Below are 515,000 nucleotides of genomic sequence, written 5' to 3'. Positions count from 1 at the left end.
TTGAAATGTCATTGATTATTATGTTCTACGATGATGAATGCTTCTGCTGATGCACTCTGATATGTAATTAGTCATTAGATGGAATGAATAGATCAATTAAAAGGAGAGAGAGAGGACAGGATTAAGGACGAATCAGAAGAAAGATGGAAAAAAGATTAAAGAGGATTATGGGAGTGGAGAACGAGATTGTCGTCTTAAGATGAGTCATGAGCGTTTCTCATTGGTGGATGTGTCCTGGTGTCTCCTACAGTTAAACCTGGGGTCTTTAACCTTTTTCAGGCCCAGGAAGCCATTGGTGGATAGTGCAAAGTTTGAGCAGTGGCCCCCGTTACAAACAAAAGATAGGCCTAGCATACAATAACAATATTTATACACATACTTTGAAAAAAATTCATTATTGATAATAAATCAAGTATATATTTTTAAATTTCACTCATTAACTTCTACAACAAAAATAAATAATATATAAATCATAAAATAGAGATTTTTTATAAATATAATTTGGAATTTGACTAAAATTGTATTAATAAATTAAATTAAATTAAAAATAACTACCCTGTAGTGCTTCTGCAGAACCCTTGTTAAAGACATCTGATGTAAGAACAACATCTAAAACGATTTTTTTATTTTTAAAATAAAAAATTCAATTAAAAATGAAAATTAATTCAATTAAATATTTTTACTCCCACAGAACCTTTGCGGTTAAACCTTTACTTGTTAAAAGATTCCTAATGTAAGAATAGCATCTCAAAATAATTTGTTAATGATTATTTTTAAAATGTCAATTAAAAAAACGAAATAAAATGAATAAAAAATAAAATGAATAACTACCTTTGTAGTGCCTCTACAGACTCCTGACCTAAGATCAGCATCTCAAAGGAAAGTTTTTTTTAAATATGTAAATAATAAAATAAAATAAAATAAATTAGTAGCAACTACCTCCCTAAGTACCTCTGCAGACCCCTTGTTGAGGACCCTGATATAAGAACAGCATATCAAAAGATTTTATTGTTTGACCTTCTAGAGATCCATGTGTGAACATCCTTGCAGTGACTCTTTTACCTTCTTGTTGAGAATCTCATTGAGAATCTCACAGGTTTGCAAGATCTCCTGACTCACCAGATGGGGAAGAGGGACCTGTGTGTGGACTTGTCAACAAACACAGCAGCTGGATTTGTCCTAAACACCCCCACCTCAGAAGGTCAATGGGATGACCAGGTCTGCTCAATGTGATTTTCTGTTGTTACTGGGGGAAAATGTTTTCTTTTGACCTCTGCGGTCCCTAACTTAACCACCCTCTCCAGCCAGTGCCGCTACTTCCCGATACAAGGCGGCGAGAGAAAGAGAGAGAAATGCATTACTGCAGACCAGATGGGAACATTCCACATGACCAAACCAATCAATCACCTTGGTGGGACGCAGGTGCGCCACAGCCGTGCAGCAACACACCATTTCACAGTCTATCGGCCACAAACACATGGTCACCAATCAATGGCCCCCCGAGGACACACGCTTCTCCCCTACCCCACCGGTTCATGGCTGATGACTTCATAATCAAACATCCCTCTCTCTCTCCTTTCTCCTCCTCTCGCTCTCCCCCCTCGGCGGAGGAGTGTGATGAGCTATCTAATAACCCTTTCTTTCATGCACCCACCGCCGATCTCGCCACGTCGGCTGATGACTCCCCTCGAGCTAACCCACGCAGCCTCACGTGTGCGTGAGACAGTCGCTTGTGGTCAGAGCCGATGCTGTGCATCGAGAACATGGTGGAAAAACAGGAGGGCGGGGCGTACTTTTATGTCCCAGGATGGATATCACATCATCTGAGCCGAATCAAAGGCTCTGCAGCCGGCTGGTATCAGATGCCAAGCAACTGTTAAACAATGGGGCCTCACTGGAAGGATGGAGAAGGATGAATGCAGGAGGGGAATTTTGATCCCACTCGGGCAGCGCTGTCGGCGTACTCTCGAACTCACACGCAAGCACAATCTTTAAAATCCTGTTTAAAGACACATTCAAGTTGCTGAGAGACTTGGATAGCGGAGAACAGGCATATGTCAGAAGCAATGAAAGAGTTGTCAGTATTAAAACATTTCTCTTTTCATACTGGAGAAGTGTTTAGTAACACTTCTCAAGGTTCTGTCAGAGAGAAATCGTGTCACAGAGAGGGAAGCGTGTGAACACAATTCACTCTGTATGTGTGAACGTGTGTTGGGGGCCTAGATGCTACCAACCCACAGAGATATTTTTAATACTGCTGGTGGAGTGGACACTGTACACACCAAATTATGCAAATATGGGCGCTGGGTGGCTTATATTACAGAGTATAACAGTTGGAGCTCTGTATTGTCCAATCGGAAGCCAGGACTGGAATGATCCATTTTATAATATAGAAGTACACAACTGTTAAAAAGTTTGGAGTCTGTAAGATTTATTTTTTATTTTTTAAGAATTAATATGTTTATTCAGGAAGGATAGATTAAATCAAATAAAGTAACAATAAAAACTTTTATTTTAAATAAATGGTTTATTTGAAATTTCTATTCATCAAAAAAATCCTCAAAAAATGTATCACAGTTTCCACAAAAATTAAGCAGCATAAGTGTATTCAACATTTAATATAAGAAGACAAGTTTATTGAGCACCAAATCAGCCTATTAGCAGGAATTTTGAAAGATCTTGTGACACTGAGAACTAAATTTTTATAATATGTCAAAATAGAAATGGTTATTTTAAATAGCAAAAAAAGATTTCATTATAGTGCTGTTTTTACTGTATTTCTTCAAATAAATTCAGTATATGTGTGAGACTTCCTTCAAAAACATTGATTTTTACAACATTTTCCAGTCCCTAAACATTTGAACAGTAATGTACTTGTCAGCAACTGAAATTCAACTAAAAGTATTTAAACATTAAAAATTTATTAAAATTAATATTAAACAATATGTATGGAAAATGTACTCAAAAAGATATTTTTAGAACAGAAAAAGCTGAAAATATTTATCTATTAGTAATTCTCTGTCTTATTAAAGGGCAAATGAGGATGATGTGGAGCAGAAAGTGATCTTTATAAAAGCGCAGTAATATAGCAAATGTCATGAGCTAACTGCATCTGTATGTGTTTTTATTGTGAGGGTTTAAATCTGAAGGTTGCATTCATTTTCCTTCACAAACAACGCCAGCCCTTGGATTGTATACACTATATGTGTATGTGCAGATAATGCTGGAGTGTTGCTACACTGAAAGTCTTACAGCCACTCATTCATGGGATTCCTCTGTCCTCTCTGGATTAGTTGTGGGGGAGGATGGGTTATTTCTAGGCAGAATGACTGCACGCTCACCACCTGAGACCCCGAGCCAGGTGTGTGTGTGTGCATTTAAGTGTGTGTTTATGTAAGTACAGCACCTGTGGGGCACAGCAGGAGCTCGGCTACACACAGGTGGGAGCCAGAAGCCCTACTGTCCATCCCATGAGCCCCCTCTCATTTCAACAGGTCGTTCCGTAATTATACTCAACACAGCCCATTAGCCATCAGCCTTCAGAAGAACATATGCTCCAACATCGCTACACACTGCATGCCTACGCGTGAAAGACTGTGGGGGAGATCGTCTTCCACTGGACACGGTGCCTGAGAATACCTCCAATCTGCTTTTTCAACACTGTAATATTCTTCAATGGCTGTGATAATGAGAAAAGCTGCAGTGGCAGTAATGTAAATATTCACAAAACAAAATGAAATATTCATTACCATACTTGGGCACGTCACGTCGCTTTCAATTTGGTTAATCTTTTACAACGTAATCAAATGAACAATGTAATAATTAATTTTATTCATTTATTTTTTAGAGGTATCCCGTTTACATTAAAATATGAATGAAAAAGTTTGTGATATTGTGATAATGTTTTAATTGTATTATTATTATTTCTTTAAGTACTACATTCTTCTGTCCAGCAGTAATATATTTCTGCAATATAAACATAGAAATACATTTTATGTCATAATTTCTTCACGTTAGACCAAGCTTTTATTTTACTTTAAGATTTGATATCATAAAACTCATCATCAAATGAAATGGTGATTACACAATTACATATTCACTATCTGCCTACATCAGTTTGCATAATATACATGCAGGTTCACTTTAATTTTGACTAGTATGGCATCTTGTAGTGAGTCTAGTGACTGTGACCACACTGGGAAGCACTGCTTTCAGAGTTTGTGCTTATTTATATGAACTTTTTCATATAAATAATGAAAATAATGAAAAATATATATACAAGGACTAAAGTATGCTTTGAATAAAACTACAAAGTCATCTAAAAAAAGAATTCTCTTGCTGAATTATTTTTATGTTTTTATTGCATTTTGTTTTATTGTATATTAGATATTATTTCTTACGACCATTACTGGCATTGGCATCTTTTTTTCCATCACTATTCTTCATTTGTATTGATGTTTTGCAAATAAGGTGTGTAAAGCAATCATGCCAATAAAGTACTTTGAAACGCTGAAAGAGAGAGACAGAAACAGAAAAAGAGAGCGAGAGACTGAGAGAGAGATAGAGAGAAGTCTGGTAAAGTCATTGACAGCAGCAGGGTACTCTGGGTCCAGACTGCATTTGTTTCACTGGCACAATTCCTTCCTAATGAATCACTGCCCTTCAACTTTGCATTTTCATTTAACAATCACTAACATTTTCATTGGCATGAACTGCTGCTGAGTACCAAGGGACAGAACTGGGGGGGAGGTGGAAAAAAGATGGAAAAAGACAGTGGACACACCAGAAGTCGAGACAGAGAGATTAAAAATGGTGACAGATGAGTGGAAAAGAGGGGGTTAAAGAGAGAAGGGGATGATGGGTGGAGACATTGAGAGTACAGTGAAATGCGAGCGATGCAGGATGCTGAGCAGAGGAAAACAGCAAAGAAAACATGAAGGACAGAGAAACAGAACCCAGAATCCTTCATACACACTCCAGTAAAGACTGAAAGCAGATCTGGGTGTTGTTTTGTTCAGGCTTCGTTATGCATGTAACGGGATTTGATTAAATAATGCCAGCTAATGATACAGTCATCAAAGCCCAAAGTGCCACATGCTGCTTGTGTTACTGAGTAAATCCAACTGTGCTGCACATGGATGCAGAATGTAGGCGTTGCCTTTTCATGTGTCATTCAGCATTATTGAGATTTCTGGCACAATTCTGGACGCCATCATAAGTTGAACTAGTGGGCACAAGATATTAAAGATACAAGAATTCAAAATATTTGAAGGCCTGAAACATACACTATACAAGAGTGTTGACTCACACGATTCCAGCTACACGAGCTTGATTTCATGCAGTTGCGTGCTAACAAGGCAGGACATAAGTATGGGTTGCATTTAAAAAGAAAATATTGCAAGTTAGTTAAAATATTTCCATTAGTTAAATGGGATTTTAATTAGCTAAAATGAACACCATTTGACTAATGAATTTCTATGGCTTTTCCAATCCTCGTGTTGAGTAGATAATATTACAAATTGAAGAACGACAATAAGTTAAGTACTTAAGTACCAAGTAAATTATAAAAGTACTTAAGTTAAGTATTTAAGAAACGATACAGAAACAATATAAATACAATGTACCACTACCATTCAAATGTTTTGGTTTGGTAATGTTTTTGAGCACAAGACTCGGCCTGTATTTATTTGATAAAAAATGAATATTGTGAATTATTATTGCAATTTAAAATTACTGTTTTCCATTTTAATATATTTTAAAATGTAATTTATTTCTGTGACAGCAAAGCTAATTTTTTTGGCAGCCATTACTCCAGTCTTCAATGTCAAATGATCCTTCAGAAATCATTCTAATAAGCATGTTGAAAACAGTTATGCTGCTTATTATTTTTGAGGAAACTGAATTTCTTTTCTAGGATTCCTTGAACAGAAAGACCAAAAGAAGCACATTTATTTCAAATAGAATTATTTGTAACAAAGCAAAAGTCTGTCACTTTTGATCAATTTAAAGCATCCTTGCTGAATAACAGTATTCAAATCTTACTGACACCAAACTTCTGAACAGCTGTGTATATAATTCACAAAAACCTATAATTGTATTTATACAAACAAATATATATTCAATAATTACATCTCAACATAAATAATAAAAATATAAGAAAATCTTTATTAACAACAGAAAGTTTCATGAATTCTTGAGATTTTGTTCATTTCCATTACTTTTTCAGCCCTGCAAATCATGTTTCTAGCAAGTCACCTGAATAATAATACATTGGCTTTAACTGGATCGATACCACCACAGTAACACATATACAATGGGACCGCAGGCTTGCAATATGAAGGCTCAGCATGTGCATCATCATATTGGTTTCTGGCTTAAGCTTTCAGAATGGCCTTAATATTTTTGTTGTTTTTACTGTCAGGATTTTTTTCCCTGCTTGTACATTTAATAACAGAACTCTAAAGACGGTGCAGACGCATTGTAGACAGATTAGCTCAGGCGGTAACTTCATTCAACCCCAATGGCCTGTGACAGCAGGCTTCCAGGACCTCTCTATCAGCAGGGCTCTATCAGCTCTGCCGCCCTCCCCCACACGATTTGGAGCTCTCCTGGCCCTCTACGAACAGCCCCGCAGACATAAGCGCACCAGGCCACAGCTGATCTCTGCAGCTGGCTGGCCGACCGGCCTGCCTGCCCGCTCGCTTCACCCCCCTCCTCACAGAGGCCCAGGCCTGGGGAAGCCAGGGCAAAGACGGATGATGGGTGGATGGATAGATGCGTGGATGTAAGGAAGGGAGGAGGGGCGTCGTTGGAAGGAGCAGCAAAGGAGAGGGATTTGTGGCCTTTCAGGCCGTCTTGGGCTCTTCACGCTTGGTTGAGCGCAGTAACCGATAAGCGCACCCTGGAGCTCTGCATAATGACCAGCTACATCCACTACACTTCACACTAGTGCCACCAGACTCCCACACCACTACAGATGTCTGCTCTGAGCCTGTGTCAGCACACATTGCTTCCAGCATCTTAAATACTCCTGTGTGTAAGTGGCTAAAGTTGAGGCTGCTCAAATGTCATGTACGGTGCCTTGTTAAAGTATTCACAACCTTGACTAATTCACAAGGGCCGTTCACACAGGACGCACTGCTGCATTCAAAAACAGCTAAATGCAGGGCAGTGACAGGGAAGAGAGGGGTGTTTTAAAAAAAGTAGCTTCTTGTAACTTGACAAAGCAATTTAAAATCAGTTCATGCTGAAAACAGTGAGAAAACGTCTGAAAATGTCTTTCTAGTGCATGTTTATATAACAACTAATTGCTAATAATCAATAATGAAAAGAATCAACAATGAATATGATTATGAATTAATCCCATCAAAACATCTACAATCATGTCATTTTACAGCAGCAAAGAAACGCATTTTCATGGACAAATCAACCGTTTAATCAATTATAAAAATAATCGTTACTAGCAGCACTATTTATATAGATTAACTATTTAATGAAAGAAAACAGTGTGAAAAGTCCCTTAGAGCCAGTAAACACAAACAGGTGTTTTAGCATAAAACATGCATTAGACAAACATCTTTGACCACTGAGCCACATACCGCTGTTGTGATGTTGTGTCAAAAAGTTCACTTGAAGAATCAATAATAGCATGTGCTTAGAGGTGGTGTCTCTAAATGTCTCTAAAACCTTCTTTTTTTTTTAAGAAATTAAATTTATTCAGCAAAGATGCATGAAAATGATCAAAAGACTTTTATGATGTTACAAAAGATTATTTCAAATAAAATCAATGCTGCTTTTTAAAACTTTTTATTCATCAGCTCCAGAATCAAAGTCTGGTGTAATGGCGGCTGAAAATTCTGCTTAAAAATATAATAAAACAGCAAACGGTTATTTCTGACTTGTAATAATGTTTCACAGCATTACTGTTTTTTGCAGTATTTTTGACAAATAAATGCAGTCTTGGTAAGTATAAGAGACTTCAAAAATATTTTAAAAATATTACTGATCCCAAACCTTTGAATGGCAGTGTATGTGAACACAAAGAGAGGATCATTATGACATAATTGGAGGGGTAGGTGGAAGACAGACATGCTTAATAGGGTGCATTAGTGAGCAGAGAGAGGAAGGAATGAGTGACAGGCAGGATGAGGATAAAATGGAGAGGAGGTGGAGAGAGAGAGAGAGAGAGAGAGAGAGTTCTCGAATGCACCTGCGGCCCTGCTGTGTTGTGTAGCTGCTCTACAGGATCGTGCACCTGAGCAGCACCTGGTCACAATCAGAGTGCCAGCCAGAGGAGCGGCCCTCAGAGGCCCCACACGTACACCTGCCTCAACTGCTACACACCAGGGAACCAGAGCATAGCGTACAGCTTCATGCTCAGCCTTAAGGAATAATTAAAAGGCAAATAAATAAATAAATCACATGCAGTACGAGATACGTACGGATAAGCCGAGCACTGGGACAAATCTTTTTTTCTCTCCTTTCCCTCAGCTGAACAAAAGGATAGCGAGAAGCATCTTGGCATCTCTGTGCTGCTCCTCTTGTGCACACAGAAAAAAAAAAAGCACACACCCAGGCTACAAAACGCTCTGCACACTTTGCATTGTCACTAAATGACTGCATAATTTCATTTCCTGGAAAGCCATTAGGTTTCATCAAAGGAGATGAGAAACAGATGAGAACAATTCTCTTATGCATGGAGAATTCATTTAGTGGCGCGGCATGTGCGGGAGCGCCACGCTAACACCACACGCACTGCAGGCAGAAAGTTGGGATGCAAATTTCTGAAATTAGTGTGCCGTTCCACAATTATTTTGCACATGGCATAAGCGCACCGAGATAGATTAAATGACTGCAAACCACCTGTGTGACACTCAAAAAAAAACGCACTACTCCAAGCATGCAGCCAAAACTGCAGTATATAGATTGATATGAACTAAATATATAATTCTGCTAAATGAAATGGCCTTGCTAAGAATTATACTGTAGTTTTAGACTAAACTTTTAGGGTAAGGGTTAGATTGTACTGAAACTACTGGATCTCTGCATGGCTCTCATTCAAAAAGCTTTCAAACAGGGATGCACTGATAGTACAATTACTGATAAACTGATAATTTAAGTCATTAACCAATAAATCGCAGTCATTACATTTCTACACTACTCTTACTAAATAAATAAAATACTAAAAACTAGGGGTGTCAAAATTAGCGCGTTAACGCAGGCAATACATTTTTTCAGTTTAATGCGTTAAAAATATTTAATGCAATTAACGCAGGGGCGGGGCCAATGGTTGGCCACCCCACTCACAACTGCTGCTTCGGTCACTTTTTCTCTTGACAAGAAGTACCTTTATTCAGTTGCAGAACGTCTTTACGAACACATCAATCCGGAGGCGTTTCAGACGCACGCTCTAACTTCACTTCAGCGGCAGGCACAATGCCAGTTTCTTCGCACAAAGGCACCAGCGTACGCTGTAGCCTGTATCCTTTCATATCAAAGCGCGAAATAAACTACGTGCATGCAATGTCGTGGTCAGTTAAGTCATGAAGTTACCAAAAAGGCGATTAAAGCTGCCATAAAACTGTGTGTGCATGTAATATATTTTATATGAGTCGCATTTAAGAACATGTCTATGAAATGGTTTTCAAAACTGTCCTGGAGCAGCTCAGCACTGTCTCACTCATCTAACAGACCCGATTCAACTCGTCAGCTCATTAATAGACACTTTAAGACCTGAAGTGGGTTAGAAAAGGTAAAAAGAGTTGAGAGAAAATATGATGCATCCGCGTCATGTTCAACAGCGACAGCTCTTAAAGAAATAACCAAACTAACCAGCTGCTGTGATGTCTATTAATCAAAGGACAAAGAAAAAAAGAGGAAAAAATTACTTTTACAGCTTTAAAGATTCATTTAGAATTTAGTGTTTTTTTAACTTTAATTTCAATTTCTGTATATTTCTACTGAAGGGCACAGGTAAATATGACATTTATTATAATTTATTCATTTTTAATGGGTTTATATGAAGATTGTCTTAAGTTCACTTAAATTAGAAGTTATTTTTTAAAAGTCTAATAAATTTTTAAATTGATAGCTCAATTATACTGTAATGTTGAATGGCTATAGTCAATGGTTAAATATGGGTTATAGAGAAATCAGTATTGGTATCAGTGATACTGGCCTTCAGTCATAAAAAAAAACATGCCATTAAACAAATATTTAAAAAAATATACTGTCTTTATGTTGTTTGTACATTAATTTGAAGATTGAATATGAAATTATAGCAATATAAAAGTATATTTAAAAACTTTAATGTTAGGTGGGATTAATTAATTTTAATTTCAGAAAAATGTGCGATTAATTAGTTAATTCTTTTTAATCAATTAACAGCACTACTAAAAACTAAAACGGACTGATTGTAAACACTAAAAGTGAATGAAGGCATCACAACATTACAATGTCATTTTGATATTAGCTAAAGATTACATTTAAATTATTAATAATATTGACCAATAAAAAAAACTCCTTAACAGCACCAGCACTTCAAATCAGCATATTAAAATTATTTCTGAAAGATCATGTCAGAGTGAAGACTGGAATAATGGCTGCTGAAAATTCAGCTTTCACAGGAATAAATTACATTTCAACATCTATTTAAATAGTAAACAGTTATCTAAAACTGTAATAATATTTCAAAATATTACAGCTTTTATTGTATTTTGAATAAAAATAAAAGCAGCCTTGGTGATCAAAAACAATAACAATTAAATTGAACAATTTATTTGAACCCAGAATAAAATGTTACTGTGTAAACTGTATATAATATAATGTAATATAATAATATATTTGTTAAATACAATCATCATATTTATTTTACACAATATTTGCTCAAATGTTTCAACAACAAACAAAAAAAAAATCGGAAAACAAGAAACAAGCAATTTAATGGTCAGCATTATTGTTGTGTGATATCTATCACTAGTACAGCTGAGCATCTGAGACTCCTTTCACACTTTCACCTTTGCTTTCTATCGCTAAGGCTACATCATTTGGGAGTAACGCTTCAACAATATCTACTGCCGTCTTCATACAGCACTCCTGGGAGAGGAGCATTTAGGTGCCACTAGGGTGAAAGGTGGCAGATCAGCCATGCTCTTCTTCTCTGGGGATGAGACGGGGATGGAGATTTGACCTGGGGGAGCATAGGTGAACCTTCTAATGTCCCAGGTGAGGAACACAAGCTCCTGGGTTACATTAGGCCAACTAACAGATTTTATCTAACAGGCGATATCACAAGGGTGCAATCACTAGATGTGTCTTCAGAGATCAGCGCTGACTAACACAGCTTAATATAGATGTGTACAGAAGGCCTGAACTCGGCAGAAGAAATCCAAGTCTTACTGAATCACTTCAGTAGCGAACGGGGCTGTATATGTGTGTGTGTTGATGCTGCTAATAATAAGCAGATTATATTTAATAGAACAGAGAGGATGTGCAGCAGGCCACAGGAACGTGAGTGCATCCACAAGCCAGTCAGCATTGTTAAAAATATAGACAGGCACATGGATTGAAATGCTGGCGAGTGACAAACACACAGTCAACATGCTCAAGCATACACACACACACACACACACAGACTCGCTTATGGTAATTAAATCAAATGGACTAATCTAAACCAGCTGAAATCTTTGATGAGTGGCTTGCGGAAGAACAGAAGAGTAAAAAGAGAGAATTTCTCAGATACGAGGAAGTCCGGAAATGTCCTTGTAATATCTTTTGTCTCTCTTTGATGCTTAGCCATCAGTGTGACTGAAAGCAGAAATCCAGAATTCTTCACTGACTTCATCAGAAGTCCGCTTCTGTATCATCTCAAACTTTCATCTCATCAGAGAATATGTAAAGTCAAAAATTCAATACATGTCATTCTGAAAATAAAAACTTTATGAAAAAAAAAACAGTAAAAAAGAAGACAAATGCTAAAAATGAATCTAAGAAGCAGGAAGGCATTTGACAGGTAAAGTGAGATCTTTATGAAGGGTCACTGAATTGTAAAGGTCACTGATGACTTTTTCAGCATTTTCTGTGTTGATTCGGATCGATAATGTGCAGATTCTTCTTAAAGTCACAATGTAAAGGAAGTAGCAAAAAATATTTTCTTCCATATTATGACATACATCCGAGTGAAAAAGGTCACTGAAAAAGAAAAAAGAAAAATGTTGGACAGGGACTGGGTTCTTTCCATCAGTTGCTTATTGGATGGAGAAAGAAGTGAATACGAGCTTGCATTCAGTTATGAGAATTCAATTCTTTCAGGAAAACAGATTCAAGCAGCATTTTACGGTTTGTGTCCAATCAGATACTCTCTCCAATCATATACTTTCTAATAAGAGTGTCCCTCCCTAAAATAAAAAGCAAATTATTGTTTAAAAAACATCTTGTTTTTCAGGATGCAGGAACACATGAAAGAACTGAACTTTGTCAATCAAACAAACTGACCTTATGACCAAACTGACTATATTTGTATGTGTGCAGTGAGGCACCAAAATGTACTTTTTACAGAAACACAAAAGCCAAAATTAAAGTTTTCTAATTTAATTTAACTTGAATGCTTTCCAGGGTGTTGTATTCAAGTAATAAACCAGTGGGAGAGCAGTAAACGTGGTTGGTAATGAGCTGCCACCAACTAGTTCAGCTGAACAAATTTTACATTTTACTATTTTAGAATGCTTTTTGGTGAAGATGAAGCGTGTCCACAATGCTGAGATGTTTACCTGTTGTAACTTATCCACATTTTGTGAACAAAATAGATGATGACACTGTAAAATGCAAGAATCTGAGAAGTGCAAATTAAATGCCACTGTTTCAGTCAAATTTCAACTGCATTAACAAAAAAATTTGTCAAAATGTGAACACAAACTGTACGAATCATGCCGGTTTATTGTGCAGCTTTCCATGTAGTTCTGCAGCCATAGACTTCATTTAGCCCTGCTGATGACTATTTAAAACAGCGCTTTCAGGAAAAAGGTTCACTGGAAATGAGCGTGACCTGACAGACCAGCACTAAACTCCAGCGGAGGTGAGCGTTTTCCCAGGAAACACAGCTTCCTGAGATCACGTATGTGCATTATTCTCATCTACCGCAAATCACAAGCTTCCCTTGAGCTGCAAAGCAACAAGCTTCACCTTAGGTTTCAGGAAGTTTACAGCAAAACACATGTACAACTGATTGCAGTGTTTTTTTCCAATGAGCATTCAATTTAAAACTCATGTACCGTGTTTTGTTGTAGACCGTTTCATCAAGTCTAAACCCAGGCCGGCTCTATCTGTGCCAGCTGTTACCCATGGAGTCTGGAATGTCAACAAAGTACTAAACTAATTTGTCTTTTGTGATGGTAATCTGTTTGACCAGTAAATACTGGCTGCGCTGAAGAAGCAGGATTCTCTACGTGCATGCAGATTTCTTCTTAATCTAAAGCTGCATTAAGCCTTATTAAATATTGCTTAAAACTTCAACACAGAGTCATCAGTATGCAACACGCTCCAGTGTTACAAACGGACAAGCACAGTCTGTGCGCTATGGTTGGCTGATCAGTTGATTATAGGGTTAAACTGCACTACAAATTATGTAAATAGATTCTATTTAGCTTCTGAAAATAGAACAGAAATTATTTATGTTTTGCAGAACTGAATTCACGTCGGACAAGGTTTGTGATTACACATTACTCGATGTCTTCGGCTGCACCGCATCAGAGGATCGTGTACAGCACAGAATGGTTTTAGCCGTCACAGTGTGGGTGCCACGTGCGAGCAGAAAGGCAAAGAGGATGCTGGGTAAGAGGATTGGATCAGGGCGTGTTGTAGACCGCACGTGCGGCGCAGACTGACTGACCTCTGACCTCGACACTCTCATGGGCTTTCTTCAAGCATACACGCAGACACATGCAGAAATACACACCGCCACATTCACTCTCCCCAGCCCATGGGGCCTAAATACACCACATAGGAAGATGATGCAACAAAGCGAAATATCTATCCACTCAAACCTCAAAGGTAACGCGCAGTAAAGGCGAACACGGATCACATTCTGCTCCTATCATCCGATACGTAGTTCTACATAAGCTCAAATCCATTACCAACACAGCAGAAGAGAGTGTGACCTTTAAAAAGGATCTCCATTATTCAGAACAAGCAGCGGTTACTCTAATTAAAATGTTATGTCAAATAAACAGTTATTACCAGCCATCTGCCTAGCACTATAAACTGTAACAAGTTCATTATCATACACAATAGCTGACCTCAGGTAACCCCAAGCTGCTCTCAACATGTCATACTTCACTTAGAGAGCGCATGGAACCAGGTCAATGCATGCAGCCCCTACAGGCATATTTAAGACTACTAAATGAAGCATTCAAATTAAACCGCTTAATGGGATAATGGTTTATGAAAGCAAATCAGAGGCATTTCTTATATTAACGTCGTAGACAAACAAGGTTATACATGTGTTGAGATCATACAGTTTAAATGAAGCAACATTTTATGCATTATTTATTAAAAAGCGAGATTGGAAAAGGTTTTATTAGCAGAAAACAGTTTAAACAGGTAAACAAACAAGTGCCAGCCTACGATTTCTATTTCCTTCAAGAAACTGCAGACCAACGGGATTTGTCTCGAGATAATCCACTTAGATTACCACGGCTCTGTTTTTAAACGGCGCATGCAGGAAAAAAAATGGGTCACATAAACCCACGAGTAACTCATAGGCCAGGGTTCCCTCAGAAATGCCATTCGTGTGATGGTAATGCTTAATTGTATTACATTCATATTCGAGCTCTGCCTTTTTCATTGGTGAGTAATAACCTTTCAGAGATGATTTAATGAGGTTGCTCCGGAATGGGTAATTCCATGTAAATCCCAGATATTACTGCTGAAATTCAATTTGATAAGACTCGGTCTCCTCGTCCAATCCCAGCAAGATAGCGCAGGCAATTTAGCCGTGCAATCAGATTGTCTAATTCCCTGACACATCATTGTTCCAGATCATTTCCATATTTTGCTACTAATAGGCATAATTAGTGCTGCATCAACAGGACAGAGGAAAACCAAACATCCCCCCTACCTCCACACACACACACACAAATGCAGATCAATTGGTAGAGAGATAACATTTTGTTTCGGTGGGCTTCGTGCAGTAGCACCCATCCGTAAACTTGCCACCTTTACATGGCAACTGGTCTCCAGGGTGATGCTACAAAGAGCCAGGGTTCAGCAGCCCATAAAGCTGTCATGTGCAAGCACATCACAATAGCGGCAGACAGAGAGACCTCAGATCTAACAACATCCATCAATCACGTTCAAGGGATAAACAGCCCGTTGTGCCCCTAATCAAGCCATTTTGTCTGATAAATACATAAAAAAATGCTCTTTTGTCATTATCTTAATCATCTTTTAAACAAAATACAAATAAAAAGTACAATTTAAAGCTTGATCACCTCGACTCTCATGTAAAATAGTAAGAACAAACACCTTAATAAACAAATGACACCCTGCTTATTAATAAATAAAACTGTAGCATTAAATATACCTGTATAATTTACTGATTACAGATATGCTACCTTATGAAAAAAGGGCACAATCTTTCAGAAAGAACAGTTATAAATACAGCAATAGAATGTTCACTTCACAATGACAAAATTACACAACAGAAATAACCGTGTGCAATTTTCAGAATCTGCACTGCACCTCATCTTGATGCTGAATAATGTGTATTATGCTTCGTGTGGAGTCAGCAAACAAGCAGTAAAAACCAGGGGCCAAACAAGCACAAACTCACAAACTGATACAGATGGAAAATTATTTGAAACATTTTTGGAAGCAAAAGAGGAAGTGGAGCGAGTTAAGTAGAGTTTCACACACCTCTTCGGAAAGAGGAGAGAGATTTGAGAGAGTCCGTGGCTGAGGGGGTTTGTGTGTGTAAAATGATATTTGGCCCATCTGTTTGTTTCACTACCACCCCTGAAACCCCTCCTTCGCTCTCTCTCTCGCTCTCTCTCTCTCCTTTCCTTCCCATCCCTTCTCACTCTCCTCTGCAAAACAATGCAGTGTGCCACAGGAAGAAGCCGGTGGCTTTTCTGCTAGCTAGCAGACAGTCTTTTGTGATGGAAAACTGTACTGATGGTGTGACTTCCACCCTGGGGGAGGGTCAACTTCTGAAGACAGTCACAGCGCAGGAAGATGCTAAAGAAAAATTAATATAATATTGCATTATACTGTATATAATAATATAATATATAAAATAAATAATGCATTTCTAATACAACATTATTATATAGTATTAGTCAGTGCAGTCTGTTGTCCATTCATGAATGAATGACTAATTAATTAATGGATAAAATCATTCTCATTCTGACGAATTCTTCAGTGAATCTGTCAGCGTAGTTACTGAATCCGACTCACTTACTCAGTGAGTCATTATGACTTTCACGTCAGACTCAAAAAGAGCCAGGATTATTGTCTTTTATAATAAATAAAAATAAATCATTTTTAAATGTATCTTTTACAATATATAACCATTCTAATGTTTGGGGTCAGAAAGATTTTTGCTCAAAATTGTTTAAAAGTGACAGTGAAGATGCTTATAATGTTACAAAATATTTATAGTTCAAAAATAAATGCTGTTCTATTCAACAAAGAATCCTGGAACTGCTTTTAACAATAGTAATAATGAGAAATGTTTACATATAAGAATGATTTCTGAGGGATCATAAGGCACTGAAGACTGGAGTAACGGCTGCTAAAAAATTCAGCTTTGTCATCACAGGAATAAATTGCCATTTAACTGATGTCTATTTTATTATAAACATACTAAAATAGAAAATTTATTTTAAAACATTTCAAGATTTCACACTGTTAGTGTTTTTGTATTTTTGATCAAATAAATGCAGCATCGGTAAACATGAGACACTTTCAAAAACATTGGAAAATCTTTCTGAACCCAAACTTCTGAACGGTATTGTGTGAAATTACTTTTTATTTATAATCTTTCATATTAATATTAAAATAAATAAATGTTAAAATATTTCAATAAATTTCAGTGTGTAAATACACAGCATCCTCACCCATCTCTGGCACTTCCTGTGGTGACTGCCTTCAGAGAGAAATGCCTGATCAGTCCACACACTGCTAAATGGATTGATGACAGAAAGACGGGTGTGAAAGAGAGACAGGGTCAGAATCACCTTGGATACTCACCCATTATGCTGGAGCTCATGAAAGGTGTTGGGGACAATCCTTCATGGGACACTAATCGACTGTCACTCAAGTGATCAGCATAATGAGTGCTGCCTCCAAACCCCTGGAGGAAAGAGATCACAGCATTAAACACATTATTAGCTGGACCTGCTAATTGAGTGCTATGACACTCTTCTAATTACTGGGGTAAAAGAGGAGAGCGCGACTGGTCAACTGTCCCCCGAAACGATCAATATTTCTCCACTCTCCTCATTAAAAAACACTTTCTTCAAAGTCTTTGATGAATTTCATTAAAAGGGCAAACAAAGCCCTGAAGAGAAGATAGCGCTTGTGCTGCGATTGTGTAATTGTAATAAAGCTAATGGGGCACAAACAACAACAAAAGAAGCCATTTACATTCATCAACAAAAATCATGTCACATTAAAATGGTTTGTTTGATTCCATGCTCTCTCCTGCCATTCCATATAGAGATATAACAATAATTGAGACATTACTTTTTTGTTTTCTAACGCTTGAGTGAGGTGTTTTGCTTACTTTTTAAGATCAGTGCCACTACTAGCGCACATCTTTAGAGATGCTTCTAGAAGTTTCTAGATAGGTTGTAAATGCCGTTGCCAGGCAACATTCTGGCTTTGTGTGGCAATCCTAATTTTTTGTCAACCTTCATTCATGATAACATTTCTATGTGGTATATTGTTAAAAAAGTGCTAGACCGGTAAGGATTTGTGTGCATACGATGCATCAGAAATTACATAAAAGTGATGAAGTGACGTGTTTACTGGAGCTCAACACAGATCATAGCTTTATGCCAAAAGCCTGCTTGTACTTAAAAAGTAGAATAAATAAGTCAGGTTCTCTCCTCGGCAGCTGAGGTCTGCCCTTTCATGACCGTTATCAGCTTTGGGGGGCTTAGGTCTAAATATCGGTCACAGTATGGGCCTTTAAAACTCAGAGTCCCCCCCAATAAAAGATACTCTGTGGCTGTGTTAATCCTGGAGCCGGTGAAAATCCGCCTGGCGCTACAGTCAAATGTGTCCCCCAAACCATATTAACTCTCTCCTGAGGGACCTACAGCTGCCGGCTGTCCGTTACTGTGGGCTTTTCCTTCTCTGCTTTCAACAAAAAATATATCACGGACTATAACTATTCTTGATTTTTTGTGTCTGTTTTCCAAACGGATGGTGATTGAGTAATTTCAGAGGCAATGGGGTGTTTTGCGGGGCAGAATCGATGCAGAGAGGTTCCCTATCGTGTTCCTGACGTTTGTGTTAATAACACTATGAACTGCCTGACTAATGGCTTCTCCCCTGAAGAGACACAGTGGGAGGGGGTGGCAGGCGAAAAACAAGCCCCCGAAATGCAATGTCCTCCCCAGCAATTTGGTAAGCATGATTTAGTAAGCTTTCCGACTGAGGTTAGTGCACAGATGCAGGCAAACGTATGCATAAATACAATTAAAGGGATAGTTCACCCAAATTCAATTACTCAACCTCATGTCGATCCAAACCCATTAGACTTTCATTTATGTTTGGAAGAAAAAGAAAGATTTTTAATGAAACCTGAGAAAAGTCTTCAAAAAGTTCAAAAAGACATCATAAAAATAATAGTCAAACCGTTAAATTCATGTCTACTTCATATGGAGGCCCTTTTTCACCACCAAATAAAAAAAGAAATAAAACAAGGCAATTTTATCTCGCAATTCAGACTTTTTTCTAAAGAATTGCTTGTTATAAACTTGCAATTCTCACTTTTTTCTCGCAGCTGTGAGTTTATATCTCACAATTCTAACTTTTCTCGCATTTGCAAGTTCATATCTCTAAATTCTGAGCAAATAAGTCTGAGAGATATGAACTTACAACTGCAAGCTATAAAGTCAATTTCTGAGGGAAAAAAAAGACTGACCATTTTCTTACAATTGTGAGTTTATATCTTACAATTCTGGCTTGTTAACTCACAAATTGTGTTATAAAGTCAGAATTACAAGATATAAACTTGCAGATGTAAACTCACAATTGCGAGAAAAAAAGTCTGAATTGTGAGAAAGTTGTAATTACCTTTATTTTTTTATTCAGTGGCAGTAATAGGTTTATACATCTTCACCTTATGTTTTGAACAGATTTAATTTAGGCTTTTATGTGCTTGCTTGGCATGTGAAAACAATCCTCCCTGGTTCTTATGGAATTTCAAACATGCTTATGGGTTTGAAACAACACAAGGGTGAGTAAATGATGACAGAATTTGAATTTTTGTGTAAACTACCCCTTTAACCTCTTTATCATCCATATTTTCCTTCCTGGCCTTTTGAGTCTGCCCAATGGCAGCTTCCTGAATGTCAGAAAAGTGCAGTGGATGGGAAGCTGAGTTGATGAGGAGATCGGTGAGACCATTAGATCATCAATCATGCTGCCTTGTGATCGCAGAATGCGCTGCTTGTTACTCGTGCTCTCAGCGGTAAATGGTTAGTCTGGTGTAAATAACTGCCACGTTGCTGCTTAAGCATGCAAGCCAATGCTCCGTTCAAGAAAACATCTCTCAGATGCTCCTTCGCATCCCAGGTGAATGCCCTGGTCCCGTTTTAAGGCGTTGGGGATGGGTGATAGTGGCATGATGGACGGGAGCAAGGCATTGTGGGACAGCGGGGTGCGCGGCAGAGGTGGTGCATGCGGGTTGGGCTGTCAGATGGGAGGCCTGAAGCCACGGCTGCCCAGGATGTGATGCCTGGCTGTGGGCCAAGGTCGGCTAGCCGGGGCTCCAGTCTGTTCACAGTCCACTAATCACACGCGTACAGAGAGGGAGAAGAGAGAGAGTCGCTCTTGTGAAAAAGAGCCTGCTTAAAATGGTTCACAGTTTCCGTGTGAGAGAACAAGGGAAACGTTAGTCGATTGGATCCTGTGCTCTTTGCAGGTAACAGAAATACAGAAAAGCCGTAGCCCCTATTTAGTTATCTGATAGGAGATCTGTGTGTAGCAAGACTGAAAAAGTAATGTAACGGATGAAGACGCTGATTAAATCTAGCAGGTACTTCACAGCAACCGGCTGCAGCTCTGCTAAAGCTCTTGTGGCTTTTTAAGGGTAAACCACAAAAGACTGAGATAGATTCTCACGATAAGATCAAACCTCAGACAATAGCTTTCTAACTTAGTTGTTGGCTGTGAGTAATGGCCACTGCTGGGATCCAGAAGCATGTTTGAATAGTAACTTGTAAGTATAAAGGCTGGAATACACAACACAATTTGTCAAATCTGTTTAGAGTTTAAAACGCTACTCATCATATATTTTCCAACTTTTTAAAGTTATCGAACAAAAACTTGCCATCAATGACTTAATGCACTTAATGAGGGTCACACACTACCAGACTTTCAAGTCACTGCGAACACAAAAAAACTCACAGAAATGTGTTCCTCGTTGCAAGGAGACGCATGACAAAAGAAAAGAATGTGTTCTAAAACCGTCTCAAAATATAAAACGTCTGAAATCACCAGACTGGATGTAATCAAAAAAAGAGAGCCCATCATACACAAAAATTTTCCTGTCTCTATTTTTGGAAAGTAGCACGTCCAGACTGAAAATCGGGGGTATCGTATAGTGTATTCAAGCCTTAAAACGCTATAATTGATTCAAACAGAGATTCTGTTCAAACTGAAGCAGTCTGATGCTCTGTAACAATGGAACAAATCACCTGTGGGTTTACTTCTAACTCTGAGGTCTTCTAAGAAATGTAATTCTGTCTGAATAAGAAAGTCTGTGATTACGTTATATTATATTTTTCACAATGCTTTTCCTCATTTAATCTGACCTTTGCTGAAAACTGTAACTAAAAAAAAAAGTCCTGTTGCACTGACCTTTTACAAATTTCTGAGAAAAACAATGGTTGGTGGTCCGAGAACTGCTGACATCTAATCTAATGTAAAAATACAATTAAATCCAGAGAGTATGATCATGAACAGTTTAGAAAGGAAGTGTAGTGTACCACTACATACAGGAATAATCATAATTTTAAAACATTCCTTCACTTAATTATGCTATTATTCAAAGCTTTGGGGTCAGTAAGATTTTTTTATTTATGTTTTTGGAAGTCTCATGCTTACCAAATGTTGTATTTATTTGGTCAAAAAAAAAACTTTTCTATTTTAATATATTTTAAAATGTAATTTATTCATGTGATGACAAAGCTGAATTTTCAGAAGCCATTACTCCAGTCTTCAGTGTCACATTATCCTTCAGAAATTATTCTATTATGCTGATTTGGTGAAAAAGGAGCATTTCTTACTATTATCATAATGCATTTTTGGGGAAAGAGTGACATATATATTTTGATATAACCTTACTGACTCCTAATTTTTGAACAGTGATGTATGTAATTAATATTACACCATTTATTTCAACAGATTTTATGAAACACATTCCAGATGATATAGCAGGCACACTTGGTTAATAATAAAAACATTTACGTAATCTGATTAGTCTCAACTTTATAGGAAATCTCAGCATTCTCTGGCCTTAAACGTGCCATGCAGCATTGAACACAGATTCATCATTAGGTATAGGGGGTAAAGTTATGGCCATTTGCACGAATAAGTGCTACAATTTTTTTTAGCTGAAGGCACTGGCTTGGAAATTATGATGATTATATTGCAGGGTGAATGCTTGGGAAATGACAAACACTTATGTTAATTTCTCTTTGGAAACCCAAGTACTCACACACACACACACACACACACACACACACACACACACACTTAAACAGTTTGATTGTGTTTATCTGATGCATGCGTCTGTGTGTATGTGAGTGTGTGTGCGTACACACGCTGTATAGGGGTGCAAACAGCTGTCTCCTGATCCCATCCCCAGCAATGTCACAACCACTAATTTCCATGCACCTAGAGCAAAGATATCTCATGCGCCTCCGTCTTATAATTCAAATCAGGCCGCCAGCAAAGCCATCGCCTGTAGAAGTGCGGAGAGGAAGGGCATCGGAAATAAACAAGACAATGTGGTGTGAGAGCCTCCGACATTTGACTGATTTCTGATAGGAAGTGACAGGAGATTGACATGAAATTAAATTCATACAGGGCACCCTGAACACACCACCGTGGAAAAGACAAACAAACAAATAGGAAGCGAGAGATCTTCACAATCTGCACTAGGGTTGAGCGCAAAATAAAAATCACAAACATGGCTGATTTTTTTTTTTCTTATTTTGATGAAGTGGATATGATTTGCAAGCATGAAAATCAATCTGAGCTTATGGTATGTCTGAAATGCATCAATGCTTCCTGCACCAACTGCGTTCAGTCACAAACACACAGCCTGGAAAAACTTCAACCATTTGTTCTTTGTCATGAATACAGATAATATAATCATAACGTCAAGTAGGCTGTGTGTGCACTTTCATCTGTCTCTTCTAACAAACTGAATAAATAAAAACATTTCCTTTTTTGAAATGCAGGGAAAAAACAAAGATATTTTCTTTACTGTGTTCTTTGAGCAGCTGCTCGTAATGCTTCTCAATAGTTAATAGCTCTTTTCAGAATGTTACAAAGGAAATTTAGGAAAAAAGAAAAACAAGAACTTATGAGTGGATATGATATGAGTGGATTTCTTTCCTCAATTACACTTTCAGATATAAAAACTGCTGTTTATTAAATAAAGCCATCAGCGCATTCATTATTACAAAATGTTTAAGTTTTATTATAAAAAGAATGTAAAAATTATACTAATCAAAATTCTGAAAATCAGTTAACTACATTATCATACATTATATGATAAAGCACATTTAATTTAATATGATAATACGTGTAATTTTACTGGAGTATGACATAAGTAAAGGTTCTTATAATTAAGAACTACCTTATAATTAATGGCGAAAATACAATACTGTTTGGGGTCAGTTAGATTTCTTTAAAAAAAAAAACTGAATACTTTTATTCAGCAAGGATGCATCAAATAGATGGAAAGAAACAGCAAAGATATATACATTCTTACAAAAAAATTGTATTTCAAATAAATGTACTTCTTTTATAAAAAAATGTATAATTGTTTCCAAAAATTAAGTAGCCCAACTGTTTTAAACATTGATGATAATAATGCTTGAGCACCAAATCAGTATTACAACGCTTTCTGAATGATCATGTGAAAGACTGGAGTATTGGCTGCTGAAAATTGAGCTGTCATCCCATTCATAAAACATTTTCAAAACATTGCTGTTTTAGGGCTGCTCGATTATGACAAAAATCATAATCACGATTATTTTGGTCAATATAGTAATCATGATTATTTAAAACGATTATTAGTGGGCCATATGAGCAAAACTTTATATGAAAGATTTATTTAAAGATAGTGATATATATCAAATATATATTTTCATACCAGTGAAATGTCACAATTCTCAATACCACAGTAGAATACCAGAACTAATATTAGTTTAAAAAAAAAAACAACAATGAAAAAAGGTCCTCAAAATTATTGAAAATAATTAAACTGCCAGTTATAAAAAGCAAAGGAATACAATGCCAGTAATAAAAAAGCAAAAGAATACAATAGAATAAAAAAGATAAAAATGAAACAAAATGTGCTTTAAGTTTTTTAATGCAAGTCTAAAGTAGCTATTCAGTTAACAGCCTACTAGAAAAATTGAATAACCTAATGTAAAATAAAACAGCATAGTCTTCACTGTAAGAATTAAACTTCCTTTGTTTCTTATTAAATCTACAAAAGTCCTTTAGTCAAGAGCAGTGAGTGATTTTGAATTTGTCTTTTGTTGTTTGATTAATATAAAGCACACAGTCGGCAGCAGGAATATAGCCCGCTGTCACTTTAAGAGCCGCACGGATCCAATTTACCGTTGCACACGTATTTTCATTCTCAACTCTTTACATTCATTTATTACATAACTGATGAGGGTTTACGTGAATAATCACTAAGCGCCGCATTTTGACACATTTTTGCTTGTATTCGACCGTTAAAATACCGGCGCTAAAAGATGACTTTACATGTCCGTGTTGTGTTCCGTCTCGGAGCGCATACATCTTCCCAAGGAAGCGCAGGTTCTCTTTCACGCTTTTAAAAACATAAATAAATCGAATCAACTTAAATAAATCAAGCACGTCCCATTTTGCAAAAGTATCGTTACGTGATTTAATTGATTTGCACGTGAAATTGGGCTTTTATGGAGGAAAGAAAGCACAGCACTGGGAAGGGGACGGAACGGGGCGCAATAATCGCAAATATCTCTCAATAGTGATATGTTAATATAGAGGCTGTAAGTAAATCAGACGCTAATGTTTCATTTTGCTGAGGACTGATAACTGAACTGGACTAATGGAAATGCACCGTACTGGTGTGATAACATTAGTGTGTGTGTGTGTGTGTGTGTGTGGCAAGTGAGGTGAGGTGAGGCGAGGCGAGGCAAGACCGGTCTTACCCTGGAGGATTCATAGGACGGGTTGGACTGGCCACCTGAGGCCCATGATGCTTGGCTTGTCCTCTCATCCATACCTGTCCAAAACACAGATTCACAACTCCATCAAAACGTGCCCACCCAATACAACACAAAATGGAGAGGAAAAAAAGAAAGGAGTTTTATAATCTCTTTTGGGCTGTTTATTTATTATATTAAATCTAAAATAATGCAATAAAATGAACTAAATCAATCAAGTCTCCTGATGTCTGTGAGCAGAATTACATATAGTTGGAAATGCATATACTGGGAAAGAGGGGAGGGGGTCTCCTTTCACACTAAAGTTAATAAAGAAGCGAAGAGAAATGTAATAGATTAGGGTATTTTTAAAAAGAAAAACATACCTAAAAATTATTTTATTTGCACTCCAAATAAAAAATGCTGACTAGTCAATAGTGTAAGGTAAAAGAACACTACTGCAATTAAGTAACAATATAAGGAATGCAAACAGAATCGAGTCTATTGCAGAATTTTATCATTAAAACTAAAAATTTAAAATTAACTAAAGTACACATTTTAGAAGAAAAACTTGAAACTTGAAATTTAAATAATTTTGAAAAACTATGAAAATGAGAAATTAACTGAAATAAATAGGCTTAAGATGAAGCACAGAAATTACTAAAAATAAAAACGAAATAACAAATTAAAGCTCCATAAATATAAAAAAATACTAAAAATGACATAATAAAACTATTAAATATATAATGCTAAAATAACACATTTTGTTTTGGCAAATTTAAATACTGTTAAAATAAATAAATAAATAATTCAGTCTGATTGTGTTCCCTCACAGTAAACTGAGACTGCAGTATACATGACGCACTACTGATGACTGGATTTATGATACAGTTTGCAACAGTTTAAATCTAATGAATCATGTTTATCATGAAATACTATAGAAACAATGCACCTGGTGGAAGTCTAAATGGTCCCAGTGCAGCGTTCTCCTGTATTCTACTGCGTTTCAGTGGAACAAAATGATCTCATATATTATTTACTTGCGCATTCACCAACTGACAATTCAAATGAATGTATTTTCTAAAACGAAAAGGAGGGAGGGGTCAGCGTTCCCCATCATCATTCTCAGCCTGACTTCTGAAACTGCTTTCCAGGGCCAATGGCCGACACTACAGGACACGTGAGGAGTGGAAATGTTGAGCTCATGGCGAGTGGTCATGTCCAGCATGGCTCTCTTGGCAGGAGTAAAGAAAGAGTGCAGCAGAGCTGTTAATCCGCTACACTTCCATTCAAAGGCTGCACTTTACAAACCGGCCACGCCGCGTCATTTATTTTGCTTTGCATAAATCATTTTCAAAAATGCATCGCTCCCTTTCCCGGGCTGATGCTCTCGTGCTGGTGCAGCCGGGCCGCTCGGAGTTGTCAGTGATGTATTACCGAAGCTCGTCAAAATAGCTGAGCGCTGAAAGTTTGATAAACCTCATATTTTATAAAGCCTCTCGGTTCCAAAAGACAGCCACAGAAAACACAGAAACGAATAAATAAATAAAAACGTAAAGTTGACGCAATTGACTTGATTCAACATCTGGTACGTGATGAACAAAAACAATATCTGGCTTTGAAAATTACATTTCGCTGAGGCTGTTGGGTAAAGATATATGATTGCTGGCTTCTTCAGGCTGTTTGAGCCAATATTGTTGTGCAGGTAACAACATTCCGTTCTTCAGTCTCATGTATGAGCCTCAAAATTGCAGAGGACGAAAACATCAATATCTCTCCACGCTATTGATAATCCATGTTTGTCATTTCAACAATTCTTTCTTATCTGATTCCAGCCCATTATAACATGCAACATGGATCAAACGTAAGTAAACAATCAGCTTGACACAAACGCTGAGCAGAGGGTCTCAAAAAAGCATACCAAATAAATGTGGTGTTATTTTCATAATAATGTTGACAATATGCAAAACTGTAAGTGATCCTTGTACTGCATGGCTGAGTGTGATATAAACTCAAATCACTATCAGCTGAACATTTGCATGCAGAGAGCAATCTATTTACAGAGAAAGAAAGAGAAGCTTGCCGTTTACTGATCTATCAATCTAATACACCCATACCCTTTTTAACCCATTTATCCTTTTTATATCCTTTTTTTATTTTTCCAGCCATCATCCATCTTTCTTTTCATTTATCAATCATTTTTTTCAATCTTCATCTTTCTTTTCTTTCCTTCTATCCATCATATTTGCCATCATCCCTCATCCCTTGTTTTCTTTTCCAATCCTTTATTTCTTTCCATCCATTGATCTTTCTATCTACCTGTCTATCTATCTACCTTGAACCATGAAACTTTAAGGTACCAAAACCCTGAACTTGCACATGAATATAATAGTCAAATGTTCAACAAAATGAGCAGAAAAAATGCTTTCTGAAATAAAATAAAGTGCTATGCTACTTTGCATACCGTTTCAGTCATGTTTAGTCATGTTTTCCCGGCAGTTGGGATTCAAAACGTGAAGGTGCAGAAAGAATTCTGGAAGAGGTTTGATCCTCTGCCTCCGTCATGGTTTTGCTTTCTCGAGCCGGTTTAAACGTATATGACGTCATCCAATGCAGCGCCACTGTGCATGCAGAACGATCTTTGTATGACATCAAAGCACCGCGAGTGTCACGGTGCACACACGAGGAGGAAACAGGAACGCGCAGACGAGGACGTAAACTCAAACAATAGTCTTTAATGTAGACATCAGGACAAGACATGGCAGGACAAGGCAAGGCTTACAGACAGGAAACACCGGGGGTAACGAGTAGACCAGACAAAATGTGAACTGAACAGACAGGACTATAAATACACAGGTAAATCATAGGTAATGAAACGAACACGGCTGGACAAGAATTAACTAATGATTACATTTAACAAGGACAGGAAACAAACCAAATATGGACACAAGAGGCAGGAACACATGACACACACGACAGAGGACTGAAAGCGAGAGCTACAGAGAACAGACACTCCGCGTGCTTTCGAATCGTTCTCAAGGTACTTTGATGTCAGAAGCTGATCATCTGTGCTAACTTCTCCCCTCCACATCTTAGGAAAAATAAAATAATAAAAACCGATTCTGAGGTAAACCAATCGATTTTTAAATCGTTTTGAAAAGTATCGCGATAGTTAGGTGAATCGCTATTTCCTCCCACCCCTATCTATCTATCTATCTATCTATCTATCTATCTATCTATCTATCTATCTATCTATCTATCTAATCTCCATCTACACATCCTTCTTTCCACCAATCTATTCATGCTTCCTTCTTTCTTTCCCCTCATCCATCCATCTTTTCATATCCATTCATGCTTATTTTTAACATCCATCCTTCCTTCTTTTTTCTATCTATCCATCTTTCTTTTCACTCATTCATCCTTTGTTTTTCCCTTTCTTTCAATCAACTTTCTTATTTCCTATTCATCATCCATAAATCTTCTTTTCAGTCAATCTATCCTTCCTTCTTTCTTTGCACTCATCAATGTCTTATTCTCTTTCTTCCTTTTTATATCCTTCCTTCCTCATTGCCACTCCCTCGCATATAGGCTTTCGATCACAAAACATGTCTTTAAAAATGTAAATCGATATATTGTTTTCTGTGAGCAATTAAACAAGCTGATTTTCACATAATTTTGAATCAAAAACTCTAGGCTACAAGATCCGGTTCTCAAAAGTCTTGTAAACAAATGTCCTGTATGTGTTTTATGGTCTTATTTCAGTGACTTTTTTTCACTAACCACGCATAAACGTTGCTTTCTCAAAAACACAATCATGTACATAAATGCTGCTAACATATTATTGTAGCCCAGTTTTTGCTGTTTACAGTGTTATTAGACTTTAGCCATTTATATTTTTATAAGCAACTGAAAAAAGCACAAATGTCAGGGCATGTCGAAACTTCTCCAGGCCCCCAAAACACCCTCAGACCCCAGGGGGTTAAAGCCACTTCACTAATTTGTGAAGCTCAATTATCTTTTGCTGCACATCAGAAATATATTCTTTGGTTTTTCTCATTGTGATGGATGATTAAGGGAATTTGGGCTTGGTTTTCCCTCCTATTTATATTTCTGTGGAACTGGAAGCCATGGCTGGATAATTTCATGTTCATAATCCCCCTGGAGTGCTCAAAATTGTGAATATGAATGGGAAAATACTTTAGGGATATTTTACTCATAAGAATTTCTAGGGGTGCCAATAATTGTGTTCAACGTGTATTTGAGAAAAACATTTATTTCATAATGATATTTCCCCCCATTTTAAATTATTATTATCCAATGAAAGGTTAGATTTTTGTGATTTTTTAAAATAAAAGATCAAAAGGATTAACAATGCAGATTAATTTTCACAGCCTTCTTTGATCATATTTACTAAGGGTGCCAATATTTTTGGCCATGACTGTATATATACAGAGAGAGAGAGAGAGAGAGAGAACCATTCTTTCTTCTTCCTTTCTATAAATCCTTCCTTCTTTCTCTTTCCATCAATCCATCCATCCAATATATCTTATAAAACGCTTACCCTCACATGATTAAAACAGGCACATAAATAGCTTCAAGTTAAAAAAGGCAAGACAGCAAAAGCAAGTTCCTTTTTTTCCCCAACACAAGGTCTAACACACATAATTAGTCTGTGTGTGTGTGTGGTCAGATGTGGCAGAGCAGGTCAGTCAGCACAGGGGCCTTTAAACTCAGACTAGGTTTTTTCTCTCAACATAACCCATAAAATGTTAGGACTGTTCTTAACTAAAATAGCATGTTTCTGGATAATATTTGGTAATATGAAGGAAAATATTACTGACACAATATTAACATTTTTGTGCACATGTTAAGACTTATAATCAGAGCACAACAGTTATATCAACATTTATTATATGCATATTATAGTGATTCAGGAAAAAAAACTAATATTTGGTTCATAAGATGTATTTATGATCTCTCATTATATAGGGTAAATTTAGTTAATTATAATAAGTGTTGAAAAAAGAATAAATAAAGGTAAAAAGCAAAAATTTGATTATAAGGTTAGATATGGCGCTGGGTGGTGTGACTCATTCAGTGTCGGAGCTGGAATGTGTAAAAGGGGAGACATGTGTTTAGTATTTGCAACAGAGGAAATGACCTCATAGGGAAGTTCCTCTCTGAGGACCATTGAGGAATTTTGTCTATATTTACAACACTATCCATTAGTTTTATTCCTGCAAAAATGATCAAATTAGCACGTCTAATATAAATTTCAAGCAAACAAATAATCTTTAGCACTGGGTATGACAAGCTAACTCTGACAGGTTTCATACAGAAAAACAGAAAGTGTGTGTGTGTGTGTGTGAGAGAGAGAGAGAGAGAGAGAGAGAGAGAGAGAGAGAGAGAGAGAAGAAAGAGAGAGAAACAGCCTCCTCCTTTCTGTGGTTTAGTTTGTTATGAGTCAGCTGCTCAATTTAACCATCTGCCAAATCACTGAGGACCGATGTCATGAGATGTTCTACGTCAAGGTCAGTGATTGAAAAAACTTGCCATTTCCCGAATGGCTAATTTACAACTGCTCTTTTACTTGCGGTGCTGAGCTTCACCTGCCTATATAGCTTCTCTTAACGGCCATTCATCACTTTTATACCAATAGTCTGCCCTACAATCCATGTGTGAGAGGTTTATAAAACATACACTCTTCCCACTCGCCTAGTGTGAAACATTACTGCTGCAGAGCCGGCAGCCAATTCACAGCAGTTCACACAACCAATACACTCACTGACTCACAATCCCCGGTCCTCTCGCTGAACATACAGTATGATTTCCTTAGCACAATTTCCAGAAGGCCAATTTTCCACAAACATGTAAAAATGTGTCTGCTATCTATTGAGCATGACATTAGTGATAAATGACATGCTGGTTAATCAAACTGTCAAGTTATACCTGTTTAAGTTTGACAAGTTATCTTATGGTAGCTGGATTGTTGATGATACAAGGGGGTCTAACAGGCTTTAAAGGGATAGTTTACCCAAAATGAAACTTCAATCAACATTTATTTATTACAAAAAATAAAAACACTTTTTGTCCATATGATGAAAATCAAAGGGATTAAAAATAACACTGACACTCATTGACTTTAACTGAATGGACAAATTACAGTCAAATTGTGTTTCACAAGTGCAAAAAAATAATACATATTTAGAAAGACAGAAGGGTAAGTAAATGACAAAATATAATTTTTTTGGTGAATTGTCCTTTTTACCAGCTTGACCAAAATTGTCTAGCAGGTCAAAACAGCCAAATCAGACACAGACAAACAGACAGACACAGACACAAATTGCTGTTGCTTGTTTTAAAATGAGCTGAAGCACTACAAATTAATTTAATGATTAATATAAAAAATATTACATCATTTGCAAAAATTTACATTATTTATTTTTATTTTTTTAGGGGTGTATATAAATCACTTTTGTTGACATAAACTGGGCAGCAGATTTAATTCCCAGCATGCTTTGAATGGGACTGCATTATGTGTATTAAATGTAGAAATTAAGTATAATGTTATATGTTTTTCAGTAAAAAGAGATTTGTTATTGTTTCATGTTCAGTTATGATGGATGTTTCTGAATTTTGTGGTTACCATTATTCTAAAGAGTAAAGCGTAGGCTACCAGACTGATGTGTGTCAAAGAGCAATAACTGTACTAATGCCAGAACCGACACCAGTCTCTTCTGATTCTCTCATGTGATGTTACATATAGGAATATTAATAATAATCTTTAGCGTGCCAACATGCTATCACTATTATCGAACACAAGAACTTAAATCTATTAAAGTTGCACTACTTTTTTTGTTCAAAGTGGACAAAATTTATATAATCAAGAGAGTACATCATGAATCCATCTTACAAACCACTTTTTTTTTTTCCGAATCACTATAATATGCCTATAATAAGGGTTGATATTCTGACTGGCAAGACAACAACAGCTGTGGAGTGGCCTACCTGTGTGACTAAGCGTCTTCCACTAGATGCATGCAACTCTGTTTATTAACGCTATAGTGCCAAAAGTTACATAGGGTACCTTTAAGCTGGTTTAGCAAAACATTGTTTGTTTCAATGAACTTGTTTTAGTTTTGTTTTATTGATCTAAACTAATTACGCGGAATAGTTTTCCGTAACTTATCTACGTTCACTAAACAACTACTTTTTTGATGGTAGAGTCTTCTAGAAGCCACCATGAGATCCAGTTTCATCTGGATTTTTCAGCAGGGTATGCTCTAATTGCACAAGAATAATCAAACTCCAAGCACGCCTTTGATAGACCCTCAGCTCACTTTCCCCCAGCATCGGCAGCTATACATGTATCATATAGCTCATCTTTATAATTATTTCTGAGGCATAATTTTTTATGCTTAATTATGAAAATTAGCTCCAAAATAAATGCAAATTATGCACGCATATCCTTCCCAACCTAACTGCTGTGGATTCTCGAGCACGATGCCAAAGAGCATTCATTTACATGCAGCTCCCGTCCAGAGAAGGATTTAAATATGGATTTAACTTGGCACAGGCTCTGCCTTGTGAGCAAATCTTTGTCTTTCCTGTTTTAGTGTCTGGCAACCGTGAGAGATTCTTCTTTAACATTGTTTTACTTCTGCATTTCCAGACTAATCAAGACTTTTTCTCTAATTTGCTTTCATGGAATTACTGGGTATGGCGGCATTAATACCAAAAAGACTAGCCGACTGAGCGGTTTTGCATTGGGACAAAAAGTCATAGTGGATATACAGTTGGGAAGACGAGTGCTGGCATTTCCAGTAGGCTAAAGTTATACAAACACGTGCAGGGATTTTAAAACCAAACAGAGACTAAATCTTAAGCATTTGCAATGAGCATGAACAGACATGTAGAATACATCCTCTCCTATACACACACATGTATAAATGGTTCTATAACAAATAAGCATTAATGATAAAAAACAACAATAGAACATTATGCCAAACTACAATGAAAAAAAAAATTGATGCAGGAAAAAAGTCTCTTAGAAATTTCTAGAAAATTTCACATTTAATTACAAAGAATTGTCACACATTGAATTAAATGTGACATTTTAAAGTAAAAAAAAAAATGTACAGTATACTTTTTCCCTAAGAATTGTGTCACACATTTGATTTTATTGTGCCAAAAATACAATAGAATTTTTTTTTTACTGCAAATCACATTTTTCATGAATTTCAGAAACTAGCAGATGCAGACAAAAAAATAACCTCATGTCATTAACTCACATGTAAATAATTATTGAATGTCACGTTAAGATGCCTGTATGTCATATCAACAGCATCCACAAAAATGCACTAAACGTAGCGAACAACATGCAAATCTTGACCAACTCATGAACACACCTAACAGTGAACTGAACTGATCGCCCATCAAATCAAATGCAGCACACATGAACGCTACCTTGACTAAGAGGAAAATATTTCTCTTGGCACGGTCTGGCACTCTTCTGGAGTTTAATTGTCGAACAGGTGTCCACACCCCTCCACAACAGACACACGGTGAGGGGGGCAGAAACAAGGGCAATGTACCAATTGTTCCTGAAGCAAGTGGCTCACTTATGTGCTCTGGCAACACGGTGGCGAAAAAAAGAAACGCATTCATTACTTCAATTGACCGTTGCCTGCCACTGCTGCGAAAACAAGCGCCCCAGACGTGACATCAAAAAACCCAAGGTCTGAGTCGTTCGGTGTAATTTGTTGCTTGCCAAATTGCCACGGAAACCAAACATTCCCCTCACAGGCCAGACGGCCACTGCATCAGGGTTCAACGGCGAAGCTGCGATCAATACAGAGCCGTGGGGAGGAAGCGCAGAGCGGATAAATTATGTGAGAGCAGGCTGCTGGAGAGGTACTGCTTCCCTCTCTGGCCTCATCAAGAGGGGCGATGAAATCCCTTTACTCTGGAGAGAGAGAGAGAGATGACCGCTCAGCTCTCATTAGAGAGGCTGATGCCATACAACAGAACTACACTTACTCATCTGAAATAACATGATAAGACTGACCGATGGGTGCCACAGCTAGAGGAGGAGGCTTGAAAATGACTAGGAAGAAAAGAAAACTATTATAAAACCTCAAAGCTTGATACAACTCCAAAACCGTCTAGATTCGGCTGTGAACGGAAGAGATAAATATCCACCATCCTATTTGTATTGTGGAAGTTCAGCTAGACAACAATTGGATCAGAAATCTGGCACCTGGTTACACCAAGTGAATACAGCACAGAACTGACTTTATGCTGCTTTAAATGTAAATATTTTAAATATTTAGCAGTAAAACAAAAAGGAGAATGGGGAATACACTCATTTCATTCAACAGAGGCCTTTAAATCAAATTTAGGCTATATTTGAAATTTGGGAATATTATTCAAACTAAACTGACTAGAAAAAGAGAAACCACTGTCAAACTACTTGAATCAGTTTTTATTGCATCATACAGTACCTTACAAACAGACTAGACTTGGAAACAACCGAGCATTTAATTAACTGTAATGTATTAATATGTCCATGATGTGATTACCACCATGAGCAACTCCAACAAAGTGTGGGAAAATGACCTGGGTTTCTATGGAACAGGTTTTGAAGAAGCTAACTAGACCACTAACTATAATGGAACAATTTTCAGTCATTTATGGACCCCAAATATATGCAAGGGATCCCCATCCTAAAATTTCATATGTAAGATCCCATGTACACTGTGAAAAAAACTAAAATAATAATTGAAAAATATTTAGCTTCTATTACATTATATTAGATTTTTTTATACTCCCTATATTGTTACATGTATTATTTTTTTTTTAAATTTGATGCATTTTAATCAAAATTTTGAAACACTATTTTCCTATACATTTAGCCACAGAAAAACATTTTCAGATATACACTCATTTGACTGAAATAGTCAAATGAGGGTAACTGTATTTTGAAAAATTAATAATCCCACCAAGCTAAACAGTTATGGGCCACCAGGTAAATCTGATGTCAAAATTAGTTCCAAAAATACATTTTCCTGTTAATATGTGAAGGCAACATCAGACGCAATATAAAGTTATAGGCCTACAGTTAAAAATATCATAACATGAATATATCATACTAATGTAATAAATTAAATGACTACAGGAATTAATGATCTTATTTATTATGTATGTTTTTAATTTAATATTTTTCCTCAAATAAAACTGCCAGATTGCTCACAGTCTGTGTGTTTCAAATCCCTGCGTTACTGAAAAAAACTGGTGAAAAATCTTGCAGAATTAGGTGTTTCTGTCTATCTATGCACATGTAAATCTGTGTAATTTTAAAACATCCTCACCAGCGTATATAATAACCAAACCTACACTGTTGTATTTGAGGATATATTGCAGTTTGACAACATAAGAGAAATTCTGGTTGTGTAGAGACGGTATGAAGCACAGCGGTAGTGACAAGGGACTTTGTCATGGCTGGAAAAGCGTCTTCATTAGACCGACCTCCTCGATTCCAACTGCAGCGAGTCACATCACACTGTCTGTCACACATGGAGGACACTGAAGAAGAATCACACCAACACAACAGCTCCTATGCACACAACGTGTCACTAAATCTCTCACACACACACACTGACACATTCATGGCATAGAGATTAAATGATTGTGAGGAGATAGAGAGAGATCAACATGAGAATGGGTCACGGCAGCTTGAAATTAAAATTCAAAACATTGTGAAAGCGGGAGGAGGGCTGTAAAGTGCCAGGCCTCATTTTCCTACATGCAAACAAGGAGCCGTTTTGAGATTTTCAACAATCTGGTTATACGCATGAAGGAGAGACTATTTGACTCTCAAAATAGCCCCACCCTTAAATTTGAAGGGGCGTGTCTCTGAGCATACCTTCTTTTCATCAACATTTCATATAATATGTCCACTTTAAAAAACTGCTAATCTTAATATATGATTGAAGTATATTAACATATGAGCATTTTACAGTTTTTTAAAAATTAATAAACTGTTTTATTACACTAACGTCCAAAAGTTTGAGGTCAGTATGATATTTAAAAAAAAAATACTACATTTAATCAGCAAGGACACATTTAACTGACCGAAAAGATAGACAAAAAATATATACATTTCATATAAATGCCATTCTTTTGATGTTTCTATTAATCCAAGGATCCTGACTAAAAGTATTACAATTTCCACTAAAATAATATTAAGCCCAACTGTTTTCAGCATTGATAATAAAAAGAAATGTTTCTTGAGTACCAAATCGGATTAAATGAGGTGATGTGATTCATTTCTACATCACTGAAAGTAAAGATAAATCACAGTTCAGTTCAAATGTTGAGTCAGTAACTGCTCTATAGGATTCAGTGAGTTTATTCTAATGAGGGATTTCTTAGCCCTCTCAAACTAGTCATTTGAGTCTTTCAGATCAGTCGCACTATGTTTTTGATTCACTACAAAGAACCAGCTCAATTGCTTATGAATCAAACTTCACTGGCCCTATTGCTTTATAAATGCAGTTTGCGAGGACTACTCAATGGAAAAACATGTTTTATTGCCATTATTTTTCAGTAGTCCGTTTTTTTATTTAATCAAGTACCATTCTGACTGCAAACGGTTTTCCTTTGTAGTGGCAATGGCGACTCAGCAGGGGCACTCCAGAAAACACAGGTTTTAATGCAACATCTATAACTCAGACACTTTTCATAATAGCAAGCAAGAGTGTCACACTTAAAACCACAGCTCACTCAAAAATGAACATGATGTTATTGGTTACTCAGCTGAAGCAAGAAAGCCATACGAGCGTGGAACAACATGAGGATGAGTAAACGCCTAAGCAGAATATTACATTTTGGGGTAAACTATCCCTTTAATAAAAGACTTACAATACTGTGGTGTCCTTTTAACACTTACACACTTTAAGATCTAGACTGGATGAAAGCAGCAAAGTTACTCGTACGAAGAAAATTACACCCCAGTTACTCATTTGCTCCAAAATGCCAATTACCGATTTGGACTGGCTCATTTGTGGCCTACATTAGTTTGCATATTCCCAGTCACATACACCGAGTGCCGACAACCAGCACTTATTCTGGCATGCCCTTAAGCCCAGATAGTACACGATATCTGAGATCTTGCCAAGCAGAGAAAGGCTATGGAAAATGATCACCAGCCAGATATTTCAGGAGCACTTGATCCCTTTTTGTCTAAAGAATCCTAGATATTAAAAGGGGCTGTGAGTCCTCTTCTTGGTGTGAATGAAATTATATACATACATATATATATATATATATATATATATATATATATATATATATATATATGTATATTTAGTTGTGTGTTAGCCACTCTATCTGTCGTTGCTGGGCTACCTCATTTACCCAGCATGCCCGCTGAGCACGCTTCACTCCACCCCTCAAATTCCTATCAATAAAGAGTGCTACAGCTCATAATGCAGTGCCTTTGAAAAAAAGGCAGGGGTTTAAATGTTCCTTTACCTATCTCTCCCTTCCCCCTCCATTCCATCCAGCAGAGGGGCCGTTAAGGGGTCGGGGCAGCACAGTTGTGCTGGATTTGTCTGGCCATGCCCAGTTCAGATGCATTAATCCAAACTCTCATTCTCTGCAATTTCCACACTTCCTTCCTGTGCTGCGCCCCGCACCATATGTTCCCAATCGCTAACGGAGGAAAGGTGCTTCTTCCTCCAACCTTGAGCCTCATCTGAGGAACTAAGGCTCTCAAGCCAAATAGATGAGAAATTTATCTTCCTCATAAAAAAGGGCCAGACTGCTGTGGGGCTTGCGGAGTAAATCCAAGAGATTTCCCTTCCTCTAACACATAATTAAATTGAGTTGTGTTAGAGTGCACATTAAACTGCATATCTCTCCCACTTCCTCTCCTCGCATTTCATGGGACAATGTGTGGCGTTAACTGAACTAAACTGTCTGCTCAAAGGAGCCTGATAGCAAATCAAAACTATGATGCTTCAGCCCAGGGCTGTCGATCAGTTGAGATTTTTGTATTTGTAGCTGACTGAAACCATTTTTTAAATGGGCAATGCTGATACTAATATTTAGAGAACATGATGGCCAATGGCCAATGTATATAATACAATTTAATGGAAGCAAATAATTGCTAAAATTAAGTAAACTCAGATTTTGCACAACATTTACTCAAATCTACTATAAATATTTGCAAAAAGAACCTCAATAGGACTGTTTTGTAGTCACAGGTATGTGTATCAGCTATTTTACACGTGTTATAAAGTGTAATATGAGGCAGATGTTAAAAATAATCTTCTGGTTTGCATCTATCAAAATAGTAATAATCTAATGAGAAGTATCTTTGATTTGTAAAATATTCTGGATTTTCAAAAAAATAAGTTACATTTAAAAAAATATATATATATACCAGAATCAGAAAGAGCTTTGTTTATCTTTGCAATTCTGATTTACTGTATTTTTGATACAGTATACATTATATATATATATATATATATATATATATATATATATATATATATATATATATATATATATATATATATATATATATAAAAAACAAAAACAGTTATATTGTGAAATGTTGAAAACTGCTTAATATTTTTCTGGTAACCATGATACATTTTTTTTCAGCATTTTTGATAAATAAAAAGTTCAAAAGAAAAGCAAATATTTGTGATAGAAATTTTTTTGTAACAATTACTGACATCAAACTTTTCAACGGTATTTAAAAAAAAAAGTATTTCCCAGCACTTAAAAAGGGAGTCAGAGAGTGAGAAAGACAGAGGACCATATGTAAAGTGCTATTTTATCAGACGAGACGTGCCTATGATTACTGCTGATTCTCAAGCATGCGCTGGATGCATCTAACACGCTGTGCACAAAAGGATTACGCTGTCACACCCCCGGGTGCTTGCAATCAAGGCAGTGTTTATTGCATCAGGAAGATTTATTTTTATTGAGCTGCTCATTAGCAGGGTTTAATCAGAGCCCTATCTTATGACTGTTCTAACACTGATATCGCATCGCTCATCAGCCGGGCCTGAGAAAAAGCAAACAAACTCGATCCTTCCCCTTGGCAACTCTCAGCCTCTTCTCCATCACATACAAGAACGACACTTTGAATATGAATAAATTATATAGAGATATATAATTATATATAGATATATAACAACAGCACATGAATATTACCAGCAAACATACTCTACAAATGCAGCAAATGCAGGCATGTACTTGGACACCTAAAGGATGCTGTTTCTGAGGGAATATATTTCCAGCTGAAACTAAAGTTTTTTTTTGTTTTCTTTGCACATAAAACGTATTCTCGTAGCTTCATAAAATCACAGTTGAACCACTGATGTCACATGGACAATTTTAACAATGTTCTTACTACCTTTCTGTGCCTTGATTATGATAGTTGCTGTCTATACAGGGTCAGAAAGCTCTTGGATTTCATCAAAAACATCTTAATTTGTGTTCTGAAGATGAACAAAGGTCTTACAGGTTTGGACGGACATGAGGGTGAGTAATTAATGACAGAATTTTCATTTTTGGTTAAACTATCCCTTTAAAATTAGTGGCAGTAAAACACCAACAAGTTTTAATAGTGTTAACAGAAATCATGATTACGAGAGCAGATTATAAATTAATAAAAACTTATTTTTGGGCAGTTCCTTGCACAATGATATATTATGACATCAAAACACTTTTACCACAGTGTAAATTTTGTAAACTACATAAATCACATAACCAGCTCCATACGAATGGCTTTTCGGATAGTAAACTTGCTCAGTAGCTCACCTCATACATCAGCACTGCGTTTGGATACATTCGATTTAAATTTGACTAAAACGGAGTCAAAATTCAGTGCCACTGATTTCACTTTGAATGTTGCAAAACATGCGAGAAGCGATGTAATATCTTTTGCAGAAACATCCCCATACATGCATTTTTCCAATTAGCTTGGTTTTAGGAATATGCTCAGTAATGGCGATAATTAAAGCGAATAAGTAAAACCCCTTATTCTCGCACCGTGGATCAGGGTAAGCCGTCACAGAAGGGCACTCAGACGTCATTCTCTCATGGGGTCCGCTGGAGGAGCAGGGCAGGGGAGCTCACGGCAGCCAAGCCGAACAGACAGCACTGCCAAGCCAGAAGCACGGCCTCATACCTCTCCTGTCCTCCACAAGAAAACCAGCATCCCTGGTCATCCTTCTTCACGTCAGAACAGAGTCAAGGGTACTCCGGCATAAAGAAAAACACTTATCTGCCCATGAGGAGGAATAAAAGGAAACGACAGAGCGATATTAATGATGTAATAAACTGATTGATAGCCAATAGGAGCTTATGACCGCTGCCCTCAGAGATCCCATCTGTCACTGAGAGAACCGAGCCAAAATGACACGGGCTACATAACACATGCTAGCTTTCTATCGATTAACTCTCTCTGGCCCTGAGCAGGGGAAAACACACTGAGACTTAATCGCAAGGTAAAGAGAAGTGTCTCAATGCTGCCAAGAGCGCTTCGGCCCACTATCACAATCTTTCCCCGACAACCACGAACACACGGAGCATTTATCATCATTATGACTGGAAGCCGTGGCTCTGGAAGCCGAATAAAGCATCGGTTTCGAGCTACTGAGCGAAATAAGGCTAAAGCAGAAATCCACAAACAGAATATTATTACAGTTCATTCAATTTGACACTAGGACTTGTAAATGTGACAATTTCCATACATTAAATGAAAACAATGTCGTCACAGTAATTACCATGGTAACAAACAAGCGCAAGGCTCCACAATGCAAATCGGAGAGCTTTGCAAAAGCTTTAGCCGGAGTACATCATCTTTAATTTATTACTCCAAATCCTTCAAAAGACAAATTAAAAACGAGGAACAAATCAGTGGTACACACTAATCCTCAAGTCTTTTTCAAGAGAAGAGATTGAACTTCAATTTGATTGGTATTTTGCACAATAGGATAGAGAAGAGGGAAAAAAATCATTTCAGACTCCAGTCCTAAAAAATACCAAGCCACGTTAAATGCAAATGCGTTCGCGACTAAATCTATACATAGAAAGCGGTTGAGCTGGCTACTATAGAGGATTAGGACCAGCACTATGTTTCTCACCATCAGCGTTTTGTGTATCTAAAATGGAAATCCTGATAGAAGTATCAGGGCACAGGTCACGTACAGCCCGGCACTCGCTCTCTGACTCTGCCCATCACACGCAGTGAGTTTGGAGTGTATATTGGTGACCCCATCAATGGTGCTATGCTCTTTACATGACGAACTAGGTGTTTATTGGCCGAGTGAGAGTCGGTGTGAAGGAGCATCTTATTTTGGCCCACTTCACCACCTGCGCAGCAGGGCTGGGCCCGGCCAAACCGCTCGAACCCGGCTCTTATCGCTCAAAGTGGTGAAAGTTTTTCAGTGAACATGCGAGGGGTGAAGAAGTGATGTTTAATGTTTAATGAACAGAGAAGATGAGGAGTAGCCTTGAACACAACAGAATCCTCTTGCACTCTGAACAACAGTGATGCAGAAGACACTTGTGAATTATTTTAGTGGCTCATAAAAGGCTTCTGAATGATGGTGTGGACTGTAATAAATACTAGCAATGATGCACATTTTAAAGGTATAGTTCACCCAAAAATAAAAACCTTTATGACTTTCTCTTATTAATTTTATTAAAATAAAAATGTGTTAATTGTTTTTGTAAAAAAAAAAAAAGAATTATATATATATATAAATCAAACAAAATACACCTAAAATAAATAATAATATTAACACAAAATTCTAAAATGTGGACCACAAACTGAGATTTATGCATCACCTGAAAGCTGAATAAATAAGCTTTCCATTGATGTATGGTTTGTTAGGATCGGACAATATTTGGCCGAGATATTTGAAAATCTGGAATCTGAGGGTGCAAAAAAATCTAAATTTTGAGAAAATCACCTTTAAATTTGTCCAAATTAAGTTCTTAGCAATCCATATTACTAATCAAAAATTTAGTTTTGATATGTTTCCAGTTGGAAATTTACAAAATATCTTCATGGAACATGATCTTTACTTAATAGCCTAATGATTTTTGGCATAAAAGAAAAATGGATAATTTTGACCCATACAATGTATTTTTGGCTACTGCTACAAATATACCCCAGTGACTTAAGACTGGTTTTGTGGTCCAGGGTCACAAATAGAATAGATTTAAACTGACAGTTCACAGGCTGAACTAGAACCTGCATTACCTGCACAAACTTCACAACTATTGGGTCTGAAATTCAATGGAAAAAATATCTGATACTTTCTCATTTTTAATAAGGATTTTTTTTTTTTTTTTTTTTTTCAAAGAGGACACATAACTTCAATCCCTGTGGATCATGCTGAGTGGACCAAATGGGCCAGTTCATACACTCAGCACTGTGCCATCTCCTCGGAGAGCTCAGAAAACCACAGGGACACTGAGAGATCAAAAAGGTCATTATGCACCCACTCATGCCAAATATCTGCTCTCTTATTCCCCGTCGAAGTCCGCTCACTCTCTGAAGCAGTCCTGCTGGTGCACACCGGGCCAGGCGGAGTGTGAACGTCTACAGGCTGTTGGAGCATCAGAGCAAGATGACCCTCAGAACAAGAGTTAAAAGAACAAAAACTGGGATATATTATGATTCTCTCTCACACACACACAAAATTTAAAAGAACACACATGAGCGTACACTTTAAAAAGTAATTCAGTGGCTTTTTAAATAATACAATACTAAAAATCTATACTGCTGTATACATGCCAAAATAAACACCAAAACACACAACAGTTAATTCTGTCTAATATTTACATCTAATATTTAAGTTTATTTCATTACAAAAAATTAGCAATTGACTAGCAAATTACATTTTTAAGATATACTTAATAGTTTTGTTACATTTCATCTAAATATTTTGGAAAAGAGAAATTATACCGGTCAATTTTAAGAACTACAATTATTACTCATTCCATATGGATATTCTTCATCTTTAACAACAACCGAAGAAATTGAAGTGGGACACAATTAAAAGGAACACTCCACTTTTTTGAAAATAGGCTCATTTTACAACTCCCCTAGATTTAAACAGTTGAGTTTTACCGTTTTTGATCCATTCAGCTGATCTCCGGGTCTGGCGGTAGCACTTTTAGCTTAGTTTAGCATAGATCATTGAATTGGTTTAGACCATCAGCATCTCGCTCAAAAATGACCAAAGAGTTTAGATAGTTTTCCTATTTAAAACTTGACTCTTCTGTAGTTACATCGTGTGCTAAGACTGCCGAAAAATTAAAAGTTGCGATTTTCTAGGCCGATATGTCTAGGAACTATACTCTCATTCTGGCGTAATAATCAAGGAACCTTTCTGCCGTACAATGGGTGCAGCAGGCACAATGATATTACGCAGCGCCTGAAAGTAGTCCCCAGCTAGGTAACTAGTTATGACATAGCTGGAGACTACTTTCAGGCGCTGCGTAATATCATTGCGCCTGCTGCACTACTATAAATAGGAGCCTGAGCCTATTTTCAAAAAAAGTGGAGTCTTCCTTTAATGTACATGTGAAAAAGAGACGAAAACATGCTTTTCCAGCATGCTTTGCTATGGACTTTTTCAGGAGATTAAATGTTGAAATTAAGTGATGTTTGTGTTTTTGCACAGGATTAATATAATGGGACCTCTGTTAGTCTGTTATCCTCAAAATAGGCCTATGTGGATTCAAATGAAATAATTTCACATTAGTAATGAAAATTGTTTGTTTGTTTTTTAAATTATAAAAAAAAGGTTACCTTAACTCATTGTGTACTCCGTATTATTTGTTATGGTTGTTACATATAGTTATTCAGATCGATTTAAATTTTCTATTTACATTTATCCAAAACAAAGTACATTTCAATTATTTTATAGCAAATTAAGACAGTCTAAATATTTTCAACAAAAATTTTAATATAGCATAGAGCAGTGCTTCCCTGCCCTGCATCTTTTATGTCTCCCTTATCTAACACACCTGATTCCACTCATCAACTCATTAGTAGAGACTGCAAGACCTAAATTGGGTGTGTCTGATTAGGGAGACACAGGCTGTATCCGAAATCCCCTATACCCTCAAATAGTGCACTAGTTGAGGGGAAGGCCATTTTAAGTGGTGTTCGAAACCATAGTGGACGTTCTCGAGTGAACTCATTCAATCCCACAATGCACTGCGAAAACGAGTGTACAACCGATGTACACTCAGGCTGTGTCCAAATTCAGGGTCTGCATCCTTCGGAGTACTCATTTGAAGGATGTTACGTCACAGCGCCGCGACGAAGGCTGTCCAAATTCGTAGGATCCTTCAAATGCGGCCCACAAATACGTCCTCCTTTTCCCCGAATTGGAAGGATGGGTGTGGTGGATCCTTTCCCGTCCTACCTATCCCATAATTCTTTTCGGCAGAGCGTAATGGCGGACGAAGCGAGCGGTAGCGGAGTGGGAGAGGAGTTTCTCTGACAAAACAAGCTCAAGTTTATGCTTTGGCTCAATGAATTTGTAGGAGAAATTAGTAGAATACTTAAAAACAAATAAAAATAGGCTATAATGGCTTACCTGGATGTGACTGTCTTGTAGTCTGATATAAAAAACTCTCCGACAACGAGCAAAGAAAGTATTTAATTTATTTAATTGCTTTATTTCTTCCAAAAGAATTAAAATGAGGAGAATAACTCTTTGTTTGTCCATTTTCCCGCTTCTTGCTTGGCGCTGTCACGGTTGCTAGGCGACAGGATATGAGCAACGGGTAACTGAAAGAAGGGTAGGCTGTCCAAATTCACAAACACCGACTTCCGGGTTTTGCGGACGTCGGAGGATCCCTCCTCCTTCAACCGGGTAGGAAGGATCCTAAAGAGGATGCAGACCCTGAATTTGGACACAGCCTCAACGGCTAGAGAATCCCCAGAATGCACTGCCAGAGTCGCGCGCCGAGTCAATTCCCGCGTCTCACCAGAAGATGGCGCCCGCAGCTGAATCATCCATTCATTCATTTTAGAAGCATAATACAACAAAGGGACAAAATTTATTGTAAATTGACTATTAGGGTTTATAAATAATTTCAGTGACAGAGTTCAAGATAAATCCTTCAATCTTACTACTGCCGTTTCAAATGATTATTTAACAGCAAGCAAACTATGTAAAAGCGGCAGTCCTTCCGGTGCACTAAGTGTCCTAATTCACTCACTCGTTTTCATTCACTCCTTCAAGTGAACTGTATGAGTGGACTAATGTAGGGAATAGTGAATGAGGGTATAGGGGGCGATTTCGGATACAGCCATACAAAATGTGCAGGCCAGGGGGTCCTCCAGGACAGGTTTGGAAAGCACTGGCATAGAGTATACTAGATGTAGACTCTATAAGTGAAAGTGTGACAAATAATGAAAAGAAACAAAACTATTCTGAGTGTAATAATTCAGCATCACGATTCTGAAATAAGTGCTGTTTTGATTAGTACTGATGGGCATGTAGGGAGACATTATGGATGCACCTGCAAAATATTTCAGGTGCCTCTGTGAGTCCTGGGCGATTACTTTAAAATTGAATTCTGAGGTACGGTTTAAGCTCGCAGTGCCCTAATCTTGTTTCCACATACAGTAGGACTTGGGTCAGATATGTAATGAAATTGGAATGTGATGGAAAGTTGATCTCTCATAAAGAAAGGATGATGTGGCTCCGCCCACACGCCTTCAGCTCTGATGGAGATTAATAACTCCAGGGATTTCCCCCTCAATATCAAAACCCCCTTTCACAGTTACTCATCACTGCCCAAATAAACAGCAGTTCAGAATTTCACAACCTGGCCTCTTGCTGACTATAACAGTTGTTGAAATGCAAGCCTTTTAATTTACTAACGACACAAATAGGCTATTATGAGTTTGCTGCAACTGTCAAAGATGAAGAACGAAGAAACGAAGGGTGCGGATAAAGACATCTTCTACTAAGACTCTCACCGTCAGCTCAATGGCTTCTAGAGCGGTGACATTAGCGTGAGCTCTGGTGGATATAGCCATGACCGTCAACATGCATTCTCCACTCACTTGCAAACAGGAAAAACACAAATAGTCAAACGTGTTTCAGCCATTCCCTCCAACTCCCTGTCTGCTGTTGTGATATATAAAGCATAGCACACACATACATAGATACCAAGGAAGTTGTTTTTCTCCAAAAACTCTGTACCCCATCCCCAAACTAAGCTGGCTTGAAATGTTGCACTTTGAAGCATTATAGAAAAGCATTGAAAGGCATTATAATCCCTGAATGATTCCATAAAATTTGAGGCAACAGGAAACAAGCTTTGCTTTGTATACTACTAGAGTGGTCAAAAGTACTGGTACTTCAGCACCAAGTAAGTACTAACATTTTAAATATGTAACTTTCCCAACCTTTCTGTAGGACTTGTATTGCCAAGTCAATTTGGTACCCCGTGAAAAGTGTTTATTTACAACTTGAGCACTTGTTGAGAACACAGCCAATCCTATTTAACGTATTTAAGTTATTCAGAACGTGCCTAATACCCGTCTAAACCAGCGTTTTTATTTTGCATGAGCTCACTGACTGAGTTCTGGACACTTATACCCTTTTTGCAATGGCAACAAAGTATAAACACAACTGAAATATATGGTTGATTATGCAGTGTAGCAAGCTTAATTGATAATAACAGAAGTTTTGCAAGAGTGCAGTACCAGAGCCGGCGCCAGGGCACCTCCATCGGGGGGCATTTAAATTTCTAGGGGGGGCACAAATCACGTTGTGTGTGTGTGTGTGGGGGGGGGGGTCCGGTGGGAAGCGTGCAATCTGTGATCGCGTGCAGTTGTTGAAACGTGCTAAAGGCAGGGAAAGCGAGCCGGCACGCTCGTGAAGCTTCGTCAGCACGGATTTCGAACGGCGTTGCCTAGCATCCATCTGGCGAATCTCCGCTCTCTACCCAACAAAACGGACGAACTCCTTCTGCTCTCCTGGACAAATAAGGATTTTTCTAACTCTGCTGCTCTGTGTTTCATGGAAACCTGGCTAAATGGCGACACACCGGACAGCGCGATTCATCTGCCTAATTACCAGCTGATCAGAGCAGATCGGGACGCAGAATCAACGGGGAAATCGCGCGGCGGCAGGATGTGCTTTTACATCAATGAGAGGTGGTGTACAGATGTAACTGTGTTAAAGAAGATGTGCTGTTTAGATCTAGAAACGCTCTTCATTAACTGCAAGCCGTTCTACTCACTGCGGGAGTTCTGCTCGTTCATTCTCGTGGGTGTCTACATTCCATCGCAAGCGCATGTGAGCTCAGCTTTAAGGAAACTCGCTGATCTGATCACAGACAGTGCGCAACAACACCCGGACTCTGTTTTAATCATTCTCGGGGACTTTAATAAAGCAAATCTCTCCCGGGAACTGCCAAAATACAGACAGCACATCACATGTCCCACCAGAAACAGTAATATATTGGATCACTGTTACACAACAATAAAGGATGCATATCACTCGGTTCCACGAGCAGCTTTAAGACTCTCTGATCACTGTTTGGTACATCTTATTCCGACCTACAGGCAGAAACTTAAATCTGCAAAGCCTGTATTAAGAACTGTTAAAAGATGGACTAATGAAACAGAGCGGGATCTACAAGCCTGTTTCTCTCTCACTGATTGGACTGTTTTTGAAGCCGCTGCCATCGATCTGGACGAGCTCACAGAGACTGTAACATCTTATATCAGTTTCTTTGAAGATATGTGCAATCCTAACAGGACTCATCTAATCTACAACAATGACAAACCATGGTTCACTGCAAAACTCAGACAGCTCCGTCAGGCCAAAGAAGATGCTTACAGAAAAGGGGATAAAGTCTTGTATAAACAGGCCAAATACACACTGCAAAAGGAGATCAGAGTGGCAAAGAGGAATTATTCTGACAAGCTAAGGAAAAAATTATCTTCCAGTGATCCTGCTTCAGCGTGGAAAGGTATGAAGGATATCACCAGTTACAAGATACCATCCCCCAGCACTCTGGAGAATCAACACCTGGCAGACGACTTGAATGAGTTTTATTGTCGTTTAGAAAAATCACCCCACACCCGCCCTGAACACCTCTCCACACAACCATTAACACCTCCAGCAACCCTCCTCTCCCCCACACCTACAATTCAAATCAGCGAAGAAGATGTGTGCCAGGTCTTCAGGAAGAACAAAAGAAGGAAAGCACCAGGCCCAGACAGTGTGTCACCAGCCTGCCTAAAAATCTGTGCTGATCAGCTGGCCCCCATCTTCACACAGATCTTCAACAGATCACTGGAGCTGTGCAAAGTCCCCTCATCCTTCAAACGCTCCACCATCATCCCCGTCCCAAAGAAACCCCAAATTACTGGACTTAATGACTACAGACCTGTGGCCCTAACGTCTGTATCCATGAAATCATTTGAAAGACTGGTTTTGGCTTATCTGAAGGACATCACTGGACCCTTACTGGACCCCCTGCAGTTTGCCTACAGAGCAAACAGGTCTGTGGATGATGCAGTCAATATGGGACTGCACTTCACCCTGCAGCATCTGGACAGACCAGGGACTTATGTGAGGATCCTGTTTGTGGACTTCAGCTCCGCTTTTAACACCATCATCACGAAAACCCTTCAGAATAAACTAACCCAGCTCTCCGTCCCCACCTCCATCTGTCAGTGGATCACCAGCTTCCTGACAGACAGACAGCAGTTAGTAAAGCTTGGTAAATTCAGCCAGCTGAGGAAGTTCAACCTGCCACATGAGCTGCTGAAACAGTTCTACTCCGCCATCATTGAATCCATCCTCTGCACTTCAATAACTGTCTGGTTCAGCTCAGCTACCAAATCTGACCTCAGAAGACTACGGAGAGTAGTCCGGACTGCTGAGCGAATCATTGGTACAACCCTCTCCACTCTCCAAGAACTGTACTCATCCAGAGTGAGCAAAAGGGCTGGTAAAATCACTCTAGACCCCTCACACCCAGCACACTCTCTCTTTGGACTGTTACCGTCTGGTCAACGTTACAGAGCTCTGAGAACCAGAACAACCAGACACAAGAACAGTTTCTTCCCTCAGGCAATCCATCTCATGAACACTCAACAATAAACGTGGAACACACAACTATAATACATTATCCATTCACCACACTCACTTATTTTATGTTTATTTCTCATTTCTAATTTGCACATACTTGACCTGTACATACATAGTTGTCTATATTATATATTGTGTTTTTGCTGCTTTATACATTGCCTATTTGTATATTAATATATTTAATTAGTATATTTATATTATTATTTTATTATCTGTGTCCTGTCCTGTTGCTGTCTTTCTGTTGCACTGTGGAGCTTCTGTCACTACAACAAATTCCTTGTATGTGTAAACATACCTGGCCAATAAAGCTCATTCTGATTCTGATTCTAAAGCGTGCAATTGCTTTCTTATGTGCACTCTTTTATCGGTACTTTCGCTTTCGAAATCGATCGCGTTCAGCGAGGAGGGGAGAGGATGGAAAGTGGGGGGGGGGGGGGGGGGGGGGGCACAGTAACTCGTTTGGGGGGGCACAGCCAATAATCACCTTAGTTCAGTGTGAGCTCACTAGTTGGGTTCTGCACAGGGCCGGCGCCAAGGGGGGGCATTCGCGAAGAGGATTTTTAACAGAACTTACTATTGCTTCTGGATAAACTGGAAAGCTTGCGGGCACTTAAAAATCGTACTAAAATCTCATTGTTTCCTCGACACAAAGCACAAAAGAAACCGACTTCTAGAAATACCATGCATTATTTTCCTGTTGTTGTAACTTCCAATGACACACCTGAGACATCCAGCAGACTGCTCCACAACAGATGTGAAAGTTTACAACAGCTCTTCTTTGTTTCAAACACAGCTGTCCTCCACAAGACACTTATTTATTCATCACAGCCAGAATAAACTCAGCTTTCTCAAATATATTGAAAGAATAACCATAATCTAAATATGCCCTAGATTAATTTCCATTCTTTGAACTCACATCAAAGTTGTTGTTTTTTCCCCCTCTAAAATCCAAATCAGTCACCAAAAATGCCAACAAATCCGCTGTTGGGGGGAGATTTGCTGAAATGCTGGGAAAGATGCAGACGCCGTGCCAAGTAACCTGCCTTCAAAGGGCCTTGATCACTATGGCAACAGCATGATCTTCCATAACCAAGCCATAAGGTGACCTGAGATACATACATGAGATGTCCAAAAAACCCTCCCAGAATTCTTCCTGCCATGGCGGCACCAGCCTGCCAGAGGAAGCCACTGCTCTGACGGCATCACATGCGCAACATGGCCCAATGGTTCACAGACCAAGCAGCAGGTTAGCTAAAAATAAACAGCCTCCTGCCACAGAGAAGGGGTCCTTCACTAAAACACACTGAGCCTTTTTAAAGACTATTTTGAAAACCACAAAAATTACGTATTTCTGCAAAATAATAGCATATTTTCCCACAAGTTATATATGTGTGTGTAATTATATTATATATATATATATATATATATATATATATATATATAAAGTATATTTATATAAAATATGATTACACCCACATATATAATTTCTTTTCTTTTTTTTTTACTTGCATCATAATCACAAATATGTACAAAATCATGTAAAACTCTGCAAGTTGAATCTAGCAAGCTTGGTTTTAAGACTGAATGTTTCTCAAAAAGCAAGGGTGGATTAAAATAAATAATAATAAAAAAAAGAGATATGAATACAGAAACATCAGAAACAGAAGCTGGCTGAGGGAGTCTCAGGAGACAATGGCTTCCGGAGTTCAGAAACATAACAGGTTCGTTTCTTTACTCAAAACTACAGAGAGCCAGTTTTGGTGGTTATAGATGTGGAGCGGTTTTGAAATAATAATCCATTCTGAAACAAACGCATGCTTAAATGGGAGTGACTCCGTCATTGTTTTAAACAAAACTCACAAATCCGCTGAGAAGCCTTTGATGATAAGCTGTGCTCAAGTGAGGTTTTGTCACCTTTAATATCTTCATTATACAGCAGGGCAGTTTTATTTTCCTTGCTTGAAATTATCTTAATATTTGAGGCTTTTTCGGAGTTCAGAGACTTTATACAGAGAGGATATAAAACTCTGAATACTAATCATACAGATTCTTCCCCTCTCATTAATTATTAATCATTCGATAAAGCCTTTTTCTAATCCACAGACAATAAGGACGGTGATGTCTGAGGTTTACTCGCAGCTCACTCTCTGAGGATGGCTTCAGGTACAAGTTCAAAAGCTCAGAGCGAAGCCACACTACAGACAGCTTTGTTGACAAAGCAAGAAATAAAAAAAGAATCAGGGAATCTAAAATATAAATAAATAAATCCAGAATTCAGACTTCATAAAGGAATGTACATATTTCAATTTGGTGACATAATACATATACTACAGTTCCAAAATTTGGAATTGGTCAAATTTTAAAATGTTTTTGAAAGAAGTCTCTTATTACTCACCAAGCGTAACATTTGATCAAAAATAATATTTCAAATATAACATATTTTAAAATGTAATTTATTCCTGTGAGCGCAAAACTTAATTTTGATTTTGCTGCTCAAACATTTCCTATTATCACTAATGTTGACAACAGTTGTGCTGCTCAACATTTTTGTGGAAAACGTGACAATTTTTTTCCCAGGAAATAGTTCAAAAGAACAACATTCATTTGAAACAGAAATTATTTGTAAGAGTATAAATGTCTTTATTGTCACTCTTGATCAATCTAATGAAAATAAACAGAATAAAAGTATTTTTTTTTTTTAAACTTACTGACCCCAAACTTTTGAACAGTAGTGCATGCATTTGTGACACTTTCGTTAAATTTATGACCTGATCTGACATGCAATTAATTGAACTGTTGCCTCACATGAAGAGGCACTAGGTGGGGTCTAACAGGAAGAGTTGTGTTTGCAGAAATATCCTCAGATGGCACTATTCCACTATTGTTTTAAATGCTTCTTGGTGGGTCTGTTTCAACAGCTTTTTTTCTAGAAAAAGCAAAGGACATTTATCTTTGCACAATACCTCATGCCTGTATAACACAAGTGAGGTGACATGAGAAATAACAGTGTTAGAGACAACAAAAGAGAATTTTGTTATCAGACAGGTGATACATGCCTCGCCGAGCTGTGGATGAAACAGAGGGCATATCACAGCATTCATAGCAGTATCACACAAGGACTGCTCTTTACAAAGGTCTGACAGATTAGCGAGAAACATGACCAAACCCTTAGCGCACATTTCCACCATCAAAACCTCCTAATACACATATGGAGATTTTAAGGGAATATTGCAGGTTCAATACAAGTTTTGCTTAATCAACATCATTTGGAGTACCAAGTTGATTTCCATTAAAAAAATAAATAAATAAATAAAAAAAGTCAAGTCAAGTTATTTTCATTGTTGTCTAAGAAAGCAAACATCAAGATTATACTGCGGCACTGACAATGGAAGATTTTTTTGAGGATTCTTCTGTTAAAACTTGTGTATTATTTGAGCTGTAAAGTTGTTTTAATCATTTTTATGGTCGTTTAAGGTTTTAGTTGTGTTGTCATGGCAACAACGTTTTAAAATTGGACAGAAATGGTTAGTAAGTGATACTAAAATCATGTTAACACATATTGTTCACAATTTGTTTCTATGCTATTAAAACGGTGAATATTTTAACACTTTCAAAATGGCCCCATTCACTTCCATTGCAAATGCCTCACTGTAAACCAGCTTTTTTTTTTTTTAAGAAAAGGAGAGACAAGTTAAATAAATATTTGTGCTAATCAACATTATGCCACAAATGCTGTAATGAACTTGGAATATTACTTTAAATTAGTGCTGTCAAACGATTAATCGCGATTAATCGAATCCAAAATAAAAGTTTTAGTTTACATAATATATGTATGTGTGCTGTGTATATTTATTATGTACATATAAATACACACATATGCATGTATATATTTCAGAAAAATAGGTTATGTTTATAAATATAAATTATATTAAATACAGACATGTAATACATGTAAATATTTTCAAAAGATATTCTGTAATGTGTGTGTGTGTTTATATATACATAATAAATACACATACACACACACACACACACATATATTAACACATATATAAAAAACACACACATATATTATGCAAACAAAAACTGTTATTTTGTATGCGATTAATCATTTGACGGCACTATTTTAAATTCTTTATTCTAAAACAGGACTCTGCTCCTGCTGGTCTAGTTTAGGAATCGGATATTTCACCTGATCTAGGTCACCTGATAATCAGCAATGCCAAGCTATATTGAATTATCTAGTATGGATGGATACAGCAAAATGGCTTCTCTCTACTATCTTGATGCTCCGCACACACAAATCTCTGCCGGTGCTTGAAATAACGCCACACAGCATTTCCAAACACTGCGGTTTTGAGTAAGTTGTGTGAGGAGCAACAAACAAACAAGAGATGTATTTATCACATTTATCACACAGCAAATCAAAGCCAAAGACTGATTACAAGATCACGTGCGTAAACTTTTCATTTATTATTGTTAAATTCTGGCTGATGTGAGCCAATAAAGTCAGGTTATTTTACAAAACATTCTGAAAAGGTTTACAAAAGCGTCTCGGCTCTGCTGCTATTCAGTAATCCACTAAAAGTGTCCTCTAGATAGCAGATGAGTGTAACAAGGGCTCTGTTTTGTTGCTTTACATAAAACAAGCATTGAGATAGAATAATGCTTGATTGTTTCCTCCTAAGGCACATTAGGCAATGGATGATTTTTACAGCAACGTGTAGTAACCTATGACAGGATTCATATATAAACAGGAACTCTATCAAAGTACAACTTTAATGTCAAATCTAAGAAAAGCAATGATGTATGCATGTATGTATGTATGTAAAAAATTTAACTACCAGCCCTAACAAGTTGACAACAGTGGTGCCTTTCATTTCAGTGTAATTAAAACAGCAGATGTATCTGATTTCAAAGGCCATTACTGGCATTACTCAACCCTTCTCTACACACTCCTTATTAATCAAGACAAAAACCAAAATCAAAAACAACTTGAGATGGAATTCATGACTATAATCAACAGCAACAAGACTTCATTGAGAATCAAGAGGAGGTGACTGGACAGTGTGAGGAGAAGACAATCTTTCATTAAAGGATTTCCACAGGAAGTCCTACCTGATGTGGTGAACTTGCTGCTTCCAAGAGTGGTTGGCCTGTTTTTCCCACTGTTTACGGGTGGAGAAAACATCTATTGGAAGAAACAAAACATTTTTTTCTGAAATACTGCGGTACTAACATTACACAAACAGTGTCTCGTGTTTAATGAATATAAAAAAAAACATATGCAAAAAACAAGTGCATGTTTAATATATTACATGTTCTAAAATATTTTACAAAATGCATGTATAAATATGTATGTGTCTTGTTTGTCATATAATTGGGAGAAAAATAAACAAATACTCACAACATAAAAAGTAATACTTCAACTTTAATAATACACATATTACAAGTGAGTGACTGAACCAATGAGAAGAGCTGGAAGAGAGTCCTGAGGAGGTAAAATAATTGATTAATGTCTTACCGCGCTGAAATCCAGCAGATCACTCAGCTCCTTGTCCGTCCCGATAGCGGCAGTCCGCTGCTGAGGGTTCATCCTTACGATCCTTTTCTAAATCTACAAAACACAAACATCATTCCCCTCAATCTGAGAGCCTGATGTGTGCTGAAGCTTCATGCTAGCCAGCACAGTTTATGCAAATGACATCGGTGAACATCCGCAGCTTGACATTTGCTAAACATCCCCATCTCCAGTCTTTTAGCAGAACTAACTTTGCGCTCTTCCGAAACCTTGGGCTATCGAAGGACCTGGTTGTCCTTGATCAAAACCTGTGTGTTAACCGTTAAATAGTAATAAATAAATAAAAAGCTCCTGAGAGACAGACCCAAGAGCCCCTCTTCCCCAGCCTCGTATTACTGACAGTTTCAGACGAGGTTAGGGAATTTATTTTTGTAAACAATAGCAATCGCATGACACGAGGTGACACAGCGGACACATGTTTTATTATTATGTTAGAGAGCAGATCTAATGGGGTTTTTGGGATGACCAAACGTGGACATGTTGAGAAGGACGCTGTGCTCGGTGGTGTCACACACATGGACCCGCAGCATCATTTTTCAACCGCATGTGTTTGATTCTTGAACATATCAAAAGTCACGAGGTAGAATGAACGCTCACGCGCTGTCAAAACATCAGCCGCTGCACACTTTTATTGTTGCATTACTGCAGAATTGATACAAACAAACAACGCCGCTGCTGTTGTTGTTCGCTAATTGCCAGTTAACCTATTCACAATAATGGTGCCACCATGAAACGATTAAGCGAAAACCGACCATTAGCACTGACATAACACACATTTTATCGCGGAGAATGAACAGCGAGGTGTCAAGCTGAAAGCGAATGCCGACCCCTTTCGCTCCACATCGGCTCCTGTCTTTTCTTCTATCCCAACTTATTTCACCCAGTCCGAAACCTCTCACAAACTCTGTGCAATATTTTACCTGTTTTGTTGCCAAAAATCCAACTAGGGCGATCGGGTGTGCCAGTGACGGCGTAGGTGTCCTTGTTTCGCGTAGGAAAAATAATGAAATCGGTATCTGTCGCGATTGTATATTGCAAATATCCACTATATAACTTGCGCGTTTCCCTTAGGCAGACATTTTTGCTTGGCGATAACCGAAGCACGACTATGAGGTCTGAAAGTGTGTCCTTCCGCCAGCGCCGTAGACTTGACTGTTCTTCAGCAGCGCGGATGAATACCGTGTGTGGCGAATCATAAAGCCTGACACACAACCTTGCTAGGGGAGTAAAGGACCACTGGAGCACCTCCTAAAATCAGTTTGGTTTACCTCCCAACTCCCTCCACGTAAATGTGGGCTTCGTTTGTTACGTGTATTATTAGTAGGGAGAAACTGAGCATATTTAAAGCATGGAATACATAATTTTAGCTGCATTAAGTGTTCTGCTGGAACAAGTGCAGCAGCATAAATGCTCTGGAGACCGTTTGAACTAGTGCACACTCTCTCAAAACTATGTCTATGTCGACTTATGGACATTGCTATTCTTCCTTTCAAACCTTATATAAGAAGACCTAACTTTGATCACCACACATTTCTTCCTTCCTTCATCCTCAGAATTAGATTTTTTTTTTTAAAATGTGCCAAAGCAACCAATGGAACATCAAGAATAGGCTACAGTGCAACTGCATGAAAATAATAGTGCAAAATATAGTATATGCATATAGAATTATATGATATGATGAACTATGAATAATAATAAAAAGTAAAAACTATAATGTTTGAAATAATCTGATATTATTATTGCTGTTGTTGCTATTGTTAATTTTTGACTAATGAGATTTATCAAATATATTCTTTGAAATATTACAACTGTAATGACTGAATCCTTGAATCCTATTTGTATTAAAACATGTTTTCCTTCATTACTATTTTACTATATCTTAATGTCAAAACTCTGTAACAGTGATTATGTGGGCTCTACCAATCCTTTAACAGAATTCAGAAGACCAGTATCATCCCCAAACTTTAGCGCAAATTAAATTTGCAAAGAGGAAGAAAGCAATAAATAAGCTGCATATAGGAATAGTTGTTTAGTCTGTTTTAAAAGGACCCATAACCATTTAATACTATTGTTTACATATGTCTCTCTGGGTTGTCAATAATGAAGGGTGCTTAACTGTACTACCCTATAGAAAGTTTGCCATAAAATTAACACTTAACATATTCCACAGTACTCTACAACTAACTACAGTGCATATTAATAATGAGTTGATCTTGATAATTAATTATGATAGGATGCTGTATATAAAAATTACAATACGCTTACATAACCTTTATATTCACTGATATCTAAAATAGTGATATTCAGTACAAGAACAGGGGGAACGTGTATATCATTATGTTCATTCAAACATTAACCAGTTCAAGACACCACAAAACAATTGCCTGTACTACAGAACAAAGGGCTGCACAGTTTAACATCACTAACCCAAAACAGCTTACAGATGTACAACATATGCCATCCAAAACAAAAAAAACTCTTAAAACTCCCTTCCCTCCAAACTTTCTGAATGAAAGAACGAGATGTCTCATCTGTTGGTGATGATGACACTCATTATTTATAAAGGGCCTGCATTCCTGACCTATCACAATACTCATAGTGCCACCTGTTGGTCAAAATAAACAGAAGCCAGACAAAACTGCCTAAATTGCTGCTTGTCAAATTGAACTCCTAACAGAAGTGAATTAAATATTATTACTATGCTTCAGTTTATCACCATTGAATTATTACTCATAATTTTCTGATGTTATTCTAGTGTTATTTGTTGTTTTACGTTAACATCCATTAGTTTACTTCAAATGTTTGCAAATATGATGCAATTTTACTATAAAGTACCACGATGTAAGTCTTAAACTCAACTACATGCTCTGTAATTTATACTGCGTTTGTCTTTGTTTTGATGTAGTTTTTAATGTCTGACTCAAAATGTATTATGAATGCTTTATGTTCTGTATTTTAATGTTGTCCTAAACTGGGACTGTTTAAAGTGTTAAAACAGAACAAAAGTCTTGGTTCTGTGAGAGACGTGAGGTTCTTGGTCTCAACAATAGCCCTCTGATTTCCCATGAGCCTCCGCGCTTCAAGCCGCTGTGAGCGTGTCTGAACCAACACTGATGTTGTTTGTAAATAATCCGAGATTTTAAAAGGTAAAACCGAGTTTCGCTTTTTTAATCCGAAATATTTGCTTGTGTGTTATCATAACAAAGCCAGTAAAGGTTTTCTGTGTGATTTGCCGTTTCTCTCTGCAGCCGCTTGCTATTTTTCTTGCTTTTTAGCATGTTAGCATTCAGACAGAGCCGACCTTGCCTGCTAGTGGATTTAGGAATAATGTGCTAGATCTATGTCGACGTGTGAATGCTACTGATTTCTTAGCATTTACGCACTTCGTTCATGACTGCAAGTATTAGCTAGGAGTAAATGGTCGGAATCTGAGTTAGCATATTAGCCGGTCTGTGCCCGCAGTAACAGTCACAGGTTTTGCATCACAATAGTTGGGTTTTTAATCTGAACATTAATAGGTCTGGATATATCTTTTCCTGTTGGATGCAAAGATAATTTCTCAATTATCTCTCAAGTTTAAGATAGTTTTTATCGAGGTGTAATTGTGCTGGTATGTCTAAACCCAGATTATGATGTAATTTGTGGCTTGTTGGTATAATTTCAGTAACCACAGTATTGCACTGATATCTTTGGCTTTCTTTTAGATGTCTGAGCTGTTTATGGAGTGTGAAGAGGAGGAGTTGGAGCCGTGGCAGAAGACAGTTCCAGAAATCAATCTGATAGATCTCGATGACGATGATGATGAACCAATATTTGTCGGTGAAATCTGTAGCTCCAAGCCTTCGGCCAACACAAGACAAGGTATGACTCTCTTTTAGGCACGCTGACACTTCTCTTCTGATCTTGTACTTAAGATTGTTTGCTCATTGTTTCTTGTGATGTTTAGGTGCTGTTAACCAACAGAACCAGCGAAATGTCCCGGTTCAAAAACCTTCAACGTTGGCATCATCACAAAAGACTCCGCAAGCTCCGCCGAACCCCGCTAGGGTGGCTACAGGTCCTACTATCATGGTCAGAGGTGCTGCTCCATCAGGAGGAAATCCTATCCTCATCCCTATCAACGCAACTTTAGGACCTCAAACAGCTCCTCAACCCATCATTATTAACAATCAGGTAACTTCACTTTTCTTTGACTTTCTCAGGTTAAAGCTGAGCTTAACAGATGCTAAGAACTATGATAGAGTCACTTTCTGCTAATAGTAGCCAAAGGCTTCTTCCCAATAGGGTTGCATTTTACATTAATCATAACAAACATGCATGAATTCAATTTAGATTTATTAATGTGTGTGTTCATACGCTGAATTTAATGAGGGTATTGAATCTTTATTTTTTTTATTTTATTATAATTTCACCAGGGTTACATTGTGGCATCACCACAGAACCTCAACAGCAGCACCTCGTTCATCAGCTCTTTTGGTTCACAGTATCCACCAGGAACCACTCTCACGGTTGTGCCAGGTATAAGTGTCTGTGTAGATTTTTTTGTTTTTGCTACTCTACCATTCAAATGTTTATGGTTGGTAAGATTTTTAAACGTTTTTGAAATACATTTATTTGAATCAGAATTAGCTTTATTGCCAGGTATGTTTGCACATACGAGGAATTTGTTTTAGAGACAGTAGCTCCACAGTACGACAGAATGACAGCGACAGGACAGGACACAGATAATAATAATAATTAAAAAAATAAAATAATAATAATAATGTACAAATATACAAAATGGACAATATGCAAAATAGCACAAACAGAATACACAAAATAGACAATTCAGTACAGGTATATTAAGTGCAAATTTGAAATTTAATAAGTGTGTTAAATTAAAATAAAAAGTATGATAGTGTTGTATGTTTATTGTTTAAATGTTCATGAGATGGATTGCCTGAGAGAAGAAACTGTTCCTGTGTCTGGTCGTTCTGGTGCTCAGAGCTCTGTAGCGTCGACCAGACGGTAACAGTCCAAAGAGAGAGTGTGCTGGATGTGAGGGGTCTAGAGTGATTTTACCAGCCCTTTTGCTCACTCTGGATAAGTACAGTTCTTGGAGAGTGGGGAGGGTTGTACCAATGATTCGCTCAGCAGTCCGGACTACTCTCCGTAGTCTTCTGAGGTCAGATTTGGTTGCTGAGCAGAAACATACAGTTATTGAAGTGCAGAGGATGGATTCAATGGTGGTGGAGTAGAACTGTTTCAGCAGCTCATGTGGTTTGTTGAACTTCCTCAGCTGGCGAAGGAAGTACAACCTCTGCTGGGCTTTTTTCACAATGGAGTCAATGTGAATGTCCGACTTCAGGTCCTGAGAAATTGTGGTGCCCAGGAATCTGAATGACTCCAGTATTGTTACAGTGCTGTTCATGATGGTGAGTGGGGGGAGTGCAGGGGGGTTTCTCCTGAAGTCCACGATCATCTCCACAGTTTTGAGTGTGTTGAGCTCCAGGTTTTTAAGACCGCACCAGACAGCCAGCTCCTTAACCTCCTGTCTGTAAGCAGACTCGTCACCATCCTGGATGAGGCCGATCAGTGGGTTGTCGTCTGCAAACTTCAGGAGCTTGACAGAGGGGTCTTTAGATGTGCAGTCATTGGTGTACAGAGAGAAGAGCAGTGGGGAGTGAATGCAGCTCTGAGGAGCTCCAGTGCTGATCGTACGGGTGCTGGATGTGTATTTTCCCAGCCTCACTAGCTGCTGCCTGTCTGTCAGGAAGCTGGTGATCCACTGACAGATGGAGGTGGGGACAGAAAGCTGAGTTAGTTTGGGCAGGAGGAGGTCTGGAATGATAGTGTTAAAGGCCGAGCTGAAGTCCACAAACAGGATCCTCACATAAGCCCCTGGTCTTTCCAGGTTTTGCAGTATGTAATGCAGTCCCATATTGACTGCATCATCCACAGACCTGTTTGCTCTGTAGGCAAAGTGCAGGGGGTCCAGTAAGGGTCCAGTGATGTCCTTCAGACATAGACCAGTTTTTCAAATGACTTCATGACCACAGATGTTAGAGCCACAGGTCTGTAGTCATTAAGTCCTGTTGTCTTGGGTTTCTTTGGGACGGGGATGATGGTGGAGCGTTTGAAGCATGAGGGGACTTCACACAGCTCCAGTGATATGTTGAAGATCTGTGTGAAGATGGGGGTCAGCTGGTCAGCACAGGATTGCAGACAGGCTGGTGTCACACCATCTGGGCCTGGTGCCTTCCTTTTCTTATTCTTTTTGAAGACCTGGCGCACGTCATCTTCTCTTATCTGCAGTTCAGGTGTGGGGGAGAGGGGGGTTGCAGGAGGTGTGAATGGTGTTTAAAACCTGCAGTAGAACTCATTCAGATCGTCTGCCAGTTGTTGATTCTCCACAGTGCTGGGGGATGGTGTCTTGTAATTGGTGATGTCTTTCAGACCTTTCTACACTGAAGCCGTGTCACTGGAAGAGAATTGGATCCTTAGCTTATCGGAATAATTCCTCTTTGCCACTCTGATCTCCCATTCCTGCAAGCATCTTCTTTGGCCTGATGGAGCTGTCTGAGTTTAGCAGTGAACCATGGTTTGTCGTTGTTATAATTTAGATGAGTCCTGGTAGGAATGCATATATCCTCACAGAAACTGATATAAGATGTTACAGTCTCTGTGAGCTTGTCCAGATTGTTTCCAGCAGCTTCAAAAACACTCCAATCAGTAAGGTCGAGACAGGCTTGTAAAACCCGCTCTGTTTCATTAGTCCATCTCTTTACAGTCCGTAATACAGGTTTAACTGACGTGATATGCGTCCTTTATTGTTGTGTAACAGTGATCCAGTATATTACTGTCTCTGGTGGGACATGTAACATGCTGTCTGTATTTTGGCAGTTCACGGGAGAGATTTGCTTTATTAAAGTCCCCTAGAATGATTAAAACGGAGTCCGGGTGTTGTTGTTCTGTGGCTGTGATCTGATCAGTGAGTTTCTGTAAAGCTGAGCTCACTTGCTCTTGCGGTGAAATGTAGAAACTCATGTGAATGAACGAGCAGAACTCCCGCGTCGAGTAGAAAGGTTTACAGTTTATGAAAAGCGTTTCTAGATCTGAACAGCACATCTTCTTTAACATGGCTACATCTGTACACCACCTTTCATTAATGTAGAAGCAATTTCCCTGTTGATTCCGCGTCTCGATCTGCTCTGATCAGCTGAAAGCTCGGCAGATGAAGTGCGCTGTCCGGGATGGCGTCATTCAGCCAGGGTTCCGTGAAACACAGGGCAGCAGAGTTTGAAAAGTCCTTGTTTAACCGGGAAAGCAGAAGGAGTTTGTCCGTTTTGTTGGGTAGAGAGCGGAGATTAGCCAGATGGATGCATTCGAAATCCACGCTATCTGAGCTTCACGAGCGTGCCGGCTCGCTTCCCCTGTCTGCGCGTCCTGAAACGTCTAAAAAGCACTGCAGCTCTGCCGACTATATATGTTCAGCAAAACATACAAATAATCGAAAACCGGTTGGTGATTTTGTGGTGTGTTCTGCCGAATGTTCAGCAAAAAAAACAAAAACACTAAAACAACTGGAGAGCCAAGCGCAATGGCTGCCATGCGCGGCGCTATCTTGAGAAACATTAAAAAATTCAATCAAAACAGTGAAATTATTGCCTTTTAAAATAACTTTTTTATTGTAATATATTTTAAAATGTAATTTATTTTTGTGATGGCAAAGCTGAATTTTCAGCAGACATTTCTCCAGTCTTCAGTGTCACATGTTCTTGCAGAAATAATTCTAATAGTCTGATTTGCTGCTCAAGAAACATTTTTTATTGCTATCATCATTGTTGAAAACAGTGCTATTTAATATTTTGTGGAAATCGTGGTACTTTTTTTTATGATTTTGATTGTAACTAAAACGAATATTATTTATCTGAAGTAATTTTTTTTTGTAAAATTACATATTTTTACATTCCCTTTTTTGGTTTGTTTGTGTCCTTGTTAAATAAGGAATAATTTCTTTAAAAGTATATGAGTGGTAGTGCATGCTAATTAGTGAGTATGTGTGTCCTTCATTACTTTGTGTTTGTTTCTCAAGCAGCAGGTCAGCAGATATTGCCCCAAGTCGCTGTCACACCAAAGGCAGGGGTCATTCATAGGCCTCAAGTGCAGCATATCCAGGACAATGTGGTGACCTTGTCCAATGTACAAGCCCCAGCTAACCTTTCTTCTCAGTCCCGCACTACTTTAGGATCTCAAAACACAACAGGCGTCATCCCAGCAACACTAGCTAAACAAAAAAATGTATCCCTGCAAACTATGAACAGCAAAGGTAAGCCCGTGTGTGGATGGATAAGCTATATCAGTGTATCCACTACTTTTACCAGTAGATCTGTTTTCTAGTTTAGTGTTATTTACTGAAGTGAAAGGATTATAAACAAGGTTTGAAATTACAACCATAATTTTTGGAATTGCAATTAGACACAACGGCAACAAAATTGGATTTATTTGTTGTCTATGTACTAAGCTACAATAAAAAAAAAAAAAAAATTGAAAAAATACACCAAAATCCCAAGGGCCCTCACTTTTCTGAAAGATGTGAAGCGTTTGTGAACTTTTTAAAAAGTTTTTTTCTTTGAAGATGAAGATTTGATGGGATGTTTCTTTTTATGACCCACAGATAATGGCACAATGATAAATGACACAAACAACAGTGGGTCCAAAGGAGGTAAGCTTGACATGGGTAGGTTTTTGGCCAGTGTGTTGCAGAATTTCCAGAAGCAACAATCTCTGTTCATCTTTTAATCTTTTTTCCTTCTTTGACAGCTGGAGAATATGATTTCCCCTTCAAAAAGAAATGTCCAAGGTGTCAGAATGTGTTTGGCTTTCAGCCTTTAAAAAATCATATGAAGGTTGGTATGTTTTACTTTATCGTTTTTGTTTCTTGTGTTAGCAAAAGCTTTATCGAATTCAGTCAGGCAGCGTGACATCTCAGTATTTAAAAAAAAAAAAAAAACGTTATTACATCTGTAGTGTGTCGTCTTCATCGGCCTGCAGACAGTTTTATGTACTGCCAAAAGGTTTTTGCCCCCTTCCTGTTTTTTTTTTTCATTTAAATTTTTTGCATATTTGTCACGTTTAAAAGAAGTAAATACAAATGCAGTTTTTAAATGATGATTTCATTTATTAAGGGGAAAAAAGCTTTCCAAACCTACCTGGACCTATGTGAAAAATTAATTGCCCCCTCCTGTTAAATCATTAAAGAACTGTGATAAACTGTCATAAAAGAACCCTAAACAACATATAAAGAACTTCAGGCCTCACTTACCTCAATTAAGGTCAGTGTTCATGATTCAACAATAAGAAAGAGACTGGGCAAAAATGGCATCCATGGGAGAGTTCCAAGGCAAAAGCCACTGCTGACCAAAAATAACACAAAGGCTCGTCTCACATTTGCCAAAAAATATCTTGATTATCCCCAAGACTTTTGGGCAAATATTCTGTGGACTGATGAGACAAAAGTTGAACTTTTTGGAAGGTGTGTGTCCCGTTACATCTGGCATAAAACTTCAAGCTCAAGCGCACTTGGGTTATGCAGAAGGACAATGATCCCAAACACACCAGCAAGTCCACCTCCTGAATGGCTCAAGAAAAACTAAATTAAGGTTTTGGAGTGGCCAAGTCAAAGTCCAGACTTAAATCCGATTGAGATGCTGTGGCATGACCTTAAACAGTCCTTTCATGCTTGAAAACCCTCCCCTGTGGCTGAATTAAAACAATTCTGCAAAGAAGAGTGGGCCAAAAGTCCTCCACAGCGATGTGAAAAACTCATTGCCAGTTATCGCAAACGCTTGATTGCAGTTGTTGTTGCTGCAAAGGGTGGCACAACCAGTTATTAGATTTAGGGGGCAATTACTTTTTCACGTAGTGCCAGGCAGGTTAGGGCAGCTTTTTTCCCTTAATAAATGAAATCATCATTTCAAAACTGCATTTTGTATTTACTCGAGTTATCTTTGTGTAATATTAAAATTTGATTGATCTGAATCTTTTAAGTGACGTGCAAAAAATTAAACAGGAAGGGGGCAAAAACCTTTTCACGACACTGTAGTTATGAGCTGTGTGGGAAGCCAAACACTCCAACTGAACCAAGTAAATGGCAGTGTGCTATTTGTTTTACTATGTGTATCTGTCATTTTTGTAGCTCTCGGAATAATTAATTGCATAAATGAGATGTCATCTTGTGCAGTGTTTTAAATGATGACATTTTCTTAAAGGGATAATTTACCCAAAAATGAAAATTCTATCAATTATTCAGCCTGGTTTTTTTTCTAAACTCATAAAACTTGCATAAATCTTTGGACCATAAATAATCCATGTCTTCTAATGAGTGATCACTTTATGATGAACAGATTTAATTTAGGCATTTATTAACACACAAACATTGACAATGTACATACATAGAGCACATCAACTATGGTAAACAGAATATCTAGGTTAGTTTGTTTGAGCCTCCGATGATTGACTGATTAACTAGAAAATTAAAAATGGCACTTCATTTTAAAAAATGCTGCCACCTCCTGATGTAGAGACAGATATACTTTATTGATTCCTCAGCTGAAAAGCAGCATTGAGATGTTATGACACTTTTCTCTTTTTTTCAGCTGTGCTGCCCTGAGTTATTAGACTCTGTGTTCCCCTCAACATCGAAGCCTGACAAACAAGCCAGTGCACCGAAAGTCTATGAGTCTGACAAAGGCAAACTCATCATGCTGGTTTCAGACTTCTACTACGGGAAATGTGAAGGGGATCCATCTCTGATTCCCAAATTCAAGTCCAACACCACCTTCAAGTGCAACAGCTGTTTAAAAATGCTCAAGAACAATATCAGGTATTTGTTTGAGTGTTAATTATGCAAAAACCTATCAGGTTACACATTTTGTGAAGTACCATCTTTAATCAGCCAGGTGCAGAGGTGGTTGAAGCTCTATAGACCTTAGTCAGGGTAGCTGCAATTTAGTTTGTCACGAATGAACTATTCAAACCGTCCCAGTCATTTAAGTCTGCTTTTTTTGTGTAATTGTTTTGGTCTGTGAGGGAGCAACATCACACATGTGATTTAGACGGAACATTGCTCATGAGAGCCATTAACTACAGGAGCCCAGAGATGGAGAGAGCGATAGTTGGAGAAAGAGAGAGACCCCATCACTGGATTCCCCCTCAGATGGATGACATTATCAGACCCCCATTCCCTCTAGGGGCCCCAGATGAATAATGGAGGGTAGTTTGGCTGCTATAAGAACTGTTCCTGTGATTAAATAACTTTACTCAGCCACGGCATGAGAAAAGCCTCAGTAAGCTCCTTTTAATGGGGAGGCGCGTTTGCAGCGCACCCCAAGTTCTGGTGGCGGGGGTCACAGTTCAGCTGCATAAAAATCCCTATTAGGGAAGCTGAGGTTGCAGAACGTGCTGACTGAAAAATTGTCCGCTCAACGTCAGGGCACCAATGGCAGGTGAGGCAGAGAGGATAGAGGCAGCCTGCGCATCACATCATTAAACAAAGAAGCAGCGCAGTATAATTGCCGGTATTATAATGGCTATTATGCACAGTTAGAACATGAACTTTAAGTAGAATATTTGCTAATTAATCTCTTGAAAACCCTTGAGAGCTCAAACACTTCTTGAGTACACAAGCACAGGCCTCGTACTGTTCAAAGGTGACTTTTAATGGTGTGTGTTTGTAATTTGGCTAATTATATTTAACTGCGCATGAGTTTTATTTTGTATTCCCAAAGGACGCTGAACATTAGCTACTTTAACTTTGGCATTTTCCCTTCCCTTCAGACGTGTTTGATGAATTACGGTTTATGATGAGTTGATAGTTCATGTACTGCTCATTTGTAACTTGAAAATCCAGTGTAATCTATAGACATCTATATGACCCGGATCAAAAATAGGATGTGAACTTCGGTTGCAACATCTGAAACTGTGTGATTCTCAAAGGATGTTGTGTGTCTATTTTTAGGTGCCTTTTGAAAAGCAAAAGGAAACTCCACTCCTGAGAGAGCAGACACTTTGTAGTGGTTTACATGTTTGAATGTTATACATCTGTTTGACATTCACTTCCTCGCACATCATAGGCTTTCCTGTTTAGTTGTCACACCTTTGTCAACGGCGGTCCCGCTTGTGTCAGACTGAGTTCTCCCAAGACGGCGGCTGTTTGTGGAGCAGGACATTTACCTTAAAGAGTATCATTAATGTTGAATGTTGCAGGTGTACCCAATGCCTTCTGACTTTCACCACAAGCTGACTTTTTGGTTGTGGGTGTCACACCTACTGACTTTTTATACAGAAATCTCTGCACGCACAAACAGAATAGATAAGATGTGACAGACTTAATGTAGGGGTGTGCGATATGACGATTTTTGATCGTGGACGATAAAAATGTCTCCACGATCTGCTTTTTAAGAAATATCGTAGTATCGCGCTACGGCGCACATTGTCAAATACAGTTCTGGCGCCGCCGTCTCTATATACTGTACAACACGACATACAGCAGTAGAGTTACTCAGACAGGACACTGCACTTATTCGCGATCGCAAAAGTACATTAACGTTATTTGCATACAAGCCTTGCTGGTTAAATGTTTAATTCGCGCGCTGGTCTGACCTGCGCTTGTTCTGAGCGCATACACCTGAAGCACGCGCACTAAAACGCCTGTCTAACAGCGCCTGATTACTCAACTAAGTTATATTTTGCGCTAATACTGTCAAAACACACAAGGTTTACATACAGACTGAGTTGGTTATCTCTAAAATGAAAGTAAATAGTTAAGAGAGAAACGGATGCGTGCCTGTTAGATGCTTGCAGCTCTTAAAGGGACAGGACACTAAACGTGCTGCCGACTGTCATTAAAGGGATAGTTCACCCTAAAATTTAATTTCTGTCATTATTTACTCAGTGGAAAACCAAACAGTTGCTGGTCCACATTGACTTTGATAGTAGGAAAGAAACATCCTATGGAAGTCACTGAGGACCACTGTTTGGTTTTCCACCTTCTTCAAAATAGCATTTATAAATGTTCAGCACAAGAAAGAAACTCATTCCGGTTTAAAACAACTTTTGAGTAAATGATGGTATAAAAATACAACATTATGACAGAATTGACAGACAGATGACAGAATATTAATTTGTGGGGGAACTATTCATTTAATGTTAACAAAACAACAAAACGCAAAATAGAAAAATCACTCACTATTCTTGACTGAAAAACTTTAATACAGTTGCTTTAGGAATCAGTCTATCTAGTGTTTTATTTTTATATTTGTTCATTCAATTTCATTGAATGCTCTGCTAAATACACCTATTGTACCTGGAAATAAAGCACTGTTTGTTTTATTTGTATATTATGTGTATTTGTAATGTGCATCTTTGTTCTTATTTTTTAATAAGAAAAATAAAATAATGACAAAGATTTTTTATCTTCGCCCACTTTGGCCTAAATATCTGCCATGCATCTTTGTCTTTCTAGTTTGGCTGTAATGCTCAGACAACTTGTAAAACCAAAATAGTAAAACTAACAAAGAATCGTGATAAAAATCGTGAATCGTGATATTTCTATAAAAAATCGTGATATGATATTTTTCCCATATCGCCCACCCCTAACTTAATGACTCTGACACTTCTTTCAAATCATCTGTCACAAGAAACTTGCCAAAATAGGTGCATGAGTGCTGCACGAACATAAACATTGTGTGGATGTTCATTGGGTTTAATTTAATTGAGTTTCTTTAGTCTGTGAATGTTTGTGATTGTTTATCAATCCTTTCAAGGCTTTGCTGAAGCTTCAGAGAGAACATAATTTATTTATTTTATTGGTTATTTAAGGAAAGATCCCTTACACAATCACCAACCATCTATAACAAGCAGCGTTTGTGGTATGTGGCTTTGCATTTGTAAATTAAAATAAAATTTGGGGTCTAGAGTCTGCCCCTCTGTGAGTGATAATTTTGAATGTCAGGGTCAATAACTTAGCAAGGAGTTGGTCGCTGGGGCTAATGCCCACCTGGTGAGAGATGTGGCTCTCTTATCCTGCAACAACTTTGTAAACTGAAAATTAGTTTGGCCCTGTCCCAAATGGCACCCTAAACCCTTGCGGTCTTCCACTAAGTCTGCACTTTTATGACGTAATGCCGCTTTGAATGTCGGGTAGAAGTCTGCTGTGAAGCTCGCCCCAGTGCAGGCTCGGCAGAAGTGCGGATGAAAGGATGCATGGCGGCCGCAAAGGGGCCAAAATTACGACACCCTACGGTCTTGTAGACTTAGCGAACACGTGCATGTGGTGGCCATTGTAAGACCGCAAGTGCACATGCAGTGTTTCATTCGGGACAGGGCCCTAGTGAGAATGCCACCCGTATTCGTTTGTAATGCCATTCTTTGCTCCTCCTCATCCCTTTGTTCTTTTTCCTCTCACTCAGGTTCATGAACCACATGAAACATCACCTCGAGTTGGAGAAGCAGAACAGCGAGAGCTGGGAGAGTCACACTACATGTCAACATTGTTACCGACAGTATTCAACTCCTTTTCAACTGCAGTGTCACATAGAGAGCGCCCACAGTCCCTTCGAGTCCACCAGTAAGTCACAACATTTCAGTCACAGAGTCTTTTCTAGTGCTTTCAAACGATTAATCGCATCCAAAATAGAAGTTTTTGTTTACATAATGTGTGTGTATACTGTGTATATTTATTATGGATATATAAATACACACACATACAGTATATATTTTGATAACATTTCTATTTATTTCCAAGTATATATTTATATTCATATATTTGATGAGATATATAAATATTTTAAAATGTATTTTTCTTATGTATACATGTACGTGTGTGTAATTATATATACATAATAAATATACACTCTACACACACATTATGTAAACACACATTTATTTTGGATGCGATTAATCGTTTGACAGCACTAGTCTTTTCGTTTTTAAATGGGTGGTTCTTGGCCAGAATAAAGGCTTGTTCATACCAAGAACAACAACTGTAATGATAACTATGTTAGTGTCCACTCCAACGTTCTGTTTGTTATAAGTGCGTGTTGCAGGTTTGTCGTCTTCCGCTTTGAATTATCAAGCTTTTTACATTCAGGCGGATTCTGATTGGCTGTCAGTGTTTTTATTGTTCATCAGATGAAAAAATTGGTTCCGAAGGTAATTCCAACAATATCATTCCTGTGTCATCATTATAATTGTAATGTGGCTGTTCTCACAGTATTAGAGCGATAATTAAAGCCTAAATTAAAAAAAAAGTCACATGAGTGTGGAACAGTGATAGAGACCAGTGATAGTCCAAAATCTCTACTCGTTGACAAATTTCTAACGGTTAACTACCCCTACACCCCTACACAGGTCATTTAGCTAAAACATGTGCTACAGAATGACATTGTGGTTGAATGAGATTGATATAATACATAAAGCATCAATTTCACATGAAATTTAATATTTTACACAAACAACGCTAAAAAAAAAAAAAAAGGAAGAGACTTTTGCTGAATATTTTTTTATTCTGACCAAAATCACATGGACACCCATCACATCATAAATGCTTTTCAAAATAATGTAGGAAGTTTCCTTCAGGATTGGAGGTTATGTAAAAATAGTCTGTGATTTTGTAATTGAAATGAGAATATTTCAGCAGAGGGGAATAAGTTGATGGGTTAGAGATATTATAAGTGTATTGTTATCTTTTCTTTCCCCAGCCATCTGTAAAATATGTGAATTGGCTTTTGAGACGGAGCAAGTGCTTCTGGAGCACATGAGGGACAATCACAAACCTGGAGAGATGCCCTATGCCTGTCAGGTAAAACTTGATCGTTGCTTTATATAATTTGTATTTCAAATACTTGGTTCTCACTTTGTTTTTATTCTCTTAAAGGTTTGCAACTACAGGTCCTCCTCCTTTTCTGATGTGGATAACCATTTCCGCACAGTTCATGAAAACACTAAAGACCTGCTTTGTCCCTTTTGCCTGAAAGTCCTTCGCAGTGGCCATATGTACATGCAACACTACATGAGACATCAAGTGAGTGTATTACCTCGTGTGTGTTTCCATTTGGAAATGGATTTATTGCCTACTTCTTGCTTACTAATTTAATTTGACATGTTCTTGGATAAGACATCATCTGTCTCTTTCTGTGGATTTGGAGCTTGAGACTTCACTGATCTGAAGTCAGCACAATGTGCAACTCATTTGTGTGCTGCCCCATTGGCTCTCACTCTAAGGTTGGATTGATTTGGTTGTCTGCCGAACACCTTGGTGCAATATATAACAGGCTGACAGTGGCGGCTTACTCTATTCACCTTCCCTGGTTACTCCTTACGGGCTTTTCCCTGGCAACAGCAAACCAGATTAACCACGAGTCATATTGGCCAAGAGCAAGATTTGTAACAAAAACAATAATGCACGCGGTGGTGAAATAAAAAAATAAAGTGTAAAAAATTTTTTTTGTAAAAATAAAATAAAATATATATATACAGTGCTGCTTGAAAGTTTGTGAGCCCTTTAGAATTTTCTATATTTCTGCATAAATATGACCCGAAAATCTGAATCATCAGATTTTCATGTAACTCCTGAAGGTAGACCAAGAGAACCCAATCAAACAAGTGAGAGAAAAATATTTTCTTTGTCATTTATTTATTGAGAAAAATTATCCAGTGCTACATATCTGTGCGTTGCAAAAGTATGTGAATCTCACTGGATTATTTTTCTCAATAAATAAATGACAAAGAAAATATTTTTCTCACATGTTTGATTGGGTTCTTTTTTGGCGCTTTTCCACTGCATGGGACGGCACGGTACGGTTCAGTACGTCTCACTTTTGGGGGGTTTTCCACTGGGTACAGTACCTGGTAATTTTTTATTAGTACCACCTCGGCCGAGGTTCCAAGCAAACTGTACTGTTACCAAAACGTGACGTGTAAACTCTGCTGATCACTGATTGGCTGGAGAAAATCGTCACTGCCTGCGTCATTGAACTTGCGGCACGAGACACAACAGACCCACTAGATTTAAATCGGCACAGACAGCGAATGATCGAGCGCAACTGTTTTGAATGAGCGCACCTTTCTTTTAACAACCAAAAAATGGCTGTTTCGTTGTCTGTTGAGGAAGTACAGACATTCCTACAGACGTTTATAGCCGAGTATATGTGTGTGTGTGTGTGTATATATATATATATATATATATATATATATATATATATATATATATATATATATATATATATATATATGTATGCTTGTAGTTAGATTATTCTTGTTTTCTTTTTTATTTGAAAGAATAGTTTTTCCCTAAACATACTGAACTGTACCGAAACCATGACTCTAAAACCGTATATATATATATATATATATATATATATATATATATATATATATAGGTTCGGTTTGTATCACGGTTTTAGAGTCATGGTTTCGGTACAGTTCAGTATGTTTAGGGAAAAACTATTCTTTCAAATAAAAAAGAAAACAAGAATAATCTAACTACAAGCAACAGCACAAATAAATACAATAGAGTAAAGGTACAAATAAAATAAACAGTGATTTTCAGGGGTTTTTCTTTTTTCTTAGGTAGGTCTAGCATTAGTTTTTAGGTACAGAAATTTAATAAAGTAATCGAATGTAAAACAGCATTGCAGTTTTGACTGTATAAATAAAAGATTAATCTTTATTAAAGTTACAAAAGCGATTCAATCAAGAGCAGTGTGTGATTTCTTTGTTGTTGCTGTTTGATTAATATTAAGAAAGTGCTGTCACTTTAAGAGAATGCACTGACACTGTGCGTTCAGCCGGCTATATCTACTATAGGATACTTACCAAGACGGACATTTTGACAATTTTTTTGTGAATTTGTCCATTCAAACACAATACTTCTGAGAGAGCTTAATATTTGCACTCGTTCTGAGGTGCGGGTTTAGGCACAAGTCTTCTCGCTGCGCGCGCGAGCTTGCATCCTCTGGCTCTTAAATGTTCTGGCAAAAGCTTACATGAGTTTAGTTTAAACACTGATATCAACCCGGGTGATGACGGAATAAATGCTCATATTCCAGCATACTGCATTCGCATTGAACAAGAGTGAATGGTTTGTCCACTTTATTTATTTTTTTTTCTTCTTCGCTGTTGTTGTAATGCATAGGAAAGCCAGAATGCCCATCCATCAACAGAAGCATACATTAGCCAAACCTTGTTTTTTTTAAGTGCACAAACCATATTGCAGGTGCCTTGTCAGATTTAAGTTCACTGCCGAACCGTGTGTGGAGAACCGTGCGGTTAGATTTTTTTTACGCGAACCGTTCCACCCCTAATACATATACATATAAGTAACACTACATTTTTTTGTAATTGTTAATAAACATCAAAATTAAATGCACAAATTTAATTGTTGTATGTAACTTGTCACTTAACTTTGTATGTTATGCATTTATTTTGCTCTGTTTTCTAGAAAAAAGGGATTCAAAGATGTGGAAAGTGCCGACTAAATTTCCTCACCTATAAGGAAAAAGTGGAACACAAGACACACTTCCATCGAACCTATAGGAAGCCTAGAAAACTTGAAGGATTGCCTCCAGGAACCAAGGTCGGCTTGAACACAAATCTGTATAGGAGCCATGTAATCTAAAGTGTATAATAAACAACATTAAATAATAGAAAATATAATAACAAATGATTAGCATTATTTAATCTTTTTAGGTGACGATTCGGGCCTCAATTTCTGGTGCACCGATGGGTTGTGAAACTTCAAGCAAAGCCTACATCATACCCACAAGTCCTGAAACGACCAAACAACCTGTTAGAATAGCAGCAAACACAACCAAACCAAACGTAAATGGAGGAAAGGCAAAGACCACAAACCAATTCAGCTGGAACCGAAGCAACCAAAACAATGAGCTTAAAAGTTTGAGGTGAGGATTCTTAAATATACTCCAGTTTTGATGCAGACGCTTAGTGCATGTGTACAACTGAACGCACAAGTGCTCATCAGCACAGGAATCTGTAGTTGTTGTCGTTGTTCAATGTCTTCCGGTTTTTTTTTGCGTGCCTAGCGTACTCGTAACATCCAAGTATACTTTAGGATTCAGCTGTTGCATTGTGTTGTATTAGAAGTTAAGAGTCACAGCCTATTGTTTTATATTAACAAGTATTTATTTTTCACAGGCTTCCAAGTGGAGGAAATAGGTGTGTTGAGTGTCTCTCAGAGGTTATGGACCCTTATGTTCATTATCCTTTATTGCTGAGATGCAATATATGCAAGTTCAGATCGAGTTGCCAGAAAGCCTTCAGACAGCATATGGTCAGGTAAGGGGAAAACTTGGATGAATGAGCAATTCCAAATGAATTTAATCAGATCTATAGATAGTGTTCTGTTCATTTGCAGGTTTCACAGCAATTCTTCTAAAGTACGGTTTGGGAAGGTGAGGAAGCCTCCACGTGGTTTGCGGTAAGTTTGGATCTAGGATGTGATGCTTAACTGTGATAGAGGAGTTTGTTTGTGTGATACTTGCAGAAAATGAAAGTTTTTATTTGTTTTTTTTGTTAAAGGAGTGTAACGCTGGTGTGTCTCAAGTGTGACTTTCTGGCAGACGCCTCTGGCACTGACCAGATGACCGATCATTTGCTCAACAGGCCGAACCACTCCTGCCAGGTCATCATGGACCCAGGTATGATGCCCAACCAACTAATTGCAAAAATATTTTTTTCTTTGTGATGTCAGATTTTCTTACTTGCATATAATTTTTTATTTCTTTTAAGTTACTAATGGAGGATCAGAAATGAACAGGTATGACATTTTTTATTTTATTTTAGCTATTTATCAGTTTTCAGTTGTTTATTGCATGCAGTTAAGTTGTATAAAAGGTTAGGGTTTTCTTGCTATTTAAAAATCCCATTGTTGTTAATTGTGAAAGCTTGTGTCTGTTTTAAAAAGTCGGTGGTGTTGCTCTCTACTTTCTGGTATGCTCTCATTGTTAAACGCATTATGTATTGGTGTACAATGACACCATATGCTTATTTGTATTTTTGTTAAATGTAGAGGTTAGAGCTGTCAAGAGAAGAGAGTAAAAATAGACTGGGAAGTGTACCTTGCCTGATTGAGACAAATTACCTTTGTATTCACGCCCCTGTTTTATCAAAAGACTCTCTGACCCATGAATTGTTTGGAAATATCGGTTATTATAAAAAATGATCCGTTTTTTTCATTAGTCTAATTGGGATGCCTATTAAGTGGTATTCGGGAGACCTTGCTTAAATTAAAACAGGAGTTTCTGCATTAATTAAGGCTGAAGAACATTCTTATTAATGTGGACCACAAAGAAAAGCTCACGAGTTGCTTTGAAACGCAAGTGGGAGAATATTTGTATTGTTTGTTCTGTTTCTTTCTTATTGAAAAAAACAAAGAATCAATTCAAAACAGAGGAATCACTACATACTTGGACATCTTCAGAGTCTTAGGGCTTACAGCTCATGAAAATCAAAATCCAGTATCTGAATATATATTAGAATATTTACATTTGAGTTTCATTAAATGACCATCCCTACAGTATAAATTCAGGGTATCTCTTGTTCTTTGAAACCACAATAATGGGGAAGACTGCTGACTTTACAGTGGTCCAGAAGACAATCATTGACACCCTCCACAAAGAGGGTAAGTCACAGAGGGTCATTACTGAAAGCTGTGGCTGTTTACAGAGTGCTGTATCAAAGCATATTAAATGCAAAGTTGACTGGAAGGAAGAAATTGGGTAGGAAAAGGTGCACAAGCAACAGGGATGACCGCAAGAATACTGTCAAGCAAAGCTGATTCAAACACTTGGGAGAGCTTCACAAGGAGTGGACTGAAGCTGGAGTCAGTGCATCAAGAGTCACCACGCTCCGACATCTTCAGGAAAAGGGATACCAAGCCACTTCTGAAACAGAAACAACATCAGAAGCGTCTTACCTGGGCTAAGGAGAAAAAGAACTGGACTGTTGCTCAGTGATCCAAAGTCCTCTCTTCAGTTAAATTTAAATTTTGCATTTCATTTGGAAATCAATGTCTGGAGGAAGACTGGAGAGGCACAGAATCCAAGCTGCTTGAAGTCCAGTTTGAAGTTTCCAAGGACAGTGATGATTTGGGGTGCCGTGACGTCTGCTGGTGTTGGTCCATTGTGTTTTATCAAGTCCAGAGTCAATGCAGCCGTCTACCAGGAGATTTTGGAGCACTTTATGCTGATGACAAGCTTTATGGTGATTAGGGCTGCCACTAACGACTATTTTTATTTAGATTAATCTATGGACTAATTTATCGATTAATCTAAACGATTAATTTCCCACAAAAAAATCAACAATTTTACTTAAGAATATTTTATTAAACCAAATGAAATCCAAATTTCTATGAAATCCTTTAAAGCAAAAGTAAAGCACAACATAGTTCAAGAAGCAAGTGTCCCATCTCAGTCCAAATCACTGAAATCAAAGTTCAGTATTATAGTGTAAGAATGACAACAAATCCATGTGTTCTAGTCTAATAATAATAACATTAGAATCAAAAAAACACTTTTTAAAGGAGTATTTACCAGAAATATTATTTACCAGAATTTATTTAGGTGAAAAATGTAAATGTGCAGAATTTCATTAAAAAAAAAAAAAAACACTTTTTTAAAAAATATAAAATCAATTAATTGGAGATGCTTTTGATTTATTAAAATTTAATGGAACAATTAAAATGGAATCCAGAAAATAATGGAAAATAGAATTTGGTACAGATAAAACTGTAAAACTCAATTAATTAGACAGGCTTTTTGATTTAATAAAATTTAATTTAACCATTAAAACGGAGTACAGAATAATGAAAATGGAAAAAAACTGAATTTGGAAATAAAACGGATTTCATAGGGCCCTATAATTGTAATAATTTTTTTGTGGTAATAAAAATAGATGTAAGTGAACAATAGCTTTTAAAATTACTTAAAATACACATATAATAGTATTGATGCAATAATAATTAGTTCAAATAAAGTATCAAAAGCAAGAAATCATATGGTTTTATTGAACAAAACTGTTAAAATACATAATGTATTCTAAACAATAGAGCTAATGTAGATTACGCGTTACAACAAAGGCCTGCAGGGGCGCCGACGGCCTGATGATTGTTTTTACATATTACTGTTTAATATTGACCAATCACAATTTAATTCAAACGTACACTTAATCTTTAATATTTGGCCATTTCTTTAGGACAGAGAGGCTACAGCCACTGTAATTAAATGAATATGTGGACATCAAACCGTGTAAACTCAGAGTGAGGGTTTGAGCTTTTATTTTGAAATTGCGATGTATTCTCCTGTGTTTGTGTGAATTTATAAATGATTTACTTTACAAATCTGATGAAATGGCGCACGTTGCGTTCCCAGATGAAGGTTATAATAAACACAAACTCGCAACAACATGCAGAGATGAGTTTGAGTCGCTCCACATGTAAATGATAACAGTTTCTGTGAGACGCACGTGCTTAACTACACGCATGGAAATAATTAAAGCACATATACTGTTAGAACTGCATTGCATATAATTATTTAATTAAATCATAGCGTTTGTGAATTCACAATTATGCTTAATTAAGATTATTTAAAATGGGTTTAATATATAGTGCTATTGGAAAATAGTCTAATAATGTGTTTTAAGGATACTCGTCCGTGAAATGCGCCACTTTCCGGTATTTGGCCGGTTAAGTTAGTCGACCAGAGGAAAATGAAGTAGACGATTTTTAAAAATCGGCGAATCGCGACAGCCCTGTATTGACGAGGCTCACACACAGAGTACAACTGTCAGAATGCATTTATTCTCTCTTATCACACATACCATCAATACAAGCCCCAATGGAGATGTTGATTTGCTTTTCCAGCAGGACTTTAGCACCTGCACACAGTGCCAAAACCACTTCCAAGTGCTTTGCTGACCATGATATTACTGTGCTTGATTGGCCAGCCAACATGCCTGACCTGAACCCCATATGGGATCTATGGGATATTTTCAAGAGCAAGATGAGAAATAGTTGATCCAACAATACAGACTAGCTGAAGACTCAATAGTGCCTCAGCAGAGCCACAGGCTGATCGGTTCCATGCCACACCTCACTGATGCTGGAGTTTGTGCTAAAGGAGCCCCGACCAAGTATTGAGTGCAGAAATGAACATAGCCTACTTTAAAGATCTCGAACGTTTCTGCTTTGCAAATACTTTTTTTGATTGATCTTAGGAAATATTATAATATTGAGATACTGGATTTTGACTTTCATGAGCTGTAAACTCTAATCAAAATTAAAACAAAAAAAACTTTTGAAATGTCTTACTTTACATGCAATGAATCTAAAATGTATATGAAAGTTTCCATTTTTTTCACGATATTCGATAATTACGATAATTTTTTTTTTATGTACCTGTATGTTGGTCAGTTGAGTGCCAATTTAATGAAATTAAGATTTTCCCCTCAAAAACAAGAAATTTATATTTTTCCTTGGACCATTTCCTATCACCATAATACCATAAACACACTCTGTAATGCAGAGAAAGGAAATAGCAAACGTGTGCATTATGATAGTAGTAGTGTTGTAATGTCTTTAATGCAGGGATTTCAATGAGCAAAAATTAAAGTGTATTTTTCTCACTGCAATGACAATGACAGCACTGAGATTTAATATTGAGAAGAATAGGAATAAAAAAAAAACTGATAAAACATCCAAACACATTACAGTAATGAAAATGTCGTAATTGTTATAAAGCTATACAATTTTGCAAATGATCATAAAACATAATTTTTTGTATTCATACAAAATATTTTTTCTGACTTTTAAGGTGAAATATGACCTTTTTGTAGCAGTTTTATTACCCTTTTTATTGTAACTAAAATCTGAAACTGAAACTTTTGTATTAGTCAGGTGATTTTACATCTTATAATCTTAAAGGAGCATTGCTTGTCAGTCTATTCATGTTTCTTTGCTTTTTCTCTTGTTGTTACACCTCATAAGCTCATCCAGTTCAATGGAGACCCACGCTAACTCCAAACAACTCCTCATTAAACCTGATACTGAGGCTAGAGATGAAACAGAACCCATTCAGATCAGTGATGTACAAGCTATACCAAACAAGGAAAACATAACGGAGGATGGGTCAGAGGTTCTTGGATCTGAAAAATGTGACCCAGACGAGGTGAAGGATGACACAGTGGAGGCTGCAACCAATGATGTGTCAGTAGAGGAATCACCCGAGAGCCTTCCCTCTCACTCACCCGTCAGCCCCCTTTCTGCCCTCACAGATAAAGGTGGTGTAACTCCCTCAGATTTTCTTTGTAAAACTGATGGAATAGAGTCTATGAACACTGACTCGCAACTGGAACCTCTCACTCCATCCAAGGTCCTTGAGGATGACGCCACAGAGAACTCCCAAGTGGAGATGGATGGTTAAATGCAATCCGGTACAAACAGAACCGAGGATCTCTTAAAGCATCGCAAGACTCTAGAAGCAGCAGAGTTTCCTAACGACTTTTTCTCCCTCCTTTTAAAAAAAAAAATAAACAAGCATTAATAGGAGCTCTTTTTCTGACTCCAAAATGAAATGAAAGCATACTGTGCTAAAACATGACTTTGAAATCTTATACTATGCGAGTACATTATTTCTGTACTTATGTAAGGTTTGTAATGAAGCACCCTCTAGATTGAAATTGTGTTGCAAAGGCAGCAATGTGAATGTTCTTCGATTCTTACGATTGTTTTGAATTCCGTCTGTCCACATTTGTGGTGTCTGTTTGCTTTGTGATCTACAGTAGAGGCCAGAGACATAACAGTATCCAACTTGGAGCTTTTTCCCACATCTGCCTTTTCAAGTGGTGGTTTTCATAGGATAAAGAACAAGTTCAGCAGTTTCTCAGTATACTGTATTTAGGAATGATAAAATGCGTCCTGATTCATTTTTTTTTTTTTAGATCGTTTAATGTATTGTTAAATGTACTTTATCTGTATAGGACCCTGCATTGGGAATCATTTCTCATATTCAGACTGAAATCATTGTAGAAATCCCATTAATTTGTCTTAATCAGTAATAAACTTTTATATCATATTCATTTGAGATCTGTTATTTATGGCGATTCACTAAAAAAAATCTCAGCCTTGGTCCAATTTTGTGTTTTGTCTTTAGGGCTTGATTTGGTAAAGAGCACCCTCTTGTGGTATCATTTTGTTTAGTTCAATAAACAATAGTGTTGGGAAGACTCGTTTTATGCCAGTAGGTTTTCAAAGAACATGTTAACAAAAAGATTCAGTGATTCTAACAAACACATTGACAGTGAATGACTGGAGTATAAAATGTCTCTAAAAGTATTTGAACACTTAAAGAAATAGTTCAACCAAAAGTGTTTTTTTCTTCTTCTGTGGAACACAAGCCCATATAATGAAAGTTAATTAGGGTTCAATTTTGTTTAATATCGTTCAGTTTTGCTGTTCAATTATTATTTTTAAGTGCTCTGCAGTAGAAAAAATTTAAACGGTTTTAGAACGACACAAGAGTGAGTAAATGACCCTTTTTTCCACAACTACAAAGTTTTTAATATACATTCATGCATATCAAGCCAAGTAGTGCAGTATTTATATATAAAGAAAGATCTCACGCTCACTTAAAGTAATAAATAAAAATTTAATTACTAAAAAAAAAAAGAAACGGGACTAACCACAAGCTTTTGCTAGCCCTTGTAGTTCTAGATTTGTCAGAATGAACTGAGATGCACTTCGTAGTTAAAGGCAATGTTTATTTTCTGAATAAACTGGAAAAGAAGTAAAAACGCAAGATAGAAGGTACTTACAGAAGATTCTGTGCTTCATGGGCACAGCCTGTGCTCCCTTGAGCGAAGAGATAGACGTGCTCTAGGAAAGGACTGTGTAGGACTGGGGCTTCTGTTACCTCAGATGGTTAGGAAAACCAGAGGACATGGTTGACATGCTCATATTGACGCTGGATTTGATAGTTAAAGACCGAAAAAGTAAACAATACTACCTTTGTGAAATCTATATTAAAACTCTGTGAAAGAAATTGAAAGAAAAGAGACAAGTAAACATAAAAGCCTGGAAGCTGGTTATCTTTTATGAGTTTTCTCAAATTAAGATTTATTTTTTGCAAAGTGGCAGTTCATCATAAGAGGCAAAAAGGGCTGAGATCTTCCTTAAAAATGTATTCCACTCATTACTAAGCTGAACAATCAGAATAGATATTCAACTGACACAATATTGTTTGCATCTCTCCAAAATGGTGCCAGTATGGGCATAATGGAGACGAAATGAAATTTGTCTCTATCTGCATATGCAACCATTCACTGTCAGAGATAACCATAAGCCAATCAGCTTTCAGTATCACTTCACTGTGTCATCAGATCTATGGGCTGGTCAATGAAAAGATCTTAAAACAAAAGAGCGAATGAATGACAGGTCCTATGTATCCAAATTATCATCTCGCAGAGGTAAGATCATCTGTACAGGGCCTTCCATTTATGAATAAATGTCAAAGTCTGTATTTGGCACTGCAAGATTTGTTCCACTGATTTACTTTACATGTGACATAAGTGTTATATTGATGAAGAGATTAATACTCCAGCATTAAGTATCAAGAATAGGATATCATCTGAGTGCCAATTTATCTCATTGTAACAGAACATCTAAACACACACACTGGCCCCACATTACCCATCTTAAACAAAGTATTCTTGGATTAACAAAAAATACAGATCATCAAACATACTCACGATCAGGGCCATAGCTAGGGTATGTGGGCCCCCTCTACTGAAATCACATTCTAGGCAGGGGTGGCCCTTTGTTAAATTGCCCCCAGGGGTCACTACAGTTGTCACCACCTTTACAATTGTCACCACTAGCCAACTTGCTACAAAATGCATGATGCATCTGCGCTCAAATGTATAGCATCTGGCATTCATAATAGCTACTGTTAACAAAGAACCACATGGTGCTCAAAAAACTCATGAGTTTGTGAATGATGGGAAACCTGTTTTGTTCATTATAAACTGGACATGCAGCCTAATTCAAATACAAGGAGTGACTAAGCATTTTTAATTTTTTATCCATTTACATCTCTGTTTTACCTTTATACTGATGTTTATGACAAACAAGTGCTTTTTATCCGTTTATATTTGCAGCTGATACATAAAAGGGAGCATGTGAAGATGCGGATCATAGTATAGTGGGGCAAAAAACGTATTATCAATCACAACTGACCACTCAATTATTTTACAATAATAAAAAAATATATAATTTATACATTTCTGATACAGGCCATAATTCACTAGTTGTAGGGTCTGATATTTGAGCAAAACTGCATTTCCTCTACACTAAAAGCACAGAGGAAAAATTGCTCATCAAGCCTCTTCACATGATCGTTAAAGCAAAGTTTTCGCTCCATAAGTCAATATGTATATACAATATTCTCAATTCAAGTCTGTCAGCTCAACCGATTAATTGAAAAGACTCGATTAAAAAAAATTACAAAATACACACACACACACACACACACACACACCGCGAAAGAACAAATACAACTTTATAAATATAGTCAGTGTGTTTTGTTTAATTTTAATTACAGCGAAACCCGTTATTTATGCAAATGTTGTAAAGTTATATTTATGAACGTATGACTTTTATATGAAACCTTTAGCGGAAATGACGTCAATTTCAACATGGCGACGCACACGTGCTCCTGTGTGTACATATAACTTCACATATAGCTTCACCGTAACCTTGCAACTGTCGAAACAGATTAGTATAATGACTATAAATTGGTGAAACGCGTGATTGTGAAAAATGTCACTACTGTCTCGACTGAAGTTATCGTGAAATAATAGAATGACTCCTCTGACTACTATCCGTTAATCGAGGAGTGACGGTTTTGTGTTTTGCTAGCTGTTAAAGATAGTTTGTGTCATTCATGAAACATTACATTAAAGGATGTGGAACCTAAACTATTTAAAATTGATAGACCAGGGACGTTTAGTGTCTCAAGGACTTTGTAGCAGCTGCATCGCACGTCTTCGTCGATGTGACGGCAGTCATAGAAGAGGCTTATTTCTGTTCAGCAGGAATAAATCTTTTGTAACTCAAACACAATCTGCTTCAAAACCACCCTGGAGAGTGTTGTTCTTTGGAAGTGATGATTTTGCATTGGAACCATTGAAACGGCTTCATGTTTCTCGGTAATGATATCCGGTTTGTTATTGCATTGCTGTTTGTGCTAATAAACATACTGTATTATGATGTGACTGATTGCTTTTCATTTTGTAGAGATGACACAAAAGCTGGAGTCATAGGTTCACTTGAGGTTGTGTCGCTGTCCAGAGATGCTCCAGTCAGAAAGTATGCAGAGCAGCACAGCCTTCCTCTTCACCACTGGCCAGATGTGGATTTAAGTGCACAGTTTGATGTTGGTGTGGTGGTGTCATTTGGCTGTTTAATCAAGGAGAACATCATCAACAAAATGCCTTAGTAAGTAATTAGAATTCAGGGAAAAGCATGACTAATGACTGGATGGGTCCTGTACCATTTGTGTCTGTAGTCATTGTGTGCTTTTTGAAATGTTTTAACATGTCCTCCGCCCATTATAGACCATAATTTGTTTGTTTTTTGTCTCTCAGCGGGATCCTGAATGTGCACCCTAGTCTGTTACCACGCTGGCGGGGTCCTGCTCCAATCTTTCATACGATTCTACATGGTGACAGTGTCACAGGAGTGACTATCATGCAAATAAGACCCAAGAGGTAAATGACTCCAATATGAAAGTCACAGAAAAGATATTTCTATATATTTCTCTTCCAAATATCAAGTCTTTTTTTATGGTTTGTATTTTATATTGTAGATTTGATGTGGGCCCCATTCTTCAGCAAGAGCTGTATGAGGTTCCAAAGAACTGCACTGCTGATGAGCTCGGGGCCACTTTAGCAGTTGTGGGTTCAGAAATGGTAACTCACCCCCTACTCTTGACATATTTTACACCTGTAATTAAGTGCTTTTAATGAAGTACAAATTTCTGCAATTAAACTCTTAATTAAGTACAAATTTAATTTGTAGAAATTCTGGGTGATTTTTAAAAAAATCCCTAATTAATTTCCCTAAAAGATGCAAATTACAAATAATAGAATGAATTAAAAAAAATTGCCCATGGTGATTCCTTTTCATTTATATATTTAGCATAAAGTTTTATGCAAAAACACTTCTGTTTAAAAGTTTGAGCGCAGTAAGATTAAAAAAGAAAATAATACTTCTACTGAGCAGACACAATAAATTGTTCAAAAGTGACAGTAAAGACATTTATACCGTAATTTATTTTCCCTTGATAAATGCTATTCTGAACTTTATCTTAATCGAAGAATAATGAAAAAATATCAGTTTCCACAATAATATTAAGCAGCACACCTGTTTTCAACATTGATGATAATAATAATAAATGTTTCTAGAAAACCAAATCAGCATATTAGATATGATTTCTGAAGGATCATGTGTCACTGAAGACTGGAGTAATGATGCTGAAAATTCAGCTTTGCCTCACAGGAATAATACAATTTTTATAATATATTAAAATAGAAAAGTTATTTTAAATTATACTAATCTTTCACAATATTATTGTTTTTACTGTATTTTTTTTATATAAAAAAATGCAATCTTGGCAAGCAAAAGAGACTTTTTTCATAAACATTTAAAAATCTTCTTGAACTTTTGTATGGTAGTGTACATTGCATTCATGAAATACACTTCCTCGATTCTTGCATTTCCTTAAACAAACCCATGGCCTTGGTGTTGATAATGCCATGCTCTACTGTTTGAACTACAGTAATACTCCATAATATTACAGGAACACTTTGAGCTACAAGAACAATTTATTTTATTTGAAGTTTAAACAATTAAAGTTAATTGTCACAGGGTTTGCTTATGCACTACACAATACACATTAACACTATCTGGCATGAAATCAAAAGTTTCATTCACTTGAGCTGTTTTAAAACTGCTGTCTCATTTTTAAATCAACAGTTGATGGACACTCTAAAACATCTACCAGAACGGATAGCAAACAGAAAGGAGCAGCCTAAGGAGGGAGCATCATTTGGTAAGTGTATTCTTTAGGTAAGGACCAAAACACAAGAGTCAGCTAATTCTGAAGAATGAAGCACTCGTTAGGTCACCATGTGAGAATAATGTAAAAACAGATGAACTGCATTTAATACAACATCTACTTCACTACTTTCAGCCCCTAAAATCAGTTCCAGAATGGCCTGGATTATATGGGAAGAGCACAGCTGTGACTACATTGATCGATTGTTTCGAGCTATTGGATCTCGGGTAGGAATAAAGAGATCCTAAGAAATGTACATTTACATCAGTTATGCTTTAAACAACATTAAACACAGTATTTGTTTTTTTCTCAATCAGATTCCTTTGAAAACAATTTGGATGGGCAATCCCATCAAACTTCTGGACTTCTGCAATGTGTCGTTTACAGGTAAACAGATTTGGTTAGTTGGTGATTTTGTGGTATTGGCTGTGGCTGATTGACTGAGGGCTTTTCACAGCTTGCTTATGACCTAATGAACCAAGCTATATTATAGTTCATAATGGGAAATGTGTTGCATAAAAAGCAGTAGCGTCTTAATTTTGTGGGTGAACAAATTACTTATCACACTTGAAAACCAAAGAGCTTTATCTAAAACACTGTCTTCATTTAAAAAAATTTCACTGTTCTTTTCCGAAATGGGTGCATTGCAATCTTAATAATTTATCTTGATGGATGATCACAGATAGGAGTTTTATGCACATGTGACTTGCAAAAACACATTGTGGGTACACTGTGAAATGTTGCATTCTGAAAATGTGCAATAATGCAACATTGGTCCCTGTTTCAGAACAAAGCAAACATTCTGCAGACAAACATCCTAACTACATTTGTCCACTGGAAAAAAGTTATCACATTTTCTTTCATGTGTCTTTGCAGCTGCTCCTTATTTATCTTCAGTGCCAGGGTCTGTCCATTATCAGAAAGAATCCAATACCCTACTCGTCCGCTGCCAGGTATGCACATGGAGTTAAGAAATGTTACCACATACACGAGTTCACTAGCACAGAAGAAAAATGCTCAAGGCCAATCAAACCGCTAGAGGCCTGCAACTTTGTTGGTGTGGATGTACAATGTACAGCGAGTTTTTCCCATTCAGCTATGCCCATCTTTTTAACGATCACAGTACTCATCTCGGAGTACTAATTTCTGAGCCTAATTTCTATGAACAAAAACGATTTTAATGGTTTTAGCTGTAGTTTACAAAAACAATGTGTGTACCAGATGTGCTTTATATTATGCTGTATTTCATATCAGTTCTAAATTGTATCAGTGTTGATATCAGAAGAACAGTGTTGTTTTTAACATTTGCTGCACGGTTAACATCATGTAACAATTTGCCTTCAGTGTAGTTTGTGTTGTCTTTTTCATTATTATTTATTTATTTATTTTAGGATGGATGGGTTGGATTCAAAGCAGTGAATTTCAAGAAAAGGCTGTCAGCAGCAGATTTCTTTAACGGTTATCTTCATCGGAGCGTGTTGAAGAAATCTCCCTCCACAAACACTTGTCTGTTCCAGAGTTATAAAGAGACTAATTTTCCTGGAGGACATGACAATAACATGCTGCTGCGGAATAACACTTCATTTTGAAACCTGACTTTATCGCAATCATGAATAATAACATATAATCATATAAACTGTCATGTCATTGAAAACATTGTCTGTTTTAAGACAGTGTTGTATTTAATAATGGGCTGTGTGTTCGCAGATATCTGCACATTTGTATAGCCGTGATATGAATGAATGTGAATACAATAAAATTATTTTGGAGATGTTAATTTAAATGGTTCTGTTTGATTTAGATTCACTGACCAGCTACGCAAGAATTAATTCTGATTGGTTTTGATCTAAAATATTACACCGTTTTATGAAAAGCACTTTTTAATACTCCCAAAAATATTGAGGCGAAGCGAGTTCCTCTGCTACCACTTAAGTCCCGCCCTCTTATTGCCTCATTAGTTGGTCGCAGCTGTCTGTCTACAAATCCTGCTCTCTCATTGGCTGAAAGATTTGTTTACCTTTGCGTCCGATGGTCAAGTTTGGTTTCATTTACAACCTGTCAAATCCGAGGACAGCTGTGAAACAGTCAACGCCGCCTCGCATATCACGTAGTAAGTCATCACTAGAAAATGCCGTAAATGTCCGTATTTTTGCATGAAACTAAAGAGCTTTCATATTGCCCAAACTAAGTTTAATTAGCTTCCGTTGTCATTCAGTTCTCATAATAGCTGAAGAAAAGTGTCTTGTTTACGTTGAGCTAACGAATAGCCATATTGCTAGCTAGCGAGCCTGCACAACGTAAGTTACTCACGACTTCTCTTAAATATTTATAAATGGAAAGCAGCAAGAAATGAAATGAATTGTATTTATTCGCCTTTGCACTGTTTAGGGTTTCATTGGGCTTGTTTGTGTTGTTCTGTTCGTTTGCTCATGTTATAATAGGAAAGTCAGTGCAGTGTTCATTGGTATAGAGATCTGAAACTGTTACCTAGTAACCCGAGATGTAGATTGTGCTGTCACAGTTACACATGTGTAACACTGTTTTAGACATTAGCCAAACACGTTTTATGTGTAATGTAAAATATCATAGAGATTGATTTTCCTCATAAACTGATCAACATACGTGTCAGATTTAGTTATCAATAACAGTATATAACATGTGCTCTGTGAGAATACAGCCAAGAATGGATTCATACTGTGGTCAAAGGGAAATAACTGAATTGTTTCCGTTTATTTGCTCTCAAAGAATTTGTCTTGTTCATTTTATTTTCTCAAGTATCTCTGTGATTAATGTCTTCGGAAAAGTGAACGCTTATAGTTCAGTGTTACAATCTAGATTTAAAACTGTTCTCAATCATGTATTCTTTATATGAGGTTCCTCAGGCTTATTAAATCTAATTATTTTATAGGTTTATTCAACTGTTCAGAATTGTTCAGGCTTGCTACCACCTTCATTGTGTTAACCTGGTTGATTTAGTAAAAAATGTATGACTTGAAAGAGGTTTAGTAAAATGAGATCCGGGGGGTGATTCTTCTTGTTTAGAGACTAAACAGAAACTATAACCTAAGTAAAGGTCATTTTATATAATTCAGTGTATATGTTTGTCAGTTAGGGTTGATTTTGCAGTGTGATTACCGTGGCACAAATGTATTTTCAATCTGAGAACAGAGCTCTGTGGTTCGTCTGGACTGGAGAATTTGCTGACGTGAAGGCAGGAGCTGTAACATGAGTGTCAGCATGATAATATGACACAAGCAGAAGTGCTGTTGTTTTAAGTTTTCAACTTTTCAGCTAGTTAGCTCATATATTTATTTTCTGCAAATCAAAATAGTTTCATGAGAAACCAAAGCATCAAACTTTGGGAAACTAAATAAACACAAACAAACAGATAAGAATGAATATTATTAGAATAAATAAATTATTAGGAAATAGACAGATATTAGCACAGCCATGATAACTCGCATAACTCCACCTGAATCCAAATGGCAGCTGTGCTGATATTCAAAACAGTCGACATGTTTGTGTGAATTTGTACTTGAACAATGTTAGGCACTTTTTTGTATATTGTATTCATTCTATTGTTTGTAATTAGCATCTTTTAGGGAAATGAATTTGGGAAATTAGGGAAGTTAGTTTGTCTGTAGTCGCTGTACTGTTCTGTAACTTACAAAATAGTTGAAAAAGAATTGAGAGAAGATTGTGGATTGTGATCCTGCCTGAAAAAAAAGAAAAGATTTTTGCAATATCACTTACCCCTAATTTGAGTTTCCGTTTACCATATTTGATGTGCTGTATGTAGTGCAGCGATCAGTGTTGATATGTGAATAAAAGCCTAATTTGTTCATCATATAAAGTAATCAGAAGACATATTAAACCGCTCAGTTCATCTTGATTACATTTATGATGTCTTTTATGAACTTTCTGAAGCATCAAACCTTTGGTGGAATGGACTTGCAGTAGAGGGACAGAAATATCTAAGGTTTCATTAAAAACATCTTCATTTGTGCTTCGAAGATTAATGAAAGAAATTTTTTGACATCAGGGTGAATAATTTATGACAGAATCTTCATTTTGTTGTACTTTTGTGTAAATTGATTTTAGTATAAATTGTACAAGGACTACAGTCAGTGGCCATCACCCAATGACTTTCAAGCTAAAACAAACATAAGTACTGACACAGCGATCACAATTTATATGTGCACTGACTGATTGGATCACTTATTGATTAAGCGTGTTTGTTTGTTTTTGTAGGAAAGAAGATCCTTTTTTTCATCCTTCAGTTCACTCTTTGAGGATCTTGTTAAGACACCTGGAGAAACATCCTCTCTCATATAAACTGAAACATATCAACCTTAGGAAGAATGAACTTGTGTTGTCAGTCCATCACTTTACATCCTTCCCAATAACTATTTACCTGCACTTTGGCAGGCCTCATTCAGCCTCTCCTCTACCTCTCTAACTCACATTCACACGCTTTGCCAGTGACCCACCGCTGCTCCTGCAGGCTGGGTACGGAGCTGGTCTGGCCGCGGGCCCCTCCAGCTCTGTGTGTTAGTGTGAGATGGCGCGGCAGGAAGCAGAGGGTCGCTGCCGCTGTGGACTGTAATGTCAGAGCCCAGCAGCCCCGGCGAGAGCCAGTGCGGCGCTCCCAGATTCTTCGTGGGCTGCGCGGAGGATGAGAGCGAAGGCCTGGACGACTACGCCAGCATGAGGACAGACATGGAACTGTACGAAGACGACCTGGAGGATGACTCGGTACGAATGGAGTGCAGTTTGATTAAGTGCCTGGTCTAATAGAGGGATTTTGCACAAAGTCCTTCATATACTTGGGGATTTAGTAGTTAGAGAACAGAAGCATATTTCAGATGAGACAGCTCAAATATGCATTTTAGTCTGGGACTATCTTAAGCCTTGTCTGTGAAACCGGGGGTTAAAATATAAATTTCATAAACAAAATGTTTTTACTTTTGAATAGTAGTGTAGAACTACTTCCTTTTACTTTTTACCACAAATCAAGTGTGTTGCTTAGAAGACAACGGCACCATTACTAATCTGAAAATAATCCGGGGGAAGTCGTGGCCTAATGGTTACTTGCAAAGCATTAGAGAGTCGGACTCGTAATCCAAAGGTTGCGGCTTCAAGTCTCGGGCCGGCAGGGATTGTAGGTGGGGGGAGTGAATGTTCAGCGCTCTCTCCACCCTCAATACCACGACTGAGGTGCCCTTGAGCAAGGCACCGAACCCCCAACTGCTCCCCGGGCGCCGCAGCATAAATGGCTGCCCGCTGCTCCGGGTGTGTGTTCACGGTGTGTGTGTGTTCACTGCTGTGTGTGTGCACTTTGAATGGGTTAAATGCAGAGCATGAATTCCGAGTATGGGTCACCATACTTGGTCGTATGTCACTTCAATTCACTTCACTTCAAAATGTCCAGTGACAAAGTGCTGTGCAACAGTAATGCAGTCATCAAAAGTGCTTCATGGCCATGCAGTTACTGAGAGTTAATCAATACACTTGGATTCTCCAGAAAACCCCTGAAGTGTTCTTTCAACATCTGTACACATAAGTATGGCCACTCATATGCAGTCTTGCTGCAGAGTTTGACATGTTTAGGGAGATACTGATATGTCTTATTTAAATTCTTGCTTTTTCTCTTAAGCCTCCAGAGCGTCAGATCGTGGTGGGGATTTGCTGTATGATGAAGAAATCCAAGTCCAAACCCATGACTCAGATCTTGGAGCGTCTTTGCAAGTTTGAGTACATCACAGTGGTCATCTTTCCAGAGGACGTCATACTCAATGAGCCAGTGGAAAAGTGGCCACTCTGTGACTGCCTGATCTCATTTCACTCTAAAGGTTTGTCATGTGTTTGTGTCCTTTTGAGCTGATTGTAGATCGGGTTTCTCCACCGAAGTCTTAACCGTAAAATAAGTCAATAAAATCAAGAAGCAGCTTTATGGAAGGGGTCTCATGTTCATTTACCAAGCATTCCTGCATCATTAACTAGTCTAATGAGACACAATGAAGGTACGGTCACATTGGCAACATTTCTGCAATTTTTTTTGTAATCTGTGATCTGGATTTTTTCCTCATATGAATTTCCCAATCGCATGAATTCCTATTGAAATGTGAAATGCCTATTTTTGCCTGTGAAAATATGCCAAACAATGAATTTGTCCTTTGGTGTGCAAATATGCCTGATAAGCAGTCTACAAATGTATTTACCGGTGTGTTGTGTCTTTGGCAAGTCATTTTTATATTATAATGGCCGATCTACCAATTCTAATATTTTCTCTTGAATTAGGTTTCCCCTTGGATAAGGCAGTGAGTTACGCAAAACTCCGCAACCCGTTGCTCATCAATGATCTTAATATGCAGTATTACATACAGGATAGGTATTAGCATATTCTTCAACCACAGTTTTGCATGTTATTTCTCATATTTACATACATTTCAGCATCCTGTATGATACCTGAATAAGGCTTTTTAGTCATTTTTTTAAATCATATTGTAGGAGGGAAGTATATCGTATCCTGCAGGAGGAAGGGATAGATCTGCCACGCTATGCTGTGTTAAACCGCGACCCTGACAAACCTGATGGTCAGTCAAAGCTTTTTTCAAATATACAAACATTATTTTGGATTTTTTTCCTGATATGTTTTTATAGAGCTGTCTTTTAATGTTTAATTGCTTATTTCCTTGTCATACAATAGTGAAGTAGAAACCTTAATCTTAGCAAAGTGTGCTGCTTTGTCTCTGCTCTGATTTATTTTAGTCTCTGAGTAAATATAGCCCCTCACGTGGAGAAATTTCAAGTGTTTTACAGGCCAAAGATACAAGTATTGCTCTGAGGCCTGTGATGTGACCGTCTGGAGTCCAATGAGCCATTATGTTCTTGGCAGCTCTGACAGTTCCCTGAGGACCTGAATAAATTTATCCGACTCTAAACAAATGATAATCAAAGTGCTATATTTACCCAGTTATAAATCCACATAATGGTCATATCTCAGATGATGACTGTGTTATCTGTGTAGCTGCTCTGATATTGTTTCTCTTCACTGTAATGCTGTTTTAATTGGCCTTTCCTTCTTGTGTTTTGTCATAGAGTGCAACCTGGTTGAGGGAGAAGACCAAGTTGAAGTTAACGGTGAAGTCTTTCTAAAGCCCTTTGTAGAGAAGCCAGTTTCTGCTGAGGACCATAATGTGTACATCTACTACCCAACTTCAGCTGGAGGAGGCAGCCAGCGTCTCTTTAGAAAGGTCTTTTAGCAACGACTTCCTGTTATCTATGCCATAGAGCTTGAATGGCATCCCTCTCAGTCACACAGGCACATAATTTGTTGTTGGGAATGGTCGAAACAGACACGAAGAAAAGCATGCTGACATTTTGTTTTGACATTCCCTGTCAGCTGCTAAAAATAGACATAATTGCAGAGTTTATCAGTGTATTTAGTCAGTGTTTGGAACACTACTAAGTTGAGATCTTGTTTTAGCAGTTCATTCATTCATTAATACATATGATTTACCAACCAGGGATATAGAGTGCTGCAGGAAAGTCCTAAAACCAGGAAACAAGTTTGCATTTTTGAACTTCCTGTTCCATCTACCCAAAGTCAGTGGGTATGGGTTTTTGGTTAAATGCCTGAAAAAAAGGTCTGTGGCTAAATGGGACTACAGAGGTTGTCTTGGATATTAAAGTCATTAGCCCACATTTACATCCTCACTTTGTTTGTGATCTTCCTAACAATTCTGCTATTGCTACTATAACTCAAACTTTTTCCAAGTTTTTTAAATAGATCCATAGATTTTGAAAAAAAAAAAAGTAATGTGACCATGGTATAGTTCATTTACAGTATATCCTACCTGTAGCTTTTTACTTCTGGTGATTGTATATAGGCTTCAAAAACATTCATAAAAGGTTTTCATTTGGAAAATTGGCCACAGAGCTTATTTTCTCTGCATTAATTTCAAAAGCCAATGGCGTTTAGCCCAAGAAAAAAAATAGTGTTAAAAATAAATGAATTACGATTTTGTAACAGAAAATAAATAAAACTCATTTTTATTAATTTGTATATTCATTAAGATTAATAGAAAAATTAAGCCTAAGCCTAAAAGACAATAAGCAACAGTAAAACATGAATGAAGTTGAATCTTTTTTAATCATATTATTACCTGTAACATGTCTGTGCCGTACCCAAATCAAGAATTAACGACCATTTCTACAGCCATTGCAAAGATACAGCAGAGACGAGCGAGAGCATCTATTAACCTCAGCAGCAACCAATCTCGCATTCTCGCATCTGCAGCGCTTATTTTGATCTTTAACGTTAGATCTTTCCTATTCTTGGAACAAAATGAATGCTTAAGGTTGATTCAGTAGTACTCTTAATGAGAAAAAAAAATCCCACACACAACATCAGCAATACTACAATGACAAGGTGACTTATATTAAGCATAAACATTTTATTAACTGAACGAATAAGTAACAAATAAATAAAAGGTTTTTGGATTTTCCCCTTACTTCAAACGAATGCTTAGTTTGGCTCATTATTATTAATAACAGTAATAATAATAATAAATACAATAAAACAGTACAATGACAAATTTGCTTATATTAAACTTTGAACTTTTATTAACAATATGAATAAGGGAAATATGTTTTACCCGCATTGTAACACAAATAAATAAACGGTCTTTGGATTTCCCCTTTCTTTAAAACGATCGTCGTTTGTGGTTCATAAAACACATCAGCCATAAAATAGTACAATGTCAAATTCGCATAGGCCTATATTAAACATATAACTTTTATTAACAAAATGAATAAGACGGATATATAGCCTACTTGCGTTGTAACCCAAATAAATAAGGTATTTTCCCTCTTTTAAAACAAATGCATAGTTTGTGGTTAATTTTTTTATTTATTTGAATTTTGTAATGAAAACACAGCAACAATAAAGACAAACGTGCTAATATTAAAAGAAGAAATGAAACTTTTATTAACAAAAGTTGCGCTTTTGCATCATAGTGTCTCGCATCACTCTTGTCACATGCTTTTTGAGCATCTGGGCCATCCTGACACACTAGCACAACCAATGCTGTGAGTTTGGGGCAGAGCAGTGTTTGTTCGACCAACAGCAGATAGGGATAGTGTTCATGAAACTTTTGCAAAATATTCCATTTGGTAACACTAGTGTCACAGCAATTACACTTTGCAGCTTTAAATTTGGTTGTTTATCACTGTGTATTTGACTCCGTTATATAAATGAGGGTGGATATTAATTTATTAGTTGAATTAATATAAATGTATGTGTTTGAAGCTATTACCTTAATTGCAATGCTTAATGTTTTATAGCTTAAACGGTTTAATTTACTTGAAATAGTTTCATAGTATCTTCCTAGCATTGCCTACAGTGAAATTAACTATAGTTTATTAACAAAATTGTATACAAAACTGTGAGTGCTGCACATAATGCACAATATTAAGTAAATACTTTGAGTGTGGATGTGTCTCTGTTTCAGATTGGGAGCAGAAGTAGTGTTTATTCTCCAGAGAGCAGTGTGAGGAAAACTGGTTCCTATATCTATGAAGAGTTCATGCCAACTGATGGCACAGATGTGAAGGTACTAAATAATTTAGCATCTTCTTTACCCAGGGATTGCATTGTTTCTCTTGATCTATATAGAGCAAAGTTTTGTGTAGTTCAATTGTAAATTTGATCTTTTTAGTGGTGCAGCAACATTTCTCAGACAGGTTTGTGTCTTAGAATTAGTTCTCATTCATCTTGTTACGCTGTTTCCCTGGAAACTGATGCTATTTGTAAAATGTATTTGTCCTTTTTTTTGTTTACAGCTCTCCTTTGAACATCAGATGATTGTTATTTTTTCCTTTTGTGTGTGTTTGTATTGTTACAGGTGTATACAGTAGGGCCAGATTACGCTCACGCAGAGGCTCGTAAGTCTCCTGCTCTCGACGGGAAAGTTGAGCGAGACAGTGAAGGCAAAGAAATCCGCTATCCAGTCATGCTCACTGCCATGGAGAAGCTTGTGGCCCGTAAAGTGTGTCTGGCCTTCAAGGTCAGATGGGCTGTTCGTTTCTTGGTTTCTTGAAACAGAAGTCCAGAATGAAAATATTTCTGATAGATTACATTTTCTGGGCTTCGGCATTTTATTTCTTTCAGCTCAGTTAAACCTGTTCATATTGATTTTATTCTCAAAAACTCTAGCAAACAGTATGTGGATTCGACCTTCTCCGAGCCAATGGCCACTCGTATGTGTGTGATGTCAATGGATTTAGCTTTGTGAAGAATTCCATGAAGTACTATGATGACTGTGCTAAGATCCTGGGGTAAATCCTAACGATAATCAGATGACGATGCAAATGTTTGTCATTTAAACAGATTAAGATATAGTTAACAAAATGCACAACACGTGATGAGTGTGGCTTGTTCTTTCTCTCAGAAATATTGTGATGAGGGAACTGGCTCCTCAGTTCCAGATCCCCTGGTCCATACCTACAGAGGCTGAAGACATTCCTATTGTACCCACTACATCAGGAACCATGTACTTATCACATGCTACACTACACATATCTTTTACTCATTAAAGTACACTATTCATTAATGGTAGTAAGATTCATCTTTCTTTAAAATAAATGCCAAGTGAGCCAATTATGATATTGCATCAGAATGACTTTTTTGTGGTTCTGTCCGTTAGGATGGAGCTTCGCTGTGTGATTGCTGTGATCCGTCATGGAGATCGTACACCAAAGCAGAAGATGAAGATGGAAGTGCGGAATCCCATGTGTGTTCTTGTCATCTCCTCAAAAGACTTACTCACTTAAAGCATGAGTAGTGGATCCAAATTGTAAAATATAGTGCTTTTTCCATTCTTCCAGGTTCTTTGAGCTTTTTGAAAGATACGGTGGGTATAAAACGGGCAAGCTGAAGCTAAAGAAACCCAAACAACTGCAGGTAACAATTTTATGTAGCCTATTATAATTAATTTTTCTGTTTTGTTGAATTTAAACCAGACGCTCTCAGCCTTATTGACAATGTCCACCTATTTTAATCTATGGGCACCTTGAGTTCCTGCAATAATAAAAAAAATCCCACTCTTTTTAACCAATGTATCTACATGAAGGTAATTTGATGCATGTATATTCATTATAAAAGTGCCTATGGTGTTTTTCAGTTTATTATTTATATGAATGTACCAGGTCTACAAATCACATTTTTAACATTAGGATACCTCATATATTCAAGTTCTCCAAGACTCTGGGAATCTTGGCTACTCTAAGGAAACAAAAAGTTGTTGAGGGGGTCAATTTAAATAAGAAATACCTCAAAATTTTTGTGTTTTAGTTTAATTTAATACCCGTTTTGTCTTGTTTTGCGTCACTTTAAGTCATTTTGAGGCCTCTTTGGAATGTTGCTGAGGCCCCATAGTGAGCCAGTCATTTAAATGTTGAATTTATTGTTAAAAGACTGCGGTGCTACTTCATATCTGTGCTGTACTGTTTCCACAGGAAGTTCTGGACATTACCAGGACACTTTTGGCAGACATGGGACAGCATACTGACTGTGAAATAGAGGAGAAGAAGTCCAAGCTTGAACAACTAAAGACTGTTCTAGAAATGTACGTTAATGTAAGACGTTAACTGGGCCATGCTAGCTGGCACACTTGCAGTCTCCTGTGGTGGCCTCCTTTCAGTTTTGTGACATATTTTCCAAAGAAATAGATACATCATGTCTCATTGACATTTTTACTAGCTGAGGTTTTATATGAAACAATACATTAACTGCCATAACAAATCTTAACAGATGCTTTCTTACAGAAAAACAACAAAAATAGAATAATGTCTCTAGTGTGTCAAAGGAGACATCTGTAACATGTCTTAAAGGAGATTCAGTTGATGGATGTTATATATGAACACTGTTCAGTGATATTTCCAACATGCAGTATTTTTAGATTGTCAGTAGTAAGATTCATCCTGTGACACAATGAAATCGCAGTGTCCCCTTTCACTATCTATGTCAAGCATCATGCATTTAGGAATAGCGTAGATTCGCTGGATGGATTTCAGAGCAGCTGATCTGAAATGTCCTTGTGGCTATATGTTAATATAGACATTAGAAAAAAACAATGAGGTGGAGGTTAAACTTCTTTTAAGCCTGAAGGATACAGCCTTTTTAAACTATGGTCTCTGTCTTCTTTTTTTAGGTATGGCCATTTCTCTGGAATCAATAGGAAAGTGCAGCTAACATATCTTCCTCATGGACAACCCAAAACATCCAGTGAGGAGGAAGGTATGAGCATTGCTAATCGGGAAACGTGTCCTCTCTGGCTTCAATCATGTCGTGCGTGATGGTGCTGCTGTGTGTGTTGTGTGCAGATACTCGTAAGGAGGGCCCCTCTATACTGCTGGTGCTGAAGTGGGGAGGAGAGCTGACTCCAGCTGGCAGAGTTCAGGCTGAAGAACTCGGCAGGGCTTTTCGCTGCATGTATCCTGGAGGTCAAGGTAGACTGTCTCCTGTCTGTTAGTCTTTTAAGATTATGGACACACACATTTGTCACGGGTTGTTTCAGAAACTCATGAAGAAAAACATCTAGAGTTCACAAATCACACTTGGAATTAGTCCTAAAGCCCGGAAACGAAGCAGTTCTGTAGTTATGGTTCCATTGTCCCAAGGGTAATGTTTTTTTTTTAATGGGCTTTTCATTAAATGTCTGTGATTAACAGAAGCTCAAGATATTTTCACAGTTTATTTCTACGACATGAAATACGTAATACCCCACTTGTGAATTTAAGCTTTTTGTTGTGAAAAAGACATTTAGGCTAAAGAATTGTCTAATTGGGACTAACAGAGGCTGATGGGAACATTACATGTCATCATGCCAAAGAGGAAAACTCATTTACTCACTAGTCCACTTCTACTACCATTTGCACTCTTGCAAGTTATTCTAACTCACACTTTCCAACTTGTAGATTTCAATAAAAATGGAAGGAGTCTTTGGAAGATTAATGGTGGTGATGCTTGAAGTTTTAACTTTTATACTTACTGGAAAAATGCTATTGGCTTTTTCTTTACTTTGGGATTTGCCTACAAAAATACATCATCCCTGCAGCACTCTTTGAATTACTTGTTGTAGTATAATTTATATAAGATCTATGAGGTATTTATTATAATCAATTATTAGAAAGTATTATTTTTATAATATTTGTTATTAAATGTAAGGAAGTACTACCCAATGCTGGGATTAAACCCAGTGCCTGTTCAGTAGGCTTCATACTATTCACTTCCCTCTATATTGTTGACTAAACTATATTGTTCATATGAATGGATTGTCTTCTGATACATTTGTGTGAAGATCAGACTTAAAGGGATAGTTTACCCCAAAATGAAAATTCTGTCATTAATTACTCACCATCATGTCGTTCCAAACACGCAAGACCTTCGTTCATCTTCAGAACACTAATTAAGATATCTTTGATGATATCCGAGAGCTTTCTGACCTTGCATAGACGGAACTAGAGAATACTTTGAAACACAAAGTACAAAGAAAACAAAAATAACAATTTTATTCAGCAATATCTTCTTCTCTTCTGTGTCAGTCGACGCGTGTTCATGAGACTAGCACAACGCATGCATGTGATGCTGCTGACGCAGGAGCTGGCATTCTGACATGGAACCCAGATGCACTGCGCCTTGTTTGCAAGCAGAGGAATGCACACACGTGCGTTTGTGGTACTATCGTGAATGTGCATTGAAGACTGAAATGGAAGAGAAGAAATTGTTGAATAAATTTGTTATTTTTGTTTCCTTTGCGCTTAAAAAGTATTATCTGCTGTCTATGCAGGGTCATAAAGCTCTCGGATTTTGAACAACATGAAGGTGAGTAATTAATGACAGAATTTTCATTTTTGGGTGAACTAACCCTTTAAATTTCAGCTGTTGTTCGCTGATAAACTTCAGTTTTTCCTTATCTAGCAAATTTTATTTGCAGTCATGTTTTACTTACCGATTGGTTTTGTGACTGAAGTTGCCAAATTCGAATTGAACACGGGGATGAATGAGATTTGAGAGCAAAATATACCTATTTGCAGTTATGTTATGTTTAAATTTTCTTTGGACTTGTTAACCTTTTGGACACGTTAAGTTGGACATGTTAACCTATCCTATTTCGGTTTGTTCCACCCTGCTCCTACAGACACCTTCTTGCAGAGTTTTGTTCCAGCTCCAACACTCATGCATCTTACTGTCAAGTAAGACCTTGATTAGGTTTGGAGCTAAACCCAGCAAGACAGTGGGTTTCCAGCAACAGGATTGATTGCCTCATTTTTTATGGTTATTTAGTCTCATCAAGTGTTCATCTATGAATCTTGTGTTCTTGTCCACTTGTAGGGGATTATGCTGGCTTTCCAGGCTGCGGCCTGCTCAGGCTACACAGCACCTACCGGCACGACCTCAAGATCTATGCCTCTGATGAGGGCAGGGTGCAAATGACTGCTGCTGCCTTTGCAAAGGTCTTTAGCCCCAACAAATACAGGTCATCTAAGGTTTAAACATATTAAGTTATCGGAGGATATTAAGTTGGTGTTGGTTGTCTGGTTGTCAGGGTCTCTTGGCACTGGAAGGGGAACTGACACCGATCCTGGTCCAGATGGTAAAGAGTGCAAATATGAACGGCCTGCTGGATAACGATATCGAATCCCTCAATGGCTGTCAACAGAGGGTTAAGGCTAGACTTCATGAGATCATGCAGAAAGATGAAATCTTCACAGAGGAAGACTTTGACCGGGTAAATCGAAGCATCAGACGGCTTTTGAACTCCGGGTGTATTTCAGCCCTCTGCTGACTTTATATGAAAACAAAATGTCCACTTTATCTCTTTTATTTCTCCAGCTGGCTCCAACATGCAGTAGCTCTCTGGTGAACTCTATGAAGGCTGTGGAGAATCCAGTTAGTACATGTGATCAGGTCTACACCCTTGTCCAGAGCCTCACCTCACAGATTCGCAAAAGACTTGAAGACCCCAAATCAGCAGGTGATTGCTCTGTGCTCACATCAAAAAAAGAGACAAAAACACTCTTTAAAAGGCCAAAAAGAGAAACCTGTGAAAAAAACGATCTGAGTAAATGAGTTGGTGTTGCCTCTCTCAGATTTACAGCTGTACCACAGCGAGACACTGGAGATGATGCTGCAGCGCTGGTCTAAGTTGGAAAGGGACTTCCGCATGAAGAGCGGCCGCTACGACATCAGCAAGATTCCTGACATTTACGACTGTGTTAAATATGATGTGCAGCACAACAGCTCTCTGGGCCTGGAGGACACATTGGAACTCTTCAAGCTCTCTCGAGCACTAGCCAACATTGTCATACCACAGGTGTGTTAAGAAATTCTGAAACGTGAACTCGTACAGCTTGTCCTCAGAGCAGAAGTTTTTATTTATTTTTTAAAATTTTTGTACAATTTTTATTAATTTTTATTTAGCAACATGTTTGTTAAAATACTGATATTTCTCCAACTATGTTGACTAGCAGTAGCTATTAATTTCTTTGGGAAAATAACGTTCAGTTTAAATATTTTTTCACATATCACCCAGTCCTTGGACACCACAACAAAAAGTTAAATCTAAAAGTTATTTAAATTAATTTAATTAAACCCTTCTAAGAATAGAGTGCGAGCATAATTATTAGGCACTTTGATATTCTGGTCTTATTTTTTTCCAAGTACATTTTACCAATTCTAAACCACATCAATCTTAATAACTACTATCAATTTTGTATTTAATCATTTATAACTGAAAAGTCAAAAATTATTAAATGCCCATTAGAAATATTCAAAATTAATACAATACAGAAATTGCAAGGTTAAGGCATGACCATTGGAGAGCAAAATGCTCATTGGGTTAGCAGGGTTAGAAAAAACTGGTGGAGAAGAAAAGACACATGCAACTGCAAAAGAATTAATAATTAATGTGAAGAATTAGGTGTGAAACCATCAGGAACAATTTAGCCTCAAGCGTCACCATTTTCCAGAACTGCAACCTACCTGGAGTCTCCAGAAGAGCAAGCTGTCAGGGTCTCAGAGACTGCTTGGGTAAAGAATCCTAAACAAATGACCCATACTTAATAAGAATCAAAAGCTAGAATATCAACATACATTATGCACGCACTGTATATTGACTCTTATAGACTATTAATCTGTGTTATTGTAGTGTCATTGATATAACATTATAGTTTTTGTTAATATTTTGAAGTAGATTTTATTTTAATATTTTCTGTTGTCGTTTTAGTTTTAGTTGAAGTTTTAGAATTTTTTTTGTGTTTTTGTCATTTTTTTTATTATTATTTTTAAATATTTATATACATTTAATGAAGTTTTGGTTATTTTAGTACTTCAACTGCAGTACAACTGTCCTTCAAACTACTTTTTTAGGAGTACGGCATTAATAAGGTGGAGAAGCTGGATATTGCGTATGCTTACTGTCTGCCTTTAGTGAAGAAGATTCAGCTTGACCTTCAGAGGACACATGAGGACGAGTCTGTAAACAAGCTGCATCCACTGTGAGATGCCCTGTTTTGTCATTCTCATCTCTTTCTTTCTCTTTTATTTGCTCTCTCTTATTGAGCACGAGAGCTCACACTTGTCCATCTCTTTGTGTCCCAGATATTCACGTGGAGTTCTGTCACCAGGCAGGCATGTCCGAACTCGGCTGTATTTCACGAGTGAGAGTCACGTCCACTCCCTGCTTAGCATCTTCCGTTATGGTGACCTATTAGATGTAAGCATTTGAAATGAATATATTTTAAATGTAATAAATTCCAACTTCATAATCATTACACATTTGTAATTACTACTATATTTAAAAACATGACATACAAGTTTCAATAGAAATGACAAAGTATATTTTAGTTTAACATACATACTGTAAATGTTTGTCGGTACATTCAGCAGTACACTTTAATTCTCTTTCCTGTAGTTTCAGTTAAGTGTTAAAGGATGCATGTGATGTTTCAGGAGGAGAAGGACCAGCAGTGGAAGAGAGCCATGGATTATTTGAGTGCCGTGACTGAGCTCAACTACATGACCCAGATCGTCATTATGCTCTATGAAGACAACAATAAGGTACATCCTGCTCTCACTGTTCGTTCTGCTCCTTTGAGGCACAGAATAAACATAAGTGAACTGTAATAACTAAGCAGCCCAATGTTTTATGGTTGAGTGGGGACTGTGCAGTCTCAACAAAGCTCTTCAAAGAAATGTGACAATTGTGTTATTGTGTTAACTCAGGACCCATCTTCTGAAGAGCGCTTCCATGTAGAACTGCATTTCAGCCCTGGGGTCAAAGTATCTGAGGAGGAGAGCGCTCCGATGGGCTTTGGCTTCCGACCAGCCTCTGCTGAAGTATACAAACTTTCCTTTGTTCTGTGTTCTCATCATGTATTGGATTAGATTTGTATGCAGCTAATAATATCTAGGTTTGTTTGCTGATATTTCCATGTTTGTGTGTGTTCACATAGAATGATCAAAAGCAAACAGACCCTGGTAGTTTGGAAAATCTCATACAAGATGAGCCTGACCGCGCTTTGCCCCTTTCAGAGGCCATCAGCACCCAGAGGAAATCTCCTCTGATCCGGAATCGCAAGACTGGCTCCATGGAGGTATCACACTCAGCCACATACTGTGCCAACCATTGTACAGTGTGCTTTAAAAATACTTTTCTAAATCTCTGTGGTGTCAAACTGACAGATTCAGGCTGGGCTTTATGTACTATGGTTTAAAAGTGCTTCATTTGTGTGTGTGCACAGGTCCTGTCAGAAAGCTCGTCCTCCAAAGGTGGCAACTATCGTCTCTTCCCTTCCTGCTCACGTCAGTCTCCAGAGATGAAGCAGAGCGGATTAGGTGGGTATCATGTGTCTGTCCCTCACTCAGCCTCAACAACTGCTGTTTATCTCTTCCCCCTGACAGGAAATTACCCTCTGAATCAAAAGCAACACTATATTGCATCTTATTTTGGATGTAAAATCCATTAGCTGACTGATTTCATTGGTGTTACCAAGGAAATTGGTGGATAAACATTTTGGATCCAGACAGAGATGGAGTTTGTTGTGTGGGAGTGGGATGCTGTTAATTTTTAGACATCTTGGAGGGATCATTCAGTGTTTCTGCTCTATTTAAAACAAGTGCTGTGATCTCTAATGACAGTTTAGTTAGCTATCTTTACGCAAAGCTGTTACCTAGGAAAGAAAGTGCCATGATTTTACTGCAGTTTTAAAACTTTTAGAAGAAAACTTTTTAAAAGTTTTCCATGGAAAAAAAACACATTTGACAATGGCGTAAATGAGCAAATAATCCTGCATGAAGTCAGACGTATTTCATACCTAACTATCTGTAGATTTGAAATGATTAATTTGTGTAATCATATAGTTACTATCAATGACATGTGAACGCTGATGTTCTAATACTCTAATACTAGAGTATTAGATATTGTTCTAATACTAATACTCAGCATACTCATCTGCCAATTCATTTGTTTAGTTGTTGTATAGTTGTTGTTTTTTTATCATAATTGCTTCTAATAGATGTAAAGTATATACTTTCATCAACATCTCCCTGGCAAGAACATTGCTTCTGTCTTTTGTTAATTAGATTTTGCTCTACTAGCCTCTGTCATTGATTTCCGCCAAACGTAATGGTTTTGGCATGAGTCATATATTATGACTTTATAATCCTCTCACTCCCTCTGCAGTAACTGCTGTGTTTTGATTAATAAGTGCATGTGGTTGGTGTGCACACTAATTCCATGATCTAACCCCCTCTGCAGGCTCTCAGTGCGCTGGTCTCTTCAGCACCACCGTCCTAGGGGGCTCCTCTAGTGCCCCCAACCTTCAGGACTACGCACGCACACACCGCAAAAAATTCTCCTCCGGCAGTTTGACCTATAAAGACGGTATGTGCTCAGTCCAGCTCCTTTTCTCATTGAGATAATAAGAGTTTAGAAGGTAGAAACTATAGTTGAAGGGCACTTCCTGTACATGTGGGTAATGTAGGAGTTTAGGATTAAGTTGCATCAGGTGTGTATCACACATCTCGCTGTCATATTCAACATTTCACGTCTGGTTCATTTTCATGGTTTTGAGTGTGTGGTGTCCAGAAGTCCATGGAGTCTACAGTGCCATTCATTGTCTTTCAGAAATGATGTCTTTGTTTCTTGTCATTTGTTTCAGATTTTGTGAGCAGTGTTTTATTTGCTCATTTAATTGGAAACACATATGTTTGTGTACCACTGCAGGAATCCAAAACAGTTTGAAGCAAAAACATGGTAAAAATGTAGAACAGCAAACTGAATATAATTCTTACCTTCCACTCCATAAAGGGTTTTTTTGCTACATGATCACATTTTACAATTCAATCTCAGATACACCACCATTCAAAAGGTCGAGGTCTGTAAGATTTTTTTTATTGTTTTTGAAAGAAGTCCCTTATGCACAAAAATTCAGTAAAAACAGTAATATTTTGAAATGCTACATGAAATGTTAACAACAGTTTTCTATAACTTATATTTTATTGTCTAGAATGTATTTCAAAAGTTATTGTATTCATTTTATGGCAAAGCAGAATTTTTAGCAGTGTTCCGTGTCACATGATCCTTAAGAAATAATATGCTAATATGCTTTAATTGGCTGATTTGGTACTATCAATGTTGAAAACAGTTGTGCTGCTTAATGTTTTTGTGGAAACCTTGCTACATTTTTTTCAGGATTTGAAGAATAGAAGGTTCAAAAAAACTATGTATATGAGATACATGATCTTTTGTAATATTGTAAATGTCTTTACTGTCACGTTTGATCAATTCAGTGCACCCTCGCTGAATAAAAGGATGAATTTCTTTAAAAAAATCTTATTGACCCCAAACTTTTGAACAGTAGTGTATATTGCATTTGTATTACAATTTATTTGGTAACACCAATCAATGCAGTAGCTAACATAAAATAACAATAAATAATTTTATAGCATTTATTCATTTGGTTAATAGTATACAGTATGTAGGAATTAACAATACATTTGTAAAATTTCAAGTTTTTAACATTAATGTACAGTATTATGAAGAAATGTGAATTAACAATGAACAATAGCTTTAATCTAAACTAATGATTGTTAGTCTTGATACGTAATGTTAATGAACTGAACCTTATTATAAAGTGTGACCCATTATTTGGGTATTGAAATTATTCCTAAATTTGATAAGTGGCCATTAGCTTTGGATTTCACCCTAATTTGAAATCTTTTCTGAAATTGCATTGACAAATTGTCTTTCCGGTCCATACCAGAGTGCTCCCGCATCCCGATTCCTTCCAGAATGTTCAGTTTGTTTGCTCGTGGTGAAACCTTTTGTCCACAAGGTGTCAGTGTGACATTGTTTGGAGTTCTCCCTGTTTCAGTTCCCATTTCTTGTGTCTTGTTTTGTTTACGGCCCTTTTGCAATTATAACTTTACTCTCTCATTTGTTGCTATCGTATACATGAGCCTGTTCATTTAACCCTATTAGCTTCAGTTAAAATCTCTGACTGGTCTCTAGGACTGGCCGGTCATCTAGCACAATCCCCAGTCTCTTTGTCTTCACTGTTGTGTGTGGTTGTGTCCTGTGAAGGCATGTGCTGTTACACTACAGGCTCTCAGAGATGCTTATATTACAGAAGCGAGGGGTCGATCAGCTTTTCATGCTTCTGTCCACCATTTTGTTTGTTCTGAGAGATGACGTCTGATAAGATGGCATCTGTATTTATAGTAGAGAAGTGCCCATAAAGTGACAAGCCGAAAATATTACCGCAGCTAAAGTGTTATAAATAGATCCACTAATTTACTGTGGCAACTCTGTGAAGACATTTAAGCAGTTAGGATAAAGATCTGTTCTCTTATTGTCATTTTCTTTTTTTATTTAAGAGTTTATTTTCTCCACCTGAGCTAAGAATAGCCTTCTGTGAGATTAACATCTTACTTCTTTACTTATAAGGAACATTCTCACTCTTTAGTTAAAAGTCTAAATCACATTGAGACACTAAATGCTGCTCTTCTGCTTTCTGTCTGTAGTCACAGTAGAAACCCAGCCCTACACCCCTCACTCTACTATCCTTGACAGTCTCACACCTACAGCTCTGTAACACCATCCCCATCCTGTACAGGTGTACTGTAAAATATGGTAACTCTAGTGACCTTTTTTATTTCCTCAGAGTTGTTGTCTATGCCGGCAGTAAAGAGATTTTCTGTGTCGTTTGCAAAGCATCCGACTAATGGTACGTCTGCTTCTCTTCAAGTATATTTCCACTTCCTCCACCTCCCTTTGTTTTGCATGCCAATGGAAAAGTCTTTTCATTTTGGCAATTTTTTAGTTTAGTTTCTTCTGTTTTCACGTGATTTCTGCCATGTTTCCTTCGACCTCTCCAGTTTCATCAACTTTTTAACCATACAACAAAGTCTCAAACCCTTCCCATATACATCGCTATCTGTAGCCTCCTGCGGACAACTCTCACTCTCACCCAGTGACTCAGTGTTAATCAGTTACGGATGACTGTTTGTGTGAATGAGTTTAAGCACGTGTTTGTTTCCTGTGATTGTATGTGCACAAGTCTGTGGGAAGGTGGGTGTATTACATTGCAAAAAATCATGTTCTTTATCAGTATTTTTGTCTTCTTTTACATTTGGGAAGCAAAATGAAATAAGATACACTACTGTTCAAAAGTTTGGGGTCAGTAGATTGTTTTTTCTTGAAAGAAATTTATTATTTCGATCAATTGAATGCATCCTTGATGAATAAAAGTTATAGTAAAGACAATTTATAATGTTAAAAAAGATTTTGATTTCAAATAAATGCTGTTCTGTTGAACATTCTGTTCATAAAATAATCCAAAAATTTTATTAGTTTCCACAAAAATATTATGCCGCATAATCTCAATGTTAATACTAAGAAATGTTACCCGAGAACCAATTTCCAGATTTCTGAAGGATCATGGGAGATTGAAGAAAGAAGTAATAGCTGCTGAAAATTCAGCTTTTCCATCACAGGAATAAATGACATTTTATTAAATAAAAAAAGAAAAGTTATTTTAAATTGTAATGTTTCACAGTATTTAGTATTTTTGATCAAATAAATGCAGACTTTTTGAGCATAATAGCCCTTAAAAAACATTTTTTAAAAATTCTAACCCAAACTTCTGAACAGTGGTGTGTGTCAGAAAGAATATCTTTAATTTAATTAATTTGTTAAAAACTATTTGACAGTGCACTATGAAATATACGTTAATTCAAGATTTATTCTTTACAAACAAGTTGTAATGTTTTATTGTAATTAGATTTAGCTTGTAATATAAGGATGTTTTGATATTCCGACTGAAAATTGTACATTTTTTTGTAATGTACAATTATGAATAGATACTCAAGATAATGAATCTGAAGCACTACTGGACAGCACACCAATGACTGAACCCTTCCCCTGTCAGCAGTTGCCATTGCTCTGGTACTGTTGGACAGTGTTTTTCACTGTATTCAACTGTTTCACAGGGAAATGGTTTACCTGTCACTCCATTAATCTTCTCTCGAATTTTATTTAATTTAAAATGAATGTTGTTGTGAATTGTAATTGTTAAATGTTGTAAACGTTGAGCTATGCAGCCAAGGAGTGTTTTACTCTGTTTCCCCTTGATTCTTCTTGGGAAGCAGCTTAAAATCTAAAATGCCACAAATGACAAAGACTTCTTTCAAATTGAAACAGACATCTTCAGTCTATGTGAATAAAACAACATACCACACTTGCAGATACAGATAAACTAGCCGGTGTCTTTTGTGGTTCTCTACTCTTCATTGATAGACTATCACATGTGCTGTGTATAAACTGCATGTTGATGTTATATTGGTTAAGATAATCCGTGTTTACTCTCTCGGTCTTGCATATGATCAAGAGGATATCCGGGGATGTTGTCTAGCATAAACAAACCTGAATGGAGGTGATAACAAAGGTCAAAAACAATGCAGAAGAACTGCTTGTGAAGTGATGTGAATTACTGCAGTGTGTTATGTAGGTGTATTTGGGCACAGTTCGGTATGTGTTCAGTACATCTCAGGCAGAGCTTAAAGATGGTCCCTGATCCACCTACACAATCCCCATTCCCTGCCAGATCCCACACACTCTACCCACCACACATTCCAAGCCATCTAGCCCTCAAAACCTTTCACGTAGGAGCCTTTCATCCAACCTAATTATGTTTCTGTAGCTATTAAGAAATACTAATTTACCTTCATGTCTCTGAAATGAGTGCATATACTCTTTAAACAAATTCAGTTTAATTATTAAATGTTTGTGTTTTCCTGATAAAGTGTGCGCATATGCAGGTCAAGTGGGGATCAAATGTCCCCACGAGGATAGTTAAACCTGTAATCATCTACATTGTGGGCACCTCCCACTAGTACACATGATGAAGCAGCTTAATAAAGAGACTGTATGATGTCTTAATTAAAATCTAAAAAAGCTAAAAGGTTTCTGCAAGGAGTAGAGGAGGGTGTAGCAAATATAATTAACTGACTTAATATAAATGGAAAATACACGGCAAGATATAAAAACAAATATGTGTGTATGTGTTGGAAGCATTGGTTATGATTTAATGACAAATACTGTTAATCTGATAAAACTTAAGAACACTGTAAAAAAAAAAAAAAAGGTTGAGCCAACTTAAAATTTTTAAGTCAACCAGCTTCAGCAGATTTTTGAGTTCTCTCAACTTGTTGTTTTAAGTTTATACAACAAAAAGTTGAGAATCTCCTACAAAAATAAGTTGAGAGAACTCAAAAATCTGTTTCAAAAGTTTGGGGTCAGTAAGATTGTCTTTTATCCTCACCAAGGCTGTATTTATTTGATTAAAATACTGTAAAAACAGTAGTATTGTTACAGTTTAAAGTAAATGTTTTCTGTTTTAATATTTGAAAATATTTTTTAAAAATCCTGTGATGTTAAGCTGGTAAATTTTCAGCAGCCATTAATATACTGAACTGGTGCTCAAGAAACATTTCTTATTATTATCAATGTTGAAAACGGTTGTGCTTCATAATAATTTACATTTTGTCAAGATTTTTTGATAAATAGAAAGTTTAAAAGGACAACATTTATTTGAAATGGTCATATTTTGTAATATTATAAATGTATTTACTATCAATTTTGGTCAATTGAACAGATCCTTGCTGAATAAAAGTATTTATTTTAAAGAAAAAATGTCCTACTGACCCCAAGGTAGTGTACTCATAGTGTAGTCTAATAGGGGTGTGATGTTTGATTCCTCTGAGCACTTTATTCACTTTAGGCACACAGGATGACAGTTCTGCCACGGTGGTTCAACCACCTGTATGGTGGTCTGGCTCAGGTAATGATAGATCTTTGTCTCACCGCAGCTTTAATTCAATCAGGTCGATTGTGTTAATCGACTGGGCCTAACTATACAGTGTCCATATGCACGCTTAAGGAAAAATGGATTTGTTCTGAAGTTCTAGATGTCAGTGTGGGTATGTAGACCATTTCTGTGTATAGTTTAGTGAGATCCTTGAATCCCTTGTGGTCTTGTGCCTTAATCGTTGGAAGTTGACCCCAGGAGATGGTACTGTTTCCTCTGCACAGTACATTGTTTGTGAATGAAGGCTGTGGACTACAACGGACTTAAGTGATGCTTTGTGTCTGCTTGGTATTATCTGCTGGTGACCAGTCGCTTAGGCTAACTCGCTTTTATTTAGATGTGTTTAAATGTGGAGAAGTGTCTATTAAACCATGTGAGACCTGTTGTGGGGAGTTTTTCTGATTGCATGCAAAGTAATGAAGCGGTAATCACTGTCCACTATGTCCCCACTAGAACCCCATGCCCTCACCCATCTGCTTTTCAAACCCCCTACTCCCCACTCTTCTCTTCCCTGCTCTGCCTCTTCTTCCTCAGAACCCCTGGAAGAGCACCAGGTAGCCCAGCTGCTGAGGCGCTTTTCCACCGACCCCAATATTGGCCACCCGTTGTGTTTGGACAGTGCTTTTGCCCACCACCTCCATCAGTGCTCCTACCATCTCCGCCTCTTCCGCAACTGGTTAATCTCTGGCCAGGACCCACTAGAGTACCTCTACGGTCAGCCCTGGGGAGGTCCCTCCGTGCCCTGTTGTGCCGTGACTGCAGTAATGGCTGCTACCACAGCCGCCTTAGCTTTGCTCTATAGCGCCTCTGCTGTTTGAAGCATGCTTGTGTTTTTGGGAAAAGCAGCTTGCAATGACACAGCTTTGATTTTTTTTTCTTTTTTTATAACTTATTGAAGTTTATTTAGGTTGTCTTTTTTAGTGCTATTAGGTAAATACAAAATAATCATGATTAATCTTGGGTTTTGGCTCAATTTTATTAATTTATTTTAATTTTCAATTTTTTTTAATTAAAAGTGTTTACATTTTAATGTATCTAAAATTGTATCATTTAAGTTAAGTTGTTTTCTTTTCAGTATGTACAACACTGTTTAAATGTTTGGGGTCAGTAAGTTTTTTTTTTTTTTAAGAAATTAACTTTTATTTAGGATGCATTAAATTTATCAGAAATGCCAATAAAGTCTTTCTCATTGAAAATTCTATTAAAAAAAGTTAGACAGGATAAAAAAAAAACTTCTGTTAATCTAACAATCCTGAAAAAAAGTAATATTTAAAAACAGTTAAATATTAAGCCTCAAAACTGTTTTCAACATTAGTAATAATAGGAGATGTTTCTGGAGGACCACATTAGCATATGTAACACTGAAGACTGGAGCAATGGCTGCTGAAATTTCAGCTTTGCCATCACAGGAATAAATTACTTATTAAAATATATTAAAATTGAAAACAGTTATTTTAAATTGTAATAATATTTCACAATATTTCTGTTTTTACAGTACTTCTGATCAAATAAATGCAGCATTGGTAAGCAAAATAGACTTTTAAAAAACATAAAAAATCTTACCAACCTCAAACTTTTGAACGGGAGTGTAGTATTTACAGTTCCTCTTGTAATAAAAGAAAACAAAATAATATACAAAAAAGGTTTTTACCTCTTTGGTAATATTTCAGACTTTTTGAGAGAAATTAATTCCACCATACAAAAGATTGTAAATGAGTTTGGTTAAAGGTCCCAGTCTACGGAAGCGTATTGCATTCACTTGAGGAAAAAAAATCTACTCTGTTTTTCTGAATTAATGACTTAATTATCTCAGAATTACGAGATAATTTTTCATAAAAAACAGTTTTTGCTCTGTTTTTCTGAATTAATGACTTAATTATCTCGTAATTCTGAAAAAAAGATTTTTTTTCCTCAAGTGAATGCAATACGCTTCCGTACCAGTCAGATTTAATTCTTAAAGTAATTCATAAATTAAAAAGTACTCTTGTTTGGCAGTTTTGTCCTCTTCAAAACTATTCAAAGAGAACAGAACAGATTTAAACATGTCAACTTCAGTGCTCTGTACAGAAGAGGCTGGAGTGGCATTAAGAGTGATCTGTCACTGCTGTGTGTTGGGGAGTGTGGAGTGGCAGATGCATGCCAGTGGCATCTGATTGCAACTGTGTCAGCTTACAGTCACATCGGCTCTCTGACGTGTCAAAAAATGACTGACTTGCATGATAGTGGCATATGATTTGCATGCCACAGGCTTCCTGGGATTTGAAAAATAAAATATTGTAATTCCCTCTTCCAAATTAGATTTTTCAGTTTTCACTTTTTTCAACAATAATTAATTAAACCTCTATTAATTCATACATAATCACACATGCACATTATTTTTTTATTTTTTATTACATTCTCCAGAATCCAGGGTCATTTTCACAAGTAATAGTCATACGTGATGCATTGTCATCTTTTATCAAATTTATGCTCTGATGATAATCCATAGGTGCAGTCTCACATTCATTCCTGTTTTTATTATTATTGTCTCGGCCAGCTCCCTCCTCATTTGTGTTGCTTTAATCTACATTAAGAGTGTGGTTTTTCAACTAAAAGAAGTGCATAGAGACTAACTTTTTGGTTTTACTTGAAATTGTGTGTGAGAGTGTGACATTACTACTAATTGTATTACTTTCAAATGTAGATGTAGATTTCCTATGTAATACACAATAAATCTCGAATGAATGATGTGGTGGGTTCTCGAATGTCTTGAATGAAGAGGATGTGGTGGGTTTGTTTGTTTGAGTGTACAGTGTATCTGAATGTTTCCCACCCGTGACTGTAGTTCTGTCACTAACAAGGGTTTGGCAGTAGGTGGAATGAGTATTGACACTGGTTCGGTGGTAATAGACTGCTGTGTCTCTCTGGGTGCATACTGATGTCTGGATAGTCTTCTCTCATCACTTCTCTCATCTGCAGGTTTTGAAGGCTGCTCCATGGTGCCCTCCATCTACCCCCTGGAGACCCTCCACAACTCACTCTCGCTCAAGCAAGTGAACGAGTTCCTGACGACTGTGTGTGAGAATGCAGGAGATTCCCACACCAGGACAACCAGAGGTAATGCCCATTGCACCACTCTAACATTAGGACAATTTTAGGTCAGTCTCAGCTGTTTTGATACTGAAATATAATGCACCAGTGTCCTAACTGTTTGTGTGTTTGACTCCCCTCCTGTAGCTCTCTCAGCCATGTTTGACTCCCAGAACCAGCCCACAGGGGACTCTTACATCCCTCACAGAGTGCTGTCCTCCTCTGTTTCACTGCGCCAGCGCTCTGATCGGCCACCCTGGTGTGAGTACTGCTGCCCTTAGCTACTTCACATGGAGAAAACTCGCCCTGCACTCAGCCATTGTGCTAACATGTTACATATGTTGAATGGATCAGAACTACAATTGATATTTAAGTGGTAACAAATAACAGTGCAATTGCAAGCTAAATTCATGAATTTGTGTGTTGATATAATTATGCCTTCAACAAAGTAACAAGGTTGACAGTAAAGGGGTTGACTGTTTTATTTGACTTGGCAAGTCTTGTGCTATTTATACAAACTTTTCAGTTATCGGTTGTTTTCTATTCAAAAGTATGGTAACAGTGCTAACATTTTAACCATAACAGTAAAGTGGCGAAAAATATGAGGCTATAAACTTGTATTGAAGCCCCTTGTGAAAAAGAAGTCAGCTTCAGTGCATTAAATGTGCACTTGAGTGTACTTCAAATCTTAACAGTATATTTAAAAAACTGTTCTTGCAGATAATATAGTATTAATGAAATAAAAAAGCCACTTAAGTCTACTTAAAAAAAAAAAAAAACATTTTCCTGACTGTGTTTTAAAAGTGCATTTGGTAAATGTATATTTTAAATCATTATGTTTTAATAATCTTTTTTCAGGCTTAAAAAAAACCCCACTGATTTTGTTGACTAACATACTAAAGCACATGTCAAATGCTTGATTATAATTTTAACTAGTGTGTTATTTGATATTTAATTTAAATTTAATATATATTTTTTCAAAGTACCAACTTGAAGCTTCATTTACTAATTTGTAATTACAAAAAATATTGAAATACATGACAGTATATTTTACCTTTACCATAATTGCTTATCAGTACAGCATGTTTTAAAGAAAACAAAATGATGAAATTATAAAAGTTGTACTTAAGTCCTACTTAAGTGGGTAAAAAAACTAATTGCATTTAATATTAATTTAAACGCTTTATTTTAAGGTCCAAATCTCAATATTAACAATCCATTAACTATGACTTTTTCCCCAAACTCCTAATTTGCTGCTTATTAATAGTTAGTAAGGTAGTTGTTAGTTTAGGTATTAGGTAGGATTAGGGATGTAGAATACGGGCATGCAGAATATGTGCTTTATAAGTACTAATAAACAGCCAATATGTTAATAATAGGCATGCTAATAAACAACTAGTTAAACGTTAATGCCTGTACTTAAGTGTTACCATTTAAACTATAATACATTTTCATTTATTTGCAGTTAACATGCATTTTAAATGTCCTAAAATGTTACATTCAGTTCGCACTTAACTACATTAAAAATGATATTATTTCCGTAAGAAGTATTCTTTTTAATAGTACTGTATGCTAAAGTTTGTCTTTTTCACAAGGTAGGATTACAGTGTCCTGCTGACTTTCAAAAGGGAAAATGTGACGGTTGACATGCCAATTTGGGTCACAACTTTAATTCATTTTAATAATACAATATGTCCACTAAAATCCACAAAAAATACAAACAGAAAGAATGCTAGTTCTTAATTTTCATATATTTTTAAATCAAGATGTCTATATTTGCTATTAAAGAAAAAAGGTGTGAAAAAACAGCTGAAATGAGGCAAAAAAGGCATTCTCATGATAGAAATAAAAACATTTTTGAAGCAAAGTAAAGTTACTGGATTTTTGTTGATGTATTTAGAAAAATGTCTATAGTAACACATAGTAAAAGTTGCCATAAACTATTCATTGTTAAAGTAATTTTTACACACACACGCACACAAGACACAAATGGCACCTCTTTTGCAAAATGAGCCAAGTAATGTGTGTGTGTGTTTGTGTGTATTTCTCCATGCAGACAGCAGTGGTCCCTCCAGTACGGTGTCAAGCGCCGGCCCCTCGTCTCCCACTACGGCTGACACCTCCCCACGCTTCAGCTTCAGTGAGAAGATCACCCTCACGCCGCAGAGCAGCGAGGAGATCCACCCAGCCCCTCACAACAACAGCCACTGCGTGTCCTCCACGTCTGCACTCAGCAGCACTGAAACCAGCCTCCCCTCTGAGGACCCCCACCTGTCAATACCATCCCCCATCCTGGAGAGACCCAGTGAAATAGCAGTGGACGGCACAGTCTCTGCAGGCAAGTGTCTTACAGAGAGCCACTGCTGTGATGAAGTGCCAAGTCCGGCCCCCGCCGAGCCCAGCTCGCACTTGCCCGACAGTCCGCCAACAGAGTCCTTCTGTGGGCTGTCCTCCTCCCTGCCTGTGCTCCTGGAGCTCAGAGAGAGCAGCTCAGAGGCCGACTCCAGCGCCCAGACCCCGCTCACCCCTGAGGAGCCGGATGAGTTCTTTGATACACAGGAAACGGTCGATGTGTGGAGGGGAAGCCCGGGGTCCCTTCCTCACCCTGGCACTCCTCTAGAAGTGGGAGCTCCACATGTGCCTGAGCCATGAAGGAAATGCAGACCGGGCAGCTCCCTCATAAGTGTGTCCTTCACCCGGCCTCAGTATGCTCTTGCTGTAGTGCCTCAGACCTTTATGAGTCAAAGTGGGATTTGCCAAGGTCGTTTAAGGAAAGTTGAAGAAATGGAGGCCCACTTGTTGAACACGAAGCACAAATGCTCCTGTTGGAAATCTTAATAAACTCTCCATGTGTTTAATTCTGTAGTGTCGTTCAGAGATGATTCGTGTGTGATGCGTCACTCTAGTCAAACGGCCAGTGATCAAACATAAGCTGTTAGATGCACTGAAACATTTTTACGTGCACATTATCTTCCTCGTCTCCAAACGACTGCATTTTTCTTCATTAGCTGGTCTGGAAGATATTTTTCAAAGGGACGTTATATTTGATATCAGTCAAGCTGAACTCTTGAATAATGAACTTACATAGCTAAATGCATATTAAAGGGATAGTTACCCAAAAATTCAAATAGTCATCAATTACTCACCCTCACGTCATTCAAAAACCCTTGAGTTTCATTCATCTTCGAAACAAGTGAAGATGTTTTCGATGAAACCTGAGAGTTTTCTGTTCTCCGTGGAAAGTTCATTCCAGCAAAGCTTTGATGCTTCAAAATATTCATAAAGACACTATAAAAGTAATTCATATAAATTGAGTGGTGTAATCCAAGTCCTATGAAGAGACATGATCACTTTATTTGATGAACAGATATACTTTAGGCTTTTATTCACATATTAACATTGATCAACCTACATAAATAAAGCACATCAAATATGGTAAATGCAAGCTCAGATCACGTCAAACAAGCATGTTTGAGCGTCTATTTATCATGATTGTTGTGCTCTATGTATGTGGTGTTCAGTGTATAAAAGCCTAAATGAAACCTCTTCATCATATAAAGTGATCATGTCTCTAGAAAACTAGGATTAAACTGCTTATTTCTTTTACGATGTATTCATGAACTTTTAAAATGGAGCGAGAAAAATCTCTTACGTTTCATTAAAAATATTTTCATTAGTGTGTTTTCGAAGATGAATGAGAAAGTCTTAGTCTAAGTAAACCATGAAAGAATTTTCATTTTTGAGCGAACTATCCCTTTAAATGAACGCTAACCATTTTATTACTATTTGCCAAAGCTTGCTATACCACAGTCATAATTTATTACATCATTATAAAATACATATATATGTAGACTATATATATTTATTGACTAATATGCAGCTTACTTTTAACAATGAGACTGCAAATGAATGAGTCTCATTTTTTTATATTTTAGTTTTTATTTTTGTAAATCATACAGTGCTGTCACATTTTTTAATAATAGTGGTCTTCATTTCAATTACATTTCTCCTGCTTTGTACTGCTCACCTTTTTGACATTGAAGTACTTTTTTGTACCATGAACCCTCCTGTTTGATCAAATGAAGAGTGCAGTGTGATTTTATTTTAATTTTTCAGTGTACAGTAAAGAGAGAGTGAGAGATGCTGCTTTTCACAAAACACATACTGTACTGTTTTTCTGTTTATCTGAACTCGAAAAACTGAACGTTGTTTACTGAGCATGCAGAAAATGTGTGTAAAAGTAACGGACTGTCACTGACGTAGGACCAGCTCGTAAGACCTCTAGAATCTAGAGAGGAGCATTTCACTTCCCCCCTCCAGCAGCAGCAGCGTCTGTGAATGTTTCCACTCCACTCGGAGTACAGCGAAGCACACTGTTTCTGAAATCACTGACACATTAAAGCATCTGCCTTTGATAGATTCAACCCAAACGTGTCGTACTGTTGGTGCTTTATGCCGTCTGTGCAGTAGTATTAAATGGCACTTTGATTTACAGTGTTTCAAATAAAAGTGGCATTGTCTACAGAAAGCAGTTGTCTTTTTATAATTTCTCGTGTGTGAATTACACTGATTAGATTAAAAATGACCATTATTCTGTAATGTGCAATTGGACTTTCCATAATCATTAAAAAAAAAAAGGTTGTTTTCCTTCCTAAAGCTCGGCATTTCCATATTTTCAAAACTTGAAATTTACTGTCTGTATAAGTGTCCACTTGCATAAGCGCTATTATCTTTAACGGTTATTCATCCTCATACTCGTTGGCATGACAACGAGGTTCTTATCATTCATCACCTGGAGGGTTTTCATCCTGTTAACTGCAACTGTCCCACGACACACAGCTTCAACGAGACAGAGTAAACAATCATCAGAGCATCAAACATTTCATAATACATCTGAATTGAAGTCCTGTCGCCAAACATAATCCAATATGTATGTGTTTCCATATATGATTCGGATCATTGAACAGTGGGGCATTGTCAGCATTGCCCGCTGCTGTGCCAAGCACTGCGTTCGGTTTTCTTCAACACAAGGCCATTGTTCATTTCCATGCCTTTTCTCTCAGAAACAGACAGGGAGGGGAAGAAATGATGGGTACTAACAGATAAATAGGCATGTGACCCAGACAGTGATGTCACCGTTATGTGAATTCAGCCGGAATGCCACTGTGATACACTGATCCTCCACTCTCTCAAACCTTTCAATCATCTAGAATAAATCAACCCCTTTTGTGTGTATGTATTCATTCATTCACCCTAAAATAAAGTGTTACCGAGACATTTAATGATTCGTTGTTAGCTGACTCATTGAAAGACAAAAACTGGTTGATGTTTTCCATTAACATACTTTATTAGTGATTATCAGGTTTACCTTTCTACAACATATTTGTAGACACTCATGTAGAGAGCTTAAAGAAAGATACAGAGTATTGCACATAAAAAAAGAGAGAAATGAAAGCAAAGGTCATGAAAAGATGAAAAATTAAACATAAATCCAAGTACACATCATTTTTTTTAACAACACTGCACGCTGGAAATGATAGCGCGGTCTGGTTATATATGCCTTTCAGTACAATTGAGACAATTATTTCAATATATGTTTAAAATAGTACTTTATTTAATATAACTATGAACTATTACATTCAAGTTCAAACTTAAGATCACATGCATTAAACAGCTAGGCTCAATGGAATGGTATATTTCAAAGTTTTGATGCTATTGAGATGGCAAACTCAACATTGCAACTAAGAGATGTTTTGCACAGCACATCATGACTATTTTACTTTTTAAATCTTTTGAAACATTTAGTCTTCATCTTCAAAAAAATTAAAAAGAAAGAAAGAAAGATAATCACACGGACACTTACAAATCTTGAATATAAAATGTGATCAGTGATCTAGTCACTTGATCTGGCAGTCTGCAGTCTGGTACTTGTTTGTGTTTGTTAATTTCTGTGGTACTGCGAAGTCACATCTGGGTTTCACCATGTCAGCAGCACAGCCAAATAACCAGTAGCTCAAAAGTTACAGCACCTTAAAAACATTAGAGGCAAAAATATTAACTGTGAATCCTCATACATTGCTCCTCAGAGAAATATAAAGGATTATGTTGAACCATATTCTGCCCTGTTGTAAATACGGCTTAGCAAAACTCTAAGCTGAAGATGAAGGTCAACAATCAAATTTTACAGACTAACGAACAAGCCTATGAAATAGAAATGAAATCATCTTGCGAAAAGTATGAAAATTATAGATTAAGTTTTGACTTAAATGCAACTGAAAAAAGTTCACTTACATTTATAACCTTCCTTCTTTAATAAAAGATTTAAGCCAAGCACCTAAAAGCATAGCAGTATTCAAATGCATGTTCAACCTTATGGCAATATACATGCAATGCATACAGCACTTTTACAGAGTTTTCTATTCATCAGACGATGGTACACAATCATCATCCCTCTCATCTTTGATCCTGCTCTGTGACAAGTGCTTAAACCAGCCCCATCATTCATTTCATTAAATCGGTTATTTTAAGCCTTTTATGTTACACTACTGACAATGCACAAAGAAAAATGTCTGCAATTCTGGGCATTTCATGACAGCATGTTTTCTACTATCCATTACTGCTAATTCTGACCAAACAGACTTATTGTCTTTGAATCAGTGGTCAAGAATTCACTTTTATATTTCAAAATGTAATCTATATCCTCATTGTATATTGACTGGAAATAAGAGCTCTTGCAAGTAAGGATTTATGATTTAAGATTGAGGTTTATGTCCCATATAAAAGCCACAATGTGCTTTGAACAACTTAAAACACACTATAATATTTTTGGAATAGGTTTAAGTGCAGTATCCATGGCTCATATCTTTCATGTTACCCTACACAAAGACAGAGAAAAGACTTCCATACATAGATTATTCACTGAACACCATGCACTTCTATTGCCGGGAAACTTTGGCTTACATATGTATTCCCAGTCATCCTTTCTTTCCATTCCTTTACAGTAAGCAAATTTGTCCTAAATGCATTTTATAACCAATAGAAATCAAGGGGGAAATCATTACATGGTGTTAATGAATATAATGAATTTTCTTCAAAACTGAATAAAATCAGTAATAAAACATACCTCTGAACTTCATAAACACTAAAAATAATCATTAACTCTGAGAACATACACTTTATACATCATTTAATGACAAAATAAGATTTGATTCCACTCTATTCAGTGTTGACTATAAACTTACCATCTAAACATCCGTTTTCAGAATCAGTTTACAAACAAATTTTTGTCCTGATCTAGTAGCAATATATTATTTTTGTTATTATCACTTTAACATTATTGTTGATGCCATCATGCCACTATACAAATTCAAAGCATTAATCTGTGAGTCAGGAATGTAAAGTAATTTGTGCATAACTCCATCTCCAGCTTATGTATCTTAATTGTTAGAAGTTTTAATAAATCTTATTTGTTTACTAAATTCCTATTTCTGAAATACTAGCACCCAGGTATTGGTTAATCTCTCTGCTGAGGTATATAGCCTCAATTGCACAGTAGATATCTGAATGTGTGATAACTTGATTAATAGATGATTACTGTATATATAGTGAGTGCATGTGTGTGAAGCAATGAAAGAGGATCTTGTAGGATGTGTAACTCAGGGCCTCAAAGCAACATATCATTGATGAACTATTCAGATGAAAACAGGAGAATCTCATCTAGTTTAGCTGCAGTATTAGGGAATTTTTGGTGTTTTTGTTCAAAAGTAAGTGAAGAGGTATACTTGTGCTTTAGATGCTGTTGTAAACAAGGCTATAGATTAACTTTGTTTTTGTATTTAGCACATTCATTTGGTAACCTTGTTCAGTATAAAATTACAACTGGGAATGTAACCATGAAAACTAGTTCAAACAGGCCCTGGACCAAAATCTAACGGTTAATAATTTTAGAGACCCATTTACCGCATATATGTGTGTACAGTATGTATGCATTGTACAACGTAAAGGGAAAAGCCACCCTGAAAAGTATATAGTGAAAGGCACGTCTTCCTTCTGTTCTCCTGCACTCTAATAACTTTCAATACCAAGAAATGATAATCAAAGTTCATACCATTTGACTGGGTTTTTTGGGCAATAGACACTATAGACCTTGGGAAGTTAAAAAGCAAAAGGTTAAAAATTTTACACTGAGTAAACTACAATTAAGGCTGTAACGGACCATTTGAGAGTAAAGATGTGAACCTGGAAGTCATGTTGAATTTAGAACTCTATTTTGCAGGCTGGGAATGATTCGTCTTGCATCACAACTGTGCTGCTGCTGGCCAGGACCATGATGTTCAGCTCCTGTTGCTTCTCATGGGTCTGCTGATACCATTCGCGGGTCACTTCTGTGTCATGAGTAGGTATCAATGTTACCTACAAATAGGACAGACAGAGTAAGACATTAATATATACTATGACATTAAAGTGCCCCTATTATGCCTTTTCGAGTATTACCTTTCAGGCAGTGTGTCATGTAGCAGTATGTGAACATAAACTTTCTACAAAGTCATGAAGCCGAAAGTGCACGATATATAAAGTTATTGTCTATCAAAAAAAAAGAGTCGGCTCGCAATCGCCTAAACGAGTCGTTAGGAATTTGAATCTTATTCTGTTACGGCTGTACGTCACGAAGTAATACATTTGCATATTGTCCACCCATGGGCTGTCATTCACGCTGTACGCGGTAGACCAATCACAAAGGACTGCACCATCTGACCAATCACAGCAGCGAGGGCTCACGGAAAGGAGGGGTTTAGAGAGACTGATTCTTTGAACTGCTTCGCACGAGTCGTTTAGGAATCACTTAGAAATGAGGTCAAATTAAAGCTATTTTTTGAGAAATTGTTTTTTGACCTTGGATGCATGTAAACCTGTTTTAGGAGACTCATAAACAATATTAGCAACCTTAAAAATGGCATAATAGGGGCACTTTAATGCATAATGGCTTTAACTATTTTGAACCATTTCAAATCTTCACTGAAATTGAAACTGACTGCAAAAAAATTTATTAATTACTAATCGAAATATTTATATGCATAGAATCCATAACATATCCATCAAATTAATCAGCAAATTACAAAGTTCCAATGTTGACATCAACAACAGAGAGAGCAATTAACGAATATTATACCTGTAGATTGGATCCCCACTGTGCCTTTCCCTCTAGCAAGGCATCTAGTACACTGTGGCTCGGTTCTCCACTGCTGGAGTCATTTCCACTCACTACATAATATGCAGAACGAACACGTTTGAAAAACTCCTGGTCCACGTTTTTAGCACTGCAGTGGTTGGGAATGTAGGCCAAGTCCACATAGATAGGAGGACCAGGGGGCACAGATGCACTAAATTTTGCAGAATTTGATCCTGTTGGGAAATTAAAATGAACAAAAACTTGCTGTTAGTGTGATGTTGGCAAACAAAACAACTGTTCTCTTTGCATATTCGAATGTTTATGTTTATACCCGCACTGTTCTTAAGGCCATTGACAAGGCCTTTGCCGGTGTTGTGGCTTGACCTTGACAGATCGTCCTCCATTTCCTTCTTCCTAAGAGAAGTGGTGTGAGTGGAGGGCTCCTTGGATGGGGACCTCTTCCGCCTGGCATCAGTCTTCCGAGCAGGAGATGAGGACTTTGTCTTGCCTAATTTACGCAAACCCTTTGATTTGGAATCTTTCTTGATTGGTTTTTCGGTTAGGCTTGACAGAGCCTCGGGATCAACCATACATACATCAGGGCGAGGGGGACAAGGTGCAGGATCCATCATTGGTGACGGGAAGGGATCGTGACTTTTAGTAGGCGACCTTGATGAGTAATGTTTCCCCCCATATGCTCCAGATGATTTCTCTACAGGCAGGTAATCTGCATCCTCATCAGAGTCATTGTTTCCTTCTGCTGTGATTGATGGACACTCTTCCGTACCTGGTGGTACATCAGAATCTGACTGGGAAAGCAGTGGCTCACTGACAGAGGTTGGAGGGGTGTCCTCTCCACTGGCACTAATCCCAGCAGCCATGGCTCCAGAGAAGTGTTGCAATTCGCTGTCCTCGCCCTGATGACTATGAGAGTGGTGACGGGGTTGTTTGTGAGATCTGGTCTTCCCCGAAGCTTGCTGTTGATCGGATCCTTGGCTTCTCTGTTCCTCATTTTCTTCATCGCTTGAAAGTTGACATAAGCTTGGGTTGATAAAGGATGGAGATGTGTCTCCTCTTCTCTGCTTGTACTCAGAAGAGGAATAGCCTGGAGAAGCTGTGGATGAATGTGGACGGATACCAACATCTGAAGTATAGTCAGAGTCATCATCGTGTCTGCTTGGATCATCTGCGTAATAGGAAGTTTGGAAAGGTTGGTCTGTGGAAGAAAGAGAAAGAGGACGGGTTGGGTGCTCTGGCTCAGTCTCTTCTTCTTCTTCATATTCATCTTCATGTCGATAATGAGGTGGTGATGCTCCTGGGTAAATGTCTCGTTGCTGCTGCGTTTCCCATTCACTTGGGCTTCTAATTTTCTTCATGCCAAATTCTTGGCCTTGCATCTCTATTTTTGACAAGCTTATCCCCACCTTGCTGGTTCCCCCAAAAGCCTCTGGTGCACTCAAACTAACTTCTGCAGGCCCGTTTGTTGTGTCTGTTTTTGTGGGCTCAGGTAAAGAGGAAGTATGTGAGTTAAGCGCATCTGGGATAGTGGCTCCCAAACCAGAAGATATGTCCTTTGTTAATGTCTCACCCAAGGAAAATTGCGTATCTTTCTTGTCTGCTTGAGCTGTAAGTGGAGATCTTTGGTACTGAAGTTTATCCTGTTCAGTTTCATACATATAATCGTCCTCCTCTTCACTACTCTCTGTGTCTTCATAGTACTGTTTTTCAGGGCACTCAAATTGAAGTGTTGATGAAGCACCATACAGGTCTTCAGGCATGGTGTCTTTCTGTGTTGTTGGAGGCATAGAGGTATAAGGCCCAGTTGCACCAAATTCATCTTGTAATCTTGAGTCCTCTTCCCACTCCGATTTGTAAAAGCACTGACTTTGTGGACCTTGACCTGAGATACAGCTTGTAGAGAAAGCAGGTTCTTTCTTATCACCTATGCAAGTACCAGCATGTGGAGGGAAAGGCTTGATCTCCTCAAAAGGTGATGATGGTGAGAATCTTGCAAGGCTAGAGGTGGATTCAGCTGTAGTGGTTGCAGGGGTCAGCTTTTCAGACACTTCCAAATATTCATCCTTAGCCTGCCCACCAGAACTAGAGAAGGGTGAGTCCATTACTGGAGAATGTTCATCTTTGAAAGATGAGTACTCAAATCCAGTACTGGCTGGTGTCTCTATCTCATCCCCAAACTGGCGGCTAGTGGACAGAGATGCTGAAGCTGATGAGGAATGACTGTAAGAAGAGGAAGAGGAATATGCTGTGGCTGACATAGTTGTGTAACTGAAGCCCAATGAAACAGGGTCTTTTGTTTTTTTCTCTGCTCCATCTGGTGTCTTTTGCTTGTCAAACTCAATATCTTTGCCATCATAGTGAGTAGAGAATTTATCTTCAGCAGACTTTGTTGAAAGAGGTAAATATGACTTGACATCTTTCTCGTAATTTTCGACAAACTCATCTCTCTCCTCACTTGAAGAATGTTCAAATCCAGACGAGCCTGTAATATGACTTTTAGTATGAAAAGATGAGGCATCACCTTTGCCAGTTTGCAATGAGTCCTTGGGGCCCTCATGGATTAGAGTGGATTCAAGTGTTGATGAACCTAAATATTTCCCATTGGTGTCAGAGCCAAAGCTGTAGTCCTGTGTAATAGTGTCTTTCTTTATATCCTGGAATTGAGTAGGTACAGTGCTAATGACACTACTTAGAGACTGCTGGGCATCTTTCTCCTGTCTGTCTTTGGCACCTTTCTCTGTATCACTATCACTTACATGCTCTCCATACTCCTCATCCTCATCATCTTCATCTTCCTCATCTTCATCATCTTCATCCTCTCCATCAGCAAACATCTTCATGTCTCCAGCCTTGACTTCTTTTGTGCTAAATGTAGACTGGCCTAACACAGAACTCATACTTTTAGCACTGTAATCAGAGCTGAAGCTGTCAGTTGCATAATGGCCTGATTGTAATGCACGACCCTCTGCCATTCCACTGAAATTTGGCTTTTCAAATTTAACTGAAAATGGGTCTCTCTCTGCTGAAACAGATGAGTCTTTCTCAGTTTTCTTTTCTTCAACTTCCTTTATTTTCTCAGAGAATGTTCCTTCAGGTGTATCCTTTAACTGTGTTGTGCCGTATATACTATATGAAGTTGATGATGTTGTCTTTTCCTCCGATGATTTAAGGTCAGAAATCTTGCCAGTGGAAGAATCTAGGGAATCCTCCTTTTCTGTTTTCTTTGGAGTAACATCAGTATCATCAAAAGTGTGCTCCTTTGGCAGATTTGGAGAGTAGGAATCCACTGAACTCGATTTACTGTCGTACACATCAGAGTATGTAAAGCTCTTCCCAACATAGGGTGTATCTTGCCTAACCACCCTCTCAAATTCCCCTCTGAGGCCTTTCTCACACTCAGGGAAGGAATACAAGTTGAAGTGAACACTTTTATCAGTGTCTTTAGAAAGCACTTTTGGGTCATCTGTCTCTGAGAATGGCACATCTTTTTTGCCTTGGCTTGCTGACATGGAATCTAACTTGCCCTGTGGTAATTTTACGCTTGAGTAAGTACCATCTTCGGTTTCACTTTCATCTTCCTCTCCTGAGCTGAGCATCTGGGATTTGTTCTCTTGGCCCAAGTAGGTCACATTTTGTGGTTTATCTTCCTTATCCACATATTCTTTCTCATTTTCAAACAGCGTCTCCTCTTTTAGGGGTGATGTCTCTTCAGAGTATTCTTCATCAAGAAAAGTGCACTCCCTCTCCTCTTTGTATTTAGCTTTACCACACACTGTATAGCTTTCTTTTCCATAATAATCCTCTTTCTCTTCCTCTTCATCCTCTTCTGAGTCATATAATGCAGGTTTCGTGCTGGAGAGTTCCTTTCCAAAAGGATCCACTTCATCATCAATTACTTTCACAGACTTTTTGTCAGCAGGAGCCTCTTGGGCCAAACACCTCTGAGAATCAAATGTCTCCTTATCTAGTTTTTCCTCTTTGTCCATAATCAGTGGCTTTTGTGACCTCTCCTCAGTGGGAGAGTAGCTACTGCTGGTCGGTCCTGATTGAGTAGGTGAGGCAAACCTCACAGTGCTGTCATCTGGGCTGAGGCATCTTTCTTCACTCTCTGAAATAATGCTAGTCTCTGAGGTGCACGGCAAACTTTTATCAGAGGTGCCCAATTTAGATTCATCCTTAGAGAGTGAGATTCCCTTTTCATCTTTTTCTTGTGTGATCATCTGAGGAGGAATAGGTGCAGTTGATAAGGGAAATTTATCATAAGCTTGCTCTTCGAGCATGGCAGCAGATGCATAACCCTCATGGAGCTTTCCAAGTGGCATATCAACATTCGGTGTCTGATCCTCATCCTCTTCCTCATCCTCTTCATCCTCATAATTTGTGGGAACAGTAGCCTTCACTGTAGTTTCTGTTTCTGACACGATGGGTTGATATTCTTCTGAAGGAGGTGATTTAAAACACTTATCCTCCTCTAAGGACGAAGTTGGAGAAATAGTTCCAGCAGAGTGGAGGCACTCCTTTCCTTGAGTGGCATCTGTCTGTATGGATGATGGTATACTATTTACAGTATCTAAGAATAAAGAACTTCTTCCAGCATCTTCAGTAGGTGGTGCTGTCACAGATGCTATAGACTGATCTTCAGTAACAGATGTTGCAAAAGATGATAATTTGTCATATTCAGTGATGGAGGTGGCTGATGATATATGCTCTTCTTCAGCCAATGGAGCCGCAATTATATTGGTTGCATAGGCTGATAGGACTGGCTCCTGGTCTACTGCAAAACCCTTTGATGATAACTCAGAAGCAACAGAGATGGTTGGTGGTTTCATGCCATGGATGGTGTCAAAAGTCCCTGGTTCATCAGGAACTGAGATGTCATAAGAGCCGACATCATACTGAAGATGTGGGATTCGCTCCTCTGTTTCCTCATTAATCTCTTCATCGGAAATGGTCTGCTCTGTCTCAGAGTAAGCTGGAATGGTCTCTTCTTGGATGAATGAAACATGCTCTGCAGCAGCCAGCGGTTTGGCAGATTTAATGTCACTTTGTTTTGTCTCCCAGTCCTTTCCAAGTTTTTCTTTCCTAGCCTCATCAGATTTGTACTTGAGCTCCTCTTCATGCACTAAACCCTCTGCCTCCTCTAGCTCTGCTTTCTCAATTACATCCTCTTCTTCTTCACTGTCACTCTTTCTGGGTTTCAGTTCTAACTCTTTTTCATCTTCTTTTGCTTTTTCTTGGCATTCTTTATTTTTGGCCATCTCCAAAAAGTCAGATGTTTTAGCACTTTTATGTTTTGTGGTATAGTCATCCTCTATGTCGTCTTCTGTAGTAGCACCTTCATCCTCAAATCTATGCGTGGTTTTAGAGGGGGATTTAATTTCGTTTACTCCATACAGTACCCTTTCCTCATGAAGGGACTCTGTCTCAACATCAGTTGTAGTTATTCCCTCATCAGGAGATTCAATGTGAGGTAGAACACTGTCCGCTGCAGGCTGAAAATCTGGGAGCACTTTGCTCTCTGTGGGTTTGGATAGTTCCTCCTCCAGTCGCAAGGCTTCAAAATCCTTGGTAAGATCCTCTGGGGAGGAGACTAAGGACCTGTCACTCTCCCGTTTCTCTACTGAAGCTTGCTTAGCAGCTGGCCTGTTTTCTTGCTCCTTAGCTGCTTTAGTTTTTTCTGTTTTTGGTTTTACTTGAACCTTTGCTTTGTTCAGAGTCTTCCGGACCTCAGGGGTGAAGGGCTTTAAGTCGGGTTTTGTGATTTTTCTCAACTCTGGTTTAATTTTTTCTTTTTTCTTCTCCTCCTTACTTTTGAGGTCTTTTTTAATGTCCTCTTTTTTTACATCTGCCTTTTCTTTCTTTGTGTCTTTCTTTTCCTGATCTTTCTTCTCCTCCGTCTTAGATGCTTTCTCCTTGGTATGTTTTTTAGGAGATTTTTCTCTCTGCAGCTTCTTTTTCTCTTGCTTAATTGAATCGGGTGACGCTGTCTTGGGTTTAAGTGGTTTGGGAGTTTTAACAGTCTCTTTTATTTTCTTATCTTTCTTTTCAACTTTGTTCTCTTTTACAGAGTCACTCTTTGACTCAATGTCTTCATTTGCCTCTTTCTTACTTGCTTTTGTAGTGGAAGAAATTTTAGGGGATGATTTGAGACTTTCTTTGCTATCAGTTCTCAGCTTCATTTTAGTTTGTTTAATCAGTGGAGGTGGAGCTCCAGATGACATGTCTTTTTGAGTGGCTACTGGATATCGCAAGAAATCGAGATGCCTCAGTTTTTCAAGCGCCTCAAATATTTTGTTTTGTGGGGCATTTCCAGGAAATAGTACTCTGACAATCTTTTCAGTTGGACTGGCAGGTACCCACACAACCAGAGCTGTCACTGACGTGAGGTAAGGAACTGAAATCTCACCCTCTTTGCCATTGGCCAGGACGATGCCAGTCTTAGCTTTACTGTTACCAGCCCACTTCTGCATGAAGAATTGCATTTCTTTACTGTCCTTTACAGGATTTAGTATATATATGTCTAGTTTGCCAACACCCAACTTGTGAAAGAGTGTTAAAGGCTCAATTGTGTTGCTCATAACTCTGTATAGAGGCTCAGGTTTAATGCCCAGTTTTTGAAGGTACTGCAATGTGAGAGAGGCCTCCTCAATGCTCCTCTTTGCTTTCAGCGTGGACTCAGGTGCCTTCAGCTTGTCTGGTACATTAAAGAACACAACACCAAGTTCTGGTGAGATCAGGTTTTTCATCCAGTCTCCATAAGTATTTGAACCACGGCTCTTCTCTTCCTCCTGCTCTGCAATTTTTCTCTGTAACAGTCCATTTATTCCAGCGAGATTATCTGCTCCTATGTGGGTAAGGAGAACAGAATCAATCCTATCCAAATGTCTGACCAGCTTCCAGAAGCAAGATTTTCTGTCTGATCCACCATCGATTAAAATGTTAAAACCATTGACTGCAAACAAAGCAGAGTCGCCCCGTCCTCCAGGAAAGATATAGCAGCATGGCTTGGACAACTTGAGGAACCCTCCAGAGGTTGGTGGTTCCAGGAGCTCAAAAGGAGAGGGAACATCCACTGTCTCAGAGACATATTCTGTAAACTCGCTCACCCCTTCCATCTCAGGCAGCACAGGCTCTGGGTTCAGTCTGTACTTCAGTATGCTCTGCTCCTGTACGTAACCTAGGGAGCTCCAGCCCCCTTCTCCTTTACAGGACACAGTCAAACAGGCTTGCTGACCTGCAGATGGCTGGTTTAAGAGATCTTTAATCTACAAAGAAAAAAAATATTCAAATTTAGTTTTTTTAGTTTTTTTTTTATGTTAAATGTAAAAAATCTGCAAAAAAGTAAATGCTGTTAAGTAAGTTCCGTAAAATATCATGGGTCCTATAATGGTGCAGTGGCCACTTACCCTACGACTTGAGATAATGTCAGAGAAATTTTTCCAACCAAACACTCCACTTTGCAGGATAATGTCACCGCTCTGTTCAGTACTTTGCCCACTTAGGACCAATAACTTATGTCCTGCTGAGTCACAGAGCAGTGTTCTGAACTAGAAAAGGAAGAGAATGCATTTACTGTTATATTTGACAGTTAAAGCAATAATTGGATATCTTAGATGATTATATGGTTGCATCCAAATAAAAAAATTGTGAGGACTTGGAGAAGTAAAAAAAACACATTGGGTTATATATAATTACCTCTATAGCAATATTCTCCTCAGAAGGATTCACCAACACAACAGTCTCAAGAACATCACTCTTGTATTGCAAAAGTCTCTGTCCTAAAAAAAAACAGGAGTTAAAAACACTGAATGTTTCAAATGCACTCAAATCTGCATATTCATCATCTTATTTTTATAATTATGGCATATTTATTAACAATTTTTAAGATTTTGTTAAAGCATTTTATACTGAGAAAAATCTGAGATAAAAGCCTGCCCCCTATTGGGATGATGCAATCAGTGCCTTCATGCATTTCATTACTGTTTATTCATTATTCTTTGTCTCTTCCTGCTGCTGTGCAAGAGTACACTAATCCCGTCTTCTCAATTCCATGCAATCAAAATAATATTGCAAAGCTTCTGCAAGCAAATCTATTGGTTGTTGCCATGGGGATAGTGAGCTGGCCGCGTTACACTGACCCAGTCTTGGTGCTGCGCGACGCATTGCAGCATTTCTGAAAAGGTGAAAAAATCCTCTCTCTAGCTGAAAATGTAAATCCAGCATTACACAGTTGAAACATACAAACAAGTTTATGACCCTGAGCATTATTAGGCTATAATGAGCATAAACCTCTCATTGGCTGTTTAAATATGGCTGTTCTATATGATATTATAGGGTCATTTTCACAGCAGTGAGAACGGAACAAGGGCGTTTGGACTTAAATAGCACACTGATGATTTGACTAGGCTTCTGACATATTCTCAGTAGAGTAATGTACATAACATGATAATCATAAAGATATTTTAAATGTAATGAGCCTGATTTTAGATACAAGCAAGAAAAAATTGTTTGGATCAGATAGTAGCTTAAAATGGGAAAAAAAAATTATTAATGATTTATTTTTTTTCTGGCATAACATGGAGTAGTTAAAAACTACACTGCTGTGAGATCATACAATGGACTTTGGATGGTAGCAGTGGACTACTGTTTATTTGAAAACGGAAACCTTTTAGGGAATTGTAGCTTGTTATATTTAACTCCAAATAATTCTAGTCCTTTATATGCTAGGTTGAGTTTTGAGCTTCTTCCAGACATTTGACATCATTAAGACATCTTTTCCTACACAACTAACAGGATGCTTTGGGACAGCTGTCAACATGACCTTCAGATCTGCTTTCACTTTGAGACGGAGAACAGATAACAGAACGTTATGAACAGCTAAATCAGGCTGCATGGTCTCCTGTGACATTGAGCATACACACACATTCACATTACTACCATTCTAAAATAAAAACTGCATTTGTAAATTCTACTCTAGTTCATGTCAGATGAAAGAATTTGGATGTGGAAGTGCTTTGCGCTTTTATAAGAAAACTATCCTGAAGATTTTTCTTAGATGCATACTGTAAATGTAATACTAATGGCACAATATTAGATGCCAGAGATAAAAATATCCATATTTTCATATCCATAGTCATCTGCTATGTATGTATTGTGTAGCACTAGGACCCAGCTAACTACAGATGATTGTGCATATGAAAAATTGCTGAAGCAATCTACCCATGACATCTACCCATAACTCCTCCTTCTTAGTCATTTTGTTGTGGAGCAAACAGTTAAATTTATCACTTTGCACAAACGGTTAACCAGCATGGCTTATTCTGTGAGTTATCAGCTTGCATTAAAAAAGGTTAAGAATAGAGTTCATCCAATAATAATCAGTCCAATAGAGTCAAATATTCAGGTCACTTCTCTGAACATATGCTCTGCTTATTATGATCTGGATGATATGAAATTTTGCTGTTTTAGGACCACAAAATATATAAATTGCCCCTACTTAACAAAAAAAAAATATATCAAATGCTATTTCAAAACAATGTATATCTATAAGTGATTTATATGCTCTTGAATCATGTACACAGTAACAGTAATATTTAGCAGCTTAGCAGATGGTTTCTAAAATTAGCTAGTTCAGTAACACTCAACTGAGAATGTAAAACACTGACAAATGGGGTCAGAGGTATTTTACACTTGCTAAGACTAATTTGGTAAAAGTCAATCTTAGATTTGAATGCAATTCAGAAAATAACTTTTCTTTGTGCATTTTAAGCTTCACAAGCAATTTTGGCTTTCAGGATTAAACGATAAACACAAGTGATCAAGGCGATTGAAACATATTTTCAGGGGGAAGAAATTAGTGAGACTGACTGACTGCCTCACAGGATTAAACAGTTTTAAACTCTCACTTAATATTTGCATTTGAACTCCAAAATCTTTATTCCAAAATCTCGCATTAGCTAATTTTGGAACAGCAACACATGCCTTTGCATTAAGACATCATTATTTCAAAGCAGATATGGCCATATGGGCGACATCTGAGCTCTAATTTAGCTTTGCACCCAGATAAAACTTGATCTTGACAGCTGAAACTATACTTGCAATTCTGGTTCTTCACTAATCAGGAAGATGAAGTGTAAATGTGATTGTCTCATGGCTGAATTTTGCATCATTATCACTGAAGAGAATCAAAAGTTTTTACATTTTAAACATCCAATGACCACTACATTTATGAGAGAAGTATTATATTTGTTGAGCCAATGTTATTTCATTTTATCTTTGCCTTTCTCCTTGATCACTGTTCAGCTGCCTCACTGTGTGATACAAAGAGACGAGGAACACATGTAACACATTTTAAACAGTTATCTAGGGATAGGGATTCAATAAGCAGCTGTAATCTTATTAAAGCCACCTAATCGTATCCATAGCAGTGAAATTCTGACCACTACAAGTGTCCTATCCATGCCTTTGAAACCACAACATCAAGTTCATGTCAGTCAAATTACTTGTTAACAAGCAAGGGAGATAAAGTCTCCTTATAGCAAATAAAGACAAGTGCTGAGCTCTCATTCATATGTATGTGCTCTTGCGGTGTAATGGACCCCATTATGCTGTAAACAGCTGGAGCCAATAAATGAAGAATATGAGTAGGGTTTATACAAATGGCTCATTTAAATGCAATAAATGACTAAAAGGGATAAATTGTACAAACCACAGAGGGGCACTGGCCTTAAAGTGCCCATTTTGGACATTATTTGTTACATGCAGATAAACTGAAAGCTTCAAGGGTCCATTTAAAATGATACAGAAATAATTTGCATCCATAATCACTTCTGAGGATTAATGACCAGGGACAATAACATTGCTTGTGCTTTTGGTCCTGCCTTGCTCTTTAAACAAAATTGGTTACACAGGTGTAAAAGGGCTGGTAAAAACACACAAGTGGTCATTTGGAACTGGGACAGGATGCTGCTGAAGCAAAATCCTTCTCGCCTCCCATCAATAACGCTGACCTCAGCAAAGCAAATGGCTGATCGTTGTTTAGAACGATCCACATCAGAGCAGATGTATTTCAATCACTGCCGTTCTGAACACAAGTAGCACTTAATAGTCTCAGCTCAACTGAAATGTTATGGGCATATAAAAAGATGAATACTGAAGGCATTTGCATAATCCTTTTACATGACAAATGCGTGTCTCCTTAAAAAATGACAGTTCAGCCAAAAATTATATCATGTTGTTCCAACTCCAAGCTGTTATGCCTTTCTTTTTTTTCTTTCTGTGAAACAAAATGATGTTTTCCCCAGATTTTATCTTTACTCCATTCAATGACATTCTGTCATTAATCTCCATATGTGTTTCACAGTCATTCTTATTTTAAAAGTAAACGATGACTGGATTTTGCATCTTAAACTATCCCTTTAAGATGTAATTATTTACTACGTATATAAAGAGCATAGTACATCACCCTGTTTCTGCTTCACGGAGATATCTAATTAAGTAATCTACGAGATTGATGTCTGTCTGGCCTGTGGAATATGAGCACATCTTTTCACCTCATAGCCTACTCGAGCGCGCGCGCTACAGCCCTGCTTCATCCCATAATAATCAGAAACACAGTTAAGATCTGGGTCACAGGGTAAATATATATATATATATATAATGTGTTTCTAACAAATTAATTTCTGGCAATATTCTGTAATCAAAAATGTTAGCACTGTGATAAAAAAAAAATGTAGAGGCTCATTAAAAAATGAACTTTAATATAGAAAACATCTAATCTAGCAAATGTGAGGAAACAGGTTATAAATAATCTTATTTTTCTCACTCATATTTCTAATCCAAAATTCTCTCGTTTATGTTGTCGAAGACATTTGCTTGTCGACTTTGCATATTTGATTGCTTGTACAGTACGATCGTACCGTTACATTCATTCACTATCACTAATGGCATAATCATGCATGCTTTAAAACGGCTTGTTTGTGCGACCTTTAGATAAATAAACCTGCTGACAAATCCCCGAACAAACCAGAACCCATACAGACCTAGACAGACGGCTGATACGATACCAGATCAGCAATATTCAACCTTTCATGAATGAACAACCTCGTACAGAGAGAAAGATATTTAAACCACATGCCAATAATCAAAAATCTGAAGAATTATATGACCGATTAGACCTACCGCTGCTGATGCTGAGCTGTGCGTATGGCGCGTCGCGAGCGCGCACACAGACACGCGAGTGCCAGAGAGGGAGTGGGTGTGGCCTATGAGCCTGTCTTCACTTACATACTACGAGTAAGGATGACACTTGAAAAATGAGAAATATGCAACAATGTGATAGCATGTCAGTGTACATTTCTGTGTCTTTAATTGGACCTTGAATATATAAGTCATTTATAAATAAGATGGGAGAACACATGTAAAGGTGGCCCAATTTGCCAAAAGAACAGTCAGTTTAGTACAAACAACAATTTAAGTCTATTTGAGTACCCTGAAAAGCACTCTATAAATAAATAGAGTGCTATTACTATTTATATATAAATAAATAGTTTGTACAAATCTATCTGTCTATCTATAGTTTGTACAAATACTCAAGCAACCGAAGTGTTTCAAAGGAGGTAAGAGAGAGCATAACTTTCACAACTCTTCAGTTTATTGTTTCATGTTTCTAGTGTTCATTCAGTACAGTTTGCTATAATACTAATATACTAATAATTGCTAATACCAAATAATAATAATAATAAAGTATATTCTGAACTTTTGTCAACCTGAAGATTGAAAAACACTGTCCAAATCTCTCTTGAGTCTTGCTGGAGTTTACGCAGTAACATTTAAACCTCCTATCTAATAAATCACTTTCAATATTGTAAACGCCAGCTCTTCAACATATCGAGAGGCTCTATTCACAAAACTTTATGACTATCTGACAGAACAGGAAAGCAAAAATATTCACGTAGCACCATGATATCAAAATGAATATAATGTAAAATAGTTGGACATACTATAACAGCTCAACCAATTCTATATTTTTTCAGCCTCAGGTGCTCTAATGGTCAAGAATGACAAGGATGGGCCATTTAGCAGTTTATGTACAGCTGATCCCAGACCGACAACTGCAGGGCAAGACTGCCAAAATCAGACCCATTAACTGCACTCCATCAGCATTCTCTCGCAGACAGTCTGCTGGACTTTGACCACCTCTTTGACAGCGAGCCAGCGCAGAATTGTGTTTACAGTAAGAGGGTGAGCATGCTGTCAGATCCGGAGATTAAAACTAACAAAACAAAGAAGAATATTTATACTACATTAAAAACTAAACCAAAAATTAGACATAAATATGAGGAAAATTATGATTTATCTTATTCCATTGGAAAATAATGGTTTTAATTGAGGGATTGTGTTTTTAATAGGTGATGAATGTGTCTAGCTGCTACAAAAAGAGTTAGCATTTGTTAAATCAAATTTAAATTGATGCTATTACAAGACTATAAATAGACACTTCCAGACATATCCTAAGCAACTGTTCAAAGCAGCAGTCTGGCTGCCGCACCCTTACTGCTAGACAGCCTGTATCCATCTCTTGAATTATCTCAGTTATTTCATCCTTTCAATACAGTCCCATGATAACAGCTTGCTCTTACTAAATGGTAATGCATTAGCACATTACCGTAGATTTAAAAGATTTAAAGCCTCCTGTAAGACAAAAATTTAGATGGCAAAGCACTTCAAATGTCTTTCTGGTCAAAATTCTTTACAGACACTATTTTTATGCTCTAAACCCTCACAGTGGGGAACAGTGGTTTTGCTTACTACAACAATAACCCCCCGTCTTTCCTAAGACTTTTGCTCCAGAGTCTGGGCGTGGGCTCAGGTTTCACCATGGTGCAAGATCCAGCCCTGCAATCAATGCCACCATCAAGCAGACTGGAGTCGCCTGAGCAGCATGCTGACACGCAGTGTTCATGTGCAGACTGCAGGGGTATAAAAGAGCACACTCAATAGCCCATCCTGAATTATTAACAACACTAGAAAACACACCGGACCCTTGTGAAAGTCCTCTCTGCTTCGGCTTCATAAGTGAAGAGATTTATAGTCTTATACGGTATAATGTCTAAGACATGATTTGCATTTCCTGTGCTGATGTTAAGGTGAGATAATCACAAATCAACACTTCACTTAACAGCTCAAGTTTCAGTGTCTGTGAAAATCAGTTTCACGTTCTGTGTTGTAGATCTCCAAAATCAGATTTTGCAGTAACAAATATCTTACTTGTACATATCATTTTAGCATCCAATGTCTAATTTTATGATTTAATAATAAACTCCTTTACATATAAAACTGTCAGTGTGGTGGTAGCCTTTCAATATTCACACTATTATGTATATGTACTTCTAAAATATCTAACTTTAAGGTAGTCATATGTACAATTTAGGGGTAGATAAGGTACAAAGATGTCCCTTTTAGCTTTTAGGGTATCACCCCGGTGCACCTTTTTTACTCATACTATATAAAAAAGATAAATTATTAATAAAACAAAGATTACTGGAGTACATTCTACAAGAAAATGCTATTTCAGTCATTCTACTTCAAAATGTCATATTTAATTTAATGTGCTACTTGAATTAATTGTGAAACATACTAGCAATTTCTCAGTGAAAATTGTTTCCATGCTATTTTTTTTCTTTTTTCTTTTTTTTGTTGGAGTACTTATGAACTTCAACTATGAACTAATTGCTTTTAAACTCACATTATATATTATATAACAAGATGAAATCTTCATAAACAAGTGTAAAAGCTATTGAATTAGAATGCAGCGTCTCCGCGTCTTTCTATCAGTGCAGAGGGGGTTGCAGTTGCACCTCTGATAGACTCATCGCTCATTTTTCTCCGCCTTGTCAATTTCCTCTAGTTATTGACTTAATTATGTTCTGAGCATCACATAGAAACTCATGCAATTAAGTCCCAACTGCATATTTGGAGGCTTTTACAACCAAACATGCTACACATAAGGGCTATTACAGCAGTGAGCTGTGGCCGCAGTCATTAACGTGTGGCATGTTGCTGAAAAATCTAAATGAATTGAACAATGCCCGAGACAGCTGGGGCCATGGTGACCATTCCAGCCTCCTCCCTGCTGCCTCTAGGGAGGTAAAGGGATCTGTAACGATTGTTCAAGGACCCATCCATCTGTGTCGGTTGTAAAATCCCCAGCTGAAGTTTCAAGAGGCAACCATAAGGGAATAGCAACACATATGGGAGGTCTATAATATGCTTTCATCATATTATTTCAGAATCAATACAGTAATTTTATCTTTTTATATAGAAAATATTTATTTTCTAATAACATACATTGCAATTTTTGTTTTATTTACTTATTAATGTATCAGTCTAAAGAAACTCCTGACCTCTAGTCACTTGTCCTGAAGTTTATTCGTTTGACATGTTGCCAGAGGTTTCTTTCATGTCTCATCTCTTCTCATCTTATCTTAAAGTGGGGACATCCCATAGGCGTGATGGTTTTTATACTGTACAAACTGTATGTGCTATTGCCCTACACATAGCCTACACCTAAACTTAGCCCTCACAGGAAACTGTGAATTTCTACTTTCCCCCAAAAAAACTCACTCTGTATGATTTATAAGCGTTTTGAAAAATGGGGACATGGGGCAATGTCCTCATAAGTCACCTTCTCCTTGTAATACATATGTCATACCCATGTCAATATACAAATTTATGTCCTCGTTTGTCACAAAAACGCACACACACACACACACACACACACACACACACACACACACACACACGCACACACACACACACACACACACACATACACACACACACACACTCACACACTCCACTAATATTGGCACCCTTGATAAATATGAGCAAAGGTGGCTGTGAAAATAAATCTGCATTGTTTATCCTTTTGATCCTTTACTCAAAAAATTTATAAAATTCTAACCTTTCACTGAAGTTAAACAATTGAAAGCGGGGAGAAAATCTCATGATGAAATAAATGTTTTTCTCCAATGAATATTGGCCACAATTATTGGCCCCCCTGGAAATTCTTATGAGTAAAATATCTCTGAAGTATATTCCATTCATATTTTGTAGCATACCAGGGTGACTAGAAGCATGAAATTGTCCAGCCATGACTTCCTGTTCCACAAAAGATAAGGAACACAAAGGCCAAATTCCTTTAATCATCCATCACAAGGAGTAAAACCTAAGAATATAGTTCTGATGTGCAGAACAAGATTGTTGAGCATCACAAAATAGAAAGTGGCTGTAAGAAAGGAGTTAAAGCATTGAAAATCCCCATTTCCACCATCAGGGTAATCTGCCTAAATCTGCCTGAGAGAGTATATGTCTATATCGTCCTAATGGACGGTGAGGAGGAGAGTTTGAGTGGCCTCAAAGGATCACACAGCTGATTAGTTGAGTCTTGGGGTCATAAACCTAAAAATATATATATATATATCAAACATCCCCTATCACCACATGTTGTTTGGGAGGGTTTCGAAGAAAATTCTCCTCACTCATCCAAAAACAAACTCCAGCAAATTCAGCTGTCAGACATGACTGTAATTGGCTTCTATGGTCAGATGAAACTGAAAAAAGAGCTTTTTGGCAGCAAACCCACCAGATGAGTTTAGTACAAACAGGGATAAAAAGTGCCCCGTGTCGACGGTTAAATATACTGCTGGATCTTTAATGTTGTGGGCCTGTTTTTCTGCCAGAGGTCCTGAACATCTTGCTCAGATGCATGGCATCATGGATTCTATCAAATACCAACAGATAAAAAAATCTAAACCTGACTGCCTCTGTTAGAAATCTTATAATGGGCCATGTTTGGATCTTTCACCAGGACAACAATCCAATATGGGGAAGTCGTGGCCTAATGGTTAGAGAGTCGGACTCGTAACCCAAAGGTTGTGGGGATTGTAACACAACCTTTGGGTTACGGCAGGGATTGTAAGTGGAGGGAGTGAATGTACAGCGCTCTCTACACCCTCAATACCACGACTGAGGTGCCCTTGAGCAAGGCACCGAACCCCCAACTGCTCCCCGGGCGCCGCAGCATAAATGGCTGCCCACTGCTCCGGGTGTGTGTTCACGGTGTGTGTGTGTTCACTGCTGTGTGTGTGCATGCTGGATGGGTTAAATGCAGAGCACGAATTCTGAGTATGGGTTACCATACTTGGCCGTATGTCACTTCATTCAAAACAAACGTCAAAATAAACACAAAAATGGGTCACTGAGCACAAAATTTATCTTTTACGATAACTGTCCCTGTCCTCTGACCTGAACCCTACAGAAAATGAATGGGGTGAACTGAAGAGGTTCACCCCAAGGCTGTTACTCAGGGAAAAGGATGTTGCAATAATTGGGTGCCAATAATTGTGGCCAACATGAACTAGAGAAAGTATTTATTTCACAATGAGATTTTCCCCCCACTTCCAATTTTATACTTCAATGATAGTTTGGAATTTAGTGAATTTTTTGAATGACAGATAAAAAGGATAAACAATTCAGATTTATTTTCACAGCTGCTTTTGCTGATATTTACCAAGAGTGCCAATATTAGTGGAGGGCACTGTATACACACAGACACACACATAGGGGAATTTCACACAGACAGGAAGACAGACATAACTGGTTTTATATATATTATATATATATATATATATATATATAACCTTATATTATATATTGGGTGAATACACACACACACACATATATACTCACACAATATATACACATTTACATTTAGTCATTCAGCAGAAGCTTTTATCCAAAGCAACTTACAAATGATGACAATAGAAGCAATCAAAACCAACAAAAGAGCATGTGCTATGCAAGAGCTATGACGGGTCTCTGTATATAAGGTGGTAATTTCCATCCTGCGTGTAAAAGAACAAAGAAGTAAAAGTCAAAACTGCTCTTATTCAAATGCTTAAAACCTTGCATTAACTAAAAGTCACTTGGTTTTGTGCTCTGACATTTACAAGCAGTCAGCCATGATGACACTGCACTCACGTCCTGATCAGTATTCCAAGCACAGCTGCAGGAGTGGCAGAGAAGCCGTACAGAGCATGCTCAGTCCTCATCCATCATCTTCCACTGCTGGCTAAAACAATGAAAATGATTTCTGTACAGAACAGAGCAACAGTGACTGCCACCTGTCAGAGACCAAGGTGAAGTGGAGGAAGCCACTCTGTGTGCTGTGAGAAGAGAGAGCTGCTCCTCTGTTCTCATTACAGAAAGATTTTATTCACACTTCTGCCTTTCTATCTCAAACACACAGTAAACAAAACCAGCAAGTCAGTCTGCAGATATAGATAACAGGTAGCAGGATATGAACTATACATCTCTCACAGAGAATATGGGCATTATGATAAGCTGCATCTAGGGAATAATAGAATGTAAAGAAGAAATGAAACACTTCAAACGCTGTGTGGATGCAGCAGTTTTGCATTTTTTTCATTATTATTCTTGTCAAGCATCTGGGATGCTTTTTATGGTTTGTGAGATAACCGGCTGAAATATCCACCTTGTAACCTAATAATCAATACAGGAGTTCATTATTGATTGAAGTCAGTTTCATGACTAAGCATTGAATAAACAATAGTAGAAAAGTATCCTCAGCTTAGAAACAAAGACGTTACTGTCAAAAAAGGCAGGCTCTGTGAAATAACAAAGGGATTCTTATTGTCAAGATTCTCTGAGCTGAACAAAGCAGCAGCTCTTTGCCTGCAAGCCAGAATTAGAGGTAATAGTAGTGGACAGGAGTTCACAGTGAGGCCAGTTCACTTCTAGACTAGGTCAAACTCTGATAATGAATGAATACATTCTAGAAATTCACTGATGATTCAACCAGATGCACAAGAAACTACCTTCAATTTATCATCAATGTATACCAAACTGAAAGCTTAATAATAATAATAATAATAATTCTCTGCTGTTCTACAGTGTGGTTTTCTTTCAAAAGGTAACAAACTGCTTTCATTCAAACCGTTTCAGTTTTAGTTCAGATTCCCAGTCTTCAGGAAGCAGAATAACTAACACAGTTAACAATGTGGACAAAACGACCTGATTTGTTCAGCCTGCCAGAGATCACAGATAAGATGAACAGCATTGTTTATGCTCTGATTTCCAGTGCTGCTAAAACTAAAACTATTCATTAATTTAAATAAACAAAAATAACCTAAAATGATTGTAGCAACAGTGATTGACCTCTAATGACCAAGTTCAAACATCATTTGGAGCCACAAAGTTTCCTTGGTCCCTGATGCTGTTTGAACCTTGTCTTTTGAGGTTGCTGGACTGTAGAGATCAGTGGATTGGCACTTGGCTGGCTCTCTACAAAGTGTGCCCTTGAGAGTGAGAAAAAGCCTTTCTGGCTTCAAAGCATTTTTGTCCCTCAGTGATGGTGGAGCATTATATAATTTTATCTGTCCAGCCCTTATTCAGAGAGCTAATTGCATCTTTCACTTGAGTGCACACAGCAGAATAGCATTTGCCCCCACAGAGCTTGGGGAAATCACTAAAACAATGGCTTGTCTTAACAATGACTTAATAATTGGCTGTTCATAGAATTTATTTAATATAGTATAGATTATATTTTTAAAATATTTAATTTCAGTTTTAGTTATTTTACTACATCAAGTTAAACTAAAGGAAAATAGGAAATATTGATTTGGTAACTAGCTGAAATAACAAATAACAAATCAAATCAAATAAATTCATTTAACATTTATTTCAAGTAACAAAAAGTATTTTATGGTTTTAGTTTACTATAAGAACCCTGATCAGCAGAAAGCACTCTGCAGCTGCATTAGCTATTGAATAATACATTTATATGGTCCTATTTGATGTCCTGACATGCAAGTGGATAAAAGACAGCATTTAAATCTCAGTGTGGAGTTGAAAGAGTTAAAGCATCCCACCAGCAAGCACTCTGATCTATAAGACCCATAAGCCCATTATAGACTCCACTATACACTGATAGGGTCTCACGTGGACTGCCTCTCTACTGAATAGAAATTAGTGGAGGAAATCATTTGGAAGATATATTATATAAGATATTGTTATCAATAGTATGATCCACTGGTAAATTATAATAGAGAAGGGACTGATGATTAATTCATGCAGCGATAGATAGGGAGTCAGCAGTCACATATGAGGAACCATATGGCATAAGGCGGGCTAGCAGAGAATTTATATTGAAGCCGTGACATACAACACCCCAGAATGGAGAGATTAAGAAAGACAAGAAAATTGGTGACGAAGTAAGTTGTAATAGAGTGACCATGCAATGTATGCAATCTTGTGCATGCAAGTATGTGTGTGTGTGGGGGGGGGGGGTGCTGGTATGCCACGCTGCAGAGGAAGTAAATTTAGATTTAATGCTTTATCCTCTTTAGCTTCATATCTGCTGATGGTTGCAGTGTGCAGCATAGCATGTTGTGATCAGCAATGCTGCACAGAAAAGCCAACACTTTATACAATCAGAGCAGAACATGTTATGTTCTTTATAACAGATCGAATAACGTTAAGTTGGTATGTGTATATGTGTGGCTGTTAAGGAAAAAATTCAAAGATAAAAATGTGCTGAAAATGTACTCACTCTCAGGCCATCCAAGATGTAGATGAGTTTGTTTCTTCATTGAAACAGATCAATTGATCAATTTAGCATCACTTGTGAAATCCAGTGAAAATACAGTCCTCTCACATAAAAATCCACTGATATATGTGTACTTGACCTTTGTACATTTCCCTCTTTATTCATATAAGATGAATTTTAACTGCATAAATAATGTGGACAGAGGATTTATATCTTTGCCAGAAACATCATTTTAAGGTTAAAATGTGATTGATTGTTTCATGGATTAATTGATGCAAACATTTTGATTCACAATACATTAACTGATAGATTGTAATGTTTTTATCAACTGTTTGCACTCTCATTCTCACGGCACCCATTCACTGCAGAGAATCCATTGGTGAGCCAGTGATGTAATGCTAAATTTCTCCAAATCTGTTCTGATGAAGAAACACTCATCTATATCTTGGATGGCCTGACGGTGAGTAAATTGTCAGCACATTTGCATTTTTTGATGGGCTATTCCTTTAAACAAACACAATTTGTTTTTTATTATATAACTCAAGTACTACTGATTTAAAATCCCTATTCTTTTACATATATAAAATGACTTCACAAATTCACATTTTAACATATATATCAGTCGTGTAATCCCAGGAGAGTCACACTATTCCACTCATATAGCTGTTCCAGATAGGCTGTTAGTCTGTGTGTTGCCTGGAAACATGCAAAGTTTGTTGCTTTCGTTTCTTATGGAACAATATTCATCGGCAGAAAAGAGATATACAAATTAACAGGTGACATGCTGATCTGAATCTTGTTCAATTATGAATTATAAACATGCTTGAATCACAAGAACAGATAACACGGGTGAAAAACAACATTCACATACTCAACATTCACATAATTTACCACGTATACGCACTCCATAATTGAGCGTGCATTTACAGAATGCTGCCATTCCATTGGCTGTGGGACCTCAGGTGGGTTTGAGCCTTACTTGCATCAATGCAATCTAATCTTTCTCCCTGTGATTTCATATAACTGTCTCACACTCACCTTCTCACCTTCACATAATCTATTAGCTGTCAAATGGCAGGAAGCTACCTGCTATCACAAATACTGTATTTCTGACAGAGTAAACAGAACATATGTTCTGAATCTCACAACATCACAGGTGTTTCTTATGCCAGAAGTAGCATGAATGCATTTACAAAGTAATAACAGCTGTATACTTTTATACTAGGGGTTCATATTGGTCTGCACAGGCAGAAATCACTCACGCAGTATTTTTATGTGCTTTTACACTGAGTTTTAAGAAGACACAGAGCAGCTTCAATTCGGCAGTGTAAATACACCTTTTTACATTTTGCAGTATTATATATTGTACACTTAAAAAAGAAAAATTAATCAATCAATAAATAATCAAACACACATGGCTACTAGACATCACATAATATGCTACTGGCTAAAATAGTACATTTAATTTAAAGCTCATACATAATCTTTCTGAAACTTTAATAACTGACCTTTCACCTCTGATGAAAACTGGGCAGAGTGTCTTGCTTCAAAGAGCTTCAGTTCCTTATTCAAGTCACAAATGGTCAAATCAACATCCCATGACAGGATCCCTGTTAGATGCACATTTAATAAATCAATAGCACACAATGCTAAAATGTCAAAAGATAAACAATATCCTACACAAAATTTACATGGAGACTTGCCATATACACTGTAAAAATAACAACAAAGATTATAGGAATATGCATGACAAGAAAATCCTACTCCAGTTTTATGTCACGTTTAATTCAACGTGTTACTTGCTGTTTCTTTGTAATTAATTGCGAAATTTACTGGTAGTTTATAAAATAAAATTGTTTCTGCACCATTCTTTCAGTGTATAATGATCAAATATCATCTGCATATGCGTACGTAAGTGTCTTTGTATGATGCTCAAATATTAACAGCTGTTTCGCTTTAGTGGTTCTGCACTGTTGATCTGAATCACGTCTGTCTGGTTCATGTACATGAGTGACTACTGAACTCTTTATGCTGACCCAAAGGCAGAAAACCCAAAAGTTGGCGACTCACCCTGTTTAATGTGTTCTTTCACTGAATCAAGCTGGTGATCTGATGCAATTTCTCCAATCACAATAAGCATAGAATATCGCGTCTGGCAGAAAGGAGGACCGACGCACCGCTGCTGTCCAAGGTGCTGAATAATCTCGAGCTTCTCCTGAGGACCTGCAGCAGCATCTCCTAGCGGCATTTCCATGGTAACCGAATCTGGAGCTGAGGGACTTCTTGCATTTCCATGACAACTGCAGCCACCAGCCCACTCCGTGAGGCGGGAGCAGAGGAGGAGCAGAAAGAGTGGCTCGGAAAAGACATCCTGCTATTGGTTATCGACTGCAACAAACGCTTACATTTCATCATGACAACTTTGCCATCAATAATGTATTCTGAGATACCTGGGGGAAATAGTTGTTTACGCTCCATCTGTAAATGACTTTTCATTAAGCCAAGAAAATTGGATGCAGAATAAATTCATTCTCAAAAACTGATGTTTTCGCTTCTTACTGAAAGACAACCACAGCCAAGATTTTCTCTTATTATAATCATATGTTTTTAATCAATAAACAATTGATCTTTTAATCAATTAATCTTAATTCATTTTATTTTTGTGCCGGGAGATCAGATGACACACAAATATCTAGTATAGTCTTTGTTCCTTTGTTGTTCTGATTCTAAACAGATGCTCTAAAGATGCCAATTCTCTGTACTGTACCTTATTCGTGCAATATATTTTGCACTGCAGATGAAATATGATCTTTATGCACATGGTTTGGGTTAGTGGCTTTTACTGGCTGATATCTGATATATAACATTTCCACAGTGTCATGAGTCAGCATCCTTTAAGAGGTTTACTGCAAAGTCCTTATTGCAGCTACTGAACATGAAGAGAAGGATTGTATACTGCCCTCTGCTGTTTACTTCAAAGCACAAACAATCATTTGCATTAAATTGCCTTCACTGATTTTACGCTAGGAACCATTTAATAAGAAAAATAAAAACAGTCATTTTCAAATATACACATTTTTACAGTATATTTTACAATAGGCTACATATTTTACATTGCATTTATATTATGGTGTTGCGCTTAGGATAATATAGAAACATTACTTTCCTGTTACAAGTGACATCTTGTCTCTGTTGTTTACCATTATTTGTATCATTTCCATTATTTCTAAAAGTTAAATAATTGCCTGCTCTGGAAAATCTTCTCAGTTGGCTGACTTACAGCTTAGACTACTTACAATTTGCTTGATATTTTGTACATTTAGTACATTTCTGGTCTCATATGATATTTCCTATTTTTTTACACTGTAAAAAAAAAAAAGAAAGAAACTCAAAAATCTGCTGAAGCTGGTTGCCTTAAAATTTTAAGTTGGCTCAACCTTTTTTTTTTTTTTTTTTACAGTGTAGATGGCTCACTGCTTACTGGAAATTCTCGTAAATTCTTTTGTATAACGTATTTTTCTTACCACACTCATATACTGGTAAGTTTTAAGTAGTGGTATTAATATTATTTGCTACCTTTACTCCACTAAGACTTTGAACTCTGCAGCTCCTTCAGAGTTTGTATTTAGTTTGTAAGACTTTTTGTCTTGGTTACTTGTTTAGTTGTGTGTGTCACGTTTGTATTTTGTTATATGTATTTATTTATTAATTGGTTGACTGCTATGTAGTCATAATGCCAGCTGCCACCCAGCATGGCCACTTCTGATCACCCTCCTACTTCTTTATTATGCAGTAACAAGGTTTTTTGCTCCTCATTAATGGCCCTAATGCTCTTACAGACTTTACTGCACAGATACACTGTACCTGTTTGCTTTCACAATTTAATTACCCTTAATTTCATATTTTTAAATCATCATTCCCCCCCCCCCCCCCCCCCCCCCCCCCCCCCCCTACATGCTAGTTACAGGCTAATCTGAACAGAATTTGGGTACATGTCATGGTGTGTTGTAATATTTGGCAAGAGTCAAAGATATTTGTTCGTATCCTTTCTTAACATTCCCTGACCTAGGCTACATGTGGGGAAAAAGAGCTTTATCCATAAAATGTAAGAGCACTGTTAGTATTTAATTTTTGTAAATATGGAGCTTTCAAATGAAATCTAACAGACGCGTTTATATACATAAATCAGAGAAAAAAATAAACACTATAATTTGGCTCTTTAGTAGCCTATTCCTATGTGTTTTGAAATATGTTCCTATTAATTACCATGCGCGCGCATATCAAAAGATGCCAAGGCACCGTCAAGTGACACCCATGTATCCCACACACACCCCATCATCTTCATAGAGATAATCGACTCGCACAACCTTTCCTTTCTTCCTGCTTTCTTCCAGAAACAGACAAGCCTGCGGTTTAGCACAGGATCAGTTTTTCAGGTAATGGGCTCATTTTTGTAAGCTGTCGCCATCGCTGTGACTTGCATTTTGTGCTTCCAGCGCGATGCTTTGTGACCGGTGGACGAAGTGATTTAATAATCTGTTATAAAGGCGTGTTAGTCCAATATAACAATGGTTCCCCGTGTGAGCACATAGTGTCGAGAGGATAACGCGTCGTTGTATAAACGCCAGGGAATGTTAGCTGTCATGAAATGTGGTGTATGAGGGATACGTAAAATATGATTTCGGAAATGCCTAAAAGGCTGTAGTGAGCAGCTATCAATCGTTGCTATCAACATTGTGTCATCTCATATGTTTGCAGCCGCTAAACCAATGAAATGCATGATGCAACACAACACATGATGATGATCCACAACACAGAACTAAAGCAGGTTTATGGGTCATTCCTTCAAACTGATGCCGTTTCCTGTTTGATATGGACATTTCTGGAAGATTTCAAACATTCTGTCAGACAAACATATTTTACAACTGCATTATGCCTTAACAACATAAATTAATGCATTTTAAGATATGCTGGAATGCAATTATGACAGGGTTAATTTGACATACAAGCCTTGTGCTTCTTGAGTCTCTGAATTAAATTATGATATTTATAGATATCCTCTTTTCAATGAGTTGTAACATAAATGTGTGTATATGTATGTAAAATACAGCAAGGAGAAACTGAAAAGAAAAAAACAGTTTTGAGAATAGGCCAAAATAGGCCTCTTCATTATGGAAATAAAATGAAAAATAAAGTGAATAGATTTTATTGGATGTATTTTTAAAAAACATATAGCCAAAAAGAATATAGTAAAAGTGGAAATCAACATTGTGAAAGTTATTTTTAAAACAAATATATAGCCTATTTAAATGAAAGTCACAAATGGCTCCTGGTTGTATAGGGAAAAATAGGATTTTAATGATTAAAAAAAATAACTAAAGAACCAGCTCCCATATCATTTACCCTGTTTGTTGTAATTAAATAATTGTAATTGTAATTTAAATATCAAAATGGATCTCCCAGATCTAACAATATTCAATTGAATAAATGAACAGCAACAACAACAACAATTTTTTTTTTCAGGATATATGACTTATCTGGAGATTTGAGCTAACTACTGAGCTAATTGCAATCAAAGATAGCCCCTGCTGTATCTCTTGTAGGTCGTGCTGGGGCTCTGCGTGCTTTGATTCAGTAACTTTGCGATGCATCAATGGCAAGTTGCAACAAACCCCTTATGTCAAAAAAACCATTACTAATAATACTCTTACAGTTATAATTAAGTTTTTTTCTCAATTTAAGGCGTTTTGCAGAGGGTAAAAATAATACACGAAAAGACCCACTGCGGCCTTTAAACATCTGCGCAATTCCGAATCTCGAGGACAAAACCCCGCCTTACCCTTCTCTCTCGGCCAATCAAAACACGTTTTCTGGCTGTTCGGTTGAGCCAGGAACTTTCGTGTCCAATCAACGGCGAGCATTGCTGCAGGGTTTTTGCCGCGAAGTAAAGCTAGGCTGTGAAAGTGTACAGAAGTTCTGTCCGTGCACTCACTGCGCTGAGATGGATTAACGCCTACCAGGGAATCAGGGATCCAGCAGCAAGTAAGACCGCTGTGTTTTACAGGAAGGGCAGCTTTATTTTTAGGTTATAGCTGCAGTGCTTGCTAGCTACCTGCATCATTGTTTGCGCAGTCTCTCCGTGAAAAAGCTGTGGCTTTTCGTAGGAAAATGCGCTGTGTAATAATCCACGTGTTTGAGTCTTAGTAGCGTTAAATCGTTTGTGCATTTCTTGGTGTTGTTTAGTTGTATAGATTTTACTTCTGGGATCATACGCATTGGGTTTACTTGTTGTCTCGTGCAGCCAAGCAGCAGGAAATCTCGCGATTAAAGATTTGTATAAATGAAATTAAGTTGTTTTTTTCATGTACAACTTCTTGGTAAACATGTTCTGTCTAAGATGCATGAAAGTATTACCTTACACACATGCACACGTTTTTGCTTTAATATCCAAAATGATGTAGACTGACATGAGATAAAGACCCTGCATACAGCTTTCAAATCATTTTTTTTTTATTTTTCCTGCCAAGTTACGTGGAGCGAGTCGCCCTTTTATGGGCGCCGCCATGTTTGCATCACATGACCTGAAGCCCAAATACAAAACAAACAAATAAAACAAACAAACAGCAAGATTCGAAGGAAAATATGAAATTGTCTCATGAACAAAAAACACACACAAAAAAGAGAAAAAAATCAGGACAGCACTAAAATTGTGAATATTCTGACATAGAAGAGCATTATTCTGTCTTTCTATTATGTTGTGCTAGCAAAAGGGATTAAAAGCTGCAGAATTAAATTATTTTTGCATCAATTACTATTTTGTTGTTTACCAATGTGAAGCTGCTTTGAATCAAGCTGTATTATCTAAAACACTGGCTCGACTAAAGTACAAACAAAAGTAAAGTTTGAAATCAAGAAGAAACACATGACCAGCATTTTTCTTGGAGTTGACAGAATTACTGATAATAAATAATAACAATAATATGTTCAATATAATTTGCAATAATAAGTTTCTATAGTGATTTCAGCTTGTACACAATGTGATTTACAATGCATAAAAATGCATCTAAGCAAAACCCCTGCCAAACACATAACCTTATTTAGCTTACATTATGAAATAATGTACTTGGAGACATCAGTGGGTTTCATCTGTCGTGTCTGTGTTCTAACCCTCCTGTTTAATCTCTGTGTATGTAGACATCTGCTAACCCTGTCCCATCCCTATGGATCCTGGTGAGAGTGATCTTGATTCAAGTTTTCCTCAGACAGAAAACCCCTGCCTCATAGTGGAGGACTCCCAGCCTGACAGCGTGGCCCTGGAGGACGATCCTGACACCAGCTACTGTGCCCTTCTCGCCCGCCGCCTCTCTAACCTGCAGCCCACATCACAAAGCCCTGTGCTGGTGAGGCATCACAAGCCATAGCAGCATGTGTGTTTTTTCTATAAAGACTCTGTAAAGAAAATTGATATTGAGTCATCATGCCTTTGCAGGAGCTCATTTCTTCCCCTACTAAAAGCCGTTGTTTACAAAGTGGCAGTCAGACTGATAAGAGTGACACTACAGCCCACTCAGGTGAGTAAATTAACTTATGAACTTATGAGATTTCATTTATTATTTGTTTACAGAAAAAGGGTTTTTGATTTGTTTCAGACAATTTGCAGTCCAACCTGGGTTCAGCAGCTACAGAGCATAGTCAAGTTTTTGAAATTCACTCTTATCCTGTCTCAAAAAGGTACTAAAAATATTGAGCTGCCTTGACACCTTTTACAATTTCCATGCAGAGAGAAATATTTAATTTGACTAAAAAGCTGTAATTTAGGTTTTTATCCACTGTCTTTGTTTGTAATTGTGTTTGTGCAGAAGTGTTAAAGAGCACATGGAGTCTGAGGCTAACTCCACCACAAACTGTACAGAGACACATGGTTAGATTTCAAAACAATATACAGTATGCATGTCAGTGTTATTTTAGTATTATTTGTGTACTATTGTAATATTTATTCATTTTTTGAATTTATTTTATGTTTTCTATTTTCACTTTTCAACTTTTTTTAAGTTTCAATTTTTGTGCTTTTGTGGTTTTAATTTGTTTGGGATTCATTTATTTTTATTTCAGTTTTAGTAATTTTAGTACTTCGATTTAAACTTATTTCAGTTAGTTGGTCATTTAATACATCTCTTTTATTTCAGCTTCATTTTGATTAGTTTTAGCTAACTATAACAACACTAAAGCACTGCGGCCATTCATTTCGTAGGATGCTGCCTCCCAAAAGTGTGCTTTATTAATACAGTGTTTGGCAGAATAAATAAATGATTGTGTTAATCTGATCACAGATGAGATGTCTCATTTTGGTCTCTTGGAGCTGTCGGAGAGCCAGGGTGTCTTTGAGGAAGATGAGCAGGATGGAGCTCCTGCAAATAAAACAGATAGTCAGAAACCAGCCAGCCAATGTATGTTTAAATTTTAATGCAAACTATTGATTTGCTACTCTTTAGTTTTTATCATGTTTTTTTTTTTTTTTAAATGGGTTTCTGGTCATTTTTCTGTCAGGTGGATTGAAGAGTTCAGAGAGAACAACAGCCAATCAAGTTGGAAATTCTAAAGGGCAAGAATCTTTTTCAAAAGCATTGAAAACTCAAGATTATTTTTACGGCCTCCCAAGTTGTCAACACGTCCATTGTACAATGCTGAATCAGAGGCTTTAAATTAGTTTTCAGTATTGAAGCCATGAAATTTTAAGAAATAATTATTGTCATAATTGTACAGGTCTAGCTAATGATAGTTTGTCCAGTTTTAGTTTGACAGTTCTAATTTTCTTGATGATATTGTAGGTCAGAGGTCAGTTCAAGCTGCCCCTCGAAGCCTCAGGATGGGGAAAGCAGGAAGCTCAGTATTCAGGCTATACTGCACTCTCAATTAACTGACAGTCAAGAAGATGAAGAAGATGTGCTTGTTTCCTCTCAGGATGACATGTTTGAAAAGGAGAGAAATGGTGTGTAGACCCAAATTATTCCACTTATTATCTGTTGTTGTCTAAATCTGTTTTTTGTTTAGTTTATTGTTGTTATAGAATCATATTCACTATAACAGGCACCAAGGCAGACAGCAGTGTTACAGAACTTGACAGAGAACACCTGCCGACATCCACACCTGCACATAGTCTTCGTTTGCTTCATCTGTCTGGGCAGGGCACACTTGTACAGGAGAGTCTTTCACAGTAAGTGGTTATTCTTAGCATGATTTATTGAAACATTTTCTTTAGTTTGGAGGGTAAAATTATGAATCTAGTATTTTATGGATTATATATAAACTTACTTGACTCTTCAGCTTATAGTTTACCCTGAAATTTAAAATTGTCTTGATTTTCTCAGTTAAGAATGTTAATGATTTTGATGACTGAAAGTTTTAATCCCATTTTGATCTGATCTGTTTCTCTGTGTACACTGAAAAGGTTAATTGTGGCATGCTTATTTTTCTGTCATTTCTTTAGGCAATCTGTTGACTTTGTAGCTGCCACTCAGGACAATTTAAGCCAAGCGCCTTACGTTGTCCCAAATTCACCCACGGAAAAAGAGCAGAGTAAGTGTGTCTCACATACAGATTAGGTTTATGTGATGTAAAAAAAAATTTCAGAAGGATTCCTAAATTATTCCATTTAGATTATAATGAAGCTGCTGCATCCCCAATGGACACATCAGCGCCCCCTGAGGACCAGCCAACAGGGAGAGAGGAGGAGCCAATGGACATGGACCCCTGCCCCAAACCACAACCCACAGCCTCCACTCCAGTGTCCCAGAATTCCCCTGGATTTGTTCTAGAGAAAAGCCTCTCTGTCCCCAGCCAGCCTGAATTCTCACATGTAGGCATCAGTTCTTCAGGTGTACACATGTGGTCACATATGTTGAATTTCAATAGAAATCCAAATTGTTAGGAATTTTGTGTGAGGGTGAAAGATTTTACCATGCAACCATGCAGATTTTGGGCAAACGTTAACCAATAGAAAGCTGTTCAGTTTGAAAGTGACTTCTGTGTGAGCTGTGCTTTATATATTATTACACTACCGACAATAGAAAATGGACCTATTTTGCTAATATGACCACACCTTAATTATGTGTTACAGTTTATAGCATTCCAGTTAAACATGTCTGCACGTTCTTTTATTGACTGTGTATTTTTCATGTTTTCTCAACGTAGGACGTGTTTATTTCCACTCCAAGTCTTGAACCTGGGAACAATAGTCAAGGGACTGAGAGCTCAAAGAAGTTGCCTCATCAAAACAACCCATCAGCAACCGAGTCAGGATCGCCCAAGCAGACTGGCCCAGCGGAGCAGCTAAAAAAGTCTTCAAGCAGCAGTTCACAGCCCTCTGAGGTGGCTGAGTGCTTTCAGTTGGAGCTCAACAGTGAAAACAGCAGTTTTGCTCAGAAGACACAGTTGTTCATTGTGGAGGAGGACAGCCAAGCCACACAGATTGTGGAAGAGGAAGGAACTGTTGGTGCGGACAAGAGTAACTCAAACCCTAAACACCATTCACAAAATGCAAGCAAGAATGTTACAGACCCTGAGCCTGTTACAACATCAAATTCACAAAGCCTTTCCAGGGTGCCTGACTCAAAAAGTACAGCAAAAGCAGAAGACTGCAACCCCTCTCAAAAGCTCTCACAGGTTGTTAATGTAGGGAACCAGAATGCAAGCGCTTCTCCAGGTGCGACTCCATCCCAGCTTGTCGGTGCAGATTGTGTTTCAGACACCCCTAATGTACCACAAACAAGTAAATCCACAGTCGCTGACTGTTCACAAGCCTCGCCATCAGATGACAGACTCAAAACTCCTGTTCCTGTCCCCCAACAGTCTCTGTCTCAGTCAGTCTTGACTGTTTCGTCCCAAAAGAACACTGAGAAGGAAAAAGAAAGTCTTAGTCAAAGCCAGAGACTCAGTCAGCCCATGACACACAGCCACAGTGTTGTTACAGACAGTGTTATAAATACCGCAGAGGAGGAGCGGATGGATGAAGGTGAGATTCAGAGAGAGGTGACCGGTGATGACACTGGGATCAAGCTGGGTTTGTCTCAGAGCCAGGTGCTCTCTCCAGAGCCCATGGAGGAGGAGGAGGAGGAGGAGGAGACGTCCCAGCGTGAACCCAGCAGAGACGACCGCTCCTCCAGTAAAGAGGAGAGCTTCAGTGTCATGGTGCTAGAAGAGAGCCAGAGGGTCTCTCAAGAGAAAGTGAAGGATGGGAGGTCACAGCCGTTCACAAGCTCCTCGCAACCTGTGAGGGGCTCTGTGCAGGACAAACGTGAGGCCACGGCAAAGATCTCAGGGTCTCAGCCGGTGGGATCAACTGAGGTTTCACCTTTGCAGCTTGAGAGAGTGAAGTCCCAGAGCACACAGCCCAGTGATGCAGGACAGCACAAAAAAAACTCGGACAATGCTGCCAACAGAAGTCTGAGCGACAGCTCTGGAGGTGGGATTAAGCCTCAAACAAGTGATCTATTATCCCTACTGATTATGTAACCGGTCTTCAGTAAATTCAACTAGCCGTTTTCTGTTTCTTTCTTTCCTGTCCAGAGCTTCCGTTTCACTTTACATTGCCCAAAGAGGGCGAGCTGATCCGCCCAGCAGTGAGTGCAACTCCTCCACAGATTAGTCAGCTGAAAAAGACACCGCGACACAGCACTCCTATTGGTGGGTGTCCCTTTCTTTTCGTTGCATAACTTATTTGTGTTTAAATATCAGTATGCTGAGAAGAAACTGCACACCCCTCCCTCTTAACCTTCCTGTCCTTGTTGTGGTAAACTATTCTTCTTTTTCTTCGTGCCTTTTTGATGTTTTGCAGAGATGACCTCGTTCTCAGAGCCGTCAGAGGCCGACGTTACCAGGGAGACGACAATGGCGGCCAGTGAGATTTCGGTAGAGGAGAGCAGAGAGGGCGAAGAGCCAGCAGCAGTGGAGCAAGATGGGAAACTGAGTCTCAGGATGAAACTGGTGACACCGGTGGAGGAGGGCAGCTCGGAATCAGAACATTTCAGCCTGCAGAGTAAAAGCTGTGTTTTTTGTTTTTTGTTGTTGTTGATTTTGATACATTGACATTTTCACTCACCGTCCTACACAAAGAACACATAATATAGTTATCATATATAATTGAAATTGCATAATTACAATGATATACTTTTAATTATTTATTTTTATATTTGTATTATATTTATATTTATTTGTATTTTTAACTATTTTTATTTAATTAAAAAATATTATAATAAAAAAATATATATATATATTTATTTAAAAAAAAATTTTTTTTCATTATTATTTCAAACATTGTTATATACTGTCAGGTGTAATGAATTAAGTCAGTAAATAAAGTGAGTATTAAGTTAAGTAAATACTAGTACTGTTTTAAGTGGTCTAAAGTCTAACCCATTAAGCTTGATTTTAATGCTTCCCCAGAACCACCATTAACAGATGAGGAAGGATCTGTCTCCAAGGCTACCACTGTTGCCATGGATGTAACCAGGTAACCTGCAGTGGTTGCTATGCAGAAGCTTATCTGTGGGATGGAATCATTTTTCAGCTGTCACTCACAGCTGCTGATTCTCTGCCTTAGTCATTTTAACACATTTGTAATACAGATCCTTAATAATGCCTCAAACCTGTTTTCTTTTTTTTTCTTTTTTCATTTAAATACTGGACAGAACTGCAGATTTGAGTTTTCATGCGGTATATTATTTCCCTGTTCTTGTCTGTTTTTCAGTCCTTCTGTGTTCAGTCGTGTTCGGGAGGCCCACAGGCAGGTCCAGGTAGAGGATAAAGAGTCCAGTGATCCTTCACTCAGGTGAAATAAGAAAAATGTCACACTTTAAATCACCACTAGCGGTTCATTAGAGATAAAAGTATATGTTTATGCAGTTCTATTTAAAAATAGGGTCATGCTTGTTTTCTGGGTATCTTGAATTATATGCTCTCACAGGGCTGCACAATGAGCATTTGCGACTGAAAATTACTGTGTGCAAAGTTGCAAATGTAAAAATTATTTGTATGCACCGGGTCAAAACATCATGACTTCAGGATTAAAATCCTGTTGTTGATGTTGATCCCTAATGCTTGTTGTGTGCCGTGTAGAAAGCCCAGTTAATTATAATGTTGTGCTGAATTTAAGGCATAGTGCGTCAGTGCATATTGTAAAATACATATTTTGAAATTGGGAGTGGGAGGGTCTTTGTGCTGTCAAATAAAATAATAAAATGCTGTTCTTTTATGCACAAGCAGCTCATTATCCTGTGTTTTCAGTGCTGCTCAGTTTGCAATTAAAGGGATAGTTCAACCAAAAATTTTAATTCTGTCATTAATTTACTCACCTTCATGTTGTTTCAAACCCGTAAGACCTTCGTTCATCTTCAGAATACAAATTAAGATTTTTTTTTATGAAATCTGAGATCTTTCTGACCCTCCATAGACAGCAAGGTTCCCACCACGTTCAAGGCACATAAACTTAGTAAGGACATTGTTAAAATAGTCCAAGTGACATCAGTGGTTGAACCGTAATTTTATGAAGCTGCGAGACTATTTTCTTTTGTGCATAAAGAAAATAAGAACTTTATTCAACAATTCTTCTTTTCTGTCAGTCTTTGATGCGTGTTCACAAAAATACTATGACATATGCTTGCACATTCCTCTGCTTGTAAACAGTGAAACGAAGTTATTAAGGAAGATCATGTGCACTGTACTAAACAAATGTACTCTGTAGTCTTTCTAAAATTCTGCCTGTATGTGTTTGTCTCTCCACTTCTCCAACAGGCAAGCAAGCCAGCTGTTTAGGTCCCCCAACACTAATGACTCAGGGCTGTCTACCAACTGCCCAAAAGAAACAGTGGAGAGCAGAGCCTCAGGCAGAGTCACTGAAGCTGTACCTCTGCACCCTGCTGGTGCGGGAGCAAACTCTGAACCTCTGGTCAGTGGTCTGTCCTCCCCTGCCAAAGAAAAAGAGGTTCTCAGCACTTCTGACAAACCTCAAACACCTGTTCGACAGAGAGCTGTGTCACAGCAAACTAGTGTGGATATCAGCTCGACCACTACCCCACCCAGCAAAGTAAGAAAGTGTTTGTTATTTAGGATACATTTAATGATAAAGTGCTTTAACAGGTGCCATATGTTATATTTTTTCTTTTTGTCTCTTTTGGTTTGTCAGAGAGTGGTGTCTCAGCAGACTAGTTTTGATCAGTCTGGACCGCATAACCTGTCTGGAAGGGTAAAAGATTTCACGAAATGTTTATAATGATTTATTACTTATTGTAAATATGTTAGCCACTAGGTAAAATCCTGCATCATGTCATAGATTGCAAGAAATTATTATTTAGTATGATTAAATATAAAGGGCTGTAACCTTTCAGATGGATCTTTAAGTTTTTTTTTACTCTTAAAGGGAGAACCAAGCACACGAACAAGAACCCATCCAGGACCATCATTGCGCAGACATGTTCGCACCATCCAGGAAGTCCGAACAACGGTCACTCGCGTCATTACAGATGTCTACTATGAAGATGGCAGAGAGGTTGACCGCAAGGTTACCAATGTAAGAAGTGTTGCCTTGGCTAGAACTCCATGATTTTTGTTCATGTTGCTCTGTTTATGACATCTTGTGACAATTAACACTTTTGATTCAGACATGAATAATTTAATCGTGACCAAAAGTGTCTGATAATTGGGACATTACTAGGTAGCAATGTTGGGGGTAACAAGTTACGTAATCAGATTACTTTTTCAAGTAGCTAGTAAAGTAACACATTACTTTTTAATTTACAAGAAAATATCCAAGTTACTTTTTCAAATAAGTAACACCAGTTATTTATTTATTTTCCATTTATTGACTGACAGCTCAAGAGTAAATCAGGAGTAAGTGCACATGTATTGTGTGGATAGTGTAAACATGACGGTTACTGTCGTTCTAGACTAAATGTGAACATACCGAGGCTTATTCATTAGTCATCTCTGCCTGAGGCTTATTCATTACATTTTTGTTGTGAAAAGGCTTTTTACATTTGCCAAAAACAGAAGTTTCTTATATTAAAAACAAAACAACAAGCAAGCTCAGCCAAGATTTAAAAAAAGTAAAGCAAAAGTAACATAACATTACTTTCCATAAGTAACTGACGTAATTACTTTTTTAGAAAGTAATGCAATATTGTAATGTATTTCTTTTAAATGTAACTTTCCCCAACACTGATAAATAATATTTGGCTGGTCATGTCATCTTAATATGGTGGCCCCCGTGAGGCTACCAGGTGCCGGATTAACATAAATTGACCAGATTCAAGAAAGATAAATTGTAAGAATGTTGTTAAGTTTTTCTCATCATAAAGAAAATGTCAGGCTTTGGCTCAACATCCCAATGATTTCATTAAACTTTTGGGGATTTAAAGGGGTCATGAGATGCGATTTTCAAGTTTTCCTTTCTCTTTGGAGTGTTACAAGCTGTTTGTGCATAGATAAGATCCCTGAAGTTGCAAAGACTAAGGTCTCAAAACCAAAGAGATATTCTTTATAAAAGTTAAGACTTGTTCACGCCCCCCCTAAAACGCCTCATTTAAACACACCCCCACATGTCTACATCACGATGTGGGGAGATTTTCATAACACCGCCCAAATGTATACGCAAAGAAAGAGGGCGTGATTTTTTTTTTTTCTCGCTGTAGTGTTGTTGCTGCCGCCAGCGCCATGTTGTGGCGGAAGCGAAAGTACTTTGTTTGGGCTTCCAAAAGAGAACACAACTAGAAATCAGTGGGTTTTTTATTATTTTCTTTTTTATTATTCAGTTTTAATATGACATTTGCTTTTCCAGAACAAAGGTTCAAAAGGAAAGCGATAGTACGGTATACTAGTTACAAATAGATTCCTCTAATGTTCAAAACAAAGGGGTTCCAAACAGATCACAGTGATAACATCAGCAGGGTGTGAGGAAGAAAAAAATAAAAATTAAATAAATATATATAAAAAAGAAAGAATATATATGTATATAATAAAATTATTTATATATATATATATATATATATATATATATATATATATATATATATATTATATATATTTTATATATATATATTTTTATATATATATATATATATATATATATTTTATATATATATATATATATATATATATATATATATATATATATATATTTTATATAAGTATTTTTAAGTATATAAGTATAATTTTTATATAAAAAATAAGTAAATTAATTAATTAAATACAAAAATACTTCGATCACCACATAATATTTAGTTAAATAAATGAGTTACAGAGGTATAATGCAGCATAAAAAACAACGTAAATAAGTTATCTCATTCCTAAGTAATCTAACACAGGCTTCCATATTTTCCAAAATATATCTAGCTTATTACCAATAAATCGTAATTTCTCAATATGAATAATGCCCGCTAGCTCACTCAGCAACAATCGAATGTTGGGACAATGTCAAGTTTCCACCTCTGAAGAATCAATTTCTTTGCAAGAACCATAAATAAAGAAATACCCTGTCTTTCATATGAACTAAAAGAAGGTACAGAAATCACCCCAAAAATGGCAATCATTGGATCTGGAACAATATCTTTTTATACTCTTTTGAAAGCAGGTCAAAAATATCTGTCCAGTACTTATGAAGGTTACAACATGTCCAAAATGAATGTAGAAGTGTACCATCCACAACCTTGCATTTATTGCATATCAGTGACACTTCAGGAAAATTTTGTGCAATTTAGTTTTACACACACATATATATATATATATATATGTATGTAGAGATTTGAATTGAATTAAGTTGTCTCGTATTAATTGAACAATCATGTATATTCTGTAGGCATTCCTCCCATTGCGCATCCTCAATAGTGAAACCTAAATCCTCCTCCCATGCTTTCCTAATTGTAGTTGTGTCACTTTCCACCAGATCTGTTAATACATTATAGAAATATGACACTGCTTTTGAGTTTCCAGCTTTAAATCTGTTTATTTCCTCTTAATTTGTCATGTGTTTTTAGTTGTTCAAAATTAGGAAAATATTTTCTGATGTAGTCTTTAATTTGCAGATATCTGAAAAAGTGAGAATTTGGTAACTCAAACTCTGATTGGAGCTCTTTAAAAGACAGGAAATGCCCATTCATATAAAGTGAGCCAACACAGCTTATTCCCTTCTGTTTCCAAAGCGAAAAAGATTTGTCGTTAAGAGCTGGAATGAAGGCGTGATTCATACATATGGGGCTATAAAGATATACATTAGGAGCTTTAATATATATTTGAATTTGTTTCCAAACTTTTAAAGACTGGCCTATAACAAAGTGATTATTATAGATAAGCTTACTAACCTTACCAGGACTGTTACATAGCGCCTGCAGTGAAGAGTTAGAGCAAAGGGCTTGTTCAATTCTAAGCCATTCCGGTTGTTCACAGGTTCCTTCTAATGGGTCATCATTCCACCAAGAGAATACATTCAAGTGTGCTGCCCAATAATATGCTTTAAAGAAAGGTGACCCAAATCCCCCCTTATCCTTAGATTTAAAAAATTTTGTTTTTTAATTCTTGCTGTTTTATAATTCCATAAAAACTGAAAAATGATCTTGTCTAATTGTTTAAAATAGGATTGTGGTATACATGAAGGGATAGATTGAAATAGGTGGAGGAATCTTGGTAGACTCACCGTCTTTACTGCATTGATTTGACCTATCATTGAAATTGGCAGTGTTCTCCAATAGTCTATGTTATTTTTTTAACTGATCAATCTTCTTTTGCCAGTTGGCTCTTAAAAGGTCTTGTGGTTTTCTAGTTATTATGACACCAAGATAAGTAAAAGAGTTTTCTGCTATTTTGTACGGGGTGGATCTTATATACTGCTGACAAGTGTTGGGCATAGTAGTCATCAGTTCACTTTTTTCCCAATTAACAGTAAATCCTGATATATTCCCAAATTTTGTAATAGAAGAGAGGAGATGTGGAATAGATTTACTAGGATTTTTTATAAACAAAAGTATATTGTCTGCCTAAAGTGAAATGTGTTGTGGGAGGCCACCTATCGTGATTGGTTGGATATCTGCCTGTTGCCGGATATATGCGGCCAAAGGCTCTATCGCAACTACGAAAAGAAATGGGGACAGCGGACAGCCTTGCCTTGTCCCTCTATGAATTGAAAAAGGAGCTGAGACACTATGATTAGTCACTACTGAGGCTTTTGGACAGAAATATATTGTTTTTATCCACTCTCTAAACACATGGCCGAAATCAAATTTCTTCAGGACCGACATCATGTATCCCCATTCTACTTGGTCAAATGCTCTTTGTGCATCCAGTGAAATGACTGCTACTGCTTCTTTATGATTCGAATATAAAACATTGCACAGACGACGTAGATTAAAATACATGTCTGCTTGGCATGAAGCCTGCTTGATCTGGATGTATATCACAGATATTCTTCTTCAACCTATTTGCAATTATTTTCCCAATTATTTTGGTTTCAGTGGGTAGTAAGGAAATCGGTCTGTATGATGACACTAGTAGCCGATCATGACCCGGTTTAGGTATAAGAGCAATATTGGCATCATACATAGATGCAGGAAAACGTCCAGCTTCCTGTGAATGCTTATACATGCGTACCAACAATGGCAAAATAACCTTACTAAATCTTTTGTAAAATTTGATGCTGAACCCATCAGGTCCGTGGGCCTTGTTGTTAGGGAACTCTTTAATAGCATTTTCCACCTCTTCAATGTTTATTTCTTCATCTAGTGTCTTTAAAGCCTCTTTAATTAATTTTGGCAAGTGTAGTCCTTCTAGAAAACTATCAATATTTTTCTGGACAGATTTTCCTATGGAAGTATAAACCTCTGCATAAAACTCTGCAAAATGTATTATTTTTTTTAAAGATTTATTTCCTTTGGATTGGTTATTATTTTTCCCTCTTTGTTCTTAATTTGTCTTAATTGCCGCGCTAAAAGGTTGTGAGGTTTATCACCTAATTCATAGTATCTTTGTTTAACCTTACATAATAACTTTAGCACACTGCTAGATAATAGAGAATTATATTCATACTTTAATGCCATAATTTATTTCAGTAACACAGTATTTGGGCTATTTTTGTGTAAGCTTTCTAATCTGGTAAGAGTTCTTTCTATTTCAGTCATTCTCATCCTAACTTTCTTCCTTTGAGCTATCTCAAATGCTATTATTTCCCCTCTAACTACAGCCTTCAATGCCTCCCATAAATTTGAATCACGCACATCACCCTTATCATTAATTTCTAAAAATCGCTCAATCTTTTTTTCCAGATTTTTATTAAATTCTTCATCTTTTAATAGTGTGTTATTTAACTTCCATCTAAATTCTCCTCTTAAATTATCTAGTCTAATGTCAACTGACTGGGGAGCATGAGCTGATATTATGATATTATAATATTGTGATATTGTGACTTGCATGTATTTGGTACTAAATTTGAATCTAGCAGAAAAAAATCAATGCGCTAATATGACTTGTGCACATGAGAGTAAAAAGAAAAATCTCTATCTGAGGGATTAAGAATTCTCCATATATCTACAATGTTTAGGGATTGCATATACTGTTTTAACATTGCATTAGATTTAGACGTCACACTGGCAATCTGACTCTGTTGTCTATCAAGCACGTTCTCCAGCACACAGTTGAAATCACCTCCAATAATTATATTTGATTCAGAAATACTGGGGATTAGTTTAAATATATTCTTGAAAAAAGAAGGGGTCGTCTTGATTTGGTGCATACAAATTAAAGTAATTTGTTTCGAATTTATAGATCCCAACACAATAATATATCTGCCATTTATATCAGTTATAGTCTTCTGATGAACAAACGGTACATTCTTACATATCAAAATAGCCACACCCCTAGCTTTGGTGGAGAACGTAGACTGATACATTTGTGCAATCCAATTAGACTTTAATCTATTCTCACTTCCCTTCTTTAGATGTGTTTCTTGAATAAAACTTATATCTGCTTTTAAAGATTTAAGACGTAGAAGAACTTTTCCACGCTTTACAGGGCTATTAATTCCCCTAACATTCCAGCTAATAAGCCTAATATTGCCCAGTCTATCATTGGGATCTTTACTGTGAATATCAGTTGACATTTATGTAATTAAGAAAAGATAAATAAATAAAAATTATGAAACCGTACCATAACCAAAACAAGAACATTTGGACCTTCTTTAGAACTTGTATGTTTAAACACAACCAACAGAACGCCCACCCAAATTTTCCCTCCCTCCCACCCACCCTATGCTTCCAAGGAGGGAACTATGAAACTTACAGTAGCTCCACTCCCTCCCATTCACGGAAAAAAAACCTTACCGGCGACTGTATACTATAGCCACTTACACTCCTCCGCAACAGTTCAATATACTGTCCGCTTTAAGGATATATAGTCTTTAATATTCATGTCCATATTTGAACCTTAGGTTTCCTCACTGTGCAAATTCTCGGTAGAGCAGATCACCTTTTATTCAGACATATTGTTAGTTCCATTATGATCACCTTGCACTTCCCTCGTAGATTTCCAGTTTGGGACTGTAGTCATCAGAAACTTTTCAGCATCGGAAGGCATTTCAAAAGTTTTAGTTTCCTCTCCTACCGTCACAATGAATTTCGCCGGGAATTTGAAGCCACATCTTATGTTTCTTTCCTTGCATTTGTTCCTTATGTCATTGAAGTCCTGCTGCTGCTTCATCGTTCCCGACGTTAAATCTGGGTAGATCTGAACACTGTCACATTTAAAACGCAGAGGAGCCTTCTGTCTTGCTAGGCGTAGTACGAGCTCTTTCACTTGGAGATGGTGCAGTCTAGCAATGATAGCTCGCGGTCTATTGCCGGCAGCTGGCCTCGCGCTTCTGTGAGCCATGTCGATTTGGATCGGTTTATCAAAGTTATCTTGCCCAAGCAACTCTGGAAGTAATGAGCTGACGAACTCAGAGGGCTTGCCATTTTCCAACTTCTCTTTGATTCCCATTATGGGGATATTGTGCCTGCGAGAACGCGACTCCAGATCCTCCAGCTTTGCCTGTATGAGAGCCGACTCAGTAGCCATCTTTGCATTTAGCCTCTCAAGGGATTCAATCCGGCCTTCATGAGCCTGCACAGCCTCCTCTGTTTCTTCAACTCGAGCAGTCATGTCAGTCAGCGCCGATGACACATTAGAAAGTGTAGAAGATTCGCCCAGTCTTTGATCCACTGTCTTATTCAAAGCACTGATTGCAGACCTAAGATCCTCATTTGTAGTCGGCGTAGGTTTAGCCTCAGCTTCACCTGCGATTGCCTCGGCAACTTTTGCGCCCTCTTCCGCTCCTTTTTACGATTTCTTAACTTTATTTGGCTTCGTCATGTTGCGGTGTAGATCTTAATATATTCAGCTAGAAAACAGTTTATTATTTTGCCTTATTTAGGACATTTTTTAAATATTGAAGCGGAGCCAAGAAACACACGTCTACTCCATGCGTGTACAAACCGGAAGCCTAGAAATCAGTGGATAAGTTGTATTTACAACACTGTTCCAGAGCAGTACAATGCAAATATTCGAGTGTGTGCGGATTTATGGATCTATGGATTTATCAATTTATGGAGGACTATTTCCTGAACCTGGCAGGAGAGTAGCCTGCAATGCTGGCTTGCACAAAGGCTGTTTCTATAAAGTGGGGCAATTCCAACTTTGCAAGGACAGTCTGACGCTTCTGACTCACAGCCTGTAAGTACGTTTCTGCTACTGACTATTCAAATACACGTTTTGAGCAGTGTAGAGTAGTGCTTGTTGTTTGTTGTTTCTCCAACAAGGAGAATGTGTCATGTGCCGTGCCGTGTAAAAAGACAGTATAAGTCATTATAATCAGTAATTATGTCCCCACTGGATGCAACAAATGCTTAGTTTATAATAGGTTTTATTGTTTTAGTCTCATCGCTCTGGGACATGGCATCACAGTACGGTAAGGAAATGTTACGCACAGTGCGTAACATTTCCGTCTCATGCTTGAGGTATTCGTCCAATCACAGCGCACTGGATAGCTGGCCAATCAGAGCACGCCTCGCTTCTCAGAACAATGAGCTTTGTAAAAATCGGTGCGTTTCAGAAAGACGGGGCATAGAGGAGCAACAATAATGTACAGTATGTGGAAAATGTGTTTTTTTTACTTTAAACCAAGTCAAGTCAAGTCACCTTTATTTATATAGCGCTTTTAACAGTGTAAATTGTGTCAAAGCAACTGCACAATATCCCAAAAAAAAAAAAAAAGGAAATAGTGTGTCAATAGTGTAAAATGAAACAAAAAAAAATTTGCAATCAGGTCGACGATATCGCTGGAAATTAATTGTCCCCAACTAAGCAAGCCAGAGGCGACAGCGGCAAGGAACCAAAACTCCATCAGAGACAGAATGGAGAAAAAAACCTTGGGAGAAACCAGGCTCAGTCGGGGGCCAGTTCTCCTCTGGCCAAACAAACCAGCAGTTCAATTCCAACTGCAGCAAAGTCAGATTGTAAGGTCTCAACTGGTTCCAGTGGTCATTTGGTAATTCTGTATGTTGTCTGAGCGTTGGAATCCTTCGAAATCCTCTGAGGGGTTGGCATTATCTTTTCTCAGGTGTTCGGTCATCTCAGATCATTTAGGGGTTGGATCCAGACTGAAGCTTCTGTCATTCCTAGTTACCACGGGATGTTCCGTGGCAGAAACAGAGACAAATAGAGACATAATTAGCGTAGCTGCTGTTCCATCTAAGCAAAAAATGATTTGTTCAACCCAAGCTAAAGAATAATAATAATGTACATTTGATCAGATATACTACAGTACAAGATTATAAGATGCATTATGTGAATGTTTGGCTAAAGAGATGTGTCTTTAATCTAGATTTAAACATAGAGAGTGTGTCTGAACCCCGAACGTTATCAGGAAGGCTATTCCAAAGTTTAGGAGCCAAATGTGAAAAAGCTCTACCTCCTTTAGTGGACTTTGCTATCTTAGGTACTACCAAAAGTCCAGAGTTTTGCGACCTTAGAGAGCGGGTTGGATTGTAGCGTGGTAGAAGACAAGTTAGGTACGCAGGAGCTAAGCTATTTAGGGCCTTATAGGCAAGTAATAATATTTTGTAAATGATACGGAACTGAATAGGTAGCCAGTGCAGAGACTGTAAAATTGGGGTAATATGATCATATTTTCTTGACCTGGTAAGAACTCTAGACGCTGCATTTTGGACTATCTGTAGCTTGTTTATTGAAGATGCAGGACAACCAGCTAGCAGTGCATTACAATAGTCCAGTCTAGAGGTCATGAATGCATGAACTAGCTTTTCTGCATCAGAAACAGGTAGCATGTTTCGAAGCTTGGCAATGTTTCTAAGATGGAAGAATGCTGTTTTTGTAACATGGGAAATATGATTTTCAAAGGACAAGTTGCTGTCTAATATAACACCCAGATTTTTGACTTTAGAGGATGTGACGGCGCATCCGTCTAGTTGCAAATTGTAATCCAAGAGATTCTGTGTATTGTTTTTTGGTCCAATAAGTAATATCTCTGTCTTATCTGAATTTAATAGAAGGAAATTATTGGTCATCCAATCTTTTACATTTTTTACACAATCTATTACCTTAGTTTAGAAGTTTCATCTGGTTTTGTTGAGATATATAGTTGAGTATCATCAGCATAACAATGAAAACTAATCCCGTATTTTCTAATAATATTACCAAGAGGTAGCATGTATATTGAAAATAGCAGAGGACCTAGGACTGATCCTTGTGGTACTCCATACTTTAATTGTGATAATTGTGATGACTCTCCATTTAAATGAACAAAGTGGTAGCGATCGGACAGGTATGATTTAAACCACCTTAAAGCCTGTTTCTTTCTTTCGTTTTTTGTGAGGGGACATGACTTTAAAAGTATTTTAGAAGTACCACTTATTGCCTTAGGTGTAAATGTTTTTAATGTGGAAAATATTACTTGGTGCACTTTGTGGTTTTAGGTACAGATTAAGCTGATAAACAAATCTCTGCAATATCTTTTCTCCAAGGAGTCAGAGGAACCCGTGGTGGATCGCTGCGTCGTAGACAGTGACATCTCACCCTCCCGCACAGGAAGCTCCATGACATCAGGAGACCTGGCTGACGTCAGTTCACTCTCCTCGAAGGCCCCATCACACCACAGCTCCAGTGGGACAAGCAGCACAGGCCTGGGTCCTATCAGAATGCCAGATTTTTTAATGCCCCCCAGCCGAGGGGCCAAGTCTGGCCGGTGAGAAGTCTTCCTGTCTCTGTTTCCATTACTAACACTCTGCGGTTAACACATGAGTCTCGGTTGTAGGGAAGTAGGCACTGTTGCGTAGAATGTCCTGTGTGTTATTGTCAATACGTTTCAGTAGAGCATGTTCTCACCTTCTTGTTATTGGACACGGTATGATTTTATTATCTTCTCATGGCTGCTGCTCCCATACACATTTGGTCGAGGGCGTTTCAGCTGAGCGCATCCTCTCCTTGTGTGTGTTTGAACCCCAGGTGGGGGGGGTGGCAGCAGCCAAGGAGTCACACAGTGGTGGTGGGGTCAGAGGTGACGGATGCACGGGGGTCTCGGGTCACCACCCAGCTGAGCCCCCGTGGCCGTGGCCGGCGAGGAAGGCCTCCTTCCCGCGGCCCGCTGTCCAGGTGAGGCTCTCTTGGAAAAGCTGGCAGGGTCCAAGACACTCTTTGTATTAGATGCTGATTTATAGCCACTGTTTTTAATCATCGTGCATGATCCTTGTTCCTTGTTTCCCCAAATATGACTTAGTCATTAGTATTAACTCAAACGCTTCCCTTTGTAGCACATGGATGAGCTCTCTGTTTCCATAATTAATGATTGTTGTAATGCTCATTGTGTCAATTTTTTGGTTTTATTCTCTCTCCATCACCTAATACTGACTCTCAGAGGTGGCAGGACAGGACAGAGAGGTGGTGCCCATGGCCAGGGTGCATCATCCTCAGAAGAGGAGCACTTTGCCCAAAGGCATGTCCAAGCACCGGGCAGCCCAGTAGAGCCCAGTGCTACAAGCCGCTCTGAATCGCTCAACACCACCTCCCCAGATAACAGTGCTGGGTGCAGCAGTTTTGTTGGGTTGCGTGTGTTGGCCAAGTGGTCATCCAACTCGTATTTCTATTCTGGGAGTATCACTCGAGACCTGGGAGAGAACCATTTCCGCCTTCTGTTCGATGACAACCAGGAGTGTGAAGTACAAGGAAAAGACATCTTGCTCTGTGACCCCATTCCTGTAGAGACGGAAGTCACTGCCTTAACCGAGGAGGAGTACTTTAAAATAGGTAAGCAGGATCAAAAAAACGATTTAACACTTTCCTAGGGATATAACGATGTACCCTGAGCCATTTGAAAATCAATACAAATATGTGATGATTTAAATTGGTTGATGTTAAACAAGTCAACTTGTGATACAGTTGGGGGTGGGAGTTTATATGAATGTATCTCTGAGGGGAACTGACTGTCTTTAGAAAAGTTTAGATGGTATTTTCTTTTCCTCTTGCCTCTGTATAATGCATATTACAGTAGTGTTCATAAGCGCGCTGTATCGCTGCTGTTCCATAAGCGCTACCTGCTGGCATCTCATTCAGCCCGTCTGCTGTTTCTGTTTCATGCAGAGATGCTTTATGTAGTATAATAATTTCACATTACTGAATTCAGAAATGTATCATTTTGAAATGATACAATCTAATTTAGATTAAAAACTGCTCATGTTGCATGTATGCAGCATCTTTGTTTGGATTGTTATTAAAATACAGTGGTTGCCTCTGATTTCTTTTATTTGGGTTATTTATTTGATTTGGGGTTTGTTTTAAAATGTCAATTTACTTTGTACAAATTACTATTTAACATATTTCAGTTTCACAAAGAAATGTGCTGCATTTGTCCAATCAATAAGAAGGACACCTTTTCATTTATAATTTGTCATAAATCTCATTTTGGTAAAAAAATAATTGTATCATGTAATTATATCATGTAATCAGTATCGTGAATCGTGAGTTGAGTGAATCGTTACATCCCTAGACATTACAGAATCATTACCTATCTGTCTGTTTGTCTGCCTATATATCATTCTTCCTGTCTGTCTGTCTGTCTGTCTGTCTGTTATTCTGTCTATAGCCCGATTCGGACAGTAATTGTTTCTCAGGGGAACGTAAGGGATTTTCACCATATACAGGGGGTAGTTGGTGATTTAATTGCCGTCCGAATCCAAGACGTCTGTGTTTTTCTCTTACCACCCCCGTGAAAATCCCCGGCCAAATTACCTACTGTTTTTTGACAAACACCAAGGTCGTGTGGTAATTTAATTGCCGTCCGAATTCACATCTCTGAGTTTACGAGAAGAAATCAATTCAAAATTCAGCATTTAAACCCTTTTTGGGCACTCCAGAGCACCGTATGGTAACTGTTGTACTTCGGTGTAATTTGCATACATATTTATTTCTGAAATGCTGGAAATTAAGTAACTTATTTAAAAGAACAGCGAGTGAGAGCAGAAAGAGAAGAAAAGCAAGTCAACATTCGAAGTGGGTTTATTATGGCAGCGGCAAGTATGCAATACAATTTTAAAATGTGTATTATAAACGGATATAGCGTATAATTATATACAACTATAGCGCGTATTTTCCTATTTTTAAACAGGAGATTTAAATAATCAAATAATAAATAGTATTATACATTATAAAATATGCTTGGAATAATAAGAATATATTTTACATAAGTATTTTAAAATACATTTTACACAATAATAAGAATAAATAAATTTGTAAATTATTTATGGCACACAATCATGTGACTGGCCACGTGAGCAGCGCGTTCTCTGGTTCGCAGGGTCACAGAACTCACTCCACTGTGAATAAATCACCGTCCGAATCCATGAGTTTTATCACTGAGGTGATATGTAAATTAATTTTTACAGACGTCCATATGAGAAACAATTACCGTCCGAATCGGGCTTATGTCTATATATCTTGTAGGGCTGGGCGATATATTGAACGCGATGATCATGTGCATCTCGTCAGTAAAGCCGGTTCCGTGATTAGCAGTAAATCTCCATCACCTGCTTTCAAATGGAGCGGCATTTAATAAACAGAGCCATAGTTCACTGACAAGCAACTCAGATATTGATATATATACAGGTCCTTTTCAAAAAATTAGCATATTGTGATAAAGTTCATTATTTTCTGTAATGTACTGATAAACATTAGACTTTCATATATTTTAGATTCATTACAACACAACTGAAGTAGTTCAAGCCTTTTATTGTTTTAATATTGATGATTTTGGCATACAGCTCATGAAAACCTAAAATTCCTATCTCAAAAAATTAGCATATTTCATCCGACCAATAAAAGAAAAGTGTTTTTAATACAGAAAAAGTCAACCTTCAAATAATTATGTTCAGTTATGCACTCAATACTTGGTCGGGAATCCTTTTGCAGAAATGACTGCTTCAATGCGGCGTGGCATGGAGGCAATCAGCCTGTGGCACTGCTGAGGTGTTATGGAGGCCCAGGATGCTTCGATAGCGGCCTTAAGCTCATCCAGAGTGTTGGGTCTTGCATCTCTCAACTTTCTCTTCACAATATCCCACAGATTCTCTATGGGGTTCAGGTCAGGAGAGTTGGCAGGCCAATTGAGCACAGTAATACCATGGTCAGTAAACCATTTACCAGTGGTTTTGGCACTGTGAGCAGGTGCCAGGTCGTGCTGAAAAATGAAATCTTCATCTCCATAAAGCTTTTCAGCAGATGGAAGCATGAAGTGCTCCAAAATCTCCTGATAGCTAGCTGCATTGACTCTGCCCTTGATAAAACACAGTGGACCAACACCAGCATCACTGACTGTGGGTACTTGGCACTGGACTTCATGCATTTTGGCATTTCCCACTCCCCAGTCTTCCTCCAGACTCTGGCACCTTGATTTCCGAATTACATGCAAAATTTGCTTTCATCCGAAAAAAGTACTTTGGACCACTGAGCAACAGTCCAGTGCTGCTTCTCTGTAGCCCAGGTCAGGCGCTTCTGCCGCTGTTTCTGGTTCAAAAGTGGCTTGACCTGGGGAGTGCGGCACCTGTAGCCCATTTCCTGCACACGCCTGTACACGGTGGCTCTGGATGTTTCTACTCCAGACTCAGTCCACTGCTTCCGCAGGTCCCCCAAGGTCTGGAATCGGTCCTTCTCCACAATCTTCCTCAGGGTCCGGTCACCTCTTCTCGTTGTGCTGCGTTTTCTGTCACACTTTTTCCTTCCCACAGACTTCCCACTGAGGTGCCTTGATACAGCACTCTGGGAACAGCCTATTCGTTCAGAAATTTCTTTCTGTGTCTTACCCTCTTGCTTGAGGGTGTCAATGATGGCCTTCTGGACAGCAGTCAGGTCGGCAGTCTTACCCATGATTGCGGTTTTGAGTAATGAACCAGGCTGGGAGTTTTTAAAAGCCTCAGGAATCTTTTGCAGGTGTTTAGAGTTAATTAGTTGATTCAGATGATTAGGTTAATAGCTCGTTTAGATAACCTTTTCATGATATGCTAATTTTTTGAGATAGCAATTTTGGGTTTTCATGAGCTGTATGCCAAAATCATCCATATTAAAACAATAAAAGGCTTGAACTACTTCAGTTGTGTTGTAATGAATCTAAAATATATGAAAGTCTAATGTTTATCAGTACATTACAGAAAATAATGAACTTTATCACAATATGCTAATTTTTTGAAAAGGACCTGTATATATGCTGCTCCATCTGAAAGCAGGTGATGGAGATTTACAGCTAATCACGGAACCGGCTTTACTGATAAGATGCGCATGACAATCGCATGCAATATATCGCCCAGCCCTAATATCTTGCTGTCTGTCTTTCTATTGGTCTATTATATGTGTATATGTCTTTGTCTGTCTGTCGTTCTATCTTTGTGTATAAATCTTTTGCCTCCCTGTGTATGTATACCTTTCTGCCTGTTTGTCTTTTGTGTATATAGATCTTTCTGTTTGTTTGTATACTTTTCTGTCTGTCATTCTATGTTTGTCTGTTTTTCCTGTCTGTTCTTTATTTGTCATTTTATCTGTCTTTGTCTATATATCTTTCTGTCTGTCATTCTATGCATCTTTGTCTGTCTGCCTGTTGTTCAGTCCACCTTTGCCTATCTTTATATGTATCGGTCTGTCTGTTGTTCTATCTACCTTTGTCTATTTCTGTCTTTCGAAAATGTGCATAATCCATATGATGTTTTTATTGTTATGGTCTAATGATTATTTAGTTATTTTGTGTCAAAATGCAGAAAAAAAAATGGGTAAGGAACATTAAAACAAGTAATTATTTTTGGGAAAAAAATATAATGTGGGGGGAAAAAACTGATGCTTTGTCTCTGGTATTCAGGTGTGGTGAAGGGTCATAAGACTCAAGGCTCTGAGTTCCTTTACTGTGTGGAGAAAGATGGTCGGAGTAATTGGTACAGCAGAACGTCTGTGATTCTCAGCATGGAGCAAGGCAACCGCCTGAGGGAGCAGTTTGGACTGGGACCCTATGAACCATCTACACCCCAAACCATGGCCTCTGATATCAGCCTTGGTGAGTCTTCAATTGACCTGTTCAAACCTGTGAAAGTGGAAACAAGTTCTGGATCCGGGCAAATTATGGAAACAAACATCTATAATTTAATGAAACTTAAAGGGGTCCCATTATGCTTTTTCACTTTTTGAATTTTACTCGGTGTGTAGTATGTATGGTTGGGCATAAAAAAGTTCTACAAAGTTACAAATCTCCAAAGGGAGATATTTCGTTTTTAAAAAAAATCCCTTTTCAAGAACTACAACAAACGGCTCGTTTGGACTACAGTGTTGTTTTCCGGGTGTTGTGACATCACAAAGCGGCCCATTAGAATATCATTAAAATAAATCGGAAATTGTAATGGTTGGGGGCAGGGGGGTAAATTTAATCTAACAGTAGGGGGGGACAATTTCTCGAGCAATTTTTGAAGGGGACACAAATAATACAATCAAAATTGCACTTGTACGGATAGATATGTGTACACAGCATGTGTATAGCATGGAGACCGTGTTTAAATATGAGTTCAGCTCATATTGTTCACCACGCGGCCATATTATAAATATTATTTTGTGTCCTCCACATAGTATTTAGGTTTCATCTAGGACTGAGGACTTCTCTTTAGATATTCACTGATCTGCCACTTAACATCATATTGAGCAAAACCCAACACATCGGTAGGTTTACAATATTTGCCTAATATCAGTTCACACACAGGCTTATCGCCGTGTTAAGTAATAGTGGGTGACAAGCTACGGAATTAAGCTTGGTAACCTTATAATCGCTCACAGAAAAATACATTGGATGGATATCATAATTTTTGTCTCCCCCGTCCCCCCCGGGATTTACGCCTATGTTTGGGGGGTGGGGAGGGGTGAGGTCATGGTGTATCAGACAAGACGATGAAGTGCTGCTGTAGCATCAAGTTCTGAATAATTATGTATGTAAATATGTATGTTAAAATTATGAAAACGTTTTTTTATAAATTGCTGACAGTACAATACTGGACAATGATGTAATCTGCAGAATTTACACTTCAATTATGAGACTTAGACAGTGTTTCCCATACATTGATTTATTTGTGGCGCCCATCACAATATCAAAACTGACCGCCACAAATAGATATTCCAAAAGGCATGAGCACTGCACGTTTCAAAATCAAAACCCGGTGCGGGTGTTTTTATATCACTGTATTTCTGAAGGAAACTAACTGTCTTCAGAACATTTTGGATGTCATTTTCATTTCATCTTGCATGTAATGTCTGATAAAGCAGCGTTTGTGAGCAGAGCGCTGCTTTGTGTACAGCGTTACCGGGGAACCTCGATCTCTACCGCTCCAACAGCGCCCCCTGCTGGCAGAGAATGAATTTGCATAAATGCTGCCACAAATAGAGCATCTGTGGGAAACACTAGACTATGGTATAAATAAATTCAGCTGTATAACAGTTTCATTGCAATTCATGTTAGAATTAAAGAACAATAAACAATACATATTACCGTTGCACTTATCTGTACATAGTAAATGCAGTTATTTTAAGAAGTTTTTAATACATAACCAATAATAATAATACACCGAAATTGTAAAAACATACAATGTACTCCCCTTTCCTGCAGCACTGAAGTTTTAAATTTATGCTCTTTTAATTCAGATATGAGGTCATGTTGTGACGCATCGATCTCCCGTTGGTCACACAGTATCATGTGATGCGAATTCGCAGGCCAGAGTTCACCAAGCTTTAACTTTGGAACGCAGCGAAATGTGAAAACTTCTCACACGGGCTTGCGTTTCCGGTCTGATGCATTCGCATGCGTATGAATGGAAATCAATGGAACGAAAAGTGCAGTGTAACCGCGGCTTAATGCGTCTTGCAATATCCGAGCTTGCAAATGTTCTGCGCGATCCGCTTGTTCAATATTCTTGGTGTCTGAATCCGGCTCAAATTAATATGGCAATATTGATGCCATCCTTAACTATACAGGAGCAGATGGAACTTGCTGCTTTGGCAAGGGGCAGGGCAGTACTGAAATGCCGTCTAAGCTGTTCGCCAATCACAACACACTGGGACAGCTAACCAATCACAACACATTTTGTTTTCGGAAGGTGGGCCTTCAACAAACCCGGAACTAATCAGCAGTTTGTGCCAGGCTGGGGAGAAAGGTATTGTAATAGTGTAAATTAAGTGAAAAATAATGCGTTTTTTCGAACCACCAAGCATGAGAGCATGTTTTAGTACATCCCCAAAACAAAATCAGGACTTTGTAAAAGAGCATAATAGGACCCCTTTAAAATTCACATGATGCTTGCACAAATTTGGATTTCATTAGAATATTAATGGCCTCTGGTTTTTAATTTAAAGGGATAGTTCACCCAAAAATTTTAATTCTGTCATTAATTACTCACCCTCATGTCGTTCCAAATCTGTAAGACCTTTGTTTATCTTCAGAACACAAATAAAGGCCCTGTTTACACTAGTGCGTTTTTGTTTTAAAACGGCGTTTTCGAATGAAAACGATCCTTGTTCCGCTGCATTTCAAAAACGATTTCCGTCTACACTACACAACCGGAAATGCATGTCACATGACCATTTATGCAGGTACAACCATAGATATGTATAGGTAGATTCCCTATTATTTCGATGGCGGACGCGTCTGCTTGGAGCGGTCGAATGGGGAATCTACCCATACATATCTATGGGTACAACAATGAGCATGATGTTATTGTTTACACGGTCGACAAGGATACGCAGTGTGAATGTGGGCAGCCATGCCATCGTTTTCAGAAGTGTCCGTTTTGGTCCGTTTACACAGAAACGCAACCCCAGAGTTTTCAAACTAAAACGGGGTCTGCAACGTTTTCAAAAGTCTCCGTTTTCAACCTCGAAAACGCCGGAGTAGTGTAAACGATAGGCGTAACCGTAGCAAACGTTATGTGTTTTAAAACGAATACGCACTAGTGTAAACAGGGCCTAAAGTGCCCCTATTATGGATTTTTGAAAATTACCTTTCATGCAGTGTGTAACACAGCTCTAAGTGAATGAAAACTTCTTCTGAATCATTGAAACGAGTCGTTTTTAAAACGAATCCCAAGCCATTTCATGTTGATGTCAACATGAAACATTAGCATTTTGCCCGCCCACTTGCTGGTCTTTTCGCGTTGGTCTGAATGAAAATACAAATTTATTCTTTGCCACTAGATGCCACGGTAAAAATAGCTGTTTCCCCGGTAAACAAAGCAGCACTGCCCTCACAAACGCTGATTTTATTATGAAATGGAAATAAATATCGACCAATCAGACCAATCAACGCAGATTAGCGTCTCGCAAAGGAGGGGTTTGGAAAAATTAATCGTTGAACGAATCGTTTGGGAGTCGCTGAGCAAATAATTGCATATTAGAAGACAATGAAAGTGTTTTTGACCTTGCATGCATGTCAACCTGTTGTTGGGGACTCCCAAAACCAAAATATGAACCTTTCATAACCCATAATAGTGGCACTTTAAGATATTTTTTATGAAATCCGAGAGTTAGTAAGGACATCGTTAAAAAAGTCCATGTGACATCAGTGGTTCAACCATACTTTTATGAAGAATACTTTTTGTGCGCAGAGAAAACAAAAATAAAGACTTAATATTATAGTAAAAATAATAATTTTGGCCATGTTTGAGACCCCCTTCTTGAATCAGTATTTTTTTTACTGTACAAATAAATGCAGCTTTGCTGAGCAGAAGAGAATTCTTTTAAAACATTAGAAAATATTACAGATCCCAAGTTAAACACTGTGTGTGAAATGTTATAATAAATGTATTAATAGAGCTGTTGTAATTATTATTATTGTCTTTTTTATTTTATTTTTAAAATTCATAAAAATGTTACCGAGCAACTGATGAGTAACACAGTTTCACCGCAGCTCTCGGATTTCATCAAAAATGTCTTTATTTGTGTTCTGATGATGAAGGTCTTAGGGGTTTGGAACAACATGAGTAATTAATGACAGAATTTTAATTTTGGGATAAAATATTTATTTAATGGTGTAAAGAATCTACCAGCAGAGGCTAACTAGCCTTTGTCACACAAGTTGAAATGGCACTAGTTTTGTCACAGTTTGCATCACTGTGTTATTTTGTCCTCAGATAACCTGGTAGAAGGAAAGCGGAGACGCCGAGGAAACTCCAGTGGAGCAGGCACCCCTACACGCAGCTCCAGCAACAGCCCAAGAAACCCAGGGCCTTCTGGGAAACGAAAGCTCATCAGTGGTGCGGAGGATGAGAGGACTCCTGCAAAGAGAGGACGCAGGGGGGGAGGGGCCAGAGTGGGTACGGTGCCCCTTGCTGACAGACTTTATTAATTCAACAATATGGACCAAAGCATTTGCTCAATTTTAGAAGAATGTTTTATCGTTTGCCTGATTTTATTGACTAATTTTGTCTTTTTATTGTTCTGATTTTTTAACAACATTTTAGCTGCTATGAAATTGTTTTACGTTTATCTGTAAGTGTATTTTAAAATGAACTCAAGACATATGACCGATAAACAGAATGAGTGCCTTTCTCCCCAGTGTTTCCATTGTTGTATGTAACTCTGATTTTACAATATAAAACATCTGATATACCACCTGAAGGTGTGAATAAATACTGCTTTTGATGCAGTGCAGATCTCCAGCTCTAAACAGCAACTGGTATGTGGCATGACATGCTTTTTCTTTTGTGTGGGTGAGCACTCTACAGGGTAGATGGGAGTGGTGCCTGTGTTTAATTCCTCACAGTTCATTATACTTTATGGGCTCTTTGGGACACAACCAGTCTTTGATTCCAAATAGTGTTTAGTTATGCCATGCTTATTTTCTTTTGGTTTCATTTGAACAGGACAGCGTATTGCTGCTTGCAACACGTCTGGAAGTGGAGCAGACCTGCCCCCTGACCCCAATGACCTGGTGGCAACACATGGACCTCTGCCGGAAAACTCCTCTCTCTTTATGGGGTTTGTCTTCATGCTCACAGCATCCTCTGAAAACGACAGAGAGTCCAACCACCAGCCCAGTGATGAGGATGATGGTGAGGGGTAGAACAAAACAAACACTACATCATACGAAGCAATGATTTTAAAGCAGCTAAATTGCTGTTTATTATGTTTTGTGGAATGTGAAAAAATTTGTGGTGTTATTTAATAACACTCTTATTTAGCAAGGATGCATTTAATAGATCAAAAGTGACAGTAAAGACATTTATAATGTTGCAAAAGATTTACATTTCAAATAAATACTGTTCTTTTGAATTTTCTATTCTTCAATGAGACCTGAAAAACGTTTTCACAAAAATATTAAGCAACTGTTTTTAACATTCATAATAAGAAATCTTTCTTGAGCATGATTCTAAAGAATCATGTCACTGAAGACTGGAATAATTGCTGCTAAAAAATCAGCTTTGCATCACAGGAATAAATTACATTTTAAATTAAATTAAATTTAAATTAAATTAAAATACAGGACAGTTATTTCAAATTGTAGTAATTTTTTTTTACTAAAAAGTATAAATAATTGCACCCTTGGAAAGCATAAGACTTGGAGGAAGTGTGCAATGTTTGTATGTGACTTCTAAAACGCTATTTTTCAGAGTATGTTCAGAGAGCGCCATACAACAAACACTATACAGAAAGACAGCTAGAGGCAGGAGGAGGAATGATCCTGCTTGACTTTAATGAAGAACAGGTGAGCTTATATTCTGCACGACTCCCTTCTGTACTGCAAGAGTTGCACAGCATACTTTTTGCTGTGTGCGCATGTTTTATGTGGGTTTTCTGCATCATCAGTGTAAAGCAGCCTATCAGAGCTTGCTGATCGCCGACCAGCACTGTCGGACCAGGAAGTACCTGCTGTGTGTGGCAGGTGGAGTTCCCTGCGTGTCTCAGATGTGGGTGAGGGATTGCTGCCAGGAGAAGAAGCTGCTCAACTACAGGAACTACCTACTTCCTGCCGGTCTGGGGCCAGAGGGACACATTGTGGAGTGGTAAGAGATTCTCTTGTTTTGACATGATTAATTTTCTCATCTAATATTAAAAGAGAAAAAAAATTCAGATCCAGTCTTTACAACTAACTGTCAGTAAGCAATCCATTTGTATGTAGTAAACATCCGGTGTATCTACGCTAGTTGCTGTATTAATGAGTTCAGCCTCTGCATGATGCCAGGAGACTTCAGAGAGTAACTGTGATAGTGGAAAGATAGTACTGAAAACTGAACCTTTTTAGAACCGAATCAAGCTTGCACTGTGTTTTATAAGTTTTTGAACTGCTGTCAACATTATATAAAAATTGAGTGTTACTTGATCGTACATAAGTGAATTCATACATTGCTGTAGACACTACTGCCATTGGACTGTTCAGATCAATCACATTTCCAAAAATCTGATTTGATTCAATTACAAACCACCTTCCTGTAGATTTAAAAACTTAAATCAGAAATTCCCCTACTGTTTTAAGAAATTATTAAAAATTCATATTAATCTTATGCTGATATTAATATTAGTACTTGTATTTACTTTTATATTGTACTTTAAAACTTTGAGCGTGAGAAGGCAGTTACAAAAACTGCATTATTATTATTACATATGGAATTTGTGATTTGGATTGTTATTCAGACTACAAACAACAGAACAAGTTTGAGTTGAATACAACAACAAAACATTTTTTACTGCCTGTCTGAACAGTCCTGGAAGCTTGAGTTCTCTTTTTTTGAATACTTATATATTTCCTCTCCTAAGGCATCCTCGCTGTAACCCTTTCAAAGATCTGAAGGTGGTGCTCATAGCTGAAGATCGTGTGGATTTATGGACCTCTTTGCTTTCCATGGGTGGTGCAGCAAAAGTTCATCACCGTAAAGAAAATGAAGACCTTTCTGGTGGGTAGTAGTACACTTAGTTCAATGGAAAAACATATAGAGCTAGCACAAATAACTGGTGACAAAGTGATTTGAAAACCATGTGGAATGTGATTGTTTTTTATTGTGGTTTTGACAGACATTCCAAACGCGAAGTTTGACCTGGCAGTAACATCATCTGCATGTCCATCTGAGGAACTGAAACGTGTGGCCCCAGACATGCCTGTTGTCTCTCTCGAGTGGCTGATTCAGAGCTTGATCTGTGGAAAGTGCCTCAGCTATGACAGCAACTCTGAATTCTGTCACAACCCTTCCACATAAACCATCATTCCTCTGGTGTCTTCTCGCGTGTATTTTAAACGTCCTGTGTTTTAGTGCATGCATTTTACTGTACATAGTTTTTATTAAATAAATAAAAAATTGTGATTGTTTCACTTGTCTTTATTTCATAATGGTATTTACAAATTTTAAGTGTTCACGTTCAAGGAATAGATTTACTTTAAGAGATGAGAGTGCAGAAAAAGCAGGACACAAATTGTGACGACGCGAGTCCCATCTTACAATAATTTAAAAATACAAACCAACACACTTATTGTATTAGGCATGCTTCAATAAGTTGAAATGCACCATTGTGTGACTTTTGCCTCAGATCTTCAGGCGCTGCATTAAAGCCCAAAACTAGGATAACAAACAACATGAGTTACATTTTTACATGAATCAGCTCAATAATACACAGCATTACTCATGCCTACATTCCTAGCGTGCCTCCTGCCTGGGTGTAGTATTTGTTGTAGTCGAGTCGTAACAGTAGCTGTGCCAAGTCAGAGTTTATCTGGTGGTTACGCACACTGGAAAGAATTTTGAAGAGCAGGAATGACTGACGACTAAAACCCTGAGAAGTAAATCACACAAAAAAAACAAAAAACATCATGAGATAAAAAGGTTGAAACAGATTAAAAAGCTGACCTTCTTGCTTGACACCTTATAATTTTGTATTATGACAAAGTTTTGATTTTAAAATTATTCCAAATCCAAGATTGTATTTATGGAAGCCCATTTCATATCAAAATATGTAATTATGATTTAATGGCATAATTTACGATTTTAGTATCTTACTTCCAACTGCCATGATTGACAGACATATCTCAATGTCAACTTGTCATAATTTAGACTTTTTAACTTCATATCTCCTAATTTCAAAAGTCATAACTGACTTCTCATAATTTTGGCTTTTTATAGCATAAATATGACTTTTCACTTAGTTGCTCAGTTTTTACTTTCATAATGAACTCATAATTTAAAGTTTTTTCATGATTATTACTCTCTCAATTTTATGTCTTAATCATAAGCCATCCTACTCGCCGCGGGAGTTCTGCTCATTCATTCTCGTGTCTACATTTCACCGCAAGTGCATGTGAGCTCAGCTTTACAGAAACTCACTGATCAGATCACAGACACAGAACAACAACACCCGGACTCTGTTTTAATCATTCTAGGGGACTTTAATAAAGCAAATCTCTCCCGCGAACTGCCAAAACACAGACAGCACATCACATGTCCCACCAGAGAGTGATATATTGGACCACTGTTACACAGCGATAAAGGACGCATATCAATCTGTCCACGGGCAGCTTTAGGACATCTTATTCCGACCTACAGGCAGAAACTTAAATCTGTTAAACCTGTATTAAGAACTGTTAAAAGATGGACTAATGAAACAGCGGAATCTACAAGCCTGTTTCTCTCTCACTGATTGGACTGTTTTTGAAAATGCTGCCAACGGTCTGGACGAGCTCACAGAGACTATCATCTTATATCAGTTTCTGTGAGGATATGTGCATTTCTTCCAGGACTCATTTAATCTACAACAATGACAAACCATGATTCACTGCAAAACTCAGACAGGTCCGTCAGGCCAAAGAAGATACACACTGCAAAAGGAGATCAGAGTGGCAAAGAGGAATTATTCTGACAAGCTAAGGAACAAATTCTCTTCCAGTGATTCTGCTTCAGTGTGGAAAGGTATGAAGGATATCACCAGTTACAAGATACCATCCCCCAGCACTTTGGAGAATCAACAACTGGCAGACGATCTGAATGAGTTCTACTGCAGGTTTGAAAAAACACCCCACACTAGGGCTGGGCAATAAATCGATTTTATCGATTAACTGGAATGTGTAGTTTACGTCGATTTGTTTGAATGAAAATCGGTTTTCTTTTTAACATCCACAATGATGTTAAAGGCCTAACGTTACTTCGTTTTTGTACGCGAACGCGCAGCCTTTCAAAGTATATTCCATTTGAAGTTGTACGTGAACGGCCATCGCACGCGCTCTAGAAAGCTTCAACCATGTTCAGTGTCTGCTCTATTTTCCCTGTTAAGTCATGACTGATAACAAATATTTTTTTAACTCTTTTAAGCCAAAGCTGAGCTCTCTCATACCCTCTCGCTCACAAGCGCTTATGAGCATCTGTTGTTGCAGTCTCAGCTATTTTGATATCCATCTCTTTAGTTTCGTTTTCAACTGTGAAACAATGGCCCGGAACAGTGTTGCCACCATGTGGAAAAACTGATTACTGTTAAAATGTCTTTTTGGCTTGTTGTTTCTGATTGCACTTTAACCCCAAGGGGGAATTCCAGATTAAATCCCAGAAGGGAAAATCAAAACAAAATGAAGTTAAAACTTGTTTTGAACAATTTCTTTGTCGTTGGCGGGGGGGGGGGGGGGGGCAATTTAAATCGTAAATCGGATTTTTTCTTAGGCCATATCGCCCAGCCCTACCCCACACCCACCCTGAACACCTCTCCAAACAACCATTAACACCTCCAGCAACCCTCCTCTCCCCCACACCTACAATTCAAATCAGTGAAGATGACATGTGCCAGGTCTTCAGAAAGAGCAAAAGAAGGAAAGCACCATGCAGGCCCAGACGGTGTGTCACTAGCCTGCCTAAAAACCTGTGCTGATCAGCTGACCCCCATCTTCACACAGATCTTCAACAGATCACTGGAGCTGTGTGAAGTCCCCTCATGCTTCAAACACTCCACCATCATCCCCGTCCCAAAGAAACGTAAAATTACTGGACTTAATGACTACAGACCTGTGGCTCTAACATCTGTGGCCATGAAATCCTTTGAAAGACTGGTTTTGGCTTATCTGAAGGACATCACTGGACCCTTACTGGACCCCCTGCAGTTTGCCTACAGAGCAAACAGGTCTGTGGATGATGCTGTCAATATGGGACATCTTGCAGCATCTGGACAGACCAGGGACTTATGTGGGGATCCTGTTTGTGGACTTCAGCTCCGCTTTTAAAAACATCATCACGGACACCCTTCAGAATAAACTAACCCAGCTCTCCGTAAGTGGATCACCAGCTTCCTGACATACAGGCAGCAGTTAGTAAAGCTGGGTAAATCCACATCCAGCACCTGCACCATCAGCACTGGAGCTCCTCAGGGCTGTGTTCTCCCCCCACTGCTCTTCTCCCTCTACACCAACGACTGCACATCTAAAGACCCCTCTGTCAAGCTCCTGAAGTTCGCAGACGACACCACACTGATCGGCCTCATCCAGGACGGTGACGAGTCTACTTACAGACAGGAGGTTAAGGAGCTGGCTGTCTGGTGCGGTCTTAAAAACCTGGAGCTCAACACGCTCAAAACTGTGGAGATGATCATGGACTTCAGGAGAAACCCCCCTGCACTCCCCCCACTCACCATCATGAACAGCACTGTAACAATACTAGAGTCATTCAGATTCCTGGGCACCACCATCTCTCAGGACCTGAAGTGGGACATTCACATTGACTCTATTGTGAAAAAAGCCCAGCAGAGATTGTACTTCCTTCGCCAGCTGAGGAAGTTCAACCTACCACATGAGCTGCTGAAACAGTTCTACTCCGCTATCATTGAATCCATCCTCTGCACCTCAATAACTGTCTGGTTCAGCTCAGCTACCAAATCTGACCTCAGAAGACTACGGAGAGTAGTCCGGACTGCTGAGCGAATCATTGGTACAACCCTCTCCACTCTCCAAGAACTGTACTTATCCAGAGTGAGCAAAAGGTCAGGCAAAATCACTCTGACCCCCTCACATCCAGCACACTCTCTCTTTGGACTGTTACCGTCTGGTCGACGCTACAGAGCTCTGAGCACCAGAACGACCAGACACAGGAACAGTTTCTTCCCTCAGGCAATCCATCTAATGAACACTTGACAATAAAACGCGGAACACACAACTATTATTTATTCACCACACTTGCTTACTTTATCTATTTTTTTCATTTAAAATTTGCACATATCAGACCTGTACACACATAATTGTCTATATTATATATATTGTGTTTTTGCTGTTTTGTACATTGCCTATTTGTACTATTCTTTATTATCTGTGTCCTGTCCTGTTGCTGTCTTTCTGTTGCACTGTGGAGCTTTGGTCACTAAAACAAATTCCTCGTATGAGTAAACATACTTGGCCAATAAAGCTCATTCTGATTCTCATAACTTGAGTGCGAATTTTGATTTATCAAAACATGATTCCCCCTCCCCTCATGAGGCAGAAATGGGCTTCCATAAATACAATCTTGCATTTGGAAGCAAAGCTACCTTCACAAGAATATCCAGCTGGGCTGCTCCTCTTTCATCCAGAGGCCCGAGATTCTGACTGACCAGGGAACAAAAGTTGTGACAGAGGTCCAGAATCTCATTCAAACAGTGAAACACCTGAGAAAGAAACAAGATTAAACCAAAAGCTGAACATAGCCTGGGTTACTGACATAAAGAGAGATTTGTTATGGACACTCACAGGCTTGAGCAGAATGAAAGACTGTGCAAGTAGATTGCTGAGGAAATGGTCATGGGCCAATCGAATGCTCTCAAAGTCTCGTGTGGCGTTGATCTGTTGTAAAAGCTGCGAAAACTGGGACTCCAGAACATCCACCTGAAGAGCAATAGAGAAAACACCTAAAATATAGTCAGTGTGTGTAGTATGCGAATTGAGAGGCAGCCAAATAGATGATTCAAGTTGTAACCTGAAGGTAATACTGAAGGTTGTCCACTAGGAAGGCCATGTGGTTGCGGAGTCTCCATTTAACAGCATCCGTCTGGTTTGATTTGAGATGTTTGCGCTGCATCTGCAAGGCCCAGCAATGCTGCAGCTCAGACTGGACTCGACGCACACTCAGCAGGTAACGGAACACTACGTTATACCTAAATCAAGAAAGGGGTCACTTCATATAAGCTGCTGTGCTGGTGTTCATACTGTTTGTTAAATTGCTAATATAAAACAACGACCTACTTCTCCAACACAGCAGGAGTGAAAAGAATATGCAAGGGCCATTGAACCTTGTAAGCCAATCCCAGCGCTGCCCAGCCAGTAGGAGGAGCCTCACGAGGAGAAGTCTCCTGTGGTGGAGTGGTACCCTCTCGAGTCCCAGAAGCATCTGCAAGCATAATAATCCAATCCTGTGAAGTATTTAATATGTGGAAAGGATAAAATGGTTGGATAAAAATGCTATTCAGCATGCAACACCTTTGCTTTCTTTCCCTTGGTAGTCTATGGTGAGATGCAGGAGGGGCAAAAGATTGTCATCGTCTAGCAGCACTTTATGAGCTGCTTGCTGAAATGCCACATTGACATCTGAAACAAATGGAGCAAATTCAGACAAATAATGAAGAGGAAAGAAGAATTTGAAGAGGGTGATCTTCTGGTTTATAAGAAAAGTCTCTTAATACCGTGTTCAGTAACGGCAGATGGTGGGGTTTTCAGCATATGTTGAGCAAGGTCAATGAAGACCTGGTACAGTTCACCTCGCCCCAACAAGTAGAAGTCCTTTATGATCTAAACCAACAACAAAACATTCATTGTGAAAGCAAAAGTGCACCAGCAAAAGCATGTCATCAACAAACTGCTCTTTATTTACCTTCAGCTGCCCCAAAAGATCAGATTCTTCAACCATCAAAGTCCATAAGTGCTGCAGGAAAAAAAGACACAAACAGCATTGCATCTAGACTTCCGGTTGTGCTGTAAGTGTGGGTGAATCTCATGAAAACATGCTCATATTTTAGCTTGAAAAAACGTTTTTACATTTCCATAAAAATTCCTTTACATTTTTTCCTTGATCTTTTTTTTAAACTTTATAAATGTCCATGGGCTTTCCAGTTGTGAAAACAATTCTATTTGTTCCTGACATTTCCACATTTTCCATAACTGCCATTGATCTTATCTTTTAGATTCTCATTACCAGTATAATACAACACAATATTTTAAAACAATTTCAATTTTAAACTATTTTTGGTAACACTTTTCAATAAGGTTCCATTTGTTTACATTAAAGCATACATATTAATATTTGTTCATGTTAATTAAATCAATTATTAAGTATGGAAGAAATACTATGGAGGTCAATGGCTACCTTGAACTGTTTGGTTACCAACATTCTTCAAAATATCTTTGTTTGTGTTCAACAGAGGAAAGAAACTCGTACAGGTTTGGAAGTAGAGGGTTAAGCCCATTGCACACGGAGTCTGAAATTTTCACACGTTGAAAAATAAACACGACCTCACGTTGTGTCAATCACGTTTACACACTGCCTCCGAAACTTTCATCCATCATAAAAAATAAATACATTTAAATAAATCAGACCAAGTTGGATTTTCTGTGTTTTTGCATCCGTAGCAAGCATTTTGATAGGAAAGGATGAATACGAAAATTTCGGACTCAGTGTGCAAGGACCTTTAGGGTTAGGTTTTTGGGTGAACTATCCCTTTAATACATTATTCAAATCAAATGTTTTATCTATTAATATTGTTCAATGAATCTGGGCTAACAACACCTAACAGTGAAAAGTTGTATTTTTTACAAACTAATGTTAACAAAGATTCATAAATACTGTAAATAAATAAATACTAATGATAACTAAAGGGACCTTATTGTAAAGTGTTTTTTCCCCTTTTTTTCACATTACAGTAATATGTGAATAGGGGATGCGATGGGGGATCTTATTCATGAAAATAATGTTACATTGTCAAAACTCTTAATGGCTTAAAAATAAACTTCATTCATCTTTTCAAATATGACCCAGAGATGTTTGATGGATTCACCTTTGAATACCAACTGAGTTACAGGACAAACCTCAGCAACGGTGCTCCGAATGCCATCCACAAGATTCTCAAAGTCCACCAGACTAAAGAGAGGCTGCTGTTTGAGTCTGTGGAGCTCTGCTGCAAACATGTCCTCCTGGTGCTTCAGTATAGACCCTGAGCAACCACATGAGGGCAGCGTTACAAAATGAAAACATCACAACACACCTGAACAACTCTCTTCCACTCACCAGCTCGGGATGGGCTCTGGTTGTGATTTTCAAACATTTGCACCGACTCTCCAACAAAGAGGATTTTTTCAGCTACTCGAACAGGTATGTATGAGGGAAGCATCTCCACACGTAAGGAGAACTGCTGCAGGGATGGAGCGAGCATGTTCTCTTCCTCAATCAGTCTCTATAGAGGAACAGTAATGAAGAGAAGACTATTTAAACCTAGAAAATGTATACATTATGATAAGAATTCAAAGCCAGAAACTGCAGTAAACTGCCAAATTTCAATGAATGTACAAGCAGACAGATTTCGGCTGTTTAGCAGTCTCTGGTATGTAACTACACCATTCTGCTTTGTCCATTGAAGGCCATTCAAAGGCAGCTGTGTATTTATGTACTTTTTTTAATGTATGTACTTATTTTGCATTCAGAAAAAATGAGCCGATTTATGGAATGTATAATGTTAATTATAGTTGTTTTGTTATGTTTTACTTTTACTTTGTGTAAAAAACAAACATTATAAAAGAAAACTAAATATAAAGTAAAATATAGCTGCGAGCAGCGATGACGGGCCCAAGCCGTCAGCATACGCCACCCCGGTGGCATCGATAAAACGGTGCCCAGCGAGCACAAGCATTACAGTAACCCTCTGGCAGTTTGGTTTTAAGGGATACGGCAATTAAAGGGTTAATCCAAACCATCAACTCTGTGAAACACACACACACACAGAACAACATATAAAACTTTAAATTCTGTGAAAATATATTTTTCATTGGTAGTTGATGTTAGTTAATGCATTTACTAATGCTAACAAATGAGAAATTATTATAGTTACCAAAGGTTTTAATGATTTATTTTTCCATTAACTAACATGAATATTTTTTTCTAACACAAATGAATAAAGTAAAAAATATATTGTTAATATTTAATGTTATTTGTGAATTAACCAATGTTAAAAAACAACATTATTTAACTGTTGTTAATTTACATCATTAATAAATATATACCATTTAATGTTGATCAAAATCAATTCCAAAATGTGTTAATATATTATTACATTTTAAAGTTTTATCTTTTGAACATGACTATTTTTCTAATATTAAAAATATTTTGTTCATTGTTAGTTCGTTGTAAGTTCATACTATCAATGAAGAATTAACATGCTGTAAAATATATATTTTTCATTGTTAGTTCATGTTAATTAATGCATTCCCTACTGTTAACAAATGAGACTTAATTATAAAGTGTTATCAAAACCTTTAATGCTTTATAAGCATTTTTTAAGGATTTTATTGAGAAGTTTAAACAGACCCTCTCTCTCTCTCTCTCTCCCCCTCCACACTCACTGAACTCACACAGTCAGTCACTCACCCAGTCACCCACCGCACACATTAGAAGCAGTGACAGGAGAACTCTGATAAGTTTTAAATTTTCTCCTCTCCATAGTGTATTGTAAATTCATGAAATTAATCACATATCCTCAGACTGTATTGTTCTGTGTATGTACTTTTTTATGAAGTGTTTGGAAGCTGCTCTTAAAAGATAAAAAAAAAAAAGTTCTCTTTTTTCTGTAACTTTAATAAATTGCCATTAAATCATCGTTCAAGATATCCTAAATCCGTCCACAATTTAGCATCTTCAGTATTTTGGCATCATGAGAAAAAATGTTTGGTGTGATTTCTGTGTTTCTGCTTGAAGGAGTATGAATTTGTTTACAGCCTGTTTAAAAAAAACCCACATTAAAATAAATATAGCCGACTTCCTGTTGGTCGTAGCTAATGACTGTAAATTAGAAAGTTGTCCGGATTAATAAGAACAATTTATGTACCGAGTTTGGTGTCTGTAGCTATCATTATATATATATATATATAAACATTAATAATTATATACCATTTAATGTTGTTCAATATTAATTCCAAAATGTGTTAATATATTATTAAATTTTAAAGTTTATCTTTTGAACATGACTATTTTTCTAACATTAAAAAGATTAATAAATGCTTTAAAAAAAAATTGTTCTTTGTTAGTTCATACTATCCTGGAAGAATTAACATGCTGTAAAAATATATTTTTCATTGTTAGTTCACGTTAATTAATGCATTTCCTAATGTTAAGAAATGAGACCTTATTATAAAGTGTTATCAAAACCTTTAATGCTTTATAAGCATTTTTTAAGGATTTTATTGAGAAGTTTAAACAGACCCTCTCTCTCTCTCTCTTTCTCTCCCCCTCCCCCTCCACACTCACTAAACTCACACAGTCAGTCACCCACCCAGTCACCCACCGCACACATTAGAAGCACAGAGACAGGAGAACTCTGATAAGTTTGAAAATTTTCTTTTCGCCATAGTGTATTGTAAATTCATGAAATAATCACATATCCTCAGACTGTCTTGTTCTGTGTATGTACTTTTTTATGAAGTGTTTGGAAGCTGCTCTTAAAAGATAAAAAAAAAAAGTGTTCTTTTTTACTGTAACTTTAATAAATTGCCATTAAATCATCGTTCAAGATATCCTAAATCCGTCCGCAATTTAGCATCATCAGTATTTTGGCATCATGACAAAAAATGTTTGGTGTGATTTCCGTGTTTCTGATTGGAGGAGTATGAATTTGTTTACAGCCCGTTTAAAAAAAAAAAACACACATTAAAATAAATATAGCCGACTTCCTGTTGGTCGTAGCTAATGACTGTAAATTAGAAAGTTGTCCGGATTAATAAGAACAATTTATATACCGAGTTTGGTGTCTGTAGCTATCATATATATATATATATATATATACAAATTAATAAATATATACCATTTAATGTTGATCAATATTAATTCCAAAATGTGTTAATATATTATTAAATTTTAAAGTTTATCTTTTGAACATGACTATTTTTCTAACATTAAAAAGATTAATAAATGCTTTAAAAAAAATTGCTCTTTGTTATTTCATACTATCATGGAAGAATTAACATGCTGTAAAAATATATTTTTCATTGTTAGTTCACGTTAATTAATGCATTTCCTAATGTTAAGAAATGAGACCTTATTATAAAGTGTTATCAAAATCTTTAATGATTTATAAGCATTTTTTTAAGATTTTAAAAAACAGACCCTCTCTCTCTTTCTCTCTCTCACCCACTGCCTCAATCCACACTCAATCCACACAGTCACTCACACAGTCACTCACAGCCCACCCCCACCCCTCACTCAGCAGCAGTGACAGGGAGCTCTCACTCAGAGGCAGGCTGGCAGGGAGCTCTCACTCAAAAGCAGCTCTGATAGTTTTTAAATTTTCTCCTCCGCATAGTGTATTGTAAATTCATGAAATTAATCCCATAACCTCAGACTGTATTGTTCTGTGTATGTAATTTTTTATGAAGTGTTTGGAAGCTGCTCTTAAAAGATAAAAAAAAAATGTTTTTTCTTGTTTACTGTAACTTTAATAAATTTCCATTAAATCATCGTTCAAGATATCCTAAATCCGTCCGCAATTTAGCATCATCAGTATTTTGGCATCATGAGAAAAAATGTTTGGTGTGATTTCCGTGTTTCTGTTTGGAGGAGTATGAATTTGTTTACAGCCCGTTTAAAAAAAAAACCCACATTAAAATAAATATAGCCGACTTCCTGTTGGTCGTAGCTAATGACTGTAAATTAGAAAGTTGTCCGGATTAATAAGAACAATTTATGTACCGAGTTTGGTGTCTGTAGCTATCATTATATATATATAAACATTAATAATTATATACCATTTAATGTTGATCAATATTAATTCCAAAATGTGTTAATATATTATTACATTTGAAAGTTTATCTTTTGAACATGACTATTTTTCTAACATTAAAAAGATTAATAAATGCTTTAAAAAAATTGTTCTTTGTTAGTTCATACTATCATGGAAGAATTAACATGATGTAAAAATATATTTTTCATTGTTAGTTCACGTTAATTAATGCATTTCCTAATGTTAAGAATTGAGACCTTATTTAATGATTTATAAGCATTTTTTAAAGATTTTAAAAAACAGACCCTCTCTCTCTTTCTCTCTCTCACCCAGCTCCTCAATCCACACAGTCACTCACACAGTCACTCACACCCCACCCCACCCCCACCCCTCACTCAGCTGCAGGCTGACAGGGATCTCTCACTCAGAAGCAGTCTAAGAGCTCTCTGATAGTTTTTAAATTTTCTCCTAAGCATAGTGTATTGTAAATTCATGAAATTAATCACATATCCTCAGACTGTATTGTTCTGTGTATGTAATTTTTTATGAAGTGTTTGGAAGCTGCTCTTAAAAGATAAAAAAAAAAAAAAATTATCTTTTTTACTGTAACTTTAATAAATTGCCATTAAATCATCGTTCAAGATATCCTAAATCCGTCCGCAATTTAGCATCTTCAGTATTTTGGCATCATGATAAAAAATGTTTGGTGTGATTTCCGTGTTTCTGCTTGGAGGAGTATTAATTTGTTTACAGCCCGTTTTTAAAAAAAACCCACATTAAAATAAATATAGCCGACTTCCTGTTGGTCGTAGCTAATGACTGTAAATTAGAAAATTGTCCGGATTAATAAGAACAATTTATGTACCGAGTTTGGTGTCTGTAGCTAAAACTAACCCCCTCATTTTTGACAAAAGGTGGCGCTATAGAGTGTCTCTTCCACGCCCGTTTATGAGCTTTTTCCAGTGTCTAACTATCATTAATACTGATATGTGTGTTGAGTTTCATGACATTCTAAACATGTTATCTGCCTCAAAATCACCAGAAACGAATTTTCAACTTTGACACGTTGCCATGGCAACATAATTTTAGATATCAATATTCCCTTCACAGTTTTACATCGGCCGTGTTTTGACATTATTCTGGTGAAGTTTGAAGCAAATCGAGGTAAAAGAAGATGCTGAATTCAAAGCATTTTGAAAACGACACACTTCCTGCAGCCAGTTGGTGGCGCTATAACTTTCAGTCATAATAGTCACATCTATCCGATCGGCATCATACAACGAACAAATCACTGAAGTTTGATATACATCATACAATGTATGTGGACGTTATTAGGCATTTCCTGGGTCTCATTTTTCGCCATAACTTCATCGCCTCGCCACGGGCAAACCGTTCGACATATCAAAAATATCTTCGCAATTTAGCGTCCCCAATGTCTTGAGATCATGTTCACCTAGTTTGGTGGCAATCGTATGGAAATCCTCAGAGGAGTATATCAAATTCCAGAGCATGCGCTTTTTAAACAGCCCTGAATAGCCGACTTCCTGTTGGGCGGAGCCTATGACATGCTGCGCGGAAGTTGTTCGGCTCAATGAGTTCTATATGTGTACCGAGTTTCATATGAATACGTGCAAGTATGTGTGAGCTATACATCAAGCTTTCTGACAATTTTCCAGGGGGCGCCGTAGAGCCCCTGTGCCACGCCCGGGTCCCAGCCTCAGCGGCGTCCTAATGGCCGCAGGTTCCAACGTGCGTGCCAATTTTCGAGAGTTTTCGGGCACGTTAAGGCCCCCAAAAGTGCCCGGATGATTGAAATAAAAAAAAAAAAAAAAAAAAAAAAAAAAAAAAATAATAATAAATATAGCTGCAAGCAGCGATGACGGGCCCAAGCCGTCAGCATACGCCACCCCGGTGGCATCGATAAAACGGTGCCCAGCGAGCACACGCATTACAGTAACCCTCTGGCAGTTTGGTTTTAAGGGATACGGCAATTAAAGGGTTAATCCAAACCATCAACTCTGTGAAACACACACACACACACACAGAACAACATATAAAACTTTAAATTCTGTGATTGTTCTGTGTATGTAATTTTTTATGAAGTGTTTGGAAGCTGCTCTTAAAAGATAAAAAAAAAAAGTTTTCTCTTTTTTCTGTAACTTTAATAAATTGCCATTAAAACACCGTTCAAGATATCCTAAATCCGTCCACAATTTAGCATCTTCAGTATTTTGGCATCATGAGAAAAAATGTTTGGTGTGATTTCTGTGTTTCTGCTTGAAGGAGTATGAATTTGTTTACAGCCTGTTTAAAAAAAAAACCCACATTAAAATAAATATAGCCGACTTCCTGTTGGTCGTAGCTAATGTCTGTAAATTAGAAAGTTGTCCGGATTAATAAGAACAATTTATGTACCGAGTTTGGTGTCTGTAGCTATCATTATATATATATCTATATAAACATTAATAATTATATACCATTTAATGTTGATCAATATTAATTCCAAAATGTATTAATATATTATTAAATTTTAAAGTTTATCTTTTGAACATGACTATTTTTCTAACATTAAAAAGATTAATAAATGCTTTAAAAAAAATTGTTCTTTGTTAGTTCATACTATCATGGAAGAATTAACATGCTGTAAAAATATATTTTTCATTGTTAGTTCACGTTAATTAATGCATTTCCTAATGTTAAGAAATGAGACCTTATTATAAAGTGTTATCAAAATCTTTAATGATTTATAAGCATTTTTTAAAGATTTTAAAAAACAGACCCTCTCTCTCTTTCTCTCTCTCACCCAGCTCCTCAATCCACACAGTCACTCACACAGTCACTCACACCCCACCCCCACCCCTCACTCAGCTGCAGTGACAGGGAGCTCTCACTCAGAAGCAGTGACAGGGAGCTCTCACTCAGAAGCAGCTCTGATAGTTTTTTAATTTTCTCCTCTGCATAGTGTATTGTAAATTCATGAAATTAATCACATATTCTCAGACTGTATTGTTCTGTGTATGTAATTTTTTATGAAGTGTTTGGAAGCTGCTCTTAAAAGATAAAAAAAAAAAAGTTTTCTCTTTTTTACTGTAACTTTAATAAATTGCCATTAAATCATCGTTCAAGATATCCTAAATCCATCCGCAATTTAGCATCTTCAGTATTTTGGCATCATGATAAAAAATGTTTGGTGTGATTTCAGTGTTTCTGCTTGGAGGAGTATTAATTTGTTTACAGCCCGTTTTAAAAAAAAACCCACATTAAAATAAATATAGCCGACTTCCTGTTGGTCGTAGCTAATGACTGTAAATTAGAAAGTTGTCCGGATTAATAAGAACAATTTATGTACCGAGTTTGGTGTCTGTAGCTAAAACTAACCCCCCCATTTTTGACAAAAGGTGGCGCTATAGAGTGCCTCTTCCACGCCCGTTTATGAGCTTTTTCCAGTGTCTAACTATCATTAATACTGATATGTGTGTTGAGTTTCATGACATTCTAAACATGTTATCTGCCTCAAAATCACCAGAAACGAATTTTCAACTTTGACACGTTGCCATGGTAACATAATTTTAGATATCAATATTCCCTTCACAGTTTTACATCGGCCGTGTTTTGACATTATTCTGATGAAGTTTGAAGCAAATCGAGTAAAAATAAGATGCTGAATTCAAAGCATTTTGAAAACGACACACTTCCTGCAGCCAGTTGGTGGCGCTATAACTTTCAGTCATAAAAGTCACATCTATCCGATCGGCATCATACAACGAACAAATCACTGAAGTTTGATCTACATCATACAATGTATGTGGACGTTATTAGGCATTTCCTGGGTCTCATTTTTCGCCATAACTTCATCGCCTCGCCACGGGCAAACCGTTCGACATATCAAAAATATCTTCGCAATTTAGCGTCCCCAATGTCTTGAGATCATGTTCACCGAGTTTGGTGGCAATCGTATGGAAATCCTCAGAGGAGTATATCAAATTCCAGAGCATGCGCTTTTTAAACAGCCCTGAATAGCCGACTTCCTGTTGGGCGGAGCCTAAAACATGCAGCGTGAAAGTTGTTCAGCTCAATGAGTTCTATATGTGTACCGAGTTTCATATGAATACGTGCAAGTATGTGTGAGCTATACATCAAGCTTTCTGACAATTTTGCAGGGGGCGCCGTAGAGCCCCTGTGCCACGCCCGGGTCCCAGCCTCAGCGGCGTCCTAATGGCCGCAGGTTCCAATGTGTGTGCCAATTTTCAAGAGTTTTCGGGCACGTTAAGGCCCCCAAAAGTACCCGGATAGTCGAAATAAAAAATAATAAAAAAAAAAATAAAAAATAAATATAGCTGCGAGCAGCGATGACGGGCCCAAGCCGTCAGCATACACCACCCCGGTGGCATCGATAAAACGGTGCCCAGCGAGCACAAGCATCACAGTAACCCTCTGGCAGTTTGGTTTTAAGGGATACGGCAATTAAAGGGTTAATCCAAACCATCAACTCTGTGAAACACACACACACACAGAACATATAAAACTTTAAATTCTGTGAAAATTTATTTTTCATTGGTAGTTGATGTTAGTTAATGCATTTACTAATGCTAACAAATGAGAAATTATTATAGTTACCAAAGCTTTTAATGATTTATAAGCATTTTTTAATGATTTATTTTTCCATTAACTAACATGAATAATTTTTTCTAACACAAATTAATAAAGTAAAAAATATATTGTTAATATTTAATGTTATTTGTGAATTAACCAATGTTAAAAAACAACATTATTTAACTGTTGTTAATTTACATCATTAATAAATATATACCATTTAATGTTGATCAAAATCAATTCCAAAATGTATTAATATATTATTAAATTTTAAAGTTTTATCTTTTGAACATGACTATTTTTCTAATATAAAAAATATTTTGTTCATTGTTAGTTCATTGTAAGTTCATACTATCAATGAAGAATTAACATGCTGTAAAATATATATTTCATTGTTAGTTCATGTTAATTAATGCATTCCCTACTGTTAACAAATGAGACTTAATTATAAAGTGTTATCAAAACCTTTAATGCTTTATAAGCATTTTTTAAGGATTTTATTAAGAAGTTTAAACAGACCCTCTCTCTCTCTCTCTCTCCCCCTCCACACTCACTGAACTCACACAGTCAGTCACCCACCCAGTCACCCACCGCACACATTAGAAGCACAGAGACAGGAGAACTCTGATAGTTTTTAAATTTTCTCCTCCGCATAGTGTATTGTAAATTCATGAAATTAATCACATATCCTCAGACTGTATTGTTCTGAGTATGTAATTTTTTATGAAGTGTTTGGAAGCTGCTCTTAAAAGAAAAAAAGAAAAGAAAAGTTTTCTCTTTTTTACTGTAACTTTAATAAATTGCCATTAAATCATCGTTCAAGATATCCTAAATCCGTCCGCAATTTAGCATCTTCAGTATTTTGGCATCATAAGAAAAAATGTTTGGTGTGATTTACGTGTTTCTGTTTGGAGGAGTATGAATTTGTTTACAGCCTGTTTAAAAACAAAACCCACATTAAAATAAATATAGCCGACTTCCTGTTGGTCGTAGCTAATGACTGTAAATTAGAAAGTTGTCCGGATTAATAAGAACAATTTATATACCGAGTTTGGTGTCTGTAGCTATCATATATATATATATATATACAAATTAATAATTATATACCATTTAATGTTGATCAATATTAATTCCAAAATGTGTTAATATATTATTAAATTTTAAAGTTTATCTTTTGAACATGACTATTTTTCTAACATTAAAAAGATTAATAAATGCTTTAAAAAAAATTGTTCTTTGTTAGTTCATACTATCATGGAAGAATTAACATGCTGTAAAAATACATTTTTCATTGTTAGTTCACGTTAATTAATGCATTTCCTAATGTTAAGAAATGAGACCTTATTATAAAGTGTTATCAAAATCTTTAATGATTTATAAGCATTTTTTTAAGATTTTAAAAAACAGACCCTCTCTCTCTTTCTCTCTCTCACCCACTGGCTCAATCCACACTCAATCCACACTCAATCCACACAGTCACTCACACAGTCACTCACAGCCCACCCCACCCCTCACTCAGCAGCAGTGACAGGGAGCTCTCACTCAGAGGCAGGCTGGCAGGGAGCTCTCACTCAAAAGCAGCTCTGATAGTTTTTAAATTTTCTCCTCCGCATAGTGTATTGTAAATTCATGAAATTAATCCCATAACCTCAGACTGTATTGTTCTGTGTATGTAATTTTTTATGAAGTGTTTGGAAGCTGCTCTTAAAAGATAAAAAAAATAATGTTTTTTCTTGTTTACTGTAACTTTAATAAATTTCCATTAAATCATCGTTCAAGATATCCTAAATCCGTCCGCAATTTAGCATCTTCAGTATTTTGGCATCATGATAAAAAATATTTGGTGTGATTTCCGTGTTTCTGTTTGGAGGAGTATGAATTTGTTTACAGCCCGTTTTAAAAAAAAAACCCACATTAAAATAAATATAGCCGACTTCCTGTTGGTCGTAGCTAATGACTGTTAATTAGAAAGTTGTCCGGATTAATAAGAACAATTTATGTACCGAGTTTGGTGTCTGTAGCTAAAACTAACCCCCCCATTTTTGACAAAAGGTGGCGCTATAGAGTGCCTCTTCCACGCCCGTTTATGAGCTTTTTCCAGTGTCTAACTATCATTAATACTGATATGTGTGTTGAGTTTCATGACATTCTAAACATGTTATCTGCCTCAAAATCACCAGAAACGAATTTTCAACTTTGACACGTTGCCATGGCAACATCATTTTAGATATCAATATTCCCTTCACAGTTTTACATCGGCCGTGTTTTGACATTATTCTGGTGAAGTTTGAAGCAAATCGAGTAAAAATAAGATGCTGAATTCAAAGCATTTTGAAAACGACACACTTCCTGCAGCCAGTTGGTGGCGCTATAACTTTCAGTCATAATAGTCACATCTATCCGATCGACATCATACAACGAACAAACCACTGGAGTTTGATCTACATCATACAATGTATGTGGACGTTATTAGGCATTTCCTGGGTCTCATTTTTCGCCATAACTTCATCGCCTCGCCACGGGCAAACCGTTCGACATATCAAAAATATCTTCGCAATTTAGCGTCCCCAATGTCTTGAGATCATGTTCACCGAGTTTGGTGGCAATCGTATGGAAATCCTCAGAGGAGTATATCAAATTCCAGAACATGCGCTTTTTAAACTGCCCTGAATAGCCGACTTCCTGTTGGGCGGAGCCTATGAAATGCTGCGCGGAAGTTGTTCGGCTCAATGAGTTCTATATGTGTACCGAGTTTCATATGAATACGTGCAAGTATGTGTGAGCTATACATCAAGTTTTCTGACAATTTTCCAGGGGGCGCCGTAGAGCCCCTGTGCCACACCCGGGTCCCAGCCTCAGCGGCGTCCTAATGGCCGCAGGTTCCAATGTGCGTGCCAATTTTCGAGAGTTTTCGGGCACGTTAAGGCCCCCAAAAGTGCCCGGATAGTTGAAATAAAAAAAAAATTCTTAGGGGAACAATGATTCAATATAGCTGCAAGCAGCGATGACGGGCCCAAGCCGTCAGCATACGCCACCCCGGTGGCATCGATAAAACGGTGCCCAGCGAGCACAAGCATCACAGTAACCCTCTGGCAGTTTGGTTTTAAGGGATACGGCAATTAAAGGGTTAATCCAAACCATCAACTCTGTGAAACACACACACACAGAACAACATATAAAACTTTAAATTCTGTGAAAATATATTTTTCATTGGTAGTTCATGTTAGTTAATGCATTTACTAATGCTAACAAATGAGAAATTATTATAGTTACCAAAGCTTTTAATGATTTATAAGCATTTTTTTATTATTTATTTTTCCATTAACCATCATGAATAATTTTTACTAACACAAATGAATAAAGTAAAAAATATATTGTTAATATTTAATGTTATTTGTGAATTAACCAATGTTAAAAAAGAACATTATTTAACTGTTGTTAATTTACATCATTAATAAATATATTTACATTTAGTCATTTGGCAGACGCTTTTATCCAAAGCGACTTACAATTGGGGAATACAAAAAGCGATTCATCTTGAATACCATTATATACCATTTAATGTTTATCAAAATCAGTTCCAAAATGTGTTAATATATTATTAAATTTTAAAGTTTTATCTTTTGAACATGACTATTTTTCTAACATTAAAAATATTTTGTTCATTGTTAGTTCATTGTAAGTTCATACTAGGGCTGTGCAATTAATCGCAATCGCAAAAAAATCGCGATTTAAGCACATGCGATTTCTAAACCGCATAAGGCTGCGATTTTATCTATTAATTTATTTAGATTTTTATTCAGAATACGTTCTTGTGCGCATGATTTTAATATGTTAACCAATCAGAGCTGACGCAGCGCACCGGGCAATTACAGCTAAGCTGAGCGGGAGAAAGATGTTAACCAATCAGAGCTCACTCCGCGCACTAAGAAGCTGAGCGGGAGAACCGAATAGGCGAGCGGGAGGAAAGAACATAATGGATGCAGGTCAAAATAAAAATGATTTGGTGCCAAAGAGAAATTCAACGTCAGTCGTTTGGGAGTATTTTGGATTCAGGAGAGAGGATGTGTCACAGAGCAAGGTAATTTGCAAGACTTGTGAAATGACTATTCCAACGAAACGGAGCAATACTACAAATCTGTTCCAACACTTAAAACAGCGTCATAAAAAACTGCATGATCAATGCATGTCGACAAAGTCCATCGAAACAAACAAAAGCACACATCAAAGCCAGCCCGAACAGACTGAACAAGTATCCATTGTTCAAGCATTTGCAAGCGCCGTGCCTTATGAGAAAGGATCAAAACGGCACAAAGAAATTACCGATGCAATCACCTATCATATATGCAAAGATATGATGCCTGCGCACATCGTCAGTAAAGACGGCTTCCGAAGACTAATACAAACACTTGACAAAAGATACCAGCTGCCATCTCGCACTCATTTCACACGATTTGCTATTCCCGAAATGTATGAGAAATGTAAGGCGGGCGTTGAACACGAGCTCAAGCAGGTGAAATACTTCGCCACGACCACAGATATGTGGTCCAGCAGAACGATGGAGCCGTACATGAGTTTAACGGTCCACTATATTAATGACAACTTTGAAATGAAAAGTCGATGTTTGCAAACAGCATTCTTCCCAGAAGATCACACTGGAGAAAATATATCTGAAGGTTTAAAAGAAGCTTTAGCATCATGGGGACTTTGTGAAGAGCAACAAGTGTCTATCACCACAGACAATGGAACTAATATAGTGAAGGCTGTCACTTTGAACAACTGGACACGATTGCAGTGCTTCGGACACAGACTGCATTTGGCAATTGGTAAGTTAGATTTTATTATACATTTATTATACTTTACATTAAGTAATGTTTAATTTACATTAGGACACTTTGTAGGGCATACTTTTTTTATTAAGAAACAAATTGCGCAAAGATGTTTAATATGAAAACGTATTATAGTGTTTTGTAATAGTATTTTCAACTTGTACCATAGTTGGTACCATAAGTCTGAAGGAAACCGACTGTCCTCAGAAATTTTTGGATGTCATTTTCTTTTTATTTTGCATGTAGCAGCTAATGCCTGATAAAGCGTTGCTTTGTATATAGCGTTACCAAGGAAACCGCTCTCTGTCTCGCTCTAAGCGCTTCCTACTGGCGGAAAATGAATTTGCATATATGTCGCCACAAATACTAATATATTAGCTAACAATAAACAATTTTCTTTTTCAGCATTTATTCATTCTTGTTAATGTTAGTTCATGTCAGTACAGCTATTCATCTTAGTTCATGGTGCATTAACTAATGTTAACAATGACAACGTTTGATTTTAATAATGTATTAATAAATGCTAAAATTAACATGAACTAACATTATTAGTATTGCTCATTGTCAGTTAATTTTAGCTAATGTATTAACTAGTTGTTAACAAATAGCACCTTATTGTGAAGTGTTACTCAATAGTTTTATATTTAAATGAATAAAATACACATTTTCATCATGTTTTGCAATTTTTTATTTTTTAGAAAATGCAATCAAAGATGAACCTCGCATTTCCCGAGCCAATGGCTTGTGCAAAAAGCTAGTGGGACATTTTTCCCACAGTTGGAAAAAAAAGAAGATGTTAGCCGAAGCCCAGGAAGAACTCCAGCTTCCCCAGCATGCCCTCATAACATCATGCCCAACAAGATGGGGCTCAATGCAACAAATGATAGAAAGGGTTTTGGAGCAACAGAGGGCACTGTCCCAGGTCCTTTCAGCTGACCGTAAAACAAGACACCTAGTGCCCCAATGGCAAGACACAGATGTTCTAGAATCTGTAAGTAAGGCATTGGGTCCACTTCAGGAGTTCACGGATGCCCTTTCCAGTGAAAACTACATCAGTGTGTCGTATGTGAAACCGGTTCTTCACCTGCTGAACACCAAGATACTTGCAGTGGAGGATGAAGATACTGACTTGACAAAGACTATAAAATCAAAAATTCTGAACTACATCAACAAACATTATGAGGATGAAGCTACCCAAGAGCTACTGGATACAGCAACATTTTTGGATCCAAGATTCAAAAGCAGCTACACTGATGAGGATAAACTACCAAACATTAAGGCCAGGGTGACGTCTGACATGGAAATGAGTTCACACAAGGTGAGTTAATTTATGTAAACTGGATGAAACTGTCATCTCCTTAGATTGCTTTTTAATCTTTTCTTTCTGTTCTGTATGTCAAAGGATACATCTGAATCTGTGAGTAACACATGCAGAGAGAATCCTGACACCGATCTACCTCCACCAGGCAAAAAAGCACGGAAGTCCTTTGGAAGCTTCTTCAAAACGACATCAGCCATGCCAGCAGCTCTGCGACTTGAAGAAGCCATAGCCGCTGAGTTAAACAGCTACCTGCTTTCTCCATCCATTGACAGTGAGGAAGATCCTCTGAAATGGTGGAGACTCCATCAGATAAATTTTCCAAGAATGAGCAGGGTTGCACAAAAGTATCTTTGTATTCCTGCCACCAGCTCACCTTCGGAGAGAGTGTTTAGTACTGGGGGAAATGTGGTGACATGTCACCGTTCATGCTTAAAACCAGAAATGGTGGACATGCTGGTTTTTCTTGCAAAAAACCTTTAAGAGAGCAATCTGTTTTTTGGTTTTGATTTACGTTAGTTTTTATTTATTGTTATGACTGGAATTGAGGTTAGTTAATCTTTATTTTTTTCATGTTGTCTGTTTTTAAGACAATTTATTACAGTTTTGTTTATCAAGCAGTTAGTACTACTGTGTACAGTATGTTATTAACTAGAGTTGAGGTTAGTTAATCTTAATTTATTTTATGTTGTCTGTTTTAAAGACAATTTTTCTACAGTTTTGTTTATTAAACTTAATACTATGTTATTTCATTGTGAAATGTTTTGTTATGCACTTATTGTGCACTGAATACATTTAGAATGTATGTATGTAGCTTGTTTGAAAAAGCAAAACCAGTTGCCAAAATCGCAAATAAAATCGCAATCGCAATATTCGTTCAAAAAATCGCAATATGATTATTTTGTCCATATTGCACAGCCCTAGTTCATACTATCAATGAAGAATTAACATGCTGTAAAAAATACATTTTTCATTGTTAGTTCATGTTAATTAATGCATTCCCTACTGTTAACAAATGAGACTTAATTATAAAGTGTTATCAAAACCTTTAATGCTTTATAAGCATTTTTTAAGGATTTTATTGAGAAGTTTAAACAGACACTCTCTCTCTCTCTCTCTCTCCCCCTCCACACTCACTGAACTCACACAGTCAGTCACCCACCGCATACATTAGAAGCACAGAGACAGGAGAACTCTGATAAGTTTGAAAATTTTCTCCTCTGCATAGTGTATTGTAAATTCATGAAATTAATCACATATCCTCAGACTGTCTTGTTCTGTGTATGTAATTTTTTATGAAGTGTTTGGAAGCTGCTCTTAAAAGATAAAAAAAAAAAAGTTTTCTCTTTTTTCTGTAACTTTAATAAATTGCCATTAAAACATCGTTCAAGATATCCTAAATCCGTCCACAATTTAGCATCTTCAGTATTTTGGCATCACGAGAAAAAATGTTTGGTGTGATTTCTGTGTTTCTGCTTGAAGGAGTATGAATTTGTTTACAGCCTGTTTTAAAAAAAACCCACATTAAAATAAATATAGCCGACTTCCTGTTGGTCGTAGCTAATGACTGTAAATTAGAAAGTTGTCCGGATTAATAAGAACAATTTATGTACCGAGTTTGGTGTCTGTAGCTATCATTATATATATATATATAAACATCAATAATTATATACCATTTAATGTTGATCAATATTAATTCCAAAATGTGTTAATATATTATTAAATTTTAAAGTTTATCTTTTGAACATGACTATTTTTCTAACATTAAAAAGATTAATAAATGCTTTAAAAAATTTGTTCTTTGTTAGTTCATACTATCATGGAAGAATTAACATGCTGTAAAAATATATTTTTCATAGTTAGTTCACGTTAATTAATGCATTTCCTAATGTTAAGAAATGAGACCTTATTATAAAGTGTTATCAAAATCTTTAATGATTTATAAGCATTTTTTTAAGATTTTAAAAAACAGACCCTCTCTCTCTTTCTCTCTCACCCAGCTCCTCAATCCACACAGTCACTGACAGCCCACCCCACCCCCACCCCTCACTCAGTAGCAGTGACAGGGAGCTCTCACTCAGAAGCAGCTCTGATAGTTTTTTAATTTTCTCCTCTGCATAGTGTATTGTAAATTCATGAAATTAATCACATATCCTCAGATTGTATTGTTCTGTGTATGTAATTTTTTATGAAGTGTTTGGAAGCTGCTCTTAAAAGAAAAAAAAAAAAAAAAGTTTTCTCTTTTTTACTGTAACTTTAATAAATTGCCATTAAATCATCGTTCAAGATATCCTAAATCCGTCCGCAATTTAGCATCGTCAGTATTTTGGCATCATGAGAAAAAATGTTTGGTATGATTTCCGTGTTTCTGTTTGGAGGAGTATGAATTTGTTTACAGCCTGTTTTTAAAAAAACCCCACATTAAAATAAATATAGCCGACTTCCTGTTGGTCGTAGCTAATGACTGTAAATTAGAAAGTTGTCCGGATTAATAAGAACAATTTATGTACCGAGTTTGGTGTCTGTAGCTAAAACTAACCCCCCCATTTTTGACAAAAGGTGGCGCTATAGAGTGCCTCTTCCACGCCCGTTTATGAGCTTTTTCCAGTGTCTAACTATCATTAAAATGGATATGTGTGTTGAGTTTCATGACATTCTAAACATGTTATCTGCCTCAAAATCACCAGAAACGAATTTTCAACTTTGACACGTTGCCATGGCAACATAATTTTAGATATTAATATTCCCTTGACAGTTTTACATCGGCCGTGTTTGGACATTATTCTGGTGAAGTTTGAAGCAAATCGAGTAAAAATAAGATGCTGAATTCAAAGCATTTTGAAAACGACACACTTCCTGCAGCCAGTTGGTGGCGCTATAACTTTCAGTCATAATAGTCACATCTATCCGATCGGCATCACACAACGAACAAATCAATGAAGTTTGATCTACATCATACAATGTATGTTGACGTTATTAGGCATTTCCTGGGTCTCATTTTTCGCCATAACTTCATCGCCTCGCCACGGGCAAACCGTTCGACATATCAAAAATATCTTCGCAATTTAGCGTCCCCAATGTCTTGAGATCATGTTCACCGAGTTTGGTGGCAATCGTATGGAAATCCTCAGAGGAGTATATCAAATTCCAGAGCATGCGCTTTTTAAACAGCCCTGAATAGCCGACTTCCTGTTGGGCGGAGCCTAAAACATGCTGTGCGGAAGTTGTTCAGCTCAATGAGTTCTATATGTGTACCGAGTTTCATATGAATACGTGCAAGTATGTGTGAGCTATACATCAAGCTTTCTGACAATTTTGCAGGGGGCGCCGTAGAGCCCCTGTGCCACGCCCGGGTCCCAGCCTCAGCGGCGTCCTAATGGCCGCAGGTTCCAATGTGTGTGCCAATTTTCAAGAGTTTTCGGGCACGTTAAGGCCCCCAAAAGTACCCGGATAGTCGAAATAAAAAATAATAAAAAAAATAATAATCCTTAGAAGAACAATAGGGCCCTGCGCCTTACTGGCTTGGGCCCTAAATATAGCTGCTAGCAGCGATGACGGGCCCAAGCCGTCAGCATACGCCACCCCGGTGGCATCGATAAAACGGTGCCCAGCGAGCACAAGCATTACAGTAACCCTCTGGCAGTTTGGTTTTAAGGGATACGGCAATTAAAGGGTTAATCCAAACCATCAACTCTGTGAAACACACACACACACAGAACAACATATAAAACTTTAAATTCTGTGAAAATATATTTTTCATTGGTAGTTGATGTTAGTTAATGCATTTACTAATGCTAACAAATGAGAAATTATTATAGTTACCAAAGGTTTTAATGATTTATTTTTCCATTAACTAACATGAATATTTTTTTCTAACACAAATGAATAAAGTAAAAAATATATTGTTAATATTTAATGTTATTTGTGAATTAACCAATGTTAAAAAACAACATTATTTAACTGTTGTTAATTTACATCATTAATAAATATATACCATTTAATGTTGATCAAAATCAATTCCAAAATGTGTTAATATATTATTACATTTTAAAGTTTTATCTTTTGAACATGACTATTTTTCTAATATTAAAAATATTTTGTTCATTGTTAGTTCGTTGTAAGTTCATACTATCAATGAAGAATTAACATGCTGTAAAATATATATTTTTCATTGTTAGTTCATGTTAATTAATGCATTCCCTACTGTTAACAAATGAGACTTAATTATAAAGTGTTATCAAAACCTTTAATGCTTTATAAGCATTTTTTAAGGATTTTATTGAGAAGTTTAAACAGACCCTCTCTCTCTCTCTCTCTCTCTCTCTCTCTCTCTCTCTCTCTCCCCCTCCACACTCACTGAACTCACACAGTCAGTCACCCACCCAGTCACCCACCGCACACATTAGAAGCAGTGACAGGAGATCTCTGATAGTTTTTAAATTTTCTCCTCTCCATAGTGTATTGTAAATTCATGAAATTAATCACATATCCTCAGACTGTATTGTTCTGTGTATGTAATTTTTTATGAAGTGTTTGGAAGCTGCTCTTAAAAGATAAAAAAAAAAAAGTTCTCTTTTTTCTGTAACTTTAATAAATTGCCATTAAATCATCGTTCAAGATATCCTAAATCCGTCCACAATTCAGCATCTTCAGTATTTTGGCATCATGAGAAAAAATGTTTGGTGTGATTTCTGTGTTTCTGCTTGAAGGAGTATTAATTTGTTTACAGCCTGTTTTTAAAAAAAACCCACATTAAAATAAAAATAGCCGATTTCCTGTTGGTCGTAGCTAATGACTGTAAATTAGAAAGTTGTCCGGATTAATAAGAACAATTTATGTACCGAGTTTGGTGTCTGTAGCTATCATTATATATATATATATATATAATCATTAATAATTATATACCATTTAATGTTGATCAATATTAATTCCAAAATGTGTTAATATATTATTAAATTTTAAAGTTTATCTTTTGAACATGACTATTTTTCTAACATTAAAAAGATTAATAAATGCTTTAAAAAAAACTGTTCTTTGTTAGTTCATACTATCATGGAAGAATTAACATGCTGTAAAAATATATTTTTCATTGTTAGTTCACGTTAATTAATGCATTTCCTAATGTTAAGAATTGAGACCTTATTATAAAGTGTTATCAAAATCTTTAATGATTTATAAGCATTTTTTAAAGATTTTAAAAAACAGACCCTCTCTCTCTCTTTCTCTCTCTCACCCAGCTCCTCAATCCACACAGTCACTCACACAGTCACTGACAGCCCACCCCACCCCCACCCCTCACTCAGCTGCAGGCTGACAGGACCTCTCACTCAGAAGCAGTATATCAACTCTCTGATAGTTTTTAAATTTTCTCCTAAGCATAGTGTATTGTAAATTCATGAAATTAATCACATATCCTCAGACTGTATTGTTCTGTGTATGTAATTTTTTATGAAGTGTTTGAAAGCTGCTCTTAAAAGATTAAAAAAAAAAAAAATCTCTTTTTTACTGTAACTTTAATAAATTGCCATTAAATCATCGTTCAAGATATCCTAAATCCGTCCGCAATTTAGCATCTTCAGTATTTTGGCATCATGATAAAAAATGTTTGGTGTGATTTCCTTGTTTTTGCTTGGAGGAGTATTAATTTGTTTACAGCCCGTTTTTTAAAAAAACCCACATTAAAATAAATAATGCCGACTTCCTGTTGGTCGTAGCTAATGACTGTAAATTAGAAAGTTGTCCGGATTAATAAGAACAATTTATGTACCGAGTTTGGTGTCTGTAGCTAAAACTAACCCCCCCATTTTTGACAAAAGGTGGCGCTATAGAGTGTCTCTTCCACGCCCGTTTATGAGCTTTTTCCAGTGTCTAACTATCATTAATACTCATATGTGTGTTGAGTTTCATGACATTCTAAACATGTTATCTGCCTCAAAATCACCAGAAACGAATTTTCAACTTTGACACGTTGCCATGGTAACATAATTTTAGATATCAATATTCCCTTCACAGTTTTACATCGGCCGTGTTTTGACATTATTCTGGTGAAGTTTGAAGCAAATCGAGTAAAAATAAGATGCTGAATTCAAAGCATTTTGAAAACGACACACTTCCTGCAGCCAGTTGGTGGCGCTATAACTTTCAGTCATAATAGTCACATCTATCCGATCGGCATCACACAACGAACAAATCAATGAAGTTTGATCTACATCATACAATGTATGTGGACGTTATTAGGCATTTCCTGTGTCTCATTTTTCGCCATAACTTCATCGCCTCGCCACGGGCAAACCGTTCGACATATCAAAAATATCTTCGCAATTTAGCGTCCCCAATGTCTTGAGATCATGTTCACCGAGTTTGGTGGCAATCGTATGGAAATCCTCAGAGGAGTATATCAAATTCCAGAGCATGCGCTTTTTAAACAGCCCTGAATAGCCGACTTCCTGTTGGGCGGAGCCTAAAACATGCTGTGCGGAAGTTGTTCAGCTCAATGAGTTCTATATGTGTACCGAGTTTCATATGAATACGTGCAAGTATGTGTGAGCTATACATCAAGCTTTCTGACAATTTTGCAGGGGGCGCCGTAGAGCCCCTGTGCCACGCCCGGGTCCCAGCCTCAGCGGCGTCCTAATGGCCGCAGGTTCCAATGTGTGTGCCAATTTTCAAGAGTTTTCGGGCACGTTAAGGCCCCCAAAAGTACCCGGATAGTCGAAATAAAAAATAATAAAAAAAATAATAATCCTTAGAAGAACAATAGGGCCCTGCGCCTTACTGGCTTGGGCCCTAAATATAGCTGCGAGCAGCGATGACGGGCCCAAGCCGTCAGCATACGCCACCCCGGTGGCATCGATAAAACGGTGCCCAGCGAGCACAAGCATCACAGTAACCCTCTGGCAGTTTGGTTTTAAGGGATACGGCAATTAAAGGGTTAATCCAAACCATCAACTCAGTGAAACACACACACACACAGAACAACATATAAAACTTTAAATTCTGTGAAAATATATTTTTCATTGGTAGTTGATGTTAGTTAATGCATTTACTAATGCTAACAAATGAGAAATTATTATAGTTACCAAAGGTTTTAATGATTTATAAGCTTTTTTTAATGATTTATTTTTCCATTAACTAACATGAATAATTTTTTCTAACACAAATTAATAAAGTAAAAAATATATTGTTAATATTTAATGTTATTTGTGAATTAACCAATGTTAAAAAACAACATTATTTAACTGTTGTTAATTTACATCATTAATAAATATATACCATTTAATGTTTATCAAAATCAATTCCAAAATGTGTTAATATATTATTACATTTTAAAGTTTTATTTTTTGAACATGACTATTTTTCTAATATTAAAAATATTTTGTTCATTGTTAGTTCATTGTAAGTTCATACTATCAATGAAGAATTAACATGTTGTAAAAAATACATTTTTCATTGTTAGTTCATGTTAATTAATGCATTCCCTACTGTTAACAAATGAGACTTAATTATAAAGTGTTATCAAAACCTTTAATGCTTTATAAGCATTTTTTAAGGATTTTATTGAGAAGTTTAAACAGACCCTCTCTCTCTCTCTCTCTCTCCCTCCACACTCACTGAACTCACACAGTCAGTCACTCACCCAGTCACCCACCGCACACATTAGAAGCACAGAGACAGGAGAACTCTGATAAGTTTGAAAATGTTCTCCTCTGTATAGTGTATTGTAAATTCATGGAATTAATAACATATCCTCAGACTGTATTGTTCTGTGTATGTAATTTTTTATGAAGTGTTTTGAAGCTGCTCTTAAAAGATAAAAAAAAAGAAAAGTGTTATTTTTTACTGTGACTTTAATAAATTGCCATTAAATCACCGTTCAAGATATCCTAAATCCGTCCGCAATGTAGTATCTTCAGTATCTTGGAAGCATGTGAAAAAATGTTTGGTGTGAATTGTTGGTTTCTGCTTGGGAGGAGTATGAATTTGTTTACAGCCCGTTTAAAAAAAAAAAAAACACATAAAAAAAAAAAATAGCCGATTTCCTGTTGGTCGTAGCTAATGACTGTAAATTAGAAAGTTGTCCGGATTAATAAGAACAAGTTATGTACCGAGTTTGGTGTCTGTAGCTATCATTATATATATATAATCATTAATAATTATATACCATTTAATGTTGATCAATATTAATTCCAAAATGTGTTTATATATTATTACATTTTAAAGTTTATCTTTTGAACATGACTAATTTTCTAACATTAAAAAGATTAATAAATGCTTTAAAAAAATTGTTCTTTGTTAGTTCATACTATCATGGAAGAATTAACATGCTGTAAAAATATATTTTTCATTGTTAGTTCACGTTAATTAATGCATTTCCTAATGTTAAGAATTGAGACCTTATTATAAAGTGTTATCAAAATCTTTAATGATTTATAAGCATTTTTTAAAGATTTAAAAAAACAGACCCTCTCTCTCTCTTTCTCTCTCTCACCCACTGGCTCAATCCACACAGTCACTCACACAGTCACTCACACCCCACCCCACCCCCACCCCTCACTCAGCTGCAGGCTGACAGGGATCTCTCACTCAGAAGCAGTCTAAGTCTAACTCTCTGATAGTTTTCAAATTTTCTCCTCTGCATAGTGTATTGTAAATTCATAAAATTAATCACATATCCTCAGACTGTATTGTTCTGTGTATGTAAATTTTTATGAAGTGTTTGGAAGCTGCTCTTAAAAGATAAAAAAAAAAAAGAAATGATCTTTTTTACTGTAACTTTAATAAATTGCCATTAAATCATCGTTCAAGATATCCTAAATCCGTCCGCAATTTAGCATCTTCAGTATTTTGGCATCATGATAAAAAATGTTTGGTGTGATTTCCGTGTTTCTGCTTGGAGGAGTATTAATTTGTTTACAGCCCGTTTTTAAAAAAAACCCACATTAAAATAAATATAGCCGACTTCCTGTTGGTCGTAGCTAATGACTGTAAATTAGAAAGTTGTCCGGATTAATTAGAACAATTTATGTACCGAGTTTGGGGTCTGTAGCTAAAACTAACCCCCTCATTTTTGACAAAAGGTGGCGCTATAGAGTGCCTCTTCCACGCCCGTTTATGAGCTTTTTCCAGTGTCTAACTATCATTAATACTCATATGTGTGTTGAGTTTCATGACATTCTAAACATGTTATCTGCCTCAAAATCACCAGAAACGAATTTTCAACTTTGACACGTTGCCATGGCAACATAATTTTAGATATCAATCTTCCCTTCACAGTTTTACATCGGCCGTGTTTTGACATTATTCTGGTGAAGTTTGAAGCAAATCGAGTAAAAATAAGATGCTGAATTCAAAGCATTTTGAAAACGACACACTTCCTGCAGCCAGTTGGTGGCGCTATAACTTTCAGTCATAATAGTCACATCTATCCGATCGGCATCATACAAAGAACAAATCACTGAAGTTTGATCTACATCATACAATGTATGTGGACGTTATTAGGCATTTCCTGGGTCTCATTTTTCGCCATAACTTCATCGCCTCGCCACGGGCAAACCGTTCGACATGTCAAAAATATCTTCGCAATTTAGCGTCCCCAATGTCCTGAGATCATGTTCACCGAGTTTGGTGGCAATCGTATGGAAATCCTCAGAGGAGTATATCAAATTCCAGAGCATGCGCTTTTTAAACAGCCCTGAATAGCTGACTTCCTGTTGGGCGGAGCCTAAGACATGCTGCGTGAAAGTTGTTCAGCTCAATGAGTTCTATATGTGTACCGAGTTTCATATGAATACGTGCAAGTATGTGTGAGCTATACATCAAGTTTTCTGACAATTTTCCAGGGGGCGCCGTAGAGCCCCTGTGCCACGCCCGGGTCCCAGCCTCAGCGGCGTCCTAATGGCCGCAGGTTCCAATGTGCGTGCCAATTTTCGAGAGTTTTCGGGCACGTTAAGGCCCCCAAAAGTGCCCGGATGATTGAAATAAAAAAAAAAAAAATAAATAAAAAATAAAAATAAAAAAATAAATATAGCTGCGAGCAGCGATGACGGGCCCAAGCCGCCAGTGCATATGCCACCCCGGTGGCATCGATAAAACGGTGCCCAGCGAGCACACACAATACAGTAACCCTCTGGCAGTTTGGTTTTAAGGGATACGGCAATTAAAGGGTTAATCCAAACCATCAACTCTGTGAAACACAACACACAGAACAACATATAAAACTTTAAATTCTGTGAAAATATATTTTTCATTGGTAGTTGATGTTAGTTAATGCATTTACTAATGCTAACAAATGAGAAATTATTATAGTTACCAAAGCTTTTAATGATTTATAAGCATTTTTTTTATGATTTATTTTTCCATTAACTAACATGAATAATTTTTACTAACACAAATAAAGTAAAAAATATATTGTTAATATTTAATGTTATTTGTGAATTAACCAATGTTAAAAAACAACATTATTTAACTGTTGTTAGTTAACATCAACAATAATTATATACCATTTAATGGTGATCAATATTAATTCCAAAATGAGTTAATATATTATTACATTTTAAAGTTTTATCTTTTGAGCATGACTATTTTTCTAATATTAAAAATATTATGTTCATTGTTAGCTCATTGTAAGTTCATACTATCAATGAAGAATTAACATGCTGTAAAAAATATATTTTTCATTGTTAGTTCATATTAATTAATGCATTCCCTACTGTTAACAATTGAGACTTAATTATAAAGTGTTATCAAAACCTTTAATGCTTTATAAGCATTTTTTAAGGATTTTATTGAGAAGTTTAAACAGACCCTCTCTCTCTCTCTCTCTCTCTCTCTTTCTTTCTCTCTCTCTCCCCCTCCACACTCACTGAACTCACACAGTCACTCACACCCCACCCCTCACTCAGAAGCAGTGACAGGGAGCTCTCACTCAGCAGCAGCTCTGATAGTTTTTTAATTTTCTCCTCTGCATAGTGTATTGTAAATTCATGAAATTAATCACATATCCTCAGACTGTATTGTTCTGTGTATGTAATTTTTTATGAAGTGTTTGGAAGCTGCTCTTAAAAAAAAAAAAAAAAAAAAAAAGAATTCTCTTTTTTACTGTAACTTTAATAAATTGCCATTAAATCATCGTTCAAGATATCCTAAATCCGTCCGCAATTTAGCATCTTCAGTATTTTGGCATCACTAGAAAAAATGTTTTGGTGTGATTTCTGTGTTTCTGTTTGGAGGAGTATGAATTTGTTTACAGCTCGTTTTAAAAAAAAACCCACATTAAAATAAATATAGCCGACTTCCTGTTGGTCGTAGCTAATGACTGTAAATTAGAAAGTTGTCCGGATTAATAAGAACAATTTATGTACCGAGTTTGGTGTCTGTAGCGATCATTATATATATATAATCATTAATAATTATATACCATTTAATGTTGATCAATATTAATTCCAAAATGTGTTAATATATTATTAAATTTTAAAGTTTATCTTTTGAACATGACTATTTTTCTAACATTAAAAAGATTAATAAATGCTTTAAAAAAAAATTTTCTTTGTTAGTTCATACTATCATGGAAGAATTAACATCCTGTAAAAATATATTTTTCATTGTTAGTTCATGTTAATGCATTTCCTAATGTTAAGAAATGAGACCTTATTATAAAGTGTTATCAAAATCTTTAATGATTTATAAGCATTTTTTAAAGATTTTAAAAAACAGACCCTCTCTCTCTTTTTCTCTCTCTCTCACCCACTGCCTCAATCCACACAGTCACTCACACAGTCACTCACACCCCACAACACCCCACCCCCACCCCTCACTCAGAAGCAGTGGCAGGAGCTCTCACTCAGAAGCAGGCTGATAGTTTTTAAATTTTCTCCTAAGCATAGTGTATTGTAAATTCATGAAATTAATCACATATCCTCAGACTGTATTGTTCTGTGTATGTAATTTTTTATGAAGTGTTTGGAAGCTGCTCTTAAAAGATAAAAAAAAAAAAATAATTATCTTTTTTACTGTAACTTTAATAAATTTCCATTAAATCATCGTTCAAGATATCCTAAATCCGTCCGCAATTTAGCATCTTCAGTATTTTGGCATCATGAGAAAAAATGTTTGGTGTGATTTCCGTGTTTCTGCTTGGAGGAGTATTAATTTGTTTACAGCCCGTTTAAAAAAAAAACCCCACATTAAAATAAATATAGCCGATTTCCTGTTGGTCGTAGCTAATGACTGTAAATTAGAAAGTTGTCCGGATTAATAAGAACAATTTATGTACCGAGTTTGGTGTCTGTAGCTATCATTATATATATATAATCATTAATAATTATATACCATTTAATGTTGATGAATATTAATTCCAAAATGTGTTTATATATTATTACATTTTAAAGTTAATCTTTTGAACATGATTATTTTTCTAACATTAAAAAGATTAATAAATGCTTTAAAAAAAAAGTTATTTGTTAGTTCATACTATCATGGAAGAATTAACATGCTGTAAAAATATATTTTTCATTGTTAGTTCACGTTAATTAATGCATTTCCTAATGTTAAGAATTGAGACCTTATTATAAAGTGTTATCAAAATCTTTAATGATTTATAAGCATTTTTTAAAGATTTAAAAAAAACAGACCCTCTCTCTCTCTTTCTCTCTCTCACCCACTGCCTCAATCCACACAGTCACTCACACAGTCACTCACACCCCACCCCACCCCTCACTCAGCTGCAGGCTGACAGGACCTCTCACTCAGAAGCATTATATCAACTCTCTGATAGTTTTTAAATTTTCTCCTAAGCATAGTGTATTGTAAATTCATGAAATTAATCACATATCCTCAGACTGTATTGTTCTGTGTATGTAATTTTTTATGAAGTGTTTGGAAGCTGCTCTTAAAAGATAAAAAAAAATAAAAATTATCTTTTTTACTGTAACTTTAATAAATTGCCATTAAATCATCGTTCAAGATATCCTAAATCCGTCCGCAATTTAGCATCTTCAGTATTTTGGCATCATGATAAAAAATGTTTCGTGTGATTTCCGTGTTTCTGCTTGGAGGAGTATTAATTTGTTTACAGCCCGTTTTTAAAAAAAACCCACATTAAAATAAATATAGCCGACTTCCTGTTGGTCGTAGCTAATGACTGTAAATTAGAAAGTTGTCCGGATTAATAAGAACAATTTATGTACCAAGTTTGGTGTCTGTAGCTAAAACTAACCCCCCCATTTTTGACAAAAGGTGGCGCTATAGAGTGCCTCTTCCACGCCCGTTTATGAGCTTTTTCCAGTGTCTAACTATCATTAATACTGATATGTGTGTTGAGTTTCATGACATTCTAAACATGTTATCTGCCTCAAAATCACCAGAAACGAATTTTCAACTTTGACACGTTGCCATGGCAACATAAGTTTAGATATCAATATTCCCTCCACAGTTTTACATCGGCCGTGTTTTGACATTATTCTGGTGAAGTTTGAAGCAAATCGAGTAAAAATAAGATGCTGAATTCAAAGCATTTTGAAAACGACACACTTCCTGCAGCCAGTTGGTGGCGCTATAACTTTCAGTCATAATAGTCACATCTATCCGATCGGCATCATACAACGAACAAATCACTGAAGTTTGATCTGCATCATACAATGTATGTGGACGTTATTACGCATTTCCTGGGTCTCATTTTTCGCCATAACTTCATCGCCTCGCCACGGGCAAACCGTTCGACATATCAAAAATATCTTCGCAATTTAGCGTCCCCAATGTCTTGAGATCATGTTCACCGAGTTTGGTGGCAATCGTATGGAAATCCTCAGAGGAGTATATCAAATTCCAGAGCATGCGCTTTTTAAACAGCCCTGAATAGCCGACTTCCTGTTGGGCGGAGCCTAAAACATGCAGCATGAAAGTTGTTCAGCTCAATGAGTTCTATATGTGTACCGAGTTTCCTATGAATACGTGCAAGTATGTGTGAGCTATACATCAAGCTTTCTGACAATTTTGCAGGGGGCGCCGTAGAGCCCCTGTGCCACGCCCGGGTCCCAGCCTCAGCGGCGTCCTAATGGCCGCAGGTTCCAATGTGTGTGCCAATTTTCAAGAGTTTTCGGGCACGTTAAGGCCCCCAAAAGTACCCGGATAGTCGAAATAAAAAATAATAAAAAAAAAAAAAAAAAAAAAAAAAAAAAATAATAATCCTTAGGGGAACAATAGGGCCCTGCGCCTTACTGGCTTGGGCCCTAAATATAGCTGCAAGCAGCGATGACGGGCCCAAGCCGTCAGCATACGCCACCCCCGGTAGCATCGATAAAACTGTGCCCAGCGAGCACAAGCATCACAGTAACCCTCTGGCAGTTTGGTTCTAAGGGATACGGCAATTAAAGGGTTAATCCAAACCATCAACTCTGTGAAACACACACACACAGAACAACATATAAAACTTTCAATTCTGTGAAAATATATTTTTCATTGGTAGTTGATGTTAGTTAATGCATTTACTAATGCTAACAAATGAGAAATTATTATAGTTACCAAAGGTTTTAATGATTCAAAAGCATTTTTTAATGATTTATTTTCCATTAACTACCATGAATAATTTTTACTAACACAAATGAATAAAGTAAAAAATATATTGTTAATATTTCATGTTATTTGTGAATTAACCAATGTTAAAGACCTATATTATTTAACTGTTGTTAGTTAACATCATTAATAATTATATACCATTTAATGTTGATCAATATTAATTCCAAAATGTGTTAATATATTATTAACATTTAAAGTTTTATCTTTTGAACATGACTATTTTTCTAACATTAAAAATATTTTGTTCATTGTTAGTTCATTGTAAGCTCATACTATCAATGAAGAATTAACATGCTGTAAAAAATATTAATGCATTCCCTACTGTTAACAAATGAGACTTCATTATAAAGTGTTATCAAAACCTTTAATGCTTTATAAGCATTTTTTAAGGATTTTATTGAGAAGTTTAAACAGACCCTCTCTCTCCTTCTCTCTCTCACCCACTGGCTCAATCCACACTGAACTCACACAGTCACTCACACCCCACCCCACCCCCACCCCTCACTCAGAAGCAGTGGCAGGAGCTCTCACTCAGAAGCATTGTAACAACTCTCTGATAGTTTTTCAATTTTCTCCTCCGCATAGTGTATTGTAAATTCATGAATTAATCACATATCCTCAGACTGTCTTGTTCTGTGTATGTAATTTTTTATGAAGTGTTTGGAAGCTGCTCTTAAAAGATAAAAAAAAAAAAAAAAAGTGTTCTTTTTTACTGTAACTTTAATAAATTGCCATTAAATCACCGTTCAAGATATCCTAAATCGGTCCGCAATGTAGCATCTTCAGTATCTTGGAATCATGTGAAAAAATGTTTGGTGTGAATTTTTGGTTTCTGTTTGGAGGAGTATGAATTTGTTTACAGCCCGTTTAAAAAAAAAAAACACATAAAAAAAAAATAGCCGATTTCCTGTTGGTCGTAGCTAATGACTGTAAATTAGAAAGTTGTCCGGATTAATAAGAACAATTTATGTACCGAGTTTGGTGTCTGTAGCTATCATTATATATATATAATCATATACCATTTAATGTTGATGAATATTAATTCCAAAATGTGTTTATATATTATTACATTTTAAAGTTAATCTTTTGAACATGATTATTTTTCTAACATTAAAAAGATTAATAAATGCTTTAAAAAAAAAGTTCTTTGTTAGTTCATACTATCCTGGAAGAATTAACATGCTGTAAAAATATATTTTTCATTGTTAGTTCACGTTAATTAATGCATTTCCTAATGTTAAGAATTGAGACCTTATTATAAAGTGTTATCAAAATCTTTAATGATTTATAAGCATTTTTTAAAGATTTTAAAAAAACAGAACCTCTCTCTCTCTCTCTCTCTCTCACCCACTGGCTCAATCCACACAGTCACTCACAGTCACTCACTCACACCCCACCCCACCCCCACCCCTCACTCAGATGCAGGCTGGCAGGGATCTCTCACTCAGAAGCATTATATCAACTCTCTGATAGTTTTTAAATTTTCTCCTAAGCATAGTGTATTGCAAATTCATGAAATTAATCACATATCCTCAGACTGTATTGTTCTGTGTATGTAATTTTTTATGAAGTGTTTGGAAGCTGCTCTTAAAAGATAAAAAAAAATAAAAATTATCTTTTTTACTGTAACTTTAATAAATTGCCATTAAATCATCGTTCAAGATATCCTAAATCCGTCCGCAATTTAGCATCGTCAGTATTTTGGCATCATGATAAAAAATGTTTCGTGTGATTTCCGTGTTTCTGCTTGAAGGAGTATTAATTTGTTTACAGCCCGTTTTTTTTAAAAACCCACATTAAAATAAATATAGCCGACTTTCTGTTGGTCGTAGCTAATGACTGTAAATTAGAAAGTTGTCCGGATTAATAAGAACAATTTATGTACCGAGTTTGGTGTCTGTAGCTAAAACTAACCCCCCCATTTTTGACAAAAGGTGGCGCTATAGAGTGCCTCTTCCACGCCCGTTTATGAGCTTTTTCCAGTGTCTAACTATCATTAATACTCATATGTGTGTTGAGTTTCATGACATTCTAAACATGTTATCTGCCTCAAAATCACCAGAAACGAATTTTCAACTTTGACACGTTGCCATGGTAACATAATTTTAGATATCAATATTCCTTTCACAGTTTTACATCGGCCGTGTTTTGACATTATTCTGCTGAAGTTTGAAGCAAATCGAGTAAAAATAAGATGCTGAATTCAAAGCATTTTAAAAACGACACACTTCCTGCAGCCAGTTGGTGGCGCTATAACTTTCAGTCATAATAGTCACATCTATCCGATCGGCATCATACAACGAACAAATCACTGAAGCTTGATCTACATCATACAATGTATGTGGACGTTATTAGGCATTTCCTGGGTCTCATTTTTCGCCATAACTTCATCGCCTCGCCACGGGCAAACCGTTCGACATATCAAAAATATCTTCGCAATTTAGCGTCCCCAATGTCTTGAGATCATGTTCACCGAGTTTGGTGGCAATCGTATGGAAATCCTCAGAGGAGTATATCAAATTCCAGAGCATGCGCTTTTTAAACAGCCCTGAATAACCGACTTCCTGTTGGGCGGAGCCTATGACATGAAGCGCGAAAGTTGTTCAGCTTAATGAGTTCTATATGTGTACCAAGTTTCATATGAATACGTGCAAGTATGTGTGAGCTATACATCAAGCTTTCTGACAATTTTGCAGGGGGCGCCGTAGAGCCCCTGTGCCACGCCCGGGTCCCAGCCTCAGCGGCGTCCTAATGGCCGCAGGTTCCAACGTGCGTGCCAATTTTCAAGAGTTTTCGGGCACGTTAAGGCCCCCAAAAGTACCCGGATAGTCGAAATAAAAAATAATAAAAAAAAAAATAAAAAAAAAAAAAATAATAATAATCCTTAGGGGAACAATAGGGCCCTGCGCCTTACTGGCTTGGGCCCTAAATATAGCTGCGAGCAGCGATGACGGGCCCAAGCCGTCAGCATACGCCACCCCGGTGGCATCGATAAAACGGTGCCCAGCGAGCACAAGCATCACAGTAACCCTCTGGCAGTTTGGTTTTAAGGGATACGGCAATTAAAGGGTTAATCCAAACCATCAACTCTGTGAAACACACACACACAGAACAACATATAAAACTTTAAATTCTATGAAAATATATTTTTCATTGGTAGTTGATGTTAGTTAATGCATTTACTAATGCTAACAAATGAGAAATTATTATAGTTACCAAAGGTTTTAATGATTTATAAGCATTTTTTAATGATTTATTTTTCCATTAACTAAAATGAATAATTTTTTCTAACACAAATGAATAAAGTAAAAAATATATTGTTAATATTTAATGTTATTTGTGAATTAACCAATGTTAAAAAACAACATTATTTAACTGTTGTTAATTTACATCATTAATAAATATATACCATTTAATGTTGAAATCAATGTTTTAATGTTTAAAATCAATTCCAAAATGTGTTAATATATTAAATTTTAAAGTTTTATCTTTTGAACATGACTATTTTTCTAATATTAAAAATATTATGTTCATTGTTAGCTCATTGTAAGTTCATACTATCAATGAAGAATTAACATGCTTTAAAAAATATATTTTTCATTGTTAGTTCATGTTAATTAATGCATTCCCTACTGTTAACAAATGAGACTCAATTATAAAGTGTTATCAAAACCTTTAATGCTTTAAGCATTTTTTAAGGATTTTATTGAGAAGTTTAAACAGACTCTCTCTCTCTCTCTCCCCCTCCACACTCACTGAACTCACACAGTCAGTCACTCACCCAGTCACCTACCGCACACATTAGAAGCACAGTGACAGGATATCTCTGATAAGTTTTAAAATTTTCTTCTCGCCATAGTGTACTGTAAATTCATGGAATTAATCACATATCCTCAGACTGTCTTGTTCTGTGTTTGGTGTGAATTTGTGGTTTCTGCTTGGAGGTGTATGAATTTGTTTACAGCCCGTTTTGAAAAAAAAAAACACATAAAAAAAAAAAAGCCGACTTCCTGTTGGTCGTAGCTAATGTCTGTAAATTAGAAAGTTGTCCGGCTTAATGTGAACAATTTATGTACCAAGTTTGGTGTCTGTAGCTATCATTATATATATATAATCATTAATAATTATATTCCATTTAATGTTGATCAATATTAATTCCAAAATGTGTTAATATATTATTAAATTTTAAAGTTTCTCTTTTGAACATGACTATTTTTCTAACATTAAAAATATTTTGTTCATTGTTAGTTCATTGTAAGTTCATACTATCAATGAAGAATTAACATGCTGTAAAAAATTATATTTTTCATTGTTAGTTCATGTTAATTAATGCATTCCCTACTGTTAACAATTGAGACTTAATTATAAAGTGTTATGAAAACCTTTAATGCTTTATAAGCATTTTTTAAAGATTTAAAAAAAACAGACCCTCTCTCTCTTTCTCTCTCTCACCCAGCTCCTCAATCCACACAGTCACTCACACAGTCACTCACACCCCACCCCCACCCCCTCACTCAGCTGCAGGCTGACAGGGAACTCTCACTCATAGAAGCATTGTAACAACTGTCTGATAGTTTTTAAATTTTCTCCTCTGCATAGTGTATTGTAAATTCATGAAATTAATCACATATCCTCAGACTGTATTGTTCTGTGTATGTAATTTTTTATGAAGTGTTTGGAAGCTGCTCTTAAAAGATAAAAAAAAAAAAAAAATCTCTTTTTTACTGTAACTTTAATAAATTGCCATTAAATCATCGTTCAAGATATCCTAAATCCGTCCGCAATTTAGCATCTTCAGTATTTTGGCATCATGAGAAAAAATGTTTGGTGTGATTTACGTGTTTCTGCTTTGAGGAGTATGAATTTGTTTACAGCCCGTTTTAAAAAAAAACCCACATTAAAATAAATATAGCCGACGTCCTGTTGGTCGTAGCTAATGACTGTAAATTAGAAAGTTGTCCGGATTAATAAGAACAATTTATGTACCGAGTTTGGTGTCTGTAGCTAAAACTAACCCCCCCATTTTTGACAAAAGGTGGCGCTATAGAGTGCCTCTTCCACGCCCGTTTATGAGGTTTTTCCAGTGTCTAACTATCATTAAAATGGATATGTGTGTTGAGTTTCATGACATTCTAAACATGTTATCTGCCTCAAAATCACCAGAAACGAATTTTCAACTTTGACACGTTGCCATGGCAACATAATTTTAGATATCAATATTCCCTTCACAGTTTTACATCGGCCGTGTTTTGACATTATTCTGGTGAAGTTTGAAGCAAATCGAGTAAAAATAAGATGCTGAATTCAAATAATTTTGAAAACGACACACTTCCTGCAGCCAGTTGGTGGCGCTATAACTTTCAGTCATAATAGTCACATCTATCCGATCGGCATCATACAACGAACAAACCACTGGAGTTTGATCAACATCATACAATGTATGTGGACGTTATTAGGCATTTCCTGGGTCTCATTTTTCGCCATAACTTCATCGCCTCGCCACGGGCAAACCGTTCGACATATCAAAAATATCTTCGCAATTTAGCGTCCCCAATGTCTTGAGATCATGTTCACCGAGTTTGGTGGCAATCGTATGGAAATCCTCAGAGGAGTATATCAAATTCCAGAGCATGCGCTTTTTAAACAGCCCTGAATAGCCGACTTCCTGTTGGGCGGAGCCTATGACATGCTGCGCGGAAGTTGTTCGGCTCAATGAGTTCTATATGTGTACCGAGTTTCATATGAATACGTGCAAGTATGTGTGAGCTATACATCAAGCTTTCTGACAATTTTCCAGGGGGCGCCGTAGAGCCCCTGTGCCACGCCCGGGTCCCAGCCTCAGCGGCGTCCTAATGGCCGCAGGTTCCAACGTGCGTGCCAATTTTCGAGAGTTTTCGGGCACGTTAAGGCCCCCAAAAGTGCCCGGATGATTGAAATAAAAAAAAAAAAAAAAAAAAAAAAAAAAAAATAAAAAAAAAAAAAATAATAATCCTTAGAAGAACAATAGGGCCCTGCGCCTTACTGGCTTGGGCCCTAAATATAGCTGCGAGCAGCGATGACGGGCCCAAGCCGTCAGCATACGCCACCCCGGTGGCATCGATAAAACGGTGCCCAGCGAGCACACGCATCACAGTAACCCTCTGGCAGTTTGGTTTTAAGGGATACGGCAATTAAAGGGTTAATCCAAACCATCAACTCTGTGAAACACACACACACACAGAACAACATATAAAACTTTAAATTCTGTGAAAATATATTTTTCATTGGTAGTTGATGTTAGTTAATGCATTTACTAATGCTAACAAATGAGAAAGTATTATAGTTACCAAAGGTTTTAATGATTTATAAGCATTTTTTAATGATTTATTTTTCCATTAACTAAAATGAATAATTTTTTCTAACACAAATGAATAAAGTAAAAAATATATTGTTAATATTTAATGTTATTTGTGAATTAACCAGTTAAAAACAACATTATTTAACTGTTGTTAATTTACATCATTAATAAATATATACCATTTAATGTTGAAATCAATGTTTTAATGTTTAAAATCAATTCCAAAATGTGTTAATATATAAAATTTTAAAGTTTTATCTTTTGAACATGACTATTTTTCTAATATTAAAAATATTTTGTTCATTGTTAGTTCATTGTAAGTTCATACTATCAATGAAGAATTAACATGCTTTAAAAAATATATTTTTCATTGTTAGTTCATGTTAATTAATGCATTCCCTACTGTTAACAAATGAGACTCAATTATAAAGTGTTATCAAAACCTTTAATGCTTTATAAGCATTTTTTAAGGATTTTATTGAGAAGTTTAAACAGACTCTCTCTCTCTCTCTCTCTCTCTCTCTCCACCCCCCTCCCCCTCCACACTCACTGAACTCACAGTCAGTCACTCACCCAGTCACCCACCGCACACATTAGAAGCACAGAGACAGGAGAACTCTGATAAGTTTTAAAATTTTCTTCTCGCCATAGTGTACTGTAAATTCATGGAATTAATCACATATCCTCAGACTGTCTTGTTCTGTGTTTGGTGTGAATTTGTGGTTTCTGCTTGGAGGTGTATGAATTTGTTTACAGCCCGTTTTGAAAAAAAAAAACACATAAAAAAAAAAAGCCGACTTCCTGTTGGTCGTAGCTAATGTCTGTAAATTAGAAAGTTGTCCGGCTTAATGTGAACAATTTATGTACCAAGTTTGGTGTCTGTAGCTATCATATATATATATAATCATTCATAATTATATTCCATTTAATGTTGATCAATATTAATTCCAAAATGTGTTAATATATTATTAAATTTTAAAGTTTCTCTTTTGAACATGACTATTTTTCTAACATTAAAAATATTTTGTTCATTGTTAGTTCATTGTAAGTTCATACTATCAATGAAGAATTAACATGCTGTAAAAAATTATATTTTTCATTGTTAGTTCATGTTAATTAATGCATTCCCTACTGTTAACAAATGAGACTTAATTATAAAGTGTTATGAAAACCTTTAATGCTTTATAAGCATTTTTTAAAGATTTAAAAAAAACAGACCCTCTCTCTCTTTCTCTCTCTCACCCAGCTCCTCAATCCACACAGTCACTCACACCCCACCCCACCCCCACCCCTCACTCAGCTGCAGGCTGACAGGGAACTCTCACTCATAGAAGCATTGTAACAACTGTCTGATAGTTTTTAAATTTTCTCCTCTGCATAGTGTATTGTAAATTCATGAAATTAATCACATATCCTCAGACTGTATTGTTCTGTGTATGTAATTTTTTATGAAGTGTTTGGAAGCTGCTCTTAAAAGATAAAAAAAAAATAAAAAATCTCTTTTTTACTGTAACTTTAATAAATTGCCATTAAATCATCGTTCAAGATATCCTAAATCCGTCCGCAATTTAGCATCTTCAGTATTTTGGCATCATGAGAAAAAATGTTTGGTGTGATTTCCTTGTTTCTGTTTGGAGGAGTATGAATTTGTTTACAGCCCGTTTAAAAAAAAAACCCACATTAAAATAAATATAGCCGACGTCCTGTTGGTCGTAGCTAATGACTGTAAATTAGAAAGTTGTCCGGCTTAATAAGAACAATTTATGTACCGAGTTTGGTGTCTGTAGCTAAAACTAACCCTCCCATTTTTGACAAAAGGTGGCGCTATAGAGTGTCTCTTCCACGCCCGTTTATGAGCTTTTTCCAGTGTCTAACTATCATTAATACTGATATGTGTGTTGAGTTTCATGACATTCTAAACATGTTATCTGCCTCAAAATCACCAGAAACGAATTTTCAACTTTGACACGTTGCCATGGTAACATAATTTTAGATATCAATATTCCCTTCACAGTTTTACATCGGCCGTGTTTTGACATTATTCTGGTGAAGTTTGAAGCAAATCGAGTAAAAAGAAGATGCTGAATTCAAAGCATTTTGAAAACGACACACTTCCTGCAGCCAGTTGGTGGCGCTATAACTTTCAGTCATAATAGTCACATCTATCCGATCGGCATCACACAACGAACAAATCAATGAAGTTTGATCTACATCATACAATGTATGTGGACGTTATTAGGCATTTCCTGTGTCTCATTTTTCGCCATAACTTCATCGCCTCGCCACGGGCAAACCGTTCGACATATCAAAAATATCTTCGCAATTTAGCGTCCCCAATGTCTTGAGATCATGTTCACTGAGTTTGGTGGCAATCGTATGGAAATCCTCAGAGGAGTATATCAAATTCCAGAGCATGCGCTTTTTAAACAGCCCTGAATAGCCGACTTCCTGTTGGGCGGAGCCTAAAACATGCAGCGTGAAAGTTGTTCAGCTCAATGAGTTCTATATGTGTACCGAGTTTCATATGAATACGTGCAAGTATGTGTGAGCTATACATCAAGCTTTCTGACAATTTTGCAGGGGGCGCCGTAGAGCCCCTGTGCCACGCCCGGGTCCCAGCCTCAGCGGCGTCCTAATGGCCGCAGGTTCCAATGTGTGTGCCAATTTTCAAGAGTTTTCGGGCACGTTAAGGCCCCCAAAAGTACCCGGATAGTCGAAATAAAAAATAATAAAAAAAAAAAAAAAAAAAAAAAAAAAAAAAAATAAATATAGCTGCAAGCAGCGATGACGGGCCCAAGCCGTCAGCATACGCCACCCCGGTGGCATCGATAAAACGGTGCCCGGTGAGCACACGCATTACAGTAACCCTCTGGCAGTTTGGTTTTAAGGGATACGGCAATTAAAGGGTTAATCCAAACCATCAACTCTGTGAAACACACACACACACAGAACAACGTATAAAACTTTATAACTTTGTAACACTTTACAATAAGGTTTCAGTTTAACATTTAACTATATTAATTAACCTGAACAATAAGTATCTAGTATTTATGGTACCACTTTCTATGAAGCCCGTATTTATAACACGTAATAAAGGTATTCTTAAGGCATTATAATGAATGCATAATGCCTTATAAATAAATATAATAAATACTTATTAATGCCTAATAAGTAACTCTGCAATTACATATCAACTAGCAGTCATGAGAGTATTAGTAGTGCGTCTGATGAATATACTGTATGCTAACACTTTATTTTGATGGTTCCTCAACAGACAAACTGAGTATAGGATATTTTGCAAGTATGTGAATATTCTACCTACCCTACCTAAGTCTACTAATACAAATAGTTTTATATAAACATCCATGCCCTCAAGAAATGTCGTAAGGTATTTATAGGCAGCTACAAATGATTTGTTCTCGAGCATATATATAATGTTTAATAATTGTATTTTTCATACTTTATTAATGATCAATTTAACATTTCTAACATTTAAAAAATTCTTTATTAACATATATTCCTGTTGTAATTCATGATTAAGTCAGGTAGTTATAAAACATTTAGCAGTTGCCAGCCATCTATTTGTGTGAGCTCATCTAAAGTGAGGACTATTTATACCTTATAAAGCATTTACAAAGCAGATTTAAAGGCTCATTTATCTTCCAAACAGAAAAGTTAAACACAACACAGAGGGATACTGTAACGGGGCGAACAAGACGTGAGACATGCGGATCCATGTGCTAACTTTTATTTATAAACATAGTCAAGACAGCCAAATAGATATGGCATGGGCAAGACACAAGAGAGATCCGGGCAAGCGTGGGTTGACGATCGGCGAACAATATCCAATAGGGCAAGGCAGAGAGATAATCCAGGTACACAAGCAATAATCCAAACGAGATGCAAACAGAGTCCAAACGGTAAGGCAATGGGTGAATCCAGGAAACACGGGCAGATATCAAAACACTAGAAAAGGCAAGGCAAGGCTATAATCACTGAGAGGGCTCTGTAGAGTAGCTATTGCTAGGATATACGAGAACAATACTCGGCATCTAGCAAAAGGAAGTCCATGGTTTATAAAGCCTGAGTGATTAGTGTGAACAGTGAAGTAGTGAAGTGCAAGAGTCCATGCAGTGAGTGGGTGACCTCTGGTGGTGATTAACCGAAACTGCATGGACCAGATTCATGACAGATACAGAACACAGAAATATTTTTTCACGATGCAAAAAATTAAAACTTTACACTTGATAAAAAAAAAGAAAACTAAACCTCTGCAATTTCATTGAAAAAAGTAAATAAAAATTAAAGTGTACAGTTGTACAGTTTCATTTTTTGCATCTTGAAAAAATATTTCTGTTCTGTTTCCCTCTGTGTTGTGTTTGTTTATTTTTTCTGTTAGGAAGATGACTGAGCCTTTAAATCTCCTTTGTCATAGATATGCCTAATAAATAAAGAACAAGCCATTTATAGCTGTATTTAAAAACTGCTTACTAATGACTATTAATGTTGCCACAATGCTTTATAAAGGATGAACTAACTATTTACTAATGTTTACCTAATGATTCATAGCATGCAGTTATTATAAAGTGTTACCCTATAATGTATTATAATTGTTGTTATGATTAATCATGAGATTTTATAACACATTATAAGGTTTTTTATAATCCATTATACATTCACTATAATGCCATAAGAATACCCTTATAATGTATTATAAATACGGGCTTCATAGAAAGTGTTACCGTATTTATTAGTGTTAGTTAATATTCAAAACTGAAACATTATTAAGATTTAAAGTTTTATCTGTTAACATTAGTTAATGCACTGTGAATTAACAAACATTTTGATTAACTAACATCAACAAACATTAATAAATTCTGTGAAAATATATTCTTCATTGGTAGTTCACGTTAGTTAATGCATTTACTAATGTTAAGAAATGAGACCTTATTATAAAGTGTTATCAAAATCTTTAATGATTTATAAGCATTTTTTAAAGATTTAAAAAAACAGACACTCTCTCTCTCTTTCTCTCTCTCACCCACTGGCTCAATCCACACAGTCACTCACACAGTCACTCACACCCCACCCCACCCCCACCCCTCACTCAGAAACAGTGTAACAGCTCTCTGATAGTTTTTTAATTTTCTGCTCCGCATAGTGTATTGTAAATTCATGAAATTAAGCACATATCCTTACACTGTATTGTTCTGTGTATGTAATTTTTTATGAAGTGTTTGGAAGCTGCTCTTAAAAGATAAAAAAAAAAAAGTTTTCTCTTTTTTCTGTAACTTTAATAAATTGCCATTAAAACACCGTTAAAGATATCCTAAATCCGTCCGCAATTTAGCATCTTCAGTATTTTGGCATCATGAGAAAAAATGTTTGGTGTGATTTCCGTGTTTCTGTTTGGAGGAGTATGAATTTGTTTACAGCTCGTTTTTAAAAAAAAACCACATTAAAATAAATATAGCCGACTTCCTGTTGGTCGTAGCTAATGACTGTAAATTAGAAAGTTGTCCGGATTAATAAGAACAATTTATGTACCGAGTTTGGTGTCTGTAGCTATCATTATATATATATATATATATATATATATATATATATATATATATATATATATATATATATATCATTAATAATTATATACCATTTAATGTTGATCAATATTAATTCCAAAATGTGTTAATATATTATTAAATTTTAAAGTTTATCTTTTGAACATGACTATTTTTCTAACATTAAAAAGATTAATAAATGCTTTTAAAAAAAATGTTCTTTGTTAGTTCATACTATCATGGAAGAATTAACATGCTGTAAAAATATATTTTTCATTGTTAGTTCATGTTAAATAATGCATTTCCTAATGTTAAGAAATGAGACCTTATTATAAAGTGTTATCAAAATCTTTAATGATTTATAAGCATTTTTTTAAGATTTTAAAAAACAGACCCTCTCTCTCTCTTTCTCTCTCTCACCCACTGGCTCAATCCACACAGTCACTCACACAGTCACTGACAGCCCACCCCACCCCCACCCCTCACTCAGCTGCAGTGACAGGGAGCTCTCACTCAGAAGCAGCTCTGATAGTTTTAAAATTTTCTCCTCTGCATAGTGTATTGTAAATTCATGAAATTAATCACATATCGTCAGACTGTATTGTTCTGTGTATGTAATTTTTTATGAAGTGTTTGGAAGTTGCTCTTAAAAGAAAAAAAAATAATAATAATTCTCTTTTTTACTGTAACTTTAATAAATTGCCATTAAATCATCTTTCAAGATATCCTAAATCCGTCCGCAATTTAGCATCTTCAGTATTTTGGCATCATGAGAAAAAATGTTTGGTGTGATTTCCGTGTTTCTGCTTGGAGGAGTATTAAATTGTTTACAGCCTGTTTTAAAAAAAAACCCACATTAAAATAAATATAGCCGACTTCCTGTTGGTTGTAGCTAATGACTGTAAATTAGAAAGTTGTCCGGATTAATAAGAACAATTTATGTACCGAGTTTGGTGTCTGTAGCTAAAACTAACCCCCCCATTTTTGACAAAAGGTGGCGCTATAGAGTGTCTCTTCCACGCCCGTTTATGAGCTTTTTCCAGTGTCTAACTATCATTAATACTCATATGTGTGTTGAGTTTCATGACATTCTAAACATGTTATCTGCCTCAAAATCACCAGAAACGAATTTTCAACTTTGACACGTTGCCATGGCAACATACTTTTAGATATCAATATTCCCTTCACAGTTTTACATCGGCCGTGTTTTGACATTATTCTGGTGAAGTTTGAAGCAAATCGAGTAAAAATAAGATGCTGAATTCAAAGCATTTTGAAAATGACACACTTCCTGCAGCCAGTTGGTGGCGCTATAACTTTCAGTCATAATAGTCACATCTATCCGATCGGCATCATACAACGAACAAACCACTGGAGTTTGATCTACATCATACAATGTATGTGGACGTTATTAGGCATTTCCTGGGTCTCATTTTTCGCCATAACTTCATCGCCTCGCCACGGGCAAACCGTTCGACATATCAAAAATATCTTCGCAATTTAGCGTCCCCAATGTCTTGAGATCATGTTCACCGAGTTTGGTGGCAATCGTATGGAAATCCTCAGAGGAGTATATCAAATTCCAGAGCATGCGCTTTTTAAACAGCCCTGAATAGCCGACTTCCTGTTGGGCGGAGCCTATGAAATGCTGCGCGGAAGTTGTTCGGCTCAATGAGTTCTATATGTGTACCGAGTTTCATATGAATACGTGCAAGTATGTGTGAGCTATACATCAAGCTTTCTGACAATTTTCCAGGGGGCGCCGTAGAGCCCCTGTGCCCCGCCCGGGTCCCAGCCTCAGCGGCGTCCTAATGGCCGCAGGTTCCAACGTGCGTGCCAATTTTCAAGAGTTTTCGGGCACGTTAAGGCCCCCAAAAGTACCCGGATAGTCGAAATAAAAAATAATAAAAAAAAAAAAAAAAAAAAAAATAATAATCCTTAGAAGAACAATAGGGCCCTGCGCCTTACTGGCTTGGGCCCTAATAATCCTTAGGGGAACAATAGGGCCCTGCGCCTTACTGGCTTGGGCCCTAAATATAGCTGCGAGCAGCGATGACGGGCCCAAGCCGTCAGCATACGCCACCCCGGTGGCATCGATAAAACGGTGCCCAGCGAGCACAAGCATTACAGTAACCCTCTGGCAGTTTGGTTTTAAGGGATACGGCAATTAAAGGGTTAATCCAAACCATCAACTCTGTGAAACACACACACACACAGAACAACATATAAAACTTTAAATTCTGTGAAAATATATTTTTCATTGGTAGTTGATGTTAGTTAATGCATTTACTAATGCTAACAAATGAGAAATTATTATAGTTACCAAAGGTTTTAATGATTTATTTTTCCATTAACTAACATGAATATTTTTTTCTAACACAAATGAATAAAGTAAAAAATATATTGTTAATATTTAATGTTATTTGTGAATTAACCAATGTTAAAAAACAACATTATTTAACTGTTGTTAATTTACATCATTAATAAATATATACCATTTAATGTTGATCAAAATCAATTCCAAAATGTGTTAATATATTATTACATTTTAAAGTTTTATCTTTTGAACATGACTATTTTTCTAATATTAAAAATATTTTGTTCATTGTTAGTTCGTTGTAAGTTCATACTATCAATGAAGAATTAACATGCTGTAAAATATATATTTTTCATTGTTAGTTCATGTTAATTAATGCATTCCCTACTGTTAACAAATGAGACTTAATTATAAAGTGTTATCAAAACCTTTAATGCTTTATAAGCATTTTTTAAGGATTTTATTGAGAAGTTTAAACAGACCCTCTCTCTCTCTCTCTCTCCCCCTCCACACTCACTGAACTCACCCAGTCACCCACCGCACACATTAGAAGCAGTGACAGGAGAACTCTGATAAGTTTTAAATTTTCTCCTCTCCATAGTGTATTGTAAATTCATGAAATTAATCACATATCCTCAGACTGTATTGTTCTGTGTATGTAATTTTTTATGAAGTGTTTGGAAGCTGCTCTTAAAAGATAAAAAAAAAAAAGTTCTCTTTTTTCTGTAACTTTAATAAATTGCCATTAAATCATCGTTCAAGATATCCTAAATCCGTCCACAATTTAGCATCTTCAGTATTTTGGCATCATGAGAAAAAATGTTTGGTGTGATTTCTGTGTTTCTGCTTGAAGGAGTATGAATTTGTTTACAGCCTGTTTAAAAAAAACCCACATTAAAATAAATATAGCCGACTTCCTGTTGGTCGTAGCTAATGACTGTAAATTAGAAAGTTGTCCGGATTAATAAGAACAATTTATGTACCGAGTTTGGTGTCTGTAGCTATCATTATATATATATATATATAAACATTAATAATTATATACCATTTAATGTTGTTCAATATTAATTCCAAAATGTGTTAATATATTATTAAATTTTAAAGTTTATCTTTTGAACATGACTATTTTTCTAACATTAAAAAGATTAATAAATGCTTTAAAAAAAAATTGTTCTTTGTTAGTTCAAACTATCCTGGAAGAATTAACATGCTGTAAAAATATATTTTTCATTGTTAGTTCACGTTAATTAATGCATTTCCTAATGTTAAGAAATGAGACCTTATTATAAAGTGTTATCAAAACCTTTAATGCTTTATAAGCATTTTTTAAGGATTTTATTGAGAAGTTTAAACAGACCCTCTCTCTCTCTCTCTTTCTCTCCCCCTCCCCCTCCACACTCACTAAACTCACACAGTCAGTCACCCACCCAGTCACCCACCGCACACATTAGAAGCACAGAGACAGGAGAACTCTGATAAGTTTGAAAATTTTCTTTTCGCCATAGTGTATTGTAAATTCATGAAATAATCACATATCCTCAGACTGTCTTGTTCTGTGTATGTAATTTTTTATGAAGTGTTTGGAAGCTGCTCTTAAAAGATAAAAAAAAAAAGTGTTCTTTTTTACTGTAACTTTAATAAATTGCCATTAAATCATCGTTCAAGATATCCTAAATCCGTCCGCAATTTAGCATCATCAGTATTTTGGCATCATGACAAAAAATGTTTGGTGTGATTTCCGTGTTTCTGATTGGAGGAGTATGAATTTGTTTACAGCCCGTTTAAAAAAAAAAAACACACATTAAAATAAATATAGCCGACTTCCTGTTGGTCGTAGCTAATGACTGTAAATTAGAAAGTTGTCCGGATTAATAAGAACAATTTATATACCGAGTTTGGTGTCTGTAGCTATCATATATATATATATATATATACAAATTAATAATTATATACCATTTAATGTTGATCAATATTAATTCCAAAATGTGTTAATATATTATTAAATTTTAAAGTTTATCTTTTGAACATGACTATTTTTCTAACATTAAAAAGATTAATAAATGCTTTAAAAAAAATTGCTCTTTGTTATTTCATACTATCATGGAAGAATTAACATGCTGTAAAAATATATTTTTCATTGTTAGTTCACGTTAATTAATGCATTTCCTAATGTTAAGAAATGAGACCTTATTATAAAGTGTTATCAAAATCTTTAATGATTTATAAGCATTTTTTTAAGATTTTAAAAAACAGACCCTCTCTCTCTTTCTCTCTCTCACCCACTGCCTCAATCCACACTCAATCCACACAGTCACTCACACAGTCACTCACAGCCCACCCCCACCCCTCACTCAGCAGCAGTGACAGGGAGCTCTCACTCAGAGGCAGGCTGGCAGGGAGCTCTCACTCAAAAGCAGCTCTGATAGTTTTTAAATTTTCTCCTCCGCATAGTGTATTGTAAATTCATGAAATTAATCCCATAACCTCAGACTGTATTGTTCTGTGTATGTAATTTTTTATGAAGTGTTTGGAAGCTGCTCTTAAAAGATAAAAAAAAAATGTTTTTTCTTGTTTACTGTAACTTTAATAAATTTCCATTAAATCATCGTTCAAGATATCCTAAATCCGTCCGCAATTTAGCATCATCAGTATTTTGGCATCATGAGAAAAAATGTTTGGTGTGATTTCCGTGTTTCTGTTTGGAGGAGTATGAATTTGTTTACAGCCCGTTTAAAAAAAAAACCCACATTAAAATAAATATAGCCGACTTCCTGTTGGTCGTAGCTAATGACTGTAAATTAGAAAGTTGTCCGGATTAATAAGAACAATTTATGTACCGAGTTTGGTGTCTGTAGCTATCATTATATATATATAAACATTAATAATTATATACCATTTAATGTTGATCAATATTAATTCCAAAATGTGTTAATATATTATTACATTTGAAAGTTTATCTTTTGAACATGACTATTTTTCTAACATTAAAAAGATTAATAAATGCTTTAAAAAAATTGTTCTTTGTTAGTTCATACTATCATGGAAGAATTAACATGATGTAAAAATATATTTTTCATTGTTAGTTCACGTTAATTAATGCATTTCCTAATGTTAAGAATTGAGACCTTATTTAATGATTTATAAGCATTTTTTAAAGATTTTAAAAAACAGACCCTCTCTCTCTTTCTCTCTCTCACCCAGCTCCTCAATCCACACAGTCACTCACACAGTCACTCACACCCCACCCCACCCCACCCCTCACTCAGCTGCAGGCTGACAGGGATCTCTCACTCAGAAGCAGTCTAAGAGCTCTCTGATAGTTTTTAAATTTTCTCCTAAGCATAGTGTATTGTAAATTCATGAAATTAATCACATATCCTCAGACTGTATTGTTCTGTGTATGTAATTTTTTATGAAGTGTTTGGAAGCTGCTCTTAAAAGATAAAAAAAAAAAAAAATTATCTTTTTTACTGTAACTTTAATAAATTGCCATTAAATCATCGTTCAAGATATCCTAAATCCGTCCGCAATTTAGCATCTTCAGTATTTTGGCATCATGATAAAAAATGTTTGGTGTGATTTCCGTGTTTCTGCTTGGAGGAGTATTAATTTGTTTACAGCCCGTTTTTAAAAAAAACCCACATTAAAATAAATATAGCCGACTTCCTGTTGGTCGTAGCTAATGACTGTAAATTAGAAAATTGTCCGGATTAATAAGAACAATTTATGTACCGAGTTTGGTGTCTGTAGCTAAAACTAACCCCCTCATTTTTGACAAAAGGTGGCGCTATAGAGTGTCTCTTCCACGCCCGTTTATGAGCTTTTTCCAGTGTCTAACTATCATTAATACTGATATGTGTGTTGAGTTTCATGACATTCTAAACATGTTATCTGCCTCAAAATCACCAGAAACGAATTTTCAACTTTGACACGTTGCCATGGCAACATAATTTTAGATATCAATATTCCCTTCACAGTTTTACATCGGCCGTGTTTTGACATTATTCTGGTGAAGTTTGAAGCAAATCGAGGTAAAAGAAGATGCTGAATTCAAAGCATTTTGAAAACGACACACTTCCTGCAGCCAGTTGGTGGCGCTATAACTTTCAGTCATAATAGTCACATCTATCCGATCGGCATCATACAACGAACAAATCACTGAAGTTTGATATACATCATACAATGTATGTGGACGTTATTAGGCATTTCCTGGGTCTCATTTTTCGCCATAACTTCATCGCCTCGCCACGGGCAAACCGTTCGACATATCAAAAATATCTTCGCAATTTAGCGTCCCCAATGTCTTGAGATCATGTTCACCTAGTTTGGTGGCAATCGTATGGAAATCCTCAGAGGAGTATATCAAATTCCAGAGCATGCGCTTTTTAAACAGCCCTGAATAGCCGACTTCCTGTTGGGCGGAGCCTAAGACATGCTGCGTGAAAGTTGTTCAGCTCAATGAGTTCTATATGTGTACCGAGTTTCATATGAATACGTGCAAGTATGTGTGAGCTATACATCAAGCTTTCTGACAATTTTGCAGGGGGCGCCGTAGAGCCCCTGTGCCACGCCCGGGTCCCAGCCTCAGCGGCGTCCTAATGGCCGCAGGTTCCAATGTGTGTGCCAATTTTCAAGAGTTTTCGGGCACGTTAAGGCCCCCAAAAGTACCCGGATAGTCGAAATAAAAAATAATAAAAAAAAAAAAAAAAAAAAAAAAAAAAAAAAAAAAAAATAATCCTTAGGGGAACAATAGGGCCCTGCGCCTTACTGGCTTGGGCCCTAATAATCCTTAGGGGAACAATAGGGCCCTGCGCCTTACTGGCTTGGGCCCTAAATATAGCTGCGAGCAGCGATGACGGGCCCAAGCCGTCAGCATACGCCATCCCGGTGGCATCGATAAAACGGTGCCCAGCGAGCACACACATTACAGTAACCCTCTGGCAGTTTGGTTTTAAGGGATACGGCAATTAAAGGGTTATTCCAAACCATCAACTCTGTGAAACACACACACACAGAACAACATATAAAACTTTAAATTCTGTGAAAATATATTTTTCATTGGTAGTTGATGTTAGTTAATGCATTTACTAATGCTAACAAATGAGAAATTATTATAGTTACCAAAGGTTTTAATGATTTATAAGCATTTTTTAATGATTTATTTTTCCATTAACTAACATGAATAATTTATTCTAACACAAATGAATAAAGTAAAACATATATTGTTAATATTTAATGTTATTTGTGAATTAACCAATGTTAAAAACAACATTATTTAACTGTTGTTAATTTACATCATTAATAAATATATACCATTTAATGTTTATCAAAATCAATTCCAAAATGTGTTAATATATTATTACATTTTAAAGTTTTATCTTTTGAACATGACTATTTTTCTAATATTAAAAATATTTTGTTCATTGTAAGTTCATACTATCAATGAAGAATTAACATGCTGTAAAAAATATATTTTTCATTGTTAGTTCATGTTAATTAATGCATTCCCTACTGTTAACAAAAGAGACTTAATTATAAAGTGTTATCAAAACCTTTAATGCTTTATAAGCATTTTTTAAGGATTTTATTGAGAAGTTTAAACAGATCCTCTCTCTCTCTCTCTCTCTCTCTCTCTCTCTCTCTCTCTCTCTCCCCTCCACACTCACTGAACTCACACAGTCAGTCACCCACCGCACACATTAGAAGCACAGAGACAGGAGAACTCTGATAGTTTTAATTTTCTGCTCTCCATAGTGTATTGTAAATTCATGAAATTAATCACATATCTCAGACTGTCTTGTTCTGTGTATGTAATTTTTTATGAAGTGTTTGGAAGCTGCTCTTTAAAGATAAAAAAAAAAAGTGTTCTTTTTTACTGTAACTTTAATAAATTGCCATTAAATCACCGTTCAAGATATCCTAAATCAGTCCGCAATGTAGCATCTTCAGTATCTTGGAAGCATGTGAAAAAATGTTTGGTGTGAATTTTTGGTTTCTGCTTGAAGGAGTATGAATTTGTTTACAGCCCGTTTAAAAAAAAAAAAAACACATAAAAAAAAAAAATAGCCGATTTCCTGTTGGTCGTAGCTAATGACTGTAAATTAGAAAGCTGTCCGGATTAATAAGAACAATTTATGTACCGAGTTTGGTGTCTGTAGCTATCATTATATATATATATATATATATAATCATTAATAATTATATACCATTTAATGTTGATCAATATTAATTCCAAAATGTGTTTATATATTATTACATTTTAAAGTTTATCTTTTGAACATGACTAATTTTCTAACATTAAAAAGATTAATAAATGCTTTAAAAAAATTGTTCTTTGTTAGTTCATACTATCATGGAAGAATTAACATGCTGTAAAAATATATTTTTCATTGTTAGTTCACGTTAATTAATGCATTTCCTAATGTTAAGAATTGAGACCTTATTATAAAGTGTTATCAAAATCTTTAATGATTTATAAGCATTTTTTAAAGATTTAAAAAAACAGACCCTCTCTCTCTCTTTCTCTCTCTCACCCACTGGCTCAATCCACACAGTCACTCACACAGTCACTCACACCCCACCCCACCCCCACCCCTCACTCAGCTGCAGGCTGACAGGGATCTCTCACTCAGAAGCAGTCTAAGTCTAACTCTCTGATAGTTTTCAAATTTTCTCCTCTGCATAGTGTATTGTAAATTCATAAAATTAATCACATATCCTCAGACTGTATTGTTCTGTGTATGTAATTTTTTATGAAGTGTTTGGAAGCTGCTCTTAAAAGATAAAAAAAAAAAAGAAATGATCTTTTTTACTGTAACTTTAATAAATTGCCATTAAATCATCGTTCAAGATATCCTAAATCCGTCCGCAATTTAGCATCTTCAGTATTTTGGCATCATGATAAAAAATGTTTGGTGTGATTTCCGTGTTTCTGCTTGGAGGAGTATTAATTTGTTTACAGCCCGTTTTTAAAAAAAACCCACATTAAAATAAATATAGCCGACTTCCTGTTGGTCGTAGCTAATGACTGTAAATTAGAAAGTTGTCCGGATTAATTAGAACAATTTATGTACCGAGTTTGGGGTCTGTAGCTAAAACTAACCCCCTCATTTTTGACAAAAGGTGGCGCTATAGAGTGCCTCTTCCACGCCCGTATATGAGCTTTTTCCAGTGTCTAACTATCATTAATACTCATATGTGTGTTGAGTTTCATGACATTCTAAACATGTTATCTGCCTCAAAATCACCAGAAACGAATTTTCAACTTTGACACGTTGCCATGGCAACATAATTTTAGATATCAATCTTCCCTTCACAGTTTTACATCGGCCGTGTTTTGACATTATTCTGGTGAAGTTTGAAGCAAATCGAGTAAAAATAAGATGCTGAATTCAAAGCATTTTGAAAACGACACACTTCCTGCAGCCAGTTGGTGGCGCTATAACTTTCAGTCATAATAGTCACATCTATCCGATCGGCATCATACAACGAACAAATCTCTGAAGTTTGATCTACATCATACAATGTATGTGGACGTTATTAGGCATTTCCTGGGTCTCATTTTTCACCATAACTTCATCGCCTCGCCACGGGCAAACCGTTCGACATATCAAAAATATCTTCGCAATTTAGCGTCCCCAATGTCCTGAGATCATGTTCACCGAGTTTGGTGGCAATCGTATGGAAATCCTCAGAGGAGTATATCAAATTCCAGAGCATGCGCTTTTTAAACAGCCCTGAATAGCCGACTTCCTGTTGGGCGGAGCCTAAGACATGCTGCGTGAAAGTTGTTCAGCTCAATGAGTTCTATATGTGTACCGAGTTTCATATGAATACGTGCAAGTATGTGTGAGCTATACATCAAGTTTTCTGACAATTTTCCAGGGGGCGCCGTAGAGCCCCTGTGCCACGCCCGGGTCCCAGCCTCTGTGGCGTCCTAATGGCCGCAGGTTCCAATGTGCTTGCCAATTTTCAAGAGTTTTCGGGCACGTTAAGGCCCCCAAAAGTACCCGGATAGTCGAAATAAAAAATAATAAAAAAAAAATAAATAAATATAGCTGCAAGCAGCGATGACGGGCCCAAGCCGTCAGCATACGCCACCCCGGTGGCATCGATAAAACGGTGCCCAGCGAGCACACGCATCACAGTAACCCTCTGGCAGTTTGGTTTTAAGGGATACGGCAATTAAAGGGTTAATCCAAACCATCAACTCTGTGAAACACACACACACACAGAACAACATATAAAACTTTAAATTCTGTGAAAATATATTTTTCATTGGTAGTTCATGTTAGTTAATGCATTTACAAATGCTAACAAATGAGAAATTATTATAGTTACCAAAGGTTTTAATGATTTATAAGCATTTTTTAATGATTTATTTTTCCATTAACTAACATTAATAATTTTTTCTAACACAAATGAATAAAGTAAAAAATATATTGTTAATATTTAATGTTATTTGTGAATTAACCAATGTTAAAAAACAACATTATTTAACTGTTGTTAATTTACATCATTAATAAATATATACCATTTAATGTTGATCAAAATCAATTCCAAAATGTGTTAATATATTATTACATTTTAATGTTTTATCTTTTGAACATGACTATTTTTCTAATATTACAAATATTTTGTTCATTGTTAGTTCATTGTAAGTTCATACTATCAATGAAGAATTAACATGCTGTAAAAAATATATTTTTCATTGTTAGTTCATGTTAATTAATGCCTTCCCTACTGTTAACAAATGAGACTTAATTATAAAGTGTTATCAAAACCTTTAATGCTTTATAAGCATTTTTTAAGGATTTTATTGAGATGTTTAAACAGACCCCCTCTCTCTCTCTCTCCCCCTCCACACTCACTGAACTCACCCACCCAGTCACCCACCGCACACATTAGGAGCACAGTGACAGGAGATCTCTGATAGTTTTAAAATGTTCTCCTCCGCATAGTGTATTGTAAATTCATGAATTAATCACATATCCTCAGACTGTCTTGTTCTGTGTATGTATTTTTTTATGAAGTGTTTGGAAGCTGCTCTTAAAAAAAAAAAGTTTTCTCTTTTTTACTGTAACTTTAATAAATTGCCATTAAAACGCAGTTCAAGATATCCTAAATCTGTCTGCAATTAGCATCTTCAGTATTTTGGCATCGTGAGAAAAAATATTTGGTGTGATTTCCGTGTTTCTGATTGGAGGAGTATGAATTTGTTTACAGTGCGTTTAAAAAAAAAACCCACATTAAAATAAATATAGCCGACTTCCTGTTGGTCGTAGCTAATGACTGTAAATTAGAAAGTTGTCCGGATTAATAAGAACAATTTATGTACCGAGTTTGGTGTCTGTAGCTATCATTATATATATATATATATATATAAAATCATTAATAATTATATACCATTTAATATTGATCAATATTAATTCCAAAATGTGTTAATATATTATTAAATTTTAAAGTTTATCTTTTGAACATGACTATTTTTCTAACATTAAAAAGATTAATAAATGCTTTAAAAAAAATTGTTCTTTGTTAGTTCATACTATCATGGAAGAATTAACATGCTGTAAAAATATATTTTTCATTGTTAGTTCAGTTAATTAATGCATTTCCTAATGTTAAGAAATGAGACCTTATTATAAAGTGTTATAAAAATCTTTAATGATTTATAAGCATTTTTTTAAGATTTTAAAAAACAGACCCTCTCTCTCTCTTTCTCTCTCTCTCTCACCCACTGCCTCAATCCACACAGTCACTGACAGCCCACCCCACCCCCACCCCTCAATCAGAGGCAGACTGGCAGGAGCTCTCACTCAGCAGTTTAATAACTCTCTGATAGTTTTTTAATTTTCTGCTCTCCATAGTGTATTGTAAATTCATGAAATTAATCACATATCCTCAGACTGTATTGTTATGTGCATGTAATTTTTTATGAAGTGTTTGGAAGCTGCTCTTAAAAGATAAAAAAAAAAAAAAAAATCTATTTTTTACAGTAACTTTAATAAATTGCCATTAAATCATCGTTCAAGATATCCTAAATCCGTCCACAATTTAGCATCTTCAGTATTTTGGCATCATGAGAAAAAATGTTTGGTGTGATTTACGTGTTTCTGTTTGGAGGAGTATGAATTTGTTTACAGCCTGTTTTAAAAAAAAACCCACTTTAAAATAAATATAGCCGACTTCCTGTTGGTCGTAGCTAATGACTGTAAATTAGAAAGTTGTCCGGATTAATAAGAACAATTTATGTACCGAGTTTGGTGTCTGTAGCTAAAACTAACCCCCCCATTTTTGACAAAAGGTGGCGCTATAGAGTGCCTCTTCCACGCCCGTTTATGAGCTTTTTCCAGTGTCTAACTATCATTAATACTGATATGTGTGTTGAGTTTCATGACATTCTAAACATGTTATCTGCCTCAAAATCACCAGAAACGAATTTTCAACTTTGACACGTTGCCATGGCAACATAATTTTAGATATCAATATTCCCTTCACAGTTTTACATCGGCCGTGTTTTGACATTATTCTGGTGAAGTTTGAAGCAAATCGAGTAAAAATAAGATGCTGAATTCAAAGCATTTTGAAAATGACACACTTCCTGCAGCCAGTTGGTGGCGCTATAACTTTCAGTCATAATAGTCACATCTATCCGATCGGCATCATACAACGAACAAACCACTGAAGTTTGATCTACATCATACAATGTATGTGGACGTTATTAGGCATTTCCTGGGTCTCATTTTTCGCCATAACTTCATCGCCTCGCCACGGGCAAACCGTTCGACATATCAAAAATATCTTCGCAATTTAGCGTCCCCAATGTCTTGAGATCATGTTCACCGAGTTTGGTGGCAATCGTATGGAAATCCTCAGAGGAGTATATCAAATTCCAGAGCATGCGCTTTTTAAACAGCCCTGAATAGCCGACTTCCTGTTGGGCGGAGCCTAAGACATGCAGCGTGAAAGTTGTTCGGCTCAATGAGTTCTATATGTGTACCGAGTTTCATATGAATACGTGCAAGTATGTGTGAGCTATACATCAAGCTTTTTGACAATCTTCCAGGGGGCGCCGTAGAGCCCCTGTGCCACGCCCGGGTCCCAGCGTCTGTGGCGTCCTAATGGCCGCAGGTTCCAATGTGCGTGCCAATTTTCAAGAGTTTTCGGGCACGTTAAGGCCCCCAAAAGTACCCGGATAGTCGAAATAAAAAATAATAAAAAAAAAAAAAAAAATAATAATCCTTAGAAGAACAATAGGGCCCTGCGCCTTACTGGCTTGGGCCCTAAAAATAAAATAATAATCCTTAGGGGAACAATAGGGCCCTGCGCCTTACTGGCTTGGGCCCTAAATATAGCTGCGAGCAGCGATGACGGGCCCAAGCCGCCAGTGCATATGCCACCCCGGTGGCATCGATAAAACGGTGCCCAGCGAGCACACACAATACAGTAACCCTCTGGCAGTTTGGTTTTAAGGGATACGGCAATTAAAGGGTTAATCCAAACCATCAACTCTGTGAAACACAACACACAGAACAACATATAAAACTTTAAATTCTGTGAAAATATATTTTTCATTGGTAGTTGATGTTAGTTAATGCATTTACTAATGCTAACAAATGAGAAATTATTATAGTTACCAAAGCTTTTAATGATTTATAAGCATTTTTTTTATGATTTATTTTTCCATTAACTAACATGAATAATTTTTACTAACACAAATAAAGTAAAAAATATATTGTTAATATTTAATGTTATTTGTGAATTAACCAATGTTAAAAAACAACATTATTTAACTGTTGTTAGTTAACATCAACAATAATTATATACCATTTAATGGTGATCAATATTAATTCCAAAATGAGTTAATATATTATTACATTTTAAAGTTTTATCTTTTGAGCATGACTATTTTTCTAATATTAAAAATATTATGTTCATTGTTAGCTCATTGTAAGTTCATACTATCAATGAAGAATTAACATGCTGTAAAAAATATATTTTTCATTGTTAGTTCATATTAATTAATGCATTCCCTACTGTTAACAATTGAGACTTAATTATAAAGTGTTATCAAAACCTTTAATGCTTTATAAGCATTTTTTAAGGATTTTATTGAGAAGTTTAAACAGACCCTCTCTCTCTCTCTCTCTCTCTCTCTTTCTTTCTCTCTCTCTCCCCCTCCACACTCACTGAACTCACACAGTCACTCACACCCCACCCCTCACTCAGCAGCAGCTCTGATAGTTTTTTAATTTTCTCCTCTGCATAGTGTATTGTAAATTCATGAAATTAATCACATATCCTCAGACTGTATTGTTCTGTGTATGTAATTTTTTATGAAGTGTTTGGAAGCTGCTCTTAAAAAAAAAAAAAAAAAAAAAGAATTCTCTTTTTTACTGTAACTTTAATAAATTGCCATTAAATCATCGTTCAAGATATCCTAAATCCGTCCGCAATTTAGCATCTTCAGTATTTTGGCATCATGATAAAAAATGTTTGGTGTGATTTCTGTGTTTCTGTTTGGAGGAGTATGAATTTGTTTACAGCTCGTTTTAAAAAAAAACCCACATTAAAATAAATATAGCCGACTTCCTGTTGGTCGTAGCTAATGACTGTAAATTAGAAAGTTGTCCGGATTAATAAGAACAATTTATGTACCGAGTTTGGTGTCTGTAGCGATCATTATATATATATAATCATTAATAATTATATACCATTTAATGTTGATCAATATTAATTCCAAAATGTGTTAATATATTATTAAATTTTAAAGTTTATCTTTTGAACATGACTATTTTTCTAACATTAAAAAGATTAATAAATGCTTTAAAAAAAATTTTTCTTTGTTAGTTCATACTATCATGGAAGAATTAACATCCTGTAAAAATATATTTTTCATTGTTAGTTCATGTTAATGCATTTCCTAATGTTAAGAAATGAGACCTTATTATAAAGTGTTATCAAAACCTTTAATGCTTTATAAGCATTTTTTAAGGATTTTATTGAGAAGTTTAAACAGACCCTCTCTCTCTCTCTCTTTCTCTCCCCCTCCCCCTCCACACTCAGAAGCAGTGGCAGGAGCTCTCACTCAGAAGCAGGCTGATAGTTTTTAAATTTTCTCCTAAGCATAGTGTATTGTAAATTCATGAAATTAATCACATATCCTCAGACTGTATTGTTCTGTGTATGTAATTTTTTATGAAGTGTTTGGAAGCTGCTCTTAAAAGATAAAAAAAAAAAAAAAATTATCTTTTTTACTGTAACTTTAATAAATTTCCATTAAATCATCGTTCAAGATATCCTAAATCCGTCCGCAATTTAGCATCTTCAGTATTTTGGCATCATGAGAAAAAATGTTTGGTGTGATTTCCGTGTTTCTGCTTGGAGGAGTATTAATTTGTTTACAGCCCGTTTAAAAAAAAACCCCACATTAAAATAAATATAGCCGATTTCCTGTTGGTCGTAGCTAATGACTGTAAATTAGAAAGTTGTCCGGATTAATAAGAACAATTTATGTACCGAGTTTGGTGTCTGTAGCTATCATTATATATATATAATCATTAATAATTATATACCATTTAATGTTGATGAATATTAATTCCAAAATGTGTTTATATATTATTACATTTTAAAGTTAATCTTTTGAACATGATTATTTTTCTAACATTAAAAAGATTAATAAATGCTTTAAAAAAAAAGTTATTTGTTAGTTCATACTATCATGGAAGAATTAACATGCTGTAAAAATATATTTTTCATTGTTAGTTCACGTTAATTAATGCATTTCCTAATGTTAAGAATTGAGACCTTATTATAAAGTGTTATCAAAATCTTTAATGATTTATAAGCATTTTTTAAAGATTTAAAAAAAACAGACCCTCTCTCTCTCTTTCTCTCTCTCACCCACTGGCTCAATCCACACAGTCACTCACACAGTCACTCACACCCCACCCCACCCCCACCCCTCACTCAGCTGCAGGCTGACAGGGATCTCTCACTCAGAAGCAGTCTAAGTCTAACTCTCTGATAGTTTTCAAATTTTCTCCTCTGCATAGTGTATTGTAAATTCATGAAATTAATCACATATCCTCAGACTGTATTGTTCTGTGTATGTAATTTTTTATGAAGTGTTTGGAAGCTGCTCTTAAAAGATAAAAAAAAATAAAAATTATCTTTTTTACTGTAACTTTAATAAATTGCCATTAAATCATCGTTCAAGATATCCTAAATCCGTCCGCAATTTAGCATCTTCAGTATTTTGGCATCATGATAAAAAATGTTTGGTGTGATTTCCGTGTTTCTGCTTGGAGGAGTATTAATTTGTTTACAGCCCGTTTTTAAAAAAAACCCACATTAAAATAAATATAGCCGACTTCCTGTTGGTCGTAGCTAATGACTGTAAATTAGAAAGTTGTCCGGATTAATAAGAGCAATTTATGTACCAAGTTTGGTGTCTGTAGCTAAAACTAACCCCCCCATTTTTGACAAAAGGTGGCGCTATAGAGTGCCTCTTCCACGCCCGTTTATGAGCTTTTTCCAGTGTCTAACTATCATTAATACTGATATGTGTGTTGAGTTTCATGACATTCTAAACATGTTATCTGCCTCAAAATCACCAGAAACGAATTTTCAACTTTGACACGTTGCCATGGCAACATAAGTTTAGATATCAATATTCCCTCCACAGTTTTACATCGGCCGTGTTTTGACATTATTCTGGTGAAGTTTGAAGCAAATCGAGTAAAAATAAGATGCTGAATTCAAAGCATTTTGAAAACGACACACTTCCTGCAGCCAGTTGGTGGCGCTATAACTTTCAGTCATAATAGTCACATCTATCCGATCGGCATCATACAACGAACAAATCACTGAAGTTTGATCTGCATCATACAATGTATGTGGACGTTATTACGCATTTCCTGGGTCTCATTTTTCGCCATAACTTCATCGCCTCGCCACGGGCAAACCGTTCGACATATCAAAAATATCTTCGCAATTTAGCGTCCCCAATGTCTTGAGATCATGTTCACCGAGTTTGGTGGCAATCGTATGGAAATCCTCAGAGGAGTATATCAAATTCCAGAGCATGCGCTTTTTAAACAGCCCTGAATAGCCGACTTCCTGTTGGGCGGAGCCTAAAACATGCAGCATGAAAGTTGTTCAGCTCAATGAGTTCTATATGTGTACCGAGTTTCATATGAATACGTGCAAGTATGTGTGAGCTATACATCAAGCTTTCTGACAATTTTGCAGGGGGCGCCGTAGAGCCCCTGTGCCACGCCCGGGTCCCAGCCTCAGCGGCGTCCTAATGGCCGCAGGTTCCAATGTGTGTGCCAATTTTCAAGAGTTTTCGGGCACGTTAAGGCCCCCAAAAGTACCCGGATAGTCGAAATAAAAAATAATAAAAAAAAAAAAAAAAAAAAAAAAAAAAAATATAGCTGCAAGCAGCGATGACGGGCCCAAGCCGTCAGCATACGCCACCCCGGTGGCATCGATAAAACGGTGCCCAGCGAGCACACGCATCACAGTAACCCTCTGGCAGTTTGGTTTTAAGGGATACGGCAATTAAAGGGTTAATCCAAACCATCAACTCTGTGAAACACACACACACAGAACAACATATAAAACTTTAAATTCTGTGAAAATATATTTTTCATTGGTAGTTCATGTTAGTTAATGCATTTACTAATGCTAACAAATGAGAAATTATTATAGTTACCAAAGGTTTTAATGATTTATAAGCATTTTTTAATGATTTATTTTTCCATTAACTAACATTAATAATTTTTTCTAACACAAATGAATAAAGTAAAAAATATATTGTTAATATTTAATGTTATTTGTGAATTAACCAATGTTAAAAAACAACATTATTTAACTGTTGTTAATTTACATCATTAATAAATATATACCATTTAATGTTTATCAAAATCAATTCCAAAATGTGTTAATATATTATTACATTTTAATGTTTTATCTTTTGAACATGACTATTTTTCTAATATTAAAAATATTTTGTTCATTGTTAGCTCATTGTAAGTTCATACTATCAATGAAGAATTAACATGCTGTAAAAAATATATTTTTCATTGTTAGTTCATGTTAATTAATGCATTCCCTACTGTTAACAAATGAGACTTAATTATAAAGTGTTATCAAAACCTTTAATGCTTTATAAGCATTTTTTAAGGATTTTATTGAGAAGTTTAAACAGACCCTCTCTCTATCTCTCTCTCTCTCTCTCTCTCTCTCTCCCCCTCTACACTCACTGAACTCACACAGTCAGTCACTCACCCAGTCACCTACCGCACACATTAGAAGCAGTGACAGGAGATCTCTAAGTTTGACATTTTTCTCCTAAGCATAGTGTATTGTAAATTCATGAAATTAAGCACATATCCTTACACTGTATTGTTCTGTGTATGTAATTTTTTATGAAGTGTTTGGAAGCTGCTCTTAAAAGATAAAAAAAAAAGTTCTCTTTTTTCTGTAACTTTAATAAATTGCCATTAAAACACCGTTCAAGATATCCTAAATCCGTCCGCAATTTAGCATCTTCAGTATTTTAGGATCATGATAAAAAATGTTTGGTGTGATTTCCGTGTTTCTGTTTGGAGGAGTATGAATTTGTTTACAGCTCGTTTAAAAAAAAAAAACACATTAAAATAAATATAGCCGACTTCCTGTTGGTCGTAGCTAATGACTGTAAATTAGAAAGTTGTCCGGATTAATAAGAACAATTTATGTACCGAGTTTGGTGTCTGTAGCTATCATTATATATATATATATATATATATATATATATATATATATATATATAAACATTAATAATTATATACCATTTAATGTTGATCAATATTAATTCCAAAATGTGTTAATATATTATTAAATTTTAAAGTTTATCTTTTGAACATGACTATTTTTCTAACATTAAAAAGATTAATAAATGCTTTAAAAAAAATTGCTCTTTGTTATTTCATACTATCATGGAAGAGTTAACATGCTGTAAAAATATATTTTTCATTGTTAGTTCACGTTAATTAATGCATTTCCTAATGTTAAGAAATGAGACCTTATTATAAAGTGTTATCAAAATCTTTAATGATTTATAAGCATTTTTTTAAGATTTTAAAAAACAGACCCTCTCTCTCTTTCTCTCTCTCACCCACTGCCTCAATCCACACAGTCACTCACACAGTCACTCACAGCCCACCCCCACCCCTCACTCAGCAGCAGTGACAGGGAGCTCTCACTCAGAGGCAGGCTGGCAGGGAGCTCTCACTCAAAAGCAGATCTGATAGTTTTTAAATTTTCTCCTCCGCATAGTGTATTGTAAATTCATGAAATTAATCCCATAACCTCAGACTGTATTGTTCTGTGTATGTAATTTCTTATGAAGTGTTTGGAAGCTGCTCTTAAAAGATAAAAAAAAAAAAGTTTTTTCTTGTTTACTGTAACTTTAATAAATTTCCATTAAATCATCGTTCAAGATATCCTAAATCCGTCCGCAATTTAGCATCATCAGTATTTTGGCATCATGAGAAAAAATGTTTGGTGTGATTTCCGTGTTTCTGTTTGGAGGAGTATGAATTTGTTTACAGCCCGTTTAAAAAAAAAACCCACATTAAAATAAATATAGCCGACGTCCTGTTGGTCGTAGCTAATGACTGTAAATTAGAAAGTTGTCCGGATTAATAAGAACAATTTATGTACCGAGTTTGGTGTCTGTAGCTAAAACTAACCCCCCCATTTTTGACAAAAGGTGGCGCTATAGAGTGCCTCTTCCACGCCCGTTTATGAGCTTTTTCCAGTGTCTAACTATCATTATTACTCATATGTGTGTTGAGTTTCATGACATTCTAAACATGTTATCTGCCTCAAAATCACCAGAAACGAATTTTCAACTTTGACACGTTGCCATGGCAACACAATTTTAGATTTCAATATTCCCTTCACAGTTTTACATCGGCCGTGTTTTGACATTATTCTGGTGAAGTTTGAAGCAAATCGAGTAAAAATAAGATGCTGAATTCAAAGCATTTTGAAAACGACACACTTCCTGCAGCCAGTTGGTGGCGCTATAACTTTCAGTCATAATAGTCACATCTATCCGATCGGCATCATACAACGAACAAATCTCTGAAGTTTGATCTACATCATACAATGTATGTGGACGTTATTAGGCATTTCCTGGGTCTCATTTTTCGCCATAACTTCATCGCCTCGCCACGGGCAAACCGTTCGACATATCAAAAATATCTTCGCAATTTAGCGTCCCCAATGTCTTGAGATCATGTTCACCGAGTTTGGTGGCAATCGTATGGAAATCCTCAGAGGAGTATATCAAATTCCAGAGCATGTGCTTTTTAAACAGCCCTGAATAGCCGACTTCCTGTTGGGCGGAGCCTAAGACATGCTGCACGGAAGTTGTTCGGCTCAATGAGTTCTATATATGTACCGAGTTTCATATGAATATGTGCAAGTATGTGTGAGCTATACATAAAGTTTTCTGACAATTTTCCAGGGGGCGCCGTAGAGCCCCTGTGCCACGCCCGGGTCCCAGCCTCAGCGGCGTCCTAATGGCCGCAGGTTCCAATGTGCGTGCCAATTTTCAAGAGTTTTCGGGCACGTTAAGGCCCCCAAAAGTGCCCGGATGATTGAAATAAAAAAAAAAAAAAAAAAAATATAGCTGCGAGCAGCGATGACGGGCCCAAGCCGTCAGCATACGCCACCCCGGTGGCATCGATAAAACGGTGCCCAGCGAGCACAAGCATCACAGTAACCCTCTGGCAGTTTGGTTTTAAGGGATACGGCAATTAAAGGGTTAATCCAAACCATCAACTCAGTGAAACACACACACACACAGAACAACATATAAAACTTTAAATTCTGTGAAAATATATTTTTCATTGGTAGTTGATGTTAGTTAATGCATTTACTAATGCTAACAAATGAGAAATTATTATAGTTACCAAAGGTTTTAATGATTTATAAGCTTTTTTTAATGATTTATTTTTCCATTAACTAACATGAATAATTTTTTCTAACACAAATTAATAAAGTAAAAAATATATTGTTAATATTTAATGTTATTTGTGAATTAACCAATGTTAAAAAACAACATTATTTAACTGTTGTTAATTTACATCATTAATAAATATATACCATTTAATGTTTATCAAAATCAATTCCAAAATGTGTTAATATATTATTACATTTTAAAGTTTTATTTTTTGAACATGACTATTTTTCTAATATTAAAAATATTTTGTTCATTGTTAGTTCATTGTAAGTTCATACTATCAATGAAGAATTAACATGTTGTAAAAAATAAATTTTTCATTGTTAGTTCATGTTAATTAATGCATTCCCTACTGTTAACAAATGAGACTTAATTATAAAGTGTTATCAAAACCTTTAATGCTTTATAAGCATTTTTTAAGGATTTTATTGAGAAGTTTAAACAGACCTCTCTCTCTCTCTCTCCCCCTCCACACTCACTGAACTCACACAGTCAGTCACTCACCCAGTCACCTACCGCACACATTAGAAGCACAGAGACAGGAGAACTCTGATAAGTTTGAAAATGTTCTCCTCTGTATAGTGTATTGTAAATTCATGGAATTAATAACATATCCTCAGACTGTATTGTTCTGTGTATGTAATTTTTTATGAAGTGTTTTGAAGCTGCTCTTAAAAGATAAAAAAAAAGAAAAGTGTTATTTTTTACTGTGACTTTAATAAATTGCCATTAAATCACCGTTCAAGATATCCTAAATCCGTCCGCAATGTAGTATCTTCAGTATCTTGGAAGCATGTGAAAAAATGTTTGGTGTGAATTGTTGGTTTCTGCTTGGGAGGAGTATGAATTTGTTTACAGCCCGTTTAAAAAAAAAAAAAACACATAAAAAAAAAAAATAGCCGATTTCCTGTTGGTCGTAGCTAATGACTGTAAATTAGAAAGTTGTCCGGATTAATAAGAACAATTTATGTACCGAGTTTGGTGTCTGTAGCTATCATTATATATATATAATCATTAATAATTATATACCATTTAATGTTGATCAATATTAATTCCAAAATGTGTTTATATATTATTACATTTTAAAGTTTATCTTTTGAACATGACTAATTTTCTAACATTAAAAAGATTAATAAATGCTTTAAAAAAATTGTTCTTTGTTAGTTCATACTATCATGGAAGAATTAACATGCTGTAAAAATATATTTTTCATTGTTAGTTCACGTTAATTAATGCATTTCCTAATGTTAAGAATTGAGACCTTATTATAAAGTGTTATCAAAATCTTTAATGATTTATAAGCATTTTTTAAAGATTTAAAAAAACAGACCCTCTCTCTCTCTTTCTCTCTCTCACCCACTGGCTCAATCCACACAGTCACTCACACAGTCACTCACACCCCACCCCCACCCCCACCCCTCACTCAGCTGCAGGCTGACAGGGATCTCTCACTCAGAAGCAGTCTAAGTCTAACTCTCTGATAGTTTTCAAATTTTCTCCTCTGCATAGTGTATTGTAAATTCATAAAATTAATCACATATCCTCAGACTGTATTGTTCTGTGTATGTAATTTTTTATGAAGTGTTTGGAAGCTGCTCTTAAAAGATAAAAAAAAAAAAGAAATGATCTTTTTTACTGTAACTTTAATAAATTGCCATTAAATCATCGTTCAAGATATCCTAAATCCGTCCGCAATTTAGCATCTTCAGTATTTTGGCATCATGATAAAAAATGTTTGGTGTGATTTCCGTGTTTCTGCTTGGAGGAGTATTAATTTGTTTACAGCCCGTTTTTAAAAAAAACCCACATTAAAATAAATATAGCCGACTTCCTGTTGGTCGTAGCTAATGACTGTAAATTAGAAAGTTGTCCGGATTAATTAGAACAATTTATGTACCGAGTTTGGGGTCTGTAGCTAAAACTAACCCCCTCATTTTTGACAAAAGGTGGCGCTATAGAGTGCCTCTTCCACGCCCGTATATGAGCTTTTTCCAGTGTCTAACTATCATTAATACTCATATGTGTGTTGAGTTTCATGACATTCTAAACATGTTATCTGCCTCAAAATCACCAGAAACGAATTTTCAACTTTGACACGTTGCCATGGCAACATAATTTTAGATATCAATCTTCCCTTCACAGTTTTACATCGGCCGTGTTTTGACATTATTCTGGTGAAGTTTGAAGCAAATCGAGTAAAAATAAGATGCTGAATTCAAAGCATTTTGAAAACGACACACTTCCTGCAGCCAGTTGGTGGCGCTATAACTTTCAGTCATAATAGTCACATCTATCCGATCGGCATCATACAAAGAACAAATCACTGAAGTTTGATCTACATCATACAATGTATGTGGACGTTATTAGGCATTTCCTGGGTCTCATTTTTCGCCATAACTTCATCGCCTCGCCACGGGCAAACCGTTCGACATATCAAAAATATCTTCGCAATTTAGCGTCCCCAATGTCCTGAGATCATGTTCACCGAGTTTGGTGGCAATCGTATGGAAATCCTCAGAGGAGTATATCAAATTCCAGAGCATGCGCTTTTTAAACAGCCCTGAATAGCCGACTTCCTGTTGGGCGGAGCCTAAGACATGCTGCGTGAAAGTTGTTCAGCTCAATGATTTCTATATGTGTACCGAGTTTCATATGAATACGTGCAAGTATGTGTGAGCTATACATCAAGTTTTCTGACAATTTTCCAGGGGGCGCCGTAGAGCCCCTGTGCCACGCCCGGGTCCCAGCCTCAGCGGCGTCCTAATGGCCGCAGGTTCCAATGTGCGTGCCAATTTTCGAGAGTTTTCGGGCACGTTAAGGCCCCCAAAAGTGCCCGGATGATTGAAATAAAAAATAAAAAAAAAAAAAAAAAAAAAAAAAAAAATAATAATCCTTAGAAGAACAATAGGGCCCTGCGCCTTACTGGCTTGGGCCCTAAAAATAATAATCCTTAGAAGAACAATAGGGCCCTGCGCCTTACTGGCTTGGGCCCTAATAATCCTTAGAAGAACAATAGGGCCCTGCGCCTTACTGGCTTGGGCCCTAAATATATATAATTACATTGCTGAGATAAAAACTGATCATTATAGTAGAAGTTGTACTAGGGACCAATTTATTTTTGGAGGCATTCTGAAAGTGTAAATTGGTTTTATTTCATATATTCTTAGGCCTTGAAAACTTTAGCATTTGTAATGAACTTTAAATAAATCAGCACTATTTCGCATCCAGAAAAAGTTTATTGATGAATTTATGAAGTTAGATTATGGTTGTATAATTTACAGGTTTTTTTGTGGAGATTTGTTTTTTAAAATGAAATAAAATAATATAATAAATGTATTTATAAAAAAAAAAAAAACCACTGCCAAGATAAAATCCATCTTTGTGTTACAGCCATTGAAAATATTCACAGGGCAAGTGAAAAATTTAAACTACTGGGCTGTTAAAAAAAAAAAAAAAAAAACTTTATAGTTGAGCCTTGGACCTCCTTGTTTACATATACACAAACACACATAAACATTTATACATTAAGAGACTAAGAAATCACTCCAGACATATGACCCAGCCTGCCCTGAAACACCGAACTTCAGATATTTAGTCGCTCACCAAATCCTGCAGCTCACGGAGCTGTTTTCCACTCAGCCCTCCGATTCCCAGGTCCTCCTCCTCTTCCTCCTGTGCAGCTGTGGCTCCGCCCGCGCTGGGGCCCTGCTTGACAAAGAACTCCTCACTCTTATCCAGCAGCAACCCGTGCAGCATCCACGCAGCCAGCTGCTTATACATCACGCCATGGCAGACTGCAAGAATCCTGCAAAACAGACACTACCATTAGAGCAGTAAAAATAGAATTCTGTCTTACGTTCGACTGCCACGTGCATTAGGGGTTTTTAGTTGGGTTTTTGAGAGCTCACTTCTCTAAGGCCATCCTGACAGGAGGCAGTCCTCCACAGCTGTGCTTGTACACAGTCTCTAGGATCTGGCAGCCATGAATCTGTTGAAACAAGAAAGTTTCAGAAAGGTTATTATTTTCAACCATGCACTCTTCTAATCATTTACTGCAAACCAGTGGCACCCGTCAAGCTACCGACCTTCTGAGACTTGATTGTCTCCACAACAACCATCACAGAGGGGAAGAGAAGCTGAAACTAAACAACAGAATAAATTACAAGTTAGTCATATACAGAGGGGTTGAATACTTAGTGTTAATATGAAAAATCTGAGACTTACACTGCCATTTAAAAGTTTGGGATCAGTAAAGATTTTTAATGTTCAAATAAGGTTCTTATACTCATAAAGGCTATATAGTATTGCAATTTAAAATAACAGTTTTCTATTTTAATATACTTTAAAATATAATTTATTCCTGTGATCAAAGCTGAATTTTAAGCATAATTACTTAAGTCTTCAGTCAGATTTCCGAAGGATCATGTGACACTGGAGACTGGAGTAATGGCTGATGAAATTCAGCACTGCGTCACAGAAATAAACTATATTTTAAATTATATTAATAAAAAAAAACAATATTAGAAACTGCAATAATATGCCACAATATTAGTTTTTTTTCTGTATTTTTGATCAAATAACTACAGCTTTGATGAGCATAACAGACTCCATTAAAAGCATTAAAAAGCTGGCTGATCCCAAATTTTGAATGGGAGTGAATGGCAAAATGAAATAAATTAAATTAATATTCTTAAAATAATATACAACCATATAATACACAATACTGTTCAAAAGTCGGTAAGATTTTTTTAATGCTTTTAAAAGAAGTCTCTTATGTTCATCAAGCTTGCACTTATTTGATCAAATATACAGTAAGAACGTAATATTGTGAAATATTATTACAATTTAAAATAACCATTTCTATTTTAATATTTAAAAAAAAAAAAAAATTCCTGTGATGGTAAATCTGCAGTCATCATTCCAGTCTTCAGTGAAGTCATTTAAAAAAAATCATTCTAACATGCTGATTTGGCACCCAAGAAACATTTCTTATTATTATCAATGTTGAAAATAGCTGAGCTGCTTTACGGTATTTTGGAAAAAAATGTAATAAAAATCTTATGTAACATTATAAATGTCTTTAGTATGACTTTTGATCAATTTAATGCACAATTGCTGAATAAACGCATTAATTTATTTAAAAAATGACTGGTGCGAAACTTTTAAACAGTAGGGTAAATGGATCAATTAGATCATTCTGAATAATTCAGTGGAATGGATGTATAGGTGAAACTTATAAACAGTTTGATTTACCTGTTCCAGCATGTAGTTCACATGAGAAATAGAGAGGTGTGGATCACCAAGAAACTGCAGGGAATATTTAAATATTTAAAATGTTTAACATAATCTTAAATTTGGCCATAAAAGCACCATAAGGACTTCAAATGTAAAACCTCTTTTTCAAGGTCCAATAAAGCGTGCCGATAGGGCTGCAGCATAGAATTGAGCCCAGTGCAGAACGCCCGCAGGTAAATGCCATGAAGCCCAGTCTGACTCGGCTGGCTGGAGTAATGCTCCTGTGACACATGAAGAAGACTTGATCTGATCACGTCCTTCACACACAATGCATGCAGAATACACTCAGATTACCTGTTGGTGGACATGACCCGTGTGTTGCTCTATGAACTCTGTGAAGCGCACATAGTCAGTGCCCATTTTACAGAGCCGGTTGAGGACACCGGTTTCACTGGGGTGGAGGAACGGAAGGTCCTGGGACACCTGTGATCAGCAACACTTGATTCTCATTATACTGACATACCACCACTAACATAGTACCACAGTATTATTTTCATGGACATGGTGTTTTTGTGAAGATATCAGTTTTTGGGCATGCGTCTTTTATGCATTGTTATATCATGGTATTCTCTGAAGTACCATGTAACTATCACTGCCACAGTAGGGGATTTAAAAATAAATCTATATATAAATGTATTAATATAATAAAAATACTGAACGTTAGATAAACATTATTGTCGTACTTCCGTACAGCCATAATTGCAATTTATCTAGTCTATTATTCAGGTATACACACAAACATTATTAGATGCATAACTGACAGAGTAAGTTACATACAATACCTGCAATCCATTGCGTTTATTCCAGGTAAATATCGTCCCAGGATACCCACTCAGGGCCAGCAGCAGCTCATGGATCATTGTATCAGTGCTGTTAGTCAGATAGCGCATCCAAATGAAACACACGATAAAAAAAAATACAAGTAAGTGCTCATCATTAATATTTTCGCACCGCCAAAACCCCCGGTCGCATGTTGATGACGCAGATCCCGAGCGCGACAGCGGAAGTGCTCAGCCAGCTCCTGCTCACTCACATTTAATATCATATATTGTATTTTTTACCACATACAGCTGATGAGGACTCATCTGCAGAGAATATATTTAGAGGTAAACAGGGCCTACTGTCTCTTAGCGGTCAGTTGTGGAGTTTTTTGTTTCATTTGTATGACATATTTTGATTGCACTTATAGCGACTGATTGAGCTCCATGAAGTTGAGATTAGAGTTACGTAAATCCCTGCAGGGTGAGCAAAGTGGTCATTTTAATGTAGTACTGCTAATTATAACGTGATAACTTATAATAATAATCTGTCCGAACTCGAATGAAAACAATCCTACAATTTAAGCTACAATTAACTCAGCACTGAGAGCTCTAATGTAATATTAAAATACATCTGTTTGTGTGTAAACCGTTCAGTCTGCGGCATTAATATCTTGCCTACTGCTGTTGAACTGTTTGTTTGTCTGTCGCTGGGAAACATGCCTGGAATTACAGCCCTCAGGCCCCGAAGCTGCTGTGTTATGGACTTCTCAAACTAACTTTGGGTTGTTTTGCTTGTTTACAGTGATGGCGGCGGAGAGAGGAGGAGATATCGTCTCTGAGTTCCTCAGTCAGAATCCACATCTGGAGAACTGGCTGCAATCTTTAAGAGGACCCTGTGAGACAAACAAACAGTGGCATGCTAGAAGAGAGTTTGTCCTGCGCAATATGGAGGTCTTTCCTACCATCCAACCTGGGATCCCAAGTTCTAGTTTGGACAAACTTCTGTCTCTGTCCATGGTTTGGTCCAACCACGTGTTTTTGGGCTGTCGGTAATGGTCTTTTTTGGATTTTTCTTTTCACAAGCACAAAATGCATTTCTAATTTCAGTTGTTAGTGGGTCAATGAATCAATTTATTTTGAAAGTTTGGGGTCAGTAAGGTTTTTTTTTTTTTTTAAGAATTCAATACTTTTATTCAGCAAAAGCACATTAAGTATTTTATAATTTTACTAAATATTTCTGTTTCAATTTAATACTCTTTGAATACATTTTTCAAAGAATCTTGAGACGTTTTTTTCACAGTTATGTAATGGCTGCTGAAAAATCAGCTTTGTCTTCACAGGATTAAAGTACATCAAATATATTGAAATATAAAGTTATTTTAAATAATTTTTCTCAATATTTCAGTGATCAAATGAATGTAGCCTTGGTGGCAATAAGAGACTTCTTTAAAACATTATTAAAAAATCTTTCTGATCCCACACTTTTGAAAGGTAGTGTACTTGAATACACTTTTATTTTAATGTCTAGTATTAAAGTTAATATTTTAGTATCACTGATTCTTGAGAAGTGGGACAAAACAGGGTGCCATATTAAAAAATAATACCTTGTACTCATACAAATGAAACTACATTTATGTATCTAATATGTACTAAGCTACTGAGCTATGCTTTGATTCAACTTTACTAACTTTTCTTTATCAAAATGTGTTTTTTACCTTGCCATCACTTACTTTGCGATCAAGCAATCAAGATGTTTGTAACATTTCAAAACACATTCTCATGTTAGCAGACATCACATTTTGACATGTGGCCAACAATTCCTCCACAAATATAAAATATAATGAAATATCAAAATATTCATCTGATGGAGGTGACAGTTGACATATATCTGACAGTGGTGACAAAAACCTGAATTTGTAGTCATTTTAACTATCAAATACATTGAATCAATCAATTACTGTATTAAAACAAATACAACAAACAGCGAGTATGTTATTGTTTATAAAGCTTTTATTCAAGATTCACATTTAAGTATTTTGATATATCATTGGAACACAAATGATCTATTTTCTCTCATCTCAGAACAGTATGTCTGCTGTGCGTTTGCTATGGTAACAAGGTAACTTTTGAAAACAGTTAAATGAACAAATGAAACAGTTGTTACCTCTATCCATTTGCATTCATCATATTCACATTTAAACATCTTAACAAATGATCAGAACACATATTATTATAGTAGTATGCAAACCAACTGTATTATGAATAGATATGTTTTATCCAGTGTTTTGTGTTCCCTCAGCCTCATGTTCCCTCAACCCTGACTCTGCTAGAAGTGATGACGATCAATCCACAAAAGCAAGATATGCTGTCAGGTCACATATTTAGTATTCACACATTTTTTTAAAAATTAAACACTATTTTATATTTAATATAATTAAAAATAACTTGAAAACCACAAAAACATGACTTCACGTTGAATATCAACTCATCATCATTGGCCCGTCAGACAGAAAATCTTGCCATTTCTTTCACAAAACGAATGGAGTTCATGTAGTAGCCATTTATTTTTTTCTGTTGAAGCTATATGCTTCCAGAACCTGCTTCAGGAGAATAAAATTATTTCAAATAATTTCCTCAGAAATTGGAAGATGGTGTTGACATTTGGTTGTGACACAGAAAATATTAACATTAGGATTTAAAATATTCTAAAACTATGAAACTTGCCAGAGCCCGTCTGACATTGATGTACTCTGCAGAGGCTGAATGTGGCAGTTTAGAGTGGCAGCTGCCCCTGATATACCCTGATTTTATTACATTTTAATGAATGTCTGACATTGTTGACAAAATGTGGGGACACAACTTTGAAATGTTATGAAACGCGCATGTGTCATTGGAAAACAAACTTGCTTTGATATGAGATGTTATTAAGTGCTACTTTTGATAAAACAAGCTCTTTTTCATCACTAAATCATTTGTATGCATTTTATAGCATATGAATGACTGAACCCTTCCCTTCTCTTTTTGATGTAGTGAGAAGACAATAAGTGTCATAGATTCTATATAATAATGATTAAATTGAAGGGGATAATTGTTTGAAATGCACTCTATTATTTATCCCTCATAACATTTACAATTGAAAATATATACATTTTTAAACCTAATAGCAGTTACAATTGCTGGACATGTTTTGTCCCATCGTGTCTCAAGAATCAGTGGTATTACAAATCAATGTGTATGTTTTTGGAGTCACATGAAATAGAAAATGTAAAGATCATAGAACTGTCCTGATATCATAATAAAGATTAAACAAAGGAAGTTCTAGTTTGACGCAATCTTTTATTATTTTTGGGGAAAAGCAGTTAGTTTTATTTGTTATTAGTATGTTAATATTTGAAAAATGTTCATCAAATAATAGTCACACCACACTTCGGATACTTTTCTAATAACTTGGCACACGTTTTAGTCTAGATTTTTTTTTTTTTTTTTTTTTTTTTTTTTTTTTTTAAGATTTTCCCTTTTTTACTGAGAACTCTCTTATTTGTCACTGACCCTAATGCAGGTATCCACAGCCTGTAATGGACAAGGTAAATGAGATGGCAGAAGGAATCACTGTGACCGAGGCCCCTGTGAGAAAGACTAGAGATGAAATCATGGGAAAAACAAAAAGACCTGCAGTTTCAGGTAAGGGGCTATCTTTAATTTGTGTCATTGAATTAAAATACTGTTCAAACATTTGGGTTTGGTACGCTTTTGAATGCTTTTAAAATAAATATATTAATACAAAAACAGTAATATTGTGGAATGTTATTACAATTTAAAATAACTATAAATAAATATTTTAAAATGTAATTTATTCCTGTCATGGTAAAACTTAATCTCCAGCAGCCATTGCTCCAGTCTTCAGTTTTGCATGATCCTTCAGAAATCATTCTAATAGACTGACTTGCTGCTGAAGAAAACATTTATTATTATTATTATCAATGTTGAAAACAACTGTGCTGCTTAATATTTTTGTGGAATGTATTTGAAAAGTAGATTTTTTTAACAATCTGAATGTCTCCACTCTCTTTTTATCTGTTTAATGTGTCCTTGCTGAATAAAAGTAATTTCTTTCAAAAAGTGTCAGTAAGATTTTATTATAGTAATACAGAATGATTTTATCACAGATTTACACTGATCTCTTTAACTATATTTTGCAGTAGTGGAAGCTGATTACCAGAGTAAGAAGGCTAAACCCAATGATACAGATGTTAAAGCTCATGCAAAGAGTGCTGGGCATCCATCGGGCCCTGCGCCAGGGGCTCCTGCAGAACACCAGCCCTTTTTTAATCGACTCTATAAGGCAGTTGCTTGGAAGCTTGTGTCTGCTGGTGGCTTTGGCCCCAACCTGGAACACTTTGAAATCCTGCGCAGTTGTGTGGAGTCATGCAAGGCCAGTCTTACCTGTGTGTTTGTTCCACTCAAAGACATTCCTGACCTGCCTATGGGACGTACCCAGAAAGAAGGACAGGTTTGTGAACTGCGCTGCTGCACCGTCTACATGGGTACGGGCTATGGGCGTGATGAGGTTGCCGCCAGGGCAATGGCCTCCAAAGAGGCACTCAAAGTGTTTCAAGGGCAAAAAGTGACAGTGAAAGTTTGCCGCCGCAGATTCAGAGGACGAGACGCTGATGATTTGGTTCTGCTGGATGAACAGTCCAGGAACCAGGTTTTCCCTCCAGCTCTCAGCTACCCCTTTCAGGAAGACCAGTAGAGCTTCATTCTGCCACGATGATATAAAGTTGTAGATTCAGTTGTGGCAACCGTGAAGATGTTTTTCACTGCAGTTCCAAAGAGTTTCATTTGTTCAGATTCAGTTATTCTCATTCAGAATGTCACTGTGGGGGAAGACTGGTAGGTTTATAGTTGTTTGTAAAAGTGATTAAGAAAAAAAAGTAGTTTTGTGCCTTGTAAAATGCTTATGCTGTTGCTTTATAGTCTTGTTTGGGGTTAAGATGGTTTAGATCTTCATGGTTGTTAAACATCCATAACTGTGGTTATAGTTCAGTCCAACCTTGAAAAATGTTTGTGGTTTCAAACGCTGCTATTTCAATTGATAAAATGTCAATAACTTTAGTTTTATTTATTTCTAAAGCATTACATTGAGGATATACAATCTGCAGTTGACAGTGGTTGGATTTGACCATGCCCAATATTTAAAAAGATAATATTCACAAAATAAATCTTGGATTAATACATGAATAACACAATTGTAATGGTCAGACTCAGTTTTGATTGTTAAAAGAAAAATTACAGTAATAATAATAAAGTAAAGAAATGGGATCTCATTGTTAGCTTGATATCTAAATTCCCTGACACTCAGTTTTTTTTTTTTTTTGTATATATATATTTTTTCCCTTGCTTCACATGTATTGGACAGTTTTTATTTATTAATACATGTCATAACTTTCTTGGTCATACACTGTGATGAGATTTGATAATGTTGTTGCTGTTGTTGTGGACCTTTGGGCAGATTCTTTGAATGTCAAATAAAACTGCCGTCCATTTCAGACCAGTGTTAAATGTTCAAGCAGAAGTGTATCAATGAAGTGTAAGTGTTTGGTTAAATGTATCTCAATCTGTGATTCAGAAACTGCTCGCTTTACTTGGGGTTTAACTGGGGTTATTTTCTGATTTCATAAGAAGATGTGACATGTTCATCTATCCGTACATCTTTTTTTTTTTGGTAGTGACATTTTAAAAATAAAAAAATCTAGAAATCTCAAACTTGATGGGATGGTTCATAATCAGACGCTATATAGAACAACTGCTTTTGAGTTCATAACTCTCTGACTGTAAGAACTATAATCAAAAGATTCTAGATTTGCAGTTTAAGGTGATTTTTCTGCGTGATTTTGAAATGAAAAACTCTTCCAAGGCTTTTGGTTTGATTAACATGAATCTTGGCACACATCCCAAGACCCCCGTGACAAAAATAAAAAATATTAAAAATAAAAATTATTAATAATAAGGGGAATAGATTCCGGGGGAATAATAGACATAAGGGGAAGATTCCAGATTGGGCCATCTGAGCTTTCATTTTCTCAAAGTCGAAGCAGGATACACAGGGCTCGGTTTACACCTATCGCCATTTCTAGCCACAGGGGGACCATAGTCAGGCTTGGGGAACTCATATTAATGTTAAAAAACCTCATAAAGTGAAATTTTCATGCCATGGGACCTTTAAAACAGTTTGGAATTGCCCATTTTCACTAATTGACCTTAAGATAAATACTTCTGGACTTATGAATTTTTAAAAATGTTTAACAAGTGTCGACATGTTTCGATCACATATATCCAGTGGGGCAAATAAGTATTTGATACACTGCCGATTTTTCAAGTTTTCCCACTTACAAAGAATGGAGAGATCTGTAATTTTGATCATGTTGAAAAATCGGCAGTGTATCAAATACTTATTTTCCCCACTGTATGTGTGTGTATATGTGTATATATATTTTTTTTACTTTTTCTCTTTCGGTCTCACAGTAAGAGGGAGTAATTTCCTTGAAGTCAGTTGTCTATTTTGACAACAGTATTGCTGTAACATTTTACAGGATTCAAGATGGACTTTTCTGTCAAAATTAGATCAAAAGACACATTATATTTGAAAAGATGGTTGGTCCGTAGTGATATGCCATTTGCAGCTATAACTGAAAATTATTTTTTGTTAAAACACTTAATGTTTTTGGTCACACTTCAGTTTGTGGACCATTTCTTTTTATTCACTATTAACTACAACCTTTGCCTCAATAAACTCCTAATTACTGCTTATTAATAGTAAGATAGTTGTTAAATTTAGGTATGGGGTAAAGAATATAGAATATGCTCTTGCAGAACAAGGCATTAATATGTGCTTTATAAGTACAGGCATAAGTATAAGCCAATATACTAGTAATATGCATGCTAATAAACAACTAGTTAATAGTGAGAATTAAAGCAAACTAAAGTGTTAACAGTTTTTCTTTTTCAGGATTTAATCTGCCTCCAATTATAATACATATCATGGTTTTATTTGATCAATTCCCATTTATAGGGCATAAAATGTTCATTCGCAAAGTGCTATTTTTGTAAACACTAAAGGGATATGATTCAGACTAAATGTGTGTTGTTGTGTATCGATTATTTGGATATATTCCAAATATCAGGCATTCATGTATAGAAGTGTTTATGTAACCTCATTTTTTAAATCTCTTATAAAAGAACAGATCTGATTATTACCTAAAGCAAATGACAGTTTTATTACACATCACATACAGCTTTGCTCTTATTTACTCCACATAATCAATTTGCTTCCTCTCCAGCAATCCAAATACAATTACACAATCAAATGAATAACTTTGAATGTTGAAAAATCATTATGATATCTGAATATTAAATGGCTTGAGGGTGCACAATGGTTTGACTGGTGTTATATAAAATTAGACCCACTGTTATTTTTATGCAGAGATGCGTTCGATCTGTTTCTCAGTGCCAGAAAGACGCATATTTTCCATCGTTCTCCACTCCTCTTCTGCTGGCAATCTGTAAAATGTTAACAATTGTAAATAAACCTAACAAGGAGTGAAAGTGTCCATTTAAGTGCCGGCTTTGATTGACATCTGAGGGAATTTGGGTGTGTTTTTCTGCTTGGCTGCAAGCTAGACTCATCCTCTCAGGCAGAGCTAATCATGGGACAGCCTGTACTAACTATGCACTTTTCCTCATTCTCTCTTATGAGTCACAGGCTTTTTGTAATACAGAAATGTCACATACTTTGAACCCTTGTTATAACTATGCTGTTGAAATCATGCATACGGATGGAATGAGATGTGTGAGACAAATTGAAGAAAATAACAAGGAACTGAACACATTCTCTGAAACTCGATTGTTGTAATGATAGAGTTTCAGGGAATGTGTTTTATTAAACGCATCACCTTGATTTTCCATTTCTTTTAACTCTCTTAAATTGCCACACATCTCATTCCAGGCACTAGAAAAAAATTTATTAAATACACAAATTTGACATTCTTCTTGATGTCTTGTAATATCTAAATGAACAGTGTAAATGTCTTTTATATATTCATATAATTATTTATTTGTTTTGGAACCAGCAATAGCAGTAAGTTTATCATAATTTTCATTAGTGATTAAATGTTACAATAACTTATTAGATTCTTTTAACATTTTACAATATGTTTAGTGATTTATATTTCACTTGTAATTTTCATTTACTTGATTTTAACTCAATTTTCTTCATCCGTAGTGATTCAAAGTGGTTGAAAAGGTCCAAATTATTATTATTATTATTCCTTTTTTATTTTTTTACTGCAGGTCACCAGTTTGATATCACTAGAAGATAGCAATTAAACTTAAGCTTTTTTTTTTTATTAAACTTTTTTTTTAGTAAGATGCTTTTTACAGTGCAGAATGTTTTTTGTTCATATGCCACCACAAAACATTTATTATAGACTACTAACTAGAGGAAACACGCAGACTGCCTTAGAAAACAAACGTCCACACAGTTTATTCAGGTTTAATTACACATCAAGAGCAGCAAATAATTAAACAAGCTTTCAAATGCATCTGTTCTTCTCATTGCACTTCATAATCATAAAAATAGAAATCACATCATGTATAAATATCTGCAATATCATGTGTATATTTCCAATTCACAATCCATTTTTTATCTTTACAAACATTTCAGCAAAAAGTAATTGCAAAACGCTCCACGTGGACAGTCACACATTTTGCCGATTCTTGATCCTTTCCTGATGGCGCATTGCTCCCCAACATCGCACTGATGTGAAAGCAAAGCGTAAACGTTAGAGAAATCATTGTCAGCGTTTTGTTAAGAGCAAATGTAAATGGTAAATGTGTGATTTTAATCTGGTCATCGCCGTATTTTGCACTAGTTTAAATATCAAATAGCAAAAGACAAAAATCTCATGTTTTGTGCTACTCACTGTAGGAACGCGCCCAAACTTCTTTTCCCAGAGTGAGATGCGTTTACTCTGCAGTTTCTCCAGAACGTCATGTAAAGCCCCGAGCTGTGAACATGTTCAGGTATTTAATGTAAAATATTTTTAAAGAAGGGAACATCATTTGCTTTCTATGCGCCGAGAGTTACGCAATACTTACGAGCTGCTTCTCGTTGGTAAGATTCGGGTCCTTTGGGTAAAACTCTCTCAAAGCTCTCGTTTCTAAGTCGGATTCGTTGTCAAAGTCCATTTCAGCACCCTGAATGCAGGAGACCAGCACAGCGCATGCCATCGCTGTGGTCCAGAGTTTGGAGCTCTCCATGGTCACAGCCAAGTCTGAACGCGTCCTCTGCACTGAGATTCAAGTGAACACTCACTTCCCGCGGTCCAATCACCTTATATCTGCTCCGCTGACACACCACTCACTCGCTCCTTCTTTTGCTCCACCTTACACATTGATTTTTGTCCATGCGTAATAAGGACGCCGACGATGACTCATTGCGTAAAGCTGGCGAGTTTATGTCCAAAACAAGACAGAAAGACGTCTGAGGGGAGAAAAACAAGTCTTATGCTGGAAATGTTTACAAATTATTATATGATTTTGTTTTTGTCAAGTTGGATACATAAAAAGCAGTATGAAACAGATTTCAGATCCACTTTGGAAAAGGGAAGATGGGGCTAGTTATAACACTGTTTACATCAGGTTTATTTTTGTAAATTACTTTATATCTAGCTACAAAACACTTCTAAACATTTCCACCAGTACTAATGTAGAGGAAAGAAGATACAGTTATTCAAACATTAAGCCATTAAAAGTGCCTAAAGCCAGTTAGAACCAGCCAACAGTCTGGGAGAAAATGTATATGACTGGATCTGGTTTAAACTGGATATTTTCAACACTAAACAATAAATAAAACAGCAAAATGTGACATTTGAAACATCACTTTTTACCCAACCTGCAATTTATGAAAATAATGTTGTTCAGAGAACATATTTTTTATAAGTTTCAGTTAAAATCTAAATACTGTGCACGCTTGTTACCCAACAGCTTTAGTAAAGTATTATGATAATAAGGCAAATTAGTCTATTAAAGAATTAGAATAAAAAATAAAATAAAAATCCCCATGTGACAATTTACCCCACTCTTTCTTCCATGGATGACATTAATGTAGCTATTTGGAATATATTTTAAAAACAATTCCAGTGACAAATTATTTGAAAGAGGCCCACTTTATCTGTATTCACTTAACAAAAACAGTGCATTTAAGTTTAGGATGACCATAATACTTATTTTTAGTAATGGAAGAATGTACACATTTGTGATAAAGATGGTGAAGCTTAAGTGTCCCTCTACCAGCTGTCCTGCTTGCATTCATCTCAGGTTTGTCAGCTTTTTGTGTAGCAGGCACAGCCTTTATTGAAAAAGGAACATCAGTAGCTTGCCAAAAAGAAAATCTGCAAAAGACCAGGACAAAATAAAAAAATGCTATTTTCTTATATTTAATGTCCTGTACACAAGAATGGAGTTAGTTAATATATGTTCAATGTCCAACAAATTCATTTAGAAGTGGCTGCTATAAAAGATGCTTGTCCATTTTTGTTGATTAATCCTATTCTAGGCACAGAATGTGTTATTTGTTGTTTCCTGCTGATTACTGCAAAGCCAAGCCTCGCTTTGATCCGGTCTTAGTTGCTTCATGAGGATCTTTTGTCGGTTAGAGGCAGGAATCAAACCAGGTCCGTCTAACTGCTCTGTGGGCTGCATGAGTCATATCATTCCAATTACCACATGTATTATTGCCTGTCAGAAACTTTTCCCTCAGCACGGTTACCTGTTTATTAATACGACCACTGTCGGGGTAGTTTTGCTCACCACTCACGTCAAATGAGCTCTATTTTCATCTTCTTCCAAGAAATTTTTTTCAATTTTGCACAGGCAGATAGTTCATATGCATAAGGACGCATGTCAATGGTTTAACACCAGCAAAACATTTCGCTTTTCACGGTCATTATTCGCATAACATTTCTCCACACTGCTAAAATAAGGTCCTGAGGGTGTCATTCCTGTCAAAACAGTGTAGATCATTTTTGAAAAGATGATTACTGGATAGGACAGGATTGCCACAGGGTGTCAAATCCAGACCAAGTGTGAGAATGGCTGAAAGGATCATAACCTAAAATACACACCGGCAGTTGAAGTAAACTTCTCATAAGCATTGCTGCTGTTGTGCAGGCAGACTTCATTCACATGTTGACTTGACAGTTTATAAATGGTAGTTTGCTGTAATCTTTCAGTGTGACGGAGGTTTGCCACCCTCTAATAAGGTTTGGCTCTGATTTAAGTTGAGGAAATAACATATATTCTGCCAAACAACCACAACAAAGGAGGTCTGACATCTTTTAATAATAAACTCTCACCTTTAAGTTCCCATTAAGATTATTGGCCTCTAGAAACAAGCTTCCTGAACCACTGAAGGAGGTTGTTTGTATATGCAGTGAAGAAGAAGATGGGTTTTGTCCTTTGAAGGCAAATCTCAAAGAAGATGCAGGGGTGTTGTGTGGGAGAGATCGGAATTCATTATCTTCCTGACTTATCTAAGTATTCTTCCGAACTCTAAGATCCTGGCACCTTTGTTTTGGTTCAAAGATGTTTGTTTTCTCCTTTGGCTGGCATGTCGATGACCTCCCACCTTTTTTCTACCTTATGAATCCTCCTGAGAGAGTCAAATTACTTGAGCCGGAAAGACCCTGCGTTGGAATTGATTTTGTGTGGGTGTGTGATTTCCCTCTTCCCTCAGGTGATCAAGTTAAGTGCATTACGGCCTAATTGCCTCTCTAATGTTGAAAAATCATAAGTGAATTAAGACCTGACATTCAAGTCACATTTACCTACCATGAAGGTTCATATATGACTCTCCAGCCAGTCATCAGCAGTTGTTATGATGATCTGATTGCTTAAAAATATATTGGAAGAAGAAAAAGGATTAAAAATAGTATTATAAACTATGTATTAGCATAAATCTGTGCATTAATAGTGGTGATTTTTCAATGATGCTTTCTGGAGGTTGTCAGTAGGTGGCGACAAGTGTTTATATAAGTAAGTCATTGAATCGCTCATTCAACCAATTAATTCAAAACACTGATTTAATCAGGAATGATGGAATTAATTGGGCCTATTTCAGGCTAAGTGTATCCCAACATCACATTCAGGAACTCATGTGCCCCAAAAGTTTGAGATTTCTAGTGTAAGTTGGTAATTTGGCAGTAACCCGTAATGAAACATAAAGAGTTGCACATTGTATTGTATTGGTGCAGATATTAATCTTTTGTACAGTGTTTGCAACTGCTTTTTATGACTTAATTAGAAGCATCACATTTACGAGATTCTTTTATCTGTTACATAGGGAACTACCGAACAGACATTTAGAGGTCAGATATTTTAAAATGCAAAGTATAACAAATCTAAATAACTAAATAAAGCTCTGTTGATGTAAGTAGGTCCTATTGGATAATCAAAGGCTGTAAGTACATTTACAATCGTAAAAATCTCACCCTAATGTTGTTCCAAATCCGTAAGTCTCTCGTGCATCTTCAAAACACTAATTCATTTCATTTGGATGAAATCCGAAAGCTTTCTGACTCTGCATAGACAGGAACAGAACTACCACATTCAAGGCACAGAAACGTAGTAAGGATATCCATGTTAAAATTGTCCATGTGACATCAGCGGTTTAACCAAAATATTATGAAGCTACGAGAATACTTTTTGTGCGCAAAGAAATACAATTCTCGTAGCTTCATAAAATTACTGTTGAACCACTATTTTACCTATGTCCTTACTACGTTTTTACCACAAAACATTTCAGTTCCGTTGCTTCCGTTTCATCAAAAATATCTTAATTTGTGCTCCAAAGATGAATGAAGGTTTTACAGGTTTGGAATGACATGAGGGTTTTGTAATTAATAACAGAATTTAAATTTTTGGGTGAACTAACCCTTTAATGCCCACTTGAATATACAGAAAATAGTAGTGCAAAACTGGTCAAGTGCAAAGACTGCAAGTGTAAGTATTGTGTTAGGTATTGTGTCTTTATGAGTGAGTCACTGAATCATTCCCTCAACAAGTCATTTAAAAACACATATTCTTTCAATAACGAAACACCACTGTGTAACTACTTTCTTGGTGAACCAAAACTAGACGATGTATTCTTTCAAAAATGTAAGTTACTCAATATTAAACTCTTCTTTGTTGAACTGAATAAAACTAAAATCACACTCGCTACTCATGCTAAGGGCAGTCAGAGCTGTGATTAAATTCAGAAGAATATTTCTTAATCAAATCTGGTTTATAAAGGATAATAAAAACACGCAGTTTTAGAGCTTCAGCAGAGCAACAGGGGGCTTGATAACTGAGAGAGAGGAAAGATTTGCATCTGAACTGTCAATTACTTGGAGGGCTGTAACACTTTACCACAGCGCCAGAGGTCCCTTGTTAGTGCCAGACCCTCATTTGTCAGTGCACAACACAGACTCCCCATTATGTCATAGGGAGGGAGTCAACACTCAGACCCTAAACACAAGCCAAACAGTTACACTTCAGACAGCCTTTAGATCCCAAAACCCCAAAATGGAGCTGATAAATGTGACTCAAATCAGTTAATCAAGCTGTGAAGTGGCCAGCGGCTTATATTAGATGTCAGCTTGGTGAGAGACACAGAATCAGGTCACTTCATTGTGCAGCAAAGATTATCTCATGTGTCAGTGACGGCCACACTCCAGTCCACTGATTGCATCAGTCATTAGGCTAACAGCAGAAGCTTTGCCTGTTAGTGTGTTTCCTTAACAGATGCATCCATCAATATCCAGGGTCTTTCTTGTTGTCATGTACTCAGTATTAGAATCACTATAGCTATTATTATGCAAGCTGTTACAGCAGCAAGAGCCTGTTTGTACTGGAACTGGCCTGTCTCACCTCTATCAGAAATATTCTCTAGAGCGCAAATGAGATGGTCAAGCACAAAGCAAAAGAGTAATTTGAGTGTTTCAGGGCAAAGAATGATAAATAAGAGCCAAACAAGATGATCAGATGTGAACGAGCTTGTTTGATTGCAAAGTCTGTATTCGGCCTGTCATACCTAAGGAGAAGATTAAAGCGAAAAAGTACACAGAGCAAAGGGTATGATACGCTTCTTTAAATAACAACGTGCAACGTTCTGTTCCTGCAGGTTTGGTAGGGGATCTTGAGCTCATGTGTAATCATCTGTCTTTTAATAATTCTTTCATGCTTTCTGTTTAAGTTGATGAATTATTAAACCCTTCCATTTACATCTTTGCTTCTGAGGGATCGAAACAGCAGTGTGTAGCCCTTGAAGAATGAACAAGCATTGTTGACTTTAATGGGATTGACATTTGTCTTGTTAAAATGTTTATTCTTAACTGATGTTGTCACATGCATATTGCATTGGTTTTATTTGTTCTGCTAAATTGTCCTTGTGTCACTTCAAATACAGAAAGGGAAAGCTTTTCTACATCCACACTTTTCTGCTTGGGGCAAAAAGCATCAGTGATATATTCACAAAATTGTTAGAAAGGCTGTCCGCACATACCGAGGTCTGCAGTCTGAGTTGTTGTGCGTCATTGTGAGGTAATTAGGGGTCTTTGAAAAATCCGCCTCTACTCGTCCCTGCCTACAAAGCTTTATTTGTTCTGATGAGGAGTTGCTTATATCCGTAATTGCACTGTATAGCTATCGTGTGTGTGGCATTAAGCTTTATAATATTGCTTAACAACTCCACTTCCATTCCACCCACTTTCTTCAAATCCATTTTTAGACAAAAACTTCACATCTTTAAGCTAACGCCAACATAACAGAATAAAGCAGGCTGAGGGGGACAGAAAATGCCAAGAAATTGAAAGGAAGAACTTTGGGTGACTTCTATGGTAAATATTAATAGAGGAATTCTTTAGAGAAAACTGCTGTGTCACAGACCTCTTAAAACTCAAACTTGCTTGAAAATTAAACTATATAATCATTGGCAAAGAGAGTTTTATAATAATAATTCTAATCATTTACATTTTTATAAAGACCTTTTAAAACACAAACTTCCTTAAAATATATTATGTATGTTACTTTCATATTGTTCAGCTGCTCTATTTCAAGTTGTTCAATTATTTCATATATGTTTAGTTGCTCTATATAAATATATATGTGCACACATTTATAAATAGATTTTTAAATAATTTTTATTTGTGTTTGTATTCTAAAATTTTATAATAATAATTTTAGTTAATATAATAATTTACATTTAGATAAAGACTTTTTAAAACAAATTTGCTAAAAAATGAAACTGTAAAAATCTCATATATATATATATATATATATATATATATATATATATATATATATATATTGTAGGATTGTAGGTGGGGGGAGTGAATGTCCAGCGCTCTCTCCACCCTCAATACCACGACTGAGGTGCCCTTGAGCAAGGCCCCGAACCCCCAACTGCTCCCTGGGCGCTGCAGCATAAATGGCTGCCCACTGCTCCGGGTGTGTGTTCACGGTGTGTGTGTGTGTGTTCACTGCTGTGTGTGTGCACTTTGGATGGGTTAAATGCAGAGCACGAACTCTGAGTATGTGTCACGATACTTGGCCGTATGTCACTTCACTCTATATATATATATATATATATATGCACACATACTCATACACACATAAATAACTAAATTTACAAATATTTATATAGTGCCTTTAAATATAGGCTAATATATAAGTAACACATGCATATATAAATGTATACAATATTTAAATTTTATATTGAAAATATTAATGTGTGTGTCACATATCCTGTCCATGCATTTCCGTTTGCTCACCACCAGATGTCGTCTTCTCTTTACATTGCCTATCACACCAACCCAGACTTTTACATATCACTCCAGACTACAGTTCCCATGATCCATTGCACTGATTGCACACACACAGCTGAATGCACTGATTACACATACACAGCTGAATCCATTTATAAGCCTTGGACTTCCTCCTTTAGATCGCTGAGTATTAGCGTATATCACTCTTCTAGCAATAGCTACACTACGGAGCCATTTCACGTTTCCAGTCCTAGTTTTCTAGTCTAAGTCTAGTCATTTCGTGTTGTCTTGTTGTTTCCTGTTTCCTGACCTCCTGCCTGTGTATCTTGGATTACCCCTTTGCCTGCTGTTTCGGACTGTTTGTACCTCACTTGGACTGTTGCTCGTGTACCTGGATTATCTCGTTGCCTTGCCCTGTTGGATATTGTTTGCTGATCGAAGACCCACGCTTGTCCTAGGATTACTCTTTGTCTTGCCTGTGTTGTACCTGTTTGCCATTATTGATTCCATGCCTGTTTCATGATCACGTCTCTTAATAAAGATTTGTGCATGGATCCGTACGTCTCGCGTCTCATCGGCTCCGTAACAGTGTGTTTATATATATATATATATATATATATATATATACAGTGTAGGGAAGGTTCCTTTGGAAATGTAATAAATTACAGATTACAAGCTACTCTACTGAAAATGTAATTAGAAGTGTAACTTTTCAATTACTTTATTAAAGTAATGTAACTGATTACATTCGATTACTTTTTGATTACTTTTCTAAATTTCTAATGTTTTCAACCTTTAATCATTTTCAAACATGTAAACTAGGCAGCGTTAACCCTACAGTAGTAGCTACTCAACACTGATTACTGTCAGACTTTCGAAATCCTTCATCACTTTAATTAAAATTACAATATTTTAAAGGAGACATTGGATGCAAAATATCTTCATTTGCATATAAATGTGTCACCCTACAATGATAAAAATGAACTCCCTTTTTTTAATCCCCCCAAAACCTGAACAGTCTCAATTATCAAGCCATTTTTATTTTGGAGTGAATACCAGCACTCTCTTCCACCTTCAGTACCACGACTGAAGTGAGACCCTTTAGCAAGGCACCAAACCCCCAACTGCTCCCCGGGCGCCGCAGCAATAGGGCTGCCCACTGCTCCGGGTGTGTGCTCACGGTGTGTGTGTGTTCACTGCTGTGTGTGTGCACTTGGATGGGTTAAATGCAGAGCACGAATTGCAAGTATGGGTCACTATACTTGGCCACACGTCACTTCTGTTCACTTTTCCAGATTTAAAATCATAAAAAAAAATTGTTTAATATCTATGATACTGTTTTTGAAATCAAATATATGCATAACTACGACAGGAAACATTGGAATCTAACAATGTTTTAGAAAAAATAGTTCATCTTAAAAAATAAAGCATATACATAAACCCATATAGGAAATATAAGAGTTATCGGATAAGCATGTTATAAGCTTCTGAAACATTGGTGAAACTAATGTAATGTTGTAAATGCTCAGTCCATATGATATTCTCTCAGACAGAACTAGTGAGCCTCAGATGCCTCTTCTGAAAGCAAGGTTCCTGTCATCTTCACAGCTGCCAGGAAGAAATCAGGACAGGTTTGGGTGGCTTGTTACAGAGGGAAGATGATCTTCAAGATACAAAGGGGATAGAATGAGTGTCAGCCGAGCAGCCTTTAGATGGACTGCAAGTATCTCTTTAAGTGACTCAAGGAAGCTGTTCATTAACCCACCACACAAATGTCATGTCAAGCAACATCCTCTCCATCAATAAATTGAGTTTCCATAATCCAATGAGCATTTATTTGAAAAACAAGCACTTCTTCATTTTGCCAGACTCCACCAGCTCCGCAGAAGCATAATTACACAGCATAAATAATTAAAGAAGTGAGCAGCTGATTATTGCAGACTTAATGAGTCACTCAGTCTCTCACTAACTGCTTCCCTCCGCCGAGGACTGATAAAGACATGGGAAGAGATGGCTTCAGTTCTGAAGAGTACAGTGGTGTTGTGTTATCTTACCCTGCTGGAATGTCTCACTTCTGATGTTTGCAATTTCATAATTATACGTTTTATGGAATTATGAGCCGGATATCAGATCTCGACTGTATTTGCTTTTCACCCATTTAATAGCGTTTGAGGAGGCTAAAAAAAAATGGAAATGAACATTTGGATGACTTGAATACAGTTCAGAACTGTCAGTTCCTTTGTTCAAAACCAAACATTATTAAGGGTCAGATAAAAATCTCATTATGTTCCTTATAAAGGAGGCTCAGTAATATCTTAGTTTTTTTAAATTAGGTATTGTTGAGCATTTGAAACATTATTAATCTGACCTTGTAAAATGGACTATATTATGCAATAAAAGAGCTAAGGGTAGACTCGATGTTGACGATAAGTAAACAAATAATGCCCTCTAGTGCTCAATGAAAATAACGAATAGGCTACCAATTAAAAACGACACTTGTTTTAGATTCATAGGACAAAGTAGGCTACTTCATGTTATTTAACTTGAAGCAATGAGGGAAACAATATTTTGTAAAAACACATTAAAAAAAGGTCTCATATTGTACATGCTGTGCTGCAAATGATGTGATGGCCAGACCCATTCAGAAAATATTTTCTTCAAAATGTATTTCAGAGGCAAGAAAAATCCATTTCCAATCTTACAGTAGGCTGTCCTACAGGCTAAATTAACCACCTAGAGATTTAGAATGATTTAATCATGTTTGATATTTGTTGAACATTTAATGTATGTTCATTCTGTTCATTATATATATAGGCTTATATATGAACTATGGAAGCCCGTTTCCGCCACTGAATAATAAAAAAAAATATTGCGACTTTTTATCTCACAATTCTGACTTTTTTCTCAACTTCTCAATTCTCGAGTTTATATCACAATTCTGAGAAAAAAGTCAGAATTTCGAGAAAAAAAAGAATTGTGAGTTTCTATCTCGCAGTTCTGACTTTAATATCAGAATTGCGACTTTATGTCTCGCAATTGCGAGTTTATATCTCAGAATTCAGACTTTTTAACTCGCAATTGGGAGTTTATATCACGCAATACTGAGAAAAAAAAGTCAGAATTGCGAGTTTGTCATCGTCAAAACATAATACAACAACCGTTCGGGGACATCCAGTCTTTCAGTCCAAAGGAAGTGCCAAGTCCTTCAACAAAGTCATTGCTCTTATTGCTTTTATGTTAGTAGAGAACTGAATAGAATCAAAATACATTTTCATTTAAAGTTTGAATCCACTCGTACGATTTTGTACAACCCTGCTGAAAAAACCAGCTAACACCAGCCTAAGCTGGCCAGGCTGGTTTTAGCTGGTCTCCCAGCCTGGTCATAGCTGGTTTATCAGGCTGGTTTAAGCTGGTTTTTTTCAGCAGGGAATTTGTCTAAATCCCAGTGACTGGTAGGTTTAGGGGTGTGGTCAGGTGTAGGTCACTCGTACAAATTCATACGAATTGGCAACTCGTAAAATACGCACGATTTAGCAAAAATCGAATGAATTTGTCTGGCCACTGAAAAAAACAAACTGAAACTGACAAGCACGAGGGTCCGAGGTTGATACAGAGAGCACACGTTCTCCTACTGCCATACATTTCATTATACAAGAATGAAATACTTTGAAAACTTCCCCACTTCATTCCACATGTCAGACAACCTTCAGAAAAAGATCAAATGCAGGTGTTACTGAGGGTGGACAGTCATCAAGCATCTGTCACAGCAGGACTCAAATGAGCTGAACACCCTCAGAAACCAATTACTGCTATGATCTTCATTTTCAACAGTTAGCTGTACCAGAATATTTTCAGTTATCTGTAACAGAATGTTCTTAATGTTCATTACTGTCTTTTTGAACGTTTATTTGATTCTATTTTAATTATTATTCTTTATTATTATTTATATTACCAATACTCATTTGATTTGTTCCCCTCTGTCACAGTTTTTATTGTGTGCACTAATATTTGGACAATGTTTAAAGCAATCACACCAGTAAAGTATGTTGAAAATAATTGGAATAGTGATTAAATAGTTCATTTACTATTTAAATTACTATCTATTTACTAATAACTAAATATTGAATGTGCATCAATACGGATATCTATCTTGTGAAGAATGATGACATAAACTGCAGTTAGCAGCTGAAAGAATAGTGAGTTACCATCCAACTAATTAAGCAAACAAAGAAAAGCATTTAATTTGTGTTTTCTCAATAAAAGAACTGTAGGCATACTGCTGAAATCCTTTTGCTTTGATGAAGTGTGTGCAAAGAACCAAAACGCTCCCAATTCTCAGCTGATGCAATGTATTATAAATACTGTTGGCTTCTATGAATCAAAGAATGTGCTTTTGCAATCCCTTGTTGGTGATGGATCATTTTCATGCTGTATTAAAGCCTGTGAAAAGTGACATAAGAAATTGTGCGGTGATAGAAATATAGATGCTGAGGTCTAGTTAAAGTCCTGCTCACAGGTAGTTTAATAATATTACAGATGTATTTTCCAACACTAAAGCATCTGTCATAAACAAGTGATGAAAAAATTGCCAAACATTTAAATTTTTTAATAACATATTGCAAACATGCCTCTCTAAAGGCATTAACTGTATTGCTCTGAGTGTTTAATCAGATTGCCAGAAATATTATGAGCAACAAACATGCTGAAAACAAGTAATCACCTCGTCATTATGGGTCATTATGTGGTTAAACAATGTAATTAGCATGTCAGAGTAAATCAAATCTCACTGTTTATGTTATGTTTATGTCAAACTGTAATGTACTAAATATAATGCAATTTCAAGAAAGATTTTTCTGCACAACAACCATCATTGTCCAGTGAATAAAATATGCATTTAAATATATTAAAAGCATATATTAATTTCAAGTCCTGGAAAAAAAAAACCTTTACAGGAATGAAAACTGAAGAACAAAACAACAAAGTTGTGAAGCAAGTTTAGTATTACACCCTAATATAATTCAATGAAACACTGGAACAATGAATAATTCAGTGGTTTGGCTCATGACTAACAGGTTCAACATATTTATTTAGGGGTCATTAAAGTGCCAGAGTCCGTGTTTATAACACAGGACACCTAAATAATGCACCACTGTATCTCGAGGGGACAATTTCACGAAATGGAAAAGAAAGTTGCACTCTTAACTACCAATATATTGACTGTGTGTTTTCTCCAGGGAAACATTCATGCTTTAGTCTTGTTACAGAGCCTTACAAGTCATACAGCTAAATGCAAGTCATGCATAAATGACAACATCCAGCACCGAAGAATAGTTTATAATCTTTAATCATTCATCAGCACAAAGTGTCTAAGAAAGGTTCAAATAAAGGTAGGCCTTTTACTTTCTATTTCACAGGGAGTCATAATAACCATATTTAGTTCATTTGTTGGACTTATAAAGTATCATGTTAGTTTGCTTGAATATCCCCATGTACAACATTTAATATGTTGTAGGCTTGATTGTGACAGGTGTCAGCAGAGAAAACGTATTTTGTATATTTCGGCAGGATAATGTAAGAAATAGCAAAGTCTCAGATGGTATACCATCTTACATCTGGTATGTTGTACCTGCCTAACAATATGTTTTTTTATTGTACCTCAGAGGGCATTGTTGTTTAGATCAATTGGGACAGGGCCTAGATTGCACCGAGTAACTATTGAACCCCTGGGTTTTACCATGATTGACTGTAATCAAGAGAAACTAAACCCAAACGTTAAGGCCTGGATGCCCTCATGAACTGAAATTCTGTGAACACTACATTCTGTGAACTATACTAACATCATTTTTATTGTCTTGGCAGAAAGCATTTAGGATAAATATCACTATTATTCCTAAAGGCAATAAAACTACAGGGTCTTTAAATTAGTGACTTTCTAGTTCATTGACTTCTGATGTGCATCTGTAGCCAGTGATTCACATTTTGCAATTTTGCACTTTATACTTCTCATTTTCTGTAGACTAAATTATTGCATATATTTTGGCAAATCGATTTGTGATGGGGTTGCATGTTCCAATCTAGCTCACAGTGAGAATACGAATTACATTGCCCATAATGCATTTAGCTTGCCTATTTGTATAGCCCCACCCTCTATCACTGTCTGAAGAGAAACACCTCTGCTGGCTGAACATCCTTGTCTAAGGTGTGTGTGTGTGTATATGTGTATATATATATATATATATATATATAGAGTGGAAAATTGTCATAATATAGAGGTATATAATTAATTGATCTACAAGATTTCAGTACACTGGAACTCATGTAACCACTAAAAAAATAAATATATATATATTTTTTATACACCTCTCTAATTTATATGTAGGTGAAGACATAAACTATCATTATTGAGTCACTATGAAAGAAAAGTACAATCCATTCCATTTTCAGACTCAATTTATAATCCAGCTGCTTGTGTTCAGTTTGAATATTTGCTGAAATAACTTTTTAAATGCTACTTTCAAAGCTATTTCAGAACTGGTAAATACTGATACTAATATTTTTTGTTTGTTTGTTTGTTAGTGGTGTATTAAACAGCTGCATAATTCATGAGGACAATAAGATGAAAAATATCTATGTTTATTGATAACACAAGACAACTATTAAAAATATTAATGAATAAACACATTAAACCCATGCTTTGCTATTGCTTGTCATGCTGCATTTTGATGAATGCTTATCGTAGACCTTGCACAAGTGATTCAGAAAACAGATTTCCACCTATACTGCCTCTTTCGGGCGCATGACTTTACAGCTTCAGGAAAGAATTATGGATTTGCTGCTTTTTTAATGACCTCTGACACATTCACACAATTTCCCAAAGCGTGGACCCAGTCTTATGGCCAGCGGGACCCCAGAGCACACTGAAGAGAGAGAGACAAAGAAAGATCAGATGTGAAGATCATAATCAAGTTTGTTTTGAAGCAAACCTTTAATAACTTCTAATATGATGAAATGAGGATATCAAAGAGATGGAGCAAACTTTACCTGTGGAATGCTGCGTTTTTCTGAAGATGGCAAATGAGGCTGATATCTTCCCAGAAGTGCAGTCATAGCCTTGACCTATGCAAAAACATAGGTAGGCTATAAGAAATTGAATATGAAATATATTTTTATTTATGAATAAAAATATATTAAAATATAGCCTAAATGTAAACACAAACAAGTTTGACACTTCACCAACCAATTATTCAGTGTTTTGTTTACAGACAATTGGCCAATATATAAAAATGTAGGCACGCTACAGAGAAAAATAAACAAACATAAAAATATATTTTATTTGGTAGCCTACTCACCAATTCGTTCTCTGTTTCCTGCTGGAACAGCTATGTGTCATCTGTGAGTTCTTGGGAAGTTTGTCCAGATATTTAGATAAGTTTGTCCAATATTTCTGGTTGTTCAGCTGCCTGGTCACAGTCACAGCACACTGAGGTGTAGAGGAGGGTCGGGCAACTTAGTAAACAGGGACTACTTAACAGTTCACAGGCTCTTTTATAAACTGATATGCCCCGCCCTGACTTCGGTTAATGGATAATATCGGGTCAGCTATTGGGTAAAGGATATCCTATTTATTTGTTGACGCTGAGACTAGAGCACAAACAAGCAGGTTATTGCATGTTCAATAGGTAATTCTCATGCATGCTCTCATATACTGTACCTTTGCAGGTGCACTGCAGCTGTTACATGTACTAACATTAATAGAATAGAATAGAATAGCAAAGCAAAATAACATTTTATGTATTATATAAAGAAAGGGAGGGGGGAAGCAATATTCCCATTTTGACATTTCGATTTACCCCTTAATATCTGGTACAATAGCCTATCGAGATTTAGCCTATTCATTGAAGTTAAATGAAGCTTGCACTGGTGTCCGATGGTCTTGAAGTATCTTGGAGACATTGCCACAGTTCAGTCTGTCTCAGTTTGTTCTGTTTCTTCGTGTCATTCCAGACAGACTGGATGATGATCAGATCTCTGTGTGGAGCACTGGCTGTTGTCAGACTCCTTGTGCAAACAAAAATCTCACTGGATTATTACAATTAATGGCAAAATGAATGTTTGGAAATGTAAACTGATATTCCCTACTGACACACTACAGCAAAGATAGAAATAACGGACTTAAAACCATTTTTTAGCTGGTGAAAAAAATACTAGTGTTCTAATAATTTTGGCCAACACTGTATAGGCTACTTTTATAGTCTAAACTGTACATACATACATTTCCTCTTTCTTAATATTTGTTTATTAACATAAGCAGTGTCAATATAATATAACACTACTTTATTGTGTTTAAAAAAAGTTACAATTAAATAAAATTACATTTAAATTTAATGTAATTTACATTATTTACATGTTTTTTAAAATTAAGTTTAATAATTTTTAATATAAATTATTTAAAATACAATTATTATCAATAATAATAATTATTAGTTATCCTAAGACCCCTTGGAAGCTTGCTGAGGCCCCCTGCTGGAGAATCCCTAAGTGCTGTGGAAGACTATGACCTATATGTGTGCAGTAGAGGGGGCTGCAGTCACAGTTAAAAGTTTTGAACTGATATTCTTGAAATGGGTGTTTCCTGAAACGCATACTTCAGGATTTAGGAAGGAACACGCCCATGACATCAGTGGGTTTTCAAGAAAGATCTGCATCGAGAACTCACAAGGAAATAAGTCTTGTAAAACTTTTGAGATAACATGTCAACTTCTGAGGAGACAGACGGTTTCCGTCCTAGATATGGATGTAAGTATTAATGCGTTTTCTTCAGGCGCTCTTCTGAAACGTGATGCTCAGTGTGTTACAAAAATGCTACTCGTTTTTATTTTATGCAAATGCTTTGATTCAAAGAGAGTGCCATTCAATTGACTTTTTTAGATGTTTTAAACAATTGCTCATTCTTTAATGCTCAAGTTTGCATTGGCATGCTTTACAACTTCCGCATTATAATACTGTATGTGCTGGGCACAACCGAGCGGGCTCACCTGGACAACTTGTCTGAACTGCCAAGCGTGTTGGTTTTAATGTAATTTTAAATACAGCATCGACATCCTCACTCTTTCTCTCTGCTGAACCGCAGTACTAATCTAGATTACATAAATTGAGCATCAAACGACTGTGCAAGGCCAATATTGCCTGGATATAGATCTGTAATCTAGACAAAACCGTTTTGTTTAGTAGTAAAATCTAGTCCACAACGAAGCTCTCAATCGCTCACCTAGAAGTGTTGTTTTTATTATAAGAAAACCATTCACGCTCCAATGAAGGTCAAACGAGACACTCAGTGACTCTATGTCTAGTAAAAAGCGTCTTTGTATCGCGCGCTACTATTTACTCCCCCCTGGCCTGAGTGAAACCTGCATTACTTTTTTAAGGAGTTAGTTACTTTGCTACTGTGAAGGCGGTTAACTGTTTCTGGAAAGAATACAGTTTCAGTGATCCATTTACTAGCCGACAGCTGCCAGACCACTTATTTTCTAAGCTTGAAATATAGGGTCTATTCCTTTAGTGTAGAGTAAAATGAATCATTTGAATCGGTGCACTAAAAGATTCGTTTAGATTCTCTCGCGGATTCGTTCAGAGCGCTTTCAGCAGTGGGTGGATACGAATCGCTTGACGTGTTATGAACGAGTCATCGAATCACTCACTCATCCGATTCGTTAAAAACACTTGGTTGGCTGAAACAAAGTTTTAAACTGCACAAGTTTTATCAAACTATACAGTCAAAATGATAGTCTAAGTAAATACAAAGTTTAATGAGTAAGTCACAGACTTTCAACCAGCTTTGAATTGTGCAGTGGTAGTAGTAGGCCAAATGTAGGTAATATTAAAGAAAAAAAAAATAATTCTGTGTTACTTGCACCAGGATATCCCCATTTATTCATCAGTAAAAGTTCTCTTGATGTAAAATGCGTTATCTGGTAGACTATTGTGAAAACTACAGATCATACTTCCACATTTGTGTGTCTCTGCTCAAGGACAGTTCGATTAAGCCTAGTGCATTATGGATGTTGAAGTTTCCCTACCGTTTTGGCAAAAAGAAAAGCCATAACCCTTTTTCTGTTTCGCCAGCGGTGAATTACACCTTCAAGTAATATCTTTAGGTGACTTTAATTTTCTATGTTATCAGTAAGTTTTACACATTCAGTGATTTATTCCGCCCACTTTCTTTGGTTTTTTGCAGGATTGACTTGTATGACAAACTAAGCAAACATTGTTTTTGTTAATGTAGGTGTTGTAGTTAATATTATCTGTTCACAAACTGTCACACTCGAATGAGAATGATTTGTACAGAAACAGATTGTTTCACAAATTAATGCCATATTTCACTTATTGTTTACAACTAGATATTACTTGTAGGGTAATGTAGGCTTGAGTCTGTTGACCTCTGAACAATCATTTAGTGGTTGAATCATATAATTTTATTATCTTCTAGACTTTGTTTTTCTCTGTAGGCAATGGAAAAATGGCATCAATGATCTTGTTCTTGGAAAACCTTAATTACCTAAAAAATTCACTGAGGAAGGGTACCACTAGAAATGACGTAGTATCTAAGGATTGTCCTCGTCAGAGTTCAGTTCGCGTCTGAACATGCAAACATTTCATTTGAATTGAGGTTCTTTGCAGCTTGTGGCAGGGCAAATGATTGTTTGAAGACTACGATACTGTTATGATCTTACTCTCATTCAAACATTTATATTCACAATCTATGATTACTCACAGACTCAGATAAAATCCAGTGTAACAGTTAGAGCTTTCAGCCTGATTTATTTCCTTAATGTTTGTTTTCCAACAGAAGTTTGACTTAGAATTACATCTTGGATATTATTAGGGTCACATTTGCAAAAGCTACAAATAAAGTGGACCATAACAGTTCAGATAACATTTTAATATTCCTGCAAAACTCTATAGAGACAGAAACTAAGAATTTTATAACTTTGACAGGGTGTCGCCATATTTATTTTTTATAGGTATGAAAATGAGGCTGTGAGAGGCAGAAGTACAGTTGTTAAATATGAAAATACTATGTGATGGACCTTTATACAGCCTATGCTATTGAAAAGACTAAGTTTGTCCCTCACAGCATAATTTTCATTCAAATAAAAATATGGCAATATGGCATCTATGCCATATTGACTGAGGTCTTTCAGAGGCAAATATGTTTTTCCAAAGTTTCCTTCTTTTTTCTTCTTTCTGAAATATGTGCAGCTATTTACAGTAATAATTAGATTTATCTTCCACATGACATTAAACCCTATTAAATGATTTCAGTATGTGGAATAATCACAGATCTTAAGGTTGCTAGAGGTCAGGCATGCAAGACATGTTATACATTACAAAGTGTAGCAGTTGAATTACATTTTATTTTAACCATTTGAGTGGCACTATATCTAGTGGGTATATACAGTATGTGACAAATATATCTGTATATTACTGTTCAAAAGCTTGTGGTTGGTAAGTTTTTGAGCAAATATGCATGTCCAAGAAGACTGCCTTTATTTGATCAAAAATACAGCAAAAAGAGTAATATTTTGAAATGTTGTTATAATTATAGCCATTACTCCAGTCTTCACTGTCACATGATCCTTCAGAAATCATTCTGATGCTGATTTGCTACTCAAGAAACATTTCTTGTTGAAAACAGGTGTGATGCTTAATATTTTTAGATTTTTTTTTTCAGGATTCTTGATGAAAGAAAAGTTCAAAAACCTATGTTTATTTGAAATAGAAATCTTTTGTAACATTATAAATGTCTTTATTGTCACTTTTTGTCTTTGCTAAATGAAAACAGCCTTGCTGACTCTTGACTGGTAGTGTATATGTAAGTTTCACATCTCCGTATCTCAAGCTCTCTGAAGTGTGTTTTAATCTCATGTCTTGTACATCTGCCCCTCTCGTTTTAGCTGTTCTGGATGGCGTGGAGCGGCTCACCGCTGAGGAGATGGATGAGCGGCGTCAACAGAACATGGCCTATGAATACCTGTGCCACTTGGAAGAGGCTAAACGGTAAGAGACCAATTCTCCATTTCAGCCCCTCGGCACTTATGTTAATTCAGGATTGATGACACAGAGTGTTTTGCTTAAAATAGCAGTTAGGCTTTCAGTTGGTGGTTGTTTAATGTCTCTGTGACGAATGCCTGTCACATGATTGTGGGTGTCTTCACTGCATGTCCCAGCAAGACCCACTACAGTGAATTTCTATATAACCCAGACTCTCGTGAAGCTCTGAATTCCTATTTCAGTCTATGGCTTAAACCCTAAAGAGATTGTTCGCCCTGTAAATTCTGTCATCATTTATTCACCCTCATGTCATTCCAAACCTGTATGACTTTCTTTTTTGGTAACACTTTACAATAAGGTTCATTAGTTAACATTAGTTAACTACATTAGCTAACATGAACTAAGAATGAACAATACTTCTACAGCATTTATTAATCTTAATGTTAATTTCAGCATTTGCTAATGCATTATTAAAATCACAAATTTTGTTTAACATTAGTTAATGCACTGTGAACTAGCATGAACAAACAACGAACAACTGTATTTTTATTAACATAGATTAATAAAGAGTGCATTAAATGTAGTGTTCATTGTTCGTTCATGTTAATTAATACATTAACTAATGTTAACAAATGACCCTTATTGTAAAGTGTTACCTCTTTTTTTTCTTTGCATCATAAAAGGAGATATTTTGGAGAATATTTCAGCTGTTGTTGTCCGAATAGTGGAGGTCCAAAACTTAATTGGAAATAAAAATAAATAAAAAACCTTCTTTTGTGTAATGCAGAAGGTTGGTACAACATGTGGATAAGAAAATAATGACAGAATTGTAATTTTGGGTGAACTATCCCTTTAATTAAGTCAGATTGCAAACACAATGAGAGAATAATTGTTTGAAAAAAATACAGTTTGTGATCAGAAAGATTTCTCTAATGCTCAGCAGGGCTGCATTTATTTGATTAAAAATACAGTAAGAACAGCAATATTGTGAAATATTATTACAATTTAAAATAGCTGTTTTCTATTTTATTGTATTTTAAGATGCAATTAATTCCTGTGATGGCAAAGCTGAATTTTCAGCAGCCGTTGATCCAAGTCTTCAGTGTCACATGATACTTCAGAAATCATTCTAATATGATGATTTGCTGCTCAAGAAACATTTCAAAGTTGCAATCAGTTGTGCCGCTGTTCATATATGATATATTTTTGAAAACATTTATACATTTTACGATTCTTTGATAAATAGAAAATTCAAAAGAACAGCATTTAATTGAAATAGACTTTTTGGTAACACATGTTTTTACTGTCATTTTTGAACAATTTAATGCACGAATAAATTGGTAGCACCAAACATGCTAATGGGTTGTGAGTGATTGTCATGGTGTTTCTTTGCGATTGCTAATGCGTTTTAGTGATTTGAAGCATGTTGCTGCTGTGGTTCCAAGGGCATTCTAGATCATTTCTTGGTCTGGTTTGGTTGGCTTAGAAAAGTAATAACACGCCTCTCATCAACAAGTCACACATTTTGAGGAGCCACTAAAGATGTGTGAGGACTTGATGTGATGTGAGGACACATTAAAGTTAGAGACTAAGGGTAGGAGCTGTATTTATATTTTTTTGATCTTTTGGAGGTTATGGAGTCTATGGTCTGTCAGTGCACTCATTACATACACAGACACATCAGTGGTGCAAGAGGAAGTGAGGCAGTCCCTGTTGATTTCAGTATCTCACTTTGTAGCTGTGTTAACATGAGGTTGTCATAGAGACTGGTTCCGGTGTCTGCGTGTTTGAGGGAATGAGTGCGTGCCATAGTGGGAGAAAAAGAAACTCCTCTGTATTCATAGTGGGCAGATAAGTTCAGAATAGTCAAAGTCTTATATTAGTGTTCAGGTGGGCTCATTTGTCCTGATGTGACAGCACACCTTTACAGTATGACTGCATTTTTAATAAATCAGCTAAAACGCCAACAACAGCATTGCTATTCTCAATGTCATCCATCAGGCTTTTGCCTGGAGGACGAGAGAAAGTTTCCTTCTCAGGCCTTGTAGAGCTGACAGTATTTGCCCTCGGGCTTGATTCAGAAATGCTGGAATGTTTGGAGTTTGCAACGATCATGACGTGCAACAGTCTGTGGTATGATGGGAATTTCACAGGTTTATATGCGTGGTCTGAAAGCAAATGCTTGTGAATTTGTTAGTTGCTAGAATACCAAAGTGCAGATATTTCCAAATGGGCTTTTATCATTGGTTTTATTTCCATATCACTGTCTGCTATAAAGCCTGAAGCCCTGCTCTGTGTGATGATGTGCTCAAGGGAATTGTGTGTGTGTCTCTGAGCTGTGCAATGCAAATTCTGCACCTACAGTATTTTATCCTCTCTATTTCCATCTGTCAACTGTGCCATTTCTTATTTTACACTCTTAAGAAAAATGGTAATCTAAACCAGATTAGGGTTCTTCTGCTTGTAACAACAGCAGAACCTTTTTTTTAAGGTTCCAAAGAGAACCATGCGTTGAAAGTGCTATAACTTAAAAAAACATAAATAATAGTTATTATTAGTTTTCATATTTAAACATATTTTAACCTCTTTATTTGTCTGGGTCCGTTAACACCATATAGCCTCTATTAGGGTTACATTAATAAAGCTGACAGCAAAATTTTGTTACTGTTTGTACCATGTTTATACATAAACCTAAGTAATAATTAAAAACCCTAAACTTAAGCATAGAATGGTTCTTCAGGGCAGGATGTTTCTAAGTTGAACTATTAGCCTAATATATGTAAAGAACCTATAAATAACAATGTTTTTAAAAGTGTATATGATCTCATCTCAACATTAGAATAATGTGAGCACAGCAGAAGGGGAACTGCTGACAAATTGGGTTGAAATAAGGTCAAGAAGATCCATTAAGGTCCGGGCACAAAGTCACAGCTGTGCAGGTAGAGCTAGTACACTGTACAAAATAAAAAAAGTTGAGCCAACTTAAAATTTACTTAAAAAACTTATTTTTGTAGGAGATTCTCAACTTTTTGTTGTATAAACTTAAAACAAGTTGAGAACTCAAAAATCTGCTGAAGCTGGTTGCCTTAATTTTAAGTTGGCTCAACCTTTTTTTTCTTTTTCTTTTTTTTTTTTTAACAGTGTAATGGGTAACCCTTGGGAGTCAGTAATTTTTGGTTACCTAGCAGTTCAGATGCTTTTTGTTTTGGTTCATTTTACAATTCTGTCTAGTGAAGCGCTCTTGGGGAATGTTGTCTAACATGTCTCTGGTATGCTATAGTGTTGTCACGATACTGGAATTTCTAACTTCGATACGATACCTTGAAAAATATCGATATTCGATACCATTTTCGATACCACGGTGAAAAAAACTGTCACAATATTAAGGGGGTAATTTTTTTAATTTAAAGATAAATGTAACAAGTCGAGAACATGCGGTATATTTTACATGAACAAAAAAATGTCTTGAGGTACTGCATTTGTTGATTTATTTATTAATCTTTTATTAATCTTAGTTAAATGTTAATTGAAACTAACGTTTACTAATACATGTACTAATTAAAATCCAAAGTTCTATTTGTTGATATTCTCATTTGCTTCATAACCAAAATATTTCCAGATATAGGGCCCTATGAAATCAGTTTTATTTTTCCCCAAATTCCGTTTTATTTTTTTCTACATTCAATTTTTTCCGTTTGAATTTTTCTGGACTCTTTTTTTTTTTTTAATGGTCAAATTAAATGCTATTAATCTAAAAGCATGTCTAATTCATTAAAATCATGAAAATTATACAATTTAACATTTAATTTATTAAAAGTGTAACAAAAGTGTCACGTTTAGGGCCGTATGAAATGTTTTATTTTTTTCTCACCTTATGTTTTATTGTTACCAAATTCTGTGTTTTAGCATGTCTATTATTTGAATGCATACAAACAATTTTTATTTATTCTTACAGTAGCCTTATGAAATGTTTTCCCCCTCAGAAATTCTGTGTTGTTTAAATTTTACTGGATATCAGATGAAGGCATAAAACTATTTTAATTAATTTATATTTGAATTAATGGAAATTAAACATTTAGATTTTTGGCAAATGAAGGGGATTTACTATTAAAATAAAAATATTTTGTGATTATTTCTTAAAAAAAAAAATTAACAGTAGTAGTAAGTAGTAGTATAATGTACATTCTACTAAATAATAGTTATATAGCCTATTTCTGGCACACGGTCTTTAATAGACTGAGTTAAACCGAACTTTTATTTTGACGGGTTGCCGTGAATACCTTTAAAGTTCTGTGTGTGTATGATATGACGCTAGTTTTACTCAAATTAAATGGTAAAATGCTTGTAAAGTGCCTTTCAGATCAGTTCTGGAGATATTGTTGATGTATTTATGTCCTCATTGAGACGGCAGACACTGACATCACCGCGAGCGCCACATTAGTAAACAAAACCGCACGTGCAGCACATTCACACAGAGACGCGCAGAACATGCAGGATTCATATTTAAATCGACTTTTGCTTAATATTTACAGATACTAGTCCATATCGCGATTTGATTTAAGTGCAATGACCTACTTTTGATTAATTCAACCAAACTTTGACAAATTCCGTGACATTCCGCGTTAAACTGTAAATTCCGTTTTTATGACTGGATTCCGTGGCGTTCTCTGCATCGCGGAGATCATAGATCCTACAGATAGCGCTCCTGCTGTGTTCTTTAACAACCAGAGCAGTCATCTTTCTATTCACTTCACTTTTGCTATTTAACCAGAGCGAAGGAGACGAGTGCGGTCACGTGTGGTGCTTGTCCACGCGCCTTTGGAGAGAAGTGAAAGTGACAGCTCGGCTAGTATCGGTGTATCGATACTTCGGGAAATTAATATTGGTACCGTTCAGATATTTCAGTATCGATATTTATCGAAATATCGATATTTTTGACAACACTAGTATGCTATCTATTCAAAGTCATGCCCAGTCCAATGTCTCCAAGGGAAACATGCCCAGGTGATCTGATTGAGAATCTACTCTAAATAACCAGTGACAGAAAACAAAGGTGGCTGTCTAAGTTAGGGTAGCGTGATTCATTAAAATAAAAAAATTCAATCACAGTTTGGCAACATTGTTTAGCTGAAGTTCAAAGCATCTTATCTATATGAAATCTCTGTCACGAGGTCAACAGGCAACTTGTTGTAGTTTTTCGAAGTGTTATGCAAACCTCTCATTCCGACTGCTGTTAATTGTAGGTTTCTGTTCGGTAAATGTGGAGAAGAGATCGATGCTGAGGATACAGGGAAAGAGAAGCGTGAGAGAGGGTTGTGAGAAGATATGTGTCAGCACAGTTGTCCATGAGGCAGTATGGTTCACCACTGCTATTACTGGCATTCACGTTGGGATGTGTGAATATTTGGCTCAGCCCTTCAGAACTGTCCCACCCCTCTCATAACTTTCTGAAGGTGTAGCCTATGTCAGATTACTCTGTTATTTTCTTGTGCTAGTATCATATCAATACAAAGTGGTTCATTTCATGCTCCACGTTTTCCTCAGGAAATATGTTTAGATCAGATATATTAATATTTAGATCTCTTTTATGATTCTCAAATTTACACTTAAATTGATTATTTGTTCCAAAATGGAACACTTTGTTTTGAAAAGCATTGTGTTAATTTATGCCCCTGTCAGACTGATTGCAGTTTTATTGCTGTAGGTCGCAGGTCAAAGTACTGTTGGTCAATAGGCGTTCCTGCATCTGAATATTATTGGTGGGTTGCCTAACCGGCCAAAGGTTTTAAAAATCCCATCAGAAATAATGTTTTGGCAAGGAATCAGGAATTTTCTACTGCTAAAAATGAATATACACTGTAAAACATATTGGCCCGGTTTCACAAGCAGGGCTTGGCTTAAACCAGGACTAGGCCTTAGTTAAATTTAAGATATTTAAGCAACTTTTGCAAAAAATGAGGAAAACATTAAGGTGTGCATCTTGACACAGAACAATGACACCGACGTTTTAAGATATGTCAGAGCAAGATATTTTCAGTTGAGAGCTCAAACATGCATTTTTGTCTGGGACTAGCTTAAGCCTTGTCTGTGAAACCGAGGGATAGTTTGTTTAACTTAGTTGCCTTAGAGTTCATTGAAACTAAAAATGTGAGTTATAAAGAAAGTGATTGTTTTAATCAGCTGAATCGTAAAGTATTACAACATTAATTATTTAATTATAATGATTATAATTATAGTTAAGTATTATAGTTAAGTCACAAAAAGAAAAAAGTTCTTCAAATCATACATTATTTTTTACAGTGTAGGGGGCAGTATTTGGATATAATTATCTGCTGTTCATATTAATGCATCATTTCATGATGATAACGATTATAAATGCACTGACTTGTAATGATGACGCGTGTCATTTTTTGTTACATCACTATGTGGGCAACTTGCTCACAGTAACAGTAACTTCTCAATCTCATTCTATTGGTCGCTTCATGTCGCTGCTCATTTGCATAAAGTTATACTTGTCAATGCATTTATGGGCAATTCACCACAGGTTCTGTTGCTTATGTCACTGATTTGTTCCTGCACATCATGTCAGTTTGATGCAATTTAGGGTCCAGGTTCCAGCTGAAATGCTGCTCTCCACCACAAAATCCCGAGAACTGAATACTATTTTCCACTATTTATTTTTTTCAATTTTCATGAGTTGTAAAATTGAGGCAGACTGAGAAAGGTCAGTTTTAATGGAAGTTTGCTAGTCTGTCCAAATGTTTTATTAAATTGCCACACAAAAACAGTGACCTGTTTCTCTTTTTACAAAAAAAAAAACACTTCATGTAATTTCCTGTTGAGCTACAGGCTGTCTTAAATATGCTCTCAAGTGAAGTAGAGAAACCCCTCCTCTGTGTGTGTGTGAGTGTGTGTGTGTGTGTGTGTGTGTGGGTGTGTGGCCGTCTGTAGGGAATAGAGCTGTATTATAACAAAACAGGGGATGTGGGAAACTGTGCAATACACTGCCGCTTCCTTACATCCTTTTTAAAGATGCATTAATACACAATGCAACGGTGTCTGCATGAAATGAAATAAACTCACACTATATTTGTTGTAAATGAATGTTATAGATTTTTTTTTACCTTGTAATGTTTAATCAAAACATCATAACCCAGGTTATGATGTTTATTGTCTGCAGAAGTGACTTCTCTATGGTTATGTATGCAGTACTTCTCCAATCAACTGCAAACTTGTATTTATTTTTGAGTGCAACGCCAAAATCTCAAAATCCAATCAATAACCGATTAATTTAGCCAAGTACTCGCACTGTTATTTAAAAAAAAATTTTTTTTACAACACTTGAATGTACTTCAATAACTGTTGCTACTTCTTTCATTGCCACTTTTAACTCTATGGACAGCATCTGAGGTAGGCTATTGATTTACCCCGGAAAATGATTTAGACTTGTTCCTTAGTTAAAAAAAAGTCTAGGGCTGGGTGATATGGTCTAAGAAAAAAAGTATTTTTCACAAAAAATCCGATTTACTATTTAAAATCAATTGAAAAAATTGCCGGCTTAACATCGTGATGTCTATCTGCCATCGGTGATGGACGGTAGCATCGTCTATCGGCCCAACCCTATACGGCAAACGCACGGGGGGAGGGCTGAGCCCATTCGGAACTACGGGAGCCCAGAGGGGAACGTCGCCGGATGTTAAAGAGAAAACCGATTTTCATTCAAAGAAGTCGATGTAAACTACACATTCAAGTTAATCGATAAAATTTATTTATCGCCCAGCCCCAATTCTGTCTAAATTCAGGAGTTCCTATCTGATACCAAAATGATTCTCAATAAATCTCAATTATTGTCTGCAGAAGTGTAAAGCCATTTTTGGTGGCTAGGATAGCGATAGGATAACAGTAATTCACATTGGCCAAAACACACAAGGATATCACAGACATTCGCATTCGGACGGGATTAGGTTTCTCAGAGGATCCCTGAGTTTGCTGAAAAACAGTAGGTAATTTGCTCTGGAATTATTACAGAGGTTCTGTGAGAAAAACACAGACGTGGCAGATTCGGACGGGATTAAAATCACCAAATACGTCTGAAACACAAATTTCACAAACAACCCCTGTAAAACTTGTCCCGTCTGAATAGGGCTTTTGATTAATTGTCTAAAAATTGAAAGGCAAATGCTATAATATTTATTCATATATTGTTGGCATCAGCAAATACCCATTTTAAATGTCTTGAAATGTATAATAAAGTTTAAAGGGGTCATATTATGCTCTTTTACAAAGTCTTGATTTTGTTTTGGGGTGTATTACAACATGCTCTCATGCTTGGTGGTTCGAAAATCGCATTATTTTTCCACATAATTTAGATTATAACAATACCTTTCTCCCCAGCCTGGCACAAATGGCTCGATTAGCTCCGGGTTTGATGAAGGCCCGCCTTCCAAAAAAAAACACATTTGTTGTGATTGGTAAGATGTCCCAGTGTGTTGTGATTGGCGAACGGCGTTTCAGTACTGCTCTGCCCCTTGCTAAAACAGCAAGTACGTTTATATAGAGTGGTGGAACTATGATGTCACTTTGTAGGCGACAACCCGGAAGTGAGTTAGCATTTTAGCACTTCCGGTTCCATCGTCCCAGAGTCAATGGGGTTTTTGAATGGGATTATGGTTAAATCCCTTAAATAAGGTCCGTGGTTCACACAGGCTCAAGAAACTTTCACGTTTTTTTCGATGACGTAAAACACACCAGTTACACCCCACTCATGATTTTTTTAAAAGATGTTACATTTCTTAAAAAAGAAGGTTGCTAACAAGTTGTTAAATGGCGCTGTCATTCAACGTCATCACGCCGAACAGTTTTTCAATTTACAGTATTTTCCAGTTGTAGTATAATTTGTAATACAACTAATTTTAGAATAACCAATGAATAGTTTCCCGCATTTTATATTGTTGTTCGACAATGTTTTTTTTTTTTGCTTTGCCCCAAAATGCGACACATGTCTTTAGAGGGAAGATGCTCGTTTTATCGCTTAATGTTACTGATGCGGAGACTTTGGACCATAAGGTAAACTCATATTATGATTATATATTACTAGATCGATGTACTCCCAGTTCCGCACTCTGACATCACATAGCCCGCGAAACAACAATGGCAGCCCCTACGGATGCGTTGTTTATGCAAGTGGTACACGGTGAGAAATAGACTTTTAATATAACGTTGCAATCAAATTATTAATAATAAATAATACACAAGCACCTTTGGCGATAGAAATTATTGTAGATGAGCATAAGCCCCGTACAGTCCGCCATGCTGGTTTATTTACGTCTAGCTACCACAATTCCTTGCGCTCAGGCAGTTTGGCGAGACTTGCCTGGAACGCTACAAAGTCGTGAGTCGTGGTTTGAAGTCGTGACTTACAGGCTCAAAAACCTGCCTGGAACGTAGCATTATTTTAATGATATTCTAATGGGCCACTTTGTGATATCACAAATACAGGAAAACAACTTTTTAGTCCAAACTAGCCGTTCGTTGTAGTTCTTGAAAAGGGATTTTTTAAAAACGAAATATCTCCCTTTCGAGTGGACTTTGAGAATTGTAACTTAGTAGATATTTTTATGCCCAAACATACACACTATACACTGACTAAAAAAGTGAAAACGCATAATAGGACCCCTTTAATGCCACAAACCTCATAAACTTTAAATCTTGTTCGTTGTCTACATAAAAACTTGTAATGTGTGTGTGATTGCCCTTCCCTACGGAATATCCGAGCCGTGAGAGTTGGATGTGGACAGGAGGTTTCGGCTGTCACTGGACACACGAACAAACAACTTTAAATCCTTGATTTCAATCTATTCTCCACTACATCCAGTTTGCTATTGCTATATATGTACTGTAGGCTTGCTGCGATAGTCGGTGTTTTCGGTTTTACCTGTTAAGTTGCAACAACGGTTACGTCGTTTTGATTTTTTTTTATCATTTAGATCATTTATTTGGTTCCACGGTGTTTGCGGAGTTTTACTTTATTTAAACTTTGTGTATTTTATTTTATTTTACATCATGCCCATGCACCCAAGCTTTCTTAGGGGAAGTCGTGGCCTAATGGTTAGAGAGTCGGACTTGTAATCCAAAGGTTGCGGGTTCGAGTCTCCGGCCGACAGGGATTGTAGGTGGGGGGAGTGAATGTCCAGCGCTCTCTCCACCCTCAATACCACGACTGAGGTGCCCTTGAGCAAGGCACCGAACCCCCAACTGCTCCCCGGGCGCCGCAGCATAAATGGCTGCCCACTGCTCCGGGTGTGTGTTCACTGCTGTGTGTGTGCACGATGGATGGGTTAAATGCAGAGCACGAATTCCGAGTATGGGTCACCATACTTGGCAGTATGTCACTTCACTTCACTTCACTTTATTCGTTTTGCTAATAAACGTTTTGTTTCTTAATTATTTGCTTCCACAGTGTTTGCTGATTTTCAGTTTTATATATTTATTTAAACTTTGTGTAGCCTAAGTAATTTGTTATTTTATATGAGTTTGACATTGTATTTTGTTGAATCAATGCCGAATTGCCGCTAATTTGAAAGTGAAAATAAAATGCGCACAGCGCTTTCTTAAGCTATTTAAAATCGAAGGAAAATGATGAAATGAGGGAAAACTCAAACGAACTAACCCCCCCCCCCAACCGTGATTCCGGTATTATAGGTGTTGTCACACGTCGATTAACCGGGGGGAAAAATTTCCTCACCGTCACAACCCTAATGTACTGTATGTGAAATTTGTAATAATAAACTGTTTTGTTGAGACAATATGATTCCCACAACCAATTTGAACTAATTATTTTTTTTAAATAACGTAAAATAATTTTTGTAAAATAATGTTTATCCAGAAATACAATTTAAATGTAGCTTTGTTTAAAACAAAAAACAGTCCAAGAGCGCACATCCATTAGGCCAAAAAGCTCAATGTGGGTGCTCCACCACACAAGAATAAGAATGAAAACATCAAAGTAGGCACACCACACCTCCAGAGTATTTAATAATGTTCTCACCACAGGTGACGTTTTCAGCTCAAGCGCTCTTCATCAGATGTACCTTTGTATGCCGTTTATTACTTAAAGAACACCAAGTTCTTCTTCAATACCACAGCACAAACTACTAGCCTAACTAATGGTGATTTAAAAGTTCAAACATAATTAATGACAAGTGAACATTCTGTAATAAGAAAAATACACAAATTACAAGCATAGATAAAACAATAGAATAAAGTTACAAATGAAATAAGATTTAACAGTAGTATTCAGGTACCTAAAATGTAATAATTAAGTGTAAAATAACACTGAATAGTGTTCACTGTATACATTAAATATAGAATAGTTTTTGTTAAAGCTGTGTTTTGTTGTTTGATTAACATAAATTACAAACACCAGAAGGTATTTATAGGGTGCTGTCACTTTAAGACGGAAAGCATGGCTCTAATATAATGATACACCTCCGATTTCATTCTGTTTATATTCATTTCACTTAAGACACAACAGACTGTTTGAGAATTGGAACTGAATTCTGTCTTCAGGAAACAGAGTCCCTGTTTCGCATGAATGGTTTAAAATTGCTTGAATGTTAAAATTGGCAAGATTTTGAAACCCGTTCATCACGATAATGGTTAAACTTTACAACTAAACCGTGAATCACATGCATGCTGAACCAAGGGGCCTGGTGTGTACGGATCAATTACGATCCGTTGAACCCCTAATTACCTGTAAATCACTTGCCAACAGCCGTGAGACAGTAAATGCCAGCAGTGAATGGAGAGGAAAATTAATGCCTTTGGTGTCAGGGAGGGGAACCGATGACACTTCGCTCTCTTAACTTCTGCTGCGTGATATAATTATATCATTCTACAGAAACATGAGGTCATTGTTCATTATGCGATTTGCTTTAGTACGGCTCTCATTCACTCACACATTTAACAGCCTCTCCCTTGTTTGGCCAGGAAAGAGCCCACGCCTCTGTGTTTGGCCACCCCACCCTTCATTACATGCTGCTTTCCCTCAGCAATCCCTTCACAGGTGCTCTTCCCAGGAAAATGGCAGCGTCCATTTGCTTTGACTTTAAGAATGATTGCCTTTGTCAGTCTTTTTGATTATCTATCTGAAGTTACTTATTTTTTTTTTTTTTTCCATTGATGCATGTTTAATTTGGACTTCTTAGGGCTAGTTGTTGCTTTCTGACATTTTCTGTGAGAATTTGTGGGAGTGAGATTGAGGAAAAAAAGCTCTCTGTGAAGCCCTTTTTTCTCGCTCTCTTGAAACGCATAAATACTGTACAGGATCTCTTGACCCCTGGGTCACAGCTGTGATATCAACGAAACAAGCACACACTAAGTCCATTGTCACACACTAAAATGAGGAATGGGAGACAGCTCTTTTTGAAACCACAGCCCCATTTTGATGCCTCATCTTGTCTGTAATGTTTGGGAAATTGGAGATTTTGGCTGCAAGGTCCATTTCCTCTGCTCCAAATGCTTGTAAGCAGCCCCCAAAAGTAGGATATCAGGGCACTTAAGCTCTTAAAATGATTGAATGTCACTGCATTAGGTAACTAAAGTAATATTTGCTTTGATATTAGGGTTGTAACAATTCACTTAACTCCCAATGCAATACAAATCACTATACCAGACCTGCCAACCTGTATGCATTTTGCGTAGCGGGCACGCATTTTGACCTCAAAGTACGCAGGTACGATTTGTCACTTTAAACTACGCAAAAACCTGGTGACGCCTTTGTGCAGCACAAACCAATCAAGCAACAGCAAAGAAAGAGCGCTTTGACCAATCAGTGCGCTGGGTTCATTCCCCATCTAGCAAGTGGGATGATTGACAAATGCGTAACCTATCATTAAAAAGACTACAAATAGACCGCAAAACAAAATCCCACTCGGTCTCGTACCTTTTTTACTCCCGCCGTCTGATTTCTTAAAAGAGGACAGTACACACGGTGCTTACAACTAAGGTAAACGGGTTGGGGTGGATGTGGAAAGTTACAATATTGAGTTGAGTTAACTTAATCCTCTGGAGTCGACGTGATCGCATTGATATTCAAGACAAACTGTGAATAAAATAAAAGCACACATTCATATTCAGTCAGATCTGCTGCGGTTTATTTGTGTTCATATAGCTGCACTCACTGAACAGCGTCCGAATATTAGGGCTTTTAGTCCAAAAAAAGTGTACGTACTTGGATAAATACTGATATATTTGCTCTAGAGCTTCGCCCGTGTCTAATAAACCTTTAAAAAAAGTCTTACTGGAACATTCACATCTGCGTTCAGCTGCTGACACAAGAGTTACCGTGTTTGAGTAACAGTTTCACAAACACAGTATTATTTCTGTATTACAGTCAATCATAAGTTAATAGTTCAGATATAAACACTGATGTTTATGGTAGCAATCAAAATAGACCTTTTGAAAGTAAACTGGCGCTTCAAATAACGTTTGTTTAGATTGCATTTTCGCCACTAAGTGGTGACAAGTGACTTAAAAAATGTATTTGTGATTGAATCAAGAGATTCTTTTAAAAACACTGATTCATTCAGTAAAGAAACAAGTGAAGTATTTGAGTGAGACATTAAATCATTCATTCAAACCACTTTTTCATCATTTTAATATGAACTAAATATATTATAAATACATATTAATTTAAATGTTTAAACATTCGTTCAAATTAAACACTTAAATAGACTGCAGCAATGGTATTTTGTCACACTATTTTGTTTCGTGAGAGAATCGTGATCTCTGTTTGAGACAAAAAAAATCGTGATTCTCAATTTATCCAGAATCGTGCAGCTGTCGTGTGTGACTGAGTGCAGACCTTTGGTAAATATCTAATATGAATAACGTTGTCCTAACACTACATCATTTTCAAGCTAGTTTGCCTATTCACCAGGCATTTAAGTTGGCAAAGAAGTGTAAAGTTATGTGCTCGGTGGCAGAAAAGTGTGTGTGTTCATGCCTTGCAGCTAAAAAACAAACACACATGACATCAGATGAGGACACTGACAGGGAGAGAGAGAGAGCAGAAGACCTAAAAAGAAACCAAAGAGTCCATGCCCCACAGCAGTTCCTCACAAAATATCCTGATATGATATATCCACCGCCCCCGCCCCCCCCGCCAATCACACTAATAAGTGGTACTCCAAAAAAATTCAAAGGTTGGCAGGTCTGCTATACTGATTTCACAATACAATTCTATTGTGGCCAAAAGATTTCACGATATCGATATATCGCCATATTTATAGAAACCTTGGGCAATCAGCCAAATTAATTTTTACTTTATTTAGTTACATCAATGAAGTCATGCAGTTAACGTGCTTCTAATTCGGTTTTAATGTGCGCCTAGAACAGCCACAGATGAGGCATTAAGTGCATGGCACTGCAACCAACATAACATTTTACACAGTTTAATGTAGCAATGTGATAGCTCAGTTTTTCTAGATTTGTTTTAATCGTGTAATAGACTTGAACAAAGAAATCAAGTGCTACGCACATGTATTTGCCATGACGTGATTGCAATTACAAATACAAAATTTAGATGAGTAAAGAAAACGTGGTACTTATTAAAAGAACCACCCCTTTATTTAAATTATGAACACTGGAAGCCACTGTTAACAGGTTAATGTAACGTTTCCCATTCCATGACTAGTAAAATACTGGCAACTTACTGTCTGGATACTATTGAACATGGCTCTTCTCAGAGTAGCGCGGCCACGATTTGCGTCGTCGTCTTGTGTGACAGGTGTCAGTGTTAAGGTGCGATACTGCCACCTGGGAGGTCAACCAGTAATTGGTGCTGGAGTTGGCTATTTGAGTGTCATGTTATCAGAAGTGTCCTGTTTATTTTAAATATTGTGGTTATCGCAAATACCGGTATATCGTCACACCCAAAATGAACACAATGTCGATATTTCATGGTTTGAATATCACGGTTATCGTATGTCGCGACACCCCTAATCTCAACCGATTTGAATTGTCATATTTGCATTGATATTCAATTGGGTCGAGGTACATTGTTACATCCCTATTTGATATTTTAAGAAATATAGTACAAACCCACGTTTCAAGCAAAATATTTAACAATAAGGTGTTTGGTTGGATTTTAAATGCTCTGTTGGAAATAATGACATCATTTGGATACATTTTCATTTATTTCACATTAATTTGTTATTTTGTATTAATAAAATAAGATCGAAGATCAAACAACAGAACAAATACAATATAAGAAATATTTCTATGCCTGTTCAACAGTAGCATTCAAGTACGAAACTGAATCAGTTGTAAAATAAAACATTGCATAGCTATATGAATTCAATTATATGCTGATTTTTATGAAAGCTACTGAAGTTATTTAGCTAGTTAAAACGGTGAGTAGTTTTCGATGTCTTTTGCTGTTTGATTAACATTAAGGGCACAGACAGCAGCAGGTTTATTAGGCTGCTGTCACTTTAAGACCTGATGCACAAAGTCAAGATACTAATACGCATCCAATCTCTATCTCTACGGTTTATGTGAATATTCACCCAGATGGGCATTTCGACTTTTGTTTTTTAATAATTCATTTTTTTGACCGTTCAAACTAGGGCTGCACAATTAATAGAATTTCTAATTCGCGATTACGATTATGGATGCCAGATTACATAATCATTCAAAGCCGCGATTACAAAAATAAATAAATAATAAAAAATGCCCACTTGCATTATTTTGTGTGCTTAAGAGGTGTTTGCAGCGCGGGTTTACCAAACTCAAGCACGCTGGATAAAAGACATTTTGTCTAACTGATAGTCATTGTCACTCAGTTGTGCATGATAGATGTTAAACGGCAAACGTGTTAAAAGTGGAACAAAATAGCGGTACTCGTTTGAACTGTGCGCCACACGCAGACCTTTTCTCCGCTCGCCTCAAAAGAAAACAGCACAAGCGTAGAGCGTATGCGTTTCTTACAGTGACCAGTCGCGATCACGCACTAAACAACGCTGTGAAATCCAGTAAGAAGCACTCGAGTTCAGCACAGAGTTCTCAGTACAAATCACATCCCTTTCATTTAAACTAGTTTAAAGCCAAATAAATCGGAGCTGTTATTCTCATCAACACTGATGCAGAAACAGTGCAACAACGATTCAGTTAAAAGACATTTCAATCCACAAATCACCCACATTTACCATGGTTTTACTGTAGTAACGCTAACGGTAACAATGGTACGGTGGCAGAAAAGTAGAATATTCATATGTTTTCTGAAACTGTTTTTCAATGCAAACACCATATAGTTAGGCTACTTTTTTACCATGGTAATGAGGTGCTGTACTTTTGGTTATGTATAAAAGATGAGGCTGTTACAGTTTTCACAACGGTACTGTCAAATGTACATCTGCATCCCAACTCAAGCTCCTGCTACTCTGTACTCATGCTCCTGTTCTAATGTGCATTTCTAAGAGACAAAACTTGTAATATTACATGTTCAGTGCTACCAAATCAGGCGCTGGTGCCACTGCTCGCGAATGTTAGTCTGGAGCCCTGATAATATAAATTGTACTGTAAAATGTTACTGTAATTTGTCTGTTTAATTGTAAATGAAATATATAGCTTTAATAGACCGTTTTTTCTTTTTTTTCTTTTAGTATTAATATAACATTATTATACTATGCATAATTTTACCTTTTTTTTTGTTTAAAAAAGAAACCAAACCAATGTATTGTTGACATTTGAGGCTCAATGCTATGGAAAAGCAATGAAAGTTCAGGAAGAGTGTTTTCAACCTTTTTTAAATCTATATTTTATATAAAAATATGGCATGCAGCTTCAAACAATAGCATAAATATGTTCAAAATAATCGCGATTACAATATCAAGGGAATAATCGACAATTACGATTTTTGTCATAATCGTGCAGCCCTAGTTCAAACACAATAAGCTGTATAAGAAAAGTCAGTTCAGGATTGAATGCTATCTGAGTGAGGCAGATTTTAATAACTTGCTTAATATCTTGCAACAGTGTGGATTAAGTTCTCCAGTGCTTCCCAAATGTATGTGTGATGTGTCAACAGTTAAAACTTTAAACTTGTTGAAGACTTGGCGAACATGAAGCGGTTCATGGGGGTGTTTCTGGGTGAGTGAGTTTCAGACAGTGGCTTCCTGTTGAGAGGTGAATCAGCTCGGTCTGTGACATCTGTGATCATGGAGGTTATCCTGCACTGAATTCCTCCGCTGCAGCTGAGCATGTAATGGAGCACTTGGCTACTGCACGCTGTGAAACACTCTCTTTATGCCGGGGCTTTTCCTGTCCTTATCTTTCTTTGATAATCCAATCTTTTTGTTGTTTTTAATGGTTACATGAGATGAAATGTAGTTCCTTTTAGTTTTTGCTGTCACATTGAAAGACTGCTGAGAAAGGGTGGGTGAAGTAGGTGTGCCTGTGCCTTTCTCAGCATAGTCAGATTTCAATATGGTCTGATAAGCTCCACCACTGATTTGCCTGTGCTTTGCCCATCTGAACTGGTGCAGATGCAAGAATAAACATGTACAGCTGGTTGTTTCATGGTTTTTAGGGAGATTAACCTTTAGATCATATTCATTAATAACAGATTTGAGAACAGCTGCTTTTCCGTAGTCGATCTACAGTCTTCATCAGTATGTCAAAGTATATGTGAGACAATGCGTCATCTAATATTTGGAGGATTAAATGATGTCATGGTCACCTGTTGCAGCCTATTTTTGCCAGTTAATGTGTACTTGCTGGATAAAGCCATGCCAGTCACATTTTCTTGGACTGTTTGTCTGACTTTGCAAAATAAGAGAAGTTTGATTTCAAATGAGCTAAAGCATTTACATGACTTTTTAAAGAGACATTCTTGCTTGATCTAGCTGAAATCAAACTTTTAAATTGCAAGCAGTTTTGATCAGAGGCAAAGATCTAAGGGGATTTTGAAACAGGATAGTTTATAACAACTTATTTTGTTTTATTGGGCAGATTTTTCAGAGTAATGCAAAAACTGCTTTTTTTTTAAGCATCTTTTTTTAGGCTAAATATCTTACAGATTCTGCTGGGGAAATGTAAACTTATGAGCATAATTGTAACTGCCTGTAACTGTAAATGCTGGAGCAGTGGTTGTATGGACTCCCTCTAAAGGCTCCACCCTCTCACGCAATGCTGTATTGTGATTGGTGGAGTAACTTAGGAGTTTGCCTTTTGAAGGTTTTTTTTTTTTTTTTTGTATGAGTGAGGAAGTGACTGTTTGTGGTTTGCAGCTGTGAGGCGGGTAAAAAGTGCAGTTAATGTGTTGATATCCATTGAGTTCCAGTCAAAATGATGTTTACTGATAAAACATTTACTGATGAGTGGTAGTTAATGAGTATTTTGTCCTGTGATTGTTTTTCCCGAAAGGGTTTTATCATACTACTTTCATTTTCTCACTTATGTTCATTAACGTTAAGTTTTAATTTTTACATTTCTTTCTCTTTCTTGGAATTAGATATGTTGTGTTTTTTTGTTGCTGTGACTTTAAGACTCCTATATAATGCCCTTTTCACATAATATGACAAGTGGACGGGTCTCACTGATGGGTTACAGATGTGTCTGGTCCAGTATAGTTTTTAACTGTCCTATCCACTGTCCCAGGATCACAAAACCATCTGCACTGAAATCTGCCTCTCAAACTGTTAGTCAATCTGCTGTTTAGGAAACGGTATCTGTTCTTCTTCCTTCCTTATACCGTACTGTGACAGGGTGGACCAAGTATCTCAACACTGATTATGTGTCATTGTCATGAAAATGTGAAAGCACAATTTTCTGACTTCATAGATCTAAATATGTTCTTTTTGTAATGGAGAGGATGATTTTCATTCTTAAAGTCACAGTTGTGTATCATAGCAATTCAAACCAGGGCTAGGTAGGGCTGGGCGATATATCGAACGCGATGATCATGCGCATCTCGATTAAATCTCCATCACCTGCTTTCAAATGGAGCAGCATTTAATACACAGAGCCATAGTTCACTGACAAGCTACGCAATATCGAGTTCATTATCATAGGTGATTCATCTGCGATAATGAACTCGATATTGTGTAGCTTGTCAGTGATCTACGGCTCTGTGTATTAAATGCTGCTCCATTTGAAAGCAGGTGATGGAGATTTACAGCTAATCACGGAACCGGCTTTACTGACGAGATGCGCATGATCAATGCATTCGATATATCGCCCAGCCCTAGGGCTAGGCGATATACAGTGCCCTCCAAAAGTATTGGAACATTAAAGACAAAATTGCTCTGTTGGCTGTGGAGTCAAGACATTTACAAATATGATTAAAAGATGAATATGAGACAAAACTACAGAATGTCACATTTTATTATTAGCCATTTCAACACTATTATTGCGATTTTAATATTGCTGATATTCAGTGTATCATCCAGCCCTGCTTTAAACTTATTCAAAAAGATTGTGGAAAATAAGCTATAACATGAGGGCTGTGTAATTTAATGTTCTCAAAATCTGAAATATTTTTCTTGGAGTGTTACAAAACAGAAGTGGAAAGCCCTCATGTGTCTTCCTTGGGAGACAGTGAGCTCACTCTCACCTCTTCCTATTGGAATGACCTTTGAACTGTGCTGCTTCAGCCGTCCTGTGTCACACTGAAAGGAAGTCCTTTGTAGTAGTACTGTTACATATTCTCAGCTACAGCCTTAGTTATTTTTGGCTTAAGTTCAAAATGTCTTCAGCTTGTATGATGTAATTCATGAATAGTTTCATATGGTAATTATAGAATTTTGTTTCTTTCCTAGGGCCCATTAATAGCATTTACTTGGGTGTGTCTCCTGTGTGTGTGTGTGTGCGCGAGTGCTACGGGTTCGTGCTCTTGCGCGTGGACAATGACTTACTACTTGTGTGTCATCAGGTGATTCGGTCATGCCATTAAACTGCCTTGTGTTCTTTTTGCCATGGTGGCTATATGATGCTAACTGCAGAGTGGATTTCAAGGACTGTGCGCACAGATCTACGGCCAATGTTGAATCCAACGTTTATATTTTTCCTACGAATCTTTGAGTTAACGTACTAAACATGAGTGGAATGAATTTGCACCGCAGCCCCCCCACACCTTGATGCTCATGACAAGAATAGCATGTATAGTTATCTTTATTGAAGTGAGTTAGGTTTAAATCGCCGTCATGCATGCATGCATGAATGAATGATGTTTTTGCAGTTTTACACATAATAATCCACGATGATCAAGTTAAAATAACACATTGTCAATATTTTTTGAGACCCCCCAAAATTTCACAAATCACGTTTTCAGGGGAGCCCATGTCTTATTAAGGGGAGCCGAGCTCCCCCTAGCTCCCCCGTAGTTCGCACCCTGGCTCTGCTACAATGTAATTTCCACCACATTTTGGATTATGCATTTTGCAGTGGTGAAATGAAATTTTAAACATGGAATAAATGGATAGTGCTTTGCAGTCCTCCATCTCTTGCGCCTACTGACGACAAAAATTTGTTCATATCAGTTGTTTTCGATAATTATCACAGATTTCACATTTTTATTTCTTTCAAGTTTAAAGGCAGATTTTTACTCCTATGTGAAAGTTGTAGAAACCAGGCCATTACTTGTGGTTGTAAGCTCTTTATGGTCAGACAAACACGTGACAAACACCTGTCAATTCTTTACTCTTTTCCAATCATTTTTCCTTAACAAATTAAATAAATATAAAAATGAATTTCCTAGTTTTCGCATGTTCTAATGAGTGATATTGTTACAAATCATGAAACAGGTTTGTGTTACCTGACTTTGATGTGTATTTTCAGCACAGTTTGCAGTGCAGGCTGCAATATTAATAATCTAATTTTTTTTTCCTTTTAGAAATGCACATTAGACAGTAGTTTGAGTTGATAGTAGTAGTAGTTTGAGTTAGGATGCAGATGTAAATTTATGTTCATTATCAAAAACAGTAACATCTGTAAAATTGTAACAACTTCATTTTTTATAGGGTGAAATTTTATTATTCTGACTGTTTTGAATTTTATTAAAATTAACTTTTGGTCTTCCATTGTAGCATGCATTTAGGTCATGACCTAACCACAGTTAAAACCACACATATATACCTCAATACCATGGTAAAAATGTAACCATATGGTTTGTAGGCATTTGTATGAAAAACAGTAGTCTAAATACATTTAGTATAAATGAACATGCTAAAGCTTAATCACAGTAAAATACTGTAATTATATTCCACTACTCCTTTAATACATTTACTACATGTCTACATTAATAGTATAAAAATGAACTTGAATATCCCACATTTCTGCCACAGTACCATGGTGCAATTAGTGTTACTACAGTGAATCCATGGTAAATGATGAAGATTTGGAGATTAAAAAGCCTTCTGACTGTACTGTTGCGCACAGTGTTTCTCCTCTGTCAGCGCTTTCTTCTGGCTTTTAAGAGGGCATAACGCACACAGTTTCACCCAATCTCATGTTAATCTTGAGAACCTATAGAGTAGTATTGCATCCTTCATATCTCCAAAAGGTCTTTAGTTTTATCATATTTATAAAAGAAAGACAACAGCTTTACGATTCTCTCCGAAAAAAGCCGAGCTCCTGGAGGCGTGCCGTGTGGGCGGAGCTAAAGAGTGACGAGCACTTGAGCGCCGATCACCAGTAAAACACAGACATTTGATGCCGTTTCACTTACCATCTGCAGTTCTGAATCATGACCGGGATCTTTTATAGCTTGGACTGATCCATCTTTCAGTATCAAACGATGTGCAAATCCAGCGTTGAACTGGGCCTTGTTTATAAAACGTTCGTCAACAAACAGACTTGAGAAACTCTGTTGCTGCCCCGGAAAAACAAACCGCATCAACTGTTTATGTAACGCTGGGTTCTTCGGGAAGCTGAACAAGGTTATCTTTCGCTCACGACCAAAAACACACTTCTTTAGAGACATTCTTCCCGAGCGAGTCCCATGCAGTGGTACCTAATGAAGCGCGATAATGGGCGCGCTCTTGCTCTCGCTATGGTCGATGCGTGCACCGGCGCGTTCTTCCGGGAGAAATGCCCATATAAGGAGTTTGAGTGGGTAAATGGTCCGTGTGATGCGGTTCCAATGACTAGCGTTGTTTAAAGGCTGTTTAGCACTTTTGGCGCATAAACATTATATTGAACATTTATCAAAATCTTTTTACAGTCTTTTTAAAATCTTTTTATCAAGCAAAATTTCTAAAATCATTTTATCGATAAGGAAAAAGTGGGGAAAATGATAAACTCGGGTCAGGAGGAGAAGCCGACTCCTGAATAAAGAGTTTAAGAGCTGAGGAGCTTTGGCAGGCCAATCCACAGTCCAGCAAGGCTCACTCTGAAACGAAGAGAACTGTGGGTAACAACTATTTCAAAAATAGCCTTTTTGCTTTGACAGCAGAGATTATGATGACCCCCCCCATCTCAATCTGCTGCTATTTGGGATGAGGATGTTGATTGGAGTACATGGCTGGAAGGAGACAATCGACTGTGCTGGAAAGCTGAAGAGCCAGTCAGATGTGATGTGCCCACTGCCTAAGATCTCCTATAACAGCGTAGACAAATGCATTAGTAAAGGCAAAGGTGGACACCACACATTTTCTTTACCACTTTTAATGTCCAGCAGCATGTTAAAGCCACTATTGATTGCTGGGATGACATATATGTTGCTGGCTCTTAGAATGACAAGCTGGAAAGCAGGTTAGAGAAAAAAGGGCAACGAAGAAACCCTCCAGGCTCATAAGGCATCTTTATCTTGTTAATCTGTATTTGTAATGCAATTCTACACTGTGATAATACTAAATTCTGTGATTTTATAAGTTTGAGCAATTATTGTGATATGAAAACTTTATACATCACACATACCCAGAAATAAAAATGTTGCCATAATTTACTCACACCCATCTCATTCCAGATCCATATGACTATATATCTTCAGGGAAATACAAGTAAAATTTTGAATCATAATATTAATATTGAATTATAGTCGCATGCTCTTTCCTATACAATGAAAACATGCAGTGACAAGGTGCAGACAAGTCCAAAAAAGCACCATAAGAGTCATCCATGTGACTTATAGCATGTTCTTTTTAAATTAATATGATATATTTCTTTGTTCATAACTTAAAAAGCTAAATAATTATTTACAAATAATTCTCCCCTCTGCTGTATAGTTTTCAAATCTTATTTGTGCATATGCATATTTAGGCTTTGTTTTTTATTGTTAGTGAATAAATGAAATGATGAAAATGACTTTTCTTCTTTGGGTGAACTATGACTTCAAGAAACGGAAACGGTGAGCCTGCTGCTTTCCTAAAGCAAACAAAATTAGCCTTTGAAAAGCAGACAACTAGCATTATGTAAATGACATGGAAATTTCATGGTAATGGTAATTTGCATCGCCATCTATTGTTGCGTCACCCATCTGACCTGCAAGTGGATGACAACCTTAGCAGAGCAAGACATTTTAGTCTCCATCTCAGTTCCTGCTTTCTATTTTACAGATGTTCAATATATATGAAGTATGTCAGATTGTGTTGTTTCTGTTTTAAAACAACGCTTGTTGGCCTTCATGGAATGTTTTTGTGTCTGCTTCAGCAGGGTATCATGAGTATCACCTTTTGTGCTGGTTCTTTTAGATTATCCAAGACATTTGACTTTGTATTTGAGTATGTCCCCAAGAGGTTTAACCTATATAAAGCTATTCAAATTATCTCATTATAATACAGCAGTCCAACACAGTGACTTTATAGCATGTCTCTTTTATAACAAAATAAAGGCTCTTTTGCCTCCTTTGGGTATAAAACTTGCATAATGTACAATAGTCTGAATTGACTTGATGAATATGTCACGTGTCTTTGTTTCAGATGGATTGAAGCGTGTTTAAATGAGGATCTCCCGCCCACCACCGAGCTGGAGGAGGGCCTGAGGAATGGCGTGTACCTGGCCAAGCTGGGAAACTTCTTTGCTCCTAATGTGGTCTCTCTTAAAAGGATATATGACCGTGAACAAACACGCTACAAAGTAAGGCTGAAGTTTTCAGAAGCACTGATATAAAAATAGAAGACCGTTTGGATTCACTTGTTACTTTCTTCTCTGTCCCACTTGTAGGCCACGGGGCTCCATTTCAGACACACAGACAATATCATCCAATGGCTGAATGCAATGACAGATAAGGGCCTCCCTAAGGTGAGGAGTGTAGATGGTGAACACGAGTCTGCCTGCTTCTTTCATTAGCGGCATTTCTTCTGCTTTATTGAGTCACTAACGTGACAGAGCTTGCCTCTGAACCTCTTTCCTATGTTTGGCAACAATGCTGCATTCAATCTCATCAAATACAAATACATGTACTTGTCTCTCCCTGTCAGATTTTCTATCCTGAGACAACAGACATCTACGACAGGAAGAACATGCCCCGCAGCATCTACTGCATACATGCTCTGAGGTACCTATATGTCACTGTGGCCTTATTCACAAATCTCTTGTTGAGGAGAAACTAACCAAAAGACGTGTTGCTAGTAACTTATGTTACAGTAATTCAGTTGTGTTCATAATAGTAGAGCTTATTCAGTAACAAAATGTTGTTTTTGTCTGTCGTGTTGACTATTACAACAGTTCTACATGCACTAATTAAAAACTAAACTAATGAAACTATTCTAAATGGTTCATTCATGCATTTAGCGGTGGGGGATTTACATACAGCCCCATTCAAAATTTTGGGGTCAGTAAATAATTTTTTATTAATTTTATGAGCATAAGAGACTTATTTAAAAAAAAAAGTACCAAACCAAGACTTTTAACGGTAGTATATAAATGAATCAGTTTCAGTGACTCACTAGGTAGTCTATTCATTCAGACATTTCCTGTTTAGTCTCATTCATTTTAGTCACTTTCAACTTAAATGAACCAGTTCACTTTGAGCAAAATCATTTTTGAATTAGGGCATTTTTGGTGTTATTAGTTGTATTTTATGGGTTGAATGTCTTGTTTTTGTTTCAAATAAACACCTGCTGCCTACAGATATATAACTGTAAATAATTACTTGCAGTTTCAAAGTAACTTCTCCAACTCAAGTACAATATGCAGACATTTAGACCCAACCACTCTTTCTAAAGAAATTAATCATGGATAAAAGAGTATGCTGTGAAGATTTAATCTGCATCGACACTCATCTCAGAATTAATGAGGAAACCTGTTCTGGTTTCTGCTGAGGCTCTTAACATGAGACTAGAGAATCCTGCCATTTGTAACACTCACATTCCAGCTCAATGCAGAATTGACACTGGGCCCAAAGGCCATAAATCTGGCCTACAGAAACAGGAAATAACAGCATTCAGGGGGTGAGATTTTGACTGGCGTTGGGTGAGGGGTACTAAATCCAGTTGGCTTTGTAGTTGACATTAATGAAGGGATGTGTGTTAAACTTGAAAGCCATGCAGATAACATCTGACTCCCTTTCCAATAGTGTCTTTTCCTGCACACACCTATGGAATAAGATAGCTGTCCCCTGGGAAATTTGTTTCTCATATTCAATTTCTGTTTTTTTCAACAGCCTCTACCTGTTTAAACTTGGACTTGCGCCCCAGATTACAGACCTGTATGGCAAGGTTGCCTTTACAGGTGAGTCAGCTTGCTGTAGTATCATACTGAAGCTTGAGTTTGTACAGTAACAGCTGGAAAGGCCACTGTTCCCGGGAGCTGTGTTCAATGTGAAAATCATTATCGATTATATGAGCGTTTTCTGACATTTTGGCTGGCTTGAAACTGCCTGCCAAGTCCATGGATGGAAAACATTATTTACCAGACCTTTTGAGAACAATGTCCAGCCAATCACATCAAAGCAAGGAAAAATGCAAAGCCAAGATTACCTTCCAAAAGGTTACCATGCTTATTAAAGCATGACATTGCAATATTTATCCAGAGCCTGTCCAGAATCATAGTTTAAAATAATGAAAACAAGCAGAATACTTTCCACCGAGCCAAATAATCTCCATTTTTACGTTATTTGCATATTGTTTTTGTCTTTTCAGAGGAGGAAATTAACAACATGAAGATTGAATTAGAGAAGTACAACATTCAAATGCCAGCATTCAGCAAAATTGGCGGGATTTTAGCCAATGAGCTATCAGTGGACGAAGCAGCCTGTGAGCACTGTTTAAGCCTCTGCTTTTCAAGTCGAATTCCTGCCGGCTTTTTGGCACAAATCTTGTAAACACAAACAACTAGACTTAACTTGGACAGCCAAGAGTTTAACAGCACAGTAATTACGATCTGTTTTACATTGCTTTGAGCTCAAAAGATCTGCATTATCTTCTGTTGCAACGATTCAGTGCACGCTGCTGTGATCGCCATCAATGAGGCCATTGACCACGGAGTCCCCCAGGGCACTCTAGCTGCCATGAGAAACCCAAATGCCATGTTACTGCAGCTGGATGAAAGCACTGCCCAGCAGTACCAGGACACCCTGTTCCAGGCCAAGACGGAGAAAGTGGCCAGCTCCCGAAAGAGAGTATGAACTTTGCTTTACAGATAGCTAAAAATAAAAGATTTGCTCTATTTGGGTAACTAAGGGTGTATTTTAATGTATGTATACACTATCTCTGCTCCAAAAATAAGTGAGCTGCCTAAGTAGATAGCATTTAAGGCATCAGAAGTGTGATGTGAAGGCTGTTCCAAATAGACAGCATAATTATTAAATAAAATGCATACAAATTTATAATCAGTCTGTCAACAATCTTTGATAAACATCAGTGACGTAGTCAGATAACTAATTTTGACCAAATTCAGGCAACATGGCATGTGCCTGTCATTGCTTTGCAACAAGATCACTGAAATATATGCAGTAGACATGCTTGTATTTTATTCACTACTGCAAAGTATCAATCACAATAGCCCCATCTGATAAATAATTACATAAATATGCAAAATGGACTTTTTAGCCCAATATTTATGCATGCTTTGTATTTTTTGTTCTTGTTGGTGTCTTTAGATTATCAAAATTCTTTTGTCAGAATATATTGGAATCAGCTGTAAGCATTAGAGCACTTTTTGTGTAGTCAAGTCAGTTAAAAACTATTGCTGATCAGTTATTTCAGTATTAATTATATACTATTATTAATATTATAAAGTAGCTTTTATTTTTAGTTTTTTTCATTTCAGTATAATTTTGGTAACACTTTAGTATAGGGACGAATTCTCACTATTAACTAGTTGCTTAGTAGCGTGTCTATTAACATATTTGCTGTTTCTTAGTATTTATAAAGCACATATTCTACATCCCTAATACTACACAATACCTCAACTTAACAACTATTTTAGTAACTATTAATAAGCAGCAAATTAGGAGTTTGAGGCGAAAGTCAAGGTTAATGGTTTGTAAATGGCGAGAATTGGACCTTAAAATAAAGTGACCAAAATTGTAGTTTATTTTATTATTTAACTTTAATATTTTAATTTAACTTTAATTATTTTTTTAGTACTTCGACTTATTTTATCTCAGTTAGTTGGCAAGGCAACATTTCTAATTTTGTTTAAATTTAAGTTTTTCATCTCTCTTTTTTGAAAATATTTTCTCAGCTTTTGTCATTTTAACAAAAACAATTTTGAATAGTTTTAGATTTTGTTACCAGTCTATTTATCCATTGTTTATGAATTGAAAACAAGTTTGGCTATAATTGTATGTTTTTTGGTAGATTGGAGAGAATGCTGAGGCTGAAAGGGATGCTTATGATGAGCTGCTCACACATGCTGAAATCCAGGGAAATATCAACAAAGTCAACTGTACGTACCTCACCCATGTCTACCTCCAGCTCTTCGTGTTCTTCTGAGGTTGATGATGTGATCGGAGTTCTCCTGTGTTTGTGCTGTTTCTCAGTGACCAAAGCCTTGAATTCAGCAGAACAGGCGCTGTTGAGTGGTGATGAGGACAAGCTGTATGATGCTCTGCGTTCCCCTGCGTTAGGCCTGCAGTCAGTGCAGGCTCCGAACAAGGCATGGTACCTCAAACAGCTGCTGGCCGATCGAGAGCAGAAGGAACAGGTAACAGTTTCTGCTACTCAGTGGGGGAAAAACAGGGTTTGTCACTCACATTTTGGTACACTTTTGTACCACGGTTTATTTTTGTTCCTTGGAAATTCTAGATATGAAATGCATACGAGTTGTGTGGTGTCTCTTTTCAGAGAGTCCCTTATAACAGCACGTCTGTCACAAACCCTAGGGCTCTGCAGAAATATATGCTTGTCATGGTAACCATAATAACAGTTTATCCTGAAATAGCTGACGTGGCATAAAAGTACTTGGCTATTAATTATTTGTGTTACTTAACCCTAAAGATATTAGCTATTAATGACTTCTCACTAAACCTAATGTTGACTTCTGGAGATTATATTGAATGTCTTGTTGAATGTTTTTAGGGTGTGTGATGCTAAAACTCATTGTTTATTAATTACCTGTATGTCACAATGATCTTTGATAGAATGGTCCGTAGCTGTATGTAGCTATCCAAGAAAAATATCAATTGTACAAAATGTATGTTTTTGTCTGTAAGAAAGTGTGGTTAATCACTTTCATTCCGTTTGGGGTCTATATTTTTTTATGTTTTTGAAAGAACTCTCGTATGCTCACCAAGGATACATTAATTTGATCAAGAACAGTAAAAACAGTAACATTGTGTCACATTATTAATATTTCAGATACCAGTTTTCAATTTTATTCAGCAGCCTTGCTCCAGTCCAGTGTCACGTGATCCTTCAGAAATCATTCAAATATGCTTATTTGCTGTTGTTATTATCAATGTTAAAGTTAGTTTGCAATTAATATATCTGCTTAATGTTTTAAGCATTTTTCTTCAGTTCTCTGATTAATAGAAAGTTCAAAAGAACAAGTGTTCATTTAAATATATATATATATATATTTCTACATTATTCAAAATTTTCAACAGCAAGCGAGAGGTGAAAGGGATTAAAAAACAAACAAACTAAATATTGGCACTAAATATTAGAAGTCAGACTTACATTGGCCATTACTTACAATGTTAAAATGTTGCATATCTGTGTCGGCTTCAGATTTCCTAATCATTGCATATAAGCTGTTAATTCTAAATTCTATAATTTCATCACATTTGGCTCGTTTCATTCTTCCTCATGCCTAGAATACCCCAGGAGAGCCTCTGATGAAGGAGGAGTTACAGAGTGGAGTAGATGCAGCCAATGTGCAAGCAGCAGACTATCAAAAATGTATGTACTCCCTTCTCCATCGCTACATTCTTTTGAACCCGTGAGTAGTTTGTGTGTTCAGAGAACGGTACATCAGAAAGACGCCAGTGTTTTCTTTGTCTCTCTTTTATGTGTTTATTTATGCTGTCATACACCTGTCATTCTTTGAAAAGAACAATAAGATGTGTGTGTGTGTGTGTTTCAGTGCTGCGGGCGGTGGAAAGGATTAATGCTGCCGTAAGAAAAGGTGTAGCAGAGGAAACGGTGAAAGAACTGATGAACCCAGACGCCCAACTGCCGCAGGTTTACCCTAGTGCTGCAGATCTGTACCAGAGAGAACTCGCCACCCTGCAACAACAGAGCGCAGAGGTTAAAACATACTCGCATCCACACAATTTCAGCTCACTCTGTCACTTTGGTTATTTTGCTGTCACCACCCCTCTATTGTGACATTTATTCCAGAACAAAGCGTGCTGCCTATGGCCTATACAGACAGCTGCCTTATAATGCAGCATCCTAATGGTCATGGCTTCTAATAAGTTATCAATTTGAAATTCTCTACAAAGGCACCAGCTCTTGATTTCAGTAGAATTTAGCAGTTACATCTTGCCAAGCTAATGTCATGATATTAAACTTGCAAATACATGGCGCACAAATATTTAGTAAAACGTTCCAGTTGAACTTGAACTCTGTGAAAAAGTGAACGATTTCTATCATTAATATTTCATATAATTCTATCATATAATATTTTTGGGAATTGAATATGGTCAACAAAGGTGTCGCAATAAGACAGTTTTGGCAATAACTGTAAAAAAAATTAAAAATTGTTAATAGTATGCAAATGATAATATTGTAAATAATTGATCACCAGTTACACCAGTTGATACTCCAGCATAGGTGGCGATATTGCTACCCATCATGAAATGCAAAAAACAAGACAATGACAATGCATTTTGTAGCTACTACTGGTGCACAAAATCATGTCGGAGTAGATGTTTACCTGAAAGTATGGAAGCCTGTTTCCGCCACTGAATAAAAAATAAAAAAGTTTGTGACTTGCAATTCTGACTTTTTTTCTCGCAATTGCAAATTAAAGTCAGAATTGTGAGATCTAAACTTGCAATTTTGACTTTTTTTGTTTTCCTCAGAGTTGTGATATAAACTTACAATTCTGAAAAAAAAATCCAAAGCGCAAGATACAAAGACACAATTCTGAGAAAAAAGTCCGAATTGCGAGTTCAGAGTTCACAAGTCTGACTTTATTTCTCGCAATTCTGACTTTATAACTCATAATTGTGTTTATATCTTACAATTCTGAGAAAAAAAGACAAGTCACAATTTACCTTTTTTTTTTTTTTTTTTTTTTTTTTTTTTTTTATTCAGTGGTGGAAATGGACTTTCATATGAAAGCCTGCCAAAAAAAAAACGAGGTGGTGATCAACAGGTTTTTGTACCCTTTTGTTTAAAAATCTGTTTCTGCCACCCTGCACTTGTATGTTGAGTGTGATTCATTGGCCATAAAGCAGACAAGTTAAAGATGAATTTGAGAGCATTGACTGATATTTTTTTGTTTTTGTTTTTTTTTCAAACTTTTTATAGGTTTAGCAAAAACATTTTCACTAATTATTTTGTTGTAAAAATCTGATACCATGATATTATTGGTTTATCTCGCCTTGGCTGACATCTCTTTTCACTTGAGTTTGTCACAATGAGTTATGGGATTGTCTTCTCTGAGATTCATATGATGCTGACTTCAGAATAGGTGAAGTTATGCTTCTCAGCATATTTAAGTTGCTCACCTGTGCTGCCTTTGTAAGCAGCTTACTAGGTTTTAGAACAGAGCAATAATTTACATGCAGTTTACATAAATTGACGACCTGTAACCGTTTAGTTTAATCTGAGTGATTTTCATGCTTTGCTTGACTGCACAGGGCACTTTGTCTCATCCGGAGTTGCTGGTTGCCGTGGAGATGCTGTCCTCGGTGGTGCTGATAAACGAGGCGCTGAATGTAGGGGACAGGGCAGCAGTGTGGAAACAGCTCAGCAGTACCCTCACCGGCCTCAGCAATGTAGAGGATGAGTACGCCCAGAGGTGAGAGTATGGGACAGTTCAGAGTGAGATGGACGGTTGAAGTCAACATGCAATCAAAATCGGTCCTGTTTACTTTGACACATTCCTGGGGCTTCCAGGCTTATTTCATTTATTCTGACTTATTTTGAACCAAATCAACTGACAATAAGTCAGACTAACTGAAATAAACCTGGCTTGTTTGGTAAACTTGTTTTATGAAGCAGGCCCCTGGTCTTATCTTGCATGATTTATCAGTGCATGTTATTCTAAAGAAAAAAATCTTAATTTTTCATCAAATTATAATGGCTTACTCAGCCTCTGAAATGACTTTCAGCTGAAAGTCACTGGCTGCATGGGCCATTGGATTGTCAACTATTAGCCAAATAGCTATTTGGTCACTACTTTACCTAACTCTCATTCAAGACTAGCTCTATTCTTGTATTCATCACCCACTTTTCATGACTAAATCAGTAAAATCAGGTCTTGTACTACTTTACTTTTTGTTTTTGCTTGAAATATGACAAAATACGGAAGTAAAATAGGTTGTAAATGTCAGTGTTGATTTATCTCCTAGTTTTAGCCACTGTTTGTTGTTTCCCTGCAGGTATATAGATGAGTTGATGCGGCTGAAGGCAGCTGCGCGTGAAGAGGGTGGTGACTATCTCACCTGGAATGACATCCAGGCCTGTGTAGACCAGGTCAACGGTACTATTCAAGAGGAACATGAAAGTGAGCAACACATTCGTCCTAAATATGAATGGAAATGGATCAAATTCAGATTATGAACAGTGTACATGTCTTCTTGTGACTTTAGGGATTGCCGCTATTGGTCTGATCAACGAGGCTCTGGGTGAGGGTGACCTACAGGAGACAATGGCTGCTTTACAGAACCCAGCCGCCAAGCTAACAGATATAGATCCATCTTTAGCCAGGCATTACTATGATATACTGCAGGAGGCAAGGAGGGAGAAGGCCCACGTATGTATACCTTTACATACCCACAACAATAACACAGCCCACACAAAACCCTGCCTCTGCAACTGTAAAAAATATCAACTATTTAATACTTATTTTGAACCGTTCAGCATATTGGGCCACTTCCACTGCTTTCATCCTCTCATATCCGATTCCGGTTTTTGTCTAGTTTTTGTTTCCTTTTCTGTCTAAACACTAATGGAAATTTATTTCAATCTCTCAAAACGATCTGATGTGAGTACGTAGAACTTTGTTCTCGTTGTTGAATGAGTTTGGTTTATTTGCCCAACAGATGGTGGAATCCCTTTATCAAGGGAAGTCTGAAAAGAAGGGAAAAGAATACAGTGCTGTGCTTCACTGTGAAACAGAGAATGTATTTACACTAAGCAATATCACAATTTCTGTTTTATTTCTATGAATCATGCAGCCTGTCTGAAAGTCTCTCATGCATCATGTGAGTTTCTCTCACTATGAGCTTCTCATGACTCTAGTCTGATGACATCATCTGAGCTCATACCCTCTCATTCCTCACCCCCATATTTTGTCTGGCTTTTATTTGCCACGTCCCCTGTTCTTTTCATTAGAAAGCCCCTTTCATTTTCAAAAGACTATAAAATGTGCAAATAACACTTGATTTATTTGATCTCACACACCTCGGGTATCATATACACCTCCTTTGTAAATGATAATAGGACATTTTGGTCCTAATCTGAGGCTCACTGAAGAAGTGAAGTAGGTTCATGTGTAGCAAATTTAAATTTTACGTTTAATCAGTGTTATAGGCCATGCCCAACGTGTTTCCTGTGGGCGTGAAACTGAAACCTCAAGGATGCAGGTGAATGGGCACTGAGAAGGACATGGTTTACCACAGCAATGTGCCAATGTGGTTCAGAGCTGAATTGAAGTCTCTGAGGCCAAGAGCACTCTTTTACGATGACAGCTTGAGAAAAAGTAGGCTACCCATAATACCCGTTCAGAGGCGTTATAGAAAAACAAATCATTTCTGTTTGATTCACCTATTTGGAAAAAGGTTCTTGTGAGTTTGATTAGTGATATTTACCATATGTCACTAACCACTTTTTTAATAGAGGATCACATGAACAGCAATTTTCGTCTCTTGGACTCATAATAGCTGTCAAAGTCAGCGCTGAACTCATGCTACCCAAAAAAAACATGGCTGGAAAAACAAAGTGTTTCCTTTCCCAATGATTTACACAAGCATCGGAAATAACAAGGCTTATGACTTTTTCTCTGCCTTAAAAGGGCAAAATTCTGTTCCTGATAGCTGGGGTAGCTCAGTAAAGGGTTTTTAGCGCTGACACCACTCCTCCAGACTTACGCTAGTTTGGGTCACTATGAAGTGTAAAGCACAGCTAAAACCAGATCTGCTCAACTGAAACAGGAAGTGGTTAGGAAAAACATTTGATGTTATGTTTTTAACAAAAATCTCAAAAGATGGAGTGATGTGTGACCTGACAGTAACAATTGAAGACATTTCTGTTTGAATTCAGTAATCATAATTTATGAAAAAAAAAAAAAAAAGTCTCATTCTTGTAATGAGTGAAATATGAAGTTAAAAATCACTAATTGTTATATTAATGAGCAGTTGACATGAAATACTTTTGGGAAGTTGATGTACAGTGGTGTGAAATGCTATGCACACACACACTCACATGCATATATTTATTATATGCAGTTTTTAATGATAGTATTAATTTGGTCAATACATGGAATATTTATAGATATTTGTGTACACAAATTTACGTTATACATCTATTATTCATATGCTTTTTAGAAGTACATCACTATTTACATAACATAACATAAACCCTCAGGTTTGCTGCTGTACGTTTGCAAGAAAGGCGGGCAGATTGCATAGTGGGGCTGCTGCACTCAGCAAATCAGAGAGCTGCAAATTGTGCTCCGGAAACTGAGCTCAGCATGCGGTTAGGGACTATCAAGAGAGGGCAACTGCACCACCTGGTGGTTTGTAATGAACCCAGTGGCGTAACTTTGCTTTGAAAAGTGGTGGGGACACCGCACAAAACGTTTTGCTATTTGTTTATTTAATAACCGAATTTACTTGGGGACTGAGTTCAGAGTTGGAAATGCACTTAATTTCCACATGCATCACATTCACAAATATGTCTATAAACATCCAAATAAGCAAAACGTAACATTCACAATGTGAATGTTACGTTTTGCTTATCACAACACATCCAGGGTAGCTAATATCAATCAAAATACGCAAGATAAATATGGTGAACTTACCATTTCATGGTCAGCTCAGCTGCAGCGCATTCATTAATTGCACTATTGTGTGTGTGTGTATTACGATTCATTCTACTTTGAATTACTTGCATATGTTCTGACAAATTACTTGCATATGTTCTGGCATAAGCCGGACAACTTGCTAAAAGTAGGTGTGATCAATGCACGCGCTGAACGATGAATCAACATTACGTCAAGAGTCAAGACAAGCCCACAAAATGTTTCCTCATCCAATCAAATAATTTAACCAATCCTGAACTACGCAAAACCTTGTGTAAAACATGAATGAGAGTTAATTTGTGTTTAAAATGGTTAAACTACCTTTATTAATTAAATAATTAAATAAATGAAATTGTTTTGACGAATGTTTTTTTTTATTACGTTTTTTATAAAAGCTCTATTTTTTCCTCCCCCACCCGCATGTAAAGGCTAGTTAACGGTAAATGTTGCTACCTATAGCATAAATGTTAAAACATCAACAAAATGTCCAAAAGAAAGTGTGGAAGTGATATAAGAAGCTTTTTAGTGAAGCAGCCACGCACAGTAAAGGCCATTGCACACTGAGTCCGAATTTTTCGTCCGAAATTTTCGCACGTTGAAAAATAAATACGACCTCACGTTGTCAATCACGTTTGCACACTGCCTCCGAAATTGTCGTCCGTCAAAAAAAAAATTCGGATCGGGTTCGATTTTTTGCGTTTTTCGCATCCGTATAAAGCATTTTGAGATGCTTTGAGAAGGTGTTTTGACAATTCAGAGCCACCGTACAAGCGAAATCCAAAATAGTGTCAGACAAATTAATACACTTCCTCTTGCAGCACAGAGCACTTTATGACAAACAAATTGCGGAATACAAAGATACAGAATATAAAGAACTGCTGTAGCCTATTTTTTTATGCCTGGCGCGCACCTTTCCGATGCAGCAGTTCGGTGTGTGTGTGTGTGTGTGTCTGTTGGTGTATCCATACCTCAGACAGTCTCTGTTCAGGATAAATTGGTTCACGGAAATTAGTGGTCTTCTTTTTAATATGTGGATTCAGTATCGCTAGCAAAGTATCAAACTGAGGCACTGACATCCTGAAATAAACTTTGAATCTCTCGGGATAATCCCGCAGCTCTTTGATAAGGAGGTGGAACTCTCCTTCCTCTCTGCGCAATCTAAAGATTGGATGGACCCAATATTTCCTTTTTCTTTTTTTTTAAAAGAGAGAGGCCAACAAAATCATCCTCACTGCTTGAAGACATTTTGTATAGTTTTGCGAATTCTTTCGCAACGGATTACTTAAAACGCATTGGACTCAGTGTGCAAGGTCTCTGTGCGTGACGAATTTTTAAGATTGCGAATGCGAAAAAACGCATGCGAAAATTTCGGACTCAGTGTGCAGAGACCTTAAGACTAAAATACAGTATTAACATTGTAGACTACAAATAATTTTTAAGAGAGGTACAGGATCTGTAGACTAATTAATTATAGGGAAAGGAAACTACATATCCCATGACGCATATCGCGTATCTCGCGATAGTTTCACAACGAGACTTAATATTCATCTTTGAGGATGTTGAAAAGCTTCTGACCGGCGGAAAAATTTGTTAAATGAATGAATTAGATTACGAAGAGTGACGATTTGTAGATGGTGCTTTTCCTTTAATACATACCTTACGCAATCTATTTTTCAGTTACTTTTTAAAAGTGGTGGGGACAATATCGAGCCTGGTAAAAAGTGGTGGGGACATGTCCCACCCGTCCCACCCGTAAATTACGCCTATGAATGAACCCCTCTTTATCCAAAATGCCCTGTGAATGATTATAGAAGCAGATGCAATTAATTCAAAGGTGTACATTTATACAGGTACCCTACCCTTACAGCCAAAAAACATGATCTGCACAAGTCAGTCAGCTCGATCTTGTTTATGGCTCTCTGCAGCACTTCTGGCAAGAAATTGTGCTATTTTCCTGAGTTTATGTTGTTGAATAATGAAACACTGTCTCTTCCAGTTCATACAGCATTTTTTTTGCCAAATTAACATGTTTTTTTTTTTTTTTAATCCACATCATACTGTTCCTGTTGACAGTTTTTTTTTTTTTTTTTTTTTTTTTTTTTTTTATTGAATTAAAGTGACCGTTCACTCCAGAATGTCATTATTTACTCACGTAAAGTCTAACTTAAACCACAACAAACATTCCTCTGTGGGAAACAAAATATGTTTCAAAAAATCTTCTTTTGTCCATACAATGAATGTCATTGTGTGCAAAACAATACTGGACCCCATTGACTTTCAATGTATAGATAGACCACAAACTCCAAAGAAAGAAAGTCACACAGGTTTGGAACATGAGGGTGAGTAAATTAAGTTTTGGGGTCACTTTAATTAACTGTCACTTTAATTCCATTAAAAATGTTTCACCTGTCAACAGATGGACTGTTATAATCTCATTACAGAAGGTTTGACTGACACCTAGTGTCCATATGAGTGTCATTGCTATTTAAATACAAACAGAAATCTAGTTGGAACTGCTTGATCATTTATTTATTTATTTTTTGAAAACATGATTATTATTTTTTATTTTTTTTGCTATTCTGTTTAGTGGCACAGAATCTTTAAACAGTTACCGTGGTCCTTAACTGCAATTTCAAAAGTGTGAAATGTAGTTCATGTAATGTAGTTATGCTTAGTCCTCAATTTTTTTAGCTAGAAATTGCTTATGAATATGAGTCTTTAAATGCTTATTTAGCCCTTGTGCAACCTTGTGGACATTTATGTCCATTTGTTCTTTTTTTGATGACTTTGCCTGTGTTAATGCTAACTGCATACATTTTGGCTCAGGTGTGTATTTTTATTGGAATTTTAATATTCCACCCTCATTTCCTTTTCATAAATCTATTTTACACTAGGTACAAAAAATAGTTCCTCTCAGCGCCTTTTGGACAAAAATGTCCCCATTGAAACCCATTAAAACCGCTATTTTTAATCGCAGTGCCGTTTAACTGTAAAATTATGCAATTTTTGTTAATAGGCTTTCATTCTGTTGGCTAGGCTTCAAAATTTAAGTGTGTGTGTGTGTGTGTGTACATGCGTGTTCTTGTAAAATTTGAGAGCGAGAAACTCTACTGCAAATCACAAATCCAAGCACTGTGTGCACCAGCGGAGTTTTGCTGGCATCTAATGGGGAAAATGTGGTACTGCGCCCAAACAATATTTTACTGAAAGCTAATTTTTTGAGTTATCAACCTCAAATTTGGAACACAACTTTAGATTTATGACTTTGATTTTCTAGCAGGTTTAGAGTTCAACATGTTTCGTATATAAAATATTCATAAAATAAAATATAAAATATTGTTCATTAATCATTTTTATAAACTTAAACCTGTATAATTTTTTTTGGTTTCACTTTTAAGACATTTTTTTACTTCTTCAGTAATCTGCCATGGGTCTTCTTTAAAATGAGACCAAGCTTCCAATTTTTATGACCGTTTTTTGCCATGGACATTTTTGTCCACTATGGACCTAAGTGTAACTTTTTTTTTTATTATTGATGCACAAGGGTTAGGCAACAAAATTACAGTAAAGGTCATGGAAAAAATAGAAATGAATTGTGTAAGTTATATTTGACTATATCGCTCGGAACACATCCTAATTTTCTGAAATGGTTACTCATTGGTAATTTACTTTTTCTTTTTTTTTTCTTGTCTGTACAGGAATGCGGAGATCCTTCTGCAGTTCTTTGGTTAGATGAGATCCAGGATGCGATCTTAAGAGCCAACAAGGACTCAGAGGATGCTCTGCAATGTAAAAATCTTATTTTTGTTTGTGCATTTACTTTAGTCTATATCTGTCTCAACTCGAATATAAATATGACTTGAATAAAAGGATGATTCTTTGTTTTTAAACTAAAGAATGATCTTGTTTTCCATCTTCAGTCTCTCAGGCGATCCAGTCCATTAATGAGGCTGTAGATAAAAAGGAGTCTTCTCAGACCCTGGCAGCCCTGCGTTCACCTGCTGCTGGTCTGTATGGAGTCACGTCTGAATGTGCTCAGACCTACCAGGACGACCTGTTTCGAATTAAAGAGGACAAGAAAAAGGAAGGTGAGATGGGTTCTTGTGTTGATTCTTTGATATTTGGTACAAAAATCTATAGTAATATTTACCGTAAAACAAGTACAATATTTTTTTTCTACTCAAGTTCTCAGGTGAAGAATTAGTTTTAAACTATTAGCTGATATTACAACATATATCATTTACACTTTGTGACGGAGAGAGTAATAGAGGTTTTTGGTAGGGAATGATGGCAGTGAATGGATGAAACATTGGGTGAAGGGAGGACACAACTACTACTATAATCTCAATACTGGACAAGGCACCTGGGAAGAGCCTACAGACTTTATTCCAAACAACACTCAGCTCAACAAGGAGGAAATACAGGTAAAACTTCATCCAGTATTTATTTTTACAATGTATAAAATATATTACACCATGTTATTATATAATATATTGTTATATCTATAAATATAACAACTGTACTTTTACAGTTTATTTATTTTTTTCTCTTAATGATTTACTTACCGTGTCTGTGTATTTGTAGTCTGTTGTGTCAGGAGTAACCACAGCATATAACCGAGAGCAACTGTGGTTGGCCAATGAGACTCTGATTGGCAAGCTGCAGGCCCGGTGCCGTGGTTTTCTGGTGCGACGTGGAATGAAAGAGCGTCTTGGGTTCTTGAAGTCTCAGGAGCCGTCTGTCACATGCATACAGGTCATTCTCCTCTTGCTTCCTTCATTTAGTCTTAAACTAGACTGAAAGGCATTAATGTAAATAATGACAAGAATAACATCAGTGGGTCTGGGGCCAAGCCAATCATGACCTTCTGGTTCTGTTTGAATTATAGGCTCACTGGAAAGGCTATAAGGACAGAAAGAAGTACAATGACAGGAAGCGGTACCTGAAGGATCATGCTGATGATGCTGTCAAGGTGAGCAGCAGCATGACAAATTCTGATGGAATAAAAGAGCCGCACTTCTTGCATAATAAAATGTTAGGATTGTGCTGTAAATGTCACACCCTAATTATCAGGTTTTGCCCATTTATTCCAGCGAAGATCAATTTTAATTTGGTAAAATCTGTATTTAAGTAAAATATATGATGTTTTTCTGTAGATTCAGTCAGTGGTCAGGATGCATCAAGCTCGCAAAAAATACAGAGATCGTCTGCAGTACTTCAAAGACCATGTGAGTTTGAAGTCAACACCTGAGGACTATATTTTTATAGTTAATATAATCTGATTTCTAACTGCACAGTGGTCAGTCTTTAATGTTCTCCATCCACTTTTCTCATCGCAGATAAATGATGTGGTGAAGATTCAGGCTTTCATTCGAGCCAACAAAGCAAGAGATGACTACAAAACACTCAGTAAGCATGTCATGTACTTCCGTCAAATTTCACATCCTCTCAATGAGAACTCGCCTCAAATATCAATACACATAACTTATTTTGTCTTTTGAAGCCATTGAATTGTTTCTGATTACTGTTGAAATTTGAAGATCACTGTAGCTATTTACATTTCATTAAGGCTTTTTTATGTCACATCCATACTTGTTGGTCACTCTAGTTCACTAGCACTGAACGCCGTAAAACTCTAAATACTGTCTTTAACAGTCAACGCAGATGATCCTCCAATGGCAGTCGTTCGCAAGTTTGTCCATCTGTTGGATCACAGCGACCAAGACTTCCAGGAAGAGCTGGATCTGATGCGGCTTAGAGAAGAGGTGATCACCAACATCCGCTCCAACCAGCAGCTGGAGAATGACCTTAATCTGATGGACATCAAGATCGGCCTGCTGGTGAAAAACAAGATCACCCTTCAGGAGGTGGTCTCTCACAGCAAGAAGCTCACCAAGAAGAACAAGAGTGAGCTGTCCAACCTCATGATGATGAACAAGCAGAAAGGAGGCCTGAAGGCTCTTAGTAAAGAGAAGAGGGAGAAGTTGGAGGCATATCAGTTCCTCTTTTACCTGTTACAGGTAAACCTCATCAACTCTAATCCAAGGATTGTTTGATTAATCAACGTCACTGCAGTTCTGTTGATTTCCCTCTCTGTTTTGCTCAGACAAATCCAACCTATCTGGCCAAGCTGATCTTTCAGATGCCACAGAACAAGTCTACCAAGTTCATGGATTCTGTCATTTTCACATTGTACAACTACGCTTCCAATCAGCGTGAGGAGTACCTCTTGCTCAATCTCTTCAAAACGGCCCTGCAAGAGGAAATCAAGTAGGAACTGCATGATATTCCATGTTTTATATCGTCTTTAACTATTTATCAAGACACATTTACATCTTTTACGATCTCTGTGATATTTGCCTTGTAAATGCAGATCGAAAGTGGACCAGATCCAGGAGATCGTGACAGGAAACCCGACAGTCATTAAGATGGTGGTGAGCTTTAACAGAGGAGCCAGAGGTCAGAACGCACTCCGGCAGATCCTGGCTCCGGTCGTGAAGGAAATCATGGATGACAAGACGCTCAACATTAAAACTGACCCAGTGGACATTTACAAGAGCTGGGTGAACCAGATGGAGAGTCAAACTGGAGAGGCCAGGTGTGTTTTCAACGTTTTAATATGAAGGGCCCACGTTGCCCAGGACAATATTACATAACCCCCCCCCTCCATATATGCCAAGATAATTTTAGTATTTTCTTTTGTAATTATAACAAAGCTGCTTGTTTTCAAACTTTTATTGATGGATCAAATTAATTAATGTGGTTAATTAATTTAATGTATTAAATTATTTAACTATGATTTATTTTTGTGGTCCCACAAGTTATGTTCTAACTTCTATATTTCATAACTGTAAGTTCTTCAATAAAAACAGTATTTATTGTGGGAAAATGATTTTAGTCTTAATTCTATGTGCTTTTTAGCATTTTCATTTGGATGAGAGCTTGATTATTTTAATATATTAATAATAATTTGTCCATTTTAAATAATTTGAAGTCATTCTGTGGCCCACCTTAGAAATCTGCTGAGGCCCCCTACTTATAATAATACAAAATTTTTAAATATTAATAGTAAGTATTAATAATAAGGATTTTTAAGACATGCAAAAGACTAAAAGGAAAGACCGAAGTTCATTTAATTAAATCCAGATGCAAAAATAAAGTGTAATGCTAGATGACCTGCTACCTAATGTTGCAATGACCGTGTAATTCTGTTTTGCAGTAAATTGCCGTATGATGTGACTCCAGAACAGGCAATGAGTCACGAGGAGGTTCGAACCCGGCTGGAAGCCTCCATCAAGAACATGAGGACGGTCACAGACAAATTCCTCTCGGCCATAATTGTTTCTGTGGATAAAATCCCGTGAGTTGATTGAATCCTGCCACCTGAAGTTCCCTCAGGGATCAAAAAATTCCATGTCTTACATCTATTTTTAGCTGCACCTACCATAAATCATTCTTGAATATATGAAAATGACTTTTAGCAAGCCCAGATTTGAATATTCAAATACATGTCTGTTACATGAGCCGTTTCTTTATTCATGCTTGTGTACAAGTCAGTATTACACTGCTGTTAAAGAGTGGCGCTGTGCTGCTGCTTTTATTTGACTAAGCTAAACCTAAAAGGGCGGATTACCACATAAAATATTATTACTTTTATATTACCTTTTCTTTACAGATTGGACTAAAAATAACATACAATGAATGACTCTTTATGAATCGATTCTTCAATAACTCGTGAACTCGTATATCATTCCAATAAATAATTCACTGAATCCACCAGAGCACAATTAACAATTATGAATTATGCTAACCCGTAATAACATTTATTAATGTTTGACTTGTAATAATCAAAGAACTATTACCCTGTTATTGTGATGGAGCCCTTTATGGATCACATTATGAAATAAGTATTACTGACTGTTTCTCTTGTAGACTTTTTTTACGCTCGCTACACTTTACGTTCAAACTACACCTACTAAAAATGACTCATTGTTAACAATTTGACTCAATTGTTTTCCCTGTAGATATGGTATGCGGTTCATTGCCAAGACGCTGAAGGACACACTTCACGAAAGGTTCCCTGATGCCACAGAGGATGAGCTTTTGAAGGTTTGTTACATCACAGCTGCTAGAAATCACAGCAGCGTTATTCCTGTACAATGTTTGGCTGATGTAATTGTACGCTTTAGTCTCCAAAACAAGACAGCCTTTATTCAGATGTCTCTGAGCACTCTGATTACTTCTCTGCTAAATGGGCACCCGCTGCTTCTCCATATCAGTTCTATCCCACTGTGGAATATTGTGCTGAATCCTGAGCATTTCTCTGCTCTTGTGCTTCATTTCTGTTGTGAAACTCCAGGCTTCTCACTTTGAATAAATGTGGTTTCAATTTCCTTTTCTTCTTGTAAGAGGGTCCTCTTTTCTCTTTTTCTATCTATCTGTCCCACACCTACTCTATTTCTCTCTTTATCGATGGCCTGGCTCCAGCTCTCCTCTTGGCCCTTGCTTATACCCTTTTCAAGAGGTTTTTGATGAGCACCCATCCCAGGTGAGCCACGTCTTTCTTATTCTTGCCTTGCTGCTTCTCTGTCAGTAATTTTGTTTACCTGCTTTGTAGAAGCATGGTATAATAGGTTTTAAAAATTGCACAGATGTTGTGTTTGCTTAAAAATAAGAGGACATACTCATCCTTATTATCTTTTAAGATTGTGGGCAACCTGCTGTACTACCGCTACATGAACCCTGCCATTGTGGCTCCTGATGCCTTTGACATCATTGATCTCTCGGCTGGAGGTCAGCTAACCACCGAACAGAGGCGAAACCTGGGGTCAATCGCCAAAATGCTGCAGCACGCAGCCTCCAACAAGATGTTCCTCGGAGACAACGCTCATCTGAACCCCATCAATGAATACCTCTCTAACTCCTACCAGAAATTTAGGTACAAGTGACTTTTTCTGTTTTTGTTATTTCAAGCAGTTTCTTTATTTCCATACTGATGCAAGAACTTTTCTATCTCCCAGACGTTTCTTTTTGTCTGCTTGTGACGTCCCATCTTTGGAAGACAAGTTCAATGTGGATCAATACTCTGACCTGGTCACCTTGACCAAGCCTGTGATCTACATTTCCATTGGGGAGATCATCAACACTCACACGGTAACTATTTGAGACTGTTCAAATTCTGTCATTTCAATTGGTATCTGCTCAATTGGGAGTTTTGACTGGGGGCAAAAATATTCCCCACAGATATTTTGCTTCGCTTTCAAGTTATTCACAAAAAAATTGCTACATTAATGACAACAGACAGTGGACCTTTTATAACCTTTGTGACTGCACCTTTTTGGTAAAGACCACATCCAGTGTAGATGGTTTTCAGAACTCAATGTATTTTGGTATCTTCTTTAGCTCTTGCTAGATCACCAGGATGCCATCGCTCCAGATCACAATGATCCTATCCATGAGCTGCTAGATGACCTGGGAGAGGTGCCCACCATTGAGTCTTTAATAGGTGAGCTTCTGAGATTATGCTTTAAAGTCTCAGGACCCTGAGGTCCTGCAGAGTCGAGTGTGATGGACTGTTTTTCCCTCGCAGGTGAGAGCCCACTTCCCCCTGATGATCCTAATAAGGAAATGATGGGAAAAACAGAAGTCTCTCTCACCCTCACCAACAAATTTGACGTTCCTGATGAGGCCAATGCTGAAATGGATGCCAAGACTCTCCTCCTCAAGTAAGGACAATGCCTTACTCAAATTCTTCTGTTATAAAACCTAGTGATGGTCCAAGTTCTAAGGCAGCATCCTTCCTTCCCAGAGAAGATAATCCATTGATGCAAACCTTTCTGCTATTTCCAACATTTGCATATGATTTTTGCACTTCACTGGCAGTTGGATGGAATTTTCAGTGGTTGTAAAAATTTGAATTATGAATGCATGAATATATCCACACAAAACAAATAACCACTAGTATGTCTTAAAAATAGTAGGTTTCCTACGTCTAATCAATGTAAATGATTCTTTTTTTAAAATAATTATTTTGTACATAAATATTCATAACTGCCCATTTAAAGAAACAATGCTTAAAGAACAACATTTTGGTGAAAAATTATTGGTTATTCTCATTTTGTTTGGCACTGAACTTGTATAGTACATTAGAATACATCAAATCCAGTCGGGCTGTCACATCTGGTCTTGCCACGAAAGTTCAAATATTTCAATGCATCCAAAGCATTAAATCTGATCTAAAATTTCCGCACACACATATGGTCGGGACTTTATGCAGCTTCGGTACTACTCTTCATTGGAAATGAATTACTGCCAGTCTGTTTGTTTGTTATTTGTTGTTTATCGGAGAGAGCGAAAAGGTGGCTTTAGACTATAGAATTGTTAAGTCGGGAATCCAATGTAATTTAAGTCTGCTGTACGGAATGCCATTGTGAAGTGCATGGCATTGCTGCCTTTTTAGGTCACTAGGTTCTAGAACTAATATTTTTCCTTGCTAATGCATTTTTTTTTTTTTCTTAAGTACTTAACATCCTTATCCATTCATCTTTGTCATTTAGCACCAAGAGGCTCATAGTAGATGTGATCCGGTTTCAACCAGGAGAGACGCTTACTGAGATTCTGGAGACTGTAGCTTCACCAGAGCAGGTACTATAAATGCAAAAAAAAATTACAATTGGAAAAACTTCAAATTTAAGTTGTTTGTATTCAAACCTGCATTTCTTATTGCAATAGGAAACCGAGTACCAGCGTGCCATGCAGCGAAGAGCTATTCGTGATGCCAAGACCCCAGAGAAGATGAAACAAGCCAAACCAGTTGTGGATGACAGCCTTACCTTGCAAGGCAAGAAGGACAAAATCAAGAGCAACTTGCAAAGGCTAGGAGAGTTGGGCAAAGTTCACCCTGAGAAGAAATACCAGGATCTTATCAATGACATCACCAAGGTACCTTTCCTATGTCCTTTGGAATTGTCAGAATGTATATGAATACGAAACTTCAAATGCGCCATTATGCATCGTGATTTATTTGTTGATGTTTGTAGGACATCCGGAACCAGAGGCGATACCGTCAGCGGCGAAAGGCAGAATTGGTGAAGCTTCAGCAGACTAATGCTGCTCTTAACTCCAAGACAAATTTCTACAATGTGCAGATCGACTACTACAATCAATACATTAAGACCTGCATGGACAATTTAGCCAGCAAGGGCAAGTGAGTGACGAACGTTTTGGAGTATTTACTGTCCAGTTCAGTTCATGTTGTTATCTCTGATTGAATAATTGCTGTTGAGCTCTTAGCTTACAGTCATGGAAAATGCCATTGCTTCACACACAGAGTTTCCAAGAAACCTGGAGCCAATAAGGCGAAGAAGAGTAAGCAGGTATCGCAGAAGTACACAGCAGCCCGTCTGCATGAGAAGGGAGTGCTTATTGAAATCGAGGATCTGCAGCCAAATCAGTGAGTTTCAACTTCTGGTCATGTTTTTAAGTTCATCTGTTCATGCCTTTATAATACTACATGCTTATGTATCTGCATTTCCTGTAATAATGTGCTTGTTTCCTATTTTACAGGTATAAGAATGTAATTTTCGAGATCTCACCATCTGAGGTTGTAGGCGTGTTTGAGGTGAAAGCTAAACTTATGGGAGTCCATTTGGAGACATTAATGTTAGAATACCAGGTGAAAGTTCTTCTCTTGATTATTTTAGTCTCTGTATCTCATGCAAGTTCAAAGGAATGTTTTTTTTTTTTTTTTTAAAGAATTGTATATGTAATTTTGGTCACTTTATTTTAAGGTCCAGTTCTCAATATTAAAAGACCATTTACTATGACTTTTGCCTCAAACTCCTAATTTGCTGCTTATTAATAGTTAGTAAGGTAGTTGTTAAGATATTGGTAGGATTAGGGATGTAGAATATGGTCATGCAGAATATGTGCTTTATAAGTACTAATAAACAGCCAATATGTTAATAATAGACATGCTAATAAGCAACAAGTTATTATTGAGAATTGGCCCCTATAATAAGTGTTAACAATTTTTTTTGATGTCTTTAATACCAGGACCTACTCCAGTTGCAGTACGAGGGGGTGGCAGTGATGAAGCTGTTCGATCGAGCTACTGTAAATGTTAACCTCCTCGTTTTCCTGCTCAACAAGAAGTTCTACGGCAAATAGAAACTCAGAGGGACTTGACAGACTGTTTCATACAAAGTGAAGCCCAGACCACATTCCTCTTTAAAGTTTAAATGTCTTTCCTGCACTACTCTGAGTATGCCTTTTGTGCCTTTCTTGAAGGATAGATTCCTTGAATGTACATTATTAAATTTGTCGTAGACCACCAACCTGTAGCTTCTGGATATGTAACGGTTGACTGTTTTCTGTTTTTACTGAGATGTAAGTGTCCAAAAGAGTATCAATAGTAGTTTGCTTTGATCTTTTGCAAACTGTGCTTGCATGAGCTTTGAATACTGTATATGTTATATGTAAAATGAACATTTTTATTACCTAATCTATTCTTAGGGCGAAACAATTTTAAAATTGTTTCTAAGTATCCCTATCGTGTAGGAGAGTGATGAGTGTTATAGCCACATTCATCTAAATGTTACGAAAATATATTTATCAGAGCAATTTTTGTTTCTTTATTTGAAAAAAAAAAAAAAAAAAAAGCAATGAATAGGTATACTTCATTGGCTGGTTGAAAAATGATGACACTTTTTTTTTTTTCCAGAGCATTTGGACACTGCATGCTGGATGAGTTTTACGTTTACGTCCCTCTAATTTTTGCAGACTTGTGTCCATTTTTTAAAGGTGCCTTAACTTGAATAAATCGTTGGGAAAATTTGTGGAGAAGCCTTATCATGTCAAGACATCGTGCCTATAATGTCAGTCCATCTCATTGTCTGTTGTTACCAATAATTTCTCTTATACAAAATGTAATGGTTAAATAATGGTTACATATTTTTACTGATTAGTGATGCTGGTTTATACACTCATTATGTTGAGAAAATGCAGTGATGATATAATAAACAGATTCATTATCAAATTTAAAAGATGTACAGACACATTTTCTTTTCATTTTCTTAGAAAAACCTTTCAAGCTGTAACAGAATTCATTCATTAAAGTCTCAGGTTATAGAGCAGAACTTATTTCAACTGTTCTGGTGGCTGAGATGTTCTCAATTACTGTACCTTTAAAACAAAGCTGCACTTTTTCTATTTCATTTTCTATTTAAATGTTTTATAAAGCTGTATGAAGGTGTGTATTTTTTCTAATGTTACCATTAACCGTAAAGTACACCAAGACGCTGATCAGAAAATGGTGACAGGATGATAAATTTTACTGTCCAGTGTTTCATATGGTAAAAAATTCTGTGAAACCTGATATTCTTTGGCCTCAGTCAAAGCAGTATTTACTTTGTGTAAATATGTATATATATATAAATACTGCTAAAGCTATTAAGATATACAACCCGAATTCCAGAAATGATAGGACATTTTTTAAATTTGATTAAAATGAAAACTCAAAGAATTTAAAATCACATGAGCCAATATTTTGTTCACAATAGAACATAGATAACATAAATGTTTAAACTGAGAAATTTTACAATTTTATGCACAAAATAAGATCATTTCAAATTTGATGCCTGCTACAGGTCTCAAAATAATTGGGACGGGGTCATGTTTACCATGGTGTAGCATCTCCTCTTTTTAAAGCAGTTTGATGACATCTTGGCATTGAGGTTATGAGTTTCTGGAGTTTTGGTGTTGGAATTTGGTCCCATTCTTGCCTGATATAGGTTTCCTGCTGCTGAAGAGTTCGTGGTCATCTTATGCATTTTTCATTTAAAGATGTGCCAAATGTCCTCTATAGGTGAAAGATCTGGACTGCAGGCAGGCCAATTCAGCACCTGGACTCTTCTACTATGAAGCCATGCTGTTGTAATAGCTGCAGTATGTGCTTTTGCATTGTCCTGCTGAAATACACAAGGCCTTCCCTGAAATAGACGTCATCTGGAGGGGAGCATATGTTGCTCAAAATCCTTTATATACCTTTCATGTTTACCGATAGTGGTTTCTGGAAGTATTCCTGGGCCCATTTAGTAATGTCAATGACCGAATCATGCCGATGAGTGATGCAGCGTCGTCTTAGAGCCCGAAGACCACGAGCATCCAACAAAGGTCTTCAGCCTTGTCCCTTACACACAGAGATTTCTCCAGTTTCTCTGAATCTTTTGATGTTATGCACTGTAGATGATGAGATTTGCACAGAATTTGCAATTTGACATTGAGGAACATTGTTTTTTAAAGTATTCCACAATCTTTTTACGCACTCTTTCACAGATTGGAGAGCCTCTGCCCATCTTTTCTTCTGAGAGACTCTAAGACATTCCTTTTATAGCTAATGATGTTACAGACCTGATATCAATTAACTTGCTAGATGTTCTCCCAGCTGAATCTTTTCAAAATGTATTGCTTTTTCAGCCCTTTGTTGCCCCCGTGCCAACTTTTTTGAGACGTGTAGCAGGCATCAAATTTGAAATGAGCTCATTTAGTGGATAAAGGTGTAAAATTTCTCTGTCTAAACATTTGTGTTCTATTGTGAATAAAATATGGCTCATGTGATTTGAAAGTCTTTTAGTTTTCATTTTATTCAAATTTAAAAAACATCCCAACATTTCCGGAATTCGGATTGTATAAATGAAAACCACAGTATATCCTATTGTTCGGAAGCTTCCACGCATTAACGTCGTCCTTCTATTTTAATTTTTGAGTGGTACAAATGATTAGGCTTAGCTATTAATTTTGTTTTGCTCTATATTATATAGCTGCTTTGTTGTGTAAAGGTAAAAATCTGGTATAATATCTTGACGTTTAAATTGTTTGCACTTGCATTTACATTACAGATGCTTTTGTCCAAAGCAACTTATAATTGCTGAATGCAATAAGCGATTCATCGTAAAGAGGCAAATTAACACAGGAAGTGCTATTAATACAACATTTCAGACATCATTTAGATTAGTACATGCATGAACTGGGAGGGACTAAGGAAAAGTGAAAGCAAAGGTTTTTTTTATTATTATTATTAATATTATTATGCACAGGATGCAATCAAATGTTGACAGAAGAGACTGAATATGAATTGAATATTGAACATTGTCAGGGATTGGGCATTCTGGATGGGTATAAGGAATATCATTCCACCAGCAAGGAACGTTGAACAAAAGTGCTCTGGAAAGTGACTTTGTGCCACTCTGTGGTACCATTAGAACTCTCTGAACAAAGATAATACATTGTGAAAAGCAGTTTGCTGTAATATTGCAGTTCACCTGTTCACACTGGTGTTTCTGTTAATAAGTAGAAAAAGAAAAGGCCCATTTAATTGTTTTAACAATTTGTATTTATTTATGAGAAAACTATTTAAAACAGTTTTTATTAATCGTTAAAAACTGAAATAAAAGAAAATAAATATTTGATTAAAAATGTAACTGCATAGAAATGTTGACTTGGCAACTAACTGAAATAAAATAACTTTTAAGTTGAAGTAATATTACTAAAAATATAATATAAAATATATAATAAAAAATAAAAATGACAAGCACATAAAATTACTAAAACTTAAATTGAAAACGAAAAATATAAACTTAAAAGCTAATTCAAAATATTAAATACTACAATAGTATATAAATATGATTAAAATAAAACTGGTACGTTTTTTACTTATTTTTTTGAACCACAACATTGCGTACAGTACAGTATTACAGTTTAACATGTTAGTCCTTTATATTCCAGCTACATTGGCATAGTTCAGTCTCAATTATATCAGACATGTTATGCAGAAAATCAAAACATCCCAGTACACCTAATAAGACCACAGAAAAAAAGAAAAACAAAATAAAGTAAAATAAATAAAAATAAAGTGGATAGAGAAGGGGGGGATGACCATGCTTGTAACAGTATTGCTCATTATTGAAATATTAAAGGCATAGCAGGGGCCCACCTCTTTGGAAAAGTCATTTTTGAAGTCGCAATGCATATGTGATTTCTTCAATTTCGTACAGTTCCCACACTTTTTGAATCCTTACATTGTATGGAGGGTCGGGTTTTAACCATCTGCATGTGATGCAAAACTGGTACATTTAACTAATTGAGATTATAGAAGTGATTCAGGGCTGCCTTTCCCAAAAGCATCGTAATCCTAAATTGATCATAGTTCCATTGGTGCCAAAGGGTCTCCGATGTTCTTAGGGTTACGATGCTTTTGGGAAACGCAGCTCAGACTAGTTAGGATATGTTTACAAAAAGGTGATTTCCAAGGTGATATACTGCATGTCACTTCATTAAATGCGCAATAAAAGGGGTGCACATACGGATCCTTGACAGGCAGTAGCATTCAGAGATTGAATTGAGGATGCTGGGATGATTCATTGGTGCTCACTTATTCAAACCCCTAGTGCTAGAGCTGATGATGAACATTGAAGTCACTTTGATATTGCAGAGCTGTATTTTACAAAGATCACTCTCACATGTTCCTCTCTTTTCTGAGTGTGACAAGACAGCAGTGGTGATATCATCCTCCTCCTATCTCTTTTGCCCATAATGCTGGGCTTCTTAGAACTGCCACAATGGAGGTCTTCTTTAAGTATAAAGGAACTATAGACTGAACAAATGTTGCATATGTCTGCACATGCCTTCAGCCCGGAGCCTTTAGTAAATATGATCAATGGAGGAAGATTTCTGGGTCAATGGTACTGTCCTGAACAAATGAATAGAAGTTGTCAGGAAGCAGTCATGACAGTTACTCTCATAGATAGCTCTATTATTTTACTGAGATCATAATGTGGATTTAAATATAATTTCATGTGTCTGGAATTGAGAGCCTCCGATCCTAGCTCAGACCCTGTTTCACCATTTACCCATGGTGCTTAGTTTGGCTATGTGTACATCTCATCTTAAATGTGTTTATCAATGTACTCAGTAACACAATCCTCAAACAGAATGATGTTTCCAGCAGCTACAGAAAATAAAGAAGAGATTGAGGTAGCAATGAAGTTACTTAATATAGAATGTGATTTAGCTAAGCAGCACCGAATGTCTCGTAGAGCTCGTCTTGCTGGTTGACCCTTGCCTTTTGTAGTGGGGTGGGGAGTAAGAGAACAGAATATATATCAAAGCATTAAAAAGCCTTATTGTAAACACACACCACTGTTCAAAACTCGGGGGTCAATAAGATTTTTTAATGTTTTGATAAATATTCAGTAAAAACAGTAATATTGTGAAATATTATTACAATTAGAAAAATATCATTTCAATTTAAAATAACCATTTTCTATTTTAATATTAATTTTCAGGAGCCATTACTTCAGTCTTCAGTGTCACATGATCTTTCAGAAGTTTTTATTTAATTTTTTATACATAAGTGATACATAAGATTTTTTTTTACATTACATTAGTCCTTACTGTAACTTCTGATCAATAATATGCCCTTTCTGAATAAAATATTTTCTTTTAAAAATCTTACAATTAGAACAGATCGATGGATTCAGAATTTCAAGATATGTTTTATAGATAGATACATAATCTAATACAGAGGAAATGTGGAGTTTTCATTTCTATTTCTAATAATTTTCTGATGGCACTTTCAACATACAGTAAATAATAGCGCTGTGTATCCCTTTAAGGGAACTCCACTGCCTCCTTGTGGACACAACTTTGAAAAAATGGTATACAGTTTTGGGGCAGGCTTGTGTATTTTTTCCTCGGCTTGTTTTCACTCGGAGTGAGGGATCGGAGTTGACAAAACAAATGTGTGCCGTGGAGTCACGAGTCGGTGGATCACAGTTCAGGTGGATCTAGATGATGGACACGGAGAAGAAAGTCCAAAGGAGTACACGCGGACGACACGATCAGATTTCACGAATCAGTAACATCTAAATATTTTCTCAGACTGGAATGACAACAGCGGAGTGTCTGATGCCGAGCTTGATTTGCTACCTTGCTGTCGCGCTGACCTGTTTACATGAGTTTTGAATGCGTAACGAGCTTTACATTGGCGAGACCACTTGTTGAAATCTCACGAAACTAAGTTCAGTATTGGAGGAAATAAGATTGATTGAATTTACCACACAAGTGGGCCGTTTAAAGAGTCAAACAACTGTTGGGTGTCATTTACAGTTCGGTTATGATATAATATTGTCATATCGCTCATTAGCTGGTTAACGTTAGCTGTCACGGCTGACTTTATCCTGTACCTGACCGAGCAAAATCAATTAATTATACACATGTATACAGTTATATCACCAACTGTCTATCTCAATTCATAAATAATGGTGGGCACTTAAATATTTATGCGGAATAAACAAAAATATGCATAATTGAAATTGTTCTCGTCAGAATCTAAAGTATTTAGCTCGCTAAATTAGCTAAAGTCGTTACTGAACTTGTTTCGTAAATCCAAGTGAAATATTTAAGCTTTTATGTTTGGCATTGCACAGTATTACACATTTTTTCCTATTTCCCCCAGATACAAAGCAAGAGGTGGTTTAGTGATGCCAAACGAAACTTGAACATTTAGCGATGTACGGTTTCCTGACAAACTTTTAGCAAATTCGGCTCATCGCCTTCATACAAATATCGGCGTTATAAGGAATTCCTATATATCGTCGTTACTTTGCACTTAAGCTGAATTAAGTCCATTAAGTTGTTAATAATACGGTTTCATCGCGTTTTCCAGCTCATTAATGGTGGCAAATCTCTAGTCATTAAAGCGACCTCGTCAAACCTCTCTAAAGCATCTGGACTGTACAATTACACGCTTTTCAGACATGGAAGGACAATTTAAAAACATTTGACTAATATATCGACAACATTCAACAATCAGTTCCCTGCGAAGTTGATCTCGAAACTCTGCGGCCCAACCATGTCTGGATCCCCGGGCTCGAGTGGCTCCAACCCGCGGAAGTTCAGCGAGAAGATCGCGCTGCACAACCAGAAACAGGCGGAGGAGACGCGGGCCTTCGATCAGCTCATGACAGACCTCACCGTCTCAAGGGTAAGCACAGACAAATTTGGTAATTACCTCGCTCCCTCGATTTCATACATCAAATGCGGCTGCCTAAGTTTGTTCTATGCGCTACTGAAGCACTCTGAATGTAAAATGCCCGACACATCGAGCTCATGAGGAGGGATTATGCCAGTGGCTGACTGCTGTCATTCACACTGCACACATTCATATGGACATCATTAAAGGGCTGATGCCTTCAATTTGTCTAATCATATTTACGAGTCTTCACCTGATCGATCGTTAATTATATTTTGCCTGAGCTGTAAGTAGCAAACATAATTTTTCTTTGAGTGCAGATGATTTTGATAGATTTTGAAGTCACCATGGCAACCATTGTTTCCAGACAAGATGCCATACTTACTACACTACTGTAAATCAACAACATACAAGACAGAATGAGCACAGACACAGCAATGATGTTACTTTGATGCTGTCCCTAGGTGGGGGATATAGCTCACTTTGGCCTGTAAAAAATCTTTCCAAACATTTTATGAGTGTGAGAAATTTAAAGTTTGTGTAGGCCTATGGTAAATTTGCAGCTATGCAAAGGAGGGAGTTTATTTGTATGTACTTTGTAATGGATAATGTACAGTCAGTCAGTGGTTATTGGAAATTAAACTCAACATGACCCTTAAAACGGAAGGTTCTTATAAAATAACCACCTTCAGGGTGATCTATAAGACCCCTTCAAGATCTTATTCAGTTTGTTGAATTTAATTGTAAAATAATAATAGTTTTCATATTCATTTAAAAAGTGCTTTTTCAAAACTCAAGGTTGCTTTACAGGCTTGTTTGTTTGGCATTAGTAACCAGTTGACTCTACATGATCTTGCATATATGGCTGCTTACCAAATAAATCTTAGACAACACAAGTTACATAGTGGTTAGTTATACAGAGTTGACCTTGACGATGATCATGGTTCAGAAATACTTTACCACTGATTGTAGCCAATAACCAACCAACCAACCAGAATTACCATTTTTGGTTCCCCAAAGAACTTATCAGTGAACAGCTCTTAAAATAACCTTTTTTTTTCTTCAGTGTGAGTATTTTAATCATCTTAAAAACTTTTTTCACCATAAAGATTGCAGCGGTTCCAAAGACACCAATAAAAGACCTTGTAATGAAGAGTGATAAAACTTGACTGATTTAATATGCCCACCTGTAGACATGCCCTGGTGAAGATTCACTAATAGTTTATGATTTTAAACATGAACTGTAACGGGTTCTTTGTTGTTAGAATCTGTGGTTACCCTGGTAAACATAGGGACCATGTCAGAGGCTTTTAGTGTGCTGAGCTGCTTTGCATTTTCAGTTTCATTTACATACACATCATGTAAACATTTAAAGGTGCTAATACATCATGATCACACTTGTAATGTTGAACATCATCATTTGTTCCAATTTTTCCAAACCCGTAAGACCTTTGTTTATCTTCGGAACACAAATTAAGACATTTTTTATATAATCTGAGAGCTCTCTGATCCTGCATAGACAGCCATGCAACTACCACGTTCAAGGCCCAGAAAGGTAGTAAGGACATCGTTAAAATAGTCCAAGTGACATCAGTGGTTCAACTGTAATTTTTTCATAATTTAAATTTTTGGGTGAACTATCACTTTAACTGTGAGTTATGGGGAAAAAAACAAAAAAACGCTTGTGCATACTGTATCTTTGCATGACTGAGTTTAGAGTTTGGGTTATGTTTTAGTTTTTGCTGATGTCTGCAATGAATTATTTTAGCTGTCGAAGTATGTTTTTAGAGAAGGGTTAAGAAATGTTAGTCAGGTGTAGTGGTTTAACTCTAGATCTTTCACCAGTAGGAATTGTTTTAGCAGAGAGCAGCTCTGCCTCAGACAGCGCACTGTCTCTGTGTGGAGTCTGTAGGCGGGAATGAATGAATATGATCTGCCAGTTCATTATTTGGCTGCCTTCTCTTCTAGGGCACAAGAACACGTGGTTGTGTTATAGTAAATACCAGAGTTTAAAATCATACCTCTTTACAAACAATCTGCCTTGACAATGGAATGAGCCTTGGTGGAAAATGCTAAAAAATAGCAAGTTTGTGTTAAAAAAACCGTATTGAATTGTATACGTTTTTAAACATTGTGTTCTGTCACAAACCTCTCAGTACTACATACATCATTTGGGCTGATGTATGTAGTATGGGCTGATAGCCAAATACTGATTATTGTGAGAATTGTGCTTTTTAGCAAATATTGTTAGCAATGATACACAAATGAAATGAATGTTTACTGTTGCCTGTGTGGCAATGATACCAAAGGAAGCGGCAAAAATGTGTCAGTACTACCAATTGCGATGAAATGACTAACAATGCTTCTGGCATCCTTTGTTTTTGATTTCTCTTGAGCCACTCAAATAAACAGCAATGCCACAGTGTTTACACTTGATACTTTTCGAGGAAATTAAGAACCTACAAATGGCTTAATTATATTTATGGTGTCTGCACATTAAACTGGTATCAACAAAGGGATCATTTGACACTTTTTTTTTTTTTTTTTATTAATTGTTTTTTAATTTTGTCATTTTTTAAAACAAGAAAAAGTTTCAGAATCGAATATGTAATTTGATGGTCTGCTTATAGAAACAGATTTGACAACTTCAGGTTTTTATGTATTGGAGAGATTTGGCTTAAAGCAAAGACCAGATGTTTTCAGAGCCGTAGTGACTCTTTCCATTTTCAGTAGGATTTGATAAACAGAAATGTAAACACAACTTTGTTACACCACTTGTTGTCTATAAGCCCACTACATGTTTGCATGCAGAAAGTCATCCAGCTGCAGGCGCGCTGACTCTCCATTGGCATGTCCAGCCTTTGCAATTGGTTGTGGATCAAGGTCTCTGTTATTTTTTAGACATCAGCACTGTTTTTCAGTCTTTCACACATTTATTGGTAAAAGTTAACAATAAAAACTAAAATTGAGAATTTAATGCCCTGCTTCATGAGGAAAATGTTGAATAGGGAAACTCAATGTTTAGTTTAATTTTAATGTAAAATAATGAAAAACTGTTTCTGGAGGTTGTAGTAATAATAACAATGTGTGATGTTGACAGGAGAGGAAAAGCATAAGCCTAAGCAAGCTGCCCCAGGGAAATCCTCTGCTTCACTAAGCAGCTTGGTGCTGCTCCACAGCTGGGGTGTCATTGTTTTGATAACGGTGTACATTGAAAGGCTCGATGTGACTCTCCATGACCCCAGAGTGTGCTGAGAGCAAGGATCTGTGCTTGTTTATTAACAAGCCCATGTTTCTAAGCTGTCTGCCTGGAACAGTGTCAGCAATGGGTTTGAAGTAGCATTTTTCTTACTGCTTTTATGTGATGTGAGTGAGGGAGTATTTTGTGATGTGTTGTTTTATGGCCAATCTTTTTAAGCACAATAATCTAGAGTGAGGTTATGTAAGTAGAGGCCAGTATGGGCAAAGCATGATATATGAATGTGTTTCTCACATCTAAATAGGACTGTGCTGTTCATTGAAATAAAGTTGGCTTTTTACATCATCAATGCTCCCTTTAGTACTTCCTGTCACCAGCTAGCAGGTACAGTAGGCATATTTAACAGCAGCATTCAAGTAAGAAATAAAATAACCAAATGTCTTAACTGTAATTAGCTAAGTATTGATTTTTATTAAAGCTCCAAAAAAAGTTCTTCAGTGAAGAGCAGTGAAGATTTTCTCTTTATTTAGCTAATTAACATTAAGGACACAGACAACATAGATTTATTAATCTGCTGTCATTTTAAGATTTAATGTAATGAAGCACATCTGATTTCCTCCCAACTGTTCACTTAAATTAACTTAAGACACCACAGGCTGTGTTTTTGACAGTTTAAGTGGAATAAGCACAGTTACATTAATTTCCAATTTGACTGCATTAAACTTAGTTGTGTATAGGTTTATAGTGTTTTTTTACTTCATTGTTTGTATGTCTGTATTTATGTAGCACCGTGGTCCTGCGAGGCATGACATTTCGTTCCACTGTATGTCCCCACACGTAGCGGAATGACAATAAAGCTCAACTTGACTTAATTGTGAGTGAAGTCTGAGAGCCTTTTACAACCGAAAGAACCAAAATTCCACTCTCAAGTTCAGGTACAGTGTGAACTGAGTTCTTTTTGTTTTTGGTTTGGGTCACTGACACACCAAGCCAACTTCAACTGAACAAGCCAACTGTTTGACAGCATCTGGACCACAAAGCTGCACCTGAACACACTGCACAGCTGACTGCAAACTAACACATGTGCGTTCTGCGCCTGTGCATATTAACTGTCTATATTAGCAGCTATCAATAGTAAATATTCCTTATAACCCCCCCTAGAGCCTTGCGCTCAGAAAACTATAAACTTCTGGTAGTGCCTAGGACAATTCGTCATCAAAAAGGCGATAGAGCTTTTTCAGTAATAGGGCCGAGATTGTGGAATGAGTTGCCGCTACATATCAGGTGTGCTAAATCTCTGTCAATGTTTAAGAAACTCCTGAAAGCTCACTTTGGGGTGGCAGCTTATGTGAGTTAATTTACATAGTAGGTTATATGTGACTGTTAGATTGTCTATATGTGTGTGATGGTGTTTTGGTTGTTTGCTTTTATGTAAAGCACTGTGGGTAACCCCTGAGGTTCTTTTTATTTTATATAAATAAACCAAACCAAACCAAATATTCATCATTCAAAAGGAAATGACATAATGTTAACAAAGCAGCACTTGCTTACCATTTTGAATATCAGTAACGTTGATAACCTTCGCAAGTGGCTCATGTTATTATGAAAACATTCACATATTGGAATGCTTGGGTAAGACCACGTAACATTAAAACTTCTGTCTGTGCAGCCTTCATTTACTAACTAGGTTTCATTTGCTAAACTGAACATCCAATCAGAGTTCTCACTTGCTCCGATGGCCCCCCCAATGCCGATTCAACATGTTAAATCAGGCAAACGTCCGCCGACAAGTGGAACACACCAAACAAACTAGCCCCCCCCCCATATTTTAACATTTCAATCATACTGTCATGTGTTTATGTCTCATCTTGACTTTATCAGCATTTTTATCCAGATGATCAGGTCGACCTGGGAACTAAGGTTCACTTAATGAGGGAACTAAATGTCTTTTCCAACTTGAAATATACTGCCACAAAGAATTGTTTGTTACTCAGAATCTGTACAATATCATGGACCGTAAGTATCACTTGGTCGCTGAAGCTACGTTTACATGCACAATTTTTGGTTCAATCGGACTGAATTCATTCCGATTGATGAATCTGAATGTAGTGTTTACATCAACGTTAAATAAAGTGATCGGGTTTATGTGCGCGTTTATATGTCACAGGCTTCAAATCGGAATTATTTTTTTTTACATGCGCACACTGCACAAATATAGACTTTCTCACAAACCACGTTAACATGTACCCTTTTTTGTCATTCCGATTAAAATCATTCCCATTGAAAGAATCGGTGGACTGTTTACATGAGACGTTATCTAATCCGATATGGTGTTTACATGTGCCTGTGCTTTCGATTTTAGGATACGCTAATAGCCTACAGTGACAACGAAAACAAGTCACCAGAGGAAAAAACGCCCATATTTACGTTAATATTTTTAATAGCTGCTTGCACTTGCTTAGAATAAACGGCTAATATTTGAATCCCTTGCGTTCATTCGAGTGCTCAGTGATATGGCTAGAACACGATCATAGAAATCATATGCCCCTCTATAATGCAGCTCTGAAATGAATTGTACTCTAATACAACAAAGTTTTACTGTACTTAAATGGAACAAATGCACGATTTCTTACCAAGTGTTGCTGAACAATGAATCAAAGGATCGTTGCTTTATGAACACAGGGAGTGATCGCAATGAGCTATAGCACACATAACAAACGTATTTTCGTACAATATTCATGGCGAGAGCACATATAAATTCAAGCAGATTGGAAATTATGAATTAGAATCAGAATGAGCTTTATTGGCCAGGTATGTTTACACATACAAGGAATTTGTTGTAGTGACAGAAGCTCCACAGTGCAACAGAAAGACAGCAACAGGACAGGACACAGGTAATGAAACAAAATAAGAAATAGCCAATAACCAATGTACAAAGCAGCAAAAAAAACAATATATAATAGACGACTATGTATGTATGTATGAATCTGTAATCTATTTAATACAAATGACAGGCAAATTTTGGTCAAGTTGTTTATTTTCATTGAGCTATACTTTCACTATCATCATTGTGTTGTCTCTAAGCTGAAAAGCAGAAAATTGCACTTCATTTCTGATGCGTTTTTCACTCCGGACACGAGAGCAGATAGTCCGTAACACAGCAAGCATTCTCCATTCTAATGTGTTTTTAACTGTATAATTAAAAATGTAACGTTATACCTTCACTATTACCCAGTCTCGGTGTCCCCAGATCACAGAATGTACTGCGTCGCCGACATCGACCTCTTGACGTGATGACGTAGATGCAAAGTAATCGGTTTAATGCGTTTACATGGTAGAATTGTAATTTTGTTCGGTTTATAGAAAGGTTTATCCCACCTCTCTCAAACTGATTACAGTTTCATTGGGTTTGGGCATTTTTATTCCGATTGAGGTGTTTATATGGAGCATTTTCATTCGGATTGGACTTTTAAACCGATTGCAGTGCACCATGTAAACGCACCTACTGTTTGCACATAATAACTACTCTCCTTCACTGTCTCTTTATTTGTTTTTAACAGCAGAATTAATAAAATTTTTGGATAAATATACATATTAATCGCTGTGCCGTGCTGCTCATATTTATTACTCAGAAAAATGCCCCTCCCCGCGCCCATAACGGGTTGCCTGTGGCTGAGAATCCAAAACAAGGACTGGTGGGAGGTTGTCCTGATCCACTTCACAGTTGCCGAGTGAAAGGAGAGTTTTATATTGACAGGACACGCATTTATACAACACTTTATCAAAAGGATGAACCGCTAGTTCTGCGCATCATACGTCATTGCGCTATTTCTGCGTCATTGCACATGCGTTGCCCTTTCAGTTTCGGTTTTCAATCCGATCGAGTGTTTACATGCACGCTCAATCAAATTAGAAAAGGAATAAGCCACCCACTTTATTCCGATTGAGCTCAATCGGATCGATTAAGGTGTTTACATGAAGGCTTTTCATTCCGATTGAGCCGTCAATCCGATTACAAACGGATTAGTTGGTTACATGTAAACGTAGCCCGAGTGTAGTTTGGGCTCCTCCTCAGTGCATCCTATAAATGTTGTCATGTCTTTCACACATTCAGTCTGTTTTTCTTCATTAGTAAAATGCAATTTTATAGGAGGAGTTGAATCATGTAGACAACAGATTAAGTAAAAATATTAATATGCAATAGCGCATATATAGCAAAATGCTCCTCTTTATAGTTATTTTCTAGCTGACTGATGAGCTTATGGACACTGAGTGGTTATTCTAAATGTATTATTACAGTGCAATGTTTACAAGCTTTACGCGGACTAGGCCTACTTGTATTGTACTGAAAGTGTACGCTGGTGGTCCGCATTAAAGAGCGCCAAAACCTTATTGTTTGAATTTCGTTATGAATTTGGCATAATTTTAAAGCTGATATTTTGTTTATTAAAAAGTAACAAAGCACAAAGCTTTTTGCGATTATTGGACGGCAAGTGTGCTTCAAAAAGGCTAACATGAAGTTCACGCATTACAGAACACAGCATATAGACTAAAAAAATACCAGGTACTGTACCCAGTGGAAAACCCCCCAAAAGTGAGACGTACTGAACCGCACCGTGCCGTACCATGCAGTGGAAAAGCACCATAAGATCTCGATAAGAAGTCATATTGGTAATGATTATAAATAAGAATTGTTGACGATATTGCCAATATCCACAGCTTTTCTGCACTTGTACGTCACCATCATTTCAATCTTTCTCGTTGCTGCACAACTGGAGCTGCGTTTAGCAGACTGTGTGCGGCAGAGGCGAGGACTGTTTGAAACTTTTTTCCACAAAAACTTTGACGCGCATCCTCTTTTAATTTTAAGTTTAATACCTGAACTTAACAAAAGATGTGATCGCAAAACAATCAGGAAAAAAGGCCTTACATGCAAATATTTAAGTCATAACATGTAAATATATTAGGGCTGCCATTAACGACTATTTTTATTTTGATTAATCTATCGACTAATTTATCGATTAAACGATTAATTTCCCTAAAAAAAAATCAACAATTTTACTTATATTATTATATATATATATATATATATATATATATATATATATATATTTACTTATATTTTATTGAACCAAATGAAATCCAAATTTCTATGAAATCCTTTTTTTAAAGCACAACAGAGTGCAAGAAGCAAGTGTCCATCTCAGTCCAAATCACTGAAATCAAAGTTCAGTATTATAGTGTAAGAATGACAACAAATCCATGTGTTCTAGTCTAATAATAATAACATTAGAATCAAAAAACACTTTTTAAAGGAGTATTTACCAGAAATATTATTTACCAGAATTTATTTAGGAGAAAAAATGTAAATGTGCAGTATTTCTGAAAAAAATAAAATAAATAATAATTATATATATATATATAAAATTGTATATATTATTATTTTATTTTTTTTCAGAAATACTGCACATTTATTATAAAATAAATAATAATAATTATAAAATCAATTAATTTGAGATGCTTTTGATATTAAAATTTAATGGAGTATAGAAAAATGAAAATGGTAAAAACTGAATTTGGAAATAAAACGGATTTCATAGGGCCCTATAATTATAATTATACATTTTTTTTTGTGGTACTAAAAATAGATGTAAGTGAACAATAGCCTTTAGAATTACTTAAAATACATATATAATAGCAATGAGGCAATAATAATTAGTTCAAATAAAGTATCAAAAGCAAGAAATCATATGGTTTTATTGAACAAAACTGTTAAAATACATAATGTATTCTAAACAATAGAGCTAATGTAGATTACGCGTTACAACAAAGGCCTGCAGGGGCGCCGACGGCCTGACGATTGTTTTTACATATTACTGTTTAATATTGACCAAGCACCATTTAATTCATACGTACACTTAATCTTTAATATTTGGCCATTTCCGACGGTCGGCTGACTAAGTTTTCTCAGTGTGTTCCGCGCCGTCGGCTGAAGTTGGTCCTCGTCGGGTTTTTTTGGCCGATTCGACATGTTGAATCGGCGTCGGAGCTCGTCAGTCAGTCGGGCCATCTGATCATTCTTATTGGCCGTTCAGCTGGCGAACCAGTGCATGAGAAAGGCACAGAACGTACTTGGCCGTCGGGTGTCGAGCGTCGGCTTGGTGTGTCAGGGCAACTTTGGACCCAGACGCTGCTGACGTGAGCCGACCTCGCTGTCTGCTTTCATCGCCACTAATTCGTCGACGTCAGCTCAAGACTCAAGACTTTTTTTTATGTCACATACACAATTATACAGAGCTTGGTGTGTACCGGGCTTTACAGTTGATTGCAAGTTGGCATTCAGATCTGTCTCCATCCAGTCAAGAACCGATGAATATAAATAAATCCCCTCCCTACACATTTATATATATCGCAATGATCCATTTCATTGTACAAAAGATCTCTCACTCCTTCCATTTAATCTCAACTTTAAAGAGCAGCTCTATTTATTAGCAGCACAATTTGGACATTGCTTCTGAGTTTGTAGTTTTTGCCTTCCTTGTTTCTGTTTGAATGTACTTGTTTATCTTTTTTTTAATTAATTCATTGATGCCTTAGCAGCGAAGTGAGATTTTAAATATTTATCAAATGGCAATTCCATCATCTTTTAAAACAACTGCTATATAATTCAGATGATGCAAGTTTTTTTTTTTTTTGTCATATTACACAGCCCTACATCTAAGCACTGTGTAACTAAGGTTTTGTTCTTTGGCTTAAAAAATATCTGTGTTTTGGATTAAAAACGGGCTTCAGTTTATGTGTAGTAACCCATTGATATCACTAAATGAGGTCAGTCTTTGAGATTCAAATTTTGTCCTTTGGTTAGTAGGAGGAAGGAACGCCTCCTGATTTGCTTGTGCCTGATCAGAATTGATAATTTTCATTGTTTACTCTTGCCGCACAACAAAATCCACACTGTCCTTCAGCTTGACCTCAGAGGTACACTTAAAACCAAACTAATTTCCAAGAATTTCCACCTCAGTTAAATGCATATGTTCTAAAATGCCTCGGCAGACTCTCATTCTTTTTTCTTTTTCAAGTGCATTCACTGTGTCTTCCTCTTGATTAAAGGTGCAGTACCAGAAGATCCAGCAGCTCCGTCTGTCACAGAACCGGGCGCAGTACTACGGTGGCTCGCTGCCCAATGTCAACCAAATAGGCAATGCCAGCACTGATTTCCAGGTACCTGAATTGTCCTCCATCCACTTATTTAAGTCTACTAAATCTGTCCAGCGAGTCATGTTCATTTAGGAGAAGATAAGCCCAAGCCATATACTCTGCTTTTCTACCCTCAGATAAACAATGTCAAGAGATGGTAATTGCAAACCTTCTCCTTTAAAAAAACAAAGAGTGTATTTGTCCCCACCTCTTAGTCTGCCCTCACTTCGCCTACTCCTTCAGTACATGGCTTTCCCCACAAGTACACTTGATACAGCGGTGCGCTCCAAGAGCTAAAGAACTGTGTCTGTGTCTATCCCCTATGGAGAGCAGTGTTGTATACCTTCAGGTGAAAGTGCTCTTGTTGCTGTGAATAAAGCTTCTTTGAGACATCGAGCAGTGATCCCTACTTTTTGTCTGCCATGAGAATCCAAACCAAGAAAGGTAAAAGCACTTTGGAGTAGAGTGAATTCACCTGGGGACACAAGCTAATGGTGGCACTTTGAAAATGTATGCGTGTATTTTGTTTGTGTATTCTGCATCTCCAAAAATATGGATGCTCTGTCTTTTCACTAACCATTTTTACAATTCAAGTAATTTATGACAGATTTCCGCATTTGTGAGGAAAATGTTAACCGAGAAGGTGTTTCTCCACAGGGGACTTTTCCCTCCGGACTGGACTCTGTGCGAGGGACCAGACACCATGGTCTGGTGGAGAGGGTCCATCGAGACCGCAATAGGATCAACTCACCGCACCGCAGGCCCATTGACAAGCACGGGCGGCAGATATCCTTTAAGTTCACTAGCATAAAGCCTTTGTAGAGGAAAAAAGTGATCTGTGAGGGTCTTTACTTGAGCTTACGCTAGTAGATGCATCATTATTATGAGCTCACAATGTTGCATGTGTCATACATGTTGACCTTTGCTCATGTGGGCATCTTTTTTGAGGCTTCAGGCTGTGTGATGATCCTTTATGTATTGATATTCCCACTGCTGCACTGTGGGTGTGAATGAGTGGGTAACTGCAATAACCTGCTGTTTTCTCCCCGCTCATGTTTGTTTGTTTTTTTCTTCCAGTGAGAACCGTTTAGAGATTTGAGTATCAGTACTCTGGTGTCCTCGTTAGTGGGTGATTAACAAACCTCGCCGCAGATCGTATTGCGCATTCTGCCGCCAGTTCTGCATTCATTCATTCAGCATGCAGGTTGATGAAGTCACTGGCTACGCCGGCCCGGCCGGTCTTTTATCCTCCTTGGTTGTGTAGTTGATGGATTTCATTCATCAATTTTTCAGCGGTTGTTTGTAAGCTTAATCGTCTGTGGGCTCAAAAATCATTTCGGTTTGCAGATTTAGCTTAGTGCTAAAGATTAAATAAAAATAAAAAGGTCTTAATGCCTTGTGAGTTACCACACTGTTTTGAAGATGTGGAATGCATGAACTCGTCCACTGATCTAGTTTTGATTTTAGCTTCGGTCTTTTGAAGCCACGCAGAGGTTTTGAATTATCTAGTACCAGAGTAAGAAGCTACTCCATAGTCCTTAATATTGGGATAGTTTGGGAATGGTCCATGCTCTGATGCCGTGCCATGCGGAGAGACAACAAAGGCAGCGTGAGGGAGACAGAAGAAAAAAAGTGTGGCAGAGTTGAGTTACGTAAGAGCTTTGAATGATGGGTTCAAAGCAATTCCACACGGTTTGCCACAGCCGCCCTTGTTCTTTGAGCGGGAAAAGGCATTTGTGACCGCAGTCATGCTAAAAACTGCAAGACCTGTTTGTCAGAATTCTGTCGAGACTGTGCTCTGTGAATTGAACCACTCCCTCCCCAAGAACTCAAGATATTCTGGCTTATTCTCGCGGGTTCCTTCAGTCTCTGATGATTTTTTTTCCCCTTCATCTTGTTTTCTGTTTTCTGTTTATATTGTTTAATTTTTGATTGTTCACATTAATTGCTAAGCACTTGTTTCTAGTTGTCTCTGAAACAGAGAATTATTTTAATGAGTATTTTAATGGTTGCTTTCAGGTTTTTGTTGTTGTTGCTTTCAGTTTGAGAGTTCAGCATGGGTCTCGTGACTCTCGTTCCTGTGAACAAGAAGGCTTACTAACACTCATTAATCTGATGCAGCAGAGAGTCTAGATTGATATAGCTCCATTCTAACTCGTTCTTCAGGGACTTGTTTGTGGTGCATCACTGTTTCTCATACTGAAATTTAGGGATTAAAATGAATGTTTAACTTTGTAAACTAAATTGTCCTGCATGTTTTTTAAAGATGATTTTTACATTTACATTTTGGCAGCTGCTTTTACCAAAGCAACTTGTATTGCATTCATGCTCTACATTTGACCAGTTCATCCATTCTCTGGAAATCAAACCTATGACCTTGGCATTGCTAACGCCATGCTTTACTGTTTGAACTATAGGAATGAATTCCTTCAGTCACACTGCTCGTTGAGAAGCATGCTGTTACTTTTCTAAGCGATCACACCACATGTGGGCACATACACACTGCAAAGTCTAAAGAGGTGAATCCTGTCATTTATTGTTTGTTCGGTGCGTACAGTCACTTCTGACATTTTGATGAGTGGTAATCATAATAATGTTTTGGCATCCATGAATGATAAACAAGAATGCAAACCAATATTTGCATAATGTTTAACCAATATGTATGACCGACGTTATATTAGTGACTTGAAGAGGCATTATTTCTGGAAAAATTAAAGGGGCCCTGAAATGCATTTTCAGACTTTATATTATGTTTCTGGAGGTTAGCATATCAAGTTAGCACATTTTTTTGTACCAAATTAGTTATTTGTAAACTATTTGTATAAAAAAAAATTCCATCATCATTTTCACTTTCTGTCAACAACACCATTTCAAGAGTGTAACTTCTTTCAGAAATGCAAGTAAATGGTCACTGCTGTGAATGGTGAACTTAATTGCACTATTTTGATGCTCGATACGGCCAGTGCTGTAATACAGCTGCATATGTTTAAGCCCGAGTAAGATTCGTAAGCAGAAGAAAATGAATCCGCTTCAGCATGGTGATTGCTCGCACTTGCTATTTTTTGTTTTATAGTTCTAAAACCGTTATTTTAACTACTTGTTGGACGTCTATAATTAATTTATATTTAGACAAACTGGCAACATGTAAAGAGTAGTTAAAAAATGAGACAAACAAACAAAAACGTTCTCATTCAATTGCTCAGGCACGTTGTTAAAAAATCTCCCTGATTTGATTTATTGTGGAGTATTATTGTAGCGTAACCTCTCATACATATAAAATTAAGCAGTTTTATTTTCTATTTCATTAAGTAGAACACAATTTTATTGCTTCTTGTTTAAGCATCTAAAACGGTGAGCTATTTTTGGCATGACCACTTATTATTAGCATATTTGGGATTGTTTTTTTGTTGTTGTTTTTTATAAATCTGGGCAGTCATGGGTTGGAATTATATAGAGTTTTGGCCTTATTTAGGCATATTTCTGTGATTTAAAATAGCTTATTTTGTTGGACCCAGCCTGATCTGGCAACACTGTCTCTGTGGACCTAGTATACAGTATGTGGTGCCCATAGACTGCAGGGCCTCTAAAAACAACTACAGTACAGAGATACCAACTCGAGTCAAAATATGGGAATAAAAAAAGATAAATTGATAAAAGCTCATAAAATAACAAAAACGTAATGTGAAATTAAAACTGAAAATCTAAAAATAAATGCTACTTCATAATATTAATAAATACTACAGTAATATATAAATCAAATAAAGTCTATAAAAACTACATACATCACCCCTAGCATTATGATGGCAAGTCTTTAAAGCTATATGCCACTCACAATTTCTAATCTACATTTAATCTAAATGAACCGATTCTCTAAATAAACATTCGCCCACTAAAGCATTTCATTTTCATGCCACTCTAATTCTGCTGAGTGAGAGAATATGATGGTTTTAAAGCCCAAATTTGCTTTTTTTTTTTTTTTCCAGATTTTTTTTCCCCTTTAGCGCCAGATGTCCCTCACAGTGTTGGCTTGTTTTGCTCTCATCGATTCAGCCACGTCTGCCAAGATTAGACTCTCTCACAGGCTCGCTAGCCAACTTCTTCCTAACCCATGTAGTTGCTGTCGAGCCGCATATATCACGCCAGATGCCTTGATCTTGCTTTGTCTGTGGAGTGTTTCTGGAATGATGTCCAATCGGAGGATGAGCAGTGTGGGTCGAGTGTGAAATGTCAGAGAGAAAGGTTAGCTCACCCACACCATCCTGGAGCTTCTGAGACGAAGGTGCTGTCACAGCCACCCTGTCTCTCCACACCGCTTCAGCGGCCAAGGGCTAATTAGATTTTAGGAAGGATCCCTCGTAATCCAAGCCGTCCGGCTTATGTCGTCATTGCTTTCCCCCTCCCAGGCCGCATATCAACAACAGTATTCACACAGTGTCACGCCAGGGATTTCATACATATGATGGCGGCTATCGATGTGCACAGTGTGTTTGAACGAGGAGGCCTAAGATGTTTTTTCTGTGACTTGGCTTTGGCTGCTCATTGGTTGGTTGTTCAGTGTTGTGTCATGGTGAGGGTCACGGGGCAGGCTGGTGGTTGAAAGGTTGGCATGAAGAGCTCAGTCTCTCATTACTGCAGCAGAACTGATGACTAGGTTTTCCAGGCCTTAGCAGATGTTAAACCGAGAAAGACTCTGTCCTGCTTTCTGTCTTGTAAATCCACCCCTCCTCACATTTGGATGTGAGAGTCTTGGCACAGAGCGACATGACGAGGCAGCATTGTCAACATCGGTCTGAGTTGAGGAAACTGTGTTTACTCAAGGAGTTCTTCAGCTGGACTGTTTTCGCTCCTATAATTCCTGTAACTTTTGTTAGAGGGTTGAGTGGATTTGGACCGCACAAGTGAGATTTTAAAAGGGTCATGTGAGCATAATAGACTTATTTCAAAAGCATTGAAAAAATATAATTGACCCCAAACTTTTGAACAGTAGTGCAGAGGTGTAATTTAGGCAAGGCAAGTTTATTTATATAGCACATTTCATACACAGTGGTAATTCAAAGTGCTTTACATAAAAGAAAGTGAAATAGACATTAAAAATCAATAAAAACATGGAAATAAAAACAAGGAATTTTAAAATGATAAAGAAATTGATTTAAAATAAATTTAAAGAAAATGATTATACTTAAAATTCATTGCAGTCAGGTCGGACATATAGCACAGTGCTCATTCAACAAATGCACAGTTAAACAGATGAGTTTTGAGTCTTGATTTAAATGTGGCTAATGTTTTAGCACATCTGATCTGTTCTGGAAGCTGGTTCCAACTGCGGGCCACATAATAGCTAAAAGCAGACTCCCCTTGTTTTGTGTAAACCCTTGGTATTTCTAACTGACTCGATCCTAATGATCTGAGTGGTCTGTTTGGTTTATATTCAGTGAGCATATCAGCAATATATTTAGGTCCTGGGCCATTGAGTGACTTATAAACAAGTAAAAGTACTTTAAAATCAATCCTAAATGTAACTGGAAGCCAGTGTAAGGACCTGAGGACTGGTGTGATATGCTCAGATTGTCTGGTTCTAGTCAGAATCCTGGCAGCAGCGTTCTGGATGAGCTGCAGTTGTCTAATGGTCTTCTTGGGAAGACAGGTGAGGAGACCGTTACAGTAATCCACCCTGCTGGTGATAAAGGCATGAACAAGTTTCTCCAAGTCTTGACTGGAAACAAAACATCTAATTCTTGCAATGTTTTTGAGATGATAGTATGCTGATTTAGTTACTGCTTTGACATGACTACTGAAACTAAGGTCTGTCTCCAGAATCACCCCAAGTTTTTTAGTTGTTTGACCCCTAGAGTCAAGGTATGCATTCACCTTGAGAACTTCATCTTTGTTTCCAAATGCAATGACTTCAGTTTTCTCCTTGTTTAACTGAAGAAAGTTCTGGCCCATCCAACTGTTAATTTCATCAATGCATTGGCAGATGGAGTCAATGGGGCTGTAGTCATTTGGAGATAAGGCTAGGTAAATCTGGGTATCATCAGCATAGCTGTGATGGGCAATTTGGTTCTTCCTCATTATCTGACTTAGTGGGAGCATATACAGGCTAAACAAAAGATTTACAGCTTAAAAAGTGACATACGGCCAAGTACGGTGACCCATACTCGGAATTCGTGCTCTGCATTTAACCCATCCAAAGTGCGCACACACACACACACACACACACACACCGTGAACACACACCCGGAGCAGTGGGCAGCCAATGCTGCGGCGCCCGGGGAGCAGTTGGGGGTTCGGTGCCTTGCTCAAGGGCACCTCTGTCATGGTATTGAGGGTGGAGAGAGCGCTGGACATTCACTCCCCCCACCTACAATTCCTGCCGGCCCGAGACTCGAACCCGCAACCTTTGGATTACGAGTCCGACTCTCTAACCATTAGGCCACGACTTCCCCATATGTTCCACAATGTTGTGAAGAAAAAAGAGAACTTTGGAAAAACAAACTTAACATTTAATGAAAAATGTAAATATTACCTTCAAATATACAAATACAGTAAAAGTCCAAACTAGACAGTCTGAAAAATGGTCTAGACTAGAGAAATGAAAATATTTTTGAGATTTATGCCTTATATATATATATAAACAAAGTTTGAAGCATGTGTGTTTGTGACATTTGCCTGTGAAAGTTTCAGAAGATTTCCTTGACTGAAATACGCTGAGAGCTCTCCATATGGAACGATGTACCTTTCTCCTCCCCCTGACAACAGCTGGAGAAGGTGAGTCCTGCCCTTAAAACTATTAGGACCGATGTAGTCCTGCACACACCCATCCACCGCCAACAAATATGTGTCTGTGCATTCATTACATACATTGTCACATTATACTTCATGATCATATCTCCTGTCAGTTGCAGGGCAGAGTGCAAAGATGATGGTATCTTGAAACAAAGCCATCGTAGTGACATCAAGCGGTGTTACGAGAGAGATCATGTCACATTAGAGGGAGTGTTACTGTGTGTTTTGCATTTGCATAGGCTATCCCCACAGATGCCTGAAAAGAAAACAGTAATGACACATTTGTTTTTTTAGCGCAGAGAAAATCCGCACCCGCAGCAAAAGATAAGACTTGCAAAAGGTTAGATAAAACGAAAGTGTTCAAAGAGACATACGCACGTCTTTTTGTCTTTCTCGAATCTGAAGGAGATTATAAATCCTTTCTCTGACCATAAATGCACGCACGTTTGCTCTTCACAAATGTCGCTCTTCTCGGTTCAGCCCCGGTGAGGCATAACCATTGGACGGTTTTCCTCATTTGTTTACCGAGGAGTGAATAGCAGCCAGTAATAAAAGGCTTAAGGAAGCTTCTCCTCATCATAGTTGTGTTTTGAATGCAGGCTTGGCCGGCAGCCAGTATGCCTTCTTACCTGGCCTCCATGTTGACTCGTCAACTTGTCAAACTTTCAGAGTCCACGCCCTGTGGCATTGTTTACACCTGAAAACTGGTTGGCCTGATCAGCTTTAGCACAGCCTTCTGTTCCCACTGTGGCGAAACGCTGCTGTGACAGCCATATGCCATAGAGCGGCTCACATACGACACTACACATGAGGTCCAGGGCTTTATCTTATTTACTATATTGCTTTTAGTTTGAAATGCGAAATTAAATTACACTTCGAACATTGATGAATAATAGTTTGGAATAATTAAGATTTTGTAATGTTTTTGAAAGACGTCTCTTAGGCTCACCAAGGCTGCATGTCTTGTAATTAATTGCAAATACATTTATTGTGAAAAAAGAAGTAATTTATTCCTGTGATGGCAATGCTGAATGAATGATGGCACAGTCTTCAGTATCAAATGATCCTTCAGAAATCATTCTGATATGCTGATTTGGACTCAAGAATTCTTTCTTATTGTTATTAATGTTAAAAACTATTTTTGCTGCTTACTATTTTTGTGGAAATCGTGATATACCATTCAAAAGTTTGAGGCAAGCACGATTTAAAAAAAGAAAAGAAAAATAAAATATAGCTGCAAGCAGCGATGACGGGCCCAAGCCGTCAGCATACGCCACCCCGGTGGCATCGATAAAACGGTGCCCAGCGAGCACACACATCACAGTAACCCTCTGGCAGTTTGGTTTTAAGGGATACGGCAATTAAAGAGTTAATCCAAACCATCAACTCTGTGAAACACACACACACACAGAACAACATATAAAACTTTAAATTCTGTGAAAATATATTTTTCATTGGTAGTTCATGTTAGTTAATGCATTTACTAATGCTAACAAATGAGAAATTATTATAGTTACCAAAAGGTTTTAATGATTTATAAGAATTTTTTAATGATTTATTTTTCCATTAACTAACATGAATAATTTTTTCTAACACAAATGAATAAAGTAAAAAATATATTGTTAATATTTAATGTTATTTGTGAATTAACCAATGTTAAAAAACATTATTTAACTGTTGTTAGTTAACATCATTAATAAATATATACCATTTAATGTTGATCAAAATCAATTCCAAAATGTGTTAATATATTTTTAAATTTTAAAGTTTTATTTTTTGAACATGACTATTTTTCTAACATTAAAAAGATTAATAAATGCTTTAAAAAAATTGTTCTTTGTTAGTTCATACTATCATGGAAGAATTAACATGCTGTAAAAATATATTTTTCATTGTTAGTTCACGTTAATTAATGCATTTCCTAATGTTAAGAAATGAGACCTTATGATAAAGTGTTATCAAAATCTTTAATGATTTATAAGCATTTTTTTAAGATTTTAAAAAACAGACCCTCTCTCTCTCTTTCTCTCTCTCACCCAGCTCCTCAATCCACACAGTCACTCACACAGTCACTCACAGCCCACCCCACCCCACCCCTCACTCAGATGCATTGAAACAGCTCTCTGATAGTTTTTAAATTTTCTCCTCTGCATAGTGTATTGCAAATTCATGAAATTAATCACATATCCTCAGACTGTATTGTTCTGTGTATGTAATTTTTTATGAAGTGGTTGGAAGCTGTTCTTAAAAGATAAAAAAAAAAAAAAAAGTTTTCTCTTTTTTACTGTAACTTTAATAAATTGCCATTAAATCATCGTTCAAGATATCCTAAATCCGTCCGCAATTTAGCATCTTCAGTATTTTGGCATCATGAGAAAAAATGTTTGGTGTGATTTCCGTGTTTTTGCTTTGAGGAGTATGAATTTGTTTACAGCCCTTTAAAAAAAAAAAAAAAAAAAAAACATTAAAAAAAAAATAGCCGATTTCCTGTTGGTCGTAGCTAATGACTGTAAATTAGAAAGTTGTCCGGCTTAATATGAACAATTTATGTACCGAGTTTGGTGTCTGTAGCTATCATTATATATATAATCATTAATAATTATATACCATTTAATGTTGATCAATATTAATTCCAAAATGTGTTAATATATTATTAAATTTTAAAGTTTATCTTTTGAACATGATTATTTTTCTAACATTAAAAAGATTAATAAATGCTTTTAAAAAAATTGTTCTTTGTTAGTTCATACTATCATGGAAGAATTAACATGCTGTAAAAATATATTTTTCATTGTTAGTTCACGTTAATTAATGCATTTCCTAATGTTAAGAATTGAGACCTTATTATAAAGTGTTATCAAAATCTTTAATGATTTATAAGCATTTTTTAAAGATTTAAAAAAACAGACCCTCTCTCTCTCTCTTTCTCTCTCTCACCCACTGGCTCAATCCACACAGTCACTCACACAGTCACTCACAGCCCACCCCACCCCCACCCCTCACTCAGATGCAGTGACAGGAGCTCTCACTCAGAAGCAGTATATCAACTCTCTGATAGTTTTTTAATTTTCTCCTCTGCATAGTGTATTGTAAATTCATGAAATTAATCACATATCCTCACACTGTATTGTTCTGTGTATGTAATTTTTTATGAAGTGTTTGGAAGCTGCTCTTAAAAGATAAAAAAAAAAAAAAATCTATTTTTTACTGTAACTTTAATAAATTGCCATTAAATCATCGTTCAAGATATCCTAAATCCGTCCGCAATTTAGCATCTTCAGTATTTTGGCATCATGATAAAAAATGTTTGGTGTGATTTCCGTGTTTCTGCTTGGAGGAGTATTAATTTGTTTACAGCCCGTTTTTTTAAAAAACCCACATTAAAATAAATATAGCCGACTTCCTGTTGGTCGTAGCTAATGACTGTAAATTAGAAAGTTGTCCGGATTAATAAGAACAATTTATGTACCGAGTTTGGTGTCTGTAGCTAAAACTAACCCCCCCATTTTTGACAAAAGGTGGCGCTATAGAGTGCCTCTTCCACGCCCGTTTATGAGCTTTTTCCAGTGTCTAACTATCATTAATACTGATATGTGTGTTGAGTTTCATGACATTCTAAACATGTTATCTGCCTCAAAATCACCAGAAACGAATTTTCAACTTTGACACGTTGCCATGGTAACATAATTTTAGATATCAATATTCCTTTCACAGTTTTACATCGGCCGTGTTTTGACATTATTCTGGTGAAGTTTGAAGCAAATCGAGTAAAAATAAGATGCTGAATTCAAAGCATTTTGAAAACGACACACTTCCTGCAGCCAGTTGGTGGCGCTATAACTTTCAGTCATAATAGTCACATCTATCCGATCGGCATCATACAACGAACAAATCACTGAAGTTTGATCTGCATCATACAATGTATGTGGACGTTATTACGCATTTCCTGGGTCTCATTTTTCGCCATAACTTCATCGCCTCGCCACGGGCAAACCGTTCGACATATCAAAAATATCTTCGCAATTTAGCGTCCCCAATGTCTTGAGATCATGTTCACCGAGTTTGGTGGCAATCGTATGGAAATCCTCAGAGGAGTATATCAAATTCCAGAGCATGCGCTTTTTAAACAGCCCTGAATAGCCGACTTCCTGTTGGGCGGAGCCTAAGACATGCTGCGTGAAAGTTGTTCAGCTCAATGAGTTCTATATGTGTACCGAGTTTCATATGAATACGTGCAAGTATGTGTGAGCTATACATCAAGCTTTCTGACAATTTTGCAGGGGGCGCCGTAGAGCCCCTGTGCCACGCCCGGGTCCCAGCCTCAGCGGCGTCCTAATGGCCGCAGGTTCCAATGTGTGTGCCAATTTTCAAGAGTTTTCGGGCACGTTAAGGCCCCCAAAAGTACCCGGATAGTCGAAATAAAAAATAATAAAAAAAAAAAATAAAAAAAAAAATATAGCTGCAAGCAGCGATGACGGGCCCAAGCCGTCAGCATACGCCACCCCCGGTGGCATCGATAAAACGGTGCCCAGCGAGCACACGCATCACAGTAACCCTCTGGCAGTTTGGTTTTAAGGGATACGGCAATTAAAGGGTTAATCCAAACCATCAACTCTGTGAAACACACACACACACAGAACAACATATAAAACTTTAAATTCTGTGAAAATATATTTTTCATTGGTAGTTCATGTTAGTTAATGCATTTACAAATGCTAACAAATGAGAAATTATTATAGTTACCAAAGGTTTTAATGATTTATAAGCATTTTTTAATGATTTATTTTTCCATTAACTAACATTAATAATTTTTTCTAACACAAATGAATAAAGTAAAAAATATATTGTTAATATTTAATGTTATTTGTGAATTAACCAATGTTAAAAAACAACATTATTTAACTGTTGTTAATTTACATCATTAATAAATATATACCATTTAATGTTGATCAAAATCAATTCCAAAATGTGTTAATATATTATTACATTTTAATGTTTTATCTTTTGAACATGACTATTTTTCTAATATTACAAATATTTTGTTCATTGTTAGTTCATTGTAAGTTCATACTATCAATGAAGAATTAACATGCTGTAAAAAATATATTTTTCATTGTTAGTTCATGTTAATTAATGCCTTCCCTACTGTTAACAAATGAGACTTAATTATAAAGTGTTATCAAAACCTTTAATGCTTTATAAGCATTTTTTAAGGATTTTATTGAGATGTTTAAACAGACCCCCTCTCTCTCTCTCTCCCCCTCCACACTCACTGAACTCACACAGTCAGTCACCCACCCAGTCACCCACCGCACACATTAGAAGCACAGAGACAGGAGATCTCTGATAGTTTTAAAATGTTCTCCTCCGCATAGTGTATTGTAAATTCATGAATTAATCACATATCCTCAGACTGTCTTGTTCTGTGTATGTAATTTTTTATGAAGTGTTTGGAAGCTGCTCTTAAAAGAAAAAAAAAAAAAAGTTTTCTCTTTTTTACTGTAACTTTAATAAATTGCCATTAAAACGCAGTTCAAGATATCCTAAATCTGTCTGCAATTAGCATCTTCAGTATTTTGGCATCGTGAGAAAAAATATTTGGTGTGATTTCCGTGTTTCTGATTGGAGGAGTATGAATTTGTTTACAGCGCGTTTAAAAAAAAAAAAACCCACATTAAAATAAATATAGCCGACTTCCTGTTGGTCGTAGCTAATGACTGTAAATTAGAAAGTTGTCCGGATTAATAAGAACAATTTATGTACCGAGTTTGGTGTCTGTAGCTATCATTATATATATATATATATAAAATCATTAATAATTATATACCATTTAATATTGATCAATATTAATTCCAAAATGTGTTAATATATTATTAAATTTTAAAGTTTATCTTTTGAACATGACTATTTTTCTAACATTAAAAAGATTAATAAATGCTTTAAAAAAAATTGTTCTTTGTTAGTTCATACTATCATGGAAGAATTAACATGCTGTAAAAATATATTTTTCATTGTTAGTTCAGTTAATTAATGCATTTCCTAATGTTAAGAAATGAGACCTTATTATAAAGTGTTATAAAAATCTTTAATGATTTATAAGCATTTTTTTAAGATTTTAAAAAACAGACCCTCTCTCTCTCTTTCTCTCTCTCACCCACTGCCTCAATCCACACAGTCACTGACAGCCCACCCCACCCCCACCCCTCAATCAGAGGCAGACTGGCAGGAGCTCTCACTCAGCAGTTTAATAACTCTCTGATAGTTTTTTAATTTTCTGCTCTCCATAGTGTATTGTAAATTCATGAAATTAATCACATATCCTCAGACTGTATTGTTATGTGCATGTAATTTTTTATGAAGTGTTTGGAAGCTGCTCTTAAAAGATAAAAAAAAAAAAAAAATCTATTTTTTACAGTAACTTTAATAAATTGCCATTAAATCATCGTTCAAGATATCCTAAATCCGTCCGCAATTTAGCATCTTCAGTATTTTGGCATCATGATAAAAAATGTTTGGTGTGATTTACGTGTTTCTGTTTGGAGGAGTATGAATTTGTTTACAGCCTGTTTTAAAAAAAAACCCACTTTAAAATAAATATAGCCGACTTCCTGTTGGTCGTAGCTAATGACTGTAAATTAGAAAGTTGTCCGGATTAATAAGAACAATTTATGTACCGAGTTTGGTGTCTGTAGCTAAAAGTAACCCCCTCATTTTTGACAAAAGGTGGCGCTATAGAGTGCCTCTTCCACGCCCGTTTATGAGCTTTTTCCAGTGTCTAACTATCATTAATACTCATATGTGTGTTGAGTTTCATGACATTCTAAACATGTTATCTGCCTCAAAATCACCAGAAACGAATTTTCAACTTTGACACGTTGCCATGGCAACATAATTTTAGATATCAATATTCCCTTCACAGTTTTACATCGGCCGTGTTTTGACATTATTCTGGTGAAGTTTGAAGCAAATCGAGTAAAAATAAGATGCTGAATTCAAAGCATTTTGAAAATGACACACTTCCTGCAGCCAGTTGGTGGCGCTATAACTTTCAGTCATAATAGTCACATCTATCCGATCGGCATCATACAACGAACAAACCACTGAAGTTTGATCTACATCATACAATGTATGTGGACGTTATTAGGCATTTCCTGGGTCTCATTTTTCGCCATAACTTCATCGCCTCGCCACGGGCAAACCGTTCGACATATCAAAAATATCTTCGCAATTTAGCGTCCCCAATGTCTTGAGATCATGTTCACCGAGTTTGGTGGCAATCGTATGGAAATCCTCAGAGGAGTATATCAAATTCCAGAGCATGCGCTTTTTAAACAGCCCTGAATAGCCGACTTCCTGTTGGGCGGAGCCTAAGACATGCAGCGTGAAAGTTGTTCGGCTCAATGAGTTCTATATGTGTACCGAGTTTCATATGAATACGTGCAAGTATGTGTGAGCTATACATCAAGCTTTCTGACAATCTTCCAGGGGGCGCCGTAGAGCCCCTGTGCCACGCCCGGGTCCCAGCGTCTGTGGCGTCCTAATGGCCGCAGGTTCCAATGTGCGTGCCAATTTTCAAGAGTTTTCGGGCACGTTAAGGCCCCCAAAAGTACCCGGATAGTCGAAATAAAAAATAATAAAAAAAATAATAATCCTTAGAAGAACAATAGGGCCCTGCGCCTTACTGGCTTGGGCCCTAATAATAATCCTTAGGGGAACAATAGGGCCCTGCGCCTTACTGGCTTGGGCCCTAATGAATGCATTTATTCAGCAAGGATGCGTTAAATTGATCAAAAGTGACAGTGAAGACATTTGTAATGTTTGAAAAGATTCCATTTAAAAAATAAATGCTGAAAATGTTCTTATGAACCTTTTATTCATCAAAAAATGTTTTCACAGCAATATTAAGCAGTATTTTTTAACATTGAAAAGAACAATTATTATACTATTATTACTATTATTATTAATAACTTGGCATCAATAATAATTTATAATAACTGAGCAACAAAGCAGCATATTAGAATGATTTCTGAAGCAGCATGTGACACTGACGACTGGATACATTGCTGTTGGCTTTGACATTACAGGATTAAATTATATTTTATAATATATTCAAATAGAATTAATTCTTTTATTATCATTATTTTCTCTCCCAATAATTTTTTTTTTTTTTATAATATGAAGCTAGTCTTAGCCACTATTAGCCAGCTGTTTTTGACGATTCATTAATTAACACCAGTTTAAGAATACCTGTTTGAGCAGATGATGTGTGTCCCGAAGAAGGCTGTTTTTGCTGAAACGCGTAGATCTACTTTTAATTATTTTGTAATGATTTAAGCCCAGTACATTAAAGACTTTTTATCTTACCACGTGTGTGCCTTGGAAGTATTTCGTCTATATAATTACAATTAAAATGTATTTTAAAAGTATAATATTTCACAACATCTCTGTTTTTTCAGTATTTGTCATCAAGTAAATGCAGACTTGGTTGGCATAAACATTAAAGAAACATTAAACATTTCAAAAAGACTAAAAATCATGGTTATTCCAAACTTTAGTAGTGTAGTTGTTGTGTACAGAAGCAGAGATGGGGGTAGCAGACAAGTGGAGTTTAGCTGAATATATGATCTTAGGCAAACTTTTAGAGCTTCGTTATAAATGCATAAACAGTGAGCGGTTCACTCTACTTCAAGGGCCGTCTCTGAGGCATCGTATGAATTATGAAACAAAGGTTTCAGAGGATCAAGCACAGTTAGATCTTTACCACTACAATGTGTATTTCAGAAATGTTTTGCAATGCTTTCCTGTTAAACCTTTTTAATTAAATCCAGTTTTCTTCTCTTCTTCAGGAGTGTTGTCAATATTTGTTCAATTGTGTCCTGGTGAAGCATGAATACTAACCACAGCATTTCTCTCTGATTCTAACCGTCTCTTTTTCTTCCTCAAGGATGAATGTTCAGCTATTCCTCAAATCTCTTCTCAGTGTAAACAGCACTAACTAAACCTGCCAGATCTTTCGCTAGCTACCCCTCAGAGCCGCTCTCCTCCTCCCCCAGAACAGATCGTGAGCTCAGCGTGTTTGTAAGCCTCCCTCTTTGCTCTGGACCAGATTAGCATTCGCTAATGATGACCGTGGTCCATGTTTTGGTTTGGTTTTTGTTTTATTCCGCTGTGCCCATTTGACCTTGCAGATATGTGTGATTGAATTGTGGGTCTGCTGCTGTGTCTTTTTTTCTTTTGGGATCTTGTGCTTTAATATCATCTCACGTGAATAAACGAAGAGCTGAACAGATGTTTTCTGTCTGTGTGGACATTAGAGGTTAAGCTAGATTTAGGAGTCAGAGAGCAATCGCAAATGATTTTTGGTATTTTTTAATGATGCTGGTGGTGTTTGTGAAGTCTGCCGTTTGTTGTCTGACAGTGTGACACGTCACAGAAAATCTGCAGATTTATTAGTGTTTGGTTTGTGCAGTTGTAAAATGGCTCAAGGGACGTCTGCTTGGATGTTTGTGATGCTTTAACGCATGTAAAGAAAAGGCATAAGGAACTAGTTACTGCTTTGCTCAAGGGAGAAATCAAGGCCAGTTGGCAACAAATCGGCGATTATGGATTTAGGGGCAGTGTTCATGAAGGTTCAGTGGGACTTTCCATGAAAAGAGTATAAAGTAGGGCCTTAAAATGATTGATTTTCTTTTTTTCTTCTCCGTGTTAGTAGTGAATGTTATGTTTAACATTCAGAAGATGTATATGAGCATTATATTCTGAGGTTTGCAACAAAATGAAAGCTTTTCAATCAGATAGATAATTTAAAAAAATATAAATAAATTTGCATAAAAAGCTTGTGTAACAGCGTTGCAAATTTAGCCTAAATTAATATCACTCAGTAGCATCTAGCTAGTTTGGGACCAAATGTTGGTTTATAGTTATTGATAAAACATGCTTTATTTTACATGAATGAAAGGGAATTTGTTTTCTTTTCTTTTTTTCTTAATAATTTGGTAACGGGGCTAAATGACTTTCACAGTTTTTCATGATTTATTGAATAAGGATTAAGGATAATGAATTTAAAAATATTTTTTATACCCAAAACGTATTTTAGAACTTGGCATAAAAAAAAAAATCCAGAAAACACACTTAAATCAGGCTTCCTGATGCATGCAGTTTTGGCTGTGGGAAATTTTGGCATTTTCTTTTTTTTGTAATTGAGGAAAATCATCCAAGGAGTACATTTAAATATTGAAACACTTAAATGTTACATTTTTGGTAGATTAAATGGTATTTGTTGAGTAGAAAACATTTTAATTATTAACAGTGTTTCTTTTAGTGTTATAAAGGTCTTAATTCATCCTAAAAAACATCTAAAAACCTCATAAATCGGAGCAGACAGTCTTAAAGTCATAAAGTCATGGTATTAAGTGCACTGTAAAAAACATTAATAGTTTTGTTTTCTAATACAAATAAACTTCTGAACATTCTTAAATCAAGATACATTTATTCTAGATATAAAATGAGATATATATTTTGTAAAATGAATTAAAACGTAATGGAGATTTGTTGGAAGTATTTCTAAACTTTGAAGTGTTGCTAATACAATACATTCACATTTAGAGACCATATTTACGTATTGTGTTCCATTCAAGTTATTCCTTAAATTTTCTTTACTTGGTCTCAGAAAGGTCTTAATGAAAATTTACCTAGCTTTTGAAAGCTATTGTAGTATTAAATACTGAGTAAATGAGCACTGGGTGCTAGTATGAGTAGTCCGTAGGGGATTGTTCTTGGTTCTCTAATGGTTTAGGAGTGCAGCAGAGGATGATCGTCCTGCTTTACTGGAGTCTCATCCTAATGTATGCCCTGGAGGAACTGTTTACAGCTCTCTCAACACATCTGTGATGCATTACCTACCGCAGCACACACTGGGTAAGGGTTAATGAGCTGAAAAGGGCGTCAACGCAGCTCCTTAACCCCTTCTGTCCGTTCACCACACAACTTGTGCAACCAGTGCAGATTTCTGTTGCTTATTCACACAATAACCTGGTGTATGGGTGGCGGATGTGTTTTGAGTCCAGTTCACAGGGCTTAACATTTACCACCAGAAAAGGAAATGTGAGTGGACTGAGGTAGTATGTTGCCAATAAAAAGATGTTGTTGGCATTGAAATGATCGAGAGAAAGAGCGACTGATATCGTAACATGTTTTGGAGACTTTTAACGTCCATTCCTTTCAACATTTTTCTTTGACTATTTTTTACCACAAAATATTCTCATGTGGATTTGTGACCCTTACAGTACTAACATATAATGTGGTGTACAATCTGAATGTCAGTGTTTTAGTGTGCCCCAGTGCACAGTTGCGTCCGTAGGGACAACAGTGCTACTATGATACTTTCAGACTCAGCTCTCCCTGGGGTGCAGCTGTCCCTCTGGTGTCTGGGTAAACAGGGCTGGTTCTGAATCCTAGGCAACATCCATACGTTTCCCTGTGGAGCTCAGCTGGACTGGGCCAGGATCACGGGTCAGCACTGTCCTCTTAGTCCCACGCTCTCCCATCCTGGAAGAGCCTCTGCTCTTCCCAGACGAGACTTCCTCAGGGAGGTTTTCTAGAAAGGCATTCGTCCTCACTCAAGTGTGATTCAATAGCGATAAGCTTTCATTGAAGAATCTCTCTGTTTTTGGTGGTCAGCCATGCCAGTTTAAAAACATCTGTTTTTCACGTTGTCTTTGACCACAGGTCAGCTTTAAATAACAATCTGTTTATGAATCCTTTTCTAGCAACTTTTACCAAGACCAGCTTTTGTTAGGAGTCTGTATAATGTTATACTGCTAGAAACTGCCTTTAAGCTCTACTACACTTAAATCTTTATTTATTTGAGTGACATATTGTATAAAATGCCCATTCATTTAGATTACACAGTTTTAAAGGGATAGATCAACCATATGTTGGTAACCAAACAGTTACTGGTTGCCATTGCCTGCCATAGTGCTTTTTATCCATACTATGGTCAACTGTTACCAACATTTTTCAAAATATCTTCATGTTCAACAGAAGAAAAATTCATAAAAGTTTGAATATCATGAGGGTATGGAAGCCCGTTTCCACCACTGAAAAAAAAAGGTAACTTTTTTTCTCGCAATTTATATCCCACAACTTTTCCTCACAAATTCTGACTTAACTTGCAGTTGTGAGTTCACCCGTATATCACACAATAATGAGAAAAAGGTCATAAATCATAAAAAAAATGCATTTTGAAAATCTGATTTTAGACTTAAAATCCAGTTGTACAATTAGTAAATAATAAACTAATAAACATTTATGCTTAACTGACAATGCATCATAAGTTTATTTGTTTGTAAAAACAGTGCAATTCAAAATGGACAGAAATTGTATATGCAGTTGAAATATTAAATATCTTTCCATCATGGGTGTTTGACAGGCACTGACTTTAGTGCTCCATATTGCATGTGCAGCTAAGCCTTAATACACTTCAAAACGCGGTGCAGACCAGCTTTACAGGAAAATGTGAAGGAAGGCCATTTTCTGTTGTTACAAGGAGTATCTTTTCTTTTCCCGCACTGGCTGCAGTGTATTGGTGGAGCATTACATCACTCTAGTGTGGTCTGGCATACTGGAGTCCTCTCCTTCAGTAGAGCGGCTACAGGAAATCTGTTTATTATTTCTCTTTATTGTCCTAGTGATAGGAATATGTTAACCCTCTTAGTGGGAACCAGCTTCCCTGTTCTGGCATACAGCAGCGTGCACAGGCTACATCTGCTGTGATGCTTGTGCATCTACACTGCATGTGCACATGGATCATTATACACCCATGTCTAGTTTTGTGCTCTTGCCACACTTGCCATATGTTATTAATCGCCGTGAGTAATGGCACAGCTAAAAACACCTAGGGACACCAAAATGGTATGAATGAATGGTTTGAATGGTAGTTTTATTTAATTAGATAGTAGTTAACAGTACATTATGTGTGTTCTCTGACCCATGACCCTGCTGTTGAAAGCACCATGCTTTACCCTAGCAACCACATAGCAATGCCCAGGCGTCATGAAAGCAAGTTCCACAGTCAAGTTCTGGTCGCATTTTCTTTAGAAATAGTCTCTGAATTGCGTGGCTGTCACAAAGATTAAGGTTTTTATTCTTGTCGATTGCATTTGTGGCCAGTAAGATGTATTTGTTTATTTGGTTGAGTCTATATTCTGATTTCCTGTGTTGTTGCTCTGCTGAGGCGTTGCCTGCATGCTTCTTTTGGTTCATTAACCATTGAAGATATTATAGCACTTTTGTTTGCTCTCAGACGTGGTAGCTCCAATCTAATTGAAGCAGTAAATCAGTGCTGCACAGTATTAGGCTAACCTGGGGGAATAGGCTCTGATTTCTATGGCTCTGTTTATGTTTTCTTGAAGGTGTCACAGAGGAATTTCCACCCTGCTCGCTGTCTTCTCTCTTTGTCTCTCTCGCTTGCTCATCCTGCTGTACTAACCCCTGAGCCAGGGCTACAGGCTCAGTACAGTAGTGATTAACACGAGACTGTTTCCATTTCTAAAGGGAACAACTGCCATGGACCGAAGAGAAACGACCTGGATTTAGATTAATTTCACAGCTTAACAGGTGACCTTTGACTTTCAAGTTTCCCTCTCAAAGATCTCTCTGGACCTGTCTCTTGTTTTTTCTTTTAGTCATCCCCTGCAGATCTCCTTTTATCAGCTTGTTATCCGTAGATTTGATTAAAACTGTTTCTTGATCAAGTCTTCATACAAACAGAATGATTTCAAGCCAATCACAGATGCTGTTTCAGTACTCAGCCGGCTAATCTAAGTAGACTAATATGTAACTGTACCAAACTAATCCAAACCAGGGATCATTATTTCTACTAATGTTTTTTTTTTTCCCGTTTACCTCACTCATTATTGGGATGTAGAGTGACAATAACCTTGAACTTTTGCTCCACAAATATTATTTTTTATTTTTTTTTCCATCACTTGAGAATGGTTTAAATGTCAGACCTGATAAAGCAGAGTGAAGCACTGGAGTACAGTAAGGTGCTCTTGAGAGTGCTCTCTTCATGTGTAGTTGCTTTGATGAAGGCAGTGAGCGAGGGCAAAGGGTCATGTTGGTATGACTCTGCTCAGCAGTTTTTTCGGTGGCTCACTGACCGAGCTGTTTTCCTCCTTTCTTCCTCTCTCCTTCTGCCACAGAACAAACTCTGACTCAGCTCTGCACACTAGCGCCATGAGCCCAAACCCACAGGATCCTTTTGGCAAGAACCAGCAGATGGGCAGAGGACCTCCTCAGCGAAACGGTGAGCACGGATTCCTTCCCAACCATACTGTAGTTTTAAAAAGCCGTTGTTATTGCATGGCATAACAATACGGTTGAAACAGAAATGCAGGGGGTCAAATGGATTGTACAATGTCAGACATAGATGGCAAATCAATGATTTATACCAGACCCAAATCAAACGGTTCCACCCGTAGTGCAGCGTGTTTGCACGACACAGCTGGGGCTCACTGTCATGTTGTTTGTCTAGTTGTCTTGGTTATAAACACAGGCATTTCAGATGGTATGCTAAAAAGGGCTGACAATCAGCCCGTCCATTGTGCTGTTAAAGTATGTTCCCTCTACCATTATTTTTCTGATTTCTAGAGCTCTTGAAAACAAATTAATGTACAGCCCCATGAGCTTTATAGATACAATAGTCTGGCTCATACTCTACTATAACACACGTAGCCAGAGTTCACAGACACATTATGTCATAGGGTGGGATGATCAGTGTTTCATCATTACAATAGTGAAAATTTGGCGGAAAAAATTATGTATTGTCCTTTTATTTCATGACATTGCATCAGCACTTCAGGTCCTTGTCAATATATTTTGCATTCATTAATATAATTTCCTTCAGATTGAGTAATAAAAACTGGGTATGGGTGTGTGTTTTGAGGTTTATGATCTGGTTGTGTATTACTGATGTTTGTTAGATATAAACCTTGCTTTGCAGATTGTTACATCACATCCCTTTCTAGTATTCCCTTTCACATGAAAGCTTTACAGGATTTACATGGTCATGACGTGAAGAGTTTATGTAACATTACACAGACAGACTCTATTACAGTAATCTCATGCCAACACATACACAACTGTTCAAAAGTTTGGGGTCAGTAAGATTCTTTCTTTCTTTCTTTCTTTCTTTCTTTCTTTCTTTCTTTCTTTCTTTCTTTCTTTCTTTCTTTATTAATAGAATAAATGAATACTCTTATTCAGCAAGGATTCATTAAAGGGGTAATGAACTGCCTTTGATGTTTTTATTTTGTACTGTTCTCTGAGGTCCATTTATAATGTTATCAAGATTTTTACATCAAAAAACATCATTTAGAAGCAATAGACCATTTTCTGTCCTGTTTTGACCCCCCTCATCAGAACGCTCTGTTTGAGGCTTGACAGATTGTAAACTCTGAAGTAAAAGCCCACTGCTATTATTGGCTAACAGTTGTGTATGTTTGACAGCGTACATCCTACACAGATGGATGCTGTTGTGTTTTAGGTCAAAAACGCATAAATACTCAGTATACATCAATTGAACTATAATAACAGACAAACCAATAGTGACCACATAATAAAAACAGTTACTCTCACTTGTGTGTTGCGACATTACTGTCTGATACAATATAGTCGACAGCATCGTCTTTTAGTTGAAAATCCTGCATCAAATTGTGCCTTGTTTATAAACAAATTCACGGTAAAATGAAGTAAACAAAGGACCAAGTTCTTACTGATGCGGTAAGAACTGATGTTTTCTACAACTTGGCACTGCACAGTGTTTTGTTGTCTTTGGTGCCATCTTCATCATTTAGACCTGTGTTTGCGTCTTGTTATGTACACTACATGTGGAAATCTGTGGGCGGGGCTAAACAGGCAGCGATGTAGAAGCAGGTGTTATGAATGAATTGGAAGCATCATCTTCTGCAGAGGTGGGGTTTAGCCACACTATTTTGTCATAAAGTGGCACATTCCACAACCTGTTTTGGCATAATGGCTTCAATATAAGCTGATTTTAGACTAACGTGGAAGTTTTGAGTTCTGAAATTTACAGGTTGTTTTATAGAACAGTGATCTTTTTGTATGTCAAAAGGACTGCAAGCTAAGCATTTAAAAACTCACACTACATACTAATGGTGTGCTTTGAATGAATAGGGCTGTAGAGATAATGTAGTAATCTCACATGAAACGGAGTAGAGGCTTAAACGGTATTTGATATGTCATCACGGACTGCCAAGGCCATTTACATTTTCTTTGCAAATCTGCTGGGGGATTTTTATAACTCTGGGAGGAGTCCATTATTTTCTCTTAATCAACAATGTCACAAAAATGTAACTTGTATTGAACCTGTGATGTTCTGTTTTGTTATTCTCTCTTTTGTGTTCACTCTGTTTATCACTTGCCTCTCACAAATTGATTTGCAAGCATTTAGGCTTGAGTTTGCAGCTCATCTGCACTGCATATCCAAGATAAAAGCATCTTTGTGTATTATATCTTTCAAAAACTACATGTTTTTGTACGCGAACGCGCAACCTTTCAAAGTATACTCCATTTGAAGTTGTACGCGAACGCAGGCGGCCGGCGCGCGCGCACTAGAAAGCTTCAACCATGTTCAGTGTCTGCTCTATTTTTCCCCATTAAGTCATGACTGATAAACCAAAGCTGAGCTGTCTCATACCCTCTCACTCACAAGCGCTTGTCAATGTGAGCGTCTGTTGTTGCAGTCTCAGCTATTTTGATGTCCGTCTCTTTTCAACTCAAACAACGGCCATGAACATGTGGAAAAACTGATTACTGTTAAATAACTTGTGCGCATGTGCGTCCCTACACTCGTGATCCCATTTGCGACTGAAAACTACTGCGTGCGACTATGAACAAATATTTAGGAGCACCAGTGGACTGACCCGATCAGCATGTTTGTGTTTGTGCTGAGGGAGCTTTAAAGGTATCTAACCTACTTATGTGTTTTTGCAGGTTGAGTAATGCATCACATAACAAAAGTAGTGTAGTGCATGAATCTCTTATTTACACCGTGTCAGGAGCTTTGTTGATTATAATGGACTTTTGTGAGATCGCGATGAACTAAGATGTGGGACAGCTTTTAATGATTATTAAGGGAGTTTGCAAATGTTATATTGATTTAATACAACAGTTCATTAAACAAGAAGTTAATATTAAATGACTTATATTGTCTGACTACAACACTATTGCCTTATTTTTGCTCTATTTCATCAACAAAAATAGTTTCTAACAAAGTCCCAGCACATCTCCATTCAAACACATCGGTGTTTCGTTTATGAATGAACTGCGTTTTTAAACGAATCTAGTGAGTCAATGATTCAATTACCCATTCATAAAGACAGTCTACTTCATTCCTGAATGAATCATCCGTTCGAACGAATCAATTTAATGAATGATTCAGTGATAAAATCAGTGACATACCGCCACCTACTGGTGGTTTTAATTTAATTTAAGTATCTTTTCTGTTATTTAAATCATTTACCCCCGGTTTCACAGACAAGGTTTAAGATTAGTCCCAGACTAAAATGTAATTCTGATCTGTTTCAACTGAAATAAACTTGCACTGATTGATCTTAAAACATATCAGTGCCTTTTGTTTTGTCTCAAGATGCACACCAGTAAGGCATGTTAATAAAAAGTACTTAAATGTCCTAATTGAACTATGGCCTAATCCTGGCTTAGTCTAAGCCCTGTCTGTGAAACCGGGCCTTAATATTTCTACATTCAAAATTGTATATTTAAAACATTAACCTCAACATGAATTTATGAATTTAATTGCACTTATGCAACCTCTGAGCCTCATTAAACATCTGATGATACACCTACAAGCCACTTGTGTGTTCTTCTGTGCCCCCTCTGTAGTACACATTTATTCCTTAAATACTGATTTCATTTGATTGGTATCTTATTCTACTTGTTTTTATTCAGGTGTTTTAATTAGAAATTATAAAAAGCTTATTAATATATATTATTTTTTTAATTTGACATAAAAGATAACATACTTTTAATAAAGTTAGAAAAATGCCATTACAAAGCTAAAAACTAAATTCCCTGTAAATCATTTTAATGAGTCAAATATCACCTCGTAATGGGAAGGTTAATTTTTGATCAGAATTTTTGATTATTGATTTGACACGCTCCTAAAAAGAAAAGGAAGCGTAGAGCTCTGATTGTATATAAAATTGCGGGCATCAGGGTGTATGCCTGGCATTGAAACTGCTTTTGAAAGCACGATCGTTTTTTAGTTTCACTTTCGAGATTCGCGATCGCATGTACTGTTTATACTATGGAGCGACAGTACTTACCACACATTTTACAAGATCAGATGTTTGTCAGTGGTCCTGAGGATCTGCAAACCATTTGTCATCGTCCCGCCAAAACAGTCACTGATATTTAATGCTGTTGAATGTTTTGTTTACACTTTATCAGAACTACCTCCTATCTACTGAATAGCAAGATGTTAAAACTTTTTTGTGTTTAAAGAAAACTTATCAAAAAAGGTCACATAATTGTATGTTATGTTACGTTATGTTAAGTTACATATTCACTTTTTACTATGGCTGGGCCTGCCATCTTGTCTTTTTGGCTTGTTGTTTCTGATTGCACTTTAAACCCAAGGGGGAAATCCAGATTAAATCCCAGAAGGTTTTTTTCTTAGGCCATATCGTCCAGCCCTAGAATGAAGATGTGGAGCAACTATGATGATCACATGTACACCGAGATATGGAGTACTATAACTCAGAGAATGGCTGTGGCCCAGGGCAGTTGACAGCTTCACTTAAGGACATGGCAGACAGCAGGCATTTAATATCTGTCTGGCAGCTCATCCAAATTATGCACACAGTTGACTGTGTGGAGGTGTGCAGTGAGGCTCATGTAATGTGAACAAGTACAAACCAGCCTCTCACATGGGACAAAAATTTGTTTCGTTCTTACTATCACAGTAGTTTCATCCCAAACCTGCCAGCCAACTCAACTGTGTGATGCAACTGTGCTATTCATGTGTTGATCTCCTGAAAGCATCGTATCGTAACTGTGTGCCACGTTCAACCGCTTGACTCTGACCCTACTGGGATTTATGATGTGACACCAGCTATAATAAGAACTGCTGTTTTTAGTGCTGTTTTTTTTTATTTGCTGCAAGATGTTGCTGTTTTTTGGGAGCTTGCTATATGGGTAATTCTAGATAAATGTATTTGTAGATAATGTACTTTAACAAACTTTGGTGTTTTTTTTAAGTACTTTTGCACGTCAAGATAAAACGTGACAAAACTCTGGACTCAGGCCAATGTTTTTCTGTTCTAGTTGTCTTTTCCCGTCAGTTATGGCATTGAATGAGTCTCTCAGTGAGGGGGAAATTAGGTGTCGCCGTACTTTTTGTTTGATTCATTGTGCATCGCAGTTGGGCGTCTGAGACGCTTTGCTGAAGCGGTGGAGCTGGTTGATCTGGCTCTGGGCCCACACTGTATCGGTTCTGGGCCAGCATCGACAGAGGAAGCAGAAAGGAGGTTTGTTTTCCACAGGATCTCTGTGGTGCACACAAAACAATGCCTCTCCATTGATTCATTTTGCACTTGTGGTCACAGATTTCTCCCGATATACTTTTTTTTTTTTGTCCTCTCTTTTTTTCTCCTCTTAATGGGGTGTTCCTTAAAGAGACAGTGGACACTAAGAAGCCATTTTCATTTTCAAACCCCTGTGGAGTTTGTGCCCCCAGTCTTCAGTGGGTGGAGTGAGGGTGCACTCTGATGACTCATTTCAATGAATCAAATGTTTGTGAGAAGACTGAACTGAACTCTTGAAGCTTAAAGACATGTTCAAACGTTTCTGGTCAGTGAGCGTTATTGTTTGTTTGCTTGTTTTGAACGAAATCAATGCTTTTATTTAATTTATTAAAATGCTTTTATAAAAAAGTGATCGTAAATACATTAATAATTTCTGTTTCAAATAAATGATTTTGAGCTTTTGAAACTTGAACTTCCTATTCATCAAAGAATCCTGAAAAAATGTATTGTTTGCAGAAAAAATATTAAGCAGTACAACTGTTTGCAGCATTGACAATAATGAGAAATGTTTCTTGAGCAGCAAATCAGCATATTAAAATGATTTCTGAAGGATCATGTGACACTGAGGACTAGAGTAACGGCTGCTGAAAATTTAGTTTTGCCATCACAAGAATAGATTATTTTAAAAATATATTGAAATAGAAAATAAATGTTTTATTTTAAATTTAATATTTCATAATATTCATTTGAAAATGCTTGATGAGCATGAGACTTACAAATAAAAACTTTAAAACATTTTTTCAAGCCCTAACTTTTCAGCAGTTTCTTGCTACTTTGCTGGAGGCTGTTTCTTTTTCACTCAAGGCATCAGATGAGAGTGAAGGTTTTGTGTGAAAGATCAAGGAATAATTAATTACTGTTAATGCTCAAGGCTTGATTCATTTGAGAAGTGGATATTAGATATGTGATCAATTTCGTCTGGTTTGTGTAAAAGATTGAGGTCAAAATATTTTAGTGATGCTTGCTAATATGTTGTGTTATATCATCAGAGAGCCAGTTAACTATATTGAAAAGTGATATTTTTTATGGCATAATCCAAATATACAACAGAGAAACAAAATAAGAAACACAGGGAGAAAAAGGGGAGGGGTTTGTTTATGTTCATTTGTTTTTTCACAAACCTATCAGTGACATCAGGATTTTTCTGGCGCTTATACATTGTATTTCATTGGGCTTCCTTGACCTCACTGATATTTGATGTGCTTTTAGGTGCTTTTCCCATCTAATTTTCATTTAACTTCAATTTGTTATACTATGTTACTTTTAGTATGAGATGTATTTGCATGTTTGTTTTGCATCTTTGAATTTGTGGAGGTTCTGGTTTGAGCCATGCCTTTGTGATTCCCTTCGAGTCACTTCGAGTTATTCTGAAAGTATATTGTTCTGCTATTTCTTAATAATTGATTTACCAACAATAATATTCTCAGGGCATATGATTACGTTTATTTGTGTAATGACTTCATCCCTGTCGTCTTCTTTAGACTCATAAAATGAGATTGTGATGGTGCATATTTTCACCACAGTTAATCAAATCAAATCAAATCACTTTTATTGTCACATCACCACAGCACATGTGCCTTCGTGAGTGAAATTCTTGAGAGCGTGCTCCAGACAGTGCAGAAACAATTTACATATAGACATTACCATACATACGTACAGACTTATACAGATGACAATGTGTAATATACACATACATATACTCAGTACACACAGTGTACTATTAGACAGACATACAGTTACCGATACACATTATACACAGTATGTAGTACACATTCTACGTTATATACACACAGTAATATGCGAAGATGCAGCAGATTATATATAAACCGGGTGTGCAAATGTCATGGATGTGCATTGGATGGTATCCAGTGCTGGCAAAAAGATTGTTGTATTTGTGCAGTAGTGTACTGGTAGTCCAGTTTGAACTGTGTGGAATTAAAGTGCAGTGCGTGGTATATTGTAAAGTGGGAGTGTGCTGTAGGGTGTATTAGTTTTGATTGTTCATTAGCCTGATAGCCTGAGGAAAAAAGCTATCCCTCAGTCGGCTAGTGCGGGATCGGATGCTGCGGAGACGTCTTCCTGAGGGCAGCAGAGAGAGCAGTCTGTGGGACGGGTGGCTGGAGTCACTGATGATCCTCCGGGCTTTCTTTATACACCGCCTGGTGTAGATGTCCTGGAGGGAGGGAAGCTCACCTCCAACAATGTGACGGGCAGTTCCCACAACCCTTTGCAGAGCTTTGCGGTTGCCAGCAGTGCTGTTTCCAAACCAGGCGGTGATGCAGCCTGTCAGGATGCTCTCCACAGTGCAGGTGTCGAATGATCTGAGGATGCTGGGGCTCATTCCAAACTTCCTCAGCCGTCTCAGGAAGAAGAGGCGTTGGTGTGTCTTCTTCAGCACTGCATCTGTGTGAGCGGACCATGTGAGATCCTCAGTGATGTGAACACAGAGGAATTTGAAGCTGTTTACTCGCTCCACAGGTGTCATGTCGATGGTGATGGGTGTGTGTTCTCTGCTCTGTCTCCTGAAATCCACCACCAGCTCCTTGGTCTTATCGATGTTGAGTGAGAGGTGGTTCTCTTGACACCATTTAGTCAGGGTTCTCACCTCCTCTCTGTAGGCCGTCTCATCGTTGTCAGTGATCAGGCCTATCACCGTTGTGTCGTCTGCAAATTTGACGATGACGTTGGAGCTGTGTGTTGCTGTACAGTCATGTGTGTACAGGGAGTACAGGAGTGGGCTGAGGACGCAGCCCTGAGGAGCACCAGTGTTGAGGGTCAGCGGGGATGAAGTGTTGCACCTTAGTTACACCAGTTACACCTTAGACTAGGTTTTGTGGATCAAGAGATAATTACTTTCAGTGCTTTAGACTAATTAATTTGTAAAGTGGATATTAGACACATGATTTCAGGATCTGTTTTATGTAAAAGCTTGCAATTAAAGTGTTAATCATGCCATGTCACATGATGTGTTAATATGGTGTCTGTTACGTCAACAGTGGTCCACTTAGCTATTTTAATGCTAATACACTGAAAGACATGTGACATGGATCAGTGCCCAAGTGCACATGCTCTCAATGTTTTTTTTGTTTTTTTATCCCATTCCTTCAAATGTTTTCTGTCCTCCTCTACTGTCCTGGGCCTGAAAAGCAAACAGCAAATGAATGGGTGGAAAAATGACATGTGAATGCAAAACGATTAACTGCTCTTTGATCTAATTGGCCTTTCTCTTTCTCTCTGTGTTTGTGGTCATACAGCCAGCATGAATGAAGCAGAGGTGGACAGTGTTGGAGATGGTAAGAGTGCTGTCATGCTTGTTGACTCTCTATCATGTGTTCAGTTCACCAAAAAAAGATTGACCCGTTTAATGACATCATCAGCCCTCACAGTAATCCGCTGTGGTTTGCTGTAGTGGGCTGATGGATGGTGTTGTGGAACAGTTGGTGTCCCCTGCTGGCGGTCCCACTCAGATTACCTGTCTCTCATATACAGTAGTTTACATTAAGATAACCTAATAAATCTCCCTTTTTTGGGTGAGTTGTGCGATGCAGATGGACTGTTTATTTTATTTTTACTTTTTTTTTTTTTTTTTTTTTGGTTATTTAGTTGATTGTTTTTTAGTTGTTTGTTGACAACATGAAATTAGTGCCCTAACTGTGCAATGTGAATAGACAGAATGCTAACCGGGATGATTTGAATTATTTAATGAGACTGTCATTTTTCATCTGCAGTGTTCTCATTTCCTGCTGTCCCTAATGAGGAGAATCTGCTCGGAGTGAATAAGCCAATGCCCAAACAGTTATGGGAGGCCAAAAAGGTGAGAACATGGGGAATAGGGATGTTAAATGCAAAATTGAAATGTCTTTTTGCAGTATCTGTAGTAGTGAGTTAACAACACAATTCAGTTGTGACCAAAGAAATAAAAAAAAAAAAGTAATATCAAAATATCAGATGTGTAACTGTATAAAGGCAGCCTAATAGACCTCTTACTGGCCATTATTACTAACAAAATAAAGACCTGTGTTCAATAGCATCTTAGTTTTTGATTTGACTATGATTGTGTACTGAAATTGAGTTAAAATCTTTTGGTTATGCTTTATGTATTGTATTTGAAGTTGCATTTATTTGTTCACCTTTAACCCAGTAATATCACTGATGTTTTGTTTGTATTTATTAGTCTGTTCAATGTTTTGTGCTTCCAAATTTGTCCCATAAGCCAATATACAGTATTATGCCTGCCTTTTATTCAGTCATTGCATAACTTTGATCGCGTTGAGAAAGTAATAATATTAAAAGTCGGCTTGTAAAAGAATTTGCTATTGTTTTTCTTCCCTATTATAACATATATATTCAAGTACAAAATCTTCTCAACCAAGTAAAATATGTTGGTTGGAATTATTGTCCATCAGGAATTGATTGGATCGTTGTCGTTTGTTAATTACTGCAATAATTGTTTGAGAGTGATTGAAGCTTGGATACGTTATTACTCAGCCTTCGCATCAGTATACACGTCATCAGAGAAGAGATGTGATTGTAAAGAGAGAGGCATGTTAATCTTTTAACAGGGTACTTTTTTTTTCTTTCTCTTTGAAAAACTAATGTTGTGTGCGGATACTGCAACATTCCATAAACACAGGAATTGTCAGTTTTGATTTTATGGTGACTTTAACAGAATCTTTGTGCTGTTGATTACAGATTTTTTTTTTATTGATTTAAGTATGATACCGTTTTGTCTTACTAGCTAGAGTACTAAGTGATTGTCTGTAGATAGCAGGCTGTTAAATGTATCTCTGTGAGTGTGGATGTGTAATACACATGTTGCCTGGTTGCAGGTGCAGTCTCTATCCTCCCGGCCAAAGTCCTGTGAAGTGCCTGGAATCAAGTAAGTCAAGAGAAATTTGTGTGTGAGTGTGCATGTTTATTGGTTGCTTACTAGATATTTGCTGTACATTTTTACATTGTCCCTCTCTGTTTCTCTGCAGTATATTCCCATCTCCAGAGCAGAACGCAGGTTTGTCTCACTACCAGGGCATGTTAAACACTGGCGGGTCTCTTCCTGACCTCAGTAACCTGCACTTCCCCTCTCCACTGCCCACTCCGCTGGACCCCGACGAGGCTGGATATCCCAACCTGAGCGGAGGCAGCAGCACCGGTAACCTTCCCGCAGCCATGATGCATCTGGGCATTGGAAACTCACAAGGTCAGTGGATTTACTATATGGGGCATAAAACAGACACATTAATACTTGTACTGGTTTTCACACATGCGTAATCTCATTCACGCACAGTCTAAGACTAAAAAGAGCTTTTGTTTGTGACCAAATCGTTATTCAAGGAGGCTCGTTTGCTGTTAAAGCATCTCCTGGCTTCAGAAGAGCTTGGCTGAACACTCTGGTCTTTGTTTAACGGCACACTGTAGGCTTACACTGTAGGCGCTTTCTGGGGAATGAATGCCATGTGTTTTCTAAAGGGCCACATCCATGCAGAAGACCACAGCTCTCCTCCTCTCTCTTCCCCCCTTTTTAAATCCATCCGCCATCTGATCGCTCTCTTTGACTTCCATTCTCTTGAGCTTTATTCTTTCCATTCGCTCTCATGTCTGGGAACAGGGTGTGCTGGGATGTTTCTGCTGCCCGTTTCAGCTGTGCTGCTAGCTGATTGGCTGATCCCCAGAGACACAGCTGACCTTTAACCCCTGAATTGGCTGCTCATAAACGGCTCTTTTCACTCTCGCTTTCGCTGGTCTAGTAACCTGCAGACAATTGCTCAGTGTCTTTTCTGAGGAGTGGACATCAGGACAGGAGCCGGCCTGCACGCAGTGACTCATGAAGCCATTATTGGTTTATCTCGGTTTTATTAAGGTGGTTCAAGAAGTACTTTTGACCCCTGGAGCTGATTATGTCATGTTTGTTGTCCTCTTAGGGCTGTCATCCTCTCTAAGCAACCCTTCCATCCAGGCGTCCCTCACCAACTCTCAGCTGCACTCGTCTCTCAGCAATCCATCAATCCACACGTCTCTGCGTCTCTCCTCGCTGTCCAACCCTCCTCCGACAGGCATGGCGAGTTCACCCAGGAGACGGCCGACCCCCATTAGTCCCCTGACACTCTCTCCAGGGGGCGATCAGAGGCGATGCCTGAGCAAGCAGCTCTCCCCGACGATGCCGCCCTCTCTGTCCCCGATCACACAGGTGAGAAAGTGCTCATTAAATCTCCTCATCCAGCATCTCACGTTCTCCGGTGATATCTTCCTCATCCAGAACACCACTACTTCTTGTATTAAACTGCTTACAGGGCTTCAGTGTGCATCTAATGTTGTTAGACTTTTCAGGACTACAAATAAAAAAAAAAATTATGCAAGTAATTATGCACTACCATTTTCTGCTGTGAATGCTTGAAGGCAAACACTTAAATGTGTGTTGATACATCACTTCCCGATCCTTGAGTTCTCTCCACCGCTGGAAAGCTGCTCTGATATTTATGCGGGTCCTACCTCTTGCCTGATCATAACCCTTCTTTTTAATTTTTTACTCCTCCGATATTTTCCTCTCTTTTTTTTGTTTAACTTCCAATTCTCTCTATCTATTGTCAATCTTCTAATATCATCAGTGCATTCAAATTGAGTGTTCTCTATCCTTACAAGACATGCCCCTTACTGATGATTGGCTACAAGTGTGTTTTGGGACTCTGTCCAAGTCCAACACTGCGGTCAAAAAAGTTTTTCAAAAATTGCTTAGTGCACCTTTAAGGTAATAGTTCAAATGGCATTTTAAACTCACTGACATGTCATTCCATTAAAATACAATAAAGCAAAACAATGTGAGATGCTATTACAATTAAAAATAAGTTTTCTCTTTTTAATGCATTTAAAATGCAGTTTATTCCTGTAATGACTAAGCTGAATTTTCAGCAGCCATTACTCCAGTCATTCTAATATAAAACATTCTAATATGCTGATTTTGTGCACAAGAAACATGTCTTATTTTTAAACATTTCAAACTTTTGAATGGTGGTGTATGAGCAATTGAAGTTTAGACCCTGTGGTATATTAAAAAAAAATGTTTTTGTAATGTACCAAATCAGAAGCTTCACTGTATAATTTACAGCAAGAACAGTGGAAGCAAGATGGAAATTGAATGAAAAGCTTGCTAATCAAAATCTAATTGAAATGAGAATTCTGTATCAACAACCAGCCCCGGTTATTAATTTTGAAGGGGCTCTTTTCCAAACAACGGCTGTTCATAATTACCATGTCTGTCATGCTGCTAAAATGAAAATAAAAAACGGCTAAAAAAGTGGTCCATATGACCACCATCTTCAAAAATCATACGTCATCTTTTTTGTATGAAACACAATACTAAACTAGATGCTAGTGGCATCTGTAAAACTTAATGTCATCACTCATATATATATATATTTTTTTTTTATGTATTTGTGTACTTTTATATATTTTGTGTCCTGTTCTTAGAAATGTGATAGCTGGTTTATTGTTCATTTTTGCAAGGAACAGGGTGTTCTGCAGCATGATTTTTATAACTTTCCCATTCTCTTCAGGGGGTTGCATTGGACATCAGCAACTTGCCGATGGAGCCGCCTCCTCCCTACCCTCTTTACCAGCAAACCCAGCAGCCCCTGCAGCAGCAGCAGCCTCCTCCCCAGTCCCATCCGTCTATGCAGCAGAGCTCCCAGCATCCAGGGGTGCAGCAACGACCAACAGGTGGCCAACAGCAACAACAACAGCACCAGCCTGTGTCCCCGCTGCAGAACGTCCCACTCGACTTTAATTCCAACGCTGTGAGTTCCCTTTGAAACATTAGTAGAAGCAGGGATCTGAGGGGAAAGACACTGTTACAAATGCTGGTTATTCTTGGCTGACACAAAAAGCACTGAATCTTGTTTTTGCTCGCAGCACAACAGCATGGGAGCATTTTTTAACGATCCCTTTATGGAGCAGCAGTTTTCTGGACGTCAGTCCAAGTGTTCGTCCTATCAGGTAAATATAGAAGATCTTGAGGTACACTCTGATTCCTAAGTTGATGATGTTTTATAACATACGTTTGTGTGTGTTTAAACAGCAGGATCAGTATAATATGTTGGAGAATGTCATGAGCTCTATGGCAGGAGGATTTGACCCTTCCTGCAACCTCTACTGCTCCCAGACTGCCCTCATGGGCTTGGGTGGTAGCCATGGCAGCTTGCAAGACCACCTTCAGATGAGGCACAACATGCTCTACTCTAATTGTGGAGGAGGAGTGCCCAACATCATCCTTACAGGTGCGGAAGATCAGACAGCAGGTCATTGTGAGTCATTATGAGAATTTACCCTTCAGGTTTTCATCCTCATGCCCTGCTTTCAAAGCACAAACTCAGATTCTTAAAATGGGTTTCATTCATAGACTCATGTAAGTGACATATAAGGACGATTTCAGTAAAATAAACATTCATTGGAAGTGTTTGTTTTATTTCTCATATCTTTTTATATAACTGATATCAGTCTCAGACAGGTTTGATAAATTGTTTTCCAGGTCTTCGTAGGTAAATGGTGAACCTACTTAAAGAGTTTGTTTCCGCACTTGTTTATTAAGCAAGTCACAGTTCTCATGCAATATGGGGAGGAAGAAAGATCTTTCTGAAGATGAAAAGTATGAAATACTGCAAAAACGCATGAAAGGCATGAAAACAACTATTATCTTGCAAAAACTGAACAGAGATTATTAAACTGTCAAAAGATTTCTGAGTGATTTAGAGCACAGAAGAGCTTGATCAGATAAAGGCTTTCAGTCAAACAAATTCATTTTATTATTAGGGCAGCTATAAAAAAAAAAAAAAAAACTGTTGGGCAGCAAACAGGTGTTTGAAACTGCTGGTGTTTCTCTATGCTGGCTGGCAGTTGAGCATTGTATTTCAGCTAACCATAACTCACAAAGCTCATGCTTTTCATCTTCAGAAAGTTCCTTCTTCCTCCCCGTATTGCATGAGAACTGCTGTCTCGCTTAATAATGTGGAACAACCTCTTCAAATAGGTTCATAATTTACCTAAGAAGACCTGGTAAATATCTAACAAACCAATTATCTAAAAAGACATGAGAAATAAACAATTTATATAAAAAAATTTAATCTGAATATTTATTTTACTGAAATTCTACTGACATGTCACTTCCAGTGTAGTTTATATATATATATTTGTTTTCTTTTCTAAAGTTTGGGGTCAGAAAGATTTTTTTTTTTAAATATTGAAAGAAGTCACCAAGGCTGCATTTATCTGATTAAAAATACAGTAATAAGCATTATATTTTAACGTTATTAAAATGGAAATGAAGTGTTTTCTATTGTATTTTTGTAATGTATTTTATGTATTTAATGTATGAAATTTCAGCTGACGTTACTTTAGTGTCGCATGATCATTTTGATCATGAACGTTTTGGCATCTCAATTCATTTGTTTTGAGCTTCCCAACACAAAGTGTTGCAGTCTTAAAGTAGTATGTTAAGACCTCCTATACTGTTTTCCATTTCATTGCATGCCATTTTGCGGAACAAAACGACACATCTCGACGCATCCAATCAAGGCCACATCAAACAGAACCAGATAGGTTATGAAGAGATTCCTTAAGACCAATTAATTGACTAGTCATTTAGGTCAGTGTTTCTCGACCACATTCCTGGAGGACCCCCAACACTGCACATTTTGCATGTCTCATTAATCATACACCCCTGATTCAGGTCACCTGCTCATTAGTGGAGACTCAGACTTGAAATGGGTGTGTCAGACAAAGGAGACATGTAAAATGTGCAGTGTTGGGGGTCCTCCAGGAATGTGGTTGAGAACCACTGATTTAGGTGACCCACTGAAAACAAAACATTAAAGGGGTCATATGACGTTGCTAAAAATAACATTATTTTGTGTATTTGGTGTAATGCAATGTTTGTGGTTTAAGGTTCAAAAAACACATTTTCCACATATACATATACCCCGCCTTTCTGAAACGTGTCGATTTTTACAAAGCTCATTGTTCTGAGAAGCGAGGTGTGCTCTGATTGGCCAGCTATCCAGTGCGTTGTGATTGGCCAAATACCTCAAGTGTGTAACGGAAATGTTACGCCCCTTACCATATTGTGATGCCGTGTCCCGGCACGACGAGACAAAAACAATAAAACCCATTATAAACAAGGCATTTGTTGCATCCAGTGGGGACATAATTACTGGTTATAATGAATTATACTGTCTTTTTACGCATCGCGTTGCATCTCGCCTCGTAAACATTACCATGTCTGCATTTGAGATTGGAGAAACTACAAACAACAAGCGCTACTCTACACTGCTCAAAACTCGCGTTTGAATAGTCAGTGGCAAATTCTTTAAATATGGTTGGCTGTGATTCAGAAGCACCAGACTGTCCATGCAAAGTTGGAATTGCCCCACTTTATAGAAACAGCCTTTGTGCATAGCTGGCATTGTAGGCTTCTCTCCCAGGTTCAGGAAACAGTCCTCTGTAAAATGCGATGCACACACTCTAATATTTGGGTTGAACTGTTCTGGAACAGTGTTGTAAATACAACTTAACCACTGATTTCTAGTTGTGTTCTTTTTTGGAAGCCCAAACAAAGTAGTAGGGATGCATGATATTATCGGACTGATATCGGAATCAGCCGATAATGGCTTTAAATGTAAATATCGGCATCGGCCCGATATGAAAAAAATATGCCAATAAGTCTTGCTGATAAGAGGAAAACGTTAACTCACTTGTGCTCAGGGTGTGCTAGTGATTAGATCACGTCAGCAGTGTGGCTCAGTCTTGAAGCAAAGTTTCATCTGAATGATGATTAGATTCACTCTTTTGGATCGCTGCATTTAATCTGTGAAAGCACGCACAGAATGATGCGTCCGGTGTGTGATAGAGTGACCAGTAATAGCGGCAGCCTCCCCCGGGTTCTAACGCCCGCTCTGTAAGGAGTTTTAATCTGTAGGGGGTGCTGTTGGCCTACTTATAATTAAATTTAAAAGTAAAATAGCCTACACAAATAACATTTAGACTGTGTTTCTGATTAAATAAAGGGGGGGAAGTGGTGTGTGGCCAAGTATGGTGACCCATACTCTGAATTTGTGCTCTGCATTTAACCCATCCAAGGGTACACACAGTAGTGGACATACACCCGGAGCAGCGGGCAGCCAATGCTGCGGCGCCCGGGGAGCAGTTGGGGGTTCGGTGCCTTGCTCAAGGGTCTCACCTCAGTCGTGGTATTGAGGGAGGAGAGAGTGTTGGTTATTCACTCCCCCCACCTACAATCCCTGCCGGACCTGAGACTCGAACCCATGACCTTCAGGTTACAAGTCCAACTAATTAGTATGCTAATTAGTTAATAATTAGTATGTTTTGATTTAAAGGTCAGAAGCTATAGCAAAAAAATCACAAACATGACATGAACATTGTAAATTACATAATTTTATATATACTGATTTATTCATTAATGTGTAATTTGTTTTATTTTTTTAAACAAATCATAAGCTCTAAAAGATTTTCTGAATTTTTACAACTCTTTTGCTTTAGACCATTTACAAATGTTAAATCTTAAAATAAAATGTTAAGGTTAACACTGCATCTTTCTGGGGGGAAAATGCAGCAATTGATATATAGTTTATTTATAGTTATTTTCAAAGCTTCAATGTACTGTCAAAAACCCTTCATTGTTGTTTATTTCATTCTAAAAAATAAGTTCTTGTTAAAAACTAACCAAAATGAAAAATATTTTGCTTATAATTTCTGCACAGGAGAGACTTGATGTCGTTTCCAAACAAAAGGAAATATATCGGTATCGGCCAAAATGTGTTGGAAAATATCAGCGTATTGGATATCGGCAAAAATCCAATATCGTGCATCCCTACAAAGTAGTTTCGCTTTCACAACGAAACGCACAGCGTCTCCTGTACATGTTGCCGGCGGCAGCAACAATACTACAGCGAGAATAATAGTTCCGCCCTCTTTCTTTGAATATACATTTGGGCGGTGTTATGCAAATCTTCCCACACTGTGACGTAGACATGCTGGAGCATGTTTGAATGAGGTGCTTTTGGAGGGTGTGGTCGAGTCTTAGCTTTTATAAAGAATCTCTCGTTGGGTTTGAGACTTTAGTCTTTGCAACTTCAGGGATCTGATCTATGCACGAATAGCTTGTAACACTCCAAAGAGAAAGAAAAACTTGAAATCACATCATATGACCCCTTTAAATTTTGCACATATCTTCACATTTCCTGTACTCACTCACAATTCTGTTGTTTTTCGTTCTGTCTCTCAGACGACTCCAATCCCAGCCTGTCTAAGGACATCAGCAGTGTGTTGTCTGCAGTGCCAGAGTGTTTGGACTCAGAAGGAGTTTTTCCACTGGAGGATGAACTACGTATTGAGCCACTCAGTTTGGATGGACTGAGCATGCTCAGTGACCCCGATATGGTCCTCCCTGACCCCTCAGTAGAGGACAGCTTTCGCAGCGACAGACTTTAAAGAGCCACATCATGCATCTATACATTCATACAAATCCATGAACATGACGACTAAAGCACAGAACCTATAGCACTCAGATTTCTATAAACATAAAAAGATCTTTACATTTTCCTAAACTCAAAGCACATGCATAAACACTACACGTTGATATAAAGCGAATCATCACACTCGCATGAGTCACCCAGATGCCGTCTCTCAGTGACCACCATTGCTCAGCATGCTCCATCTGCCTCCCAAGACACCGTTCATCACTCAACAGATGTGTGAAGCCAGTCTGGACGCTTCACACGTGCTTTGATTTGTAAAGACAATGAAAGAAACAAGCATGCACCTGCCGTGTATCTACTCCTTGTGCCGAGTGACAATCAGAACACAGAAGCCATAGCAATGCCAAACCGATGACTGGATCGGGATGTTGCATTGCTGATCTATTTCAAAGCCATGCAACCAAAACAAAATGAATGTGCTTGTTTTACACATTGCTTTTGGATGCTATTAGAAGGTCACAGCAGCTTTCAGTGACAATTCGATAGCAGCAAAAGGATGGGACGGTCCTGAATGCAGAGACGGTGAGAAGACGACAATATGACGTGTTATGGAACAGAAGGAGTCGACAGCCGGCCCAATACCAGCCCATATTGATGCACCAAATGATGTGATACGAGACACCAGCAGGATGGGTTGAGCTTTCCCCCTCGCCACGCCACTCAAACTCTTTTCCAGTACCAAGACAGAACATGTTCGGTGTCCTGAACCGTCTGGTTCAGGCTACTGAGTAACAGACACATCTAAATTAACCAGCAGTCTCTGGTGTCACTGCCTGGTGGTGTCACTAACCGCATGATAATGCTGTGGTTTTCTGACCAATCAGCGATCACTTTGCTGGCATGTAGGTGAGCCAAAGCCACTCGTACACGCTCAGTCCGTCCTTCAGAATGTGGCCAGTCCCCCTTATTCAAATGACAGAATTAAATGAATTACACCTCTCCTCCTGCGCAGTCACGTACTATAAAGAGAGGAGGAGTGTAGATGATGTGTATAGAGCATTATTTTGCATATTTTTTGTATAAAAAGAAAAAAAAGATAAAAGAGAGCATTGCCACATATATATGCCTCACAATTCTCTGTCTGACTAGAATGTATTTTTGAAACAGAAAAAGGGCAAACTGTTTACAAAGATAAAGTTTAAGAACTACAAATTGTGAGTAGGCGCTGAAATTTTTATGATTTTGGTATAAATCTAAAAGAAAAACCTTTGTATCTCGCTGATATTGATCCAGTCCATAGTTAGCGAATTGAAGCTTTGGCTATGCAGATTTTTAGCACAGGACTGTCTCAGATGGCTGGAACAATCTAGACCATAAAAAGGAACTATTTTACTTGTATATTTACTATATCTTTGTGTTTATTTCAGATTTTATACAGACTTGTAATGCGGCTTCTGATATGTCAATTGTATTTGTACTTGTTCGTCTGTTCATGTTCTCTCCCTTTGAACTTTTGTTGTGGACATCTTCTTTTGTGAACGTTTGTTGTGATGGTATTTCTCACCGTTGTTCAGCATGGGCCCTCTCTCTGCAGCTCTGATCCTTGTGAGGGGTTTTTACGAAAAAAAAAAAAAAACTTTGGGATATTAAAACGTCTTTAAGAGGTGTGATTTGTGGACTTGGAATACATGTATCATTGTTATTGCTCATGTTGAAGTTTGCACTGATCTGAAGAAAATTAATCTTTTGGTTTTAAGCAGTAGTTTTTATTTTGGCGAAGATCTTAATTGCAATGACAAAAGATGTTGGCGCTTTTTTTGCGGACTCTTGTCTTTTCAGCATGTTATGCATGTGAGGACTTTGAAATGAATGCAGTATATTTTGTGAATTACTGAATTCAAATGACCAAATATTTTGAGATGAAGAAAGATATATATATATATAAATATAGCTCAGGAATCTTTTGTTTTTTTCCACCATATTGTGAGTGGTTTTATGCCCATCTCTTGCCTCTTGACTGCCAGATATGTTGCCAGATTCCCAGAGATACTGTTATAACGAGATCCAGAAATCCAAAACGCACTCTTCTCTCTGTGTTGTTATCTGTGTAGCTTTCTATTCCACTTCCAGAGGTTGGTAATAGAAAGCAATAACAATGTTATCTGTGTCTCATGTCCACAATTTTTTGTTTTGTTTTGTTTTTGCCATGTATTTTTGCGTTCATCCAGATCATTGTAGAGTTTTGAGTTCAAAACCATCTTGTTGGTCAAATCAACCAAGTTGCTTTTACTACATTTCTTCCTCTTTGTGTTGTGCATTGTTCATTGTGGTCCAAGTAGACGAGAAGAGAGGATGATTGACACAAGCAGAGATGTAAGGTGTGGTGACATTAGTGACTTTTTGTGGGTAAAAAGGTCTATTATCAATATTGTAGAGATTTATGAAGCACAAAAGTCACTTTCAAACCAAGCAGTTTTCTGTTGGACAGTGCGGCGAATCTGTGTGACCAACTTGAACCCACTACGAAATCTACTTTTGCTGAAAAATCCCAATTGCGTAGATCCCTAATGAAATGACTGGATTTAGCCCATCATTCTCTCTCTCTCTGGGAGGAGTTTTTATCTTCTGCCTTATTCTTGCTCTTGACCACTTACTGTCCCTCTGAGTGTACTGTGATTACTTTAATTTTTTTATTTTCCATTTCCAGGCCCTGTGCTCTAATGGCAAAAAAGGTGTTTATTGGCTTTTTTTATGTAGTCTTCATAATAAGATATTAGTTATGTTTCTTCTGTTTATAGAAGGAATTCTTTCTTTTTTTTTGTCACCTTTTAAAAAATGTACAGTTATATTATTTAAAAAATATTTTCTTGTCCACTAGTGTTACTTCCTTTTTTTCTAATATGCCCTATTAAAATCTTTCTTTTTCTGATATTACAGATTAACTAAACCAGAGATTTTTAATCCCAAACCTAGGGACCCACATCAGCGAAAATTTTGTGTATATTTCTTATTTAACACTTCTGATTCACATCATCAGCAAAGATCTGAGAGATATACAAAATATGCAGTGCTGTGAGTTTCCAGAAACCAGATTGAAAACCTCTGTACTACACCACAAGGCGTTTGGTTTGTGAAGTATGTTATAGTGCTTTCCTTTGATTTAATATAAACAAATAAAACTCTTTACTGGCTCAGACATGTGCTATGGATTTTCTTTTTTTGTGACAACTTGCTAGTGTCAGCCATTTTCTCTCAACTTGATGTCTTTTTACGCTAAACCACTAGATGGAGGCAGCGAGACACTTGTGCTGTTTGTAAAGTACTAAAGGAAATGGATGCAGAGAAATACCTTGAAAGATTGCTCATTTTGCACATAATGAACAGATAAATATTTAAAGAAAATCACAATGCTAATGAAAGTAGTAAGAACCCCTGATTTAGAAATTAAAATTCTGTCTTTATTTACTTACTCTCATATGTTCCAAACCATGTTTTGAAAAGTATTAGTAACCAAAAGGTTTTTTAATGACCATTGACTTTCCAGTGTAGCAACAAAAAACTTGACAGAATTGTTTTTGTAAAGAAAAAAGACTGCATTGTTATGCTATGAAAAGCATAAAAACTCTAATGGGTGAATGAAGGTTTGAATTCCTGTGCATCCAGATGAAATCCCATCTGCTTTGATCTCGTTGACCTTCTAGCCTTGTATCTGGTAATCCACAGCATGATACCATTAGATATTATATAGTGCTGGTACAATCCGAAGTGGGCTGGTCGTGTATAAATATTTTTACAAGGTGTGAACAATCTGTCTGGTTCAAATGCAGCAAAGCGTGTAACATGCCTCAGAAATGTGGAGAGATGCCCTGGCAAGCCTTTCATTACTATGATACAGTACTCGTGATAATGGATTTTAAAACATAGGTAGCTTAGTAATAACATGTTGGCCAGCAGTGAGAGGAAGAACATGAAGAGAGCATGCTAATCTCTTTCACCGCTGCAATTCACATAAACTCTCAAAGGCCAGCTATCACTGCCTCCACTCCTGTTTACTGAAGCCAAGATGAATTTTCTTTCATTTTTGTTTCTTCATTAAAAGGAAGTGAAGATACTATCGTCAGAACAAACAGTTATCACCCATGACCTTGGGTCATGCTGTGTGCTTTCAGTTTTTTTTTTTTTGTTTTTTTTTTTTGTTTAGTTGGTATGTTCTTTTTCCACTGAGCTTGTTCGTTCAGACTGGGTGTTAACTGAGGTTTAGGTAGCAATTACATTATACGTGTACCAAAAATGGGGCCGAGGGCCATTAGGGCCTCTGCGGACTTCCAGAGTAGGTCTTAAAACAGAAGACATTGAGTTATATTAAAAATATTAAAGCTCTAAAAGGACATGATTAAAACACACTGGATGTGGGTGACATAGAGAACTTAAAAGAATGAACCATATAAAACATCCCTGGAGATTCCTTATACAGTAAATAGCAAAAAGAAAAAAACGCTTTTACAGAAATAGCCCAGTAAGCACTGGATGCTTTTGGACTATTTTGACGATGCTTTTCATACTTTTATGGACATTGACAGTACCTTACAGCAATTTACTATGCAGTCAATGGGACAGTCTCAAGCCTCCTGGTTTTCATCCAAAATATCTTAAATTGAGTTCCGAGGATGAACGAAGCTTTTACGGGTTTGGAATGACATGGGGGGTAAGTGAATATTGACAAAACTTTCATTTAGGGGAGGAGTATCCCTTTAAGAAAATTTTTATTTACATTGCTAAGTGATGTGATTAATCTAAAGTCACTTCAAATGGGGCAGTGTTTTTTCATTTTCTTTCTTACTAACGCTTATATTTTGTTTTTGTAGATACCCACTCACACCTCAACCCTCACTGGGCTTGTTAAATCAGTTGAAACCCTTGGGATGTGTGCTGTAGGGATTTAGCTGAGCTCTTTTGGGAGCTTTTCTTACTTTATACTCACCAATTGCTTTGTCTCATTCTGCACTTAGCTCTCAGCTCTCTGCACTTGGACAGCCCCTTTATCCTCAAGAGCCACATATTTCTTTTGTACATTCATCTCTGATAATTCTTGATACATTTGTGCTGCCGCAACTTCCTCTTTACTTTTCTGATTTATTAAACATTGAGTAATTATTATCAAGTTAAATGTGATGTGAATATTGTTTATGGACTAAACTGTTTATATACGACTATGTGGACTCTCTGTCGTTCTTAATAATGCTGTATGTTAGTTTGCTGATCCAGGAAACTGAAACCACTACTTTCATGTGTCCTACATTTCTCAGTGGACTCTCTCTTGTTTCATACAAAACCAACTGATGCCATCTTCCAACTCGGTTATCGACTACTGTAAATGACCTTGCAGTTTTTAGCTTGTTGTTAGGCTGACAGTTTTGTACAATGTAATGGACTATTTTTTCTTAGTAAAAACTTAGTAGATAATACACAGGTAAGATTATAAAATAATTCAATATAATTTGCATTTAACCCATCCAAAGTGCACACACACAGCAGTGAACACACACCCGGAGCAGTGGGCAGCCATTTTATGCTGCGGCGCCCGGGGAGCAGTTGGGGGTTCGGTGCCTTGCTCAAGGGCACCTCAGTCGTGGTATTGAGGGTGGAGAGAGCGCTGGACATTCACTCCCCCCACCTACAATCCCTGCCGGCCCGAGACTCGAACCCACAACCTTTGAATTACGAGTCCGACTCTCTAACAATTAGGCCACGACCATATTCATTTATTTGGTAAATAGATAGGCAGGGTAATATGCAGTCAGCCAGTCATCATCACAAAATAAACACGATGAGGTTATCAGAAACACTATGTGGAACCAATCTCTCACAAATTGTTTATTTCCGACTGATAATGTGCTCTGTGTTTCATTGTTGGCATTATTCAGCTTCAAAGTGACTTCACTGCATCACTGACTTTAAGGAGGTTTGATCATGGCTAATTATTCAGTCTGGCCAGACTAATTTTAAACTTGTTGTAGGGCCCCTGAAATCTTTTTTGTTTTGCTTTGTTGTTTTTTCCCCTGATGAATGTCTTGTCCTTGTTAGAAGTCTGGGAGGTGAGTAAGCAAGACCTGATTTACGTCCACTTCCTGGACACTCTACAGGTTTCGGCATTCATTTGCCACCCAGTATTGTAAACAAAGGGGCGAGAGCCTTTTCCACAGGTCATTCAGACACCGTGTGTGTCAACATGACTGCTCTTTTTCAGACTTCTGTTTCATTCTGAATGTGGTGTGTTTGTGACTGCTAGCTCAACAAAAACAAACAGTAACAACAGCAAGTCCATCAATAACTTTCTCCAGGGATTTATTTCAAACAGCAACACTCACTGGCATAAATTTAGCACATAGTCGTCCGGCTGCTTCTTGGATTACAATATATTGGCTTAGTGGGAACAGAAATAGCCAACATTTATGTAGGATCGGTTAACAACCACAAAAATAATGCACTGGAAGTGCTTGCAAATGTATATCAACTTTTGATGATAAATACTTCATTTAGGAACTGAGATTTGTGGGAAATACATTTCTTTGAAAATTAAATTGAAAGATCACTTTCCATATGATAATCAATCTAGTTCATGTCTGTTAAAGAATTTAACTTTTTTGGTTTGTCAAATTGTGGAAGTCCACTTAATTCCATGCCAGCTAATGCTAGCATTCCTACAGGTCTTGTATGTTATGACAAAGCGGGCAGATATAACCCATTAGTGTGATTAAGATACAACCAACTGAACTGACCGACATGCTAACAGAGGATTGTCTCGCACAAACGTGTCTACAGGCACAAAAACACTGACACGGTGTAATCATGGACATGACTTATGTTGAGTCAGAGCACAGGTGTGTTTAAACACATTGTGTTTTATGAAGATATTTAGGAGAAGTTTATTCACCCCAATCTCCTCAGGTCCCTTTCCTTTCCTGTATGTAAAATCTCTATGTTTCCCAAGGACCCCATTAAGCAAATGGTGGAAAGGCTGAACTTGTGTTTATTTGTCCTAGAGTGTTATCAGTAAATCTCTGCACAAAGATGCCTGATATAGTGATAGAATCAGGGAGGGGAACTCCATAGTTTATCATGACAACTCTCTGGATATAGTTTTCATAGCCGTGCTACTGTGAGCATGCAGCCATGGCGTTGCTGTGCAAATATCATACATGAAATTACCCATAGCAGATCTAGACAGGTGGAGCTGGGGAGGTGGAAGGTTTCACTGCAGGACCAGGGGTGCGTTCCACTTCACTTTTAGACATACAGTACTCTCACAAACTTCCCTTCTCCACCTTCATTGAAGTGCATTCTACTTCGTCAGGTGGACAAGGGAAGTTTATATGGACAGACACTCAACCCCAAGATTTTAACTGAGTGAGTGATTCAACAAATAAGTGTCCATCAGGCAGCTCCATATACCATGATGCAATAGGATTGTGACAAAACGGCAGATGACGTTTAATTTATCCCACCACGCACAACTAAATTAATTATTTTGAGATATAACTGCATAATAATTGTGGCTACCTTAAGCTGACTGTTTGTTAAACAAGCTGTGTTTCCATCCAAAGTTGCAAATTTAACTTGTACGCAAAATAGGAATGTCGGATAAAACATTTGCAAATAAGCACAGTTTCCATCTGACAAGTCAAAGAGAACAAAATCGTCACTTCCTGATAAGCTGGCACTAAATATCACTAAGAAAAGTGCGAGAAGCCACTGAATATAATAATTTTCATATATAATAAATTACTTGCACCTCAGAGCGAGCAGACGAAACACATTAAATGCGGTCTTTGCTTTTGGAGGTGGATTCCTGCTGTTTGGGAATGCAGTTGTGTAAGACAGTTCTATGAGGCAATTCTACAGAAATACTTTGAGAAACTTTGCACGGGCATTTCAGAATGACGATAATAAAATTTCAGATGCTGTGCAACAATATCCATCTGCTGGTTAGTAAGGTTATGCCCTCCCATAGTGGACAAGACTTTTTTGATGTGCATGGAGGAATTTATTCGTGTCCATCTCCCATTATTCGCATTAATCCTTTTATGCACAAGTCAAAAACCATCTCAAGTGAGCGTACAAACTTTTTTGCAAATTAAGTTGTTTTTTTGTGTGTTTTTTTTTCCAAAATTTGCCATCTCCATCACTTGTTTCTGATGTGATTCAAAATGTGCATTAAAGCAGGGTGATGGAATCGTAGCTAATTTCATTGTTTACTGCAGGGGTTCTCACTATGTGTTTTATGACTACAAGGAAAATTCCCTTTCAAGGTTGTCTTTGTGAATGACATTTGATAGTAAATTGTTGATCATTTTTTAAGATCTTATTTTATTCTTGCCTCCCACGCTCTTTTTCTGTCATTTCTGGTTGAGATGGGGGAAGAAAATAAAAAACTCACACATCTGCTGCCCTCTGGGCTTTCATACTGTGAGATTATTCCAGCTACTAAGCAGCTGTTCTATATTTTAACCTTTAGCTGATGATCCTCTGAGATTTCATTCCAAATCACTCAGCTATTTACATCTTGATGTGCAGAGCCTCGTACGAAATACCTCCCGGGTCAAAATAGTTGACGTGCTTGTTAATTTTCCTATTAAACTCAATTTAAGTCAGAACATTGTTTGGGGTAAGTGCTCTCTGAGCTAAAAGATGTCATGTAACGATCTGTCAACACACGATTAGTGGTTTTCTGTTTCTCTCTACTAGGAATGAAGCATGCCTTCTTGCGGTCCCTTGTTTGTAAAGCTTAAATATCATGTATTCTGAGAGGAAATAATAGAGAGAACACCTGCCTATAGATAATATTAGTAGCTGTTACCTGTCAAACATCCACCACATCTGGCATAAACCATTTAGAGCAGCCATCATAAGTGAAGTGCACAGGGGAGAGTCACTCCTCTGGAGACTTGTTATCATTACTGAAACTCTCAAACATTTGCGCTATCTGGCTCACAAGGCCTATCCCAAAACAGCCCTCACCATGCAGTCATTCCACTCTCGCATACCTAGTAACTGCACACAGGGAATGGATTCATTTTCACTGTGGGATACATCACTACTGCCACTAATAAACAGCATGCAAGTTGAAGACTAGTCAGGTTGCCAGGGTAACTGTTAAACTTTGCACTTGCTGAATGCAAAAGAGTTGTGTACAGATATATCTTCATCAAGAGAGAATGTGTAAACTAGCTGCTGTTTGTATATCATACACAGCAATTACATATGTATTTGCATGCAATGCTTGTATATGGAGTGATTTATGTGTTTAGATGTCTGTTCATTAGACTTTTACACTCAGTAACCCCCCAGTACCGAAAATTAGTTCCTTTTGTGGTTTTATGGCTGCATAAGAATTTTTTTTTTTTTTTTCCTGCTCAGAGCAAATAAATTTAAGCTATATCACACAAGCAGATAATCACAGTCCTGCTGAAATTCAGACTAGCAGCACATCCATGAACGTGATTGTTTTAATACAACAATTTCAAGAAAGTTATAGACAAAATATTGCCAGTTGCTAAGTCTATTTTTGCTCCATCAATAAAAATAGTTCCTAACAAAGCTGAAATTTATTAGCGGGGTCCGCCATGAGTAGGTACTAACTTCACAACCGTCAAAACACAGTATGTTTTATATAGTGTGAATGTATGTAGTTTGAATGAAATCTGCACATACTACATTCCCCTTATTGTCATGTGACTTAAGAGTGTCAGTTGCGTTGCATTCACACCTCCTGTACCATGGCCTTATGGGATAGTAATGTGTCCTGTTCAGAAGCAGTATTTCATCCAGATATTTTTTTTTTGTCCGCAGTTTTTTTTTTTTAATACTGAATTCGGCCATGCTACTTCGTTCACATACTGTTTTTTATGTAGTATAAGGAAGTATGCAGCCATAGTCACTTGTTTTGTTCCAATGAATCAGTGTTTTTATATTTATATATATATTTTACCAGCGCAAAACTAATTGGTTGAATACGTTGTTCAATGACTCACTTTTGCCAACTACTGATGAAATGTCTTAACATGCAGAAAGGCTATTATGACCCCACTCATATACTTTAACTTGCTTCAAAATGTGAGAAAGATATGTTGGTGCAATGTATGGAGGATTCTGTTGGCAAAATCACAAGTTGAGTACAGCTGTCAGTGTCAGGTTTACAGGGATTACAGTCATAGACATGTCGATTCTCTGCCTGTTAGTCACACAGGCATGGAACTCCGGAACATTGTCATTCCCAGCATTTTTAATTCCCTTGTATTATGGTTACTAAAGATTATTTTAGTCTATCTGACTGACCAATCAGATGGTTGTTGATGGAGTTATATAACCTGTAGAATTTAAATGAATGAAAAAAATTATAAATGAAAGTATATACACACAAGTATGAAGGCCAACAAACCAGAAGATGTGTTGTGGTCTGTTCACTGCAGCATCTGCTATCATTAAAGACACCACTGGGACTGCTTGTCAAAATTGCTACACATTCAGTTTTCAAGAAACATGCTAAGCAACCACACAAATTTACGTCATATAAATGATAGACTATCTTTGACTATTCAAATCTGTATGCTTGAATGCAATTAATAGTTATCTATTTAAAAATGCTGACTGGGATCTTTGTACCTATATAGAGATTAGAGGGATAGTTGACCCAATAATTAATCATCATTTCCTCACCCTGAAGTTGTTCCAAAAGACGGCATTTTGAAGAATGTTGGAAACCAAACAGTTGCTGGTTGCCCACACTCTTCAAAATATCTTCTTTTGCATTCAGCAGAAATTCATACAGGATTGGAACAACTTCAGGATGAGGAAATGATGACAAAAAATGTAATTTTGGGGTGGACTATCCCTTTAAATGTTTGTGAATCAGAGGTTGACTATGTTCATTGAGGAGCATAAAGATATGGTACACTTGACATTTCTCTGCAAGCTGAAACTTGCCATTTGAGGCTCTGGGGCACTTAAAAAAAAGTGCTTGGTAGAGTTAGCATTGCTTTCTTTTTTTTAATCAAAGTACCTAGAGACAAGAGGCATAACAACGCCTGGGTCTGTGGTTTGTATGTGATGATCCATTGCAGTTGATAGCAGTTATTTTAAGGACTGTTTCCATGGTCAAGGTTGGGGTCTGCAGGAGAGCTCAATATAACTGCAGCCACTCGTTGAGCTGTGGCCTGTCATTGTTGTGATATTTCTAAACATCTTCATTGACTAGAAAACAGTGACAAATTAATTGATATTTCACAAGAATGATCTGATGCCTGGAAACATTAAGCCTCCTAATAACAGAATCCAATCCAATGACTGTGCAGTTTTAATTTTGGTCACATTTCAGTCATTTCCGATAATTTGTATCATATCTGCCTTTTGTCATCCACTACATGAGGAATGTTTCAAACAACAGTTCAAACTAAATGTGCGTAACCAGTTTATCTTACAATTAGGCTATGTTTTGATGTAATAGAGAAGCAAACCTTGACAAACAGAAGCAACAGAGCAATTTCCTTCCATCACTAACGGATAGTATATTGATAAAATATCCTGTTGTTTCACTTATAGAGTAATATATCACACTGTTTTAAAAGCCTAACTCTGCCAGCAGTGCCAAAAAGACAATCTGACTTCCACAAGACGAGCCTCAACAGACTGAGCCTTGAAAATTAGGCTACCTATAGAAAATCCATTTAATCCCTCTGGAAGTTGTTTTCTAGTTCATACTCTTATTTCAACTTTCTGTAATTTAAGGCTCACAATACAGGGACAATTTAGTAGCCTACATGTACGAACTACAGCTACTGTAGCATTTACAATCTGGATTGGGCAACATTCTGTTTAAGAGGGGCGTGTTTACTAGTTTTTCATCGGAATGTAGGCACACACACTGGGTTGAGCTTCAGGTGAACGCGGCGGCACGCAATGCTGCTGCTCTCATTCGCATCAGTACAAACTCAGGCTTAGTTTATTTGCACACGCCGGATCATCACAGACGCTGCTTTTCACAGGTAACTCGCTACTACTTTAATTTGTGTGCTGCGTTTATTTGTTTTGTTTGTTATCGGAAATTAGTTTTACTCTCACAGAGGATGCTCAATAGCCTATAACGACATGTGTAGGCTGTAAAAAAAAAAAATTAAAATGAAAAAAAAAAACATATTTTTAACTTTCCACTTGATCCACTTGAAACTTGATTTTCTTTAGCAGTAGGCTAATTAAACTCAAAGGGTTTGGAAATATCCAATAATTTGTCACTCACAAAAAAGACAGCAATTAAACGTGATTTAACTTAACGATAATATATTATGCTAATATATAGAAATGTTTGTATTATTATTATCAAGAAAATATATGCTGTTGAGTTTATGAATGTAATGACGCATAACGATAATATTAGGACAAACGCAATATTACATTTCTTCACAGATGATGTGAATCTGAAACTGAATGTGAAATCTACAGGAGGACCAAGGGTCCTCATTATTTTCTCTCAAGGAAACGGATGTTATTTGAGACTGAGAGGCTCAGGTGAAGAGCACAGAAACCCACCTGAAGACTTCTCCTTGTGAGATCGGACGCTGGACACTGATATGAAACTGAAAGTGATTCAGTTTGCCCTAAGAAACAGCACCTTGAAAAAGTGAGGAGGACTTTAAATAATGCAGATAAGCGGAGAGGATGTGAAGTAGCCTATATTTATTTTCAATGATTCATTTTTATTCAGGATTATGCAGGATTCATTCAGGTTATCCACTTTGGGCTCTGCGTGCGAGAAAACTTCCCAGCAGAGGAAACACTTGTGAAACATGGATGCAATTAGGTTTCCCGACTTTTTTTGAGGATAAAAACCATTGGGATCACACATCTCGTGGTCTTTACTTTATCAGATGAGTCCAGTTTCAGATCTCAAGAAGTTATTTTGTGACACCTGACGAAGACCTAAAATGCTGAGGTCAAACAACAGGTATGTGTTCATGCATTTCCTCTACTGTGTGTGGAAACATGTTTTAATGAATTGCTGAAGGGAAGATGGAAAAGAACAAAGAAAACAACCTGGAATAGACTCAAGTTCTCTCTTTAGTTAAGGCTATGATGTAATGATTAAAAAATACAGTAAAAATTCACCTCTTCTATGACGAACATGTTTTCATCTCTAAATTAAAATGATTAGGCTATTATTATTTGATGCATACCTTTTAAATTCAGTTAAAAAGCACCAATGTGACAGTAAAACATGTGATCTATATATTTCAAATATTTTTATCATCTCAGACATCCTCATTTGTTATTGAGCCATACTTTTTATTTGTTGCAATTGAATTAGGCTATATAAAGCCAAATTTTATTTCAGTCACAGATACTTTGCCATTTTTATTATCAGTTTCTCTGGAAACTCACTATATTGACTGCTTTTGAATTTTTAAATAATATTTTCTATTCTCATAGCTTTTCAGTACTACTGGTCATTGTATATCTGTGACATCGTTAATCAAAATATTAATAATATGTGAGTTTTTGTATCGTCGGTGGCTTGATTTATTATTATTATTATTGTGGTAGTGTTAGTAGAATTCTTGGCTATGGATGAATATTTTTTTAAACTGTTTAAAATGGTCCCACATCCAGGAAACAGCTGTTTAATCTAATCTTTAAGAGGATATCTTTAACAGTTTACTGTTCACATAAACTTGAGGTGCTTTGGCATGACCCATAAACAAATGTAAGACTCCAGTTAAGTTCAGATTTAGCACTTTGTGGTTCGTCTGCTAGAAACCTAATGGTTGCAGACCCATTTAAGGTTTATTTCATGTGGCTTTAACTGTAAAAACATTTATATTTAGAATTTAAAGCATTATTAATGTTAAAGTCATATTGTTTTTTTTTGCTTTTTTTCATCACATTGTCATGAGAGGCACAAGTTGGTGTTCTTACCTGAAGGCTATAGCAGTCAAAACCATCAAAATGAACATCATTATTGTATTTAACTGTAAACCTCTTGACCTTAACCTTGACAATAAACTAAGCTTTATTATGCTAAACTGTTGAGTGCAGGTTGTGCTGTAATTATTATGCATTACTTACTGTCTGTATCTCTTTTGATCCTGTTTATTCACAATGATTAGAGATACACATGCAATCAAAAAAAGATGTATTTCATCATATTACTCTTCTGAATCAGTTCATGGGACTGTATTATTTATAATTGACCAGTGTCCACTCTGGGTTGCTATTAAAATAATTTTCCCCATTAAACTTCTCAAATTTCAAATTCATAAGCATTGCAACAGTATAAAAGAAGACGGTTGGGCTTTAGCAAGGCTGTAAAGAGTTTCTGAGAATCTGCTCCTTTGATGAGTCAGTCGTTGTGTGGTCCCTTAGTATTCTGACCTCACTGGTGGGAGTCAGACTCATACTCTAAAAATGCATGTAAACATGTTTTCTCAGTGGCGGTGATTTCTCAATGTATAGGACACATAATCAAGAGTTTTTGATATAAAGCGACAACACATATACAATGAGCCCTGAAGTCCAGGCTCCATTTTAAAGTCAAATAGGGTGGTTGGTAAGACTTTGTGATTGACTTACATGATTTATTTTCTCTGTCTCCAGGAAGCTGTCTCTGTGCCAGACCCTCACCCTTATAACACTGCTGTTGTCTCCAGGTTGCCTGTCCTCTCTGCCTGTAAGATGGTCCCTATTCCATTATCCTTCAGTTTATAGGCTGTTTGCAACAGTAACTTCCTGTCAGGCAGTTAAACTGAATTTTTAAGGACAAGCATGAACAGTCAGTTGGGTATGCTCAGATTGGCAAGGCACGCTGCCGGGGTTTTGCTCACTTCAACTAGAGTGCTGTCTTTCCTGTTGATTGCCAAGAGCAGAGCTTAATCAGAGCAACCTGGGCAGGATCACCGAGGGATTCAGAGACTGGGTTGCCACGCTGTATTGTTTTGGAATTGCTGTTTATACACAATGCAGAAGTGATAAGTTAAGAAGAACATGACATTTGGCTTATGCTCTCTCTTTAACCTTTAAGAGGGTTGTTCACCTAAAAATAAAAAATTATAATTCTGTCATAGTTCACTCACCCTCATTTCATTCCAAACATCTATAATTTTTGTTCAATTTTGATGCACAAATTAAGATGTTTTTGATGAAACCTGAGAGTATTCTGCCCTACATTAACCCAAAACATCAACAACAACAAAAAAAATCCGTATTTGATGGTCTTTATGTACACCCTTAAAAAGAAAGGTTCTACAGTATACTGGCATCAACAGTTCAATAAAGAACTTTCAACATCCATGGAACCGTTCCATTACTCCAAAGGTACTTTAGTGCAGAAAAAGGTTCTTTGAATTTTTTAAATGTTCTTCACACTAAAAAAATGGTTCTTTTAAGAAATGCTCTCTGAAAGGATCTTTGAGGAACCATGGTTTTTCTATGGCATTGCTGTGAAAAACCCCAACTGGAAGCTTTATTTTTAAGAGTGTATGCGTATTGATCAATATTTAGATATGAATAAAAACCTTAACTAAATATGTTCATCATATAAAGTGATTGTGTCTCTTCAAAAGACTTGGATTATTTGATTCGTTATTGATGACTACAATGTCCACCAAAGCATCAAAGTTTTGGTGGAATAAATTCTTCAGTGGAGCGACAGAAATCTCTCAGCTTTGATTAAAATATCTTAATTTATTTTCTGAAGATGAACAAAAGTCTTACGGGTTTAGGACGACATGAGGGTGAGTAAATGATAACAGAATTTTCATTTTTGGGTGAACTATCCCTTTAAGTTTCACTGGTAGCTATAGGGAAAGCTTGCATGTACTACTCTGCCTTTGGTACCTTCTGGACCTCACCCAGTCATTTTCCCTTAGTTTCCCTCCCAAGAGCCAAGCTAGGTCTTGTCCACCAGTCATTATCATCTTCATTCCACTGGAATGACTTTTACATCTCCTTTAAGACAACATAAACAAGACCTATCGACAGGAGGCCAACAAGTTCATTTCAGAATTATGAATTTCCAAAAACTCTTTCCAAGAACTCCAAAGTCAACATGTCCTTTTTAAAATCTTGCTTTTGGGGGTAAGCTGGTGTTCTAAAGGTGAAAGGTCGATTTCATTAATCCGCCTTGCCCACGGGCCCCATGGCAGACTGTCATCAACACTAATTTGAGTCTTTGCTACGGTAATGAGGGCAGTTCCAGGTCATTCTGGTATTGAAGACGATGGACGTCAGTCATAAAGCACTATTGTGTCTGTGAGATTGCAGTCATTTTAACCCTCACAGCTAGACATCCTCAATCATTACCAAACCTCTATTCACCACAGGTCTCCAGGCTAAATAAGTTCAAGAGATTCTGTCAAATTCTATTTCTTCATGCAATGATAACCTTTTTAGATGAGTCCAACCAAACCTAATTTTCTAGTACATTTCTATAATATTTCCACTGAAAGGGTTAATCTTAGGAACCGGTACAAAGCTCTACACCAAAAAGCAGTCGTATATGTGCCAGTAAAACATCCCTTTAGGGGTCAAACTTTGGAATGCAAGTTCAATGCTCTGTTTGTATGCTGAAATCGTTTCATTTTGTTGCAACGTGTTTACACGCCTCATGTGACTCTCTGAGTTGCTCAAATTAGATTTACGTGATACTGTGGATGAATATTACTTTAGGAAGACAAACAGCTGCTCTGTATGAAGTTGTTTAACATGATAGAAGCTGAAAAACATACTCTCCACACCTACATTACATTTACAAGAATACATACACCTTGAGGAGATGTTTGGCCTAAGGTAACCCATGGAAGCTCCTCACTCTTCACGGGCTGTTACTGCCTGTTTGTCTCAGATCAAGGCCAGCCGTGGATCTAAGAATGACAGAGTAATGTTATCCTTGAAGACGATTAGTGGTGGTCTGATAGGAATACCACTTGTGTTATGGAGGCTGTGTGTAATAGAGTTGATGTGGTGTTCTCAGTCGAGCACCTGGGGAACACTCAAACACTTCCACATATGTCAAGTGCAGTCTAGCATAGCCGATGAGCAGGAAATGTTTTGGTGGCCTCTCGTATCATGTGTCTTGAGCACTAGTGTGCAATCATTTAGAATGTAATTACAGGATTCCTTTAGTTTAGTGCTTAACATACATCAAATGACTTTCTGTACAAATATACTTAATATATTTTACATTCTGTTTTTCTAATGTTTGAGCTTGCAAAAAACATTTTAGCTAGCACAACTTAGTTTATCAACTCTACCACCTCTGCTGTCTCTCTTTGTTATTGCTCTGCAACCTTTAATTCACATCTTTTTTGTACATTTGCAGTCATCCAGACGAGTAGCGCTGGGAGGTGAGGGACCACAGATGCATAGCCAAATGCATTTCATGAATGAGTGGGCCTCATGGGGTGGTTGGTCCATGTGTTCACGTTCCTGTGGGGGAGGGGCCTCAGTCCGTACACGCACCTGCATCACCAGGTAAAGCACAGCATTTGTTTACCCCATAATGCCATCGTCTCTGCTGTCAGATGATTATACATGTGCGCAAAGAAAAATTAGTAGTCATGAAAAGAATTGTACCCTTAATTTGTCCTTTTGACTATAAAAGGCACACAATCTAATCTCACCACATTTAATGAATGACTGTGCTCTTCTTAATTTTGTCATTTGATCTGAATAATAACATGTGTAAGATGTCAGAACACATTTGTGAGGTCAGATTTCTCTGGAGATTGTGTTTTATGTTGAATATCAGAGTTTTTGTGTCATTTGTTTATTGATTTGTGGACATGTTTTTAGATTTGTAGAGAGAAAAGATCAAATTAGAATTACTCCAAATTAATTATTAGTAATTAATGGGGTTATTATTCAGTAACTGGGTATTATTCAATGTGCATTTCAGACAGTAATAAAACTTTAAAATTTATAAATATTAATAATAATGATATCAAAAGTAATTTATACATTCTGTAAAAGTTTACCTAGGGGATGATTCTTGCCTTGGGTATAGGGGGGCCATTTTACCCCAATCTTTGCATCTTATTTATTGCTTAAAAATCATTGTTGTATCTAGTATAAAACTACATATTGCTACTCTAAGGTACTTATATGCACCTTTTAAGGGCAGATAAGGTGCAGTAAAGTGCAGTGACAAGCTGTTGTAGCCCTAAACGCTATTTTTTCTCACAGTAAACAAATACGAGAACGCATCCTGTGTGAACAGCCTTATGGCGTTTTACTTGATCATGCTTGATTATTGTTTCTTTCTATAGAAATCTAGTAGGAGGGCCGTGCCCGGGAGACACTAGGCAATACAAGATTTGTAACACAAAGGTGCAGTAAATTCTTTACGGTTTAAACAGGATGTTTACATTGAATTTCAGTCACGCTTAGACATAAGGTCATCTGGCCTTATACTTGTCAGATTTTAAATGGCTGGTCCTCAATTTCATAACTTCACTTTTTTATATATATCACTTAATATTATTAAATGAGTGTGTTGATGTATGTTAACATTATAACATACCACATACCACCATTCCTAAAATATACTTTTATTTTATATTACTCCTACTGCTAATGTGGCGTTTTGATTAAATTGTTGATTTTAAAAAAGTTATTTTTAAAATCAACTTTTAGTCAATCCCCTGGATTAATTTTACGTTGTATGTGCATGGTTCTCATGTTCTGAGTCTGTATATTGATGTCAGGCAAACTGAAATTCCCTGAAGTCTTGTGCTTGTATATGTATGGACTAATGACTGTAATGACAAAGAATGGTTTTCACGTAAAACCCTTGTTTTAGTACATGGATGATTACCAGATGAATAAGCTGCCCTTCACTGTTGTCTGGTGTGTGTTCCTGACTAAAGGCCCCGATATACTTCAAACGAAATTGAAGAACGAACTGATATGACGTCATTTCGAACAAAATCAGGCGAAACGAAGTTAGTTTTGAGTTCATTTTGGCAGTTCGAAACAGCTCACCAAAGCAAACTTTCTGGGGGAGTTCGTTTTGGATTCTAAACACCTTTGAGCTACCATTGGTCTGTGACAATTATGCAATCGATGGGTGGGTTCTTTGATGCGCAATTTTGGAATGTTCGAAAACAGTATACCGTCGCTCAGTCTTTTCAAAGTTCTTTTTGCCCCCAAACGAAGAACGAAAACATACTTTGTTTGAAGTATATTGGGGCCTTAACTCTGAATATGGTTTGAGTGATCATGAAATGTTTTGAAACTCACTTAACAGATGTTAAAATTAGGTTTAAAATGAAAGTGACATGACATATGGCCAAGTATCGTGACCCAAACTTGGAATTTGTGCTCTGCAATTAACCCATCCAAAGTGCACACACACAGCAGTGAACACACACACACCGTGAACACACACCTGGAGCAGTGGGCAGCCATTTTTGCTGCGGCGCCCGGGGTGCAGTTGGGGGTTCAGTGCCTTGCTCAAGGGCACCTCAGTCGTGGTATTGAGGGTGGAGAGAGCGCTGTACATTCACTCCCCCCACCTACAATCCCTGCCGGCCCGAGACTCAAACTCGCAACCTTTGTATTACGAGTCCGACTTTCTAACCACGACTTCATTGTGTCAGCATGTGTTGTGCTTATCCTGAGTCCTCCAGGGCTGTTCTAGTGAGTGTTAATGAATCAGGGCTTTAGCAGCTCTAGATGTGTGTTTTCTCTCCTGAGATTTGTGTCTGTAACATCAGGAGTGTCCCGCTGACTCAATGGACTTCAGAGAACTGCAGTGTAAAGCTTTCAATGACAGACCTCTGGTCGCTGGCAGCAGTTACCGTTGGACTACCTTTCATGGAGGTCAGTGAAGCATGACTCTTCTCTTTTAAAGCATGTGTTGTGTTACTGTGTGGATTTATACCTACTGAATCCTGATTTATTCTCCTTTTAAGGATCCGACCCATGTGAGCTCAGCTGCCTGGCAATTGGACACAACTTCTACTACAACTTTGGGTGGGTTCTTGATGGCACACCATGCCAATCAGATCAGGGGACAGTCTGTGTGAATGGAAAGTGTCTGGTGAGTAGATGTTTCTTAGGACACGGCTTCATAATAACTCACAACCACAAAGTACTGTGCACCCTCCCAAAAAATTCAATAAAAAAAAATTAATTTAATAATTGAAATATAAAAATATATAATATATTTTTAAATTGACATATTAATAGAAATATTTTTTAAATTTATTTTTTTTTATTTTTTTTATAAATAATTATTTTTAAATGGACTAAGAAAATAGACATTTAACAGTATTTTTTTTAAATAAAAGTATTAAATAAAATGCTAAGTAGAAAATGTTATTGTTGGTTGTAAATGTTGGTTATTCCATCATACTATATTATATTTTTGTGTTACATTTTAGGTTACCTGATGAAACTTTTTTTAGTACTTTTGTCTAGTTTACACTCTTCTTCTGTCTAAACTTATCATGCCATTAATGTTTCTTCTATATTGTTTCATGTGTCATGGTATTATAATAGTATTTTGTACATGTATTGTTGTTTATCACTACCATGTGGTATTCAGTACCATGGTATATATCATAGTATTTTTCACCTCAGGTATTTTTTTAAGGAAATATTAAAATTTTACAAGGCACATATTATAAAAATCTGCACATGTATGTGCATGTAAAGATGACTGAATGGACCATAAGCCCCATCTAGTCCTGAAGTCATGCTGGTGTGAATATGGTTTCCATCACATGAGGACTGTAAAGGAGAAGCACATGCATAGTGGGCCCCGATCATTAGCACCATGTGGCAGATTGAATCCATATGTGTGAAGCACACCTTGTGTGTGTGTGTGTGGTTACCCCTCTGTGCGGCCCCCCGAATCATGGGAATGTGCCATTGACAATCATTATTTCACAAACTACAGAGATTAAGAAAGGAAAGGCAGAGAAAGCCAAAGAAAGAGATAAGGCTGGGAAGTCATGTATTAGGAGGAGGGTTGCACCTGCGTGAAATGGAGTGCACGAGAGGTCTAAAGGCAAACAAGGGCTTAATTATATCCTGCAGAAATTGCTGAGGACAGTGCACTCCTGCACACCTCCCTTCTACCTCTGTAGCCTCCCCTGATGTCTCCTCCTCCACCCCTGCACTCTGGAGCTTAAGCCAAACTTCTGCCTGAATGGTCTTGATCCCTGCCCGGGCCTCATGATCCCACTCGTGTTTGTGTGCGGTGGCTCCGAGAGAGATCTGTGTCATTCTGCTGCCCGTTTGTTTTCTCCTGCCTCTGTTTGGACCTGTGGACCTAAACACACACAAACACACACAGAGACCTTTCAGGATGGTGCAGAGCTACACTTATATAGTGGACGTTAAAACATATGATTTCTTACTATTATCAATGTTAAAAACAGTTGTGCTTCTAAACGTTTTGTGGAAACCATGATACATTTTTTCAGGTTTCCTTGATGAGTAGAAAGTACAAAAGAACAGCATTTATTTGAGATAGAAATGTTTTGTAACATAATAAATGTCTTTACTGCCAATTTTAATAAATTTAATGCATCCTTGCTAGAAAAAAAATGCATGTGAAATCTGCATTATGTATACTTCAGTGCATGTTGGGAACTGAGGTAGACTTAAAGCAGAAGGTTGCATTTTTTTTCACAATGTTACATTTTTACACCTAAGTCAACCATTCTGAATACACATATGATTAAAGAAATGAAGTTGAAACACTGAAAACTCATACAATCAATTACAAATGCCAGAAAATATTATGCTAAGATAAATGGATGAAAACTAATTGTTGCTGCTCTTACAATGATGAAATAATTTTTAGTGTAGTAGATAATGCATTTATTTTGAGGGTCTTTAATCTTGGATGCTTCACTCTTTAGTAGTGTCTAAATTTATTTCCTGGAAGGTCTCCAAGATTCTGTGTGCCATAAGCTGTTCCAGTTTTCATCAGGAGCGTTACGGGATCAGCTTGTACTGTTCAAACAGAATGTGACGGTGCTTGATATTTTGGCTTCTAATCACAGGGTTTGTATGTGTGTGTGTGTGTGTGTGTGTGTGTGTGCAGAAGCCAGGATGTGACTTGATCTTTGGATCTGAGCAGCAGGAGGACGCCTGCATGGTGTGTGGAGGCCACAACTCAACCTGCCTTCATCACAGAAGTGTTTATCAAAGCAACGGGCAGAACAACGGTCAGCAATGAATCTAACTACACTCACATTGACTTATACATACTAAACAGCCGAAGAGACAAATAAGCTCAGAATTCTGCAAATATGTTCTGAATTATATAACATAACTTTGAAATCATTACTTTTATTTAAACGTAATGTAAGAAATGTGAATAAATGGTAACTGTATAAATCTTGTTTGAATGAATCCTTGTATAAATCTTATTATTCAGAGCAGCACAACTGTAAAATTAGGCATTTAGCCATGAAATCCTTAACCTACACTACTGTTCAAAAGTTTGAAGTTGAAAGATGATTTATAATATACATATATATACACATACATACATATATTTTAAAATGTAATTTATTTCTGTTATGGCAAAGCTGAATGTTAATTTTTGTGGAAATTCTGAATTTTTGATGAATAGAAATTTCAAAAGAACAGCATTTATTTGAAACAAAATGTTTTTGTAGCAAAGCAACAGTCTTCTTTGTCACTTTTGGTCAATTTTAAGGGTTTTATTGAAAAGAAAAAAAAAACTTTTAAACTGTAGTGTCTCTCTCTCTTTTTCTTCTTTATCTCATGGTCTCTCTTGTACTCATACATATCTGTGCACTTAGAACACAGACACCTCTGGCTTTGAACTTCTCCGCATGAAACAGAAAATCTTCCTTCATGCTGGCCAACTGAAAACACAGAGCATTTACATTGGGGAAAACACAGCGATAATACTGGCATTGTTTTGCCACCCAAAAAAATACTTGGTTTCCCACTCTCTTGCATCTGGATTTCTGAGAGTATGTTAACAGATTTGAGGCTGCCAGCACAGAGCTCTGTAAAGAGGGTCAAAAGTCAAAGGAGAAGAGAAAAGAGCAGCCTGGGTCGTAATTCTGCAGTTCAGTGCCTTGCAGCCAGACCAATCCATGTTGCAGCTGCAGCAAGACACATGGAAACATACAGTTCCGAGCAGGACTGCACACCTGTTGGAAATAACTGTTTTCTTTTTTCAAATGGGCTGAGATGCATTACTCTCTCATCTGTTTCCCTGCAGGACTGTTTGGGTACAGTGAGGTCACTATGATCCCGGCCGGAGCCACACACATCAGAGTGACTGATAACAGCAGAAACTATCTAGGTTAGAGCACAGCCTTGTGTGAGATCTCTCCAACATGTGGTTCTCAGAGCAAAAGTGGCAAGGTGCACAGTGTGAGACAGAATTGTAGAAGACTACAAAAAAATGATTAGCACAATAATATGACATATTGGAGAACAGTTTTTCATTGTATTCTTGCAGCAACTAAACGTTGTCGCTTTATGCAGTTTGTCCGATTGCTGTATAAGAGCATTACAATTAAGCTGTGTCGTGGCAGTGCAATGTTTAAAAAAAAAAAAACACTTCTTGTAAATGTTTTTCAAAGCACTCCAGAATGGGCGCTCTCAGTTTGTGATCAATGGGAACTGGAAGATCAATGTTCCTGGCGAGTACAATGTGGCAGGAACCAAACTTCTGTACCGGCGCTCTGCTGATACCTGGGAGAGTTTTGAAGTTTCAGGACCTACTCAGGAGGACCTGCACATCATGGTTGGCTTTAAAATTACACACAATATATAAAAAAATCAACACAATTCTTAACCCTAGTAGCCAGTACAACTTATTCTGGTCTGATTGTAGGTCTTGTCCACTGATAAGAACTCTGGGATTGAATATGAGTACTGGCTGCCTCCAGACCGCTACGCCCTGTATCATGGGAGACGTCAACTTCGGCAGCCACACCACACATCAAACCACTTGCCCTTTGAACTTCCAACCACTACGACTACCTCTACTACAACCACAACCACTACTACAACAACACAGCCAGTCACAAAACCTCATTTCTGGGGTAAAAAAACCCTTTTCATTCTTGGTATTTAGGAATTAAAATCTATTAATCTTTTGTTCAAATTACATTAGTTGTAATATGGTATTTAGAAGTATCTTATCTGTGCAGTGACAAGATCGTGGATTAAGATAAAGGTATAGGTTTACTGTTGAGTATGTTTGAAGAATGTGTGATGGTAAATATTTGGCAGAAATGCCCCAGTCGCTTAAAGCTTAATTTTAGGAGTCTTTTGTAAATACAACTGATTTATGAGGTCATGCCCTCAGGTCCTGCTGCTCGCTGGGCTCTTCAACCCCCCTATCAACAGCAGCCAGTCCCACGTTTGGAAAGAGATGAAAACCGCAGGAACCGACTGCCTGAAATACATCATAGAGGTCAGCATTTTATCATTGCCATTAGTGTTTATCACCGCAATTCTAGATTCAAGCTTGCATTTAAATACAGTTATTATTTCTGAAACTTTGCAATGTGTACTTGGCAGCATGAAACGTAAAACTTTTATTCAAATTGTAAATTGGTTATATACAGAAAGCTGGAAAATAGTGCTCCTTTTATCATTGCTGAAGCTGTCAATCACTTCAGCTCCAGAGTTCTGCACTCTGGTGAAAACCCCTGTTATAATCAATGAAGCTGTTTATACTGCACAAATAATCTCTTATTTACATCGTGTTTATGAAGGGATTCATTCGCTTATAGAACAAAAAAAAAAAAATGTACTAAACAAAATGCCAGCATTTTGAATGGTATTCTGCAGATTCCGTCTATCCTGAATTCCTCTGATTGGCCATTTGCATTGATGTGCAGATGTCTTTGATTGGCTACAATTCTCAGAGGACACATGCAAATAGAAACCTCTGAAGCTCTTCACTCAAACACCATTTGCACAGGAGTGTTTGAAAGCTGGACTCTATCAGTGGGTACCAACTAGGCCTGATACTTGGTTCTACCAGTACTGCAAAAATGGCAGTTATTAAATTTTTTTTTCAATGTAGACTTGCTACTGAATGATTTCCATTATTTGCACTTCATCATGTAACTTGTGCATTCCCTCTGTTAATTGTTGTTTTGCACGGATGACAAAGTCTAGGCTTTTTTATGTCATGGCATCCTTTTGTAGGCCGCTGTGGGAAATGCCGCCGGGTTCGAGGGAAAGGTGAGCGCCAGAGACAGTATTGCCAAAAAGATTTTGGTGAGTACAATCAGTATGTCTCTTCAATGCCAACATACAGTGGGTACGGAAAGTATTCAGACCCCCTTAAATTTTTCACTCTTTGTTATATTGCAGCCATTTGCTAAAATCATTTAAGTTCATTTTTTTCCTCATTAATGTACACACAGCAGCCCATATTGACAGAAAAACACAGAATTGTTGACATTTTTGCAGATTTATTAAAAAAGAAAAACTGAAATATCACACGGTCCGAAGTATTCAGACCCTTTGCTCAGTATTTAGTAGAAGCACCCTTTTGATCTAATACAGCCATGAGTCTTTTTGGGAAAGTTGCAACAAGTTTTTCACACCTGGATTTGGGGATCCTCTGCCATTCCTCCTTGCAGATCCTCTCCAGTTCTGTCAGGTTGGATGGTAAACGTTGGTGGACAGCCATTTTTAGGTCTCTCCAGAGATGCTCAATTGGGTTTAAGTCAGGGCTCTGGCTGGGCCATTCAAGAACAGTCACGGGGTTGTTGTGAAGCCACTCCTTCGTTATTTTAGCTGTGTGCTTAGGGTCATTGTCTTGTTGGAAGATAAACCTTCGGCCCAGTCTGAGGTCCTGAGCACTCTGGAGAAGGTTTTCGTCCAGGATATCCCTGTACTTGGCCGCATTCATCTTTCCCTCGATTGCAACCAGTCGTCCTGTCCCTGCAGCTGAAAAACACCCCCACAGCATGATGCTGCCACCCCCATGCTTCACTGTTGGGACTGTATTGGACAGGTGATGAGCAGTGCCTGGTTTTCTCCACATATACCGCTTAGAATTAAAGCCAAAAAGTTCTATCTTGGTCTCATCAGACCAGAGAATCTTATTTCTCACCATCTTGGAGTCCTTCGGGTGTTTTTTTTGTGTCTTGCACTGAGGAGAGGCTTCCGTCAGGCCACTCTGCCATAAAGCCCCGACTGGTGGAGGGCTGCAGTGATGGTTGACTTTCTACAACTTTCTCCCATCTCCCGACTGCATCTCTGGAGGTCAGCCACAGTGATCTTTGGGTTCTTCTTTACCTCTCTCACCAAGGCTCTTCTCCCCCGATAGCTCAGTTTGGCCGGACGGCCAGCTCTAAGAAGGGTTCTGGTCGTCCCAAACGTCATCCATTTAAGGATTATGGAGGCCACTGTGGTCTTAGGAACCTTAAGTGCAGCAGAAAATTTTTTGTAACCTTGGCCAGATCTGTGCCTTGCCACAATTCTGTCTCTGAGCTCTTCAGGCAGTTCCTTTGACCTCATGATTCTCATTTGCTCTGACATGCACTGTGAGCTGTAAGGTCTTATATAGACAGGTGTGTGGCTTTCCTAATTAAGTCCAGTCAGTATAATCAAACACAGCTGGACTCAAATGAAGGTGTAGAACCATCTCAAGGATGATCCGAAGAAATGGACAGCACATGTGTTAAATATATGAGTGTCACAGCAAAGGGTCTGAATACTTAGGACCATGTGATATTTCAGTTTTTCTTTTTTAATAAATCTTCAAAAATGTCAACAATTCTGTGTTTTTCTGTCAATGTGGGGTGCTGTGTGTACATTAATGAGGAAAAAAATGAACTTAAATGATTTTAGCAAATGGCTGCAATATAAGAAAGAGTGAAAAATTTAAGGGGGTCTGAATACTTTCCGTACCCACTGTAATACAAGTGGTGTAATATACATAGTGTATTGGATGATTTTTCTGCTGTGACAGTATTTCGAGCAAAGGTGCTGGAAAAAGTCTATCATGGTGAGGAGACCCGCTATGATGTCCAAATCATCCACACATACCGCAACCGTTATCGTCTGGAGCACCGGGAGTTCCTGTGGGCGCCCAACAAATGTGACTGCCCCTTTCTGGAGGAGGGGCATCAGTACGTGTTGATGCTGCGAAGGCATATTAATTATGAATACACTCTCAATCGCATCCTGTTGGAGGAGGACAGCTACGCTCAGCCTTATCGAGCACGCGAGGACAGCCTGCTGCGCCCCCTAGATGAGCTCTGCGGTAACAGAGGCAGCAGGACTCGGGTCAGGGGGTAAACACATGGACAATCACACTTTCACTGCACACTTATTCTGAAGTTCAACTCTTATGCCAAAAAACAAGTTGCAAACAGAAACCCCGCTCTGACGCTGAATTGAAATCAATGATGATTTTACTAAAGCATTTTGTATTCCTCAATAAGGACAATGGACACTTTGTCGGGATGAATTATGTCCGTGGGGGCATGAGGCAAACCAAAGCAAAGAGAGTCACTAAATGAAGCACTTTAGGTGGACAGTCACCTTTTAAAACTTATACACCAAAGTAAATAATATACACAGAATTTACGATGCCTTTTCTAGCACCACGTGTTTGTTAATGGCATAAAATCACTTGACAGCATGTATATCTTTATCATGTACATTTTGATGTTGTTTTTATATATGTATTTATAAGCAGACAGTATTTCTAGAGGAAACCTTGATTTATATATTGCCTTATAATTTTAAATGTTTTACCATCAATATTTTTGCTCTTATCAACAGTTATAAAGTCTCTCAGTGAAATGAAAATCAGTGTTTATGAGTCACATATACATTAAATTCAAGATAAGCAGCATATACATAAACTGTCTATGGCTTAGCGCTTTTGCCAACAAACAGTTGTTTTCTGCTTTATATTTGGCAGCCGGTTTTCCCTTTCATCATTAGCAGACTAACTAAAATGATCCTATTACCTTGATGTGGTTGTTAAATTATAGTCCAGCCTTTCTACAAAACACACATCAACTCTAGAATGTTTTGTTAAAAATATATTTACAAAAATAACTTATCTTTTATGACAGTGACGTCAAACTTTCTAACATAAACATGCAATTAGGGCTAAATAGGCTGGCTGTCGCTGGGTTATTAAAATCATTATACTCTAGATAACAGCTTTTTCTCCCTGTAGCCTTTTGATTGGCTGAGAGTGGGTGGGGCAAGTCCCCAGAGGGGAAAAAACAAACAAACAAAGATGTATATATAAATGTATATACATATATATTACATAATTTATCCAACTTAATATGCATAAATTTAACAAAAGCTTAAATTAAAGCCTATTTCGGAAAAAGCCTATTTCAGGTAGTTTCCATATATTTAAGATGTAAGCCAATAATAATAATAAAAAAAATTCTTCTACATTTTAGAAAAACCCCACTAAACATACAGATATTCAGCTTGTCCAGAAAATGTTAATGTCATATTCCTTTTGGCAATTGTAGCACATCCCCTAAAGGTATGCTTGTACAGTCTTAAACATGGTTAACATTTTCTGTTCCCATGTTGAATTGCATTCATAGTGCTGGTGATTTTAATCCTAACAGGATTATCAGTAGGATCAATGTTAATTTAATTGAAGTCTGCTCTTCAGCGTTCAGAGATCCGCCGTGATCCATTTCCTTTGCGGTGGAAATCCCCTGTAACTGGCACCCATCCCCACTGTCTTTGACGCTGTTGAACAGTCTGTAATTCACACGCTGACGCTAACGTGGCGGTGGGAGGCGGCCCGTCTCTTGATGCGGGCGCGGCGAGGTCGTTTGTGATCAGACTGGCAGTGGCACAGGGGACCCAGGAGAAGCCATAGATACAGAACCACACACGCCCAGCAGGAGGACAGCTTGACCCAGAATGTGGAGTAACTCCCATGGGTGAAGGTGGTCTCCAGCACAGCAGTCTCATAACTGGGGGAGACAGAACAGTATGATCAAAATTGTGATTTTGAGCCCTCTTTACTTTCATGTGCATTTGTGTGTGTGCTATATGTTTGGCAACAAAAATTCTCCAGATATTAGCAAAATAAAAAAAAAGCCTTCTTTTAGAGATGTTATCAAAATAAAAAAAATAGAGAAAATATTCAGCTCAATATTTCTACTCTGATCTCCAGAACAGCTCAGACGACTTCTTTAACAACTGACCTGAACCAATTAGTGAGGGTCATCATTACGTAGAGGGAAGCCAGAAAGAAAACAAAATGGAAGAAAAAGTAGCTGTAGGCGACGCGCTGGGTCTCACTGTGGATGACTTTCTGACAGCCTTTGTTCTCGTCAATGACGAACTCTTCCTCTGACGGGACAGAAGCAAAGATAAATTCTGTCTCATACACTATTGTGTTTAATGACATTAATATATTTGTGAAATCTATGAATATTGGAATTTGTGATATTCTTCTCACCATCTTCAGCCTCTGGGTAGCAGAAGCAACAGGAGGCTTTCTGTTCAGGACAGAGAGTGAGAGACACTGTCAGAGACATTATTCCAAAGACAATAAGTACAACATTTCTGTAATTTTAATAGTTTACTTTAAAAAAAGAAAAAAGAAAATTCTAACACAAAAGAAGAATGAAGAATGTTGGTAGCCAAACAGTTTCCGTTACCATTGCTTCCCATTAGTCCACAAGTCAAAGGGAAAACTGAAACTGTTTGGTTAGCAATATTCTTTTGTGTTCTGTAGAAAAACGAAAGTCATACATGTTTGGAATGACAAAATTTCAGTTTTTTGGGGGGGTTAACTATCCCTTCTAGAGTTAAAGAACTCAAGTCACTAATCTGAGAAAGTCACATACCTGGAACTCGTAGCGGTAAACTTTTATCATCCAGAAAGGTCCAAAGACCTCGGCTAAGTATGAAGCCTCATTGCTGAGAGAGAAAATCAGCAGTTAGTCTTTCTATTAATATCCCAGTTACTAATAATTCAGTACTTTTTTTTACTCACCATGCAAAGAGAACACAGCAGTACATGATTGCAGCCCCAATAATGGCCACTGCATTGCCTTCATTTTGAATCTCATCCCTGCTGACTTTGGGGTAGCACACCGTCATGTTGACCCCCTGATACTCCACTGAAAGAACACACAAAAGCTGGTGTTATTTATCACATGTTTATTTAGCCCTTGTGTGGATCAAGTTTCTGGTGATTCAGGGTTTCAGAATCATGCTGAAAAAGACTCCAAGTTCCTGTTGCATTAAACTAAGGAATAGTTCACCCTAAAATAAAAATTTTGTCATTTACGTTCCAAACCTGTATAATTTAATTTTTTATGTTGAAAATGATGAACTATTCCTTTAACAGCAAATGCTCAGCTAATTGACAATTACTAATTACATTTAGTGTCACATTTACACGCTCCATTTAAGAATTCTTGAGCTCATTGTTGCTGGGTTTACAGATGCTTTTCTGTGGATACTGTGTGTTATGTGTCTGAGAGAATTCCTCTGAGATGGGATTAATCTCCCAGCATGCCTCAGGGTGCACTTCAGTCCTTTATGAAGTCATGCAGCAAACAAAGGCTATAAAGCCGCTGATAGTTAGGGAACAAGACAGGACACAACAAACACACATATACACACACAGCGCCATTCACCAAATGAAAAAAGGGCAAGAAGTCAGTACACCGTTTCCAGAAGCAACAGTACTGCCATATTAATCTCACCACATGTGATATTTCAAGCCAAAAGCTCTTCATCAGACGTTATGTAATTCATACTAAATCCAAAACCTGCCAAACGTAAGAATTATTCTGCAATCCTTTTACAGCAAGGGCTGCAATTCTTCTCCTCTGAACCTTAGTATAACATCTGTATTTCAAAAACCCACGTGAAACACCCTAAGCTACATCTGTGTTACATGCTTGAGAGCTTTTCTATGACCTCAGTCACCAAAGCTTTTCTTTCTGGAAATCTCATTCATCTCTGTCGTGTATTGAGCATGCACTATTCATCACCTTTGCAGCGTGCCGCAGTTTTCTCTGAAATTCACCATTAATGGATGAAAAGATGTGAGGTGAGATGAACCAGAAAGAGTTTTGCAGACTCCACTGATGACTTTGTGTTAATGGCTATGTGATTACAGGCAGTTTGATTAATTTTGCTGAGGGATAAATCTATTCGTATACTCCGGTTGAGGTTTGCACGCACCACTGCATGGAGGCTGCACTGTGACCTTCTAACATCAGATCAGTTTGGGATCTGCATTGCGCGCTAGAAAGCATTTTAGTGTTTCATAAAGAGCAGAAAGCATTCAAAAAGGTCACCAATCACTCTACAAATGCCTGTCATCATTACTGTGACTGGACGGTTAGTTACTTGGCTTTATGTTGACAGGTAGAGACAGGCTCACACATGCTGGATCCAGGATTAGTTTCTTCCAGAACAATCAGTGTTTAATGATCTTGCAAATGTCATTAAAGTGTTACTTGACGCATCAGAAATGTTGTGATTTGTTTTATTTAAGAATAGTTTTTTATTCTATATACTTATAGTTTTCATTTTAATTCAGGTTTTAGTGTTTTTGTTATGTGCTTTTGTCATTTTAATGATATTTTGTATTTCTATTTAGCTTTATTTTCACTTCAGTTTTATTGTAGTAATTTTAGTAGGACTCAAAATATACTTTCAATTAGTTCACAATTCAGTTCTCGCTGATCTGCTCAGATGATGTCTTGTGCGGACAGCGACTGGTTCGTGTCTCAGACCTTCCCAGAGGTGATTGGTCGAGTGACGAATATGCTGCTCGTCACCTCTACAGTGAGCTTTTCCCCACTCTATGAGATAATGACGACTAAATGTTCTGATTGTGAGAAAATGGCCTTTAAAGACCTATTATAATTGCAATCTACTGATGCAAGTAGTGTATTTTGGATGTTTTCTTTACACTAGTCTGAAAGAAGACATGGTATGAGAGCAAAATAGCCCAAAATCTAAAAATTTCCCAGTGCATGAAAAAATAATGGTTTTGCCTGTAGTATCTTGCCTTTAGACCTGAATATGTTCTGCATATGACAAGCAGACTTTCTGACTTACCCTTCTCTGGTGGACGGCTGGATAGAACAGAGAAGGTCAGGTACATGACATAGCAGCAAATAATGGAAGCCTGCAGGAGTCCTGAGCGGGGCTGCTCTGAGAGGGACAGCAAAATAAATTGTCAGCTTAAATGATAGTTAAATGTATGGTTCAATTGTTGTAAGAGCATTCCTTTCTTGATCTGTTTATATCAAAACTGCTAAAATAAGCTACTGAACTATTGTTTCGGTGAGAGAACAGAAACAGATCACTAACTTTGCTGCACACAGGGAGTGACCGCAATAAAGGACATGATGGTGCAGAGGGCCAGGTTAGTCCATAGCAGGGCTTTATTCAGGTGGCATGCTGCAGGGTGAGTGTAGTATTTGTACATAAAAGTGAAGGCCATGGTGGCGATGGTGTAGAAAAAGAGGGTAGCACACATGACTGCCACATACCACCTCTTATTCTCAGCTGCACCGGTTAACCTGGAAATGAGAGAGACGGGGTGAGATCAGTGACGCCTCACGTCTAAATCAAAAAGGAGAATTCACAATTCTATTGTGTTAAGATTGACTTTCTGCCTCAAAATGGCTTGAGGTATACTCCACAAACATCTGGGGAAAGCTGGATGTCAGAGGGAAAATGGGGAGATTGAATGTTTGATTGCATGTGTATATGAATAAATGAGATACCAGAGCGAGAAACAGGAAGGGAGTGAAGGACAGAGACTATCTAAAGCTCTAAAACTGTGGAGGGAGATATTTTATCATTCCAGAGCGAGATGTGACTCGGACATGAACCAGATGTGATTCTTCATAGTCTGATAATGGGTGCTTTCCTACAGTAGTTGTTGTGGGTTATTGCAGGTTTGTTTTAGGAGGTTGTACACATACTGTCTGTGTGAACCATAGTTTCTTCACTCACCAGTTTTTATTCCATGTATGAGCGAAAGCAGTGATGAGAATGAGTTGAATGAGGATAAAAGCAAAGCCTCCCACTACTCCAACATAATGCCAGGCTACATGAAGAGAGGAGAAAAGAGAAAAGTTTAAATTAAAGTAAGAGGGAAATCCAGTGAACTGAGATTCATGGAGCGCTGGGCTTAATTCTGAATCTTGAGCAAAGAAAGTCATACATAAAACAGTTTGTCTGTAAAATGTCACACTGAATTGAACATTTTACGCACAGCACTTTTAAAAGAAATGTGTTCAGGTTGTCTTTCATAATCATAAATGGGGCCCACTGAGTGAATCCCCACTTTGTGCACTAATGCAAAATGTCCAGAGTGTCTATAGTGCCACCTGGTGGATTTAAATAAAAGGTGAATTCACATTTTCCAGATTGGCCAGAGCCTTGAGCCTCTGTAATCCCATTAAGCACACAATCACTTTAAATACAGACTATTCACTACCATCTCCATGTTTTGATCGATATGCTTCCTTTCCCCTATCATATGGATGCACAATATATTGGTATTGTATTGGCTATTTTCCAATTTTAGAGATTCATTTATGGTTATCAATGTTGGATATTTAGTTATGCATTCTCATTTCCCTTATTTTTACATTTAGACCATCATGTAACACTCATTTAAAGTTAATCTTTGAAACTATTTTAATTACACAGTTAAATTCAATATTTAGCCAAACTCTAAATGAATATATATTTTTCATACTGTACATTATAATGTTATGAATGTCTAACTTCACTTGTTTCAAATGATTTATTTTAGTTTTTAGCGTTATTATTATTATAAGTAGTATTATTAGTATTATTATTTAGACAAAGCAGAATTCTGATTAATCATGACTTAATTATAGAATTGGCCATAACACACTACCGTTCAAAAGTTTGGGCTCAGTAAGATTTTTTTGTGTTTGAAATTAGTGTCTTATTTAAAAAAAAATACAGTATAATTGTGAACTATTATTAAAAATGACTACTTTCTATTTTTATATATTTAAGAATGTAATTTATTCTTGTGAAAGCTGAATTGTGAGCGGTCATTACTTCAGTCTACAGGGTCACGTGATCTTTCAAAAATATGCAGATATGGCATTCAAGAAACATTTCTTATTATTATAAATGTTGAAAACAGTTGTACTTAATATTTCTGACCCTGATATCGGTGCATGGCGGCATGCCTATGTATTATTTATCAGAAATGTAAGCCTTCAGAGATGATCAGCTCACCATGCAAAAAGGATTCTGTGGGAATAAAGAAGGCAGCAGCAATCATTCCAAGCATGGTGATGAACTTCAGAAACCAGAACCTAAGTGAGGATGAGGAGAATAAGTGTTGTGTTAGTTTATTTAGAATAAGTAACTCAATAAATCTGTAAAATGGATGAGCCAACATGTCATATATACTGATAGTCCAAAATGGTTGGGGTTGGTCCTACAAGCACCTCCAAAGATCTGGTTGACCCTTGTCCATATCATGTTCTTCCTCATAAGAACCTTTCTCAGCAACTTCATAGAAGAACCTTTAATAATCTAAAGAAGAAGTGCACCTTTTCCCACTATATAGAGAATCTTTTTGTGCAATGGAAAGTTTCTTCATGGAACCATAGATGCCAATAAAGAACCTTTATTTTAAAGAGTGTAGGGACTAATGACACTGACCCGTTATGAATGAGGGCTCGGAAATCCTGACTAGATTTCACATCAATGAGGAAGATGGCCATCATCAAGTAGAAACAAGCTGTGCCGAAACACACCCTGTAGACGGCAGAGTAGCCCACCAGCATCTGACAGTCTCCTCCACCATGAGCCTCATCACACACCATGTTAAAGAAAGGCACCTGAGGAAGAATGACATCTGTTATTGTGTGGCACAGCGTTTCTGTAGGGCACAGAATGCTGGCATGTGTAGCTGGTGTGTGTCCTGCCAAGCAGATTAGCCAAAATTTGATTGGATGAGACTACAAATGAAGCAGAGTTTGGGGTGTTTACATAAAACTAGGTTAGAACCACTGGAGCTAGTGCAACTTGTAAACAACTTACATTCTCCCTCACTGCCTCTGACACGGTCTTAGACAGCATGAGGCATGAGACAGTGCAGGTCAGGATGTGGAATAATGTGTACATGACCCGCGTGGTGGTTGATGATTTGATGGGCGGACAGAAGGAGCAGCACAGGGAACATGGTGCCGGGCCACAGCAGCAGCATATCTAATGGAAAGAAAAGCAGACCGGTCAGGGTTTGGGATTAATCGAGTTCACTCAAAGCATCTGGATTTTTCTGATGGATTGGGGCTTTTTGCCTGGATGAGGTCCAAGCATCTTTTATCCTCAGCTAAAGCCAGAAGCATAGATTGGTCTGAAACTCGGTTCCCATTGACTTTACAGATTAACAATCCATCTTTTATGAGCATATACAGGATTTGGAATGATAACGGCACGTTATAGTTAAACATTTTTCAGAAATGTTTAACACTGTGCTTCAATCCAATATCCTGTTGCAGTCATTAACTATTTGAAATACAGGGAAAAACCTTCAAAATATATAGTAATTTTCAATTGAAATGTCGAGCTATATAAATGTCTAACCCATTTGCAATTGACCTTATGTTGTGTTCCATTTTGGCCAGGAGGGTTTTCTTTTTCATGAAAATACTAGTTAGTGTTATCACATTGGACTAAAACTTACCGAATTTGTTCACACATGATATAACAACTTCCCAAACATTTTCTGATAATATTTGTACTTTTTTGTGATTTCTCTTGTTGATACACTTGTGGTGTTCCTGATCAAAAACAACCGACCCACAAAATTTCTTGTTATGGTATATTCTTATCAAATACTGGATTCAATCTTTTTGGCAACATGTTTTTTCTATTAGCATAGATTTTGTATTTCTCTTAGGAACTAATTGATTGTAGGCCTCATGATCTGAGCTTATGCACCTCAGTTTTTGAGTGAACTTGGCCAAAATTGTACACAATGTTCACTCCAAAACTCAGGTGCAGATTAATAAGATTTGGTGATGATATAGCACAGTGAGAGATTTACAAGCAATTTTTTAAAGGCCGTACATTTTTGACCAGGAACATCTAGGTGATGCATTTTTCTTTTTAAAACACAGCGCAAGGGATGATTCGCCCAAATTGTATATTCTGTCACTCCTCACCCTCATGATGTTCAAAACCTGTATGGCTTTCCTTCTTCTCAGAAACACAAACGATATTTTGAAAAGTTTCTGTGCTCTATTGTTCATGCAATGAATGTGAATGAAGGACCAGCGTTGTTTTGGACCTCACTGAATTCACTGTATGGACAAAAACAGAAACATTCTTCAAAATACCTTCTTTTATGTTCCACAGAAGAAAAAGAGTTAAACAGGTTTGGAATGACATGAAAGTAAATAAATGATCGTGAGATTTGATTTGACATATAGCTGTTTAGAAACAAAACCCTCAGGTGCAATTATTAAATAAAGCAAATTAGTTTTGAAGGACAGCAGAATATTTTTGGCCTGATTTACCATGACTCAGTATATTGGTACCAGCTGGAAGATTTGATTTTGTCCTTTACGGAAATTGATTTACAAAAATTGCACAAAAGTTCAAAGGTTTTATCAGTGAATCTCACATCTCAAAGAAAAAACAAAAACAAACTTAATGTGTTTATTATACAAACAAATAAATCATCTACCCTTGATAATAAGTAATTTCCTTATTAACTAAACAAAGTAGGGCTACCCCTGTTTTTATCATTAATTTATTTTATAAAAGTTAATTTATATTAAAAACCATGTCTAAAAGTTCACTGATGGTGCATTAGACAAGCTGCCTAATTACTACAGAACTCAAACTGCTCTTAATAAATCAGTGGCAATATTCCTACAGCCAGTGAAGGAGGATGAAAACACACTGACTCTTAAAGCTCATGATGATAGAAGGAGTCATCCATCCTCTTAATTACATTTGACACATTGCACTCTCCATGATGTCTGTGCGTTTCTGTTGAGAAAGGAGTCTTACCTTCGCATTCCAAACAACAACAACAACAACAACTGACCAAACAACTTTACAGTGCAATAAAAATAGTAGTCATCTAAAAGAGAAGTGGAATCAAAGTTTAAATGTGGATTGTTCTATTCTGGTGATTAAACCCAACCACTACTTATTTACTAAGACTTATTCAAATGAAAATGCACTAATGCAGGGTTAAATAGTTGATGCAATATAAAAATGAAATGAGCTGAGGACTAAGAGCATTATGACAGCACACTGTGTCACTTCACAAGCTTTTCAATATTTTCTTTTTCATAATCCAACTGTTTTCTAAAGCCACAGCAAAAACATCTGAAAATCCAGTGACTGAAAATGTACTAGTTATATGATAAATGAGATTAGAAACAGGCAGGTTCCTTATGTCTATCATTCATCACAAATTCTCTTTCAGTTCTAAGTTCTACAAAGGCAAATTAGATTCTTATAAGAGAAGCTTGAATAAAGCTTTTCTTGTGTTTCAGTGATCCGATATCTCTGAGAAAAAATAATAATCATCTGACAAACCTGATATGTCATTCTCTCTCTCTCACCTGATAAGCCACCATGTTCAGGAAATAGTTGTAGACACCGCTGTGGTGTAAAGCTTGAGAAGTCGACATGGCTTCTTATTTTTCAAGGACGATTAGTCATTAAAACAAGACCTCCAGAAAAAAATACTGGAGAAAATATAATAAATAAAAAAAGTATATGCTATAACCAACCAGGGTCAGGACACTGTATTATCTGTATGAGCTCCTCAGCTTTACAGGAAAGAGTCCTCAGCTAGTTTCTCCTGCAGGTGTAGTTCCACGGATCCCCAAATGCATGCCCTCATTTTGCTCTCGTGGGAACATCCGAACAGTGTTCCCATATCCTATACGAGCAGCCTGGTGGCATCGAATGGTGCCAGGAGAGTGTGAGCAAGGGTGGATGCCCAGTTGCCCTCCCTCCGGTCGCCTGTACTCACCCAGTGAGATTAGGCAACAAGAGCAGCGGGAGGCGGGGGCAGGTTCTATGTGTTGGTCCATCTGTCCCTCCCTTCCCCCTCGCTCCAGTGCACCAGCTCCAGAGCACCGTCACACGCAATAAGATTGCTACAGGGTCCTAATCGCTTTAGGCCAAAATAATGTAATCACTTGCGATTTTGTGACTTCCCTCTCAAAGTAGACATACCTTTGGATTCCCCCTTTTGACTAAGTGACACATTTGCAACCGTTCACTTGTCTTTAAAGAGGCCTCTGGTCATTATGCTTTTGACCCAGAAAAAGAGGGATGCGAATGAAGCGAGTGTTTGGAGGAATGCACTGGAAAAGTGGCACAGGTCCAGTCCTGCATTTTTTTGCATACATTGACCACAGCCTAATGTAAAATTGGGGTACAATCCAGCAAACTTCACAATTATTTCAGTCGTTATAATGAAGTGGATAAGAATTCTATGTGGATAAGCATCATATATGTAACAGTGTGTCGTGTCTCTGTAGTGTTACAGGCTGTGTTATGAGTTGTTAGTATGCAGAGCGGCCGGTAGCTCTATATTTAGGTCAGTGTGTTATGTGTGAGGATGTGTACTGGGATTATCCTGAGTTTTTAGTCCTCGTCTCAGCCTGGGTGACCTTCTCTCTCCGGTAGAATGACACACTAATCCAGACGACAAGGGTCTGGCAAACACAGGCCCACTTGAAGTATTACACAAAGTATTTTTTAAATATATGAAACGTAATATGTCATGTTAAAGTAAAGTGTTACCTTTCTTTTTCTTGCACTCTGCAGATGAAAGAAAGTCATACAGGTCTGGAATTACATGATGAATTTCTATTTTTTGGGAGAACTATCCCTTTCTGCTGCCATTTACAAGAAAAGCATTCTTTAATGTAAAATGGAAAACTTTTTTTCTTGATATATATCTTCAAATGGCAAAACTGTCAACCCAGCTAACAGGGAATATTCTCAGAACTTCAGCTTTCAGAACTTTCTGGCAAGGTTTCCTAGAGTTCTAGAGTTCTTCCAGTCATATTTATAGATTGTTTGTTCCACGTCTAGCCTTTTATAGCATTCTCAAAAATGTTCTTCATACATTGTTCATGGAATTGTTTTTTCTCCTGGAATGTTTTAGTTTTATCCTTGACACGTTATAGTTCCAAACATATGGTGCTCAAGCACGAGGCACCGAAAAAGGTGCAAGACTCAAAGCAACTGTCAAAGATGTCCATCTAGTGCATTTTTTTTTTTACCTCTAAAAAGCAGCGTAGTGAAACACAGTCACCTGTATAAAGATGTTCTAATCAACTAATGCTCTGTAGGTGTGGTGCAGTAATTTGACCTATTTGGTAATATCCCTGAAAATCCTGCAAAGGGAATGAATAGCGGGATGTGATTGTAAAGCAGAACTGCAGGTGAACAGAAGCTTTTCAAGTGACTGTTTGAGTTTATTGTTGTTTAAGTCCTTCTCTCAGTACAGACTCTGTGTACTATTTCAGTCTGGAAAGAACTTTTCAGAGTATTGACAGTTCCACAGAGTCATGTGGCCAAAACCTTGCTGGACACAATATCATTACGTAACACTGTTTTTGGGATGCAGCTATCAGAGTGGCAGCACATTACAGCATGGGCATTGTATTTTTCTCTCTGAAGAAGAGGAAAAGTCTATGAAATAGGTTAAATTTGCCTGTTTTTGTAACTAACGTTGTGCTTTATGAATCAGTGTTATTTGTTCTGTAAATAGGTGCATAAAATGTGTTACTAGGAACTGAGTGTTTAATTTAGCAGCTTTAATCCTTGTTTAGCTAAATCACACAGACATGAACTTTTCTAAACCAATTAGAGTCTTTTAAAGTATACAAAGTGTATACTCAATGAACCTCTAATCTCTCTCTCAGAGTGAAACACCCAGAATGACTGGAGGTCTTTTCACTCAATAACTGGGGGCCTTGAGTGAGAGAGGGACACTAGCACACTGTTCAAAACAAAAGCACGGCTGACAACATACAATGCAAATCACTCAGCTAGGCCCATGAGAAACATTTCATCCATGTTTTTTCATGGGCTTTAGAATAAGTGATTGGAAAAATTCATCCACAGACACACACACACACACACACACACACACACACGGTTCTACAATCTGGCCTTTAAGAGAATTAACTTTTATATTCCTGCAATGTCCAACAAATAGGGTACTGCTTGTGTTATTACATCAAAAGATAATGTTAAATGTTGTCACTGCATTAACTTTTAGCATTTTATACAGTCTTTTTCAACTGCTTACACACAAAATCTTTACTTGTCACACAATTTCTGAAACCTGACACTCAAACACTAGAACCACACACCAAATCTGCAAAACCATACACTAATTATCGGCCTTTGACTCAATTTCATCGGCCTTTTTCAATTTCATAAAACACTTTTTGCAAAACACAACACACAATTATCTATGTAACCCTTCACTGTAAAAAATGATCGTGATTTTAACGGTAAAAAACTGTGAAAATGCTACGGTAAAAACCTGTTACATGGTTAACGGAAAGTTTCTGTAAAATTTACAGGGAAAAACCGTAAACTGACGTTCCCAGAATTCCCTGCATTCCATTTCAAATTCTGTTTGAATTTGACGTTTTTTTCTTTGAAATAACTGTTTCTTCTTAGTTTTTTCTTATCGGTTATGTTTATTAGGGTTGTATGTTACATCTAATGTTGTTAAATTAATGTTTATAGCATATTTCAGTTTAATGAGTCTCACCATGATGGTGTTTAGTGCTTGTGTGAATGAAACTGTGCACCTTCTGTATATTCTAATGTTTAAAAGTTGCTTGTGATGGGCTTTGGCTCATCATGTGACTTTCTCATCATCACCTGCATTTGGTGGTTATCAGTGTATTTCAAAGGAACAAAACAGATTTCAGTACTTTAATAGGTTTTACAGTGTTGCTTTTTTAGATGTGTTTGTGATATTTTGAATGCAGTGTTTAATTTTGCAAGAGATGTGAGGCATTTTGCATTTTGTGTGCAATTCTTGGATTTGTGAGTAAAGTTTTGAAAAACATGAGATAAACAGGTCACTCTAAATAAATAAATGCTTTGCAAAAATTACAGTAGAAACATAATAAAAACAACCAATTAAATGTGCAGAACAAATATGTTTAGTAAAAATAATTATAATAATAATCTTAAAGGAATGGATTGCTTATTCCCTTCAAAATTCTGTTATCATAAGGGTCTTAAAAAGTTTTAATTCACCCTTCCACAAATTAAGTTCTTAAAAAGGTCTTAAATTGGAGCAGAAAGTCATGCATTCTTTTAGTCACAGTCACAGTCACAACATTAAATGCTGCTTTCACAGCAAAAATGAACATCTTCCTCAGTCTTTCTGTTTTCCAATACAAATATCTAAACATTACTCTTATATGAAGATACATTTACTTGAAATGTAAAATTAAGATATGAAGTTTTCTTTCCTGAGACATTTAACAAAATTTTATACTTAAAACAAGAAGAAAAAAAATCTATCAACAACAAGGTATGACAACTTGTTTCCCCCTTTGAATTAAGCGTATTTTTCTGATCCCATTGGTAGATATTTATTCTTGTTTTAATCATATCACAGTTTCTCAGAAAATGTTGCATCGGATTTAAGAATCTTTAGACATTTGCAATGGAAAACAAGATGAAATACTGAGGAAAAACATTGCTTTTTGCAGTGTGATGAGAATGTACTTTAGTGGGTTTTTTTTAAATTGCTTGCACACATTTTCAAAACTTTGCCTCCTTTCTTCAAAACTTTACACACAAATCCAACAATTTCCCACATAAAATGCAGAATGCCTCACATCTCTTGCAAAATGAAGCAATGCATTCAAAATATCACAAACACATCTTGTTAACACTTCAATATGGGTGCACAAATATGCATTAAATAATGCTTAACTAATGCACAGAAAGTCATGAGTTAATGTATAGCTCATAAAGAACTAAACCATTTATTAATGAACATTATCTGTGCATTAGTTAAGCATGAATTAATGCATATTAGTGCCACTGTTGGAGAGACTTTGGGTGCCGGTCAGAGCACCAATAATGAGGAGACAGGTGATCAGCTTTAGATGGTGTATTGGCTGAGAAAGGTAGGGCCACAGATGTACAATAAAAGGTGAAGATAGTCTGCAAAAAAATTTATACAATAAAGAAAATGAATAAACTAAATTATATAAACAACAGTAAACATTCACTGTTACACAATGAAACCAAAGTATTCCTAATTCACATCAGTAATATTTCACTATGAAACATTCGGTTAAATGAAGGGAAAGAAGGTCTTTCACCGAGTACTACAAGCAGGGTGCGAACTACGGGGGAGCTCGGCTCCCCTTAATAAGATATGGGCTCCCCTGAAAACGTGATTTGTGAAATTTTGGGGGGGTCTCAAAAAATATTGACAATGTGTTATTTTGACGTGCAATTTCAGTTTTGTGTAATGTGATCATCGTGGATTATTGTGTGTAAAATTTCAAAAATATAATTCATTCATGCTTAACGGCGATTTAAACCTAATTCACTTCAATAAAGATAACTATACATGCTATTCTTGTCACGAATTCTTGTCTCGGTGCAAATTCATTCCACTCATGTTTAGTGCATGTTAACTCAAAGATTTGTAGGAAAAATATAAACATTGGATTCAACATTGGCCGTAGATCTGTGCACGCAGTCCTTGAAATCCATTCTGCAGTTAGCATCATATAGCCACCATGGCAAAAAGAACACAAGGCAGTTTAATGACACGACCGAATAACCTGCTGCAAGCCCTGTTAGCACACCTCCCGCCGGGATGACAACGCAAGAAGTAAGTCATTAGACTTCCTCGGGAACTGATTGTGAACCCAAAACTGTGTACAAGGCCGATTTAACTGACCTTACTTCCCTCTCCCAAACTCCACCAAAATGAGGGGCTGATGGAGGATTAAAGTGGAAGTGGATCCTTTGGCGGGCAAGCTGACACTGTATATCAGGAACCAATGCGGAATATGCTTCCTGTAACTGCCTTTGACCCCTGCGGAAGTTTGTGCCTTGATCCGACCATAATTCCGCAGGTGCTCCTCTTCTCGCGATAAACCTTCTAAGGGCCATGAGAAATTAGTCGGTACTCATGCTAGGGAGTAGGTCTAAATGGACGGCTCTTGTGGTCAGACATTTGAAGAGAATACCGCAAGGCTTCTCAGTGCGTCTCCCGATTTTGACAAGCAGGGGTCCAAAGCAGTCCACTCCACAAGAATGGAAGGCAGGTTTGTAGAGCTGAAGGCGCGAAGCAGGTAGATCCGACATTTTAGGGATTGTCGGTTGGGCCCTCCAACGCTGACATTCTGGGCAATCGCGCTGAAACCGGCGGACAGCTTCGCGGCCTCTGAGAATCCAATAGTATCTCCGTATTTCACCGAACAACCGTTCCGCTCCAGGATGATGTAACTGGTCATCATAATGGTGTATGATCAAACGAGTGACGGGGTGGCTAGGATCCAGGACCAGAGGATGTAACATGGAGTCCTCGATGCCTGCAGTTCTCCGCAAACGACCTTCCACCCTTATCAGACCACTGGACGAATCCATTTCAGGAGCTAGGGTAACTAATCGACTCCCGGACCTAACTGGCTTTCCAGTCCCTAACAGTTTATAATCCTCAGGGAAGGATTCCTGCTGCACCTGTTGGAGGATACGGACCTCAGCCTGGCGGTAATCCTCAGCCTCCGGAGAAGACCCTGGAACCAAGTTGTTCCGAAGTTCTTGGGCGGTAACATCCAACAGTTCTTGCCAGGTGTTGTAGTTCCATCCATCAATCTTATCAGACGAGGGAGGAAAGGTACTGATCCCACAGAAGGTAGATTTCCAGAGTTCAATCTGGTCTATTCTGGTCTCAGTCTTAGGGATTACTGGCCATTCATTGGGATCCTGAAGGAGAAAAGCGGGTCCTTGGGACCATCGGTTCGATGCGGCCAGGTATTGGAGAGGACTTCCTTTCGTAAGGTCATCAGCGGGGTTGTCCGCAGAGCCTACATAACGCCAAGAGCACTTGTCCGTCAGCTCCTGGATCTCAGCGATTCTGTTTCCCACGAAGACTCTGAAGCGACAGGACTCAGAATTCAACCACTGGAGGACCGTGGTAGGGTCTGTCCACAGGGAAATAGACTGGACATGTAGTGTTAACTCATTTTCAAGTAACTTAGCCAACTGTGCCGCGACAAGACTTCCACATAGTTCCAGTCTTGGAATCGAGTGAGCTCATTTAGGAGTGACACGGGAGTGTGCTATAATGAAGGACAGGTAAGTCTGACCGCCCTGGTCGGTAGTCCAGAGGTAAGCCACCGCTCCATATGCCTGCTCAGAGGCATCAGAGAAGATATGTACCTCATGGGTAACATCATCCATCTCAACCTCAGGATGGACATAAGGCAGAGGAAAGGAGATACAACGAAGGGATTGGAGTAGGACTGTCGCGATTCGTCGATTCGTCGCGACTAGTCGATTTTTTAAAATTGTCGACTTCATTTTCCTCTGGTCGACTAACCGGCAAAATACCGGAAGTGGCACATTTCACAGACGAGAATCCATAAAACACATTATTAGACTATTTTCCAAGGCTGCATGATATATGAAACCCATTTAAAAATCATTATTAAGCATAATTGTGAATTCACAAACGCTATGATTTAATTAAATAATTATATGCAATGAAGTTCTAACACATTATTTCCATGTAAGCACGTGCGTCTCACAGCGACTCCGTTCACAGTAGCTCCACAGAAACTGTTATCATTTACATGTGGAGTGACTCAAACTCGTCTCTGCATGATGTTGTGAGTTTGGGTTTATTATAATGTTCACCTGGGAACGCAACGTGCGCCATTTCATCAGATTTGTAAAGTAAATAATTTATAAATTCACACAAACACAGGAGAATACATAGCGATTTCAAAATAAAAGCTCAAACCCTCACTCTGAGTTTACACGGTTTGATGTCCACATATTCATTTAATTACAGCGGCTATTGCATTTCTGTCCTAAAGAAATGGCCAAATATTAAAGATTAAGTGTACGTTTGAATTAAATGGTGCTTGGTCAATATTAAACAGTAATGTGTAAAAATAATCATCAGGCCGTCTATATTACATTAGCTCTACATTAACTCTATTGTTTAGAATACATTAGGTATTTTAACAGTTTTGTTCAATAAAACCATATGATTTCATGCTTTTGATACTTTATTTGAACTAGTTATTATTGCATCATTGCTATTATATATGTATTTTAAGTCATTTTAAAAGCTATTGTTCAATTAAATCCATTTTTATTACCACACACAAAAAAATCTAATTATATGGCCCTATGAAATCCATTTTATTTCCAAATTCAGTTTTGTTAAATTTTATTAATCAAAAAGCCTAATTAATTGAGTTTTAGTTTTATTTGTTTAATATTTTTATTAAACTTTGATTTCAGTGATTTGGACTATGAGATGGACACTTGCTTCTTGCACTCCATGTTGCACTTCACTTTTGCTTTAAAAAAGTATTTCATAGAAATTTGGATTTCATTTGGTTTAATAAAACATTCTTAAGTAAAATCTTAGATTTTTTTGCGGGAAATTAATTGTTTAGATTAATCGAAAAATTTGTCGTTAGATTAATCGAAATAAAAATAGTCGTTAATGGCAGCCCTAGATTGGAGTTCCTCCTCCCATACACTCCAAGACCGGAGGAGCTCAGGTGGCAAGTTGGGGTCATCCCACCCTCTCTCCTTGTTCCATAATTGCTTAATGATGACCTTCGCCTGAGTTGTATAAGGTACAAGCCATCCCAGGGGGTCGTACTGGGTAGCTAGGACTTATAGATGTTCTTCAAAGTTGGAGTCTTGTAAATCACAGGTCGGTGTTTGTAGGACAAAATGTCTGTCTGCCAGTTCCAGCTCAGAGCTAGTGTCGTTTCAGGGACGTCTGATTTCTCCTGTGTCAACCACAGCTCCACACCCGCAGCGCGGGCATCGGATGGTAGATGACTTAGCACAGTAGGATTATTGCAGGCCCACTGGCGAATTTCGAATCCAGCTCCAAAAAGGATATTCCATAGTCGATCAATCAAGTTCCGAGCCTCATCTGCAGTAGGCAGACTCTGCAGGCAATTATCGACATAGAAACACCTCTCCACTGAAAACCGAATTGCCTCATCACTCAGGGGGTGTTGCCAGACATGGCGTTGCAGTGCATAGGTGGCACAGCACGGACTGGAAGTCGTGCCGAAGGGCAGGACCTGCCATTCAAGAATCTTGGGTGCCTCATCCATTTTCAGGTTCCGCCAAAGGAAATGGAGTAAGGGGCGGTCCTCAGGTATAAGGCGAACCTGATGAAACATCGCCTTAATATCCCCACTCACAGCCACAGGATGTTCTCTGAAACGCATAAGGACGCCCAACAGTGAGGCTCCGAGGGTGGGTGCTGGCAACAGGTACTGATTAAGGCTTTGTCCTTGGTACAGTTAAAGACAAGGCGGAACTTCCCATTGTGACTAATGATGTGGTGAGGGATGTACCAACATTCAGGTGAGTCAGGTATAAGATCGGTCACCTCCCGAACAGCTCCTGTCTCAATGAGTTTCCTCATCTCCCCTTCATAGACCTCAGCTTTTACAGGGTCCTTCAGCAGACACCTCTCAACACTACGAAGGGTAGGTAGGACTGATTCTTTAGGTGCATTCAACAAAGGCATGTCCTTTCGCCACAGAAGGGGTGTAGCTAACCAATGGATTCCCTCCACTTCCAAGATGAGAGTCTTACGGTCAAGCACCTGAAGCGCCTCCTGGTCCTGCTTGGACCGGGTTACCTCTTTGCCCTCCCACTGTGGAACTGTATCCAACTGCCACAGTCATTGAACGTTCTGCAATAGCTCGTCGTGAATTGGAGCCATGGAGGTTAGCAGGCATTGCTGTGGGGTAGGAGGACACCCCATGGAAGGTATAGGACCCTGGAGCGTCCATCCTAGGCGTGTGTGAACTGCAGCTGGCGCACCCCGGCCGCCCCATCGAACAGGATCGGTTGGGGTTATGAGATGGGGCTGATCAGAGCCAATGAGAAGTAAGGGTTGGACATCCGTATGGGTACGGATCGGGAGACCACGTAGATGTCTGTACTTCTGTTGTAGCTGTTCTACAGGGTAAGATTGGCGAGACAGGTTAAGACGATTGGCAGTGAAGGCATGATTGATCTGATAACTGGTCTGAGGTTTACACGGTGGAGAGATGTGAAAGGAAATAGAGCAACCCTGAATGACCTGGACATCATCTCTCACTGTCCGCAACGGAAGGTCTTCTGGGACACCCTGAATGCCCAAGGCCTTAACTGCAGTGGAGAGCAGAATGGTCCTCTCCGACCCATCGTCAAGAAGAGCGAAGGCGTCCAAGGTTCGATCTTCATAATGCAGATTCACTGGAACCACTTTGAGCATAACCCGCCCTTTGACAGAGGGTTTATCCAGGAGTAACCTATCGGGGGAGGAATTCGTCAGGCAGCTCTTCTCCATGTTAGTTGAATCCTCCTTCTGGGAAGGACTGACATTTCACTTCATGAAGAGGGCGGAGATGGATGCCTTGGCAGATGTTGCAGGGCTTTTTAAGGTCACATTCAGCAGCATGGTGGGCCCTAGCACAGCGCCAACAACGGTTATTACTACGAATCCATGTCCTGACCTGGTCGTTGGTAAGCTTAGCAAAGGATGCACACTGGCTCAGGTAATGCTCAGTCTTATCACAGAAAGGACAATAACGTTTCATTTGGCAGGTTTGATTTGTGAAACAGGACCTTTCCGAGGAGCAGAAGTCTCAACCGGGAATTCTCCAATCCCATGCAGGATGGTCACAGTCCTCTTCCCAGAATCTAACTTGGCATGTGATCCTTTAGACATCAGCTCGGTATCGTAATTGTGGTACCAAGTTTCGTAATGGAGCCAGTTTGAAAGGTCAACCAGATTAGGGGTTGTGCCAGGTTGGCGGAACATATGGCGACGAAACTCAGCTCGCTGCTCAGGGGGGAGCTTACCCAGGAGGCGCACAATGTGGGACCCACAACTCATCTCCAGCTCACCGTCATGTCCCAGGGTTTTCAATAGGCCCACTAGTGACCTGGAGAGCAAACCTCTGGAAGGCTGAGATATCACTTTGTTTTATGTCAGGGCTCTCAAGGACACTAGCAATCTTCCTTAAGGCTAGCTGATGCGGTTGGCCAAATTTATCATGAAGAGCTCCCATCGTATCAGTGAATGGGGTAGGTGAGTGCAGGTAAGCATCCGCTATCATTCTAGCCTCCTCAAACTTAAGGTTATCCACTAAGATCTGATATTTGAAAAGTTCAGTCCCGTTGGGAGGAAGCAGGTTCTTCAGAGCTATCCGGAGACGAGCAAACTCACCAGGATCTGGCCCGGCTGAACTTAGGAATCGAAGGAGAAGGTCCCCTGTATACATTAGGGCTGTATACCTTGGAGAACCTGGCGATACGATACATACCTCGATACACAGGTCACGATTCGATACGTACCTCGATACAGAGCTGTCTCGATACGATTTGATACAATGTGACACGATTCGATACGATTCAATAAAAATACATGGGCCAGAGCCAATTAGTTAATGCTGAACACATTTACTCAACAAACAGAACTCTGCATTTTTCTTCAATTTAATGAAGACAAAAGTGCATTATAACAAAGTGCATTTTGCTTAAATATTTGCAACTTTAAGTGCTCTGATTAATTGTACACAAATTGTATTAATCTGGAAATTACCACAAGTCAACATTTAACTTTCCAAGGGTACAGTCTGAGCTCACACAAGCACAAAATCTTCTTCTTATTATTCTTAACTTCTTATTAAATCTTCTTATAATTCTTTTTTGTAACACCATGTACTGCCATAACATATTTCACTATGAAATCACTTAAAGGTGCCATAGAATGCATTGATACAGTATTTTAAATTGTTCTCTGATATCTACACAGAAGGTATGTGGCTTAAGTAAGGGCAAAAAATCTCCAGAAACGATTTTACATGTCCATTTACAACCCTAGGATTTCTCCCTAGAATGAAACGGTCTGTTATTGGCTTATTTGGCAGGGTCATGAATAATAATGAGCTCTGCTCTGATTGGCTGTTTCACAGTGCTGCTCCACAGTGCTGCTCAATGTTGAGCTCTGCTCTGATTGGCTGTTTCACAGTACGGCTCATCAGCAAGAAGGACACACAGGGAGGAAAATATATATTTAAATACTTTCTCTCGCAGTTATATCGTCGGGTAATTATACTGTATATAAAACGCGGGCATCAGGGAGCCGTTATTAATATGCGAGGCATTGAAACTGCTTTTGAACGATCCATCGATCGCGTTATAGTTCACTTTCAAGAGACGCGATCACACAAACTATGTTTACATTATGGAGCAACAGTACTTACCACACATTTCACAAGATCAGATGCTTGTCAGTGGTGCTCAGGATCTGTAAGTCATTCGCCATCATCCTCATCTCTCCTTACTGAGAGTGAAATCGTATGTACTGTAACAGGCTACCGCTAGCAAGGAGCTAACCATGTCCCTTTAGTGGCTCGCGTTATTTGCTTTCTGTGCCTTTCTGAATACAGACACCAACCCATCCCTGCACTTCACACCCCCTGCACGGCCTGGAACATAACATTTATTTTGTTATTTTCGCTGTTGTCCGCGCTTGTTTATTTACAATACCTGCAGAGCTTCTGATGGTTCGGTGTTATGTTCTGATTCGCCTGTTTTTCAGTGGTCTTTTTTAATCACGAGATTTACATATGAAGGAGGAAACTATGGTGTTTGAGGCTCACTGTATGTCATTTCCATGTACAGAACTGTTATTATTTAAATATGCCAGGGTAAAGACAGTTTTTCATTCTATGGCACCTTTAAATGCTACATCTTGCTTTAACATTTTCCATGAGTTTTTTTGAAACTCGCGGGCGCCGCTGCGCCCCCTAATGGCTGGGCGGAGTATCGATACTAGGGCTAGAATATCGATACTGTATCTTTTTTTATTATATCGGTATGTATCTAAGAATCGATATTTTGAGCACACCCCTAGTATACATATTCAGACCCTGAATAAGGTGTTACAGGACGTAGGTCGGGCTCTGCCTTCGGTGCAAAGACTGTAGGATTCGAATGAGCCGGTTCCGAACTGAATTGCAGAGAAACAGGCACGGTCGTGCAGTTAGCAGGCAAGGGCATGGCTGCAGATGTGATAACTCTCAAAGCTCTTTAGGGGTAGGAGGTGGGGGGAGCCCACAAGTGTCAGGAGGATAAGGCTGAGGAGGGCGTGTTTCAGTAGCCGGGAACACAAAGGAATACTTCCTAGTCTCTGGCACCACAGGTTGGTAGATAGTGGCACCCATATCCGACAGTGCAAGGTCACCCACCTGCTAGCCAAAGTATTCCTAATTCACATCAGTGATATTTCTCTATGAAACATACGGTTAAATTAAGGGAAAGAAGTTCTTTCACTGAGTACTACAAGCCATGAGTGATAATTTGTCACTATGAACATACAGCTCCCATGTATGGATAGAATCGTGGCGCATCTGAGCAGCATTTACATAAACATAACGCTCAACACTCATTCGGTAATTTAACAGCTCAACAGAACAACATCGCGTCATTCAAACAACTTTAAGAAACACTGTAACACATAACACTGGTTTACAACCAGATAATGAATGAATAATCACAAGTTAATTAACATTCCCAGACTGAATAATACAGAACGATCGTTACAGGACATATCTGGGTTCGTCGGATACAGACGCATATAGTACTATTCCGATCACTGTTAACATAAATATAAATAAAATCGGCTTACTGTGCGCTCAGTGACTAACACCTTGATATTAAGTCAAGTCAAGTCTGCTTTATTGTCAGTTCTTCCACATGTACGGAACATACATACAGAGAATTGAAATTGCGTTACTCTCAGACCCTTGGTGCATACAGTTAACATTTAAGACACTGACAGTAGACATTCAAATAGAGATAAATACAGTTTAAACATATGTACATACAACTATACAGATATACAATGAGGACATTGTAGAAAAATAAAGAAAGAGATAGATAAAGTGGCATAAGGCACATGGCAGATAGAGTGCAAACCAGTTAAATAAAACAAAACTGTGAAGATATGTGTATATGTATAAAGTGAATATATATAGTGCAAGAGGAACTTATCAGTCTGAAGACATTGTAGAAAAATAAAAATAAAAAAGGAGATAAATAAAGTGGCATAAGGCACATGGCAGAATAGATAAGAGTGCAAACCAGTTAAATAAAACAAAACTGTGCAGATGTATGTGTAGTGCAAAATCTTGATTTTGGAAATATATAGGAAAATAGTGATCTATTTGCAAGTGTTTCTTTTTTGCTATTATGACATATCTTCAAATATCCTTATGCCTGCATATAAGTGTCACGGAACGCTAAGAGGAGCGCCGTGGAAAGATGAGTCTGGGTCCAAGTGCAGGTAAGGCTCCTTTAATTCAACACAAAAGGCCAACACGGCACAAAACAAAACAGAAAAGGACTGGGATACAAAAACGGCAATGAGGTGCGTGTATCCCAGCCCAGAGCAAACACTATAACACAATTACACATTTACCAAAACTGAATAACAATAACGAACCCAGGCAGAGTGGTGAGAGAGGGGAGACTATATAGTCCGACAAATGGAGAACAGCTGGGAGTGTGATGAGTGTGACAGGTGTGTGTAATGGTGCATGTGATGTGGCAGGTGTATGTGACTAGGTGAGGTGAGGAAGGGAGATGGTGACCTCTGGTAGCGACAGGGAGAAGCGCAGGGCCCGGACTCGTGACATGACCCCTCCTTCAAGGAACGGCTTCCAGACGTTCCACAGAACCCCCCAAAAGTCCAGAGGGAGGTGGAACAGGGGGAGGGATGGCGGGCCAGGCCCGTGTAGTGGAAGGGAACCTGGGCTCTGAGGCAGCGCCGGCGGGATGGAGACCCAGGGCAGAACCAGCGGCCACCACAGCGGTGTCTGTGGAGCTGCCACCCTGGAGCGGGCAATGGTGGGCTCCACCGCTTCGGGGGGCATATCAGGGTGGGGAACATCAGTGGACCCCTCCGCCTCAAGGGAACTGTGAGCGGACACCGCCGCTTCGAGAAGGCATGAAGTGAGCTCCATGGCCTCGGGAGCCTCGTGAGCGAACACCGCTCTCTCGGGGGTTTCGTGAGCGAACACCATCGCCTCGGGAGGAACGTGAGCGACCACAGCTGTCTCGGGAGGAACGTGAGCGAGCACAGCTGTCTCGGGAGGAACGTGAGCGAGCACAGCTGTCTCGGGAGGAACGTGGGCGGGCACCGCTCTCTCGGGAGCCTCGTGAGCGAACACCGCTCTCTCGGGGGCTTTGTGAGCGAACACCATCGCCTCGGGAGGAACGTGAGCGAGCACAGCTGTCTCGGGAGGAACGTGAGCGAGCACAGCTGTCTCGGGAGGAATGTGAGCGGTCACCATCGCCTCGGGAACTTCGTTAGCGAGCACAGCTGTCTCGGGAGGAACGTGAGCGAGCACAACTGTCTCGGGAGCCTCGTGAGCGAACACCGCTCTCTCGGGGGCTTCGTGAGCAAACACCGCTCTCCCGGGAGGAACGTGGGCGGGCACCGCTGTCTCGGGAGTCTCGTGAGCGAACACCGCTCTCTCGAGGGCTTCGTGAGCGAACACCATCGCCTCGGGAGGAACGTGACCGAGCACAGCTGTCTCGGGAGGAACGTGAGCGAGCACAGCTGTCTCGGGAGGAACGTGAGCGGTCACCATCGCCGCTCGCACCGACATCAGAAGAAGACCATGAGGCAGGTCTTCTCCGTCGCCGACTGACGAGCTCCTCTAATGAAGTCCCTGGCATAATCCTCCATGCTCCGGTCTCCCTGGCGGATGTGGAGGAACCTCCCTGCTGGACCCATCTTTGCTGGGTTCGTTCTGTCACGGAACGCTAAGAGGAGCGCCGTGGAAAGATGAGTCTGGGTCCAAGTGCAGGTAAGGCTCCTTTAATTCAACACAAAATGCCAACACGGCACAAAACAAAACAGAAAAGGACTGGGATACAAAAACGGCAATGAGGTGCGTGTATCCCAGCCCAGAGCAAACACTAGAACACAATTACACATTTACCAAAACTGAATAACAATAACGAACCCAGGCAGAGTGGTGAGAGAGGGGAGACTATATAGTCCGACAAATGGAGAACAGCTGGGAGTGTGATGAGTGTGACAGGTGTGTGTAATGGTGCGTGTGATGTGGCAGGTGTATGTGACTAGGTGAGGTGAGTCCGGGAGGAAGGGAGATGGTGACCTCTGGTGGCGACAGGGAGAAGCGCAGGGCCTGGACTCGTGACAATAAGTCATAGAATAATTTTAACTTTCAGATAAATCTCAACCGGGATTCTGATTTGTCTGTCTACATTTCTACATTTCTACATTTCTTCTTCTGTAGGGTAATAAGGAGGGCGTGTTTTACCGCAGGAATAGCAATCGAGCCAGAGTAGTCGAGGGGTAAGCTTTGAGGCCACAGTGACACCTAAATAATTATTTATTTTTGCTTTTTTACTTTTCTTTGCACATTTATTTATATATTTATAACCATAAAACAAACTATAAACTGTTCATCTAGGTGTCAACTATAATGCACACCTTTTACATTTTTGATATTTATTAAAATCTACTGTAAATCATATGCAAAAAAATATATATATTTTTCTGTACCGAATGGGCTCAAGCGCAAATTTAAAGCTCAATAGCATTTGAGGAGAATGGCCTACAATCATAAAACAAACTATAAACTGTTCATCTAGGTGTCAACTATAATGCACACCTTTTACATTTTTTTTTATTTATTGAAAGCTACTGTAAATCATATGTAAAAATTGCTATTTTTTCACAACCGAATGGTTTTTATACTGCACAAACTGTTTGTGCTATTGCCCTACACCTAAACCTACCCCTTACAGGAGACTTTCTGCTATTTCAGATTTTCAATACACTCCATTCTGTGTGATTTATAAGCGTTTTGAAAAGTGGGGACATGGGGTAATGTCCTGAAAAGTCACCTTCTCCTTGTAACACGTGTCATACCCTTGTTATTATACAAACCTATGTCCTGATTTGTCACAAAAACGCGCACACTCACTCACTCATACAAGTGGGCACAGGGCAGCCATTATACTGTGGCGCCTGGGGAGCAATTGGGGGTTAGATGTCTTGCTCAAGGGCACCTCAGTCATTTCCTGCCGCACACCGGTACTGGAATCGAACCAGCAAGCTTTGAGTTAACAGTTGGACTCACTAACCATTAGGCAACGACTGCACAAAATGTACTTGCAAAATGAGATAAATCCCTTTTGACTCATTGATAAACTTATATGTAAACACAGAAACTAAATTTGTAATATCAAGTACCGTAAAGAGCCTCAACCTACCTTAAACCATTTTGTGCCATTCTATAACGAATTGTCCTCTCGCAAACTCCAAATAGCTCTGCAATTTCACGTGCTCTTAAGCCTGATAATAAATAAGACTCAATTGCACTTGCTGGAATAGGGAGTAAAGGACGTCCAGTTACATTTCTGTTGACACCCGTATGTCTTAAAATGAGAGTAACGTTAACCTGTTCCAGCTTTTCGAGGACAAAAGGATCTACAGCCACATCAAATATAGCTGCTAACTGACCTAAAGAGTGTATAGATGAATCTACTCTGAAGAGAATATAATCAGCAGATAGCGTACTACTAATTTCAACAGTGTCAGCTAGCCTTCGCAAGTCTCTGGGAACTGTTAGCATGATGACTTCAACCATCTCTCTAAAACACAATGCTGAATCGATGCTTGTCAGTTGCCTTTACGTTAACTGGCATTGCGCAGGCAAACAATCGAACGCAGAACTTTTATAACAATCAACCAATGGTGGCATAAAGACCACCTTCTCTGATGCTTGATAGACATCCTCTCATTAGCATGTTGAGCTGAGGAAAATTAAATACGGAACTACATTCAAAAATGAATAAACATTTGATGGGGGGGGGGCTTATTTCCCCCAACATTCGTTTAATTTATTTAATTATTTATTTCCTCACACATTTAATTATTTATATATTTATTTATACAGGGATATGTGGATTTATATATTTATTTATGAATTTATTTGCACATTTATTTATCTATTTATGTATTATTTTGTGGATTTATTTATGTATTTATTTATTTATTTGCGTATTTATTTATTTATTGTTTTTGCAGGTTTGGTCCTCCATAGCTTTGGCATTCCATAGTTATTCAGTTGGTCAATTATCAAAGTAAAAATTTAAATAGAATAGTTGATTTAGTATTTTACATTAATGCCACTTAAAAAAAAGTAAATATTAATAAGAATGATTTAAAGTCATCTTATCCCTCTTTTAATATTTTGCATTTTGTGCTATAACATCTAAATTAGGAAGTATTCACATTGGATGATGCATCATATTGTGTTGTGCATGTTTTGTATCTAAATATTTTACAGCTTAAAAGTAAATTGTATATGTGTATTATTTGATTTGATTTTTAACACGTGACCTCTTATGGTGTGTTACGTGAATCTCAGTCCGGGTGTTTCCAACAGTGTTTTGTGTTCCGGCGGCTTGACGAAGCGAACATGGCGGCTGAGGGAGATGTGGATCTGGACCTGGAGGCAGAGGAGAACTGCACGGGGAAACCAACAGAAAAACCCCGAAAACATGATAGTGGAGCTGCTGATTTGGAAAGGGTTACCGACTATGCGGAGGAAAAAGAAATATCCAGCTCGAATTTGGAAACGGTGAGATAATATAGGTATCAGAAGCTAGTCTGGCTAACGCTGAGTAACATGTGCGGCAGGAGCGGACTGTAGATTTATGTTAACACTCAAGTAACTGTGAGGCGTCCTCTAGAACCACAATATTAAAGCGCCATCATAATGTTTAAGCAGTGGACTGACCAGCTGGTTAGCTAAGTGCAGGGTTCGTACAAGGTGCTTGATTTTGACTTTTTGAGAAATTTAAGTCCCGGAAAACCCTTGAAAACAGCCATATTTATGAAAAGGTACTTGAAATTTTAAAGGCAGTATACATGAAATTAGTGTTCATATTAGTTTTAGATAAAAAGACTATTTTTAGGCAAAATTAACAATGTTGCGTGTGTTAATTATTGAGATCTCGCGATATTTGAGCTTGCATTATATTGCTGTTCGTTTGGGTTTCATATAAAGTCTAACGCGCTTTGTGTTGCACTGTTATCCTTTACAAGCGTCTCCATCTCAGCAGCTCAGTCCACAAACTCTTCCTCTGCATAGCTATATATGCTGGAGTTTGGGTTGCTTAACGTTCATCTGGGAAAACAGTGTGTGTTATCTGTGTAGATTTGTAATGTAAATCATTTACAAACCTATGCCAACACAGGAGAATACAACAATATATTTCTAAACATGCGATTTGTTGTACATCGCGATTTCAAAATAAAAGTCTCTCTGAGTTTGATTGTTAAATTGATTTAAACGTCATTGAATGACGCTTGAAAATGAAACATTGGCGCCCTCTGCTGCAATTTGTTATAATACATAATGTACTTAAATTGGTATATTCATATTATAATATTGGCAATTAGGCATATTACAATACCTTATGCATTTTAACAGTTTTGTTCAATAAAACCATGTAATTACTTGGATTTGATACTTTATTTGAACCAATTATGATTGCCTCATCGTTAGTTTACAGGTGCTGGTCATAAAATTAGAATATCATGAAAAAGTTGATTTATTTCAGTAATACCATTCAAAAAGTGAAACTTGTATATTAGATTCATTCATTACACACAGACTGATATATTTCAAATGTTTATTTCCTTTAATTTTGATGATTATAACTGACAACTAATGAAAGTCCCAAATTCAGTATCTCAGAAAATTAGAATATCAATTAAGACCAATGCAAAAAAAATGATTTTTAGAAATGTTGGCCAACTGAAAAGTATGAGCATGAAAAGTATGAGCATGTACAGCACTCAATATTTAGTTGGGGCTCCTTTGGCCTGGATTACTGCAGCAATGCGGCGTGGCATGGAGTCGATCAGTCTGTGGCACTGCTCAGGTGTTATGAGAGCCCATGTTGCTCTGATAGTGGCCTTCAGCGCTTCTGAATTGTTGGGTCTGGCGTATTGCATCTTCCTCTTCACAATACCCCATAGGTTTTCTATGGGGTTAAGGTCTGGCGAGTTTGCTGGCCAATCAAGAACAGGGAGACCATGGTCCTTAAACCAGGTACTGGTAGCTTTGGCAGTGTGTGCAGGTGCCAAGTCTTGTTGGAAAATGAAATCTGCATCTCCATAAAGTTGGTCAGCAGCAGGAAGCATGAAGTGCTCTAAAACTTCCTGGTAGACGGCTGCATTGACCTTGGACCTCAGAAAACACAGTGGACCAACACCAGCAGATGACATGGCACCCCAAACCATCAATGACTGTGGAAACTTTACACTGGACCTCAAGCAACGTGGATTATGTGCCTCTCCTCTCTTCCTCCAGACTCTGGGACCTTGATTTCCAAAGGAAATGCAAAATTTACTTTCATCAGAGAACATAACTTTGGACCACTCAGCAGCAGTCCAGTCAAGATGCTTCTGACGCGGTCTCTTGTTCAAGAGTGGCTTGGCACAAGGAATGCGACAGCTGAAACCCATGTCTTGCATACGTCTGTGCGTGGTGGTTCTTGAAGCACTGACTCCAGCTGCAGTCCACTCTTTGTGAATCTCCCCCACATTTTTGAATGGGTTTTGTTTCACAATCCTCTCCAGGGTGCGGTTATCCTTATTGCTTGTACACTTTTTTTCTACCACATCTTGTCCTTCCCTTCGCCTCTCTATTAATGTGCTTGGACACAGAGGTCTGTGAACAGCCAGCCTCTTTAGCAATGACCTTTTGTGTCTTGCCCTCCTTGTGCAAGGTGTCAATGGTCGTCTTTTGGACAACTGTCAAGTCAGCAGTCTTCCCCATGATTGTGTAGCCTACAGAACTAGACTGAGGCCCCGTTCACACGAAGACGCTTTTCTCTGTATACGCATACATTTTTTACCATATAGGCGTTTCGTCCAGGCGAATCCGTATATTTTCTGAAACGATGACGTCATCAGCCCACGTCTCGCCCCTAATCAGACACCGCTACGTCACATAACAGCGACAACAACAACAACAATGTCAGACTACGTGCCTGTGTTCGTGCTGCAGAACCTACTGAGCTCATTAGTTTTATTAAAGCAAAATCTTCTGCTTTGTGTGTTAGTTTGTATTCAGCGCACAAGGTTTACGCACATGGTCCAAGTCTTCTCTTTTTTTTTGTGTATCTCTGTGGCAGAATTACAGCGCCACATATTGGTCTGGCATGTGTACTACATCGTTTTCAGTGATTCCGTGTGGACGCAGATATTTCCTGAGACGACTCCGTGTTTATGGAATTTGAGGCAAAAAAAAAAAGATCGGATAGGGAGAAATCTGGCTTCGTGTGGACGTAGCCTGAGAGACCATTTAAAGGCTTTTGCAGGTGTTTTGAGTTAATTAGCTGATTAGAGTGTGGCACCAGGGGTCTTCAATATTGAACATTTTCACAATATTCTAATTTTCTGAGATACTGCATTTGGGACTTTAATTAGTTGTCAGTTATAATCATCAAAATTAAAGGAAATAAACATTTGAAATATATCAGTCTGTGTGTAATGAATTAATCTAATATACAAGTTTCACTTTTTGAATGGTATTACTGAAATAAATCAACTTTTTCATGATATTCTAATTTTATGACCAGCACCTGTATATATAGTCATATTAAAGCCTGTTTTTCACTTAGGTTTATTTTTATTACTAAAAATGATCAGATTACTCCGTTGTCAAAATAATCAGTAGATTTCTTGATTACCAAAATAATTGTTAGTTATGGTCCTAGATCAGTTAAAGCATTTAAAAATACAACTGCATTATTTTGTGATTAAAAGACATGTTTTGCAATTGAAAATTTCTTAAAAATAGTATTAAAATATTCTCTCATTCTAGTGCACCAAGTCTCTGTATTTTGTCTTATTTTATGAGCTAAGTTTATTGTCACACCCCTAGCGTCTACAAGCATGATATAGCTCATATTTTTCCAAGTGTATGATATAGCTTTTATTCTTCAGGTCAATCATGTATTCATAAAATAAAATAAAAGTGTACTTTGCCATAGTATAGTTTTAAATGTTAAAGTGGCCATAATCACTGCATGCTTTGCTTGAGCTGCACTTAATTTGTACAATTGTTTTATTAGGTTATGTATTATAATTTGAAAGATAACAACAGTAATGTAATGGGGTGGTGATGGCGCAGTGGATAAGACACATGCCTTTGGTGTGAGAGACCTGGGTTCGAATCCACGGTGAGACACCACTGTGAGACACCAACTAAGGGTTAAGACACTTAACCCTTAGTTGCTCCAGAGGCGTGCGACCTCTGACACATATAGCAATTGTAAGTCGCTTTGGATAAAAGCGTCAGCTAAATGAATAAATGTGATGTTTGATAAGTGAGGTCTATGATTTTAGTCCTTGAAAACCCAAAAAATTGTGCTTGAAAGTCCTGGAATTTCATTTTGCAATTTCTGTACGAACCCTGTAAGTGAGCACTGAAGATAGAATGAGATTGTTTAAGCTCTCAGTGTTCACTTATCTCGCCACCTAACCTTTATAGGAGATGCTGAACCCCGATAACATTTGCCAGTGAACGCTGTCATTTCAGAGTACATTTATCTATGAATGCTGTTATTTGAATGTGTATATCATTGTAAAATGTGATTCATGTTGATGTTTTTGACTTGTCTTTGAAGGCCATGTCCGTGATTGGAGACAGAAGATCCAGAGAACAAAAGGCAAAACAGGAAAGGTAAGAAATTGATGTCTGATTACAATCATCAGTTATGTCTGTGGTTAATAAATGATCATCACGACAATACTGATCTATCACTTCCGCAGAGAAAAAGAACTTGCCAAAGTAACAATAAAGAAGGAAGATGTGGAGCTCATTGTAAGTATACAAAAGTGTATTTTTATGGATGATTCATAAAGGTTTATATTTTGACATGGAACTCAATGATTATGCTGATGTCTTCCTGACAGATGGGAGAGATGGAGATTTCACGAGCAGTGGCGGAGCGCAGTCTGAGAGAACACATGGGCAATGTGGTGGAGGCATTGATTGCACTGACCAACTGAGTGGATTTGACTGCTTTGCACCACATTGGACCTTTTTTTTTTAAAACAGTCTTTACCAGTACAACTTATCTTTTTGCATTTATTAGGAACTCTGCCCCTCTTTTTAATAATGCATTCCAGACAAACCAATGCGATCCGTATCATAGTAACTTATTACCACAAAACAGGAAGTGTCTTTTTTCCCCATTAGAAAGATGTGTAGATGTATACAATTCAAATGCAATAAAGATTATGTCTTTAAGAGGTTTCTTTAACACTAGTAAAACAAAGGTGATGGAGGGAAAAGTTTAAAAGTGTCCTTGTTTGAGCTGAATTTGCTCTTATACCATAAGATTATGTCTTCCTCTTGTGCACTGTTGGCCGATCGAACACGTCTCTCACGCCCCCTGCCTTCTGTTTGAAGAACTTGCTGTTCTGAGCACTCTCCTGAGCCCAGGCAGAATCAAATGAAGTGGTGTCCTGATCCACCAGATGTGTGTATTTTGTACGTCCGGAACGTCCAAAGTTTTTGACCTACAAAGCACATTGAATAATTAGTCATTAGTGTTAAACATGGATGCTAGACTACTACATTTATGTACCCCTAAGGTGAAGGAGTAAATTTGCTAGAACAGTCGTTACCAACTCCACTTTCCTCTCAATCATGGCCATGAATTAAGATTTTGTTTCTCCAAAATATTTACACATTTGCCACTATTTTGTAAAACAAGTTCTTATTTAATGGCCATGAAAAAAAAAGCATGCAATGAAAATTATGCTTCCATCTAATCAACAACCTATATATCGAACCATGCACCCCTCCTACATTATTCTTTTTCGATAATCCGTTACATGCAGATGTACATCATAAAACAGAAGCAAGGATCTGTGGCTAAGACTTTTTCCTTGCAACTTTGATCAATCAAATCTGATTTTAGTCTCAAAATGTGAGTGTTTAACATTGTAAGCTTTGAAAAACAAACCCAACACCAAAGACAAACTGATTTGAAGAATTAAACTATACAGCTCGGTCTCAGAGGCGTGCGCACATGAAGACAGTACTCAGAGCGCAGCAGTATTGAATATTTTTGCCACTTTATAGGCCTTGAACGATTAAATACACAAATTAGCCATCTTTGCAAGTGAAAGCAAACAGCTGAGAAAGAAAACACTTGTTTAACAGTATATTGGACCCAGGCAGCTCTTAAAGTGACAGCAGTCTAATATTCCTGCTGTCTGTCATTCATACTAATCAAACAACAAAAGACAAAATCTCTCACGGCTCTTGAATAAATCCTTTTTATAACTAAAAAGAAATATCTTTACACTGTGAAAAATACGCAGTTTTCATACATTTACGAACTTTATGCAATGCGTGTAGCATTTCATATTTATTTATTTTTTTGCTTGTAATTAGTTTCTTATTTTTTTATTTATTTCTACTTTTTTAAATTTGGGCTAGTATTAGTTTTTTGGGACATTGACACTGGAGCCAAAAATGACTACATTTCTACACTATCAATTTTTGATATCACAAAGACCTTATTTAAAGCAAAAAATAACTATCTTGATACATATTGTTACCGTGAAATAAAATGACTCATATCGTGATAAGATTTCGGTCTTATTGCCCACCCCTACATCTCGGCTAGAAAACGGCATCGATGTCGAGACCAATATGATGAATTCAAATAGATGGCACTGACCTGCATGACTTTAGGTAAGATTGTTTTGTTGAAATGGTCCTCAAGAGTTGGAGCACTGAAGTCTCTCCTGAAGACATCTTGCTCTTCATCCTGCAGAAAAGATAAAACTTACATTTTATATCAAGAACAGATTGTGATCAGGTTATGATGATCTGCTCATTACTCACCATGAAGAAAGCTCCTCTGTGATAGTACTTCTGCAGAAACTTGTATTTGCCCTTTGTTGCTTTGTTGGTGACGACTTTTCCATTTGTCCGCAGTTCTGCTCTACGCTCTTCCTCGGTAAGAGTGCGAAACCTCTCGATATCTGCTTTCTCTTTCTCTATTCTGTAATTTAAGTAAAAGCCATGTGGGGTTATCATTTGTGTTACTATTGTGAAACAAAACGGTTTCTGCAAAAATAATGAACACTCACGCTTCTCGGTCTTCTCTGTCCCTCTTAATACGCTTCAGTTCCCTCACTTTCCAGGCCTCATACTCCTCCTCCTCATTTTCTCCATCGGTGTCCAGAGCATCAAGAGCAGCCAGAGTGCGTTTGTTCTCCTCAAACTCTTTCTTGGCCTCCTCCTCTACGATCTTCAATGTGTATCGCCGCCTCTCTTCAACCTGTTTTTTGGCCTCGATTTCCAGCTCTTTCTGTTTCTGCTCCTCTGCTTCTCGTTCTGCAACTGTCACTCTGTCCTTCCTGGGAAGACATATTGATGAGAAACCATATAAATTGCAGTGTTATTTTAGTATTATTTATTTTTTTAAGTTTCAGTTCTCATTTTAATATTTAGTACCACACAGTTGCTGGTAGCCAATGATTGACTTCCATAGTATAGAATAAAATACGATGGAAGTCAGTAGCTACCAGCAACTGCTTTGCCCACCATCATCATTATTCAGAATATCTTCTTTTGTGTTTAGCAAAAGAAAAAAATCATACAGAATTGGAACAGATGAACAAAATTCATTTTTGGATGAACTGTCGCTATAAGGTTCATTTATGTTTAAGAAACTCACTTGCGGATAAACACGGGTTTTAACCGAGGCTCAGCTTCATCCTCGCTGTCTGTATATTCCTCATACTCTGACTCTGATTCAGATTCAGCACCAGACTTCCCCTCCTCCTCCACCTCCATGACCTCCATTTCCTCGTTCTTCCTCTCTTGTGCACGTTGACGCATCATTGCTCTCCTCCTCTCAATTTCCTATACAGAAGACATAACACCACTTATTAGTGAACTCATTTAATACATACACAAGTCTTTTCTTTTCCTAAATGTTTTGTTCAAGTGACCCACTTCATCGTCGACTTCCTCCTCCTCTTCATCTTCGCTGCTCTCCTCTCGCTCAGGGTGCCACGTTCCTTCATCCGAGTCCTCACTGCTTTGAGCAATCAGCTCTGGCTCTGCTATCTGCCTGTGTCTCGCAAGCCTGTGAAAGACACAACAGTGCATTTCACATCAACACCACCAGATCCCTTGTACAACAGTAATCGATTTGTAAAAATTGTATTGCACAAATTGATAGGCTTTACCTTTCTTCAGCATCTTCGGTCACTCGATTCATGAGACGTCGAAGACGAGGATCAGATTTCTCCTCCTCTTCAATTTCCATCTCCGGTTCAGCCTCTTTGCCCTTCTTAACAAACTGGAAATCCTCCTCTTCTTCATCTGAGGACTCCATCGGGGCATAGTCTGGACGCTTACCCGACACATATCGCTTCACCTTCACTTTCTCCATAGAAATTTCACCTGAAGTTAAATAAAAACAAAACATTGATAGGGTCATAAGCTGTTTTACTATAGAAAGCAGTTGCTACATTTTCTAAAACTGTGACTGAATAATTATGCTCTCCTCTTGCTCAAATGAATATAGGCTATCCCCGAGCACTGTTGTCATTTTACCATTTTTCATCATTTAATAACCACTGTGGTGGTTTATTATTGCAAAGTTACCAAGTCTTTAAGTCATACTGTTTTACTGTTGAAAAACTATAATTGTTACATAATTATAGTTATTTGTCCTGCAGTTAAATGTTTCTACAGCAACTGTGTGAAAACTACACATGTACATGTATCAGTTTAACTACAGGTGATTTGTTTTAGGAATTTCATGTTTTTTTTTTTTTTTACTGTATAATATTGCCCACTCGCACGAATGATGTCAATAAATGCTAACAGTCAAAGCTAAGTGTTTCTCAAACAAATACCTTTTTCATTGCGGATCGGCACGGCTCCTGCCGTCGACTGAATCGGCGGCTGCTTGGCATTTAATGCATTTGGTCCTGACATTTTGAACAGTTCACGCCGGACCCTTTACACTAGAAAACAACACAATCGCTGAAAGTCTCAGTGAAGATCCTGTTTACAGTCCTTTATCCACTAACATGGACGTCCAACTCGTCCCCTGACCGATTAAATAGTTCCTTCTTCTTCTAATGATGCTTTGTAGCGGATGGCAAACCAACTTTTGGTGCATTTACCGCCACCAACTGGACTGAAGTGTGAAGTACTGACAATAATAATAAAATAATTAAAAAAAATGAGCAATTAGTAAATTATAATTCTAAATTCTCCTGATTAGTCCTATTTCTTTAATATATTTTGTAATAGCACCATATATTTGACCTTGTTCTGCATGCTTTTTCAAAAGACTTGTCAAATTAAATGATTCAACATTTCTTACTTCCGTAGTAAAACCTTTCTTTTTCATATTTGTTTTTTTTTTACAATTTATTAAAACATGCTCTATAGTTTCAGCCTGATTACAATAAATACACTGACCTGTTTCATGTTGTCCTATATTAAAAAGAGACTGATTTAAACTAGAATGCCCTTCGGATGCGAGAAATAATTGTATCCTCTTTCCTATTCCTAAAAACATTTCTTCATTTCCTACTTGCTGCTGAATATTATACATATGTCTACCCTTGCTATCACAGTCCTTGCCATTCATTGTTTATGAATTCTTTCATTTTCCCTTTAATCTAATTTTTACTAAGAGTCACTTGAATATCTATTTCTGTGTTTAAGAGCTTGCTTAGCTCTTCATTGGCCTCCACTCCCACATGAGCAGGAACCCGCTTACATTAGCTACTTATTCTTAACAAACTTGCAAGAATCTCATATATCATGTCTTGCCTTGATGATTTTACTCCACTTGCAAGGCTCAATATTGCTGTGTAAGAGTCAGAGCATATAACTAACCTTGGTTTTACCTTCATGTAACCTTTACGGATGCATGGTCGGTTATTCTTTTCTTAATACTAGTTTGAAACTTTGGAATAAATGCTGCATCAGCTGTTCTACCAGAGACAGGGTCTTTAGAGCCATCAGTAAAATATGTAACCATGATGGATAAGACTGATCTAAACTCTGCTGTGCAATAATATTAAGTAGTTCCTGCCTTTAATTGCACTTTTATAATTCAACACGTTATTTTTTGTCCTGTCCTTCTCTTTTGGTGATAAGTTGTCAGCGGAATAACAGTAATCAGGTAAAAGAGCCGTATATTCTAAAATCATTACTATTATTATGAAAACAACATGTTTTCTACACGTTCTAAAATCATAAATTAATAGGCCTATTTATGTTCCCATTCTCACTCAAATTAATATCCTTCAACCAGTGTTCGCTCTCAGGATCATCATTTTATTTAGTCATTTAATAGCTGTGGTTTATTACACCATTTTACTGTAAAATAAACTATGGTTACAACACAATACATCTTAGCAATAAAGCATTATCTTTTATATTTTATTATTTATATTGATCCATTTAAGAATATTAATACACAACAACATTTGTCACATTTAACAAAACTTTAATTTCATTACTGTGCAAGTATTATACACTTACATTCATAAAACAAATGATAATTAAAAAATCTTAATATTAAAGCTGACTCAAAAATTCAAATTCAGTCATCATTCACCCGTCCTGATGTTGTTCTGTATGACTTTATTAAGCGGAACACAACAGGAAATCTTCCTCAGCATCTCCTCTTGTGCTCCACAGAGGAAAGAAAGTCGACTTCAGGGAGGGCTGAACTGTCCCTTTAGGGTAAAGAACATCCCATGATGATCAGTTACAGGAAGAAGAAAAAAAAGCACCATGATTTCAACCAGTGGCTTGTGACGCCATCATAACTCCACTCCTCTCTCCAAAAAGAGCTGCTGCCGTTTCTCCTGGAGAGCTACGTTGGTGCCACGGAGCCCTTATACCACCCGAGATGCCCACACAAAGTATTCTTGAACCCTTTCTGCTGTCCAACCTGTCAACATAGATACAAGTCAGCAGTCTTACACAAGCAGTATAATTACAGACTGGACATGTATTGACCCCTGGAGCAGCAGTTTTAATGTCTCACCTGTGGGAGTGCAACGATTGAGGTCCCGCAAATTATACACCTTTGACTAGCTTGGCCTGATGGCTGCGGTGCGGTGCGTGCCCCACTTGCAGCCGTTTTCTCTCCTCTTTTGGTAAGGACCTGTCATCTGTAACCTCCTGGACGATTCTCGCCACTGTCGGTCAAAACATAGACTCCAGCTCATCAATGGTTGTTTACCCCCCAAAAGGTAACTAGTGGTCTGGAAATGAGGTTAAAATATGATTTTTATTTTGTTGTGTGATTTTGATGTTATGGCATTCTTTACAGTTTTATGCATGTGAGACGGTTTTGGAAGAGCAGGGAGTCTATGGAGGTGGGTTAAGTGTGCTAATGTTTCAATCTTTGGTCCTGGGCCTCCTAATGCAGACAGTAACTATGACGTTTTTTCTTAGATGTTACAACCGATGAGTGAAATTTCTACATTCGTCCTCTGGATGACGAGATCCTCAGTTTAGAGCTGAGATAGTTTCTGGTATTGCGGATTTGGATGCTACAGCTCTTTAGGGCTGAAAAAAGCTTTGAATTTGGTATGTTTGATTAGTTTTAGTGAGATTTGTTTTTAACCTATTTTGAGATTTTTAGTATGTATTCTTGTTATGAAGAAGGAATGTTATTGATAAGTACACTTCAGCGTCATATGATTCTTAGGAAATCATTCAAATATGGTGAATTTGATGTTTAAAAACATTTCTTCTTATTTTTAATGTTTCTGCTAAATATTTTCCTGAAAACTATGATGTTTTGTTTTTCAGTGTGAATAGAAAGTTGAAAAGAATAACATTTATTTGAAAAAGAAATATATTTCTAACATAAATCTTTTTACTGACTAGATTATTTTAGTGCATCCTTGCTAAATAAAAGTATTAATTTCTTTAAATAAATCATTCTGACCTGGAGCTTTTGACTAGTAGTGTCATTTTTATTGTGGGATTGATAAATGAGTAATTATATGATTAATCAGGAGGGAGACCAACGCTGGGTGACCACTGCAGGAAGTGCACTACATCTTTTACAGTCTGTCTATGGTTCCTTCACAAAGGTGTATGGGATTGGTAGATGTGCCAAGGTGAGGATTTGTGACAAAACCCTTTCCATCATAGATTTACAGATTTTGGTGGATGAGAATCAAGGCAGTCTTTCATGTCATTGTCTGTGTATGTAGATGGTGTATGAATCCTGGAGGGAGCTAATGGAGGAGGAGACAACCCGAATTTGCAAAAGTATTCCTTATTGACAAGAGGTCAGTTATTTCAAAGGAAAATACATTTTTATTTAGATGTACTCTTTTTTTGTTGTAATAACAGCTTGCATAATTTGTACTTTAATATTTTAGATGTGGACTTTGTTACTCCACTCTGCTCTCAAGTTGTTTATGAGGGATTGGTAGATGATATTTTCAGAATAAAATGTGGTAAGCAATTTTATAATACAGGATCTTTGTCTTAATTGTTTAAAACATGTTTATGTCTAACTATATGACGGGTGAATTGTGACATGTTCAAGTTCATCCTTTTTATGTCATTTTGATGTTGCTTCTAGGCAGTGTGTAGTTTGGACCTGATGTCACTTCCTCTGACAAGAGCATCAAAGTGATGTTTAACTCTCAAGACAAAGTAAGAGTTAGACTAAAGTAGACTTTATTACATTGACAGTGGTTAATAACTACTATTTGAAAAATGACCCTGCTGCTTGTTTAATTCATCAGGTGTTCAATGAAATAAGGAACGAGCATTTCTCCAATGTGTTTGGCTTTTTAAGTCAGAAGGCCAAAAATCTTCAAACAGCATATTGTCACATGTCGGTTTTCCTTTCAGTTCTGTTTTGACCTTATTTGGTAGTTCCTGTTCTTATTTAGTTAATTAGTAATCATCATTTAGTCTTGTCACCTGTGTTTGATTAATTATCTAGTTTGCTCCTTTGTTTCCTGTTTCTTTATAAGCATTCAGTTTTGTCCCTATCCTTGTCGGTTCTTAAGTTTATAATGGTTAAATGTGTGTTGATGCTAATAAATTTACCTTTTCATTATTCGTCTGTGGGAGCGCCTATTTCTACAACCACCAACCGTAACACATATGATGTAAGGGCTTGCTACAGATGGCATGTTTCATAGCACATTAGGATATATTTTAGCATATTCTCTGTGACAGCAATCAAAAATATGTGATTTGGTAATAGAAATGGCGTGGGAGGAACATCCAGCAGATGAAGGCATTTGTTGCAGATGAACTGAAAGGACTGAAACAGGAACATCGCCTTCTCAGTCTTCGTAAGTAGTGTATATACACTATGGTTTAAAAGTTTGGGGTCAGCAAGGACGCATTAAATTAATTAAAAGTGACAGTAATAACATGTATATTGTTACAAAATATTTCTATTTTAAAAAAATGCTGTTCCTTTGTACTTTCAATTGATCAAAAATCCTGACAATCACGGTTTCCACTAAAAAATGATTTTGATTTCTGAAGTATCAAGTGACACCGAAGACCGGAATACTAGCTGCTGAAAATTCAGCTTTGACATCACAGGAATAAATTATATAATTTATAAAACAGAAAACAGTTATTTTAAATGGTAATAATATTTTATAATATAACCGTTTTTACTCTACTTTTGAATAATAGAATTGGTGAGTGTAAGAAATGTCTTTCAAATAATGAAAACTGTTTCTTAATTTATAAATAAAAGAACATGCTTTGTTCTTCCACTAGATATTGGTGCAAGTGAATCCATGATGAAGAAAACCAAGCAAGATTTCCAGGAGTTGTTGAAGACTGAACATTGTAAGATGTCTTGATAAGTATGAGATCATGCAAATCTGAAATATGAATTCTACAACTCGACATTGTAATCTCACCCATATATTTTCTCCTTTCTATCCCATATATTAGCATTACTTGAAGGCTTTGAGATCCGTGAATGTATCACCTACATTGAAGAACATATCGACAGACAGGTATGAAAAAACAAACACTGTTATTGTTATAAGACACTGGTATGATAATGCTACAATAATAATAATGCTTGAGGAAACTCTGTCCATCAGGTGTCAATGATTGACAGTCTCCTTTGCCTGTTGTCCATCACAGAAAATGGCGAGTCTTTATTATTGTGTATAGATTCCATGTCTTAAGCTGTTTATTTTATGAACATCTGTTCAATAATGCATTTAATTCTCCACAGGTCTTTTGTCCAAAGACTATAACTCTCTTAAAGCTCAGTACCTGGTATGTTATGATCTGAAAGTTTACATTTATGAACTACTCATTTACCTAAAGCTTCATTAAGCCATTTTACTTTAAAATAATGCCTTTAAAATGAGTGTTTAAGTGGATGATCTTAAATTAGTGAAACATTCTGTTTACACCAAATTCTGACTCTACCATCTGAATGTCTCAACAGAAATCAAGACTCATCAGACCAGGCAACATTTTTCCAGTCTTCAACCGTCCAATTTTGGTGAGCTCGTGCAAATTGTAGCCTCTTTTTCTTATTTGTAGTGGAGATGAGTGGTACCCGGTGGGGTCTTCTGCTGTTGTAGCCCATCCGCCTCAAGGTTGTGCGTGTTGTGGCTTCACAAATGCTTTGCTGCATACCTCGGTTGTAACGAGTGGTTATTTTAGTCAAAGTTGCTCTTCTATCAGCTTGAATCAGTCGGCCCATTCTCCTCTGACCTCTAGCATCAACAAGGCATTTTCGCCCACAGGACTGCCGCATACTGGATGTTTTTCCCTTTTCACACCATTCTTTGTAAACCCTAGAAATGGTTGTGCGTGAAAATCCCAGTAACTGAGCAGATTGTGAAATACTCAGACTGGCCCGTCTGGCACCAACAACCATGCCACGCTCAAAATTGCTTAAATCACCTTTCTTTACCATTCTGACATTCAGTTTGGAGTTCAGGAGATTGTCTTGACCAGGACCACACCCCTAAATGCATTGAAGCAACTGCCATGTGATTGGTTGATTAGATAATTGCATTAATGAGAAATTGAACAGGTGTTCCTAATAATCCTTTAGGTGAGTGTGTATATATATATATATAAAAAAGAAAGAAAAATAAATAGGCACTGTTTAAAATGATGATATTTACTTCATGATCATCTAATCTACACATACAGGTACCAAAGTCTGGTGAGGAATATGATCTTCATGTTCTGCGAGACATGGCATATGTTTTCAGTGGTGCTTATATTCCTCTGAGCTGCAAACTGATTGAACAGGTTAGCTTTCAAATAAGGCTTTGGCTACTTAGCATTTATTTTTTCTTGTTGTTGCTAAACAACATTTTAAATGATTTGCTTCTGGTCTGTGCTGTCCACAGCTGTTGGAGAGAGATGGTTGGACCGGTCTGGAGGAGGTTACATGCATGGTGAATGGACATGAATTTGCTGTAACCGGTTTGAACAAATAATTTGTTTGTAAGTTGAGTAACATAATGAGTTTTCTTAAGTTTAGAAAATTATTATTATCATCATCATTATTAATTATAATTTTTTTTTTTTGCTATCAAGACTACATTTCCCCCTCTTTTGTCCTGTTTTTGTTTCAGGGGGCAGTAGTACTTCAGACGCCAGGAACAAAACTGATGCTCAAAGGATTGTTCTAGTGATGTTTCTTGGTGGCTGCACCTACTCTGAGATCTCTGCACTCCGGTTCCTTGGCAAGGAAAGAGGTCAAATATTCTAGAATGTATTTTGTGTTTTTATTTATACTTATTACGCAAAACAAATGGAATATATGGTTAATATAAAATTGTCTGTTTGAAAGGTTGCAGATTCATAGTGGTCACTACAGCCATTACAAACAGTGCACAGCTTCTGGAAGCATTACTGGATAACAATGCTTGAGTCTGAGGAACATTCCACAAGAGGGCATTTTATGATCAATTCCAGGAGAGGGCAAAAAGACAGAATATGCCCTAATTATCCCTGACTTCTATATCATCCCAAAACAAATGTACTGTTAGAGGGGGATGTGAAAAAGATGTGATTATTCTTAAAGGGATAGTTGACCCAAAAAGGAAAAACTCTGCCATCATTTACCCACCCTCATATGTTTCAAACCTGCATGACGTTCTTTCTTTTGCAGAACCTAAAAAAATATATTTTGAAGAACGCTTGTAAGCAAACAGCTTTGGTGACCATTGACCTTTATTTTATGGGGGAAAAACACTGAAATGTTTCTCAAAATATTTTATTCTATTTTTCAAAGAAGAAAGAAAGTCATGCATGTCTGGAACGATATGATGGTGAGTATATTAGGAGAGGATTGTAATTTTCAGGTGAACTGTCTTTTTAATTGTCTGCACAGGTGTCATCTTAATTTATGAATGAAGAATTGGGATACAAAACTGCACTTTATAAAAATGTTTTATACACTTTGTTCAGAGTTTGCCATGCATGTAATAACTGATTCAAGACTGATGGATAAAACAGTTACTGGTGTCAGGTGTCTTTTAGCTCCAGTCAATTGAGTGAAATGGCCCAGTGGTCTAGCTATGTGTATATGTTCAAGTGAAACTTAATTAGTTTATTTTTTAAATGCACAACAATGCTGCATACAATACGCACATTTGACCCTGTAGCACAAAACCAGTCATAAGTAGCACGGGTATACTTGTAGCAATTGCAAACAATGCATTGTATGGGTCAAAATTATCAATTTTTCTTTTATGCCAAAAATCATAAGTATAGATCATGTTCTAAGAAGATATTTTGTACATTTCCTCCTGTAAATAAATCAAAGCTTAATTTTTGTTTAGTAATATGCATTGCTAAGAACTTCATTTGGACAACTTTAAAGGCGATTTTCTCAATATTTAGATTTTTTTTGCACCCTCCGATTCCAGATTTTCAAATAGTACATCCTAACAAACCATACATCAATGAAAAGCTTATTTATTCAGCTTTCAGATGATGAATAAATCTCAATTTCAAAAAATGTGTCCTTATGACTGGTTTTGTGGTACAGGGTCACATATAGTACATGTGATAAACTTTGTTATGAGACCTATTAGATATGTTTAATATTATCTAACATCCATGAAAAGCAGCTAGTTTTAAACACAAATGTAGGTATGGAAAAAGCTAATATAGATATTAAACATAAATAGTGCAATAAACAGAGACACAAGATATTTCTTAATACATAATTGGTAAAATAGACCATTGTTACTGCAGCACACAATCATTCATGGAAAAATCAGGAGTGGTCGTTTAAAAGTATTTCTGAGGTCATGCAGGAACAATCCATCTGTTCACGCATGAGCAGGAAAACTCCAAACAGCCAATCAGAAGAGCGGCGCTGTTTTGACGCATGTTTTGAATCAGACAGAAACGGTTACGCGCACGATCGGAGCGAGAAGACTACAGTGAAATATTCCTTTATAAAATACAAATAAACAGCGAAGAGCCTGGTCTTGGGGCGAGGATGAGGAAGAGGTGAGTGTGTTTGCTGAGATGTTATAATTTTGGGGTGTTTATCCACGAATGCGGAGAAACAGAGACACGCGTGTCATTTGATCATAATTTAGTTTGAGTTGTAGCTTGGTTTGAAGATGATAACATTAGCATTGCATTTTAAGCCACACCCGCGATCATTACATTACATTAGCGCGTAACGTTAACTTTACTGCTATTGACAGATAACAAGTGTTTTCAGCTCATTTAACTACAGCTTGTATGAGTGAGTCGATTGTATAATGTCATAGCAAACATGTTCTATAGTGCTTTGCTCAGTTGTGCATTCAGTGAATGAATATATGAAAACGTTTTCCAAACACCCGAATGTACAGTAGATAATGATGTAAGTTAGTAACTTCTGTTAATGTTTTTAATGAACGCAATCACTGGTGGATTTCTATAAATACACATAATTGATGTTTATTTCGTTCTCTCTATAATTATAGTGAGGTGATTGCTGCAGAATCGGTGGCATGTCTGAGTAAAGCTCTCTGCCATCTAAAGGACATCTGGGAGGAAATTGGCATCCCTGAGGATCAGCGATTAGAAAGGACAAATGTGGTTAAGAATCATGTCAAAGTGAGTGTTGAGTGTACTTGAGTAACATCTGATGAACCCCAAGAAAGAGTGCTTTCAGTGATAAACTAACAAAACATGTACTTTAGAGTCTTCTGGACATGATGATTGCAGAGGAAGAGAGTCTGCGGAAACGTCTGACTACCAGTATTCAGAAATGTCAAAATGAGTTGAGTAAATTGTGTTTGGAACTGCAGCTTCCCCCATTTCAGGTAAGGATTTACTCTGGATATAAACTTTAGATAACTCCACAAAACGTCCACAAAAAATCCTGAGCACCAAATCAGCATACAAGAATGATTTCTGAACGATCATGTGACACCGAAGACTGGAGTAATGGTTGTTGAAGATTCATCTTTGTCATCACAGGAATAAATTACGTTTCAAAATTTCAATAGAAAAAAGCTATTTTAAATTATAATATTATTTCACATTATAACTGTTTTAACATTATAATAGATGCAGCCTTGGTGAGCATTACTGATTCCAAACTAGAAAATGGCTTCATAGCTAATACACTAAAAGCCAAATAACTCCATTTTTGATTGCATGGGGTTCCTTCAGAATGAAAAAAACATAATTTTTTGTGGTTCTGTTTCATAATCATTTTAGGAGGACAGAAGTAGCACTATGCTACTGCAGGAAAAAGACCTCCGGACACATCTTGAAGTGATGTTAAAGGAGAAAAATCAGAGAATGCAAGTGCTCAAAGCATTAACCGAGCAGGATCAGGATCTCTGTGACCTCCTCTGCTTCCAGCCGTTTTCTGTCTCTGCTGATTCTGTTCCGTCCCTCGAACAGCTGGAGAAATTCCGTCAACACATCTCCTCTCTCACTGCTGAGAAAGTATGACAATACATCTTTGTTTTAAATACTACACTCTTATAAACGTCTCAGTCATTTATTGAAGCATTGTGTTCAGTTTGATAAACAGTGTTTTATATGTACTGTATATTTAAAGGAACGAAGACGTAAGGAATTTGTCACATTGAAGAAGCAAATAATACTTTGCATGGACGATCTGGATCAGTTGCCTGAGACTAGTTTTGAAAAGGATGTCGTATGTGAAGATGAAGAGAGTTTTTGCTTGTCTAAAGAAAACATTGATTCACTCAAAGTCCTCCTTCACCAGGTACATCATAAGCTGAATCTGACATACTATAAACATTGTTAAGCAGTAGTTATATAATACAGTACTTATCATTTCAGTTGGAGAGCAGAAAGGCAGATAATGAACGTGTCTGTGGCTCTTATCGGGAGAAGATCCATGAACTATGGGAAAAGTTGCAGATTCCACAGGAAGAGCGTGATGCAATTTCTGAACACATGACCCTGTCGAAGAAAAGAAATATGGAAGCTGTTAGTAACATTTTGACAATTTGCTTCTATGAAAAATATTTTAAACCTGTTTTTCTCCCCTTACCTCAATTACACAATGTTGCATGAATAAAGGCTTCCAAATGGCCAATCATTGTATTGAACACAGATGATTACATTTGTATGTCCTCTACTGTCAGTTACTAGCTGAGGTCAAACGTCTTGAGGAACTGAAGCTTAAAAATATTCAGAATGTTACTGAGGCCATTCGGAACGAGATTGCGGTCTTCTGGGATAAGTGCTTTTACAGCGCTGACCAACGGCAAGCTTTTGTGCCCTATTATGATGGTGAGTTGTCATTTTTCTGAATTACACTGTTGACTGTCTTTTGTAAGGAAATAAAGGTCTAAAGGTTTTTTCTTCTCTCAGATGATTTCAGTGAGGAACTCTTGAGCTTGCATGATGCAGAAATAGTGCGGCTTAAACAGTATTATGAGGATCATAAAGATCTTTTTGAAGGTGTTCACAAATGGGATGAAAGCTGGAGACTTTTCTTAGAACTTGAAGTAAGTTGAACTGACTGAAAATATCTATCATATGCTTTTGCATCACCTAACACTGTACGTTTTGTGGTAGGAAAAAGCCAAAGATCCATCCAGGTTCACCAACAGAGGGGGAAACCTTCTAAAGGAGGAGAAACAACGGGCTGATCTGGTCAAAGGTCTCCCCAAGGTAATTATGACACGTGTCACACATGTATGGAATATGCTACCATACAAAAGTTTGGGGTAAGATGTTTTAAAATAAATTAATTAATATGTTAATTCAGCAAGGATTCTTCAATTTGAAGATTTTTTTACATTGTTTAAAAGAATTCTAATTCAAATAAAGGATGTTCTTTTGAACTTTATTCATCAAGGAATCCTGAAAAAATGTATATGGTTCTACAAAAATATTAAGCAGCACAACTGTTTTCAACATTGATTATAATATAAATGTTTCTTGAGCAGCAAATTAGAATGATTTCTGAAGGATCACTGAGGACTGGAGTAATTGTTGCTGGAAATTCAACTTTATTTATATTTAAAGGTGCCATAGAATGCATTGATACAGTATTTTAAATTGTTCTCTGATATCTACACAGAAGGTATGTGGCTTAGGTAAGGGCAAAAAATCTCCAGAAACGATTTTACATGTCCATTTACAACCCTAGGATTTCTCCCTAGAATGAAACGGTCTGTTATTGGCTTATTTGGCAGGGTCATGAATAATAATGAGCTCTGCTCTGATTGGCTGTTTCACAGTACGGCTCATCAGCAAGAAGGAAGCACAGGGAGGAAAATATATAATTAAATACTTTCTCTCGCAGTTATATCGTCGGGTAATTATACTGTATTATAAAACGCGGGCATCAGGGAGCCGTTATTAATATGCGAGGCATTGAAACTGCTTTTGAACGATCCATCGATCGCGTTATAGTTCACTTTCAAGAGACGCGATCACACAAACTATATTTACATTATGGAGCAACAGTACTTACCACACATTTCACAAGATCAGATGCTTGTCAGTGGTGCTCAGGATCTGTAAGTCATTCGCCATCATCCTCATCTCTCCTTACTGAGAGTGAAATCTTATGTACTGTAACAGGCTACCGCTAGCAAGGAGCTAACCATGTCCCTTTAGTGGCTCGCGTTATTTGCTTTCTGTGCCTTTCTGAATACAGACATCAACCCATCTCTGCACTTCACACCCCCTGCACGGCCTGGAACATACAATTTATTTTGTTATTTTCGCTGTTGTCCGCGCTTGTTTAATACCTGCAGAGCTTCTGATGGTTCGGCCGGCTTAGAACAAGGGCGGGTTTATGCAAATGTTGGGGGCGTAGTGATCCCGACTGTTGCGTCACAGTCGGTGTTATGTTCTGATTCGCCTGTTTTTCAGTGGTCTTTTTTAATCACGAGATTTACATATGAAGGAGGAAACTATGGTGTTTGAGGCTCACTGTATGTCATTTCTATGTACAGAACTGTTATTATTTAAATATGCCAGGGTAAAGACAGTTTTTCATTCTATGGCACCTTTAATTTAGCTGTAATCATAGGAATAAAATATATTAAAATGAACATATTAAAACAGCTATTTTTAAATTGAATATAATGTCTCACAATATTACTGTTTTTACTGTATTTTTGATCAAATAACTGTAGTCTCGGTAACTTTATAAACTTTTCCAACCTCTAACTTTTGAACAGTAGTATATTATGTTATAAGGTTAGCCATAGTAATTGAGTCTCTCTCGTTTAGCTTGAGAAGAAGCTGAAGGCTGAGATTGAACAGTGGGAACATGAACAGAACAGAGAATTCCAGGTCAATGGTCAGAAATTCATCCAGTTTGTTACTGATCAATGGGAGACGTACCGGCTGGAGAAAGAGCGGGAAAAACAGGAGCGGGTATGTGTTTTACTTTACTGGGCATAGGAATATTACTGTACTCCAGAGCTGTGAATTAGAATTCTGATTTTATACATTAACCCAAATTTGCTGAGTAGTTTGTATTTATGAATTATGCATTACTAGAGAATGACCAGTTGAAACCATGCAGATTTAATATTGATACATTTTAATAATACAATAACTGTCCTGCAGCAACTAAAGAAGAGCAAACAGACAGAGGAGGACATGGTCTATGGCACTGTGATCCGGACACCGACTAAACGAAGATTTCTGGGCAGCACAACACCTTGTAAAGCTCGAAAGGTAAGTACAATAGGATTTTATTCCCTGATGAAGACAGCAGAATTAAAGTCAGTGTGAAACCCTGTTCACAGCCCTTTTTTTTTTTTAACAACTTTTTATTGAATTTTCTTCCTAAAACAGCAGTAACAAACAAAAAACAACTGTGCAAATTCAGAACCCACACCAACCCACTATAAAATAGTTTTCACATGGATTCAAGAAAAGATGACACAACATCAAACGCTGAATGACATGCACACATGAAATTGAGAGTTTCACCTAGACAATGTCCAACAAACACACAGTCCAGGTTCGTCCGTCCATTGTGTGAGGAGGACTCCAACGGTTGACTAGCAATTTTTGCTGCTGTGAGAGCAGCTAAAAGTAAACATCTTTGTTGGAAGGACCAGGTGAAGTCCCAAAAGTCATTCAGAAAAAAATGACGCAGAGTCAAACATATCTCAGTACCCAACAAATATAACAGGTCCTGTGAGAGCTGAATCCAAAAAAATGAGAGAAGGGCACTCTCCCCCCATAAAAACTATGAAAACGTGCCTAAAGATCCTTGCGAACAGAGATTACACTTAGGAGAAGATGACAGATTCATGTTCAGAAAAAAAAAAAAACCTTGAGCGTATGATTCCTTTGGTCCAGATCTATCTAGGATATGCGACATTACAGAATTCGTATCTGCACCCAATACAATTTCAAAATCCAAAAATTTCAAGAGATCGGTTGACAAAACAGAGAAAAAGTAGGGTCAGGAGTACAAGGGGCATAAACTGAAAGAAATACAATATTCCTATTCTCCACTATTGTTTTTATATGTGTTATTCTACCATCTGTATCACAACCTTTCTCTAAAATAGTAATAAGTCCTCTGCACCAATATTAGGACACCCTTGGTTTTAGTATCCAAAGATGAGTGAGATACCACTTCATAAAACTTATTATTACACCTGCGTATATCCTCCTCTTTCAAATGGGATTCTTGAACTAACACTATATCAGTCTTTCTTCTTTGCAAAAAATCCAGAAAACCTGTATGTTTGTGAGGGCCATTTAGGGCCAGGTCAGTCATAGGTATCAAACAGAATTACTGCATAATAAGACAAAATACAAGTTTGAGAATAAAACCAGTTGAGTCTGCCATTAAACCACCCCCCACCCTTCCCATCACTATTCAAAACCTATATAAATACATTCCCATGAACTATGGCAGATCAAACCTTGATCTGCCAGCACTCCTTAATATGGTCTGTGGCGTCAACAAAAACCTGCACATTACTGTAGCACCAACATTGGCCCCATAGTCACATATTGACTAGGTAGTATCTCTATTAAAAAAAAAAACTTTTTTTAAAGCAGTTTAAAGATGAAAACCGTGGTTTAGCGCAATCTGAGGAGAGCCTTGTGTACACGCGATGCACTCGCTTCACTTCAATCTCTTTGCCCGCCAGAGACGGGAGCCACGTCAGTAGTGATCTTTTCAAAAAGCCCATAGGGTCGTCCTTTACGGAACCTTCAGGCAATCCAACCAGATGCAGACTGCTGCGCCTATTGTGATCCTGTAAGTCCACAACCTGTTGCTCGAGCGCGGCTACTCACCTATCGTGATCTGCAACAACTTTCTTTTGTTCTCTCATCTCCCCTGTAAGAAGATCCAGTTTAGAGCATAGCGACTGAACAACTGACATGTGAGAAGCGAACTCGTTCCGCATCGCCGTCAACTCTGTTCTTAGATTGTCCTCAAAGTGTGTAACAGTGTTCGCCATCTTGTCCATCATATCGCTTGTGTTCGGTAACTTAGATTTCTTCTTAATCGGAGAAGCCAACGGAGACAACTCCTGCGGTTTCCGATTGTATGCCGTCAGTGAAAGTATTGTTAATGAATAAAACGAAAAACAAAAATGCAAAAACGGCCAAACGTACGGAGCTCTATTCAAGTGCATCTATTCTAGGTTCATGAGCACGACACGTGACTCCCTTTCACAGCCCTTTTTACATGTAATGTGTCATATTTCTGAGTGAAAAAGAGTATTGCAATATAAAATGACTTTGCTTTATCCATTAGAAATTGATTGGGTTGTGAAAAGTGGGTGTTCATGTTGGTTTTATTCTCATTACACAGCTTGATGCACACATTTTTTACATTTTAAATGAATGCATGGCTGTTTCAGAATGAACTCTTTGGCTTTTCCTCAGCTAAACGCTACCTCCAGTACTGGCACTTCTAACAGCACTATCCGATCTGTCTTTGGTGATATTGTCTGTCATTCTCCTATATCACGTCCTCTGATTTCAGCAAGCAAGGTCAGTGCACGGCCATAACACCACCATTGTTCTCAAGCTTTTAATTAACTAATTTGCCCAATCCTTTACTGATTAACAAAGTTAAAGTGTTACTTCTTTCCTTACACGTCTTTTTCCAAGCAGGGTAATGTGAAGACTCCAGGCCAAGGCAAACCTCCTCATCAAGGTTTGCTAGAATGCAATAAGGAGAATATCTGTCATCTAACTGGTGGCGTGGCCGGGATGACGAAGGTACCAGCTAGTCCACAGCGTAATTTCAGCATTAACTCTGTCGCAAGCACCTATTCAGAATTTCAGGTAAACTTGTCTTCATCTTCTCCATCAGTAACTCACAGTCTGGTCAAAGAGAGCAAGAGCTTGAACTGAATTGTGTTTAAAGGAATAGCCCAAAAATTACAATTTGCTGAAAATTTACTCACTCTCAGGCCATGCAAGATGTAGATGACTTTGTTTCTTTATCAGAACAGATTTGGAGAAAAAAATTGTATTACATCACTTGCTCACTAGTGGATCCTCTGCAGTGAATGGGTGCCATCAGAATGAGAGTCCAAACTGCTGATAAAAACATCACAATAAACCACAAGTAATCCACATGACTCCAGTCCATGAATTAATTTCTTGAAAAAACTGTGATAAATCCATCATTAAGATATTTTAAACTCCTCTATCCATAATATTGGTTTCTCCAGTTAAAAAGTCATCTTGTCTGAATCAGGAGAGAAGTGTGCACTCTGTTTGGACTCTCATTCTGATGGCACCCATTCACTGCAGAGCATTCATGTAATACTAGTAGTATTACTAGTATTGTAGTATTACTAGTAGCAAGTATGTAATACTACTAAATTTTTCCAAATCCGTTCCCATGAAGAAACAAAATCTACATCTTGAATGGGCTAGGAGTGAATGAATTTTCAGCAAATTTAATTTTTTTGTAGTGACCTATAAATGTAGTATATAAATGCCTGTTTAAAAAAAAAAAAAGTATGATACTGGCATAATGTTATGCTTATAAAAACTTGTTTCTAAAGGAAGTTGTCAAGCCTGAATCCATATAATCAAGGTTTGTTAGAGATTTATTTCCAAACATCCTAAATTTGTCCTATTTAACTGTATGGTTAAACACACTGCTTAAACACACTTTGATTTGGTAACACTGTTTTATGTTGTACTGTATAATAAAAGTAACCATTTTATACTAATAACTTTTTTTATATATATATATCTATATTAACTAAACACTTTTATAAAGTATGCAGGGACAATATGCAGTCAGATTTCCTGTAAATATTGATAAATAACCCCTTATGGGTTGATCAAGACTGGCAGGGTCCTGCATTACCCTAAAAGGGTTTATTTTGCAATAATGATTGGATGACTGTACATTGTTAAATGAATACTGTACTTACCAAATTATATCTAATATAGTTACTGTTGCAAATTAGCTTAAGGGGGAATATTATTCATTAATCATAACTCTTTATAATTAATTATAATATTTGGATAAGTTAATAGAATTACACATACATGGTACATGGGAAGGGTAAGTGAGACTGGATGAATGAAACCGGACAGAAACTGGGGAAATGAGGCTGAGTTGACCATCTGAAAGAACCATCAGTCTCTAATTCAAAGCACAGTATACGATAGCTTACAACAAACCTCTGTGTGGTGAAAGGAATGATACTTGCATTTGGATACTTGCAACGAGAACGAGAGTCCCGTGAAGCTTCTGAAGAAGGTCTGGATGGTTCCATTCGATGGCCGAAGTGGCAATCTCTTGAAACTCCGAGGTTGTTCTTGACTCTGTTGGGGTTGAGAGAGTCCTCTCTCCTAAGTAAGCACATGGCTGGGTGTAAAATGGGGCCTGTTGGCCCTGTGGGCCGCAGTGGAACTGCAGGCCGTAATCCATAGATGAAGATGCAGAGACTGCCGGGAGCGGGGAGAGAGAAATGTCTGAGCGAGGGCCTTTCCATGATGGTGAATTCCAGGGTTGAGTGAAGATGAACTCCAGTGGCATTAGTCTGACTCTTTGTAGTCAAGAGCCATCTCCCCTGCAGATGACTGGGCTGGGGAGACCGCACATGGCTCTATGTTGGGGCCTGCCGGGCGCGTGTGCACCGGCTCAGGCGCTCCATGAGTCCAACCATACGGGCAGCAATCAGAAGATTTAGCAGAAGAGAAAGGCACACCTGTGCGTGAGCCCTTTAAAGTCAGGGAAGAGTCACACCTTTCAGGATGGGCTGAATTTCCAAGCGGGAGGCTAGAAATATTATGACCCTTTGTCTGAGAGCATGGTTTGAGAGGCTCTGGCAGTCTATACTTTGATTAAATTACACACACCTGGCATTCTATGAGAAGGTGGTGTACACCAAAGTGTGCGTCATCAAATGAGCATTAATTTGGTAGGAGACACGATATAAGTGGGGTTACATTAACTAGTACTTCACTCATAAAGCATGCATAAAACAAAATGCAATGGAAGAGACACTATACAAAATCATACACACAATGTCCTGGGATGCATGTTTATCTGTAGAAAGGTTTATCTATGAGTGACAAGGAGGACATTTTTGTTTGTATGGGCATTGCGTAGGTTTCAGAAGGGTCCGTTCTTACGGCACGTCACGTCACATCTCACATACTTTTGAGCAATAAAACAGTCTTATCAGATGGTTTCCCTGGTAACTGAGCCCTTTAGGGTGCTCTTTCGGGGGGGAAGGGTTCATAGGCCCTCACAGATTGTTTGTTGAATGAGAGGGTTTGCTGGATTATTCATTAAATATAATGAATACATGTGTCTGATTGGTCCAAATGCTACATTACATTCTTTTCATTTGAACAGAACAGGCAAGTAGGACATTTTCCATATGATATAATTTAATACAAACAAATAAAGTTTTCATAGACCTCTGAAGGCATTTGTGATGCATGTATAATATCTGATTAGTTGCGCTTTTATACATCCTCTTGGCATCTCTTTGAACTGGACTGTTTTTCTTCCTAATCCACACTTCTAACCAAGACTATCTCTATTTATTTAAATTTCAGTTCATGCCTGACTGCCATTATCTGTTACTCTGTCTTTATTATTTTTAGGCTGTAAATACATCCAGTATATATTATGAATAACTTAATTTCATATCAGTGTTCAGATACATATTTTCATGTCAAAATGTCTCTTAATCTGTCATTTTCTTGTCACAGCGAGACCTCTCCAAGTCATCTAAATCAAACCACGTACCTGAAATCCTGAACTCAACCATCATTCAGCTTTAACTCTACTGCATACAACACTTTGTGCAATCAGGACTGGGATCTTTAGATGATGGCTTATGGGTTCTTGTTCTTTATAGCTTTAGCTATGCATTTTATATGTAAATGAAGGTAATATATACAGTGGTGTGAAAAAGTGTTGGCCCCTTCCTGATTTTTTTTATTTTATTGCATGTTTGTCACAGTTTAATGTTTCAGATCATAAAACAAATTTAAATATTAATCAAAGATAACACAAGTAAACACAACATGTAGCTTTTAAATGAAGGGAAAACATAAAAGCTGCTACACATGTTGAGATCCAAAGAAATTCAGGAACAAATGAGAAGTAATTGAGATCTATCAGTCTGGAAAAGGTTATCAAGCTATTTCTAAAGCTTTGAGACTCCAGCGAACCATAGTGAGAGCCATTATCCATAAATGGCGAAAACATGGAACAGTGCTGAACCTTCCCAGGAGTGGCCGGCCGACCAAAATTACCCCAAGAGCGCAGCGACGACTCATCCAACAGGTCACAAAAGACCCCACAACAACATCTAAAGAACTGCAGGCCTCACTTGCCTCAGTTAAGGTCAGTGTTCATGACTCCACCATAAGAAAGAGACTGGGCAAAAATGGCCTGCATGGCAGAGCTCCAAGACGAAAACCGCTGCTGAGCTAAAAGAACATAAAGGCTCGTCTCAGTTTTGCCAGAAAACATTTTGATGATCCCCAAGACTTTTGGGAAAATACTCTGTGGACTGACGAGACAAAAGTTGAACTTTTTGGAAGGTGTGTGTCCCATTACATCTGGCGTAAAAGTAACAGCATTTCAGAAAAAGAACATCATACCAACAGTAAAATATGGTGGTGGTAGTGTGATGGTCTGGGGCTGTTTTGCTGCTTCAGGACCTGGAAGACTTGCTGTGATAAATGGAACCATGAATTCAGCTGTCTACCAAAAAATCCTGAAGGACAATGTCCGGCCATCTATTCGTGACCTCAAGCTGAAGTGAACTTGGGTTCTGCAGCAGGACAATGATCCAAAACACACCAGCAAATCCACCTCTGAATGGCCCAACCAGTTATTAGGTTTAAGGGGGCAAGCACTTTTTCACACAGGGCCATGTGGGTTTGGATTTTGTTTTCCCTTCATAATAAAAAACTTCATTCAAAAACTGCATGTTGTGTTTACTTGTGTTATCTTTGATTAATATTTAAATTTGTTTGATGATCTGAAACATTAAAGTGTGACAAACATTCAAAAAAATAAAAAAAAATCAGTAAGGGGCCAACACTTTTTTCACACCACTGTATTTAAATGTCTCCTCGTGGGATTCTACATGCAAGTTCACTTTAACACTAGGGCAAGCACTGCTTTATATGTACTTGTAATGTAACAAATGAATGTGCATTTTAATGTTACAACTGCTCAGCTGTTGCTAACAAATTAAGACTTATAAGTACTAGTTATTTCTCATTATTGGCAATCACAATGTATTTTAATGTTGCTTTTGAATGTTTTGCACAATGTAAAAATAAAAACTTTATTGCATTCTTTATTATATTGTACAATTCTCTATATTACAGTTCACTTTTGAACATTCTGTGAGTCCTGTCATTATTTTAGTCAAACTATTTCTACTGTTCCTAATATCTAAGATGTTTGAATCGTGAATTCTGTTTTATTCCAAACAGGGTTGTGTATAATTTATGGATTTAAGCAGTTGTTACAGTTGGGCAAAAAAGTATTTAGTCAGCCACCAATTGTGCAAGTTCTCCCACTTAAAAAGATGAGAGAGGCCTGTAATTTTCATCATAGGTACACTTCAAAGAATCCAGGAAATCACATTGTCTGATTTTTAAATAATTTATTTGCAAATTATGGTGGAAAATAAGTATTTGGTCAATAACAAAAGTTCATCTCAATACTTTGTTATATACCCTTTGTTGGCAATGACAGAGGTCAAACGTTTTCTGTAAGTCTTCAGGTTTTCACACACTGTTGCTGGTATTTTGGCCCATTCCTCCATGCAGATCTCCTCTAGAGCAGTGATGTTTTGGGGCTGTCGCTGGGCAACACAGACTTTCAACTCCCTCCAAAGATTTTCTATGTGGTTGAGATCTGGAGACTGGCTAGGCCACTCCAGGACCTTGAAATGCTTCTTACGAAGCCACTTCTTCGTTGCCCGGGCTGTGTGTTTGGGATCATTGTCATGCTGAAATACCCAGCCACGTTTCATCTTCAATGCCCTTGCTGATGGAAGGAGGTTTTCACTCAAAATCTCACGATACATGGCCCCATTCATTCTTTCCTTTACACGGATCAGTCGTCCTGGTCCCTTTGCAGAAAAACAGCCCCAAAGCATGATGTTTCCACCCCCATGCTTCACAGTAGGTATGGTGTTCTTTGGATGCAACTCAGCATTCTTTCTCCTCCAAACACGACGAGTTGAGTTTTTACCGAAAAGTTCTATTTTGGTTTCATCTGACCATATGACATTCTCCTAATCCTCTTCTGGATCATCTAAATGCTCTCTAGCAAACTTCAGACGGGCCCGGACATGTACTGGCTTAAGCAGGGGGACACGTCTGGCACTGCAGGATTTGAGTCCCTGGCGGCGTAGTGTGTTACTGATGGTAGCCTTTGTTACTTTGGTCCCATCTCTCTGCAGGTCATTCACTAGGTCCCCCTGTGTGGTTCTGGGATTTTTGCTCCCCGTTCTTGTGATCATTTTGACCCCACGGGGTGAGATCTTGCGTGGAGCCCCAGATCGAGGGAGATGATCAGTGGTCTTGTATGTCTCCCATTTTCTAATAATTGCTCCCACAGTTGATTTCTTCACACCAAGCTGCTTGCCTATTGCAGATTCAGTCTTCCCAGCCTGGTGCAGGTCTACAATTTTGTTTCTGGTGTCCTTCGACAGCTCTTTGGTCTTGGCCATAGTGGAGTTTGGAGTGTGACTGTTTGAGGTTGTGGACAGGTGTATTTTATACTGATAACGAGTTCAAACAGGTGCCATTAATACAGGTAACGAGTGGAGGACAGAGGAGCCTCTTAAAGAAGAAGTTACAGGTCTGTGAGAGCCAGAAATCTTGCTTGTTTGTAGGTGACCAAATACTTATTTTACAGAGGAATTTACCAATTAATTCATTAAAAATCCTACAATGTGATTTCCTGGATTCTTTCCCCCCCATTCTGTCTCTCATAGTTGAAGTGTACCTATGATGAAAATTACAGGCCTCTCTCATCTTTTTAAGTGGGAGAACTTGCACAATTGGTGGCTGACTAAATACTTTTTTGCCCAACTGTATATTCCTCAAGCATGTAAATTCACACCCAGCTGTTGCTTTTATTTAGCAACGAAAAAAATGGATAAAAACAACGGGTAAATTATATAACGGATAATAATAATGGAGCCACTATAATAGAATGTTTTAATCTTACTATGACTTCTGTATTCTACATATCTTTGTTTTTGAGCAGAAAACTGATCAGTTGGAAAAATCATGGTTACTAATAAAATTGATTATTGATATTGATCATTGATTTGCCGTCATAGATGAAAGATTTTAAGTTTTAAGTCTTAAACTACATCTAGATTTTAAGCAACCGACAGAAATTCTAATGGGTCCCACTACAAATACATTACAAAAACCATCAACTTTTAACTATTAAAACCATCACAAATATTTTTCTGTAGTGTGTTTGGGGACATATTCCATTAGGATTGAGTGGTTTTAACAAGCCACCAATAGAAGGCGACCAATTACCAGTAGAACCCCACAGGGTCCATTACAGTTTCCATTAAAACCAATACAAGTCACATTTTAACCAGTAAAACCATTACAAATTCTGTGATGGTTTGTATTGTTTTTTTTTCAGCAGGGAAGTCTGTATTCATAGAAGTAAAAACCTCAAAATATAAATTAAAAGTTTACAAAACTGCAATTATTTGGAAAACATTAATTGTTCGTTTCACAAGTTTATAAACAGTCTCATGTAATATCGGATATATAAATACAAATTTACAAATATAAACCCCCACTTTATATTTCTGTAACCCGGAAGCAGATTGCGGTGAATGACACGAACCTTTAGGGTCGAATGGACGGACGGTAAAAAGATGGCGGATGACAAGAGCAATAGCATAGGCAGTCATTCCGCTAATAAACGGTTCTGGAGCCCTTCCGTTCGCGGAGCGGCGGCGGTGTTTGTTTGTATACTGTTGGCCGAGCCTGCGCGAGCCACCACGCACTGGGTGGTGACGGAGGACGGCAAAATCCAACAGCAGGTAACGTTAGGCGACTGTGTCGTGTTTAGTCACCTCATCGCTCTCTAGACCATGTTTACAAGACAAGATATCAGCGCTTCTGAACAGTAGCTTTCTAATCTGATTGTTACTCACTAGCACGGTTTTATCCAGCTGTCAGACAGATGCTTGTGTCGATCTCAAGTGCTGATCACGATATAAAAGCGCACTAGTGTGTAGTTATTCATTAACACTGTCCAGATCATCAGCCTGATTTGGCTTCTTGATGTCTTCTAATCTCTCTCCGATAGTGAGTCTTGCTCAAAGCATGTGTCCGCTTTGCCTTTTTCATGCTCCCTTTCGTTTCCAGGTGGATTCTCCTCTTAACTTGAAACATCCCCACCATTTAGTTCTTTTCATGCAACAAGAGACTCGTGTGAACTACCTCAAGAAGTTAGAGGTGATGTTAAGCCTCACATTCATCATAACCTAAAAGGACCTTTTACAATGTACTGTGTCTTGAAGAAGGCAGCTCTAGAAGTAAAGGTATGCTTCCCTAATCACTTGTCTGACAGTGAGTTACTGTATGTTTTGCAGAAGCAACTAGTTGCTCAGAAGATTCACATTGAAGAGAACGAGGACCGGGATACTGGTTTAGAGCAGCGACATTATAAAGAAGATGCTGACTGTGTCACAGCTAAAGTTCCTCTGGGAGACTTGGATCTCTATGATGGCACTTTTATATCCCTGGAGAGCAAAGACATCAAGTAAGTGGTGTTTGCTTGTGTTTTTATGTAACTATTATTTTAGTTGTTATTATCAAATACCTCATTATGGTTTTATTTTTGTGGTTTTCTAGTCCAGAGGATTTTTTGGATCAGATGTCACTTCTACCTTCTGACCTGGAAAAACCTGACTGTGCTAAAATTCTCGAGCTCCCTTACAGCATTCATGCATTTCAGCACCTCAGGGTGAGTGTTTTGAGTGCTTTAAGCTTTACCCATAGATGCACTACTGGTTAAAAGATGTTTAAGTGTTTTTTAAAACAAATAAGTTTTCTATGCTCATCAAGCCTGCATTTATTTGATTAAAAATGCAGTAAAAACAGTAATATTATGAAATGTTATTACAATTTAAAATATTTTCTATTTTAATATATTTTAAAATGTAATTTATTCCTGTAGTAAAGTTGAAATTTCATCAGCCGTTACTCTAGTCTTCAGTGTCACACAATCTTTCAGAAATCATTCTAATGTGCTGATTTTATGTACATTTATTATTCAATAAAAGCAGCTTTGATGAACATAAACGTCTTTCAAAAACATTAAAGATATCATAATTATTCAAAATATTTCACTGGAAAATGTAGGAGTGGGGACTTGGTACAATGCATAGTTGATTTGATTGTGAGATGTGGGCATTGCCTTTAAAAGTGGAGGCAAATGAATGTGAGCTTGCAGTGTAGGTTTTAAACAGACTAAATGATTGGAGACGTCCTGCATACTAGAAGAGAGAGAAGTCTGTTGTTTTCACTTGAAGGTCCAGTTATGTGATTTTGTTTTTACATTATGAGATCAACAAATGAAACATGCACAGATTAATTTTTCACAATAAGATCTAAAAAATTATGTTTCATTTCATGCCAACTTTACTCTCAAACATGGGCTCATTGTTTTTTTTGTTTTTTTTCTCTCAGGGTGTACAAGAGAAGGTAAACTTAACATCACCCTTGCTTTCAAAGGATGACCCGATCTTTACCTCCCTGTCTCTTAAGCTGGGACAGAGTGTGGATGAGATTGGCCATCGGATACACCAGGCCCTTCTAAAAGTAAGTTGATTTGCATGATTTCTAAAGTTAAGGGTTTTCACAGTCATGGAAAACCTTGAAATGTTGCAGTTGTGATATCTAGGCCTGGAAAAGTCTAGTATTTTCTATAGTGACTGGAAATCTTTGCAGCTATGTTCTCCTAATATAAGATTATTGTGCTTCATAAAATGAAACCCAGCACTAAAATGCACAATAAGGAACTTTTATTAGCTTTGAGTCACAAAGACGTCTTTGTAAATCAATGCTAATGAATATTTTTATGGCACATAAAGTGCTTTACTTTGAGCATCTTTGCTTAGAAAGCCAAGTCCTCCTAACCACAGTAAATGTCAGGAATTTTTAAGGTTGCATGATATATCAGTACCATACTTTTTCCTTTATGGTTCAGTTTTTCCTCCTAAGTTGCAGTTTTTAAAGGCTTGTAGATAATAGTAGAAGTCACCTGAAATGGGAATTTCTCAAGATTAACGATGACTGTCTTATTCTCACTTTCTAAGAATTCCTCTTCATGGGTGCTTTATAACTTGGCCTCCTTCTACTGGCGGATGAAGAATGAACCCAGGCGAGCTGTGGACTGTGTGGTTCGTGCCCTCCATTTTTCTCCAAGGTAAAGTGAAATGGCACATGGATACAAATGGCAGATGTATAGTGGGCATAGCTTATCAACAGTGAAATCAGTGTTTCGTCACCTGCGCAATGACTTGTATAAGTTGTTTACATAAATTTGCATTTATTTCCTCTATTTTTGCAGGCAGCACAAAGATGTTGCTCTCATCAATATGGCAAACATACTTCACAGGGCGCACTTCTCGGCTGACGCCGCCATTCTCGCCCACGCTGCTCTGGATCTCACCACCGATCTCCTAACCAGCCATTACACCCTGGGCAATATTTACGCTGTGAGTGCAGTGTTTTGAAGAAGAGGGATGGTTTCTGAAAATACAATTTTTAAATGTTTTTGAACTACCTCATAATCCTCTGTTCACATGCACTTACTGCTGGACAGGAAATGGCAGTTTTTCTTTAGTATCTGATTTCCTTGTTTATATCAAATGACACACACTTCCTTGTTGGATCTCTCTCTCCCTTCCTCCTGTCTCTCTGGTAGATGTTGGGGGAGTATAATCACTCTGTGCTGTGCTATGAGCAGGCCCTGCAGGCTCAGCCGGGTTTTGAGCAGGCCCTGAGGAGGAAACATGCCGTCCTCTGTCAGCAGAAGCTGGAGCAGCGGCTTGAGGCTCAACATCGGTAAGACAGACTATTTGTTTTCTCATTGACTGCTGTGACTGACTTTGACTCTCTTTTTCTGTGCAGTTACTCTTGAGTCTCATTAAGAAAACCATCTGAGTATGGAATAGCATTTTTCCTAATATTGAATGGCTCTTGTTCTTTCATTGATGGCGTATTTCTGCTGTTCATTTTATGAAGAGGAATTCATTATGGATCACTGCAGGGGTTTTTAGCAGGGTTGTACTACAGAATGGCTGGCAATTATGTAGTTCTATCTCAAGCTAATTTATGTGAAAAAAGAAAAATGCATTCAGCACGGATGCATTAAATGATCAAAAATAACAGTACAGACATTTATTGTTATTAAATATTTTTATTTTAAATAAATACTGTTCTTTCTAACTTTCTGTTCTTTAGAGAAACCCGGGAAAAAATATTATTGTGGTTATCACACACTGAATTAAAGGTGGGGTTAGTGATTTTTGGTAGCCAATGTTGACATTAGGGGTCGACCGATTATCGGTGCCGATATTAAGCATTTTTATGATAATCGGCATCGTCATTTTCAAAACCGATGTGCCGATAAAATTATTTTATTTTGAAACGCTTTTTGGCTCTGATGCAGCCTGTCGGAACTCACCACTCTGTAGCCTAGAGCAGTCTCCGCCCACCGCCCATCTGATTTGGCATGAGTCCGACCAATCAACGTGGAAGACTAAAGGCACTCTCACACCGAAAGCGCTTGCTAACTGGAGCTGCTTCATCACGCATCAGTTGTCTCTCAAAGGCAGCAGCAACTTGAGACGTTGCTCAAGTTGCAATAAATCACAATCCACTACACTGAGGTTGCAAAACACCTCAATATTATGTATTTATGGTTTCCGCGATGGGGGAAACGCAGACGGAATCGCAGAATTCAGTCATATAAATGGAATTTACTGTATAACGCGGAGTCACGTAATTTGTCTGGATTGTTTGGATTAATTAATAACAAGTAGGTCAGTACACTTAAATCAACTCGGGATATGGACTATCTGTAAACATAAAGCTGCAAAAAGACAATTTAAATATGAATTCTGCATGTTCTGCGTGTCTCTGTATATGTGAATGGCACAGACGTGCGGTTCTGATTACCACACACACACACACACACTGAAGTGCGCGACGCTCGCTGTGTTTTCCGCATTTGCCATCTCACTAAATGAGGACATAAATACATGAACAATGTCCCCCAGAACTGCTCTGAGAGTTACTTCATGAGCATTTGACCGTTTCATTTGAGTAAAACGATCTTCATATCATACATAGGCTACAGAAACTTAAGCGGTCCTCATGGCAACCCGTCAAAATAAAAGTCTGGTTTATCTACTAATAATACTACATCAATTATTACAACTGTTGTTAAAAAGAATAATCACACAATACGCTATTTCTTCCATGTTTTAATTTTAATAGTAAACCCATTTGTTTGCCAAAACATTGTTTAACTCTCATTTGATTACAAGATAAATGACATTTGTTTTATGCCTACATTTGCACTGCACTGTAAATTAAAACTAATGGAAATTACTGTCATTTAGGCCAAGATTAGGATGACAGAAATTGTGACATTTTAATAGGCTATTGAACCAAGTGAGCCTATAACAGGCTATTAGTGTTATAGTTTAATTAAAATACTTGCGGTCTTCTTTGCAACTTCTACAATGGAGCTATGAAGACAATTACATTATTTACACTTATTATATACATTGTGCTTTTTAAGTTAATCAATTAATGTGCATTAGATGATGAATTGAATGGTCACCTCTTGTAGGTTATGATTTAGTCATCAGAAAATAATTAATGAAGAATTATGAAAGGTTATGCTATTACACATATATTTCTAACATGTAAATGATTGAAGCCAAATACTTGCATTTCCCCAAGCTGTTTAGCTGTAGTACAGTATTCATAGGCTTAATCATGAAGCATACAGTGGCCCCACTTTTAACTCTCTCTTTATATTACCCTTATTGTAGATAGATGCATGGAGGAAGATGAGAGTAAGAAGTGCAACCAACACTAGGTAGGGTAGTTTTTGTCAGAGCCCTTGTTATTCTTAATTTTGACATAAATTTTAACAGACATGTATATCGGTTCAAAATATCGGTTACCGGTCTACTTGGTTTATAATAATCGGCATTTGCATCAACCCTGAAAAACACGTATCGGTCGACCCCTAGTTGACATTTGAAATCACCAAAACAAACACGCCCCTACCCCAAAAGGGTCATGCCCCTATTTTGATAGCTCCGCCCCACACATACGTACGGCAACGATTAGTTCTGTGAAACAAAGCAAAACTCATTATATTCACTGATGCGCTCTACACTGGATGCCGCACCGCGACAAGACAAATCCTTGACAGTAAACTGCTGCCGTGTTCTATTTAAGACATATTGACACACATTTCAAATGATTTTCAACGGTCACTTTGTCGCGTCCGGTGTAGACAGACTTTAGCTGTTGCGGCGCGGCGTCCTGTGTAGACACGGTCTAAGCCTTCTTTTGTTCCGCAGACGTTTTCCTCTTTTGTTTTTTATCCGTCATCTCTATCTTTCTGTCGTCGCTCGGCTAATGTCCGTCATGTGCACTGATGAGCGCTCTCTCCTCGCATCATGAGTAGACACGCTCCTTACTGCTGATTGGTTACAAGTTTGTTTTGGTACTGGCCCGACTCAGTTTTCTAAAGCGTTTTTGAAAATTGCATAGCCCACCTTTAAGCAGCATAGCTGTTTTTAACATTGATAATAATAAGAAATGTTTATTGAGCACCAAATCAATTAGAATGATTTCTGAAGAATCATGTGACACTAAAAACTGGAGTAATGACTGGTGAAAATTCAGTTAATTCATAAATTAATTGTTCACCATTAATTTTTTTTAAATGTGTATTTGATAAAATCCAGCCTTTTATGATTTGTAAGAGACTTAAAAAACATTTTTAAAAATCTTACCGACCCCAAAGATTTGTACAGTAGTGTACATTTGGGGCAAAAAACGAGAATGAAATGATAGCGTTTTCATGCTAGAGGTTTGATTAAGCAAAAAGTTAGATTTGTTTCATGTGGAAGTCGACTTACAAACTAAGAACCACACATCATGTGTTAAACACAAAGTGAAGTGTCATTGTAAATGTACATTTTGTGATATTGTGTAAATTCTAAACAAAATGTTGACTATTTTGGTAGTTACACCAGATAAACGAAATCCAATCAAAGGGAAGATGCTTTCCAATTATGGCATTCAGACTTAAGCATTTGTTTTCTGGCAGTGATGACAAATATCTTGCAGTTGTTCTGTTGATGACAAGGAAGAGGGCACAAATGAATTTGAGTTTGTGCTCAAAAAAGTGCATCTTCCCTGACTCTTTGTCCAGGTCTTTGCAGCGCACCCTGAATGAACTGAAGGAGTACCAAAAGCAGCATGATCATTACCTGAAGCAGCAGGAGATGCTGGACAAGCACAAGCTCATTCAGGAAGAGCAGATCTTGCGAAATATCATCCACGAGACCCAAATGGCTAAAGAAGCTCAACTCGGTTAGACTGCATGTTTTATCTTTCAATTCCAGTCATACAGTTTCTGTAACACAGACCCACAAACTCAAGATTGTGCAGTATACTGGATAAACAAGTTTCGCAAGCCTGCCAGATCTAGTTGGCGCCACGTTTGTTCTCTTCCCTTGTTGATTGCATGAATGCGTATAATAGGACTTAAATGTTTTGTTTCAGGAAATCACCAAATGTGTCATATGGGCCAGCAGAAGTTCACCCTGCACTGCCCGTATGACTTGCCTGTACGGTATCACCGTGGAGAACTGTTTGAAAATGTCCACTACATTCAGGTGAAACTGAAAACACACTGTTTGAATTATTTTGCTTTGTCTGTGATGATAATTAGAATAAATATTGAAGTAGTTTACTCTATTTCTACACAAAACATTTAGCCGAACTTGAAAAATGTATATTCATTATTTAAATTTCCTATGGAGTTTTAAAATTTTACTTTTGTATGTCTAGAAAAAACACTTAAAATTAGTGAATTAAAATAAGAAATATCTTGATTTTTGTTAGTTGTTGTAGCTTATTTCAATTCTTGGATGCTTGAATCCTTGAGGGCTCTTGAGTGTGTGGAGGCCCCCTAGTAGACCCTGGCCCTCTAGTTGAGAAGCATTGGTCTATAGTGATGCCAGTCCACGAATTTCAGTGGACAGGCAGTGTTTCATGTAACAACAGTGGAACATATTATTGTTTTGTTTGCGTGTCCACTATACCCTACTTTGACTGCTTGCAAATCTGTTTTTGTATGCGGATCAGGATTAAGCAAATTAGCTGAGTAGCTGAAACTGACTTGTTTGTAAAACGGTTGTATGAAAGCAATACTTTACATGTGATAATATTGTTGATATTCAGTATAACATCAGTCCTCAGTGTTACATTGCTTTAGTGTTAATCTCCTCTTTTTCTGTGTGTGTGTGCGCATGTCTGTAGTTTGGTGAGGAAGTGTCAGTCGCCAGCAGTGTTGCTCTGGTGTCCGAGTTGAGTGTGAATGAGAGTCACAGTCCTCAGCAGTCCTACACCGTGTCTTTAGGACGGGAACCTGCAGCCCACTGGGACAAGGAGACCACTTCCACCGATGTAAGTGTGTGTCGATTATTATTATTATTATAATTGTTTTGGTAAACCCTCCTATTGTTAACTGAAAACAATGGAATTATCCTAAAATTTATAATACAATGCATGAGGAGTTGTGTTAAAAGATCCTGCAGACACAGATTCGATTTTGTACTAATTATTGGCATATTTATGGCATGTATTTATTGTGTGGCATATTTTTATTTGTAAATGTCATGTTTTTTTATGTTAGAACACAAAGGTGTATTCATGCCATGTTCGAATTATCGTAATAATGAGATTTTGACTTATTAAAACTTTTTGAATTATACAAGAGTTCTGAATTATACCATCTGACCATTGCAATGAAAATACTCAAACTGGTGGAAGGTTTAGCCATAAAATGTAGTGAAAAACATGATTACAATTTAATGTAGCTAGCATGGAGTTATCTAATTTTCCATTAAATATGATGAATACCCTAACATTTGATCAATAAGGCATGTTTTATGGTGGTTTTGTGATTACTCAAATTACACAGATTGATTTTGGTATCATTAGTGTTGCCATAAAAACGGATCATTTCTGTATTATCTATATTATCCTGCATATTATATAGTAGAAGTCACATTCTGTTTGATGTTTGTGAACAGGAAAGCCATACGGTGCTGTGGCCCAGGAGGTCAGACTGTGCACAACGATTCCCCACAATTCCCCCTGTGCACCTGCTTCCCACCTATTACCTGCCACCTGAGTCCCGCAACTTTAAGTAAGAAGTGGCACTGTGACATGAACACTTATGTGACATATAGTATGCAATCACAGACTTAACCCTTCAACATGTAACATGTCACCTTGCTGTCTTTGTCATGTTACCAGGGCTCTGAATATCCTCTTGGAGAGCAATGATCAGCATCAACCAACATCAGCAAAGATGCCGGACTGCAGCTTTAAGAATCTTGTCACTGCTAGAGACCCACTGGACTCTCTGGCCTGGGCCCTAGAGAAGGAGCTGCCTGACCCACATGCTGCTGAGGTATGAGCCAGCTTACTCAACACTGTCAGTCTGAAGGCATTCTTTACCACACCCTTAACTTACCTGGGCTATTTGTGCAGGTAGATGAAGCAGGGAGAGCTATTTAGTGTGTGGGAGTGTTGTGTTTTCTCAGGTGAGTCATTCTGTGTGTGTGTTTTACGCAGGTGTTGCTGAAGCGCAGTGGTGGGAGGAGTTTGGAGCAAACTGGAGCACTGATTGCTCGGGCTCTGGACAAGGTAAAAAAATAATGGCTACATGTGGCTCATGTTGAGTACATTAGCAATTGCACTATTTGCTTTTTGTGGATGTTATGGAAATATGGTGTAAGTGTAAAGTACAGATATAATTGAAGAATCAGTAACTTTATAATGAACATTTGTATAAGATTTCTTTCTATACAACATTTATAGTGACTGTGGACCATTAAACTCAGAAAAGGACAATAAAACACTAGAAATGCATAAAAGTTGCCATTATGACGTATGTTAAAGTGTAAACAATATAAAGTGTTCAGAAGCCATATGATAGTTTTGTGTAAGGAATAGACCCAAATGTAAGACACTATTGACTGATTATCATTATCTCAGCTGCAACTTTGAAATCATACACAATTACACATATTTTGAAATGTAATTTTTAAATTGTAAAATTTTTTAAATGTAATCACAGCCATTACTCCAGTTGTAAGTGTTATGTGATTCTTAAGATCCTTCAAACCATTCTAATGCTGATTTGGTGTTCTAGAATTATATATATATATTTTTTTTTATCAATTTTGAAAACATTTGTGTTGCTAAACTTTTTTTTCCCAGCATATTTAAATGAATAGAAACTAGAAATAGAAATCTTTTATGAATAGAAACTAGAAATAGAAATCTTTTATGAATAGAAACTAGAAATAGAAATCTTTTATAACAATGTAGACGTTTTTCATGTCGTCTTTGATCAGTTTCATGCATCTTTGCTGATTAAAAATATTAATTTCTTTGGGGGAAAAAAATGTTGACCCAAACAGTGGTGATGTAGGTTAGTGCAGTGATGCTTTTTACAGTACTGCTTTGGCCTTTTAGGATCTGAACAGCACACGATCACGGTCATGACAATGATTTCAACGTGAAGATTCTTTAAAAGTTATTTTTGTGTATGTGTTTCACTGAAAAAATAAGTATTATGTAAATAATAATAATGTAAATAATGACAGGCGTTTCATTTTAGAAGTTGTTAGCTGCTCATAGTTGGTTGTCAGATTGTCTGCTTGCAACATTTGAATGTAAAACTAGGATTGTGATAGTAAAAAAAAAAAAAACTTTACCAAAGGTCAAATGGAATGTCTTTTTCTCTCAGATGAGTGGGCCGCGGTGGATGATGCAGAATGAAGCAGGTCTTTTCTGGCGTGCTAAAGGAAATGGCACACAAGCTTTGGCGTGTCTGCGTCAGGCGCTTCATTCTGCCCCTCCTCAGCACAGAGACATGCCTCTGGTCAACACTGCTAACCTGCTGCTGCACTACGGCCTGCATGACGAGGCCCATGAACTGCTGCAACAGGCCCTGCAGATCAACCGCACAGAGGTATGCACTTACACTGACCTGGCTATAATGCAGACCGTTGAACACCACACCTTTTCAGCACAGACTTTATTACTACTACCACCCAGTTTACACTTTAAGTGATTACATAACTAGGTTGCAGTGTAGACAGCTTGTTGATTACGATGTTAATTACAATCTTATTTTGACATGACACCCATGGAAATATTCCTCTGATTCCACAGAATTTAAATGTCAGACATACAGTGGTGTTAACTAGGGTTGTCAAGTAGTTAAAATATCTTATCACATTAATTATATATCACATTAATAATAAATATTTGTAAAGAAAAGCCCAAGGATAGATACAATCCAGCATCTGGTCTTGACAGATGAAAGCTTTTCAGAGGCTGTAGATGTCAATATATTGCATAAATTTTATCTAGTGCTGTCAAACAATTAATAGCGATTAATCGCATCCAAAATAAAGGTTTTTGTTTACGTAATTTGTGTGTGCTGTGTATATTTATTATAAATACAAACTCACGCATGTGTATATTTAAGTAAAATATCTTATGCTTGTATATTAAAGTCCATGTAAAGTCAATATTAAATGTGTGCTCTTTATCACACTACATAAAAATGTGTTATTAACTACCCAGTGAAATTTGAATGCTAAAAAAACGGCAAGTGAATAAAATAAGCAGTATTCTCTGCTCTCAAACGCTGAAACCATGCCCACTCGTGGAAAAGCTGCCGTCTCTCTCAACTGTCTTCCTCTGCAGCTTATTTAAATGAGGAGACCGAGCTGTTTTGTCAATTAGTGCAACCAGGTATTATGCATTTACGTGACGAAGGCATAGCTAGCTAGCAATGCTAGCAACATCTAGGCTGTAGTTACGAACGGTAACTTGCGATTGAGCGGGCAAACCACTGCGCTGTAGTTATTAGGTGTGTTCGACTTGAAGCAGGGTTGTCCAGAACGATCAGTGAACGAGAGTGATTCGAAAGCATGAGGAGCCGTCTGCTCTCTATAGCTCTGTCCTTTGATGTCACACACCGATTGATCTGCGCAATGCTGCTTACACAAGTCTTATAGTGTTAGGGGAGGGGCCATGCTCAGTGACACCATTTCGTCATTGAGTCATGATGTTAGCCCTGCCCAAAAAATCCTCAAAACGAAAATGGTGAAAACCGGTTTAACTGTTTATCTCCACAATTAAGTACTACATAGTTCACAGCCTTTGTAACATGTTTCCGCAATGCATTTCTAACATTTATAATGTGTTAAGAAACAATTCTCAGAATTGATTTTACACAGACTTTAAATGTATTTATATATGATATAAAATGTAATAATATAAATATACTTGTAAATATTTTCAAAATATATATTGTATGTGTGTGTATTTATATATACATAAATAAACACAGCACACACACACACATTATGTAAACAAAAACTTTTATTTTGGATGCAATTAATCGCGATTATTTTATCAAATAATTTTCTTTGGAACTGATCACACTAACAGGTTAAATTGACAGCCCAAAGTGTACATTTGTTTCACCCAAAAATAAAAATTTGCTGAAATTTACTCCAAGGTGAAGTTTATGTTTGTGGTCACACCTTAGTTAGGGGACTAGTTCTCACTATTAACTAATTATTGACTATGACTTTTGCCTCAAACTCCTAATTTACTGCCTATTAATAGTTAGTAAAGTAGTTGTTAAGTTTAGGTAGGGGGTAGGGTTAAAAATCTACAATATGGTCATGTTGAATAAGTCATTAATATCTGCTTTATAAGTACTAATAAACAGCCATATGCTAGTAATATGCATGCTAACAAGCAACTAATTAATAGTGAGAATTTATCACTAAATTAAAGTGTTACCAAATTTGTTTCTACATTGAATCAGATTTGGAGATAAATGAATCATCACCAATGAATCCACTGCAGTGAATGGGTGCCGTCAGATTGAGAGTCCCAACAGATGATAAAAAAATAATACACTAGCAATCCACACTACTCCAGTCCATCAAGTAATGTCTTTTGAAGATAAAAGCTGCATGTTTGTTTTAAACATTTTAAACATCATTAAGACGGTCACGTCAAACTTTAGCTTCCTATTAAATATGAGTATTCTCCAAAATATTGTGTTCTCCAGTGAAAAAATCATCTTGTCTGAATCAGTGTTTTTATCAACTCTCATTCTGACGGCACCTATTCATTGCAAAGGATTTATTGGTGTACAAATGATGTAATGCTATATTTCTAAAGTAATTTCCAATACAAGCTTATCTGCATCTCTAATTACCTAAAACATAAATTTTATTTTTGGGTTAGCTATTCCTTTAATCAAAACAGAGAAGTTTATTAAGTGACAAATGTTTCTTTCTCTCTCTCTCTCTCTTTCACACCAGCCTCACACCCTGTTAAGTCTGGTCAACGTTCACCTCTCTCAGGGAAACCTGACTGGCGCTCTGGTCATGTTTCGTCGAGCCCTGATTCTCACAGTTCACTGTCCCCAGTGTCGTGCCAGCCTGCCTCTAATGCGCTGTCTCCAGTTTTACCCCTTCCTTTACAATCTCCAGCACCAGGCCTGTCCATGTAAGTAGCCTCCTCCGTAAACCTGTAGGACCCTTCCTACACTGAACTGAGAGTTTTCCCCCCGGACAGCTACCCCACTTCACCTTCCTCCATCACTCACTCTTTCCTCCTCCCTAGTGTTGCAGCCTCAGCGGCAGAGTGCTCAGCACTCTTTTTATAGCCAGGCACAGTAATCTTTGAGCCAATTTTAGACTCTTTACCGTTGCATCTTCTATTCTGGGTTTGCTCAATTCCGTCTTCTGCTCCCCTTTTCTCTTCTCCTCAGCATCCTGCACTGCTCCCCTTCCTCTAGCTCAGCTCTCTCTCCCCTGGCACTCTTCTGAGTGAGAGAGACTTTGAAATAGCGAAATCGTGTCCTCAATAATTCAGGGCACTGAAAATAGCACAGGCTTTATTTAGATGCCGCTGCGCTCTGCAGACAAAAATGAACTCATTGTCCTCTTCTCATTTGGGGGAACTCTGAGCTATTGATTTTGGGATTAATATGGCAAACCCCTTTTGAACAAACACACTTCACTTATACAACAATGTGAATGGTGAATGTGTGTCCAAGCGGCTTCTTTTTCTATACCTTCTTATAAATAATGCAGTTGTATTGATTTGAAAAATCTAAGTTAAGCAACGTGAGCTGAATTGTGTGTGTGTGTGTGTGTGTGTGTGTGTGTAGCTGGCTCTGGCTGTGAGGCAGAGGAAGACACAGAGCTGGAGGAATGGGACACGGCCAGCAGCAGCAGGCAGGAGGCCTGGGACACTGATGCCATGCCTGTGTCTGCTTTAGAAGACTCTCTCCTTTTTGAGAGTAAGATTAATAATGAAGCTTCTGGGGGCTTCTTTCTCTGTGTTTGATGTTTATATACAATTCAGTGGACCCGGTCCAACATTCTGAGACCACTAGCAAAAATACTTCTATTTTGCATTTATTATTAGCGTAACAATTTAAGTGAGTTCACGTACTTATTGTCACAAGTGTTTATTCCATTAGTGACTTAGAAATAGCATTAAATTATAAATATCTCTTATTTATTTGTTTATTTTTTTACATTATAGCATTTCTTTCTGACATCCTAAATCTTTGTTTCAAGGTTTAAATTAAATTTTAAATCCTAGATTTGTGGTCTCAGACTTTTAGACTCCACTGTATGTCTCCTCTGAGAATTGGAAATGTTGTGATAGTTTTTCTGACAGAAATGTCAGACAGAATTTGACCTCATCAGTGTGTGATCACATTAGCAAAATTTCTGCAGAAATTTGTCAAGAAAAATAGGTCAATATTGTAGCACTTTATGAAGCACATCTCTCACAGAATTCACTTTTTTACCAAGTAGCTTTCTGTTGGCAGATGTAGTAAAATCACACAACAAACTTGAACTTGTGCATGTGGAAATCTTTTGCTCTCATGTGAAATTCACAATTGTGTGGATTCCTATTAAAAATGCTTGTATTTCACCCACTTCGAAATACAGTAAGCTGTAAATGTGACCACACATTTAGGGTCTTCTTAGGGTCTCTCTGTAAAGGAAAATATACTACCACATTACGCATACAAAATCTGTGAATTTTATCTCATCATCAACTCTTTTTGATTATTTGATCTGACTACTATAAGTTAACTTTAACTATATTACCTGTCAATAAATTGAAATATGTAATTGCTATTTTCATAAAAAAACCCAACAGATTGTATTTCATGTTTCATGTGAACCATTTATTAATACAGTCCCTTTTCCCATGAGTTATGAATTTAAACATTAATTGTTAGCCTTTTATTTGTTAAATTTCACATTCAACAAGTAAAGTAACATTAAATTAAAAAATGTGAAAAAAGGCTCTGTGATGGTAACTGTCCGGTCCTTGCTAAATTAAACAGTGTAGTGAGGCCATGTGATATAGCAATATAGCACAACACTGTTAAAGATTTATGGTTGCATATTTTATACTGTTTCATATTTCATGTTGTTTGCCTTACTGTTTTTAAACAATAGCTGGCAGTTTTTTTTACAAACAGTCATTGTCAGATTGAGGATGTCAATCCACATGGAAAAGAATGAATTAAATCTTCTGAACAAGGACTTCTGCCTCTAAACAAGCAGCACTCTCACTGCTTTTCTCTACTTTTTCTCTCTGTTACTTTCTCGTCTTCTGTAGAAGTTGTGGTGGACAGCAATGGTTCAGGGGAGGCGAGCGGGCAGGACAGGGTCCGAGAGCAAAAGACTGAAGGGGTGGAGGAAGAGGAGCAGGACTGGCGTCTGAGAGAAGAGCTGATAGGAGCATTTGAGGGGGCTCTGGACATGAACGGAAAGACAGGGGACCTACGGGGCATCCGCGTGCTGAAAAACGACAGGGTCATGGGGGCGAGAGGGGGTGGACCCTGCTTCGGCAACTGTGAGGATGATGAGGGAGCTGAATGGGTACGTCTCTCTGTTAGAATGTTTAAGAACTTTTTGTATTCAAAATAAAGAAGAATTTAACTGTTTCCTTTTCTCTTCATTTCTTTAGATAACATTCCAGGTGAAACGTGTGAAAAAGCCCAAAACTGATACCTCAGAGGGCTGGGTGGGAGAAGGAGATGTTCGTCAGGGTGAACCTGCAGCAAGCAACTCCATCCTTGAGATCAGTGGACCCACAATCCCGTCGCCTGGACCCTCAGGTGCTGAGAATGAACTGCCGTTCCTACATGACATTTAGTATTATTTATATACACTTATTAATATTTTAGATATTTTAACTTTAACTTTTATGTTTTCATTTTAGTTTTGACAATGTGTATTTTAAATCCATTTCTGTTTAACTTCATTTTTATTTGTTTTTTTGTCATTTTAATCCATCTTAAAGGGGTCATATGATGCGATTTCTTGTATTCCTTTTCTTTAGTGTGTTATGTAGCTGTTTGTGCATGTATACGATCTGCAGAGTTACTAAGCTCAAAGTCTCCCACAAAAGGATTTATTCTATCTAAAAGAAGCCTGATCCAGACCTGGCTAAAACGCCTCATTCAAACATGCCCCCACATGTCTACATCACTATGTGGAAATATTTGTGTAATGCCGCCTAAATGTTCACGTGGTTTCAGTAACCGCAGTAGTGTTGATGCAGCCATGTTAGGGGGATGCTGTGTGTTTCTATGCGAAAGCAAAAGCACTTTATTTGGCCTTCCGAAAGAAGATGCAATTAGGAATCACTGATTAAAATTTGTTTACACCAGAACAGCAAAACCCAAATGTTTGAATTTGTACAGCGCATTTTATGGACGACTGTTTTGTGAACTTAGGAGAGTACAAGGCTGGCTGTGCACAAAGGCTATTTCTAAAAACATTAATAAAACAAAAAAAAGGGTCAATTCTAGTGCTGTCAAATGATTAATCGCATCCAAAATAAAAGTTTTTGTTTACACAGTATATATGTGTGTATATTTATTATGTATATATAAATACACACCCACACATGTATATATTTAAGAAAAATATTTTGTATATATAGTAAATATATTTTAATGTATTATAAAGTATTTGAATATAAATATATACATGCAAATATTTTCTAAATATATACTGTATGTGTGTGTATTTATATATACATAATAAATATACACAGTACACACAGATATATTATGTAAATAAAAACTTATTTTGAATGCTATTAATTGCGATTAATCGTTCGACATCACTAGTCAATTCCGACTATGACAACATGGCGCTTCTGAATCAGTGACTGTAAGTATGTTTCGTTATTAGTTTAAGTTTTTGCTATTGACTATTCAAATGCGGAGTTATGTGCAGTAGAGTAATGCATTGTGTGTGTATGTGAGAGAGAGAGACAGGGTCACATCACAATGGAGTCAGCTGTCTTAACAGCGGCTTGTGTGCAAACACATACGAGCATCATCACTGTGTCTGTCACGCGACTTTGTTCACTTTCGGGCTTGAACTGATGGTAAAATTAAGGATATTATTAACTGTCTTTATATTTACTTTGAAAGCTGAAGCTCGCGATTATGGTAAGGGGCATTTCCGATGCGTGCTTGTGGTGTTCGGACAATCACAATGCATTGTGTCAGCTGGCCAATCAGAGCAGACTGTGCTTGTCGGAAGGAGGGGCTTTGTAGAAAACGACGCGTTTGAGAGAGGCGGGGCATAGAGGAACTACAATAATGTACAGTATTTGAAAAATGATGTATTTTTTGAACATTTAAAGCATGTCAACATATTCTGTTACACCAAACACATAAAATAATTATCTTTAAAAAAGCATTATATGACTCCTTAAAACTTACTTTCAGTTAGGTGCCAAGGCAACATTTTATGTTTTTCATCTAATATTTGTTTTATTTCAGCTTTATTTCAGTAAACAGAAATTATTTTTATGGTTTGTAATAGGGGTGTAACGGTACACAAACATGACGGTTCGGTACGTACCTCAGTTTTGACGTCACAGTTTGGTACGGTTTTGGTACAGCAGGAGGAAAAAAACTAAATATAAATTGATTTTTTTTAAATTAAACAATGGTTTACAGAACGAATGGCTCTTTAACTGACATACTAATTACAAATACTTTCGTTACAGTACTTGAGTACATTTTATAATTTTTATGTATAATTAAATTGTGGTACTTTTACTTGAGTGGAATAAAAATAAAGTATTCAACTTTGCTGCATGCGTACACATGCATTCAAACCACGCTTTGCTTTGACTGTCAGTCACCGGTGTTGTTTTTTTAATCTGCATCACTGCGTTTCATTATTTTAGTGAAATTTTAAGTTGTAATTTTAACACCTCTTGAAATGGGTCATGCAATTGATATTACTAGAGCACTCAGCAGGTTAAGTAAATAGAAACTTGGTTGATAGAAGGACGCAGTTGCATGGATGGAGGAACATCAATGTAAATGTCTAAAATGCATGAACACAGTTCAGATGAATAGTAAAAAAATCTTTAACAGTGCAGTTTAATGAAGTTAAAATAACCTAAACATTAACAACAACATTGACATAAGAGCGCATGCATTTTACGTGCATCTGACTGACAGATCAACCATGATTTATCTGTCAATCAGATGCACGTACAATCACTTTTTCTGTGCCCGCGCTTTGGATGTGTGTTCCCATGGGCGAAGAAAGAAGATAGTCTATGTATGACCAGATGATTTATTCATATCCAAAACAAGACGATGTGAACATTATGGAGCGCTGAATCTCATGCAGTGTGTTTCATTCATACTCTAAGCCAGAGGGTGCTGTCGTGCAGAAAGTCCAAAACGGCCTTGTAGAAGTAATAATAATTTGACATGCAGGAAATCCTAATATAGACAAAGGCATCCCGCTATTGCTGTAGCTAAAAAAAAAAAGGTAATTTCAAGTCATTTCCAGGAAGTAAAGTATATGAATAATGCAGTGCTAATTGACATAACATTTATTACAGTATAGAAACCATTCCTTATCTATGCCTTGTGTTTGTATAAACCAATCATAAAATTGTCATTAGGAAAATACAGCACAAAAAAAATGATAGAATACAAATTATTGGTTATCATCCAGCAGTGTATATTATTTCTTAGCCAATTAAAAGACATAAGAAAAAATAAAGCCTGTCAATTAAACATAAGTGGGGGGGTTCATTTTTTTTTTTTTTTTACATTTCTGTCCCCCTCCCATCTGAAATGATGACTACACCCCCATGTGAGCAGTACAGAAAACTGTTGTCTTCTGCTTGAATGGTTCAAAGTCATTAAAATGTACACAGATGAATCGATAAGAGGAATCAAAATTTTCATTTTATAACGAGACGATTCCTGACCTTAAGCGTCCTATTCCAGAATTGGAATCAATTTTGGATTCCCATGCCTAGGTATGGGTTAACATGTTAAAGGTGCCATAGGATGCATTGATATTTTAAATTGTTCTCTGATATCTACATAGATATGTGGCTTAGGTAAGGGCAAAAATTCTCCAAAAATGGCTTTACATGTCCATTTACAACTAGGGTTGGGTATCGTTTTAATTTTATAGATTCCGATTCTTTTCGATTCCAGTATGATTAAATAATGATATCCAACATTTATCCTGTCTCTTTTTTGCAAACCATTTATTGGAGCTGAATACCATGAACAAAAATCAACAGGCTACATAAAAACTGAACTCTTTAAGAGCTGTTAGTGTGCAAAATAGAACTTTTTTCCCAATGTAAGTTGTGGTTCTCTCATGATTCTGAAGAAAAATAAATATTGGACAACTAAACAAAATCACATGTAATTTATGAATGACTCACTCAGGATGTACATGTTTCATTACTGGATGAATCGGCATCCTTGAACGAATCTCTTGTATGTTTCAAAGACAAATACATTTTAACAGCCCCGTTTTGCCACCTACTGGCGTAACAATGTAATTGATACAGTGGGGCAAATAAGTATTTGATACACTGCCGATTTTTCAAGTTTTCCCACTTACAAAGAATGGAGAGATCTGTAATTTTCATCGTAGGTACACCTCAACTGTGAGAGACAGAATATAAAGAAAAATCCAGAAAATCATATTGTATGATTTTTGAATAATTAATTTGCATTTCATTGCATGAAAAGTATTTGATACAATAGAAAACTAGGAACTTAATATTTGGTACAGAAACCTTTTACAATTACAGAGGTCAGACGTTTCCTGTAGTTCTTGACCAGGTTTGCACACACTGCTAGGGCTGGGTATCGTTCAAAAATTTTCGATACAGATACCGATACCTTGAGTTCGATACCGGTTCGTGAACGATACTTTTTTTCGATACCAGTTTTATGAAATCAGTTTTAATAAGATTACATTATCTCAAAAAACTATTTTTTAATGTTGATATTTATACAGACTCAAAGCCTCATCTCCTGAGCCACTGCACAAAGGAACAAAATATATCCAACACAATAAATAAATACAATTTTTTAATAAAGTTCCAATTGTTTTCAGTTTACACATCTGTTAGGCTACGTTTACATTAGTGTGTGTTCATTTTAAAACACATCATCATTTCTAGGTTGTTAAAGACTTCAAGAAATTTAACATCTTCATCCACTTTCATAAGTGGGTGTTTTATTTTCTTTCACCATATATTTTATTGTTATTAAATTCTGGTGTAGTATGTCTAATTATTTGAATGCATAAAAACAACTTAGTTTATTTAAATTTATTCTTAAAATAGCCTTATGAAAGGTTTTATTTTTCCTCAGAAATTCTGTGTTCTGTATCTGGTTTTCAAATGAAGACATAAAACATTAATTTAATTTCTTTAAATGAATGAAAATCAAAGTTTATTTATTTTGGTTTACTATTAAAATTAAAAAATGGAATAACTTGTGTGATCATTACTAAAAAAAATTTATAAAGTTTTAATAATTTTAATAGTAGCCTAGTAGTAGCAGTATGTACTGTCCGCTGAACAATATTAATTTATTTCTGCCGCAGTGTCTTCCAAGTTAAACCAAACTTTTATTTTGATGGGTTGCCTGGAATACCTTTACAGTTCTGTGTGTATATGATATGACCTTAGTTTTACTCAAATCAAACGGTAAAATGCTCATTAATTGACTCTCACAACAGTTCTGGAGATGTTGTTCACGTGTTTATGTCCTCATTTAGTGAGACGGCAGATGCTGAAATCACCGCGAGCTTCAGTCTGTGTTTAGTAAACAAACCGCGCGATATAGAGAGCAGACTGCTCCGTACGATCACGAACTCGATACCCAGCCCTACACACTGCAGCAGGGATTTTGGCCCACTCCTCCATACAGGTCTTCTCCAGATCTTTCAGGTTTTGGGGCAGTTGCTGGGCAACACGGAGTTTCATCTCCCTCCACATTTACATTTTCTGTTGGGTTCGGGTCTGGAGACTGGCTAGGCCACTCCAGGACTTTTAAATGCTTCTTACGGAGCCACTCCTTAGTTGCCCTTGCTGTGTGTTTGGGGTCATTGTCATGCTGGAAGACCCAGCCACGACCCATCTTCAATGCTCTTACTGAGGGAAGGAGGTTGTTGCCCAAAATCTTGCGATACATGGCCCCATCCATCCTCCCCTCAATACGGTGCAGTCGTCCTGTCCCCTTTGCAGAAACGCAGCCCCAAAGCATGATGTTTCCACCCCCATGCTTCACGGTTGGGATGGTGTTCTTGGGATTGTACTCATCCTTCTTCCTCCAAACACAGCGAGTGGAGTTTATACCAAAAAGTTCTATTTTGGTCTCATCTGACCACATGACCTTCTCCCATGCCTCCTCTGGATCATCCAGATGGTCTTTGGCAAACTTCAGACGGGCCTGGACATGTGCTGGCTTGAGCAGGGGGACCTTGCGCGCGTTGCAGGATTTTAATCCATGACGGTGTAGTGTGTCACTAATGGTAACCGTTGAGACTGTGGTCCCATCTCTCTTCAGGTCATTGACCAGGTCCTCCCGTGTAGTTCTAGGCTGATCCCTCACCTTTCTCAGGATCACTGATACTCCACGAGGCGAGATCTTGCATGGAGCCCCAGTCCGAGGGAGATTGACAGTCATCTTGAATTTCTTCCATTTTCTAATAATTGCACCAACAGTTGTTGCCTATTGTCCTGTAGCCCATCCCAGCCTTGTGCAGGTCTACAATTTTGTCCCTAGTGTCCTTAGACAGCTCTTTGGTCTTGCCCATGAGAGAGACAGAGAGAGACAGAGACAATTCAGCTTATGTTTTTTTTTTTTTCCCCCTCTGTGTTTGTTGCACATTTTGATGCCTTGATGACAGGGGTAAGGGGCCCCTATATAAAGCACTGTGGCTTCCCACTCAAATTTAGATGCAGTGTTTTCCATGGTGGATTTGAACAAAACCAAAACTAGGAACAGTTTGACTCTGGATGGAACACTATTATCTATCATGACAGTGCTTTATGTGGGAGTCCTCTACCTCTGTCTTCAGGCATCAAAATGTGCAACAAACATTTACAACAGAAAAAAAGAAACGCAAGCTGAAATGTGTACTCTCTGTCTCTCTCACACACACAAATACACAGCTTGACATATATGCTCAGGGTAAGTACTATAATCCTACTGTATATGTGTACAGTATGTACATTGAGTACTGCTGTTCAGTTGGCTCATTTGGGGCAAAATTAATTTTTATTTTTGATACATTTTTATTTTTTAAATACATAAATCTTTTTGTTTTATTAGAATGAATTTGTCTTTCATCAGATTTACCAGTTATCATTTCTATTTGTGCTGGTCAATTATGAACTAGCAAAAACTTGGGTGCTGCAAATATTTGAGTGACTCCTCCCCTTTGAGTGGCCCCTCCCCTAATCTCACTCCAAACTTTCGCTATGACTTGAGAGCCCTGATGATTCATCAGTCAAAGCATCTCTATCTGCATGCTATTAATTTGTAGTCTTATCGGATGCATTTGTCCATATAAGGGATTTTCTGGAAAATAATTAATACTTCTATAAGTCTCACTTGTGAAAAAGGCATTATAGTACATGAGTGTTTAATGCTCCATAATACTCGCATGGCATCATTTTGGGTAAAATAGAAAAAATAATAAAGTACTTTGTAACGCAGTAACTTTTAGTTTTTCAGCAAGCTACTTTTTTACTCTTACTTGAGTCATATTATTTTTCAGTACTTTTACTTGTACTCAAGTAAATTATTCCTTAAGTAGCAATACTTAAGCACAATTTCTTAGTACTCTTTCCACCACTGATTATAGTGAAAATTTTCTTAGGGATAAAAATCTAACTCTGCTCTAAATTAGGGAGCCCTTTTACATTACTATAAGGTTACAATTAACAACAGAGCCCAAACTTAAATTCAATTACAACCCGAATTCCGGAAATGTTGGGATGTTTTTTAAATTTGAATAAAATGACAACTAAAAGAATTTAAAATCACATGAGCCAATATTTTATTCACAATAGAACATAGATAACATAACAAATGTTTATTATTAGGGAAGTCGTGGCCTAATGGTTAGAGAGTCGGACTTGTAATCCAAAGGTTGCGGGTTCGAGTCCCCGGCCGGCAGGGATTGTAGGTGGGGGGAGTGAATGTCCAGCGCTCTCTCCACCCTCAATACCACGACTGAGGTGCCCTTGAGCAAGGCACCGAACCCCCAACTGCTCCCCGGGCACCGCAGCATAAATGGCTGCCCGCTGCTCCGGGTGTGTGTTCACGGTGTGTGTGTGTGTTCACTGCTGTGTGTGTGCACGTTGGATGGGTTAAATGCAGAGCACGAATTCCGAGTATGGGTCACCATACTTGGCTGAATGTCACTTCACACTTATTTTACAATTTTATGCACAAAATGAGCATTTCAAATTTGATGCCTGCTACAGGTCTCAAAATAGTTGTGATGGGGGGCATGTTTACCATGGTGTAGCATCTCCTCCTCTTTTCAAAACAGTTTGATGATGTCTGGGCATCAAGGTTATAAGTTTCTGGAGTTTTGGTGTTGGAATCTTGTCCCATTCTTGCCTGATATAGGTTTCCAGCTGCTTAAGAGTTTGTGGCCGTCTTTGACGTATTTTTTGTTTAATGATGCGCCAAATGTTCTCTATAGGTGAAAGATCTGGACTGCAGGCAGGCCAATTCAGCACCCGCACTCTTCTACTACGAAGCCATGCTGTTGTAATCATAGATGCAAACTCCTCACCAACTCACTTTTTTTTTTTTTTAGATCAAAATAGGTCACCTATGAGATTTGCTTAGATCCAATGAGAAAGTGCTTTTTATGAGGCTGGGGTCTTTCAATGGTACTTGGGATCTTACAAGGATAAATAAAGAACTGGGGCTGGTTGTAGACTGGTCATAACTTTTTATATTCAGTTATGAAAAGGTAGTGGTCTTATTTGTATTGGAAATGTAAGACTGATAACCACTTGGCAACTGCTATTGTTTTCTTTAGTATTTTCTTTACTCTTTACTAAACTATGTCTAAAAAGGGTAATATTGTATGTATTTTAGGTCTGAGATGTGGGTAAAGTTAAGAGAGATGGGGCAAACATTTTGCATTTTAGGTCAGTATTGCTATCTAATTAGCCAATATTGTCTTAAATAGCCTGCATAGCATTTCATCTTTATAACATGGGATTTTGACCAAATATATTCAATCTTGATTTTTGTAAAATGTTGCAACAAGATGATATTTCTTATTTATTTAGTGAAAATGTTCAGTTTTTGACACATAAGATGATACATTTTTTTAAAGTAACTACAAATGAGCATGTAAAACTAATATATAAAAAAAAAAAAAAAAAAATGAATAAATACATAAAACTCCATGTGGAGCATGCCCCGGTTCTGATCTTTTTCCCCCTTACCTGTTTGCATCTTTGTGTAATAGCTGCAGTATGTGGGTTTGCATTGTCCTGCTGAAATGCACAAGGTCTTCCCTGAAATAGACGTCGTCTAGAGGGGAGCATATGATGCTCTGAAAACTTTATATACCTTTCAGCATTCATAGTGCCTTCCAAAACATGCAAGCTGCCCATTCCGTATGCACTTATGCACCCCATTCATCAGAGATGCTGGCTTTTGAACTGAATGCTGATAACACGCTTGAAGGTCTCCCTCCTCTTTAGGCCGGAGGACATGGCGTCCATGATTTTCAACAATGTCAAATTTGGACTCGTCTGACCATAGAACACTTTTTTTGAAACAGTCCATTTTAAATGAGCCTGGGCCCACAGGACACGACGGCGATTCTGGACTATGTTCACATATGGCTTCCTTTTTGCATGATGGAGCTTTAGTTGGCATCTGCAGATGGCACAACGGATTGAGTTTACCGACAGTGGCTTCTGGAAGTATTCCTGGGCCCATTTAGTAATGTCAATGACCGAATCATGCCGATGAGTGATGCAGTGTTGTCTTCGGCCTTGTCCCTTACACACAGAGATTTCTCTAGTTTCTCTGAATCGTTTAATGATGACATGCACTATAGATGATGAGATTTGCAAAGCCTTTGCAATTTGACGTTGAGGAACGTTGTATTCCACAATCTTTTTACACACTCTTTCACAGATTGGAGAGCCTCTGACCATCTTTACTTCTGAAAGACTCTGCCTCTCTAAGACATCCCTTTTATAGCTAATCATGTTACAGATCTGATGTCAATTAACTTAATTAGTTACTAGATGTTCTCCCAGCTGAATCTTTTTAAAATTTCTTGCTTTTTCAGCCCTTTGTTACCCCCGTGCCAACTTTTTTGAGACCTGTAGCAGGCATCAAATTTGAAATAGCTCATTTAGTGGATAAAAGTGTAAAATATCTCCGTTTAAACATTTATGTTTTCTATGTTGTATTGTGAATAAAATATTAGCTCATGTGCTGTGAAAGTTTTCATTTTATTCAAATTTAAAAAACATCCCAACATTTCCGGAATTCGGGTTATACTATTTATTTTTAACTAATAATTAACACTCAAATAAAAAAATTGTATGCAAACATGTAAATTAACTTCTAAATGATATTATTTCTATTTGTTGTTGAAATATGATCATTTACAGAGTGGTTGTCAATTTATTTAAACATACATTAAATAATTAAGATATCACTAACTACTAAAGTAAAATATGAAGTATATAGTCTAATATTTTGCAAAATGCTCTTCACTAGACTTCATTTCTCTAGCAAAAAAACGAGCTGTGGACAGGACTCTGATGACTTGCCTGAGGTAAATGAAATACTACGTGACATTTTATTTACAAGCTGTTTTGAAACGCTAATTGAGCAATTACGTGAGGGGTGTGATGTTAGTTCATGTTTATTTCATGTTAAAACTATTAGTAAAGAAGAAGGGGATGATCACGCTCACTTGCGCTCCACGCTGCCGTCAAAACTGAGGCATTTATACAGCGATCTGTCTCACCACATCAAAGAGTGTCAAAACGGTATTTATTGTCTGAATTTCTTGAAAAAATGGAATTTGTTGCGTACCTGTGTACTGAACCGAAAGACCCTTACCGAACATTTTCAGTGCGAATACGTGTACCGTTACACCCCTAGTTTGTTATCAATAACAATACTGACACCAAGATGGTTCTGCTAGCACTGCAGCTGTGAAAGGCACCATGACATCATAATATTTTATGTGTCTTTAGAGAGATGGAAGGACTACAGCAGTCTGGGTTGGCCTGGTCCAGAGGAATGTCAGCGCACGCGTCGTGTGGACCTCACAACTGTGGCTAGTACCTGGCTGGCTGTGTCCGCCAAGAACATAGAGTAGGATATCATTCTTAGAGTCATTCTGTCTGAATGCTTTCATAGTGGGTTCTTTTCCACTAACATATGACTCTGAACTCCTCACAGTATCACAGAGCATATAGACTTTGCCACACCGCTTCAGGAGCCAGCAGTGGAGCCGGTGTGTAATGCCAATCTCCCTGCCAGTATGCACACTCTGGACCATCTGAGCGGAGTGGCCAACCGCGGAGGCATTCACTATACTGGAGAGAGTCAACTCAGAGAGGTGCTGTTTTTTTTATCTCTTATTTACAGCCGTGATTCTGCTGATCTGAAAAGTTCTTATGTTTGTGAATGGCTTTTTTTTTCTCATCTCACCCTCGTCACAGGTTTTGCAGAATCTGGGAAAAGATACATTTCCCTCACAGTCTTTTGAACAAGTGGGAACACGTATTGCAAAGGTTTTGGAAAAGGTATTACACTGAGTGTTGTCTGTTCTAAGAATGTAACTACAAGCGTAGTCACATGCTCTTTAAAGTGCCCCATTATGCCATTTTTAAGGTTGCTAGTATTGTTTTATGAGTCTCCTAAAACAGGTTTACATGCATCCAAGGTCAAAAATCACTTTAGTTTTCTCAAAAAATAGCTTTAATTTGACCTCATTTCTAAGTGATTCCTAAACGACTCGTGCGAAGCAGTTCAAAGAATCAGTCTCTCTAAACCCCTCCTTTCCGTGAGCCCTCGCTGCTGTGATTGGTCAGATGGTGCAGTCCTTTGTGATTGGTCTACCGCGTACAGCGTGAATGACAGCCCATGGGTGGACAATATGCAAATGTTACTTCGTGACGTACAGCCGTAACACAATAAATTTGAATTCCTAACGACTCGTTAAGGAGATTGCGAGCCGACTTTTTTTTTTTTTTTTTGATAGATAATAACTTTATATATCGTGCACATTCGGCTTCACAACTTTGCAGAAAGTTTATGTTCACATACTGCTACATGACACACTGCATGAAAGGTAATATTCGAAAAGGCATCATAACCCTTCTGTTGGGTTAAAAAATTAGTCTTTTTTTATCTAAATGAAATGCTGATTTGGTGCTCATTGTTGATTATGTAATAAAAACAGTTGCACTGCTTAGTATTTTTGTGGAAACCAGTATTTTTTAAAGGATTCTATGATAAATGGAATAAAGTAGATTAGAAAAAAATAGAATAAAGTACAAAAGAACAGCACTTATTGAAATGGATATCTTTAATAATTCTATAACTGTATTTACTTTCTTTTGATTAATTTAATGCATCCTTGCTGAATAAACTTTTTTACTGATCCCAAACTTTTAAAAGGTGCTGTAGATGATATGTTTGCTTTATCCATTGTGAAAAAAAAAATATATATAAAAATATATATTCTGGGGCAGTCGTGGCCTAATGGATAGAGAGTTGGATTTGTAACCCGAAGGTCGTGGGTTTGAGTCTCAGGTCCGGCAGGGATTGTAGGTGGGGGGGGAGTGAATAACCAACACTCTCTCCACCCTCAATACCACGACTGAGGTGAGACCCTTGAGCAAGGCACCGAATCCCCAACTGCTCCCCAGGCGCCGCAGCATTGGCTGCCCACTGCTCCGGGTGTATGTTCACTACTGAGTGTACACTTGGATGTGTTAAATGCAGAGCACAGATTCCGAGTATGGGTCACCATACTTGGCCACACACCACTTCCCTTTCCCTTTCTTGTATACATGTTAATTGGACTAAAATGATATCTACTTAAATAGGTAATGTTATTTTTAACATAAGAGTGGCGCAGCTATTTGGAACTTGAATGTGCGTGGCCTTCAGTTATTTTACCTGTTCAAAAACAGTCTATGCTGTTTGATATTGCAAACTGGTATTTGTTATCATAATTCATTTTTGTAAACTCATGGTTTGTAGCACCAATAGATATAGTTTTTACTTTATAGTTATTTACCTTTAGCGACTAATGAATCCGAAGGTGGATACTAGGACTGACAGACAGACTATTCAAAAACCCAAACTGATGATAAAACTGTGCATGTAAACATACTGTTTGTATTTCTAGCTGAGAACAACTCAATGGAAAGTTTATCAGTGAGTAATAGATTGTTCCATTTCATGATCTGGGTGATCATTTATCTATTAGAATCAGACGTCCTGGGTTCTGTCCAGCATGGCAGCATTGTACTGGAGGGTGAAAGGTCAGGGAAAGAGAGCCATCGACTGCCTCCGCCAGGCTCTGAATTACGCTCCTCACCACATGAAGGTTCAGCTCGTTCTTCTACTACATTTAGTCTCCATTGGTTGGCCTGTACAAAAGCAAATCTTACTGCAAGATATGAATGTTTGTTTCTGTTGTGTTAGGATGTGCCTCTCATCAGCCTTGCCAACATCTTCCAAAATGCGAGGCTGTGGGAGGACGCCCTGACTGTGGCACGCATGGCAGTGGAAATTGCTCCTCACTTTGTGGTTAACCATTTTACTCTGGCAAATGTTTATATAGCTATGGTAAGTGATTTTATGAGGTCTTATGAGGGATATTATTGATGTTAAGTGATGACTGTTTTTAATACATACTTAATATCTCTTCATAGGAGGAGTTTGAGAAGGCCATGCATTGGTACCAGTCGACACTAAAACTCCAGCCAGAATTTGGGCCAGCCAAAGATCGTCTGCGCACCATCCAGTGCTACCTCCTCTCCAAGAGGGACCGGCGAGCTCCCTGAGGACACAACACACACACACACACACACACACAACATTAACATGCTCCTTAATCTTAACTGTCGGTGAGGAACACAGTGTTTGTCTATCTGTTGTCTTAATTTCATAAATATAGACCATATCATTACTGTTTATAAGGTTGGCGTTCAGTTGAGCTATGAAAACGGTTTCCCTTTTTTCTGATCTTTACGAAACTTTTATGATGTTGTTTTATGGCTTAAGGGTTGTTTATTTCTATAAAACATCTTGATATTCCTATAAAGGGATATTTTGGCTGGGGTCGAGATTCAATGTTTGAATGTGTCTGACTATTTGAATGCTATTTTTTTTTAACAATAATCCCAATAATACAATGCATCTTTTAATCTCACCATATCCATATGTCCCTCTCTCTCAGCAATAGCTGCTAGGTGTATAAAGGGTGTCTTAAAATGTTATTCAGAATACAGATTGTTAAAAGAAACACTGTAGTCTTTTACTTTACACCATTCTCAGATTTAGTTATGTCTAATGGTAATAGTTCAGGCTGTTGTATGCACTACTTGTATCTGCCATCAGAACAGGCTGAAGCATTTGGTACATTCTCCTGTTGCTTTTTATTTTTAGCTAAAAATATCCAGTTCTGCAAACATGTGGAATGGAGAATTTCCCCTGATGGTTTACTGTACTGCTTTCAAATTTAGCTGACATGGAATAAATCATTAGCGTTCAGGCTGAAGACAGAGTCACTGCAAATATCAGTAGCAAAAATGTGTTTTTGAGATTTTAATGTGTTTTCCTTTCAGTTTTCAAAAGGGACCTTCAATCAGATTGTTTTGCTCAAAGATATAAAATACACTTCCATTCACTTTACTTTGCACAGCTGAGCTATTGAATCTGATCTGATCTGTACTGTTCTATTTATTAATAGATATTTAATATTTAGAAAGTCAAGATAAACATTTCTGTGTCTATAGTTTATATGAAAACACACAGGTTCCACCGAAATTAAAGTGGACATGCGGTTTATGATTGTTTTCTGATGATTTTAATTAAACTTGAATCTCAGTTCAGAACTGTTAAGCGTAAAATATAATTTGTGCTAATGTGTCTCTTTTAAAGGATCTCAACAACCTTGTGAATGGGTCACAATAAAAAAAAATAAAACAAATCATCAAATCAAGCCCCTCGAAAAACGTTTAATGTATAAAAATGGTTATTGGGATACAGGATGGATACGTTTCACTTTTTAATATATACTTACAGGGTCATTTTCATTGGCTGTAGCGGTTGATGCTATAATTCACGCTGTCCTGTTTTTGACCACAAGGTGGCTGTGAAGCCTCATGACTTTCAATACATAAAGACATGCCATGATAATAAACATGCAGACAAAGGATATTTACTATAAGATATAATGTACTGTATAATGAAAAAAAAATCATATTTATCCATGTTAATGGCTATCGCTTTATAATTAACAGTTATAGGTTGTAATTGTGCCTATAAAATGCACTTTTTACACTTTAAAGTTTTCACTTCTCAGCAATCAAATACGTAAATATTAAAATAAATATTTATACAAAATAAAAAAATATAATCATGATTACTTATACAGAATATTTAGGCTTTTTTTTGCTACTACGAAATATGCTAGCAGCACCACATCAGCAAATGGACTTTATAAAAATAGACCTCGACAGATCGACACTCCAATAGTAACACCAAGTCTAGTTGAGTGCCACACTTACAGGAGAGCCCCCACCTACCCAGCCCCATCAAATCCGTTTTACCCAGAGCCCCGCCCCCTCTCTTTGTCAGCTGAATTAATTTGATACTATTTTAGAATTTCTGCGTTTCCCAGGGAAACCTAATGACGTCAATGCGGGTCAATAGCACAGTGATAGGCTGGTGGCGGGGAAAGCTGTGCTCTCCACCAACAGAAATGACACCGCTGTATCCAAGCCCTAGTGTCCATTAAATTAAGCATAAAGAGAGTGTGTGTGTGTGTATATATATATATATATATATATATATATATATATAAATATGAATTAATGAATATAAAGGAAGAAAAACACGTTTTAAAAATACACTACAGTTTGCTTTATTACACAAACTCGTGGTAAAACACTGATTATATCATTATATTTTGTCAGCAAATTTAGGTAAATTCTTACCGTGAACGTCTTCATTCACAGCGTCGCGTTCTCGTGTCTGTCTGTGAAAAACAAGTCTGTGGGATGCCAGCCCTCTTTAACTTCTCAAGAACCAATTTCAACCCCCTCCGCCAAAGATATGGGAAAGCTGCTACTTTCTCCAGGTATTTCTCTTCATTGAAAACAGCGAGGAGCTCATTCACGCAGTGGTCCAAAAGAGCTCGTCTGTCTGTGTGCTCCGTCTCGTCCAGATCACTGTGAGTGATGTTTGATTTCTTGCTGTTTCAGTTCTCAACTCATTTGGAACTTTATTTTGACTTCGGATCGCTTTTAAAGCGATGAAGCTATAGGTGCTAACTCCACAGAGTTAGTTTGCTTGTGGTTGTATATTGTACAGGGATGTGTAGCCTATACAGAGTCCTGATCAAACTAGATCGGTGTTTTGCAGCATTACAGCCACTTAAAGTCTCACGCTTCAGTTTGTCCGTTGTATTGAGTCTTTATAATTACTTTTTATTTATCTCGATACTTGGTAGAGCGTTAGCAGATTATTTGTGCTTGATATTATGCGGCTGTTTAAATCCGATGTGGTCACGATTCGCGCTATTGTAACGTTTATGAATCGCACTGACATCTCACAACAAACATTACACGTCCACTCGACGAGCAGGTCAAGTCCAAATTGCGTCGGTCGGTCCAGGACCATATCTGGACCATATCTACACCACCTGCACATTCTGGACTCTAACTACGACGTCCCTTGGATGTAGATGTGAGGTTCAATATTTGAATGTCTTGCGAAGGGTTTTCTTGGACGTCTGAACGTGCAGAACAAGTTCAGGAAATCGACATAACGTTTTATACAAATGAACACGACAAAGCAAAACTATGACTTCTGATTTAAATATCACATGTAGCCTACTTTTATGAAAAATGTAGGTGTTAAAATAATGTCATATTTAAATGTTTAAAAACATAGGCCTAATTAAAGTACCTTAATGTGACCATATAAAATCTTGCAATCTTATATGGATTTTTTATTTATTTATTTATTTATTTATAAATAAATAAATAAACAGTCAATAACACAGGGAAATATCTCAAGGACACAACGAGGTATTTAAAAAAAACTGGTATTTTTCACTGGGGTATTGACAGAAACAGCAGTTTACATCTGTGTGTGATTTAATTAGATCTATAAATTAAATATAATTAATAAAATAAATTAAAATAAATAGATTTGAAATAAAATAATTAAAGTTCAATAGATTTAAAGATATAAATAGATTTAACATTTAATATATATTTAAATATTATTAATATTAATATATTATAACATTTAGTATATAATATTTATTAAATTATCATCATTTATATTATAATAATATTTAATAATAGATATAAAAAATAGTTAAATAGATTCAAATTTAATTAAATATAGGTCTATTTAAACGTGCGCTCACGTGAGGGGTGTTAACGTAGTGACGTAAACGTGACGGCGCAAGCAACTGATAAGAAGGAAGATATTGTAATATTTGCTTTACTTAATAGGCCGCTGCCACCACCTTTAATTCTTTAAGCCAGTGTGGTCTGGCACCAGAAGACAACACACTACCACAACTTCAATCACAACAAATTATTTTATTAAGAGAGGGGACTGCAGGACAGGCTAAACACAACCTAAGAAGCCCAGGGCAGTGTGCTACATAAGTTCAACACTCACTTCATTAGCATTAGTGACATTACACAAGATCAACTATAAACACTGACACTTCAAACTCATGCATGTGCAAATTAATACCTGCTCCCCTAAACCTTCCCAGTTTCAGTCTTTCTCACCCTCACTGTCACCTTCTATTTTTACAAGAAACAGAACTTTATTCCTTTTAATTCTTCTCACCCCATTCTCTGAATACACAGATCCTATCCCGGTGTTCCTCATTCCCCAATCAGCCTCATTAATTACTTGTCAACACGACACTCCAAACACAATATATTAATTCTGCTTATTACAAAAGACTGAAGATATAGCCACCGCGATAGATAGGTCCTTTATGTCATTTATTTAATTCTACGGTGAAACCTACAGAGATACCTGACCAATGAACGACCTTCACAACTTGGAAATTCAAACAGTGATGGTCATCTGTCAAAAGGACGGGTGCTAAGCCACAGGTAAGCATTATAAATGTACTTTTATTCGTCGTTTTATCAATCTAATGTTAAATTTCACTTCAAATTTATATTTCCAATTATATATCTGGATTAGAAAGATTATATATGTTCAAATAGTTAAATTCGACACTAAAACACTTCACTGTAATGTTTCTTGATCCAATAAACAAACAGCTTTGTAATCATTTTTATTCTACTTTTCAGGACGAGAAGAGGAACACATCTTAACTTCTGATTCGTAATCTACACACTCTACTGGTAAGTGCAACACTACTAGAGGTTAGTTTTAGTATTGGCAAACATTCTATCACTACATTAACAATAATTTAAGATTTAAAAAAAAACTTTTAAATTATTTTTTAAAAACAGGCTTTGAAATTATTCACTAAAGACTAAAAATCAGTCTGGCAGTATTTTATGCTCACCACAGAGGCCAAAAAGAGCATTGTGAAGCTATATTTATAATAATTGTTTATATTTCAGTTGTGTTTCAGGACAGTTCGTGAAGACAGAGAGATGTTGTGACGACTAGGACACAGGACACTCTGCTGTATATGGATGCCTGTCCACTAGCACAGGGGTTTTACAACATTTTGGAGCCAGGGACCCCTTGCAGACAAGATTTGTTAATGACACCCTCATAATTACAACAGATTTTAAGGTTAAAGTTATTGTGGGTGGGAGTATAATGAACATAATATGATTGTTTTAAATGGTCCTCATTTTAAATGACTTGTTTAATAATACAGCACAATATAGGCCTATTTTACCATATTTTCCGGAAAGTTGCAACAGGTCAGGAAAAACACACACAGGTTGCATCAGTGTTTAAGACACATTTTATTATTACTTTCAGAAATAATGTAAATATTGATAAATAATTCACATGTTAAGAAACTTAAACATTATAAACACTGTAAATATGTATTTTATTTTCCTTCACTTCCAATCGTTTAAATTCAATACTATTCAAAACTGAAAAAAAAAAAAAATATATATATATATATATGTGTGTGTAGGCATATGCGCTCTAGTGCCATTAGTTACAAGCAGTATTTATTTTTAAAAATAAAGAAAACAAACAAAATGCGCTTGCCATCTTGGTTTCCGTGAACCTCATCCTGAAAAGCAGAAAACTTTTAAGTGTTTACATTTTGGCTTATGCTTTTTGACATTAAATGCATTATATAAGTTACTTTGGAATAATTCAGCACATCTCAGAAGATTAAAAAACATGACTTGTAGTCTGGGAAATATGGTATAGCAAATTATTTTGCAGACCCCTTGGCTTTGGCCTTGAACCCCAGTTTGAAAACCCTTGCACTATATCACATTGTGTTCTTTTCATTATTGTGCATGCAGATATTATTTGGGCACATGAACAGTTGACTATTGCATGAATAAAGAATACCATTTTGAGAATGTTATGTTAATTGCAGTTTAAATAATAATAATAAAAATTTCCCCCAGTTTTTTCCAACAGGTGAACATAATGTATGGACCCAACTAAACTAAATTGTTTATTATTTGTTCATTGTTATCCACTGTATACCCACATGAAAAAAATACTATAGTAATTTATAGTAAATACTGTTATGTTTTTAAACCATACTATAGTAAAGTAATTGAATTAATTTGTAGTGGTAATTCTAAAGTTTCTGTGGTAATATAACAACTATAGTAATATAAACAAGTTACTTTACCCAATACTGTACTAAGTTTTCTACAACTATAGGGTATATTATAATACAATACACTACAGTTTACTGTAGTAAAAACTAAAGTATACTACAGTATTTATTACAGTTTATCAGTTCACTAAAGTTAATACTACGGTATGCTGTAGAATTCATTAACAAAGTGTTGTAAATACTATAATATACAGTATAATACACTTTAATATAGTATATACTATAAATTACTGTAGTATTTTTTAATGTGGGTAGTAAAGTTTCTTATGTTTTCATGGTTTTTGTACAAACACACAGTGTCTTTAAGTTGATTTACAAGTACAAATAGAAATGACATTGAAATAAACATGAGATTTAATTGAATGCAGCCTGAGAGCGTTTATTTAGTCCAGAAACAGTATAAATGACGTCTAAATGAGACTGCAGTTGACCTTATAAGACGTCGAAAATACGTCCACAATGACCACATTTGAACTAAATTTGAACCTTCTATAGACGTCCTGGACGTCCAGAAGACGTCTTAAAAAGAGCAAACAAACAGATGGAATAATGAAACGAGCTTTTTTATTTATTTATTATTATTAATGAAGTCAGTTGTGTTCATGTTTTACTCCTCCTAACTTGAGTTGTAGCTGATGAGGAACATGCGGACCATTGTCAAAACTTTAGAAAATCGAGTCACTGCCTGGACTGTCTAGACCGCCCCAACTATGTCCTGTTACAACCAGTACTATATGAACAAAGAAAGGACTTTGGTAAGAAAGCGTTCCCTTATCAGTTGACACGAGCGGACGAAGGGTTTCAGCACCACGGACAGCGACTACCCCAGGCCTCAGCTCGAGCGCGTTCATGCCTCGGACTGCATTTCACGACAATCAGTATGAAATAGCATGGAGCATAATATGATGTAGCAACGAGTCTACTGCTGCATGAACGCAATGACACCATGGAGCACGTATTTTTATTTATTTATTTATTGTAAAGCCGGTGATTATTTTGAAAATCTTTACCCTGCATTTCCGCATTTTTATATATAGCATCGTCTACTGTCTTTTTGCGTGTTGCGTCAGGGTCCTGGCAACGACCGCGTAAACTCCGCGCTATAGGCTACGGCCTCAAATTGTGCAAGTCTTTAATTCTTGATATTACAAAACGACCCTCTTCGTTTTTAGACGTTAACTGTTTGCTGCGTTTGAATGGATGCAGGGTAGGTTTTGTGATAGATGACTGTAAAATCTCTCTGATAAATGTATAGAAACACAAATCGTGGCATCTTGACGTAGTCTAGGTCTTGCATGAGGCCTCTGATCTGGATTTTACTGGCTCGTCTTTGCATCATCACCATTGGCACACCTATTTTATGATTGTGTGTGTCGTATAGTCTGGTTTCTGAGTTAGCTAAGATTAAAAACGTCGGTTTTGTCCAACTGCTTTCAAGAGTTTAATCAAATTGTGTCCATTCTTGCTCATACACTGACATTATTGACGTGTTTATGTGGTTGGTGTGAGGTGAGTGTGTCTCCTCTTGCTATAAATAATGTTTACATTTTTGCCTCAAGCATTTTTCATGCCATCGCCTTAAACGATAAAACAGCCACCGAATCCAGGTAATGTCTTTCATCAAGGAGGAGAACATGAACGTGACGTCAATGCAACTGACGCAGCTTTGGATAAAGGAGGAAACAGAAAATACTTATTTTCCATATATACATAATTGTATTACGAGTTTGTGCATGATTGTTTCTGTTATTGGTAATACGTATCGTTTTGATGCAATAAATTGGGGCGTAACACTTGCTCAAATCAGAAAAAAACAAACGAATCCGCATCCATTTGAATTAAAGCAGAAATCACGATTAGTCTTTTTAAAAGGGTGCCATGTGTCCATACACGAGCGCAATGATCCTTTACGCAAACCGCGTTAGAGAGTAGATGTGAACGCGCATGTCACGGTGATCAATTCCTCTGAGGAGCATTTGTGAGTGCCTTTTTTCTCCAAGTGATCTAAAAATAGTAACAGCTTGATCCAGAAATAGACAGGGGTATCACCCTCATATGTAGCCTTCGTTTTGAGGCATAAAAACACACCAGGACAGCACGTTATGTGCTCTCGTTGTGTCCTTGAGATATTTCCCTGTGTTATTGAACGTTTCATTCAATCCTGACACAATGTATTTCTCTCATCGAGGGCTCCCTCCACCGGTGAGACCTCTCGCTCTCCTGGTGACCTCGGTTGCATGTTCTGGCTTGAGATATGTATTTCTGGACGGTTTGGTCACTTAGTTCAGCACGCGTGGGGTTAGTTATCGCACGCGTCCTGTCAGGGAATCACCCTGTTTGCAGTGAATCTGGAAGGGGATCACACTGGCTCTTGCTTTAATAACGAAACCTCTCAAATACGAGAACAAAGGTTGCCTGTTAATTAACTATTTTTATCATTCGTGGCTGAAATCACATGATGATGCCTCTATAACGAAGAGGAGCTGTCCGCCATCAGTGCTGCTGAAATCCGTCGACTTGCACACACAATGTTGCAGCTATTAGAGTCCAGTCCAGACCTTTACCAGTGCTAAAACTGTTCTTTCATGTCCTTAGTCGTGTGGAAGTTGTTGTCTAAGCAGAGTTTTCTGGTCTTTATAGCCTATTCCACACACTGACGACTGCTTTTGTGCATCTGGCCATTTCCTCAATAATTCAGTATATCACATACGTTTAATAATTCATTTTCTGCACGTGATCCTGAGGTTAGTCAGGTAACCCTGCTGAAAACACCATTTTAAACCAGCCTAAGGTGATTTGCTGGTCTTAAGCCTGACCAAGCAGACTGAGATGGTCTCCCACCCTGATGAAAAACTCAAACCAGCTTGGATTCCCAAGAACCTGTGAGAAACCACTGAACCTCAAGATCACGCAGATGGTGACACCTTAGTTGTTTTTTTTTTTTTTTAAAGGAAACCCCCTCAATGATTTGTGTATTAGCCAAACGTAACGCTGATTTGTAAACAATCCTGTTTGTTTATAGACCCAAATGCGTGGTCTTTGTAAAACCAGCTCGTCAGACTAAACACGTAGCTGTAAAATCTCGGTCATACATACAGTTTATGTTTATCACTTCAAAGAGCAATCAATTCTTCACGTTTGCCAAACGTATGAAGGGGGTAAGAGCCCGGCGCTCCCTGGTAATTCGTTTTTGGCGAGCGGTTTCATCGGAAACAGCACAGATTGGCGAGTCGTGACTGCTAAAGTGAGTAATGCGCGTCGGCTGCGTCAGTAGGGGCAAAGCGCTGGGTGCCGGAGACAGATGGAGGGAATCGTGACTGACTGGAGACTTCCACAAATGAAACCACAACCTCATCATGTCACCACGAGAGCGCTATCTGTTAAGATTAGATTTAAATGTTAGGGTCTCGCTGTTCTCCCCTGTTAGTCTCAGTCCTGACCTTGGAATCCGGACGCAATTCTACACATTCAGAGAAAAGCGTAGGGCTCTCTGGTTAAAGAGTTTATGTGTGCTTGTGTGCTCGTGAGGACGAGGTTATTTTATGGTTGTGTGTGTGCGTGCGTGCGTGCGTGCGTGAGTGCGAGAGATGTGTGGGGTATCCAAATATAGCCAGACTCCGAGAATGATGCTCGTTATTTTATGAGACAAGGAAAGGAGGAAGCTTTGGTGACTACAGACCAAGTGCACACGGATCTTGAGGAACTTGTGGTAAGTGTCCAGCTGGATCATTTTGATATTTATCGGCGGTGGTGATGCTTATTATTTGATACGGATATGATAGATGCATTTGTATTTAAATGGACCATTCCAGATGCTTTGGCTTGATACTCTTAGATTAACACCCAGTAAACAACCGAAACCTGTATAATATAACACTTTTATTGTCAAGATATGTCATAGCACGAAAGCTAGGTTTTGGCACATTCGGATTAGAAAAGCGCGTTTTGCAAAGGCAACAATGAAGCTAATTTATTAAATGCATTTTGCACACCGGTGGAGAATTAGTTTTCTATATTTTTCCTTTTTTCAAAAAGGGGGGTCCCTGTGTGAGAAGAGCACGGATTGGTCGAATGACGAGTTTTCGTATGCTCCAATGAAATCCTTCACTGCTCTCTATTTACTGTGAGCTGGAGCGCAGTAATTCCCCTCCTTCAACAGATCTATCGACTGACAGGAGTAGATCAGCTTTTTACTTAACCACATCACGAACATGAGAATATGTACAGTATGGCCATAGGAAGGGCATCGGAGCACGGATAAAATGACGGTGCGCGGGCTCGGATGAGAAGGGAGTCGTACACCAGAGAGGATTCTGTGCATTTCTGCGCGAATGTGTAGAACTGGAGTCTACTGCACACGGACCGGCCATTGGCTACAACAACATGGACTAGTAATTATGGACCAAGCCTGCAACTCAGATGCCACATTCAAAGCGTATGGAAAAGTCTTTCACGAATCTTTTTGCGGTCTGGGCTTGCTGTTCTCAACTATCAATGGGAAGCCCTTACCCCAAAAAGCATTTGCGGAGGGCACACACGGCGAATAATAGAAGAAAGCTCTCTCTTACTTCTGCTCCTCTTGGACTATCATCACACTCATCGCCAGAATGGCAAACGTTGCAATTCTATTCTAGTGCTATGTGATTTTTTTAATTGAACCCCCTCCCCCCCACAGTTTTTACTATTTTCTTTCTTTTTTTTGAGTCTGGCACACCCTTTCAGTATCAAGTGGCTCCAACCGCGCCTTATCAATTTAACATGTGATTTAATTCTCAATTCTAACACTAAGGGTTGGGGACTGCATGCTTACTATAACTAAAATAAACGATGCGATGTTTAACGGGTTTACCATGTGAATAAACAACTGAATTAAAGCACAAATGCAATAAAAAGAATATTACATCTGGATCGTGACATCTTATTTGGAGTTTTGCAGAGACACAGCTGGCGCGCGCGCAGGTGCTGTTGCATACAGTTCGTGGAACATCAATTGTGTTTGGAGAGTTATAGCATACAATTTCCAAACACGATTCGTGGCACTCCAACGTGTTTAGATGGAAATATAGTCACAGCAGCCGATGTACAGACGAACCGATCCTTGACTGACTCCTTTTTAAATTAAATTGAAAACACGCATGTTAGTTGCTCAACATGTCAAAATATCACAATACTAGACTAGTAGTGTCACTGTGCTCAAAATTAGGGAGTTATGTTGTCCAGATATAACTTATGGCTTGTTCACACTTACCTCAACACATCATACACTGTAAATGATTTTTCGAAGTTGTAAATAAGGCAAAGATTATTACAAGAAAACACTACCTACTGCAAAATTCAGTGTACTTAAGTGTGTTACTTCCAGCTTCTTTGTAATTCATTGGAAAATTTACTAACAATTTCTGACTCAAAATTTTTTCTAGGCCAATTTTTTAGTCAGTGTAGACAGATTAATTGCACACAAGATAAAGTGAACTAAGGGAGTCTTCATAATCCACCCAGACCTCCTAACATTAGATTTATCTACACTTCATCAAATAGAATACACACTCTCTGTTGTGACTTTTAAGGAAAACCTAACTGAATCATTTAATTATTATCATGGCATAGTATAACAGCCTTCGATAATATAATATGCTACTGTAAAGACACAAAACAGTGTACAGGTCCAGAAGTGCTGCAAGTATGAAAATGCATTATTCAGTGCAACAGTTAACCATGACAGTAATATCATACAGTTTTAAGGCAAGTTTTCTACTGCTACGTGTTCAATATGCTTTGAGACCTGTGATTGTGCATTTTGCAAGTAGTGGATAATATGTGATTGTGCTTGTTTCAGAACATACTATGTCATGCCTGACATTGTGGTAGTTTAGTAAAGATCAAAGACACTGGGACTCTGTGATTTAGCTATATGACTAAAGTAACTGTTTGATTGACTATGATTTCAAAGTTATGTGGTTTGCAAAAAATGTAAAGATAATTATTTGATATAGACAAATTCATGAGTCATAAGTGTGTATGTGTGTGTAGGTGCTGACAGCACTTTCCTTAATTTCCACTTGTCTCTAATCGTCATAGTCAAAAAAAAAAAAAAAAAAAAAGGCCTAACAAAACATATATTTTCAGGCTATTTTATGATGAAACTGCGCCATCAGTGTTCAGGCCTTTTCACGTTCTTGTTCCATTTCATGTTCCAGTCACGTTCTCTAATCAAGCATAAAGAACACATTAAAGTAAATCACTTTGCCTTGTAAACTAAGTACTTTTAAATAAAACTAATGTATAACAACAATGCATGTTAATTTGTGTGCAGGTTACTCCAGCCCCAGGGTCTGAGCTAAAACAGAGAGAAGCAGACAGACACACACAAACACATACACTCAGAGAGAGGGAGGGATGGGAATCCGAGTCAACAGATCAGGACAGCCCATGCCTGAATAACAGATGCCAGGCACGTGAATAATGGCATTTGTGTGTGTGTTTTCTCAAATGCTTGTTATCATGTCAGTGATTTTTATAGCTACTGGATACGTAACATTTATGGATCGTCTTTTCTTTGTCTTCTTTTCATGATGCAGTAGATTGCAACCAGATTGCATATTTAGTATAAATGGTCAAATTTACAGATCTGTAAGCTTCAGGAATTGTTCATTTATATGTTTTATAACTAAAACATAACAGGATCCCGACCCCCATCCTCTGACTTTATGTTTAAGAGGTGATGTGCTCATATCGTAACTATATTCTAAACCACGTGTACAAACAGTGGATTGTTATTTTGCATTAATTAATTAATAAGAAAATAAATGTTTACAATGACAAATGATGTTTTCATTCTCATTCATTTTTGCAATGGGATAAAATATCCAGACGAGCTAGACTGATTCATATGTTTTGGTGCACACTACACATTCAAAGCCCAGACGATCCTTATGTTTTGATATCTTGCACTGTTAAACCCATTTCAACTAACAGCTGATAGTAGTTACTAACAGTTACTACAAATTATTAAATCTTTCAGAGCATTTTGTAAAATAATTAATTATTTCCAAAACATTTTAGTCGTCTATGCATCAGTGCCTATTGACTATGCCTTTCTGTTTTTAGATTTGTAAAATATAATTTTAAAATCTGGAAAGAAAATTATTAATCATTTAAGGAGCAATATAAAATAAATATAAAATGAATATGACTTGTATAGGAAGCCTTGATACAGCACTATAAACTCTTTTGCACTACGTTATTAAAGAAAGGCCCAAAGCCTACAAACGTATTTGATTTTATTATCATCTAAATTCACTGAATAACTTTCTGGGTGAATAATGCCTTTATGATGTGCTTGACATATTTCCACATATGTTTTTTTTTTGTTTGTTTGTTTAAAGAAATGCGAATGCAAAACATTTTCAATTAAAACTTTTTATTTTTTTTAAACATGAACATTTTCTAATATAGAAGATGCTATGTTGACAATTTATTTTCATATATTAATTTCTTCTTTTTTTTTCTTCTTCAATTTTTAATTTTCTTTCCAGCTGTCTTTTAAGTATTTCAGTCTGTGCGTGAAGCAAAGTGAAAAACGTGTTCTGAAAGACTGCTTACCCCTTAGGTTGACTTCACCCAGCCTCATCTCCTACAGACACAGACAGTCTCTAACATTTTGTATGACTTAACACATTGTTTAAATTTGCAGTTTAAATTAAAGCAGGTTGTGGTGTGAACGTTACTGATGTGCACTAAAGCATGTTATCAGTCTATCTGTCATTGTAGGTGTAGGTATCTGTCAAGTCACTGTTGTGATTTTGAACACTAATACTAATTAAAACTCAGCAATACTTTCTTTCTTTCTTTCTTTCTTTCTTTCTGTTTTTTCTTTAAAAACTAACAAACGTTTATATTCTTAACATCCATGTCATTCAAACAAGAACATTTCCCCCCCAGAACATAGAAAGAAAACAGATTTGTCCTTGTTGTCTAG

The 515,000-nt window shown here is 37.2% G+C and overlaps 17 protein-coding genes and 1 pseudogene across 36 annotated transcripts in view; 12 read left to right on the top strand and 6 right to left on the bottom strand.

Annotated features, from left to right (window-relative positions):
• LOC306870960 (transcription factor 12) overlaps positions 1-55,536 on the bottom strand; it is a 110,901-nt gene extending 55,365 nt beyond the window's left edge. For 2 of the 5 annotated variants that reach the window (XM_079418574.1, XM_079418576.1), the window contains exons 1-5: positions 55,334-55,536; positions 54,357-54,449; positions 53,951-54,023; positions 24,669-24,742; positions 17,245-17,347 (exon numbers count right to left, since the gene is read on the bottom strand). In XM_079418574.1, coding sequence (XP_079274700.1) covers positions 17,245-17,347; positions 24,669-24,742; positions 53,951-54,023; positions 54,357-54,428 — 322 coding nt within the window. In that variant the 5' untranslated portion in view covers positions 54,429-54,449; positions 55,334-55,536. Of the gene's footprint in view, positions 1-17,244; positions 17,348-24,668; positions 24,743-53,950; positions 54,024-54,356; positions 54,534-55,333 lie in introns of those variants that run through there. The other 3 variants (XM_079418575.1, XM_079418577.1, XM_079418578.1) reach the window with 2 other exon arrangements.
• Positions 55,537-57,477: 1,941 nt separating this feature from the next.
• On the top strand, positions 57,478-79,540 carry LOC306886507 (zinc finger protein 280C-like). 2 transcript variants are annotated; one of them, XM_079443662.1, is made up of 18 exons: positions 57,478-57,559; positions 58,118-58,274; positions 58,360-58,586; positions 58,829-58,931; positions 62,491-62,721; positions 63,070-63,117; positions 63,216-63,301; positions 65,051-65,277; positions 68,864-69,021; positions 70,154-70,254; positions 70,330-70,476; positions 72,895-73,029; positions 73,143-73,354; positions 73,608-73,748; positions 73,828-73,890; positions 73,992-74,110; positions 74,202-74,229; positions 78,454-79,540. In XM_079443662.1, the coding sequence occupies exons 2-18, from the start codon at positions 58,118-58,120 to the stop codon at positions 78,887-78,889; spliced, it is 2,619 nt and encodes an 872-aa protein (XP_079299788.1). In that variant the 5' UTR covers positions 57,478-57,559; the 3' UTR covers positions 78,890-79,540. The 2 variants fall into 2 exon arrangements, with proteins under 2 accessions (XP_079299788.1, XP_079299787.1); XM_079443661.1 differs by having other exon boundaries at positions 63,070-63,132.
• Positions 79,541-82,133: 2,593 nt separating this feature from the next.
• Positions 82,134-86,359, top strand: LOC306845742 (methionyl-tRNA formyltransferase, mitochondrial-like). The gene is made up of 9 exons (XM_079378714.1): positions 82,134-82,670; positions 82,759-82,959; positions 83,109-83,231; positions 83,330-83,432; positions 84,499-84,574; positions 84,716-84,807; positions 84,898-84,967; positions 85,457-85,533; positions 85,972-86,359. Exons 1-9 carry the CDS (start codon positions 82,426-82,428, stop codon positions 86,167-86,169), a joined length of 1,185 nt encoding a protein of 394 aa, XP_079234840.1. The 5' UTR covers positions 82,134-82,425; the 3' UTR covers positions 86,170-86,359.
• Positions 86,360-86,610: 251 nt separating this feature from the next.
• Positions 86,611-116,609, top strand: LOC306870880 (inositol hexakisphosphate and diphosphoinositol-pentakisphosphate kinase 1-like). 2 transcript variants are annotated; one of them, XM_079418384.1, is made up of 29 exons: positions 86,611-86,690; positions 88,832-89,335; positions 90,237-90,432; positions 90,881-90,971; positions 91,091-91,176; positions 91,682-91,836; positions 94,096-94,197; positions 94,489-94,650; positions 94,800-94,921; positions 95,035-95,136; positions 95,290-95,376; positions 95,471-95,546; positions 96,101-96,210; positions 96,796-96,881; positions 96,968-97,093; positions 98,979-99,100; positions 99,193-99,375; positions 99,480-99,621; positions 99,737-99,960; positions 101,016-101,143; positions 101,247-101,361; positions 101,598-101,705; positions 101,871-101,984; positions 102,101-102,241; positions 102,389-102,482; positions 103,405-103,530; positions 111,974-112,111; positions 112,232-112,345; positions 114,141-116,609. In XM_079418384.1, the coding sequence occupies exons 2-29, from the start codon at positions 89,186-89,188 to the stop codon at positions 114,734-114,736; spliced, it is 3,996 nt and encodes a 1,331-aa protein (XP_079274510.1). In that variant the 5' UTR covers positions 86,611-86,690; positions 88,832-89,185; the 3' UTR covers positions 114,737-116,609. The 2 variants fall into 2 exon arrangements, with proteins under 2 accessions (XP_079274510.1, XP_079274511.1); XM_079418385.1 differs by lacking the exons at positions 111,974-112,111; positions 112,232-112,345; positions 114,141-116,609 and adding an exon at positions 108,929-109,132.
• An 804-nt stretch (positions 116,610-117,413) lies between these two features.
• LOC306863927 (microtubule-associated protein 1A-like) lies at positions 117,414-144,198 on the bottom strand. Its single transcript, XM_079407527.1, is given in 8 exon segments — positions 117,414-120,496; positions 121,254-121,486; positions 121,585-128,536; positions 128,678-128,818; positions 128,967-129,049; positions 143,409-143,510; positions 143,971-144,180; positions 144,183-144,198. Coding segments are annotated over 8 exon segments (7,890 nt in total). The 5' UTR covers positions 144,196-144,198; the 3' UTR covers positions 117,414-120,340.
• Positions 144,199-147,822: 3,624 nt separating this feature from the next.
• LOC306870891 (TP53-binding protein 1-like) lies at positions 147,823-178,786 on the top strand (the record flags this gene model as incomplete). Of its 7 annotated transcripts, none has more annotated exons than XM_079418407.1 (30): positions 147,823-147,942; positions 149,095-149,300; positions 149,390-149,471; positions 149,550-149,631; positions 149,760-149,821; positions 150,231-150,347; positions 150,448-150,502; positions 150,729-150,889; positions 150,988-151,114; positions 151,388-151,476; positions 151,557-151,756; positions 152,092-153,361; positions 153,466-153,582; positions 153,734-153,934; positions 154,342-154,408; positions 154,646-154,726; positions 155,689-155,980; positions 156,080-156,139; positions 156,314-156,463; positions 165,951-166,171; positions 166,432-166,578; positions 166,841-167,229; positions 171,320-171,511; positions 173,589-173,645; positions 175,617-175,799; positions 176,349-176,537; positions 177,096-177,190; positions 177,292-177,488; positions 178,240-178,376; positions 178,495-178,676. In XM_079418407.1, exons 2-30 carry the CDS (start codon positions 149,121-149,123, stop codon positions 178,674-178,676), a joined length of 5,382 nt encoding a protein of 1,793 aa, XP_079274533.1. In that variant the 5' UTR covers positions 147,823-147,942; positions 149,095-149,120. The 7 variants fall into 7 exon arrangements, with proteins under 7 accessions (XP_079274533.1, XP_079274534.1, XP_079274535.1 ...); XM_079418411.1 differs by having other exon boundaries at positions 147,842-147,942; positions 149,561-149,631; XM_079418408.1 differs by lacking the exon at positions 173,589-173,645 and having other exon boundaries at positions 178,495-178,786.
• Positions 178,767-254,186, bottom strand: LOC306870906 (gamma-tubulin complex component 4-like). The gene is made up of 17 exons (XM_079418483.1): positions 254,012-254,186; positions 253,524-253,652; positions 253,328-253,450; positions 253,188-253,241; positions 252,020-252,076; positions 251,843-251,922; positions 251,538-251,739; positions 185,691-185,856; positions 185,492-185,616; positions 184,281-184,331; positions 184,093-184,198; positions 183,890-183,997; positions 183,656-183,800; positions 183,390-183,567; positions 183,164-183,298; positions 182,965-183,081; positions 178,767-179,247 (listed from the first exon to the last, which is right to left on the bottom strand). Exons 1-17 carry the CDS (start codon positions 254,117-254,119, stop codon positions 179,104-179,106), a joined length of 2,028 nt encoding a protein of 675 aa, XP_079274609.1. The 5' UTR covers positions 254,120-254,186; the 3' UTR covers positions 178,767-179,103.
• Positions 254,187-254,199: 13 nt separating this feature from the next.
• On the top strand, positions 254,200-259,753 carry LOC306870911 (protein CDKN2AIP homolog A-like). The gene is made up of 4 exons (XM_079418495.1): positions 254,200-254,335; positions 254,793-255,039; positions 257,550-257,671; positions 258,190-259,753. The coding sequence occupies exons 2-4, from the start codon at positions 254,795-254,797 to the stop codon at positions 258,741-258,743; spliced, it is 921 nt and encodes a 306-aa protein (XP_079274621.1). The 5' UTR covers positions 254,200-254,335; positions 254,793-254,794; the 3' UTR covers positions 258,744-259,753.
• A 2,757-nt stretch (positions 259,754-262,510) lies between these two features.
• LOC306843404 (cocaine- and amphetamine-regulated transcript protein-like) lies at positions 262,511-263,308 on the bottom strand (the record flags this gene model as incomplete). The annotated part of the gene is made up of 3 exons (XM_079374891.1): positions 262,511-262,805; positions 262,972-263,055; positions 263,147-263,308. 3 exons carry the CDS (start codon positions 263,306-263,308, stop codon positions 262,698-262,700), a joined length of 354 nt encoding a protein of 117 aa, XP_079231017.1. The 3' UTR covers positions 262,511-262,697.
• A 15,157-nt stretch (positions 263,309-278,465) lies between these two features.
• On the top strand, positions 278,466-329,524 carry LOC306885183 (ras GTPase-activating-like protein IQGAP1). The gene is made up of 37 exons (XM_079441558.1): positions 278,466-278,649; positions 281,808-281,910; positions 305,823-305,979; positions 306,067-306,144; positions 306,324-306,400; positions 307,508-307,575; positions 307,986-308,099; positions 308,286-308,464; positions 309,648-309,735; positions 309,830-309,993; positions 311,105-311,189; positions 311,374-311,537; positions 313,100-313,260; positions 313,844-313,968; positions 314,054-314,217; positions 320,184-320,274; positions 320,406-320,573; positions 320,767-320,909; positions 321,070-321,240; positions 321,374-321,457; positions 321,642-321,713; positions 321,825-321,894; positions 322,141-322,505; positions 322,592-322,755; positions 322,859-323,083; positions 323,705-323,845; positions 324,510-324,594; positions 325,191-325,423; positions 325,506-325,638; positions 325,888-325,990; positions 326,075-326,210; positions 327,042-327,129; positions 327,217-327,426; positions 327,525-327,691; positions 327,815-327,937; positions 328,051-328,159; positions 328,540-329,524. The coding sequence occupies exons 1-37, from the start codon at positions 278,604-278,606 to the stop codon at positions 328,651-328,653; spliced, it is 4,968 nt and encodes a 1,655-aa protein (XP_079297684.1). The 5' UTR covers positions 278,466-278,603; the 3' UTR covers positions 328,654-329,524.
• Positions 329,525-334,178: 4,654 nt separating this feature from the next.
• Positions 334,179-387,997, top strand: LOC306876282 (CREB-regulated transcription coactivator 3-like). 4 transcript variants are annotated; one of them, XM_079427318.1, is made up of 15 exons: positions 334,179-335,527; positions 345,825-345,935; positions 346,569-346,697; positions 352,618-352,679; positions 366,252-366,314; positions 366,902-367,005; positions 375,580-375,618; positions 376,054-376,139; positions 377,155-377,204; positions 377,305-377,522; positions 378,244-378,509; positions 379,873-380,112; positions 380,228-380,311; positions 380,394-380,619; positions 384,612-387,997. In XM_079427318.1, exons 1-15 carry the CDS (start codon positions 335,396-335,398, stop codon positions 384,815-384,817), a joined length of 2,016 nt encoding a protein of 671 aa, XP_079283444.1. In that variant the 5' UTR covers positions 334,179-335,395; the 3' UTR covers positions 384,818-387,997. The 4 variants fall into 4 exon arrangements, with proteins under 4 accessions (XP_079283444.1, XP_079283445.1, XP_079283446.1 ...); XM_079427319.1 differs by having other exon boundaries at positions 380,394-380,592; positions 384,612-386,425; XM_079427320.1 differs by lacking the exon at positions 366,252-366,314.
• An 8,706-nt stretch (positions 387,998-396,703) lies between these two features.
• LOC306855811 (ADAMTS-like protein 5) lies at positions 396,704-413,934 on the top strand. 2 transcript variants are annotated; one of them, XM_079394704.1, is made up of 15 exons: positions 396,717-396,845; positions 397,264-397,477; positions 397,562-397,801; positions 399,448-399,520; positions 402,170-402,321; positions 403,116-403,176; positions 404,565-404,670; positions 404,763-404,890; positions 406,907-407,030; positions 408,065-408,148; positions 408,432-408,595; positions 408,686-408,896; positions 409,163-409,270; positions 410,014-410,085; positions 411,791-413,210. In XM_079394704.1, exons 3-15 carry the CDS (start codon positions 397,782-397,784, stop codon positions 412,117-412,119), a joined length of 1,632 nt encoding a protein of 543 aa, XP_079250830.1. In that variant the 5' UTR covers positions 396,717-396,845; positions 397,264-397,477; positions 397,562-397,781; the 3' UTR covers positions 412,120-413,210. The 2 variants fall into 2 exon arrangements, with proteins under 2 accessions (XP_079250829.1, XP_079250830.1); XM_079394703.1 differs by having other exon boundaries at positions 396,704-396,845; positions 397,264-397,801; positions 411,791-413,934.
• Positions 412,220-422,862, bottom strand: LOC306855935 (serine incorporator 4-like). Of its 2 annotated transcripts, none has more exons than XM_079394905.1 (12): positions 422,436-422,862; positions 419,893-420,060; positions 419,512-419,690; positions 419,080-419,159; positions 417,811-417,904; positions 417,160-417,371; positions 416,905-417,000; positions 414,818-414,944; positions 414,669-414,741; positions 414,278-414,317; positions 414,021-414,168; positions 412,220-413,786 (listed from the first exon to the last, which is right to left on the bottom strand). In XM_079394905.1, the coding sequence occupies exons 1-12, from the start codon at positions 422,502-422,504 to the stop codon at positions 413,576-413,578; spliced, it is 1,497 nt and encodes a 498-aa protein (XP_079251031.1). In that variant the 5' UTR covers positions 422,505-422,862; the 3' UTR covers positions 412,220-413,575. The 2 variants fall into 2 exon arrangements, with proteins under 2 accessions (XP_079251031.1, XP_079251032.1); XM_079394906.1 differs by having other exon boundaries at positions 422,607-422,782.
• Positions 422,863-440,603: 17,741 nt separating this feature from the next.
• On the top strand, positions 440,604-445,278 carry LOC306868779 (huntingtin-interacting protein K). The gene is made up of 4 exons (XM_079415150.1): positions 440,604-440,786; positions 444,850-444,905; positions 444,995-445,046; positions 445,139-445,278. Exons 1-4 carry the CDS (start codon positions 440,625-440,627, stop codon positions 445,232-445,234), a joined length of 366 nt encoding a protein of 121 aa, XP_079271276.1. The 5' UTR covers positions 440,604-440,624; the 3' UTR covers positions 445,235-445,278.
• Positions 445,047-449,346, bottom strand: LOC306868775 (microfibrillar-associated protein 1-like). The gene is made up of 8 exons (XM_079415137.1): positions 449,117-449,346; positions 448,442-448,658; positions 448,206-448,338; positions 447,925-448,112; positions 447,335-447,604; positions 447,087-447,246; positions 446,920-447,009; positions 445,047-445,747 (listed from the first exon to the last, which is right to left on the bottom strand). The coding sequence occupies exons 1-8, from the start codon at positions 449,196-449,198 to the stop codon at positions 445,568-445,570; spliced, it is 1,320 nt and encodes a 439-aa protein (XP_079271263.1). The 5' UTR covers positions 449,199-449,346; the 3' UTR covers positions 445,047-445,567.
• Positions 449,347-451,334: 1,988 nt separating this feature from the next.
• On the top strand, positions 451,335-456,143 carry LOC306870229 (vacuolar protein sorting-associated protein 33B-like; annotated as a pseudogene). Its single transcript has 17 exons — positions 451,335-451,343; positions 451,564-451,609; positions 451,689-451,761; positions 452,239-452,362; positions 452,459-452,574; positions 452,630-452,707; positions 452,836-452,909; positions 453,002-453,097; positions 453,472-453,562; positions 454,005-454,076; positions 454,185-454,249; positions 454,340-454,388; positions 454,477-454,520; positions 455,415-455,516; positions 455,618-455,693; positions 455,846-455,968; positions 456,064-456,143. The product of its transcript is annotated as a vacuolar protein sorting-associated protein 33B-like (transcript).
• A 1,440-nt stretch (positions 456,144-457,583) lies between these two features.
• Positions 457,584-469,554, top strand: LOC306880041 (protein regulator of cytokinesis 1-like). Its single transcript, XM_079433312.1, has 14 exons — positions 457,584-457,736; positions 458,204-458,336; positions 458,423-458,545; positions 458,946-459,179; positions 459,295-459,465; positions 459,543-459,692; positions 459,851-459,998; positions 460,080-460,216; positions 460,287-460,382; positions 461,958-462,104; positions 462,300-462,410; positions 464,595-464,702; positions 464,826-464,999; positions 467,907-469,554. Exons 1-14 carry the CDS (start codon positions 457,726-457,728, stop codon positions 467,976-467,978), a joined length of 1,815 nt encoding a protein of 604 aa, XP_079289438.1. The 5' UTR covers positions 457,584-457,725; the 3' UTR covers positions 467,979-469,554.
• Positions 469,555-472,039: 2,485 nt separating this feature from the next.
• Positions 472,040-502,147, top strand: LOC306855361 (tetratricopeptide repeat protein 17; the record flags this gene model as incomplete). Of its 2 annotated transcripts, XM_079394010.1 has the most annotated exons (25): positions 472,040-472,249; positions 472,578-472,667; positions 472,805-472,974; positions 473,067-473,178; positions 473,904-474,035; positions 474,533-474,642; positions 474,787-474,934; positions 475,144-475,283; positions 478,684-478,844; positions 479,037-479,149; positions 479,796-479,942; positions 480,572-480,687; positions 480,798-480,954; positions 481,119-481,190; positions 482,299-482,523; positions 484,907-485,093; positions 485,761-485,892; positions 487,239-487,501; positions 487,590-487,740; positions 498,192-498,312; positions 498,400-498,559; positions 498,663-498,746; positions 500,441-500,560; positions 500,659-500,802; positions 500,889-502,147. In XM_079394010.1, the coding sequence occupies 25 exons, from the start codon at positions 472,040-472,042 to the stop codon at positions 501,018-501,020; spliced, it is 3,597 nt and encodes a 1,198-aa protein (XP_079250136.1). In that variant the 3' UTR covers positions 501,021-502,147. The 2 variants fall into 2 exon arrangements, with proteins under 2 accessions (XP_079250136.1, XP_079250137.1); XM_079394011.1 differs by lacking the exons at positions 498,192-498,312; positions 498,400-498,559; positions 498,663-498,746 and having other exon boundaries at positions 472,044-472,249.
• Positions 502,148-515,000: the final 12,853 nt, after the last annotated feature.

Source organism: Barbus barbus (genome assembly GCF_936440315.1).
Source record: "Barbus barbus genome assembly, chromosome: 1".
Lineage (NCBI taxonomy): Eukaryota > Metazoa > Chordata > Actinopteri > Cypriniformes > Cyprinidae > Barbus > Barbus barbus.
This window is presented reverse-complemented; position numbering and strand designations above follow the sequence as displayed.

Coding starts and splice junctions, on each gene's coding strand:
- LOC306868779 (XM_079415150.1), top strand. CDS start 440,625: ATGGCGGCTGAGGGAGATGTGGATCTGGACCTGGAGGCAGAGGAGAAC. Junction 440,787..444,849: donor CCAGCTCGAATTTGGAAACG/GTGAGATAATAT, acceptor TTGTCTTTGAAG/GCCATGTCCGTGATTGGAGA. Junction 445,047..445,138: donor AGGAAGATGTGGAGCTCATT/GTAAGTATACAA, acceptor TCTTCCTGACAG/ATGGGAGAGATGGAGATTTC.
- LOC306880041 (XM_079433312.1), top strand. Junction 459,180..459,294: donor CCTCTCTCACTGCTGAGAAA/GTATGACAATAC, acceptor GTATATTTAAAG/GAACGAAGACGTAAGGAATT. Junction 459,466..459,542: donor TCAAAGTCCTCCTTCACCAG/GTACATCATAAG, acceptor TTATCATTTCAG/TTGGAGAGCAGAAAGGCAGA.
- LOC306845742 (XM_079378714.1), top strand. CDS start 82,426: ATGTGGAACCTAAACTATTTAAAATTGATAGACCAGGGACGTTTAGTG. Junction 84,968..85,456: donor CTGCAATGTGTCGTTTACAG/GTAAACAGATTT, acceptor GTGTCTTTGCAG/CTGCTCCTTATTTATCTTCA. Junction 85,534..85,971: donor CCCTACTCGTCCGCTGCCAG/GTATGCACATGG, acceptor TATTTATTTTAG/GATGGATGGGTTGGATTCAA.
- LOC306885183 (XM_079441558.1), top strand. CDS start 278,604: ATGTCAACTTCTGAGGAGACAGACGGTTTCCGTCCTAGATATGGAT. Junction 306,401..307,507: donor TACTGCATACATGCTCTGAG/GTACCTATATGT, acceptor TTTTTTCAACAG/CCTCTACCTGTTTAAACTTG. Junction 314,218..320,183: donor CAAGGAGGGAGAAGGCCCAC/GTATGTATACCT, acceptor TTGTCTGTACAG/GAATGCGGAGATCCTTCTGC.
- LOC306855935 (XM_079394905.1), bottom strand. CDS start 422,504: ATGTCGACTTCTCAAGCTTTACACCACAGCGGTGTCTACAACTATTTC. Junction 414,945..416,904: donor CAGCCGTCCACCAGAGAAGG/GTAAGTCAGAAA, acceptor GTGTTCTTTCAG/TGGAGTATCAGGGGGTCAAC. Junction 414,318..414,668: donor TTTACCGCTACGAGTTCCAG/GTATGTGACTTT, acceptor TGTCCTGAACAG/AAAGCCTCCTGTTGCTTCTG.
- LOC306870911 (XM_079418495.1), top strand. CDS start 254,795: ATGGCGGCGGAGAGAGGAGGAGATATCGTCTCTGAGTTCCTCAGTCAG. Junction 255,040..257,549: donor CACGTGTTTTTGGGCTGTCG/GTAATGGTCTTT, acceptor ACCCTAATGCAG/GTATCCACAGCCTGTAATGG. Junction 257,672..258,189: donor AAAAAGACCTGCAGTTTCAG/GTAAGGGGCTAT, acceptor TATATTTTGCAG/TAGTGGAAGCTGATTACCAG.
- LOC306886507 (XM_079443661.1), top strand. CDS start 58,118: ATGTCTGAGCTGTTTATGGAGTGTGAAGAGGAGGAGTTGGAGCCGTGG. Junction 58,932..62,490: donor CACTCTCACGGTTGTGCCAG/GTATAAGTGTCT, acceptor TTTCTCAAGCAG/CAGGTCAGCAGATATTGCCC. Junction 70,255..70,329: donor AGATGCCCTATGCCTGTCAG/GTAAAACTTGAT, acceptor ATTCTCTTAAAG/GTTTGCAACTACAGGTCCTC.
- LOC306876282 (XM_079427318.1), top strand. CDS start 335,396: ATGTCTGGATCCCCGGGCTCGAGTGGCTCCAACCCGCGGAAGTTCAGC. Junction 335,528..345,824: donor CAGACCTCACCGTCTCAAGG/GTAAGCACAGAC, acceptor TCTTGATTAAAG/GTGCAGTACCAGAAGATCCA. Junction 366,315..366,901: donor TTAATTTCACAGCTTAACAG/GTGACCTTTGAC, acceptor CTTCTGCCACAG/AACAAACTCTGACTCAGCTC.
- LOC306868775 (XM_079415137.1), bottom strand. CDS start 449,198: ATGTCAGGACCAAATGCATTAAATGCCAAGCAGCCGCCGATTCAGTCG. Junction 447,247..447,334: donor GACAGAGAAGACCGAGAAGC/GTGAGTGTTCAT, acceptor CTTAAATTACAG/AATAGAGAAAGAGAAAGCAG. Junction 445,748..446,919: donor TCTTACCTAAAGTCATGCAG/GTCAGTGCCATC, acceptor TGTGCTTTGTAG/GTCAAAAACTTTGGACGTTC.
- LOC306870906 (XM_079418483.1), bottom strand. CDS start 254,119: ATGCGCTATCTGACTAACAGCACTGATACAATGATCCATGAGCTGCTG. Junction 253,451..253,523: donor CGGGTCATGTCCACCAACAG/GTAATCTGAGTG, acceptor CATGTGTCACAG/GAGCATTACTCCAGCCAGCC. Junction 184,332..185,491: donor TTCGGAGCACCGTTGCTGAG/GTTTGTCCTGTA, acceptor TTTTTCCTGCAG/CACTTATGGACTTTGATGGT.
- LOC306870880 (XM_079418384.1), top strand. CDS start 89,186: ATGTCAGAGCCCAGCAGCCCCGGCGAGAGCCAGTGCGGCGCTCCCAGA. Junction 91,837..94,095: donor GCCAGCGTCTCTTTAGAAAG/GTCTTTTAGCAA, acceptor TCTCTGTTTCAG/ATTGGGAGCAGAAGTAGTGT. Junction 101,362..101,597: donor GTTATGGTGACCTATTAGAT/GTAAGCATTTGA, acceptor GTGATGTTTCAG/GAGGAGAAGGACCAGCAGTG.
- LOC306855811 (XM_079394703.1), top strand. CDS start 397,782: ATGCTGAGGTCAAACAACAG. Junction 397,802..399,447: donor ATGCTGAGGTCAAACAACAG/GTATGTGTTCAT, acceptor CTCTGTCTCCAG/GAAGCTGTCTCTGTGCCAGA. Junction 409,271..410,013: donor GCCTGAAATACATCATAGAG/GTCAGCATTTTA, acceptor ATCCTTTTGTAG/GCCGCTGTGGGAAATGCCGC.